The 557,470-nt window shown below is 41.3% G+C and overlaps 2 long non-coding RNA genes across 4 annotated transcripts; one reads left to right on the forward strand and one right to left on the reverse strand.

The window, feature by feature from the left end:
- Nucleotides 1-93,338: 93,338 nt before the first annotated feature.
- LOC133215607 (uncharacterized) lies at nt 93,339-449,994 on the forward strand. Of its 3 annotated transcripts, none has more exons than XR_009726429.1 (7): nt 93,339-93,406; nt 97,447-97,564; nt 233,501-233,554; nt 430,622-430,872; nt 434,659-434,786; nt 448,620-448,725; nt 449,654-449,994. It is a non-coding gene; the product is annotated as an uncharacterized LOC133215607 (long non-coding RNA). The 3 variants fall into 3 exon arrangements; XR_009726428.1 differs by lacking the exons at nt 93,339-93,406; nt 97,447-97,564 and adding exons at nt 108,816-108,902; nt 448,422-448,511; XR_009726427.1 differs by lacking the exons at nt 93,339-93,406; nt 97,447-97,564 and adding an exon at nt 108,816-108,902.
- Nucleotides 449,995-482,171: 32,177 nt separating this feature from the next.
- LOC133215629 (uncharacterized) lies at nt 482,172-488,400 on the reverse strand. Its single transcript, XR_009726444.1, has 3 exons — nt 488,310-488,400; nt 482,686-483,078; nt 482,172-482,310 (listed from the first exon to the last, which is right to left on the reverse strand). It is a non-coding gene; the product is annotated as an uncharacterized LOC133215629 (long non-coding RNA).
- Nucleotides 488,401-557,470: the final 69,070 nt, after the last annotated feature.

Raw genomic sequence — 557,470 nt, forward strand, 5'->3', positions numbered from 1 at the left:
AACCTATATTGAAGCATTTGAATTGTGTTCGTGGAAGTATGTTTGTAAGAGAAAGCAGTATCTTTTATTAGATCACATAGTATGTCTTGAAAAAAGAAGCATCCCAGGCTCACAAATGCTTTTTTGGCCCCTCTCTGTAGGGATACAGCAAACAATCTTGCTGGGAGGAAGACAGCTCAAGGGAGAATATAGATGTCCTGTTAATCAGGACATAAAAAAGAAAGGAGAAGCTATGATGTGACAGTGACTGGTGGAAGAAAATCTGGCAAACTGCAGAGAGAAGATTGGGAGATATGACAATTTGGGGAATGTATGTATAATTTATAAACCCAGACTTATTTTATGAATTTCATGTACCACTCTTCCTCTGGCTGTATTTAATCTGTCACTTGCTGGCTGGGACTATGTCATAGATCACACGCTTTATGCGAGGACAGATACAAGAGTAATCTAAGAAGAGATAACATGATATGATTTTTTCTTAGTAAAGCATTGAATATGCTAAATAGACTGGTTAAACTAAAGGAAACTGATTGTCTCAGGTTGTCTGCTTCTAAATCAGAATAATGGAAATTGCCTTGTAAGATAATAGATGAGAAAGGAATGCATGTTCTCTGAGCCGGGGAGCTATCTGAATGAAGGAGAGAAAGCTGGTCCTGAACAAATGAGAGGAAGCTTGCTGAAAGAGCTTGCAGGCTGATCAGGAGGACAGCGAGGCTATAAATACCAAGGAAAAATTGTCCAAAACTTCAATGTCTTACATGGTGTTGATGGTTCAAAAGACAATGTTTTTATTTCCAGGATTTCTGTTTGCTTGTTAGCTTTTTATTCTGGGAGTTGTAAGTCTAGGTGCTTTCTCCATTCACATGACACGTATACTAATATGAATTTATAGTCTCCACTTACATTCTAAGTACTGTAGAGTCTCAGAAGATGAAACTGTAAAATGAAGCAGTCCGAAGGGGAAGCTTTATGCCATGGGGAGGTTAGAACTAGCCTTAGAGATCCTGATTATAGACTCTGAAGGCTGCCTGAGAATAGGTATCATCAGCTGTATGTTGCATATGGGCAGTGGGCATCCAGTGTTCAGTTTCAAAGCGCAGCAGCGAAGGCATCATGAGCAGGCCCAGTTATGAGAGGGAAGGGAGATTCAAGTGAAAGTGATTTGAGGAAACAAGCAGGTAGGAGGAAAGTATCAGAGAGAAGCTGGTGCCTAGGGGGAACTACGTGTCAAGATGGAAGTAAGTTATCTTAAGCAGTCTTGGTAAAGAAAGAAAAGGATGCACATCAGAGGAGGTGTTTTTGGCAAAGGTTTCCTCTTTTCTGTCAATGGCAGAAGAGGGGGGAGTAGAGCACTCTAGTTCAAGGATAAAGAGAAGCCATTCTGCTGCACAGATAGGGAGCCTTTAAACTGGCAATGCTTCTGTCAGAGAGGTCCCTAGAGCTGGGGACTGCAAAGTGAGGCACTGGCGGTGATGAATAGCAAGCACTGCCCTTTCACACTGTACTAGAAATAATGGATGAATGTTTTGGCCTCCTGATTTGCATGAGGTCGGTACATGTTTCCTGCACATCTTCCACCAAAAGCTGGCTTTAGGATTCCGTCTGCACTAGGCGCATGGTGAAACCTCTTCATTGCGCACAGCCAGTTGAAGATGTGCTGTCTGCTCCCACTGGGTGCTTATCCATACTTACAGACACAGCCTGTAATCATGGTCACAGAACAAGCAGGCTCACTCATGAATGTCTACACAACCAGAGAATTTTATTGCTGCTTAACTTCTGCCAGCCAAGTGCTGCACATCTTTAAAGGTGTGTTGTGGAGCAAGTGCTTGTCAGCATTGTATTTCCATCGGAATGCCCACAGATTTGACAACACAATTAGGCACTAGGGTGAGAAAGTTAGTCCAAAGGAGAAATTGACACTTGTTAACATCTGTAAAGCACAAATCAAATGTTCATATGATTAATTGGAAGTTTGTTATAATAAAAGAATTAATTTTAATAATAAAGTCAATTCCAGTTGGTGAAAATATTCACAGGAATATTAGTGGGGAAAATATTTTCAATGTAGCAATACATGTATTTCCTCTTGGAAGTGAGTACGTATCTCCTTAAATAGAGCAATGGTTGGAAGATGCAGTTCTGCTCTCTTTCCCTCTTTGGTTTTATTAAATTTGCTTCTTCCGTTGGTCAGCTCAGTTCTTCCATTACATCTTCGATTGGCTTCCAATAGCCAACACGGATGCAGGTTTATTCTACTATAGTTGATATACCTGAAAGTTTCCCTTAATTTGGGATCCACTAGGTGTTTTGAACTCCTCTGGTGGTCTGGGTGCATGACAGTTGATGGATCATACAGGTTGTTCTGACATCTCTTTTGTATATTCTTTTTCTGGGAGCCCATGTCACTCATGAAGTGAGTTCAATGGCACTGATGCAGTGCTAGTTTTGCAAAAGCTCACACACACAAAACAACAGAGAGATGCAGAGACTTAGAATTAATTTTAGAGTCAGGAAATGATAAGTAGATGGAATTCATACTGTGGTTAATGGCTTGTTATGGTTGGTAGTTCTTAGATTGAAAACCACTCTGCAGCAGTGGTCTCACCTTCCATTATATACCACAGCATGAACCTGCTGGAACTGCACAAGGAAATCCAAACGGCCAGTTGCAGTTTATTTGGAGAAAATGGGGACCAGTTGTCAGACAAGAGCTGAATGCTTCTTTTTTCAAGTACAAATAGCCTGGTTGGAAAACCAAGGTAAGCAACTGCTTTAATTTTTGTCAATAAAGGATGGTAAAATGGCCCATGCTGTTCTCAGATACATCTGTGCCTTCCTGCCAGAATTTGTATTCAATTCAGAAAAGAACTGAACAATGGGATATGTGGCCTCCCTGACACTCAGCACAGATAAATAATGAGAGAAGAAACCAACAGTCCAGAGAGATAATGCATCTTCTTCAATATACTGTAATAGATCGCTGGCAGAAGGAACAGTGGAATGGAATTTCACTTTTGACATCATCTCCACTCCTAATGATGCCCATAATCTTCTCATTGCCTGGGGAGAAGCAAGGTAAGGAAGAAAGAGAAAACAAATATGACTAACCCTAACTAAACCTGTGTTAGAGGGCTGACAGTTTATTTAATGATCATATCTATCACACAGCAGAATTAATCCATGATAGCCAACTTAATTTAACCACAAGATTTATCCAAAAGATTTATTCTGAATGTTACCAAAAGACAGCACATTGTGTCTGCACAGTTTGTGTTCAAATGTAGGAATCTCCTAAATTTCTTTGAGTAAAATACTAAATTAGAGTGAGACTAAACAAGTAATGATATAAAATCTTTATCTATATAAAGACTTCTAAAAAGGTTTTCTTACTTTTGCCTTTTGATTCTTTCCTCCATCCCACCAGGGTGAGTGAGCATGGCTGGGTGGGGGCTCACCTGCCAGCAAGGGTAAACCCCCAGCAACAAAGATGCAGGGAAAAGTGTGGCTGTCTTTTCTCAGAGTCGATGTTATGGCAGACTTTGATCTGAGATCCTTGATAGCCTGTGGGTTGAGAATTGAATCCTCAAGATACCCAAGTGCAATGCTCTGAGAACAAAAATCGTATTCTGGAGTGGGAAAACATCTCACTTTCCTAGCTCATGCTGTTTTGGTCAGACTTTAGTCACTTCCTATTCATTTTACCTAGACAAAGAGTTCAGGTTTGGCTTTCAGCGTGTGTTTAGTAGCAGCAGTTTGGCACAATAATGTTCCTTTCCTCAAGTATATAACCATACAGAGATTTTTATTGAGGGCTGGAGGGCTGTGCACAAGTGTCTGTGTCATCTTGCCCTGGAAAGGGAAAATCTCTGACATAGCTTCTCAACTCCATCAGCAGGTTAAATGGAAGCAGGGTATCTCCGCAGCAATACAGGTTAGCATAGAGATGCTTCTTGTCTTAGTATCTTCTTTATATCTCTTTACAAGGTGAATACTGTGATAACTTTAATTTGGGGGGGGGGGCAGTTCTTTTAACATATCTTTAAGCATTTAGGAAAATCAAGGTCCTCTTCCTGTGATCTCAAGTCACTGCTTGAATGCAAATATCTTCTACACACAAATGCAGCACAGCTGTGTTATGACAATAATGTGTGCACTAAGTACCCTGCCTGGCCCTAGAGCAACCATCATTAACTGGGAGGGTATAGTTCAGAATCTGTGTCAGACTTCTTGGTTTCAATGGTCAACCAATTAATGGAGGTACAGGGTTTTTTTCATCTTATTATATTCAATAAGACTTTACATAAGAGAATATTTAGAGTATGGAGACAATTACTTCCTGCTTATAGCTGTTTTGTGTTGTTTGTATTCACAGTCAGCATCAAGCACAGCTTGTCTCAAACAGCCATTCACAAAACAAGAATTATCTGTATGAAAACTGTTCCTTTCTTACAGGATAAAAAGAGACCTCAGTCCTATTCTTTATATAAACTTAAATCAGTATTCCTTAGCTGGCTTTTTGTTATCTGCTTCTTCAATGAAATAACATCTGTACTAGTTTGTCAGCAAAAAAAAACCCAAACCAAAACAGAAAACTCAGTATTTGGGGAGAAAACACCTCAAAAGGATCTTTTAAAGAAGAGTCTATATTGTGTAGCTGCCATAGATATGTATGTAGATGACATTCTGTGTATATTCCAGGTTATTTTAAAAGGCCTTGACATTCAGATATAAAACCACTTTGCTGAAGAGTGAAGCGCTAAGTTTTGTTGGAAGTGCTGGATTCACTGGAGATTTTTTGAAATACGTCTTATATATCTACAGCTGAACATTTCTCCTCTTCATACATTAGATCTCAACTCCCACCTGTGCAAAACACAAAAGATATAACAGAGGAACATAGAATGTGTTCATTTTGACAGAAGTGTCAAGTTTGTCTTATATTCTTTCCTTTTCCATATAGCGAGCACAGTTAAGAGGAAATACTTTAGAATTGCTTTTCAAAACCAAGCTCTTCTGGCAAATCAAAAGAGAGCATTTTTCAAACAATGATTTGCTATTTTTATATTCTGCTGAAATATCCACCTTTCTAGTTGCTCTTTTTTATTATTTTTGTAGCAGAAGGAATAAAAAGATCCTTAAATTCCCGTTAAGCCAAGTCTTGGTTCTTAAAGCTCATTTTTCTCAGTTTCTTCTGTCTAATATTGGGGTTTTGTTTATAATAATAAGTCTTTGTGAGCAAAACAAACATTTTCTGTGGAAATCCAGGCTTTTAAACAGACTTCAGTGAAATTATGCTTACACTGATGTATCAGAGCAGAAGCAGCATCCTGCATGGCTTGCTTAGACTGGGATATAAAACTAAGCTTTGCATCTGCTTTGTTAATTTAATTGTTCCTCTTCTGTGTGGTGCCTCCTTCATTTATGTCCTGATTTTTTCAAATTATTCTAGAAGGTGTCTTTGTGCAGATTCCATTCCAGTGAATGTTCCATTTGCCTGTTTATGAGCATGGTTTTGGTTTCGAATTTGAAGACTACATGGGAGTAGTGTCAGGCAAAATGCAGAAAGGGTTCCTTTCGCAGCTTAGCTATTCCTTATGGGCATGCTCCTCAGACCTTCACCTCTCTAATTCTGGAACGTCATTGGACTGTAAAGAAGTAGTTCTGGGATATGCACAACTGTGGTGTTGGACAAGATCACTGAAATTCTTGCCATTCATAATCACACTTAGGAAGGATGTCCTTCACAGCCGCAAAAGTAAAGTACATGGTTGTATTCCTTACTCATACCTCAAAGAGGAGTCCTCACAACATTTTTAGTTCTTCTTAGCAGCCTGTTAGATGGAAACACAGCTGCATTCTTCAGCTGGTTTTACTATTCAATTCTGCACACAGATATGTATTTAGGATGCCTCTTTTTCGTACATTATAAATCTGTTCAATATCTGTATTTTCTAAATCACAGAAAATAAGAGAAAAATAGGAGATTATTATTGTGCCTTACCACTAGATGTGTAAGCTTAATACAGACATAGAGAGTTTCATGGTTTTGACTCGGAAATCCAACTTTGATTAAAGAAGAAAAGCTTTAAGAGAATGCAGGGAGTCTTGGCTGCCAGCAGTCATGTCCATTCTCATCAGATATTGTGCATCCTAATTGGTTGGACCACCTCACTGTGGCAGAGATGCCAAGCAGTAATAGCTGTATATAGGCACTTTGCATAATAAGGTGAGTGGCCTGATTTGCAGCTGGGAGACCCATCACACTGACATCTTCAAAGCACTGATGCCTCATGTCTTTTGAACAATGAAGTACACCTGTTGGCTGTCCTGTGCCAAATGTGGCCCTGAATGGTGGCAGGAAGGAAAGCATGGGAAACTAGACAATTTTGTGTTGCCAAAAGAGGGTAGCTGTACTGCAGCTGGCAGCTTGGACCCCTTGTAATGTATCTAACATGAAAACACTGCCTGTCTGTGTCTGGAGAGTCAAACCACCCAAGCCAGAGACTGTAGCCTTAATCTGAGAAATTGGCTGATACTGATAAGAAGACAGAGAGTCAAGGATGAGGATGAACATTGTTCAGTCCAGGTGGTGCTATGAAAAGGTAGAATTCCTGGGCCAGTGACATTGTCTGCTCCTGAGTTAGGCTTCACTTTGCTTTTCCTTTATTCATGGCCAAGGTCTTCTAAGCAAAGTATCTTTTTCCTGCTTGTCCTAACAAAATCAGAATATACTTTTGCTGCAGTGTTCAACATCAGGTCACCACCAGATCTTGACAGTAGCCCAAGATGATAAGTACTTAGAAATCACATGATTCAGCTCTCAATGGATGCTTGACAGATGCTTTAGGCAAATGTTGCTTCAGCTACCAAGCATTCAGTTTGAAAGAGTCTTTGGCCTAAGGGCCACATAAGCCTGTGCAGCGACATAGTTCAATATAGAGCAGATGCATTTCTTAGGACATTTTATGTCCTACTCTATTAGATATTTGTCCATTTTTATTAACTCTTGGAAATTTAGAAAAGAGAGACTGTCCTCTATATTTCAAGATGTGATATGTGGATCCTGCAGTGGATATGTATACATCTCTTTTTTAAACTCTATCCTATCAGGTGCCCTCCATGTATCCTATATCCATCTCCTACCAGTACCTCTCCTGCAAATATTTCCCTATCTCTCTTTTGAGGCCAAACGCTGCTAAGCCAAGTATCTCCCTGCTTTTTCTGCCAGTGGAGTCTCTGTGCTCGTTTTAAGCAACAGTATCCTCTTACACAAAGCAGGAACATCGTATAGGGAATACCGATAGGGATCAAGAATAGCTAGTAATTAGAGAAACACCATTTAGAGATATAGGGAAGGGTCTAGCTGGTTCTTTTCTGCAGTAACTGTATATCCTCTTTTCCACTTGGTCTAGTGCTCAGCCATCTGGAAACAAGAGGGTAGAGAAAGAGACATTTTTACTTATATGCAACTTTCATTTTACATCTCAGGCTTCCTAGCAATAAACCTAAATGGAAGTTAAATGCCTGTAAAGCAAACAACATTCTCAAGTGTGAGAATGACAAAGTTACAGAATTGCTGAGGTTGTGAGGGACCTCTTGAGATCATCTGGTCCAAAACCCTGCTCAAGCAGGGTTACACAGAACTGGTTGCCCAGGATTGCATCCACTCAGGTTTCAAGTACGTCCATGGAATCATTAAGATGTCATCTCTTCCTGCTGCTTTAGAATGACCGAAGAGCTGCTGCAACCAAAGAGCAATTACTGCTGTAGCAGAAATAACTTTGAAAACATTCTGAATTTACTCCACCACTTATATATATATATATATATATATATATATATACACTCCAAACCTGGGATATTTACAGGTTCTTAGATTAACTTTGTAGACAGCTTGTGAGTGTGGGTTACTTGTGTGGTCTGGTGACACATTTTGACAATCTGTTGCCAGAATATCTATCTATCAATAAGTTTATCAGTAGGCTTCATTTATTAATGAGAAAGTAGTAAAAGTAGTAGCAGTCTTTGTTTTCCCCTTCTGTTTAAGGAACAAGATAGATTGCCTTTGGGCTTTTTTTATTGTGGTTTTTTTTTTCCCTATTGGTTTGTTGGGGCTTTTTTTCACTGCAGTATTTGTAGTTTGGTTTAAAATACCTGAAGGAATCGATTCCTTTTTCAGTGACGAGGTTTAAAAGAGAGCACTAAGATATTATTATACTCAGGCAATATTCCTTGGTGTCCAATATCAGGCATTCACTGAAAATAAAGATTTGCACCTTCCATGTTAATTATCCCACTTGTAATTATGCCACCTTACCATAATACCCTAAAGAAAGCCCTATTTACATTAATGAAGTATTACATTCATAAGAACAGCTCTTCACCCTGGTCTTCATTCTACATATAAACCCCATAACATTAACAAGAATAAAATTGAACAGCTCTACCCCAAGCAGAAAGGAAGTCAGTGTGTCTGGCAGCTTACACAAACAGAGCACATTCACAATCATATTTGACTGCAGTCTTAGGGGCATTTCATAACTCAGTCAACCTCCTTTTCTCCCTCAGGGGTCTTAATTCTCTTTATCTACTCATTAGCATGTAAAATTAACACCGTTCCTGAGAATATTAGTGATTGGAATGTTAGTAATGCTCATATCAATGTTAATCTCACTGCATTTTCCATGACAATTAGGCAGATAGGAGAATTATATTGTAAGAGTCCTGTGACATCCATATTTTTCAGATACTTGTCCTCTCTACTCATGCATGAGGCTTTGTAAAAAACCCAAGCCACTGCACTTCAGAAGGAGAAATGTATTTTGCTTTCTCTCAGTGGGGTTACTGTAATGGTTGTCACTTATCACTAATATTTAATCATGGAGTGGCATCGATTCAGGGTGACTTATCTGAATCATCTTGGACTATCTCTTTAAAATAAATCTGTCATATATTCATAAACAAATGCAGAGGTCAGGTAATGTTAGTTGTCAGGTCTGACTGTGCCCTGACTTTTATTTTAAAGCACAGAGAGACCAGTCTTAATAAGAGAACAGAACTGCTGGATTTAAATTACATGCTTTTCGTCCTTTTCTTATTTGAAAATCCTGCCTGCTTAATTTGACAGTAAATTAAGCACCGGTGTTAAAACTAGATTTTCATTGGGATTGAAGGAGCGATATTCCTGTTAAAAGAAATGATGGCAATGATGAGGTCTGGTTCATTCATCTTCACCTTAATTGAGCTATGGATTTAGATTTAACCCAGTCTCTTCCTATTAAAATCGGTATCAATGAGTGATGTGATTTTAGGATATCCATGAAAAGACGGCTTAATTTGCATATTTCTTTTCATTTTCTCTTTGCCTACCACTAAATTGGCATGTCTTACCCATGCTGCCCTAAATCCTCCTTGATGCTAAGAAGGGAACTGGCTTTGTGGTAAATGGAGGGACACTGGATGCTTTATGACAACTGAGGAGCCATTAGACAGGTAGCAGCATGGAAACCTTTCAATTCCAAATCTTCCTTTTTCTGGCAGTTATCATTCACAGGAAGATAGTGTCAAACTAGAATAATCCAGAGAGATGAGAGGTTGTGAAATGGGAATATAAAGTCTGGGACTAGTCTCTGGAAGGGAAAAAAAGATATTGATATAAAATATGGGGGAGGTCTATACATAAATATGCATATGTAAAATGATATATATGTATAATACCTCATGCAATTTGGAATACTCTGAATTAATTTCTTAATGGCAAGATAAAATTATGTAATAATATACTTTGCTAAAGCTGTTCCCTGGCCGTGAGCGTGATTAAGAAAGAGCAGTTCTCATCCTATAAATTATAATCTAAAATTAAATTTTAATAACACAGTAATTCTGTCATTCATGTTTCCCATGTTTTTAATAAGCAAATTGGTTACCTTTCTAATCTCTTTATAAACTGGATTTCCACCCTGCGACAAAATGGAAGTAGTGCTTTTCCCAAATTACTCATTTATATAAATTCAAGGAAAATTCCTAACAGTTTTAATTTTCACTCCACATTTAATCTTCCCATTTGTGTTTATAGAGGTTTTTTGCCTGGTTCTTGTTTCTAAAATGTACCTCCTGGTGAACATTAGTTACTGCTGAACCCATATAAGAAGACATTTATTGACACTGTTAAAATAAACTTGGTGCCTACAAAAGAGAGCTTGTTTATGCATTTTAATATGTCTGTTTATCTTGGTATTTCTGTCAGAGTCAGTAAACAAGCTGAATAACTCTCTTTTATAGACTGTAATGACCTGAATGGAAGAGCCGGGCAATTGTTTTAATTAATTCTATTAAATATTAAGGCATATGGATGGCAGGATATGTACAATCACCTGAAACAATCCTGGAGTCAATTTGTTGCACTAAATGCTTAGGGAATTGTGCAGTTCCGGGGCTGGGGTATCTAGTTTGTTAAAGAAACACTGGGGCTGGAGTCAGCTCAATCAGAGCAGCCCGTTGTATCAAGGAATTCTGGGCACAGCAAAGATTCCATGGTAGCTGGGAGGCCCAGAGAGGGAGGAGAGGGCAAGCACAGCTACAGAGACCACGTAAGTGGTAAGTTCACTCCTTTGTTGAAGCTCAGTCATTCTTACACTGGAATTGACTCCTGTCTTTGAGATCAGTGCCTTCTGCAAAATAATACTTTTGTGTTCTAGTTCACTTTTCTGCCATGTGGCATAAATAAAGAGGAATTTGTATCTCCTCCTGCCTTGCCTACCTGTTTTTTTAAACAGACTTCTGTACAGTTTGGAAGAGGTCTTTCACATGGGTCCTCTTGTTTAGGAGAGCAAGCACCATGGAAAGAGACCCTTCCTAGTTGGAGATGCCACTAGATGATCCCAGTTCCAGAAGAAATACAGACAATCGTAACTTTCTGAAGCATTGGTTCTATCCCACACGGGTTTGTGAAAGGCATAGCTCACTGTCCCATAAGCAGAAATACCACCAGAGGCAGGATTTATATTAAACTGTATTCACCCATTGCTAAACTTTCTTGGTCTTTTTTTCCCACTTATGTCAAACAGGCTTTTCATTAAGGAGCTCTCACTTGTCCAGAATTAGCTTCTAAAAGAAGGGACCTGTGGTAACAGAATGCAAAAAATCAGAGCTGTCATTCTCAGGGCATGTAATCTCACTACCATCAGTTATCCACTGCCTTACATAGCACTAGTGTTTGGTTCTAAATAAAACCCCCAAAACACATTCATTTATTTGTACAAATGGTTAGGAACACTAGATATATTTGCCTAGAAAAAATGCATGCAAAGTCATGTACACAGAAGGAACTGCATGCGTGGCAGATGAGCTGTGCACAGTGAGTACATGCTGAAATAAAATGTTTTCTTAAACCTACAGTGTTTATTTTACACAACTGCTACTCTGAGTGCAGAAAAAGGGCAACCTTTCCTGAGAGGATGTGCTGCAAACACTATGAATCTGATTTGGAAACCAGCAACACATTTTAAAGGGTCTGAGAGTGACATCTTTTTCTGCATGGTATTCAAGAGGTAGAAAGTGGAGGAGAAGAAAACTCTCAGCTGTTCACAAAATGGGTACATATGGTTCCAAACAAGTCTTGTAAGCTCAAATTTTATATTTCTAAACAAGAATGTCTAAACAAAGTCTAAAGAAAAACACATAAAAAACTATTTAGTGGAAATGGTGTCACTGGAATGTGTATCATTATTTGGACATTGCAAAGCAAGGGATAAACTTGTGCTGGCAGATTGGATAATGGAAAGACCACATCAGCTGTTTTCTTTGGTAATTTCAATTAATTTGATTGTATAAAGTAGAGACTGATGGAGGAGATTGCAACAGTCAAATGTTATGTGCTTCCTGGATCTTTGAATTTTACTGCAAATAAATCTCAGTTTATCAATAGTAAGTTGTCTTAGAAATCCTCCCAGTTTTATGTTCTTTTGGGAAGTGAATTTAGTGTGTTAAGAACCTTGGGCCAACAGCTCTGAAACTGCTATAGGAAAGTGCTGGTTCTTTTCCTAGACCACCTAGTTAGTCTGTTTTTATGTTGCCTTCTAGGCTTGCAAACACAATTTAGTCTCTAAGCCATCTCTCTCCTTGACCTTCTGCTGAGAATGACATTAGTAATGCCAGTTCTGGTGATAGTTTGTGATGTGGATATTTACCCACTAAAGCTCTACCAAACCCATCAACTCACTTCATACAGGGTACAAAATAGCTACTGGGCAGCAATGACTTTCAGCCTTTGTTATCTAGGGCCAGAAGTGAGCCAATGACCTTAACATGAAAGGCACTATTGCCTGTCAGAGATATTGTTGTAAACACTCATTTAAAATACTATTTAAAAACTGGTGAAGATAAGCAATAGTCACTAATAAAGAATATCTTTAGTGTCTCAAAAATGCAGAGCAGTTACAGTCATCAGAATAAATTACAACTGATTCTGAGCAGTCACTGAAGAAAAAGTTCAGGGGCCACGACAGAAAGAGCCCTTGGAATGGGTTGATACATTATTAATACAGTCTGTTAGGTCATGTCGTGGCACTATATATTTTAATGGGTTCAAAATACTTATTAAACGTTTACTATTTTTTATAGTTCTATGCCACACTTAGCAGTGATTGGCATATTTTAAGAAGATTGTGTGTTTTGTTCAGATTTCTTTTGGCACATGATTAGTATGTGTGTCTGTGAACACACACATACGTATACATACATATGTGTATATATATCTATAATCTGGTTTTCATCTTTATTATTACACCATTTTTTGCCTGACTTCTTTCACAACCTGTTTCCACTGAGCTCTGCTAAGAGTAGACCCTGAGGCAAAATATCTACGTTTGCCTGCCATTTTGATGTACCAAATAATTCAGGAGGAATACCATATTTTCCCCCATTCTGTTTACTTACTTCCCCTCCTCTTTCCTGGCAATTCTGTTGCCTTTATTAATGATAAATAATTTTTATCCTTTTTATTCTGATCCTATTTACTGTCCCTTCATTTGTTGGAATAGGTGATTAGATTGATGCCTTAAACCATAAACTGCTTATGCTTCTGTTGCTACATGTTCAGAATTCACCTTATATTCCAGAATGCAGCTGTAGTTGGTTACCAGGGCACACTAAAACTTGCCGTAACACCAGTCCCCTAAAGGACTGTACTATAGCAATGTCTTAGAACAATTTCTTACATTTCAAGATACTGTAGAGACCTTGAATCAGTATGTTAATGGTCGTCTTGTCTTTCTCCAGGTACCATCATATGTCTGAATCATGTTATACTGGGTTGAACAGCATGTCTCTTGTCATGAACTTACATCAGCACACGGCAGGTGAGTTATGGTGGGTATGTTAAGAGGCAGGTATTAAGAGTACAACAGATCAGTTTGAGATGCTGACCCTTCTACCCAGTTTGATAGCCAAATTGATGTTGTCCAAAGCAGTCACAAGTGTTTATAACAGCCTGAGGATTAACATGCCTAGTCTATGGGAATAGAGTTTCTTTTTGCAAGAAGGTACAGCACTGATGGTGCTCTGAGTGCATCTTTTTAATTTAGAACGTGTTTTAAACTGGTAGCAGAGGGAGTTTATGACAAAAAGGATTTGTGAAAAAGTTTTAATTAGTTCTTAAGTGATGAGGGACATGCATCAAATCCATATTTTCATTGCACCACCCCTAAAATTTAATGGAGAAGTGTGAATGAAGAAATGCATTTGTTCACCTCCAGTTAAGAATAACTTTTGCAATAGCAATGAATGGGACTTTACAGGTATCCAAAGCTAATCAATGTTTAATATCTCTAATTACTGCAGTGTAAGTTATCCATAATACTGTACTGAAACATCCAAAGTCTGTAGAGATTTGTATTCTTTCTTCCAAACCTTCCTTCCTGCAACAATAAGATTTCATTTGAATCCTTCATATATAATAAAAGTTTTAGTTCCTTTTTGGAATGAAGACTTCAAGGGAAGACCATGGTGGGAGAAAATACACGAAAGTATCTCATGAAAGTCAGTTTTAAAGTCACTATCCTTTTTAGCTTTGAATTTGAGGTTAGTGTCGTGTGGTCTTAAGCAGATAAATGCAGCTGCTGTGTAACACAGTTGTCTCTGAATTTGACCATGGGCTTGGTGTAAAATGTCAGGCTTCTCATAATTTCATGTGCCAATATTTACCTTCATGGAAGTAAAATCCTAATGTTTGATGGAAATTGATGTAATTCCAGGCAATACAATGGAGGAAAATGGTAGGGATCCCAAAATGGCTTCTTTTTAGTTTTGTTCACCTCACAAGGGTAAGCTTTTCTCCTGTAACACTGGTATGTTTTGAGAATTTATAGGTGAATTTGTGGCAAAGAGTTGTAGTCTTTTCTTCCCTAAAACCAGAAACTCTTACTCATAAGAATTCACCTATCACACATTAAAGAAGGTTATCACAGTAAACATAACCTTTCCTTACAGATGATACTAAAATACTTCACAGTTGCAGGTTCCATTAGTTAATGCACCTATCTAAATCTTTCCAAAGATGTGTGCATTTTCAGTAACTCTCTTTCATGCTTTAATGTACAGCTTATTCCAGACTGTCTTTGTTAAAAATCCCACCATGAACTTAAAAACCTGAATCTGTGGCATTGATGTAGTAAAAAATTAAAAGAGAGCTTCATGATTACTCTTTCCTCCTGCTTTTCCCTTCATGAGAATTGGGAGCAGCATAGCATCCAACACAGGAGAAACAAAGTCACTTCATTGCTGGGAAGTGCACATCTGACTGACAGAATTACTTGCGCAGATAACATGCTCATGAAAATGGCTTGGACTGTATTAAATTGGACTGGCTATCAACTGGTTCCTGAAGGGAGGAGGTTTGGTAGGTGAAGCTGTTATCTGTGCAAGACTTTTTTCATTTAAGAAGTGATTCACTGTAATTAAAATAAGAATGAAATAGCTTTCACTGTAGTATCCTGAGAGAGTTTACCAAGGCAATACCCTAACTGTGTGAAGGCAAAGGTAATTTTTTATCCATAAGGTATTTATGGAAATATGTCTATTCTCTCCCAAAGCAGAAAATGATGCGTTTTTTAAATTGTGTTTTCTAAGAAAGAAGATGTTTTTAATTATAAATTTTTACATAGTGCATAATTGATGGTTTCTGGGAGCAGGCGATTAAAACGATGTCCTCAGTAGAGGTGGTCCAAAGGAGTATTAAGATCGCCTATATTTACAATGTCTTTTTGATACTTCTATGAAGTTCAATGGAGTTTTCACAGGGGAGAAAGAACAACACTGCCTAGGTCTATTTGTGTTTATAGGTTCATTCCCTGTTTACAGAGCAGTTTATTTTATGTTCCGCTTACAAAAATAAATCCAATATGGGCTGTTTTGAAAACAAGAAAACTGTAATTAACGGCATTGATGGATCGTTGCATTAACAGCTCGTCAGCAGCTAATCTGGGACCATCTGCTTCTCCCTGGTCCGAAAAGGTTAACAGCACATGGGGACGCTCTTTGCCACATCCTGTCCTGCAGCTGCGCCGAGGGATGGGGCTGTAGCGCCGGGCTCCTGGCAGAGCAGAGCAGACTTAATCTGCTAACAGGTATGTGCCAAGCTATGAGACAGGTAATGGGTGTGGTTGCGGTTTTAGGGTATTTTTGGTGTGAATTACTAGGAAAAAATCTTAGACTGGGTATTAGGAAACATTCCTTTCCCAGAGGCTGCCCAGGGCAGGGCTGCAGTCACCGTCCCTGCAAGTGTTCACACGCCGTGGAGACGAGGCCTCAGTGCCGTGGGTTAGGGGTGGCCTTGGCAGTGCTGGGAACGGTTGGACCGGGTGAGCTTAGAGGGCTTTTCCCACCTGGTTGATCCGATGGGATCAATGGCTGCCGTCTGCGGACGCGCCGTCACCGGCAGGGGGCGCAGCGGGGAGCCGCGTGCACCGCGCAGGGCACGCGGCTTCACAATGGTCGGAGCGCGAGGCCGCGGCGCTCGACGGAAGCGGCGCTGTCTGGAGGCGGAGGGGGGGGTCCCGCTTTGTGACGTGCGGGGCGCAGCGGTGCCCAAGCGCGCAGCGCGGAGCCGCCTCAGAGCAGCGGGCGCGGGGTGCGCTGCTCCCGCAGCCGCGCAGGTGGGAGGAAGGAGGCGTCAGAAGGTCCCGTCTGCTGGAGAGGGTGAGTCCTTGCGCGGGTTGAGCGTCTCTTTGTCCGGTGGCTGAGGTGCGGCGCGCTGCTGAAAGGCCGCGCAGTGTTGGAGCGGCTGTGGTGCAGGCAGACGCATGGTTCCATAACCGTGCTGGACACGGTGAGGTGCCTGGTGGCCTGCAAAACCAGAGTTCTGCTTCCATCTCCATCGTTGCAGTCACAACCAGATACGGAGTGATGCAGAGGGTTGACCAATGTACAGGGGGGCTGTACAAGGGGGGTTGTGCAAGAGGGGATAAAGGAATTTTGCCTGTTTAACAGAAAGCATTGTTTGCAAATACCTGTCAAGCTTGCCATGCAGTACCAGGACCATAGGCTATTGATAAGAAGGAGGAACAGTTATTAGTTCCAGTGAAGACCAGCTTTGTGGTTTGGACTTAAACCAGATTCCCAAAGAGCACGCATAATGGCTAGAGGGTAAAAGTTCAGGCTCGAGGGAGACTTCATCTTTAAGACCCCTACTCACAAGAGGAAGTCTCATTTACTTAATCTTGAGACTCTCACCCATGACTGGGGCACTGTGCAGGCGCAAAGGCCCTCCTAGCTCATTATAATACGAAGGGGGGATAGGACATGAATATGTATAGGCGTATTGTGCAACTTTGTGAATATATATAACTTTAGAGAATAAATTTATAGGGGAACAACACTGAGGCACTCATGCCTTTGGAGGAGCTATCCCCCATATGTCTCAGCGCTGAATAAAAGCATACCTACTTTACAACTTTAATGAGTTGTGGAGTCTATCTGCGTATCAGGAGCTTTAATATAGACATACCCATGAGCAAGGTTTGCACGGAGAAATTATCCCAGTGGATGCTGCAGCGTAGAAGGAAATGGTGTTTTTTAGTTCAAATACCATGGGGAAATAAGTCTTATTCTTGTGAGGAGCTGGGTAGTTGGATAGCCATGGAGGAAACTGATCTGGGAAGAAGGTAAACTATGGTAAATGCAAGAGAAGTTGAGATGGATTCAAAGGGGGAGCTGAGAATGTAGCTTCACGTGTTACTGATTTCCTCACAGCAAAGAAAGCTTCTTAGTAGATAAGAGCCTGGCTCTTCATGTGCTGTCTTGAAGTGGTTGCAGGAGTGCTTTAGGTCATTGCTGTCACTTGGGTAAAATACTTCAGGGCTTTTGTTTGGCTGTGATTACCTATTTGACTATGTTAGGCAAATTCACTGGAAGGTGGAAAACCTGTTTTAAGAAGCTGAAGAGATGAACTGTGTTGCGGTGTTATGCTTTATCAGTCAATAAAAGCCAGGTAAAATGTGTCAAGACTGTTCTGCAGTCCTTCTGTAGAGCCCTTCATCCTCTGCATTAAAAGCATGAACCTGTCTCAGTGCTTGTATACCTCTGTTGATGAATGTAGATCACTTACGAAGTCTGATGTGGACTTAGTGTTTTAGTTCTGTAAGCAGCTGGCTTCTGGCTGCACTGGTGTTGTACTATGTAGTATTATAGATAAAAGTATAGCTGTCTTTTAGAACAAAAAAGAAAGCGAGGTAGCCTTTCTCACAGGATAGAAAAAGGCACATCTTTCACATATATTATCACAGAATGGGGTAAAAGTCATTTAGCAATGAATCATAACAAAAGTCTGATCAATTTCAAAAAATCACTAAAGTATTTGAGTGGTTGAGCATCCTCTAGAGGAGGATATACTGCTTGTATCTGTGAAAAGGACTAAGTGAATGGGGACTATAAATTAGAGAAGTTTATTCATAATGGTGCATAAGAGGAACAAGCAGAAGAGTAATAGTATTCATTCAAACATCTTGTGTATCTGTCTGCCTATGGAAGGCATAAGAAAGAAATGTGAAAAATAGAATAAGGAAGTCTTAGCACAGGGTCAGGCTTATGATGTAATTGGTGTATGGAAACTAGAAGGAATATTTCACATAATATAAATCTTGAATAATATTTGAATGTAACAGGAATATAGCTTGCCAAAGAAAACAAGTAAGGTGATGTTCTCTTACAATAACCTGCTCTTGTGTCTGGAACACAGGCAGAGTTTAAGTGTCTGTAAATATATAGCAAAAAGAATAAAATCACTCTGATGGTATACATCAGGCCTCCAGATAGGGAACGCCAAGATTTGGGAACTTTCTGTGAACTTACATTAAACTGCAGGTTTGTTAGTTCACTTTAATTACTGCAATGTGTATGGTTAGAATACAGCCTACATTGGCTTTCACTGGTTTAAACAAACCAACCTACTGAAACTGGCAAAGAAAAGGAAGGCTGGTCAAGACAGGAGAGAAGTTAGCAGGGGGGAATATGTTAGGAACATGCTGGTGGAATGCAGCTTTGGAAGGTGGATCATAAGGTAATAGAGTTCATGGTCTTTGGGAAAGAAAGGAAGATAATAAAACAATGTGTAAACTTAGATTAGGTGAAAGACTGCGAAGAAACAACCGGTTTTACTCGATTCTTTTAGTGCAAATGGAGAACAGAGAAAGAAAGTGTAGCAGGAGCCCAATCATGAGTTGTTAAATTGTCTTACAAATGAAGTATACCAGAACTAAGGTTACTGAGGGCAAGTGCGTGGTATAGAAATAGAAAGGTGAGTGTTCAAAATGTAAAAGTATTCTGCAGCCAAATAACAATATTCAGACATGATTTCTGTCTGCTGCCACTAAGGAAAAAGGTTTTTTTCTAATCTCTACTCAGTGAAAATAAAAAGTTACTGAGCAAGAAGTCCAAGACAGTTCAAGTGTTTGAGATGTTTTTCCTTCTTTCAAAAGGCCAACTGTGATTACTTGAATGAGGCAATTAATTTTAATGCCAAAATGCAAAATAGGCTATAATAGAAGAAGAACATAAAATAGTTGAGTTACATTTTTTCGAGTTAGTTGGACAACATTAAATGACTCCAACAGGCTGAATCAATCTCAGAGCCATTAACAGTGTTCGTAGAGATGCTGGCGGATAGGTGAGGCTGCGGAAGACTAGGAGAGGCATCCTTGATGCTCTGAAAACATAAAAGCAGGAGAATTGCAGGTGAGGCAGCTCACTTTAAGGGAAACCAGTAATCCAAACATAGTACTTGTGAGCACCTACAAGATCACAAGAAACCATTACGGTGGGTTTGTCCAGAACAAGTCTCATCCAGCCAATCCAGTTTTCTTCTATGGAAGGATAACAAACCTTTGGCTGTAAGAGAAGCACTAGATGCATATCCTGATTTAAAAATAAATAAAAATCTCTTGAGACTTATACAACTTCCTCCTGTGTAGGCTAGGGAAATTTGCACATTAACCTTGGGTTAATGGTTAGAAAAGAGCACTCAGAAAGCACTTTGGTTTGGTAGGTTGTATTAAGTGAGTTTCGTTAGGAATCTGACCTTTGGTCTGGTTCTGCTAAATTTGTTCATTAATGATCAGGATGATGGAAAAGATAATGTGCTTGTCAGATTTCAGACAAGAGTAATCTGAGAAGGGTTGCAGTCAAGATAGAAAGCAGTATTTAATTCTTGATAAATTGGAGGTTAATGTCAGAAAGAATAACAAGCGTAAAAGGCCCCATGCGTAGATAGTAATGACAAACTGCATGAGTAGAAAATTAACAAGAGGTGTCTAGTAGGAGTTCTCTGGAAATGATTTGGGGAACATTTTGGATCAAAAATTAAATACAAGTCAATGATTTTGTGCTATTTGATGGAAGTAAATACATTGGGATTATCGAGCAGTACCAGCAGGCATACTTAAGAGAAACACTATGCACCATACCCACAAACTCAATTTGCTGTATTTCTTTACCATTTGCTTACTCTAAACTCCAAACAGATACGTCCCAATCAAAGTGTCCAGAGTGCACATCTCAAGTAGGCGGAAGGACGCCTTACCATGAAAATTTATGAAATTTGCCCTTTATCTTCTCCTTCCCTTTTCATACCGATGAGTAGACATGTGCTGGTTGACTGGCTTTAATTGCACAGTACCACTGTATTTTGATCCTCATGCCTTAAGTTTACTGTGCCGTAGGTCTTCTGTTTTGTTTTGAAATAAGCACTGTTATTGATACATTATTAAGTGACATGCTTGTCAGCTTTCATACCTGTCCTGAATTCAGCCGTAGCAGTCATTTTTCTCCTTAGGAGCTGGTGCAGTGCTCTGTTTTTGACTTTCAGCACTGGCTGGGCTTAAACCACAACAATACCAAATTAGTTTGTTTGGTCATCAGTGACAAAGCCTAGGAAGTCTTGTATACTGTTTAGTTTAATTATTATTTTGTGCAAGGTTTAAAAGAAATAGTCTTGCAGGGGCTTCTGCTCTGAGAGCTGAAATTTACAGTGCCTGTATTTGAAGTGTATGTCAATATTTGGACATTATGAACTTTTACTGTGCTTGAAATGCTACATGAATTCCTTTAGCACAGCAACAGACTAGAACAAGCAAGCTAACATGCAAATACAGCCTGGTCTAGGAAAGTCTTTGCAACCACTTTGACTTAAATATGTTCAACATAATTACAGAAACCTAACCTTCCAGCCTGCTTGCAAATGTCTTTAATTTGTAAGCTTTGGGCCCACTTTTTCATTTGGAGTTAGTCAGGTTGTTTGATTTTATTTTTTTAATGGAATGGTCATCCTCATATCTTAATAAAACAAAAATTGAATTATATGCACTACTAGGCAAGCATGACAGGACTTCTGCTAGCAGATGTAAGGTGTGAAAACCTGTGGGAAAATCCTATTCATTTTAGGTTCCACTTGAGAACACTGCCGTGCTTTAGAAATGGATTCAGTCTTAATGGTACTGAAAAAGATAGAAGCTGGGGAACAATGGAAATCAATGATTTGAACCTAATTAAAAAGACCTGATAAAAATTCTAGAAAGCCAGATGGCAAAGTCAATTTCTCAGTATAATATCAGTGTAGAGAGAGAATATGATTAGCTGTTGACATTCTGCAAGGGTAGAATTATCTGATCAGCAAGGAAGTTAAAGTATTTCTTAAGCAGTATTAGACTGAGTTTCTGTAACTACTGTACACCTGAACTAATGTAAATCATTTACTTTCCAAGAAGTATGTTCTTCTCAAATGTCATAGTGCAAAGATCTCAAGTTAATATATGCTTTTGATGACTTTGTTGAAGGCTAAACACGTACATGATACGGATGTCAAAGCTGAAATCAAAGTCCAGTTGTAGGTGCTGGAAAACATGGGAACTTTTGTGGGTATTTATATCGATACTTGTATTCATAGTTTTCAGCTAATTGTGCTGAATTAGGAGTAAAGTTTAGAAAAGGATGTTTCCTGTACATGTGTATAATGAAGCATATGTTTCAGTGCCTTCAGCTGAGCTATTCAGTTTTTGTACAAAATGCTTAAAAAGACAAACTGAACAAATGATGTGATGGCCGAGAGCTAAGATAATCACTGTGGAGAAAAGATTTCCAGGATCTTCTAGCTCCTGCTCTAGTTAATGAATTTTATATAAAACATTCACTTGATAGACTGGGAGCATCCAGCAAAGAATAGAGCAAAAAGTGGTGATTTCGGAGTTTTCCTGGGAGGCAGAGGTACAAGTTCGTATACTTTTGGGGGAAGAATCGATCTAGGTCCCACATATGCTAGGCAAAAAGTGTCTGATCACATGGCTACAAAGTAAAAAAGAAATTACAATTACAGACAATTATTTTCTGATTGTCTTTCCTTGAAATGTTGGCTGTTTTGCCTGTGTCTCCCCCATAAACTTTAAAGGACTGGCTAAATGTAGGACATGGCTCATAGCAGTTATTGACCTGTGCCCTTTATTGAGGTGTTAGACTTCATTATGTTAATGTCTGAATTTATCTCTATCCATGCGGAACATTTAAACAGGAGTAACTCTTCTTATTAAATGGTAATTGATGAGTTGACACAGGTAAGGATTCTCCCTTAAACAGGATGCAGCTTGGGATAATCACCTTTCCAATAACTGACCACCAACTGATTACTGTTCAAAAGAGCTGTCACTAATCTATTATTCTCCATATAAATACAGTTCCCATTTTCATATTTTAAGAATTCACTGTAATGACAGCTCTTTCTCTATCCTTAAGGCAATTTATAGCCCAGAAAATCTCCTTACTGTGGAGATACTGAGTAAAGCAGCATTTACCTACTGCCTGCTCACTTCCTTAATTAAAAGTGAAACTAATAGGTGTTCTCTATTAAAACTGTACATATATTTCCTTTATGATATAGTTAAAAAATATAGGTCATAGGTGATTAGATTCAATCTAATCTTCCAGTGTTTTAAAAGCTATTCTTTTGCCTTTAATGTGTATTTTTTACTGCATAGATAGTAAGGTAGTATTTGTAATGCAAATTACTAATGCAATTTGTATTTTTGAAGTTGAAATTGTAATAATCATTCAGCCCTTGGAGTGGAAGTGATTTTTCAGCGTTTATTTCTTTAGTCTTGTGTTTCCTAATCACTCTGTGTATATGCTTATTCTAGATCTGCATTTCTCGATGCTGTAGTTAGTTCTGTTTTATTGTACAGCACATCTTCAGAGCTTCTGGGAGTATATCTGATGATCTCATTACTGGATCAAAGCCCCTTAGTCTCTTGGGTCACAACCCTGCTTAATGTTCTTGTGCAAACCCCTCCAGACTTCCGATAAAAACAGCATTTTGTCCTCATAAAAACATTTGTTCAGGACATAGGGAACCAAAGAGGAAAAAAAAAACCTAACCCAAACAAACCAACCAAAACTGAGAAAAAACCCAACAGCAGTCTAAAAAGTATTTGAGGCTTTTGAGTTAAAAAATAACATAGGGGCTTATAGTATCAGCTTTTCATTCTGTCTCCTTACAAGTTGGTCTGTCATGACCAAGCTCCTGAAAGTAATAATTGATTGGTTTAGGAAATAAAAACATGGGAAAAATAAGGTCTAAGGTTGAGGACTGTATTTTAAAAATGCCGTTTATGATCCTGAAAAGGGAATCAAGGACATTCTGATTTTTCAGATGCTGATTTCTTTCTTTTATATGTGTTAGATGACTATAGCATTGTTTTCCAAAATAGAAAAGCTTCATATTATTAAGCTGTGATGGAATATAATGTGAAACACTATGGACTCTTGTTTCCTATACAATGGGAGAACTCTTCTGATTTTGAAACTGGATCAATTGGCAGCAGAGGAGCAGTCCATTCTAGAAAGAGCTCAATAGAATCCTGGCAATCTACCACCTTCTCCCTACTTGAGAGCAGGGCTGTCACTCAAAGGAACCTAGGTAAGGTGGAGAATGGGTCAAAGGAACTTCAAGAGACTTGGTTGAGAACAGGTATACATGCAAAGCAAGAACTCTTTGGAACAGTACAGTCTGTGGAGTCTCAGCTTCTGGGCTCCTGAGACTTGTCTGTACGGGACATAAGAGTCTGTATGAGACCTATAAATCATCATACAAAACTGAGTCATCTGTGGTTTTAAGGACTCATATGTTGTAGTGCCCTCCATTAAATGCTTCTAATAGAACGTATTATGAATGCAACAACTATAGTCCAAAAGAGTGCAACATTCAAATTTTACAGGTGTGAGCTCTGCATAACTTCAGATGAGAACTAGGGTACAGACATAACAGAACGGGCTAGGTGGTGTCCTTTAAGGAAAACCAGGTTAGCACTGAAATTTGATAGGTCCTGCTGAGAATCTGACTGATGGGAAGACTGCAAAAGCCCCACTTTTCCTCCCTAAGGCAGGAGTGTGCTGTTTGGAAGGTTTTAGCATTGCATGGCAGAGGGTAGTTCTTCCTGAAAATTTTTCTTTGCATTTAGGTGTCTTTGCAGGTCTTACCAGTAGCAATATCTCCCTGCATTCCTTATCCTGGTTAATCCTTCGCATGAAAAAAGGAGGGGAGGCATGAGGGGGAAGGGGCTTGCAGATCCTCTAGCAAAGGAGATTTTAAGGATTAAATAACTGCAATGTGAACTTACTGCCATATGTAATGCTGCTTCTTGATTTATCACCTTGGAAACAGCCTGAAGTCTTTGTTTTGTGTACTAGTGCTACTGTGATTTGAAAGCTGTGGATGAGTGAAACATGTATCTAATAAGATTTAACTCTTATGTGGTAAGAACATGTCATTGGTAATATTAATTGGTTGATTTTGACCATAATTTTTTAAACAGAGAAAAAGTCCTCCATGTGACTGCAGTTCTTCCCACTGCATCAAGTTCTATCTTCACACCAGTAAATTTGTTGTACCCTTTCAAAGGCTTTCTAAACAGAGTTTTACTTCTTATTTGATAGAAACAGTGAAGCCTTTTTCCATATTTTTCTGTCCAATTGCTGTGTATTTTGTATCTAGCGTAAGTGGTAATGGCAGCTCCCCACAACTGGGATGTTTGTGCCCTCGGGAGAAAAAGCCATCCAGATCCTTCCACCTATCATGCTAATACATATTTCTACAGCAGCATTTAGGTCCTTTTTATCTATCTACTTCAGAGATCTTGATACAGATGAGTTGTTGCAGTATAAACTGCACAGATCTCTGTGCATGCTGTTGCTAATACTCTGTAACAAATAGGTACTTTAGACTTTATAGGAACTGTGGGATGGTCACTAAGTAGGCTTTCACTGGATTATTTTTTGCTTTCTCCTTATATTTCTGCTTGGGTTGTTTCCACATTCTTTAATACTGAAGAGTCAATGGAGATGAAATAAAGCGCCTCTATTTGTTCATCTAAAGAAACGTCCACCAATTTTCTATAGCTTTTAATTGTACAAGTCAAAGGTATACAGTGGTGCTGCATGAGGGTCACAACGCATGTCAGTGTACTGCTGGTGACAACTGGAATAGGAAAACCAAAATCTCAAATTTCTTTATTTAATTTTAGGATGGCAGTGGAATTATCTTGTGATTGAAAAGCATCACTGATAAGGGAAATAGAGTAATAAATTTAGCACATACAAAATAACTATTTTTACATGTTCTGAAAGTAAATTGTTTCCAAGTATTGCTGTACTCTTAGTGTTGGTGGATGTACTGTATTGCTCATACTTTCCTATACCAGATTCTCTTTTAAAGAAAAGAATGTTAGATATTAAGAAGAACAATTAGCTTTGAATCTTTTGAAACTTACTGAAGAGAGGGAAGTGGTATGTGCTTGAGAATTTATGCAAGAAAATGCTATCTGTGTCCTTTCAAAATAGCAAAATTGCCTTAGCTGTTTGTCTACATGTTGAATAGTGAAAATTCATATGGAAGACACGTGAAGTAGGCGGGGGGAAAACCCTAGGTAGCCCTTGGAAGAAGTAGTACTTGGACCTAAGATGACTGTGTATATCTGCATGTGTAAAAAATTCATTAAAGGCCTTCTAAAATTGTAGGATTTTAATTTTTTAAAAAGACAGTAACTTGAAGAAAGGGAAGAGAAAAGCAGGTACCTTTACGTGATGTGCATGGTAGAAGTTTGGGTTTGTTATCAGGCTCTGAAAAACTGAGATCTCCAGATGTGGATGCACAGGTGTAAATACATTGTCATTTAGAGCATGGAGCAATGGGAGTAAGAGAAAGTACTGAAGCCTCCTAAGTAAACTGAATGCTCCATGTTGATCATGATAGCTTGATACTTTTTGTCATAAGGAAACACACAAAAAAAACAAACCCTCTTTTTCTTCTCACAGAGAAACTAAAACAAAGCAAATGTAGATTTTTGGTTTTGTGGGGAAAATAATGGAATATAACAATAAAGCACACCAATGAGGCCAGCTGGGAGACTGGTGAACCTTGGCTTAGTGAGGAGCTTTTTACTGACATCAGTTACAATTGTGGATGCTTAACACTTCCAAGAATTAGCCTCATTAAGATTTTGTCAGTGAATTGATTCTGTATTTTGTACGAAGTCCTGCAGGTGAATTCATTTCACGTGGTATAATCTCTTTGTGCAGAATAATAGTCTTTTTCTATCTCCAATATTTCGTAGAACTCAGTATTTGAAACAAGTGTTCAGTCGATAAATATTCTATGAGTTTTGTTTCTTCCTGCTGTTATTCTTGTCTTTAAGTGAACTTAACATTAACAAGTCCAAATCAGGAACTGAGTTAAAAAAGTCTTCATTCTGTGCTCTAGTTGAGGTCCTTTGAAAAGAACACACAGAGATTTTCAGAAATTCCCTAGAGTCCATTCTCTGAAAATCAAACTCTTTAAAGGATTCAAAGGTTTCTGCCTTGGTTATTATCCTGCAAATGGTGTCTTTGATTGAAGAAGCCTATGGACTTTGAATGTTAAGATGTAACACCATGCAGGAGCATTTTGTCCAGTAGTATGATGAGCATAAAGCTGATGTCTCAGAAAATTACTTGAATTATGCAGCCTAATTGTTGGATGGTGTTAGATTAGTTTGTTTCCAGTTGTGAGTCATTCACAAAATGGTTTCAAAATCCAGTAGAACACTAGTGATTAACTGGTATATGCTAAATGGTTTTAACCAGCAGCTTTCACTTACACCTTTTTGCTACGTGTTCATTTTGATGCAAGTTAACGGCCTCTATTTAATTCTTGCGTTATTCTCTCTTTTCTTATCTGACTGACAAGCCAGGAACAAGCCAAAAAAACCTATGTGTGAGAAACAGAAAAAGCCCTGAATAGCTAAGAAGTTGTGGGGAGTTACCACATTTGGAGCAGAGCCTATCAATAATAAATACATGATTATAAAATAAAGATGTTAGGTTCAATGTTTTAATCTTTCAGAAATTTTAGATAAAGAAGCCTATACTTCTGCCCTGCAAATATGTTGAGCTAGAACTCATAAATCTAACCTAGTGCAGGGCTGTTGGCTCAAAGAACCCCAAGAAGTTGAGTCTCAAAAGCTTCTTAAGTAACTTGTTTAAGCTCAAAACATGCTTGTGTTTGCATGGCTGTGTATGTTGGAGAAGTGTGTATTAAATAAGTAACATATTTCTGTGTAGATAAACACAGGATTTTTCTCCCAGTAAGTGTATAGGAATCCTATTAAACAGAATAACTGATTCTTAGTGAATTGTGGGAATCGCAGCATATCTAATTTAATGCTGTTCTGTTTTTCCTTCCAATATTTTTCGCAGAAGGAGGATTGATGTTTCTCACAGTAGGCTGTCTTTTGTGTTGCTTTTGTAATCTCAACTGATATGAATTAATATTTAGCCACTTCTCTTTTTACTGAATTTTGTTACAAGCCTGTAGTATCAGAATTCCCCTTGAGCTCAATCCTTCCAAGTGCAAAGCTCCACAGATCTTTAATTCCTCTGGTTTTCTCTGTGAGCTGGGGCCAGTCAGTGCTTTGAAAGGTTGTTCTTTAATTTTACAAAGCCCTGAATTTAATATTATTTTGACCTTTTTAATATTCTGGGTTTCGAGTGTTCGCCATGCTACAGTGTTTCACAAAGTGAATGAGTGACTACAATTTTAGGATTTGAATTGGGGATTTAAGCAGGAGAGGACCAGAATAAATTTCCTTAAGCTGTAGATGAGTTTAAATAACCATGGTTTCCAGATTGTAATTTTCTCTTTTCCCTCAACGACTCTCACTTCTGTAGTTTCTCTGTGGAAATCAGCATTTTTATTTAATTAGAGATATTTAAGGCTATATATGAAAATGTTGCTTTGCTGATATGCCTGTATGTATTCATCATCAGAGAAGTGGGAGTGATTCAGTGATTCTCCCAGATCTACTTTTGATACTACCACTTGCTTTTAGAAGCTGTCATCTGTTTCTCTTCCTAAAATGTGTAAGTATAGATGACTTAACAGAACAATTCACAGGTGTAGCTGGCAAATTGCATATAAACATACTCAAATCTGGACATACACAGTTCAGATTATTTAGGGCATATGTATCCTATTTCCCTGTCCTCCTTTTCCTACCAGTCTTGTATATACGTGTCAAAAATCAGTAGGCTGATACTGACATTAGGGTAAATTCTTCACAGTAATGAAACAAGCATTTTGTCAGTGAATTATTTGTCACCATCTTTCTTAGAATTTTAGATGGGGGAGAGTTTTGATTTCCCTCAGCTTTCTTATCTTTATTTGGTGGTTGTTCAGACTTCCTGAAGCTTGTATGCAGGTGACATTGTATTTTCTGGAATGTCTGGGGGCAAGACAGCTGTATTATAGAGTAAACTGCATTATAGGTTAATATGCAAATGACAATGCAGAAGAACTTTAATATACAAAAGTATAAAGGAAACATTTAAATACCCATTCGGTAGCTGGAGAGGCCAGGAGAATATTTACCTCTGAATAAGTACACATGGACTAAAGATGTGCTGAATTAACCATTTCATTTAGTGATGACTTGTGCAGTCTCCCTGTGATATACACAAGGACATTCTGGGGCCATCCGCTGTTAGGGAGTCCCTAGAAACTGTTTGCTGACTGATCTATATGTTATTAGGAAACAAATTAGAGGAGGTTGCACAAAAGGGCAATCCTCATGTCAGACTATAGAGGATTACCTCATCTGTCTTGTTGCTGAATCAATCCTATCCCTTTCCAACCAACAAAATTCAGTTAACTTCTATGAATTATTTAGCCACAGTGAAGTCTTAGATAGTATTAATATTTGTGTTTCAGCCTTTTTTTGCAAGGAGTGTAAAATATTTCTTCTTTATATTCAATCAAACTCTAATGTAGATCGTAATTTTGTGTTTCACTGTTTTAAGAACTATCTTCTTAATCACACCTGATGTTGACTGAAGAATTTTACATAGTAGCTACTGCTTATATTTAGATTATGATTTGCCTCGGGGGAAAAGTCAGGGTTTCTGTGTAACTTAAGTGGCAGATTGTTTTTTTGGTTTTGGGTTTTTTTTGCTCAATGGCAACTTTTTTAACAAAAGCTTTCAGAACTTTCATGCTGCCAGTCATGAGTTACAGTCTGCTGGTTCAACCCAAGAAGAAAGGACTTTGAACAACGTTGCCAGAAAAGTTGCTGCAGTATTTGTGTCTTTTACAAAGAGTTTAATTCTCATTTGAGAAACTATGCTAGAGAGAGTGGCTAAGAATACACCAGGATTAATTTGCAGACAGAAAAAACTTATTTTTGAGTGCCTCAAAAAATGATTGTCAGTCTTTCAGTCACTTCCTGCACTGTGCTTAATATGATAGCAAAGATCTAGTCATCCTAGCTGAGAAATAGGAGCTTGAAGACTTGACAAGCCAATCAAGATAATGAGAACATCCTTTGCAAGTGCTCAGTGAAAAACAGACAGAAAGGTTTGGAGGGTGTTGAATAAGACTGCATGGGCTAGTTGCTTAGCCACTGTTGTGAAAGGAAAGAATGCTCAGTGCAGCTTAGTCCCCCAGCCCTGTATTCAAGCTTATGGGTGAGTATTGGAGGCTGCAATAACTTCATGTTCCTACACTTACACTGGCATTCATTCCTGAGCTGGGTGCTTCACATAGGTTAAATCGACCCTAAGTGTGCATGCAAAAACGAGAATCAGAGCAGCGAATGGTGTGAAACGCATCCCTAGACCTTAAATCATCTATACCAGCATTTGTCTTCTCAAGTATTTTGGCAATTCCAATAATACTGTCAGGATTCCTGCATGTAAGTTACGTAGTACCTGTGCACTTTTTTATGTTTGGACGAAACTGCATGACATCCTTTCTCCTTGAAATACCATATCCTTTGCCATCAGTCAGGTATTTTATCAGTCCCTTCTGGTTTCTCTTGAATTTCTTTAGGCTGATTTAATATTAAATTTTACTGTGATTTCTTACTGCATTTTTTCCATTGACTTTAATTAAACATCTGAGCCTTGTGGGTCAGGATAACTTTTATTAAAAGTAATAAATGTATGGTCCTTACAGATCTGCTTGTGGTTGCTTGTAGTTTCCTCTAGTTTCATCAAAGCCAAAGACTCTAAAGACAGAATATGGTTATAAGATACGTGGTAAATCTGAAGACCTAAGAAATTGTGACATGAATTGCAGATGCACGTTGCTGATATTTTCCTTAAGGAAGCACAGGGACAGTGTTTCCAGGCAAGCTGAAGGTAACTTTTTGAAAGTCTTAGTCAATAGCATGTCAAAAGTTAGAAACATGATTGGGTAAGGTAGGAATTTACTTACAAAAGCACAAAAAATTCCGCTGAAACTTGGCATGTTGGTTGTAGATGTTGAATAATTTAGAAATCTCAGCGGTGTTGCCAATGCTGTTAGGATATGTTAATTCCTAATGTAAGAATGTGCTGTTCAGTACCTTTCAGTTTACTCTCTGCTTTTGCAACAGTCTTACCTTTTCAGTGAATGAAACTCAGAATGTATTATTCTAAGTGTCAAAGCTGTGTGATAGAGTGGCAGCACATATCATATTTAAATACTGTTGGAAGTTTTGTGTTGTAAAATACTACAAGCTTAACTCTATTGTAAATGTAGAAAGATGCACGCGCTTCATTTTCTTCCTTGTCAGTAGGCTCTCTTGCATTACATAAACAGTAGTTGGAAAGGAGAAAGTTTAATTTGATAAAAATTTGTTTGAGTTCCATGGGGATTTCTCACTTCTGTTTGTTCATACAAGCAGTTACATTGACATCAGCTATTAAACAGCTATTAACATTAAGTTTCTTGATTATTATAGACTGGCATTGCAGATGAAGCATGCTAAAATCAGGTTGTTTCCCTTTTCTCAGCAGCTTTATACTTCTTTACTCATTTACAGTTTTAATGTGTTCAACAATATAAATGTTATACAGATGTAGTTTACACACCACTGTTAAGTATTTGATTAGTTAAATAGCCGTTTTCATAGTCATTATTAGGAGAGTGCTTAATTCAGATTGCTGCTCTTAGTTATAATAGTTCACCAGGTTTTCTGGAATGTACCCAAAGTGATATGCAAGAATGTTGGTTCTTTTAACCTGGAGATCAGTTTTGTCTTTCTTTTGGCATACCTATTGTAATACCTTGCAAGACACATTTCAAATCATTTAGAAATGGAAGACTATACTGAAGTCAGCAGCAATTATAAGGCATAAACTGGAGAAAGCACCCTTTCCCACTGCTTATGAAATATTCTGTACAGAACTGTAGTTCAATCACACTAAACTAGCCCTGAAATAAAATCCAGGGAATACAGACTTCCTGTTAGCACTTAAAAATTCCATCTAGATTTTATGCCACAGTCAAGTTTTCTAATGCAAATGTTCACATCCTTGTTAATATTGCACACCTGGCCTAGTTATGTGATGCGTAATTACACTGACAAAAATGAGGATAGCTTTAAAGTCAAGTGTTTGCTTCATTTCAACAATGCTGAGCCAGATCCATACCTCCTGCAAGTGGCAGCCTTTTTGTTTCAGTGGAGGCTTTCACTTAAATAAAGAAAAGTGGATTTTGTAAGATGTGGTTGCTACATCCTGACAGAAAACGTGGCTAACCACCCTTTTCCATACCAATGTTGCATTAAAAAAAAAAAAGAAGGATTAAAAAATGTATGGATGCTTCTAAAGCAAGACCGTGAGGAAATGTTAATCACTTTAGATCTTCTATAGCACATAAAGATTTTACATAGTGTGAATTGCAGTGTGTCAAGGCCATACTTCGGATCTGATACCAGCAGAAACAGTGAATAATTATCTTTTTAAGTGGAAAAAAGAGTTCTGTGGGAAAGGTGGACATTTACATAACTTCGGTTTTTATCCAAATCCAAATTTTACATTTTGAATGAGTGGCATTCAATATTTGCCAGGCCTTTATTTTATATGACATTACAGTGCTGATTCTAGAGCAGGTTACACCAGAGCCAGCTGACCACTAGACTGACAGTTGTTAAAACCAGCTAAAAACAGCTCAGATCAAGGAAAGCTTAGCTAAGTCCTGAGATCCTCCCCTGCCCACGTCATTGCAAAGCTCTCTGCCACCTGCTAATAGCAGCAAAATTTGTATTTACTAGGCTTTCTAGCTATACTTGAGCCTAGTGCCAGTCTGATTGAGTAAGCTGAGTAACGCTGAAGTTTTTCAACCCATAGAGTGTGGAAATGCTTTAAAATGAATTTTCAGATCATTCATGCATCACCCAGTATTCCAGTGCAGTTCTCTGGAATACAAAAGGAAACTGTATATATCCAGTTCAGGAGCTTACACAATACTTATTTGTGTGGAAAGTATTTTCTGGTAATGAGGGTTAGGCAGCACAACTACTGAAGTAAATGAAACTGAGCCTAACTAAACACTTTAAAGTTAGGAAAAAACTAACAAGCACTACCTAATAGAGCAAGTCTTAAAGCTGCTTCATTAAAATGTGGCTGTTGGAATAAATAGTTTTAAAATGCTATACGTATAGCAAATAACAGTTAAAATTTCCCCATTTCTAAGTAGTAATCTTCAGTTAACAGTTAAAAGCAGTTGCGTCATTTAGAAGTACATAAATGGTGTGAATTTGAGGAACATGCCACTAATCTGGATACAGTGTTCTATTTCAATCTTAGCCAAACAGGTTACAGCATAAATGCCGTCTCCTGAGAGCGTTCCATTTCCCTTTCAGTTCTTTGAATGGTTTATTTTCTGTACCTATGGTTATGACAGGAAGATTGATAGAAGCCCTCTGACTACAGTAGTAGTGTCTTTTCCTCACATAAGCCATTCTATGAAATCTTTAAAAACCAAAAATCCTCTCAAGGAATAGAAGCAGATTTTGAAGATTAATATGTACTTTAAAAGTTTGATTTTTACAGTAGAATGTTTTATCCTAGCACATAACTTCAAAGAGTTTATTATGGTTTGTTCAAAACATATTTAGCTGTCACAATACCCACATGAGGTACAGAATATCCTGTTTTCCAGATCAACAAACAGAAGCACAGAACTCCAGCACCTGGACTTTAAGTATCTCAATAGTGAAGAAACATCTCAAAAGGAGCTCCCCTTCTTTCTCCCACTCCTTCCTATTTTGATTATTACCATTTAACTTGTATTTCAACCCTTGCCTGTTGCTCTTATTTGAATTGTATTGGTGCACAAATAAGCAGTCATGGGATATATTTTGTGTAGGTAGGCATAGATGTAGGTAAATATATTTATATGACCTGCAAGCTCATGAGGTGAGAAATGAAACAATCTAAAATGATTCTGTTCAGTGTAAATGCTAGAAGACAAACTGTTGTTAAATTCCAGCATGAACTCCTTCCTTGGGGCTTCCAGTATCTCTTCAGCTTTGTATTCTGTCATTTTAACAATGCCATTCTGGTAAAAGCAGTACAAACTCTCTAAAATCAACATAGCAACCTGTGGAGTGGGAGGGAGATTATATTAATGCAGGTCATCTTTCTTTGCAAGCATGTAAGCATAAGAGCTGTGTGACTGAAAGGTAACTCTATTTACTGTAGTTTTATTTTAATCCGATGGGAATTCATTAGCATCCCTCTCAGATGGTAGTGTTCAAATCCTGCCTGTAAGAGTGCAAATAAGAAAGATAGCAGAAATGATTTAAGAGAATGCATTTTCCCAGGTTATGTAAATGCAGCTAAGGAAATACTGTGTTCTTCTGGGTTTCCATGTTTTATTGTATTAGAGGAAAGATACAGAAAATAATACGGGATTCCCTCCTGAAAAATAATTTCTTGTGAGGATGACAGGTGAATAATGAATGCCATTCATTGTTCAGTTTATTGTACAATGTACAATTATACCATCTCCTCCATCACAGATTATAGTGCACAGGAAGGAAGAAAACTGTTGTGAAGTTTAGGAAGGGATTCGGTGAACTGCATCTTTTTGCTTACTTATAAATTCTATCTTAGTAAGACAAGGAGAATGGCTGCTGTTAATAAAGCAGTGACAAGCAATTCACATCTTAAATTGTCCCTGAGTAAGGTGGTCATGCTTAAGTTTTCAGTAAGCCTTTAGGACTAGTGGCTAAGCAGGGATGTGTGTATGCTGCATGCTGGATAGAAAATCTATAAATTATGCTGGCAATGCTTTTTCAACTGAAAAATGCCATTTTCACTCATTCCTAATGGCTCTTTAAAAGTTTTAATTGCTTGTCATATACATTGTTCATGGATATTTGTGCATTTTATCTGCATTTAGAGGAAAGAATTCAGGCACTATGTGTTTGTGCCCACTACCTGCGCACCACTGAAAATTTGTTTTCTCCAGAGTGTAGTATGAAGGCACTTAAGTGCTTCACCTGGTGCGTCTGAAAGGTTTGCCTTTTACTGCTTGTGTTGGTCTGCATTACTGGTCTGCAAATGTTAGTATTTCTGGTGTAGGAACTGTGTTGGGATCCACTCACCAAAAGTAAGAGAACTTATGGAAGGCTTAATACTTGGGTATATAAAGCCCATGAAATACAGGGCTTCCAGAACATTACTGGGTCTGCTCTGAAATCTAAATTCTACTTTATTCATTGCCACAGCATAAAACAAAATTCTGTAAGTTACAGATGGTCACCGATTGACAATGCATTTACTGAAGCATAAATTTCCAACCCACTGCAACTCTGCTCCCCATGTGCTCGAGAGACTCCTGGAATAACACAAAGTGACAATATGCACGGGTATGCAGGCAAACATATGATGCATACAACATATGTTATACTTTAGCTTCATATGGAGCTGAAGGGAATTGATGAGAAAAAAATAATGCTCTTAGCAAAAGATCTTTCTGGTACAATCAAGACTCCTTCCCAATTCCAGTAAGATGGTCTAGAAATGCAGCTTCTCAGATCTCTACCCAGTGACAATGCTGACCACATACATGGTAAAGATTTCTATAGCTTTCACACAGCTACCTGTGACAATAGTGAAACTGAGATCAGAACCTTTCTTTGTGATTAGAACTACTACAGTTCTGTTGGAAATAATGAAATTCTAGGCTTCTGATTTGTCGCGTTAAACTTTGCAAATGGGTACTTGCACTCCAAACAGAAATCCATATTTACAAACACAGTGCAGATGGAAGTTACGGATTCGCATTGGACTGTAAATGAAAACATATGGTTCCTAATGCCAGTGCAGGTAGGAGAATGTTTTACTTCATAATGTCGAAATAGTGTCCATTCATATAATCAACATATAAACCTAGGTTATGAGAAATACACCCACTACCATATATTTATATAAATACATGTGCATACACCAACTGTCTACTTTAATATTACCGTGAATATGTGTTTCCAATTTCTACATGCAGAGATTTATTTTTCTTACTCTTTTGGAACATGGCTGAGGAGTTTGGACTCTGCTGAAAATTTAGTGCTTAACCATCTGGTTTTAATTGTCTTGCTTTTTAGCTGATATTGCTGGGTTATTTTTTGTATGGGTTATTTTCTTATACATGTTATACATGTTCTTTGGTGTCAGGGGTGAGGTGTAAGGATACAAAGGGAGCAAATACATGCCTGAATACAGCTGGCTAGTGCCCTCCACATTCTGCCCCCAAAAGGCATGGTTTTCTTCTATGGCCTACTTCAGTCTTCCAGGCCTATACCTTTTGATGGTATCTAGTATGCCTGTATTTATAGTTCAGTAATGTTTATAAAGTAGCAGATTGTTTACTTACTAATTCCTTTCACTTCCAGTTGATTTAGAGAGTGATGCAGTTGTTGCTCTTACCCCTGAATGCACACATCTAAGCTTTTAATTTTGGCCCCCAGAAGAAATTCTCAGCTGATCAAAACCAAGAAAAGGAGGAGTCAGAAACAAATAGAATAAAGGAAAATCAGAAAAAGTAGCCCAGTACTGCATTTTATGATAAACTGTGGCACTTTACAGTGACAAACTAACTCAGGTCTTTTTTTCCCTAGAACTGGGGAGAAACCAAACAAATTTGAGACAATTTCCGTTGTCTCAAAGCTATATAGGCCAAAATATCTGAACAGTTCTGAAATTGTTCAGAAAAATAGCCTTCTGAAAGCTACTTTTTGTTTTAGAGACATAGCATTATTAGTAAAATAGGTATCCTTTCTCTTTCCCTGGAAGATCAGCAGTAATAGCTCTCACCCAAGAGGTGAGAGACCTGAGTTCAGTTTTCAGGAGTCTAGAGAGTCATTGTCTGTGAAAATCCTTGTCTAGTTCCCTTCCCTGAACCAGCTGGAGAGTGGATTTTTGTGTGTATATTCCACTACTCAGTTAAGTTGTACTTTCAGATAGATTTTTCTGAATTTTTATAGTTGGAGGCAGCAAATATATTTGTATCAAATATTTATATAACCTTCAAGCCAGAGAGGGAATAAGGCACTCATTTGGTGACTCACCTGGGAGAAGGGGGCATGCACCTATCAGGCTCTTCTCCAAGTCTTAAAGATTTATGCAGGGTGGAATAACTGTATAATATAATAAGAAAAGCATGTCTCAGTAGTCCACCCAGGGCACTTTGTCCAGCTATCATAAAAGTGAGCCCAGGTTTGTGCAGGCAGAGCTCTGTACTGAGCCTGAGTCTCAGTACTGCCTGGGAAACAGCTTTGCAGAGTGAGATGATAGAAAAGACATGCCATCAAATGCCTGTTTTATGAATCAAGTCCCTGTTTTCTAGCAGGTGCTCGAAAGACATTTTTTCTAATTCAAATGGAAAGTTTGAGTTGACTTCATTTCATTTAAAAACCTCATTTGATCAGGACTTTTTCCTTATTTGGTTTTATCCAAACACTTTTCACCCCTCTTGCTTATCTGTGCAATATTAGTTTCAAGAAGGTTTAGCTTTTGCACAGAATGGCCTCAAGCTCACCTATTTTTAGGACACGAAATGAAGGCTGCAAATTCAAACGCATATTGTCACAATTAATAAAGAGCCTGTGTTCTTTGTGTGGTGGTTTAAAAAAGTTTTAATAGGGAGGCAGAGGAAGAATGGAGTCTTGTTTCTTTTGTTCGGCAGTGGTATGATGGTGAAGCCAGTTGAACGATCTGCTTCTTTCTCATGCACATTTCTAATTACCATTCAGACAGAGGAAATGAGAGAAAACCAAACAATTTTCTGACTCTAGTAACTGCTTTTCAAGCTATGGTACAATTGTTTCTCAGTAATAAATAACAAATAAGTGGCAATAAGAAGTTACACCTCATACTGGAATACACATGGTGTAACTTTAACACTTCCTAGTCAAGGAAAAGGCAAGCGTTCAGTCTCTCTGGAATTGCCACACTTATGGATCATCTGGCAGAAAGCGCTCTATAAGAAGCACAGCTGGGTCTTCTCCTCTCAAGAGAATCCAGTGAAATACCCTGGTGTCAGACTCAGCTGGCTGAAAAAAAAGTGCATGCCCAGAGTTGTCTCCCAGTTGCCTGCAAAATGCTTTTTTAATCTATCCTGCACTAACTGGAATTAGTTCGGCATCTTAGATTGATTACTGAAGTATTTAAATAATATCCAAAATGCACATCAGTTCCAAAGAAATACGTAGATGTCATGAAAGTTTCTGTTGGAAATATCAAAGACAAAAAGATGCTAATTATTTTATAGAGAATGCTATGACAGACTACAGTAATTATCATCATTTCTATTTGATGATTTTACCAATAAATATTTGTGCAGCAGTAACACTGCTGCACAGTGTTACAGAAATTAAAATATTAAAAATAAGTGTTAATATTTCAGTTCTAAAAACAAAAAGGCAATAACTTGTCCTGTTTGTCTACTAGGTGTTCTTCCTTAGGCCCCCGTGTTGCAGCTACATGCGCAAGTTTGATGCTGGTTATTTGTGCTGCTGAAAGCTAAGAAAAGGCCTTGCTTAAAAAGTAAGAGGGAAGCCCATGGAGGACTCCTCTAACTTTTTAACTGGATGAAATTGATCTTCTGGTCTTCTTAAACACTCTGACTGCTAGTTCTGCAGTAGAAGTAAAACATTGCTCACATTGTTTCACTTTGTAGTTGGTTGGCGACTGGTAGACATGCATTTTGCATAGGTAGTTGTAAGTGCATCTAACAAATAGGGTATATAATTGTTGGGATTGTTAATCCAGTTACTTCAGTGATGTACTGCCCATACTTGAAAATGTAGTAATGTACGTGATATATGTATGATCATGTCATTCACACAACTGTACTATAAGCATCATTTGCAGAGTGGTAAAAAGTCTATGTGCATGAAATTGGAAGTGTACCAACTGGGAAATAAAAACCCATGCAAATAGCTATATATAGTTTAAAAAAAATCACAGATGGAGCAATAAAGAGATACTTCTTGCCATTTGGAGAAGATACCATTAAGGATGAAAACAGGGGAAAAAAGTAAGCCAGGTAGAGTAAGGTATCTGCATCTTAGAAATATAAAGGGCAAATCACTACTTACTAACTAAAGAGTAGTTTCTTTGATGAAGAACTCAATATAGGTAAAATACACACTTGGATGACTGTAAAACCTCAAGGCCCCAAACTGTCAGTTTTCTGATGTCTTTAAATGGATTTCAATAAATATCCAATGTCTATGGGGTTTTAAATTATTTGTTAGAACCAAAATGACCTGAAGCTCTCTGAATGGTCATGTCAGCTTCCAGATCAGCCGAAAGATATTGATAATCATTAAATTAGATTGACAGGCATTGTTGTGAGACAGTGGCAGGATTTTGCACTTTAGACCATAAAGACATAGCCAAGACTTGAGACTGTATTTACATACCAGGTAAATTGAGTTAATTAAGAATGTGAATTGAAGCTTAATGAAATAGCAGTATCATGACAGTTTCTACTTACCTGTTGTCACAGTAGGCCATTAATAGCTATGTCAGCCATAGTATAGGAATGTCTACTTCCCTCTTCTCATTGTTGGAGCCTAGTGCCTCTGAGAGACACAAGCATAAATTGATATTTCTTTTAAACTTAATTTTCATCTTGTAAGTATTAACTCCAGAGCTTTGTATCAGGATTAAACGAAAAAACCTGGGTTAGAGGTAGATGTTCACCACGATCCATATGCTCAGCACTCTGCAATGCAGTCAGCTGGAAAATGTCTAGACAGCTTATATTTTAGAATGAGTCTTCAGATGCAGATGCCAGTATGCAGCCCTGTATCTCTGTGTTTGCAGTTTGTGGCTTCTTCTGGGAGCTTAGTACACTGAAAATGGCAGAGCCTATGAGGAAATTAGCAACTTCCAATTAGCACTTTGCAGTTAACGACTAAAAAATTAATAATCTATAAATGTATTTTTTGGGAAAATTTTAGTTGCTTAATTTTGGAATCTAATTACTGTTTGAAATGGCAGGTTGAAATCGATAGTGTTGACTTACTGTTCCAGAAAGCTGTATGTTTAGGAAATGTATTGTGAAGATCCAGGCAGGTGTATCTGTTGCAGGGTCTTCTGAAATTTCTGTGCTCGGAGCACAGGATCTTTATTAAATTTCACTTATGGAAAAAAAGAAAAGCCAGGAAAAAAGAAAAAGGAACTGCAACGTGGCTGACCTGACTCTAGAATTGTTTCAAAAATCGATTGTGTTACACTACAAAAGAGTAGTCACTGTCTGCCAGCGTGCTGTGCAATGTAACTGGTTGCTTTTGGGAGGGCAAGAGCTCTTGAGTTGCTTCAGGAGGTAGGTAGGAAAGTAGGGTACTGTACACACTGATGTATTCATTCTGCATATTAAATATGCAGAGATTCCTTTAAATATCTTAAATCTTCACCTGCCCTTCCCTGGATCATTTTGTTGTATTAAATAGGCCACAAACTAGATTGGACAGTGAATTCAGAGATGGAAACAAGTGAAGAAACTACCCTTGTAAGCAATAGTTTCAACTAAATTCAGTTATTCGTTTGGATTGTAGCAAATATTTCCTGCCAATTAATTTCCTGTGTGAACGTCAGGCTTTGATTTTGCCTGGGAAGTTTTAGCACTCACATGCTCAAGATGAGCATGTTGGTAACTCCAACAGCAATGTGGAAGTTGAAGAAGTTTCCAGGCTTCACAGAGGCAAGGAAAGGTCTGGCTGGATACTTCCCTTCCATCTTACTCCAAAATGCTCTAAGTGTTCTGAAGAATTTTGTTATGTGAAATTGTATTTGTAGAGTTTCCAGATTTATAAAACTATTCATTTTATTTTACTTGATATTAATCTAAAATCAAACATTTTCAGAACTCTCATGAAGGATGCAGTCGTCACCGTAAGAATCTATTGATTATTTATATATTGATCACAAAACTTACCAACTACTGCAGAAATGTCTCTTTTGCCTGTAGGCTATGGTTAGCATTTAAATGCAGTATTTCCTAAGACAAAGATTGGTTTCAGTAGGTGGGTACTTCTCAGGACAGTGCATGGGGATACTTGAAGTAACTGCTTTGGTTCACATTTTTGCCTGTTATTGACGTTATTTGTTATCTCCACGAAAAGCAGTCTGTTGGTTTTGTTTAGTAACCATAGTCATAATTCTTAATCTTTGGTTAAATTATTTTCTGTTTGCCTCAGAAAAGCCATTCAGTTTATTGAACTGCAGCACCTATCTTTTCTTTTACCCCAGTCATATGATGAAGCTGTGAAGGACTTTATTCTGTGTTTTATTCTGTATTACCTAGCAAAGCAGAAATTACATAGACTCTCTCACTGAAATTAGCTGATATTTTACATTATGGAAACATGAACAGTTTGAATCACTCATCATGAAAATACATCAGGCATGAACTAGGCTTTTCAAACCCTCCCAGGGCTTTTAAGAAAATATGTAAAATACCTTTGTCCTAAACTGAACTTTCTGCTTAATGTTCTTATTCCCCTGAGAACTCCATTTTTATGGAACATATCTAGATGTAGCCTTTTATTGAAACGGAATAATACTGAGAGATACCTAGGAATATATACATCTCATTGCAGTCATATCGCCTATAATATATGGGAATATATTTGAATGTTTTCTACATTAGCAGGCACAAGCTTATTGCTGAGAATATATGGTTAAACATTCTGCCATTCACTCTGGAAATATTTGTCTGGTGTATTCATTTCCAGAGAATATTATTACCCCTTTAAAACAGACCATTGGAGATTCAGCTGTGATTACTTTAGGCTGGTTTCAGGATTACTGTATCACTTTATATGCCATTTTAGTTCACAATGAAACACTTGTAGTCAATCTTCAGTCTCCCACTTTCTTCCCAGTTCCTTCCCTTTCAAATAGTATTTTTTGTAATATTGCTACAGAACGATAATAAAGCCAATGCTTCTCAGTGTTCCTTTTATACTGAGGTTAGTTGCATCATTGTAGATGTTTATGTGACTGCATCCTACAGTTATTTCAGTGCAAAACACCAATGAAACTGCATCCCTGCTGTAGGGGAGAGGTAGGTCTATACTTTCTTGGAAGCAGTTAAAAACAGTAGAGGTTTTTTGTATGTACGTAAGTTGTCAGTTTGTTATGAACACAAAATACTGCCCATAATGCAAGTCCTAAACCATCTGGTGACAGCGAGGCATCTGTTATGCAGGCCACTGAACCCTTATGAGGAGGGCAGTGGCAATGGCTTCCTCACTGTCTAGTAAGACAGTGCCTAAATGTGAACAGCCTCCGTATGTCCCAATCATATTTTCTGTTGCATTCCTTTTCTGAAGGACTGTCAAGGAAAAGAAATGATGGGCCATGTAAATTGCTTTGATGGCTGTACCCATACTGTTGGTTTTAAATTGTACTTAGTTGAAACTTAGTCATTTTCCCAGCTGCTAAGGAATGTGATTAATATGGTTATTCGCATTTATGAAAATGACAGAATTTGTTTTTCCCTGAAGTTTCTCCATATTGGGAAACAAATCTACTGTCAAAGTTTTTAGGTACCAAACAGGTTTCTTTCCTGAGCATAATGCTGAGTTCTGCTTGCAGATTGCCTTTGTTTTATTCTAGTTCATTCATCTGTTCCCATTCACAGGGATTTCATTACAGGCTCTTGTTTCTCTCTGAAATGAATTAAAATCTTACCAGATATTTTTGCTCATGTTCACTTTTACCAGATGTAACTGAAGCAGCCAAACCCTGTAACTGTTTACCTACATAAGGGAATCAGGTTTCTTTGATCATTTTATTTGTACATGTGTGTTTCTGCAACTACCCCCATATTTTACTCTATGGATAACTCACAACACTGTCTACAGTCTTATGTACGTTAGATTCCTAAAGGTTTAGTGAAGATGGGCAGTTAGGTAGAGAAGAGAGATCCCCTTAGTCATGTGGGTTACATAAAATCTGTGTTATAGCACCAGAAAATCAACATGGGAGAGGGCTGCTATGAACCAGCAGTGCTCCAACTCGCGTACTGCTATGCTAAAGCAATGCAGAAAAGCTTTATTTAGAACTCATTGGAGATCAAAAATATCTTATCACAAGACAGGAATCAATATGAAAGAAGGCTTCCCATGGGTCCACAGTGTGTAGAACAACCTGTCATTTAGTTTTATTCAGTTTATATAATGCAATTTCTACTGAAAGTAATCAAAGCATAAATTAGAGTCATTATAAGTTCTGTTGCTTTCCTTGTTTCTGATTTTCAAATCGTCAGAATGATATCTTTTGTTCTATAATAAATTAATTGTATTTGAATCTTCTGTCATTGGCAGATGGATTTCTTTGTTTAAGTATAAATATGAAGATGCTGATTTATTTGGATTCTTGAATGCTGATTGTATGATAATTGTGTCATCTTGTGAATAAATGAATTCTTTTCATATTATGTTAATCTCATTTCCCTTAAAGCCTGCCTGGAAATCAGGCTGATTTATTTACATGTACAGGTGAATACTTAATCCAGAATGATCTATTTTTAGCCTGTAGAAACACTCTTCAAATTTCTTTGGTGTCTTTTTATCATTGCTGGTAATGCTGGTTAGAGCACTGCTAATGCAGCTGCAGGAATTAATGTTTTTCCAGAACAATACCTCATGCAGGTTATTCTGCTGTAATTCTACAGTATTAATATATTATGAAAAACATAGGAGAAGACTAGAAATGAGGATTAGGTCTGCATTGGACTACATATTATATAAAACTTGTTTGAAGTTTCTGCCTATCCAAGAAGTTTTCAAATAATCAATATCTTTTCCTGGGGTTATGTTTGTTTGCTTCCAGTTATGGAATACATTCATGAATTCACCATCAGTTTCAGATGCAGAATCGTATGGGGAGAAAAGGACACAAGCTTTTTTGTGCAAAGCCAAAATTATTTTATTAGCATAACTGCAGTCCTAACATTCTCTAAAAGTATCATTAGTTGAGTAATGATGATGCTAATTGTTCAAATTAGATATGGTTAAAATTAGTACAGACGAACATTCCACTACCTACCACTTTACCTCTACGTCATAAGGCCAATGGCTTCACTCATGGAATGGGCACAGGATATAGGAAATCATTAGCATCCTGTGACCTTGGCTGAGAGAACTCCAATGTTGATTGTTTTTAACTTGTTATTGTAGGTTCTGCACAGGGTCATTTTAATATACTTGTTATCTCTGCATTTGTATGAAATTCCGTATTTAACACACATTTTGTTTTGCATATATTGGACACTTGTTGCTTTCCTGTTCTTATTCATAAAACTGGTTTTGTCCTGTTGAATTTTTTGGTGATTATTAATTGACCATTGAGTCAACTGAATGGCTTATCGCCCTGAAATCATCCTGAGATTGTACTCTGAAGGCTACTGCTGTTGTCCCATGCCTCTTCTGCTGTCTGTGGCAGTTTGGTGTAGGTTCACAGCTACAGAGTAGCTGTTCAATATTACTACATATTTGTTTCAGAAAGAGATATATGTGACCATAAGCATTAAATCATGTTGTAATGTAATGCTAAGCAAAATCAAAGAAAAAGTAGGTAAAAGTAATATTTTTCATAGCTGTTTTTCCACAGATAAATGTGCTAAAATATGTCTCCATGCAGGCCCAGGCAAGTCCAGAAAAAGCCTGACAAGTCCCAATGCTGAGCTGATAGCTTAACACAGAGCTATCCATGGCATGTCACAAGGAATGGTGATACTATATTCATTGTGGTACAAGGCTATACTGGCAAGATTCTATCCAGAAATTTAAAGCTTGACAGATGTTTTCCTTTTTCTGCTTGTTTTTCATCTGGATAAAGATCATGTGAATACAAACTCTTGGTATGCCACTTACTTAGTATTGATGTGTTCTGCCCAGAAGTATAGATGACCTTTTTTTCCCATTGGAATACCAGTAAACTTGAATGGCTCTTTTATTACTGAGTATCGGCAATGTTGATCACATCATTTGCTACTTGATGTTATTCTGCCTCAGAAAAAAATGCACAAGAAATGGAAATACATTTATTATTAATACTTCTACTTGATCGTGTGAAGTGAAATTCACAGCATTTAACATAATTCTGAGGTCAAAAGAAACCCAAGAGTGGTTTGACAGGTGGAAAGTATATTCCAAGCTCATTGTCTTTGCTGTGAGTAGAATGTTTTGAAAAGAGGACATACATTTGCATGGCAACACTGCTTAACTCATATTTGTCAAGGCTGCTGTAATTATTTAGCAGAAGATATAGGTCACAAGAAGAATGTTATCAGAAGCAAAATTGTTCCGTCTTCTTCTCAACTTATAGGCCAAAGGTTTCTAGATAAATCAAGAAGTGAAGTTTTCTGGAGGAACTCACTCTCTCTTTTCTTAGCCTCAGCAAAATCTTGTATCAATACACAGTTGTTCTTATGTGTTCTGGATGGGAACTGCAGATTATTTTGGTAAATATCCCAATATTCTCTTTTTTTACATGATAAAATGGCCAGATATGGAAGAACGGATTGTTTCCCTATTTGAGGTGTTACTCTTGAACATGTTTCAGGAGTCACTACTCTATCAGAGGTGAACACCGTCTGACAGTATGTATTAGAATACAAATTAACGTATCAAACAATGTGTTTTTAAAAGAGATCATAAAAATACAGTGTACTGTACTGTATGTATAAAGTGACGTTGTAGGAATGCTTGTTCATTTGATGTTTGAATGGATTTGATGTAGCAAAGCTGGGAGGTTAGTTAAATGTGGTTGCTACTGGATTGCTGCGAGGCTTAGGTTAGGCTGCAGTTTAACTCATCTTAAAACCATGAGCTGTGCTCTCCCATAATCACTATTGCATCTAAAAATTGTTTTTGTCAGCACAGGGTTTTGAGTGTTTTGATCCAAGTCTCAATTACTTGTTGCTGTTAAAGACTGTTCATTGCATATCAAGGTTGAAAATTTGCTCTCACATATGCCAAGCTTTTAAGTAGGAGAATTCAGTGGTGGTTAATCATAGAACTAGAGAATGGTTTGGGTTGGAAAGGACCTTAAGATCGTCTAGTACCAACCCCCCTGCCATGGGCAGGGACACCTCACACTAAACCATGGCACCCAAGGCTCTGTCCAGCCTGGTCTTGAACACTGCCGGGGATGGAGCATTCAGAACCTCCCTGGGCAACCCATTCCAGTGCCTCACCACCCTTACAGTAAAGAACTTCTTCCTTATATCCAATTAAATTTCCCCTGTTTAAGTTTTAACTTGTTGCCCCTTGTCCTATCACTACAGTCCCTAATGAAGAGTCCCTCCCCAGCATCCTTATAGTCCCCTTTCAGATACTGGAAGGCTGCTAATCTTTCTGCATCTCCACATTCATTTAACCCTCTCACAGTTATGGAGCAGTAAAGCTGCTCAGATTAAACAGTGATGATTTCCTAACTAAGAACCTCAAAAATGGCTACAAACCAAAATGTTTGTTGGTGTTTTCCCTCTCTTTCTTGACACCTAAAATATTTTACATGCCTAGCTAAAAAAAGCAGACTTCAAAACAAAAGTCATCTGCTGCATGTGCCTCTCTTTGCCACAAGGCACATGCTGATTACTCCACTTATAAGGGGTGTTATGAAGAGTATCTGTTGGAAAATGATTACGCTACAGCTTATGACTTTATTTTGGCAATTGGCTGTACCTCCTAGTGCTGCAGACCTTTCAATTCTCACTTGAAGAAAACCTAAGCTGTGTTTGTATTTGGAGAAGAGGCAAAGAGGTGTTAATGATTTCAGAAATGGGGTTCTTCTGCCATAGTCTGATTCCAAACTGTGACTAAAAATTAGGTTGACAATTTTATTTTCTTTAGCTGATGTTTCCAGACCATATTAAAACTCTGGTTTTCTTTTGTTAAAAGGAGAGCTATTACTGCTTGTGCTGTATAATAATTAAGGAAATTATTATGAAGCCTGTTTAAAATCTAGTCAAAGCTTAAATTATTTTTTTTCTTTCCAAAGGTTGTGTACACAGTATTGTAAAATTTCCCTTATAGAATTTCATACGTGGGTTATAACACCTACTGTTACTGATAAATGGCTTGTAAATGAAAGGCATTATGGATTTTAATGGTATTTAAACTTTATTTCTATTTTCTTCTTTGATTTACAATATGCTGCTTCTGTTGATCCATGCCATTAATGCACAGATATGCTAAAGTTATTTTCTGAGATTGATTGTGCTAGGTGTGGTTTGTTGGCTTTAACCTGACTGTGCATAAGGAGAAGAGCCTTTGAGCAGAAGGAACTATTTGAAACACAGAGGTCTTTTGAAGAAAGGAGTCCAAGGGAACGTTTTTCTTATATCGTAGGTTTTGCATATAATTTTGAGTTATCAATAAAGCCCAAGGGGGGAATTTTTGCTTATCTTTACAGGAATAGAGATTCTCAGTTAATATAAATAGGCCTCACTCCTTCACTTTCAGTGGACTTACACCACCACTTCATAGTGTCAATGTGTATAGTTTCTGCTTGGGAGAACGCAGATCAGTTTTGTCAGCAGCCTTTCTGTTAAATAATCCAGTAATTTATCCGAGTAGCAGTCACAAAATAAAAACGTAGACATGTTCTTGTTGGAGCACAGAAACAGAATAACAAAGCTGTCTGAGCTCACACCTTGCTGAGGATGCTGATGGAAGTTGAAACATGAAAACAATTTCTAAGAAAGCAAGAGCCATTAGCAAAAGGATAAATAGTGAAGTTTACCACTTGGAAATGATCTTATTTGCTTCCTAGAAATCTTTGTAACTTAAATTTTGTTGGAAGTGTTTCTTTTGTAATTCACTTACCTGTTAGAGTTTAATGGTAATGTTTCACGTTATTGAATTTGCTTAAAATAAGGGAGCACAGTTTTTAGCCTTTTGTGCTGTGTGGTCAGATCCATGTATTGCAAATGCCATCAGTGCAATCTATAGTGGTGGCTGCAGTCTGTAGGACAGCTTCCTGAAACCAGCTTTTTAATGTCTTGTGCAATTCTCTATGCAGACCCTTGGATAAGGGACATTACCCTTAAAGGCTGCTGTTCTTTTTATCGACGCTCCTTTGTCAACTCCTACCTGAACTCCACACAAGGACTTCATTCTACTTGCATAAAAATCAAAGACAACCTTGAAAATCTAATGAGACAAATGGGGCAAAGATACCCACTGCAGTGTTGGGAAAAAGTAAAACGTTCTCTTAAAACTCTCACCTCAAAAGCGATAATATCAACTGTCTAGTGCATTGCACCATTGCGCTGCTGTCAGTTGGGTAGAGATTCAGTTGATTCTGGGAAAAACCCAGGCTTTTGGGGGGTCCATTTGTGGGTTTTTTTTATTCCCCCCACCCTTGTTCCTAATATGTTTTGCTGCTTTGAGTATTTATGGCTGGACATCTCCTTGGCTCTCATCATTAACAAGGCTTGTGATTTATTGCTATTGATATAAAAATTAGGTTTTTACAGTAGGACTGATTAAACTGAAAGAGATTCAAGATCAGGGCTGAATAAATGTTCCATACTGAAAGATCACAGTTTTCCCGTAGGAGCAAGAGTGTTGTTTAACGTGGAGGATCTAGCTAACCTTTGACTAGACTACTTTTGGTGGCTGCACATACCACTATTTTTTGTGTAAAGGTCAATGAATTGTTTCCTGCTTGGAGTGCCTTTTCATGACACTTCAGATTCAACAATTTGCTGTTGGTTTCTGATTTTTTAATAAATTAGCAGCTAAGTGCTCATTGTAGATGCTCATTGCTGTGTTCTATGAGAAGCGAGTGACACTCTTCAAGTACAAAACTAGAGTTTAATTTTGTCTTTTGACATTTTATAAAAGAAACATTCATTTGGCTTAAAAATCTGATATAATAATTAGTTTTCTTTAGCAGAAATGTATTTTCCCAGCTATTAATATAGTTATGAAATAAGTAAGAAGGCTGGGAAAGGGAAAAAGAGGCGTGGTATAGAAAGCACTTATCCGATAAGCCCATACACGTTTCATATCTTACATTTGACCTTTACATTAAATTACAAAAAGCACCTGCAATAATTGAGCATACAGCTTTTTTTCTTAGATATTTTCTTGTTCATGTTCTAGTTTCTTGTACATACCAGGAAAGTTTCAAGTGTTTCAGCACTGTGTTCTCTTTCTGGCATATAGATGAAGTTACTGTAATATATTTGCATTTTCTTAAATTCTGCAATTCCCTTTATACCTGTTCTTACTAGTCTCACAATAGCACTGGTAAACAACAATGCAGTGTGGGATATGTGTGATATCTTGTATAATAATTGCACTCCCACACAAGTAATTTTAGCGTGTGCAAAACTTGTTTCCTTTATTATTTCTTACAAAACAACACTGTAATCAGCTTTGTATGAGAGACAAAAGGCATAATCCTGCTTATCTTACTATGTGGTGAATTTATCCAGTGATTTATTTTAACAAAATCTCAAAAAATTGATCTAATGCAATGGTATAGTTCAGCCTTGGCATTGTTATTGAACATATACCTCTATGTCAAGTGCAGTAAGATTCTTCTGGCAGAGAAGGAAATAGGAACCAGGTTTATGTACAGTATGTATTTGGGGTTGATATTAGGCAAAAGCATTATTCATTTCCTTAACTTGCACTGCCTTTTGAAAGAAACTGGAGAGAATCTTTGATCTAATCTTTGGATATCTCTTTTTATGGAGAAACTGGAAAATGTTTAGTCAGTTATTTTGAAATGAGGTACATCTTCTGAGTTGCAATCAAGAAATCGGATTCCACATATCTGTACTGTTGTCTCTAGTGAGAAACTGCTGATCCTGGGTACTTCTGTGACCTCCATTTCCAAAGATGGAGCTATTTATAGTCATGAATGCATTAATTCATGCATATTATCATGTATAATTGTGTCATACATAGGAAGCAAGAAAAAGATAGTATCCTTACTTAACAGAGAATATGAGTCATAAAAAGATGATCTAGGTTGTTAATTCTAAATTTGTATTGAAATCAGTGAGGATTAGTTACCCAGATATGTTCACCATCTGCACCTGTTAGTTGCTGAACAAGGAAAGGAAATATGTGGAGTATCCAAAGTATCTCAAATTCTAGATCAGCAGCCTGATTGCTAGCCAAGCTGTCAGATAGCAGGTACAGTTTTCTATACGTTAATTTACTGTGCAATCATTATAGGTATTTCATTGTCCTAGGGTGATGCTCCTTTTTGAAGTCTCTGTTCTACAAGATTTCTGTAGGAAAATGCTCATTTCCATGTACCTAGTCACTAATAATGGTATCCACTGCTGATAAAATCTTTATTTTCTTTCCACTTTGTGGCATATAGTTTTAGCGAGAGTATCTTATGTCTCATTTCTGGTTTTTTTTTTTTAAAGAAAAAACATGCCATTTTTCAGCATGGTCAGTGCACTATTTGCTTCCAGCTGCTTCTACCTAGAATTTGCCTTCCTATATCTGATAACACACAACAAAGGGAATGACTACTTTGAATCAGAACTGAGGAAAAACAAATTCAAAGAAACATGATCTTGGCAGCTAATCATTAGAGGCTGTCATGCTTTCATAGTCAAGTCTTAATAAATTTGAGTCTTTTTCTGGAGGAAGGCAACTGGGGCAATGGCTTGGGCTTGGCACGGTTGGGTCATCCAATATGCCATGAGGGAGAATAGCAGTTCTGGTGCAAATACTTACATGAAGAACATATGAATTGTTAGGATCTCTCTATATTAATGACATTAATTCTGTCATCTTTATGTTTTTATTTTGACACACGCCCCCCTTTTAAATGAATATCATTCTAAGGGTAATTCTTGCCAAGCTCCCTGTGTATTATATCAGAAATTACAGGTCTGGACTTTGCAGATGCCTATCTGCAGTTGGGCAGCTCTTAAGAGAAAACATCTTTCTCATCACCTGTCACTGTACTGTTTAGTCTCCTTTCCACATCTGTTTTGTGCTCTGTATGCATTTCATGCCCCCTATCCTGTCATTACAGGTGATACTTGATGCTTCCTTAATCAGACCTCAGGATAAATTTCTTGTGTTTAATTTTTGGTTCTACCTACAAAGCTCCTGTAAAAATTTTGCCCTAATTTGTACTTTTATTTACTAACAGAAAAAAATCCGTAACATGTTTGTTCTCCAGAATGAGATAGAGTTACATGGGACAGAGGAAGGGAGGGAGAAGTAACAAATGCAAATCCTTCTGTTGCCTTGAATTAAAAGTGCTCACCTAAAGGCTAATTTGAACAGTGGCTACATTAGTGTCAAGTGCAAAACCTTTAATGGAAAGAATTTGCCTCAACTAATCTATTTGTCAGTAGGGAGGGGAAGTAGAAAACTATATATAAACTTAGAAGCTGAAAGGTTTTGCCCTTCTTCAAAAGAATAAAATAATACAGCACTGAATAATGGCTTTGATTCCAGTTTTAAATAAGAAATCCAATTTATTCTTATGAGCTCCCTACTGTATTTCTTACTACTGTCTCAGTTCTTCTGGGTGACATTGGGGATAAAGCAGAATTTACAAGATTGCAGTAAATATTTTCATATATAAAGTAAATATTTTCTTAGTTTTTTTAAAGCTAGACTGAAACATGTCCAGAACGATGTATATGCATTGTATTGCTTTTATTAAAAAATGCCCAGTATTCCCATATAGGATAATCAAGTTTTGTGTTCAGAGCTGTGTCAAATGCAGATGCCAAAGCCATTCTTTTCATAATTAGTGTTACATTTTGTAGGAGCTGAAACACAGAATTTCTAAGCTATCAGAGCAGTGCTATGTTACAATGATGTGAAACCAGGCAGGGGACACAGAATTGACAGAAAAACCTCAAAGTGTTAAAATAAGTGTTTTACAAAATTTGGAACCACTCTCAGAAAATGCTAAGCTGTACAAGTGCTACCTAATAGTTTGCATGTATGTTTAAATTGGGATTTATCTGCTGTGTTAAAAAACCTGGTGTGTCCATTGTGCCCTAGGGTGGTAATGGTGGAATGAGTCAGGTCTTCGTTTAGGTTATGGAAACTGTGCTAAATAGCAGTTACATAGTTCAACTTTAATGCAGTAGTGATCTAAACAGCGAGATAAGGAAAAATAATTATCTTACTTTGAAAGTATTTGTTAAAGAATCCAGGTTTCCATCTTTCTTATGCTGTGAATCCTAAATGGGCAATCTGTGAGGACCTGGATTATTCTGCATGTGCCAGCAATGAAAAAGTAGAAAAATACATTGTGAATCTCACATTAAGTACGTGACATGCAGTGGAAAAGCTACTGAGCTCAGTGTGTATGAATTTGTAATTGAATTAACGTCAAGAGTTTAACTCTTTCCTAAACTGTACTCAGAAAACTGTGAAATTGTGTGCCGTTTGAGAAGTGAAAACCATAGAGACTGGCTTCATAACCTATTTGGAGCAGAAACATTTATTGGCTTGTATGAAAATGGAAGCATTTATAGTATTTATTTCTAGTGGAATTGTAGTTTATCTTTTGCAAAACCATTTTCGGAAGAGGGAGGCTGATCCTTTGTTTCTAAACCCCTGTAAAACTCCCAGTGACCTCAGTGAGAGCTCTGAATTTGCCATGTTTTCAATATACGTGTAGTTCTAAGAGTCTGTAACCAAATGAATAGAAACAGTTTCAAGCTTTATTTTTATACATCCAAATATGTTGATGGTCTTATTATAGTAATATATTGCCCATGGGTTTTCATCACCAGTTATCTACAAATCACATTCTTGCATTTGGTAACACATGAAATGTATTCCTGTTTCTCTTCCACTGTGTACAGGTTTCACCCTCTCTTCATTGTCTAGAATCTCCAGTTTAAAAAAATACAATCTCAAAATACAAATTGTATGAAAATACAATTGAATCTAAGCTATTTCTTATCAAAGGCTTAAAAACTTATTATAGTTTTACAGTTTTATATTATTGTGTGAGATATGATTGCCTTAGTTCCTGCACAGTAATTCCATTTATCATCAGTTTCCAAGGGAGTTTCAGCATTACTTCACTGTCCTTATCACTTTGATCCTACTGCTCATTAGTGGGTTTGTTAACATTGGAGCAGAGCAGTACCCACGCTGTGCAGACCCCAAGCACTCCCCCTCTGACTGCAGCCTGCAGTGGACAGTAGTGAGTACATTTTAATACTTAATGTCTTAGACAGCATGAATATGAAGTCTTTCTCCAGATTGCAGAAAAGGAGCCAGAAACTCATGCCTGTAATCCTGTGAGCACTGAGGCAAATGCCACTTTACTGAACATTACTTACCTTTTAGGGAGGGCTTGTCAGCTCTTGCCAACATTTCTGTTGGCTTTATAATGACTTGGGTTCTTTTGCTTGCTGAGATTAGCCAGTAGCGTGTCAGAGAGGGGGCACAAACATGCCATGAGCAGAGAGGATTCATTGATGAAATTATCCTTTTCAGGATGGAAGTTTTATTCTAGTTCAAGGTACCTAATTAAAATACTGCGTTCTAAACCACCTTCCTCATCAGTGCCATGTAGCAGATGCCAGAAGTCTTTGCATTGTATCTTCGTTTATTTATTGCTTTGGAGACACTTCCCAATAGTGCCTTTGCTCCCTCATATGAATTATACTTTGCCTTATTTCCTTCACATGTGAATAAGTTCTTCTCCTAACGTCCATAATGAAAGCTTCCTTTCCAGTGACATACACATTGCTCCTTGCTTGCTATTATTCACTATGCTTAGTTTTATCCCTAATACAAATTATTAGCCTTCAAATACTGGAAATGTTATCATGTTGTTGCTGTAGGCTAAGTGTAATTCTTTTAATTTGGCTGGTAATTTCCTGGTTAAATATTTTGAATAAATATATTAAAATAATTTTGTACAAGTAATATTAATTAATCATATCGCTTTAGTAGTACATTTGGATGTTCAGTCATTTCTGCCTCTGTATCTTTTTAACTTTTATGTTTGGAGCCCAATTCAGCAAAGAAGAATATGCCTTGTTTGAGATCATGTCTTATAATCACCATGTTCTGTTTCTATCCCTATAAGTGAATATAGTGAAAAGCTAACATAGAGCATAGAATGCTCTTCTCAGAAGTCATCTCTAGGCACTGAGAGATGATAGGGATTTCTGTTGTGGTCTCCTCTGGTTTCAGAATGCTTTGAAAGACAAAACTATGACAGAAATTCAGCTTTTATGCCAATGCCTTTCATCTGTTAAAAATGAAGATTAACTGGTTAGATATGGCTGAGATAGTACGTATGTTTTTGTGTAATGCAATTGTAGCACAAATGCTTTTGTTATATCTGGGACATTCCTGAAACAATAGGAGATCATTTCAATTTATGTGAGTATTCACAAAAAGCTGTTCTGATGAATCCTTGCAGACCTTCATTAACTTCGGCTTTGGTCAAAGAAAATCTGTTGTTTTTTTTTCATAACAAAACTGGTTTTAAGCAAAGAACCGGCAGTTGTAGATGTTTGTTTTCTCACGGACAATGAGATTAACAAGATTTTAAATGCTCACAATTTTGGGATGCAATATGAGTCTTATTGTATTTGTGGCCTTGGCATAGAGGACTTCCTAAAGGGTGAGGTGAGATACTGTTTTGAGAGAGATTGAGGTTTCTTTTTTTTACCTTGTATTTTTTGATGCTAATGCAGATCTGCTGTGATTGTTTTTCCTGTTCTGATTCACTATGATTGAACTCCTCATGTTTTTAAGGTTGACCTGCAAAATGAGAAGTGTTCTGTGCTTTCAAAGGTTTCCTATGCTGAAGTGTTTCCTTTATACTCATGTTACATTTTTAAGGGGGGAGAGGGGAAAGGAAACAAGCCCTAAAATTTCCATGGAAATCGTATGGGTATTTACTTCTTTGTATTTCAGCCTTGTGTGCATGTAAACCTTTCTGAGGTTGCCTCTGTTCTGTAGCTGTACGTTCCCACCAGGGCCGAGCAGCCTTCTTATTAATATTTTAGAGAATCCCTGCACTTAGTAAGGTCAGAATGACAATTCTTTAAAAGTTAATATTAGAAAAGCAATTTGTTTCAGTCAGTTCTGTAAAGACAAGTTTCTTTGGCTTCTTTCTGTTTCACAAATATACATACATATGTATATATACACACAAATGCAAGCACTTTGAGTTATCAAATGTTTGTTCTCTTTGCCCCTGTTCCTGCTTTATAGTAAGTCTAAAATAGTGAGCCTTCCTGTTTGGGCCTTTTTTATTGGAGAATAATTCTGCAATCCAACTGAAACATCACACATTGCCAGAAGGATAACAAACCAAGGAATACTTTGGGTGAGAAATAGAACAGTGGAGCTTTCAGAAAGTGTGAAGAACAACTGGAGAAGGCTTGCACAGCATTTCATTTGAGGCGGTGGATGTTTTCCAGTAGGGAAATGCTGGCTGTAAGCAGAATTTTGCAGTTTTCAGTTAAATCAAGGGAAGTAAGCCAATTCTAGGAGGCTTTTTACAGATTTCTGAGTGTTGTATACTGCAAAAAAAAATGAGCTGGAAGATAAATATACTCATTTAAGATGCAAACAGATGGGGAGAGCAGTGAAAAACTTCTGGTAAGTTGATGAGCCTAAGCCAGGGACAGCGACCAGGGACAGGGTTAATGGAGTGCTCCTAGAATCCTGTGGCTCTTCTGTCACATCAGGACTGACAGGATGCACGTGGAAGTCCCAGAATGTGCAGAATTTACCAAGCAAAAAAATGCTGTCCAGAGAGAAGACTTTGTATGCTATATGTAATTGAAGAAATGGGAGGACTGTACTGTTGTTTAACTGGTGTTCTGGATACACCAGTGCCAGTTGTGCGCTGTCATTAGACTGTGTCTTGCCTCATTTTGTCTTTGATAGCCATGGAACAGTTCAGAATACAGTGATATAATTTTAAAAAGCCTTTGGATACAGTATTATTTAGTTAGGAAAAAAGCAAATGAGTTTCAGTAAAATGCATTTAAACCCAATCAAACCATATCTGCAAAAGTGATTTAAAAATCTACATGAGTCTTTTCCCATTAATTTTTCATGAGACAGGCTAAGTGGATAAATTATTTTGAAATTGGGATTTAGTTGTCTAAGTAACTTGTTACTTAGTCAAACTTTTAATTAACTAAACTGTTCTCTTTATAATTCATATTGAGCAATTTCCTGCAGCAGTATTTTATAGGTGAAAATCCATGAGTTGCTGATTTACTGAATAAGGAATAAAATATGAAAAGAATGACTTGTAAAAAGGTTTTAATTTATTGCTTTTTCATTTCACTTGAGGATGCTTTTATTTTTGTTCCGTGGGCTTCCAATTTTCCTTAAAAGCATTATTTTATGAACCATTGACATATATACCATCACTCTCTTAAATGGTAAAATTCTTTGAAAGAATTGCAGGATATTCTACATGGAACACAGAACTACTCAAGCGCCAGCTTGAAGGGTTTTATTAAAATGCCAAAGAAGAATTATTTTAGTAAAAGTAACAGGTACCAAGAAAAGACAAAATCTAGAAGGAAACCCTTGAAAGAATAAAAGCTTGAACAAGTCTTGTCATTCCCTCTCCAAGAAACTGTGGTTCTTGTAAGAGTTAGATATACATATAACAGTAAATTGGAGTGGAAGTATTATAGAATTGGTGTTAGTAGTAGGGGAAAATTATATTTCACAGAGAGACAGGACACAAGCCTTGTCTTAAACACTAATCCTGTAGGTCTGCAAGGATGTCAGTTCTGTCCAGACAACCTTATTTCTCCTGAGCCCTCTAACTCTTGCGCTGATTCTTCCCAGTCTGATGAATTATGATGTTGGGTATTTTCTTGCATTAGGTTAGTAAGGAAGAAAGAAATAGTGTGAATCCTTATTTCACAGGAACTCTTGTAATAAGGATCTCTCTGATGCACAGATAAGTAAAGTATGTTTTAGCCCATGTGTGTTATTTAAAACCAAGGTAATCTTGAGTCTACAGAGTATGTTACCTAAAATACAAGTACACCAAATGTTCAGAACACAGCTAATTAAATAGGCAGATATTTTATAATGGGATCGGTTCATCCCACTTGATATATCGTTACTCAGATGCAGTTCTTAAACTATATAAGATCTAATTTTCCACAGCACTCTCTGTTTGTTAGTAATCCATATGTGTTGCGGTAATGGAACTATGCAGCAGAAGCAACTCACATTCTCAGAGGGCTATTAGAGCATCCCTTCATGTGATAACCTGTATTTCCCCCTATGCTTTCTCATAAGACATGCATTTCTAATAATTACGTTGTGTTTCCAATGCAGTTTACATTTCCCAAAGGGCTTGAAAAATTTCTGTGAAATGGCTTTTGAGACACATCTGAATTTCTCCAGTCCCAAAAGAAAGGAACATCAGTTGCTATCGTTAGGGAAATTTGTATCATGTTGTTATAAATTTCATATTCATTTTGTTCCATAGAGATGCTGAGTGATATTAAAAATGGTTAGCTATTATACCATTCCAGTAATAGAAAGGAACTTACCCGCTTGTTCGTTTTTGCAACCTAGTCCTGTATCGCCAATGGACCCTTCCTCAGTTCTTCTGTAGGAAAAAAAATACACATACAGTAGATACACTTGGGCTTTTCTTTTTTAGTGTGTTCAAACTAAACCAGGGGAAGTTCAGGTGTGATATAAGGAAAAACCACTGGAACAGCTTTGCCCAAAGAAGTGACTAATGCTCCATCCGTGGCACTGCTGAAGGCCAGGTTAGATAGGGCCATAGGTGACACAGTCTAGTGTTTTGCGTCCCTGCCCAAGGCAGGGGGTTGAAGCTGAATGATCTTAGGGTCCTTTCCAACCCAAACGATTCTGTGATTCTATGATCTGTCATTTCTTTATGTAATCCCCTTCCAGGAATAAATTTAATTTAGACCGCCTCCAGTTTTTATCACTATGTAAATGCCAGGTTTATAAAATGTGTACAGAGTTTTATACAGAGATGTGAAAGATTTGTGTCATCTAGTAATTCTTACATAGTTCAGTCTTGGGTTTTTCCTACTTAAAAAAATGTCTATATTTCAATCTTTCTGGTTTTCCTATCTCCTTTCATCTTTAGACATCACTTTTATTTGCTGAATGCAAGGATTTAATATTTTAACACAAAATCGTAGGATAATTCAGGCAGGAAGGAGAGCTGCCTCCTGCTTCAGGCAGCATCAGCTATGACACCAGACTTGGTTGCTTTACTGAGCCACATCCTGAAAGCTTGTCCTGGAAAGGGTCCTGCCTGCAACCTGCTCCAGTGCTTGGCTGTCCTCATGCTGAAACAGCTTTGCCTTCTGTCAGGTCAGGTGAAAACATAACATGAACATAGCAATGTAAGCATAAACAGAGCAATGTGAATATAAACATAGTTTAATGTTAAAACCATAAACATAACACGGAATTCCTTTTGCTATAACACTCTGTGCAGGTTGGTTGCAAACTTGTAAATGCTGATGCTTGTTGGTGTCAAATACAAATCATTATGCATTTTTTATGGTGTTCCTCATCAGTAGGCTCGTATCTTTTTTCCTCTTTTGTCCAGCTCTCTTCTATAATACTTGATTGTAAAGGCAGTAAAGTTTTGTTTTCCTTTCGTATTCTGAACTTTCAAATTGGTTTTGCCCTGGGCAAAACTTTCTCTTGCTTAGTTTCTTCGTAAGCTACCATGTCATCAAAATACCAAAGAGTAAATTGCAGTTCGGGGTCAAAAAGAGCACATATCTACCTACTTGGCAGTTGGTCCTCATGGCTCCTTGCATCCTGTCTACACGTTTCTCTGTCTACACTGCAGTTACAATGCAGCTTGGTGTGAGGGCTGAGAGTCTATGCTCATTCCTGTAACAAATTGTCAACCAAGTGCTAGCTCCTGGGCCTTCCATCAGTGGTGCCTAACTACCTAAATGAGTCAAAGAGCTATGACATTTTTAGGATTCTATTTTGAGTCCACAGTTCTGAAAGTTGAGTAATACTGTCATGACTAATTAAACATCTGAATTAAAAGGCGAACCTCATACCATGTCTTGAGTATTTTCTGGTTCAGGCTTGAACCTGAAAGAGAAAGGTCATTTATTACAGATAGTCTTCTGCTAGGTCTCAAAAATCAATGCCAGCCTAAGAAAGGGTAACTTATAGCACGCTTCCAAAAGCATAACTAACATTTTAGTTGTATCTGAAATTATTTCAGTAATAAGTGTAATCACAGCTTATTCAGTTCTGTAATCATTCTGTACGTGTTGGGGCCTCTAAGAAAGCTGTTAATGTCAATAAAGGGAAATGAAAGCCATGAATCAGACCTAATATTGTGATGTTTCATACAGATATAATGTAATAACTGGAAAAATATAGGACAAAAAATGGGAAAAAAAAGAAGCATCTTCATTATGAGAATCTTGAGGGCATCACTGGCAAAAGAGCATTTTAAAAATGCTGTATCCCCAGGTTTGCTGCACTGTGTTTATTTTCCTGTACGGTATTACAGTTTAGGGGGGTTGAAGTTTGACATGCTTCCTTAGAGCAATTTTTCCCACTACCTGGATGGCAATTTTTTGCGGGAATGAAAATATCTAGAAGGGAAAACTGGAGGTATTGTTTTTGCAGTTCCTGGTTGGTTGGTTTGACATCCACAGTTTGTTTCTGTAAAGGCATTACAGTAAAATCCCACATATGGATGATATTAACCTTTACCATATCATTTCTCAAGGGTAAATTCTTTCAGTCTCACATGGGAGAGCTGTGTGGGTAGATCCTGTGAATATTAATGGACTGATGAAATCTTTTCTCCATCAATGAAAAAAATGTCAAGTGTCCGTTAAAACAGGCATCTGGTAATGTCTTCATTCTTTATTCATTTTACTAATAAGTGAGATCTCTATTACACTGACATTCTGTTGACATTCTCATGTTCACATATGCGGTTGCTACAAATATCAGGGGGAGACAGGTTCAGTTTTGTACATTTCTAGTTATACAACTTAAGGATACTTTAAGGAGTCTAACACCAAATTTGGCTAGAGAAAAATCCTGCAACAAGGACCTTCCTCGTCTGAAAGTAATTCACATAATGTGAAAATGCTCAGTCTGGGACAAAAAAAAAAAATAGGGAACTCCCGTATGAGTAAGTCCCAAATTTAGGACCTGTAATGGCAGTTGAAATCCATGTGACTCTGATGACTTTTTGTTTGAATCTTTAGCTGGCAGCTAAGCCCCACACAGTCTCACAGCATCGTTTCTGTGGATTAGAGAAGCAGTGCCTAGCATATCAATGATTATGGATATGTGTTGATTGCACTGAACAGTCTACTCAGATCAACAGAATAGTGCAGGTGAATCACTATATTCTCTGCTGAAATTGTAGTTTTAAATTAACAACCCTTTATTCAGAATTCACTCTGTTCATGCACAAAGTCAGTTTAGCACCAAAGACAGAAGACGTTATGACTGGATGTCATAGAAATGTGGCTATATAATAGGGAAGTTTCTGCATCTCAGTTTCATAGTTCAGGCCAGTAGCTGTAGCTGAAAGACTTGAAAATGTGGTCCCTATTTGGTGAGACAATCTGCAGTATTCCATTCAGTTCCAGATAGTTTCATGCCTAAACCACAAAAAGCCAGTGTTCAGGCAGTTTCTCAAATAGGGTTGAATTTTATCTTCAATAACTTTTGATACTGGTGGTGGATTTGAAATGGGCAGAGTGATTATGACTCCAAACATGTGGCAGCCAATGGGATCTATGACTCCAGGCTATTTTGAAATCTGTTTGTGTGATTTCTTAATGTGTGGATTTGAGATGCAATTTCAGTAGTGTAAGCTGGATTTCATGAGTACGACATCCATGATGAAAGTTTCAGGAGTCAAGGATATCAGTGAGCATAGGAAATTAAAGCTCTGATAGCTCCTTTTATGTTGAGTTAAGCTTCCACTTTTTATTGATGGGACAGTTGGTATTTTATTAATTTCAGGTTAGCATCAGATTTCTACATGATCAATCATTTCTGAAAGTAGAGGATAGGCTGGTATGTGATATTCCTTAAATCTTAATACTCGGGATCTGCTTTTTCATAAAGTCTCTTCTGATTCAAGCTCACAGTGTTTCCACAGAGGAACTGTGGCAGTCTTACACTCTGCAGTCATTGATCTGATACTTTCCAATAGCTCTGTATTTTGTGGGTGAGGTAAATAAAGTCGTGTTTTTAAAATCGTGTTAATAATAAGTGAAAAGGCATCCAGCAACGTTTGTAGTCCCTGTCACAACCTAAGCATCACTTCCTACACTAACTCCCTCAATTATAGCACTACTTTTGTTGTTGGTTTTGAATAAATTATTAGTGCAATCTAATATAAACTCAATTCTTGCCTTGGAAAAATATAGCTAATTTCTTCTTTGACCTTCCATAGCTCTTCATGCATATAACAGATTTGTTTCTCAGGGAAAAGTCATGTCAAGAGAAAAGCTTTCTCCAACCTACAAAATGTTTGGATAGAAGCATTGCCAGAAACAAAAGCAGTTTCTCAAATGGCACAGCTGTTCACTGTATGGTAATAATGATCATTTTTATTTGGGTACTGTTTGGTATTTGTAGCTAATTAACTCCCTTTTACACCACCCAGCAATCTGCATTTACAGAACAGAGAAAACAGAAATAGATTGAATTAGAAGATGTTAAATACATAGAGCAAATTCCTTTACTTCACTACACCACTTACTACCAAAGCACTGAAGGAGGTTTTCTTTCTGTTACTGTATTCATTTATTTTTCTAATTCTATTTAAACATTAAGATTTCCACAAGTTACAGACCCTCCAAAAGCAAAACCCCTCATTTGCTCATTATTAACTTTGAGCAAATTGACTTTTTAAGGTAAGATTGCACAATTGTTTCCGTTGTTAATGTTGATACACAGATCATGTTTTGTAGGACATGGACAAAAAATTTCACATGCTTACTGCCTCAGACTATCAGTTCTTTGTGTAAGCTGCAACCAAGAAAGCAGTACCTGGTCTTGGGAGGGGATGAAGCACTTCCTGATGCTCCTCTGGCCTATTCAGGTGAAGAAAACACGTTGCTCTAATTCCTCTTGTTTTGCTTTGCAGTGAGCAGTTTGAGACTCAATTTCAGAAATGGAGAATTGTGGCATTTTAGGTGTAGTAAAATGGGCAATGATAGCTTCTGTGATAGCCTTCTAGTGGAGATAGAAAGAATTCAGAAATTACTTGCAGAATATGTGTTTGCACAGCACAAGTTCCCAGGGAAAATCCGCAGTAATAGCTGTTTATGCCCTCCCAGTGCACACTTTGGGATTTAGTTTATACAGTTTTAGAATATCAGCCACCAGCTATTTTGGTGTATGCTACCAATTAAAGGAAATAGCGAGTGCTTAGATTTTTCTGATTTAAAAAAAATCCCATAATTTAGATGCTTAAGCATTTCTGAAACAATTTTTCTCTTTTCCTTCCAGTAAACTTCTTTTTCAACCAAAATTAATTCTTTTGGTTTGGTGCTTTCCAAGTATTTTTGTCAGAACTTAACATTTTGGGCGGCAATGTTAACATTTTTCTTTAATTCTGTCATTTTGGACTGATGGATTTCCTGCTTCTTTTTATTCTTGGCTCTCCCTTACTGTATCCTTAGAAAAGTCACTTTAGGGTAAGTGTTCAACAATGGCTTGCATATGTTTTATGCAGTCTATGGTAAGATGATGTTTTACAGTTTTCCCATTTATAAACTGCATGATAAAACTCTTTTCATGAGTATTTTTGGACTTTCCTGTTTTAAAAGTATTTATTAATCTTTAGATGACCCATTCTCTACTGTTACAGGTAACAGATGTAAGGGACAGGAGGCCTTGTTCCTTACTTGGTTTATCTGCAGGAAGCCTCTTTCAAAGATGATTTTTTTAAGTGCAAATATGCAATTACTCTGTTGTAAGAAAAGCTTTGCATGTTTCAGATTTGGGCAAAGGGAAATCTCTGCCTCTCTGTCCTGCAGGCTTCTCAGTTACCCTCATCCAGTGCCACAGCACTAGTAAGATAATCTGTTCTTGTATTCTTCAGTGTTCCCTGCATGCACCAAAATACTTCAAACCAACACACAGTCCTTCTAGCTCTGTAAGAAAACATTAAACTGTTTAAAATGAGTATCCAAATAACATGTTGTTTATTTGTGTATTATTTAATTTTACTGACGTTAAGGCAAGATAATGTTTCTATCCTTAAAGTTTAATAGCACAAGTGGGTGTTAATCTCTGATAGAGTTCAGGAGCTGGCAGTATAATGCTGCTAGAATTGTAGTAAATAGAAAACTGCTGTAAATCTTAGTAATTCAGTGCTGGTATCGAATCACATGAGCAGCCAGTGTGCAGATGAGAGCTTCAAACCATTTTGAACAGATCTCTGGTGCAATCGGCAATCATTAAAGAGGCATTCTGACTGATTTAGCATCTGGCATTCAGTCAGAATTCACAGTTCTGAAAATGTATAAAATTAGAGCCTTTTATAAGCTACCTAGTCTGTTGGATTTGATTGTAACTTCAGTTGAAAACCCTTATCAAGTATGTAAGAGTAAAGAAAAATGTATTATCTCTATAATTCTCTCTGAAAAAAACCCATCCGAATGTGAATTTGTAAACATTGAACTACATAGAAATCAATAGCAAATTTTCAGTAGATTTCAAATACCTGTCACTGCTTTTCTTTCAGAACGGATTATTTCTTTTACTGGGCTTCAAGTTTTCCACTATCTGGCCAAAGTGTTAATTCAGGGAAGCACTGACCTTGTCATCCTAACTTAGAGAATGACATGTTTTGCTTATAAATGTACCTTTCAGGATATACTCGAGTCCTACCTTTGTGACTCAAGTGCAAGAGATTTGAGGTTATATTCAAGTACTTGCCTGAAAGTCTTCAGATGGAAAGGGTGGGAGTAGGTTACTTTCCATTTAGCAATTTTAAATTGTGGCGAATCATGAAAAATAATGAATACAGGAAAAGAAATACCAAGAAATGCTTTCCTTTTCATTCTATTTTAATATGTGCCTCTGTATGTTTACATTACGGGAGAATCAGATGCTAGATGTGAAGTTCTGAAGAACTGTTATTTTCTTTCTTGTTTTTCTGTATCTTATGCAGTCTTTTCCTTTAGCTTCCTGATCATTGCTATTTGTTCCTCATCCCTTTCTATACTCCTACCCACCTTTAACTTATGTGTGTGTGTTCCAATTTCAGCCACATGTGACAAGAAGGCATAGAGCTGAGGCCCTGTGATGGTCTACATTGACCTTGTTCAGACACCTGCAGCCTCCAAAGCTATTTGCTTTGTTTGCCATTAATTTAGAGGCAATGCTCCTCCAAGAATCAGGGAGTAGCAGCCAGCTAACCAGGCAACGTACGTCAAGCTGCAAACTGAAACAGAGTATATGCCACTCAGCGAGCTAAAAAAGGATTTGTTAGTATACGTGGAATGGGATGAGAGTTTAGGAAACAGAAGAAAGAATGAGACAGCTGGAGACTGAGGAATTGTAAAGGCTTGTGGAGATGTGAGGGAGCTGGGTAAATCAAGCATGATACATAAACTCACAAAAGGCCAAGTTAGTTTTGCTGCTCAGAGTATTAGTTGCTCATCTTTCCTTATCTTTGTTGCTGTTCATAAGGAAGTAAAAGTAAAAAAGAATTACTAAACTCAGATAGGAGATAAAATAATTCATAATCAGCTCATATTTAATATATCTCTCCAGAATAATACGTGCTGGAGATGACATATTGTCTTGTGTTCTTGTATCATTTGTGAAAAGAACCAAATGAAGTCTCTTAACCTGCTACTTCAGGAGTTCTGGGGCACCTCTTTCCAGCACAGATGTTCAGGGTAAGGGTTACGCAGGCATACTGTGTTAGTCCTTTCTTTGTGAATCATAGAATCATAGAATAGTTAGGGTTGGAAAGGACCTTAAGATCATCCAGTTCCAACCCCCCTGCCATGGGCAGGGACACCTCACACTAAACCATGTCAGCCAAGGCTGTGTCCATCCTGGACTTGAACACTGCCAGGCATGGAGCATTCACAACCTCCTTGGGCAGCCCATTCCAGTGCCTCACCACCCTAACAGGAAAGAATTTCCTCCCTATTTCCAATCTAAACTTCCCCTGTTTAAGTTTTAACCCATTACCCCTTGTCCTCTCACTATAGTCCCTAATGGATTTGGTAGATACAGAAACATCAAAGCAGATTAAGAAAACCTGCCAAGGTTTTCCTTCCAGGCTCTGACCCTTGTTTGGTAGCAAATTCTGTGTAGGTTTTAAAGTATGTCTGCGCATTTCAGCATATACATATTTTTTAAGGCTTTGCATCAGATGGAGGAAAAGTAGACAGTGACAAGATTTGCGGAGTATATAGTGTGTATAATCTGACGTTTTCAGGACATGGATTTTAACTAATTTACACTATCAAGCCACACTACTTAAAATACGTTGACAGCAAACCATCTTCCAACTTTATATACGGATTTCTTCATTTTACAGATCTAAGATCCATCCATTTTCTTCTGCAGAACTTAATCTTTTCTTCTTCCATATTATGAGTCACTATTGCAGTTCCTGTTAGCTCCACCTTTAGTCTCTTTAATGTCTGTGTGAGAGCTCACCTGCTGGCTCTTCCCTGTCATAGAAAGCCCCCAAGTTATCCATGGATGGATTAAATCATAACCTGTAGTACTGTGTATGTCTAATACCTATTCACAAGCCATAAGAAGTCTGACTCATTCCATGCCACTTCCAGGATGAGGAGAAGCCATCAATAAAAGCATGGCATGTAATTGCTGATGACAAGAGAGTTTTACACCAGACTTATTCGTGGTAAATAATTACTGTTCCAGAGGGAGGGGCCAATATCTGTTGATTCCATGTCTCTTGTCAGAGCATATGAAGAAAGCCGTATGTTATAAAGCTTTCTGTGAGATTAGAGAACTGTCTTTAGCATTTCTCAGTTGTGCAGCTAAGCTCTGATCTTTCTCACTATTATACTCTTTGGCTATAGCTATACCACAAGCTGTAATGTTAATTGAAGAAAATACACCAGAGCATAAATGCTAAATTCTTCAATGCAACAGAGTGTGTTGGGTCCAGAATAATTCGAAATGAGAACATCTGGCTCTTGGTCAACAGTAGGTTAGTAAATTGGTGAGTTGATATAAGGATTACTGTGGAGCAAAATTTGCACATAAGTAAATTTCAGCTACTGAAAAAACAGCAAGTATCAAAGATGTGAAATGGCAATAATTACTCTTGGAGCTTCTGAAACATGCCATTATAGCTTTATAATTAAAAACAAAACCCCTTTATGGATACATCTGTTCCCTCTAACTTAAATGGCACTCCTCCCAAGGATACTATTTGGATTTTTCTTTAATGTGAAATTTCCTTCCATTTTTATAATCTTTTATTTATCCTCCAGTTGCTTTAGTGGTGGATATTTAAATTGTCTTGCTGACTAAGCAGGATCAAAGTCCAACTTTGCTACTATACTGAAATTGTTCCAAATTTATACCAGCAGTTCTTCATGAACTCCTAGATGATAATTTTCTAGTGGCTTGGTGTATGCAACAGCCCATTTTCATTCATTTTCTGATCTCAGTGCAATTACTACCTTCATCTTCATCTGCAGTTTAAAGTACCAGCAGCTTTGCCCTGACTGGGTTTGTATGAACCCAGCTTCTCCTCTACAGATCCCTTATATTTCAAAAGTTTCCACAGTGCTGCCGTATCTTATCTGTGCTTTCTTTTTGGTCACATCCAATCTACCCCTATACTTCTATGTTTGGACATGCTCATGGCAACAGGAATGTCTCCTACCTAACAGCTTAAGTTTTGCCTCTAGCATGTACCTCCTGCTACAGTTTGATGTTGTTGGAACCCATGATTTGTGCATCTAACCCATCTTCTTGGGTATTATCATGGCTACAGCTCTTTGAATGCCTCTTAACCACTCTGTTGATGGTATTGTGAAATGCAGTTTCACTTAATGTGAATGGTTTGTAATTTGTATGGACCAGGGAAAAAGTGTTTTCAGAACACAGCATGAACAGATGTGGTAACACTGAGGAAGGTTTTATTCCTCGGCAAGTTACATGCTTCATGGCAAACTTTCCTTGTGATGTGCTAAAAAAGAATGAGCTGCACTTTAGGGCATTAATTAAAAAAGTTAACTCCTATGCTTTCATAATGTTATATAATATTATGATTAAAATCTTTGTGCTTTTCCGAGAAAATAAAATTATATTAATATTTTATCTAAGAGTAAACATTTTAACTGAACTGTTGAGGAAAACAAGTAGACACACAAAAATACCCCAAGCTTTCCAACATGCCAAAATCCCCAAATGCTCACGTGGCTCGGGGTCTCTTCTACATTGTTACTACAAATCTCCCTTCCTTAGCACAGGATGCAGGCAGGCTGAGGGTTAAAGGCAATGGTTTTGATGTATACTGCATTTTTACAGAGTGCTATACAGAAAACCAAACCTATAGGAAGCCATCGTCATGTACTACTGATAAAAGCTGTGAATAGTTTAGAACTGGAGCAGGGTGAGGTAGGAGTGGAAACATAATAATACATTTTCTTTCCCTTGCTTCTTTAATTTTGTATAAAATAAGCAGTGCTCTGTAAGTGTGAGGTGACAGATGATCTGTGTTTCCTAGGTAAATTCTGGACAGCTAGGGCATAGTGAGGATTTAAGTGGTGTTACGCATCATGAACTTGATTTGCCTATTTAACGTGTGTTGTTCTTTTGTGTGAGAGTGTTATGAGCATGTTCATGAGGACGTTACTGTTCAGATACAGAACCCTTTGTTCTATCAGCATAGTTCATATACTGGAGTACATATTTTCCAAGGAAATTCCCAGCTTTATTGCATGCTGCCTTGTTCTTCAGCCTGACATTGCAGTTGCTGGGTGGAAGGCAGTGTCTCGTTACAGTATCTCTTCCTGATTATATCTTGTTAGGAGCTATCACCACGTTAATCAATTGTTTCTGCTGCTCTGTGCACATGTGCAGGGCCACGAGAAACAAAATGTGATGTGAAACTACTTGTGGTGCATTAGGTAATGAAGCTGGAATTGCATAGTGCTGGTTTTGTTCCGAGGGAGAATACAAATGGAACAACTTTGAGAAGAAGACAGCTGTTGAATAGCTATCTGGAATAGCATACAGGAAAAAATGGGGGGTGATTACTGAAGGTTATTGTAATTTTGGACTAAATATGCCCAGAAAAAAAAGAAAGAAGGCAATATATAATTAAGGATGGCAAAGGCAAGCACTTAAAACCGATTCCATAGAAAAATTAATGTTGCCAGTACAATGTTTTTTAGGCTTCCTGTGTGAGTGGATTCTGATACAGTGCAATTGCACAAACATATGCTATTTTTAACACAGACTCTGTGCTTTGTCTTGTACACCAAGATAATTTAATTCACCCAATGAACAGAGGTTCAGTATTTCCTTTAATCTTCACTGTTAATTGCTGTTCATCTGGCTGGTTTACTGGATACCACTTGGGCTTTGATCTGACGAAGGAGCTGTTAATCACTTCATTGTCTATTGTGCAGTTCTCATCAATACAATGTATGGGTGTTTTTCAGACACTAATTTGATTTTTGTGCTTTCATAATGCTCTTGTGAGATGGAAGGGTACTATTTCCATTTCACAGATAAGAAAGTGAAAAACAAAGACAGGGAGGTCAAAAGCTTTTGCTAATTTCAGAAAACTTGGATTTTTTTTATATTTAAATCAATGCTTTGAGTTTTCACAGACACCAGAAACACAGTCAGGAGCCTGGGGAAAAAACCCAACGCCATAGAGCTACTTTCCTATGAAGAAGTATGCTTTAAAAAGTCCCACAGAATGCGATTTCCCAAAGCCATTCTGAATTGCTAGACTAAGGGATAGTTTTTCCCCACAATACTCTGTATCATTTACTGTGTCTTCCAACTTCCATAAATGAAATGGAAATCAGAGACAAATGAACGAGTAATTCAAGTCTAGATCAGGTCTGCCTTATACAATAAATGACAGAAGGGGACAGTACTCAATTCTGTAAGATCTCTTCCAGCAGAGAATCACATATATTTCTGAGCATGGACAAATATTGCTGTTGAGAGATAATGCGTGTTGTCAGTCTGTGTCTCCTAGCTTCTTTTCTCCAAGTGTGCTTTTCATCTTGGATATCCCATAGACTCCCTAGGAACCTTGTTCTCATCTAGTTAGTTTTCCAATCACTTAGCATTTAAATTGGGCAGCTTCCTCATTTGAGTCCTGACAAACAGTTGGGCAGCGTTGAGAACACAAGTGAGAATGCTTACTTCACCATCAACCTGGACAAGCCTTTAGCATACAGGGAAGGTTCTGGTCTCAGCAAAAATCAGATCTTCAATGAAAAGACATGCATGGCTTGAGTTCTTTATTAATTGCAAAGGTCTGTTAAAAATTCTTCAAATGAATCCAACCGATCGTTTTCACATGATTTATAATTTAGCCCATTTTTGACTTACTTTTATTTCCAGTCCATGATATAAAGGACAGGATTAATGCAAATTTTTTTCAAAGCATAAGCAACCTACAGATGTTAAAAAGACACATGCAGGATGTTGTTTTGGTGGTGGATGTTGGGTTTGGGTGCTGGTTTTAGGTATTTTAGTGTTTGGGTTTTCTTAATTCTGACACAAAATATTTTGGTTTGTGTGCAAAAAGGATTAATGTTGTAATGAGGAATATTGAGCAATATGTCATTATTTGTGTAGTGTGTATACTGTAGAAATCTACTTGAGCAAAGCAAGAAGTGATTTGTGTCTTTCTTCTAATTGTAGAGTTTGAACTGAATGCCAGATTGTTACTGCTCTGCCTATAGAAACTCTGTAAAGCCAGAAATAAAATGAGTATCAGGCAGATTCCCATACTCATGTTGAGGAAGATTAGGGTGGGAGGGGAGGAGGAAGGTACTGTTATACTGTTTGGTGAATCCTCCACCAGAACAGTGTGCCCCATGGGACTGTTTATATCACTGTATTTTGAAAGTTGTTTTGTAATTAGAGAACTATCAAGGTCTTTTTGCACTCCCATGCCCTTAACAATGGGATTCCTGCTTAATGCAGTTCTCATAAATACATCAAAAAGAGCAGTAAACATTCTGATCCCATGAATACATGTGTGTGTGTATAGAAGCATTCTGTTACATTCATGTGACTCGCATCATATGGATTTTAATGTGGCAAAAAAGTAAATTAAGAGTCTGGGAGGAGAGGTTCAGCTGAAACCTGGAATGCATCTGCTTTTAGCCCCAGTTGCCATTTAAAAGGGGTTAAAATATTAGAGGGGAAAAAACTCACTGTCAGAATTTGCAGATAATCTTATTAAAGTGGTCATGGGAAAGATAAGCTCTATAGAAACAGTCTAAGGGTGTTTCATTTCAGAAATAGGTGTTTCTAGTAAAGCTTTCAGTTCAGAGGACATACATGAGGGGAAAAAGTGCAGGTCAGGCTAACAACAGGAACTTATTTCCCCTTTTTTTTTTTTTTTTTTTTTAGGAATTTTGAGTTTTGGTGAAGGATTTTACTTAGGTTACTAGGCTAAAGAGTGAGTGTAATCTGCTAGTATCAAGTACGTAAAGGGGGATGAAAATCTCCACTTCTGTAACTCCACTGAGTTCACTGCAGTTGATGAAAGAAAGTGTCAGACTTGGGCATTTCCTTAAAGGTTTGATGAAATCATAAACTGGATTTCTCGTGTGCTTTTGTCTTCTCTGACACCTTTCTTCTGAGTACCTGAATCTGCTTTTAAACAATCAATTAAAGTTTGTGGTTTTCTTTGAGGAAAATTTCAAATCGATACTATCTACTGAATAGACACCAATGCTGTAGTAAGGTTACAAATAAGAAGAAATGGGGGAAAAAAGACCAAGCAGACAAAAAGAAGACTTAGCTTAACTTTTTAGGTTTGAGTTGGCATATGTTTTGTTCTGATTCTGAATCCAGCTTTAAAATTCTGCTTTTTCAATTACTAGATTGAGGTTTTGAGCTCATTTAACTTTGTTATAAAATAAACTATCTCCAATGATGTATCAAGAAGGAATTTGCAACTCTAGTTAATGTTCTTATCTTCTGTCTGTTATTTATAGCACAGCAAACTTTGATAATATTCCCTGAAAAATGAAAGTGTGTCCTTCCTCTGCCCCAAAACTCACATAAATACAGGAAGTTGAGCATCAGTGCTGTTCATGAACTGAGCTGGACAGACCCCAAAATGAATGTTAGGATTACCTTTATGGATTTTGTCAATAATAATCAATATAAGAATGCCAGGTAGAGTAAATTGTGGCTCAAATGGAGCTTATGTGAGTTTGGAACTGGCAATTTAAATGTCCTTATGGTATTCAGTATTGGCATAGTAGCAGAGCTCTCTTACGTGTGGTGGTATGTTGCTGAAGTTGTAGACTAGTAAAAAGGATTTAAAGTAAAGGACTAAATAAAATACTGATAAAGGGGAAAAAAAGAAAATTCTCTTGTTTGTTATATCTGATTTTCAATAAGCCATTACATACCTGTGTAATGGCTTATTGACATGGAAATGATCTCTCTCTCCTCCCCCATTTTGCCCCCTGGTCCGCTTCTTTTCCCTTGTAGACATACTTATTTCTATATATTTATATATATGAAAATAATTAAGTTGTAAAAAATATTTTTTGTGTGTATATATTTATATATATATCAAATAGAAATAAAAAAAAATCAGAGTATTTCCAGTTTGCCTGACCAAATACTTGTTGTTGAGGCCTCTGAAATACCAGCAATTCTGGCTCTTTTAAGATAGCAAGTTCTAAAATTAATCTTTCAGAAAGAAGGTGTCAGTAGTTTAAATCCTCAACTTCATTTTGTTCTTGATCAGTTCCTTGGAGGGTGGTTTTGGGTTTGGTTTATTTTTTTTGGTTTACATTGTTGGTGCTTTTTTAACTTCATTGCCTTGTTTTGTGGGTATTGAAAATACTTTCTCTGTTTGTGCTTGAGGGGTAGAAGCAGCTTTCCAAAGTCCAAGAGATTTATTTAAGTCATATATAGAGCGAGGTAGTGGTACTGCCTGGGAATCACAGTGCTGTGTTTCAGGTGAGGTGGGAAATGCTGCTGTGAAAATGACCTGACTGCAAAAGTTAATTTATTAATACTGGGTTGGAATTAGAATGCGGGTAAATGATGATAGATCTTTAATTATGATAGATCTTTAATTATGATAGAACTTTAGGCCAAAATGTTTCTGCCAATGATTGACTTAGCCTGAAGAAGTTACTTTTTGCTATCTCCTTTTCCCTCTGGGCACGTTGCTGCTAATGGAGACACTATGGAATAGTATAGTGCCCTGCAGTTGAACTCGATATACCTGTGAAGGAAGGGCTGGGGCAAAACCCAGTAAACTTAAGAAAAAAGAAATGTGGAAGGCAGGGTACAAATAATATGAAAGAAATAGAAAAGTGGAGACAGAGAAACAAAATCAGATACGTGCAAAAAGCTACATTTCAAAAAGAGAATGACCTCTCTCCAGCTTTTCTCTCTGTAATTCTCTAATTATGAAGTGTCTTAATAGAACTGTACATAAACTAAATTATTAATAATTATTCAGGCTAAAACAGTAGGATTTAGCTATTAAATCATTCTATTAATTATTTCAAAGTAGATTTTACTTTGAACTTTTTAAAATAATTAAATCTGAGCTTTAACATTATTTTATCTTAAAACGTGCAAGTTCACCCTATGTAAAGCAAACCCTCCATTAACACAGTATTGCTGAAATAGAATAGGGGCAACTTCCATATCTGAAGCTGCCATTTCAGTAAAAATTGGGGTTGTACCCCCAATGTTGATTTAATATCATTTGTGACTTAAATTGCAAAATCTAGATGAAAATATTAAACATTACACACAATAAATAAATCTGTCTAAGCAGTAGACTAATGGAGTGTAAAGGCTTACATTAGGGATAATAGCAAATTTCATGAGTGGAATGAAAGATGGTGGTTAGAATTTGTTTTGTTTGTTTCTTTCGGTGTGGGGTTTTTTAATGTAGTGTGAGAGATGTGTGTTTATGCCTCTCAAATCTTCAGTCTTCGTCACATAATTGAATCAGAATTGGCAAAACCCGATCCAAATAAAGTCTTTTTAAACTTACCAGATCACCAAGTTTTGGTGAGTTTGGCTTCAACGTTGCATGCATAAATAACCCGGAGCAAATTAATTGCATGATTTCAGACTGGCTGGGCTGCAAATTTCCTAAACGTTCCCCCAGGGGTTTTTAAAACTACTTTGCTTGCCTTGTTGACAGGCAGAGGCAATGAAACCTGCTCCTTGAAACACAGAACTAGGAATACTGATCAAATTGCTGTTGTTTTCAACGTGTTACTGAAAATTCTGAAATCTGTATCAGATGCCTCTTGCAGCAAAAGTGTCCTTGGTATAAAGTCATCAGCGACTATCCAAAAGGAATCCTTAAGAGTCTGAATACTGCTCCTAAGCTGAAATCTTCACTATACCTAACACAGAACTGTCTGCAGGTGTCTTAGAATGAAAAAGCCCCAAATAGTTAGTTTCTTGGAGAGCTCAGTAAATTCTCCACTCTGTTCTAAGAAGTAAATCAGGTACAATTTGGTTTGTTTTCCAGATGAAGTGTATCTTATATCTAGCCCTATCTTCTATCATCTTTAGAACACAAGTGAGATAAGTAGATTATCGCTGTTCAAGCCCTCACAACCAGTATGCCACTTTAAATGCCAGACCTAACCGTAGTTTTTCTGTTAGATTTCTCTTTTCTGGGTTATGTTCTGTCAGTCCATACCAAGAGCAAAGAGCCTCAGGGTCTTTGTTCAGAACAGTGCGAAGAAACTCTGTTTGCATATTTATTCCACTAGCAAATTGCTTAAAAAATTAGAGAATTGTGGCTGAAGTATTCCCACAATTATATACAAGGGATGTGACACAGTAAAGCTAGGAAGTGAACATAATGTTTGTTTTCTTGTCCTTGCTGTGAATGTGTCCTTTGCTGGTAGGCCGAAAGGCATCTTGTAAAGTTCTACAGAATCTTCTCTAAATCTGGAATCTCTGAACTTCTGGAATATTCATTAAAGGGAAAACAATCCATCTTCCGTACCTTCTCCCTCGAAATACTTTCTTTGGGAAAGGCATCTCAAATTTATAAATCTTTTATGTATTAATGATTTGTTCTTTGTCAACATACTTCGGAATGGCAAGAAAAGAATCCTTGACAAATGTATCTCTTAGTCATGACAGTTTAACTCTTAACCGTTTAGCTCTTAATTAAAAAACCTAATTCAAACCCAGCAAGAAGCCATAGACAGGCAGTGAAACCATCTTTCATTGAGGGACTGAGAATAAAAATACAGTCAGTGATATCATTTGAGCTTTTTTTCTCACTTATTCCTACACAATTTGATAGTTAATTTTAGATAAATAGCGTGCTAAATGCTTTTAAGGATGTGCAAAGACTACTGTCTCTTTCTTCTTTGTTCACCTTTGCTGGAGTTATTAATTATATATTCTCTTTTTAAAATGTAGCATTGCCTACTAATTAAACTCTTCCAAAGATAAGGAGGTATTCTTGTTTTTAGAGATAATAACAATTGATTTGGGGGTTGGGCTAAAAGTGGGTCTGTAAAATCTCAGTCTTCAGACCAGAGGGGAATCTGTACTGCTGTGCCTCTACATGTGGACACAAAGAGTCAGCTCTGCTAATCAGAGCTCACACAAGCAGAGCTGTTAAGCAAAGCTGACAAGTATGTTTAGACTATATATTTTTTTCTCACTAAATTTATTACTTTTTCTGGAGTTCTATGAAAAATGGTAATTATTATTATTATTATTATGATGTTCAAAGTTCTCAGCTGCTACCATGGCAGCCTGCCTTGCTATTCTGTTCTGATTCCAGGGTGCTTATTCTAGCAGCGTGCACTTGCGGTGAGTATGCACAAGACCCAGCCCTCTGGCCATTCCCACCAGGGGACTGGCTGGAGCACTTGCCCTCTCCCTCCTGCTCATGTAGAGTGGTGGACAAGTCTTTCTTCTTGACCTAGAGCTTTCATCCATACAGGGGGCACTAAGGGAGCTCTGCCCCATTTGGCCTAAGGACTGTTAGTTATAACTGTCTGATCTATTGCCCAACATCCGCCAAGGTACATTGGATGCATATCCTTCTTAGTACTTTCCAGTGTGGCAGAGGCTCTCAGATGCCAGCTGAGTACTTTGTTTAGCAAATATATTAGTGCAGAGAGTAAAATAAGAGTCTGTTATACACAGCGCCCAGTCATTCCTTTTTGTATGATTTCTGTGGCTATATCTTGTGCAATATATAAAGCTTTTACGTAAAACATCCTATGTTAATGTTCCAACATCATTTCATTCTAGCAGTTACATCAGCATGCAGTGGAAAGCTACCATGCTCCTGGACTTAAACGAATGATTATCCTGAGTAACTCTAATAGATCACATTGCCTGTGGTTGCAAAGTAAAACTCTTAGCTCAAGTCACCATGAAGACAGTTCAAATCAATGGATTTTAATTTCTAATTGTTACTCAGTATCTGTATTATTCATTGTTTGATAGGTGATGACTTGTGAAGTTATGGTAGTGCAGTTATTTCTGAGGGTGTGACTGTTCCACAGAGGTTGCTCAGCCAAATGTTAAAGAAAACTGAGTCTTCAAATTGTGTAAATACTGCTGGAGAGAAGCAATTGCAGAACTTCTTTTGTCATATTTGCTTAGATCTGATAATAATCCTGAGAGCAATAATGTAGTCACACAACTTACTGAGAAGTCAGGTTCTTCCTTAAAACACTCTGTTAAATCATTCTGTCACCGTCTTGTACATGACTGGGGAGTAACCGTCTTGCAAGTTTGCTCCAATATAGAGTAGTATGAGGGCATGTGTAAAATTGCTCACCTGGTTTTTGAATATGAGGATCTGCACAGTCCAAGTGAATAGTTGATATCCTGGTGATCATTGTATCATACCCAGTTGCATACTGTGTGTTTAGAAATCTACCTTAGTGACACATTTACCTGTATAAATATAGAAAGTAATTTTTTTCCTTTTTTTTTTTTTTTCCTTTTTTTCTGATTTCTCTAGAATTAGGGTCAGGAGTCCATTTCTGATGCTGGTAATAGAAACTAATACATGGCTTCCTTTGGTAGAAATATGCTTCTTTTCTTACTATGTTTCTTTCTTTCTAATCTGAAATGAAACACCTTTTCCTTTTGTGCATGGAAAGGGTAAAAATTCCTATGGTGGTTACAACAGAAGTCTTATCTGAGTTATTCGTTAAGGCTGGGGTGCATTGCCACTGTCTTCTCTTCTAAAACAGAATAAACAATCACAAGCTTGACAATTCTTTCAGTGCCAAAACTCAGGCTGTAAGTAAACAACTTCTTTAGGGGTTTGATGGTGGCTTTTTCAGAACATGCCAAGCGGCACAGGTAGGTTATTTTGCCTCTGGGAATCAGAAATCATAAAGCTTTAGATAAGAGCTAGAGGGAAAAACTACCCTAAAGCCAGGTATTTATATTTGTATCATATTCATAATGTATTTCCCAAGTCTCTACAGGAACTCATACAGTATTGTACAACTGCTAGAGTGTACTTATCATTAAACATAGATGAACCTTTGCCACATCTTCCAACAGCAGGCACTGGGAAGGTTAGGAAAGTTAAATGGAGACAGCTGTACAAATAAACAGCAATTGAATAGAGTGGATTTGATTTGATTTTTTTAAGCTGGTGAAAGCATGCAGCTAAGCCTCTTCACTGATTTGCTTTTTCCCTGGGAAACATACAGGTTTTCAGCCCATTCCTGGTTGCATTTGTGGGTAGCATTAGAATGTGTTATACATCAGTGCGCCAACTAAGAAATACTGGAAGAAATGAATACTGTGTACCAGGAACATTTTCATAATTACACTGAAAGCACCCAGTAATTAGAGGCACTCTATTAATAATGTTACCAAAATATGCTTAAGGACTTCTAAAGAAATTTCAGACTAGTTTAAAATTTCACAATCCCCAAGGATGTGAGGAAGCAGCTAAATCTGCATTTGATGCAAGTCCAAACCAGTCCTGCTCCTGCATAGGCCATCTTCAAATTCATTAAAGAAAACTCTTTTTAATTAAAGTTACATCACACAAAAAAACGAATGTAAATGAACTCCTCTGGTAATGGAGATCTTTTCCCTGTTTGTTCATAGGTACAGACTCTAACTTCAGTGCATATTTTGAACAGAACCGCAGAATTCTTCCCTGTGCAGTTTTTTCCTGTCATAGATGTCATAGAAGCCTTTTGTAGCCATAGACTCCAGACTCTTAGAGATTGTGTGGAAAACATGGATTGATTTTTATTCGATGCTTTTAGCAGTTCTGGTGCTATGCTGTCCATTGCTTTAGGTGTGTGTGTGGGGGTTGTTTGTTTGTGGATTATTTTTTTACTGCTGTTTTTAGCTTTGATCTAAATGGGGAAATGTTTCTGGTTCAATCAATTCTTCTTCATGGGACTTTGATAGTCATTGGATGTGCAGAGCAGCTCTTCACAGTATTCCTTCTGGCAATAGATGTATTTTCCACTCTCTCAGAATAGTAAATCTGAGTTTTGGATTGGATTTGTGTTGTTAGAAGCCTCACCATCTCAAAAGAGTTTTTATTTGTACCTGAAATCTGCACAGCTTCTCACTACAGGCACTCTTAGAGGAGACATTCGTTTTTGTCCCTTCCTGACACTCTTCTGGGCGCTTTGATATTCAGCAGTTTGGTGTACCATGTGTGTGCTTCTTTGGATGAGAACTGTTTGTCTCCTCTAACCTGAGTAAATGACCTTACTTGGTGTGATTTCTGTTTTGTAGTATGTAAGTTTAGAAAACTTTATTCCCAGAGGGAATAAAAGAAGGTTTTTGTGCTAATACGACTTTTTCTATTTTTCTCCCTGCATCTAACAGGTCATACTGAGGTTTGTTTATAGCAGACTGAAATCACTGTTATTTCCCTACCAAATACAAGCTGCTGTTCTATTTTCAAATCAGTTTACAACCTAAAATAATCAAACAAGATCAAAAGCATCACTGTAGTGAATTGATCCTGGCTGGACACCATGTGCCTGCCAAAGCCACTATGTCACCCCTCTTCTCAGCTTGGACAGGGGAGAGAAAATACCATGAAAGGGTCATGGGTCAAGATAAGGGCAGGGAGAGATCACTCACAAATTACTGTCACGTGTGAACCAGACCTGACTTGGGGAATTAATTTATTACCAATCAAATCAAAGTGGGATAATGAGAAATTAAACCAAATCTTTAAACAACTTCCCTCCACCCCTCCCTTCTTCCTGCACTTATCTTCAGTCCCAAATCCTCTACCTCCCCTCTTCAGTGGCACAGGGGGACAGGGAATGGGGGTTGTGGACAGTTCATCACATGTTGCTCCTTCCCCTTCAGGGGAGGACTCTTCACACTCTTCTCCTCCTCCACCATGGGGTCCCTCCCACAGGACACAGCCTTCCACAGAGTTCTTCAACGCGAGTCCTTCCCACACATTGCAGTTCTTCACAAACTGCTGCTTCTAGAAGCCTTTCAGAGAATCCACCCCTGCAGCCCCCCTGCTACCAAAGCCTTGCTGTGCAAACCCCATCCAATGGCATTTAAGCAATTCCACTGTGACAGTGTTCGTGTTTAGAGGTAAATCCACTGTTCACCTCAGTCCTGACTCCTCATGCCTTTATTTTAAATACAGTCATTTCACTGAGTTTGCAAAATACGTACAAAATTGAAAATGTCTTTCAACTGATGTTTATTTTGTTAATTCTGCCTTTATATCAGCTATTCCCACCCCCTCACCCTCTTTACTTTCTGTTAAGAGTGTAGAAACCACTTTAGAAGTGGTTCACCCCAGGGAAGGTGCTAAGCCAGAGGACATACATCTTCTCCACCTTTTTTGTGCTTTAGGCTAAGATCGTTAGATATTTAGTTAGATATTAATTTCATATATTTACAGAAAGGAAACTTAGTATTTATAAGGACATAGATTGCACTTAGTCCTAATGTTTTCTGTCATAAATTGTCTTTTGTTTTGAGGGTTTGGATTGTTTATCATGTGAAGGCTGTGGCTTGGAATTGTTTTATTTCTTAATCAGCAAGAAAGGATTGATGCACTGGGAACTGAATGCTTCTGACCCTTCTTTGTGTGTTGTTCATTTGAATTTAATTAAATTGTTTGCTGTACCAAACTGAATACTATCAATCTCCTTGCTAGAAAGCTGCATTTAAAACTGAACTGTTGAGCAAGATATAGTAATCACTAGTATAACAAGGATGTTTGAGGAAGTTTAGTGTAACCTCCTTGCTTCCTCCTGCCCCTAAGACAAAAACAAGCAAAAGAGAGGCCAATTAGAAAATGCAGACCTAGACACCCATCAGCTTAGAGTAGCATAAACACAACTAAAGCATAAGAAAGTGCTTCACACAGATGAAAACTAGATCCTTGCAAAACATCTTAGCTGTAAAGCCAAATCAGACCTTCTCCTTTGTTTTTTCTTTTAGGACATATTTACAGCTAAAAGGGTTCTTTCAATTTCCTTATACCTTAGACTGCCTTTGTTCTAATATGTGGTTTAAAGACAAATATGGTTTGCTTCATATGAGTATTGAGACTAAGCACTACAAAGGTGGTGACAGCTTCCATTTACTTTGGAAAGTTATGTTACAGTTTACCTTAGTGAGAGAACATCTTCACATCTGTCTTTCTGCAGCATTTGCATATGTAAAAGTTTAGCTGCTTGAACCTGCTAGTAAACTATGTACACAATAAGAGAATAATCATGATTTCTGCCTGATGGAGGGAGCAAGGGGCATAAAAAAATACAGACCTGGTTTGGCTCTCTTTTCCTATTACTTTAGCTCCAGAGATGTCACCCCATACCCTTGAAAATAGTTTGCATTTTGCATTTCAGAGGTAATATTTTGAAGATAGTTCAAGTGCTAACATACTCCTGAAGGTAGAATGCAGATGTGTTCCATTACTGGTGTGCTGCTGAGGGAACATGCAGTCCAGAATACTGAAGACTGAGTTGTTGGAATCAGACTCTTCCAGAAGGCTTCTGGTAACAAAATTAGAATTTACTCAGCCTTCTTTCTGTTGAGGTGATGTTAAAGAATTTTACCGTAAGGGAAAAAATTGGATAATGAAATTGGAAGCATATAGTCTTCTATGAGTAATCACAACCATTATGATAAAAGTGGAATACAGAACATTCTACTATAGAATTGAGATTCAACTATAAAACTGAGATTTTGCCTGTTGTTCTTTGGTCATTTAAATAGTGTAATTCTGTTTATATTCCTTGACCAAATAATTATAATATTCCCTAGGACTGAGTATCTGGATGCAAATTCAGACACTGTTTGTTAAGACTTTTCAAGTTTCACTATGGAGAAATAACTGACTTCTGCAGTTTCTCCATCTGTACCTTCAGAGACCACTTTCCTGGCTTTCCCAAATAGTTTCATTCCTTCATTTATTTTTTTTTCCCCATGAGATGTTTGAAGCTGAACAGAATCCCCTTAGTTATATTTGTACTTCTTAATTAAGCACAGGCGTGAGACCAGGTGGTTGTTCTAAACTTGTAAAATGTATTTGAGTGCAAGGAAAATGTATTTATTTACAACCAATTTTAGCGTAGAATTTATTTACTTAATAAATTACATTAATATTATGGTTGAGATAATGGAATTACTTTCTATTATATGTTATATACCTGTATATTTAATTTTATACATATATAATTATTATACTTTAATATAAGTATGTTATATATACTTAAAATATAAGTCTATATAAGCATGATATAAAAAATATAAGTGTGATAGTGACTTAGCAGTGATGGATGTTATAGGACAATATTACCAGATCGTTGTTAGAACAATAATTTTTCTAACTTACAGATCATATAAATGAATCAATTTTCTACAAGTGAATAAAGCTTCTCCAAGCTTTTAAGGTGTCAGTCACCAGTTTAGATAATGTGTGCTTAAATAAATAACAGCTTAAATAAATCCTAGACTAAATAGGCAACATAATGTAAACTAAATAACACTAATTTCTCATTTTGATGAAACTCTGGTCTCTTCTTTATTATAAACAGTAAGACATAATAAGCTTCCATTGCAATGTTTAAACCTGTGTAACTTCTGTTGAACGTTTTACTGCTGCATGTTGCAACTATGCAAATGAAACTTAACTGGGACAAGAAACCACCCACCATTCTAAGCAACAAGGATCATATATAGTGCACTGATGAAGACTATGTGTTGTAGAGCATCCATGCTGTTGACTATATCAACATTTTAATTGTGTATTAGTAAACATTTTTTTAAGAATCAGGAAAGGATTGTTCAGTTTAATTTTTATTTAAAGTAATTGGAGATTTTAGGAAGATCAGTTTAAACCGGTTGTTCAAAATTAGCATTAACAAATAGAGTTTCCTATAGAAGGACATGAAAGTATTTCTGCTGGGCGTACCTAAACAGGCTTCTTGTTTGGAAAGCCACAATAACTTGTATGCCCATACTTTGGCAGACATAGTTTCATTTGATTTCATTTCATTTCTTCCTTTTTTCTCTGTGACCCAACATCTACCAATTTGAAATTTATGGCTGAAGAGCTTTTTATATGTCCATTTTAGTGTTGCTATCATTAATCCTAAATTTAACATTAAATTCATTGCTTTTTCAGAATCCCTGAAATTTAATTTATAAATATTAACTACATTTCTGGAAGTTCTTAATCTTAAATCCAAGTTATTCTTGCAAATTCTTCTGGCCATAAGGCCCTCCTGTTGATTTGCTATGAATATAAAAGTTTTCATGCTTTTTCTTTCCTTATGTACTCTTCAGATAAATGTAACCTTCTTTTTCTAATGAAATTCTCAGACCAAAGAATTGATCATTATTCTTACCGCTTGCCTTAGGGTAGGCATATACTTTATGAGCAAACTCTGTTTCATTTTCCCATTGCAAGAACGAATTCATTGGCCTGCACTCTCCTGGACTACATTAATTTTTCTTATCAGTCTGCCATAGAAAGATAAACTAAGGAGTTTATCAAATTAAAAGTTTATAAATGTTACATTTTCACATCTTAGGTTCCTTAACTTTATCCCCTCATACAAAATGAACCAATCTTCTAGTCCACAGGTGAAGAGTGTCCCTTTCTCTCTGCCAAAGATTTTTAGAATGAATAAGAGTATTATTTCTACTCTGCATTTCTCTGGTTCTCTGGAATGCTAAATCAGAAACTCTGTTATTCCTACGTTACGTTCAGCTTTATGTTTAATTATATTGCTTTAATTGAATCCATAATAATAGCATTAATGTTTTCTGATTATTGGGGTTGTTTCAAACATAGTAATTTTGTTGAACCTCAAGCTTTTAGTTATTTGGCTTTGTTTTTATTTCAAGTCACTTCCTAGATAAGAACTAAAATATTTGCTATTTTTACAGCAGATAAATTTTGTTGTTAAAAAAGACTGAGAGGCTGAATTCCTTCTTAAAACAGTATTATTTATATCTTTCCAGTTATATTATCAGTGAAATAGAATAGAACTGATTAAAATAAGCTTGGGGAAGAAAAGAAAACAGGAATCAAACCTATCACTTTTGAAAATTTAGCCTCCTTTTCTGAATTATATCAGAGAATAAATATAGTGACTTTCCATGTACTTGGATAAAAAGGCAACTCAGTACAAAGATATTTCAGATTCAGAAATTGAATACCTTAGCAAATCCCCTTAAAAGTCATCTAAATCACATTTTGAATCTGCTTTTAAATCCTATTTATATTGTTTAATTGCTCTTTAAGAGGGTTTGCCATAGCTGTGTTGGAAAAGCATTGTCATCAATCAAAATTCAGAGTTTTTCCAGAAAAATATTTGAATTTCTAATTTCAACAGGGGAAAAGAAAGAAATCTGTACTCTCATTTGCTAATATTTTTCTTAGAATCATAGAATAGTTAGGGTTGGAAGGGGCCTTAAGATCATCCAGTTCCAACCCCCACTGCCATTTGCAGGGACACCTCACACTAAACCATGTCACCCAAGGCTTTGTCCAGCCTGGTCTTAAACACTGCCAGGGATGGAGCATTCTTGCTAATCATGTTTATCAGGATTATAGCGCGTACTTGTCTCTTCTTTATTTATCAAATTATTAACTTCTCCAGGTTGCCTACAATATTTCTTAGTCTGAAATAATAACTGAAGCTGACAGATTACTGAGCACACAAAGCAGCTGGAGACACAGTTTTGTAAGAACACCTCTCAACGGTTTAAGAAGCTCAGTAGTTGGACCAAACTTCTGTTGTAACTCCAAGACAGATATTGAACTAAAAGAAGCCATTCCAGAATTTTCAGACAAGCCCATGATAGCAGTGTATAATCCTTAAATTGTAAAACTGATGCTACTTTAGACATTTTTATGGCAAGTTAAAAATGTTTAAGGTTGCATAGACAGATTCCACAAATTCTTACAGCAGCTCTTACAGAGGAATTCCACTCAGTTTCTGGTTTTCCTTAGAAGACCATAGTAGTAGGAACCTGCAGCTTAAGTCTTATTAAGTATTTTACCATTGGATTAGAAGTGTGAAAGTGCTTTAATATCTTTCTCAGTGGTGTGGAAACGCTGTCTTCTCTGTGTTTCCTGAAATAACTTCTCATACTTGCAATTAATTAAAAAAGATTATCTTGGGAGTTTTCAGGGCACGAATGTTAAAAGGTAAACTGCGTTGCTCATCTAAATGTTAGGAAATGCATGCTAATCTGACATTTATAAGCGAGGAATGTAATAAAGACTTTCTGGAGTAGGAAAGAGACTGTTGTACTCCGAGTGACTTTAGGCTAGTTGGGACTACTCTTCATACTACTCACTACTCAACCTTCTCCTAATGAAAATTCTGTTTACTTTAATCTCTTGTCACTGCTCATACACCTGGTTTGTAAGTCTAAATGGTTTAATGCTTCTGTTTTACCTATTGAAACGTCCAACTGACAGTGTCATACCTTATTTGATGTTAAAACAATTTCTAATTAAATGCTCAGAAATTACAGCAAGATCTGACTGTCAGGGACGACATTTTCAGAAAGGGATTGGGGACAGTTAGCAATATTTTCTTGTACTTTAGTTTTACTGATATTTTCTGCTCTCAAAGGTAGTCATTAAATGTTTATTTTTTTGCCAACATGTATAATCTCACCAAGTACAGTCCAAGCTTCTCTCCTGTTGTCTTTCTTAATGTGAGCTTTAATGCATTTTTACTTTTCTCCTACATCATTTATCTAGTACAAAAGTATTTTCATTTCTAAGTAAGTGACATCCCCACTTGATAACACTTTCAACATCTTTCTAGCTATTTAATATATGGAACATATATTGATTTTTGGCAGATCATTTTATTTCACATCTCTTTTATGTAGGGACATTAATTTACAAAGTACTAAATTCTTTAATGCTAGTCAATGAGGTCAGGTCCATAAATTCTGTAAAGCAGAAAAGCACGGGGGCTATTCAAGTGAGTTATGAAAGAACTGAAAACTTTAGGCAGTGGCTTACTTTTATGCTGCTTATTAACTCAGAATTTAGAGTATAAAGCGACTTAAATAATTATCCATTACATAAAGGTACAGGAGACACAGAAGTGGAAAAGTAAACCTAACATGTAAAATCATAAAAACAATGATCCTAAGGTAAACACTTGGTTCTGTGATGTCTTCGGTGCATAAAGGTCTATACAGAGGTCTGATTACATAGAGCAGCACTCAACTACTCTGTTCTGTTGTGTAAGGGTGTTTTCAGGATTAATAGTCATGAAGTATATATTGACTTTATTGTGCCAGATGGATTTAGTATTGGAGTTAGCATGTTTTTCCTGGCTAGGCAGGGACTTTTTCTTTATTGAAACCACATTAACTACAGAGAGTAACAAAGTCCTCAGTGACTACAGTATTGCTTGGTGTGCTCTTTTCATTTTTTCACTTTCATTCGTTTTCTCTTTTTCATTTTTCATTTCTTTCTTTTTCATAGCAGTAGGGATGAAAACTTAAACAGGGGACATTCAGGTTAGGTATAAGGAAGAAATTCTTTACTGTGAGGGTGGTGAGGCATTGCCACGGGGTGCCCAGAGAAGTTGTGGCTGCCCCATCCCTGGCAGTGTTCAAGGCCAGGGTGGAGGAGGCTTGGAACAACCTGCTCTGGTGGAAGATGTCCCTGTCCATGGCAGGGGGCTGGAACTGGATGAGTTTTAAGCACCCTTCCAACCCAAAGCAATTTGTGGTTCTATGATTTAGACCCTGCACACAGGAAGAGCTGAATTCTAAAGACACTGAAGATTTTCAGCATGCTTGAGAAATCTTATGTCAGAAATGATGACAAATCCCAGTACTGAGGAGGCTGGCATCTCCAACTTGGGGGAGCATAATGCTTAAAATCTGGGTCCTTTATGTCAACACAGTGATTCAGAGAGCTACTGAAGTAGGTCACAGAGATGAACAACTCTGGTGCAGGTGTGTTCTGTAGAGGAGTGGGGTATTGTGGTGCACATGGGGGGTTTCCAGAGCAGGAGAAACCTCAGGGGAGCACAGAGACCTGCCAGCAGCTTGTACAAGATCAGATGATGAGGTCATACTCATGTCTACATGACTGCAGCCAGCGCTATGTAAAGTAATTGCTTTATATGTGCACATTTCATTCAAAATTTTAATTACTATGCCCCAAATTCTCAGTTTCTCATTTAGCAGATGCTACATAACCAGAAACACAAAGAAATAAACAACAGTCATTTACCAGACATGCAAGGTCTACGTAAACTCTGTTCTACTTACCACTTCCTCCTGTAATTATGACATTTCCAAATCTTGCACTTGAACATTTCCCTGCAGACCACTTCAGGCAGAGCAGATGCAGTGATGACCCGTTTACCTGACAAAGATCTAACTCCACTTGACTGTGTAATGAAAAAATCTATTTCATTTCTGTTGACTAGCATTTCATGCATACTCTAGCAAGAAGGGTGTATATTAGGGTGCATGCTTGTCACAATATTATGTCCAATTCAAATTTGTCACCTCTTTTTCTGGTTAAATGTTAGTTACTCATTAGAATCTCAAGTTTTCTTTAAGGATCAGGAGAAAACCTTGAGGGTTCATACCTGTGAATCCACACGTAATGATCCTCAGATAGGAAGTCACAATCGTGCTAACTTTTCTAACATTTTCATTACTGTGTGCATGTGCAGCTGATCTTTATCACAGCATTTGGTCACAATTAGAGTAATTTTTTTTTTCTACAAAACTCTTTAGATAAAATTGTTCTCAAATCAAGCAGCAACCTTGATAAAATTACCGAAAATGATTAAGAATGGACCCAGTAACATGCTATTGGAAAGTAAGATGGAAGATTGAAAGGATGTTCACTAAGCATTTTTAAGGCTCCCTGGTATGATTTTGCATCACAATAAACTGCATAATACTAAACTTAGTCTATTAAATTCAGGCAGATAAAACAGTGAGTGGATTATATGTGCTTTAGAGCTTGTGATTCCAGAAAGTCTAGATACAAATTCAATTCTTATACATTATCTCCTGTTTAGCCATTGAATAGATCTCCCTACAAATTACTGTCCTCTTTCATGTTTGACAGTCGGTTGTAGTCTGAATTAGTGATCATAAAAATAATATGCCACTCTTGCTAATTAGTTTTGCATTATATTGAGTTTTATGGAGAATGTGCCTGACCTCAGCAGCAGGAGCACAAGATGACTGCTGCATTTCAAATGCAACTTCAGAGACTAAAAGAAGGAAAGGTAAATATTCACAGAGGCATTCTGTTCAGCTTTACGGATCTTTTTTCATAGGCTTTTATTAAAATAGGTTTTGGTTATCTAAAACTTTGACTGTTCTTAGCAATTACTGTAACAAGCCAGACATCGGTACCTCTGATGAGCAGCATCACTCATCAGATATACTGATACATATAGACACTACAAATGGAACAGGTGAACCTCTCAGTCAAATCCATCCTTCTTCAGATGTGGGGCAGGAAGGATGCAGTTTTTTCTTTGGGAATCTGCGCCACGCAAAAAAACCCAAAAGCTACAAAAAAATGAAGATTATCTTTTCAGGACAGTGCAAAACTGCAGATAGGTATTGTCTATAAGGATTTGGAAGAGTTGTTGTCTTTCCTGTCAGATATACATTTGCCTGAGTATACAAGGGATATGACGTACTCAAAGGAAAAGGCTATTTCGGCTAATTTAAGGCTGCCAACCCCTTGCCTGTTGGGCACTGTTTGATATTAAATTTTGCCTAAAGCAAGTGGGTTTCGGTTTTTGCACTACACTCTCTTTTTATGTCAGTTTCTTCCACTTTGCTGTTTATTAGAACATATTTTAATTAGGTTAAACATAGCAGTTTCTTCTTATAGTACCTTGGAAACTCGGTACTCGGGCACATTTGCTCCAGGGCATTGCAGGTATACCATAATACTGAATATAGCAGCACAAATTGCATTAGTTTTCCATGGATTGTTTAAATATTCTGCCTTGTAAGATAATGATGTTTTGCAAAACCTGTCTCGTATGCGGACTGCATCAGAATTCAGTCATTTCCTCAGCGTATCCTTCTCAAGAAGCATAGGATGTCTACAGGGGTATCATTGAATATTAAAGGAATTTAAAGAATTCTGGGAATATTTTAGTTCTCCTTGATTTCTGTCAGGGTTGAGGAAGTTCTCTATAGAGCAGTCAAGACACTGTTTAGCTCATGGTAGAAATCAACAGAGTAGCTGCTATAATTTCTTCAGCTCCCTGTTTAAAAGTCTCATCTACATTTTAAGCCTGATACAGCCATCTTGGTGTCTTGGAAGTGAGTTAAAGCACAGAAAAGTTTGCTGCAAGTCACTCCTCAGCTAAAGGACTGATCTTGTCTGATTGCTTACCACGTACTGTAGAAAAACTCAAACTGAATAGTAGTTGTGTGCTGTAAAACAACTCACTTCTGCAGATATATTTTAGGTATAACTTTAGGTTTGCTGTAGATCATCCATCTGCTCATCAGGATGCTAATCATCTATATGATGGTGCTTAAAATAAACCCCACACCACAAAAACATCTCTGAGGACAGGGAATCTTCAAAAGCCACAGCAGCTCTGCTGTTACACAGATAAAGGCATATCTGCCTTAGACAGGATAGGAGCCCTGTGACTTCAGGATCTCCCAACACTTTTTCATATGGTGCTCCCTGGGCTTCTGCTAGGCTCTTAGTCTTTATTAAAAGCAATTTATCTTTCTTCTGCATGCACAGGGTGAGGGATTGAGATTTCTGTATCCTTAAGCCTTAGGACAAGGGGTAATGGGTTATAACTTAAACAGGGGAAGTTTAGATTGGATATAAGGAGGAAATTCTTTCCTGTTAGGGTGGTGAGGCACTGGAATGGGTTGCCCAGGGAGGTTGTGAATGCTCCATCCCTGGCAGTGTTCAAGGCCAGGTTGGATGAGGCCTTGGGTGATATGGTTTAGAGTGAGGTGTCCCTGCCCATGGCAGGGGGGTTGGAACTTGATGATCTTAAGGTCCTTTCCAACCCTAACTATTCTGTGATTCTAAGCCTGACTGGAGGCTGGGTCATGAAGTGCCTCATTCGACCCATGGAGAAATAACCTTTTAATTTTTCCAGCTGGATAATTTGTCATAATCTGATTACTTCTGTGGAAGTCTGACACACGGAAGTAAAGAGGAGTACAGAAGCAGTCATTCAGTCTACCTCACAAGATGGTGACTTTCTCAAACTAGCCTATTACAATCACCTACAGCTGTTTGGATATCCGTCTAAATGATATTCTCAAAAGGTGATTTCAGAAATACTTCCTTATTCCCTTCTATCTTTTTAGGCTGTAAATAGTTTATAAGTGGAACTGCAAAAGCAGAATGCTGCAGTTTATACACTCTCAGCAGAACTGGTGAATCCTTTCCTTTGGAAGGATTAAAAGCTGTTAGGTTGGTATTTGTGGAATGCTATCCGATTTTTCCCAGTTCATAACTCAGCTGGAAGCTGAAGTTTAACTTGATTTCCAACAACCAAATCAACATTTGAATAGAAGTCTGACTTATATATAGAGAAATAATTATATTTAATAAGCATGTGTTAAATGAGATGTTGGATGTTTTGTAGGTTAGAATACAAACAAACTCTTAAGAGAACAATAGCAGAATTGTGTGGTAACTGCCATGATCAGCAACCTCACATCTGGAACTGGGCCACTGCTCTAATTCAGAAAAAAGGTGAACTCAAAAATCAAGAGGAGCTTTTTCAGAAGCTGATATTATTTTCATTAATCTTTGCTCCTCTCTTGTTTTTAACCAGGACAAGAACAAAATACCAGCTGTGCTGCTAGAAAATACTGTCATAAAGTTTCCAGTGTGGTGTACTTGCTTACTGAATAGATTATTTTTGGTTTCCTTTTTGCATTTTAAGTGTTTAACAGTTTAAAATATTTCATTGGTGAAGTATGCACATAAGTAGGAAATACAAAAAGCCAACCTCATATAATATTAATATTCATTTACAAGAATTTTATTGCATCACATTCTATTTAAAACAAAACAAAACCAAGGGGTGCAAGTTCACTCTCCATCTTCTGGAAGAAGAGAAACAGCAGAAATAAAAGAACAAATGTTGTCTAACCCTGATACAACCTTTCTCCTCTGTAAAAACTGACCTAGATCCACAAGTAACTTAATTTCTTTAGAAGTCTTTAGTGAGGATCTTGTCAATAACTTTTGTCATGGTGTTATTAATCAAGAACATAATCTTCCCTGTTCCTCCTACATGGACTTTTTTTCTCTCCATTTGGATAATCCTATTGTAAGTGACCGGCCCTTCCCTTCACATCTCTTCCTGCCTGTTGTGGTTTAACTCAGTAGGTAGGTAAGCTCCATACAGCTGCTAACTCACTCCCTGAAAGTGGGATAGAGGAGAGAATTAGAAAGGTAAGAGTGAGAAAACTTGTGGGTTGAGATGAAAACAGTTTAACAGGTAAAGCAAAATCTGCATGCACAAACAAAGCAAAGCAAGGAGTTCATTCACCACTTCCCATGGGCAGGCAGGTGTGTAGGTTTTTCCAGGAAAGCAAGCCTCAAATAAGACACTCACAAAGCAACTTGTCTGGTGAGCAGAGGAAAAAGAAATTAAGTCTGCCTTCTGTTTTTTATCCTGTAAATACTGCTCCATCCCAACTCTAACCTCAGCTGTTCACTTTCCCCTATGGCATCATCACCGGGCATGGCCAGTCAAGGAATATTCCTAGATTGCTTTCTGATTTATAATCCCAAATCTGGTGATTGGATAGCACTTCTGTGTCAGTAAGCTTTCAAAAATGTTTGAGTGGAAATGTGCTAAGTCCTGTACGTGTAGATACAGTGCAGTGTATAGAATCAAATAATGTAGGAGGCTTAGGAGCAGATGTTGCTGCATTTAAAATGCACCCTAACATCATAAACTAAATCAAGTAAATAAAAATCTAATACAAGTAGTTTTGTTTAACTGGGGAAGAGTGTGTTTTGCAAACAAGGACCGTCTATAGATAATTATAGACAAGAAAGACAGAAGAACAGTATTTAGGTTAACATTTCCCATAAAAGCATGGAAGCATATTAACAATTTAAAGATCTTGAGAGAATTTGCCATCATGTTTTTTGTAAAGAAAGTTTGTAGAATATCCTTTTTTTCTGAGCCAAATGGAAGAACTACTGAGAAAGATTTATGTAAGTGTTTGTATGCCTTCCCATATGCCACAGTTTAACAGACACTGGCAGGAATGTTTATATCATCATTTTTCCTGCTTAAAAAAAAGAAAATTTGCTCTTTGCTAGTTTTCATATGTTCCCTAAAGATTTTCATCTTGCGAATAAAAGAGCTTAATTATTTCTATAATGGAAGGATTAGCGTTCCCAGGAGCGAATTCTTTCTGTTCAAAAATCATTGTAGGTATTGTAAAATGTGAGCAGTTCATGACCAATGCAGCTGCTTCAGAAATTACTGGAGTTTACAAAAAAAAAAACCCACAACAAAACAAACCAACAGAAAGCCAAACAACAGGAGAAAAGGAATCCTTAAAAGGAGAGGATTAAAACTAAACCTAGAGAAAACTGGTGCCATTAATGGACAGTAGCATTTGGGACAAGACCATGGAGAATAAATTACTTGCGAAAAGTGTAATACAATAGCTGATACCTAAACAACCTTTAATGTTTCTGTGGGTTTTCCCTATACTATTGCAAGAGAGTTTATTGGGTATTGCATAACAGCTGCCAAGAGAATTTCTCTCTACTGCAGCTAAAGAGCATTGAACGCTTTTATACATACATCATATTTTATTGCATATTGGCAAATGAATTTGGGTTTTTCTCTTATCGTTTACATCAGTGTAACTACTGGCTGCAGACAGTTCATGCTTCACACCTCTGACTGGTGATTCAGCATCTAGTTCAGCAACAGCAATTTACCTACCTAATGAATGTGACATCAGAACAGTGCATCCAGTTATCTGGTTCCCCTAATAGGTTGGTGCTCATTTTAAACAGAAAACATGTCAGATTCAATTTAATGAAGACAGGAATTGTGGAGGTCCATTTTGGAGTGAAGTTCCATTGGACCGATGGAACTGCTTGTCCGTCTGTTCCTGTCTGACTATAGGGCTTTGCCCTCCAAAAGATGCAACAGCAGGCTGACAGGACAAAGCATTTAGAGTGGGGACTGCAAAGCCTTCCTTTCTTTTCCTTTACTTGACACTTGCATTTTCTGGGGACTTCATGAGTTCCCAGCACAATTTAAACTTGGCATGGTAAAGGAGACCCTAAAAATCATCATTCTTTTTCTTGCCTTTTAGGAAGTAGCATCAAATCACCCTTTAAAAATAAGTCTCTGTTTATGATTCAGTGCAGTACTGCAGCCCAAGGGCCAGCCTAGAAAAGCTGCTGTAAATCAATCAAAGCAGGGAGATAACAACGCTATTAAGACCTATCTTTTTAATACATAAATTTGTAAAAGAGAAATCAGTGTCTCCGACTGAGTACTGTCATCCCAACCTATTTTTGAGAACTCTTTTCTGTGACTCACTGTAGTCTTTGATCAATTTTCATCGCTGTTCAGTCAACAACTGCATCTTTACTTATCTATTTGAGGTTTTTTAGGTATATTTATAATTAAAGTGAATCCTGCCTGCTGTATAAGTAGACTGCTGTCTTGCCATTGTGGAAGCAGTACTCTGAAATGCTGAATCTTGGCCGTCGTATGCAATTATAAAACTATACTTAAAGGGGTGGTTTATGTTATATATAATCCCGTTTAAATTTGAGTGATACCAAAAGATGCGGTCCTATCACTGATCCATCTTGTCCTTCTTTTTTCTCCTTTACATTGTATTTAGCAGTTGAACCCTTCTTGAAACAATTAAAAACTGATGTAACAAGCCTCTCCTCAAATACTAGTTTTCCACCAGTATAGCAAACTCAACTGAGTTGGTCTTTGCCAGCAAATCTAATGCAGTTCAAATGGCAGTGGGAAAACAAAGTGGAAGTTTCCAGTTACTTTAGTTTATATACACTGTGAAGTCATGCTCTAAATTAGTAGATTGTTAATAGGCTTCTGACTCCCACTTAGTGTATGTTTTAGACTATTTTATTTGAAAGGTAGAATGCCATTATAATATCTCAGCTGAGTCTTTGTTATTGAAACTTTAACCTTTCTCGAAACCTTGGTAGTATGCTGCTTTTCCGTAAAGTATTATTGCTGGCATTAGAAGCAATTTCTGATTTATTATTATGTGTCAGTTTAATTAACATGCTGTTTCACTCCCTAGTCCAGATTGTTAATGAAGACGTTAAATAAACAGGACCAAACAGTGATCCCTGCAGAGCTCCACCAGACACCTCCCACCAACTTGATACATTGCCATTTTTCATTACCCTTTATTTGCACTCAGCCAGCCATTTTTAAATCCAAGTGACAGTACTCCATGTCCAAGCCAATTTGAATTAATTTTGCAAGTAGAGATTTTGTAAGACACTACATCAAGTGTTTTACTCAGACCAGATATATTACACATGCTTTCATCCACTAATTTTCTAAAGCTATCAGAAAAAGCAATCAAGCTTTGAAGATTACTGGTGCACCCAGCCAGCTTTTTGCTGGTTTATTCACTTACAAAATGAATCCTGGCATTATTAAAGAACTGCCACTTCTTTAGCTGATGACTGATTTAAAACAATGCATCTTTCTAATCCATTACCTTACGAAAATAACACGTACCCCCTGATTATTCCTCCTAACTTTTACTTTAGGGCTACGTGGCATATGGTTTGATTGACAGACAGATCGTTTTCTTCAAAAGGATCTGTGATTTCACTAGCTCAGCTGATGTTTATTGTACATGTTTCCAGCTGTTAGCTTGTATCAGCAGTTGTTCGTTACTCTCAGTGTGAAAGTAGGTCCTATGACACCTCTTTGATTGCATCAGTGAAGCAACAGCAGACTGGTGGTACAAAATGCAGTGTAGTGAGACTAGTTCTTGCCAAACCAGATTTATTTCTTACTGCAGGAGGAACATGCCAGTCACAATAAACTTTCCCTATTTAATATATTCCTTCCCCGTGTTTTATTACTTGTTCAAGTTATGAATTGTTGTGCTGTAGACCTCTAGTCAGAGTTCAGCTTTTTCTCTTTTGTCATGTCCATTCCTTATTCTTCTGGCTCCCTAAGTCTGGCTCCATTTGTTTAATACCCATCCCCTTCCTAACAGCCTTTTGTTGTGGTAGTGAAGTACTGTGTGTGTTTTCCAGATGTGGAAACTTGATGACTTGCTTTGTGTTGCATGAAGACTCTTGAGTGAAAGTGGGAAGGGTTCAGGTATGTTGATGTTTTTCCTCCTAAAGCCTAGCAGTATACTGGCTACTAAGCTGTTCTTTTACAGATTCCCCTACTAAAACATTGTTCTTCCAAATACAGGTGCAGTACCTGGGGCTCAGTTCTGCCTCTGCTTTCCTTATGGTGGTTTGATTAGAATGGGTCCAGAAAGTTTACTGCTATGTTTGTCACCATTTTTCATACTCTAAGTCAGTGTGTTCAGTTACAATCCTAAACTCATACAATATATATATTGCTTACTGAATGTGTTTTTTCTTTATTTACATAGTGGTAATTTTGATAAATATAATTATCCCGAATTAAAGTCTTTCAGTTCATAGTAGAATGATTATTACATCAGAATAGCCAGTGCCTAACTTCTTTGCATGTATGCATGAAGGCAAAAAATACATTTTCTTCCCAATGTTAAGAGAAACAAAGGTCATAGCTCCCCAAAAGTCTACTTTCAGAAAGAATAATGCATAAAATACAGCATAGTTCACTTAATGAGGATGAAATATGTAGATGAGTGAAAAGTGTCTCATTGTCAGCTTTGATTTCCCAGTGGAGAGAATGTAAAATAACACAATAATTTAAAATATCTTTAAAAAAAATCCAATTAAGACATAAGCAGTGTTGTATAATCCTGTTTTGAGCTGGATATAAAGAAAAGAGGCACAATTTTTCTCCGCTCAGCCTCTTTAAAATCTCTTGCATTGGATGCTTCTGTGCTCGTTGTGGAAAGCTGGGTGCACATTTTGGGCTCTTGCCTTGATATTTAAATGAGGTTGCACTTGCTGGAAGATGCTGTTTCACAGAAATACTTCTGTGGTAGTGCTTCCATGGCTGTGCAGCGAAACTGTCAAAGAGCAGAGCTTTGTTGTAATCACTGTCTGTAATCCTTAAAAACACAGGAACTGCCGATTAACTCAATATGATAAGAAATAGCTGGTGTCTACAGAAAACTGCCTGGAGCAAAAAGTCTCCTTTCCACTTACTGACCTTCTAGAGTCGAATGGGTCAAGTGTTTATTCCTGGTTTTCCCCCTTCAAGCTCAGACTTAAGGGCACAGCTCTTCAAATTGCCACAGGAAAGTGAAGACTTTCCTTTGATATGCATCACATTGAGGGCAAAATCAGGATAATTGAGACCTCACTGACCCCACCTTTGTGTGACTCCTATCCCCCCCTTCTGCTCCATGGTAAAACAGAAACCCCTACCTTAAGAGATGTGGAAGCACTCCTGCCCTCGGCGGTGAAGCTGAAGGATGGTTTCTTCCTGCGGCCGGCTGCTTTGACCTGTCAGCACTGAGTGTCAGAGCAGCGGTGGCCCTGCTCGCTGCCATGGGCTGATTGAAGCTTCTGGAAGATGGTGCCTGCAGGCAGAGAAAGGGCAGGGCTCCCTGCTATATATAAAAGGGGGCAGCAGGGACCAGCCTCATAGTGGGAAGGTTTTATGGCACAGCAACTACTGAAAGCTGTTGGGTGGGGGAAGGCTGGAGGCCCTGGGGCAGGCAGAGGGGTAGAGCTCAGTGTCTGCTCAGCTCCTGTACATCTATTTCATCTGGCACGTCTTTGCTTCATTCATTGGGCCACCCTGGTTGAATGTCCTTACCAATAAATTATCACCTGTGAGAATCAACGCCCCTTTGGTGTCTGTGGTGGGCACTGCACCCACAGTGTTATCCCAAGTGCACTGCTCAGTGATACAGTGCGTGGGCATCAGTGCACCCTGATCCTGCACTGCCAATTCACAGGCATGTTAAAAATTTAAGCTAGAGCCTTTTTGCATGTAAACTTCCCCATTTGCAAGCCGGAGAAAATAACTTCCCCTTGTGCATATGTTGCCAGTGTGCCTTCAACAGTTTGTGAAGTGAGGGCTTTGTCTGAGCAGCAGCAAGCGGTAAAGGTGCTAATGAGAGGAGCAACCGTACATGCTAAGCATGAACCATATCTCAGCTTGAATATTGGCAGGAAGAGGACATCAGGTTACCCGACTCCTAGCCTTAACTTCAGCCCACCACTGGCTGAAATAGATTGCAATGATCCTGGTTGCGGTGCCAGGCTGAGTTTGGGTGGGTTGTTTTTTTGTTTCTAACACCTTCCTCAAAGAAACATGTATTTTTTTCAGTTTTGGGTTGAAGGCTGTGGCAAAGTATTTCATCTCCTCAAGTGCTGTGGAAGGCGTTAAACCCAACAGCCTCGATAAGGCCAAATATTACCACCAGCTTTTACTCCCTAGAACTTTGGGTGATAAGAAGGTGAGACAGGACTCAGCACACTGGGCATGGCCTTAAAGTAGCAGTGGAGTCTGTCATGGGCAGCATGTCTGTGTTTCATCTTATTGTCTGGGGCTAATCCTGCAAGCATGCAGGGCATATACGTTTAACTGTATCTCAGTTGAACACCAGTGTGTCACATTGTAGTGTTTGGGCAGTAGAATCTGAATTGCACGTTTACACTCATCTTCAGCAATGTTTTTTCTAGTATAAGGTTATGCTGTCATTTGTCTTCCACGACTCCCTTTTACTTTCTGTAGTGCTTTGCAGAGCTTTTTCTTAACACAGTGTTAGTGACAGATACAGAATAGGCAAGTCTAAAGGACAAAGATAAAAAAAGAACATTGATGTTGCTGCAGCAGCGGCAGAGAAGTCACGAGCATCATCTATTTAGAACATTCATATTTTTATAGCATATTGTTCAAATGAAGTTCTGCTCTTTAGAAAGGATTTATTGTGTCTGAGTGGACAGGTGCAGATTTACCCTGGGCTCAGAGGACTAAAATGTGTTTTGCTTCTGTGCATTCACATGCCTTGGTTTGTATCTCAATTAATTATCTACCTCATAGGTAGAATCGCAGACTGCTTGGGGTTGGAAGGAACCTTAAAGCCCCACTTCCAACCCTCTGCCATGGGCAGGGACACATTCCACTAGTGCAGCTTGCTCCAAGCCCCTGTGTCCAACCTGGCCTTGAGCACTGCCAGGGATGGGGCAGCCACAGCTTCTCTGGGCACCCTGTGCCAGTGCCTCAGCACCCTTGTTAGCTCCTTCTGAGGCACTCACATTATTAACAGGCAACAAGTACTGAACACTTCAGAGGTTATTTTTCTTCTTAAAACTGTAATGGAGGCTTTGGAAACAGCCTAATCTTCAACAATGTGTTGCAGCTTGCACTTGAAGCAGAAACAAAAATGCCCATTTCAGCCTGTAATTGAATTTAATCTCCAAATTTTTATACACTAACCCCTGAGAGGTTAACTGAGTTTTCGGTTCTCCAGGCAGAGCAGTTGAAAATGTTTACTGGAGTTTTGCTCATTTTTTCTTGTGCTTCGTGGATTTTCTGAAGTAGTTAGTCCAGCCCAGTACGAAGCTTTGAACAGCTTCCTGGCATCTGAGAAACAGAAAACCTATAAACATTCAGTACTAAATGCACAAGTGTCTTTCTCTGTATTCATCTGAATCTAGTGGTTTTAAAAGATTACTCATAGTCATTCAGGTCCAACAGTGGATGTTGTTCTCTCGTGTTGCTAGAGACACCATTGTGACCAGAAATTAACCCAAAACTGTCCCTGCCCCTCTTTAAAAAAAAAGATACAAGTATTTCTTTATGCTCTCGTCTTATGTATGATCAGTGCAAACCTTAGGGGCTGGGTAAGGCATCGTGTGATATTTTAAATGAGAAAACAAGGTGTTCTGGTGGGATATAGAGATGGTGGGAATATAAAACTGGATATGGTGAACACTGGGGGGCGTGAGCTGTGGATTTTTTGAGGACGCAGATGTATTAGTAGATAATACCTTAGGAAGGGGCATTTCTGTTTGCAACTCTTTAAAGGAATCAGGATTATGATGTTTTAAAACAAGAAATAACTTCAAGCATTAGTGTTTGATCATTAGTGTTCAACTTGTGCAGATTTGTGTGTAACTTTTAGAATTTACAGTAGTTGTTTCATCTGTTAGAGCTGGCTAGAAACTTGATGTGAAAACTTCAGCAAAACACACCTCCAGCCAGACTGTAACTCTCACATGTTTATCCACTTTCAGGAGCTGGAATTGCCTGGAAAAGATAAAAAAATATAAAACAGACAAAAAAATCCTAAAAACTGCCCTCAGTGGCTAAATATTCATCAGTCTTTAGGTATTCAACCCATGGCACTTTTTGGTAAGTGAAAGGATGATGAAACTGAGTTTCTGCTCTGCCAGTTCTGTCTAGTGGGGTGAGATACCTATTTTCACTTACATTTTGTATGCATTTGCTAACTGCTCTAGAGATGGCTAAATGCTTAAAATAGGTCAGCATAGGGCAATCAAGGAGCATTTGGCTTGAAAGAATAAGTTTGTGTATCCCTTTCGTTCATTATGGTGGTCATTTGGAACAGGTTCATTTTCTGCCTCTGGAGCACTTCACAGCACTCTCAAGTCTTCTGTCCAGAGTTGTTGGAGTGACACTGCTAGGCTGTAAAAATGAATGTTATTCACAACTTTAATGAGAGGAAGTAATGCCTATTAATTAAAATCAAACTTGACATAAGCCTAGATTCCATGCACCTTACCATAGATGTTCTGCAGTTCTCGTCATAGAAACTTGTGTTTCATTGAGTTTTCCATGTGTTTTAGAAATGAAATGTTGAATTAGTGAGCTTCTTCCTCCCCTCCGATTTCCAAAGGCAAAGAAAAAACTGTTCCTGTTGGCAAGAATGTTCTGCTGTGCTAAAATATGTTTGTGCTATGTTAGCCTTTATGTATTTTTCATACTTTTATTTCTAACAAAACTGGTTGCTTATCCAAAATCTTATGGTAACTTTTAGACTACAGTCTATTTCCAGTGTCCTTATAGAAGACAAGCACTGTCATTATGTTCCCAAAGGGATATACCAGTAAACCTGAAGCCTGGGGAATAAAATTGGAAGATTATTGTTTCTTGTCATATATTTCTGTTTTATGGCTTTGACTACACTGGAATGGCTTAGCTGGAAGAGAAAGCACTGGCAGTGAGGGGAAGTAACTATTAAGGTCCTATCAGAGCTTGATGGAGCTTGATATAATTAAAAAACTTGTGATATCTCCAGCAATTGTAATTGCAATTATTTGCTAGCTGAAGGCAACTTTCAGTGCTCCAAGTTAGGAAATCATGTAAATAGCCTAATTAATATAATTTGCCTTATGCTCTACTAAGAAAACAAAACCAAATATGTCATTTTTTTAAGAATAAATAACATGGTATAAACTAAATATTATAAATATTCAATCCATTTGTAAAGCAAACATTACATCTTATGAGTCATTCTCAGCATTTCTAAGTAATTCAGCATGATTTAATGAAATTATGATGGCTTGCTTTAGCTTTACAACTGCACGACAATAAAAGGAAAGCATTCCTTTGTGTGGATTAGAGCTAGTTCTTTTACAAAACAGTGTGTAACAATATGTACAGCAGGGGGGCAGACGATATAAAGAAGGTTTCATCATCTTGTATCTTCAGTCCTTTAATATCAAGAGACTTCCACAAAACTTAAAATAAGTCTTTGAAATGTTCCGTGCTGTGGTGGTAGAAAGGTACAATAAATAATACTTCTCTTTTTCCTCATGTGGAATGAAGAGATAAAGCTATTTATAAAACTGTAAAGATGTACAAGGCATTCTAACAGGTTGTCATATGTTAATGTCAGTGAGAATTTAATCACCCAAGGTAAAAAATCTATATATATTTTTTTCTACAGCCCTGTCTTGTTTTCATAACTCTTTTTATTGACAGATTCTCTCATGATGATAAATTAATGTCCAAGACCACAAAATGTAAACCCAGAAAAATACAGGGACTGAAGCAGCAGATTGTTTTGTGGTAGTTTTATTCTTTGTTGTTGTAGCGTTTACAGGACCTAACGAGGAGACATTGTGTTCAGGACTGTACACGTGCTGAACAAGACAATAAAGAGATAACAAATAGATGCATTGTGAGGACTCGGATTTATATAGTAAACGACAAGACTTTCTGAGGAAAGTCTGGGGGATTTTTGAGAGTTGTTGATTCAGGAATAAGGAAATATGCTTAGAAGCAAAACAGCTTTATTCTTCAATTTATTAATAAAAATGGTTACGACAGCTGCTTACACAAAAAGCTGTTTGGCGTCAGTTCTAATTTGCCTGCTGGGATTGGAGTAGAATGGATTTTTTGGCTCGTGGCCACTTTCACTCCTGTTAAAATGAGACACTTCTATATGCTTTCCAGGTGATCACATAGTGAATTGGACTTTATCTTTCTGTATGTGCCCGAACCAAAGAGGAGTTTTAGAGGAATATAAAGATATACAAGCTTTTTATATTTGTCAGGTGATTTTATCTTTGTCTATACGTCTCAGTAAATCCAGGCTTGATCAGTTTTTTGTCCAGAGGAAGATAGACATGCAGCATTATTTGGTAGCCTGTATCCTACATTCAAATTTAAGTGAAGAAGGCTTATGCCATGCTTGCCAGGCTTTGTTTTGTTATGATAACTATTAGGAAAATGAATCTTAAAAAGCATCCTCTTGTCTTGTTTCATGCTACCTGTTGGTTGAACTTACGGCTTTAGTTGTCTTCTTCCTAGCGTTAGAGCTATACACAAACTTAAAATGTAGAACTTGGCTCACTTTATTTCCCTTGATTCTGTAAAGCCCTTCTATGAATCAGTGCTAGCATTGTCAGACAGATTGCCATCGCAGAAACCTCATGTCCTGATACATGACAGAGCGTGATGCATCCTTAGATCCGTCTGTCAGCCAGGGTGCTGTGTTCTGCCTCACAGTCCAGTGATGTGGGAAGCAGAAGGTGTAAAGTTGCCTTTCTGTTCTTAGATGGGGCCTGCTGCACTTGAAGGGGAGGGAGAGAATAAAACCACATTTTACATACAAGCTAAGCACATTTGATCTAGAAGCTTTTCTTTTGTGCTAAGTACATTCATCTCTCTGTCTGGGTTTTCAGAATATGCTCTCCATTTCTCTGACTTTCACTATATCAGGGTTATTTCCAAGCATAGATGTTTAAATGAGGTACTTTACCTATTAGAAATGCAGAAATTGCTTTATATTGCTTGACTCCCCAATGAAAGGTTAGTTGCCTAATCACATGGGTTTGGTGGCTATGGTACAGTGCAGAGTGTTAAGGCTATAATAGGAAATCAAATAGTTCTTTTCACAGCCATCAAATACATGCTGAGCTGCTTGACTGGTTTATGCTGCTTTATCTTTTTAGGACATAAAACCTCTTCTTACTTTATGAAAACAGTACTTTGTGTTAGATAATCATTTCATTTACATATAAAGGTTACACTTAATAAAAATATATGAACCAAAATTGCAACAGAGATACAACATCATAAACCACCTTTTTAGAGTGTGCTGTTTTTTTCCTTTGAAAGGCTTCATTGCTTTTAAGACAGGAGATACTGCTTCAGAACTAAAGATTTAAAGCTTTTTTCTTCTGCCTGTAGTAAAAGTAATAAAGCTTTTTATTGTACAAAGACTGTAAATATATTTAGCAGTAATTTCAACAGCTGGAAGTGTCTGGATGGCTGTAGTGGAAATACAAGGGTCATATTTACCTAGGCTTGGCCTAGAAATTTCTATAACCTTTTTTCTTTCCATGTACCCAGCACTGAACAGTGATTGTTTGTTATCTTGTAAACGCTGGAAGACAATCTCTTGGAGGAAATGACTCCTTGCTGTTAGAAATAAGATAGCGCTGTAACAAGTTTGTTTTGATTCTTTTGTGTTGCCCTTATTTGTTATGATTGTTTACTGCAAATAGGTATCATTCCTAATGTCTGGAGCCCTGCACCCAAACCTGTGGTTGCTCCTCCAAGGCTCAACCGCAGTATAGCATGATGATAAAGAACTTTAGTCCCCAGGAGGAACATGCCAAAAGAAATCTGCCAGCTTAAATTCGTGAAACTTCTTTAGGGAATCCTTGGCAAGGATAATAAACAAGAAGGGTAATGATATGGCTTGAAGAGTTGACTTTGAGAGAGTCATGAAGGACTCTGAATAGGCCAAATATCTTCCCATAGCTTTGTAGTTTCTGCTTTGTGAGTAGAATGATCTTTATTGCAATATTTGTTATTCCAAATGTATGAAATACTTTGGGTTTGGTAGAAGAGCAGATTTAGGATAAAAAGTTCATTCCTTCTAGAAACAGAGAAATTTGAGAAATCAACTTCTGTCTATTTTCATTCCTTCTAACAGCTCACTGCCTTTCTCAGCAAATATCTCAGCATTGTCAGTGTTTCATTCCTAAATCAATATTAATATATTTCCATTGTTTCGGGTTTATCTTGTACCCTTGTTGCGCTAAGATTACAAGCATTCTCAGGTCCTAAATCTTATTATCCTCTGAGGAACATATGCAGAGAGACAAAGGTACTCTGGAAGCGGTGAAGTAGTGTGTATTTTAACTCCACTCTAAAAACAATTATTCTTCTATGTTTGTCTGATGTGAAGAATAAGCAATTATTGCATGGTTATAATCGTGACATAGGAACAAATGCAGGCACAGACGCTCATTGCTTATGGAGAAAACCATGATCAAGAATAAGTTTTTGATGAGTACTGTTAGAATGTCTGTTATAGTTCCACAGTGGGCTGGATTTGGAGGGTAAAGATTTTAACAGCTTACAAGAAAAGAAGAAAAAAAAAATGCAAAATATTGGTTAGTTATTCTGAAGTTGTTCATTTGTTTGCTGGGTTTTTTCCACAGCTGCACCTGAGTCTGTCAAACATCCAGGTTTTTCTAGACATAGTCTCTTACCATAGCATTTAGGATGTTGATATTCCTCGTGATGTCCTGGTGAGCTTTAGAACTTCAGAAATATCAAGGAAATGACTGCTGTGCACAAAAAGCTACGGTACAGCTCCTGTACAATGAGTCCAATGAATCTGGGCTGATGAACCTACTGCATGTGAATTTCTGCAGATAGCAAACTGAGGTCAGTGAGATTGACACGTCAATATCAGTCTACCAGTGGAAACCAGAAGTGGTTGGATGAATAGTTATCCGTGTCAGTGCTGTGCCTTGGAAGTGTCATAAAATCCAACTTTATAAAAGGGAAACATGCTGACTAGAGCACAGATTTGGGTGACCTTTGGGTCATGTATCATACTTACACAGTATTGGGTGACCTCATGTGAATTGTTTATATATTCTACTATCCGTTGTTTTTGTTGGCCTTCTGTTAGAGGTTTCTATCCTTCTCGAGTGACATCTAGTCTGCCTTTTGTACACTTGGATAGAAAAGACCATATTGAAACAGAGATGCAATGATGAACAAAACATTTCATTCAGGACATTTTAAATTTTGTCCTGTAATATTTTGCAGTTCAAGATAGCTTGAAGAAATGATATTTTATGTCTAAAAAGTTTTGAGACATAACTGAAACATCCAGGTTTTGACAGCATCTTGCCAGCTACTTGAATTTGAAACAGGAGAAAAAATGTAGAGAACACAGAAAGAGTGATGATAGTAAGAAGGAAATGAACTGTATATTGTTAAAAAAATGGATCTATCCAAACATACAAGAATAATGGAAGGTATCAAATCAAAGAAAGTGTTACTGCACTGATAATAGGTTAGGTTAAGGCAGTAAAGTTTCTTAAGGCTGAAAGACAGCAAGTTACTGATTTTCAATATACATACTCTTTGGTGGGGAGCTTCTTGATGAGTATGATACACGGCATTGCAGAAAAGGTGTAGCACATCGAAAACACTTGTCAGAGCTAGAATTTAATCTGCATGAAGATCATGACTGAAAGTTTTGGTTCATTAGGGTTTGGGGTTCATTACAGTTCATTTTGGTTTGGGTTTTTTTTGCTGGGGAGAGGATTATTCTGTTTTAAGAGAACTTAAAATGGTACATGCACAGTAAGGTATGTGAGGTCTGACTGTTTTGCTCTCCTGGTCTTTAAGACAGTTAAATTTATAAGCTTGATGGGTGTATGACATATTGATTGTATAAATGGTAACTGCTTCTGGAATTTCTGCTGAAAACATTGTCATGTTGCAAAACAAGTTCATTTTCTTGCTTATTGTTTAGGATATTAGCCTTTAGGATGGGGCCATCTGTAAAGATCAGTCAGACTGGTTAAACATGTCCACCTCTGCTTCTGCAAAGAGGTTAGCATCTGTTTGAAGTTCAGCTTCTGTTAATTGAGGAGAAAATCAACCGTGGGCTACTGCATAGATTATAAAAGGAAGTCCTACTGAATATATACCAAGTTATTTCCTAGGGGTGGAAACCCATAAAGGAGAGGGACACTTCTTTCTGCTGGGTGAAAAGAACATCAAAGTGAAGAAAGAATTTGTAAAATAGTGAATAGCTGTCATTTTTTAACAGTAATAAAGTGGTTTAGAAATTATCATGTAGACAGATTTTAGCAACTTCTAGGTATGATGTCTTGGTATCAGTGCTATTTTTTTTAGTAGTCATTAACAAACTCTGGGTACCAGCAATTTCTAAATGCAAATATTTAATAGTGTGTTTCAGTAGAAAGCAGAAGAGGATTTTAAAATAGTATACATCAGTAGTAATTAGATATGTCAGTTAATGCCCTGTGAACACGCATAAGCTTGTGTATTTCTGTGGAATTAAATCAAATTGTCTCAGCAGCTGACAAAGTTACTTTATTTACCACTGAAAGGGTAAGTGTTCCAAAGCTAGCAGAACTCCAGGTGATCCATTATACAAATTAACAAATATGAAACATTACATAATCAATTTATATCTTAAATCTGTGATATGATTTACTGAAAATTATTTTAGGAAACATATACACTTGACAAAACCATTTTTCTGGTACCCTTTGGGATCAGCAACTGAGTTTAGGTTTTGTAAAACACAGTCACATATTCAGCTGATGGAAATTGATAGTGATATTAATACAATTAGATCTGGTTTATAAAGATTTTACGCTTCTGAGTCTAAAATCCAACAGTAAGTCTAATGGCCACCTGGCTTGTCTTAAACTAATGCAGTGTGTATATAATGATTTAGGTCTCCGTTTTGGGTAACAGAAAGCACAAAGATATTTCCTCCTGCAAAAACAGTCCTCTAATACATCCTTACTGAATGTCAGTATTCTCTGAATCCTTTAAGCAAAAGCCAGCATTTGTAAAGGAAGGTTTCAAGCACAGACAGCTTCCCAGTAGGTTATGATAGAGCAGAGTCAGAGAAGCTTAGAATGAAGCATGTTGCAGGGCATGAACTAGTAAAAGTGTGGTACTGTACAGCTCCAGCCCACCTCACCCCAGACAAGTGCACCATGAAATGAATGAAGCAGGTTGAACAAAACAGCCCCACAAAAAATGTCCTAGCCTCCCCTTATAAGAATTTCAGCATGATGGGGCTTTACTAGTGAATTTCATTACTTAGACACAGAATAACTATTAAAAATGTGTAACTTTGCACTGCCTTTTAATCTTTGAATTCTTCCTAAATAGAAGCAAATTTAAGTTTAGAAGTACAGCAGTTCTAGAGAAATTTAAAAGAAAATAAATAAAAATTGTTGAATCAGAATATACTTCATGAGAATGACCTAAAATTCTGTTTAAATTCATATCACATTGAAGTTCTGTATACAGTAGAACATGACGTAAGTGTTCGCATGTGCTTTTCATATAGAAGCCCTTGCTCTCATCTGTACCTTTACACCACAGACAAATCTTGTAGCTCACACAATGTGGATAATTGGAACACAAAAAAATTTAATAGTTTGAGCAGAATCAGACCAATCCATTTTGGAGACTTTCATCCCGGTTTATTTGCTAGTTTGAAGCATCAGCATCTCAGGTCGTATGGAAGTTAATGAACTTTATTTTATAGAAGTTGGAACTAAATATTAACTATTTCACTGCAAGTATATCTTATTACAGAAACTAAAGATGAGAATTAAGCTCGATTCCCCATTCAGAAGCTATGGCTTCATATACTGCTCACACATGGGTTTTATTGGTGATGTTAATATTCACAACAACAGCGCTATGTGCTGTATTCATAATGCCTCTCCAGGCCGTACTTTCATATTTATTGAAAGAGTATGCCTTCTAATGTAGGGATAGTATCTCTTCAATTTTGGGTTGCATCTAGCAACTTTAGGACAGTCTGATAAACGGGGAGGAAATGTTTATAGTGAAGCAAAGTGAAATTTGACCCCCTCCGCAGGTAATAAGTTTTTAGTACAGGAAGCATGTTAGGATGATATAAGATCCACTGAACAAAATATGATGAGAGATGGACTGAATTACAGACAAGTGAAGGAAATGGGGAAAGTCTGAAGAGAAATTGTTTTATATAAAATAGTTATTATTACAGTTAGTCATTAAAACAGCAGTTATAAAATTGTATTTATAGCTGAATAAGGAGTCTCAGTGTGATTAAGATATGCAAGTAGCTAATTGGACTGCTGAAATATTAGGAAATTGAAGTGATGAAAAGTATACAAATGAAAACAAAAGTGCATAAAAATTAATGAGGATGCTGAAATAGGAAATGGAATAAAGGAAAATAACAAACCAAGTAATGCGTAATGAATAACCGTATAGCTGGTAGATACTGGAAAAGCGAACGGGTATACATTGCCTCAGAGTTGCTATTTTTGCAAAGTACAAAGTTTTGGCTTTATTTCTGTACAGATTGATTTCTGCTTTATATGATTAACATTCTACAAAGTGTATTTGCTGCAGTGGAGCTGCAAGGCATTTATCAGTAAAGCCTCTCCACCAGCTGATGATGTCCCAGGCAGTGCTGATGCAGGAGGAAGCAGTCCTTCCCTGCTCTCAGCCACTTACTGTTAATTCTGTGTCTCCCTGTTGTGGTAGCACAAATGTGGTGGTGTTGAAGAACCAGTCTGATCACCTGCTCGTCAGAATATACTATCTTTAAAGGTTTATGTAAGAGATTATTATTTGTCCTTTGGTTTGTCTTCCAAGGCTAGGAGGTGGCTAGAAAGGTTAAACCCCAAAAGCTACATTCTTGCTGCATATAGTGCTAAACATACACAATGCCAGTCATTTCCATTCCTTGAACTTATTGTAAGAAAGCAAGGGATTTAGATGGTCACTGGGTCTTTAATTTTAAATTATTTTATTTTTTCCCACTGAGAACTGCAGTTTTGATCACAGCTCGTACAATGTTCTCCAAAAGGCAAAGGCAGGATAGTTGTCAGAAAGCTAGGTTATTGTTTTCTAATTTATATTTTTAATTTAGAGAGTACAGAAAGCTGGTTTGTAGCAGGTGCTGCTGCAGTGCCTGGGAATTATCCATTGCCAAAGCAACTGGAATATGGTCACATGATTGATTTGAGTGTAAATACCATCATAAATTCTGTGTATCTTCACTGTCTAGTTACTGTGTTGTATTTAGGGTAATCTCAGTGCTGTGTATTTCCTTCTGAATGGCAGAGAAGCTCAAGTATTTTATAGTAATAGAAAGTAAGTCAGAAACTGGACACAAGACTAATGGAGTAAAATAAACCACTGCGCCTTTATTTCTAATTGTGTGGTACTACATAGGAAGGGACATCAAGAGGTCATTTAATGCAGTTCTCTTTGCTAAAATAAGATTAAAAGATCCATGTCATTTCAGAGAAGTTCTCAGCCAGTTTTCTGTTAGAGAACCTATGCAACTATCCCAAGCTGTCCTTTTGCTTGCTATTAGGATGTCCCATCCCCAACATCCCCCTCTCCCTAATAACCAGCTTTGAGCTTCCTTACTGCAGTTTAAACCTATTGCTTATTTGCTGTGGAGATGAAGAACATACCATTCTGTTCCTCAACAGTCGTTTATTTTCCTGATGACTGCTATAATGTTGTCTCATCTTTTTGTCTTTGTCTTTAGGCAAACTACTGGAATTCAATTATTCTTTTGGTATAGGTAGTATTGATTATTCCTAAGTATTCCTCTCCCTAGCACTTGTGCCATTTAAATTATGTTCTGTTTAAGAGCTAATCTCTGCCTCAATAAATTTATCATGTGGAAGTTTAAGAAAAAAACGTTTTTTTTCATGCAGTGTATAAATAAAATATGGAAGTCTTTGCACTGGGCATTGCCGAAGCCAAATTATAAATGGGTTCCAAAAAGGGTTATATGCAACCCTTATGGAAGATAGGTCCACTGGGAGCAGCTCAAAATAGGTTTCCGAAGAACTCAAAGATAGGTGTTCTGAAACTAGTGGTTGTACCTGGGAGGGAAGAATTGAGGAAAGGGTTGGGTTGTTGCCCTGTTTCTTGTATTCTTTCTCGAAGCATCTGCCTAAGGATATTTCGCTTACGATGTTCTGTCATTTTATTGTTTCATCTTTAGTAAGCTTACTATATAGTGGTGTATATATGAATTTTATACATTTGTCATATTGCTATTTCTAATAAATTCCATAAAAGGATTATGGGTCTCTTATCTCCTACCAGATTGTGAGCTAACCCAGGAAAGGTTAAGAGGTTGCCATTGCCATATTGCTCCTTTTGCAAACAGCTGCCTGAGTCTTTAAAAACACTTATCCTTCATCTTGTTGATTAGTTGTTGACCTGTATCTTGTAACACAAGCTTCACTCCTTTTTAAGATCGAGGGGAAACATTATGTAATTATGGAGATAGTATTGTTCTTTAACATGTCTAATTATTTTTGGAACAGTGTATTTCCTGGTTTCACTTATAAGGCAGCGAGTTCCAATTTTGAACTATTCAAGGCAAAAATATTTCATAGTGCTTGTTTTTAAGCAGCTCATTTTGGTTTTATTGATTTCCTTCTTCTCCTTCCCTGGTTTTTGTATTTTTTATTAAGAAATTTGGCTGAGATTGGTCTTTGGAGGAAAGTCAATTGATTCTGTGCAAGCTAGATATTATTTGTGGGTTGTTGGGGGAAGAGTCAATTAATTTAATACCAGGACTAATATCTATCTCCTTTCTAGGTTCTATTTTCTGACTCATTTTGTAATTTCTTAGTACTGCTTATCTTCACCTGGCCTTCAATGCAGTGACATGACCGTGGAATATTATTTTTCTTTTATCTGCTTTGCAAAAAGATTGTGTGTTTTGATCTCTAATCTTGTCCTTCCCAGGGTGGGTTACTGCAGTCCTTTTCTTTGTGGGCTGCAGATGGAAACAAATGAAAAACTTCATCTGGAGTAGATTGCCAGTTGCATGACAGTATTTTATAAGGAGACTTTCTGTAGACTATCTATTCATTGCTGTCACCTTAAAATGAAATTAAAATTGGTCCTATGCTCATACCTTCAGGAAAGAAGAAAGCCTTTGTTAAGATTTGAGTGCACTGGGAGGTCTTAATTGCCCTGATCTGCTTCAGCTGTGGTATTCCCACCCTGGCCCAGCTGTGTGCACTCTCCCTTAAGAGTTCAGCCCCCGTGCACTGCCTTCTTGGCTTGACTTGGGCTCAGTCTCGTTGCTGTGAACTTGCTGGAGGATCTCTCTTGCTCTCTTGGTTAGACGTGGTGATTTCTCTGCTCTCCACAAGCAAAGGTACAGTGTGAAAGGGCTTGTGTTGTCATATGTGGCTCCCCTTCTTTGGAAGCAGAGCCCTTCTGAACCTTTCCAATCTTGGCCTTTGAGCATTAAGATTAATGGGGTGGGGTTGGGCTACACTTTTGGTACAGTTGCTAATAGGTTTGTGTGTTTTCGAAGGTCTCTGATTCTGTATTTTGTTCTGCAATTTGTACTGTCTCTTGGCATTTGAGAGGTGCTGGAATGTTTGTTTTCTTATTCAAAACTTCTCTAAGGAGCTGTTTTGGAATGAATTTTGTTTGGTAGAGTGCTAACTCCTGTGTGCTTTGTTGCCTCCTACACCTCTGTGAAGGAAGTGTTAGTTAAAATGAATCAATCCAGACCTTAATCACAATATGTAAAATAAAAGAATAATGTAAAAGTAGGATGGTGTCTACCATCAGTTCTGATGGCTTAATGAAATTGCTTGAGAAGGTAATAATACTGAGCTAAAGTGAGATGCTACAGCTCTTAGCCTCAAAAAATCTACTACCTTAAGTGTCTGCCTCAAGGAGTAAATGGACTGCTTTAAAGAAGCAGATGAATGAATAGCTGTTTGAACATACTTCTAAAATATAAGCCTTTTCAGGTGAGGAAATATTCCAACCAACAATCTAATCAGTTAACAAAAAGAGTATTTGAGTTGTTTAGAAAGCACAGATTGAGGTCAGTCAAGTCAGCCAAATGAGCAAGGATTAATGTTTTTCTGAACTGTTGCAAGATAATTTTTACCTGTTTACCTCAAAGTTTTGCTGCTGTGAAATAAACTATGTAGAGTATTGAGAGATTGTTTTCTAGTACCTTTGAGTGAGTTAGTTTATAGCTGAATAATTGAGTGGGGTTAGGTTTATAAAAATAAAAGATGAGTGATGGTTATGAGTGGAATGAGAATGATTACAAATCATCAGCATGATTATGAAGATTGAGTGGAAGTCCAAGGAGTGCCTTAGAAGAGCTTTGTCTTCCTTTGTTCCTAGTTTGATTCCAATGCAAAACAAAAAATGCATTCATTTTCAAATTGCAGGTTTAAAGTGAAACCGTGGGCTCTGTGGAGGTGTTCTACAGGTGCTGCTGTTCAAGCCTAATCACAGTCCCACCTGTTCCTTAATGGCAGATTGCCCTTAGAGGCTGTGGGCTGCAGTAGCAAAGATGAGGGTGGAACTGTGATAAGCCTTTTTATTTTTTTCAGTCCACAGGCAAAACTAACAAAACCTAAGCAATGACTTGACTTTTTGTGGAAGTCCGGCCTTTTGTACTTGAAATATGTTTGCAAAAACATCATGGGATTCTCTAATGCTTTTGTACCCTCACAAATCAAAAAGTAATTTTCAGTTCTCCCTAGTATTGTGCTCTTGCATGACTTGCAGAATATTGAATCTTGGCAAATATTTTGCTTATTCCTGTTTCAGCGAAATAATGCCAATAGACAAATACTAATGCAAAAAAAAAAAGATACAAGAAAGAAACACTTCTTATGTAGGCTTTACACTTGGATAACCTGTTGGGTAACTGAAAGAAGTCCAAAACCTGGAGGTTAATCAGCTTGAGAAGGAGCTGATAATTTCTGGTGCTAGGATAGCCAGTAGGGACAGCTGAACTGGGCACAGTTTATAGATCTTAGTGCAAACCATTGCCAACTGCAGTTCATAATTAAGTGCTAGATTAACAACTGACTTGTTAGGGTTTACATTCCTTGTTCCTCAGTGGTCTCTAGTGGTGTAGCAGTAATCTTGATGAGTAGTGGGGACCGCTGAAGGTGATGGTGTTTCAGGCATTTTAGATTAATCTACTTAGGACTGTGCCTTACCTTTCTGAATCATAGTTAATAGTTTTCAGGGGCCTTCACTTTGATTTTGGTTTATGTTGTTTAATAATTTCAATAAATAGAATATGTTACTCCTCTACTGAACAGTGCTGAGGTGCCTCTTGAATTTTGTTATGCAGCTTATTTGTTAATACATCCTGAAAATCTTCAATGCATGTTCATAGAAGTGACTGAAGAGCATGTATCTAAAATCCAACAGTGTTTGATCATGCTGTGCTTACACCAGATCAGATTATCTGCTTGCAGAGACCTCAGACTGTGGTTTGATGTAACCATTAATGACCATATTAAAAATGAGCGTATGACAAATAGCTGGATGCGTGGCTTTATTGTTGGTTTGAGGTGCACTGAGATTATGTAGTTCTAAAAAGCAAAAATAGCTGTGAACTGGTTTGAATCAGCTGTTGACTTTCTACTAGAATTTGCTCTCATTAAATAGGAGTCATCTTCTGTGATTTTATTTTGGGTTTTAATTAATCCCCCTCTCCCCCCCCAAACTGAAAGGGTCTGTTTATTTTTTCATAATGTATCTTGGATCTCTGTCATATATATATATCTCAAAGCAAAATAATAGTATTCTATGTTATCCAATCCCTTACAGAGAAAATCCTGCATAGTAAATAGAATGCAGGAAAACAACACAACTGTAATAAAGTATGCATTTTTAAATGAGGAGTTGTGTGCTAAATACTTGTTGGTTACTAAGCATCTTTATGAACCAGATACCATTCCTTGCTTTCTACAGTAAGCTCTGTAATTAACAATGGAAATAAGTAGCTACAGGCAAGATATTTGTGCATATGTATGGGATAGTTTTCCCCCTCACTGCAAAGGAATTGATCAGATTTGCATACTTGTTCTTTAGTAGGACCTTTATTGCCTTTTGTAAAGTTTTTAAGTATCTTGAGCACAGCAGCAGCTTCTTAATTGTTTGTGTGTTCATCTCATTTACACTTGTTAACTGAAAGCAGCATTGCTGGAGAAAAAAACTGGACGTTTCAGAATGGGAACGTGTGCGAAGCTGCATCTTCTGTGTGTTTGAAGATAATGAGAATTAAAATAACTAAATGCAAAAGAGAACAAAATTAATGATAATTGATCTTATGTAGTGGAGTGTTCATTTCCTCGAAACTTTCAATGGAGACAAAAGTTGCAAATTGTTTTTGGAAAGCAAAATCAGACTTTAAAGTGTACAAGAGCCAGCTACATGGTCATTACACGTACTGAGCAAGCACGCAGGCAAACATCACATGTCTTAAAAGATGCAAGAAGAAATTTGAAAGGCATCCAGTTCTATCAGACAAATAAGTTGAGATGAAGTCTCCAGCAGAGGAGAAATTAAGAATTGGCCCAGAATGTGGGTGGTAGTTTTGGTCTAATCTAGTAGTGTGAATTTAATATCAACAGATTTGCTCCATCGAAAAAATGGGTTGGCATAATGCCTGTGGCTTCCATCAGAAAATAAATCATTGAATACCATTACTGTACAGTATGTGATGGTAAAGGAGGTCTGGAACAGTCTTCATCACATGCAAATGTGGCATATATTGCCAGAGCCAGTAGGCTTTGGCATCAGAAAGCAAAACTAACCTTGCTCTGTAATTTGTAGTTATATATATTTATTTTTTTATTTTTGTGATATATTTTTATTTTTATATATATTATTTTTATATATTTATCTTTTTTGCAAATGTGAGTTTTCAGAACTCTTTAAAATGAATCAAGATTAAAATGCAAAACAGGGCATATTTCTGCATTATTGTTCTCACCAGTGAACTCAGTGGAGTTTCCTCAGTAAGCAGTTTGTTACACTGTGTTCTGTGGATGATGTTTCTGCTAATATTCCTTGTGTATGAAAATATTGACTCTGGGAGGCGATAATAGAACACACCATGGACAGGCTTATTAAATGCACCTGATTTATATCATTCAGAAATGTAAAGATGCTTACAGAGTTACACAGTTCTCTGCTTGAGAATGGGCTCAGAAAGACCTCTCTTACTATGCAATTCTGCCCCCACCCCAAGATACTGGTTTTGCATCCTTTAATTTCTCTTAATGGTATAGCTCATCCATTGATGGGTTTGTTAAAGGAGACTGTAACACTATTTAATGGGAAGTGTTTTGCCTCCTTCAGCATTCACAGTTGCAGACTTGTGGGGGATTTTTTGAGAGGAAATGAAACTGTAGTTAGTTTGAGGTTTTTTTTTTTTTATCCTTGCAAATATGCAAAGCTAATATAAAACTATGCACTTGGTTGTGGTTTTATGTATTAATGAGTGTATGCCAGGTGCCAGTGATTTTTTACAAAGTTTTTTGGTCACTATGTTCTTGAATTGTGTTTTTATGCTATTAGAAATAAAATTAAACATAAAGCATCCTGACTTACACCATTATCAGTATAAAAATATTCTTACAGCTCTTGCCAGGCCCTCCACCCTGTATCTTTCTGTGATTATTTTTTCATGTTGGCGAAGGTGTACTTTATTATCTCTTTTTGAAGAAAGATTTAACTGCTTTTACTAATATTTTGAAAGCATACTGATTAACACATCCTATTTTGATTGTTAAATGCCTGACAAACAGGGAACTAAAAATCACTTTCAGATTTACATGGAGTTTTGCAGTATATTAGAAGAATTTTCATACCTACTATTTACAGTGTGATTCTGTGAGTGGTAAAGCTAAGAGAGGTCAGGATGCTGTATTCCCACCTTTCTTCCCTACCCACAGCTACGTGTTCTTGACCTTTCCTAAGAACTTCCTACATGGTGGTAGTGGGTGAAGTATTTTTGGCTGTATTGGCTCTCAGCTGGATCTCTTCCCTAAGACCACAAACAAGTGGGTGTAAATATCATTGGCACTTGGATAGTGTTTAAAAAAAAAAAAAGTTAAAGTGTTACTATTTATTAAAAAGTAATGATGCTTTTGTGGAGAGGTGGTTTTAAGTTTTCAGGGATTTCTTAGAATCCCGACTGGCTTGTGCTGGAAGGGACCTTAAGATCATCTAGTTCCAACCCCCCTGCTATAGGCAGCGACACCTCACGCTAGACCAGATTGCTCCAAAGCCCCTGTGTCCAACCTGGCCTTGAACACTGCCAGGGATCGGGCAGCCACAGCATCTCTGGGTACCCTGTGCCAGTGCTTCTTCCTTATATCTCAACTGAACTTCCCCTGTTTAACTTTAAACCCATCACCCCTTGTCTTTTCACTATGGTCCCTGAAGAAGGGTTCCTCTCTGGCATCCTTCTAGCCCCCCCCTTAGATATTGAAAGGCTGAAATGTGTGGATTTATGTGGAATTTCTTTCTTTCTCACATTTTAAAAAATCATGGGAGTAAATGTCTCCTACCCTTGACAACACTCAGCTGGAACTGTCATCCTTCACAGGACTTTTGCTAACCTCTTTTTAGCTGACAATTTTAAATGTTTATGTTCTCTGCAGGCAGCCTATTCTAGCACTTTGCCTTTACTGTAGGCAGTTTTTTCTAGCATCAGCTTGACTTTTCCTTACTGCCCTTTATTATGTTGTATCCTCCCAAATCTGGGTTTGTACAACAGATTAGCCCCTTCCTCTTCAGTACAGCCCTTCCTGTTTGAAGGCTGAAACAAAACCCAAATAAGCATCATAACAAACTCTTCCTACATGAAAGGCAGGGGCTCCTGATCTGCTCCATACATATGATGGTCTCTATTTCCCTTCAATAGCATGGGTATGTACATAGTATCTTTCAACATATGTTATAAAAAAACTCCCAACATTTCATTGTGCTGGACTAGACTTTTCCCAGTTGTCTAAATCCCATTGCCAGAATAAAGGTAGTGTTTTGTTTGCTCAGTTAATAAATGATATAGTCATTATGGAGAGAAAATAATTGTGTCTATTTAACTTTAGCTTTGTTGCAGTCTTTAGTTTGCCATAGTTTGATATTTAGATTGCAGAACCTAAATATGTATAGCTTATTTTGACATTATCATGATGGTAGATAGAGATCTTAGTGAATGGTTTTATGACTGATTCGGTTGATGGCATCAGCAGAACTACAGACTGTATGTAAAAGCATTAAAAAGCACGGTTTGGTTGGTTAGTTGTTATTTAAATCGGTGAAAAAACAAGCAGCAGCTTTTTGTGCCCATCTCTTGAAATAGAAATGGTTTCCAGGGGTTATGTTTGGTAAAGATTTGTAGGAAGGGAAACTAAGTTTCATGTCTGCTGGAGTGATAGTTTCCTTTCTGTGTTGTATGTGCGAAGACTTTTGGTTGGGTTTGTCTTTTGTCTGTACATGTACAGTCATGTACACAGCAGTTATGCAATAGGAACTGTCTGCCAGCCTCTGCTTGTTTGTAGGATTTTTGTATGGAAATAGTTTATATGCTCCGTTGTGTATCTTTGAGTGAAATGACATTAAACATTACAGTGCCCACAGATGCCTGCCAATGAAGGGGTTAACATTGAAGGCTTTTTTTTTTTTCCGACATTGATTAAATAGAAGCAGTCTTAATGTATTGTACAATATGTTTGAGTAAAGACTATCAAATAATAAATTTTGTTAAATTTTCTATTGTAGCTAGAAGATATATCTCATGGGAAAGGTTAAATCTAACAAAATGATCATTTGGTGCCTTAAGTGCTCTACTGAATCAAGGCTGCCTTTATTATAATTAGAGAGAACTTCAAAATAATCCATATGCAAGGATGCAGTTGAAACTTGCAGTATTTAGAATGGGAGAACAGCAGGAATTTGACAGCTGTTCAAGGAAAAAATGTCTAATGGCTGCATTAAAAGATGAGGGGAATCTTTATATTTAAGACTATCTCCCTCAGATTAAGGCTGTATTTAAAAACCATATGTCCCCCCACTCCCTCACCCCTGAAAAAAAGCCTTGAACACCTTCCTTCTTTTTCATAACTAAAGCATCTTTTTTGTTGTTGTTGCTTCTCTTGTATTTGTCAACATAAAAATCTGTATATTTTTCTTTTGGGAAACGTTCTCTTTAAATTGGCAAAATATTAAATAGAGCTTACTATAAAACTGGAGTATGCATCATTTGCTCTTTTAAAAGACCTCTTCTAGACTGAAAGACAGCAAATATAATTTCCTTGACTGTGCCCTAAAAGACTTGAAAAAATAGGAGTGCCAGCATCAGAAATACTGACCCATGGAACTTTAGGGGCATGTTTTGCTGCAGCAGAACTTCAGTTTACCTTTTACCTTTCGTGTTCGGCACAGTTAGTATATCATTCTTGAAATCAGAATTGCTTTTTCAGTGTTCTCAAGCTTTCATCATGTTGACAGGAAGGGTTTGCTCCATGTTGCAGTATTTTCCTTTCTGTCCTGCTGTTACTGAGCAGATCATGGGAATGTGTTGTATATGCAGATGATCTGACTCAACAACCATTTCCAGTATGCTTTTCTGACTTTCACTGGTGTTTGTGAAATAAGGGATGAGAAACTTATTTTAAAAAGAGTTTGGAATGCTGAAAAATTAGTTATCACTTATTAGAGCCTTTAGGACATGCTGGTTTGGAAACATGGCGTCTTGCCATCAAAGCACTCAAACTTTGTGCTGGCACTTGAACACTTTTGAACAATTTCTGACTATTCTTCTATTATATTAAACGGACAAAGTTAAAGTGAAGCTTACCCTGGAGAACAATAGAAATAATGATGCTTTGCTGGAAATACTGAAATAAGGCATTTGTTGGCTTTGAAAACTTTTTACTAAGTATCTCCTCACACATGATGCTAGTTTGGAAAAAAAGAATGGTACCTTACTTTGAGAGTGTAAAATCTGCAGTCCTTCTTTCCTCTCTTGAGGAAAACATTATGTCTTTAAGGACACTAGAACTTCCTGCTGTATATTATGAAGGAAGGTCTTTAGGAGCTTATTGAGGGTATCTATTACCTGCCTTGGTTCTGAGCAGCTTGTGATGCTTTGCACAGTGTCAAGATTGCTACATAATGACAACCAGTCTTGGTCCAGGTGCCAGTTTGCAGTTCTGTTTGAGCTGGTGTACCTGTCTTCAGAAGGAATCTGTGAACCCTGACAGGTTTGTATAGGCATGGTCATTTAAATCCCGTAGTTTGTAATGGGATGTTTGCATCCCAGACTCAAGAAGATGTGTAAAAGAAGCTTAAAATAATTTATGAATGCTTGCTTTTTGGCAGTGGGTTCTGAACTGAATGTCCAACAGTAGAAGATTATATTGTATAGATCTTCCATTTCCACCAGTATGTGTTCTTCCATAACTGTTAGTGAGCATATGCATTAAGTCTTCAGATCACTCTGGACAATAATATAGAGAGGGCTGAGACAACCTTACAGACATTCTCATTGCTGTGCCTGAGATATTTGGTCAGTATCCAACTCCTGAAACTTCTTAATGTCTTTAGACTTTGTGTCTTTTTAAAACCAAATCCAAACGCACAAAAAAAGGTTCCTTGGTATCTGTTCAATCTCACAGTATCTAGTTCAGATTCTCTAACAACACCATGTTTTTTGCTTTAAAAATCTGACCATCTTGTAATGTGCCTACTTAATGCTGCGTATTTTAAGTATCTTTTTTTGCACTGGATGTAAGACATGCTTCTGACAATTGAGCTGCAGGTTTCTCTTTCAGATAAGGGAAATGTGAGTTGCGCTGTGCCTGGTTTTATGCAGGGAACTGACATATCTGTCTGATTCCTAGTTGCAGTGCTACTAGTTAGTGCTTGAAGAAATACCTGGTTTTGAATTACAAATCAGTATTGCTATAAAATATTTAGTAAGTGTTGCATTCTAGATGTGGAATTTGCAGAAGCCAATATTCTGAGTGGGAGCTACCTAAAGGAGACACTGTGAAGTGCCAAGGTGAAGCTCAGAGGGCTGACGGGGCTAGCTCTTAACTGAAGACTATGGGTAATTATGCAGAATAACATGGTGTCAGTAAGACTGTTCAAGAAAGACTTGAAAATCGAGTGGACTTAATCTTGGAGAATGACTTCAGCATGAAATAACTTGAGTCAAAACATGTGCTTAAGTAAGTCAGATAGAGGAAGTGAAAATAGACATCCTCTTTCCTGGGTGAATATCTTCAAATAGGCTTTTTGACAGACACACACATGGCTAGCCAGACAGTCCCCAAATGTTTCCTTCGTCTTGCACTCATTATCTATAAAAATCTGCATTCGTAAAGCCAATTTTTTATTTTCTGAGAATATTTGACAAAATGAGCCTCACATGGGAGGAACCCATGATTTAAGAGTCTTCTTGCACTAAGGCGTACACTAGAGCTCTGACCAGATGAGAGGATTTGAGATTTCCACATAGAATCATAGAATTGTTTGGGTTAGACAAGACCTTTAAGATCATCAGGTTAACCCAGCACTGCCAAATCCATCACTATTGTCCCTAAGCACCACATGTGCACATCTTGCAAACACTTCCAGGGATGGTGACTCCCACTTTGCTGAGCAGTCTGGTAATGATGGTGAACTCTTTTGCTGAAGAAATTTTCCCAATATCAAATCTAAATCATTTATGATTACTTGAGGCTGCTAAAGGTGGATTCCAGATTCGTAGGTTAAACTTTGTAATTTATGCAGGTGGTCTGTTTGGACTGCACATAACTTATACTGGGAGGGATGCTTGGGAATGTGGTGATATAATGAGATTTACAATAGAAGCATGTTGCTGTGTGGACATCATAATAAGCTGTGGGTCACTTTTGTAAAGATAGAGAGGGTTGAAATGAAGGCTGCAGTAATAAAAAAACCTTTGTTTCTTGTTTCTTTTTGCTTTTTTGTTTTCTTTAGGATGTGTACTTGGTCATGTCAAACACTACAGATATATCTGTCTTTTTGGTGGGGAGGGGGTGATGGTTCTTTTTTGGTTTGATTTGGTATTTTGGTTGGGGTTTTTTTGCCTTTGAGGCTGGATTAGCTGGACATCTGGTGTTGGAGATTTTCTCCTCTTTGTTAAAAGAGACATGAGTTGCTGCCATGCCAGGCTTCTGATGTCTGTCCAGAAGATTCTGTAGTCACTGAGACATGCTGAGTTGTGTGTTTAATTATCCTGGCAGGTTTTAGAGAGAAAACAAAAGATGCAAATTGCCACTCTGATAACAGAAGCCTGTACAGAAAATTCCCTAATGGATGCACATAAAAATGTGAACTGCTTAGTAGTGCGGCATCATTTCTACTTGGGAGCTGCCTAAATGTGTTTTGTATATTTCTGGGAATTCCAGAGTTTTGATTGTGTTCAGTTTGATGCTTAATAGATACTCTAAGGTGATTACTTATGGGGTGAAAATAGTATATAGCGTTTACTAATTGTTTTTTTCTTCTGAAAAATGGGCTTTAATGGATGTGGTCACATTTGGCGTGAGTGTCTGTTGGGTTTGATACACTGTCATTGGCCATAAATATATTGTATATTCTATATGTTAAATATTAGTGTACAGTTAAATAATGCTGTATTTAACATATAGCTCATGTCACTGACTACAGTTGAACCTGCTAAGGTTAAAATTGTCTGTAGGGCTTAGTATGTTTACTGTTTCTGCCTGTAAAATCTCTTGCCTCAAGGTCTGACTCCAGGCTTAAGATCTGTCTGTATCCAAAACAAACTGAGGGCAGCTGGTCTTAGCCCAATTTTCAGTCTACTTTTATAGACCTTCTCTTATGTGTTGTCAGGTCTGTGGTCCTGATAGCACAGGGGGTTTTTGCCTTCTTCACGAAGCAAACATTAAGAAGTTGTCTGGGACTGGTGGAAGCAGGCATATCTTTATTGCTACATGGCTGACCCTACAGGTTGGATATGAAGATCAGTGTTTTGGAGTGTTAAGTCTGAAGAGTGGGATTGATTGCTGGGTTGCACAAGACTGTAGGCCTAAGAAATAAAGACTGATATCTGAAGGGATAAAGGTCTGTTTTGCTAAGGTTGAAGTTAGTTTTCAAAACTGAATATATGTTATAAAACTGACTTCTTGGATCTGTGAGTCCTCAGGCCCAGAATTAATGCCAGACTGAATTGCTTTGGATTAATTCTGAGTGTATATCATCCCTTAGATATGTTTATTACAAGGAGTGGATATAAAATTTGGGATCATTTAGCTCAAAAAGATTAGCTTCTGATCAAGGCATGTGGGGTAGTAATAAGGGTTCGAGCTACTTTGGTACAAAAGTTCAAATGTTTTTGAGTTGTTTTAGAGAAAGAGGAAGCATATGATATATATTAGCATTCCAGAGCACAGTAAAACAAATCCAGCAGGGATGCTTAAGCCCTTATCCTAGAAAAATAAAATGGTATAGAAATGTGAATTGTGACATACTAGTAGTAGGCATGGAGAGCAGATTATTAAACATAAGTCAGAAAATTTGCATGCTAGAATATTCTAGGAGATGAAGTTTGGCTAGGAAGTTCAAATACTGTTGCATTGTGATTTTTTAATTGAACTGATTTTATTTTTTTTTCTGGTAGAAAGCATAATTTCTATACTAGAAAATAAAAAAAAAAAATCCATATAAGACCAATGAATTTTTGTTGTGTACATCTTCGTTTCTGTTCTGCACGTGGGTCATAAAGTTCCTGACTTTACAATCTTGTGAAAATGTGCTTCAGGAGTGTGCAAACCTGAAAATTATTGAATGTAGAAGATTTATAGGTAACTTTGAATATTTTGCCAATTATTTTTTCAAGATAATTAACTTGCCATGTAGACAAAAAGTACATGTATTTTATGGAGTCGGGCCATGAATTACAGGGAACTGTTTGATATCATAAATGAGATTCTGTAGTACAGCCCCTGGTAGTAACTCATACTGACTGCAGTTTGCCTCTCAAATTACGTGCAGATGTTAGTATTGGCTATATTGGCTTGGGAACCATTTTCACCCAGATGTAAAACCATGAGTAAAGAATAAATGCTTTTGTTAGCCTTGTATTTCATTCGGGAAAGACTCTTCCAGTGAGAAAATGCATGATGAATGTATTTACCAGGAAGTGCTGGCAAGCGCACCTGCAAAATACATTTGAAGTCTGATAGACAATGATGTTAAAACTATGTAGCTGAGTAAAATATCCCATTTTCCACCATATTCATTCCATGTATCCTGGACAGCCATAGCTTTACAAATAAAATGATAGGTTCCTAAATAAGATCTTGGCACTCCTTACGGCTTGTTGAAATTATTGAGGACAATAGTTAAACAATCCAGAAAGGCAGGCAGAACAGTAAGATTTATTAGGAGATGAATAGGGACTGAAAAATAAAGATCATTACATATCTCTCTAAATCCATACTGTACAGGCATCTCGTATTGTCTGTTGGTTTGATTGTTCTTGGGATATAGTAGAACCAGAGAAGATCTAGAGAAGAATGCTAAAGGATGATCAGTAGAACGAACCTTTTGTTTAGTAAGAACATCTTGGTTATTCTAGGAGGTTTTAGTATGGAAAAGAGATAATGCAGAGGAAATATGAAGGACATGGAAAAAGAGAACAGGAGATAGTCGCCTCTTCCAGTAAGAGAATTAAGGGCTGTCAGACTCAGCAAGTGTTGGTTCAGTATGATTAAAGAAAATGGTTTCTCACATAGCATGAAGTGAAGTAGTGGAAGTTGATGCAGTGTATTGTACATAACTCACTGAAGTTTGGCTTCAAAAGCAATTAGTCAAGCAGGTGAGAAACCCAAATTATTAAGACATTGTATGCAAAAAATGACTTACTTAAAAATAAATTCTTGCCTTGCCAATCTCTGTATTGTAGAACATTCTCGCAGAACACTGTGTGCTCTTTATCCCTGTATACTTGTCATGTTCTTCTTACAGGCTTACTCATTCATCTGCTGTTGGCTGCTGCTGGGAGACAGAGTATTGAACTACATGGGTCTTTTGTTTGACCTTGTATTCCTGTTCCTACAAATTAGATTACTCATGCATATCTGTTGAAAAAAATAAATAACTTTAAAAATCTGAAAGTGAAAAGGGCTAACATCTACTTCTAAGTATAAATTAGCAACTAAAATCCATAATACATCTTATGACTCTGATTCTGGCATCGTTTCTTGGACAAAAACCAAGGCTGTAGCTCTGGCTGAGATGCCATGGTAGGTTAACTGGGAGTGCTAACCCAACTTAAACCATTTTGTTTTTCTGAAAAACCTGGGAAACCTGCATTAATTTTTAATGAAGATCAACAAATCAAGGAATTCAGGCAGCAACTCGTCAGTGACAGCAACCTGTGGATAATTTATGGGCAGGGATTTCACAGAATCGCTGATGTGGGAAGGGACTGCTGAAGACCGTCTAGTCTGATCCCTGTACAAAGCAGGGTCAACTGAACAGGTTGCTCAGGTCTTTGTCCAATCAGGTTTTGGATACCTACAAAGGTGGAGGCTCCACAACCCATTTCAGCCTCACTTAAAAACAAGCAAACAAACGAACAAACACAAAACCCCAAGCAAACAGAACGTGGTGGCATGTTTTTGTGGTGCTGTTATGTTTTGGTAGGGTTTTGTTTTTTTTTTTTTTTTTTTTTTTGTTCTTCAGTATAAATTTAACTTCTTGTATTTCAGTTTTTGCCTATTGTCTCTTTCTTCTCACTAGATACCACTGAGGAGAGTCAGGCTCCAACTTTTTTACATGCTTACCCTCAGTACTTATACACATTGATAAAAATCATGGAATCATCCCCCTGAGACTTGACTTCTCAAAGTTGAACTGTCCCAGCCTTCACAGCATCTCCTCACAAGAGAGGTGTTCCAACCCTTTAGTTCTCTTCATGGCCCTAAATTGTGGCTCCCACTCCTTAAACAAAGCCCATTAACTTTTAAAGAGATGATTTGAGAGAGTTGGTTGCTCCTGGTCTTTACTAAGCTTTTCTACTGGATTTGATTATTTCTAATTCGACTGAAATGGCCATATGAAGGAGATAAGAGGTTTCTTGGTATTATAGTGATTCTTATAGATAATGCAATGCATTTAACATGTGCCTTTATTTGTGGTGTATTATGTGGACAAGCAGTACTAAATGTTCTGAATAGAAGCACTATATGTTCGCTTACGCTAATAAACGTGTCTCTTGCAAGTCATTCTTATTGACTGACATAGATGTTGAGATCTTGTCTGACAACTGTAAACTCAAATTTTATACCTCTGAAAGGGATGTTTTTTCTCTATGGAACAGTTCTGAATATAGTCTGTAGCACTGTGTAGTGTTTAATTATATGTTCAGCACTTTCTTGGTAAGAGTGAGGTCTCTTACTGTCTATAGTGATATGCAAAAGGCTTTTTTTCACTATATCTCTTGTTCTTCAGAAGACCTTTAGACTATGATGACATGTTTGCCTTCTTTTAGGCAACTCACTTAAATGCAAGTAATTGCATGCTGTGTATCTGAGCTTCTGCAGTTGTGATCAAGTGTAGTAACACCTTCACTTTCTTTTAGTGTTGCATATTTTTCCCTTACTGCTTGAACTGTTTTAATGTTCCTCTTCAGCAGTGCTTGCTTTCATGAAAAATCAATGTCTATTTCTGTAAAAGTAGCAGAATTGCTAAAATCTATTGCACTAGTTAAAGATTTTTCACTTATTCTTGCCAAATATTAGCTGACTAATTTCAGAAAGCTAAAAACCAATAAATATAGTTCTAGATAAAGAAAAAATGTCAAAAAGAGACTAATAATTTTTGAAAGATTATATACTTCTTCAAGTTCAGCTGAATATATCTAATAAGTAGGCAGCTATCTCAAAAATTCGAGGAAGGGAGTCCTGAAAAGGAAAGCATCCACTTTTTGAAAGACTGAGAGTTGCCGCTTGCTCATTTTTCACTTCAGTACTTCTTAATAATGTGATTCTGTCCAATTTGAGATTAGGCTGCAGTTATATATTGGAAGTTAGGGGTAGGAGTGCTCCAGAATGGAGACCTTTGGGGGCTATTGTAGGTTGCGATAGTCCAGAAGTTAAGATGATGGCTTCTATCCCTTCAGGCGTGGAGGCTGGCATTCTCTGAGCACCATGGCATGATTCTCCTTCCTCTGTCCAGTCAGAGGTTATAGAGTGGAGGTTAGGATTGAGAGAAAAACAGAATAGAGAACTTGAAGGCTTTTACAGTTGCTAAGTTTAAGTGAGAGCTTTTCTTTTGTCAGTGGGTGGTGTTCTGCTTTGAATCCACGAAGGGGTCTCCAGCCTCTGTTCTACCTTTTCTGTTACAGTTTTTATAATAAGTGATCCCATATTTGAGGATTAATTATCATTATACTACAGGCTGAGCTTGGCAATATGGTAGGTTTGATTGTTGTGGCTTCCAACAAGACTCTGCCAGTTCTTACTTCCAGGGCTGTCTCTTCAGTGAAGCATATTTTGAAATGCATGGAAATCACAGTGACTTATAAAAGAGATGGCATTTTTGAGCCACATCACTGTATTGCCTGGCAGCAGTAATTTAAGACAGGATTGCACATGATTTACAAGAGAATTTGTGTTACATCTTTCTTATTTATTTTCTTTACTTACATATGAGGAATTTTTTGGGAAGCATGTATGTGCATGTTTTCCAAATACAAGTTTTGTAGCCAGTTCTATAACTGGCTGATTTTACTGTATCAGTAGTATTTCTGGTGGCTTCTTACACTTAGGAGCTGCTAGTTAAAATTTTCTGCAACAGGAACCTCAAAGTCTGTGAATTTCCTGCTTTTTAATCCATTTTCTTTTTTTTTAACAGTTAATGACACTGTCACGCTATGGTCTATGCTGAGCTTGTCCACCTTAAATGGAGCATTCTTGATCAGTTACACATGCTGTTCTTTAGGTATCTTCCATTATGTTCTGCTAAATTCACGTTTTATTGTCCACCAAATCTCATTCAGTTATGATGAACGCTTTTTGTCAGAACCTAATGCACCATTGCGATTATAGTGATTAAGGGACTCATTTCTTTTGAGAGAGTCTATTTTCAGAAATACTATCTAGAGCAATTGCCACAGTCTTTAATTGCTGCATTAGAACCATTACACCTTTGTGTTCAGGATTTACTGTTCATTCTGATCTCTCTATTTTTGAGTAGTTCTCACTAGTGAATGTGATTGAGTTTCCACTTGCATGTCCATTGTTGTTAACCTCTGGACTTAAAGTACCCACTTAGTATCTCCAGAATATATTTTAACCCTTGCCAAGTGCAGTGTAATTTCGGTGTTCTAGGTAACTGAAAGACAGCTAAGTACTACAAACAGGAGAGCTTTGCACTTTGAAAAGATATCTTACTTGCCTTTAGTTTGTTTGGAACCACTTATTAACTATGCTCTTTCATGTCAAATCAATGCTAGTTTTACAAAGCTGAAATCATCCTTATCCTTCTGTCTGTGTTACTGTGCAGTAATGGCATAAACTCTCTGGAAGCTTGTGAAGAAGAGTTTTGAAAAGGTGGTAAGAAGGGAGGGAGAACTTACCCATTGGTGCATTTTATTTATTTATGTCCTCGTAGCAAACAACCTTTAAAATTCAGGTTTAGGACCCACAGATAGCAGCGACTCCTCCACTAGTTCTACCTTTTCAGTGCACATCGCGGGTGGGAGGGGGTCAGGTAAAAGGTTGCACTGTGTAGCCACCGCTGCAGCCTTCACTCTCAGCAGGGGTGGATTCATGCCACCCCATACAGTAATTGTACAGTTTTGAGCAGGGAGTGAGGTGACTCCCTGAAGCTTACGTGTCTGGAAGCACTCGAGACTTGGTGAAGAGAAGATTGATGGTCTTGCATGGCTCTTGCTGATCTCTTGTTGCAAACTTCTATTCCAATTGAGATGTTTATGAAGAAAAATGCCTTGCAGCTGAAGGGAATTGGTATTGCTCTTTAAAGTTTGTAGTTCTCCATTGCGTTGATTTGTGGTGACCTCTGTGGTTAGGAAGAACAAAAACCAACCAACTGACTGAGGACAACCCAAAGCCCCACATCTCCCCTTCTCTACCCAAACCAGCCCTTCAATATGTAAGAAAGCGTTTGGGACAAACTCATATTTCTTCAGAAGCTTTCAATTTTTTTTTCCTAATTTCCATTGTTTTTTCCTTTCCTCTTATGTTTAACCCTTATATGGCAATCCCTTACTTTATCTTTTTAATACAGTTTCTGCCACCATTGGCTCATAACAGGCCACTACACAATTTGTTCCATTATCCACTACAGTAAAATGTGCAGAGCTAAAGACTGGGAATTTTGTGCAACCACTAATGAAACATATAGCTAATACTGAAATCACAGGTTTTTAACTGAAACTCTTGGGAACTGTGTTAGGGTTTATTTCAACAGTGTTGTACTTAACAAATGTTCAGGTAATTGGTAATTTATATTTCTCGAATTTGGAGCTGTTGATCATATTACTGCACCCTTCTGTACTTTAATTCAGTAGATTTTTTTTCCAGGAAACTGCATAGTAATTGGCATGATAGGTGTTCCTAAATATTGCTTTTATAATACTTCGCAACTTTTTTCTACTCTTGAATAAAGTCTTAGAGGAATGGCCTTTTTTCAAATTACGTAATACTTCATGTCCTTTTTTAACCAGCTGCCTTGGAAATGTGTTAAACATGGTCTCTGAATGATATTAAATGTCTGTCATGTGTAACTTGATGCTAAAAGAAATATACAACTTCACAGCACACAGGTAGTTGCTAGGGATTGGCAGCAAAGATCTTTAGTACATTGTGATTTCATAAGGCTTTGTAGCTTTTCTGTTGGACTCCACAAGAGGAATTTTCATTATGACATAGTGCAAAGCATATTGGTTTAAGTGTATCTTTCTATTGGATAGTAAATATTGAAACAAGACCTTTTTTCTGCAAGAATTTCTTTTCTTTGTGACTACGTCATATTTGATTATTGGCATATCTCTGGGGGAGAAAAGACCGATTTGTCCTCTTGCTCATAATACAAACATTCAAGGCTTTTGTTGTACTTGATGACTGGGGATTAATCCTGCTCTCTGTTCTGTAACCGGTGTTACTTTTAGAGGAAGTTGCATCTATGCACTTCCCAATGAGTGGTGACTGCTTACTTAAGGAAAATTTCCTCTGTTCCTCAGTTCCATGGGGTGGTTGGGTTTGGGTTGGAGGCGATGAGTGGGGTGGTATCGCTCCTGATTAGATGAACGAAGCACACGCCTTCTTTTGGGTTTGCCTTTTTTCAGTGAGAGTTTTGAATGGACCATTATATTCCAACGTAGCATACAATCCATATACAAAATAGGAAATATATTAATAGCCTATAAATGCCTTTCTGGACATGCAGACTGACAAATCTGTGTATTTATCCTTACTTGGAAAATGCTATTGAATAGCTATTGCTTGAGCTGAATTGGTTTTTTTCAGAAAAGCAAATTGTTACAATAGTTTTGCAGTGAAAATTGCCAGTTGAAGGCTAATTTGTAAAGAGGATTGAAGTCTATTGAATTACTCTTCTGAAGTAGTATGTGGAAAGTATTCTGGCTCTTTAGAAACCATGAGGTCGAGCTGTAAATGTGATAGCTGCATACAAATTAGTGCAACAAGCTGCTTGTTTAGCTTCCTCAGTATCAAGCTTGTGTGTAATCAGCATGTCTTTGAGACAGGAAAGAGATTTTTGGTGATAGTAACCGGTTGGCACAAAGGGACCAATACTTAGCCAGGGGATAAACTGTATAATCTAGCAGTATCTTGACAATGGTAACTGTTAATTTGGCCAAACGTGTGTATCAGGCTGTCAGACACTTTGCATTTGAGCTTTTTGTGCTGTTACTGCCAGACATAGTAGTTTGACTTGGACTTAGAATTTAGGGAGCAGGAAGTTGGGAAGATTGCTTTCTGCTTATTCTGCTTTTATGTAGCCTCTCAAAGTAGGCTTTTTGCTATCTCATATAGGTATTCTTTTTTCAACAACATGGTGTGTAATGTGAAGTAATTCTTGATTTCCTTAGTTCTTGGCAACTACAGTGATGTGATCCTTTTGAGTACCTGGTAAGAGACTTACTCTAGATATAAATGGGAATCATATTATTTGTAGTATGTGTTTTCAAGGTGAAAACCCTTCTCTTTGAAATTCTTATGCTCTGCTTCATCTATTGTTTTATTTCCTTCATGCACGGGGAATAAGTTGTCATGAAGCCTTTTGGAAATGCCTGCCAACCCTGAGTACAGCAACTCTACAAACAGGGTTCAGCCAGCACCTTTCACTAACCAGCTTTCTCGAACCAGCTGAAGTACTAATCAACAGTGATGGAGGAACTTAGAGCAGGTCTGTGTTACACACTCAGCACAGTGAGCAATATTTTGCTGCTGTTGGGTGTCTCTCAGCTTGACATCTGATGATATATCTCAGACATTTGAGGCGAGCTGAGAGTAGAGAGATGGGCATCTGGGGTGCAGTTTGCTAGTTTAGAAGCATGGTGTGAGGAAACCTCGACACCTGGAAGGAGAAATTTCCATTGTCTTATAAGCACAGTGTGAACCCTGGTATTTTATTGTGAAGGCAGATGACACCAGTTTTATTTCATGTCATAAATTCGAGTTTTGGGAGCCAGTGTATGACTGAGAATTTAGCTGCAGGGATAGAAGGAATAAAAAGAGCTTTCCTGTAAGCGTTTAGCCTTAATTTATGTGTCCTAAACAATGAACCTGTTCTTCTCTTGGTAAATGTTCTTGCAGACTGCAGTCATCTGAACTGGTGGTCTTCTAGCTGTGTCAGTACCAAAACTAGCTCCTAAGCTTGGAGAAAGCAGAGCAAACACTGTGGCATCCAAGAATGTGGATTTTGGCAGTAAATAAAAAACTTAGAAGTGTATGCTTTGACTTTGATGTAACTAAATATGTTGAACCACAGAGATTTGAAAGAATGATAAATGTTCTAAGAGAAAACCCACTTCCTCCCAGCAGTCTAATAAATAATTTCCCCACTCTCTTTTAACTTGTTTTGCAGAGGAGTAGAATAGAAATACCAAAACTCTAAACCTCAAAAGCTGCACCAAAAATAAGTCCTGTGAGCTTCAAGTCTTCCTACAGGGAGATGAAAGATTCTAGACATAGTCTATTGCCTTTATAATCTATAAACCTAATCTCTTTCTTGCTGCCATTACAGTGCTTCAACATCATGGTGTAGCACTGTGTGATTGTTATCAGAATGCCACAGCAGATTATTGGATATATCCATTACCAGGATTTCCATAGTGAAACCATTGGTTTTTGTGGTTGTTTAATGGTGTCAGTTTGAGTATGTGTGATGACAGATTAAGCCAGCCAGGTTGTATTGTGGACCTGGTTTTGGCTCCAGAAGCTACACTATCACAGATGTAATTTTAACAAAGGCAGTGTGTGTGGAGAAAAGTCAATAGTGGTACAAAATGACATGACAGCACCTACACTGATTGGAGAATGCAGAAACAGGGGATGAAAATAAGACTATATTAGATATGTACTTTTGCCACTGGGTGATTTTTTTCCCTGAGCAAGGAAAATAGAAAAGTAATTTGTGCAATTTTTTGTGTCAGCTTCTCTGACATTCTCGCTCATTACAGTGGTTGGTCTCTGTTTCACACTTGTTTAGTTTTTCTTGCTGCTGATACTTCAGACGTTTGTAGTTTAGAGGAAATTAAAGCTGTGGAAAGGTAGCAGGTACTATGACAAGGCAGCGGCAAAACCTAGCCCTGGATTAGAATTAAGTTCTCCTAGTTCATCTTTATTGCCCAAACAACTGCATGTACTATTAAAGCAAACGTGTTTCTGTTGTGATTGAACGTTGACTTTGTGGGAAAGTCATCTTTTCTGTGACTGGAAACAGTTCACTTGAGAACTTGCAGGAAGGCCCAGACATCACTCAGCATTGTGTCATTATGAATGACAGCATAGAAACATTTATGTATGTCAAAAACTGAGATCATAGCTGACATTAAAGCTTTCAAATTAATGCAGCACAGTAGAAGAGGATTTATAGTGTCACAAATGATGGTGCTGAGAAGGTGATGTCCATGCTCTGCACACTTCACAGGATCCAGTTTGTGAATTGAGTCTGTTAGTGGTTTCATAGCATTAAATATGACTTTGGAGTTCATCTTTTGGATTAGATATGTCTGAAAGGAATTCAGCTCAGGCACTCTTAGATCACTTTGCAATGTCAACCAGTATATAAAAGGAGGCTACAAATGTCAGATTTTTTTTCTAAAGTCCTAAAATACTGGTACAGACATACCTTTTGAATCCATGTGTCAACCCTGGTGTTGTAATAAGATTATTAAAATGCTGGACTTTGTGGTCCCTTAGTACCTTTCTACTCAGGGTCTAAGATGTGTCCAAGAAGAGCACATTACTGACCATTAGAGACAGGGGAACAGTTCTAACAATTCTGTGATTATATGTGGTGCACTATTTTCTTGCATTTAGTTACAGAGCTTCTTTTCCTGACTTGGTTGTACTTTTGGCCTGGGGACTGTTCAGAGCTAACTTGCTATGTGCATCTGAAGCAATGAATGAGACATCAAGACAAAGGAAGAAGAATACTTCATCGTATATGTTCAGACAGAAATCAGCAGTCAGGTACTAGAATATCATGAGCAGATAAGCTTATACATTAGCTTATACTTAATATGATATAAACTTTTAGCCATCATGTTTGAAACCTGGCACTCTCAGTGTGAGTAGTAGGTTTGGAATCTTTAGTGGGCTCTGTCCTGCTACTTTATACAAGTGAAAATAAATTCAAGAGTGAATGTTGCCTAGGTAGAGATGTGCAAAGCTTAAAGCCTTTGATCTGATCAGCAATCTTCATGCTAATAATTCTTAGGGATTTGGGTACGAGTGGCTTTCACGTCAAGAATTCTTGCATTTTACTGTCAGATTCTGTAAAACTCCAGAAGTTTCTAAAGCCAGAAGGTTTGCTACCTCTCCAGAGCAAGTTGTAAATACTTCACACTTTCAATTCAGTAGTTACACATGCACGTCAGAATTACAGTTAACGTATGTAGTGATTGCCATATAAAAAGATTTATTTGGACATAGGAATAATTACTAATGATGGATGTCAATGGTTTTAACTTTCAGTGCATGGAACTTAGCTCTGCTTATAGGATTTTGTTAACACCTATCACTGAAGATTAACCTGATCTCCATAGTACAGGAAATTAAAAATCTTTTGACAGTCATCTCATGATTATGAGTGGGAAGGCAAGATGAAGAGTGTCTGAGCCCCTCAGCATGCACCTTTTTCTTCTGTTTCCTACATAGAGGTAGGGAAAGTTGTAGGGATTTAAAAGAAAAAGGCCAGTGGTGCTGACAAGCAACAGAGCTTTCATCTGGGTTATGGTGCTTTTCCCTTCCCTGTGTATTATTTAAGTATCTGAAAGTGCTTTTATATTGATAATTCAGCTTTCAAAGATCGTACCTAGGAGTAGGTATGTTATTTTAATTTTTCAAGAGAGTCTTAATGCTTGGATAATGCCCATAAATATTTAACAGTGGCTACTACGATGTGTCTTAGTCTTACAGATACATGTGGGCATTATTATAATGCAGGTAGTATCTGTAACATTGATGGGAGTAGAAGAATCTGGCCCTCAATAACTTTCTTCCTGATTTACTTTCTGGTAAAACCAGGTTTTGTGGTGTTTAGCCCTAACAGAACAAAACTCTCCAGGTGCTCTCTTTCTGAAGGTTCTTTTAAAACATCATGCTGCTTTTCTGCTTCATCACAGCCTTCTTTCTTTTAGAAGGGAATGGAAAGAGTAGAACATGCTGTCGTGGGTTAATGAAATGGTGCTATAGTGTAATATTTGTACCAGTGACAGCCTTCTGCTGCATAGGTTTCAAGAGCCAGTTTACCTCTGCTGCTTTCAAGATTTAAACTGAAGTTGGATTTTATGATTGCTGATGGGAAACCTCTCCTTCAATTTTGTCTGTAATTCCTCGGAAATGATTCTACACAGAGCTATCTTTGTTGCCCTGGTGGCACTGGATATAGGCAAGATTTATGTATATAGGTAAGGGGAATAGGTCAGCTGCCAAGGATTAGGTTCACGGTGTTCTTTATATGTACTCCTCAGGGCCATGGACATGCTAGTTTTGTGGCAATTTAGAGAATTAATAGCTGCATCAGCTTTTAAGGAGTGGAATAGTGAGCTTAAAATTTGACTTCTCTTAAGGCCTCATCTTTATTTTCCTGACACCCAAGTAGGGGTAGAAGATTCTTTTCTCTTTTTCTACTGGAAAAGAAACTTGATGCTGTTCCAAAATCATGTACCTGCTTCTTTCATGCAGCTTATAGGTGTTTCATCTCCCTGTGGAAAAATAAATCTAAAACACAACACAGCCCCTATCCTGCAGCTGTGGGAGCTCAGATGCAAAACTCCCTTTGATAGCCTAATTTTTGAAAGTACTTGAAACTAGGCCTATTATTTTTCATAATCCTTTGGCTGCAGCATATCTATTTTTAGACATAACCTATGTCATGAAATCATACTTTTGGATCTGAATTATTGACAGCTTAAGGAATGCAAAAGCTAGATTGGGCTGCTTTCATTTTCAGCTCTCTTGCTTGCCTCTGGTATTGCCATTGGAATGACATTCCAGATGGAAACTGTAAATAGTTGAATTCTCCTTGGTAGTAATGGAATGGGGGCAGTTAAAGGCACTTAAACATTGAGTGTTTTCTGTGTTTATGCTTACAGAGGTATTTATCTGCTTTTCAGGTAGAGAGCCACTCTTTCAATGATTATTTATGCAGTTTCATGGTAGGAAGTTGCTATAATTCATCACAGAGCCTGGTTTATGCATTCTTGATTCAGCATATAAAACTTTACAACAACAAAAATGCTGTTTCCTTGCTCCTGAATTCTCCAGCTCTTTCCCCTACACATTAGGTGCAATGAAGTGGAATGAGGCATGGTGAGTATTGCTTTAAAAGCTTGGATATGCCAAATCCAACCGTGGTCAACTGCTGTGAAATCACAGAAGGTGCAGCAAACAGCCGGGCTTTGAGGCACAACAGGTGCTGGTCTGCAATACATAAGTATGGGAAGATTTGCTTAAATGGGAAGAATCTTGTTTACACCTTGAAACAGATGCATCAGGAGAGGTGAAAACTTGAAGTACAACAAATGGAGAAAATTAAAGTAAGGTCTGTGTTGTGGTAGTTCTCTACTTTGATGTACAGCGTGTGCTTATGAGATACTTCACTGTTGAAGAAGAAGGAAAAAATCACTCAAAAGGAAATTAATTTTGAAGGTCACATTCTTGAATGTCAGAAATCAGATATATAAGAAAAAAAAATGTAGTGTCAACTGTTGGGGGTTTTGTACACGATCTAACAGCAGATTTCTTTGCTTGAAAATAAAACTCCTGTATTTGTCATTTAGTGCTATTTCAAAACATCTGCTACTTTATTTTGTACCACAGAAAGGAGTATGAAAAGTGGGGAAAAAAAAATAATGCTGGTGAATGAGACAGGAACAGTTTAACCTTTCCTTTGACATTTCTAGAAAAATCCAGTTAAATTTATTTTTTCTAGGAAGTTGTAGAGGAGGAGGTGGAAGCTGGGGGTGGGGGCGGGCATGACACAGCTTTGAGGCACGAAAATTAGCCCAAATCTTCATTTAAACTAGCAGACTTCTTCCTCTTTAACAGTGTAAATTAGAAGCAAGTCAAAGTCCATTTACAACAGGTAGTGACGAGTGAGTGCTAAGAGCCCTATGCCTGCAGGATCTAGAAATAAAAGTAGCATCAAGGAGATGGAGTTTACCAGACCAATCCTGATGCTGTGTTAAGGTGGGTGCCCAGCTTCCTGGACCCAGGCTGGTATACTGCATCATGCATGAGGATTTTCTCTCTGCCCTGTAGGGACCTTGGACAATTCATTTTCTTCTAAGCAGAAGTGGACTTGAGCAAATGTCCGTCTTTTGAATAACAACCAACGTTTGAAAACTGAATCTTTGGTTTATTGTGCTAACAAGTCATCTGACAATTAGAGAATGCAGAATTTATAGTTGACCCAAACTGTTATTAAATTACAAATCTGGATAAGTAGCTCTAAGACGTACAAAAATCAGATTGAGGCTCTTCCACTTGAACTTGACTTTATGGTTTTGAACAGATTGGAGCTTTAATGACATCACAGATGGAAGCTGGAAATAGGTTAGTTCTCAGGAGATATTCTTATCTAGAATTTTGAGGCCTGCTTTCTTTCCTAAGCTTCATATTAATACGTGACCAAGTGGAAAAATGCTTTTAACTACTGAAGGTAAGCCTTAATGTTTGTCTCTTAGAATTGAAAAGGGAAAACAAACGGTGTTGCTGTCACTGTCTGATACTTCAATGATACTCCTCAGTGATGAGTCATCATATTTTGCTTTTTCTGTCCGAGTTTACCACCAGTGGTAGTTCTTATTTTGACCAGATATATTTAAGGGTTTCTTTATTAGTTACAGATTTTCTTAGATGGCAACAAGGTTTTTTTGAAAGAACTTTCTGTATTAAGAATAAATCAACTTTCTGCAACTGACATTGTAGCACAGTAATGAAGCTTCAAAATGTTTCCTCTGAAGTCTTTATGAGGTATTCAAGTGCAAGACAGCTAATTCTTTGATAAAATAATAAACTCAATTATGTGCTCTTGCTAATATGAGCACATTTTGGTGTCAGACCCATGGAAGCTTGTAACTCAACCCAAAAACTTTAGGTAATTCTGAGTTGAAAATCAGTGCCCCCATTCTGAGCCACTGGCAGCTGAATCAATGTCATAGTGTCAGTCCTGAGCCAGAGTGTCAACGTAGAAAAACCTGTGTTAAACATCTGTCTTCTCTTCTTGCTCAAGGCAATCATTGCTCATCCATGTCCTAGCTAGACCTTTCAGCTAAAGAAGATGATGTTGAAAAGTTACTTCCTCCTTTTGCTCTCTCTCTGACATCCAGCTAAAATGCAGTGTCAGAGGAAGGGAAGAGGTTGATACTATGCAAAATGTAAGTTAGAAGGGAAAGAAACCAGTTCCATGGAAAAATTGATTATTTTTCTTATTGACCGTAGCTGATTTTATTCAAGGTTTCTATAATAGAATTATATGGAATACCTCAGGAAAAATGTAGTATGATTCTGGCATTTCTTTGTTACAATAGGATACAAGTGGTAATGTATTGACAGAGTTTCAGTGCTGGATTGTTGAAGTATAAGTCTATAAAGCTGGAGTCAGAATATGTATTATTTCTGGCAAATCTTCCTTTGTATATCAGAATCAAGGATTCTCATTTTGACTGCCAGTGGTTTATGTCCTTTATAGTAGTCTCAAAGCAAATGATATAGCCTGACTTTTTCAAATGTGCCTACAAATGATATGCTTTTTCATTGTGTATTGAGGAATACAAGGAGGGCAGTTTGGGATGGGGAAGTCTTTGCTTCTGTATGTCTCTGCTCTCTTTGTTCAGTAGCTATTTAAGAGTTTGGTTTCATTTGTGGTTAAATCAATGTTGTTAACCAGTATATGTGATGAGGTGATTAAAAGAAAAATCACAGAGCATTTAGGAAAAAACTCCAACCAAACAAAAAATTACTCATGTCAAAGTAGTGTCTGATTTCATTCAGGTCTTAAAGCTCCAGAGATTCTTACTATTCTTTTATTAGGTAAAAAACATAGAAGTAGCTTAATTGGTGCATGCAAAGTGCAGGCATCTCTATTAACTGAAAGAGAAAACCAGAACTGATAGAAATAACCTCCTCACATGAGTTTATCTATGAAATTAGGGAAACCAGGTCAAGAAAGTCCCGTCTAATGCTCAGGAGCAGTTAACCTTCTAGAACTTGTTTGTAACTTAAGCAGCCACCACTAGCTGTACGGAGAAGGAAAAAGGAAAGAAGTCCAAATAGGAATGCACAATGTGGACAACCAAAATAAATATGCAGGTACTCCCCAAGATATTTTTGCAGAATAAGAAGTGGTATTGGCTTATTAAATAGAACAGGATTCCAGTCCTTTTGTCATCCTTTGATGGCAAAATAAGCAGGTGAGACATAATGCATGTGTATTCTGTTTTGCCCAACTTCTTAATCCTTCTTCCACCTGGATTCTTGCAGGTTCATGTTTGCTGTAATGAATTTCAATTTTGCTGTGTTGACTTACAGTAATAGAGTTTGGCCTAGGTTTTTAAAAGACTGGCAAACTGAAAGGAGATATTAATAAGTATTCAAAGCCTCTTTTATAACCACTGTGGAATAATTGGAGTATTTTGGTAGATTCAAAAGCATAGCAACTCACTAAGGGAATTAAATTGAGCTAATGAAAGAAAGCCTTTTACTTAGAACCAACAAAATGTATTAGATGTTGCAATAATCTGTCTGAAATGGTTTTGAAGCCCTTTGGCTTGATTTTTATTGGAAGCTGAATTGGACAGTGCACATACCATGCTGTGGAAACAGTCTTGAACTGGTGTGGGGAAGTATTAAATTTTTTGTTACATCTTTTTTTGCTCAGTTCTTGCAACCACAGGGGAATTCCTAGAGTCTGAAAAGAAGAATTACATGAACGGTCCAGATTCTGTATTGTTGAGATATGTTGTTGACTTTTGTAGAGGGGTGGGGGAAAACATGAATCTGAACAGTCTTTCAGTGATTTCCCAGTTTGAGAATGGTTCCTGATGGTAAAACCTTTCCTGTGTTCTCTGATGTGTCTATAATCACTGTAATTATCTACTACAGTTCGTAGGTTATTGATCTAGATGGGTCATTTGCCTTACCTTTTGCATGGTAACTCCAGTGATCTGTGTGTTTTCTTTTCCTTTTTTTCTTCCCAAAAGATTTTAATGCAAAACAACATTGAAATTGTTCCGTTCTAGTAGTAATGAATATTTCATAGAGGACTGTGATGCTGCTTGACTTCAGGTTTCATTTATTATTCTTCTGAAACAGTAAAGAAGGGATCATTAGAACATCACATTTTGATCCCTTTCTGTTGTGATCACCTTTCATTGTAAAATGACCACAGAGGTTTTTACAACTTCCTGGGCATTTCTTTTTAAGTGTTTATTTTCTCTTTGGGTTTAAGCCACCGTTTTCAATGCTGTAGAAATATGGCATCCATTATTAAAAGTTCCCTCAGGAAATTTCATGGGGGGGAAAAAAACCCCAGACAACTTTATTAGGTATAGCTTTTCCTCCTTTGTTCTTTTTAGCTGTGCTTATCACGATACCAAAATTTCATTCTCAATAATTGCACAGCCGTAACTTATATCCAGTAGCTTAATGTAAAATACTATCTAAATATATTTATAGTATAACTCTAAGGTGTTCTGCCTGCCTAAAGGCTGTTTCTCTCATGCCTTTCCTGTAAATAGAAGACAAAAGGTTGTGTTTTGCACTATCAGAGTGGCTACTTCTTATATAAAATGTGAAACAGCTTTTTCTTGTGGCCACAATTCACTCGGAAGACAATTTGCCTTCAAATGTTGCATGGTTTTGCCCTGGTTTACAGAGGTTGTCACTAAACCCAAGAAGGCTTCTCATAACTTTTCTGTCTTCCTACGCAAAAATGCTAACCTACTGAATTTTATTTATCATTGTTTGATGCTTATTCTTGTATTTGGAGATTTCTGTTGAAACAAATTAGGAACACAAAGTTTCCTAGTAACCACCACCTCCTTCAACTTTCATGCAGCAGATAAAGTGAGGGCTGTTTGTTCTTGTGTGCCTGTGGCTTATCAATGCTGTTGTCAGAAAGCAGGCACATTTTCAGGCAGACTACAGGTGGTGTTGACATTTATGGATCCCATTTTCTCTAAGTAGGTTGCTTTAGAATCAAGATAATATTCTAAAGCTGCCTTTCAAACCTGTTTTATTTATCTTTGAAGGGAGAATTTTGTGCATTCAGACAATTAGCATTTTTAACAGGTTGCACTTTAGAAAGAGGGTAAGGAAGTCGGCACCCACAGCTCTACCATCAGGGATTAAGTAACTTTTAAACTGGAGGCATGCTCAGCTCACTGTAATTACCTCTCCACTACGACTTTGCTCCTAAACTCTCTTAAAATGGCATTAACTTTCAGCTAGTTGTGTGGAAAAATCCCGACCCCTGCTGTAGTGCTTCATGGTTGTGGTTTGTGAGGAGCATCATTAAACATGAAAGATGATTGCTTTTAAAAAATATTTTTAGTGCAAATTATTACATGCCAAAACAGACAAAACTTTTTTCCCTAAATACTGAAGGCCTCATTTTCCTGCCACTCATCCCTGTACAGCTGTGCCTCTGCCAGCAGCCACCCCAACAGCACCCATTCACATCTCTTTGAAAGGCCATCTGAGATTGTGTTCCGGTGTGTTTGTGTGTCAGGGAGTGTTCACGGGGTGGCAGAACTGGCAGGTGGGATGAAGGTGATGGGATGATAGTACCTTTTAGAAAGAACAGGTTTTAAAATAGACATATAGAAATTGAGCTTTTTTTAACTGCTTTGACCTGAATATTTTTGACTGGTGCAGTGGGTGAATGAAGGAAATGAAGTAGGGTACAGGATTAGTAAGCACAGAAGTCACATTGGTGCTGCGTGAGTAGTTCACTTGCTATTTAATGGTTGTGGCAAATAGTGCTAGACTGGTAGGAGGTATTAGAAGCAGCAGGACTAGTTTCCTTGTAAATCATTCTCCAAGTACTGCATGACTACAGTACCGAGTGTCTGGTATGTGTAGGTCAGAAACCTATGAACGTAAAGCACTCTAGCCAGTACCGTTGTGCTCCATATTTCAGTAAAGGTAACAATTTACTGAGCATTTGCTGTCCCACAATAAATGGCAAGCCCATAGTATTCTGCGGTAAGTGCAATGTGTCCTTATGTGGTAGTGTGAAGGACAGCTGAAACAATTTAATTGCAATGAGGTAAATGTTTGCAAGGCAGATGGGAGTTAGTTTTAGTGGTGCCATAAGAGAATGACCACTAATTCCCTTTATTTTGCACCTTTTCTTTCCTCTTGCCAAGATTGACTTTCCCTACTTGTTTTTCCTGCACTAGGTAACAAAGAACAGGTCTGCTATGAGGACCAGGGCACCCAAAACAATCTGAACATCCTCTTCTGATGAAGTGAGTCAATACCAAATATTGCACTGACCTTAGATTTTATTTCCACATCATTACATCTCTGTTTAAAAAGCTTTTCACTACACCAGCTGTGTGTTGCTATTTCAAACATCCTTTCAGGGCATACTGATTTGGAGAACACATCTGAGGCACAGTTTTAATAGCTGAAACATTTTATTTACTTATGGTATTTAATTCTTGGGTAACTCCACCAACTGATTGGGTTTTTTTCCACCCCATTAAGATAATAAATTCCATCTGAGTCAGAGTAAAAACTGAGGTTTTTGCCCAGCTGATGTATTGTGGTTTTTGTTTGTTTGCCCCCACAAAGTAATAAGTGAAGAATGGTCATGAGAATTGAAGTAGTTTCCTATACCATGAGTTTTAAACATGGTAAGCTGTATCTTGCTCAGTTGTAAATCCTAGCATGAATTAAAGACAGACGAAACTCATCTCCAGTGTTACCACATGCTTCAAGCAGTATAATGCGAATGATTTTTCCTTTAAGAAATTACTTGTTTAGAATTAATAAAAACATAAGGCACTTCACATTACAATATAAATAGTCACTGAAGGGATAATCTTTAAACTTGGAAATCTGGTTTTGAGCGAAGGAAGTTTCTGGAATTCTCCCCGGATACTGAAGAAGGCTTTATTTAAATTCCAGTGGTTTGAAATGCATTGCAATCTGTAAACCTGCGATATGAATTTGCACTTCTATTAAGGGTACCTCCCAAGGCTCTTCAGGTGAAAGTCTGTTTTTTAGATGGGCAAATGAAGGCATAGAATCATTAATTAGTTGTTCCAGGTCAGTTAGCTTAGGCCAAAGCTATAATAAAACCCTCCCAGGTGTCTGCTAGGCAGCAGATCAGTAACCAAATAGTTTCTTACATTCTTTGCTTTAAAACCATGCTGTAAACTTTTACTTTTTGTGCTCTTTGTGGAAAAAAAAGCAAATGGCATTTCTGCCTTTCAGTTCTGGCTCATGGTAAATGCTGATATTTTAAGTGGATGCTTGATTGGTTTTCCTTTTTTCTTTCTCTCTTTCCTTGCACATGAACTGAAGCAGAGTAATCATACGTGGGTTTGCCAGAGAGGCTGTTACTTCTGTGGGTTATGTGATCTATACTTATGTATGTCTTATGCTGTGTTCTTATGTCTTTGGGCTGCAAATATGTCACATCTGAATGTCTTGCATATGATGTGTCTTACGCATATTGAATAGCTGATCTCTGTTAACTTTATTGCTAAAGCTGGGCTTGCCCAATTCTGAAGTCATGCAGCATTTGACCAGTAATTCACCAGTGATTGCTTAGTCTGACATCTGTTATCCTGTGCCTATGCTTTTAGGGCATCTGCTGCTATCTGATGGCTATACTCCCAGCATTATTTTACTGGGATCATAGGTAGTTCATTCTGCACAGAATAATTATTTGTTATTACTATCTAATAGCTCAAGAAATACGTATGTATGTTTATAATGGTAGAGATAACACCACAGTCATAAAAGCCTAAAAGAAATGAAGCATTGATCATCAGACAGTTGCTGCTGTTTAACAGGCAAAACCAATTCTTTTCTTCAGGGAGTCCAAGAAAGACCAGACAAAACCAGAGACCTGTGTTAACATGACATGCAGCCTCCTGCCTATTATAAGGGACAGCTGTACTGTGTTCATTTGGCTACAAAGCTGCAGGCTCTGTAATTTGGGCCATACTATGACTGTATGGCATAAAACCTCTTTGACTTCAATTAATTCAGTAGTTCGTTTTCATCAGAGTAGCGTTCAGCAGCAAAGAAGTAGCAAATGAATAAAGGAAACATAAAAAGCAACAACAATATTGAATATAAAATTTGTCATTTGTCCCAATCGATTGTTTTACACATTTTTTTCTGTGTAGAAGTGATACGAAGAAAGTGCTAGCTCCAGTTGAACTGTATCACCTCACTGTATCTTTGTAATTAAAAAAACCAGAAGGTGTTAGCACCAGATTTGCTGTAGCTTTCAGAGCAGTTGTAGCTCTGGAGTTCTTAACAGATGATTCCAAAGGTATTAAGAAGACTGTTTCTAAGTGCCTTTTGTGGTGTTTTATAGGTATTGCTGGGTAGCAGCCTTTGACTACAGGTACTGTTGGGCCTCTGAACAGGTCCAACTGTAGCTGCTCCTATATATTAAATACTTCCTCCTATGCCAGGTCATAGCTGCTTTATCTTTGTTCATATTTGTATCATCATAGCTGTGCTTTCAAGGAAAGCACAAAAGGAAGGAGGCCTTTGTGCTTACTCCTCGCTCTACACACCTGCCCTGGGGTGTGTAAATGGTTGCCTCTCATCTTGAAGTCCTTACTTTCGTGTGGGAAATCCACTTTCCCAGCTGTGTGTTCCGTAGAATTTCTGTGCTGTCGCCTAAAGGTCAAGCAACACAGCCTGTTGTAGAATTGCAGAGCATTTATATAAAAAAAAACCAAAACAAAACCCCCCACACTTTTTTTTTTCCTTTTTTTTTTTTTTTTTATTATTTTATAGTTTTACCTTAAAAAAACCTGATAAATCCAGGGGAAAGAGTGAAATAGATCTGAAATCTTGTTAATTCCAATTCTTTCCCCAAAAACTGTAGCCTGGTATTGCCCCAGCTTATGTTAAAAGTTCATACATTGCCTAGAGGAATACATATAATTGTTTCATTAATTTCAAGATTATAATTAAGTCATTTTCAATGTTTCAATTCTCTTTTCAAAGTGTCTGTATGAATAAAACATCTCCCACTGGTATATTGTCTATTTTTTAGGCGTCCTTCTGGATTCCTCTCTAAACTCATTCTAAATAAAGATACCATCTTGAACAGTACAGTAGGTCAATTTGCTTTTTACAAATTAGGATTTCTGCTATTAATTGGACAGTTTCTAAAATATGGCCAATCAGGGATTCATAATTGTGTCGTAGAAGACTTGTACAAATACATGAATGAATTTTTCATGCGTTCTTGATTTGTTGAAATGTGTTCATTCCTCAGTGGATAGCAAAAAATAGGCACAATACTAAAAAAAGGCCTTCATTTGTAGGCATAGGAGTGAGGAAAAGCTTAAGAAGTATTATTAAAGGCTGAAGGGAATCTTCAGGTGAAAGGAAGAAAGCCTGGTTTAGTGCAGGAGTAGTATATAGATGGACTTCATGGGGTTGCAGTGGGTAGACCTTCTCAGACGTGGGTTCTGAGGGAGGATAAATGAGATTTAAGAGGTTAAAGGGTGACCACAGAAGGAGCAGTGATTGTGGCAGGTGTACATAGAGGGGAGTGAAAGGGAGAAGGGAAAGCATAAAGGATTTTTGAGGCTCACTTGGAACTATGTTTGGCACTAAGCAGCTCCAACTGCATTTAACCCCGCAACCAACAGCCCTTGCTAGGGATTAAGGTCAAGCAGTTTAACACTTCTGGGTGTCACATTATCAAGTGACTCAGCTAAATGTCTTTAATTAGATGCACAGGTTCCATATGCAGCATGCAGACAAGAGTGAAGCACTTCTGGAATGTGAGGTTTAGTGGAACCAAGAAGGTGGTTTAGGATTTGTATAATTTGGCAGCAGGAAGTTCCTGTGGAAAGAGAAGCTGAGTTTGAAAAAAGGGATCTGGAAAATCACCTTGGGAAATGCAGCTTGAGACTTTGTGGGTTAGGGAGGCTGGGGAGCTAATGCCAGTTTGCAGAGTTTTTCATCCTTACAACTCCTGCTCCTTGCTACCTATATGTTGTTTAAAAACCCAGTTTGTTGCCAGAAACTAAGTCACTTGCAGAAGTCCCTTGTTTTGGGTTGGTTTTTTTTTATCCCCTACAAAAATATAATTCTAGTAAAAGTCTTGTTTTTCTCCTTTTCTATTCTAGAAGACAGATTTGCCTTTACAATCAAGTGAAAAACCTTCAAGTTCCTAAGAACTGTGTGGACAATTTCAGCACTTCTTTTTAATTCAAAAGATGACAACTAATCAATAATGCATATCTTCTCTGTTTGTTATTGGAAGGCTGCAAAACACAGAACCATGGTTTTGCATATAAAGCACAGCATCATTAAATAAAGAACAGTTTGTTCCGTTGGCTTTCTACTTTATAATACACAACAGTATCAAAAACTGAGCAAAGACTTTTTCAGTTAAAATACTTTTGTTTTATCATTAGTGTGATTCAGACTTCAGCTATGAAATCTTATGATTTTATAGGCATTGAATCGAGGTCCTGTTGAAAGTCCAGCACTTTGTGTTGCAATAGAATTGCCATTCTTGCTAGTTTTTGGGTTTATGTTTTGGAAAGAGAATAGCTGGAAAAAGCAATTACTTTGTTTTCTTAGATTGCATTTAGTTCTAATAATAAATGTCTTGGGAATTCTGAACTAGATCTTTAGCTTGGCTGCTAGAAATGAATATAGATGTAATTTCAATTTCTCTCAGTATTGGTTATTCTAATACCTCTGTCTTTTCATGTAGTAATAAGAGTTTAACAGGATTGAACTGAAAATGAATTCTTTATGTGGAGTAATGATGAAAGTAGGTTTTTCCTCTTTTTTTGTCTCCTTTTTCATAGTTTCCACCCCCAGTGTGATAATGGAGTAACTTGAATGGTCCCGCTCCTCCTTTCTGTGTTGTCCTTCTATGGCAAGGAATGGCAACACTAGTTGGACTCTTAAGTGTACTTGTTGGGCAGCCGCTACCAATGGATACTGGGTTTTTTACACCCAGCAGCCAAAGTTTCACAAAACCTGTAAGAATAAAATAATTCCCCAAAACTTTGCTGAAACTGACTTGCTGATTCCAGAATTGTATTGGGACATAAAGTACTGGCAGGCAGACAGATGGAGAGCATGAATGCTTGATTGGCATTTCCTCTAGAAACAGAACTTAAAATAACGTGCAAATCTGTGTATTTATTTGACCAGACCAAATCTATATCTAGTACAGGGTGCTGTTGCCTGCAGTGGCCAGCAATGGATGGCAAAAGAGAAATGTAAGGATGAGGTGAACACCAACAGTATTTCCCTACAATACCTTTTGCTTTCAGGAACTTTTGAGTTCAGAGCTTCCTGAGCTGGAGGGTTTGTATCTGTGTTCAATAGCCCTTAACGGAAAATGTGTGGAAAGAAAAAGTAGTTGAGACCATGTACAAATGAAACCAGCTTTGGTGACTTGTGCTTGACACTTTGTGGAAGTAGAAACCAGTAGATATTTGTTAATTGTAACTTTCTTCTGGCTTATGCATGTCAAGATGATTGAGAGAGAGAACATAATTGCCAGCCTTACCTTTCAGCTTCGCTTTTTTACTCGTTCTCCATTAATTCTGCGCAGGTTTGATGTTGCACTGTGAAACAATTTGTGTGTGCATACTTAAGTACTAGCTAGTGACCTTTCTGTAATGTCCTTTCCTTGCAAACAGTTTACTGTAGTCATGAAGTTGTGAATGCTTAGAGACTTTTATTAAAAGGAGAGTTCATATTGCATTCTTACTGTAGCTGGTGATTTATGATAAAAGGCTTGCTATGCTGGGGGTTGTCTTTGTCTGTATTTCCACTTCATACTTTAACTTCGATGGCCTGTGCATTTCGCCCTAGGAGACAGTGTTTGAACCTGGATATAAATCTCAGAGTGCTGGTGTTGGCAGAGGGAGGTGTTTTTCTCTTAGATGCTCTCTGTGTAACTATGCTCAGGGCTGCATCCTGCAGAAGTCCTGGGAGTGCAGTTTTTAAGTGATGTTTTACGAAGTCAAAGAGTGAACCCATACCAAAGAAGAAAATGAGAAAATTGCTGCTCAGAAGCCATCCCCTGAGGTACTGGATTTATGTCTGTGCGAGCATTAAAGGAAAACAACAAACCAGAAATCACCTGCTTATATTTGCCTGCTAAAAGAAATTTAACTTCCGATCTGCAATGCAACGATGATCAACATGGGAGGCGGAATAGTTTTAGCTCTCTGATTTGTATTTGGGGGCCCTCAGGGAGGAAGCAGCCAGAAAATGAAGCATTTCAACCTTCTGAACCTTCACAGGGCAAACGCTGACACCCCTGGTTGGGATATTGGTTATTTGTTACATTAAAATGCTGACAAAACAGTATGTCACGACCTGGGCTAGCTCTTTTCACTGTGCTGGGCAGAGCTACTTCAGGAAGCATGGAATGACCGCTGCCCTTCATTCGGTGCTTTTACATAGGGTGGATTTTTATAGAGCTAGAGAGTAATACTCTGTGTTGGGAGTGGGGGGATCCTGAAAGTTGTGGTTCCTGTCTACCTCTGTTACTACCAGCATGACTCTATTGATGAGTTATTTATTAAATAAAAAAAAAATGTAGTGCTTGCAGTTTTTAGAAATAGTCTTTTTCATTTTCATTAGAAATTGCATTTAGGAGACAGGCACTGTGAAGGCTTCAGATTTTAATTAAATCATGTCCATTTTTACCAATTTGTCTTAACTACATGGGAAATATGAACTGAGATTAGTGTTGCATGAAGAGAGAAATCCATCTCTTGAGTTGCTGAGCTTTCTAGGAGTTAAATTTTTCCTAACATAAATCTGGCTATTCTTGTTGAAGCTAATTATTCACTTGTCCATGGTGCTCAGATGCTATGAAACAGAGATGATAGACTGCAGTTACTCAATGTGGATGGGGACAGCCAAAAAACGTACATTTAAAGACTCTTAGGCCAGTTATAATTTATTGCAGTACTTGGCAAAGCATGAGAGGTGCTTTCAAAGTCCCCCAAAAAAGTGCAGCTCAATACTCCAAGGAGTATACAGTAAGTCATATGTATGAAGGGCAGAGATACTTAACTGGAAACGTTACAAATTCTTTTGGATGTGGAAGAATATTAAGGACTCCTCACAGTTTAGTTTCCTGTGTGTGCTGGTATGACTGTTGTCTTTCCTGTGGACTGAAAGATAGTCAACCTTTGAGCTCTGTACTGAGATTTTTCCTAATAGCCATTGATATAGAACCATTCCAAGGCAGTACGTTTCAGGTAGCACAATGAAGTCTGATGCTCAGGGGATGAGTGGGAGCTGTCAGTGTTTCTTAAAAGCTGTTAATACATGCAATATTTGGGTCACTATTGCTTCTGTTAGTGTATCAGGTTCTTTATCTCCAAAGTCTGTGAACTCTTACTGGACCTCATACTCACTTTGCATTTTTTTGGGAAATGTGGAAACCTGTGTATAAAGCTACTTTCTTTGTATAGCAGTAAACTTCCATTTGATTTATTCTGACTGCTTTTGATTGACTTGGGTTACACCAGTAGCCTACAGACCAACAAAAGTAATTATAGGAATAAAAATAGGTCTTTTTCTGAAGAGGAATCAGGCTTTTTCTGTTGATGATCTGCAGATGATAAAAAGATTAAAATAAAAGGCAAGATAAAAAAAGAGTCTTGTATGTGAGAACTGTTAAATGTCCCTGATAAAATGAATGGTTATTTCTTTATATTAGTCATGGTTTGGATTAACTCTGTTTCTGACATTACCTGCATCTAGGAGCAATTAGACTGTTAAGTTAGGAAGTATCATTTCAGTAAGTGACATAAAGATGCTTTTGCTAAGGCAGTAGTACATTAAGCAAGATCCATGACATGGCTGTACAGGGTAGGAATTTGAAGTACTTCCAAGCATGATTTTCTTGTAGGCACCAACTGTAGTAAGTAGGGAATGGAAAACTTCCACTGTAGCACTTTTCCTTCTTTTGGGCCAGGACTCTTCTCCATTAAGGCCTAGAGAAGCCTGGAAAGACTCAAGGGCATCAGCAAGGCAATGGTTTATGGAAAGTCTTTATGCACACTGGTTCCACAAAAACATTTTTTATCACTTTTTTGTGTGTTGCTGCTGCTTCAGGAGTAAGTCAAAGCTTAGTATATCTGCAGGTCACATTGCCAATATCCTGTTAGATTAGTATCTGTGTCAACTGATGATAGCCTCATAAGATAGCTGTTGGTACCACAATAAGCACAGCTGTGACTCATCTGTGGGGCTGCATTCTATTGTGTTGCTGAAGAATGTAATTGGAAAGCAAAAGACGTCATACCAGCAGTGCTGACTGAAGGTTGTCTGCAGAAATTCTGTGATAAGAGAAATACAGGATGAGAAAGAATTTTGTGCATCTTGGCAACAATATTGGAACCATGCTTCAAGGGCAGAATTTAAGTCAGCCTTGCAAAGAATGCAGACAGGTTATAGGAAAGACAGCCTTGTAGGACTGGCAAAGCTTTTTCCTAGACTGTACATGTAAAAGTGAGTCCTGGGAATGCTGAAGCATGTCTGTTGTGAACCAGTGGTAGTGTTGCTTTGTGTTAGTTTTTTTACACTCAGTTGTGCAGCCTTTAAATGCTGCTGTTCAGAGCAGTTGATTCTGCAATAGGTAGTATTAGTGAAATGGTAGGTCAAGAATGAATGGTCGTCTGTTATGAAAGTATCTGCTATGTAAATGCTGCAGTATAAGTCCTAATATTGCCATACTTATCCAGATGACTGTATATTCTGATTTTTTCAACTCTGTCACCTCTTTGTGAAGAGATAGTGTGCTAAAAAACTATAAAAAGGGATATTTGGCTTCTCTTCTTCTTGAAAGGACAAATATAATCCAAATGGCTAAGATACTTAGCAGGCTTCAATCTCAACTTTTCCATAGGTAACTACAGTAGCTGAGATTCTTGCTCTGGTAAGTCCAGTGGATAGCCACATGCAAGAGATTGAGTGGTACAGACATTCAGGAGGGACAGAGATTGTTTTCAGCAGTATAAATCCTGAAAGCAGCAAAGAAAAATTGAAGAAAAGAAGACAATGTTGTATTTTAGGACAAAAATACCTAAATAAGTAAATTTCAACAAATGATGAAACTGTTTCCAAAAGGGAAATGATGAAAGCCTCATCTCATTATAAGTGAACTAAACGTGCCAATGCACTGTAATAAGAATTTCTGCATCATCTGTTGACAGACATGTTAGTGACATGGTAAGTCTTTGATGTTTTACACTTTTCTGATTCCAGAAATGTATTCATAAAGTGAAATCTGTTTTCTTCAGAAACAGTAATATTTGGGGGGCCTGCTAGCATACATCAGGCAGCATTAGAAAAGAATATCCAAAAGGAAAAAACTTGAATCTGTTTTCTGCACATACCATATGTGCATTGGTGAGCTTGTTAAAATATTACCATATTTCTAAACCTTTTATCCTTTTTGATTGTTGGTTTATTTGTGTGTTAACCCATTACTTTTCTTTGACCTGATGCAATACCAGTTTACTTGAATGAAGGGAGGCATCAGCTGTTGTTAAGAGCAATGTGACTGTGGATCTTCAGTTGCTAGATAACCTTCAGGACCTTTTAAAACAAATGTTGTACACAAATTTTCTTTGTGTAGTAGCTAGAAGGTGTGGGATGGAGGTAAATCTGTGTGCAGTATTCGTTATCTACTTCTTGACTTCCTCAGTCAGGGACATTCCCAGAGTCTTGTGGAAGTTTCTGTCTCTTCAGGGAAGTCTGAGCTAAGCATGAATCTGGTACAAGTGACTTAAAAGGTACTGCTTCTGCAAAGAAATCATGCATAAGTACTTTCTTGGGTTTGGTGGTTTTTTTTGGTGATGGACAGTGGTATAAGATTGAAGGAAAACAGTTTGATTTGTTCAGGTTAGGTCCTGCTATAAGCTGAGAATAGTCCCAGTGTATGTAGTGTATAGAAGCCATTAGGAGCTCAGTTCGTGAATCAAGGGGGCAACAGAGAAGACATTGATGGCAACCTCATAGTACCTACTTGTCTCTAAATCACAGCTATCACTACACTTGAATAAGATTGACAATATATACTATGAACTAAGATATGTTAAAGCTCAATAAACTTGCTTATTATCTCTCTAGTTGGTTTTTATTATGTTTTTCCTTAGGGAGATTTGAATTATATTTTTCAGGGCTTAAAGATGTTAGCACTGTTGTTCAACCACACAGGTATGTGATTTTCTTATCTTTAAATGGCTCAGGTACACTGGTACAATATTGCTGTTCCTATGTAAAGTATTTGAAGATGATGCTCTCTACTGTATTAGTTGAACTTGTATTTGCAAAGGACTACTTCATAAAGGCAAGGATACAAATGACTTTGCTGTTCCATTTAGTCACATAAACAGACAAAAGGACATAAGTCATGTTGGGACTGCTATAGGTAGGAGCATGTGTGGGTTAGAGTATTTAAATTGAGCATATGTTTCCACAGTGGTGAGATTGCAAGGCTTTTTTATTTGTCTCTTGTAAGGAGGTATTGCAAGAGCAAAGTCTGTGCATAAATTATGATCAAAAACTGATGTGTGAAATACAGCGTTTGGATGTACTGGGTGTGGGAAGTGCTGAATTCTTTTAATGAAAAAAATTTGTCAGTGTCTCTGGAATGTAGTACAGACCATGTTGAATTTTGTGAGTTACTGTTTTCCTCATGGAAATTTCACCTGCACAGGAGAAACAAAGAAATCTTTAGGGCTTTGGGAAGAGTAATTTTAATTGCCAAATACCATTAAAAAATACAAAAATTGTAGGGTTTCTTGTTTGAGAATAGACAAAGAATATTTTAGCTAAATTATTAATACAAAATACCTTTTTTCACAAAGGAACCGTATCAGGATTTGTGTCTTTGTTCTTTTTAGCATGCTCAGTGTCAAGTGAAATGTGGTGAAATGATCAAATTAAGCCTTGATTTTTATTTTATTCCTTTTCCCAGCTTTGTTGTTTAAAAATAACCTAGGGAAGGTTACAAAATCAGTTACCTTGAAAATCAAATTTATTAAATACTATTTGTTTCATTTGGGACTGGATAATGTCTATGGAACTTCAGTTCTGTACCTGTGTCTTATATGCCATTGTACATGATTTTTCATGCATTCAGTGGTTGGTGGCTGCATTAGTGCTTGTATTGCTATAAGAGACAGACTTCAGCGCAAAATCAAATACTTAAACTGTTGTCATTGTATACACTGTGGGTTTTAAACAATGATGTCTCTGAATGTAACCTTGTAACTTGAGTCCTTTGTGCATCTGATGACTCCTGCACGTCTTTGATCCTTTAAAATACATGGAGGTAGCCACATATAACTCCAGATAATAGTATTGCAATAGCTGATTTACTGTTCGGAGACCACGAGGCTGCACCTATATTTGGAAATAAAAAAGGAACAGCACTTATTCCCAGGTCTTGGGGGTGAGTGCCATGGAACAAATCAGTTCTGTAAAGCCAAATGCTCCACAACAGTGTCATCCGTATTTACAGTTGGGTGCAGTTCCCGTTTTTCCTGTTTCTTGAACCAGGACCTGTTGTTGTATGACTTGACATAAGGAGTGATGTAAGTGCAAGCTACTTGACATGAGTGCAGGTGAATGATTGGCAGTGTAAGTGGCTGTGGGACAATGCTTGTACCTGTAAGGCCTTTTTACTTTACTGGATTGACAAAGTCCTGAGGGGCTGCGGTTGGTGTTTGACTTGGGAAAGGAAGGGGAGGGGTGAAGCAATGGGAAGAGTTGTCCAGTGTGGTAGGGAGGTGGTGCTGGAGCTCTCCAAAAACATGGCCTGGCCCCATAGAAGCAGCAGAAAAATTCAGAACAAACAGAACCCATAAGACTTAGTAGCTTGAGTAATCCTTATCTTCATTTTGTATCACAAGGGGACAGGGAAGGTTCAAAAACCTGGTTCTGTGCCTTTGAGCTCTTGGCGGGGGGAGCTTGTTTGACTGCACTCACCAGCCAGGAGCAGGCTTTACAATTGGTTTGAAGGCTGTGTAAGTGGCAGATGGATGGGCAGCCCAAGTGAGGGCAGCAATTTTGGGAGTTTTCAGTTGCTGTTCTCTTTCTTACAATCTTTTGGGTGGGGATAAACAGAGAATTCCCCACTTTAGGACTTGGAGGAGTGTTCCAGACATCTGCAAAAAGCCTTTGTATTTCATTTCCCTGAATTGAGCTGCTCCGAGATCCCACAGGGCCTGAGCAATGTATTATAAATTGCTTGACTAAAAGAAGTGTACACTATTCATGTACTACTGCTGCCCAAGGCTACTCTATTAAAGCATCATGTGCTCACTATATCATCTTGCCATTTCTTAATTTTTATTAATAAATAAGTATAGCTATGCAGTTTTCTGCTTACTTTTTGGTAGACACTTCTGACTTCAGTTTCAGAATAATGAGGCAAATAAGACTGTATCCATTGTGTGAAGGGTGGAGAAATAAAGAGATGCTTAATATTCATAATAAATTATGTAGGAAAGGAAATCTAACGCATCACTAATTTCAACAACTGAAATTACAGGGTAGTATTTTCTCCAGGTAGAGTAGATGCGTGGTACGTCAATGAAGATGGACATAACACAATGCTGTATTTTTCCAGTTCGGCATTAGTTTCTGGTTGAATCTTCTCTGACCTCTGCTTGCACTGATGGCACCTTTCTTTGCTCATTTCAATTGGATTTCGTGCAGAGTAAGATGCTATTGAAGGGTTGCAAAGGGAGTAAACCACAGCTTTCAGTTATCAATGCGAGTTGGTGCTGCTTTTTTTCTTCCTGTCATGTGTGGCTTTTAAGTCTTTATCTATTGCAGTCAACAGGTATCTTGTTGAATTTTATTTTTCTATCACTGACAACCTCTTTATTTTCCATAGTGATATTTTATTGCCACTAGACAAGATAGCCATTTAATTTGTGAGCCCTCTAACTACAGGCTGTGTGCAGAGTACGTTTTTTAGAGCAGCATGTGATAGAGTAGCTGATAATAAAAGAACCTTGTATCTAGGTAAAAAAAAATAATAAAAACATCTGTTGGAACTCTTGTATAAAAGAGATTAATGGATTCCAGGGAAGAAATGGAGCACGTTGTCATTCAACCATAGTGAGGTTTCATTTCTTTTATAAGGCTGAGTAATGACTTCAGGCACTTGCCCTTTCCTTATCATTATAATTTACAGTAAAATTAAATGCTGAGGACTTCTATGTTAGCTGAGGAATAGTAGTTGACCATTTATTTGCAGTTTCATAATGGGATGCTTATTTTGGAACAAAGAAATACAAAAGGTTGGTTTTATCCATGTTTGAAGAAATCAGGTATGTAGAGAATGGAGTTCCAGCTTATCCACACACATGCACTTGCCAGCTCTTAGTGTCATCTGAAAGATCTGAAGTGGTCCTGTAAGAACGTTTGAGTGATGGATAAGTATAAAACATCCTATAGTTTCATCATGGAAAATGACTGAAGGTGTTTTTTAATACATATATATATATATATAAAAATCTTAAATAAAAAAGATAGATGACTCTTTGTGGGCTGTTGTTCAAGAAAACGGAATATCCAGTGAGTCTTCTTGAGAATCACAGTATTCTGTGGGTTCTGTGGGTTTAGGTGCCTGGCTTTTCATGTCTAATTTTCATAAACACATCCAGAAAAGAACCCTAAACAAACCAACCAAAACCAAACCACTTTGCTTCTACTAGAAGGAAAAAAAGTCATATCTTTCTGTCTCAGACTGTTACTTATTTGCTTTGGCATTTTATATTTAGAATTTTGGTTAGCAAAACAGAATGGCATACACTGGCATTTTACTGGATAGCTCAGAAATCCATGAAGAAGGGAAATAGGGGGTAAAATGAGGGGAGGGGGGAAGCCCTGAATGTTTCAAGCCAACTTCATGTTTTTTTTGTACGTTAGTGATATAAAGTCTTCATTTAGGTTTGATGTTATTCAGTAGGTAAATGGGTAAAAATTGAATTGCTCATAGGAAAGCATAATCCTTGGCTAACATTTTAAGCAATACATATTTACTAGTTGCAGAAAAGCACTTTTCCCCTGGCTTTTATATATAATCTCCACATCATTAATTTAAAAAATAAAAAGCAACTCCACCATATATTGTCTATTTGTATGATCCATCTTTCTTGCTTTGACAGGATTTCAGACTATTGTCCACATTTATAGGTGCTTAAATTTGTGTGTGTAATGATATACACAGTATTGCTTGCTATTGTACATTTTATATGCTCCTCCTGTCAAGATAAAGATAAGGCATACATTAGGTTTACTTACTATTCCCTTCTTGTATTCTGGAAAAATAATGTGGCTGCCCTTTCAGAAAAGCTGTCTTTATGCATTTTCTAGTTGATGCATTGAATTACAATGCTCATGTCAGATTGTATCAGTCGTACAAGAGAACTGAATGATGCACCTCCAAGAAAGGGAGCAATTAGATGCCCTTTTTTTTTCGACAGTAGGTTTTCATTTTATAGTTCCAGTCTCATAGCAGGGAGTGTGTGTACTGAATGAGGGAGGAATCTAACAAATAGCTGCAAGCAAAATGCTAAGAAAGAAACTGCTATAGACATGATCCCTTGATAAGGAAAGAGGACAGATGATGATGGCATTTTTTACCTTCCTCTTGGTTTTGGCAACTTAAAATCGGCCATTTCAATTTGAAATCAGCCATTTCATTCCCTTCTTACCTGTCTATAGTTCCTGTGTGCATCTAGTGTGCATGAATTATTCCACTTATGAACCAAGAAAAAGAAGCTTCAAAACAAATCATGTTAAGGAAACTTACTGTGTTGCAGAATCTTCACTGTGTTTCTCCAAATATTTAATGTCAATCATTTCACTTGCATTAAAGCTAGTTTAAATTAAGCTGATCCTGGCAGTTCAAGTAGCTGCTATAGATATTTTGCTTGTAGTCTTAGCAGAGTGCCAAACATACAATAAGAAAAACAACTCAAGACAACTTAGTGAAAAAAAGCCTGTCAGCTGTGTTGTGGTTAACGCAACTGAAATCAGGTCAGTCTGTTAATGAATGTCCATAGTATCTATGAGGTGTACTTGCTACTGAAGACAGAAAGAGCAATGAACCCTTTGGTTAACTTAGTTCTACGTATATATATTGCAAGACTCCCACAGATAAGTGCCCACAAGCACACGTATGCCAGTTCAAATGGAGTGATTACCTGCAAGTGTTTCTTGCAGTTGAAATACTGGTTCCATTTATAAATTGAATGAGAGATTTTCTTCAGTTTCAGAGTTGTCTGACAAAATAATATGTGGATCTACTTTGCTAACGTATGTGTTAATTGTGAGAATAAGCAGAAGTGCATCACGAGGGCAAAGCATTGCGTTTAGTATGTTTAGTGTGTTGGCAGCTGTCTGGAACTCTTTTTTTCCCTTTCCCAAATAGCATGGTTTATCAGTTATGACAGGAGCTGAAATACAGATCACCATACTACTTAAATACTGATTTTCATCAGGTGACTTGGGTAATGCTGGAAAATTGGTAACAAAGGAATAATTTCATAACCCAAGGGCAACTTCATGCACATAAATCCTGCTTGGGTTGAAATGCGGGTAGCTTTGTCAAGGTGAATACTGATGTTTTGAAGGCATTAGATTCTAACAGAGTTGTGAGAAATGCCAAATAAATAGTAATAATCGAATACATGTGATTTCTCTTTAAATCATAACTCAAATTGTGGTTTTTTTTTCTTTATTGTACCCCCGTTCAACCAAAATGTTTTAGCCTCAGTCTGGAATCTAAATGGGGAAAATAAGCAGTCTGCTCTTAGGCTTCCAATATTAATATGGATTGTCTCTCAATTTATTTATCCTGCTGTTGCGTTAGGGAAATGTGTTTTTTGAATTACATTCTGTCATTTTGGAGTCGGTGTTGAGTTTCTGATGCGGTGAATCCAGACTTTCAGCAGGAAGAATTGTGCCCCTCTGTTCCTCCCTGCTGTCATGCCAGTGGAACTGACAGGTCTGGCCCTACCTGCGTAAATTGTGGCACAGCTCAGCTTGACTTTGTTCTGTTGACAGCTTTGTGCGGGTCTGCTTTTCAGTCCATGGGTGAGGAAGCCAGATTCAAAGCCAAGTTACACAGAAAACACCCATACAGTAGGTTGGCTTCCTTTTAGGATGGCTTAAAGAAATGCAAAGGCAGTTTTAGAATTGGGAAAATCATTGTGTGCACTGGAGGAGACAAAGTATTAAAAATGTATTGGAGGTGAATTGTCTATTGGGATGCTTGGTTGTAGGGTATGAAAAGTGGGGAAAGCATGGCTTCATTTGGAAGAAGGATAGAAAAGCTGACTGAAAAAGGAAAGTGAAGTCCAGCTTGTTAAGCAGGGGGCTGAAGCTGACAAACGATGTTCTGGGCTGAGTACAAATGACTAGGACCTTTTTAATCCTTTAAGTATGTCAAGACCCTTTTAATAAAACCAGCAAAATTCCTTTTACTGAAGTGACTTGCCAAAAGAAAGAGGGGGAAGTCTTACGGACTGGATATTTGGACGTCTACTTTTGGTGTCTGTTGGGGATTTCCTATGGATGCCTTTTTCTGTGCCTTTGTTTCTCAAAATTAAAACATGGTAATACCCCACTTAATCATAAAGATCCTGAGAGAGTAGGTGGTGTACTGTAAGATGTACAGTTTGTTGATGGGAACTGCATACCGTCATGCTGCTTGCAAGGTGAAAGAAATAACTGGTATCTGCTCTGCAATTGCTAGTGCTGTTATTTTTTATGTAAACAGACTTGTTGAAAGAGATGCTCAGTGACATACTTCATAAAGGGAAAAAGCAAGATCAGGACCCATGATCTGATCACAGTATCCTACTGGTAGGGATTAATGCAGTTAAAATTCATACCAGCATAATTCCATTATCACCTCTAAAAGCTGCAGACAAAAGGAAAACAATGCAGTTGCTGATATCTGCTGCAGAAAGATTTTCTCAAGACAAAGCTGGGAGATAGCATCCGCAGAGAAGAGGATAGAGTTGGGGAATCATACAGGAGAATGACTCAGTCTAAACAAATGGGAATAGGAAGAGGCCTTAGGACTTAGATCTCATTGTGTTTGCTGGTAAAAGCTGTAGGAGCTTTTCAGTGATTTTTCTTTCTTTCTTTCTTTCTGTTTTTTCCCCTTGGATAGATAACTATTTAAGGTACTTGCATTCCATCTCCTTGTTACTGGGTAATGTTTCAATATACTCATACAAGTAGTATATGGAAAGTAATTGCACACAATTTACCAATTTTAGTACTAAATTGGTTAAATACATTGAGAGAATTTTCACTGAACCACCCATGTTAGCTCAGATTTAACCAAGTACAGACTTCTGGTCATTTGCTCTGTCACTAGAATTCAAATGTTTTGGCTTTCATCCTGACCCCCATAAGTTCCCTCACCTCCTTTTGCCTTAACAATAGTTTTTAACTATCCTTCCAGAAAGCTATTGTGTTTTGAGGGTTTTAGGTGACAGTTACTATGTCAATGCACTTTGCAGGTAGGTACTCCCAGCAGGATCAGGTCGGAGTTGGCAGTTACCCCCTTTGTCCGTAATTTCCCCGTGCACACACTTCTTTCTTTCCCTTTTTTTATATCCACAGTAGGAACATGTCTATTTTCGACACAGCCATTTATAATAAACAACAGGTGTTGTGGGTGTTTCCAGGCTTAAACTTGCCAAGAGGAAAATACATAATCCAGTGCTCAACTGCAGGGACAGCCATTTTTGCCATTAGCAGAGTGTGGAGCCTTGGCTCACATACGGAATTCTGGCAAACTTTGCTCTGTTAAGTGCAAATGGGATTTCATTCATTGTGTAGCTTCCAAATAAATATATGTGTCTGTCCAAATGTATTGTTAAATTCTTCAGAGGGAAAGAGCTTGGATTGGGAGACGTGCCATTTTTCTCTAATTAGAAAACAAACAGAACAAATAGGGACCTGTATAATTAAAACCTTTGTTTATCCAAAAGAAATTAAAAATAAGCTATGATTCATGCATATGTACTTTGGAGTTCAGTCTAGATGTGGAGCTTTTTCTTCCCTCAGACTAAAAGATGATGGTGTCAGTATAAGATGATTAAATCTGGTCGGTTACCGATGGCATTGCTGCCCAGTGTTTATCTTCAAACTGATGCAGGGCTCAGTCTCTGTTAAATGCCAGCTGGTTTGTCATAGTTAGGATTCCTTGTGGTATAAATCAGGGAGAAATCACTTGTGGCTTCAATATTTCATGTAGTGAGAATTTATAGCTAAGGAAAGTAGTTATGGGTTAGTTAAAATACCCCAAATGGTATTTTAGAAGGTATATCAGATAATCCTACTCCTTTCCCTGCAAACTGCTTAGCATGTTTCAACATTTTGTCCAGTACAATTGTCAGAAAATAGTGTTTCCACTGGTGAATATAGGGATTTGTTAAGACTTGACTGAAATTTAACATAGCCAAAAATGGTGGGGTAGCTATGTATTGTCCTTTCACTGTATCGTAGAATCACAGAGCACTAGGTTGGAAGGAACCTCAAGGATCCGCAGGTCCAGTCTTTCTAGGCAAAGCATGACCTAAACTAGATGTCCCTGTCCAGCCAAATCTTAAGTGTTCGGTGTTTGGGAATCCACCATTTCCTCAGGGAGATTATTCCAATACCTGAATCTTCTTACTGAAACATTTACCTCTTGTATGCAGTCAGAATCTCCCCAGGGGTGACTTGTGGCCATCACTCCTCATGTTTCCATGTGACTCCTAGAAAGGCAGTCTCCGTCTTTTTGTGGCCACCCTTTAAATACTGGAGCATGGTGATAAGGTCTCCCCTGAGCCTCCTTTTCTTTTCTGTTGTTAATATATTATTAACTCCTGTTAGACTGAGATACAAATGCCCATATTCACATTGCTATATGCATCATGCTTTCCACAAGGCGTATTTTTAATAGGGTTGGTGAGGCTTTACACTGCTTAGTTATTTAGCACTATGTATATGTTGAAGGTTTGTTGTTTCACTTGTTTCCCTTCTCTTCCCCCTGATTTCTCAATATGTGCCAAAAGCTGGGTCATATGCTCATTTGAACTGGATGTATATTCAAATGTCACTTTTTTCATCCTTTACTTTTCTTCAAGAACAAAGGAAGTTCTCATTACATTCTTCTTGCAATGTCTCATGAAAAAGTTCTTGAAATGTGAGTGTAACAATTCTTTTTGTAACAGTTTTACCTTGCAAATTTATGAAAGTCTCATTGAAGATGCTAAGGACTTTACTTGGGTCTGGCATCTTGCAAGTGACCTGTTCAGATTGAAGTGTGAAGTATTTCAGGGGTTATAGCACTTTCACTACTCGAGAGGAGCTAGGACAAGAGAAAATCAAGGGCATGGAAAAAGAAATCCCTGTTTCCATTAAAAATATACTTTTTTTTTTCAAAAGCCTAGGGGTTCAAAACCATGCAAGGTTCTATTTTGACCGGGCATCTTTTGAGTGGTGCCAACATATAGGAAAATTAATGACAGTTTGTCTGTATCCTCTGTATCTGCGTGATTAGGAAACTTTATCTCATTTACTGTGCACCTTGCTTGAATTTGAGATAATGTAGTTCATATAAAGCGCTAGAACCACGTGCTGAGGTAGTTAAAGCTGAAGGAACAGTGAGTTGTCTTCCTTGAATGGAGAAGCTAATCATAAATAATTAGCATTCAGTTTTCTTCATTTCCCTGTTGCTTTCAATTGTAGTGCTATCTCTACCTTCATTACTAGCTTTGACAGTTGACTATGGTTACTCAACCTGAATTTGGGAACTCCGTAATGCAGTCTTACTCAACTGTCACCTTATATAGAAAGAGTGTCTAGCGATCAAACACATTTTTATTAGCTATTGAAGAAGTGTGAATCAAGGCTTAATGTGGGTGGTGTTTCTTTTAAGCTGTGTGTTGTTGTTGTTGTATCTTATTTTTATAACAAATCTTCCCCCCCCATCCTTTCTTTCTCAGTTTCCGTATTAGTTCTCCTTCTGCCCTTGTTGAGAATTAGGATCACAAGAGCGTACGAATTATTAGTGAGGAATCGATTTGAAGAAGCAGGAAAGTGTGCTTGCTGCTTCTCACTTCATGGTTGTTCTTCAAGTGAGCTTTGCCAAGGCAAAAGTTTCTCTCAGCTGCCCAGCTACCCAGCCCCTCAGGTATGAAGATAAGCCGGATTCAGAAGCCTTTGTTGAATGTGAAATTGCTTGAGGTCACCAACTCTGTTTTCTTTTCTCTGCATTTATTTCTTTGCAGGTTACCTGGAGGTTTAGTTCAGCAGTAGGGCAAGACTGACTTTGCAGACTTTTAATGGAATCATTGCTTAAAAAACCCCAGGATGGACTGGTCTTGTGCTCAATTAGAGTAACTGCGTATTCTGAAGGTGCTAATGCCTTGTCTATGCATATACCCATGAATGATGACTGTTTAGAGGATTGTTAATTCTCTTAAGGCTTGATCAAAAGCTAATTGAGGTCAGCGTAGAATCTCCTCTTGCCTTGATTGAAGCTTGGATCAATTTTTAGTAATTGTCAGATCTGCGAAACACTGCGTGAATTTTGAATGCATTTGCAATGCTAAGCTAAAGCAGATTAGGGCAGTTAATGTCCGTTTGGAAAATGCATACAAATGTTATCTCTAAAAATAGATTTTTTATTAGAAAGCGTACAGGAATGTGTATGTTCTCTTGTTACCTTATTTTTTTTTTTCCTTTTGAGGTCTGATTCTGCTTGTTTTGCGTCTGTACTGGTTTACTCAGGTTTCTACTCATCAGCAGATAATTTACCCTAGTTTTTTTATGGTCTTTTGACAGATTTGTCTATTGTGCAGAAACTTTGTTACTACTACTACTAAAACTACACAAGTCTTCGTTCTTTGACACACAGTACTCTTTATGAGTCAATTCCAGTTTATCTTGTACCCTGACATCTCGCATATTTCCTGAGACACTCAGACCCTTCATTCTGCTCCCAGCGGATAACACCGGGGAGTGAAATTATAATCTTCTTGTTTATAGTCTTTGAATAACTCTGCATGGTCTATCCATATTGTGCAAAACCTTGTTTAGAAAGTAGTTGTGGTGCCATTTATTTGTCCAAATATATAGAGATCTGTAACTATTTCTTTCTAGATTTGTAAAATGCTTTACTCTGCGTTGAAGCACTATATCCTTATATCTTACAATTTTACTGCTATTTTTATATTGCTAGAAAAAAGAGCTACATTTTGGAAGCCAACTTAAATGCATTTTGTTTGAATTCCTTGGTATTCTCTCATTTACTGGTTTAGTGGCAAAGAGCTGAGTGCTCTTGCAGTGCTGTGATATGGCGGTCTGCAAGAGCTTGGTTTAAAACCTTTGGGGAAAGAAATGCTTTTCTACATTCCAAAAAACAGCAACAAGGAATCCCTAACCAACCAACAAAACACCCCCAAAACCCAACAGCTTTTTAGTCAGGTGCAAAAACTCTGCATGTGACTAAATAGAGAGATAAGGTTCTTACTTGTAACTTACTTATTTTGTGGTGTTTTAATGACTATTCCCCTGGTACACTGCATGCCAAAGAAGTTGTGGGTATTGTTACTAATTGCACATGTGTAATGTTTTGGAAGGTCTCCAGTTTTAATGGAGAAATTGGTTTCCACCTTGTAACGCTAAGCATGCCCTCCACAGAGTTGTGAGTATTTTCACGTAAAAGAAGAATAGAATTATTCTGTGTGTTTATCAGGCTGACATTTTTCAGGCTGAGGTTGACTGTCTTTCATTAACACCCTCCTCTCCCATGAAATGAGGCATATAAATATTCTGTGTATATCTAGGTAAATGCCACACAGAACTCCATTATATCGAATTCAGTACTAAAAAGGACAGATAGGTGCGAAGACAGTATGTGCCTTTGCTGCCACAACAGTACTAAAACCTTGGAATGTCTCAGCATAATAACACAAGACGCAACATACCTGCATTAGGAAGAGCACACGTGTGGCATTTGTTTCCTTTCTTGTTTTTTAAGCCCCCCCCCCCCCCCCAAGAAAATCAAATCGGCATCAAAAGAAAAGACTGCAGGTTTATTACTTCTGTACAGCATCAGAAAACTTTCTAAGCCCTCACAGTGCAGTTACCTTTGACATCTGCTTTTCCAAAGAGATTGCCAGTTGATTTGTAATGATTTTTTTTAAATCCTGCATTAGCTTTCCTAAAAGCCTGACATTTGTAGATAAGTGCTTTTCAAAAAGACATCTGACCAACAAGTCACTATCTCTAAAGAAGTCTTCTATACTAATATTGTAAAGTACTTTCTTTGTTATATATTATGCTTGGTTGGAGACCCTCTCCATTGTTACCTATCCTTTCTTTGTGTTCTTCAATGGCTGCCTGTGACATTGTGCGTTACTCTGTTTTTCAGCACACTTTCTCTGAGCAATCTTCCTTAGTTTTGGTGAATGTGGGAGCTGTTGTTCCATGGGTAGGTAAACCTGGTTTGCTTATATACTCCCAAAGGACTGAGGTTTATACCTTACTGGCCAACGCTTGCAACTCTGCTTTGCTGCAGTCATCTTGCAGTATACGACCTCACAGGGTTTGTTGATGCAAAATATGTTTGGAGCTAATCTGGCACATCTTTAATTTACAGCAGGGATGTAAATTAAACAGAGGCTATAATGCAAACTTTCTGTATGTTTATAAAATTAACAGAAAATAATCAGTTTGAACATATTGCATCTGCTGCTGTTTTGTGGCTATGTCATAACAATTTCATGCAGCTCCATTTAACACAACTAAAACTGAAAGTGCAGTTTATTAATTTAGCAGGTTAACCTGAAAAGATTTTTGTCCTGCTGCAGAAAAAGGCACTGCAAAGAAGAAGTTAAGGTGGCAAAACAAGACCATTGAAAAAACAATGATGAATGATGTCTGTTCAGGAGGAACAACGTCAGTGTTGTATTGGGGGCAGGGAATACATGAAAAGGCAAACTTAAAGATGGTTTGAAACCTCATATAACACATTCATATTTGCTGTTCTCTTCAGGAATAAGATTTCCTTTTTCCTTAACTCGTCATGTCTGAGTATAGCTGTCTCAACCTTGTAACATGAGGCAGTTTAATAAACTCAAGATGATTCAGTGCAGTATTAAAAATGTCTTTATGTTAACAGAAACGTGTTGATTATCTGCACTGGAGAAAAATTCCTTGGTATCTAACCAGTGTCTGAGCAGGGTTTTTTGACATGTCAGCTGCTTTCTGCTGTTGGATCCAGAAACAGATCAGAACTGAATGCGGCTTCAGAGAGAGGCAGCTCATAAACAAAATGTTTTCTTTTGTGAATTATCTGATGGATAAAACTGTCCGCATGTGTTGCATTTATGGTGTAAAGGAGATTCTAGAAGCAGAAATCTTGGACTTGAATTATTGCCTTTAATTCCCTGCTATTTATTTTCGTGCTCTTGTTGGATGCTTACACTGTCAGCCAAGCAAGGTCTCCAACCTTTCCAAATCCAACTTGTCTGCTGTTAAGAGGTCTTGAAATGGCATTTTTGTTCTGTGAGTGCTTGAAACTTTGTCACTTGTAAAATGGTTATTTACTTCAGAAAAGTTTTGTAGCGATAAACACTTCAGGGAATGACTGCACCAAATGGCACTAATATTAAGGCACATACATGGCTTCAGATAGATGCACGCACACAGTTAAGATCAGCTTTCACAAGCACTATGCAATATTAATGCAAGATGTTTATGGTGTAAGGAAAAGCCAGTTGCTAGCTGTGCCCCACAGCCGTGCATGCCATTCTTTACATAAGGTGAAAAGATAGTATTGGAAGAGGAGCAATATAACCCAAAGCAGGTTGAAGAAGAGAATATGGAAAAGTATTCACTGGCCTCATCCTGCTTTTAACTGATCAAAACAGAATATGAGTGAAAGGTTTGCCAGAAAGAGAGCCTGATCCTGATATGATTTGAACTGTGTGTAGGAGGATGGATTTTGTGATTATCAATGCACTGAAAGGATAATATGTTAGAAGTGAAGTTTAAATGTTAGATGAAGGAAGCATCAATAAGTATTACTTGTATTAATGTAACTCATAGGGCCCAAGTCATGGGTTAAATTGTACATAGTCCTGTGTTGCAAGCAGAAATGATAACTCAACCATTTAATGTAATGGATAATCCATATGGGGTGATGGTGTCGGGAGACAAAAGGCAATATCATAGGATTTGCCAATATATTCCATTTTGAAGTTAATTTGCATTCTTCTATATCGAAACCTGCTCAGACCTCTTGACCATAAGCTGTGCTGCAGAGCTGTGTAAGCTTCTCCATGCATAGTTCATCTGAAATATTTTACTGTGAAAAAAACCTAATCTCTCCAGTTGAGCTTACAAAATGGGGCAGATCCTATAAAAAGACAAAACTTTCTTCTGAAATAGAGCAATATCTCATCTGTTTTCCATCAGTGAAGTTAAAGTGTCTTATTTTTTACCTTTGTCCTTCATTCCAGATCTCTGTTCCAAAGATCCAACAAAAATACTAATACTTCCTGGCAGCATAAGCAGGTCACAACTCAAATGAGCTCAGAATATTGTTCCCAAGGGAACCAAGAACTATGTCACACTTGCTCAATTTCGACATACATATATTCAGAAATCTTGGGAGAAAGGATATACATTGAAAGTTATATTCTTAATATAGTCAAATGTGATGAAATATTTTATTATGTGACAGCTCAGCTTGAAAGGGAAAATAATACCTTTTCTTCCCATGACTTATTTACAGATGAAGGAGAGCAGAACTAAGAAAAACCTCTAAGAAATAGAACGCTATTAACATGTAACTATTCAATAGTGCCCCTCTACTCTGCTCTCGTGAGACCTCACTTGGAGTTTTTTGTGCAGTTCTGGTGTCCTCAACATAAAAAGGACATGGAACTGTTGGAACAAGTCCAGAGGAGGCCATGAGGATGATCAGGGGACTGGAGCACCTCCCTTATGAGAAGATCGGCTGAAAGTGTTGGGGCTGTTCAGCCTGGAGAAGAGAAGGCTGAGTTGGGGACCTTACAGCAGCCTTCCTGTATCTGAAGGGGGCATATAGGGATGCTGGGGAAGGACTTCATTAGGGACTGTAGTGGCAGGACAAGGCGTAATGGGTTAAAATGGAAACAGGGGAAGTTCAGATTGGATATAAGGAAGTTCTTTCCTGTTAGGGTGGTGAGGCACTGGAATGGGTTGCCCAGGGAGGCTGTGAATGCTCCAACCCTGGCAATGTTCAAGACCAGGTTGGATGAAGCCTTGGGTGAGATAGTTTAGTGTGAGGTGTCCCTGCCTATGGCAGGGGGTTGGAACTGGGTGATCTTAAGGTCCTTTCAAACCCTAACTATTCTATGGTTCTATGATTCTATGAAAATAAGAACGGAGCAAAAGGTTTTAATTATGAGAGCAGATTGGACAGTTACTTAAATATGGTTGTAGGCTCTACAGATAAGGGTCTATAAAAATGAATTTTCATGTCTGTAACCATAATAGTCTTGTACATGGTTGTGATCTTTAAGTGGATGCTGATGGGGAATACTGTTTAACGGTGGGATTTGAAGACTCTACCAGCACTTTGTAACATGCCCAAACAGAAATAAGCATTACAGAAAGTTTCATGTTTAAAAACAAATAAGTAATGCAAAAAGTGATGCATGCAGTTCCCTAGGGCAACAGTTTTTCTAACTTAATTTTGCTGCATTAGAGTTGTGGAGAGCTGAACTGCTGCTGCTACAGAAGGCCAGTGAATGGGAGAGTAGGCTTTTTCCAGCGCTGGGATGGATGGCTGTTCCATGAAGAAGCAATAGCTGTGCTTACATCTCTTCTTACCTTGCCCATGGCAAGAACAAGTCAGGCTCCTCAGTTTGGTCTCCCATTCTCTCACATCCCTTCTTACAACAGGAACTGCCCTTCCCCAGCTAAGCCTCAGTCACTTATTTTTTGAGCAGCAAAGCTCAATTTCGGCTATGCATTGTAAGGGTTTTAGCCAGCAGTAGAAACTGCCTTTTCAAGTGGCTGCTTGTTACAAAATTAACTGGTATTCAACTTCATAGAATCATAGAATCGTAGAATAGTTAAGGTTGGAAAGGACCTTAAGATTATCAAGTTCCAACCCCCCTGCCATGGGCAGGGGCACCTCATGTAAGTTAAAAGTTAATGTAGTCCCTATGAAAATGTTCATTATTGGTGAATATCTGTAAAACTGCTTTGACTAGTTCTTAAGCAGTGCCTTCCTTCACTTGATGTTCTGGTTTTGCACTGCATGTCTGGTTGATAAAGCGGTACTTTTTTCCTAACTGGTTGCTAAGACCTTTGAGGGGAGGGAGATCTACAGATATGATTCTCATAGCTGAATTACTGATACTGAGCTCTATGAAAATGCAGGTAATTCAAATAAAGCATTTCCCAATGCAGTCCTCTGTGTACATAAGGAGAAAACAATCTGGTAAATAACAGCAAACCAGTCTAAGTGGCAAAAGAAATTAGTGGCTCATACAGCTGTGCACATGAAGCAGGAAGATACGTGGCTCAATACTGCACGTGCCCATTCCCATTTTAGTAGCGATACTGGTATAACCAACACCACGTTGTACCTTTAACTCTGAATGATAAGTAACATCTGTGATAACTTTTGTATTTCGTTTTCATCAAGGTAAAAGTCTTTTAGTCTCAAAATGCTTTCTCAGTTAGATCATAGTGTCAGTAGAACAGAAAAGTTACCCATTAAAAAACAGCATGCTCATTGTGCCCAGATACAGGTGGTTTCTTAGGTAACTGTGAAAAAAGGAATGTTTCCTACCATTTTTGATAAGATTTATTGAAGGATATTTACACAGTTTGAAGCAAAGTGAAAGCAAGTGCTTACCTTACGAAAATTAGGGAAGTTGAAAGGTTTGTGACATGCAATTTACCACATGTAAAAAGGTATTTCAGTGACAAAGCTAAGAGGCGACAGCATGGGCACTCAAAAAATAGGCTTTGCAAGGAAGAATCAAGTAATTACTGCTTGTCCTGACTGAAGACATAACAAGGAAGACTTGAATTTAGTTTATTCCTACTGTCTTACCACTTTTTGATTGTCTGCCACAATTCTTTTCTATTTACAGTGCTTGAAGAAGCTTAGAGTTTTTATTGGCAAAGTTGCATCCTAGAGTAGAGAACACGTAGCAGGCATTCCCATTTCCTGTTACACCAAATCTGTTTTGTTCCCAGGCTTTTTGTCTTTTTTTTTTCTTGCTTATTTTTTTAATAGGTAATTTCTAGACATTTTTGGTTTATCTTGCGAGTGGCATATTTGGGATTTTTGTTTGGAGGGTATGCTTGCCTTTTTTGGATGGCAGAACATGAGTTCTTGGGTTGTTAAGTAAATATTTTACCTAATGCTTTCCAGAACTGTTTAAACATGGAGAGATGTATTCATTGCCCTTTTTAAAGATGCTCAGCAAACTTTTGTAGCACTTAAAAGAGAGGAAATCGTGTATTTTCATGTATGCCCTTATCTTGCCCTTACTGAAATCAGTGTCATCTTTCATGGGAGTACCCCTCAATCAGAAAAGAAGGATGAGAGTAATCTGTAAACAGAGCTTTGGAGTTCATTGTGTTTAAATGTTCTTTTATCCATATTATGGAATGTGCATGCAAACATAGGAGTGAGTGTGTATTGATGCACTCTAAATGTAATTTACACTGATGCAAAAAACATCAGCTCTTTTGGTCAGTGTGGTCCCAAAGACAATGTTTGCAATCCCTGCTCTGTTTTTTCAACCATGAATAAACAAATACCAGGTTTTATTTGATTACTGCTTGTGCCCATGAAACAGGTTTTGAAAGGAATGTAGCCAACTTATACAGCAGATCCACACTGTCTCCTAGTTGAGATTCGATGCATATCCTGTTATCTTCAAGCAGTGTTTGATGAATTGTACTAGGGTTACTTTCTAAGTGGGTCATTATTTTCCTTATTGTTAGAGGAGTTTTAGAGTGCAGCTCTAAAATAACTAAATACACTCATACTCCTTAAGGTGTATTTTCTATTGCCGGTTGGGAAGATCTGCAAAATTCCCTAGAATTACAAAGGGTCAAATAAATAAAATATCCTGGAAGTTTAATTTTGATCTAATGAGAATGAAGCCATTAAAGTTGTTTCCAAACACTAGATGCCTGTGAACTTTTAGCTTCTATCCTGAGGCTAAGAGGTAAAAATATTGTTATTAAAATAAATCAATTACAAGTGTACACCATGGTTTGTATTACACAGAATGGGGAAGAAATTCCCTCTTTAACCGATCAGGAAGCTCATGCAGATGTAAAGGAAAGTCTTCCATGATGCACGATCAAATTAATACTGCTGGCAATCAAAAGAGAAGTGATAGAGTGAAGCCCACAGGTGTCAGAATTGACTTTTCTCGCTCTCACCTTTGCATCTCAAAAACAGTTTGTGTTAGTGGGAGAGAAGAATTTGCCTGCCTTGTGCTGTGAAGGTTAGTGTAGAGATTTCACAGCTGAAATGGGGTTCTTTGAATTTAAAGTGGAGAAGGAACAGTGACTGATAGGATGTGGAATACACCTTTAAGAACAGAAGAACAGGAAGAAATGCAGAAGTCAAAGGTGTTTTCTGGAAGGAACCAGGTAAAAATGGAGAGAATAGTCATGGCTAAATTGTGCAGAAATTCTCCGTGGAATGTTTTAGTTCTCAGTAGATAGGAATAAACTGGCTGAGGCTGACTGAGAAATGGTACTAAGAAAATGACACAAGTGCTAGTGACTTTGATGCTACCTTCCATTTCTTGTGGGTTTTTCCTCTGATTTTTTTAGAAGTGCGAAGTATCAATGGAATTAAAAAAAGTCATTCAGATGATGCATCATAAATATGTTTCTGGATATGGTGTTTCCAAAGAAGGCTGGAGAACATGATCCAGCTTTCTTTGGAATGAAAACCAGAGAGCATTTGTTGAACTTGGCTCACTGGAGTTAAGAAGCAAACTTAGGCTTTTCTCAGATATAATATTGCAAATGGCTAAAAGTATGCTGGGGAAGGGGTGGGGAATGTTTGAGAGACTTAAGGTGCTAGAGTGCTTTTCCATGTGTACAATTAAGGAAATACAAGAGATAAATGTGTTTCTTTGACCATAGATAGGGGGGGAAACCTGCTCTTTAGTCTCCAAGAGCTTTTTCATTGTGAGTGTTCCTTGCAATATGCTACTTTAGCAAACACTTAAATGCTTATTGTCATTTATGTGCCTGTTAAAGGTATTAAATGCTTTGCTTTCTCCATCTCTTCTGCTGTGTCTTGCATCTTCTGTGTTGTGGAGGAGAGGCTACTGATGCTTAGACATGCCAGCGTTTATGGAGTCTCTGAGAAAGGTGTGTGCCCTACCCTAGGTGCTTTCAAACATACCAAACAGTGGTTCTCAACAGGGAAGAACCTAAAAGCAAGCAAAGAAGAGATTATATTGGGGCAAAACCCCCAACTCACTCATGTTTGCAATAAAACACACAGTGGTAACATCCAGTGGCTCCAGTGTATATATTCCTTTGTGAACTAGGGTCGCTTCACAGCATGCTCTGAATCCCAGCTCTTGCTCTGTTATCTCACGTCTCAATTGTCCATGTCAGGAGGACAGAACATATTAGTAAACAGAGTAACTTATCTACAGTGGGAAAGCTAAATCAGTAGTGCTGCAATACAAGCAGCCAAAGCCTGCTTAACATCAATAGTCACAAACAATATATGTCAAACAGAAATCATATACAAAAGAAGAATGCAACCTGCTGTAAGAAAGCATAGTTGATGGTGCAATGTCCCATCCCTGAGTCACAAATGGAAATGGTGTACTGGGTACAGAGTGGCACAGAGAGGTGGTATTGCATTAAAAGCATCCATGCACAAGGCTGCTATTATATCCTGCATTTTAGGGACTGATTCAGCTCCTGCCCCAGGCAAGATCAGCACTAAAGTGTAGCCTGATCTCTTTTTTTAAGTGCTCAGTAACCCTGTGGGTTGTTGCAGGGGTTAGAATTGCAGTTTGCTATTGTAGTATTAGTCTCATTCCCCCCCTCTCCATTTTACGATGCACGTATCTGTGTTGCTTTACATCAGTGCTGTTACATCCACCCTGAACCTGTGACTCCTAAGTAAGAACACATGCAGGGCAAATATTACCTTAAATAACATCAAAAGGTGCTAAATAGCTAAACTTGCTATTTTGCCAATCTAGAAATGAAAACTAGAAATGTTTTGCTGAGTACTGAGAATAAGTACTATAGAAGTGCTTTTATTGGTTAAAACAGTATACATGACAAATGTTTTCTTCCTGTAGCTCTCATTAATCTGGCTGTACGTTTTTGCAGACAACACTGCACATCAGAGAAGCAAGATGCCTACTAAGATCACATTATAAATTCTCAGCGTATTTCTGCTTTGTTTTTTATTGCTTCCTTGCTTGGCTTGACATTTTCATGTGAGTAAAGTATAGTGCCAACATCCAGTTGTTCTCACACAGGTTTACAGAGGGGGAAAAAAAAAAGTCATTGGAAAAACATGATGAAAATTTGACAGAAAATCCTGGAAGCCAAGCTATAGATGGGATGGATTTTAATTTTTGCCCTCCTTTTGTTCTTATCCACAAACAGATGCATTGGTCAGTTCAAAGAAAACTGTGCTGCAGTGTTGCCAATATCTTCAATAGCTGCTAATGCAATGCAGTATTTCCTGATACGAGATTATTTTGCTGCCTGTACTAAGGTGGAATGCAGAAAATGTGAGTGTGCATCTTAATGTTCTGCAAACAGGGGAGTGATTATTTTGTTGTTCTTGCTGTTTCTAGCCTCAGATGAGGTGTCAGTCCTGAGTTTGACTGGGATCACAAGACCAAGTCAGTAAGTGTACTGTCCTTGAACGCTTTATAGGAGAGCAAATCATATCCAGTGAATAACTGTTAAAGAGTACATAGTTATTCCCATGTAAGTATAGCTAGACTGTATTAACTTAATTTGCAAAAGCTATCTCAGACTAAATCTGCTCTGAATTTGTGCATTCTTCCTGCCTCTGTGGTGTTTCATTCTTGTCTTTCTTTTAATTCTGTCAGTCAGTTCTGTTGCAAATACTGATGTATGATAGAGAAACCAAAGTTATGATATGGAGCAATATCAAATGCTCATCTGTATCCTCTGGATTTTCAGAACAGGAAAAAACCAGGATTATAAAGATTTTGATACAGTAAATTTGCATATATAGTAAGAGGTTGATGCAACTCTGGTGAGGATTTGTATAAGAGCAGCCTAGGGGATAAAAATATGAAAATCCAAAGTGCTAATTGAAATTTCATTTATTCTGGAATATATGGTTCAGGTTCTCTTCATCCTTTGCATGAGGGATGTTTTATTTTGGCTGAGGTTGTTGTAATTGTGTGGGGTTGGTTCTGTTGCTTGCTTGTTTGGCCAGGTTGGACAGAGCCTTGGGTGCCATGGTTTAGTGTGTGGTGTCCCTGCCCATGGTACGGGGGTTGGAACCGGATGACCTTAAGGTCCTTTCCAACCCTAACTAGTCTATGATTCTGTTCTATGATTTTGTGTGTGTGCAAGCAACATGGGAAAGATAATCCAGAATGTGTAACAGGCTCAGCATTCCTTGTCAGTTTGCTCTTGAAATTAATACAGGCAACAACATTTACTTTGTGCTTGAAGCTTTCAAGGGTTCAGTTTTAAATTGGTCCAATTGCTAATTGATGATGCATAAAATTGTACCATAAAACACAATATGAATTTCTTCACAAACATTCAGTTGGGATACAATGCATTTCAGAGATCTGCCGCATAATGAATCCTTTGCTGGATCTTTTTAATCATCTTAAGTGATCTAATTAAGTGTTTTCTCAATTGGATAATATTTTCTAGGAAGTGACAGTTTACTTTGATACAGGGCTGCCTTCGCACTTGCCTTTTTAAAGGAGGTGTTTAGCAAATGTACATACCTACTTAGCCCCTGTATGAGGGTATATTTTACAGTTACGTCTTCCCCTGTGAAATGAAAGTATATACCATGACCCTGTGGTGTCACCTCAGCTACAAATGTTCTTAGCCAGAGTAGAGTCTAGTGCTTTGTTGGCTTTATTATAGCTCAAGGTAGACCAAAAAATCCGATCTCTATTCAGACCTCCCTGACATTCAGAAATGCTGGTTTATGCAGGAGTTGTGTTCACCTCTCATCTCTACAGACTCCTCAGCACATCAGGTTCTCTTATTAGCACTGAATAGGAACAGACCAGGAAGGAACTCATTTAATTTATAATGGACTGAAAGAGAATAAACAAACCTTAGAAAAACATTGTTTCACGAAAAAGAAGTCAAGTCTCCAATTGAATTATGTTTGGGTTGGAGGCTCTGCTTTTCATTTCTACTCTCAGTTTTGTATTGCAGAACGCTGAGGGAGTTGTAAACAGTTTTAATTGATGTTTGCCGCTTTCTGTTGTCCTGAGTCGGTAATGGTTTAACCAAAGCAGAGAGCTTGCAAAAACACAAGTGGCTGATTTAACTGAGCGGAGAACAGTTGTTTGCAGAAAAAATGTTGAATGCCTTCGAGAAACTTTGGGGAAAATAGCTTAATTTATAAACTCTGTTTGAAACCTTCTGCCCATAGAACTGTGGGGTTTTTATCTCCTTACCACCACCAGGAATATCTCTAAAACCTAATCCAGTCACACAGATAGCACATTGGCAGCGGAAGCTATAACCCCATTCAGTTTTTAAGGATAAAACCCTTGGATGGCTTCTGCAATGGAATTCAATATGCATAGTTTAAAAAACAGAGGAAGAAAAGGAGAACCTGCTGTGGAGTCCTGCAGGGCTGTGTGAAGGGGGAGCACAGGACAAGTTCTCTTTTTGCGCAGAGGTTTTATTGACTCGGCAAGATTGTATGAGTAGAAAAAGAAAATGATATTTCAGAGCTCCTGAAAATCGCTGTGTAAAAATGGAAAGGTTCTGTAAGGAAAGGTGGCTTCAGCCTGCTCTCAAATTCGGTCATTTCAGTGTCATTCCTGACGTTAAGCTTCCACAAGTTGTGCTAAATGGCAAGCACATTTAACGAATGCAATCTAAATCCAACAATGTCCTGATAGAGCTGGAATAGAAATGCCCGTCAAAAAATGCTGTGATTTAATTGTCTATTTATTGTGTCAATATGTGTCTTAAAATCAGTATGGAAAGAGAAATGGAATATTAACTTTCCTTCATGATCTTTTCTGCTTTATTGGAGTATCTTGCTTAACTGCCAGAAATAACAAGTGTCTTCCAGAATAAAATACTCCTTCTGTTAACATAGGGCTCATGACAACCTGCTAACCCTGGAGATTTAAGCTATGTTATCTAACAGTTGTAAGTGGTGGCAGGAGGATGTTTCTGTTCTATTGTTAGTCATATGCCAAACACCTCAAAGAAAAGGGGTATTTCAGTCTTGAGAACTAAAAATCCCTCATTGGAATTTCTTCATTGGAATTTCTGCTGGAACTTCTGTCAGAGGTTTTGCAATCTGTTTCCCTATGTGTGTGTGAGGGTTTGAGGGGTTGGTTTGATTCCTTTCCCTAGTGTAATGGTTCATGAGTTACTGCCTAAATGCCTGCTCTGGCGTTGTTATGATGGTTTAGTTCACCATTTTGTGTGCATCAGCAGAAGTGTCTAAACCACAATCATCTTCTTTGCTATCTGTGTGAGGTGTCTTCCTCAAAGTATTCTGGATTTTTTTCAATAAGAACTTTCTGATTATTGCTCTTCAGTTCAGTGCTGTAGGGCTGTTTTTTATCCTTTATTGGTTTAGTCCTGCTGACTGCATTGCCTTAGTAAATCCATTTGACGGTTTATTTTCATCTGCACTTGCTTAATAGTTCAAGATCAGAAGTTTGTACTAATTGCTTTGAATCTCCTTATCAGTCTTTATAAATTGGCTATATTTTTGTTAGTATCACATTATTAGCTCCACTTCTGGTTTTGACCTTCCCTGATGTTAATTTTTTTCTTGCTTTCTTCCTTAGCCTTTATCAATTTATATGATTTCATTTTGTTCAAAATGTTTCATTTCAGAGGTGAATGTTCTTGTCCTGCATAGTTTTGCCTTTTTTTAATGTCATAATATTGTCAAGCTATTGTCAGTGATGCCCCATAATTTACATTTTAACATTTTTTTTTTCAGTGCTATGCATGTGGATCAGTTCATAAGTATTCACAAATCATCACCACTGAGACACATGCATGCATACCTCCATAGTCCAGGAAAATACATCAGCTGAAACATTAGCAATATGTTTAATCAGCAGTACTGCCAGAGCCCATCTGAGTAGCAGAAATTGAAGGTCTTTGGTTGGGCAGTAAATTCTGCAATGCAGAATACTTCTAAAGAATACAAAATGTAGCAAATTAAGGGCACCAAACTAAATTTATGGTCAGTATTAACAAATGGGCAGAGTGAAAACTGCCTGGAAATTCATACCCATAAAAAAGGACTTTAAAAATGTTCTGTCTGAGCATGAGGTAAGACATCAACACTGGCTGGTTGTTGAGGCTGGCTGACTTCAGTAGCTCGCTGGTTTTCATATTCTCACCATATCCATTCTGTACAGTGAATTGGCTACTCACTATTGAAGTGACCATGGCAAAAGAGGGGGAATAGTCCTGAATGTTAAATGTACTTGCTTTTGCTACAAATGATCACTAAACTGGCAATCGTTTTGGTGCATTTAGACTCTCCCAAGACTGGTAGTATTGCCGTCATATGGATGTCATAGGCAATCAGCGTAATCAGTGGTGCACAAATGTTTCACTGGTAATCTTATTCTCATGAGAACACAGATTTCCACAAACCAAAGAATTTAGGAAAAAGCAAAAACAAAACCCATAGCTAATTTGGTAAATCATTTGCTAATTAAAGATCCAACTCTGGCTGCTTCAGTGTCTACTTCATTGGTTTGACCTAATTTGTTCCTGAAAGAAAGACAAACAACTTCCTTCGCGGTGTTGTTTCTTGGGTGACAAAGGATCTCAGAATCATGTGTGTCCTTCAGAAACTTAAGACAACCACTAGCTCTGGAATAATACAAGATTATTTTTGTGTACTCATCTTTTCTATAGGACTTTACTGGGCACCAAGATCAATGCAGATTCTTGACTAGATTTAGAAAACAGGAAATTACATACCCACATTGACAGTTTGGGGCACAATTTAGCAGTCAGGTCTTGGAAGTTTAAGTGTCTCACCGTGGCTTATTTCTGGTGGCAGGAGCACTTCCTTTACAAGTTAATTTAGAGGCCTGGCTGTTGAAATAACATCATGCTGCTGGGCTTGGAAATTTTCTTCGTACCAGGTGTTATTCATGTTTCTAAATTCAAATAACACACAGAATAACCTGTTCCATGGATTTATTGTGTCTTGTCATATCTCGTCTCTAAAACAGTGCTTTCTCAAGCCTCTTAGAAGAGCACTTTGATTTTTGCTCATGCTTAGTCAGCAGCAGTTTAACTTCTCCAGGGTGTGAGAGTGACATTTATAGGCTACAGGTGTTTATACCTGTTCTACCCTCAAGCATATGAATTCCTGCTAGCAATTAAAGACAGCAGTTCTCATACTACAATCACTTGTAGGCAGTAATTAGAGCTTCTTCCCATTCCCCCATAATGAAGAAGCAAAAATGTTTCCTATAGCTCCTGTCTAGTACTTTGTAACTTTTAAAACCTGAACAGTGTCATTGTTAATTGTTTAAGAAATGCTGCTTTGATAAAATCAAGTTGTTTTGATTGCGTTCTAAGAATGCAATCCGTTTGTTGTGAGCAAGTAATGTTTTGACTGCAAATACATGCTCTCATTGTCTACACAGCTCTGGGATAGCTGTTAAAAGTTTCTTTTATTGCTGTTTTTCTTTGAAGAATAGGGTCTTCTGCGCATTTTGCCCAGAATTTTTTGTCCTGTTTTATTTAAACAGATTGAAAGAATTTTGTACTCAACAGTGGCTTCAAATGTATTCAAGTAATGTGAAGGAATAAAAGGAAAAGTAAATAAAAGTAGCAGAAAGCAATTATTTATAGCAAGAATAGCCATCAGTTGCTATGGAAAATTACTTCAGGAACCATTTCTGAACAGTAAACCTGTGTGGCTTTTTATCATAAATAATCTGGGGAAGAATACGTTTTGTTTGATTTAATGTCTTTTATTCCCGAGTGGGTGATATAAAACGGCAGCAAATTCAGGTTCTCTGTCCTTTCCAAGTAAATTTTTTGGCGTAACTTTAACAGTCGTCTAATGTAAAATAAGAGAATTTCTGTCCATGCTAAATGTAAGGCTGCATATGAAGCCTTCTTGTACCCAAACGATACATCCTGTCTCTTCTAACTCTGCCATAATCCATGGTTTAAAATTTTACTTCATTTAAATTTTTCCTTAAGACACTCAGCACTACCTTTACATGATACATCATATCCTTGGTCAGAAGAATTTGATCGTTTAGGTGTAATGGGCTTCATGCTTACAAAAAGGTATTTCTAGGATCTTAGTCATTAATAATAGCTACGGCAGTGATTTGGGGAGATTGCTAGCAGAAACAACAGTGAAAATTCGGTGTCACAACTAGGATGTGTTCAGTGTAAACTGGCTTAATGGCAGTGGGTGGAATAGTCATTTAGATGGTGTGGTAGCACTTCAGCTTTAAACACTCTGAGTACACTGAACAGACATGAACAGTCCTGGTAGACTGCTCATCTGGATCTAGTAACTTCTTTCACAGGAATTTGGTTTTGTTAATAAAACAGCTTAACATCTTCATTCTTTTTTAATATTGTGTCTTAGTAACCCCCAGGGTACAGTGTTGTGAGAATACTCAGTTGGTGTGTTGTTTCTATGTGACGGATCCATTAAAGAGATCTTTATATGCTTGCTTGCATTTTTTTATATTCATTTCAGTTGGTGACCCAGACTGTTAAGATGTGAATATACAGGTTCATTAAACTGAAGTATGCATAACTTAGAGGCAAGTTACATCGATGATTAAATGATTCTGCAAGTGGAAAAAATTACAAGCTTAATGCAGACAGATAATATAACATGAAGACAGGGTAAAAGGCTAAGAGAAGGAAGGACAGAGGTCAGCTTGAACAAGAAGATGAAAGGTTTCTTAAGTTCACTAGTGCAGAAGGAAAAAACATATTTAGGTGTTCTAATTTTGTGTGGAAAATGGTCTTTAATGAGAATAAAATATTTCAGAATGTATTGTTTAAATGATCTGAGGTATCCTTTTTTTTGACTTGGATATCTTACAGCACCGTTGGTGTTTACCAGTCAAGTCTAGAATGAGAGTGGCTTTGAAAGGTTCTGCACAGAAGAGATGTGTGGCTGAGCAGTCTGTCTGTAACCTGTGTGGAAGCTCCATTGATGAGGATCCTTCCGAAATGGAGGTGAAGAAACTTCTTCCCATTGAACCTGGAGATGGCTCTAGGGAATCCTTACTGCAGCCCTTCTTTAAAGGTGGAGAAGGACCTTTTTACCAGACCCTGTAGTGACAGAACAAGGGGCAACAGTTTTTAACTGAAAGGGGGTTGATTTAGATTGGACATGAGTAAGAAGTCCTTCCCTGTGAGGATGCTGAGGTGCTGGCACAGGGTGCCCAGAGAAGCTGTGGCTGCCCCATCCCTGGCAGTGTTCAAGGCCAGGTTGGACACAGGGACTCAACAAACTCAAACCAGTCTGGGATTTTATGAAAACTGACTTCTGAGATATCATTAAATGGAGCTGGCATTAGTGTTAGTTATGTTTGCTGGGTTTATTTTGGCATGCTTCGTACTGAGCACATGTAGAAAGGGCTGTCTCATAGCATGGCATTAATGGCATGATTTCCTGAGTGTGCATCTAGGTCAGCTGCTGTGAAAATGAGTGACTAGAATTCCAAAAGTTACCAGGTACATATTAACCTGCATTGAATCCTAAGAAAGCAATTATGATTTGATTTGCTTAGCTTGACATTTGATAAGAAAGTGACTAAAAATGGCACAATGCTCTCCTCTTTAAAATACTAGGTTAGCAACACATTTAGGTGTAAAACTAAACAAAGTTTAGTCAGTCAAAAAACATTTAACAGGTCTAATTGGGAAGCGGTATCAAAATGGATTGTTTTCTAACTTGTTAGACAGTGTTTATCACAAACAGCAGAGCAGACAGTCTGCAGGGCATTGATTGTGTCCCACTTTAGCTGTGCTGGGATAATGAGTAGTCGATGTTCTAATAAAAAAAGTTGGAAAATAAAATGAAAGTGATTACGAAAGCCGTAAGCATTTAAAATTGTTCTTAATGATGTAGCTGCAGTTTCTGTTACTGGAATAGCTTTTGCTGCCTTACACTGGTTTCTGCTCTGGTTGTCTGGTTACAAATGATGTTTGCCTCTGCACTGAATTAAGGATTTGGAAATATCTTTTTAAAATTAACCTAATGAAATGCTTATTAATTTCTTAATAATTGTCACAACATCTTGGGTTTTGCCAGAGGTTTTCCAACAAAAAGGTGCTTCACCCTTTTAAAGAGGTTAGGAAATTGAGGTAAGGGAAGGTTAAGTAACTTGTTTAAAGCCATTGAGCCCAGATAACAGTCACAGGCTTAATTTGCTGAGCCATGCATTGCTTCATTTTAGCAAGCACATTAGATAGAACACGATTCTTTGATAATCTTTTGTTCGACTGGAGATTGACTGAAGTCTTAGGGGAAGAAAAAAGTTTGTATTTGATCTATCTGGGGCAGTTCATATTCATTTAGCAGCTTTTCTTCCTGCTGTCATTTTAAAAGGGGGCGAAAAGAACATGGATTATTACAGAGGAGGCTGTACTGCTCACATATATTGTGCTCATATTTTCTCCAGATGAGTTTTATCTAATTTAATTCTCTTTGGTTTTATCCACCATTGCAGGAGAAGTCAGTGGTCTCGCTGACTTTGCACAGCAATGTCCTGGTCTGTTTTCAAAGTTATAGTTGGTTGAGAATATGCCATTATATGCAAGTAGGTAAAATTCCTACATTACTTTGTGTCTGTAAATGTTGCATATCCACTTGTCATGATACTTGATCACTGTCTTCTACAGGTCACTTCAAATTTCCTCACCTGTATTTTATTCTAGTGCAATTTTGTGCCACTTTAGCATTTACTCCTTCCTAAAAAGCCCTTTCTTTGCTCTATTGTCTGCACTTTCAATGAGCGGAAGTGTCTTTCCTCTGCATCTTCCTTAGCAAACTTTGGTGATGTACTTTGTCAATGGGCTTTTTGAAAGAAGTTAGATGCTATCTTTATGCTATTTCAGAGGACGAAACCTGTGTGAGTAGAGAAGCAAAAGTCCCTGGTAACCTGTAGAAGAATTGCTACTTCTTTACTCCATATAAAATACATAGAAAGTCATAAGACTAAATAAAGCTTGAGATCAATCTATTGATCTATTTTTCATTTCACATCAGGAAGCTATTAAATCGCAGATTTCAGAGTTAATTTGAATATTTCATTAGTATATGACAATTCATTTGGATCCTGAATAGAGCTGGCAAACCACTGTCAGCGGGGCCCAGCCTAGCTCCGGAGCCTTGCTGATGATTCTTGCATGACTTGGTTTTAGCGTTGCTTATTTGAATGCTTCTACCTCTGTCTCTGTGCCATGGATTGGGAGCTGCAGTAGCACTTACCTTCCAGCCTCTACACAAAAGAGAAACACTTTAATTTTTAAGCAGTTTCCCTTGCTGCCTTTTTATTTTTTTATTTTTTTTTTGTCTGGGAGACTTAGATTCTGTCACAGACCCTGAGTTTCTCTATGCTTAGAAACGTAAGTTGGTTCCTTGGTTAATTGCTATCTCATGCATTGTAAACTTCCAATTTCCATCACTTTAATCTGCTGTCCCTTTACATATTGTCCCTTCTCCAAGTTATTTTGTCTTTAACAACAAATCCTCTGGGACAGGCGGGCCTTAGTAGGACTTGCAGTTGTTGGCTGACTGGCGCTATGTGCAGGCAGATTAATTCAGGGATGGGTTCAGAAGCTGTGGAACTATGCTTTATAAAAAGTGGCCTCAGAAAACAACTTTGGGTGTTTGGAACTACAGAACATTTACCTTCAGGGATGAGGAGGCTTTTGTATTTATATTAAAGTAAGCAAAAAACCCCAGAGACCCAGCCAATGAATAACACAAACAAAAAGGCTCTTTTGGTTGAGGTGAAAAACCTGCAGACAAGAAACGAGTGGTTAAGGACTGGTATGTGGAGAAGTTGGATGAATTCAGAGAACAAAGAGTGTGGCATGGAGGGCTAGGATCTAGCAACAGGGGATGGCAGAGTGCTGCTTCTTATTTCCTTAGTACTCTGCTACCCTGCTGCTTTGTGATTCAGCTGTACTCCGGCCAGTGCTTAGCAGGAATAGCATTCTGTGTCAAAAGGATTTAGAAGAATTTTGTTAGAAATGTATCATAAATACTCTTTACATTACACTAGAATCTGTTGTTAATCCTTTAAAGAGAAGGGGGAGAAGAAATCTCTTTACCAGAGAGGCTAATATTTCTAGCTAGGATTCCACACAGAAGCGAAACTTTTTACATACAGACTTTCCAGACATAAATGAAATGTTCCCTAATCATGTAGTCTGTCTTTAAAGGCACAAGTTCCTTTACCTGCTGCAGCAACATCTGCTTGCTTTTATTCAATTAAACAGCTGCAATATGTTAAAGGAGTTTTTGTTGACTTTCCTCTTCACTGTGATTTATCCAAATACCATCTACAGCAGAAATCTTTACCCTGCTACAAGGCACTTAGCCGTCTGAAGATAGGCAATTAGGAAGTGTCCATGCTTTTGGATCTAAAACCTTATTCTGCAATTATTCTTTTCAGTCAGAACAGAATGTAGTCTGGGAGTGTTTCTCTCTTGTATTAGCTTCTGTTACAATTAAAAGGAATGCTGATTATCTCCTGATTTCCCTGGCCTCAGACTGGCACAAGGATCTGGCTCCTATTAATCCAGCCAGTTACTGCTGGCAGCCTGGTAACTGCAGCTTTTCTGACTAGCATAGTTCTGTTCATTTGAATTGTGAGCTGTCTTTTATCTCCTGAGTTAATATTTTAATGTCTTAAATAACCAGATCCTGGAATGAAAAGACTAAAGGTTGAACATCAAGTGATGAATTAGCTCAGCAGCTGGTTTTCATTAATCTCATTTTTAGAATATTTTCATAATTTTAGGTGTCTGGCTCATGATTTTTGAAGGTTGAGCTTGACAATACTTAACCTTACTGATCTGCAAGGAAAAACACTGACCTGCTCCCGTTTTCTTACAGTGGTAAGACTCACCTCACTGAAGTGTGGTTGATGGCAAGCTTAGGGGAAAAGCACTGAACCAAACTGCACTTGGTCTATACTTCTATCAATCTTGATACACTTGTAGTTAAAATTTCCATTTTATGTTAGGTTTTGTGTAAAGATTTTTGTCAATGCAAGCAGTATATTTGCAAACTCTCTTGCCTAACTGTAGCTTTGGTGATTAATGATTATTTAAGTCCATATAAACTGTTTTCTAAAAAGAAAAACTATTTTTGCCATCCTTTAAACAAGGAGGGCCTTGTAGAATAGCTCCCCAGATAAAGAATCTGGTAATTGAAATGCTAACAGATCCATAACTTCACCCCATTATTATCTAAATCATTTTGTAGATATTCAGCATAGTCTCTTTTCAGATTCCTTTGTGAGTTGGTTTTCCCAGTGCAGAGGATCTTGATGAAAAGAATCAATTAAGCCTGGAAAAGCTCTGATGGTATAAATATCCTCAGTAAATAAATTGTTATTGTATTAGATAAAACATGCTGATTTAAAACAGTTGATAAACCCTATCTGTAGTCTGTGGCATATTCCCTGGAAAAACTCCCAGATTTCATAGAATGAATAATGCATGAGTATATCTTTATGTGATTGAGTTGACTGGTTGTGATGTATCTGAATAGTCTCATGTTTGATTCTGATTTGTTCTCTATTGAGAGCTCCCTAACCAGTGCCTTCCGAGGCAGTGGAACAGCACTGAATTGCTGCTCTCAGGTTAGTGCAGTGCATTGTCTTCACATTAGACAGCATCAGTGATGAGAGCAATATTTAATTTTGAAGGTACAGCCATTGTAAAATCAAAGAGGTGAAGTGATGAGATCAAGGATGTTCTGGGATGTTAGTGTAGCTATTACTGTCACCCACCTTGTCAAACAGTAGAGATAATCCACTCTGCCTAGCTGCCAGCATAGAAAGCTGGTTTGCTATCATAATTTTCAGGTGTTAAGATGCTATTTAATTCTTGTCTTCTATCTTCTTAATTTTTCTAGGCTCGTTTTAGTATTTTATGTTTTCAGTCTTCCCTGCATGTACAAAGAAAACTACATGTTACAAAAATATTGCGTGCATATTTGTAGTGTTCACAAGGAATACTTGTGCAACCATGTGTACTTCATGTAGGTACTCTGAAGAGGTTGTCCTGAAACCCACATCTAGAGTATGTTTTAAAATTCAGGGTTAGTTCTAATGTTAAAGTCCCCGAGAATAAGGGTTAAAGGATCATTCTATCAGTTATGGCACAGGGTTATTCAAATTGCATAGAGCTCAAAGTGCAGATACCCAGGGGGTGGTAAGGAAGCAACTTAGGAAAGGGAAAATGTGGCAGACCAAGAATGAAAAGTAAGTTAAATAGTGTAAGAGTCAGTAGGTTACAAAGATGAAGAGAGACAGAAACATAACAGAGCATACTGTAGGTTGTGGGGGTTAAAATGCATGAAAGGGCATGGATGAACATAGAAGCATTAGGGAAACATGATTAAAGAGATGGGAAAGCATAAAGAATTACAAAACTAGGAAATTTTAATTCAAAGAAGATAAAATTGCACATGACAAATGTGAGGAGAGTAACACAAACCTGGAATAGGCTAAAAAAAGGTCAGCAAATTAGTATTCAGGTTTCTAAACAGAACTCGGTTTCACGCTCTTTCGCCTGTTTGTTTCTCCAGTTAAAACACCGAGCAAAACCGAGGGTGAATGTTCACAGAGAGTGACCGTAAATGTTGTGGAAGTGTTAATGGTTATGTAGGATTCCACCATGACTTCTTTTGTAACTAAGTTGGTGAACACCACTGGCAACTTGAATATTACATTTGTGGACTTAAGAACAATTCAGTTTTCCTTTGGAATATTTAAAATTAATCAAATGGAACAAAAAGCGTTTGGAGAATCTATGATATCTATCTAATCCTAAGTATCTACTTACCTGCAATATAGCATATACATGCCTCCAATATTTTCCAATTATGCTGTATCAATTATTCACTATGGTCTAATGAATAAGCCTCAAAAAAACTAAAATAAAATAATAGAAGCCATCAGTAACAGTGAAGGTGCCAGAACCAAGACCTGGAAGGTCAGAAAGTAACAATGAACAAACAGAAAACACCATCCTGTTGGCCACATCCATGCAAGTAATTTAACTTCTGGGAGAAATCGCACAAAAGTTAGGCTGGCTGTTCCCAGGAGGGAAATTATTCATGAGCATACGAGTTTGCCAGGTCAGGCCCTGAATCAACAAGCCAGTGACTGTGAAAGACAGGCCAGAGCTGGAGAGTGAAGGGGAAGGTTAATGAGAAGCACTGGAAAGACGTTCATTAAAGTGGAAACTGAAGTCACCTATGCTGAGAGTAGTGCTCTTGATAGGAAGAAAGTGAGCTTCACTCTCAAAGTCAGGAAGAAGGTTATAAGAGAAGTCATAGGAAGCAAACCCTGCATGGGTTGTAGCGGTGCTCTGGGGTGTTGCTGAATGGCAGCTGACCAGCGTGTTACCTTTCAAATGTTGAATAATGTGTGCTGACTTGGGCTTAACGTCTGTTTGGACTGGGAGCTGAAATACAGACTCTGGTATCTAGTGCTTTGTGGAGTCTCTGTGCATGTGAAACATATATGTGCAGTGAAAGGGAAAATGTTGGAGGTAAAAGACTTTCACCCTGAAATAAAATTTTGCCAGGATTTTTCTGCTTGTTTCTTGCATTCCAGAATTCTGAAGTTTAAACTGTAGAACCATAGAATAGTTAGGGTTGGAAAGGACCTTACGGTCACCCAGTTCCAACCCCCCTGCCGTGTATTCTGATGCATTAAGTTTTATATTCGTTATTATACAGAAATTTTGATGATTCCATTTGGAGCAACATTTATTTTCAACATTCACAATTCCAGAGCCTTAAATTACCCTGGAGATGTGTTTGGTTTTTTTTTTTTTTTTTTCACTTACGAAGATTTATGGGTTTGTTTTTGGTTTTGCTCCCCCAGCCCCTTTTAGTGTCAAACTGAAAGAGCACCTGGAGGATTCAATTCCATTCACTGCCTTTGTCCCTCCCTTGTACTGCTTCTTTCAGTGGTGGGGGTTTTGTGATGCTGTAGTCCTGTTTTTAGGTAGGCATGATGCAGACACCAAGCCTGGGTGTTCAGCAGCCTGCTTTCCACAGTGTCCCTGTTCTCCTCGAGTGGTGCACCAAGGAGTAAAAACTTCTTTTATCACAGTTCTTGAGTTTGCTGCAACACATAAGCCTCAGCGGGTCAGGAGGTTGTCTCCTGGAAAAGACTGTAACATCACTGTTCTGAAACAGTTCCGTTCTCTGCCTTTGTGCTTGATTTGATAGCAGCTCTCAAAAGTTGTAAGGGTGCAGCAGGTTTGCTGGTTATTCCTGTGTGTGTCTGCATTGAAACCCATTCACTGCCCTTCCTTTTATTATAAACAGTTGGGATGTCAAAACTGACAGCCTGGTACATGCTGGGACAACGTGCCAAGAAAGGGAAATATAGTTTAAGAAAGAAGCCACAAATACCATATAGCAGGTCATTCAGTGAAAACAAATGGCATAGACTGGGTAAACTCATACAGTGGTGCTTGTGTTGCTTTCCTACATTAATGCTGTTGGTAATGTAAAATAAACAGTTCTGGGGTCCTGTCTTTTTCTTCTGATGGTGGCTAGTTACTGGTACAACGTTATAATTGCGGATGAGTTCTGGTGTAAAATTTAAGAGCTGAGCAAAGTGTATTCACTTTATCCTTATGTAGTGGCATCCGTAAAGCCCGGGGTTGTCACAGTCACAGGCTTATGGTTGGGAGTTTGGGATTTCCACAGAGAGTGAGATCCCAGTGGACTCTTCCCAGCAGAGAAAGAAAGCTGTTTCTTTCTTGGCAGCAGTTTGTTGGATGAAATAAAGAGAAAACAATTTATTCCACTCTGTGAAAGTCGCATCTCTCCATACTTGATGGCTGTCCAGGTATTTTAAGGGACAACTGTATTCTAGAGGTGAGAGAAGGGGAAAGATCGAAACTGTTGGAAAGGAGGGAAGAAGGAGATTGTCTCTGTGAAGAAAGAGCCATACAAACGAAGTTAATGTGCTGACTGTAAATTAGACAAGCCCTGCTCATGATTAGCTGCTCAAGGGGTAACCCTCTATCTAGTCAGTCCTTGACATCTGAATTTGAATTAGATTGCTGTGAAATGCATGTTTTGTCAGCTTAATCACTTATTCCCAACTTTGTATTACTTCAGAGGGTTATGTTTTCATTTTTATTGCTGCACATTCTCTATCTTGTGTTGTATTTATCCCCTTTTTCCCCTCTGAAGCAAGGACTGTTGGGCACAGAGTGCACTGGGATGTTTTTAGAAAGAAGTGACAAATGTCTTCCAAATACTCAGAAGTGTGTGTGTTTCTTAGATGACTGTTTTCATTGCGTGCCATTGCTCCGGCCTTGTACAGTTGGTTCTCTTGTCCTTTAGCGATGTGATTTAGAAAATAAAAATATTTAGTCACTGGACACTAAAGAAAAAAACCCAAACTGTTTTCATCATCCATTTCTTTTTTTTTCTGGTCAGTATCTCAGTGTGACAGTTTCCCTCTGACCCAGTTATTATGGCACTCTGGCAAAGGGCTGGGGAGAGCCCTGGCACATGGCAGGCTGGGCACAGACGCATTCTCTATGAGAGTGCTGTAGTGATTTCCAGAAGCAGAGGACAGCAGGTCTTTGTCCTCAGCTTCCCTACAGGTCAGTCACTATTTCCGTGTTGCACGTAAGCATTTTGGGGATGATTCCTTCCTTCATGCTCTGCTTAATCTTCTGTTTTCTCTGCGTCATATCTGAGCTCAAAGGCAGATTTCAAAAGTGGGATATAATCATATATACCGTACCAGATACACTAGTGCCTTGGGACCAGCTTATTTTCCTGTATGGGTAAAGATCTGACATAAAGCCAGTGTTTTGCAGCCCAGGTGCTGCTTCAGCTTTGTTAATCTCATTAGATGAAAATGCTTGCTTTAAAGGTAAAAATAAGTAAGCAGTTTTTAAAAGATTGATTGATCGAGCTTTGAACAGGGAGGTGTTCCTGGAGGGCATATGCTGAGAATTTTTTATATTGAAAGGCAAAATTTTTGTATCCCATTTTTATTGCTTCGCTTACCCAGCATCAAAAACAATTACGGCAATTATGAAAGACCTTGACTTTTCCCTTAGGGAAATGCTATCCAAGAGACTGCTGGTTTTGCCTTGGTTTTTCTGCTGTCTCTGAAAGCTAAAATTTAGCATTTATCCTAGAGGAAAAAACTGACAAGAATGACTAGTATTTCCCCAAAGCGTGTATTTACTGTGTCAACTGAATTTGAATTTCATGATTTTGTTTTTCCTAAAGTCTTCCGTAGGATCAGTAATCTAAAAAAATCCCTGATCCCAGTTTGTCATATAAGGAGCTGTTAGAAGGATCATGGAAATATAGAGAAAGAAGTCACAGAAATAAGGCCATCTTCCTTTCTCTTAAAGAGCCGTTCTCTTCCAAGTACCCTCCAGCAGCTTGTTCATTGCTTGGACAAGAACTATAGCTGTCAGTCATCACTTGTCAAAAGTCATTCCTCCTCTGAAGAGGCCCACTGGTTCCTGTTTTCTGCTACCAAGTGGAACCTCCTCTGTAGTGTGAAGAAGGTGCGATAATGAGATTCACTTGACTTACCATGAATTGGGGTTGATGTGCATGATTAGAAAGGAGTTTTCATTTCTTTCCTGGGAATTCAGAAGCTGAAGATTTGCATGTTAATAGCAACATTTCACTTTTAAAACATGCTTTTTAGTGAGTTCCGTGTTTAAAATTGTTAAATAGAAGCTGCCATCTTTTGAGATCTCACGTTGTCTTGGTGACTTCTGAGAAAATTTTGTTTACTTTGCAGTTATATTCTTTATATATATTCTTTAGAATATATATATTATATAAAAGAATATATAAAGTTAAAATCTCTAGAAAGCTTGTTTTAAAATTAGGAAATCGAGCTATATCCTTTCGCGTTTCTGTGCACCATTGCCAGAAAGATCCTGCCAGCCAAATCAATCCTTGATTGCACTTCTGAATTTGCACCAAGGACTAAACAGTCACATTGATTTTGCTTTGTAGTTCAGTTTTTGTCTATCAACTCTGTTAATGTGATATTCAGGCCTGAGTCTTTCTTTTGCTCATAGGGCTCCATTGGATTTACATGGCCAGGAGTGCAGAAGGGGCAGGAACGAGTTAGGCAAATCTCCGGGAAAGCTTTCTTGTTTCAAATAAACAGTTGTGAATTGGAATGTTTGGAGGGAGCAAATGTGAATTTAAAATGTATAGACAAAGGTTTTTCATATTTATTTTTAAACCTTAACTCCTTACAAACCCTACAAGTTCATGAAATTAAAGAAGTGGTTTAACACCCGGAGTCTAACTTAGGGGTATTTTCAGGTCTTCCTTTTTTAACTTGTGCTATTTGGGCTCCTCCATCTTTGCAACATTCTTTTGCCTACTTTTGCTTTTTATGCAGCTATAAAAATACATGTCTCAATTCTTGCAAGTTTGGATCCATGCTCAAACTCTTGTGGAGAGGCTGAGGGCAAGAAAAAACATTGGAGTAATCATAATGAACTGCTGTTTCAATATTCTTTCCTTCTGCCATCATTTATTTATGCAAAATGGCAAATCCAAACTTTCAGTCCTCCTTGGTTTGTTTGGTGCTTGCTGAGAAACTGTGCTTTGCTGTTGCTGAGGTGTGAAGCTGAATTATTTTCTCCATTTTGAATGCATATAGAATGTCTTGTCAGGCTTTTAGGTTGTCTTTGTCTATGGCACAACAAATGCTAATGCCTTGTTTAAGATGTGCCAGCTACATGGCTAATAGACAATCAGGCTATTAGTTGACTAATAAAGAAATAGACCTAAAATTTGTGCCTGTACGTATGAAAACTGCTTTTCTGTCTACCAAACAGTTAATGTGTATGGAGTTTATGAGACATTGTTTTACCAAGTAGGCAAAGCCCTACTAACCAGGCCTTGTAGAGCACTGTCACTAGAAAGCTTTATAAAGAAATGTATATGTATGATGATTCTCCAATGTAGAGCATCATGTTTTGGTGAGTGTAATCTGTGTGCCTCAGGCAGACATAGTTAGCAGATTGGTATGGAAAGTTAGACTTTTTTTTATCTAAAAGACCATTGCCAAAGAACAAGCAGTGTTTGTGCCTGATTCTTCTGGGGGCTTCACACCATTGAAAGGGGGGTCCTTTGCCTCATTCTTTTTTTCTCCTTTGCAAGAGACTGAGTAATTTTCACACATCACATTCACAAATGAAAGGAGCTAGTTAGCCAAGTAAATGTTCTTTATGCCACTCATGCTTCAAACACTGTTGGGTTTTTCCTCTGAAGTCTGCTAGTCCCTCTGATTTCCAAAAGATCAACACTATTATGGGTAGTACAAGGTATCTTTTAAACTGTATGTTAAATAACTAGTATTTTCATTTGTTCAGATCTGTTGCATTTGGTGTCATTAAACCTTGCACACTTTGGAGTAGCTGGATTGTCTTCTGGCTGTTTGGGGGAGGTTTTTGTCATTGTGCTTGAGGTGGTTGTACTGTGCAAGCAGAACAACCATGTATTACAGATGTATGAAAAGTGCCTTCATATCCATATGATGTTCTGCTTACCTTGTAAGTGATCTATCAGGTCTGTAATAGTTTTTACTCCTGTTAATGAAATCTGAGATGGGTACTTCTGTTGAAATCCAAATAAATAAAATAACCTGTGCCATAAGTGTATGATTACAGATGATTTGAGTCGATTGAAACCACTGTAGCTACGGAAACTTCTTGCAACATTAATAATTTCTGGCCTATGTATTTTGCACAGAATTAATGAGTGTCTAGGGTTATAGGTTTATTCATTTTGATTTGGGTCATTAAAACACTCATTAAAGCTTAAAAAGTGCTCTTAGCTGCCAGCCCTTCCTCTGTGCTCCCCTGCAGGTAAAAACCCCACTGGAAGTCTCCTTTTTCTGAGACTCCCATGCACTAAATGTACTGGTTTGTGCCCACAGACTACCTTGTAAAGTATTGAGCACTAACAATAGGCATGAGTGACGCTTTAACACTTCATTGAAGAGGTGGAATAGGTCTTGTGTTCTTCTAAGGTATTTCAGAAGCTATGTCAGGTAGGCCAGCTTTGGAATCTGAGTGCAGCATATTGCTGTGAGACATTTCTGTTTGTCTTTTGAAATTATGGTCTCTGAACTCTTAACAGAAAAATCCATATTTAAAAAAACTCGTGTGAAATATTAAGAGCAATGCCATTCTAAAATGCAAGTTTTGCACTTAAAGTCATGAATTAGTTTCCAACTTGTGTTACTTTACACTCAACTAAGCAACAGTCTGGAAACAGTTTTGTTTCTTTTGCTGGGAGCTTGCTGAGTGGTTTAATATTTCTAGCAAGTGGGATTTTAAGATGGGTATTTATGATAGTCACAAGACTTCCCGTATGTAGTGCATTGTCTTGAGAACAGTCTCAAACTTGCAAAATTGAGAGCAAAATCAGTGATTCTTTATTTTCACTCTTCTAGACTTACCTTTTTCTAGAGACACTGCTGGAGTTAAAGATTCTTCTCAAGTTAAAATAATAATAGAAACAGATGAGGAGGACTTTGTTTCTTGGTAGAGAATAAAAAGGCATCCAATGTCACTAGGAATGTAGACTATTATGTGGAGTGCACCATTCCTTTGTAATGATACGTCTATCATGCGTGTCCTCCATGTTTCAAAACATGGAATTGGAACTTCATTGTTTCTGTATGAGAACATTTTTAATATCCTACCTTATTCTATGAATCTATGATTTTACACTGCTGTACTACCAGCTATACCTGTACGTGTTTGAACACTGGGTATTCAGTGTTTCTACAAACAAGGAAAATTATTCTGCTGTTAAGATATGTCAGGTAGGTGAATAACATCGGCTTTGCTCGCTAACAGAAGTATAAAAAAAGTAACAGAACTGCAGTGGAACGAGAGTTGCTTTAATGATATACAAGTTGTATTGGAAAGAAGTATACATTAGTCTGACATATAAGCATTGTACTCCCAGGGTAACAAGTCCAGTTGCAACTCTTAGCAGAAATGGAGCGAGTTTAATGGTTTGCAGTGAGCAGCTGTTCATTAGGCAATAGGTCTGAGTGCTGCTGGTGCAGAAATCAAGAATGTACTGTTTAGATCTAAATTAATCCTGTTTGATATGATACAGCTGCTTTAAACATCAAGGACGAAAAGACCCACAGCACTGATAGCTGCATACAGAAAGGACCTAGTCTCTCTTGTTGCGCTACATGTTTGTAGGCCAGCATAGTGTTTTGGGCACCAAGGATAAATTTTTGGAGCCTTTATTAGCAAAAACTGTGCATCACTTTGTGGTTTAGAGTTGCAAACTATTGCAGCTCTCACTTCTATCCTTTTCTCCTCCCAAAATAATTCTACTACTGAAATGTTTAGTATGGATTTTTTTTCTATCTCTGAAATATTGTATGACTTGCATTACAGCAAGCTTGAGTGGCCACAGATTATTGATTTCTAGGTTTTGATAAAAAACTTCATAATAATGGTAACATTCCTGATGCATTATTTTGGTGTATATTGCCAAGGAAACAGGCTTCATCAACGTGCTGTGTATACTCTTCATTGTACTGATGTGTTGTCTGCTGGAGAGGACTGTTTTTCTAAGAATAACTGCTGTAATTTGTTTAAGCTTACTGACAATGTCGGCCTCATTTAGACTCTAATTTATTTCTGGGATGTTTTCTTTAATAATTTTCCCGAGTGCTGCTTTGTTGTTACTGAAGAAATAAAAATGAGAAAAAGCAGCAGCAGCATAACAAACTAACACTCTCCTCCATTCATCCCTCTTGCTTCTTTACTGAGCAGGAGGAAAGATGCTGCTAGAGATCTGGGCACAAAACAGATTGATAAAACAGGCTTGGGAAGTGGGATAAATGCAGCCACACCTTTTTGTACCAGAAAACAAAAAAGGTACTTGAGAGTTTTAGCAGAAAAATGGCACAGAAAAAAAAAATGACAATTAAGGAAGAGGGCAGTCATGCTTTGAAAGTTGCCTACTTCAGTGAACTTGATTCACTGCCATATTCAATCAGTTAATTCCCTGTTATTCTCAGCTCCTGTTGGGCTGTTCCTCATGTTTTAGTTTGTTGAGTTTCTGGAAATAGCTTGTTAACTTAATCTCTGGGTATTGTTTTTTTTTTTTTTGAGACAACTTGAGTGAGAAGCAGTAGGTTAGGACAGAACATTCAATCAGGAGCTTTTGCTTCATATGTATATACTATGAATTCCAGCTATGTAACTTCTCTGGTTGCTGCACTAGATCAAGCAGTATCCTATACTGTGCACATCCACAAAAGCTCTGTACAGTTTGCTTTTTCTTCCCCTCTGCCATCAGTGTCATCTCAAAAACAGTCCTTTATCAGTTGTTAGTGCTGGTGAAATAATGACAGTTCAAATGAGTTTCCACGGATTAATTTCTCTGTCTTAAATTTACAAGTTTTGGTCCTTTTGTTTGTATTAACCTGGTGATATCTTTTTAATACCCTTAGGCTCTGCTACTTTTCTCTTTACAGAAGTAGCCTCTCCTTGAAGAGGGCTAGAAAGCTCTATGAAGAGCATGCATAGGCAAAAAGAGATAGTATTCACAAGTAGAGCGAAGTTAAATACCGTATTATCGCCTCTCTGATGGTTGAGGTTGCATCTAGAAGTGTAGCTTCCAGCGTTTCATTACAGGTCTAAAGGTCCAAACTGTAGTTTTCCATATGCATTCCATTTTGGCTAATCCAAACCAAATGCAAGCCTCTAATGGCTGTTGGATTGTTGTGCACTGTTTCTGATGCTTTATTCTTCATCATGACCCTGGTAGCTGCAGCTGTTGAAAAGCTGTGGGATAGTCAGAGCGATAGAAGTAAGTCAAGAATTAGATTCCACTGCTGCTCTGAATAAACAGAGAATCTTTCTTGTAATGCCTTGTCCTGCTGTGATGCCTGAACCTTCCTGGCAGACAGCTAGTGGGTTTTTACAGCATGTTTGTGTCTGAAGAAATTGATACAAATTCCATTTCAGTGTTCCAGAAGCTTTCATACTGTTAAGAAGAACTTTTGCTACACCTGGAGAGAATAAAGGAGTCATTAAATGTTTAGTCCTATAAATCAGGTAGTTGGAATGGCATCTTGCTTTTCTGAATGTGCACGTCTAACTTGTCAATTATAAAGGTTCTTGTTGAAGCTCATTTGTTGCCGTTATTTTTGTTACATCTATGTGCAAAAAAATGTCAGCGTGAAAAGCTGTGAATTCAGTTCCTTACAATGGCATTTTGTTTGTCATGCTGGTTTGTGACCTCCCCAGGTGATTTTGGTTTCTCTGGGTACAGTACACACAAAGCAGGATATTTTTCACATAGTTACAAGTAGGCACCTTTTGTGCTGTCACTTTTAATTAAGTGATCTGTGTTGGTTGAATGAGGGAAAAATAGTGTGTAGAAATGCAACCTTATTTGCTAACGTTGATGACTTTACAGGCTTGTACTGGAAATATTAGATATAACTTTTTTATCAGTTCTGTGTACACTAGCAGAATCAGTTCAAGACAAGAACAAAACCCCATGTCTGTCTGTCTTGGCTTATGTGTTGTGTTTTTCCTTTTTTCAAGTGACTTCAAGAAGACTTTCATACCTTGTAATTAATTGGCCAACTAGGGAGATCTGCCATAGGAATAAAGGCGGTTCAAGTAGTTTTTCCTACTAGCTAGCATTTGTTGGGAAACCTTTCTTTTGAAGGCTATTAAAACATGCATGAGCAATAACCAATTACTAAGTCCAGGGAGAGTTTCTTATAAAAAAGATATGGAAATTATCATACAGTAATAATAAAAACAATGAATATGTCACCTAGGGCATATGTATGTGCTCCTAATAATTTCAAGCAGTAAATTCATCAATGTGCTTCAATATCAATTTGAATAGTTGGTTCCAAACTGAGAAAACCTGAAATTTATTTGCCTGAAATGCAGAGCTGCAAGTCGTAGTGACATTGGCTGTTTATCCACAAGGTTATTTTCTATTCCTGTGAAGTAGCTCTCTTTCTGTGATTTATGAGAAAACATATTGATATAGATAAAGAATCAGCTTCTCACAAAGAAGGTTTTCTGTTACTTTTTTGTTATAGAAGGAGGAACGTCTGCTGGTTAACCACTGCCTGCATGCGTAATTCCTGGATGCTGGGAGTTTATTGTGCTCCAGGATAGGGCAGGAACGTAATGATGTGTTCTGTGACATTAATGTTGGGGTGCTTGTTCCTCTCGTTTTGTCTCTGAACAGGCTGCCAGTCAAAGTAGTACCAAGTATCAGCGGGTGATAAAGTGAAGCTGTTCTCCCTTACAGGCAGAAATGATGGCTGAAACAAATGAGGAAAATAAGAAGTGCATCTTAAAAAGGAGATGTAAGAGAATGGGCACATCTCCTCCCCCCGAGTGTATTAGCCTTTCTTCCTGAAAATTCTGTCTTTTTACATCTGAAATGGCAGTAGCCAAACTGTACTTCAGGCTGCATCTCTCTGTATGTTTGCGAGTGTTGATTGACTGTTAAGGGGAAAAGGGAGTTGCAGAAAAATGGTATTGCAGTGCTGGGTACATAGTGGTGTGGATTCCAGATGAAAGTGGGAAAGCACGTTGTTTTAAAACAGAGGTGATAAAAGGAATATAAAGTGTGGCGAAAGGATAAAATGTATGCTGACTTGTAGTTAAAGGTATATGCAGGGAATATCCTTCAAACAAGTTATCCTGGAAATAATTTGGGGAGGATAAAGATTTGGTCCAATGAGATTAATATGTTCTGATGTTCCTAGATGTTCTTGCTTTTTATCCCTAACGTGATGACTGGTGAGCGTCTTTTGGGGCTTCACCTCCCCTGCCCCAAACTACTTTCTGAAGATCCTTCAGCAGCTGAAATTACTGTGGTAGAATTCATTACACCACTGCTCTTGTGTTTCTAGAAGTACACTGTAGGGTAGTCCTTAATGAACAAAAGATGAGCTGTGTACAGTTGTTTATTCCAGCTTTCTGCCATAACCTCTCTTTTTTCAAATCACTATTCCGGTTTTATGATCCCAGACTATGCAGAACATTTACCCTGAAATAAATGAGAATTATTTGAGGGCTGTTTCTTTGTTGAGCCCATGCTTGAATGTAAGAGGCTGTGTGTAGTCAGGCTCCATAAACAGCTGAGAAAGGATTTACTTGCTAGGTGGGATGAAGCTTTCAGCTTCTGTGCTTCTTTTGCTGCATGCTCTGCAGCACCTAGCACAAAGATTGAACCACGGCTGGGATCTGCCTTTTAGGATGAGTTATGTAGCCAGAGGACTTCAGCAGGAGGGGCAATAAATGCAGCATTAGAGCTGAAGATGACTGGAAAGTGATCAAAGCTTAGGATTTGGGGCAGCAGGATGGTAGGGACATGAGGCTGAGATCATAAAATCCAGAGTGCAATGGTGCTCTAGATGAAGCTGTGAGAACATTAAAAGCCACTGTTCTTTAGTGCATAATCTCCTCCAAATATGTTGCTTTATATTTGGTGGCAGAAATTAAGGTGGACAGAAACATTCACGTAGTTGAAGGATGGAAAAATTTCATTCCAGTTATGAACGTCTTGCATTAATTTTCCACAATATTGAGACAGAAGTTGTGCATGAAGAGTGAGTTGTTTTTTTTTTTTTTGATGTCATCCTTATACGATGTTTTCTGAGGGGGGAAAAAACAACCCAAAACACCAGCAAAAAAACCTTGACCCAGAAATCTTGTGGTTCCATGTAGACATCGTATGACAAAGCATAAGCACATGTTGTGTTCGTTGGCAAGCTTGTCTTGATCAGAAAACTCAAGGAATATGATTTTGTTTTCCCCAGAAAAACCTTTGGCAATTTATGTCTCTTTTCATTGAAGGAATGCGCAATTTCTGAGGCTGCATGGGTTAGGTGTGAAATCAGATAAACTTTAGTAGTTCCAGTTACATTACACTGTGGCTAATGCCAAAGACACTCTGTGAAATGAAATTGCTGAATTCCACACAGCACATGTACATAAGAAAAAAGAAAAAGGGACTTCACTTGACAGGCAGTAGAGAAAAATCTGCATTTCTCTTGTTCTAGAGGCAATAGAATAAAGGATTTCTTTTCAAAGTAGTATTATGTGGATATTAAATAAACCCAACCATTTAATTCTATATTCGGAAGTGGCTTAGTCTCTTGGCTGTAAGATTCTGCCAATAAATTCAAACTGGATCAGATACAGCTTGCAACGTCTTTCAACCATTTTGCTGTCATTACAGGGGCTGAGGCTCCATTTCTTTTTGCTTTAATTAATTTTCTCAATTGCAGCATGTTCAGGTTCTGCAGAATTTCAGCCTGAATGCAGATGTGTTCCCTAAAAATAGCTTTCAGAGAACAAGATAAGTGTTTGCCATAATGCATACACTTATTAGAAGTTTATGTTTAAAAATAAGGCTGTGTCGCGGTGGTTATTTTTGGGGGGTTTGTTCTGTTTTGTCAGTCTGTTTTCCTCAAGGTTATCTAAGTCATCTGGACTTCAAGAAATATTGATTACATGTTGGTATAGGCAAATGAAGCATACCAAAGACATGGTGGGTTCAGGTTGTTCATACTGCTAAGGAACATAATGTAAATGAATCAGAGAAGGGTCAGGGCGACACGTATCAAGCTTGGTTAGATTCAAGAAGTATAATTCACTTGGTACATGGCAGACAATAATACATGGCTCCTCGTATGAGTCTGGTTTCCCCCTGTTGTTTCTCTATTCTACATTTTGTCTGATGATTTGGTGATTTCCCTATGGTTGTTTATACGGAATCACACCCATGAATCTCTGCCTCAGGGGATGTAAAAATATTGAAAGCCTACAGAAAAGGGCTATATGCATGTGGTGTGCATCATTTTAAGTATTGTTATATGCCTGTACTGTGATCTGCTATTACTTTGATACTTGACATATATAGGAGTTAAAAGACATACACTTACCGAGTTACAATGCAGCATATGCTCTCTTTCTCTGGTACAGATTCAATATTTAGAGGTCACTTAAGCTGTGAAGCATTAGGTTTTCATTTATACTTGGTGTAAATTGTTCAGGTCAATGTATATTTTGGGATACTTAGCCATGGACGGTTTGTATTTGCCTATGTCTTTTTTGTGACCTAAGTGATTTTGTGATTAACTTTCTGTTAAAGCCAGGTTGGAACTAAGCGTGTAGAAAGTGGACTTTATATGTCGTTTTTCTTATTCCTGTTGTTGGTGAGTTCTGCACCTTTATGTCAGTATAATTATATTCTGTTAACTTTTGATTCATATGTAATGTTACTGTTGTCTATTAAAAGATGCCTGGGAATGTCATGGAGTGGTCATACTATGTAAAGGATCACCTAGCTGCTTGCTCAAAATAAGAGCACTGCACAGCTGATAAATAGACTCATATTGCCTTTGCTGTGGTTTCTAGCAAACCTTATATCAAATTGCTGAAGGGAGTGGAAACACATGCTATGTCCCTTGTCAAGCATTCCTCTCAAGAAAGGATATCCAATAACTGTATGAAAGCATGTGCAGAGTTATTGCAAGCCTTCTGGGTCTGCTCCACCAAAGCTGTTAGTGTTCAAGCACCTTGTTTTTCAGATTGTAAATCTGCCCCTTTAACTTGTATTTGAAGGACAAGGCTAAACACAGAAACTGAAAGAGCTACTGGTGTATCCATGTAGTGCAAGTGAATCCCTACACATACAAGGTTGGTCTAGGCAAAAAAGTCTAAGTAGAAACACAACACTGGGTTTGTTTGATAGAGATGACTGTTTGCACTGCTGCTAATCTGTCTGTGCTAAGCTTTAAGGATACTGAGGTTACCTAGAAAAAACAAATCAATCTTTTGTTCCCCAAAATAACTAAAAATAACTTTACTCTCCCCCCAAAATACTAAGTTTGTAAGCTGGAGTATTTGATCTTTAAATGTATTTATTCATTCATTTATTCTACGTAGGGGGAAGGGATATTGACATTTCCTCCGTATAACCTTTCAAGTTCAACCAATGTGGTTCTTTTTTGTTTTTGAATTTAAATTTATTAAAGCAGAGAGAAGGACATTGGGGCAGGTTTGCAACACTATTTAATTTAGGATTAGCAGTAAAAACGTGAAGTTCGCACCTTTTCTGTCTCTCTTTGCTTTTTTTGTCACCTCCTTAGAATTGTACTGAAGTGCACCTTGAAACTTGTCTTGTGGCATTAGGATTTGTAGGAATTTAGGGGTCATGAGATGTTCTCTGATCTATATGTTGATGAGAGGGATGTGTTTAACAAATGTGTCAAACCTAAAAACTAACAAAAAATGGGCCTGAACACCAAAAACCCCACAGATAGATGTGTTAGAATGTGTAAAGTACCAGTGAAAGGAACCAAATGGGAACAGGGTCTGGACAGACTCCCTTCTAGTTTTTTAATGCATTATTTTAAATGCACTATGTCAGGTGTGAAATCAGCATGTACACTGGAGAAGGAAATGCTGTTGTAAAAAAAGACTGTGTAAAAGCATATAGGTAACCTAGGGCTGTTAGAAAAATATTAAGCCATATTTCATAAAATCAGAGAAGCCTGGACTCTATTTTATAATGCCATTTAGTGACAAACAGATGCAGAGACATTGAGCAATATTTGTTCTTGTTGTTTCCTGGGGGTTTGTTGGTTTGTGGGGTTTTGTTTTAAGTAGTGCTTAACCATTTATTTTTCAGTGCCTTTTGAAATAACTGGTTATAACTACTGAGAACAACTCAGTCTATTTTTGAGAAGCCAAGTTGTTTTAAAGACCTGTTAAAAGTATGACTTACCTTCCTATGTCATTTGCCCATTTAAAAAAGGAGTTATTCTGCATACGAAGATTGTTTTAGCTCTTTCTTTTGAACAGATTTAAATGACAAAATAAATATCATTTTTGAGAGAATGCGCAAAGAAACCTGACCTGTTTTCATTCACCTCCAGTGAGGTGAATTAGTCCTAATGATGCCTCTCATAAGAAATGTGCTCTTGCTTTGCCTATGAAGCAAGTCTCACTAGGCAATATTGATCTAGAGTTTTCTGCCAGAAAAGCTGTGTTGTTTCTTTAGTGTAGTATGCTGTAATTGGAATGGGCATCTAACTGATAACATGAAGAAGAGGAAAGTTGGTTTCCCATTTACTTTTTATGATAATAAAATGACTTGGTTCCCTGCAGCTGATCTGGAGAGCAATGAACGTTCTTCACATGCAATCAGAATACAGTCTTAGCAAAGGGGAGCTGATTTTCACTCTAGTTGTTCTGGGTCTGACAAGCTAGTGCCCTGGGCTATTGATTCTTCCTAGTAGGTGTCACTCTTTGTTAGTCTCATTAACAACAATTCTTTCCCCCCAAACTCAGTTTTATCCTCTTTGATCAGAAAAGTCGTATGTCTTGGCCGAGTTTCAACAAACGCCTACGTATCTGCTGCTGAACACTTTAGTCTCCTCCTCTCTCTTTAAACTCATATTTTCCAAGCGCATGAAGGAGAACAATTTTTATCATCAATAGTGAAGAACAGCTAAGCAGCAGATGTAATCGCACGGACGTCTTGTATTGGTTATAAATAAAATTCTAATCATTAAGAAAATGTACTTCTCACGAAAAAGATGCTTTGAAGAGCCATGCTCTTTTTTACATTTCTTCATCTTATTTATAAAACCATATAAGCATCTGAAATGACCCTTAGTAAGAGAATCTCACAGTATATTAATTTGGGCTTTGGTTAATTGTTCTCTATGTATGGATTTTAGATCTTAGTGTCATCCTGATTCTGATTTTAATTGTTCAATAGGAACACATGATTACCATAATGTTTTTCCACTCTTTTGAAGTTCAGTGTTTATAACCCTTATGTTGGCAATGTTCTGTTGTTAACTAATGGAGTCAGTATGCTGATATTTGTGATGTGCATGCAGTTTGCAATATATATGAAATCACTTAGGCTCATGTTGCTTAAGTTGTAATTTTACATTTCATTTAAACATTATGTATTTATTTCCATTATGACAATGGGAAGTGATAGGTGAAAGTGTTTGGAAAATTTAGAACATCATTTCAGACCTTGAAGTTACACCCAGAAGTCAGCACATCTTTCAGCTTTGGAAATGAGTAAAAGGTTCCTTCAGTTCTTCCTTCCTTCCCATGTTTTCCTACATGTCCATTTCTGAAATAACCAGAAGTCAAGGAGAAATACCTCTGTGCTGTAAGTCATGGCTCTGGTACCTTGAGAACAGGGCATTTGAAATGATGGAAGCATTACTTGATTTAATATTCTGGTTAAGGGAAGGGAATTGGTTTTTTGAAGTGAAATTTGAGCGCATGTTTTTTTCCTCTGAACTCAAAACTTTCCAACATTTTCTAGTCTAAATGTACAGCTGTAAACAGTTGTTATCGCTAACTAACAATGTGTAATTTCTTAGTGGCATTTCATCTTTAGTATTGGGTGTTACACAGTTTTGCTTACATGTTTGTCTACTTCACTACTGTGAATAACTTGTGCAGGGAATGAAAGTAATTGTTTTCAGTATTGATGTGATGGTACACGAGGTGTCCAAAACCACAAATGGGAAACTTAAGTCTCTTCTGAGTGGCTTCAGTTATAAACACTGGTAAGTTGTTACAGCTTCTTATAATGGCTACAGGATGCTGGTGAAATCTCTCACCCACCAAACTGAATGATAACGTTTGCAAGGCACAACGGAGGTAATGCAAAAAATCCTTTGGGCACATACTTTCAGGTTCCTAAATTAGTTTTTAAAGAAATCTTCCAAACAGATGTCCACCTGAATTTAGCTCTGCTTTCAGTGTGGTGAGGATACCACACCTGTATGCAGAGCATGTTCAGTATCCAAAAAGATTCATTCATGTCAAACGTGCTTTTGAACTGAGTTTACAGTCATTGTGAAACAACTGTGCTCGGAAACAGAAAGGAGATTTAGCTTGGCACAGAACAGCAGGATAGAGTTCTTGCAGGGAAGAACTAAATGGGAATGTTAGGACTTAAAAGCATCACTGAATTTTCAAAGCTAACGAGTTGTGTAATGAGGAGTGTGTATGCTCTTTGTGAATTGGTATCTCTTAGTTATAGGGTACTGTAAATAATGTTAATATGAATGACGTAGATAATATTTTGCTGGTTGCTAAGGGAACCTTGCTCGCTGGATTTCTTTTTTTGTTGTTGCAGTAGAAGTTGGCATGTATTTCAGAATGATCTGGACAACCCAGCAGGCAGTTTTCACACAAGTTTTCTCTACAGATCAGCCAGAAAGGCTGTTAGAAAAACACTTAATTATTTGTGTTTCTTGATACAGTCAGTGGCAAATATTGAACTTTTGAATTCTTTACCCCTAGTACACCATGACAACGACTTGATATAATTCTGAATGAGATAAATAACAAAACTTTGATATTTATAGTATGTAAATACACGATGAAGAGATCTGATTTGTCAGTTGTGGTGCAATATTCCTGGTGCAATTAGCGCTTGTTTGTACTGGGTTTTTAACTGATGACTGTGCTCATAATTTATACAGCATAGCCACAGGAATCAGTCAATCCTTATCACGGTACATGGCACTTATTTGGTACAAACTGGCTTCTCTTGTTGAAAACTTCCCATATTGTATCTGTACAAACATTTTCAGGGCTTCTGTATACTTCAGAGAAGGAACAGTGTGCTGGCAAGTAATTATTACTTTCAGAAAAAATCTCCATGAATGTAACTGCTCGAAGCATCTGTGCTACTTCTGACTGAATGGAGCTGCATGTTAGTAAGAAACAAGCAGCCTCTCCCATCAAACTGGCTTTTGATGGCACTTCTCTTGCAGTCTTCTGCTTGAAGTCAGTTTCTTTTTAGCATCCGGAGTTGGTCTTACGTTGCTGAAAAAGAGAAAATCTCTCTCTAATAGGGAAAAGTTTTCCTGTCTTTTTACCTTGGATACTTTGACATAGAGAAATACTCTGTGCCTGAACAGACTGTTTCTTAATGCTGTAGCTTGGCCCAGTTTCCTGCAAGAAAAGGAAGATTGTCAGTGACTTGACATGGTGAATCTTGAAATTAGCGATGTTGGATACTAGCAAAAATGCTCCTGTAGTTGACATGTCCATTACAGGAATCTCAGTGCATGTAGTACAAGCCATTTGTGCCTCAGTTCTGGAGATAGCTACTGTGTCTGCCCCCAGATACTCTTTATCCCTGCAACTTCAAAGTTTCTAGTCTTTTCTTCATGCATTTCCTTTAGTGTGTGCACAGAAGCAACAGATGCTCCATAAGCTTCCTTTGGCCCAGAAGGTGTCAACTGCATAGGAATTACTAAAAGAGATATGATCTCTTTAAAAATAAAAATAAGTAAAAAAACAAACAACTCAACAACAAAAACCCCAGCACCAAACAAACACCTCCCCAGACTAAACCAATGAAACTTCCATTGAAGGCAGGGATTACTAAAGGTTATTACTTAGTTATGCACTGCCTCTGAATATGCAGGCTTGTTGGTTCAGTTTCATAGTAGATATATTATGGACTCGTTTCAATATACTGGAAGTACATCTCCAATATAAAATTCATGTTGTGAAGCAGCTTTTTATTAAAGGATTAAGGTGTTGCCATTGCAAAGCAATAAAACTTTATTATTTAGATTCTGAGAGGTCTGAAGATGTTTACGGGAGAGATCATAGATTCCAACCAGACGTTTGTCTGCACAAAGATTTCTTTTGGTCTTCTCAGTGGAATACATAGTAAGGTTTGGCTTGTCAGTTCAGTTCCTGACACACAGATGCCCATATTACGGAAGCCAGCAGCATTCTTAATATCATTTTGTGTCTCGTTAGTGTTCATGGCTGCAGGGTATGGAAAATCACCCAATGCAAACTATGCTTCATTTAGAACTAATCATCATTTATTTTCAGAGAGAACAACTTTCTGCTGGCTAAAATACAGAGTTTGAGTTTTAGGTCATCACTGTAGATAGGTGTCACTCTAGATATAGAGTTCTGTTTCTTTGGGCAAGTCCCTTGTCTCTCAGCTTTTGCTTTTTAGTCCCTAAGAAATGGCATCTCGTTACTGAAAGCTTATGTGATCAGGTTTCTTTGTAATTGGAGTTGAAATGAGACAGGACACGCCCCTACCTCCTCCTCCTCCTCCTCCTCTTCTCTCACCTTCCAGCTTTAAATACAGAACACCTACACAGAAATAGTACCATATGTAAGGTCATCTGCTATAGGAGTTTTCAGGATAGAAGAAACTATTATAAACATGTCTAAGTGTAATGCATATTAATTCAAGTGCTCCACAATTAAAAGGATATTCGGGTTGCTATATTGCGGTGTTAGAAGTCATAAATACAAAGCTTTATGGATGCTTCCACATCAGTAGATAAAAAATTAATTCTGCTCCTTTTAAAAGAACTTCTATCACAGTTGTTTTGGGAATGGACATTCAGTTTTCAGGACCTGTATTCTCAGATATTTAGGGCAGGTACACCACCAGTATGAATACAGGATTAGTACTCTTCTGGTGCTCATGATTCAAGACATACGTAGAAGAAGCAGTAGGTGGAAGTGAGAACATGGCTTCTTGATAATCATTAAATTTGGGAAGGGAAGGAAATCCATGGTATTTCAGAAGGTTTAATGGAGGGGAAAAAGTCTTTTACAAAGCAGCTTTTCCTATTCCCTTTTCTTGTTCCAGTATCTTCTCCTTACAGCTCTTCCTCTTGCTTTTAACCTCTTTCATGTATGTAAGTGTAGAGAAAAGAAATAGCCTTAATGATATGTATTTAAAAAATCTACTTTATAAATCTATTTGTTCACATTCATCTTCCATTCACATAACTCGCAGCCTTAAAATACTCAAACTCTAAACTGCAGAATGGCCAACCTGTTATTGGTTAAAAACCAATCCTTCATTTATTTTATTTCATTCCATTCTGTATGCTCTCTGAACACGACTTTGGAAGATAATAAATTAATATTGGAGCTCTTTAGCAGTCTGTTCTGCTGCAGCTCTTATATCTTCGTCCGTACAATATCCTGAAAGACTTTATGTGCGGAATAAACAGCCTTTGCAGTACATGATTTCAAAGCCTGAGTGCTCTGCTACTTTACTGAAAGCAGTAAATTTTAGGATAGATTGTAATCCCATTCATACTTTGGCTTTTAGAATGCCTAACAACTTTTAGAAACTACAAATCATTACATGAATGGAATAGAATAGCAGTGTACTGAATGTGTAGACGTTTTATTGTGCAACGAATTTATATGTCTATGTAATTCTGCTATAAATACACATCTGTCAAATATTCTTTAACTTAATGTAGTACACAGAACTTTACTGTGTTAATTCATTTTGCACTTATAACAATCTGGTTTTAATATGAGCTGTTTGAGGTTGCATAGTCTGTTGTAAAAGATTCGCTAGATTCTTTAAAGGCTTTACATAGCAACATATACAAAACTGTATATTAAAAATAAAGAAAAAATTGTGTAGGAATAAATCTAGCATGCTAATAAAAGGCAGCATTAAGGTTACTACTTAATTTAGAGGCTTCCTCAGTACTGATGGAAACTGATAAAATAGGTCACATGGGGGAGAATCCAGTATGCTTCTAATAAACTAAAGGTTTTGTAGTCCAGATAAATTTAGATTTCATCTGGTCTTGGTAAAGGTGTATGATGTAGACTTACTGGTAGTTACCTGTTGGAAACATAAGCTTTCCTTAAGCCTGTCTTCCATGTGGAATTTCAGGTAGATTTTGAAGAGTAAGTCACTGGTCGTATGGGGCTGGGGATTCTTAAGCGCCCAGCTGTAGACAGGCTCCATAACATAAAGGATGGATCACAGCTTTTCAGGCATTATTTCAGAATGTTTGTGTTCTCAGGATAATTCTACTGAAATATTACATGAGCAGCCTGTGAAGAAATAAACCCACATGAGACGCTGGGTGAATGCTCCGGCTTGAAACTCAGACCCATCCTGCAGTACTCGAGTCAGCTTGGATTGCACATGACTTGGAATCAGATGTTTGTGTTTTAATACAGAAAGTTCTCCATTGTGTTGAGCTTACAGTGAAAATAAGAGGCTGAAAGATGAAGTCTGTAATTTCTGAGCTATTGTGTGGGTTTGTTTTCTGTATGGTGCCATGTTTCAGAGAACTGGACTTGTCATTTGTATATAGCTAGCTGTAAACCAAAATAGTTGCAAATATTACTTGTATATAATCATATGTATATTCTATCCAATGTGTGTGTTTCTGTCCAGTACTAAATATCATTTCAAGTTACACAGCTTGTTTCTACAGAAGCTAGAGAAGACATCGGTGTAGTATTTGCAAGTAAAGTGAAGGGTATATCGTCTTGAGCAGTTTCTATTTTAACCTTTTCTTCAATGAATAAAATGTCCAAATCTTAAATTTTTGATACCACTAACACATAGTTCTCACTATAAAGACCTGGTGTGTGTATGTGTGTGCCTGGGAACAGTTTCAGCACCATTTTTTCCCGCATTATCAGCAGTTGTAGTCTCTGCAGTGTGACAAGGTGCATGGCAGCTCCTGTCGTATGCTTCCTGAACACAAAACGTCACTCTTTATCAACAACTAATAACCCAAATTGGGTCTACAGCTTGGCAGCCCAGCAGAATCTCTACATACAATGATCTAGCTCTGGAAAATGCTAAGAGACTTTTACTAACCTTTGTGACCTTAGCTCCTTGAAGTTAATCTAAATTAAATACTGAGTTTAGTCACTTAGATGCTGATCTTGCAAACACAGTTTTATATTTTGTTTAACATATTTGAGCACAGACATATTGAACTGAGAGATACCGTGTAAGTATTAAGGTGGATGTTTTTGTAAGTTAAAGTTCTTGGTTGCTCCTGCGGAAAGAGCAGGTTGAGTCACATTGTAAATTCTAACTCTGGGAATTGATAAAGGCTATGTCTGCTCATGTGGGGTCACCAGTTCAAGTTCTTCCTCCAGTATTACTCACCACAGGTATTTCTGTCCATTCTGGCCAAGAATTTAATGAGCCTGGAATTTTTCTATACATTTTCTCCTTTACTTTACAGGTGGTCTTTACGTTATGCTGAAGGACAGGGGAATAGCTGTGTGAGGATCCCCAAATTGGGGTAGTTCTGTTGATCAGTAGAGAAATTTGGTTTTCTTTTCCGATACCTTCCATGGCTTCTAAAGGAAAATATGCCTCTCTATTCCTCATCCATCATGCAATTATTTTAACTGTTGGAGAAGGTAGTTCTACTGCTCCTATTTGTACTGCTGATTTAGCTTGTTACTCAGCTCCTCCATGTCTGACAGCTCTCCCCTGTAAAATGTGTATTGTAAGACTGCTTACATGAATAAACTGGCTTTAAAATTCAAGGTTGGGTGATTGTGGAAAGCTAACTCAGGTACAAACACTGCATACGGAATCTTTGGTATGAAATAGCAGTTTACTTGGACAAGATTATGCAAATGCAAAGTGCATTCATTGCAAAACAGGATTACAAAATTGGTCCTAAATTTCTCTGCAGATTTGGGGTAAAGCTCAGAGATTGAGGGTAGATTTCAGAAGGCTGAGGGGCATAAGTTATGGAAGAATCTTAAGTACTTGGAACAACTTAGTGCAGTCTGGGATGGGGTGAGATTTTATTTGGTTTACTGTTTAAGTGAATTCAACTCTGGAAAGTTCTGGCACTTGGGAATTTGGGAAAACTGCAGTCAGGTTTTATTCATGTTACTAAATTCATCCTATTATGTATACTGTATATTGGCTAAGGCCCAAAAATATCAGAGATGGTAAAGAGATGACTGATGTCTGCTTCATCACAACTTTCACAGAGATACTAAGGTTGGAAAAGACCTCCTAAGATCATCAAGTCCAACTGCCTTGCTCAGGCAGGGTCACAGAGTGCGTTGCCTATGGCTGTGCCCAGTTGGCTTTTGAATCTCTCTCTGGGAAACCTCCTCCAGTGTTTGACCACCCTTACACAGAAAACTAAAGTGTTTAATATTTTCTTGTGTTCATCTGGAATTTCGTGTGTCTTAATCCTTGCATGTTGCTCTTGTCCTGTTGGAGTAAGAGATTAGGAATTCAAACCTAGATAATACAGTGTTTGGAGGTATTATATTCCCATCAGACTTCCCTGATTATTTAAACCAGGTGTAGCTGCTTCAGAATCTTATTCAGTGCTTTACAAAAAATACTCAATTTTAAGCATAGCTTACCAAAAACTCAAGGTAAAAATCTGTTCCTAATTCTTTTACCATCCTGTTGCAAGCCTTTGATTTATTTTCTTCTCTATGTGGTTTTATGCCTAATTTATCTATGTTTTCAAAAAGGCTAATAAACCATTTTCTTCTTTTGTGGACATCTTCAAGATATTTTCAGGTGAAAGTTCCTAAAGCAGTACGAAATATAGGTGTGTTTCATGAAATATTAGCTAATGCCTTTGGGCATATTCCCTGTTTATTATATAATGCACAAATTTATGCTTATAAAAAGCTTAAAATAAAGACGTTTTAATCCAGTTACTGATTGGCTGTGTTCTCCTGAAAGTTTAACTTGTTTTCTTAGTGGATTAATTGACTTGACAAAAGGTATCTCCTGGAGTGCTGTTCCTCAGTGCTTCCAGTAAATATCTTGAGCCCTTCTCCTTTTAGTGGAAGCTATTTTGTGCCTGGAAGACTCTGTATAAATGAGGTGATAAAGAGTCACACAGATAAGATGTGCTTTTGTGCTTCTGTTTTGTCTGAGGAACTTCAGCTTTACTTTTGCTCTGAGAGGGCATGTGATTTATCTTCTAGGCTTGTGGTGTTCATGAGTCACATTTGTTAGCTCCTTTGAAGTGCTAAAATTTTCCTATATTAGAGAAGAGGTTTTTTTCTTTCTTTTGGGGAAAGGGAATATTCAGAATGTGAGTGTCATCTTAATGAGATATATCTGTCTGTGTAAATGTTAACAGCATTAAATATACTGCCAGGATACAAACAAGTCAAATCAATAAATTGTAATTATAGAGCTCAGTTGGTCTTGGTTCTTCTTTTGGCCGTAAGAAAACCACCCTGCATTCTCCTTCTCTAAAAGTACAAAAGAAAAATCAGCTGAGGAATTTAGATTTGTATTTTCCATCTCGCCTGCTCAACAGTGTATAAAAATGACAACATGAATGTATTTCTTGCATTCTTTATCTAGATGCAAAGTGTATATTTCACTTTAAATAATGTCTGGTTCATCTAGTCTACCACATATGAGTAATTTTTGTTTTAGGAGAGCATATGTTTCTTCCGTCTGCAAGGAGTCCTGTGGATTTTTTTATTCTTTCCTCTTCTCCCAGTTTTATCCTGCCCCCAGTCATAAGAAAGCAGAGGTCATACAAAGTGATTCTTTAGAGTTTGTCTACTGTTGCAGTTATGAGCCTCACACTTTCACTCCCCACTTCTCAGACTTCACAGTTTACCTGTGAGATTCAGGATTTCTCAGACAGAGAAATGTCAGTGACAGTTCGACTTAGTGTCAGTGTTGTGGATTCTAGACTTGAGCTGTCAAACAGACTGTAGTCCAAAAGGAAATGGAATTATTATTCCTCCACTAAAGATGGCAGATCATAGATATTTGCCTGTGTCTGGTTCTCTGTGTGTCAAAATATGCCTCATCCACATGTAAGTATTTCACACACGAGTACTGAGCACTCTTGGTAGAATTGAACTTGACCTGAACTGCCAATGAAATTTGCCCCACTTTGCTCCTTCTTAACTAGCTTAATCCAACGTGGAAATGAAGTCATTGTGGGGCATATCGTCACTGCAGCCTGAATGCAAATTGTGGAGTTTCTGAGAATTTCTACAGAAAGTGTTGTATAAAGGAACCCCCGCAAGCAAGGATATTGAGAAAGAGATTGGTGTAGAGGCCCAAGCACATGCTGAGAGGTCTGTTCACACCTCTCCATCTGCTCTGTGTGTAGGGGGAGCTTTTGGGGTTTTTGTGTTTCGTTTTTCCTGGGGTAAAGCACTATTGAAAGGGCTGTCTGGTATCCTTCACACGGTGTGGCAGCATGGCTGCTAGTGAGCAGAGGGAAAAGTTGAGGGTAAACAAGTGCAGAGGTACCATTTGTCTGCCTGGTCATTGGCCCAGTGTCTCTTCTGTCCAGCAACATCAGCATTATCATGTTCAGTCTTGTTCCTCCTTCTTCAGCTTCCCTATTATCTGATCATCCTTTCATCACTCATCATACCAGTGCTTTCTTAGGGCTCCAACTTCCAGAGACTGTTCCCTACAAAACCTCAGTATCGATTTGCTCATCCACAGCATCCTGTGAATGACATCCCCAGAGGTCCAAGTCAGACACTGGCTCTTTTGGAATGTATCTTTGTTCTGAAATATCCAAGCCACTTGATCAATGAGATGCTAATCCATTAGCATGAGTGTTCTTGCTGTGTCTTCCTCAATAGTTACGTTTTCATTGTCATCAACATTGCTTTCCTCACATAAATGCAAATTCATTGACGATAATAAACAGGGTGGAGGAAAAAGGAGAGATGATCAGGAACTGAGTCTTGCAGGTGAGTGGCTTTTCAGCCTCTAAAATACCAGCATCTAGTCTGACTTCTGAGCTTGATGAATTTGCTCCTGCCTTCTGTCCTTACTGTATATACTCTCTATACATTTCAGAAGTCCTTGAACATATTCCCTCTTTATTACATTAATTCTCAAGGGGAAAAGCTGTTTTGCTGCCCATGGAACTTGGTCATTATCTGAGGTTGATGCTGATTCATCATCATAATCTATTCTATGATTCTGTGATTAGAAGAGCATGGTATGGAGTGATAGGTGGTGAATACTGAAACAATGAGATAGGCATGTGACAGATAATGATGGCATATGTCTGTATCTTTTATCAGCATATTTTTATTGGATGGCTTAGTTTTGAAACCACTGCTTTGAATGTGGTTCTGTAGAGAGTTTTCTCTTTGAGAAGAAGCTAGCTGTCAGACATCTTAGAGTGCTTGGCGGGCGGATGATGACAAAATTGATTTGTGCATAAGGAGAACTAATGGACTTGGGCTTCCTGTAGTTTTCCTGTTAGTCTCTTACACTTCAGCACCATACTCTTTATTTCCTGAGCTCTCCTGAAGTGTTAACAGGCTCATGCATTTCCTCCCACCTCCAATTGCCCCTTCTTACACAGCATTCTCAAACCCTTCTCATGTTCTAGCTGAATGATAGAAAGCAAACACCATAAATAATTCCAGTTAAGTACTCATTGATTGGTTGAAGAAAGACCGATTCGGCTGACGTGGAAGCTTCACTGTGGCAAGGCACACTAATTTTGATATTATAATATCTCTATCACCCTTCTAATTCTGTCCCTTACACCCCACCCCTCCCCCCCCCCCCATCAGGAATTTAATGGTCTGTGAAGCCGCTGTGCTTTTGTCATAGTGGTTATAATTGGTCAGTCAGCTCAATAGTTATCAAGTATGACTGACATCCAGCAGTGTGATGGGTGCTTAAACTGCCAATTTGCACTTCACAGTGTGACTGTGTCAGCTGTCCTTGCTTAGAAAAGAAGGCAAAAAAAGCTAAAATGCTCTTCTTACAACAGCTAGAGACAGTTCCTGGTGAATAGTTAAAAGATATTTTTGTAGTATCTCTATAAACCTTCACTCTGTTAGGTTGAAGGTCTGAGAGAGACATCAGGGCATGGGTAGGTAGTCACCTGTGATATTACTACCCCATTAACAGCTTACTCTGGTGGCAATTTGAATGCAGTTAACACTGTGAGTGTAACCAAATGATTGAGAGCACCACTGAAATAATGACCCTGGTGAAGTGTGATGGTCACATTTCAGGGTGAGGATCACATGGAAAAGTAAAATGGGCTTCAACTGAACATTGGTAACTTGGTGTTAAAGAACAGAAATTCATCGAGCTTGCATTTCTGCAACCATATACCATGTGTGAAGTCCTGTCATTGCTGGTATGAACTGTTTTGCACATCTAATCTTTCTTAATTGATGGCTGATTACTGAAGGAGTTATAACCAATATAATGTGCTGTGCTGCAAACATCAGTCATGATTTGAAAGTTTAATTATGGGTTTGTTTGGATAGACAGTCAAGGGCAGGTTAGACACGGGGGCTTAGAGCAACCGGCTCTAGTGGAAGGTGTCCCTGCCCATGGCAGGGGGTTGGAACTGGATGAGCTTTAAGGTCCCTTCCAGCCCAAATCAGTCTGTGGTTCTGTGAAAGGTTTTACTGTGTCCACTATTTTAGCAGTTTTAATTTCTGTTGTCTTTTAATTTGCAGGCCACACAGTTGCATAATTACTCAAACCACGTAAAGAAAACAATTTACATTTCCCAACTCTTGCGTGACAGTCTGTGTTAGAGGATTTTTTTCTGCTGGTTAAGGTGCAGTCCAAGTGTTGATATTCTGTGTATTGATGTATCTCTGGGTTTTACTGTGTGTTGTGTATCTCTCCCTGTTTTACTGTTGTGCTGGCAGCCTGGCATGTTCTTGCCACTCTGCCTAAGGCAACTTGCAGGTCTCTTCTTTCAAATGCAGTGGCCTGGGATGCTTGAGCTGTCTTAATAGTGGGTTACCCAGTTTATGATACTCTCTTTCCGAAAGGAAATGGCAGAAATAATGAGGTGTGGGTGAGTGTTGCCTTTACTCTTTCACAGGAGCCTGGGGGCCCTTATAGCAAGGTTCCTTGAAGCATGGTATAGATAGGTCTGAGTATATGGATGTGTCGTACAATGCATGCTTCATGCCTAGAGTGGAAGGGAAGGCAGATTTGTACCTATTGACAACAGTAACAAAGAGGGAAAAAGCGGGCCTTGATGAAGTGTGTGTCATCCATGATCCTCTTCATTAATGAGCTTATGGGAATCAGCAGCTGAGGGTGCCTAATATGTTGGGATGTACATGATGCCATAGAACAAACATGGATCTCCAGTCTATGCACACATTGATCTTGTTTTTGTATCACTGTGGGTTATATACAGCATTTCCTCTGTCTCCAGTTCCTCTAGAGGAGTCTGCTTTCCTAGCTTCTGAAGAAGTATGCTGAAGAAACAGTAGGACTTGCGCTGTTTGAAGAATTTCTTGGTGACTTCTTTTTTCTTTTCACTCTTCTTTTCCTAGTTTATCCATTTACTTGGGTTACAAGAAAAATACTCTAAATGAATTGATAATTCCAGCTAATGTAAACCCAAGTATTTGGAAGATAAAAATGGTAAGCCTGAGAAAACTACCCAGAATTGTGAGGCGTTAAATATTTTAAAGAGATCTTATGCAAAATTTATCCAAAATACAATTATTCCTCTTCTTTGCCATCCTTTCATACCTTCCCAATTGTTATTTCTCTCCCTTCCTTTGCAAAAAAAAAGTAAATTAAGTACTGTATTTATGCAGTTATGAATCTGAAAATACAGGGTAGTATTTACAACCTTAAAGCCACGTCAGTTTTCAGTCATAGTTTCATACTTTGACATTCCTTTTCATGTTGAAATAATTGCAGGAATAAATGATTTCATTTAGATGTCTCTTACTGTATCTGCATATGAAATAGTTTTTAAATGACAGGAAGCTATGTTCTAATTAAGGGGTAGGCTTGCACATCCTTACTCATGGGAGTAGCTCTCCTACATCTAGTAGCATGCATTTATTTGCATAGGAATACCTGTGAGGGTAAATGTTGACATGAGTGCTTCTGCACCCCATATTTCTGAGGGCCATTTATATCTTCAAGCGAGAGGAGTTGATGAAAGAGCTCCAATTACTCGCTTAAATCAAAGTCTCCTGAGGTGGCATTATAGATAACTTCCTTTTGCCAGCCAGACAGGTTTTATGGAGTAGTTAAAGTGAAAAAGTCACATATTCTGCTGTCATTGGAGGTCTGGGTGACACCCAGTTCCTCCTTTGTAGATTTGATTTTGATTTTGATTCACTTTTCAAAAGCAATTAGTTAAAATAGCTGTAAATTGAGGAAGGAGAAACCCTTGCTCCATATAAGACAGGTTCCATTAAAATAAAAAGTAATTGTAATTTCTTATTATTTGCACATCTTTGCAAAGTTATCCAAAGTTAGTATTGTTTGTCATCACAGGGTGAAGCTGTTTATAACACAAAGTGTATTTCATGGTCACCGCTGTCCATATGTATCTATAGAAAGAGGAGGCGCTTCACATTATTAATGTTGATGTCACAAATTGGTGCCTGTACCAGAAATATATTTGTTTCCATGGTAACTAATTATTTAACCAAGAAAGGGGTGGAAGAAGCAGCAGATTTTGGTAATGCAAATGAAAATAAGTTCTGGTCATTAATGTAATGATAAAACCTGTGCAGTTTTCCTGGGGTTTTGTTTGTTTGCTTGCTTTAAAAGATACTACACAAAGGTATGCAAAAGTCCTTGCTATTGGCTCCCTTATTGAGCTGTATTAAAATTTATTGTGGCACATGGTTAAAGATTTCGCTGTTTTAAGTTATTTTTAGCACATGTAAATATGATATTTATGACGTATAGAATTTTGTACAAGTCTGTATGTTAACATAGTAAATTAATAGTTCTCTTCTTTCAGAGGCTGTTCATTCTCCCAGTGGACACATGTCCATGCTGTTTTGGGAGGCTCTAGACTCCCTCCGTTACCCTGATGTGCGCCATGGAGGGCAAACACATCTACCACCATTTCAGTTTGGTCCAGCCTCTTGAGTGTTCTTGCTGCGTGATGCTCTTTGCTTTTCTTTTGGAACCTTACAAGCTTTCTCAGAGAGCCACTTTCTGTCCTTGTGACACTTCTGAGGTTCGTAGCCCATTTCCTCACCTGTGTTCCAGGTATTTGTGTAGTGCTGGTGATGGCCACTTTGTTGAGAATTGCCATTATTGTCATTCTTTCAGTTTTTAAGTAAATCCAATGCAGGAGTCCTGTTTTGTTTGAGACGATTACAGCCACCAAGGTTTTGTTTCCCTGGTGTGTGAACTGAGCAGACATAGGCAGAGACCTTTTAAATCACCTCTGCCAAAAAACCCTGTTTGCAACAGCCTCGAATGAGTAGTTCACCTGAATGCTGTTCTGGCTCAAGTTCAGCAATCAATGAAGGAGTGGTCCCCTTCGAAGTGCTGTTGCACTTTGGGCAGGAATTACTTGTTCTACAGGAAAGGTGCAACGCTGCAAAGAGCAACTACATTGCAGCATGAGAGCATAGACCTGCACTCTACCTGGAAGGAAAAAGTGCTGCTTATCTGTTACTGCTATTCTCCTAGGACCTATACCTGACACTTAGATTTTCTCTGCCTCCATCAGAGGGGAAATGGAAACGCCAGTGGATGTGGTCCCTATGCTGTGTAGAAGAAAGAGAGAAAAGTGCATTTTGTACACCTGCAAAACTTTGAAGTCATGTATGTTAGGGAATTAGTATAAATACATGAGAACTTACAGACTGAATCTTGCTAAGAACATAGGTTAGTGGTATAAGTAATGTTAAGTTTAGATGGATACAGTCTAAACATAATCAGTTGTTTTCAATCAGAATTTTGCTCTCTATTATTCATGAACAGCTGACTGAATTTACCTGTGATCTGCTGCACGCGGTATATAAATATTCTCCATATGTTTGTTTATCCATTTTTTAAGTATGATGCACAACAGAAATTTATATGAAGACTTCAGTACATCAAAAGATGTCAATATATGAACCAGGTGTATTCTATAGCACAATAAAAATAGATAAAATCGAGTATAGATCAAAGCAATGTCATAAACCATTGCTGCATTTCAGAAGTAAACATTACTTAAAAATTTATAAAAATCCATCAAAATTATTTCATGGTGTAATTTGGGGGAGAAGTTGCTATAATCTGCATCTGATTTTTATACAGTTTTGCTTAAGAATAAAAGTAACTTTTATTAAGGGAGCCCATTATTTCTAGAAACATGACCTGCCTATGGTAGAAAATCTACTGCAACCATAAAGGAAACAAAATAGATGGGAGACCAAAATTGCTGTAAGAACCTGCTTTGGGTTTGAGGTTGGTAGTCTGTTGGAGTTTTTTGTGGGGTTTTGTGTGTTTGTTCTTGTGTGTGATTTGTTTCCTTTTGTGGAAGGTTAGTGGCTTGAAATTTAAATATTAGATTTATAAATCAGGCTCTGGAAAACAGGAACAGAGCTTGAACTATATGGGTGATTTAAAGGTCCTTTTTCTCCTGTTATTTATATTTATATACATGTATGTGCACTCAAAACTTTTCATTGCCGTGCTGTTGCTAAGTAAGCAAATTGTGTTTGCCATGGGATATTTTCCATCTATTGCTTGCCGTGTTCATTATATGGGGGAAAGGATTTCATTAGCAGTTTCTGACAACCTCACTGCTTAAGGGGTGCTGTAGACATTGGTGGAACAGGCCTTGCTGACAGCTTTAGGGTTTGTTGGGTTCTAGTCTGTATGATCTCAGGCAGACAGGATTATACGTGGATATAGCAGAGAAAGGGGGTAAGGATGTGTCTGGGGAATATAAGGTTTATTTGGGTTTCCTTCTGCTTGCATTTTGCACATGGACCATTGGATCAGGAAAAGGGCTCATGCAGCACATGAGGATGGGGAGCCTGAATATGTTGAATGAATACAAGGCAGGAGTAGAGAACATGCTGTTCCAGAAGGAAAATGTGAGGTAGCAAGCAGTGGCCTAATGATATCCTAAAAAAACGAGATCTGAATATTTTTTGTTTCAGCAAGAGACAGGTTTTCCTATTGAATGTTTTGAAAAATATAGAGAGTAAGATACCCGATTTAGATTTATTTTATATTATACAGCATGCTTTCCATTTTGTACGTTTGTCTTTAGAGCAAGCAGGGTAAAGAATGCCTAGTTAATTTTAAGTGTCTTAAAAAACATGCTAGCATCCATTTTTAATGTATTTACAATATTCCTTTGTTTTTTCCCGATTCTGCTAATTTGGCATGTATTGACTGCTTTTCCATGCTGGGTTTGTTCTTGCTTGTGATTGTGTGAAATGCACAGCAGAGCCTACCTTCTCTGGAGAAAGGTTCTAGGGTATGCAGTCATCATTGCCTGATTCTGAGGCATGAAAACTGCATGTTTAAAACAGGTCTTTATGTTTAAAAAAGGTCTGCTGCTTTATCAGATTCTTTTTTATGCATGTCAGAACTGTCCCGGGTGATAGATGTATATTCTGTCACTGCTGCACTTTGTACCTGGACTGAAACTTTCCGTCAGTTCATGACTTCTGTTTGGCCGTTAAATTGCGCTTCAAAGTCCCTTCCTCCCTACTGATGAGAAGTGTGAGAGTGTTCCTTCACGCTTGCATAACCTTTGTCATCAAAGCACTTTACTGGCTTTTATTCTATCACTTTATCTCTTTCTGACGTTTGCCTTCTCTCTTTCCTTGCAGTGGAAGTATGGCGTGTAGCTAACGTCCCTTAAATCCCAGAGGCATACAATGGCTGATGATAAAAAAGGAAATGCTTGTATTTTTTAACTTCTTGACCCAACGTTTCTTTGAGCACAGAGAAGCAAAGGGAGACAGCAGGGTCGGCAGACTCCTGGTCACCAAGTACTTAGAGAGGGTAAGGAAGCAGAAAAGCTGTTTCTGTGGTGTGGACTGCTGACCACAGTTTTACGAGATTGAAAACTCATAGCCAGAGGTTTAAATAAGCTTTTGTTTCCCCCAAAAGCCACTGGTTGTTAAGGATGTTGAAACTGGAAATCAGCTGAGCCCTTGACTCCTAGAGAAGGAAAGGCATTCTGAGAAATTCTCTGTATAACAGGAAGAGACTTGGTTTAGAACTAGAGGAAAATAATTGCAAAGTGAAACTGCTTACTCCCTCGTTTTAGGATTTGAAACAGTCCTCCTGGAGCATCTCCTTCCTGTCAAATTCACAGCTGTTTCTGGCAGGCTACTCAGTGCTTTTCATGTACAACAGTAGAACTGTATTGGCAATGAAATAGTTGAAGCCTCTGGAAACAATTGAATCTTTCACTACTGTACTACTATTTTATTGGATTAACTGTTTATGAGGTACTTGAGGGTAAAAAAAATCTGGGCAAGACACAGGTAGCATTATTGTAACAAAGGGATGTTTGATGTCCTGCAATGCACCACAATATATGTTACATTTATTCAGTTGTCTTACTCCATACATGTAAGAGCACAGCAAAGAGGTATTGTTTTTTGGCGAAACTGATTTAAATCATACAAAGGCATATTAAATGACGAGGGCTCAAACAGGAATATTAGATACTTAAGTAGTTGGCTCTGGGTGTATGTGTTTAAGTGGCCAAAAGTCATGTTTCACAGTTGGTATCAACTGATGTTTTGTTTGGTCTTAAAGTTTCAGGTCACAAAATAGAATTATTTTGTTTGGCACAAATTCATGTTTCTACATTTATGACTTTGGGGGAAAGCTAATGACTTAATAGCATTAGTGACTGAAATATGGCTTCTTTCCACTGCTTGAGGATCTTAATTTGGAACAGGTTTAATGTTCTCTGGCAACATAATCACAAGATTCACCCTTGTGGTTTTTATTATCTAGTTTGTGGCTGGAGAAGCTACACCTCCAGAGGAGGCAGTCTAACATTTTTCTTGACTATTAAACTGTGCATGTCTGGACATTTGCAAGTGTTAAGATATGTTCTTAAAGAATAGATTATGATAGAAACAAATTCAAAGGAGAGTACTCCAGTAAAAAAAATACGTTGTTCAAGCCCAGAATAGGTCTGTGTTTGCTTCATTTCTCTTGTTTGCTGGATAGAGGTTAACGGTATCTGCAGATCTGAGTCATCCTTCCTTCTCAAGATGCTAGTGCTTCTGCACACAGACAGCTGTGATGTCTGGAAGGGGTCTTGACAAGCAGGAGAATACCTGCTTCGTGTCTCACCCTGAAAATATGTGATCTTTGGACTTTGAAGGGATGAAAAAACAGACATTAATGAGAAATTCTGCAGCTTCAGAAATTCTCAGTGCTGGGGTTTTCAAGAGGCAGCTGCTCTCCAGGCTGTTCTGTCTCTTCCTGTGGATTTCTTCTCTGTGGCCTCTGTTTGTTACACTGAATTTTAATCTGCACATTTAGGAGGAGTGAACTTTTGGAGCAGGTTAACTTGGATGGGTGGGAGTTCTAGTGTGGTTCAGACAGAAAACCCCAACACGATTAACATGATTCTGAGAAACCTACAGCTGGAAATGGCTTTGTATTATGTTTGGAAAAAAGCACATGGCATGCTATTAATGTTCTCTGCAAATCTCAGATTTTATCTTTAATCCCAAATGCTCCTGGGACAGAAGGTTGGGGTTTTTTGGGGGGAGGTTTTTTGCTAGGAAGGGAAAGTATCCAAGTAAATTCTGGGAATGATGGACGTTGTTATTCCGATTGGTTGCTGTGCGGTGTGACTCGTTTGGCTGTGCGGAATGATGGTGTCTTTATCTGTGCTTGTTGAGTAATACTGAAAACAGTCTGTTCATTTTCTCTGTAATAAAAGGAGATTCTTCATCCTCATTCCATTTACTAATTTCATTTAGTTGTGGACACTGCAGGTGTCTGCATCTTCTGTTATGTAGAAGTGTGCTGAAGCTGCTCCTAGGGGATACTTTGTGCACAAGCATCTTGAACCAGTCTAATTGTCAGTACTGACATTTAGGAAGTAAATTCTTTTCCAGTTTATTTTATATCACTGTGGAAGCAGTTTAACACTTTTCCCTCCAATTTAAAATGGCTGAAGTCTCCTGCATTAGCAAACTTAGATGCTTTTTCTGGGAATTATTATTCTTTCCCTTTCTTTGTTTAGTTAGAAAGTTCTAGATAGTTTATTTGGCATCTATAGGCTTATTAGAAGTCCTCTTGCAGCTCAGTTTCACTAGATCTTCAAGTATTTCAGTCTTCACCTTCTTATCCAGGATGCAAGCAATCTTCCTTTAAATTGTACTCACCCAGATGACACAGCTTCTCTTAAATAGAGAATCAGTAAGTTTTGGTTTTTAAATGATAAAAACACTGAAAGTAAGTCTAGACAATGCAATTTGTGGTGTACACACTGAAACAGTTCTATGGGAAGCTCAACCACAGTAATTCTCAATCCTCCTAGACAGTTACACAGTATTATCAGTGCACTGTTAGCCAAAACAATATAGGAAAATTTGCAGACTAGCTCAGGAGTGTTCAGGATGATCTTGCATTCTAACAATGGTCTATAAATCATAGACTTGAGAATTATCATCAGCATAAGGGTAACGAAGTCTGTATCCTCTGATGAGAGACAATGACAAAGACCAGTGTTTGACTTCCCATTAAGTTTGCAGACTTAAACCCAAATGGGCAATGGTACCTGTATCAGAGGTAATCAGTTACAAAACTGAACGATATGCTGCTCAAGAAAGGCAGCTGCCCTTATAGCACATTCTTTGCAATGATTAGCTAACAGCAGTTTGTGCTGGTGGTGTGATACGTACTTTGAAAGTAAAGGGAAAATGAGTTTCTGTTGAGCTATGGAGATGTGGTACTACACTCAGTATACATTAAGGTTCTATTTCTTTAGATGTTTGCAGACAAGTACTCTTTGTGCCTTAGAGAACAAAGCACTGTAAAAATGGGCCAGCAAAATCTGGATTGTTTGCACTCCCCATTAAAGTGATTGTAGGTAGTATTGAATGGTAAATTTCAGTTGGAGCTTGCAGTTGTGACAAGTAATTGATAACAAGATATAGAATAGTAAACATTAATTGGTAAGAGCTTGTTAGAAAGGGAAAGCATCTGATTTCGAACTGCTAACAAGTGATTCAGATGTGCTTAATTCCACTTACAGATAATTTAAACTGTCTTAAAGGGCCTTACACTAACTCTCATATTAAGTGCTGAGGTATTTCCTAGCTTCCCATTTTGGCAAACTAGCTTTTGCTAGCTAGGACTTGTTGACTAAATTGTTTCTATGTAGCATAAAATAATAAGCCGCTGGAAGCTTTATGCTTTGCCATTTCTACCCATCCATACAGCTAGTGAGAAAATACTCTAAATCCTCATTAATGCAAGTGTAACTTCCGAGTTTAAATACAATCTTCTCAATTAAATGCAATATCCTTAGTGCAATTTTATGTCTAATGGAAACAATGTCTCAGTAACTTTCATTGTTCCTGTTTTTTCCTCAGCTGTAAAATTGTCAGTTACTTCTGGTACCTGTAAATAATGCCAGAAAATACATTATGTACCTTCTTGAATTGTGTCTAGAGGCCCAAATTCTGACGTTTAAAGGTGACTATCAAAACAAAACCACAAATTCAAATTAAAGTTCTTAGGTTCTTAGACGACTTCTTTTTAGATTTGCAAGTCCTGGTTTCAATAACCAGATATGAATCTATTGATTTTCTTAAGTCATGTTTGCTTTAAATTTTTCAGGTCTACCATCACTTTTAATGTTTCAGAAGTGCTCTGGAAATAGAAGAATCTATATTGTCTAGTTAGTTCGTTGCGGCTGTTGAGTTAGTTTTGAGTCAGTTCATATTTTTCTAGAATGATTGTTCTAAATTTGGGCAAATAACTTTGTTATGCCAGTCATAGAATGGAATATGACTTCTGGACTAAAAATTCGTAGAATTTGTTTTTTTCCAAAGCTATGAAATATTTCCTTGTGTTTCGGTGAAATGGTCTATTGGTCGGTTTGGTCTTATTGCTGGTCTCTCATTTGTTTTAAAGATAGAATTGGTTGGGTTGGAAAGGACCTTAAGATCATCCAGTTCTAACCCCCTGCCATGGGCAGGGATGCCTTACACTAGACCACATCACTCAAGGTTCTGTTCAACCTGGCCTTGAATACTGCTGTTGAATACAAGGATGGAGTAATTACCGTTTCTGTGGGCACCCTGTGCCAGCACCTCACCACCCTCACAGTAAAGAACTACTTCCTTATACCTAGCCTGAACTTCCCCTGTTTCAATTTAAACCCATCACCCCTTGTCCTATCACTAGGTCAGTTTTGGAATTTTACTTTTAAGTTTTAAGGATTGAATGGACTGTAAACAGCGCTCTGTTGAGACCCAGGAAGTCATACTTGGATTGTAGTTTTCATGATGAAAATCCATTAGTTTTGCCTTCTATTTACTAAGCTGTTCATATTGGAAAATCAACAGTTCATCGTGTTTCGGTAAAAAGTTCATAGACATTGAACAAATCTAATGTCTCTGGTTACTTTTGTTCTCGGGCTCCGTACAAAAACTGTGAGCACTTTTTTGCTTTTCTTTTTCTTTGTAGTATGGCTGGTGCTTTTATGCTTGTTGGCTCCCAAACTTTCTTGATCCCAAAGTCTTAGAAGTAGATGCACATTTATTTACACATCAGACATTTGAATAACAAAACACACTTTCTAAAGTGCTGCCAGATGATAAATTAAAATAATTCTAAAGTTGACGTGTTTTCCACAGGGGGATGGATTTTTTCAGTTATTGTCTAGGCTAGCAAAATAATTTGTACAAGCTATTTATCATTTCATAAGTATCCACTCCATCCCCCCAAAAAGTTCAAATGAACAAAAAACCCCAACAAAAACACAATAAGGAAACCCTAAAACCTCACCAACAAACCCACTTAAGCATCTGAAGACTTTACCTTAAAATATAGAGGACTGCTAGGTTACAGATATACTCAAGATTCAATGTAAATCATAACTGGAAAAATCTTTGCACATCTTTTCACGATTGCATATCAAATCAGATGGAAAAATCAGCTTCCCAAGAGGTTCTTCCCATGGGGACAGTTTGCTCATAGGTTAAGAAATGGTACTTCCATTTTTATCTATTTTTAGAAAAGATTGATTAAGCTGGAATCTGCAAATAGGGATTCCAGATTCATTAGTATTCACTGTCCAGGTCACCAGGCCAAGAATCATAATCAGCCTATCTTGCTGAGACATTAAACGACTTATCCATAGTTTTTTATGTCTTCTCTGTTGCATCTCTCACTGGAAAAGGAAGTGATGTATTAAGTATCTGCTTTTTATGCAATGCAAATATTGATTGAAGAGAGTAACCACACCTTTGTTATTTGTGATTTGAAAGCATCACCTTGCATCTGTTTAGGAGAGGAGTTGCTATTCAGTGCTTTTGCCATTGGTGTTTTCTTGGCATTGACAATGTCAGTTGTAGACCACTGTGCTTCTGTGTTGGGTGTCCTTTGAACAGGAATTGTGTGGCAGGGTAAACAAGAATAAAATAATTGGACAGAACAGGATTAGGAATGAGAGGATAAAGCCCCACCATCAACAACCATGCAGTTTGTTTATAAAATAGCAACTTAAAAGCTTATAAACATGAGGAAGTGCAAGCAAACAGTGAGTCAATATTGGGCATTGTTACAAACATTGGCAGTGAAACTCTAATAGCCTGACTGGTGCCAGACTCCAAAACTGACCTCAAAAAACATCCTAGCTAGCTTTTCACAAGGAAGCCTTCATAATGTAAGGGCCAATGGGACAGAATAAGAATAGAGACTTAACAAGTCGGAAGAGGTCAGAGGCTTCCTCTTTAATGCACCCTGTCCTTGTAACTAGAGCAGGACAATACTCAATCTGAAAAAGTACACCCATGTAGTACGTCGATCTCCAGACACTTTTAGAATTGGTTTCATTTCAGATAGTAAAACCCTGATTATGTATTGTGTTCTCAAAGGCTTAAATCTGCATGAGAATCTTGCAATTAAATGACCTTTTTGTTTTGAACTTTAGAGGTTAATATCAGAACGAGGAGCACAACTCTTTATTTGTCAGGTTATTTCATGCTTGGGTCAGGATGCCCCAGAAGTACTTGACGGATTCTGGTTCAATTCCTTTTTGTTCTTGTTCATATTTATCTTCTTCAGAGAGGACAGAACTTGTATATGATTACTGGGACTCCCTGGACAGTAAATAGGAGGGCAAAAATCCCTGAAGTGCATGCACATCAAATGAAGGACACAGCAGACACTGTTCATGTGCTTAGTTTTACGTATGCCTTTGTGACTGCTGGCCTTGGACTTCCATGTGCTTGATGTTTTTCTTTAGAACTACTGTTTGCTTAATGTCTGGAAATTCCAGGAAAATAAAGACTTATTTCCAACGAAATAGAACAGGACAAAATTTTTACTGGAAAATAGAGTAACTTAACATACAGTAGTCTGAGAGGAAAACGTGTATTTTGGACCTCTTATTAGACAGGTCCTTTAATCCCAGTTTGAAGAAGGGATTGCAGTGTGGTCTATTTTTACTGTGTGTCAAAGCATAGCACCAAGGCACTTCTAAATAGAAGTGCTAGAATTGATAATTACACCACTCAATGGATAGTTATGACATAGTGATGAGTATAGTGGCAATTTTCCATTGTCTTGTAGAGCAGCCACAGTATGAACACTCTTCAGGTTGTATTTTAATAAAACCTAAAAACCTCATCTTATTGGCCTATAAAAAAGAGACCCCATTTCATAATGCACTACTGGCACTCTGATATGATTGCCTCCAATCTAATTTATTGCATTTTCTTACTGGACTATGGCCTGCAGAAGAGACAAAGCATGTAATTCTTTGGGAGAGATTTAAGAAAATAATCTCATTTTAACCATTGAGAGGGTAATTGCTATGGACAGAGGAAACAACTTGAAGGGGCATTTGAAGACCTGCTCTTCCTAGAAAAAGTAGTTCTGGGAAAGCTGAGAACACAGAGCAAAATGTTACCAGCTCTTTCAGGGATGACACAAATGAATTGCTAATATCCTTGGAAAGACTGGGCATCCTGACAAACCAGGCCTGAAGAACCGCTTTAAAAGAACACCCTCAGACCTTCCAAATACCAAGCCCCAAGTGACAATGGCAGGTTAGCACAGTGTACTCAAAATGACTGTGTCTTTTACACTCCATGATCAACTTTGCTGCCTTTGCTGTTAGTCAGCCCCAGGTATGATGCTGGTGGGATTTCCATGAGCATTTCCAGTAACCTTCCAAGTATGTGGAACTTTGAGTTCAAAGTGCCTCCCCAAAAGCTTTCACTTGCTATCTGAAATGACTTTTCCTGTCAGTCACCATCGCTGTGTCCTCTAGTAGGTTCAGGTTATGTTTCCCCATATTAAGAAAATATCTTTGCTATTTAACTCAAAGTTAGAGTCTTTCAGAAGATAATTTTGTTGCAGTGTGGTTTTACTGCCAGCTCCTTAAAACGTTTCTAATCAGTATGCTGAAAAAGTTTGAGGTGAGATTCCTCTGCCATTAACAGTGGCAGAGCTTGAAAAAGCCAATGTGGTGTGTAAATATTTTACTGCTGGCGCACTTCCCACAGGCTGTGCAAACTTCAGGCAAATAAAATCACTGGAAAATTCTAAGATGAAAAGAGATGAAACAAGAAACAGGACAGAAAATAAAAATAACGATTAAGACAGCTGCTTGATCCTGTCAGATGTAAAATAATGAAATGTATGAAAAGTATTGAAATGTATCCTAACAGGCTTGCTCAGTGATGTATGATTCTAGCTGTTTCAGCTTGTGTGTGCTTCAGGAAATGGAAGGAAGCTGAGATTATAGCAAAAATCTGTTCCGTGAAGCTAGTGCTCCTCGAGAACATCTTAAGTGGATATAATTTAAATGCATGTCAACTGGGCCAGGTGGAGTTGGATCATTTTCTCAAGCTGATCTCAAATTGTGTTTCCAGCTGGTAATATTTTAGTCTACTGTTGTCATAAGCAAAGAGTAACTAGAGGATGAAATGCATTCTGTTCTCTTTCACTAAAGGAAGAGGTTTGCATCGTGTCAGGTTTATTGTTTGTTGTTACACAGTAGTTCGTTTGCTGTTCTTTCTGTAATGGATGTGGCTCTCTATTACTCCCTGGGAATGCAGCATAATCCTAGGAAGACTGGGTTGTCCAGGTCTGTGGAGGCTTGTCCTGGGCTCAAGCCAGCTTTTGTTTACAGCAGTGCCTTGCTGTTAGAGGCAAAGGTATAAGAATGTCCAGTGTTTTTTTGTGATCTATGCTGTGGTAACAGATGTAGCATGGACAGATCAGATGGGCCTTGGCTGTGCCCTTTTTAAATGGAAGGAATACCCCTATGTACTGGGTAAACTTGAACCACCATTTCCACTGCCTATTTCTAGTGCCTGTGCGCTGTATTTTACAGAAGAATAGTAATTTTTCAAGTAAGAAGTATATAGAGAAGTATGTAGGAGAAGAATAATCATTATACGATAATTCTAGAATTCTGAATGGAAGAATTTTGGTGCAGGGTTTTGTGCTTTTGGGTTATTTTTGTTTGTTTAATTTTATACCATTAACCCGTATTAAAAAGCTTGAAAAAACGTTCATGAAAGATAAGTGTGAGATGTCAATTTTTAGTTCCTTTCTAACTGTACAACTGTCATATTGATTTGGTCATAAAATATGGATCAAGTACTTAAGACTGGTTTTATCCAGTATTTTGGAGTTCTGCCTCTGGCCTTTTGTTCAGCTGCAGAATCTGAGAACGTCTTCTGACTTGTCTAAGGCATCAGTTTCTAGAACACTTTTAGATCTAGGTCCTATAATCCTGTCATTTTTCTAAAATACTATTAAGAGATACGTTGCACAATTGTCATGGACAGAGACTGTTTTATTACTTTGCACATTACAGCAGGGCAGAGAGAAAAATCTTGTTTGCCCCGTGCTGACTTAAGATGAAATGGAGGCACGTGGCATTATATTGCTCCTTCTTATGGACATACTCAAGAAGGAAGAAACCTCTGGTTTGCAGTTCAGCTTGGAGAAGGGAAGCTGTGTGGTGACCTCATAGCAGCCTTCCAGTATCTGAAGGGGGCTACAAGGATGCTGGAGAGGAACTCTTCATCAGTGACTGTAGCAACAGGACAAGGGGTGATGGGTTCAAACTGAAACAGGGGTAGTTCAGGTTGGATGTAAGGAAGAAGTTCTTTACTGTGACGGTGGTGAGGCGCTGGAGCAGAGTGGCCAAAGAGGTGGTAAATGCTCCATCCCTGGCAGTGTTCAAGGCCAGGTTAGACAGAGCCTTGGGCGACATGGTCTAGTGTGAGGCATCCCTGCTCATGGCAGGGGGCTGGAACTGAATGATCTTAAGGGCCTTTCCAACCCAAAGCATTCTGTGATTCTGTAAGAAGAAAACAGGAGTGAATATGCAGGAAATCTACAGTGCAGCAGCAACTGAGATTTCACAGGGAGCGCATGAAATACTTTATACCTAAAGATACAATGGAGTGTGTGTGTCACAGTTTACTGCAGCCTAGGAAGACCTGAAGATAGCTTGATTGAAAGCAAGCCTGAGAGTAAGGGAAAACCCTGCAAGGATGCAAGGGGAAGACATTTGCTTACAAATCTCCTTTATTTCTGATCTTTCTCAGTCATTCTCAATTCTCTCCATACCAAAAATTAGTTGCCTGTTGTGTATTTTCAAAAAACCTGGCATTTGAGCTTAAAAGCCGTTCTGATCCTTTTAGATGTGCTTGTTCTTCAGAAAAGGGCTAGACAGATTTTTGTCAAAGCTCCGACCAGTTTGAGCTCCTGTCATTGTAATAGGTGCTGACTTGTTTATGTATACTGTCAGTGAATATTGCTATTTTAAATGCCACTTGTGCTTGCTGATACCTTTCTGGAATTATGGGACTAAACAAATTAGACTTGCAAAAATTGTGGGTTTATATGTGCTTTTGTTATGTTCAAATGCTTAAAGCATAAAAAGAAATGGATGCATTTTGTTTATGGGTGTTTTGATGCCGCTTGAACTGATCTCAAGTAAAATTCTGACTGTTTCTCATGGTCAAAACCCAAATTTTGACCATTTTTCGTGGTGATTTTCTGTTCAAGCAGAAACTTTTATATTGAATATTTGGGAATGCAGCTGAGTTTTTTAACTTCTGTGAGTTATTCTTTAGCATACAGAATTAGGTGAACTAAAGAAGGTAAGCTATAGCTTGTGAATGCCTCTTTGGATACTAGAATTCTTTATTATACTGAAATAAATTAGCTAATACAAAAGGAGCTCTGTATGAAGTTTTATTCCCCCCACCCCCGACTGGTAGCATAGGAAGATTTGTTCATAGGGAAGTGCTTGTTCCAACAGCAGAACAAATGTTACGAAAATACACTTGTCTGTTCCCTTTTAGTTTGGAATGTAATAGTCCAGGGTTAAATTTTCTTGTTTAGTGCTGTTAATAAATTGCTTTTGGAATAAAAAGGAAAAACAGAGCCAAAGAGTTTTTGTGACAGTATTGGGAATGCCTTTCTCATTTGTTCTGTACCAATTGTCTTGAAGTCTGTAGGTCTCCCTTACTCCCCTGTTAATACTGCCTTGAAAAGTCAAGTCTGTTGTGTTTCTGTTTTTATAATGTCCCTGAGCAGTAACTTCTGAATTGTACCAGGTAATTCTTTTCACAAAGAGGGATCAACCTTTGAAGAATTGCAGGCATTGCCTGATAGGCCTGACCCATTGCTCCGAATGAAGCAAATGACCAAGGATTTTACTGGTTTGGTTGCATTTATTCATGATATCATAAGCACTGTGACCTGTCTTCTGTTCTTGTAGCTATTATCCAGCAGTGTGTTGATTCAGTCCATTTGGGAGTCTCTTTTGAGAACATGAGGATTAAGAAGAATCAGTCTTTCACACTTTCAAACTCAGGAATATTCTATACTTTCTGGCCTCTGTGGTTTATCTTTTTATTTCCCAGTAGCACAGGCAGTATGTACAGTTTCTAATGGACGTGGTCTTTGAAGGTGGAATATCCCTTAAGGTGAGGGCAAGGTCGTTGCTCTGTCCCAGCATGTTTGCTCTTTAACATAGCTGGATGCAAACTGTTCAATGAAATATATTTTCTGTTGGAAAAATGCCAGTTAGTAGGTTCTTCCTGATCCTTGGTAGCTGCTTTAATCACCAGACCAAAGCTAGTCCCTCATTCTCTGTCTTAGTGAAAGTGTAATTACACTAAGTAGAATGTCTCCTAAAGAGAGTAAGAGCTCTCTAGTTTGGGGATTAAGGCGTGCTGCTGCTATGTCAAATGGTCAGATTGAGATACTTGGCCCTACGTTGAAAATAAAAAGCTGGAGAGTGGACCTTAGTAAGAGCTTTACAACTCCTTGCCACAGGATGCTGTAGGTATTGAAGAGTTTGCATCGGTTCAGAGAGAACTGAAATCACTTCTTAGAAGAAAAATCCTTATGGTCTGCTAAATACAGAAATATTTAAGAAGTTCCTGGGCTGCAGCTTGTCGAATTACCATCTAATACATAGCATTGTGAGTAAGGAGATAGTGAGCTAAGTAGGTCAGTATGGCTGCATTTATATTCTCTGTGTGTTCACTGGGAAGAACAGCAATACAAACATGAGTCTGCTGTATCACAGGTGAGAGTTTGTCTATGAGACTTGCTTTCTCCTTCTGTGCTATGCAAGAGGGGTGCCTGGTTTGCAAAACATTTCTAAGCTGTCTGGCTCTTTGTTTCTCATTAAAATGAATGTGTTTTCTAGTCAACCCTTCCCTTAAGCATAAAAGTGTAGGAAAGTAAACTCATCGATGCTAAGTACTGGTGTGATGGTGAGGCTCAGTGAATGGGCAGTAGTGAAAGTTTATAAAGTGAGGAAAAACCCCAATTTTATTACTTTTTTTTTTTTATGTAGGAGGGACAGAGAAAGTCTAAGTGAGAATAAAGGGAAACAGGCAATTTTTTCTTAGCAAGAGACATAACCCTGAAACAGGAAAGACTCTAATAGGAGCTGAGATTTTTTTTTCCCTGCTGACACGTCTTACCTGGTGTAGTATTTCTAGTGGCTCCACATCTAAGAAGTCCTCAATACGTTTTTTGTGTTAGCAGCACTTTGATATTTGGAGGCTGAACAATTACAGTTCTAGCACAATTACAACTGTAGCTGGAGTCAGTGCTCCCATTACTGGTAATGGAGGCTGGGTCTCTGCTCCTGAGTGAAGCACTCAATATTCACCCGTAATTGTCTATAGAATCAAACCATGTTCACTTTATTATTTGACATTTCTTCCTCTGACAGCCCTGTAAACACATCAGAATTACTTTCTTGGATGTTTGGTACATACCCCTTTGTATCCTTTGAGTCATTTCTGCTAATTTAAGACATTCCAGCATGTTGCACTGTGAAATAATTGCTGAAGATGGTTAACCTATTGATCTGTTACCCCTTCCTGTGCACTGCTTGTCCCCTCCCATTTCTCTTCTCTTCTAGGCTTTCTCATTATCTGTAGCTCTTATGTTAATATTAATGAAATTTAATTGCATTAATTTTGTAATTGCAGTGCTGGCTGGAGACTTGAAAAGGGGTGTTAGTTGAAGGAAATTTAGACATAATACCAAATTCAGGGATGGAAAATCAGGCAAGTAGTTATGGTTATGACAAAGAAATACTAAATAATACATTGATCTGTGTCAAATCAAAGATGGAGCTTCCACATAGAGGTGGAATTTGTAAGCAAATAATTTTTTCTAAATGCATCATTGTTTGTTACATATATACCATTTACTGCTAGTTTGCTGATAATTGCATAGATATTTCCATAATGATACAGCACCTATCCTGATCGAGTGGGGTTTTTGAATAGTGCAGTAGAAATGAAGAGAACTTAAACATACCAGCATGTAAACATAAGCATACCTATATATATATAAAAATACAAGCAGAACTACACCTAATATAAACATAAAATGTATCTAATATAAATGTAAGCATAGCAATATACATATAAGCACACATAATGGAAAAATAAACCTAGCAATGTGCCTATAAAACATGCCTAATGTAAAAACAGAAATGTGAAAATATAAATGTAGAAATGAAAATGTAAACATATGTAATGTAAATATAAGTAATATAAACATTTAAAGTAAGTATAAGCATGTGTAATGTGATTAAACAACAATGTGGCTATAAGCATACACAATGTAAATGCACCTAATGGAAACATAAATATACCTCTATAAATATAAACATACTTAATGTAAACATGAACACAACAGTGTAAATATCCATGCATAATATAAACATAGTGATGTTAACATACATAATGTAAATAGAAACGTATGTAATGTTACAGAAACATACCTGTATAAATACAAATGTACCTAATGTAAAATCCTAGATGTATACAAACATCATGTAAATATAAGCATGCTTAATGTAACCATAAACATAGTAATATAAATATACACAGAATGTACATATAAACATACATAATATATCTAATATAAATATACTTTATATATCCATAAACATACACAGAATCAAAGAATGGTTTGGGTTGGAAAGGACCTTGAGATCATCCAGTTCCAACCCCCCTGCCGTGGGCAGGGACACCTCACACTAAACCATATCACCCAAGGCACTGTCCAACCTGGCCTTGAACACTGCCAGGGATGGAGCATTCACAACCTCCCTGGGCAACCCATTCCAGTGCCTCACCACCCTAACAGGAAAGAACTTCTTCCTTATACCCAATAATATATACGTAAACGTACATAATGTAAGCATAAATATAACTAACTAAACGTAACATGAAGTTAATGCTACATGCCAGGAATAAAGCCAAGCAGACTGGGAAGGACGGACAGTATATAATTCCATAAAACAGTTTCTTACTTTCTGTACTGAAAAGGCTGTGGAAGAATGAAGGTGAATATCCAGATACTATTCTTTGGTTGTGAAATCATGCATACATTCTGAAAGAGAGTTTCCTCTTGCATTTTGGAGTGTACTGTAGTGGTGGCATCATTTGTTTATAAGGAATGTAATGTTTGATTATATTGTCTCTCTTGGTTTAACATACACGTTTATGACTTAGTCATGAAACCAGACCAATTTATCTCATTAAAAAAAAAAAGAAAGGAAATAAAATCTTGAAAAACCTTTTAACTTTCAAAGCTTCATCTGTTCTTTGTGTGCGTGTGGTTCTTCAGCCTGGATATTTTTAGACTAGTACTCCCATTGAAACCGTGAGTTTTGAATGTTTAAAGAATGCATGAATACATCTTTATGAAGATCATCTTTGCTCCCATATTGTTCCAGTTTCATTGCATGTATGCAAACAGCAAACTTGGTAGAAGCTGTTTTCCCTTTCATTCAACTCGGCATACCTTTTTTTCTGTTTTCAGAGATAAAAATGCTATGATGTTGTAATAGCAGAGTTCGTGCAACAAAAGAGAACAATTTGTTGACTTGGAATAAGTACTTTGCTGTTTGCTCGGCTAAACTGCATCTCATCACAAGAAAGTATTTACATTTAATGACCATTTCACTGTGCTATTTGCTCAGAATGCATTTCTTAAAATTGATTAGGAGTTTTTTCTTCTATCACCTTATCTTTATTTTCCCCAAGAGCATTGCTGGCCTGCCAAGCCATGATAACTTCCCTGAAATGCCATGATCAGTGAAAAATGACACTGTCCAAGTCTCCAGGTGGTGTCAGAAACATTGCATGCATTTCCTAACTGAGATTAGATAAAAGAAGTATACATGAAACCCATTTAGGTGCGTGTTTATTGGGTTATCCTAGCCATTAAGGAATAAGAATAGTCAAATTTAGTAATATAACACTATCAAAATATGTATCTTAAAGCTTTTTCATCTGTTCGAGCCTTTGCCATGTTAGTGTTTGCAATGTAAATGCTACAGGCTTTTCTAGGTCATTTAACATTATATGAGGAATCACTGCTCTGACCCCATATGGTGAAGTGTCAGAAGCTAAACAGATTGGCAGGGCAGGGTCATAATGCACTATAATCCTTGAGGACATCAGATGCTGTTTAGCCAGTTCAAAGCAGCTTGACATTCCTTTCACTAGTGACACTTTATTTCTCTGTAATAGTTCTGTCATAAAAACTAACTGCAGCAGACAGATTTGATATGAATTTCCTGAAGTAGTTTCAGGAGAGGTGGACAGGGTTTAATTCTAATATATATATTGTGCATTAGTTGGTTGATACAACAAACTACATGTCTTGGAAGCGGAATAAATCTCTGGCTCTTGCAGGTTTTTTCTGCATACATTACTAAGTCATGAGGGAAGAGGTTATGTGCTTTGAAGTACGGTGGTTTAGTAGTCAAATCACACTGGTGATAGGCCTCCTACATTCTGTTTTCAAAATTATTATTTGCTATTTATAACAATCCCATTGCACTTTCTCTATTTCTCTTATGCATTCATAGTATGAAGAAGAAAAGTGTTATCTGCAGAAAGATTGCTTTGGATGGGACCTCAGGAGACTGTCTAGTCTGTCTCCCGATGCAAGATGGAATCAAAGCACAAGTAGATGCTGGCAGACCATCTTTTTAAGATGAGAGATCTTAAAAGATCTCTTCTAACCATAAACCAAATCTGATACATTTCAGGAAGAAAATTGTTAGATTTTGCATAAGAAACATTGACATTGTTTCCTAGTGAGCACAGTGTTGATTATTTTTCCATTTATTGTTTATGGTAAACCACCCAACCAGGACTTACTTCAGTATGTGTGTGCATGTTTGTGAACACGTGTGTATATATGTATGTATAGTATGTGTCTATATATACATTATATATATATATTATGTATATATATACATGCAGATAAACATGAAGACCATAATGGCATCAACATTATTCAGAAAAACCCTGTTAAAAATCATTAGAGATTGATATTCCTGAAGCTGAAGGAGTAGGAATATGGAGTTTCTATTCACAGCAATCCCCTCTGCAGAAGTTTGAACTTGTTAGTTTGTACATCTCATTTTCCTCACCTTTAGAGACGATATAACACTTAGTGCTGCTGTAGAGCATTAAGAATCTGACATTTCTGACATATTTTTGTTGTTTTGGCTCTCCCTTCATCTCAGCTTCTCAATGGTTTTGCTTATCTATTTGGTTTTATCAGACCAGAATTATATTCTATAACTACACTAGAATTTAATGGTAAATATTTGCATGACACTCTCTATATAAATATTTAAAGTGGAACTCACATGTTTGAAGATGCGTGCTAATGGTATTGAGGGTTTTTGTGTGTTTTATTGCCTAGGTAATTGTAGAAATGTTTATTTAAAAACTGATCAGGCTCGAATTGCATCTTCAAGGTATATTTGCTATGAATACATAGTGAACCAATGTGTGCATGATGTGTGTCAGCTCACAGGGCAATTATTTCATTGATTTATGAATGGACCTGGGAAAATATAGGAGGTTGGAACTAAATGATCTTAAGGTCCTTTCCAACACTAACTATTCTATGATTCTATACTTCTTGGATGGCAGTTGCAGTCCAAGAAGAATGTCTGTGTTTCTGCTGTTATCTGAGACGTTATTCAGCTTGAAATACAGGGTTATTTATCTCAGGCACTTCAAAATTTCCTTTAGCCTCTGCAAGCTATTGCATTCCCAAGAGATCACCGAGATCCATCTCTACAATAATCTCATGCTGTTTTTTCTCTTGTTACAATGTTTGTTGCTCTTTTTTGTCTCTTTTTGTTTTTTTTTGAGATTCATTTAACTATGCATTTGATAAGTTTGCTTTCCCTCCCTTTACAAATAAGGTCTTTGCCTGTTTTGGCTCTTCTCATGTTTCAGTTTTAGCCTACATTTTGAGTTCAGCCCTAAATCCTTGGGGTCTGGATATCCTCGATCTTATTTCTTCTATTATTATTACTATTTATCTGCTAGGAAAAGAGAAAAAAAAATTTTTTTTACTAACACTCAGATATCAAATTCTGTATTCTTCTATGTTGTGGGGCTTTTCTTACACATAAAACAACTTGTTCAATAGCATCATTCTAAGAAAGTTCAGCAATGTACAATATTTGATCTTTCTTTGTGTTTGCTTTGACTACTCTCTTTGGCGAGTGATATGTGTAATACTGTCACATGCGGTTCCCCTGACTATCTTAAGAGCAGAAGAATGTAAAGCAACTTTGTAGTGTTCCTAGTCTCATGATTGTAAGTAAGATTTTTTTTTTTTTCCTGGGGTCATTAATAGAACTGTAGTCTTAAGCAATCTAATTCCTGGTTTAGGTTACTGTATTTTATAATGCAAAGCTAAGAAAAACAGCTCAAATGCTTGGCTTGCTCAGATGATGTTTAAATTTTAATCTGCAGTGAGTAACAATTGTGGAATTCTTTTGTTATCTGTCAGCATTTTATATTATCCAGTGGGAATCCTGTGCAACTTCAGAGAAGACCCATCTGTTTTACTGTTCTTCTCATTATGCCAATCAAAAAGTCACTTGTATAGTGAGAGTGAGTTACACAATGTTTTTGGTTGAGTCACAGAGGAAAATGAACCTCCCCTACCCCCCCTGCTGTGAAGAGCTGGTTTTAGTTCTAAGAATCTGTGTTTTGTGAATAGAACACTCAGCGAGTTACCTTTTAACTCAGATTGTAATTAGTTGATGTAATAACTATTGACTTTGCTGTAGGGATATGCCAGTATTATTGATATGACAATTAAATGCAAAATGATTAGTCTATTAAAGAAGTACTAATTGACTTTTGTCTTACTAAGCTAAACTATTAAGAGCTGACTGGTCAAAATAAAGTGAGCTGTATCTGTAATGATTAAGCTCTGGATTTGAATTCTTACGCTACTCTCATTTGTTCTGTTTTTATTTGAATAACCTTCTGAATTGATAGATACATGTTTTCAGATGGATTTTAATTTAGCATGAATAGCAGTTACAGAAATAGCTTGTTTATTGTTAATGCGGTAGTGGAATGGTTTGCAGACAAAGGCAAAAGGTTTTCTAGGTGATCTGGAAATGTCTGTGTTTTGATGATGCTGATAGGCTTAAGCACATTTACTAATAAGATAATTATTCATAGTGCTTAATATTGGGTCTTAATACATTACCTGGACTTCTCTGTAATGTGGCATGGTTTCTTCAGTTTGCAAAGTGGAGGCAAATTGTGCCAAGTGGTTTAAAGTTGATCCCTCTTTGATAGGAGCTTATGTTCATTTTGTATGGGTAGGAATGTTTGTATAAGACGTGAGGTACTGTGTTGGTGGTTTTTTGTCTTGACCTTTTCTGTATTGTCCTTACAAACACCATTGTCTTATTAGAAGTTAAACCTTGGCTTCTTTGTTCTTGCCTATAGGCACAAGAGCCATTCTTTTCTGTTAGGGAGAAGTCTTCTCAATTGTGAGATACTGAAAATATATGAAATGAAAAACTGTTATAATGATAGAAATTTTAAGATACCAGAATGAGTTCAATGTGTTTTTCTCCTCTGCTTAGAGATAGAAAAATAATTTTGCCCTTAATGTTTAATTGTATTGATCACAGAGAATCAAAATATTTAACTATTAAATTGAAATGAAACTGTTGCTGACAGCTCTTATTTATCAGTTGTAATAGTTTGTGTGTACTAAGCATCGCTCTCCCCTCTCTTCCAGTCCAGGTATAAAGGGCACTGATGTAGCTTCACAATCAAGATCTAGTAAGACAAGGTAAGACTTTAAGGACATAAATTAATGTTAATGATGTTGTTTTGCTGCTTTGGATTCAATTTTTGCCTCATGTTCTGCTGCTTAGTAGGCTCTGTACTCTAGTGAAATTGTGTTCTTGTGGTTTTACTTTTATGAGAACAGAACGTTTTAAATTGCATGGAAATTTTTCCCTTTGTATCAGTGTGGTACTTCCAGTTTTCACAGTTTGTCTCTGTTTGTCCTTCATGGCGTAGGACAATGAAGGATGCTGGGTTGCTGATGTTCCTTCATCACATTAGTCTTACAGATTAAGTGGAAATAAATAGAATTTGGAGAATTTGCTTTTAGGTAATTAGTGATGTTTTGCATGCTTTCGTTATTGCCCATTTTTATGACCAAGTAGCATGTTTTCAAATATTCACAGCAGTTGGAGAAAGGAAATAAGGTGAAGTAAGCGTGCATGTACGGGTGTTGCACAGTGTCAATAATTTTGCTTAGTTGTATTGCTGATGGGTGCTTAGAGCTACAGGCCTCATTTTCTTTGGGGTTGATTTGTTTCTGTTTTTAGGGTTTTGGTTTTAAAATGCCCATATTGTATTGTAGATGATGTGTCAGTGTCAGCTAGTAATAAACATAATGGTGAGAAAGGATGAACGCTGATGTTGAGGTGAATCGTGGAGATGGGTTAGAAGGAAATGGCATACAGGGAGCTGTAAAAGTGCCTCCAGTTTTCTCTCTAGTAGTACTCTGTGTCTTGGTTGATAACATATCAAAGGAACAACAAGAACAGCTGTCTGCTTTGTTATAAAACTGCATATACATGCTGCTCCCCAGGCAGCCCATCCCCTAGTCCAAGGGATCACTAGGCTAACAGCACGTAGCAGACATATGCTTGCCGCCTTAACTCTGTTCCCGTCCTCCCAGGCCAAGCTCAGTGGATCCCTGTGATTGTAGTCTCAGTATGTCAACAGGCAGGACTTCTGGAAGCTACACATTTCAGAACTGTTCTTTTGTTTCTGTGGAAATCACGGAAGAAAAAACCCACACCTTAAAAGGGAACATGAGATGGCTTAAACTGAACTGAAGGAACCAGCTTTAAATGGCTGGAACCGAAAATATACTTTATGAAAAGGGGGGTGGGTAAAACAGCTTTGCTAGTGGAGTTGAGAGAACTGTGAAGCTGTTGGTACCACAGAATATACTTACATCTGAGCAGAACTTGAGGTAGTGACAAAAAGAAATGGAACCAAACTTGATACTTGATATGAGGCCGTACTTGATCCAGAAGGTAAAGTAGTCAGACATTTAGAAATAAAATCTCATGGTGTGAAAAGTAGACATGAAGAGTGATGAGTTTTTAGAGAATTAAAGTCTGTATCAAGGGGTATGTTGCAGTTCCAAGAAGTGAGGCAGTTGAGAAGTGAATGAATGTTTTGCTCAGTTTTAAAAAGCATTGAATTCTGTATCTCTAATATATCAGAGGTGGATTTGGATTTCTTGCATATTGTGGGTAGGAATGGCAATCTGGAAGTAGAAGAATATAATCAGGTAGATGCCTAGGATGCTAATACTAATAATTATGCAATTAAGTATATTTTGCTTCTCTGCTCTCGTGAGACCCTGTTTGGGAGTACTGTGTGCAGTTATGGTGTCCTCAACATGGAACTGTTGGAGGAGGTCCAGGGGAGGCCATGAGGATGACCAGGGGCTGGAGCACCTCCCATCTGAAAACAGGCTGAGAAAGCTGGGGCTGTTGAGCCTAGAGAAGAGAAGGCTGCGTGGAGACCTCATAGCAGCCTTCCAGTATCTGAAGGGGGCCTATAGGGATGCTGGGGAGGGACTCTTCATCAGAGACTGTAGTGATAGAACAACTTAAACAGGGGAAATTCAGGTTAGATATAAGGACGAAGCTCTTTATTATGATGATGGTGACGTGCTGGAACAGGTTGCCCAAACAAATGTTAAATCCTCCATTCCTGGCAGTGTTCAAGGCCAGGTTGGACAGAGCTTTGGGCAACATGGTCTAGTGGAAGGCATCCCTGCCCATGGCAGAGGGGTTGGAACTGCATGATCTTAAGATCCTTTCCGGCCTAAACCCTTCTGCTATTCTAAGACAAGTAATATTACAGAAGGTTCCTGGTGCAGTATTATCTTTACAGGAAAAAAGCAAACTGCCACTGCATTTTTAAAGTCACCAGTAAAAGAAGTCACTAGTTTCCAACTGTAAGAATGGTAATTTAAGAAGAAGAAAAAAAGGAACTAATACATTGTTTTCTATCATCATTTTGTGAAGCATTTTGTTTTGCTGCAAGCAAATCACCTGAAAAATTACCTGCTGAAATAGAATTTTTTTCATTACACGTACTCACAAGAGAATACTTCAAAACACACATGATTTGGCAATCTAAAGAAAAAATATCAAATAATTATCACAAAGGTTATATTCCTTAAATTATGCACTCTGCTTTATAGTTTTGAATGCCGCCCAATGCTCTCCAACTGATTCAAAAATCTTTAGAAGTGGTTAAAAAAGAAACAAATCCCCCAAAGTAACTGAAAATCTTTTCAAAACTCATTTAAGTAATTTAAGTAGCAAAACTGAAGTAGCTTCTTCTTTTCCTTCATTGCATTCGTGAACGTCAGTGAGAAACATGTTTCATTTAAATAAAGATCTAAATGTGGTAAATCAGACTGTATATTTATGCAGAACTTCCAAAGAAATCTGGGCATTGACTGTTTCAACTATAGGCCAATTATATATCTTAAAACTGAATACATGGGATAGTGATTTAAATAAGTAATGCCAATACATCTCTGAAGGAAGGACTGGAACAACTTAGAACTTGGGAGAAAAATGATCTACAGAAAAGAATGGCAGCTAAAGCAGTTCAAGAAACTGTAGAATGACAGAAAATGTTCTTGGAAAGCTTGAAAACTAACAATATTTGAATGCTTTTAATTAAGGCTTTGGGGCAGCTGTTCAACTATGAGATGTAATATAAATGGGATCTTGTATAATCCCATGTTCATTTATGTAAGTTGAAACAAGTAAGAAAATTAGTATGAGAAAAAAAACCCATGAAGTGTGAAAATCTCCTGGTTACATTAAAAAAGTTACAGTTCTCTTTTGGTCTTTCCTAATAGCGGTAGAAAGTCAGGTAATGATACCTGCCAGTATCTCAATAGGTTGGTTGGGATTGTTCCAGTAGGCCTTAAATCTAGAAGAACTTGTTTGATAAAGCTGTTGAAAGTCTGTTGGTTTGGGGGATTTTACATGATTTGAGAGACTGTCACAAAATTCTGAATTTCAAAAGAGAGGAAAGGAACAGCATCCCATGATGAAAGAAAGGTCAAAGTGACTCAGTTATTTCAATTTTCCTATCGGTGACAATATCTCAGATCTTGTCTTCAGAGGTGGTGAACGAGTGCAAAATTTGCAGAAATCAGTGCATTTGTGGTCATTACCAGTTTAGAAATGAGTGTTTGTTGCTTGTTATTTGGTACTGCTTGACATTCACTGGTGAAGATCAAACCCTGGAGCTGACTGGAAATTGTTGCGTCAAAGGAATGTTCTTCCAAAAAGAATTTAAAACTCAATTATGAAGTCTCATTAGTTCTGTGATCTATTAGGGTATGCTTGTTGGTTCGGCTATAGGGATCTTTCAAAGCTGTAGAGCTCTGAATGTGTGTAAGGCATGTCTTTGAAATGACAGAGTATGATGTAACAGGTATGCATATCCTGTCCTTCCCAGTCTTTTGGGGGAAAAGAAATGTGCAAACTTATTTCCTGATGAAACAGAAGCAGAAATGGCCGCTTCTCTTCCTTGGCAGGGCTAGTTTGAATCTTTGCTGCAATTATATTGCTTGGGGCAGAAGGAAGAAAATAAAGATGAAAACATTAAGTGTATTAGATAAGTTTACTATCTTTATACGCTGCCTTGAGGATCCTTCCCTTATATCTCTGATCTGTGAGGCCAAGCATAATGCTACCTCCTACTCAGGATTTCTTTTTTCCTTGCCCCCCCCTTCCTCTGTTCTTTTCTTAAAGGTTTCCCGTATGCCTTTTCAACGCAAAGTGGGTCATCTTCAACTGCAAGCTGTTAAGCTTTTGCAATCCAATTTTCAAGAAAATTAACCAGCTCTTTCTCACCCAGATCATCTAGGAGCCTGTGTAGCCTGAGGATTTAATCTTGGATCTGGTGTCTCAAATATTTCTACATTGGTCTGTAAGATTTTTATCTCTTTTCATTAGATTGTGTGTTCGGGCTTTTGCTCAGCTTTGAAAAAGTAACATTTTTTGTTACCATTTTATATTCTTCTTATTTTACGCTTCTTGAGTTCATGAGAAGCTCATGCTCCCTTTCACACCATTGTTTTTTTTAAAATCTACTCAAAAAAAAACCCCGATTTCTTCAGAGCTTTTCTAATTACACTCATTGCTGCTTATTATCTTTGAAGATATAATAGAAGATGGTTATTGTCTTTTCCAGTATTTTGATGCTAAGAAGTCCCAAAATGTACATCTGTGTAATATTAATGTTTTAGTATTTTAGGTAACTTATTTAGCTATGTGATTTTATAAATTTCTGTAAGTTTCATTACTGTGCAATGGGAAAAAATACATTACTAAGCATGTGGCACGCTGTGCCCTGATGTAAGGAGCCTTCAGTCTTTCTAGATAAACATCTTTTAAGATTACCATAAGATTACTCTTTTAAGAATGAGATAGTTGGTAGCCAAAGCAGAGGGGCAAACTGTAGATGATGCTATTGAAATTGCAGTTGCTGGTGTTCACATAAAGGGGTGATATGTAAAGTTAGTACACAGTCACCTGCATAAGAAGATGATTTTGCTTTCTAATGCTTGCATATTATGACACCCAGGATGATTAAGGATGTCAGTAAGTGAAAAACTCAAGCCAAGTTATGGCTCTGCTAATGGTAGGTGTGTTCCAGTACAAATTTGGTTATAACAAGGCAATCTTAATCATTCTAGTCACAAGGCAGCTATGTGGCAGTAAGTATGCTCTCAAAACAGCAGAGGTATCACAAGAAGGCTTTGGTTAGATCTACTCAGCAAAAGTATAGTATTGCGTTGTAATAAGTGAATACTAAACTTTTAAATTACTCATTCTTCTCTGCAGGGATTGGGATAGTTTGTGGTTTCAGCGATATATCAGTAATATTGTTAATCATCACTAGTTGGGCATTGCACCAGACTTTCTTGTCCCACTCCTGCAGCACAATTTTTGCTCAAAATCTTAATTGAGTCCTTCAGGAATTAATTACATTTTCGTTGGAAAGGAAGGAAATGGTAAGATCCAAAAAGGATTTGACAAACACGAGAAGTAGAAGAACCAGGAAACAAAGTGCAGAGGGGAAAAAAGGGAAATGAACTTCAGTTTGAGAACAATTTCACATGGGTTTGGAAGTATATGGAAGCAATTATCAGGGCACTTAATTGCTTTTAAAAGGCAAAGTTAATACAGTGCATTGCTAAAGAAGGAGGGTATTACATTTGCTGTTTATAAGAAGAAAAGTGTAGCAGGTTAAAATGGGGCTCCTTTATACAATTTTCTTTTTTTTGTTTTCTTCTTTCCTGAATTAGTTCATATGGTATATGTGCATTTTAACATTGTGCTAAAATAGATCAGTTTATCCATTTAATGTGTGTTAAAAGATACCGGTTTATCAGGTTAATGTGATAGTCTCTGCACAGCGAATCTGAATGGCTCTTTCTAAGCATTAACATAAAGAAGTCAGTCTGAAATACTGGACACATTTCTCTTCATGTCCTGCGCCTGCCACCATTTGACCACTGCTTGTACCTGTGCTAACATGTTTTACTGCTCATTAGTTCTAGTTAGTGTAACTTCTTACTCAGCAGCCTGCTGCATGAGAACATGATGATCGGTAGTAAAACCACTCAGCAACCTACTGTCTGGTGACATAAAAGTGTCTAGAGTGAGAATCAATGAACTTCAAACAGAAGTAAATTTCTACAAAGCAATCTGTTGTTACTGCTCTATACAGTTGCAAAATTCTGACAAATACATGGCTACTACATCAAGATCTCAGCCATTTCCATAGTTACTGTCCATATATGCCTGAATGTTTGTGGCAAAGGATTTCAGTTCTGAGGGTGTAATTAAACAGTGTTGTAGTGGTATTCTTGTAGGCTCATCTGGTTTGGTTCAGTTATGGGATGGAAATACTGAGAAGGTGCTAGAAGTCGTCATTCCCACCCTTTTGTTTGTTATAAAATCATAGTGAATAGCTGAGAGGTCAGTCTACAGACAGTGCACTTCAAGGACAAGTTTAAGGCACATCTTGATTTTAGCTTCACTGTTAGCTTCACAGTGTGGAAAGCTGCAGCTGGGGGCTGTCTGCTCTGGAGAGAAAATGTACTCACACTGTCAAAGCCTATGAACAAAATGGGAATGACACTGGGCAGCACAGAAGGTGCCAGACAAAAGAAAATCCAGTGAGCTCAGGAAATTACACAGGTGGTAACTCTTTGTACTACTCTAATGTGAAAATCTGATTAATTTCATAGCAGGTAAGATGAAAAAGTTGATTCTTCATACTGTGAGTCAATAGAAAAGCTCTATAGCCTGTCCCTGCTTGGCTTTTCTTACTGGCGTATAGGTGATCTTGTACTCTCTGGATATTCATCTTCAATCTTTTGGTCTTGGATTTTCCAGCACAGCTGTTTATCAAGACAAAGCAAATCCAAATCCTGCAGTCCCCAGACATCTTTTAAAAGATTAGTGTACTTCTGATACAGAAGATCTTGTCTCCCAGCAGCAGAAGCATATTGCAGCAATATGCTGGTTTAGAGAAACCTGAAGTACTTAAGATGATATTAAATGGAATTTGTCTTTGCTGGTGTATTAATGTTGTTGATGAAAATGAATCATAAACAGGATTTAGTGGGGACAATGTGCAGCTGACTAGATGTCATCTTATACATACTGTTATAATTGTTCAAAAGTAACTGCTTGCTGACTAGAGGGATGGTATCAGAAGCATAAGAGGTTTCCCTTAGCTCCCAGAAGACTTTAATAGGCACATGTTATGATAAAAACAAGCAATGTAGACCTCTAACATCTGGAGCTGTAGCATATTCACTGTTCCAAGATACTTTGTTTTGTGTGTGTTGGAAACCATCACTTGGAAATACTATTTGTAATGTGTTGCCACCAACTCATGGCATAGTAATTCCTCTGTGTTATAGGTACTCAGGGGCCATTGTTCTTTGGATGTATATCCCATAATGGTTGCAGTACTTCTATTTCTCTCTGTCTGACTCGGATGCAGTGGTTAATAGAGGTTCCTGGCAGGGCTTTTTCACCTCCACGACGATATCATAGTCATATCTGTCTCTATCTTTAGTTCTTTCTCCAGTAACACAGTATAAAGATGATCCTGCTGTGATGGGAGCTGCTAGTAATACAGGTTTACAGTCTGGTTTTTGAGTGATTTTGCGTGCATGTGGAACAGTGACACTGGTAAAACTACTGCTCAAAACCACACAGGAGTCCTGTGAGGAGAAAACAAGTTGACTTAAATTATGTAGCAGATACTTCTAGGCTAGATATGAAGGAAATAGGGGAAAAATTAAGGCAAATTTCAGCTTTAGGACCCCTTAATGCTTAACCTATAAGAATTGATGAAAATGTGAAGAGAAAAAAACACCGCACTCTCTCTAGAGTAAATGCCAGGACCATACCCAGTGCAGTCTACTAAGCATAAATAAGAGCTTTTCTAGGAAGAAAGATCACTGACATTTTAACATTGAAAAATGCAACATTTTACTGTAGGATAAACAAGGAAAACCAAAGCAATGTTTTGATTCCATTGATACGAGATTGTGTTACAGAAAAACAGGTATGTATTTTGGCTGACATGTCAGGAAGCTTTAACAGGTAAGAACAATAAAGTAATCCAGTTGTTAGAGCCCTTGAGGGCAGTTAAGAAAAGCATATAACAAAATATATTGGTGATTTAGAAGAAAAAAAAGAGTCTGCATGAGAGCCAGAACTTTGATCATGGAGGATTTTAATTTTTGAGGTTTTGATTGGTATATTATTCCAAATATATATTTTTAATGATAATACTACATTACTTTAGACAATTTGTGAACAATCCGTATAGTCAAAGGCTATTTAGGAGCTAATCCTGTGAAGAAGACAGGTCTAATCAAAAAGGAGCACATTGAAAGTGATCATAGTATTACCTGAACATGTGCCTTAAGAATAAGTAAAGAAACAAAAGTTTGATTGTGAAGCCGCTGATGTTGGGAGAGTATTAAAATGCCCAAAGGAATTTAAGTATCAATGTAACACACAGCGAATCATTTAATAGAGAAATTTGAAATGTTTAAGAAATTGTTAGCAGTGATGATATTGTAACTCAGTTAAACTGAATTAATAAAGCAAATGAAAATGATTAACTGGTGAGCATAAAGAACAGTGCAGAAATAGGTGATTTCGTCAAACTATTTGCAAGAATAAGCATGGTAAAACGGATAATTCAAAGAAGACTTCATGAAACTTCAGATTGTGAGAGAAGTGAAGAACTCTGAAGAGTGTTGAAGTATGAACAAAAGCATTCAACTTTCATTCAGTACTTTGCTAGATTGCTTTTAATGGTAAATACTAAAAATAAGTGATCCGGTGGAGGCAATCTACTGAAGCATTGAAAGCTGTTGGCCAAGTTAAATGGTCTTGTGTATGCCTTCTCCTGATGGAAAATAATGAAGTGAAAAGAATGGATAACGGTGTAATGAAGTGAAGTGTTGAGGAGAGAGATCTGAGTCTGCACCGTTGCAGTATAAACTTCAGGCCAGCGCTCTGCCCTTAGTGGGGCTGCAACGTATTCTGGGGGCTGCATAGTTTTCAGTTCAGGCTTCCTATGGAGGCATTTAATATATGTTATTAAAAGATTTCTAACTAGAATGCACAGTTTTCTCAATTTAATACCCATTAAAGTTATAGGCATGCCACTATTACATACCTACTGAAATGGGTTAGAAGTGGAGAAAAAGTAACTTAACATTCCATCTCTTCTGTCCCATCATCATCGCAGCAGCCTCTTCTCCACAGGCTTTGGATAGTACATTCATCCAGATGCTTCGGTCAGATGATTGCATTTCCTTAGCCATGTTCACTCTAATGACAAAAATAAATGTGGTAAGGAGATAAAGATTATTTGGGCTTCTTACTGTGAGGTTATACATTAATTTCCTCAAAGCTAATCCAATGTCTTAATTATTGTGTCTCAGAATATTGCAGTTGTTTACAGAAAGGTGTGTCTTGGTGGTTTGCTGCTAATGACAGAGATGAACTGTCACCATAGCAACAGAATAAATTCGTTAAAAGAAGCAGTAAATCACCACACTTTAAAATGGGACATGGGAAACCAGTAACTAACCCGTGATGCAACGTCATCTTCTGTCTGCTGAAATTTAGGTGGTTGCAGTTTTCCTCACTGGATGGAACTGCCCTTGAAGTTGCTGAGGTACATGTGGTGTATTTGAGTCTCAGTTCAGATTCTAAGATGTAAATAGAGGCAGTGAAACATTGTCTTGTGAAATTGTGGCCATGTAAGTGTCTTTTCACAACTACTTTTCTACCTGTCCAAATGGCAAAATTATGTGTTGCAATGGCAAATACAAGACTTGAAACAGCTCAGCATGCTAACCTAGGGGATTAGGATGCTCTCATCATATCCTGAGTCTGCTCTTTCCCATATCCCATGACAAGCACTAACCACATGGTGTGTACCTTTATCATAGATTGTCTCATACTATTTTGTGGTTTACTTGTGGGAAGTAGTCAAGTTCCAGCAAGGAAGGTTGAGAGACCATCTTCAAAACAGCTGGTAGCTTTATGCTACTGAAGGGAGGCATAGAAAATTGAGAATCACTGTGTTGGTCTGGAGAAAATAAAGACAAAACTTGAAATGCAGTATTTTAGACTGGTGTGGAGTAAGTAAAAATGTGTATGCATCTTTCTGGTCATGACTAGAAATTCTATCATGAGCCTGGTAAAACCAGTTTTCAGTTTGTCTTCATTAGGTTGATACTTGCCAGGTAAACCTAAGTAGAACCAACAAAAATTGCTATTTACAGATAAGGAAATTGGTTGAGTTTTGCTTAAAGAAGGCTGTATAAAGTCTATTCCTATGTCATAATTGTTGTCATCTCTGTTCATCACTTTTAACAGCAGATACCAAAAGAGACAACTTAGAGATGTTGAGCTCTAACTACTTAGGGCTTTTCAAATGTTGTCACTGGTCATTTTGGTTTGTGCCTGCTTTTTAGCTGGAAACCTTTCAGGTTTGTGAAGTGGTCTGTCACCATAGAAGCATATGCTGCACATTTCTTGAAGTGAGTGTTCATTCTCTGTTGGTCTATTGCTTTCATTAATCTAAAATTGCATTATTTAGGCTGGAAATCACTCATTTTTAATAGCAGCATTTTCAGTTTTTCAGTATTACAAAAACTGCTTTCCGAGGTATCTTAGAGGGTTTTTGAACTCCAGCTTTGGACTTATGTATTTGAAAATGCCAGCTGTTACATACAAAAGAAATTCTTGCTTCAGGGTTCTGAGAGATTAATTGGGAAATGTGTCCTGTGTATATCCTAAAGTATCAACTGACATAAGGCAAATAATTAGAAACAAACTGTGTTAGTTAAAACCACACATTTGTGTGTATGTCTGTCTGAAGATTATTTTAATCATTGAGGCTGCCAATATTAGCCGTGGCAGCAATTAGGAACCCAAAGCAAGTTCATGATCAAGTTGCTTTCCATACAGCATATGGTCCAATTATGTAATTATTTAAAGAAAATATATCATGGAGACACATTTCAAAGGAAAAAATGCAGGTAGCCTTTCTTGTGACATTTTGTATCCTTTTAATTGCAACTTTTTATTAAGAAAGCTTGTGCTGCCTGACCCCTGGTTAATGGTCCGCATCAATTTGTGCTCCTTTTAACTGTTGCTTCAGAGAAGGAGTTTCGGTTTAATCTGTCTAATTTTGCTGAAAACTCCTTTCTTTATTCTCCTTTGGTTTCCTGTGTTAGTAAAATGAAGAGCGCTGCCATGCCATGTGGAGAGCATGGCAAAGATTATAGCCTTTTCAAGAATGTAGGGTGGAATAAGCAAAATCAAGTACTGAACTTGACCTTATCAGTTGTGTTTTCACTCACCAGTTCTACCTGCCACAAATTACTGTTACAATTGTTCTTATCTATTGATTTGACCTTTGTGGGTTTGTTTTTCTTTTCTTTTCCTAAATATCAATAAATCTATGTCTTAAATGCAGTGAAAATTCAAAACTTTAGTTTGTCTTGTAACTTAGGAAGACAGCCTGGGATGCCTATGGTTAGTAACCTTTTATATATCTTGATAGAAGTAACTGTACTGCATATGTCTGGGTTTAGAAATAGGATATTAATTTAGCTGATGTCATTGTATGCAGAACTGAAAAGCTAATACTGAATATACTACTTAATACATATTTAATGGCCTGTGCAATTTTTTTTCTCATGTTTCTACTTTGCAATTAAATTCCCATCTGAGCATTAAAGAAATAAACGAATTTTGTTTTATAAAAGGGACATAGGCAGCACTAGCAGCACTGACAGCACAGTGAATGTTCCTAGGCTGGAATTAGGTGCTCTCTCTTTTCCACTTGTAAATCTGATTCAATGCAGACATCTTAATAACAATGACAACACGTTGCTGACATTTCAGCATAGTTCAGTTACTGTGATAGAGCCACAGATTTCACAGAGGAAAGTTTCATATCCCGGTAAGCCTGTGGATAGTAATATTCTCATACCTCTTTTAAATTCATAACCAAAAAGAAATAAGAATTACATAATGAAAAGTTTCTAAAATATGAAAGTTAGAGCAGAACTTGCTATCTGTTTCTGTCATTTTCTTTGTTTACCCTTCACTGAAACGGTTAAATTGTGTTAGTGGCAACCCATTCCTACAATTACAGCTGCAGAGTATTAGTTGGTATGTCATAAACAAGTGTTAGATTTCATATTTGAGGAGCAAAAGGCAGTGAGGTATTTGAATGTTATCATAAAGGACTTGTACTGAAAATACACTAACAGGAATAGAAAGCAGGCCAAGGGTTGTATTACATGTAATAATTAAGTTTCTTGAAACATAAAGGTGAATGAACCCTTAGTTTTTGCTAACTTCTGCATTGGCTTTGGCTTTAAATACATGAAGGACCGTTACACTGAAGGGTTGCTTTTATATCATACTGACATGGGGGAAGAGAGAAGAAAGGATTATTGGTTTTGAAAGAAAATAAAGGGGGGAAAGGGGAGGAGAAAATAAGCACAGTATCAGATTGTGTTGAAAAGTCTGTTGCACCAAAAGAGGCAGAATTACTTACCTCTTGTTCCCTACCCCAACCACTCTCCTAATTGGCTATCATCCCGACTAAATCTTTTTCCTGCCATTGAGAATGGAATTACTGAGATGGGCTGACTCCTGTCCTCACTCTTTGGATCCCACCCCGAATTTGTTTTTTGTGGTTACAGGAAACCAACTAGTGTCAGCTCAAAGTTTAAGCAGGTAGGCATATGTCACTGTCACACTGCAGGGTGCAAGGAAATAGGCTGTCAGATTTTCTGGTGCATCAGAACAAGGAGCCAGACTAGCCTAAAGCCTTCCTGCCAACACAGATAACTGCTGCCTCTATTACTGTTGCTGGAGACGGAATTGGGAAGAGTGGAGAGCGAGGATCTTGTGGCAGATGTCCCAGTCCTACAGCAGCTGTCACCTCTGACAAGACTAAAATACAGAAAGCTCATCTTTCTGAGATAGTTTTCCAGCTGGATTTCCTGACCCTTCTTTTTCCTCACTTGTCCTATATTCTCCCTCAAAACATCTGGGAAGGCACAAGACCTTCTTGGAAAGAGGGTCTTGCCAAGACAGCCAAGAGCTGCCCATGTTGTGGATTATTGTAGGCCAGGTTGGATGGGGCTTGGAACAACCAGGTCTAGCGGAAGGTGTCCCTGCCCATGGCAGGGAGTTGGAACTGGATGAGCTTTAAGGTCCCTTCCAACCCAAACTAGGCTGTGATTCTGTGATTAAACTGGGCCCTGAGTTTCCTGGGCTCTAGGCAAAACCTCTTTAGCCATGGTTCCTCTGTTAGATAATGGAGTCTAGTTAGAGTTGGCCATCTGTGTTGCAGATCTTCATAGCTTTAGTGGCCAGCAGCAGGTGTTCTGTCTTTGCTACCAACTATTCCTACTGGATCTGTTCACTTGTAGCTGTTCCTGCCAGCCCTTCCTGACTGGGTTCTGCATCAGTGGCTCTTGCTCTCTGTACTCTTAAGGGATCCTGCATGGCTGTGCCAGCCGCTCCGTGCTTTCCAGCAAGCATGGCCAGCCTCACTGACTGCTGGAGTACTCGGGGAGAGCTTTGGATGCACTGGAATAATGTCTAGTGACTGATTCACAGCTACTGTTTTGCTGCTTGTGAATTGCACGTCTTTGTGAGCAGTTGGTTTCAAAACAAATCTTAAAACTTGCCACAAATTATTCATAATAAATACTTCTCCAGCTCTCATTACATCTGTGGTTTGCATTACAAAAACACCTAGAGGCCTAAGTTGACATTAAGACAACCAGTATGCTAGAAGCTGTATGTATAGACATTAAAATCAAATATCTATTATGAAGAACTTCTCTACAAATAACACTTGAGGCCAAAAAGCTTTATCCCAGTTGATGATTTGTTGTTGCATTCACATTCCATAGGATTCGGTGTGTTTTGACTTGGGCTTTCTAGGCAGATTTGAGTAGATTTATCATGTAAGGTAATATTTTTTTCTGGTAGTATCCCATGCGCAGCAAGGAATTAAACCATCAGCATTCAGCAGTATCACATCAGGACAGTTCTTCTTGGTTTTAATACCCCATTAAATGAAGGGAAGTGCTTTTCCAGTAATGCTTGAGAAGTCTGAGAATGCAGAAGTCTGCAGTGAGGTGTCAGGGTTTGCATTCCTTCACAAATAACGCGATTGACTGTGAGAGTTGTGTGCAGTCAAGAATATGTATTGTCTACTCTCTGTGGCAGTTTTGGCACCTAGTGTTTGGACGGCCCTGTGTACATTTTGTGATATTTTTCCTTTTATTGCACTGCTTGGATGGGTTATGCATCAGCCATCAACAGTCTGTTTATGAAAGAGGGAACACTGGGAATTGTCAGTAATATCTTCTGCATATCAGTGCATAGTAATGAGCATTTGCTGTTCAGTAAAACTGCTGTGGTTTGCAAAAGATGCTGTTTTCTGCTTTTTTTTTTCTTAAAAAAAAAAAAAGATTTTACGGGAGAGTGCCAATTTTCTATTATTTTTTAAAGAATAATGATTCCTGGATAGATGTAAGGGAAGTGTTTATGAGCTTCTGCGTGGCGGAATGCTTATCAAAGTAGAAGAGGTGTGATTTCTTATTCACATGCACATCTTAACAGCGCATAAAATATGACCGTCTTCAGGAAGTGTAAGAAGCTAACAGGTCTTCACATTTCAGGACATAAAACTCCATTCAGCAACTCTTTTTATTCACAAATGGCTCTATGGTATGGGGCTTTTTCCCCCTCCCTGCTTAGGTACATGCTCCTGTATTTTCTTAAAATACATTCCCAGCTTCATGGTTTTTACATGATAGAATTTAAGAGGAATGCTTAAAAGGCAATAGCAGGAACTATATACAGATGTTTAAATTATAAGAAATAGTTGCAAAATGCTTTACAGCTCCCTGATATTGTTGAAGTAGGCTCTTCTCAGAGCTATGGCATATGTTATTTTAAAATGTCTCTACAGCCCATTTAGTTGTTTGTGGCTGGTACTATGATGATATGTTGCTGTGCTTCCAAAGAAGATGGAGGAGCATCTTGATCCCAGTGATCTTTGCAATCCTGTAGAATCTCTATTGAACTTTGGGAAAAGTTAATTGAGTTTGTGTCTCAGGCAACATAGCATGAAGCAATGTCAAGGCTATACAGTTTGTTTATAGTTGCCAGGAAAATTCATACGTTGCCAACTCTCTATAGCATATGTCATTTCAGTGTGTGAAGCATGTAGGTGAGATCAGAGCCCCAGAAAAAGTGTCTTCGCCTCCTGTGCTGCGCGCTGGTGAAAGTCTCTGAGTAGCACAATATTGCTTTTCTTTTCAGCTGGCACTTACATGGCAATTTCCTTGCAGAATTTTTGAGGAACCAGTTTGCTTTTTATATGGAACGTTATCTATGTAAGCACTAATGATGTGGAGGCTAGGTAAGCCACACGCTAAATTAGAACTGAAGCAGACAGCATTCTGCAGCTACAAATAGTTATCACATGGTTTCAGAGGGAATGCTTTCACTGAGTAATACAAGAACATGATGATAATTTCTGCCTTTAAGGGAATACTGGCAAGACACTGGCAGGTTTTCCTTTTTTCATGCCTTTGCTAGTCTACTAATAGCAGTTCAGGTTTTCAATGGTCACAGCCTTTTTAGAAGTGATTCTTTTACATCAATTAGGTTTATTTCTTTGTATAAGATGAGCAGGAAAACTAATTTGGTCAATTTATTGCCAGTGCGCTGACAAATTCGTTTCTAACTAAGCTTCAATGGCCCATGTGTGTCCTCCTCCTTTGTCATTATGAGGGATGTTTCCTTTTATGTTTTGTTGTTATTGTCATAATAAGGCTAAGATTAAAATCACTACTGTTAAGAGTGTGTGAATTGAGTCCCCAATGTGGTAAGAAGAAGAATATCAGAAAAATAATTTCAAATGATCATTCCATCACTTTTTGTATGTTTATGTTTTTACAGAACTGAAATTAAGCCATTAACCTGTTTATCAAGATTGCTTTAAATCTGTAACTTCAGAACATCTGTAGCAAAACAATTTTGTCAATCTCTTCGAGGAAAAAGTGAATGTATCTCCAAAGATTTCATTGCACTTGGAGATTGTTTTACTTGAAGGTGTTTTTTTTTTTATAGCCATGACACTTAACTTATGGTGTGGTTTTGCATTAGAAAATCTGAAGTGACATCTCATGGCAAGTGGAGAGCAATGGCTTGAGATCCATTCTGTGCTCAGTCAGAGATCTTTGAAAGATCCTTTTTCTTTAATAGGAGAAATGTTCCATGTCTAAATAACTTTAATTTTATGCACCAACCATTGTAGGTTAAAACAAAATTAAGCATAGGTAATGAAATTAATTTAGGTCAAGCATGTGAAAGCGTGCTAGAATTTGAAGAAGCTTAATACCAGATTTTGATCAGGATGTCCAAAGATGCTTCAAGTCAGTTCAGACAACAGCCTTGATTTTACATCCTTACTCTAAACACTGTTGTTCTTCAGACATTCAAGATCAGTCTGCTTCCTGGTAACATGAAGAGTAATTCTGCAGTCTGGCCTGAATACTTCACATTGTACCTACAAAAGGAAGGCTGAATATTATTGACTGAATTTACTTCATCTGTTGTAGGACTGTGTTCTTCAGATGTAAGCTGTACACCACTTTCATCTCCATCTATTCTTAACTTGCTAGTGAAGCCCTCATCATAGATATCTGTTTTATACAGGAGCCTTTATGCCAAAAAGAACTGTCAGAATGTTCTATCTTATTGCTGGCTGTCATTAATGCTATCCATTACTACTGTAACTCATGCAGTGCTTGAGAAATTTAATCACCTAAATTTTTAGTGACTCAACCTTTCCTTGAGTAGCACTCTGTCATGAGCAAGTTTGTAATTCATTTTTAATTATTATACTCTGTTCCATTCCCAGTATAAGTACCATCAACATTTTGTCATTTTTTTCTTGTTAAAAGATGACAGACCTAAGTAATTAATCCACTGCCAATTCAGATTGAAGTGAGATAGAGATGTAGGATTTACATAAGAATTTATGGGACTGCATCTTATTATTTCATAGGGGAATCATGACTAAGGACTGTGAAAAGCGTAATTTTTTTTTTTTCCCTGAAGAGTCAGAATTAATCTTATCTCCAGTAATTTGCATTCAGCAGTGAAATCTGTTGTGCTCTCCTCACTGGAAGTCATGAGCTCTACAGTTCAGTTCCTGCGCCTGACATTCAGCTGGTTTTGGGCAGACCTTGCTTAGCTGCGTTGTTGAATGTCCTTTTACATTAAAAAGAACACTGATTTAGAATACAGTTGAATCTGATAAGGGTGCCAGGTAGCTTTTTTTTTTTTACAGAGGCTGACTTCTTTGGGAGTATTATGGAGGAAAAAAAACCCACCAAAACCAACCAAAATCAAACTGCATTTCATAACTGTATCTAGTAGTTACTTTTTGGAATCTGTTCTTTTACAGTGCTTCTTACTTTTTGTTTATGATAGTGTATCTATGATGTTGACTGTTTCATAATGATTTTGGTAGGAATCCATAGGGACTCAGTTATGGTGCTATTATGATATGTGATTAGAATTGGGAAAATACATAAAGGTGCAAGTCCATGGAGAATTCATTAGGATGCTAATTTGATATCACTGTGATTATAGCAGTGAGATTTCAGTCTAAGCCTTTAGAGAACTTTTGATGATGTGGGAATGAAAAGGTGTCAGTGAGCATTGCACTGTTAGAAAATAAATCAAACACTAAGAAAATGTCCTAAAGAGAAAACAGTAGCTCAGGTTCTTTCTGGAGACCTAAGAACTTCTCAGTATCCCTTCAGTTTCAGCTTCTCATGGTTTTGTTTTTGACAATCAGTGCCTAAGATTGTTAGCTGTACTTCACCTGCCAGTATTGGAGCTATCACACAGAAACCATGCTTTGTTTTAGTGTTGGATGTTTTCAACCTCCCCTTTCTTGTTGATGTTTCAGAAGTGTAAATTATCCTGCTCAATTCAGGGGAATTAGCTGACAAATAGTTATGATGCCAGTTCCAAAAGTGCTAAATTCTATAGGCAGAGGAAATCATAGGAGATGAAGATGGGATTTGCTCACTAAAGCCTGCTTGTGGAAGCTTTCACACCAAGGAAAGCCCACTGTCTGGTCTTCCCAAACCATTAGAGATGAGCGAGAACTGGAATGAAGCAATGACAACCCTGAATTTCAGGTACTTTTTAAATGGTCAGAATGGAGGCCAGCTTACAAAATACCTGCAATTAGAGGGAACTCTTCTCTTGTCATTTCAGCATGAGTGTCTTTTGGAAGGATTAAAACACGGACAGATGAGTACTTTTGTCGGTCTTTTGTAGCGCCTTTTGCTAAACTTAGAGGTATAAAACTGAAGAGTTTGAGAGATTATTGGATTTTTAACATGATTTTTTTAAGTTACTATTTGACTGTAGCTTAATAAAACTGGAGTTCAACTTGAAATGTGAAAAGATTTTCTGTTGTCTTTTCTATACTTGTGTTCTCTAAATTATGACTGTAGGTGGACACAGATCTTCAGAGACTGCTCGTATGAATATTCTGGTGTAGTAGGAGCTGTGTAATCTGATCTTCAGTTCACTAAACTGTTTTGATGAGTTGGCAATTTTCCTTTCTTACAGGTGTGAAATCATGATGTTATCCATCATATTTCTTTATAGATTAATTGACTGCTATTGCTGTTGATCAGTGGAATAGGATTATGGCAAAATGTTCTGTAAAATGGAATTATGTCATACAACAGAAGCCAGGATATTGCTGGCCTATCAATTCTGGTTTTGCTGGTTGTCTGACTTTATATACACCATCTACTCTTACTGTTCATTTCTCTCTTCTCTGCAAGAATAGACTTGATGTTTGGCCAAGTTGAAGCAAAGCTTTCTTGGGCATGGGTGACAGAAACTGCAGTGGGTAATTGCAGCACTTCAGAACTTCCTCACTAATTTGCATTTAACTCAGTACTGATGAGATGGGGGTTTTGTAGTCTTTGATCAGATTCCAGTGGTTCACGGTGTGCATGGGATATCTCCTGCTGTTGTTTTTTATAGGTGTATGCTTTTACTGATACGGTGTTATGGAGCTCTGTGCAGCTCCAGTATATTTGCCATGCATACATACCCTGACATACAAGACCAGATTTAATCCTTAATAAAGCAGACAGAAGCAAGGAAATGGCAGATCACAGACATATTTGTTTCCTAAGTTTAACAACTACTAGGACTGTGCAAGAGTCCTCCTTGGAGAAGGCACATTTTCTTTGCAAGATAACTTCTGTTAGATGAAGTCACTGGCTGATATATTGACAGGTGTATTTATATGTAATAAATCAAAGTTATATTATCTCTAATAGACTAATCAGAGACAGAACTACAGCCCAATTCATTCCTAAATGTACCTCTGCTGGTACAAAGATTCAGTGCTTGGAACATGCAGAGTTCTTAATGCATCTCTAAAGCATCGTTCTGGTCCTGCCTGGTTTGCAGAAGTGACAACAAATCAAGGAAAACTGAGTTTAAAAGTGGTTGCTAAAGCTGAGGTCAATTTAATCTCTGTGCGTCCCAGATGTCTGCAGATATACTTGTCACGTATATGCATGCATATATAAAAATATATATGTTAACCTACAGAAACGAGTCTTACTTCCCCAGTGGAAAATAGGGCTATTCTTTTACAGTCACCCTGTGAGTCTCTGCAGTAGGATCCTGACATGTCTTTCCAAATAAGTAAACGGGAACTACTGTCCATGTGGAATTTAACAGCAGAGATCAACTCTGTCTGTAAAGTCAATGAAGAATATTTGCTAAATGTATTAAGCAGTAATGTTTCAGACAGCCTGAAAATAAATATTCACACAAATACTGATAAGTACAGTTAATCGCATTGACAGAAAATCTAGCATAGTATTTACAAGAAGATCCATAGTCCAAATCAGATGTCACATCTTCATAACTGGGGACAGTGGGTGTTATCAGATAAAACTGAAACAATAAATAATTACTTGTATGAAAATTTGTCTATGTGAAAATATACTTGTGGTTGGATCATGTGATTGAAATGGCATTGAGATTCAGGGACAGATTTCCAGGCAATGGTGGAGCAATCCTGTCCTGTGCCAGCGTCCATACAATCTAAGCTTCAGCTAAGCCTTTTGTGTGTTATATTAAGGGGCTATTGGTTTCTGCTTATTTTGATCAACATTGCACTTTATTTTCCATTAGAAAGAATAAAAATAGAATGCAAGACTACTCACACAGTTGAAGGATATCAATTCCTGTCATATCAAAAGTATATTGATCTTTGTAACCTTTTCCAGTGCCAGCGACATGAGAGAGACAAAGTTTAGAGTCTTTGCAGCATATCAGAGGTTCCTGTCATTATGAAGTCATCTTTCATTCCTGCTCCTTTTTCAGCTTTTGGTTCAAAATCCTGTAGCCATAGATTCAGATTTCTATACATAGCTTTATTTTAAAAAGAAGTTATTATTCTGATGCAGGAATGGAATATTTGTTTTCAACACCTTTCTCCCTGACTCCCAACTATCTTGCTTAATAACAGATGCATCGAGTTTAAACCTTGTGAAAAATGAGCCTGTGATTTCTGTTGTATACAAAGTTGAGATCAGTTTAATCACTTTTATGCTGTCTCACAGTTCTTCATTTCATATGCTTATGTATGAATCTACTAAAAATATATAATGTACGACTTTGTACTACAAACTGTTCATTTATAATAATTTTGTCATCTACTGTAATTATGGCACTGTGTAATCTGTGCAAGTTGACAATATTTTGGCAGAAGCATCTACTGTAATATTTACAAGGTATCTCTGTCTCTGTTTAGTTTTCATTGTGTTCACAGTTATTCTCCTGAATTATTTGGATACTGGTATATAAAAATGGCTGTTTACTTTGCTTCTTGACTAGTTAATCAAACATATTTTAATATCTTAAAGCTTTTCAAGAGAGAAATTATACTCAAAAAAAATCCATTATACGCAAACAGAAAAAGTAATGAAGTTCAGCTGGTACTGAAGTAATTTCACAGCACTTAAAGCAGAGCTCCATCCTTTAATCATTTCTGATCATTTGCTTATAAATTCCAGCCCGTCTCAACCTAACTCTGAAAGTTTTTACTTAATTTTTATTTTCATTATCTCACTGGATAACTGGTGTAATACCCAGACCTCTGCAGAAGTCATAGGTTGGATGGCTGAGGCTAAACATGGCAAAAGAGCATTGTAACTGCAATTGCAGTCAGATTTCTAGAAGACCTCAATGTATTTGTGGGTCTTTGGAAGTTGTACACTTACTTATTTGCGGGAGGTATTTTGCTATCCAAATGGAACGTGGTAGCTGCTGAACACATCTTAAAGCTCCACTTGTTTTTGTAGCTAATAGGAACCTAAGCCTCTTCCTAATTCAGATAAGACTTCTGAGGAGGAGAGTGTAATTATCTTTTAATTTATATCATATTAAATTTCATGTTTGTTTTCTGTTTATGTGGTTATAGTGTTTTTCTATACTATGATGAAATATCTAGATCTTTGTTTTGTGATAAGGTTAGCTTGTATGGTACAGTGAAACTTGCACAGAGATACAGAGCAGAAAATGATTCTGCAGTTTGTTCTTGTTTTTTAATTGCAGATCATTGGTGTTACTGCTAGTGAGTTTTGTGGGTGTTTATAGTTCTATATGGTACAATGGGTCAGTTTACATTAGCATTTTGATTTAGATCAGGGGTCTGTATTTGAGCTAAATGTCATGATTGCCTGGAGGTAATCCTATTTTCATAGGCACTCACTGGATGAGTAGATGCATTCTAGGAGGGCATCTGCCTGTTAATGAGAGTATTGTACCTGGAGCCAGACCACTCCCAATGCTAAATAGCTCTGTTCTCAGTTAAAAGTATATTGTGGACCTTTGGCCCTCAATACCAGCTGTCATTCTGTAGACCTTCTATTTTGCAGTACTATAAATCTTACTTCTCAGTTAAAGTTGAATTTGAATAAATTAATGATACTGGCAACTTAGAATTGTTAAGATTTTGATAAATAAGGATGTGGTTCCTTACAACTTGTTTGCAAGCCCCTTGACTTTTTATATTTGACACAAGAGGATGTAATTTGCCACAGGGACTGCAGTACTCCTCTGAGAGAACAACAGAAGTCGCATCTCTTTTTTGGAAAGAATTAACTCTGTAATTTAGTAAAACTTTTTAAAGTATGTGTCAAAATTAACTTTTCTTTAGCTCTCATTAGCTTGTGCTGATTAAAAAACCAATGACTACATTCAGCTTTTGATGCTAAGGCGCTTGTGTCGTCGGAGTTAATGGAGATTACTTCTCCCCAGGACACTGGCTTTGAAAGTATCTGTGCTCTGTAGCATGTGTGGAATTTGGTTTCAGTGCTGCTTTTCTGTTCCGCTCAGATACGCTCACCTAGGTTAAGCTGTTCCTGTGACCCATTGCTTAGCCTCTTTGCATGCACAGTCTGTAAGTTTATATTTCTTCTTTCAAGGTGGGATTTCTGTTTCTCTGCTCCACTGCAACAGTTTCTGTTCAAGTCCAGTTAATTTTTTGCCTCTTCAGCAGGCTTCTGTTCATAACTTGTGACCAATATTAAACAGAGAAGCCTGTGCGAAGCAAAGTATTATTTATTCCTCAGTACAGGGTACTGTCTATGAAGAAAGAAATATGGCAAAGACTAAGATCTATATTGCCTGACCTAAATTACTATCCTCCTGTTCAGGTATATGTAGACATCAGCGTGGTCAAAGCCTTCCTCCAGTGTTAGGCTGGATGTGATAGAGTACATCTCTGTAGTTTCTGGTTTAACTTGGTTTATGCACATGCGTGGGGATGAGACACTATTTCTTGAAAGGATTTTGCTATTTTTTCCATTAGAGCAGCAGAAACATCTTTGAGATATCTTCTGAGTCTGCTCAGAGAGCTCTGTATAAAATTATTCCTTTGTGTTCTGTGAAATCAAGCACACTTCCAGTAATCAACCAGTAGCATGCTGCAGGACTAATAGCAGTAAGGTAGCACCTTAATCTTTGCAGCACTATTTCAAGATACTGTTCTCAGTACGTGCTATATTTATACTTCTTCCATTGTAAGACTAATGGACTATGGTAGCTGCTCCCTCTCCCACCTCAATACAACCTTTGTAAGAGACCACATTTGCAAAAATCACCAGATTCAATCCTACTGTAACTAGAAAAGGTCTCAGTAACAAATCAGTTAACCCATTTTCTTTTGGGCTGGTGCTTGCCCTGGAGATTGCACGGTTGTAATAGCCTGTGCTCAAGAGGAGATGTAGAGACCTTCATTCTTTGCTGTCATTAGTTACTGTAGGCCATTTTAAGAAATGGCTGAGATGTCCACCAGTTTGTAGTCACTTAGGTAGCAGAACATTGATAACGTTATCAAATACTTAGCATTTCTGATTGTTTCTTCATTTGCACTGTAAAGCTGTGGAAATGAACAAGCCAGTCCCATTTCCATGCCTGCACACTTCATTGTAGGTCAGTACAGTTGCCTGTGGAAATGAATGTCCAGGTGAGTCTAGGAACTGACTAGGGCATAGGAGTGAAAATTATAAAAGCAGGACATTTACTCTGTAGTATGCACAGCCAAAGTACTTGAGAATAGTAAGTTGTAATTGCGGCATCTTAATAACGGAAAGCTCAGCTTGGCTGAGGTTGTAGTTTTTGTTTTGACTGGAAGTGTTTCTTTAAGAGATTCTTCTCTGACAATTCCAATTTATACTTAATATGCTAATAAACTTTCAGTTATAATTTAAATGATTATAGTTTTTGGATTGTATTTGCTGTTTCAATCATTATATAAATATTTTTACGGCCTTCAGAGCTCTCTTTAGCAAATGAACAAACTTGCGATCTATACTAATTGAATTATGAATCATTTCAAAACCAACAACAACAACAAATTGGGTTTGTTAGCCTTTTTTTCCCTGTATACTGTTTTCATTTTAATTCCTTTAATTCATTCTGTAAGTTTCCGTCATCCAGCCATAGGGTTGGAACCAACACTAATGAATTCTTCTATGCATCAGTCCAAACTGTTGTACATTAGAGACAATAAGAAAGCTGGTGTAATGCTAAATTCCAGAAAGACAAAAAAAGTTGCACCGTTTTCATATTTACCAAAGCTCTGCATTAACAATGAATATTAAAATATTAATATTAAGAGATTTATCTGTATTTAGGAAGACTTCAGCATGGTTATTGATTCTGAGGATGGTTCCATTCATTTAATTCCTCCCGATTGCTTTGTTTCTGATCAGAAGAGTCATTTAGTGCAATTAGTGATTATGAAAAATGTCAGAATGCAATTACTTAGAGTAATAAAAATATTCATAACAACAGCCAGAAGAACATGCAGTAAACAAAAGAAATTTGAGGTCAGAGTGGAGAAGTAGTTTTGTATTCAGTTAACAAAAAATACAAGAGAATCTATGAATAAGTTTGCCATTTGCCCTGAGATAATACACTGTATTTGAAGGTCCCGCATCTGGGCTTTTGTTGTGCTGAAGAGAATTATACTCCAAAGGTACAGACTTTTCCCCAGGAAGATCCTGTTGCCATTTCTGACTTGAATTATTTTATGTCAGCTATTATTGCAATGCAAAACTGCTTCCTCCGATCAACAATTAAATAATCTTTTGGAATCTGGAAAAAGCATTTGGAAGCTTTTAATTTCCTTTGATGGAATTCATAATAGGAAGAGTAAAACCTCTCTGTTATTGAGAACTAGCTTTTGTTTATAGTTTCAGGTATTTTAACTAATCTTGGGGTAGGTGGTTGTTCTCTGAAGTTGCGTTTGGATTCTGGTTTTAGCCCCTGACTCTACTGCAAGGCTCCACCACTTGTTTTGCAGCATCTTCTGTATACATTTTATTTTCAGAAGGGTTGGCACAGCTGATGTGCATCTGATGGTTATTTCATAACCATGTCTCTGTTTTGCACCTGTGTAGGACAGCTCCCGTGTTACTAAAGCGGTTTTGCTTTTCTGGGCATGATAAGAAAAGGAAGGGAACATATGGCAGTAGAGTGATACTTCGTCCAGTTTGATGTATTCTTTAGGAAATGGCTTAGATGCTGAGTCAGAACATGATTTGCTTTAAAGATGTTCCAGGCCATATTGGAGGAAGTGATTTTACAATACAAATTCCTCTCAACTTATGTTGACACACAGATCATCATCTGAGGCAGAGAAGCAAAGCCACTGCTGTTTCTAGCAGAGTACAGCCTTTTTTAATGATTCTATGTTTAGACAGTGTTTAAAGCCGGTTGTTTTGGGGGAATGTGATTGCTGTTCAATGTTTCATTCCTCTTAAATTTTGAAGTCTCTAAGCACATTTCAGGATCAAGCCCCAATCGCTTAAGTTTCCAAACTTAGATAATAATATCCTCTTTGCCCAGCCAGCACTTGCACTTAAGGTCAAAGCACAGATGTCACAGACCTCTGCCCTAGGAAGGGCCAAGCTCACTATTGAATTAATTATAGCTGAGAAGAATTCAGCAAAGACCAAAACCTGATGATCTCAGATGCTTGTCTCAGCAACTAATATTTCTTCCTAAATATTAATGAGTCTTGTACCCAAAGAGGGATGTAATTTTTAATGGGTTATCTGCCTGGGATTAATTCATGCAAGTCTCCTGACACTCTTAAGGTGTTTAAGATAATACAAGAGTTTCTTTCATGTAAAACAGCTTCATTGATTCCAGGGATGTGTACTCAATACAAAAGCCACTTATGTTGTCATTTACTAATAAATAATTTAAAAGGCAGTGTTTTGTTGAGTTTAGATTTGCATGGTTAACAATGAACTGAACACCATAATCGAATGGTGTTCTATTTGTGTTCTACTGCCAAATTATCAATAATAATCCCATCCAGAGTCAATATTATGATGTAAATGTGTTTCCATTTGGTGCTTGTGATTAAATATAACTGCTTCTTCGTGCTTTTTTAAATGGCTCATTCTTGTTCAGTAGGTTCTTTCTAAGCTATTGCTGGAACTTACCTTACTTGCAGTTGAACTGAGGCGTTGTAATGACGTGGATATATTTAACAATTTTTAAGAACTCATACCACAATAAGTATTGAAGCTTAAATGTATCTTGTCCCATTGAGTGGTGGATCTGCATTTGTGAGACAATCAGGTATTTTTAACAAGGTTGACCTCTAGCTGATTAGTCATGAAGGTGTTACCCAAATTTAAGTACAGCCAAGTCTATGCACAGCTTTAACAAAATTAGGTTAACTGGCCCTTCTTAAGCACACCAAGTTTTTGTAAGCTATAAAATGTTATAATTGTGACAGGCTTAAGCAGTACTTAGAAATTTTTTGTAGGACAGAGGGAGGAAAAGCTTTTATAGTGGATGGATCTTCCGATGGAAACTTGGGGCACACACCGAAACTGACTCTATATACCTTCTGTTATTATCCATTGTGCCAAATTTAGTGTTTCTTAAAGAATTCGATGAGTGTCTTTTTTAAATGAGGACTATCAGGAAATATTACTAAGTGCATTGTGTTAGACATTCACATACCAGTAAAGTCAGCCCTAAATCTGGAAAACTCAACCAACTTGAATGCATAGTTTTCACTGGTTTTTATCTTGATACATTTTAGAGTCAGAGGTTTTACAGTTAAAGCACAGCAGAATATATGTTTTTAATGAACCTTAAAGTGACTCATGCTTTTGAAGTTGATGAAATGCCTCCTCGTGTTCTGGTCTGTTTTGCAGCAGTATGAACTTGTGGAGATGAAGATTATAAAAAGGCCATTGCTCTTAATCAGCTGTGTTATTGGCTGAGTGATTGAATACACCTCTGGGTGAAAGAACCCAAAACCGTCATGGTCACCAGTGTCCCAGGGTAGGGATGAGAGCAAATCATGTGAGTAAGAGGTAAAAGGCCAGGGACACTGCTGGAATGCCTCTTGGTCATCTGGGCACATGTCCAGTTCTGAACATTTCATCTGAAAGGATGGGTGAAAATACACAGCTTCACATCCTCTATGCATTATTTATTTATTAAAATACTGGAGATAGCATTTATTGCATTTAAACAGCAGAAAGAATTCTAGGAGGAAAAAGAAATTTAGGTACTAAACCAAAAGCCTGAATGGTTGCAAGACGTCAATAAACTAGTAATCGGTTACCGGAGATCTTTAGATGAGTAACTAAAAAGTTGTTAATGAGCCAGGACTTCTGAGTGGTATACTCAGAAAGTTGGAAATTGTTTTATATTGAAATACTTTCTTTGGAATTCTGTTTGATTGTAACCCTACACAGCACCTCTATTTCCAGTTAAGATTGAATTTTCTGATTGTCCCTTTCTTCCTTGGAAGAACTAGTGTACTTTAATTCTTGCTTCAATCAGTAAATACGAAAATGTTACATGAAAAAAGAAAGTTGAAAGCATCATATTAGTAGGACTACAAATCCAACACAGGAAACCCAAATTAAGCAACATTGCAGTACATTCTGAGATAGGAAAATACTGAATACAAGGGGAAGGGCTGGAGGTGAAGTCAATTATTTTCAAACCAAATCAAATGCAGTGCAGAATTGCCAACTGCAAACAATAAGATCAGTGTGTTACTGTTTTACAGAAATCCCTGTCAAGTTTGTTGCTTGTTGTGGAGTTAAAACTTTTCTAACTTTTACAGCTGTGAAAGAAGTGATTACTTTAAAGAAACAACAAAAAAAAAAATAAACCCTACCTGAAACCCCCAAAACCAAAAAATCAAACCCTGAAAAACTGAAAAAAAACAACTTCATAGGCTGGTGCTTTAGAAGTATTGCTGTTATTTCATTGGTACTGACGGAAGATTATACTGAAAGTCAATAGGGTGGAGTATCCTGTAACATATGGGGGGTTTCTTGCATCGATGTAGTTTTGAGAGCTTTCCATTACGAGTTAGAATGCAAGTACTGTATTAAAACAGGTGAAGGCTAGTTCCCTATCCAAACCCCAATACCAACAGTGTAAGATGCACCTATATCTCTCTTTATAGCCACAAGGGTAATATTTAGATGATAAACTCCCAGGTACTCTGACTTCTCAAAAATGGAAGCAGATGCAGACTGAATTATCCTTCTGACTATCCTCAGACATGAACTGATAGTCCCATGAGAGTGCTTTGGGAGGATTAATCAGTCCTTACAGATGAAGCTGGCAGGATGGAGAAATGTGAAGGATGAACCATGTGAGAATTTCACCTTTTTCATGTAAGCAAACATATACACGTTTGACAGCCTCGTTCTCCAAAGCTGTTCCGTTTTCTTCCCTCTGCTTTCCAGTGTGCCAATACAATGAGCTATTAAACAGCCATACTTTTTAATTACTAATGAATTGGTCTCATTTGTCAGATGTCTGAAAATGAGAAGACTTTTTCTTTTTTTCCAAAGTCCCTTTGCTCGTGCGAATAAATAGCTAAGTGGTCTTTACTTCCCAAGGGGGGTGCAGTCAGGAAAAGGTGAAATTAGGCAATTAACAAAAGAAAAGAAAGCAGTGAAATAAGAAAGTGTCTTCTGAAAAAGTAGGTGTTGTTCTGAACTCCTCACAGGCATTCTGTGGGGTTCCACTTAATTGGGATGAATAACATGGTTTTATAAAGAAACCGGTGGAAGGTGCCTATTTAAACTTTCTAACTAATTAATAGTTTCTCAAGGATGCCCAGCAGTGGGGAAGTTAGAATGCTGCTCATGCTATTACCACGTTGTCTGCCGCTGTGTCTACTTTGCCTTTCCATAGGAAGAACAAAGGATCTCTGGTAACACAGAAGATGTTTCCCTCCATCAGGAGGGGGGTTAGTTACTGTTACTGTTGGGTACTTCTCATTAACTAAATGCTGGCATGATTCCAAGGCAGTTGTTGCTTTTCTGATGATTATGGACAAGAGAAGGTTTAATAATTGTTATTTTCATCTTTGAGTCGAAAAGCAAGATAATGATTTTTGGTATTTATATATCTCCTTTTGTGATACACTGAAATGGAGATGTTACTAGAAATTTGCAGGCATCTGATTGTGAACATGAGCTGCCTTCCTGGAGGATAATGACACGTTTGTGGCCGCTTCATCCTATCCACAGCTCAAAGATCCCTACCTGTGCCTCTCTAGAATATTCTTATAAGATAGTAATCTTCCTGTGGATACAGACTTTTGATCCTGTCTTCAGTACCAGACAGTCAGCTTTTATGAAAGAGATCTTCAGAGTATACAGGACATGTACTGGACTAACAAGAGATAGCACCTCTTTCTAGCAAGTTCTGGATGCCTCCTGCAGAGCACACAGGTCCTTCAGTGCTTTCAGCAACTTACATGTTTTCTGAAGGGTTTGACTTCTCTCTTCTGTGCTATCATGTCAGTGGGTTTGCTTGTGTAACTGCAAATTGTTTTCAATCAGTTCTTGTGGAAGAGTTAGTTCACTCTGTGTTGTCACCTGGGTATCTGAGTATAGTTATGTATTTGTTTCTTCTGTCACCAGTTTGGGTAAAAGCCTTCTGTTCCTAGCTGGGAGTTACTATGGTTCTTGCAGGTGTTAGACACTCATTTACTAAAGAACATCCTTCGAAGAATGTAAGGAATTGTCATGTAGATTGTCAGTTGCCAATGATGTCTCGATTAGAGTGACAAAATGCATGTATTTCACATTGCTTGAAATCTTTCACATTGCAAATCTAGGAGCTAAGTTTCAAGAAAGCAGTTGTCGCTATCTTGCTGAGTGTTTATAACTCTTTTTATGATATTTGTTTCTTTCTTTGTCTCTCATTGTTCCGCCATATGTTGTTTTTCCTTCTACCCATCTATGGGCCCCTAGTGAGTTTTTGCAGAGGAAGTCAGATAGATATATACCAATAAGTATTTGCCATATAGCCATTTGGAACATTATTTTTCTTGATGGTGTGTTTGTTTTCTAAGCCTTTTTCTTTACTACCACTTTTCTCTACTTTCTAAATTTGAGTGCACTTTCTGGATGGCTCAGTTACTTCAAAAGTATTTGGCAAACAAGTTATTTCTCACTAGAAGAAGCAACAAACTTAATCCAGGTTATCCTCTCTGCTCCCTGAGAATAGATGCTTGCTTAATCCTGTAGAGAAGTAAATACTGTCTTGAACAAAAAAATCTCTATGCTGTAAGATAGCTTGATTTTTATTCATTTTTTGTCCAAAAGGAAAAGAGATTGTTTTCTCCAACTACTGTATGAAGAGCTGAATCAATACAAGATAAGACCTCAGAGACCTTTTTTCTCATGTTGAACTATTGGATAAGCTTGTACCTTTTTACACCTTGGCATACATGCTGCCTTCCTGCACTGCTTTCCATGGCAACCTGTGGCTGTACTAGAGGATAAAGTTGTACCAGGACCTCTGTTATACAACAGGGGGTGAGTACACCATAGCAGTCAACTTATAAAATGGTCCTTTTCATTAACAAGCCTTTGTTATTGATTTAGTCATGCAACTATGTTCATTGTATGTGTTTTTGAGCCGTTAGTTTGGTGGTGAAGAATGTTAAGCATGTACATGAAGTGTTAGCATGTTAGTATATTGGGCTTCATCTTCTTCATGGCTTTTCTGTAGGTATCTATGTTCTCAGTAGCAAAATTGAGACTGGAAAGTTGCAAGAACCAGTCACCCATCCTTAGTGCTCCCATAGCCTACAGCAGCTGAAGGATGCGAAGGAAACTGGGGTTGTCTTTAAAACTGACAGAGAGAAAAGCAACAGAGAAGCGCAAAATAGCCATGCAAGGTACCAGAAGGGAGAGGATGGTCAGGTGCAAGGTCATTAAAATAATGTCATTTAAAAGTCATTGAAATGTATAGACCTCAGGTTCTGTTGAAGCAGTGTTGTAACTTTGTTGTTCCATAAGGTTGAAAGGCTGCATAGCTGAGCTCCTGTATCAATGTGGAGGCTTCTACTGCCTTTCAGAAAAGCATACAAGCACACAGTTATTTCAGTGTCACTTTCTAGAACCAACTTGATGCAAAAGTGCTTGACTCTGTTGTTACTATCATTTTATATGTTGATGTAAAGTCATAGACATGAGTTGATTTTCTGGAAGATACTAGACATACCTTTTGTTTTTTCTTGGCATTTCTGATCTTGTTCGATTTTGAGCTCTTGTAATGAGCTCAAATGCTGTATCTCAAATTCCCTTGAAGTCTTCATGAAACCTGCAGAGCTCAATCTCTTTGAAATATGACATGAAAATTCAGTTTTCTAGTTGCTATTCTTATTCCTGCCTTTACTTTATAGGGTGAATCTCAGTTATTGTAAAGAGTAACAATGAACTATCTGGGTTAAGTTTTTATTTGGGAAAGCCACAGCCAACATATTGATAGGCATTGGAAAGTGATTAGCAAGCCATGTTACTGTTTTCTGGCTTGTGGCAGGTTTAATAACATTATTTGTTTTCTTATCTTCAAAGTATAGGAAGTTTCTGCTACATGGAGAACACCCCTACTTGGTGTCTCACAAGCATACAGGTTAATTTTTATCATCAAAGCAGATCTATTGAATAGTGTCTATTGGAAAGTGAACAGTCATTGCTGTTGCAGCCAGAAGTGTCAGCTTGAATGTTTTTGTACTAGCCTAAGTCAGACTTATTGTTCTTTATTCTGTGAGTTGATAACAAAAGTAAAAAGAAAGGGAAAAGGTCCAAAGAAAATAATTTAAGTGGATACTGAATCATCATTTAATTTTACATAATATTGTCTTGTTTTCCTAACTGTGGGCAATGAAAGAGAGTAATTTGAGAGTTTTACTGGTTCACGTGGAAGGAACACTACAAAATACAACCCATTTGCCAAGCTGCTTCCTGCCTTTCAAATGTCTGTGTGTTAGTCTTTGCACAAGCAAAACGATGTGAACTTTGTACACAGACCAAAGCGTACAAATCGCTATTCCTCTGTGATTACATGCGACAAAGTCCCCAAGTCCATTGGGGCTTAGGTGCGTTACTCTGTTTATCTCCTTGGACTTTTTGGATTTAGCTTTAGTGATGGAATTTATATAGATCCTTTCACATATATATGAAGTCACCTTAATACTAAAGTATCTTTTTGCCTCTTAGTGTGAGGTATGTATAATTCTTCCCATCAACCAAGAAGTTTGGTAACTTCTCCATGGCATTCAAACAGTCTTATTTCATGGGAAGATTTTCCTGTGCCAGGAAACGAGCTTTTTGATTATTTGACAGATCCCAGAGTCTGGTATGTTGCAAAGATCACATTTCTCAGGAAAACGCTGCATCTTGCGAAGGAAAGATTAAATGCTAATGGAACGGCGATGTAATGCCTGTAGCCTTCTGCCTGCTTTGCCAAATCCTCTGTCAATGCAACATCAGTCAGGTTTTTCATGCACAAATCAAGGGGCAAATTAGCTCACTGTTTGCACTGGTGCAATTTGTGAAGTACCTCAGTCAGGCAGTGACATCAAATTCCAAGCTTTTATTGAGGTTTTGCCCGTTCTCTGTCAGAATCCCTCTCCACAGGGAACTGACTGCAGTGTGAACAGGATTGTGTTGGCGTTATGCTCTCTTGAGAACATTTTCTGGGAGAAAGGAATAGGAATATTTAAAGCGTACATAGGAGCCTCTTCAAAATTCTCTGCAGCTGTAGTTTGACAATATTACACAGACTGAAATGTTTGCTTATCAGAAAAGCTGAAATGTTTAAAGAACATTGATCTACATTTCTTGTCAGTTTACTGTCTCCATTGGCACAACATTTGGAAGGATTCTGATTTTATGAAATGGAGAGTGCCTCAGAGTTGCATCTGCAGTGAATACTCTATTACCTCTTTCTGAGCTTTGGAACAATAACTCTTTCCCACCTAAACACTTACAGAATGTGGAACATATGATAGATCTGTGCAAGTTGTTCCTATTTTCCACCTTATGTTAGAACGGCAACTGCTGCCAATCAGCAAAACAAGGAAGTTTGGAAATAGCAAATGGCTGTGACTGCCACAGACTTCCTTAATTTCCTTGAAATTAAGTACAGGCACTGCTCAGTTGTTGACATTTTCCAAAGCTGAGATGATTGTTGGTGTTACTGACACAAGATGTTTAACTGCTTCTATCAACGTTACGTGTTGTGTAAATGAGCTCTGCCAGGTCATATGATGGTTTTCTGGTGCTTATCCAGCCCTGTCCAGAAGTTGTGATGAAGGAGTCAGATGGGAAATTTCTATCAGAATAATTTTTTTTTTCAATTTTTTTCTATTTTTTTTCCTTTTTTTTTCTTTAGTTAGGAAGTGAAAGAAGCATTTTTGTGATAGTTTGCAGCCAGCTGAATTGCTGAGCAAAGCCATGATAAGCAGGGGAGTAGAAGATTAACTTACAGAGGACTTAACAGCTGACTTTCAGTGAGAATCAGAGTACTGAACTGAATGTAGGCACAGAAATTATTAGTCCTTTCCTCTGGTTTCTTTTGCCTAACCCTGTCTTACATGGTTTTAAAGCTGAGAAGCTATAGTCTTACTTGATCTTGTTTGTGGGTGTCTCATTGCTGTATAACCAGTCTTACAGTAGTTGATGTTTAAGAAACTGATGGGGAAGCAATAATGGAAGTGCTCCTAATTTTACTACAATAATTCTCCATAATCTGCTCTGAACACTGGCTGTTGCCTCCTGCTTCTCAGCAAAGATTTAAAAGCTGAGCGAGTTGCCATGTTACTTAAGACTTCATTATTTTTTCCAAAGTATACTCCAGAGCATTCGCTAGAACATTATGAAGTATTATCATAAATGATTAAGCTGAACTATAATTGTCAAAATATGTGAAAAAAGCACATCTGGCAAGGCTGGTTTTTCACTCCCTGATTCCCATGACTCAGTAATTCACATTGGATCCTTCTGGCAGTGTGAATAAGTAAGACACTGTTGCAGGGTACGCATGTGGTTCCCTGGCTTCCTCTAGCACTGCGGATGCTTCTTCCTTGGTATAAACATGGAAACAGAGACCTGAGTTAGAGACAGTCTGACTGATAAAACTGGGGAAATGGGCACATAGGCAAACAGAAATCTTGTTGATCATCATACCCAGCCTCATGCAGCCACATTTCTGTGATCATTTTTGTATGCTGATTAGCCCAACTAGTTGTGGGGTTTTGCGTCTGCTGTTTCTATTCCCTGTTTTCCCCTTGCTTCCTAGGTAGGCTCTAATTTATAACCTGTGTTTATGGCCAATTTATATCATTTGTTTTTGTGCCAGCATCAACCTTTAGCTTGAAGTGGTTCTTTTTCCTTGCTGCTGATTAGTTCTGCAATGCGAAAGAGTGGAAAATAGATTAAATACTTTTCAACTTTTATTTTTTGAGGTTATACAAACCCAGACCCTCCTCTTTAAAATATGTGTTAATTCCCTCAGACATGCTACTAGTGAGCTGGAATTTCTTTTCCTTGGGTGGAATTCTACACATTATTCCAGATGAAGCCTCACTTGTCCTGTTTAAATACCTCTCCTGGTTTAACCTTTCACAGCTGTGTTATATCATGGCATTTTGTGGTTAAGCATTCGATTCGGGTTTTTTCAGTCTATGTTATCAAATAATGAGATGTAATTCTAAGTCTCCTATAGCATTATTTTAATAATATGGCTGTCAAAGAGAATATCTCATAAGATGGCTGAAGAAGGAGATCCCTACTTCTTATTTGCTCCGAGTCCCTGAAACACAGTAATCACCTCCAGGTGACATCTGCCTACTGCCATTTCCCTTTATCTTTCCATGAAGTGTATGGAAACGTTTTTGACAGAATTTACTTTAGCTGCATCCAAGTCTGATTGTGTAGGTCTTCAATGGACCTCACTGTTTGTTCGCTATGTTTCTCTAAAGTGACTTTGATCACAAAAGGTTCTGCACTGCCTTTGCTGCCCTTTTCCTGTTTCTTCACAGTGTTATTGCATAAGGCTACTCTACTACCATTTTGTATAGTCTAATACTTGTGATACACTTAAGAATTGCTATTCTGTCATGTTGCATTTATCTCTGATTCATGTTCTTTCTGTGGCTGTCCTCATTTGACTCCCAGTAGCTTTGTTTTAGCACACTTTGGGTTTTTCTTATCTCTGGTTTTCTGGCTAACACCAGTCAGTTTCTCCACTGCATCAGACGACATCACCTTTCTTATCTCTGAATTTCTGTGTCTCCTCCTCTGTTCATTCACTTGCCAACCCCTTCTACCCCTTTAGCTTTAAAAGAAAAGGTTTGAAGCAGGACATGTTTTTCCTGTTCATTGATCTCCTTATTTTGGGTTCCTGTGCAGTTTTACTTGCAATGTTAGTATTTGTAAAGCACTTAGAAAACCTTGAACGTGTGTGAATGCTGGTTGTTTCATTTTGCATGCCTTTTGCCAGACAGAAGCAGAAGCTGTATGCTTTATGATTACTTAACTGCTATGGGGCCATAGCAAAATTAGGTATTCTGCATGCCAAAGTTCACTCCTTCTGCATAATGCACTTTTCAAACCTAGATGAGCTAAAACTGAAGAGGCGTGATTGAAAGGCTCACAAGGTTGTCTTATGGAATCGGTGTTCTTCAGCAGTGTTTTCGTTAAGGAGAACCAAACTGCTGAATCTTGTTGATAGTCTCCTCTATTTTAACTGCAGGATATGAGGTGAACATGCTTGAGTTTTCTCACTGTCTGTCCAGAGGGGACAGAGCTGAGCAATCTCACGCTGCATGGAGCTATCATCACGTCTCTGCCTCCAGAGCCTGTGCTTGCGCTCCCAGCCCAAGCTAACAATACACGAGTGTGTGTTGCTGAGCAGTACAGTTAGGCATGTTATGTACAGAGGGGGGCAGTGAGGATTCAGCAGCAGGCTTAAATTATCACTTCTGAGCAATTGAATAAAAACTTGGCCTGGGAAGTATTGACTATTTTAAGAGCCTGAATAACAACTGTTTTTTACCTTTTTGTGCTCAGTGTTTGTTGTTACTGTGTTGTGGCGGAGCTGCCAGGTACTTCTTTAGGCTAATTTGTCTGTCAAGAACAATTAAAAACATTGAGACAGGCACTAAGAAATTGAAGTAATCTGCTGTGTGTGGTTTGCAGGTCCCTGCTCTAGGCGTGTACGGGAGCATGTCAGAGACTGTGGGCTGGCTGGTGCGACAGCAGTATGTGGGAGAAGGTGCAGGGCAGAAGGCAAGGTGGGTGAGGTGCCAGAGCTGTGTAAAAGCATCCATACAGGGTCAGACCAAGGGTCTGCGTGTTCAGAATCCAGCAGCTGTCAAATAAGATACCTACAGAAAATGTACTTTGTAGGTTGTGCTTTTATTGTCATAATTTTAGATTTTGGGGGTTTGAAGGCAGTATATTTGTATTTATTGCCTCTTGGTGACTTGTTCTTCCATAAATATCTTACTTTTAAGCCTTGTACATTGCTTTATGTTAGTAAATTACTCTTATATTTGTAGAAATACCTAAGTTTGTAAATTGCAATTTTCTGAGCAACTTTTTATTGTTCCTTTATTTTGTTCTTACTCTCTTAAATTTTTCCTGCTGGAAAAGCAGAAAAAAAAACCCAACTCTAGAATAACTTTTCTAAGCAGCAGTCGTTATCTTTTACAGTAACATTTTAATGAAAAAGAAAGTGTTGTCACTTTATCCTACAGGGACAATAAATCTCAGTGTATACCATCGCTGCAGATGAATTAAGTATGTTTCCATCGTGGATGTGAAGCAGTTGAGGAGGAGTTTCATGTACTTAGTCCTTCAGTTGTTAAAAGCTGTTGGTGAACAGAAAGAAAACAAATCCCTCTGTACCCTGAGTGGTAGAGGAGGGTGCAACTCCTATCTATCTATCTATCTATCTATCTATCTATCTATCTATCTATCTATCTATCTATCATCTATCTATCATCTATCTATCATCTATCATCTATCTATCTATCTATCATCTATCTATCTATCATCTATCTATCTATCTATCCTACCAACCATCTATCTATCTACACACCCACCTATATGTATCGATAGGGGTATAAATATACACACCTGTATAGGTGGGGGAGTAATTAACTAGACCAAAAGGGTTGAGATCAGGAGGCAGAGGACTAAGGCCTGGTGGAAGAGAAGCCTGGTAACAAATAGGAACAGATGCAGGTGCAGGCTGGAGGAGAGGGAAAATGAAGTGGGTAGAATAAGAAGTGAGGACCTGGAGAAAAGCTGAGGGATTTCTAAGGGCTGGGGTCAGCTGAACAGAAACAAAAGATGGCCCATTAGCAAATGCTGATAACCAAGAAAGGAAAAGTAGTGGAGTAGGCAGCAAGGAAGGGGATGGACGTAAGGTCAGTAGCTAGTGCAAGACAGGCAAATGGAAGCTATGTGGAATAGCAACGGGAGAGAGCCCTGGGAAAGCTGAAATTGTGTATGGCATTGCCCGTGTTGAGCATCTCTGGAAATGTGCTTCTCATGTGTCTGAGGTCCTTGGTGAGAATAATCAATCTGATTATTTCTCATGTTGAAACTGTTTTCTGTGTTCACTGAGTCTGCTTGTGAGGAGCAGGTCTGGAAATTCCAACCAGCACTGCACTTCTGAGTGCAGGCTATGGCACTGCTTTACTTTAAAGTTTAGATATCATCACTGGTTAATAAAGGTCTTTCAATCTATTTATGAGCCTGCTACAGACCAAATAGAGAAATGTATGAAGACCTCAGAAATAATTTATGATGCATTTACAGCATAAATAGCTAAGCTGTCAACTGTGATTGTAAAGTTCTTCCTCTACTTCTGCACTGCGCTTTTCATTTAATATGGCTTTGTTCAGCTTAGAAACAAACCAATCCTGTGATGGCTTTTAATAGCTGTAATAAAATATTGAGGATATAATGTCTGCCAGTGTGGTGTAGACACACGGACTGTCTGTGGCTGTGGTGTTAGAGCTAGTTAAACGTGAATTGAGATGGAAAGGAGACTTCTGGAAATAAAAGGGACAAAACCTGGAAATTTTGCAAGGCTTGAGCCTGAAAAGGATCTGTTTTCTTCCATCAGGTTTGGATTTCCAGCCTTAGGTGGAATTCACTGGACATTGTTCTCTGTAATGTTAAATCTGTGCATCCCTGTGGTGCTTGAAGTTAACTCAGTTAAAGGAACAGTATACATGCTTTGTAAATGAGAATGGTTCTGAAACTGGGAACATGAAATGGTTGATGTGGCATCATGCTAGCACAAACTAGATAAACAACCAGTCACAAAGTCTCCTCAATCAGTACTCTGAGGTTACTGAATCCAGACTTCTCAACTGTACAAGTCCTGACATAAATTGACCAAATTCCTTTTTCAAACAGGTCAAACATTTTGTCCAATTGTTAATGGGAGGGGAGAGTTTTAGAATGCCATTGCACCACAGACAATGATTTCATGTGACTTTTTAGCTGCATCATCATGGCCACTCATTGCTTATACCAGTATGGGTGCTTTATGTATACTTACTCCTCTTTCAGTCTTTTCAGTTTGAATACATGTTGTCTGGGCGTATTTATGGATAGCAGTCGTAACAGTTTGCAGCTTTCATTTTGGAAAGCCAAACAAATCAGGCTCAGATAAACTCCCCCTTCTCTCCATCCCAGTAGGCTTGCTCCGTGCCTATTCCACAGCAAATTGATCTTTCTGGGACACAGTTACATCCTGTTTCCAGATACTTCAAATGAGGGCATTTGCTCAAGGTTGTATTTGCTGTTTCAACCCTCACACCATGCCCATGTCACGTAAGGATTTGTGATAGACTGCACTCACTGGGTTCCTTGCCCTTGTCAGCAGTTTCTAACTGCTAACACGTTGTCACCGAACTCTCAGCAATACTAATAATGATCTATTTCTACTGACACGAGATGCCTGGGAATATTTTTGTGACGTATAATGGTTAAAGCTGGATAATCCCTGAAGTGATGTTTAAAGAGAAAATAGCTGGCTTTTAATTTCTTGCTCTAGGAGATAAAGAGCTGAGGTTTTTGTCAGGTAGGAGAATTGAGTCATTTTTTGTGTTTCTGGGCCCATACACAACTGAGAAATTGCTGAAGGAAGGAGACAGAGCAAGGAGCTGTTTCCTCCAGCTTCCCTGGCAAGGAAAGATTTCACGCATTACATAGTGCATTAGAATTAGACAGGAGAAACTGTTTTATTTACTAGCATCTGCACGAGACATTTTACTGGCAGTATTAGATTATCTTTTTCTAGGCATAGGCTAAAACTTTCTCCACGCTGGGGAGACTGGCATGAGAAATCCGGTAGTTTAAGTTTTCACTGACTTCATAGAGACTGACAATGGAAATGTGAAACTGGAATTAAATCAAATGCAGTATGTTAACAGTAATTGGGATATAGCACGAGTGTTGGTATTTTGTTTTGACCTGTCCTCTAAGCCAGCCTTTAGTATTCTGAAGTTTGTTGAAAGTGTCCTCATGTTGAGCTCCTGAAAAACTCCATTATTAATATTGTGGACTTGTGAATTGTTCTGTTTTGCTGGCTTTCCCTGGGACTTTAATTCCCTGTATTCTGTTTCCAGGCAGATCTTGGCCATGAAAAGATGTGTAGAAAAATAAAATAATGAGAAAAAGAAAACAAAGGAATGCTCCAGGAGACCTGGTGAGGACCTGACATCAGTGATGCAATGCAAATATTTAGTTCTGGAGTTCGGGCCAAGATGTCAAAACAGTTACATATACTTGGACCATGTTAACTTGGACTGTACGTTAATTGCTTAGGCACACATTCAAATACTAATTGGATTGCCTGAAACTCAAGCCTTTCTTTTGAGGGTGATACATTTGATAGCATAAAATTCACTGTGGTTCACCTGAATAACAGTGATTTTGTGATCTGTATTCCTTTTGCTTGTCATAAAACCCATTATTCTTTATCCTTTGATTCTGTGGGGAGCGGAACAGTGTAGGAGCCTCACTGGAACAAACAACTCTCTTTTCTGGTGGGTGTGACAAGACCACATGCCTGTGGTCCCCTATCCTAAGATGTTATCCTGGTGGCACTAGTACAGAGTACTCAGATTGTACATTTGCTTCATGCTAAGCTCAGTGCATAAATGAGGTTTTAATGGTGCCTGAAAAAGTCTGTCAGGGTTTGAAATATAAAATGAAGCATATGGCTCAGTATTTTTATATTGATCTCTATATCAGTGCAAATCCAATACCTTCACATCAAGATCAGTCACAAAACCATAAAATAATACTAATTTTTCTTACCTGCCTTATACGATCGGCTTACTGAGGTGCCTGCAAGCTGTCAGATAAAGCTATGACCAGAAGTGCAGTCAGCAGGTTTGAGCATTCTGTAGTTGATGTTTGTCTTCTTATTGTTTCTAACCTTTGGTTTGCTGAGAAATGCAGATCACCCCCAGTTTTCCATCAGTTTCACCTTTAGGCAGGAACCATTCACCAAATGCCCACCTAGATGCTGGTGGAGCTGTGGCTTTCAGAGTACTGCAGGCAACCTGCTGGGATGCGCAGCAGAGAATGGAAGACATGCACTTGCTCTCTTTCCTCCACCATGGGCACATGTATGTGGACATGAGAAATCCAGATTTCACAGCTCTTCTGGAGTATCCTGTGGAGGAGGAGTTGAAAGCTTCAGGTGCAGTTTGTTCCTCTGGTAGGGAGCATGTGTCTGTGAAAGGGGGAGTACGTGTGCAAGTCAAATGCTCATAGCATCATTCTGAAACTGGTAAAAACTTCTTCATGCTGCACTTACGAGTGGCTAAAGATGTTTCTCCTACCAGTTTAACAGCTGGTTTTGGTTTATGGATATTGAAGCATGATCACACTTTCCCAGAATATTCTACATGTGATGGAGACACAGTTCTAGTTGTGTGTAGCACAATGGAAATCATACTTGCAAAGGAAATCTGTTAGCAATATTTGATCACTTATTATATCTGTATTTTATGCAGTATGTTACTTCTGTGTGTGCTATAATGCATGCTGTTACACCTATTCCCCTTCTCATTCCTGCATCCTGAACAAAGTGAAGGGAAAAGTGCTTTTTAGAACTGATCAAATAGGAGTTATAAGCACCTGAATGTACATATCTTGTTACCCAGGTGAGTATACCAGTAACTGTTCAGCCCTTAACTGTCTGGATGTCTGTGTCAGGAGTAGTATTTTCCTGCCTGATATTACATTACAGCAGTTATCATGGATTGCAAGTGTTACAGCCTTTTGTAAAGGAAAGGGAATTCTGTCAAGGGAATGTTTTACAGTTTGGAGATGCAGTGAGATGAAAAATTAAGGAGCTATTCTTTCTTATGTACTTCTGGAAAATCCCATAGAACACATTCTCCTCTGATGCATTACCTTAAGCACCTGTGGTATACACCAGAAACTGAAAGGAATTTATATGGGAGGAGACCATGTCACCTGTGTCAGATTCATGTCTGGAGAGTTTTCTTATGCAAGAGAAATTCTCCAGTGACCATTATCAATCAAATAATAATTACTTTGGGTCACCTGAGTACTTGTGGCTGATGCTGTAACAAAACCAAGAGTGTTATTTTACAGCTATAGATGTAGTTGACTAGAAGAAAATCCCTCACCGTGGCCATTTTAATATCCCAGGTAAGAAAAGAGAATTCCTGGTCTCCATGATTCTTAACCTAGATTTAGTGTGCTGCAGAGATATTTCTCTGACATGTTCAATGATAGAAAAAAATACGTGGTGGTGCATTAAAAGCTGTAGAGCAAAGGAAGTTTGGGGAACTTAATCAGAGCCTTAGGCAAGAAGAGGATGTGTAACACTGATATGTACATTTTGCTTCTGCTGTAGTTAATGAAAAATGTTATGCCAACACTGGTTTTTGTCCCTTATGGTTTAGCAATGCAGAACCAATCCTTTTTATTCTTTGTGTTTTGTGTTTTTCTTCTCTTAATGTTACTTAATCTGGAAATAAAAATGTTTGATTTCTGTCATTCCCTTTGGCTACTTGGCTTAAAATGGTGCTTAATTGTTTTCCCTTTAAAGGAATGGTGCCAAGTTTAAAGGGTTCATTATATTTTCATGGATTTTGTTTTAAGATTGCCTTTTTTTATATGTTTCTCCTTGACACCTGTCATAACATTAGCCACCATCAGCCTAAGAGGAATTGCCAGTGAAGTGTCAGGTTGCCACAAAGAACAAGTCTTCTCGTTCTCTCTTAACAACACAAATCAACACAATTCTTTTACTCAGCACACTGCAGTAAGTGCCTCCTGTTATTACACAGGTCATCAGGAAGACTTGAATGAACTGTGTTGCTTTTGTTGGGAGCAGTGATGCTTATGTTCCTAATTTTCCTTGTATAACCGCCAACTTCTTTACTGTAAATGTGAGAAAGGGCATTTAGAGAACCAGTTCTGTTCTCCAGTGGAGTACTTAGTACCTCCTTCAGCTCTACAGGGTGTTTGGGGTTGTTTGCTTTTCTTTGAGTACAGATGCTGCTGCTTGTACTTCAGGTACTGGTACATTATTGATCAAAGCATAGAGAATGCACAAGTAACATTTGAACTGTGGTTGTATGGATGAGATAAATTAACTGCTGTCAGAAGCTTACTGTGTTCTATTTTAATTTCAAGATATTTAGGATGTTTGTGCTGGCACCATCTTAAAATTCTGCCAGTCCCCATTTATCTAAGGAATGATTTATGATTGAAATTAATCATCTCCCAGCTTTTAATTTTTTCTTTAATGTTTCTCTTTGAGTTTTGTTGGGGTTTCTTTTATGCTCAAGCTTATTCCCAATTTCCAGATTTAATTTGCCTTAAACACGTCGAACAGTTCTATTTTCCTACCCTGTTGTCTGTTTCAGTAGGTTGCAGCCAAATTTGGTTATAGCTAATTAGGGAAAACTTGTTTCAGCACTTTGAAGATTGTCCTCTCCTTCACAGCATAACCACATTTAATTCCAAGGGCCACATTCACCTCTTGTCTAAAGCACTAAGACCAATGAATTGACTGCTCCTGAGGTTATGGTTCTTGACCTGCATAAAAGAGCAATAAATCAAAGTATGTTCACTGGCATTGAAGGGGACTCCAACTGTGTGGAATCAACATGCCAGCTCCAAATTGTAATTTTGCTAAAAATAGCATAGTTTAAAGGTTTTGCCACTTGTAAATAAAACCAGACGAATGTTGAACATCCTTCATTCTTTCCTAGGTGTGCCCATCCCTGCCCTCTGCATATGGAAGCATTAGGTTAATAGTGACTTTCAGAGGTGAAACAGAAGAATCCTTCAGTGAGTGATGGCTCTAGGATGGGAGCAAGGGTAGAATTTTGGATCTGTATCTCCTCTTTACCACTTGCCTTTTCTGTCTGTGTTTCCAGGAAACAAAAGACAAATTAGCAACTGTGTTATGGTTCATTAGTTCTTGCAGGGGCACAATGAAACTGCTGCTGTTCCAGTCTGCAGTCTGGAGAGCCACGGATGAAAATTATGCTGTGGTTTCTCCTATCAAGCCGTATCACTCAATCTGTAATTCATCCAAGCTGTATTCAGCAAACATTTAAGCACGTATTTAATACTAGGCACATTATTTGTCCTTCGGCTTCCATAGACCACATGGGCAGGTTACAGTTAAAACCATAATCAAATGCTGAAATGAATCAGGCAGCAGTTATTTCACAATGGGGAAAGATAAATAAAGTAAGCTTTTAATTCATAGTTAAAGTTTGTTGATAATGCCAAACTTAACTCTTTAGTTGGCCATTTCCGTAGCAGAAAAACATGTGTTGTTATGTATTGCTTTAGCACCAACTAATTGCTCTCTGCCTCACAAAATGCCCGAGGTTGAACCACACTTTGCTTCATCAGAATTCAACACTGCTATTGGTCTGTGGGGAGAAAAAACAGGAATTAGAAGAGACAAGAGCACTGGGGAGCAGTAATCTTTTATTTATATATAATGCTCTACGTTTGCTGACTGTACTGTGAGTTTTCCTTCTAACTCTCACTAATTATGGTGACTGGCATGTGGCATGTGATGGAGCCTCAGGAGAAGTGGGATACATACAGCTGTTCAGATCTGGCACATTGCATTCCAGTTTGCATTTGCTGGCAGGCCAAACTCTTTTTCAATGAGTGGAACAGGGATGTTGCCGTTTGCTTCAAGTTGTGTTTGTTGCACAAAAGATTTTATTAGAGGGAGCTGAATTACTTTCTGATTTATCCAGAGGAGTTGTACACACAGAATGGGAGCATGGCTCCAGTAGACCAGTTCCACTGAATTTGCAGTGGTCACTGCTTGGATTTGTCCATTCCAGCTCTAAATCACCCACATTTTGCTTACTCTGTATCACATCTGGTAAAAATAAAAATGTTTGGCCAAAACAGATGATGGTTGCATAGAGCATTAACCACTGAAAATCATTAAATTCACCCAGAGTTACTGCAGTCTGGGGGTTTTGCCTTTGTTAGAAGAAGGCAAGGAGGAAGAGTATTTTCATATCATCACCATTACTTTTTCAAGGTGCTATAATACCTCATTTTGCAAAATGCATATTTGCCAACAGTCATCTGCTTCATCCTTATTACTTTTGTGAGCCCAGAAGAAACCTTCCTAACTCTTAAATGTGTACCTGCAGAAACTGGTAATGATATACCAGACTCGCTGCTCTTGAGGTGAGATTTGTACCCTTGTTGCACAAATTGAAAGTAAGCCAAATAAATTCCTTCCCACTCTTGGGAAGTATGTGTTATCTGAAGTGCAAGACTAGGAGAAATGTGTTAATTGTTTGACACTTTGCCCTTTACAATACTCATTAAAGGAGGTAATGGTGGTGCCACCAATATTGACCTGACAAAATCTTGTAGATCTCTAAGGTGGCCATTGCATTCTTAATATATAGGTGAGACTTCTCAGAAGATTCTGTAAGGATATAGTCCATCTATCTACAGTCTAAGTAAATCTTCCTTTGTTTCCAACTTCTTCCTGTACACAGGATGTTAATATTCACATTTTCAAAGATGAAACCATGGATACAGCTGGTCAGGGGAGTAGAATATTACAACTGGTGATTACACTAAGTCCTCTATGGTGGTGCACCATTGCTTAGAAATTTGTGTTTTGCTATTACAAAAAGCATTTTAAATACAGCAAAAATAAATATATTCTTTCTGTTTCTTTTCCTTAGGCATCAAAGAAAAAAAAGGGGGCTATTTTATTAAATTCTCTTTTGCTGTGAAGCCTTTCTTTAATAGTCTTTCAAATGGAGCCCAGGGATATCCTTCATCATTTCCTCTATTGGTTTCTTCTCACTGTAAATTTAATGGAAGCACTGAGGCTTGTAGTGAAGAGGAAACCCACAGGCAAGTGACAGAAGCATCATAAGCTTCAGGGAGCTAGTTTAACATGGTTAATTAAAGGGGTGATCAGTTGAGGGCAGCACCAAGTGTGAACGATTGATAGACAAATCTCTACAGTCACTCTCTAGATGAATGCTCTAAATACAAGAAAAGGCCATTCAATGTGTTGGAGCCTACACTTATTTATCAGGGGGAGAAGGGGGACTTACAGCAGCAACTGCAGATTAGTACATGGAGCAAACCCATGTGTTTGCCATTTCCTGCCTTAAATTTGGTGGTCTTTGGCGCATAGGTTATTTGAATAAAATACCTGTGGTTTAGTACAATAGCCTTGGTTTAGTCTTGGATTTCAAATCCAAAACAACGGGGGGAGTTTAATCTGAAATTCTGCTTGTGCAGGATGTAGGCCTGATCAGATTTAATGTTTTCACTAGGGAGCTTTATGGAAAATCGAGAGTATGCTAATGAAATTTGCCATTTACACAAGTTTAGGTTGCACAGTCAATAAAGAGGAAGAGCAGAGTGTTATATGAAAATAATTTAATGACTTTGAGATGGAGGGTAGTAAAGTTAAGGAATGATTCAGTTGTACAAAAACACTAACGCATACATTGAAGGAGGAATAAAAGAATTGTACAGTAAAGAGGATGCTCCTTAGTTCTCCAGAATAACACTAAGTTCTCCTTGGCAAACCTGTATGAGTGAAATGCACCGCTATTGCAAATGTGCAAGTAGGTGATCAGGCAGTGGTTACTTTTGACCGGTTACTGAGCCAATGTTGAGAGGAAACTAAATCCTGAAGAGCATGAAGGAAAGCACAAGTCACATACAGAGAGGCTTGCCCTGTGAATTTAGCAAACAGCTCTGTGTTAGAGGTCTCTGAATCTGCAGTCAGTGGCAGAAGCCTGAGCTGTTTCCCCAAGGGCTGGTGGTGTCCCTAACCCCTCATTCCCTGGCACTAACATCTCTATATCCATGGGGTGTGCAGCCTTCAATCAACAATGTGGCTAAAAACTGATCCAGCATAAGAAAGAGGAGAGTTATTTGCAGTTAGTTCAATTGCCTAATCCAGGTTCACACAGTAAGCAAGAGTGTTCTTGCTGGCAAAAGGCAGACCATGGAGCTGAGAAACCTGGTGCTGCACAGTTTTCTGCTGGATTAAAGCAACTGTGTTATTAGGGTGCATGCAAAGACCTTATATCAACTGTGGAACATTTATCAGAGGTTTGCACTAAGCCTAATGCTAGCTAAATGAGTATATTGGTGTATGTTGTCACACTGCTGCCACCTTCCACATCTGAAGCCGCTGTTACATGGAGAATCTTTTCCAGGTTACTGACGGCACACAAATAGTTTCAGCTTCTTGGCTTCAGAGGGCTCAGTAAGGCAATAAATTGGGCTTTAATATATTCATTCGTGACTCACCTGGATTCTCCTTGCAGTTCTTTACTACAGTGCAGTTCGAGGTCACTAGGCTGCCACTAGTGTCTTTTTGATTCTTACGTTGATTCAGTAATTAATATTGAAGTCAAAAAGTGTTAGGACCTAAAAATCACCTCTTAGAACTGCAGGATTTCAAGTGCTTGGTCGCTTCATCTTTTAAGCTTCTGACACTAATTTTTCACGTTTCTTTAATTCTGTGCATGAGCTGCTTTTGAGCTCTTTGGGTTTTGATGTTAAAACGTTAACTGTAACTTTTGGAAGGGCACTGTGTTTTCTCAATTACTTATAAGCCACTCATTTGTCTGCTGTGTGAATATTAACAAATACACAAAAATTATCTGCATGTACACAAGTCCAACGAGCCTGCAAAGCCACAGTTGTTGCATTTGCAGATCCACTTGAAATGAGTCATAAGTCGTTTTTAATATTGACCTGCAATGGTTTAATAGTAAAATATTTATGTACTGTGCGTATATAGTTTCTATCCAGTGGAGTTATGTATTCATGGTATTTTTAGTCTTGTAAAGCTTCCAAATAAGGATTTAATGCTCCGAGTATGATGTAAGTACCAGGGGGTTTTCTGAGCCTAGTGCTGTGACACACACCTTTGGGACAGGGCACACTTGTGAGTCAGGTTTTTGATTCCCTAATCCTGCCTTGGATAGAAGGAGGAAGACTCAAGGAGGAGTGGGGAGAAAGGATGGCAGTGCTCTGGCTGGAATTTGGCCAGGACACCAACCTTAACAACTGGGCTGTGTAGGAGCTTGTAATTCCTGAGAGCAGAAGGGTCTAGTTTTTATATTTTGCCTTTGATAGAGCCTTTGGTATGTTGGAGCCTTTTAACACCATGTGGGGTTATCAGTACTAACTTAGAAATCAGAATGTCACAAAATGAGATCACTGTCGCTTACTAAATACTTCATAACAGAGCCTCAGGGAGTTGAGAAAGCATCTTTGTTCTCTCTTTAAGGAAACTGGCAATAGCTGCAGACATGCAGCACCCAGGATCACAAAGCAGAGTAAAACACATTGTCTGCCTTCCAAAATACCCTCAAAGTGTGGTACCTAGGGGGAAGAAGGGGAGTGTGTTTAGACCTCGTGTCCTTTATCACTGGAACTTCTCTTCCCCTTTTTCAAAGTGAATATGCCAGAAAGAGACCAAAGACTTTCAGTTTCTTTAGCTGTGTTTCATTATAGCACAACATAATAAAGCAACTCTTTAGAAGGAGAAAACACAGATTTGTGAGAGAGAAAAGTAAATGACAGGTTAAAAAGCAACCATACTCCCTATCTGTCATGGCAGGATGTCCTCCAGGCTTTCTTTGTCGTCCAGCTGAGTGCCACAGACCTGGGCTCTCCATAAGCCCCTCATGGCTTCCTGGGAGAAGGGAGGCTTGCTTTCACCTCAGGCTTGGCTTAGCCTCTTCCTCATCCTAGCATCCTCGCTGCCACAGTTTGCTGGGTCCGAGTCCTTGCCGGGGCTCAGGCTGTGGGCACTGGGGTAGAGCAATCGTTTCCAAGCACACATAAAGGGTCTCCCGAGGAGGTGAGCAGAGCCTTCCTCCCCATACTCATACTGACAAGGGACTCTGCGTCTAGTGACTTAACAGACCAAAGGTAGGTACAGAGTGACAAAGAAGTATGCAAAGTGCAGCAGTAAGGTCCAATGTAGGATGTTTTCAAGGGTCTCACTGAAGTGACCTAAACAGAAGGTGACAATAACAACAGGCTGAGGCATGAATCTGGAGATGTTTCCACCAGTGATTTCTCTGACTTTTAAAATGATTTTTAAGCGTTAAGAAAAACTAACGTATCCTGGGAGCAATTCAGTGGAGGGAGGTTCAACAGCCTCTGTACCCATTCCAGTATTTAACTGCTTTCATGGTGAAAATATTTTCCTTGTATTGAATTGACATCTCCATGTTTCCACTAGAGGTATCTGAGGATATGTTGGGATTGCATTGTCCTGCGCTGCACAAACAAGGATCCTTTCTTAGAGTCTATGCTTTTTCCAGTACGTAAACTCAAATGGAGAAGTCTTCTGCTTCATTTGTGCTGTGCAGGGCTTGTGTTCATCCCCAGACCGACACATTCAGGCTTTAATAAGAAGTGGTAAAGCTCAAAAGCACATTTGCTATCACTGGAGATAAGCACAATTTTGCAGTCCTTTGAAAACTATTTTATGATGATTGACCTGAAGGAACTGCATCTGTAATTTTGCTTGCTTCTCCTGGCTGCATCATTTGGTTTAATGAAGTCCACGTTACCTCTCCTCGCAAACCCTGCTTCTCTGAGGTTACTTGGCAAAATACAAAGAAATAGAGAAAGGCAAGGAAATCCAAGGTTTCATGGGGAATGCTTCTCTTCTTCCAGTTGTTCATTGCCTCAGGGCTCAGTTTTCATGTGCTTTTAAGTGATCAGAAATAAGGCTTTTTAATTGTCATTGAAACAATTAGAGCAGGATGACTCAACAGTGTGGTAAAATTCATGGTGGGTAGAAAAGCCAGTTCCCAGCAAAGACAGTGGAGCTCCTGCCTTGAATGAGAACACAGGGGAAGGTGTAAAGGGGCTTCTTTCAAGGTCTTTAGGTGGAGGGTTTAACTTAACATGGTGAGCAGAGGCGGAGAACTGCATTTCCAGAAGTGTTCTGCATTTTGAGCACCAGTCCGTTTTGTGAAGCTGTCAAGGATGTGGAACCAACAGCATTACTGGAGGTGCAGCCTCAGTTGTGTTGTTCAGAACGCTTTAATATCAGACCAGACCTAAAGCTAGGCTACACTAAGAATTATCAGCCCTAAATGACTTGAAATGGCTTTCAGCTGGACAGATTAAACGTACGCTTCCCAGAAAACTGGGAGTGGTGAAATAGCCTGTTTTATTTCCAGCCATGTCTGCATGGCACTGAATTTGTGATTATGACTGGAAGTTACTGGCTTGCATTGGCCTTGTCATTAAAGTCTGACCCTGCGTTGGAATATGAACTGATGAACCAGTTCCAGACTGTATTTAAGTCTGCTTCTCGTGAGAAGACATTCATATTTCTTCTCCCCTAGTTACTCTCCGGAGCCAAGAAGGGCGAAGTTTTAGAGCACTGACAGATTGTGCCGTGTCCTCTGAGTGCTTAGGATGGAAGCACATAGACATCTCTCTGGTTGCAACATTCCATTTTGATGAATCCATGTTGTTCTTTCCATTTGGGTATAGATTTTTGTCTCGTTCAAATCTGTTCTCCCACTAATACAATACATGCTATGTGATCTACATTTCCTGGTCTCTTGTGAGACCTGGGCGTTGATAAGCATCGTGTGGAATAAGAAGATCCCTGCCTCCATTTGGAGAGCAAACTGGGGGGGGGGGGAGGGGGGAAAGGAAAAAAGGTGCTTTGGGATTGTTAATTATTAACATTTTTAATTATTTTTTTAAATTATTTACTCTGCTCATTGGCATAATAGCAGCAATGTCCTTATATGGAACAAGTGTGGCTGTAGGGGATTTACAGTGTGCTTGGTTTTGCTTTGGAGCTTGACAGCCATTTCTCACTTTCTGTAATAATGACAGTTAGCTAGGGAAAACGAGGAATATTAATAGATTTGGAGAGTGCTGTGTTTCTAGAGTAAAGACAGAAAAAGCTTTAGCAGGAATAAGAAAGGGATAGAGGAAAGGATTATTCCCGTTTCCTGGTTTCTGGTTCCTTCTTGTTTGCAGTCTTTTATTTATACTGTGCTTCTAAAAGTAAATGTAATAAAAGCAAAAGTCTCCATCATGATTTATTCCTGCAATTTTCCTAGGCTTGTAGGATTACACCCTCCATCCTTTCCTTCTCCTTGCAATAACCAGACACTGTAAATCCAGCTATACAACCTTTGAAAATAAAGGGTTTTGCAGAGAACTGAATCAACCTTAAACTTGCATGTTAAAGAAATAAAATGGTACAAATACAGGCGGAGCAGCATGGGGCTAGTGAGGCTTTGGAAGTATTCATAGCATGTTATTGCTAGACTAGATCTGTCAATGTGCCGCAAAACAGACACCAGCGCTCGGAGCTGATTGTTCTCTTTAGAAAGTGATGAATTTCTCTGAAAGTGTTTGGAGTTTTCAGATTTTTTTGTTTGGGTTTTTTTTTTTCACATTTTTACTTTCATCTTGGATTTTTCCTTTTCTTTGTTTTAATGTTGAACTTGTATCTGCACTTCATCTGACAGACAAGACTGTAGCCTGCTTTCTGAAATGTGAGCGTTTGCCACTACCCAAATATGTCTTTGACAAGCCCAATAGTTGTGTATTCATCTTATTTCTACTGCAGCACATAAATCCAGCACTAATATTACATTTATCTTTTTATTCCTTTGTTCTCTCTCTGGTTAAAGAGAAAAGTTGTTGTGTAAAGATGCAGTGTGCACATTACTGATACGGTGATGTGGTGACACTTGTCACTTTTTCAATGAATAGATAGTGGAGTTAGAATGAACATTTCTAGAAGCATTTTCTGTTCTCTTTCCCTTTTGTTGGTTCTAAAAAGTATCTGTTAGTTGTTTGGGTTTTGTTTGACATTACTGGAGAGTCAAAAGGCATTTACTGAAAATCACTTTAACAACCAATTTTCATAGGGTAGTAAACTGGTCTAGGTTATTTAATGGGTCCAAACTGTGTACTCTTCAAAACACTGGAGGGCTGGGGCAGCTTTTTGTCACTCAGAAGTACTGTGTTTCTACCAAAACAAGCCAGAATCTCCTTATTTTGCTGTAAATTTACAATGTAAAACTGGTATGAACAAACAGAAAATGAGAATATGTGCTGCTCTTCAACTGGGTTCAAATGTGGAGCTGCTGATAATTTACCTAGCTAAAGCCAATGTTCATGTTTTGGGTGAGGACTGAACCATCAATCAGCATGTGCTTGGCACTGTTAGCAAAATTTGGAACCTCTAAAATACCATTTTAAATCATCCCCCTGTTCACAGAAACTATGATGATTTTGCAGTTATTCAGCCTGAGGTGCAGGAAGTGGCTCATCTAATTCTTTTTAACAGAAAAGTGCCCCTGCCACAAACCCACAAATTGACTAACGCGATTTGACAGTGATAAAGAAGTAATTGCATAGATCATGAAGAATAAACTCATTGCTCACCTTCAAAGAATAGCCTTATGAACAGAGCTGGGCTTGTCAGTGGGAAAGCTTCTACCAGTAATTGCTTTATACCTGAGACATGGGTAAGCAACCCATTCTGTTCAGGTGGTCTAAATCAGGATGTGATGGGGCTACTAGCATTGGAAGGGGTTTCTTTTTCATATACTAAGAACGTTAAATCTGTTGATGAGGAATTTAGGTAGTTTCCAAACTAGTTCTTCTGTGCAGTTAGTACTTGGTAACGGTTGCACCTAAACATCCCTTTCAGAACTTCCTTTCCAGTTCCTGAGCTAGTAAGTACAGACAAGAGTTAAAAGCAGGACTGCTGACTTTATTTCTTACCGATACCTGCTAATGTTTTTTTCCAGATAAACTGGATTTATTTTTTTACTTGCTTGGAATGTTTTTCCACTGGGAATTATGCGGCATGATGCAGCTACTCTTTGACAGACTGAGAAAAGTGACATCTGATATTCTGTAGGGGATGCGGAATGCATCAGATGTGCTGGCAAGGTCTGAGAAAAATGTGTCTGTAGTGTGCCATGGCTCTGTTCTGAAGTTTCTGTTGTTGCTTGTTGTTTTACTATAATAAAACAGAACCTGTTTTACAGCAGTCAGAAGAGAAACACGTGAGTGCACCATCAGTTTGGTGCACTTAATAAGATGCTTTCCAGACAAGTGCAGTAGCTGGTACCTCCTTGCACTTTCTGTGGCCTGCCGTCATCCCCTTTCCATCATGTACACGAGGGACTGTGTACCGGCATGTCAGAGCCACTGGCTTTGGCTTGCTTGTCAGCTTCATTGCAGAAGGGGTTTTGTTGCTGGTTTGTTTTGACTGCACTGGGCTTTGTCTTATAGATCAGGATTACAGTCCTGAATAATTCTTCCTAGTAATGTCACAAAAATTTTGTCAGAGCCAGTAAACACGTCTCTTACCTGGCAGGACCATGTCACACACAACCCAAGTGTTCTTATAGCGATGGAGTATGGCAGGGCAATTGCAAGGAAACCTGAACCACTCTGTTCCTCCTGCCCTCCTGTTCCCCCCACCCCAAAAGGGCAGCAAGTGATCTCTGTTTGTCAGTGCTGGGATTTTTCTGCATGTTCTTCAAAACAATGGTTTATGTCCTAATGTGCCATTAATATTATGAGGAACTCAGCGCTTTGCTGGATACGGTTCCCATTTCAGGTCTTTAGGCTTGGCTTAAACAGCATTCATAATCTGTTTCTGTGTTGTGTACTCATGTACTCTTAAAAGCAAAAACTGTAGGTTCTTCCTGATAAAATGTTATGTTCTGGTACAGTAAACCACATGGCTATCGCAGAGCAAGCTTTTGCACTGCTGTGGATCCTTCTTTGGGGGAGAGAAACTGAGTAGTGTTACTAACGGGCAGAAAGCAAGAGAAAACCATCCTAGCATATGGCTGGCATAAAAAGAAACAGTGAGTAAAGGTTTAAGGACCTCATTTTCTGAGGTGATTTTCTTATTCCTCTGCAGCTGAATTATTGTAGAAGGTATTTAGTGTTTGGGTAAACTTTGCTGGACTTCAGCCAATCACAGTGAAATCTGTTACGTTCAAATGTGCTCCCAGTATCTATTCTGTTCTCTCTTGATTTCTCTGGACCCAGTTTTCCTTTGTTTAGGTCCAAGTCCTTGAATCGGTAGCAAATCACCACTACTTGCAAATGCAAATTTGGCTTTACCCTGGCAGTCAGGAGCTGCAGAATGAAAACAACACCCTTTGTCACTAAGGGATTCAGACAGCTTTTAGCTTCCATGATAGTTGTTAATTGACAGGGAGAGGTGGAGTTTTCACAGGTGAGTGGTTTGAAAGGTTAACAACAGAAATAGATCTGGCTGTCGGACCTGTTGTGTCCAAATTACATGCAATATTTCAGTTAAATGAACTGTCATAAAACGTTTAGTTTTCTTTGTTGTGGTGTGCTGATGCAGAGGGGCTGTAGTTAGTGACTGTACTCTGATGGGAGGTGTGCTTTCTGCCTTCATCTCCATGGCACAGCGCTGTGTGGTGGGGGGTCCACATATCGGATGGTAGGGCTATTTCAAGAGGAACGGTTTAAAGCAGTGGGCTTGTCCCATGGAGAATATAGATGTCAAGAAGCACAGTGAATGATTTCAGCAAGGCAGCGTGCTGCAGAGGAGAAGGTGGCTTCATGTTGAACTGACTCGGTACAAAGTATTTTCCCTCAAAACGCAGCATTAAAAATACTGAAATGTGAATGTTTCACCTTCTCTAAATACTACGTTTTGGAACACTGCTGGTGGAAAGGAGTCAACAACTGACATGTTAGAATTTCTCATGGGACAAACAGTTATTCCCTTACTCCTGTTCCTTATACATCTTACGTGGTTAAGTTGCTGCCTTGTCAACAGCTGAGTGAAGGAATATTGAAAACGTAGGGAGCCTAAGCAATAAAACATGAAGCACAAAATACCCACCATGTCTGTAAAGCATAATGTGGGTGAGGGAAATCTTGTCCTCCCAGCACGGCCAGTAATTCATTTGTCGCTACTGGCTTGGATGATATCCTCATTATGGCTCCCTTCCAGCACTGCCAGCTTCCAACAGCTTGGATAGTTTTCTGTGTGAGACCCCCAACAATTCAGGCAATTTACACTTCTGGGTATTGGTGTGCTGTCGATTTCAGAGATCCAGAGGTCCCTTACGGAGTGGGTTTCTGGAGACTAGGATGTGACAGATAACCAAAGTCCAGGTCCTCATTCTTATCTTCTTCACTGTCTTCCAAGGGGAATGAAACTGTCTTGACTTTACCCCTGAGAGGAAGATAAAATGTTATGAAAGAGAATAGGCTGTGGTGCTTTGTTTCCACATCATAATAAATAGGATGGGACTTATGCATCTTGCAAGAAATCAGGCCTTCTCAAACCTATCTGTAAAGAGATCCTATGTGTGCATTGTTTATACTTGTACACAGCGCTTCAGCCTTTTCTGTAGACACATGCATCGTGTTCATAGCATGCTGATGAGTCTCTGGAGCCATGGATATGGGCTAAGGGCAGTACTTGTTTCTGAAGCAAAATACCCATTGAAAAACTTGAGTTAGGGCTTCAGGACTTGACCTTAGCTATATAGATCCTGCCTTGGCCGTGTTAGAGAGCCTGGAAAAGCTGTGCCTGGGGCTTTAAATAGAACAATCCTTCATAATGCTGTGGTGCAGGCGAATAAGTAAGCAGATGTTTGAAGCTACCATTTTTCCTAGCAGGACTTAATATCTGAAGGTTATTTCAGAAAATGCTTCCATTTTATCACTATAAAATCTTGGGGAGTTATGTTCCTTGTTTCTTCCCTTTCCCTCCTCCCCACCTGAGGGACAGGCATATATGAATAGCATCATTCATACGTGTTTCACCAGAATTCATTAGAGCGAGGCTGGAGGTTTCATTATTCTTTAAGGGTGCATTAATAACACTACTGTACACTTGGGGGTTTTAATACTATATGAATTATTCTGACAGTCAGTTTGCAAAGCCAACATATCAATCATTAAATTAAAAATGCAGTAATACAAATGAGTGCGATTCAGAAGCTTAGAACACGTGGAACAATATGCTCTCTGTTTGGAAACTAATACAGACCCATCCTCCAAATGAGAAAAAATAGCAAGGCTGGAAAGGTAAAGAATTACAGTGAATTTATCCAGCACTGCACAAAAACATCTGTTTCCATGTATCAGATAATATTCATGTTTTGTCCAGTTACCTATTATCCCTTTTGTAAATATCATAGCAACCTTTAATGATCAACGTTTGGCTGCAGGCTGAGGTGTCGTTTGTGACTTGCCTGACAGGGTGCTTACATCTAAGGGTGAGGCAGCAGCACAGTAAAACCAGAACACATCTCCCCACAGCTGCCGCTTTTGTTTGCAGGACAGGAGATGCAGACAAAGTACTTCGCAAAAAACATGTTCCTAACACACCACTTGCTGAAGTAATACCTCACACAAGGTTGCATCAGTCTCAAAGCTTAATCTAGCCTGCCCTTGTGGCTTCTGGTGCTCTGGGGAGAGATAGTGTGTCTGCTCCCTTTATGTGAGGAGAGGGAAATTATTTTACCCTTAATAAACGTGAGGGGCTAGGTGAGGTACAGAGGACAGGTTGGGTTTTCACTTCCTTGAGCAGAAAGTTCTTTTTAAGCATCTTTTTTTTCCCCATCCTCTGCTGATTCTGTGAAAACTCTGTGGCTGTGAATAACATGTCAGATATTTGAAGTAGTCCAGTGAATGTGAGATAATGAAGTTGTGGCTAAGGTGCAGGGCATCTTCAATGGCAAGTCTTTGCCTGTGATTTTTTTTCTCCTTTCTGAATTATGTTTCAGCCAAGCTGCTTTAAAGCAGCTTGCCTACATTAACAGATAAAGCTGTGCTATATGTAGCTAGGTCTGATGTGCTTATCCAGCACAGTATGCGTACCCCAGTTGTGTCCACATAGCATTCACCCTAGCGCATCCAGTGTCAGACTTGGTGCCTGTCAGCAGTAATCCTGTAGAGAGCCAAGTCTGTATCAGTGCATTCCTGGCAACTCTGGGTGCCTGCTGCTGTGCTTACTGGGGCTCAAACCATCAGTCTTCATACAGTGCCACCCTTTTTAATATGTGAAATTCCTGTCTTAATTCTATCACACAAACACAGTCAAGAATAAGCAGCGGGAGAAAACAGACTTAAAAACCCCCTGTTTGCAGCCAGGACAGCATGTTAGCGATCCGTTGTAGGCTCACCACCTGCATGACACAAGGAATCGTGGTGTGTCTGACCCATGTGGGTTCAGCTGCATGCAACCTTATGAACTCGTTAAAAATATCTGCCGTCTTAAAGATATGAGATGCAACTTATTATTCAGGCTTTCTGCTAACCACAGATTTAAAATCCCTGGGTATTTCTCATCTCTGGTCCTTTCAGGGCTGTGATTTTGATGCTGCCAGTGAGGATTGCAGAGGTAAAAGCTGTTTGTTCTTGTTTGCTCCTTATCTGTGCTGTATAAGATGCATGAAATATCACAGTGGTCGAATAAAGGAAATAATCGTTTCTAATAATGAAACTGTTCTGAAAGGCAAGACCTAGATTTCTTACCAAGATAGTGTGCTGAAGTATTTGCATAGTAACTGGGCTATAATTACAGATTCATCTCCTTTATGTCTCTTAGCTCTCAGGCTTAAGTAACCAGATCTTTAGAGCAGTCGCTCTTTTTCCTGGGAGGCTGGGTGTCAGGCAGCATATGTTAAGGCTGTATGCAGTGGTACACTGACTGTGAGTAATGAGTGTTGATAAACTGTTTACTGAAGCTGGCTGAAATTCAGGATTTGTGTATTGTGGCAGGTTTGAGAGTTCAGAACCATTTCCATTTTCCAGCAGTGGAATATTTTGTTGGGATTCCAAAGAAATTTTCATTTCTGGGATAAGAATTACCTTAATTGTGACATTTAAATTTTGTAGTTTTGCTTCTGGAATTTTTGGTGGCTTTTATAGTGCATTGGTTTTATGAAGCAGCAGTGGCTGTTGAAAATAAACTGGTGCTGAATAGTTGAAACTTTCCAGTTTTGTTTTATTTAAAAATCATTTAACATCAACTGTTACTTGCACCCCTTTGATAAATCCTCTCTTCTAGACGGGGGCGTGTGATGAAAGAGCTCAGCCCTGTGGTACAAAGATCTTCTCTGAGTGATGTGGGGTAGTGAAGTTCCTACAGTCTCACACTTGTGATGCAGAAGGTGTTGCCAGGCAATGCTGCTGCACAGACCTTTCTAGTTTCTGTTTATTGAGGTACTGGTAAATTTTCAGTCATGCTGGAAGGAATCCATTAACTTTTGGCTAGACGAGATTCTGGATAAAAGCAATTAGTCAAAAGAGTTTTTGCCCCAGCTCAAATTAAGCACTGCCCTGGGTCTGGAGTTGCTCCTTGAGAACCAAGAGCTGAAAATCCCAGATGATGGGAGTGTTTGGAGGACTTTTTGTGTAATAAGAGTGTTTGTAGCCTCTGTGTCACTAACTTTATTCTCCCAGAGAAACCAACCTGCAAAGCTCAGATACGGGTTTTTTTTCTGCTTTGCTCAGGAAAGGGGACAGTGGTGTGAACTTGAGAGGCAGAAATTCTGTGTCAAGGTGACTGTGAGGGTAGGTCTTTCCTTTTAGGTGTGTGCCAGAACGTGAACCATCTCTCTGGAGAGACCAAGAACATCCTTTTTCCTACTTAGAGTCTGAAGTTTGTGCATTTGTAAGCAGTGCAGAGCTTGTTTGCAAAGGGGACTTTTTATCCTGTTGTACTGTTCCTGCCTGTTACATTTTAAAGTATTCCTAGATTTAGTTCTTTCATGCACCTGGAAAGTTTGCATTTTCTTAGTTTATATAAACTCATTCTTACCACTTAAGTAAAGGTGTAATTCTTTCGCTCTTCTCAGCCTCTAGACACCAGTTGTCTATCTTCCTCCTTCAGCCTGTTACCAGGGCAAATAGCCTCCCTCCCTGAGCAGTGTCTGCTTCCGTATTGATTATCTGTTCACTCCTGCCTGACACAAACTTGGCTTTTTCACAGGTGAGCTGAGATGATCTTGGCAGGTCTGGTGCTTGATGTGCTTCTCGCCTTGAGAGGGGGGATTCCATTGAAAGCACAATATTGCGGTTGATGTGGTTTAACTCCAAATAGTATTTTTTCAGTCACAGACTTGGATAGTACCAGCTCCTATTCCATCTCATGTGTTGTGAGATAGTACTCACTGCTAGAAAGTAATGAAGTAGCCAACCAGCCCTTCGTTACATGATATGGTTTGAAATAAGGGTGATTTTTGCAGGGAAGAACCAAAAAAGTGAGATGTGCACTTAACATATCTGCTCAGTATTTGGGGCGAAGCCGGTGGAGGTATCTGTTGTCTATAATGGCTATAGCTGAAACAGAAGGTTTGCCAAATGTAACAAAGGAGAATGTGGGGAAGATGTGATAACTTTCACATCTAAGAACCATTTTAGGAAGATGAGAAGTTTTCTGAATCACCAACTAAACAGTGATGGAAACAAAGAAATGTTACCGAAATGGAGAACATGTGTGCATTGTTTCTTACTTAAAAGAGGTAAAGAAGAGTGACCAGGAAGCTACAGGTGGATTGGCCAGCTATTGATACTATGCAAGGTAACAAACCACTAGATTCAGGAGTTCATCAGCAAAGCTTGGCAGCTAAAAATTTAATTAGTCCTGGCATAGTTATTTGGAAACACAGACCTTGTCAGGCAGGCACTTAGTATCTATCCTCTTTTTTTCTAATGGATTATGGGCAGATTGATAAAGGCAGTTTAACTGACATTGTGCGAGTGAACTTCAGAACTTAATACTGCATGACATTTTGATTTGAAAGCTTGGATTTAGCTGGGTGTCTTTTGATAACTACGTCACTGGTAGAGCTCAGGAACAGTTGTGAAGACAGAGAGATCAATGAAGAGAACTGTCTTTGTAAGGCCAGTAAGGGACTGAGTTGTGGTATCACATTCAGTATTAAGATCAGTGATTTTAATTGTCAATGTAATGTTTTTGCAAGACTTGCAGGCTTTGCAGGTATTGATGGAATAGCAAGAAAAGAGAAGACAAGTTGCTTTTATTGAGTTATCCAAGTTTGTTAGTCAGTTGATCACAAATGTGAAGGGCTCTCTTTAATAAAACCAATGCAAGGCATTGCATTGTGTGCATTTCTTTGTGTGGGAACAATAAGCATAGACTCCATGGACCTGAAGCTTTTGAGCATATCCAAGGGTAAGAAAACCCTTACACATGAGCTGTCAGTACAGTGCTGTGGCTGAAAGGAAACAAAGTCTTTTAGCTAAATGGCGAAAGTGTTTAAAATCTGACAGGGAAAGTGAACTGGGTACATCCTTACCTAGATTATCACTAGAATTTTTGTACCTTGTTCTGGTATCAGAGCTTCAAGGGGTACAGAAATACTGAGCAGAGTTTTTAAATGGGTTAGAAATGTTCCTGGGATTGGAGGGGAAGTTCACATTGAGTTTATCATTCAGCTAAGTTATAAAGAGGCTGAGAAATCACATGGCTGTCGTGTGGAAGTAGATAAGGAAAGGAGGTGGAGGTGGGATACGAAGATGGACCGCTGCCTGGACATTGCAAGTATGTTCCTGAGAAGGTTCTCTTTTTATATCATATGCATATGGTTAGTGCAGACTGACTACCAGATTTGGATTGGAATACATTTTCTCCCACTATTTTTTGATTATTAGACCTCATGGGGATTTTTGTCTTTTTCTGCAGCATGAGTATATTCCATCTGTTGGGACCACGTCTACTTTGTAAGCTCAAGCCTTGGTGTCTTTACCTACTGTGCAGATTTTAGTGAGTTGAGAACTGAAATATCCTGCATTACTGAAGATGGTTGGGTGGAAAAAAATAACAACCTGTAATGCACAGAAGAGCAAACAAAGCACACAATATAGCATGTGGTTCTGTAAAACCTGGGAAGAGCACCCCTGGTAATGCACCACAGGGACCTGAATAATTGCATGTAACTTCAATCACTCAGCAGAGCTAAAAATGGTTGCGTTTTGTGTAGTTCAGGTCGAATCATCTGATCCATCCCTGTTGTAAAGACATTAACTTCTATGCCCTTGTATTTTGGATTCTGTGTTACATGAAAGGTCAGACCAGGCATTTTCCAAAGTCCCTTCTGGCTGAATTAATCTCCAAGTCTGGCATGCCTTTGAATGATGTGGAAGTAACGAATAATGTAACAGACCTTGAACTGATTTCTTATTTACATAGCAAGGAATTCAATATAAAAGAGAAAAGGTTTGAGCAAGATGAAAAAAAAAAAGCCCTTCTTTAATACATATGCCATATGGCTTCGTGTCATTTCGAACTCCTTCAGATAGCTCTGAAATAGCTAGTTTCAAGAAATATATCTGCAAGGATTTGAGCTCAGATCCCTCAAGGGGTATAGCTGTGACAGCCTGGACTCCATCTGAGCTGGTCCCTTCTCAGCTGCAGAGTGCCCTTGCTGGATGGGCTACCTCTGTTTAAAACTGAGTTGTGTGATGCAGACACGAGACACTTTGATGTCAAGAGCTATCATCTTTCATTTGAGGATATCAAAGCATCTAAATTGTATTAAGAGTCTTCGTGATCTAATGAGGGGAATGAAGGGACAATGGATAATAGAATTTCAACATCAGGAACAAAAAGGCAAGGCAGGTTTGTCAGCCATTGAGCGTTTTAGTAGTGTAAACCATACTTAGTTATATTTTATGCTATTGCAGTAGAAGCATGAACAAAAGATGGATTTAGTGTGTGTATACAGTAGCCAGCCCATAGGGCTTTTATTGCTCTGTGCCAGAAGTGCACTTTGAAGAACATCTGGATAGGAGTATGAACAATAGGCTGCTCCAATGGGGAAGCACAGTGTGTTTTCAGATTAGTACTCAAACCAAAAAGCAAATACAATTTTTTGGGGGGTGAGGACATGACACAGAAATAAAGTGTTTAAATGTATTAGTGAGTGAACTGACTGACATGATAACACAGTGCTGTTAATGTGTCTCAATGCAGGTGGAACACTACAATAAAATGGTAATCCAGACAAAGCCCTACATTTAAACAACACTAAGGACAATGAATAAAACACACAAAATGAGAGATTTTTAGAGTGAAGGCAGGGAGGCTGTAATTAGCTACATGTAGGCAGTACAGCAAAACAATGTGCAGTAGGTAGCGTTTTTCCTGGTTGTCCTGCTTCCATCAAATGCATTAAATTTTTAGCAGTATTAGAGCATGCAAATGAACTAGAATATACTTTAAGCTGTAAATTTGACTTTACTCGCATTTGTAGTTTGAATCGGGACTGGAAGCGTCATAGGTTTTCAGGGTTTTTTTGATGCACAGCAAATATCCTCTTTCCATTTTGTTCCATGCATTTTATTTCCCTTTTTGATGCGCCTAGGGGAGACGACAAGATTAAATCCCCGTCACCTAAAGGATTTAATAGTGGATGTATTTAATTACTTCCTATTACCTGACCCGTGTGGGAAGGTTTTCTCAGTCAGTATAATGCCATTTCATAATGGGGCATGCTGAAACTTCCATCCCTGGAAGAACTGAGCCAGATGATCATCAGCTCACCATGCAAACACACATCAAAGAGGCCCTTGATGCGCAGCCCAAATATTTGTCCCTTCGGTTGGAGCATGCGTTTCCCTTTTTGGCATGTGTGTTTGTAAAGCCGAGAAAGGGACCAGCGAATGCCAGTTGCTAGGATCTGTCAGATCTTGTGTCAGCACCTGTTTTCTCAGGAGGAAAAACTCAGCCACTGTAATTAGAGGCTTGGAAATTAAATATTTGCAAACCAGTCCACTCCTACTGTTTAATTGAGAAAAGCATTCAGATCTCCAGGAACATGCCAGCGCCCTGCTCATTAGGTGGTGATGCCTTCATGCGATGTGTTTTGGTTGCTTCTCTGCTGCTTTAAAGTATTTTTTTTCCCCCTAAATACAGTGGTGGGATCAGCTAACTTTCATCAAAATGTGTTCTCATTTCTCACAGAAAGCAGATATATAATCTATCATTGTGGATCAGACAGGCAGCATGGAAAATGTGTCCCTCTCCAGCAGTTTGTGGACGATTATAACCTAACATTCCTACAAGCAAATATGGTTAGTTCTTGAGGTCGGGCAACAGTAATTTATATTGCATTGCTGCTGCTATTTGTGAGGTTACTTACAGCAGTCACTCATCTGGGCCTCTTTGTAATCTGTTAATGCTCACTAAACTTCATGCAGTATAAACGTCTATCTGAAAAGATGGTGTACTTGTACAATGCTCTTCCTTTGTGTCTCCTGAGTTGTTTTGCCTTCAGCAGATGTTTTATTTATGTATTTTGTTTGACAAATCCAAATTCAAATGGCTATTGATAACTACACCCTGATTTCTTTAGGCAGCTTTCTGGAACCTGGGGGCAGATGAACCACCAGCACATGTCCAGGAGTGAAAACACTATCAGCTCTTGGAGAGGGCCGAGTGCAGCGTGTGTCAGAGGGTTCCAGGAATGAATGCACGGGAAGGTTTCCAGCTCTGAGCAGGTGCTAAGTCCACTAGATCAGACTCAGAATGTGTGTAGCGTAACTGTCAGGCACACATCACGAACTGTCCCACTGTACAGATCCATTGCTATTGTATGGTGCTGGTTGCTGACTTAGATAGAGCTGCACACCATACCTAATGTAGTGAGAACATGACTATGCTTAGCCCCTTACCAATCTTTGGTTTTCAAAGCCATTAGTTTTGGTTTATGTCTTACTTGGTTTCATTTCCCTTACTTTCCCTTCTATGGGGCTGAACTCGGGTGTTTTCTTTCACTCTAGTGTAGAAAAGTAGGCAGATGCTGCTTCCCTTCATGTGCAGATCTCCTAGGTACCAGGTGCAGTGCACTGTGCAAATAAATAGCATTCACTTTTCAGAAGCAGTCAGTGTTTGTGCAGTCCTCCTTCTGCTGAAATCAGTGAGACTCTCACTATAGATTTGAGCACAATGATAATCCTACTGGGGAGAAATACAATCACATTCTGGAATATGTAGGTCCCATAGTATTTTTTTCTCCCAGAATCTTTACACTGCATTAAAATTACGAAGTTCCATGGTATAAGTCTCATGGCTTGTTCTCACCTTTATCAAGATGTAGTAATACGAATGGTTATTACTTAGTTGTAACAGTCAACATAAATGTTATTGTTAACAGATTAACAAGTAATAATTACTTTTTTCTCAGTGATTCATATATTAGGCCTCTCTGTGCTTGTGAGTTTGCACTTGTGCCAGTGGCAGTGTACAGAGATAGTGTCACGTCCTGATTTTCAGTAGTTACTGCAACACCGATCGCCAATACAGGTACTGATCCAGAATGTCTTTTATTATAGGGGGTTAGAATACTTATTAGGGTCAGATTCTCCCAGATATGCCTGTGCAGCTCTTGCCTAAGTGAGCATCAGCATCTATCTCCTTTGGAGTTTTGCACCAATGCCCCTGTTTACCATTTCAGTAAAGCTTTCTCAGAATGTGTACGTGAGAGCAAGGGTTGGTTTGATGACTGTTCTGTTCAGAATAAATGGTAGGCGGCTTTGATGAGTGCAGCCAGCTTCGCTACAGTCTTGTTATGTTTGCCTTTTTATTTCTGAAAGGAAATAAGACTATTTGAATTAAAATGCTCCCAACAGCTCACGTATACACACTCAAGGACAGAATCCGTGACGGTCAGCTTTGCCATCACTTGTTTGAAAGCTCTGCTCAAGAGTGCGAATGTGCCGTTGGCAGGGGAGGGATGAAGCTGCACAGCAATGGGATGCCAAGGAGCCTTGAAATATCCGGATTGAGCTAGGAATCCTTTGCTCAACTTGTATTTAAAGAAAAGCCCAGCAAAGTTAGCTGCTGTGATGTGTAAGGGCACAATGCATTTGTACACAGGAGGTTTATTCCTTTTGTTCGCTAGTAGAGGAGCCAATTTTCCTCAAGGTGCAGAAGCTTCAGAGTCTCTCTCAACAGAACATGGGCAGGCTGAGGAAAATGGCCCCATGGGCAACACACCGGGAAAATAAGATGCTCAAGGGCAAGATTGCACCTTGTTACAATCTGAGTTGACAGGAAGAGCAATGGTGGTTCCTGTGATGATGAGCAATGTAAGGGAGGTTTCTGTTACCTATTATCAGCAGGCTGAGCAAACAGGTTGAGTTAGTTGCAAACCTCCGTACTCTCTCTGGGTCTTGTGGCTTGGCATCACTGTTGCCAGCTTTATCTAATTCATGTTTATCCTCTGAGCTAATGTTTATTGGTTATCTGAGCTTACGGATTTCACCAAACAGAAACATTTTTCACTTAAGGATTTTACGGTTTCCTAGTACAGCTTTGAGAAAGTTCCAGTATCTTTGCTTTGCTTTTTTTTGCCCCTTGAGGCCAGACTAAAGCCCAGACACTTGCATCTCCATTTAGTGTCGAATGCCTCGCTGGTTTAAGAAAGGATGTAATTCCACAGCTCCATGCTGTGGGATACATGATTAAGTCACTAAGCCATTATGCTGGCTGCATGCAAGTGTCTGAAAGTTAATGGCAAACTGAATTTCATCCAGTTCACATGCTTCTAATTATGACCGGCTGGTGTTTGTAGGTCTTCTGCCAACAAAGATATCCAAAACCTACAAATGTAACCGGATCAGAGAGCATTTGGCTTTAACTAGCTGTCAATTAGGAGGAGAATGATGGATTCCAGATATCTTTTTGTGTCTGTGTATACAACTGTGCATTCACTCCTTTTTTCCTTCCCCAGGCTCGCTCTGTTTAGCAATAGGATGTGCTGTTTCAGAACTGTTTGGGAGGAAGAGTTCCCTAGACACCTCCTTTTGGCAAAGTGTACCACGCTCGTAGTGTTTTAGCTTAGATAGTCTCTTCAATTGCCAATTAGTCTACTTACCTCTCCCGTGAAGTGAATTTGATAATACATTGATTTTAGCAGGATTATACATATGGAGAGAATAAAAAAAGGTACTGCTTGTCTAAATGAAGTGATTGACCAATACAGATGTATCAGTGCAGCCTTACTGCTAGTCCTGTTTATAATTTCCCATGAGGATGCTTTTAATCAGCAATGAATGTGACCTAACTAGAAAAAGGACATTTTATACCAAAATAAGTGTCATAGCTATAGCATTAGAGGTTCATATCAATGTTCTTTCCCAACTTCTTTTCTGGTTAAAGAACTTAGAACCCTGTGTCATCCCTGAGCTCCCTATTGCCGAGGTCTGGGTGGAGGTGGCTGCCCCCTCTCATTTCTTTACTGTTTGTTTTCTAATGTATTTTAATAAATAATTTCAACTAACATAAGCATTTTAAATTGCCATTTAATTTAAACTTGCAAATGGAAGGCAAACTAATGACTGTTGAAGGGCAGGATTGCGTGTTTAGAGGTGGCTGGCATCAGGAGGACAGCTGAGCACGCGTACAGCAGCAAAGAGCAATATCCTGAAATGTTAATCAAAGCCAATGGAATTAAGTGAACTGAAGAGAAATCTTGTTCCCATGTGTAACATAAGGTACTCCACATTTAAAAGGTCTTTGAGATCTGTGTGCAAACCTACAAAACAGTTTCTCAGACCCTCCCACTGAAAATCAATGTGCAGCTTAGAGCTGAATGTATAGTCTGAAATTTATGAGGCAGATTTTGGCCCTAAGAGCTGGATAGAAGAGTGAGTCTTCAGTTGCCAGAAGACTGAGTGTTCACAGTTGTTTTCTCTGTGGATTTATTCAGTGCCATTTGTCATGAATTAATGATCAATTGTTAATTCAATATTCACTTTTCCAGCTGCACTGATTAGATGCAGAAATCTAAAATAATAAGTCACGTGGCATTGTTTCTGTTGCCAATAAGATGAGTGTAACTTGAATAATATTTGATCAATGCAGATAATTCAAATGAGCTCATGGAAATTGAGTTTAAAATATTTCCTGTGCATCTTCACATCTACGAGCTTAACAGTTTGCTTTCTCAAAGAGTCACGACTGTGTTAATATGGGGGAATAACTGTATGCACAATGCGAGCTAATGATTGTGCTCAGTGTGTTCCATTGTTCACCTTTCACTAAGAAATGCCACAAATTAAATACTTTATTTAAAATCTCCCTCTCGTAAGAGGCCGGTAATCAGGACTCTGCTGTGATTTTTGTGGTCAGCTTTTCACACTGGAGTGAGCTAAACCAAGACCCTATTGCACACTGTGGGAGTGCTTTGAGATCAGGATGAAAGACTGACGGTCTTTGTCCCAAAGAATAGTCAATATCATGGATTTTACTTGAAAGTGGAATTGGCACATACTGAGAGCACACAGAGGCAGCTCCAGTTCTGAATGTTTTTAAATTGGAAAAGTTGAGATTGAAATGTTAAGTCAGTTGCTACACCATTTTTGTGGTTGCTGTTCTAACTTTGTTGTGAAGAACATTTGGAGTCTAAAATCAGTGATGGAAGTGGTGTTGAGTGCTGATGGTGCTGTTTGTACTGTGCTGGGTACGATCCCCGAGGACATCACTTAGTCAAGAGTGTTCTGAAGGGATGGGTGCAGCAAAGCCTTGTAGATTTGTCACATCAAAGTGCAGAGAGATTCCTGGGTTATGCAGACCTCTTTACTCACCAGCTTTCAGCTTGCTTGCTGTCTGCCTATATTGTGATCTAGCAATCTAGTAACAAGTTAAATACCTAGGTAACAGTGCTTGCTACTTACCTTTGAACACTCTTAAAAATTACTGCTTCAGAACCAGAATCAACAGTAACGCAAACCTGGCTGACAAGAAGAATTGGATGCAAATGATGACTTACTATAATTGATGCCTACCTGCCTGCTGTAAAAGGCTTGTAAAACCCATGCATCTCGCTTTGATTTGGTATTTTGTAGTAGAGTTGTAAGTGATGTGTAGCTAAGATTAGATAGGAGGATCTTGCAACCTCTTGCAACCTGATTTGCATTTCCTAGCAGCTGCCTCTGCCGTGACGGTTGTAGCTGTGTTAGATGCTGAGAGGATTCTTTTAGGTGCGAGACGTCCTCCACAGGCCCAGCTAGCCAGCTGTTCCTGAGACGCACAGTGATGGGGAAGAAGGTGGCATGGGATATGCTGTGTGCTTTGGCTGTTGCTTGACAAGAGTACTATTGGTGCAGTTAGTATTGGAGGCTATAAAGAAAGCAGAATGTTGAAGAAGAGGTGGTATCTTCTATTAGAGTGGTGACATAGCTGGAAAAAGCAGCCAAGCTTTCAAGGCTAAAATCTGTGTCTGGATCCTTGGTTGTCCTTCAGGGCCCTGGACACAAATAGCAACAGGGATGGCCTGAGCAGCCTCTCACCCTGTTCTGAATTTGATGTTAGTGAAGGGTCACACCTGCCTGTGCCTGTGTCGCAATGTGTTCGCACAGGTTCAAGCAGAACCAGCATAAGTTGAGTGGTTTGTGGCAAATTCTCACTTAGCCAGGGGCGAGCAACAGTAACTATGTACAAGATCCTTGTAGCTCACCTTCTTCATGACTGAGGCACCATGTCTTGATGTGAAACTTCATCACAATCCTTCATGTAAGTTACAGCTGCTTGTTTTATGTCTGATTTGGCTCTCACAGGGTACTAATAGTTCTAATTGTTAAGGAAGTTTTACTCCGCTTTCAGTAAATGCTTATGCTTTGCTTGCTGAAAAAAAAGAAATCACCACTACTAGCAAAAATCAAGTTATTTTTCATAACAAATCAGTGTAAATAATGTCTGTGTCCTGGAGTTTCTGGAGGGATTATAGGATTAGATCTCTCCATGTATGCTGCTGTATCTTTACTGCATTTTGTCCTGTCATCTTGATCTCACATATTTACACTGATGTACAGCACACAAAGAGATGTCACTTTCTGTGACTTTAAACTGTTCTGTCTGCGGCTACGTGTGTAATTTCTAGGCAACATACCTCTGTAAGTTCACACATAAGCATCTGAAGGGAAGAGAGGAACTCACTTCAGTTGGGTGGAGCTGACTTACTCCAAACTGGATTTTCAGTCCAGCTCCTTAGTTGTTTGGGGAGGGAGGCTTTTGTGGGGTTTTTTTTGTGTTCTCCTCTACTGTTCTTGCAATTTTTATACAATTTTGAGGCATAGGGCTCTGAAGAGAACTGTTCACACAGTTCCAGCTCATGTTATATGTTGTTATATGTTATATGGCTGTTTCACTGAGTTCAGTGAATGACACAATCATGTCTCACAGACTATCAGCAAAATGTATTTAGATTCTGATAATAGTTACTTTTTACTAACTGCTTCCTACAACCTCACAAAAGAGCTGACCTCTGTGGCATGAGAAACAGCAGCTTCATGCTATTCTGATCTAAAAATGTTGGGCAAGGTAATGCGGTTCCATACGCTAAGGCTTTCCTATGAGGTATCGTGGATAGCAATATGTGATTGTGGGCATTCTTTGAAGCAATCAGACTTACAGTTCTTTCAGCAAAGAAGACAAAACCCAAGCTTTAGTGGCAATGGAACAAGAAGCTGGAATATAAAGAGGAAAAAGCCTCTCTAAGGAAGTACACTTTCTAAAGAGCTTTCATGTTTACATTTCTTTTTTTCCTCGCTGTGGATAGAGCAGTGTGAGTGCAGTGACAGCAGGGCTCGTTTGAAACGTGTCTGGGGGAGTTCTGCATATGCAAGGCACACAGGATTTACCTTTTAAAGTAGGCTTGTTTCTTCAAGGTACCGAATTCCTTATACTCTCATTCAAGCCGTTCCTCACAGAAGCTCTCAGAATCGTTAGGATCCTGTGGCAGAGAGTGGCATGTATAGTACCTTTCAGAAGTCATATTCGCTCTTGGTTTATACCTGATGTATTTGGACTGCAGAGAATTAAATTGGAGATTTTGGTCAGTAGCTGCCGCGTGTTCTTTACTGTCAGGATAATTAAATGATGTTTGGGCTATAACAAGCAAATGAGTTTCAGCTATTTAAGAAATTACTGACACTCAGCTGGGAATTTCATACAACCCCTCCCACTGCTTGCCCCCAGCTGATACAGGATAATTGACTGTGAGTAAATTCCTTCTTTATTACTGCATAAGATTATACCTCGTAGGTTAAGCCACTTTTAATGAAGATGGTTTCAGTTTACACAACTTGGGTTGGGAATAAATGCGGTATGGCTGTCTCCATTGAGGATGGGGTCCTTTTTTGAGCCAAGACATTCTTTAACCTCCTGATTTGGTCATTTTTGTGTCAGATTGTTGCTGTAGAAAGTTGCTCCAGACACTTTTAGCAGCAGTATTACATTTGTGTCATTTTTGGTCTTGCAGATGCTGCAGCATCCTACTTCTTTTTGCTTCTCTCTTTTTCTTCTTAATTTTCTCTCAGCTAACAGCCATGACATTACCTGTTTATACAAAGAGTAGAATCATTTAGACTGGAAAAGACGTTTAAGATCAAGCCCAACCATTAACCCAGCACTGCCAAGCCCACCACTAAGCCATGCCCCTAAGAGCCACATCTACACATCTGTTAGATCCCTCCAGAAATGGTGACCCAGCCTGTTCCAGTGCTTCACATCCCTTTCACCAGTCCTGCTAGGTCTTCTAGTCTTGAAAAAAAGGTGGAATACCCTAGTACAGAGCCACTCCAGGATCTTCTGCAATGGCTCTTTCCTCAGTTGTAACAGGTTACTACCTTGAGATTGGCTCATCTGCTAATCAGCGTACCGAGTTCCTGTAATGACTCCCTCTTCTGACCATACCTGTAAGAAAGAGGGTTGTTGGGAACAACCTTTGAGCCACCAGACTAAATTGCTGTCTGCCTTTGTGAAGTCTTTAGGAAAGTGAACGGCAGTGGGCCAGAAAGCTGTCCTGGCAGGTCAGACATAATCCATGGAAGCACAAACTGGCTAACAAGGCTGGGTCCACCGACTGTAGCCATAGTCTAGAGTCTCCAAAGATAGCACAACCTAACGGTTATGTGTGGTCAGTGTTCCAGTGTTTTGAGTTTTTCCTAATAAAATAGTTTGAAGGAGGTCAAAAAATGTCTCAGAGAGCTGTAATAACAACTCACTACTTCATAACTCTTTGCTGGTTTTGTTGTCATCCTCTATATGAATCGTCTGTGCCTGCCTGCCAATTTATTTATATAATCCTTGCTGCAGACATAGAACTTTGAACCAAATCAGTGTCCCTGTTCTGTTGTGCTTTAGTTTACCTGTCACTTAACTGGCTTTGCAGTTTGATATCTTATTTATCTAGTCATACTCCAGGTTTCACCAAATTTGTTGTTCCAGAAATAACGCACTTGGAGAATCGCACATCAAATGTGAGTTCTGTGGTTTATAGTCATGCTGTTTTCTAATGCTTACACAGGAAAATAGTCAACTCTGGTCTCTCTAGCTTTCTATTCTCACTTGCTTTTACCCCATGTAGAATGTTTTTGCCCAGTTACAGGTATTATCAGTCTGATTCCCCCACTGCATTACTTCAGTTCTACATATGTGCAATACACTGGATTAAACTGGAGCACTATCAGCAGAGGAGTGAGCTGTTGGACTCGGGATGTGCCCCTCAATTTTAGGGGCAGCATTTTATCATAGTTTTCTACTTGAGAGTCTTTCTTCTCGTCTTCTTTATATTTGTGCAGGTGAAATTAGTTATTAGATTCAGATCAAATTCTGTATGTGGAATCACCCATTTGAGGTTGCAGTTGTATTTGTTCCATCAAATAGGCAATTTAACCTTCTATAGCTAATGAGACCTACCCCTCATCAAGTTTTCCATGTCAGGAATTTCTGGGGAGTGGTCAATACATGCTGCCATTCAGAGGGACCTAGACAGGCTGGAAGAAGAGGCAGATGGGGGAGGAACTTGATGTGAAACCCACCAGGGATGGGTGTAAAAGCCTGTAGTGGTACAAGCTAGGTGGTAGGCTGAAGAGCAACTGTCAGCTACCTGAGCATGAGCCAGCAGCACAGCCTAGTACAGCAACCTGGCTGTAGGAACAGGAGCACAGCCAGTGCATGAAAGAAATCAACTATCCAGCTTTTACTCAGATGTTGGTAGACCAGGTCTAGACTACTGGGTGCAGCTTTGCTCCGCCCCTGCAAACACCCAGGTCAAGACAGACATTGAATAACCTGAGTGGGCTCAGCAGGAAGTTGCCAAGCTGATCAAGGGGAAGGAGCTCATGGCCAATGCAGAGAGATTAAGAGCAGCTGGTTTGTTTAGCGTGGAGAAGGGAAGGTCTAGAGGGGACCTGATAGGAGCCTTCCAGCACTTCGGAATGTCCTCACAATGGTGCACGTTGGGAAGATGAGGGACAACTGGCAGAGCAGCTCTTTTACTGTTGGGACAGTCAAACATGGGAACAGGCTGCTCAGAGATGTGTGGTCTCCATCCTGAGAGGCTTTCATCAGGTTTAAGTGCTGAGTAATTGGGACCAATCTTATAGCCAGCTCTCCTTTGGAGTTTGGATTAGCCACCTCCTGAGATCCCTTTTAGCCTGGATTCTTCTGTGATACTATAAAATGTAACTGTTACTTTAAAAAAAGTAAAATTCTCATTAAATAGGAAAAAAATAGCAAAGTATGTGGATTTAGTGAGAAATGGAGTGTCTGTAATTCTTGCGCCAGAAATGTATCACACTGCAACATGTCAAGGGTAGAACAACTGAAGTCCATTTAGGCTCAAAATAAAGACAACTTACATTTCAATGACCAGTATGTGTTCAGGTGAAATTAATTGTGTACACATATATTTCTGTTACATTTACTAAAACAATCTTCTTAAAAAGACATGTTAAAACATTTTTAGAGCATACAGGTAAACTCTGAACTTGCTGGCTGAAACTTCTATTTATTTTAATATGAGACTTTGAAAATCTCTGTCAGGTTTTAGAAGTGCAGACATTCCTAATAAATATATAGAGTATAAATCCACCAATGCTATTCTTTTGAGAGCAAGATATAAAAAGCAGCGATAAGGCATTCTTCGTCTGGACATCAGGAAAAAGCCCAACTATAGCCTAAAGCAGTTCATGCAACATGGTTGTAGGAGTTGATGCAGGCGCCCTTTACAGAGTGACACTGCCCAGAAGCATGATCTGTGACTGGGGAGAGTTGTTTGAGTGATCACACAAAGCAGAGAACTGTTTGAACCGGTGTTTGTCCCTAGCATTTAAACAGTACTGAGTTTCCACTGAAATTCTTCCAACTAATACTTATGATATGACCACAAAAGTGGTGTCAGATTCTTCTGGTTTAGAAGAGTAATAATTTACAGGTGCAAACGATAACAGAATAAAGGATTATAATGAGTGGAATGGATTGCTAGCCAGAACTATTCTCTTTGTAGGATCTATTTCCCCCTTCTGTTTTGGAGCTGAGGTGTATAGGTCCTGATCTGCATAAACATGATTATTTTTCATTGAAAGCACAGTTTCAGCAGCCATATCATAATAAGCAGGAAAGTGAACCAATTGCATTTCACAAGAGAAGATCTTTCTGACTTCTGTGGATGTCATTCTGATTATTGAATGTACTTGAAAATACTTCCATCAACAGTAAGCTATTGTACCAGGCCATGTTCTTGTTAAAAGTGCATCAAGAAGGTATACTCCATGAGTGATATGGGTACCGCTTGTTCCCAACAATAACAAAACAGAGGAGAATTTTTTGCTTCATTTTCTATTTCCACCTCTAACATTTTAAGCCAGTCTTGCATCATCTTCCTTTCATCTTTTATTGCAACTTGCAAATCCATGATAGGTTCACCTTGAGTGCTCTGTTCTGTCTTAACAGCTGATGCTTAACCTTTGTTCTAGATGACTATTCAGTGTCTAATTAGCTTGGTCTTTAAAACAAAAAAAAAAAAGCTCTATCAAGCCTGATATAAAATCCCTCCTACTCCCTTATCATTCTTTCTGCTCAGCTTCCTCATTTTGGTGTCTGAAATTATTCTCTATTACTCCCTCTTTTGTATTACCCTTTACAGAGTCCTTTCTGATCTCCTGGTTACCACAATTTTCTTTGTTACTTTATTATAGACATGATTATCTTTTCCTTCAAGTACAATATCAGGGCTTCTGTTGCTGGTTTTTGTGATTGAGTATCACACTTGTCACTTGTATGCTTCTGTAATTACTAGCCATTCCAGCTGAAGCCTTTCCAGTTTGAAGTCTATGATTTCTGTAACACCAAAGCTGCCAGTGCTTGCTGTATTCACCCCTTACCTTTCACATTCTGTAGTCGCAGCAGTGTATCTGCCCTCTGTTATTTGTGTGACTTAATGGGAAGCTGAAGTTACAGTGGTATTTACGCAGCTGCCGTTCCTTGGTGACTCTCTTCTGTGTTCCCTTTTCATTTTACCTTGTCCTCATGCTCTTGAGGTAACTTGAATTTGTGCGTGAGGTGAGAGAATCTCAGAACTCTCTCCAGTGATGACTTGTGTCATGGTCCTCTTCCTTTTTCCTAAAACAAAAGCTTTAAACTAAAGCAAAATCATAGCTTTCACTCTGTCACAGGCTAAAATTAGGTTTTATTTTCTTGATATGCCACGTATTGCAGAACAGTGCTCAAACTGTGTTTGGTTTTGTGCTGTTGCTCTGTTTATAGAGGTTTTAGAAGGGAAGCAGCAAATTGAGAAATAAGATAAACAAAAGCTCAGACCTTGCCATAGGCTTACTATTTAAAATGGACAAGGAGAGGTCATCCATTTTCAGGTTGAAGAACTTCTTCGACTAGATTTTTGCCAATCACAGAAGCTTTATGTACGTTTCAAGGATGAGCTATTTTAAAAGTGGAGGTTTTGATGTTGGGTTGTTTGGTTTGGGGGGTTTTGTTTTACTTTTTTCTTCTCTATATGCAGAAAAGGACAAAAAAAAAAGATGCTCCCAGACCTCAATTACCCCAGGTTAGTTCTTCATACACACAGTGCTTTGTGCTTGAGATCTGCGTACACAGATATATGTGTGTGTTTATATACATATAACCCCTTTTCTGTTTGTCAGTAGCTTGTTTCCCTACATTTTTCCCAATAGACATTTTTAGCCTCTCTTTTTTAATTATCTCTGCTGAAAAAGAAATGCATCAAGAGTTATGCATTATGATGTACTGAAATTTGAAGCCCACAATGATCAAGTGGATTTGAAATTGGAGACCCATTGGTTTATTTTCCTTTGTCTTTAGGCTGCACTCAGTTCACTTGTAGGGTGAGATCACGGTAGCATTCTAGACCTGGTCCTCATGTGTGCAGAGCTCTCTTATCCAGCTGCTGTTGCCGTGTATCTAGAGAAGCTGGTTTGCCCCAGGAGGGTTTCTGGTGGGACATCTCTGTTGGCTGTGCATCATTTTTTTGTAGCTCCTTTAATGAGTCTATAGTGCAGAACTGCAGAAAAACACAACTTTGGGTCAGAAGTAACAGCATTCTTACTAATCACTGAAGTCATCCTGCCTTTTCATAGTCTCAGTGTGTTCTGTTCTGCTAGGTCGTTGTTAGAACTATTTGAACCCTATTTAAACGGCTTGATGTTGTATCAGCGAAGCACATTTCCAATTGCATTCTCTTTTGATTGCTCTCACTTTTTTTTGTCGTCTGTGACACAATGTATTAGGAGATTGTACCTGGGGAGATATTGTTCCTTATAGTCACCGTACAGCTCAGGGAAGGGCACGTGCAGAGAGGTATTGGGCTACCTACGTTTGAGATTCGTGCCTACTTAGCATCTTTCTAGGTAGTTTTCTGTGCGTGTTACAGCAATGATGTTTCAGCTGTCCTAATCAATTTTTTTGGTCAGTCTGAAAGAGTTGTTTTTGTTTTGGTGGGGTTTTTTTTTTCATTCTAATGCATAAATATTTATAGTTTTCTGTAGTACATTTCTTGTCTAGTTCACAACTGAATGCTTGTCAAAACCAGTAATTTTAGTAACCCGAACAATGATAAAGAAAGCATCAGAATCTTGTGGCAGTTATTTTGCATGAAAGAATTAGTAAGTGAGCAGAGACTGAAAGAGGGGATGCTCATCTATTATCTGCTTTGTGCTGCGGCAAGTCAGCCTAGTTTGTACTGCTCCCATCCCCTGTTATTCTGTTGCTATCCTGCCTGATTCTTCTTTTTTTCCCTGTGCATAATTATCTCATAGTATCCAGTATTCCATCTCTTTGCTCTTTCTTGCATGCAGAACATGTTTCTCCCAATCTGTTCACTTTTCCCTGAGTGTCTTTCTTAAAGGAATCAGTTTACGTTGACACCAAGTAGACAGTCAAAGAGTCCTGCTGGGTGCCCTCACTATAACCTGATTTCCTCCCTATTTGTTCCATGGGAAATGGTTACCTGCAGTGTTTAAACACACTTTTAGACTGCTGATTCAGAACTAAACAACTTAAAAGGCATGCAGAAATGAGATTTGAAGGATCATTTGGAACGTTAGGGCTTTTGCTGAAAGCATTTTCAGGCAGCAGTAGCCACATTTATTCTTACAGAGTGGCAGAAAGTTCGGAACAGGGAAAGTACATTCTTGGTTTTTCCTTGTCATGCCCTAGTATTGCCTCCTTGCGTGTATTAAAACTGAATTAATTATAGCTGTGTCTCCTGGCACTTGTCTTTTGTCAAGCTTCAGTGTATATTCCTTGGCCAGATGGTTTCAGATATTAATTTCAAATACTTCTCAGGATCTGGACATGTCAATGGTGTTTGAGGAGCAGTTGACAGGTCTGGGTCTAGCTCAGGTAGGCAGAAGCCTTTCTTCTTATAAAAGACAAACAAGCAAAAAGCCCCCCACTAACTGGTGTTTTGGATTTAGTCAATCCTGCAGGCAAACTACATACCCAAATGCTTGCTGTTGATCCTAATCTGCATTTAGGTTAACAGTCACTTCAGGATGATTTCTTTTGCAGCCCTGATGTGCTGTGGTCTTTGAAAGAATGGTGAGTTCACCGCACCATAGAGTAGGACTGTACTACAGAGGTGTAATAAATTACTTTTGTCCAAAGTAGAATTTAATTTAAGATTTTGAAGTAATTCAGGATGAAAGGTGTGACATAAAATATTGTGTGCTCTTATAAATCTTACCCACTGTAGCTAGGGTATCATAGAAGCCCTTGCAGAAATAGCAGAGTTCAGTTAGTCAGGTGTAAAAGCTTTAGAAATGTGTCATTTTGTGAGAATAAGTAGCTTGCAAGTGCTAACTCACAGAAGTGGTGAACCCTTCTCTTCATTTCTATTATTTAATAAACTAGTATAGTTGCCTAATCAATGGTATCAGGATAGCGTTCCTTGTGCAAGGTATAAATATACATCCAGAATGACACCTATCAGTAGTCTAGTTTTGAATCAAGTATACACACACAGGTAAATGGCCCATCCAGTTCTGGTGTGTCCTTTTTAAATCCCCACAAGTACAGCAGAAGTCAGAATGGATCCAAAAGCAAACTGACAGAGAGGAGAAACAGACTTGCAACTCTCTCTTTAATGTTGAAGAGCAGATATTTGCCTGGACAGGTACTTGACCTGTTTGTTCAGCTGAAGAGCGCCCAGTGCTTCATCCAATAAGGTATTACAGCTTTATTTCCAGAGAGCTATTTATCAAAACCGATGGGTTCTCTAATCCATCTAGTTTTCAGCATCCTGACATTTTAGTACCTTCTACTGATTCTTGCTGCTTATTTGTCACTCATTTAGGACTTTGGTCCTGATCCTTACAGCCATCAGCCCTTCTGCTACCATTTAGCTAGGATGTGATCTCCTTATGTGACCCACCAAGATTCCTATGGGTTTTTTTGGGAAAAAGCTCATAATGTCAGCATAGAATGTGTTGGAATCAGAAAGAAAGAGCCTGTCTACCTGCTCCTTTGCAGCAAATACCTCCCAGCAGATCTTATTAACTACAGCTTAATGTTACTGCTCCGTGGCTTTTCCTCAGCTCACACCCAGTGAGCTCACATCCCCCCTGCAAAAGCTAACTACGACTTTATGGGGATATTTAGCCTTACAGATTTGAAGCTTTGTGGTGTTCCTTGGCACAGCTTTTCCTCCCCATGAAGGTTTCCAACTCTAATTAGGACTATATGTACTTCTGCTTGAAACTGCGCAGCGGAGTGTAAAAATGAGGGAAGAAAACAAAGATCACAGGAAAATAATATCCCTGCTTCTTTCTCTCTTTTTATTGGAATCCATTAAATTTTCAGTGTTTTCAGAGACTTTTTTGGTGCTTTCATGCTATCTTGAATTCTAGGCCTCACTCTGCTTTTACTGTCTTTCAGAAAATTGGATTCCTGGAAGGAGTTTTTGGTAGCATTAAAAGCACCCACAGAGGGAATGGGTTTGTGCATCTGTTCTCCACCTCACATATACTGAAAGGCAGGAAGTTCTTTACTTACAAAAGCTACTTACTTGGATAAATTTCCCAATAAACAGTACATCTCCCGTAGTCAGTACTAGTGCAAATACCTGTCTGTGGTATTCTGTGCAGGCAGTGCATCTGTGACAGCTGCTGTACATTATGTATCCAGAGCCTTTGTCATGCATTTGGGAGGAACAGATGCATAGCTGATGTACAGTTCAATCTCTGTACCTTCATAACACAGAGAAACTTCATTTAGGACTTTTCAGATATACATTTGCAGGAAAAATGTGCTATTGTTGTAATATATGGCAGGAATATCTGCATTGTCAGGCTATCATTGTTCACCTATAACAAAAGGGATTTTGAGGAACTGAGGATGAATTCTGAATGTGAAGAAGCAGCTGAATATTAGAATGAAATAAAATGGAAACTTTTATTTGAATTCTTCCATTTGTTTGCATATTAAAAATAGGGATTTTTCAGTGCAAAATTACTGGAATAATCTCATAGAGAGTAACACAAAAAATAACAAGTGAGACTTCTTCAGGTTAAATTGTGTATCTAAACTGTCAAGGGTAACTGAACACTAAGAGAGTCCCCTTTGTTAGTCTTGCCTTGGATTTCGTATAGTAGTCCAAACATACAGATTTTACAGGATTTGGCCATTTATGGCCCTTTAAACTGATCCAGATGGATCCTTCCAAACAATACCAGATTTTTGCCTCTTGGACTTTGTAAAGTATTGTTGCTAGTATGATAAATCTCCCTGCTAAAACAGCATATGCACTGTAATGAGGAGTAAGCAAGATACTCACAAAATGGTTGCAGAGCCTGTCTGCCAAAACAGACCAGGGTAAAAAAGCTCCAGTGACATAAAGGAAGGGTATTCCAGACTTCTGTGAGATGGTTTATTGCCTGTAACTTCTGTATAGCTGTTTCTGTGCATTCAGGAAATTATGTATAAACTAGGACTGTATTTTTGCCTTGGGGAGCTCAATCTGGCAGAAGATTTTGCAGAGTAGAGAGGTTATAAGGAGTGGTAACTAATCAGTTATTTATTAGAAATTTAAAATTCCATTATTATTTTTATTCCTTGGAACTTCAGCAACAAATAATTTCCATTCTGTTTCATTGCTTCTTGTTTTGATATAGAACAATTTATCCTTGAGATTCACTTTCATACAGAAGAATGGTGCAACACATTGTATCTCCAAATGACCTTGACAAAAACAGGATTTAAAGAAGGCCTTATAAGTAAATGAGAGTTTGAGTCAGCTCTAGAAGAAATGGAAATTAGTTCTTTATAGCTGCAAAATAAAGACATTCCTGGAAAGTGGAAAATTACCATCCTTTGGAAGTCATTCGGCGCACGGTTGAACCTGGCCCTCTCTCAACTTAACTCTATTACACCATTTTAGATCCATGTCCTGCGGGATTCATTGGGCCAGTACAAGTTTTACACATAGCAGTTCCAACCGTTGCCCTTTGAGCATGCCAAAAGTGCACAGTGGGTACAGATGAAATGCCAGGACTCAACTTTGAAAGTAACAAATGTGAATAAACAAAAACAAAGCCTTGCGCCAACCGTCAATAAAATAATAGATAAAAATAAGTAAAAATAGGCTTCAAAAATGTGTCAGATAATACTCTGGTGTTATGCAGTTATCAGGGGATCTAACACGTTTTGACAGCGTGTATCAGTCTATGTACTCAAAGCCAAACATTTCATTAAAGCAAAATAAATCCGTTTTTAAAACATGCTCTGTGTTCTGTTCCCTGAAGAAAGATGTTCACTGCATTTCTGTGCAAGTTTGATGAATGATTGGAGCCAACAAAGCAGAAACACAATTTTCAACAGGTTAGGCTTAGTTTGATCAACAGCGCACTCCAGTACACCGCTTCCGTAACAATGCATCTGTCTTCATGTGTCAAACAAATGCACATTTGTGTGTTACAGAGGGAAGTGCTGCATGGTGGGTTTAATGAAGTATTGTATTAGTAATTCGGGTATGTATTTTTTACTGTATGAAAATTGCAGACAGAAACTCGGCAAAATGCCCATTATATAGATATTAGGCTTTATGAACAGACCTCAAGACATGTCTTCATGGAGGAAGATGGTGTCAGCAATCAAATAAGGGAGTAGTCTATGTTGTCAGGCATTGACAAAGCAAGTTGCTGTGTCAGCATATTCATCTCAACGGGTTATCAGTGTGCAATGCATACACTTTTGTTCCTAGCGTATAAAAGACAGCATGAAAGCCTAAATACTGCTCACTGCCATTTGTGCTGCTTGCTGCTGAGTTCTTCATGAATACATGCATGCTGATTCTTTTGTCTTTGCTGAGCCTAAGCTCGACTGAAAGACTGCTCAAAATGTTAAAACTCCTAATGCTTTCTCTGTTTGTCCTTCCAAAAGTGCCTGTGACAGCAGAATGCCATTGGAGAGCCAATGCCAATGTGAGAGCAGAGCCAGTTGAGCATCAAGCTGTGCAGAAGTCTCTTATGTATGAGACAGTAACTAGTGGTTGCAAAGTACTAAAGAAAAGGCATTTGAACCAAATACGCATTCCTGTGCTGGTTTTGTACCAAAACAGTTGTAACAGTGACTTGAAGTAGACTGACCTGGTACTGAAGAGAACAGGGAATACATACCCCAGTAGTAACCAGTTCTGAGATGAGAAATAGCAGCTGAGCAAGTTAGAGAAATATCCTGAGCCCATTCAGACCTTTTGTTGCTGCAGTCAGTGTTGTGCAGCGCAAACAAGATTTTGGGATAGAATTCTCTTTAGGCAATTGTAGTGATGGATCTATTCAGAGGTCTTTATTCTGCTGCAGACCAGCAGTGACTGATTGCAGGTGGACTAGGCTGTGACTATTCCTCATAAATACTAAAGCTCATTCTCTCGTGAAGTTCAAGGAAACAGGTAATGTAGAACTGTTGTATCAGTGGGGTTCGAATCGTCTTTTCCTCTAAGTAAACTATTCCATTTACAGACACGAATAACAAAGTTTTGCAAACAAAAGATGCATAGATGTGCATCCAAAAGCTCGCATTCGACCTTCAGAACTTCCTCCTCCATTTATTATGGTATCTACATAATTATCTCTTCAGACCTTGTCCGATATAGTACTGTGGGCTGCAGCAGCTGCTATAGATGCATTTCTCCAGTGTTAATTTTCCTGTATAAAATAAGCTCTGGCAACGTGGTGACTAGTTAATTGAACTGTATAACCCTTTCTGGATTTGTGACTCCAAGCCACTGAACAATATAATTCATCTCAGACTTTTTATTAAAGTCCTCAGTGAAATTGCAAGGCTGTAGTGGTATATTAGAATGCGGAGACTACTGTGTGTAACCAAGAAAGCCACCTCTCCAGTGGGCCTTTAATAAAATAAACGCTTTCGGATGGTGCAGTGGTTATTTTTAGCTTATTCCTGTTTCAGCTGAGAAAATATTGCATCTAGAACAATTCAGAAAACTGTAAAATTGAGCAGAGGAGGAGGAGGAGGAGAAGGGAAAAGGTCACGAAGAGATTTAAATGTTAAAGTAAAAATTCAGAAATCAACATGATTGTTGCATAGCCTGACACTGTGATCAGTCGCGTACAGTGGTAATGCTGAATTTAGAAAGAATAAACTGCCTAACAGCATGCTCCTGAACCATTTGTTATTTGCTAATTAAAGCTTGTGAAAGGGCAGTTTATACACAGCTATAATAAGCTCAGTGTGGGAGATGTCAGAGTGTAAATCAGACTCTACAGCAGTGGAGCTTTAAACATCTCTAATGACAAGTGGTGGTAGGTAGATGATACAAAAAGACTGTTTTGACAACATGATTGATTGAGATCTTGAAATATATAAGCAAACAAAAAGTGTGAATTCAGCAGGAAACCAAGTCTGCACTCTGTGACTTGCGAAGTAGAAAGAGAGTGAAGGGCGTCTTGTGTCAAAGAAAGTTTGAAGTCTTATTTGAAAAGAAAAGGTCATACTTAAGCAATGAAACCATTGCTACTCAAGCCAGGATTTATCTCTAAAATGTAAAAGCAGTTGTATTAAAGGGTATGTGTTTGTATCTTGAGGTACCACAGCGCACCTCACTCAGCTTAAGGGCAGTCATTCTAGCATAGGTTTGCCATCTGCTCTGCAGCACACACCTATGTGCTTTACTGCACCTGTTTTAACACCCGTGATATTTCCTCAGGTGTCTCCTTCCCCTGTATTTGTCCTTCTCTGTTGTCTAAGTCTAATCCCTCGCTTACACTAGAGAATGAGATCCAAAGGCACCCATTTCACCTCTTATGGGAAAATGGAGCTTTACCATTGCAGATTATCAGTTTTACTTACTCACACCTAACTTTTTGTAACGTTAACGCATACAGGTAGGGCTTTTGGATGCATCCATTTTTTGACCAGCCTGTGTTTTCCAGTTCATTAAAATGGGAACACAAATAGGTCGATGTTAAGTGCTTTTTCATATACTCCCTTCTGTGGAGACATGGCCAAGTACATTCTGTGGCAAGCTGCTTAGTTCAGCACGTGATGCCAAAATATCACTGGGGACAGAGGGGTAAAAGCAGGACATTTTAGATTACTTCCCATCTCATTTTGACCTTTGAAAGATTTGAGAAGCAGAAACAGCAGAGTGATTGGGTTCTCTACAGTCATCTCTCTTGGCACATTAGTGAAATACCCATATAATTAGTAGGAAAGTCTCTGTTGGAAGGTGGGGATGATTCTGCTAAGGTCATTCGGTTGCCTTGTATTCTGTTTGCCACTTAAATATCTGTTTTGTCTTTATCTCAGTAATATGTTTAGTGGTGGAATAAACCCAATTTATATATGTAACTGATATATACACATAAATATGTATGTGTGTGTGTGTGTGTGTGTATATATATATATATATATATATATATATATAAGAAACAGATCCTTGTTTTCCTGCCTTTCCTGCATGAGTCATTGCAGTAGTTTATGTCATCATTAGGTGAAACAAGAAACATGCTTCTTGCTACTCTTGCTGGTAGCTTGACAGTGCAGCTATTAACAAATACCATTTCTGTAGAACCCAGAACCTGGTACCTGGCGGTTGGATGCAAGGATTTATCACCCATGTCTGTCAGTTACAAGCCACTAGTAAAGTTCTTCTCAGACACTGTGTGTTGACATTGTGTTTTATATTCTTTACTCTGCCAGAGTCTTCCCTATATATTAGTTTTCTGCTAAACTAGAACAACATTTCTTAAAGATACAAAGGGATACCTGAAGGCTTCACTCTCATTAAAGATGGATTCAAACCCAGAAGCTTTGAGTTTGTGGGAGCTTTACTGAGTTGAGCTCTGAATATACATTTTGTGAACTGGATCTCACTGGAAGCTTCTCTAGATTGTCTGCAGGTGTTCCTGAAACCAAACTCATGTCTTAGGCTTGGAAAAATGCTGTCTACTGTGGCTGTCTGAATGGGGAAATGTTCAGGCACAGCGAAGGAGCTGGAAGTACTTGGCTTTCCCAAGGGGGTATTTGTTGATCTGGTTCTGTTTCCTAAATGCTGATGTTTTATTTGAATTGGAAAAAAGGCTCAAAGAATAGAAGTTATGCAAATTTAGATTTATTTAGAGGCAGTTGGCTGAAATATAAAATTGATGAGACCTTATCAGCACTTTCATTGCCACAGTATCAGATCATTCCCTACCTTCTGCCATCCTCCAGTACAGAATGGATTCAGCCACTGAAATAAAGGTAAGAAATTCTGTATTAGAAAATATCTTGTTTATGTGATATTCACAATCTGGAATTAACTGAAACAAAAGGTCATGGAGGCAAAACATTGCCGGGGATTTCAGAGAGGAGGGTTTTGCTCTTGCAGGTATTGTCTAGCTCAGGATAATTGCAGGAGTAAAATATTGCAGCAGACCATAAAGGTGGAATTTATACTTGCCCATCTCCTGTGGAGCACAATCTGGCTGTGGCTGTGTATAGATAGATGGATGGGGAACTTGGTTTTGCCTTTTCCAGACCCATATGTACATAGAAATTAGCGAGTGGGAACTACAAGTCATGGTTTCTGCAACCTGAAAGTCCGAGGCAGTTTAATATACTGAGCATGAGGAAAGATCTTTGTTTTCCTTGTAGTTATTTTTCTGTCTTCCTTTTCCTTGTAGCTGTTTTTCTGTCCTGTTTGCCTAATGTAAACCCATACATCAAAGTGGCACAATTGTGGCACCCGAATCATGTGTGGTATGTTTTAGAGCTCTGCACAATTTTCAGAGGTTAAGCAGGTACAAGGCGGACGTGCCACATTACTGAGGACTCTGTGTTGTGTAGGAGGTAACAGGATGGAAGGTGTTTATCAGTCAGTTAAGCTCCAACTCCAACAGTTCAGTGACCTTGCTTGGTTATTATTTCTATCTGTTAATACCTTTTCTCTCTTCATCCCTCACAAATCCCTCCACACCCCCATCCCCAACACTGCAGTAGCTCTGGCAAAGGCAGGCTGGTCAAACGATGAGTAGAAGCTGTAGAGACTGAGAGGTACAAAAGGGGCATTGAACTGTCTGGCTCCTTTGGAAGGGACTGTCTTAGTTCTAGATTAAAACCTGCCAAATGCTTCCCACTGTTTTATGCACTGGCTGAAACAGCTTTCTACACGCCTTTGACTATCTTTGTTTTGGATGTGTCGTTGAATCTTAAGCTGTTGAGTTTAGTAAAAAGAGAGAAGTTGCTGAAGAGTTGGTAACTCCATTTAACCTTTTGTGAGATAATGGCTGAGGGGTGTCTCAAAGCGCCTAGATTGTCCTTCAGATACCAGTAATGTTAGGAAAATAGGATTTTCATTAAATACAGTGGCAGAATTTTCTTTTCAAGAGGGCACTCCTTTCTGTGCTGTGTCACTGTTGTTATTAAAGGTTTGACTGTCCTGCACAGTGTATGGCTATAATCTCTCAGTGGAGAAACAGTCTGCTTTTCTGCTGTGATATCACTGTGTTCATCCAAGCTTTTTTTTTCCTTCCTACCTCCTGTTCTTTCACCATTGCTTGCCAGCATTCATAAATATGCCTTATCAGCTGAACCCCTCCAAATTTGCCTGGCAGAACGTAGCTTGCTTTTCCAAAGGTCTCTATTTAATATGAACCATGCTCCAATCATTTCTAGCACCTGTTCACTGGTTACATGGTGCATCAACAGCAATTTCAGGATTTTTCAGCAGCGTGACAGCTTTAAATTGTCATTTCTTTATGAACACTGGAGGTGCTGAAATCGTGTTAGTGCAGTTGTCATTTTTCTTTGTACTCGACCATTTGATACGTTTTTGTGAGTGAAGATGGGTGGTGAACAGTTTTTCTCTAAGCACCACACTTGGTTTCCAGGAAATGAGAAGGGGTCTCTTGCACGAGGTATGTGTCAGCAGGCATACCTAGCAAGGAGAATGCTTTTTGAAGTGGTAGATATGGACATTTCATCTTAGCACACATGGAAGGACTTTCTAAAGCTTTTAGCTTCATTATTATAGGTGGAATAACATTATCTTTACTAGCAGGGATTGAAAGCAAATAATAATTTTGGTTTAATATATGTAGCACTAAGGAGGGAGATTTTAACTCAAAGCTGAAATGAAGGTATAAATTATGTGATGCTTGTCAGAGGTAGAATTCAAATATGTTACTGTTTTAACATCTCACATTAGGAGTACTTCTATGTAATTAGATGAATGAAGTATGTATGTTCTCATGTGAATCCAGGTTATGTACCGACATCTCCATGGCTTAAAGCTTTAGGTATTGATTTTATATCCAGATGTTCATTGATACATTCTAGATAATGTTGGAAGGGGTTTTGTTTGGGTTTAAAGAGTAGTTTAAGGAATCCCTAAATCAGTCCATGATCTCGCTGTGTAGAATGCTACAAGCACTGGAGCAAAACCTCTGCCGAGTGCCCAGGGATTTACTGCCTGTGTAAGAGACAAGAGAACTGGGTAATTCTTGGAGGTGGGGCAGACAATAAAATGGAAGTGGTTGTGGTGAGAGGTGCCAAGCTCGTCCACCTAGTTCTTGGATGCTTGCAAGATTTTCAATATACGTTTTGGAAAGGGATGTTTTAAGGATTAACTAAATGGCAAAAATTTCCACCTTTGGTTTGTTCAAGCACTATGATGCTCACTGATTTCAGCAGAATCTGCTGTGAGTACAGAACTCTGCACTGGAATGAAACCTAGTAATGACCAGGAACTGGTACAATGTGGCTGCTCGTTCACATATGGAAGTGAACCAAGGGGCTTGATGGTGGGGAAAACCAGTATTAGTAATTGCCCTGTTTGTGTTTGCCCAGTGTTAGTATTTGCTGCAGAATAGATATGGGATGATACCATCGCTTCTGTATAGAATTAAATTATGGGCATCCATATGGTATTTTGGCAGGAGAATGGGAAATCTACACTGGACTTCTGTTTTCACTTCTCATAACTAAAGAATGACAAATTCTGACATTATTTTAACACTTCCCTGATTTTTAGCAATAACTATGTAGGACAATTCTAGATACTCTTCAGAATACTGATATCAAAATAATTTCTTGTTTCCATTTTATATCAGGCATGATAAACAATCAGGAATGAAATGTGGGGAAATAAATGCTTTTGAAGATTGGCTAAGCAGTGGTAGATTAATCAGTGTTGTAATTGGATCAAGCTGTGTTACTATTGTGTTTAATTTTTTGGAAGTTTTTAAACTTCAGTTCTGTATCTGTACTGAGGCTAATGCTACATTTATATACTATATATTAATACTACAGAGCCCTGTTCTGTACCTACAAAACCTACAAAACCTGCATTATATTAATTTAGATTGACTATCTGTTGTGCAGGCTATGTCACTATCAGCAGTTATGTATGAATTAATATGTGTCTCCCTGTTAAGGTTATCTGTAGCAGAGTCGACTAGAATCCAGAAGTAATCTAAGAAACCATTACTTCAGTTTCTTAAGCAGACAGTTTAATTGATGCACCATCACAGTCAGTTTGTAGGGGGACTTCTGCTAGTATGGTAATGACAGAAGAATGATTCCTGGTGTTTATGGTTAAATTATTCTGCCTGTAGCTCTCTTCTGACTTCTGTGACATGAATGAGTGATACAGCCTATACTCGTATTCAGATGAATCCTAAATAACTCGCTTTTCCTGACCTGTCATCCAGTTTCTTGAACTATCAATTTGAAATCATGTTTACTGTTTGGCTACTATCTGAATATTGCTATCTTTGTAGTTGATCTTATCCCTCCCTTCCTCTACATTTATGTCCATAGCATTGATCCAGTCATTCCTTACTGTCCATCTTCTAAATATTAACTTTGACATTTATTATGGTTTGTTTTTCTTCCCTCCATTCTATTCATATCTTACTCTGGAATCTATGTATTATCTTAATTATCCTCCTCAAATCTGAGTCTCCTATACTACCCCTGCAGATGTGCAGAAATTGTCTTAGTTCCATTTCAGTTTTCTTTCCTTCTTTTGTTCTCAGATTCCTCAGTACTGTTCATCAGTGAAAATTGTCTTCTCATTCTTACAACCTTTTGTTGTGCTATTTCACTTGATCTATTCATCCCTCCTTTAAAATGACCTTTATTTCTTTATCTTGACTGTCTCTGAGATAATTAGTTCGTATCTGGAACGATCTTTCTTTCTTGTCTACTGAGCAACTTCTGTGGTTTCACTAAATTCTTCCATAAATTCTGCCTTGAAGTCAGTAAATACACTCAAGTGACTTTAGGATTTTGCAGTGTCTTAAGCAGTCTCTTAACTTTCCCTTATCAGTAGTCCCAGATAGTGTCACTTAACCTATTGCCCATTATCAAATTGCCCTTTTTTCTTCTGTAGGCAATAGATTATAAGGTATTTGAGGAAGAGTTTCTGTTTCAGTTTATTCATGTACAATAAACATGCAGTGGTAAATAAATTCCATTTTCTCATGAAATAGCCTTTGAACACGGAGGGAGAAGTTATTTAATTATGTTATTTAACATTTAAATGGACACAAACTGGAGAGAAGGAGGAACAGAAGGAAAATATACATGATTGAACATTAATATTTTACTGTAAAAGAATTAAATATCCCGAGGAAATAATGAAAACAAGTTGCTTTTTCCAGATGATAGTTAAAGTTTGATGAAATCATAATAAAAATTTAATCTTCCAGTTGAATGAAAACACTCCATATGTTTTTAAATACGCCTAAATTTGAATTTATTTTTGTTGGTTTTTCATCTTGGCCAACTGCTGTTTACAGGGATCAACTGGCTACAGATAAAGACCAAGGAATCCCTTTTTTTTGTGTGGTCATCTGTGATTTTTCTTTAGGATCCTGCTGCTGTCCAAATCCTTGAGGGCAAGCCAGAAGTAAATGGCTACACAGAGTAAATTCATGTGTGAGAAGTATTTGTTTGTCTGTATGTTCACAGAACATATTGTATTTAAATACTCGGAGATTAAATACTGATGCTTTTTGAAAACTAAACTGGTGCATTTAGGACCATTGTAACCATGGAACAAACACCTTATGGATCTTAGAGCATTGGTTTATGTCTTATTTGTATTTTTCCATCTGCCAGTGCAGCTGCGACAGTGGAGCCAAATGACATTCTTGCACTTTGTGTTCTGCATCTGCTCCATAACTCTGTTTATCTCTAAACCTTTTTGTTCTGTGCTATTCTTCACTCTGTCTGTTCTGCACACTCTTGATCTTTCTTCTGTTTATCATTCTGTGTGTTCTAGTATATATTACCATGTACAGTATCCTTCCCTCACATAGGCTGGGGTTGTTACAAATGTCTTTTTACGATCTTTGCAACAGACTTCATGCCCTTAACCTTTTATTAAAACTTACCTTTTATTTCTGTTTTCTCAAAGCCATCATTACTCCTTCTAACAAGCACATTTTTGTAGCTAGTACTGTTTGACTTCATCCAGCACCCACATCATTCTCTTGGTGTCCACCATCGTCATGTCTGTTATTAGTCAAAGTAAATGCATGATAAATGATCGTTCTGAAAAAAATAATCTTCCTACCCTTTTGTTTTGCATAAACTGGTGGTTTCCCATGCGTATTCTTTCCTTGTATGTGCTATTACCTCAAGATCTCCAGATTGCTGTGATGTCCCTGCACATCTCTGATATGCTGAGTTCATGTCATAATTCCCGGAGCTCCAGCTTGATGGGTTTACTCCTGTGCTGGTTGCATGCTTGTTTCCTGACTCTTTACCCAGCCTTTGTGTAGCTGGCAATTACAATCTCAGGACATGTTCCTTTCCATCCAGTTCATGTGATCAGATACTCACCAAACAACTCGCCTTTAGGAGTATCCCATGCGTGTGATCTGAGCTATTCAACAGGTTTTTTCTGGTGGTGTTGGCACCAGGTTTTTAGCTTCAGGAGGAACATTCACTCCCTTGAAGAGCAAATTTCATTTTTCACTGAACTTGGCACTCAGCTATCACACTAGGTTGGTGAGGCAGTGATGGCAGGACCAGTAAGCGTAGGCTTGAGTGGCAAAGCTCAACAGAATTACTTGTGAGGGTTCATCCAGCCACAGGATCAAAAACTGGTAAAACATCCCTTGCAGGTTTGTGCCTGGAGTTTCAGTGTGTGCCCATCCTAAAACAAAGGTTATCATGAGCCATTCCATTGCTGCAGAAAGCATGTAGTGAGTGCTGCACAGCCACCAGGAACATCCACATCCATTAGAATACGGTTTGCCAGAGTGGGATGTCAGAGGGCAGCGCTGACTAGGCTCTGATGAGACAAACAGTTCCTTAGTATTCACCATGCAAAGATAGTCAAAGCAGGCAATCACTTTATGCTCATTTACGCGTGATGTATCTCTGTACATCTCTGTAAAAGAATCTTCTAAGAAAATAATGCATGTGGCAAAAAGCCAGCCAGGGGAGCAGCCAGAGGAAGACACTGAAGCGCTTTGATTCCCAGGCATGAATATTCTAAGCAGACAGATACATGTTAACTTTACCTGCTACCTTTAGCACACACATTTTGTTTAAACTTGGTACTGTGCAGAAAACATTAGATGCTTTTGACACTCCGGCTGCCCACATTGCTTCTAACAACTCAGCTGTGGAAGCTTTTTCAGAGCCTTGGGGTGTTGTACTTCGGTATGTTCATTCTTCTCGACTTCTGTTTTTTTAACCAAGTTTAATGAAACACATATTTAATTAGCAACACACTAATGAATAAATACAAACAGATATGCCCCTGCACACGCCGCTATTGAAGGGGAATATCAGTGTGAATATTAAAAATTAAAGCCAACATTACAAAAGGCAAATATGTTGAATAAATAATGGTTGCTACTATTTACAAAGCAAACAAAACAAGAAGGGAACCTCTTTTCTTAAAGATGAGGAGATTGGGGAAAAAATACAGGAAAGCTGGAAGTATCTGCAATGGAATTCTACTGTTCACGTCTTTTTTCCTTTCTTTCATTCCATCCCTTTGGGACATGGTCTAGTTCTTTTATTACACTTGTGAATGTGTCGAGCAACCTGCAGTACAGTGGATCACAGCGTAGGTGCTGGATGGCAGAGGATGAAAAGGCAGTACTGTTTCCAGTGCATGAGCTGGTTCTTTCAGCCAAGTTACAGCTTCGAGCATAATGCTGGCTTAACTTTTGCACATGTTTTTGTTCTTAGCATGTGTGCACAGATATTTATGAATCTTTGAGACATTTTAGCAGAGAAGAAAGTACAGGCTCAAGCTATTTTTGTATCACATTAATATCCTTGTTCCTTTTAGTTTCACCTATTTTCAGTGTCTTCAGTTCCTGTCCAAAACTCTGCATAATGACATTGTGCACTGAAAGGTGTTTGATTTTGTGTCATGTATGTGTACGACTAAGTTTCAGTGGTAGATCAGGCAATTTCTTCATTGGGCCAAATTCAGATGTATTTATCAAGTAAAACTGCTCCTGTAATCTCAGTACAGATAAAGCAGTTACCATTCTGCAACATACAGGCTATAGTTTCTAAAGAATCCAGGGGGAAACATTCAACTGAAGTATCAACTGCTTGCTAGGATTTATAGGAGTAATTTGTTATCACACGTATTTTCTGCTGCGATACTGAGGTTAGGAGTAATGATAAATGCATAATGCAAGGCCTTGCATAATGCACCCTTAAGTATTTAGAGATATTCCTGTAGAGTTCTGACCATCCGCTTCAAAGTTCTTAGTCAAATTGTGTATTTCAGATCACATTTTTCCTTAATCTTGAATTTTAAAACCCTTCCCTTTCAGTATAATTATGATCTCTGCTCTGCCAGCTTGTGTCTAACCAAACTCTTTGCCTTGGGGATTTGGGGATGTTGAATAAGTAGTGCTGTGGAGCAGCAACACATTTCCTCTTAAGATTCAAACATAAAAATAAAACCCAAGCTAATGATCAAGAGGTAGTCTCACACAGACCGCAAGTATCCTGTAATGATATACAGACATAGTTCTCCTTTTCAAAACAAAAATACATCCAAACCCAAACCCAGCACTCGTCTTTTAAAAGTGCTGTTTATTATTCATTGTTAGCAGAATAAATGAAAAGCTGTGTTTGTAATAGTTACATATCTCATAGATTCAAGCGTATATTTGATATTTATTCCCATCACCCACTTTCATCTGTATAAAAGTAGGAGAAATCTTTCATGGGTATGGATCAACCAGAACTGGCAAAGGTTGTTCATACAGTCATATTATAAAGTATGTAAGTCACACTATGGGTTAAGCTACTTACTGCCACCACACTGCACCTACATAAGGAGCCCCCAAATTGCAGCCTACCTTTATATAGAGGGCAGGGAAATGGCTAAGCTTTCCCCATGCTGGGAACACAGCATCTGCTCTAGGAGGATGCTGAGCTGGTGTTGGTGCAGCAAGCTCCGTTCTGCCTGCCCTTACCCCTCTGCTTGTCCCATTGCTGGGGCTCTGGGGAGTGCATGGTTGTTTGCTGTCCCTGCAGCAAGTGGGAAAACCACGCCTGTTGTGATTTAACCTCAGTCACTCGCTCGCTCCCCCTGGGTGGGGTGGGGAGAGAATTGGAAGAGTGAGAAATCTTGTGGGCTGAGGTAAAACAGTTTAACAGGCAAAGCAAAGCTGTGTGCACAAGCAAGCAGACCACAAATTCACTCACCACTCCCCATGAGCAGACAGGTTCAGCCTTCTCCAGGACAGCATCATGCATAACGGTGACTTGGGATAACAAGTGCCATCACTCCGTGCATCCTCCCTTTCTTCTGCTTTCCCCCTCTGATGGCTGCTGCTGTTGTCTTTGGGTGCGATGAGCTAGTTGCTGTAGGCACTGAGTTTTTTTAAAGATAGGAATTAGAGGAGGGATGTTTTCCTTACTGCAAGATCAAAGGGAAGGACATGGTTGTAAAATTCAGCTTTGATTGCATTGCTGAAGAGCTGACTTTATCCTAACTCTCGTCTGGATATTGGTGATCGAGAATGGTGTCTGTTGACCTTTATGACCTTTTTATTTGGGTTTGGTTTGGGGTTTTTTTAAATGCAGCATTTTCTTGAAAGATAATTAAAAATCTCGCAGTAGCTTTTGGAAGCACTGTGATGCTGTTGCTGTTGGCCTTTGATGAACTGCAGAGTTAGACCCCAGCTGGAAATCCCACCTTCACCCTTCCTGAATGCAGTACTGCTTTTGAATGATTTTATATGGTCACTGTGGGAGTGGAGATCGTTCTCAGGATGATAGTAGTGAGAGAACTCATCCATGCCATTGTATCTTTATGAAGCTCAGGTCCACTCTGTTAAAAATTCTGAGATTGCCTGTCCTTTTAATAGACTGTAAGATCACTTTCAAAATGATACTATAAAATGAGTCCAAGTGTGCCTGCCCGAAGCACGGAAACTCATCCTGTATATTTACCAAAGTGGTCAGAATGCCATGTGGAAAATATAAGATAAGAGAATTCTTTGTTATTTCTTTTATGTGGCATAATCAAAGGGCATTCACATAGAAATATATGTGCTGTAAAGAAATATGACAAAAATATTCTTCTAAAAGCTCTTTAAGGAGTATCAAATGGACACAGTGATTCAAATGTGAACAATGTTGTCACATTGGTGGTCCATTAGTCCATCTTTTTCAGTGAACCTGGAGATAAGACATTGCAGTGCAGTCTGGACACGCTTTTCCCTCATCTTCTGTTACTAAGCAACTTCAGTGTAAATGGAACGATAAACTCGCTGGTATTGATGTGGTGGTGGGTAGAAACACATCTGGGCTGCAAACTAGGATGTTGCCTGTGGAAGAGAGAAAAACGGTCATTTGGAGCCATGGTAAGAGCCCAAATCAGACCAGGCTGACTGTGATGCACACTTGTGTGCGGTTTCCCCTGGATTTTGTATTAAAAGCTAAGACAAATCCAAGGAGAATTACAGTCTAACACTCATCTGATTTCCTTGCTACCTCAGACAGACGGTGGATGAAAACCTGCGGCATAATGCGTGTTGAAAAAAGCACGGTGTAGCACCCTGTCACCTCGCCTCTCCTGCCGCAGTTCTGCTGCCAATGCATGGAGACGTTCACTCCAAATTGTGCAGGTTACTCAGTTTGTCTGATCATCGGGAAGAGACTTTAGCAGCAGCAAATCATGAGTCTAAAAGATCGTGATGGGGGTAAAAAGTAAAGGTGTCGCTATTGCCAGAGGAGAACGGGAAGGGGAGAGTAAAATGGTTCAGTGTAGGACTGGAAACTTTTAGTAGTTCCAAAGTAGTGTACAGCTCACAAGTCAGCCTGAAAGCCTGGCTAAGAGAATTGGGAGGTAAATACAAGCATTCCCTGCAGTGCTTTGTAGTTTCACTTTAGAAGGACTGGGGAGAAACAGAAAGATACTAAATGAATTGAGAACTTTAATCAAAAGCACTAAAAAAGAGATAAGCTGACTAGAGGAAAAGAAAAAAAAAAGCAGGTTAGCAAACAAAGAACAAAGAGAGTGTTTGAATACAATTACCAAGAAATAAGGAATAGAAATAGGGCACTCATGCAGACAGGGAACAGGGAGGAAGGGTTGAGCCCGACAGGATTTTTCAAAGATCCATATGGAGTTGTGCAGAAGGTATCAGAGGGAAAAAGGATGCAGAAGATCATCTCTCTCCGAGAACCTAATTGAAGTGATGGATGGAAATTGGGTCAGAAAAAATAACAAAACCCTCCTTCTCTTCCTCCCAATTTTCCTTCTCTTCTTTTAATATTTATGTGTGTTATTAAAGAAACATTTCTGGAAGGCACGAAGAGCAGAAGCTGCGGGTGTCCCTGCAGACACTACCTTGCTATAGCAAAATGTTCAGCATTTGAGACGGACTTCCTCCAAACCCAGGAACAGTGACTGTAAACTGGAAATGACAATTGGAAGATACGTGAGAAAGGCCAAACTCAGATAAATGACAGTGCAACCAGGGTAATAAAAGAGACACATGAGAGGGCAGTGAGAAAAAGCAGTATCTGCCTGACAGGGAAGGGGGGAAACAGAAGGGATAGCACTGTGGTATACAGAATCACCAGTAAATGAATGAGAGACTCTGAAGCTGCAGAGGACTGATCTTACATACCTCCACTGACACCCTGGGGAGTTGCTCTCTAGATTATAGTGTGGCAATAGGAGTGTAGTTTGTCATGCTAAAGCAAACAAACAAAACCCCACCTTTTTGAACTAGAGAGCAAATAGGATATTGACAGGCTGTTCTTTGCGAAAGCATCTTCCAGAGTGGCAGTAGAAAGCTGTGAAATGGCTTTGATTTGTATCTTAAAGCTGTAGTTTGACAAACAGTTCTTTTGGTGGCAGTACTGGCTTCATCAGGTTGTACCCATCTCCATGCCGTGCTGTCTGTTGTGACACTCAGCTGCTCAGGGGTGCAGGTGCTGAACCAGATCAGTTAAATTCTACAGGGCACAGGTGAGCCAGGAAAGTGTTTTATTTGTAATCTGGATCCATGTCTTGATCCAGTTCAGAATATAGCATCAAAACCAGTTGTACTGGTCCACTGTGTGCTGGGAACAGGGGAAGGCTGTGTATCACGGGGTGTGGGTCAGCTTAAGCTGCAGTGTCGCAACAAGAAAATGCAAATGTGCACCTTTGGCCTTTTGATAGGAAAGAAAAATGGAATTTGGTTCATTTAATTTGCAAATGGGTGGTAAGTAGACACAAATGTACTGGTATATGTAAAGCTTGGAATAAACAGTGGACTGAATTGGCACCTGAGTGGGAATAGAGATTAAAGGCTGGAAAGTCTGATTTGGGACTTAACTATGATTTAAATGTTTCCATCACTGATAAAGCCTCAACTGCTCTATGAGGACCCATTTTTTTCTATCATGGAATTTCTCTCCCTTGACATGCTGTTGGTTGTTGAGGAATAAAAAGTAGGTATTTCTTTGTAAACCTCACTAAAGCAGGCTGGGGGTTACCAGCTGCTGTTCTTTCATATTCAACAGGGGAGTGGGTATAGATCATTCAGTATTAGGATAGCTGAAGAAGTCAGGTTTGTCATCCAAATCACCGAACAACACAGAGAGGTCTGGTTTACAAGCAACTTGTATAAAGATTTCCCCAGGCCTTGCTGCAGGTGCAGTAGGATGGGGTGGTGCTGAAGTGTGTCAGATCTCAAAAGCAGAGAGTATTGACCCCCCCCGCAGATAACCTTGAGAGTAGTTCCTTTTGACACAGGAGGTGGATGGTTTGAGGGCTTGGGTTTCTGAACAAGAAACTCATTATAATTGTCAGGATTTCTTTTTCTCCATTTGGATTTACAGGAGCATTTTGTCTGTACGCTGACTTGTTCTGGATATATACCTACTTCATACAAGCAACGCTGTCTCCCAGTGGAAACAACTCAATGAAGCCAAAAATACTGGGTACCTTCCAGGGTCAGTACTTTATGATGTGCTTATTGACATACTTTATTTGAGAGGCAAGAATGTTTACTTGCTTCCCAAGGATAAGTGCATCCTTCACACAATGGGGAATTCTCAGTTGTGCTTCTTTCTCTGCAATGACTCTTAAGATACTGATACTTGGGTATTCTGAATCAGGGTTATAAAGTCCTGCAGGATTATTTCTTAATGAAATGTGCACAATGGCCACAATGTCGTATAGCAGGCGACTCTCTGACAGACACCGCTGCCTGATTTAGATTTTGATGACATGATGAAAAGTTGGGTTGTTTTTCTACACTCATAAACCCACCCTTTCTAGGAGGAAAACACCACAGATGTTCAATTTCTTACTCACCAGGTAGGCTTTATTCACGTACAGGCTTTCTGCCAGTGATTAGAGGTTGCAGTTGGCCTGATAGCATTTTAATTCAGTCTTTTTTTTGGTCACCTGAGGAAATTGGTGGCAACACCAGGAGAAATGACCACGTTTCCGGCAAAACTGCAAGTCACAGTACTTCAAAACACCAATATATAAAATAGGATATAAACCAACAACGTATCGGCTACAGCAATCCCCTGAGGGTGCCCCATTTCTAGCCTGGGAAAGAAAAATGGTTAGGATCTAGTAAATACCAGATTACTTGATTCATTGCAAGGTGTTGAAAATGGCATTAATCAAGAGGGGTAGCTGTTGTGAAATGTCATCGTTTCAGTGTGTGGCTGTTTGTTTGTTTGCCTTTCCTGTTAATCAAACACGCAAAGTTGGGTGAAACAAATAGATTAAGAAGCCAGAAATGAACAATGAAATTATTAATAGGCTAACAGCAGGCCCACTACTTTGGACAAGCCACACTCATACTCTGCAGGTGTCAGATGATCTGATTTAGGCTTCCAGTAGATGATTCTTCATTACTACTCTACCTGCTGAATCAATTAGCTCTCTCATTAGTGGTCTTGCCATCATATTCATCTCTCAGAGTGGCAGTATTGCCACTGCAGCTTTTTAAAAGGACATTAATTGCAGCCACCTTAACTGCTGCATTTAGTGGCTCTTGCTGTAGCCAAGGAGAGGTGTCAGTCTCTTTCCCTGGCCGTGGTGTGGACTCCCCAATGTCCCCCACTCACTAGTAGTGGAGCAGCTACAAGTAGGTTCTGTTCAGTATTGTCATTAGAGTTCTTAGTACAGTAATAAGAAGATGCTCTGATTTTGATGTATGGGTATCTGAACAAGGTATATTAAGCATATTTTTACCTTTCAGTGTGGTATGTCTCTTTTCAAAGAAAATTGTTTTGCACTGTAGTATACACATGGTTTACAAAGAGGGGATCTTTCTGCAGTATGTTGCAAGGCATCCTGTAAGATACTACCTGCAATCTTAGGATGATTTTCTTCCCCTCACACATTTTACTCTTCTGCTTACACCCACCCTTTTGTCATCCTGTTCTTGAAGGACCAGGAATTTCTTACTTTGCTCTCCTTTTGCTTGGAGGATACAGGGCTGAAAGTCTGGTTACAGTCATGGTTTCATGATTGCTCATAAATCTAGCAGAATAATGGAGGTTGGAAGGGCACGCAGGGGGGAATAGTCTCTGGAAACTCTACCTGTATTTCACTCACTAGAAACAGAAGTGCACAATTGCCCAGAGCAACAGCACTGACAGGGTGAGCAGGTTGATGAGGGTTAAGCATCTGCACTGTCCCAGGGCAGCTGGAAGCGAGGACAGGGCCAGCTGAACACTAGCATGTTGCTGCCCATGCCTGCCCAGGTAGATAGGGCTTTTACTAGCTTTATGTCTCTTAGATCCAAAGTAGTTCAGTAATAGTTCTTTATTCACCCAGCTGTGTTTGCCTCTTAGATGTATCTTTTGAGTTATTTTACTTTAATCAGAGACATTATGATGATAGCAAGGGAAAATGAGGCTTGTCACCCCCAGTCAATACAGACATATTGTCCTGTCGTCTGAGACAACATTTCTCAACTTGAGAGAGGGATTTCACTGGGAGTTGTGCCTGAGTGAGCCGGACAGAATTGGGCTACCCTTTGTAAACAGGAGGAAAAGGGAAGGAAACACCTGCTTTAGTTTTCAGGGAAAGATTAGTGTTTGTGATGGATATGTTTTTGCGAGGTTAGTCTGGCAGGTATCTGCAGACAGCACCATCCTCCCCTCTGTCCTTTACATTTCCTCTAAGTATTTCAAATGAGTTTGAATGTCTCAGAGGAGCTGAACACTCAGGAGCAAAAAAACATTCTCCTGCAGATCAGTAATGACTAAAATAGCTGAGATCTGAGAATAAAGAGCAGCCTGTAGTTTGTAACCAGGACTGGCTGAGTGCTGCTGGAGCTGGAGTCAGAGCAAGGATAACAAGTATATGTGGTCATTGGGGGGAGAGCAAGAAATCACCATGCACCGAGACATGTTTTCAAGCTCTATTTTGGGATTGTCAAGAGTTTTGCTCTTAGCAGCCTAGGCATGTCTATTGATTTGCATGCTGTGGTTTCTGCTTGACAGATATGCTGTAGATTTTGGAATACTTTCAGCTTAAAAGAAAACTCAGCAGCCAAGGAAAGCAATTCAGCTGCTGCTCTCGCTTTAGTCTGCTCAGGCACAGTTGCTATCACAAGAGAAAGAAAAAGAAATAATGATATCAAATCAATAGAGAGGGAATGAGTCAAAAGAAGATTATAGTATATGAGGATATATGAGAAAGGAAAATAAACTGGGAAATGTGCTGCTGCTTATGGGAAATGGTTAGGACCAAATCCTGATGCTCTCAGGAATTGGTTCTGATGAATTGGTATGAAGATAGCAGGCAGGATTTGGCCCGTGATGAGTATAATTCCCTCTTCTCAGCAATTTACTGAAGCTTTCAGTGAAATAATTTCTCAAGAATAAAGATGTGTGTGTCAGTGTAAACACTGTGATCAGTTAAATGCTAACTAGCACACGTTTGTGAAGTCTCATTCGTTAATCTTTCAGACTGTGTAAGCGAAGCAGCTTTTGAAGTGCAGAGCATTATCATCATCATTATATGTTCATAAAACAGGTTTTGTGCCTCATTCAAATGTGCGAACGCTGAAAATGGCACACAGGGATGCCAGAGCTGTGCCAGATCCTGAGTCTCTGAGGCCTTCCCTGGGTTCTCCCCACCCTTCAGAGATGGGGTGGCAAGTTTTCTGATGCAGAGTGCCTTGAAATTCCCTCTTTAATTCCTGCTTTCTGTGGTTGAACTGCTGTGGCATCTGCTTTGTTTCTGTTGTCTGCTTTTAGGTTGTTTCCATTTTTTGAGGGATGTCCAGCTCAAGTGCCTCTGACCATATGATATTATTTAGATGCATTTTCATAGACTCTTTCCTCCTTTTGTGTGCAAAGAAATGGGTACTCACAACCGGAAAGTCAGTGGAAAGGGCAGAGATCACAGCGCTGGGGGCATGAGTTACAGGGAGTTTGTGCATTCACACAGTGATGTGAAGGCAGCTGTGAGCTTGCTCTGCCTGCACTCCTGGTGAGCCAGTCAACAGCTCTACAGGCTGGTCACCGATCCTGAGCTACCGAGTCCTGCTGGGAGTTAAATAATATTGACCTGGGCTCAGCAGTGTGCCACATAAAAATACACTGGTTATGGGTATGATCACTTGCTATTGTTCATTTTAAAGTTGTCTCTTGTTAAATACACTTAAACCAAAAATGGAAGAAAAATCAATATCACCAATTCACACAAGTCACCCATTTTAGCTTTGTAAGAATTGGCCTCCTGTTACCTTGGAAAGGAGGTTAAAGGCAGACATATTAATATCATTACAGTCTGACCGGGGAAGGCATCCTGTGTATGGGGTACACTATGGAAAAGCTGACTTTTTAATGTCTTGGGCATCTCTGAATGCATGCAGGCGTGTGCGCTGGGCTTCCACAGTCAGCTGTGAAATTCCAGTGTCTTGTAGGAGCAAAGAACAACCTGTTGCTCTTTCAACCATTGCACTTCTCCCATCTGAAACCTCTGTGAGTCCTTTATCTTTATTCTTAAAGCAGCAGTAGCCAGCTTTTGAAAGCACTACTTCATAGCACAGCGTAGCTACCCGGAAAGGAGCAGTACATCAGAGAACCTTACTGGGTTTTTTGCCCTCATTTTTCTTCTCTTCTTCAGATACAACCTGGCTATGTCAGCCTTCCTGGAATAAAGCTGTGAACATTGGAGGGGGCAGAGAAAGGCTCAACTCCTGCACAGCTGTCTCACCTCCCACTGTTCATGAGAGAGGTTAAAGGAAAAGGCTCCTATAGGTAATCTCAATTATTAATAAATAAGTGGAAATTGATGTTTGTCCCTGATGTTCAGTGCTTGAAAATGCCAGTGAAGTAAATGGGGCTATAAAATCACTGTCTTAAGCATTTGTCATAGTCAAGAATCTGTAGAGCAGCGTGGCACAGGCAAAAGGCACATTATCTCAAGGGATGAGAATGACTCTCAATGGAGCTGAGTAGAAATGAGAATTCTCCCATGGGGATTTTTAGGGAAAACCTTACTGAAAATTTTCCTGAGAAGCAACTTTCTTCCTGTGTGAGAAGTAGAAGGACAGAGGGAGGATGCGGGAAGAGGGAAAACTTTTCTCTCTCTTTTTATTTCCCTCTTTTCCATCTGCCGGCAGCCTACATGCAATTCCAAAACTGTGTTTTCTCCTCCTTTCCTAAACTTGGGGTTTTGTAGACAGCAAAGCTTCAAGAAATTCCACATAGCGAGGAAAAACAGAGCCACAGCTTATTTACTGTTTTCCATGTACTGAAAGATGCAAACCATCCACTGAAAGCCGCATTTTCTGCACATCCCATTTTCGCTTTTTAAATGTACTTTGCCAAAGTTGTTCCTTCTCTGCGAAAGGCAAAAATCTTGTGTTACAGAAGTATATTTTTCCATTGAAAAACCTTGGCCCAAGTCTAGCACTCGGGAACGCGCCCGTCCCCCTTTGCAGGTTTCTTAACTCGACAATCTCTTTTAATTTGTCTTACCTCCATATTAAGGTTTGCTTTGCTTACTAAATTAATTTCATGGTTTGCTCTTCTGCTTCTTAGCATTCTGCCTGAGCTGCTTATTTATGAGCCAGCCCTTTACTCATCCCCCCCCCTAAAAAAAAAAAAAGGTAAGAAAAAGCAGAAAGACTTGAGTATTTTGAAAATAAGTTAGACCTAGAGACAGCAAACTGAAATGTTTCACTCTAATGATGAGTGAGCCGCATACTGATGCTGCGCGTGATGGATCTCTGGAATAAGGATGCGCTTTGCATTCTTCAGCGCTGTTCACAACAGAAATTTAATTTCAAAGTCTCCCAGCAGCTCCTGCTCTCTTTAGCAAATGTGGGTTTTTTGTCAAAAATCTACGTAGTCTGAAAAAAAAACTCCCTGAGATGTCTGCCGTTAACTCTCACCTGCTCTTAATAGTGATCAGTGCTGATTCCTAATTTATGCCTGCTGCTCAGCTTGAAAATACTCACTTTTATGTGCTTAGCATGTGAATCCTGACAAGTTAGGGAGTTCTCAGGCAACTTTCAGCAGCTTTTAAAAGGTGAAGTCATTAATTTCTGCAATGGCGTGGAACCCAGAGATACTTCACAAACTTCCTTTCCTGTGTCCTCAGGCAAAGGAATCATAGAATCACAGAATGGTTTGAGTTGGAAGGGACTTTAAAGCTCACCGCGTTCCAACCCCTGTCACAGGCAGGGACATCTTCCACTGGAGCAGCTTGCTCCAAGCCGCATCCAACCTGGCCTTGAACACTGCCAGGGATGGGGCAGCCACAGCTCCTCTGTTCCAGCTCCACTCTCACATTAAGGAACTTCTTCCTTAGATCTAACCTGAACTTCCCCTGTCTCAGTTTGAACCCATCACCCCTTGTCCCACCGCTATCCCTGATGAAGAGTCCCTCTCCAGCATCCTTGTAGCCCCCTTCAGATACTGAAAGGCTGCTCTGAAGTCTCCAAACAGCCAATAGAAAATGAAGTAATTGGAAAAGCTCCCATCTCTTGAAATAAGACACATAAACCTAGTTTGATACAGGAAGCCTATGATAGTGTGCAGAAAATGGCAATAATAATTAATTTTTCATGTGACTGATTTAAAAAAAAAAGTCTACTTTCATCTGATAATTTGAAAGTGATGCATTACCTGGGCTGATTGACACTCACGCTATGTAAGTGCTGTTCTAGGTAAGCTGTGATTATTCTGTTCTTTGTGCGTAATGCAAGATACCTATTCAGAAAAGACCTGCTATTGCACCTGAAGTCCAGCTCCCTGTCCTTTGGCTTTAACTGTTGCCACTCAATACATTAGCAAAAACATTGAGCTGTCAGACATCCTAAATCAAAGCTGTGAGATTCTGATGTTAGTGTGATGTTTTGGCTGGTTGTGTTCTTGGGAGCTTAGTAAATGCAGTTGGATGAGAGCAGGTAAGTGCTTTTGTTTGTCTTCTAGAAGACTTTGGCTGCTAGCGTGGAGTGCCTCATGGTTAGATGGTTCACCTGGCAAACACGTCACTCAAAAGGAAATCCATGAGCTCAAGTCAAAGCTAATGTTAAGAGAAGAAATGGTAAAGCTGACTTGACTGTTCATTGTGGACCACAGAGCCAGTGGGCTTGGTGTGATTTACTGTTTATTGCTTTCCTTGCATTTGGTTACGCTTCTTGTACTTTCCTGTTGTAGGTAGGTCATGATGGCAAATAAGTGAGAAAATCTGCAGGCAGAAGCCTCATGGGGTGCCTGGGTTTGCATAAGTAAATGCACATCTGTGTAGAATGAGCACCCAAGGTTGGAATGTGGCAGGTCACACTGAGCTTGGGGGTCTGCTTTCACATCAGTGTGCTGTGTGACTACTGCAGCAGCTCCATCTCATCATTTGTCGCTTTCATACCCTATAGATGTCTTCGAGGTAAAAGAGATCTGTCAGCAAAGCAGGTTCAAAGAGGAAGGTTTTGTGAAGAGGAACTAGTGTGACTGAGCTCATTTAAACTGTTTGCAGATTGTCTGAGGAGATCAAGACTGTTATGGATGTGTTTGTTCAAACTTGCTCAATTAATAGTTTTTATTTGATGTGGCGAATAAACTGTTTGCAGAGCAGTTCAGTGTGAGTGTTCCATTGATTATTTGATATTCTGTGTTTATCGTTAGGTTTACATTCCTTGAGTTATATATGAGATGCAAGATTATTTAAGAAATGCCTCATCTATAATGTGGAATAGATCCTCCATCAGGGTAATGAGCAACAGCCCTCAGAGTTCAATAAGAGGAATAGTTAATGTATTCCTGATCACATAAGAGTGCTATAACTTTGCCATTTAGCTGATTTATCTATGCAAAGAAATGGGTGGACACTCACAGTTTTGTCCTCATAGCTTTGTCCAATTGCCTGTATCACAGGGAACAGAAAATGTGGAGAAGTCACAAGGTGATAAGGAGGATTGTCCCACCAGCTCTGCATTTTCCTGCTCAGACTGACAAATGACCCAGCGATGCAGAAAACCACTGCTTTTTCTGCTTTTCCATCCACTGGGAAAGGCCAAGAAGTCAAACTTTCATTATAAAGCTTGAAAGAGTCCCTGTTCCCACCAAAACAAAGTTTACTCCAGGACCCCAAGAACCAGCACAACTTTGGGCATTGCCAGGCCCTAGCAGAGGAGCAGCACAATGAATGGCTGCTCTTTTTTGGCAGAGCAGTTCCTGTAAAACAAATCACCAGCAGGCATTTAACCATCCTGGAGACTGTTGTCTCCACAGAAATAGTTGGATACCAGTGCTTTGCTTCACATCTCATCCTCCTTGAACCACATAAACCTTCTTCTGGCTAGGGTCATACATTAAGGATAGAATGAGGGGAAAAAAGACTGTATTGTACTCTACATATACATGTGTATGCATGCATAAACACACATATGCAGTGGCATCCTTGGTAGAGAAACTAGTATCTCTGCAAAGTCTGGGGTGAGCCTATGTGTCAGTGGGGAAGTGCAGCTAATGAGTAATTTCGCTGTAGGTACCACTTACCGCACATAGCTGACTTTAAAGTTAGAAGTAGGTGCCAGCCTGAGTGTGGGAAAATCAAGGTTTATATATTTAGCTTGTCACTGCAGTCTGCAGCTGAGAAAAGTAGGATGAGTGCAAGTATTGGCAAGGATTTATAACAGGTGTTGGGTTTAATGTGAGTTCTTGCTGTGATTAAATATCTAATGAAGAGCAGGGTTGGCGCTTTGGAGAAGATACAACATTAAATTATCAAGGCTGTTCCTGTATTCTGTGTGGCCTCAAATCTAAGGTGGACACTAGTGACTGCAGGTGCTGAAGGCTGATGTGCAATATTGGTCAAAAGAAGCCTAACCAGCACTAAAGGCTGGGGGGGAAGATGTGTTCATACATTGCATTTGTGTTTCATTCAGTGATTCTCAGAAGCTAGGGGTGAGTGGAGTTACTGGCAGGGATAAGAGACTGACAAATCATTTCCAGCTTTGTACTGAGGGCTCCAGTATAGGGTACAGCTGTGTTTGGGGCTGTTGTTAGAGTTGAGGTCACAGATGGAGGAGCTGTGTTTAAAGCCGTGTTCTAGGTGAGGAAACTAGAGATGCTTGTAATGCTGGTAGAGGGCGCTTTCTGTGCAAGTACCAATGTCAAGACTAGTTCAGTTTAAGTAAAAGGTTGTGATCTATGTTGATGTTTGGAAAGGAATCATGTGTGGACTGATTTTAATTCCACATTCTGTATGGACTGGAAATATAAGAGAAAGTGTCAGTAGTGAGGAACGATTGATGCTTTTTTATCCTCTAGGCACAGAAGAACACAACATTTCCAGGAGGTTTGTAGGTCTTTTGTCAAGCAAAATGAATGAGTGATACATTTTCTTCTCTGCTTTAGTCACACACATATAGTTGACAGTTAAGGCTGAAATTAGTGTTCAGGTGTAGGTTTAAAGAAAGCATGTATGACTGAAGGTTTCCTTTTGGACAGGAAATAAAAAATGAATTAAATAATTGCCACCAGTCACATAGAAGTGACTAAAAGTGGGCTGTGGAAAAAACCCACCTCTATCAATGGATTTTAGTGCTATGTTTTTGGAAGCTCAGAAACTTGGGTAACTGCTAGTCTTAGCAGGAATAAGCGCCTGGTGTTCAGTATTTGGCTAAATAAGGGTCTCTCAGTTGTAATGAAAGCTAGGTATAAGGGAAGTCTGGGGAATCAAACCATTTCTAAGTCAAACTTATTTCGATATTCTCTAGGGCAGGAAAATGCAGCATGAGTTTGCACTCATCTTAAATGCATGATGTTTGATGGGCTGATATCAGCTTCCCTCTAGGTGTTGGCTCCCTGATATGGCGAAGGTTAGCACTAGGGTGATGTTTGAGGGATTATGATTAGAGTTAAGAATTTGTGATATTTCTGAGGTGGGCTGAATGCTGTTTTCTCCACAGAGTGGAACTGTAGGATAAGTGAGGTTGTCAGCAGTGATGAACGACAACTGTTTGTTTTTCTTCTGGATTCTGCTCTCCTGGGTATCGTTAAGGCTAGTGATAGGATTAGGGACGAAGAGAAGACGTACTTATGAATCAGGTTTATTGCTGCAGCACTGCTGGTTTACTAGGATAAATGTAAGTATGGAAGAATAGATAATGTTTGGTTTTCATCAGGGACACATCATTTGGATTCAGATGAGGGAATCGGTTAAGTGAAGTTAGATTGAGAAATTTCTGAGTTAGGTTTATTGCAGTATTCTGCCAACCCAGGAAACCTGGGATGAGGTCTGAGGTCAGTGGGGAGGAGTTGCTTCTGTTTAGGTTCCCTGGTATAGGTTAAGGTTGAATGTGAGCCTAATTTTGGTCTAGTGGAAGGTGTCCCAGCCTGTGGTGGGGGGCTGGAACTAGATGATCTTAGGGTCCTTTAAAATGCAAACCAGTCTGTGGTTCTGTGAAAAGCATTTATGGGTTTGCTTTGGGTAAGTTTGCATTATTTTGTGTAAGTGATAATGTCACCAAAGATGAATGATGAAGCCTTGTTTTTTTCTAGTTGTCCTTTACAGCGAGGGTCAGCTAATGAAATGGTTAGGACTAAGATTTAGGAGGAAAAATCATTGTTTACCAAGGTTTGTTGCAACATCCTTGTGTATCCAAATGCTATACTTTGATAGCAGTCTCAAGGCAGTATTTGATGTTTTGGTGTGAAGCAGAAGTCCAGTTACAGAAACGAACAGGGTTAGCATCAGAGCAGGATTTTGGGAAGGAAATATAAGAGAGTTTAGTTTACTGTTTAGTCCTGAAACTGCTGTATTCTGTGTACTCTGAAAACAGTCAAGGGAGGAGGGGTTTGAATGCTGCTCTCCTTTACACTCTCATCACTTGAAAATGGTTAAAGGTAATAATGAACCTGATGTTGAAAGGGGATTGGAAAGAGATCAGTTTATGGTTGGATCTTCTAGGCAATGGAATGTTAGTTTAAGGTGTGATGTGGGCAGGGCTGATGGTCCATGTTTTATTCTGACGAAAGTGATTTTTGTGCCTTTAAATTTGGGAGTAGGATTTAGTTAGGATTTGGATTTCTGAAAGAAAAGACTCAGTCACAACATGCTGCTGAATGTTGTGTGCCCAGAAGCCTGAGATGGACGTTGGAATCAGCAGTGATGATGGTGTAAATCTGGCTTTGGCTTGATGCCCTATCCCTGGCAGTGTTCAAGGGCAGGCTGGATGGAGTCTTGGGTGATATGATCTAATGGAAGGTGCCCCTGCCCATGGCAGGGGGTTGGAACTGGGTGATCTTCAGGTCCTTTCCAACCCAAACTGTTCTATGATTCTATAATACTGGTTTGAATGTACTTGAGGATAAGGTTAGTGTTCCATAGTTGCTTAGGTTTTAAGGAATAAGAAATAAGGGATCCACACCCAATGCTGGATTTTCCAGGTTTGGAAGTGTGGAACTGTTGGACAACAGCCTTGATAACAGTGGCAAACATCATGCTCAAGATGGATGCAGAAATCTGCCCTGATAATTGGGTTTTTTTCTTTTCTTTTTGCAAATTCACAGTGCTCTGCAATCCACATTTGCCAAGTAAACTTACTGCGTTTTAATATCTACAGATGAAAAGTGCTGAAAAAGAACTAGCTATTATCATTGCTTGTTTTTCCTGATCTTTGTTTTCTTTTATTTGTTGGAAACAATTGCTCTTCTACCTGAAAATGTGCAAATTGGAGGGATGAATAGGACTGATTTCAGTTCATGCCCAGTTGTTGAAGCTTCTCAAAAATCACTTCAGGGATGTCGGTGTTTTCTTCCTGCCCTCTGTGTGTGTATTAGAAGACAAATAAATAGCTAAATAGCGTATGCTCAGTTTTGACACATACTGATTATTGTTTTGAGCAAACAAGGAGGCTTTGGGGTATCTTCAGGAAAGTGAGTGTTTTTTCCTCCTTTTGCTTCACTCAGCAGCACAGTTTCTGGAGGACATTTGAGCAGCTGCTCTGCCCTTGGTACCCAGTTAGAAATCACATTTGTGAATACTGGCAACACCAGTATTCTTGTGTGTAAGGAAGGGGTTAAATCATCACTGCTAACAGCAACTAGCAAATTGACAAAGGGCATAGATAAGTTGATGCAATTGCCAGTATTTTCCAGTATAGAAGCACAGTTCTCATTTGTGTTCTATCTTTGCAATATTCAGAACATGGCAATAATTAGAAAGGGTAGGGGTTTTTCTCAGATTAAGCTACAGTTAATCTTGCTGGGGTGCCTATTAAGTGGATATTGCCTCAGCTGTTGGCTGTTTGAAACCTGGCACTGATCCTAACAAAGCACCAAAGGCATGCACCAGTGGCCAGGTAATGCAGACCCTGTAGTGCCTTGTTTCTTCTTTGAATTTAAATTCCTTTCCTGGGCAGGTGCTCTGTCTTTGAGCTTTGCTCTCTCTTGCCTTAGAGGACTTTCATTCGTGAACTTGAATGACTTACAGTTTCAATATCCATGGACAGAATTCTTTTGAGAGCGGTATCTCTTAAATCTACTTTTAGTAGGGAAAAAAGAGTATAATTGATAGCATTGCTTTTCTTTTCAGGTGTGAAAAGGGTAGAATATATTTTCTCACTTCATTTCCCTATATTCACAAGTGTTTCTTGTAGAACAAAATCACACATGCATGCAGTACCCTTTAGGAAAGAGAAAGGACTAGCTCAAGCACTAATAAAGCCATTTGAAATGCCAGATACAAAGCTAGTTTTACAGTGCAGTTTTTAATTGATCATTTTCTAAGAAGGAACCTAAGCATTTTCCTTAAGGTCTGTAGAATAATCTTCTTAAGTTTGAGGAGGTCAATATTTCCTTTGGCTAGGTTAGGTAAGGGGCAACAGGACAGGAGGATTTTTTTACTCCTAGGTATTACCTCCGGAACAGAGCAGTTATTTTAGGACAGCTGAATGTCAGCTCTGTGATCAAACTGGTGATGGCAATCCGTATCCCAGTGAACAAGCATATCTTCACAGACCCATGTTGGAGAAGCTTAACAGGCGCTGGCCAGTTTTATCAGAATCAAGGGATTGTGGCTTTAATCCAGCAAAACACTTAAATACATGAGGAACTTTGAGCGTATAATACTTCCACTGAAATCAATCAGACTGTGGATGTACTCAAGTGCTCTGCTGGATCAATGCCTGCAGGAATGGGGACAGAGCTCTACCTCTTAGACTTTAAATATGGTTTCTCCATGGGCTGTCCCTGAAGCATAATGATCAAATAGTATTGGGAAGTATGTGTTGCTTGTGCTATACCTTGTCCATGGGTAAATCAGCTTAATTCTTCCATGCTGAGTATCTGGCAATGTTCTTGGCACTAAATTAAGTCAGAAAAAAGCCCCAATGTTATTGAGTGGTGCACCTGATTAAAAGTTCTTATTCTTTAAATATTCTATAAGTGAGTCATAAGTCGTGGGGGTCACAGGGAAGGGGGGTTGATTTGCTCCATAATTTGCAGACATCAGAATTTTCAAGATGCAAATGGGAGCTGACAGAGGCAGGTTGCGCTATTCAGGATTGCTCAGAGCTTTTGATGGCACCTTGCCTGGACTGCAATGAAAACAGGCTCAGGAGAAAGGAGAGCGAAGGGGATCAGGACTTTGAGACAGTATGTCCAATTATAATACTACTGAGTGAAATAAAGGAGGAGAATAAATAACTCGTAGCATGTCAGATGCCAGATAAGTGCAATAGCCACCACTAATGCTGCGGGTCGTGTTGAAGTCTCAAGCTATCAAGTTATGTCTGTAGGGATACAGCAGTGGAGGTGAGGGGGGAACTGGAATTTGTTACTGCCTACAACAGGTAAAGGACAGTTGTAGGCAAACACTACATCTCAGTGCATTGAAAGGAAAAGAAAGGAAAAAAAAGGTGTGAAAAGGACAGGGAGTTTCTACTGTAATTTTTGTTGAGGCAAGTCAAGGAAAAGATCATTTTTAATGGAGTTACTCTGGAATAAGAGGGGAGAATCCAGCTCTCAGAGATCTGTAATGGAATCAGATTGATCCAATTGGCAGGGAAGAGCTACACTTGAGCAGAGAAAAAACAATGTGCAGAACTTGTGCTTTTGAAGCACAACAAAGAACCATAATGGCCAAGCAGGACAATGAACAGGAGAAGAAATATCACTGCAAGTGGTAGCAGCTGAAGGATGGCTTTAAATCTGACACCTGCAGAATGGTAATAGTAATTATGTATTGCTCTTACTGCTAGGAAAGGGAAAAACCATTGAAGGAGGGTGACATAAAATCTAAGAATCAGGAGTGGGACAGACCGTGTAATTTAGAGCTATTTTGAAAGGATGCTAAATGGAAAGATGGAAAATAATAGCAAGAGCTAAATTTTCCTTCTGTAAATGACAGTTTCAGAGTCCTTTAAGTGCTTCTGGCAGGAAAAAAAAAAAAGAACAAACAAGAAATTGCCTTTTTAAAAAGTGGTTTTGGCCAACAGTTGCATGTGATAATGTAGGGATTTCTTGCCAATTTATTCTGCATGGCTACTCCTCTGCAATTCACAATGCCGCTCGTGTTTCTACCTGTGTCTCAAAAAAGTAATCCCAACAAACACATTTCACTGCTGTACTTAGCATCCTGAGAGCCTTAAAACAAGGTGTAGCTCATATAAAATGAATATCATCTAGTAAAAAAGTTTATCTTAAGAAGTTCATTCACTGACTCTTTGCCAGATAAAATGTTGCGAACTTGAACAAATTAAGGAGAAATTAAACAAACAAAAGATGGAGATTGTAAAAAAGACACAAGATTCAGTGCAAGATTAAAAAATACCAACAGCTGATCGGATGTTTTGGAATGAAATTCATTTTCAGCTTGGATAGCATCCATCTAAAGATTATTTTTTTCCCCTACAAATTAATAGCATGAAAGTCCCAGGCTGTGATAAGTTTTATGCAGAGCTATTGTGCCTGCTAAATGGAATGTGACAGGGATCTGAAACACTGCTATACTACAGAAAATAATTAGTTGAGAAGTAACTTGATAATTTTACCACTGTGAAGAATGAATGGAAATCAACCTTCACTTTAATTATGTGCAAAGGAGAAGTATAATTACCTGCAGAAGATACTAATCAGAGAAAATGATAATACATTCCTCTCTTATCTAGTAGATAGCAAACTAGCTTGCTTAATCTGTTCACCTCTGGTGTATCAAAGATAGCAAATTAGTTACTGCCGAGCTATCTATATTCTAAGGTTACTTGAATCATTTTGTTCAGTCCTTGAGATAAATGCTTATGTAGAAATTTGTGCTATTTGAATATTTCAAAGTTAAAGGAGAAAGTCAAAACCTCTTTCTGCGTCTCCAGAATATCAATGAACTGGGGAAATGTAGATTCCCAGAGGTAAGAGGTGGTCAAGAACTGAAGGAATTACCCCAGTTTGTCACAAGCTTCCCAAACATGGTTACCAGAGGTGGTTCTTGAGAGTCCTTTTGCATTGGCAAGATTATTGATGCTTTTCTACCTTCTGTACAAGCGAAATCTGGACACTGCTTTGGAAAGTGTAACTCTGTACTTCAAAAGCAACGTTTATGATTTCAGACATCAAAAAACCACTTCCTAGGTCTTGAATACCCATACTTAAAGCAGAGAAAAATCAGTTTCACCTTTCGGTTTCAGTTTTCACCTCTGATAGATACCATGTAAATGAGCAAAAGCCTGGTAATTCCCTATATGCAACATTACAGCCCAGCCGAGGAAATGTAGTGACCAGACATGTTTCTTCCAACAGTCCTACGAGAAAGGCTCCACCATAAGGTTTCTTCTAAATGCAGTAATGTTTAGCTAATGAAGCTATATAGCAGCTGAAGGCAGCCGCGCTCCTGTCTCCATTAAAACAGTAAAGAACAAATCAATAAAGTGAATCAGGAGATCATATAGTTATATTATGGCAGTAGTCAGGGAACACTACAAGGTCAGGAAATATTACAAACTCCTACTGGGGCATTGTAATGATTCTTCTGAAACCAGATCTGTAGGAATCTACTAAATACAGCAGAGCTTTGAGTGTGAGGAAAATGCTTACATGGTAATTGTTTAAGTAGAGTCTGTTTTTAACTTACTGAAAATGTTGTGTTCAGTTTACGTGAAAGCCCATTTAATCTTTGGCACTGTTTGATTGCTGAGAGGCCTTGTGCTAATGATACCTTGTGGGTCACCAGAAATTTAGTTGTAACGTCAAAGAAAAAGCACCAGCTCCAGGGTTAAGAGGGGAAATAGCGAAACAAAATTCTTCATTGTTCCCACTTCCTCCTTTCAATCATCTTGGTTTATTTGTAGCAGTAAAACTGTATCCAGTGTCAGTTCTCTCTCTCATAATGACTGCATGCTAGTTTGAACAAAAGGAGAAAAACATTAAATGCATCCCTTGCGTCATTTGAAGCTTGGCAGGGTTGTGCTAGAAGTGTCTTTGGCCCAGTGTGCACTTATCCAAAAGGACATTCTGTATTGGAACTTCAGTTTGTCAGGGCTATTTAAAAATAAGGGGAAGTTTCTTAAACCAAGTCACAGTTCAGACTTAGACTGTTCTGAAACTCCAAGTGTGCTGGCAGAAATGGTTGTGAATGTAGTTGAGATGTATAAATGTAGTTGAGACTGGCATGATAAAGATGAGGTTACCCTAAGCATGTAGGTAAGAGATAACTAATATTAAAACAATAGCTTTGAAATGAGCTTTAGACTACCAGGGTACAGGTTAAGGTATTCAAGTTATCATACAATGATCCATCTACATGGTTTTGGTAAAAACTAAATATAGCTTGAAATTAGTACTATCTCTACAGTACAACATTGACCATGGCCGTGTGTGGAATGAATGCAAAATAGGGGTGAACTGCTGGAGTCCAGAAAAGACAGTTACTAGTCCTCTCTTTCCCCTCCTTCTCTGTTTGAAAACTGTAATCATTGTCTTCCAAAGAGCATGTGTTTCTTTCTGAGCTGAGAAAAAGCCTGTTTTTCCTCTTGGTCTTTGACATACATCACAAGCTGCTGATGCACAGCAGTGGGTGAAGACCAAGTGAAAGCATCTGCCTTGATGGGATACCTTTTACCTCTCTCTCCCTCCACCTAAGTTATGCTTTATGTACCTGTAACTTCTTTTAGCCATCTTCACTGTAGGTTTTTGAGGCAGAGATTATGATGTGTACAGTGATTAGTACCATAGAGCCCTCATGCCTGCTCAGTATGTCTAGCCAGTACCATAAGTAAGTTCCCAAAGAACTGACATCAAACCATCAAGATCTCTGCCTTTTCCATTGCTGTGGCAGATGTTTGGTGCTTCTTTGGGAGATACTGCTCTGTATTTTTGTTACTTATATTATAGCTCTTGCTATTTAGGAAGAACAAAGGAGTTGGGGTGTTGTGGGGTTTTTTTTCCTTGGCTGAAGCTGATGAGGATGGAATCTGCCTTTATTTTTCCCCAGTCATTACTAAGAACATACTTACATTCTATTTTTTTTCAATGTTTTTAAAGAGAATCCTGTCTGCAGGTCTCATACTCTAGTTCATGCATGTAGAATTCTGCTTTTTAAAGAGAGTGAGCACATGTGCTTTTATTCTGTTGCCATTGCCCGTCTGTGCCTCCAAATGAAGTTTAGGTGGTTTTCCTTGGAAAAAAACATCCTTGCTCTCTGAAAATAGAACTAAATGTCGTGTTTTCCACATTAATCCTGGAACCAAAGAGTCAAAAAATAATAATCAGTGTAATTTCTTTTTATTGCCTGTGTGATTCATTGTGTGTCATAAAAGATCAGATTGCATCTGGAGTTAATTCCCTGAGTTTCATCTTAAATTTTCCCATCAACATTGAATGAATCCTATATATCCTTTACATTCCCCCATCTGCAACTTTCAGTAGCATTTCATTGCACATGAACTTCTGGATCATCTCAGGCTTTACCTTAGTGACAATTAAGAATTGCTGTATTAAGTCCATGTTCAGGGGGCCAGATTTGTAGACTTTCTTCTCTTTTGACAGTTCTGTGCTTAACGTTTCCAGTAGGGCCAGAGATGATAAACTGGTGAGGGATATATGAATGTTAGATTACATTTTTTCTTGGTTTAAATACTTGGCACCTCTTCTTCTCATAGAACACCATCAGTCTGTTAGGTCTCAGGGTTTGGGGGAATCTAGTGCTATTTCCTTTGCCACTGATGACTTCCTGGGTTTTGTGTTGTGTGTGCCCCCTCGCACAGCCTGAAGGGTTAAAAATTGGGAGTGGAAGGAAGCAGGAAAGTAGAGAACCATCTAAAGCACAGCGACAGAATGACAGTGGGTGTATGTCTTTCTGTGCTTTGTCTGTCATTAAAAATAAACCCTTGGTTTTACTGTATGAGGAATAAATGGCGTTGATAACAGAGGGAGATTAAATAGGAAGTGAGAAAGAACTGGGGAGACTTAGAGAAAATAGAAGTGATAACATGAGAAGTATAAGACTTAAGTTTTAGCAAGGAGAATGTAAAAGAAGCGTTAAGAAAACATTTCTCCTGGTGGCAGCAGTTCTGGAGGTGATGGATTTTCACTCACTGCAAGTTTTTAAAAGCAACTCAGACAAACATCTGTCAGGAATGTCTTGGATGTGGTTATTCCTGCTTTAGGCAGTGATATGGACTGTGCATTTCTTCTGGATCTGATTTGTATGACTTAATAAGCTTGGAAGTAAATGAGAGGGACAACCATGGCTGACAAACAAATGAAATTTGGAAGGCAGAGTGAGGAGAACAGTTTGTTGAGTGGTTGCAGTGGCACCAAGGACTGATAAAAGCCAGGCCCAGCAGTAACTGAGAGTATAGCAGGAGAAGAATACAGCATCAGTTTTAGGACTTCATCAGAATATTGCTGAGAGGTTGGTAGTGCTTCTCGGTTTTTCTCCAAGTTTTTGCCTATGGTTACTAACCACCAAGTTTGGACAAGTTTGTGTAGTTTCCTGCTTGTCTTTTATATGGTAAAATCTCTCTCATCTTCTGTATTCTTATCAGCACTGATGTGAGCTCATATAGCTGCTTTCAATTTTCCATTCATAGGAACAAGTTTTAGACAGTCCTTTCATTATCCAGTTGTGTGGAATACATCACAACTGTTAACTCTTCCTTTCTTTGTTGTGCCAAGCAGACTTTCTTCAGACCTGTTTCTCACTGTGATCCCCTATAAGAGCAGAGTTAGCGAAGAGTCTCTCATTTGGATGGTGTAAAAGATACATAGATGTGCATGTCCCCGCATTCATTAATTAGTTGCTTATTACATTAAGAGGTAAACAGGCAATTAACCAATTTGCATGCACAACTGGTGGCATGAAGGAGCGTCTGTTCACATGTTTGGGTGTATACAAATTTACACACACTGGAAATTCTCCTTCTGATGCAATTTTATATCATTGGCTAAGGGGAAAAAAATAAAAGGCAAAATTCAAGCTGTTTTCCAGATTAGACAAACAAACCCATGGGCTCTTGCAATAAGCCTTTAACATAGGGTAGAAAGTTCTAGAAACTGTACTGTGTAACACTTCTGTGTGCAGTTTCTCATTCACATATGAGAGTGGGACTTCTTATCGCCACACTTATCTGCTGCGAATACAAATGTATTAAGATGAGTTACTGTGTAATTACGATTGCTCCAGACAGATTTATTATGAAGTTACCAGATTGTTACCCCTAAAAAAGCCTGTCTTATTTCATGATAATTATGCAAACTGGTGTCATTTTTGTGCACAAGTTCTTAACTGATAATAAAGCAGGCACTCTGCCAGTGGAGTAGGAATTAGTTACTCACAAAGAAACAGGAGGTGGAAACCAAATGATTTACACTTAGAAGATGCTCACCTGTAAAACGTGTTTCAGATAGAGAACAATGGCACAGATGGACAAGGATACGCAATACACACAAATCTACTCAAGTAGTTCAAACTGGAGGGCATCACATAACTGATTCCAGTGTTTTATCTGGGAGAGAGTGAGGGTTATAGCAGTTATTCAGACAGTATTTTGTATAAACTAGAATTTATTTAGCCATACATACTAGGTCCCTGTTATCATAACAACAGCTAAATTAAAGCTTTCGTGAGGGGAGGGCAATGTTTTTAAACCAGTGTCTGGCTCCATAGGAATTCATCACCAGTTTGTCAAGAGAAATCACTGCCTAAAATTCTACCCAAAATTCAGAGTGGGTTTGTGGCTTCTGGAAGAGATTTGTCAGTTTCTCTCCTGTCATGCTGTTTTCACGTTCCTCTGCTGCCAGCTTCAGCTCATGTAAAGTGTTGAAGTACCATTATAAAGTCTGTCTTGACGCTTTGACTAACCAGGCCAGATGTGGGTAATACCTGGAATCTTGTGTTAAACCTAGACTAAAAGGTTTTCCACCAAATCGTGAAAAACAAACAAAATGGAAAACAGTTGACATGAGGGCCTGGGAAGGACACCTTATTTTTGGTGCTCATGCACATGCTCCCTTCCAAACTGTGGGACTTTGCCAATGTTTAAATCTGTATTCAGGTCCTTTTATAAATGTTAGTATCTGGTGTTTATACTGACTTTTCCAATGACTTTCCAACAGCTTTCAGAATCTCACCACTTCTCAAAATAATATAAATAATTAACATACGAGTTCATTGCAAATACCCAAGGACACAACATGCTAAAAAATTGTGTAAGCATGGACAGAATAGGTAATAGATGAGGAAGAAAGAAAATATTAAGAAAAAAAAATACACAAAGATCCAGCAAATGAACAGTTATCTGTCAGGTTAAGTCAAGATGAAGATACTGAGGTTAGCAAAAGCATAGCAGGAGCTGTCTGCTCCAGCTTCAAGGAAATCATCCTGGCCTCACTGAGTTGTCCGTTTCCACCACGCATGGTCATCTGCACTACTAGTGACAAGCGACAGCATGACTTAATGCCACTTAACAAGGTTAACACAATCAGCAATGTCCAGTACCAACAGTGCCTGTTTCCCAGTAGTTCTTTTTTAATATCTCCAAATTCAGGCTCCACATGCTGTCAAAAGGCAGTAGAAGGATTTAGTAGATTTATTGCTCAGTTGATTAGGTAGAAATCCACAGGAGTTTTCCTTGCCTTTTTCCTGTACTGTGGACTTTTAAGTTCTTAAGTGTTGTATATTTTGGCAGCAAGGGAGTCTGGTCACTTTGGTTTCTAAATAGCACTTTTAACATGACTCCAGATTCTGTCACAAAGCATATGAATAGAGCTCCCTGAAAGCCTCTGCTTCAGCTCGTGGTGGTGTAACTCCACCAGGCAGTGAGCATTCACTTGTGCGAGGCAATGCATGGCATTACCTAGGTCACCAGTTAATGTAACCTGTTGTCATAGAGAACACAAGCTCATTTTAAGAATCAAAAGCACATCTCTGTAACAAGAATGCCATTATTCATTCTTTAGAAATTCCATAAATAATTGACTCTTGGCTAGGGAAGTGGATGAGGCTTTCATAGCAATAGGGTCCTTTTTCTCGTGGTAGAAAAGCAATGTGTTTTTCTGAAATAGGCTTGCTAATGTATGTATCGTATACAGCCTGTTTGCTTTGAAGAAGTAATAAAGCCAAGCATGTCTTGCTCCACACTTGTCACCTGCAGTATTTTACACAATTCTTTCTCCCTGATAACTAATCCCAAATCCTCTTTGCTGCTTTTTAGACAAGTCATGCTGAGTTTTTACTTCCCTGATAAAAGAAAGCTATTTGAAAACAAAGTTGTTTATGGGGGAAAATATTTCCTGCATTGTATTTTCTGATAATTTTTCACTGGAGAGCCTCAAGTCCTTTAGGTTCTTGGATAACAAAGCTGCAGATTTATCTACTTTTTCATATAAAAGTATAATTAAAATTTATATATTTGGAAATCGAACTGTGCCAGCTTATCAAATAAGGCAGATTATTTTGAGAAGGCTGGAATTCTATTATTTATTGCCACATCTGTCCATACGGTGCAGTCTTTATCTACTGGCAATGCCCAGCAGACTCAGCTATCCTGCTACTGGTGCAGCACTGACTGCGTGTCTGTGTTCCTCCGAAGTAGCTCAGCATGCTTGAAAGGAGGCTGCACCCATTGTGTTCAGCAGAGTGTTTTGACAGCGAGAGTTCCCACCATGTATTAAACTTTAAATTGTGTTTTAAATTAAACCAAGCCTTATGGTGGTGGCAAGGAGACCATGTTGCTGAAAAGAGACATCGTTTGTGACAAAAGCATTACAGACGTTGAATGTCAGGCGCTGTAAAACAAGTTTCCCTTCTGCTTTAATTGAGTGCTTTCTCAAACAGCTGAACCTCAAAGGAAATTGCAGCGATCCCATTTCTCCAGGAGCAGTTGGGCTGCTTTAGACTTTACTTAAAAACCCCTAAACTGGGATTTGAGATGAGGATCCCAATTTCAAGCGTTCTTCTAGGAAGGCAAAATAGTTACCAGGAACAGCAGTAGGAATGGCTAGCAATAGTCGAAGGGGTGTTAGTTATACCATTGTGGCTGTATCTGTTCCTGGGTCTTTTAAAATACTAATTTAAAGAAGGTGAAGGAAATTTACTGCTTCCCCCCTCCTCATTCCACTGCTTTAAAGATCTAAATTCCCCTTTTCCATTGTGTGCACATGCATTTTTTTTAGCTTGAGTGATCACCTGGCATCCCCAGATCAATGGGGAGTGTTAACACAACCATGTCATTACATATATTTCAACAAGCAGATGCTAGTAAGAAGAGTTCTCTGACCAGTTTTTGAAGCTGTTGTCAAACTGTGCCTTAAACATCAGAAGAACAGTGTGCAAATTTACATAACCTCTACAAAGCTTGAAAAATTAATTTATGGTGAGCATCGCTCTGCACTCATTTCCAGGGGAGAGGGGAAGAAAAAGGCAACTCTTTGAATGTCCTTTCCAGATGAGCTTGTGTTTATCAAATGGCAAAGATAATAATGAAGCAGATTAAAATTAACAGCAATTGCATACGTGCAGGTGCTGCCTCGGATGAATACATTACAGAAATCACAGCGAATTAGAGCCACATGAAACGCTGCAGCCTAAGACTGGAGTGGGCTATAACGGTGTCACCTTTGAGGCTAGAAGCTGTAAAGTAAGATTGCTGCTAAACAGGGTACTGCTAATCTTTGCAGGTGGGCATGTACTCTGTTTATGGCTTTATGACACAAACACCAAGGTCTTATTCTCACAGTTGTTTTCTACCTGTTCTCTTCTTCCTCAGCCTCCTCTCTTTTCAGTGTGTCTAAGTTCAGTGCATAAAAAAAGAGAAGTATCTAATTTGTAAACTTCAAAGTTGGGTGTTAAATTCAAAGCGGTGATGGACAGGAGAGGCTGTTCTGATCTACATCAGTTCTGTGTTTTCGGTGTTTGTTTAAAGCCTGGAAAGCAGGATGCTTCAAGTTAGTTTTTCCCGTGGTGAAAAAGATTTCCTAAGCTCGGAACTGAGTGGTGAAATCCTCATGATGTCTCCTGAGCCTGCCAGGTGTTTCTTGCATTTTGATCTGAATCTCAGAAGAATTAGCCTTTAGATTTTTAAGTTTTAAGGCCAGAAGGCATTAGATCATCTGCTCTGACCTCCTAAATAGTGCAGCTGTTTATTTTGCTTACTCTGAGTCCCATAAAATGTGCATGATTTAAACTTGTATTTCAAAAAGGCACTGAAATCAGGTTCAGAAGGCGCATGGGCCCTTAGATACCGATCCAGAGGGATGGATGCCTCTCTCTGTGTTTGGATTCTGCATCTTCCTTCTTTTCTTCCTTCAGTTTTCCTTCTTTCCTTCTTCAGTTTGTAGGATTCTTCAGTTCAGATTGTAAATTCTGTGTTCGCTTCTTTACCTCAAAGAGAGGAGGACAAGAAAATTGTAGTTTCTTTCCAATGCAGCAGAAGAAGCATTTTGATGTGTTCCAAATGCTAAAATGTCAGGGATAAAAGGGCTTGCTTTGTTTTTAATCCAGGAGAGAGGGTTAGAAAACTTAATATTAGCAGAGCTGCTTCTGTGCATTTTTAAGCACTTCAATAAATGTGTTCTTGATTGCATGTAAACTTTCCCCTGTAGTGTTCGCAACCCAGGAGAATATTCAAGTGAAAAATCTCTTTATAAAGTTAGAGGACTGTTAGTGATTTTTACATTGATTCTAGTCTTTAGGGTCCTAATTTTTTCGGACTTAAATTAATTTTATTCCATATTTATAGCTTGAGTGAGAAGAGAATCAAATTCAAGAGGTCCATAACTGTGTATAAATAATTACTGTTTATGAATATTACTATGCGAATTATAAGAAGGATGTCAAATCAAGAGAGATGAAGTGAAAAACTTTCCTTCAAGATATGTAGGTATTTATGTCACAGTGGTGTATCAGAAGGGCTTAGAAGTGTAGGCGTTTTTTATGCTTTCTGGTTGTCTATTTTTATGATATTAGAATTGGGTCTTTTAGAGGGAGATCTCCCATCTAATGTCAAGCAGTTAACGTAGGAGGTTGTGTGAGCAAGGCAGTCAGCGCTGACCCCTTGCATACTCATAAGGGTAAACGGGCACTTTAAGGTTAGTTTTGGGCCCAGTGGAGGCTATTTGGTGCTGGAGCTGGCAGCCCCTTCCCTGCCATAGCTAGATGAGCCCAGAGGCATCAGTGCTCTTAGCATGAGTGCTTCTGGTAGATGGTATGAAACCTCTTCCGTTCATCTGGCATGAGCAGGAGCCCTAAAATGAAATTACTTGCTGGATCTTGATCTACTGGGTAACTTAAAGTTTCTTCATCCTTGCTGTAGACAGCAAGTGATGCTCAGATACCCAACAGGGGAGTTGAGGGAGAGGTGGCTGTGGTTTCAGCAAGTGCTGTGGCCCTTCATCCTAAAGGGTGTGTTTGCATGGCATAGTGCAATGCTTGTTGCATACTTCTTTTAGCAATACCTGAGGCAGCGTGAGTAGCACAGGTACACATAAGGACAGCTACATATTTATGCATATATATCCTCACCTGGTGTAACTAATTCTGCTGAGAGCCAACATGTAGTAGCCTAGGCAGTGCCAGCCTAGTGTGGGTAGCACTTAGTAGTATTGAAGCTCAGTGGCTCAAAGACACTTTGAGTATCACTCGCAGCTTTGCATTTGCAACACACACTTTTTACGTTTTCTGACTTTATCCTTAATTAATACAGTGAGAAATCTTACGTCAATCCACAGGTAAAGATGTAGGAAGTGGCAAAGCTGAGAGAAGACTAAAGGAGTTTTGTGTCTTGCGCCCTTTCTCTAAAGCAGTGTATGAATTTGCACCAGGTTTTCGTCCCAGATGAATGTTAATTTCATTCATGTGTAGTAGTGACTTGTTTGGGAGATTTTCTCTAAGGGTTTCCAGTATTCAGGGGTAGTGTTTGATTTCTTCCTTGAAAGACTCCATACCATATTTATTTATATCTCCATTAAATTCCTAATGCTGAATGCTATGTCAAATACTTTTGTCTGATTCTCCACCCTCTACATTTAACATCTTTTCTAAGTCCACATATATCCTGAAAGAAGGTGGGTATATCATGTAGAGGTTGGTACAGAAAGGTTCCTCACAGAGGGTTGTACCCCTAAGTTTCTCTGTGATTACATACAGAGAAATTATTCCTCAAATAGGAACAAGTTTGAAGTGTATTTAATAAAGCAAAGACCAGTAAAGTTTGAAAATGGGTGTATAAATATTTATGAAATTACAGCACAAATAAATATTACAAAAGCTCATCCGCTTAAGACAAGAGCTATGACAATTCTTGTGAATTTTTAATATTAAAAATAAGCATTACATTAATGAGTCTTCATTATATCGTTAAACATTTTACTTTGTTTTCTGTAAGGAATTGTGGTTTTATTTGACATACGTTTTGAAGTGTCTAATGGGCTCACGACATTTGCAAATGAGGCAAAACATAAGGAATAGAAGAGTTAAATCTGTATATTCATCACTAATTCAGGCTAATCTATCATTAGGGAAATAATCTTTGATTTTTTTAAATTTACATATAAATTGCATATAAAGAGGCCTAAATTTTGTATCACGAAACTGGGATACAGATTTTAAATACCCCAGCATCCAGACTGCTCAGCGTGGGGTTTCACTTTAGTGCAGAATAACAAGGACCTGGATTATTTCCTAAAAATAAATAAATAAAGAGACGGAGCTTGCTTGTGTGGAGCCTGCAGATATAATCTACTTGAACCCAGTTCTTTTGTGCCTTAGGAACTAAGCATCTATGTACCATAGCCTGGTTTTGTTCCACAGCATTAATCATACAGCATTGGTGTTAGACTGTAATACATGTGTTCCTTCCATCAGGGAAGAGAGTAAGCAGCTCTGGTGCACAATGGGAGCCGTGATCCCATCATTTCTTGGTTCTTAGGTGCTTGGCTGCCTGGTTTGAGGTGGGGTGCACTGGTAAGGTCAGTTTAGGTAGGAGCAGTGAGCGTTGAGAACGGATTTAGTACTTAGAGTGACTGCCCTCAAGCACTGTCACCTATCATTTCATTTGCACCCCTCCACACTGAGTGCAGTATGCTGTGGTGCTGTTAGAGCTAGGTTTGCAGCTACCATGTTAGTTTGCCAATGAGTTTTAGCTCTGCAACAGTAATATGTGCAGTAATGTGCTGAACTCCAAAGTGATTGTGATCAAGTATTTATATATCGTGTCTAGCACAAATGGAATTCAGCATGCGTTTGGCTTCCCTAGCCCAGCTGCAAGGGACTGAGGAGCTCCTGATCCTGCCTTGCACAGTGATATGGGCCGTTCTCTCCCCAACAAACTGCATCAAGTGCGTGCTGGACAGACAGGGTGATCCTTCTCTTGTTAAAATTGATCTTTTGCCATCTCCTGTCCATGTGGGTTAGGGGAAGAGGGCACCTTTCCTGAGCAAGACTTCCCATAACGCAAATAATTCATTTCAAATGTCCTTCTCCTACACCTCAGTCACACACAGCTGCTAGCCAGGAAATATTCCATTCAGCAGCAGACCTCCACATCCTGTCTTATTGATCCCCCAAGAAACCTGCCTTGAGGCTGCTGACCTCAAGGAAAGAACATGACTCAGGTAGCGGTATTGTTAATCCTTCTGCATTTAACATTGTGGAGCTCATATTGCATGTGGTGTTTTCATGCATGGCATTAATCCAGAATGTTATCAAGAAGAGGTTGGGCAGCTCCATACACGTGGTGTTATCTTCTTAAAAGCATAATCTAATTCAAAACAGTTTCTTTACCATTTTTGTTTAGGTTATTACCCATCTCTTTATCATTTCCTCAGGGCATGTCTCCTGCATGGGAATTTACACTGCAGTGCTCCCATTAGAGTGGGTCTATCAATGCAGCCTCCAGTAATTTTCTGGATTAAGCAATATCTTTGAAAACCTGGGTTTGCCCCAATGCACAGTGTCTGTGTTAGTGATTTGCTCTGCGCATCCACAGTGATGTTGGTACAGTGGATCCCGTTCCTTTAACGGACGAAAGGCATCCATTTGGGGAGTTTGTCTCCAATCTAATCCTGTGTTAAGACCTCTTCGCCTATTAGATTTATGCACCCAACTAAGCAAAGCAAATGCTGATGTTCTGTGTGCATGGAATAACAAGCGTGTTTCTTCACAAACATTTGAATTTCTGTCAAACATTTTAGCACATTTACTTTTTGCTTTGCCCTCCCTCTTTGTGCATTTTTTAAGCAAATTAACTCAGAAGAAAAAAAGCAGTTTACAGATCAAAAGGAAATGTTGAATTATACACTTTCTTATTCTCTCTCTCCCAAGACTGGTAAATGCTGCTTCTCAAACAGAAACTCGAATGCTGCCACATTTTTCACACCCTTCCACTGATCCAGTTCCAATGTGATTATCTCACACTGTTCATGCAGGAATGAGTTTTACAAAAGAGGCAAGGACCAGAAATCTCCCTCTTCCACAGAGAAGGTGAGCTTCCTTAGGAAGCTGGCTGACCAGTCTTACCAATGCGTTCATATTCGTTATAGCTTCATCTGCCTTTTCTTTACTCTTCCCAGTTTTTGGGAGCATCAGAGGCCTCTGCTGATCACTGATCTTTTTGAGATGTCTCAAGGAGTCTGCCTGGAGCTGAGCGCTGTGTGCACTGGAACAAGCTGAAGTTGTGACAAAGAAGAGAAATCCCCCTGGCCCTTGCTTTGCTTTCAGATCGATTTCTGCAGGGTTTCCAATAAAACAAACCAAACAAGGACTTTAGCAGGCTATCCGGTTGCAGAATTATGAGATACTCCAGCTTTCTTCTTTATTTATTTTCTTTTCATAAAACCCCTTCTGTAGAGCAGAAAAGCAGGAGCCCTGCTGTGCTTTTATTTTCTTTCCCAAGCTTTTCCTCACCTGACCTCTTCCTCTGTCTGACCTCGCTGTTCAGAAACTTCTAGGCACCCAGGTAGGTGTTGTACAGAGATTGGCTAAATCCTACAGTTCAGGCTACAGATCTATCAGCGCTGGGCTGTGAATGGAAGAGGGATGAGTGAGACAAAGGCTCATGTTTGCTTTCCTTCTGTATCATTATTCTTTCATTTCCGTATCTTCCTGTGTAATGAGAAGTGATTCACCCTGTTCTGAACAGTATTAGGGAAGATGAGGTGTTTTCTAGCATTTGTATCACCTCAGTATCTTTTCCTCATCTTGTTCCTTCTCAAACTCTGAGGAGGATGTTTGCCTTTTTAGGACCATGACGTTACTACCTGGAGAATGAGGCTCGTAGAAGGCATGTTGGTGCTTATGAAGCTTTTTAAAAGCGTCCTAAGGAAGGACACTATGTTCTTTTGTCGCAGCCTTGTGGAACAAGGTTTCCTGATTTGTTATTGCTCCAAAACATAACCATGACCCTGAAGAAGCCATTAGGGTTGGGATAATTTCCATCTCAAATAATGCCAGTGCCTGAGCCCCAGAAGCTCCTATAAAAAATAAAATAAAAGGAAAAAGTCATGTTAAACATTTTATTTGGAAAGAAATCGGAGGTCGGAAGAGGGCAAGGACTGAACACGTTCCCAGATTCTGTTTTGCTGGCCTTAATGTAACTTCTGAGGCATATTTGAAATAATTGGGTCTGCTGGAAACCTTCCAGAATATTTCAAGGGGCCAGCAGAAGAATTGGCTTTGCTGTAGCTAAACTTTACTTACAGAGTCTGAATTCTTAGATGTAGAAGTCTTCTAAAAAGGAAAAGAAAAAAAAAAAAACAGGGAAAAGATTTTCTTAGAACTCTTCACTTGCTCTTATTAAAATAGCACTTCTCTGTGGAGACGAGTTAATCATGATTGCCAGACTAAAGATTCTGTTAAACATAAAAGCTGTCGCAGCCCTTGTAGTGAACTGCAGCTTAGAGAGAAAAAAAGACTGAGATGATGCTGTTAGAGAAAAGGTTGTTCCAATTGTACTGATGCCCCTCATAAGTCCTGTTAATGATAAACAAACATGCCTCAGAATGAGGAGAAGATCTGCAAAAGGCAAAAGAGTTCCTGTGGTGCTGCTCCCTCTGTCCAAACTATCTCAAAGAGGGAGCCTGTGCCTTATCTAGGGGAATGCCAGAGATGTGAAAAGGTAAAAAACCCCAGATTTATTGCAGTTAGCTGAGCTGGTATCGTGATTACTCCGTCTTATCTTTGAGCAGCGCTCTTCTGCTGCAATGTCTTCTTCAAGATCAAATGCCACCAAAAAGCATTGCTTCTGGGGTGAGATCGGTCTGCTGATTGTTCAGTCCTACAAGAACAGGAGAGCAGAAGCGACTTGACATCTGATTTACTCACACGAATAGCCACGCACTAACTGACTGGCAATTTCCCTTAGGCAACAGCAGCTGGCTTTGCTGTCTGTAGACACTCTGGGTTTGCTCTGTTCATCCGTCTGAAATCAGTCACTTACCTGAAGTTGTCTGGAGAAGGAGATCGCCCTCGCCACAGCATATGGTGCTTTATCAGTAATCTTTTAATGGGCAGGTATTAAATCATTGCTTTACTATGACTTCTTGATAGCTCCAAGAATTCACAGTAACCTTGACACCTCTTCAGAAATGTTCTTGTCTAAGCCAAGGAGTCTGGAGAGACATTAGGTTGAGAACAGTCTTTGACTGACTTGTCTGGCTTTGTCAAATATTATGGAAAGTGCTATCATGAAGAGGCATTGATATGAGCCAAGTGGAGCTACATTTTATGTTGCACAGAAGGTAAGATATATCAGAACACATCTGAGGGCTGATCGGTAAGAAGTCATTTTTACAGCGTTAGTATTTCCAGCTAATTTTATATTCAGTTTTGAGAAGCGCTGCACTCCTTGCAAAAGGAATTGTATAAGAGCAGTTTTAAAAATTACAAAAGGAAGGTGGAAAAGGCAAATTGCACTAATCCAAGTTTGAAGAGCCCTTCTTGTGATCTTTTGGGATTGAGTCCCAGAGAAAAGATCAGCTTGTGACTGAGATCTGAAACAGGGTTTTCTTGAGTGTCTACTCATAGATGCAGAATGAATCCCTGAGGAAAGCAGTGAGAACGTGCCAGGCAAAGGGACTTGCCCCACATGGGCTGGAGTTTCTGGAGAGCATACAGTGTGCTTATGCAGCATGAGCATGATAGGGAATTCAAAACAGTGCAAGGAAGGAGAGCAGAGATGACTACCTCTGACAAGTGTGCTAAGCCTCTGGGAACTGGCAGAGATTACCCTGCTATAAGAAGGTGCCACAGGAGACTGTCTATCAAAAGTTATGCTGGCAGAAATGAGGTGTCGTGTAGTCGGTGTGAAGACATGAGGAAAAAGGAGAGGAAATTTAGGGAAAAGGCTATTTGGCATCCTTTAGTAGACAGCAATAGGCAAGGTGGTTTGTTTTGCTGCTCACTGCATGTGTTTCCCAAGGAGCTAAGTCCACTGTCATTTGCACTACTGCTGGATTTGGATCATCATGTTTATCTCCTTTTGTCTGCCCTAAGGAAACAAGTGGTGTTGGCAGTGCTTTGAACCACACTTGTGTTAGTGTTGTCACGCTGTATTTGTACAGCACCGTTGTTGTACACACTTGAAGGGTGGGGACAAGACAGGACTTTGGGATGTTTTAACCTAGAGAAGGATCACTGTAAGATCTTCACTTAATGTGTCTATCTTTAAGGTCGCTTCCAACCCAAACCATTCCATGATTCTGTATGAGGGTGTGAGACTCTTTGGTGGATGGAGGCAGAATGTTGTTCCCATCTCGGGGCATGTGCACAACTGCTCTGCAGTTAGCAATTGCCTGTTCTAAGGAGGGATAGAATAATCAAAAGCAGGTTGCTGTAGTTAAGGAAAAAGTTTTTGGTGTGTCTGAGCTGTCTGTCAAGATACACTGCATTTCCTTCCCACTACTGGGCTGCCAAAGGTTTTCAGACCCACTGTGATAATTACCAGTTCCCTGATTGCCTTTGCTAAATGTTATGCTTCTGTAATTTTAACAATGAAAGATGGAGGAGCATGGCAAAATATGTGTGTGTGTACGTGTGTACATGTGAGGAGGGAGAGTTATTAGATATTGCTGTCATATCCCTAATGTGACACTTCAGACCCGAGCCTGCTGGGTGCCTTCAGCTCCCACACCCTGAGTGTTCAGAGGTGGTGACTCCCCGCGGGTCTGACTGATTTCAGTGCAATTGTGGCTGCTCAGCACCTTTGTAAAGGCTGTCCCCTGCTGTCCTCGGTGAAGGTGCTCAGCACCTTGCCATGTCAGGCTTCTCCCAGCAGGTTTTCAGTCAGACGTCATGGCTAAGTAACTCCAGAGCTGCCAGCAGCCTTTTCAGTGTTGTTATCAGTCCCACACCTCCCACTGCAGCCTACTCATTCCTGAATAACTTGCAACTGGTGATGAATGCTACGGTTACGATAAAAACTCCAGGAATATCACTGATCTCCTTTCCTTGTCCCATCATTCCAATAGTCTGTATAGTATTTCTCTTCCTTACTGTCTCTCTCAAATGCTTTCCATTCCTTGATGCTGAGCGCTCTTTATAGTATTATGTCAGTGATCCCCTTCCAGTGTATATCTGTTCCTCGTCCTGCCTCTCAGATACTTCTTATAATACCGCATCTCCCTTCCCTGTAATCTCTCTGAGATACTTACAGTGCTGCCTTTCCTTGTCATGCCTTTCAGATGCTCCATATATTATAACCTGAACATTTCTGTGCTCACCTAGCCAGAAAGATTGCCAGCGCTCTGAATGACAAAAATGATCTAAAGAAAGAAGATGTAGAGAAAAAGTAAAGGTTACATCCTACTGCACTCAGGAAGGATCAGTGTGGCTTTTCAGGTCTACTAGCCAAGCAAGGACTGCAGCTACAGCATCATTTGTAGTTCCAATTTGCCTGGCAAATATCATGAAATTTCACAGTTCTGGTCCCTGTGTTACAAGAAATCTGCACTGGCAGCATAGGAGAGAAGCTAGGCATTGATATAATTCACTGAAAGGATTTTCCTGTCTATCAGACAGAGAATTAAGTCTCCACTAGGTAGGAAGTTATATATCTTCATTCCAACTATGGAAATAGTTCTCCACAGCTTAATTTGGCAAAACATGCTCAGAAAGACAAATTCTCTGCAATCTCCCTGAAATCAGGGGACTGTGCTGAGTTTAAACCAGCCCCCAGTTCAGCCTAAGCACATCTGCAACTTACGTGACTAAGCCTGTTTTGTGAAATCCAGTACAGGGATTGCTTGTGTTGGCATCCAGGTATAAGCTGTATCTCTCCATCTCCCAGACCTTCCTCCCAGTGTTTTGCTGTGGACATGTTGCCATCAGATGCAGTTAAAACAAGAGTTAAGTGTGAAGTCCCAGTGCACCAGGTAACCAGGGAGGAATGGGAGCTGTAGGGGAGCGCACTGCTTTGTCTCAGTCAGAACCAAGGGAGATGTTTTTGATTTGTATCTGGGAACACTGTAGCAGGGAACAGTTTGTTGTTTATGCTGTAGCCTCTCCAGTTGTGCAAGAGCTGAAGGTCATAGGCAGCATGTAAATACATGATTATATATGGTTATTCAGTGGCAGTGGCTCCACAGTGTGTGACACCAATGAGCACTCCCACTTTGGGTGGGCAGTCCCTCCTGCTGTTACAGCTCCTGTGCCAGGCTTGGTGCTAGCACATCCACTGCTGTGCTTAGCACAGGTGGGAAGTAAGGCTCAGGCTCACCAGGAGTTACCAAGTTCTGGTGGGGATGGGGATGAATTCCATGTTTCCAATACTCTTTCCCAGCCAGTGCTTCTGTATCTGCCCCTTTTTATTGTGGTCCCTTTCTGTACTGGGGAGGGTTTCCCCATTCTGTACATGATACCTTCCAGAAATGGCATTTCTGGCTTCCATGACTGCAACAAGCAATTGCCCCAAGGCAAGCCCTGCTTTTGTGCACGAGTGCAGCAGTAACCTTCCATTCCTCCAGGGCCACCAAGGCTGCAGACTTGCTTGCTGCTTACTTAGGCTTCATCAAGGATGACAGGTAAACCGCATTGGAAAATAATGACAATAAACCTCTCCTTTTCTCCATGCACCTTTGTCTCAGAAGTTCAGCTGAACCAATCCACCTGTGTAATGCTCGTCAGACTGGATTTTTTGTGCCCATTAGGCATTTTGCTATTACCTTTGCTTAGCAATGTGGTACCATCGTTACCTGCTGTACGGCTGGTGTCTCCAGTCCTGGCTCTTCCTCGGGTCAAGTTTTTCTGTTCTTTTGGCCAGTTGTGATATGTTTCTGTTTCACTCTTTCCTCATTCATCACCCAGAGTACTCTCCCTATCCGCTCTGTTTCTTCCATCAGCATGTTATGATGCATCCGCTTTGAAGCAGCAATACAGGAGTTGTCTAATCAGAGCCTGATTATCCTTCTGCATGGAGGTAGAACCATTTGGATGAGCTCTAATCTCATTAACACTATGTTTGTTGTCTCCATCCCACTGATGACATCTGCAATTCCGTCAGTGTGATTAACATCCCGGTCTGGCTTTTGACATGTTTAGTCCTGATTTATGCCTGTATGGGATGAGAACCAGGCTATCTGACTTTCTCCAGCTTAGGCATTTGATCCCATTAGATAGGTTTTGGGGTTTTTTTGCTTCTTTTTCAAATAGGATCCAGCTGGTGTTTTCTCCATTCTTTTGTATTATCTGGCCAATGAAAATGGTCCTTTTTCCTCTGAAGGGATAATTTTATTGCTGCCACCCAAGTGTAAGACTGCTTGTTGCAGATCTTCCCTTTGAAGATTGAAGTTATAAATCAGTTAAGAAAGTGGCATCATATTGGTCTTGGATATGCTTGGGGTTTGTAAATATTTTTATCTGTGTCTATATATTCAGCCATGCTAACAGGCGACTTGGAAAGTACTGATTTTATGAGTGACAGATAATCTACTGTGGTGAATGCACTGCGATTTAGTTCCGTAGCAGACTCGTTACCAAGACTTTGCAAATTGCTTTCCTGAAGAATCTGACATTCACTGTTATTAAGTCAAAAAAGCAGCGCTTGCTCCCGATTGCTGAGCTGACATCACACTTATGAATATTTCTCTGCTGAATTTTGATTCTTTGTTATCCTGGAACTTCTGCTTTAGATAGGCCTCTTTCTCCTTTTAATTTCGATTTTAATTTCACTGTGTTTCTGTGCAAGCTGGGCTTTGCAGTGGTATCGTACCCCAGCATGTGCCACAGATCGAGTCTTTGCAGTAAAAGAATACGTTTGAAATGAACGGTAATTTTCAGTGGATGTCAATCTTACTGCAAGCTACAGGAAGAATAGCTTGCTTTATTTCTTCCAGGAAGTTATTATCTCTAAATGGAAAGTTAATTTATTTCTGGAGCACACCTAGGATTCTTTTGTGGTGGTACTTAGGATGCAGCCAGACTCTATGGTGGATAGGCAGAGACATCCAAATGAAACAGAGAGGTTGTTCGCACAACCTCTGTGTCCGTAGCAGAATATTGGGCAGCGAATGACACTGATCAAGTAGGTTTACATTAGATGTTAAGAAGTTCTTCCCTGTGAGGGTGCTGAGGCGCTGGCACAGGGTGCCCAGAGAAGCTGTGGCTGCCCCATCCCTGGCAGTGCTCAAGGCCAGGTTGGACACAGGGGCTTGGAGCAAGCTGCTCCGGTGGAAGGTGCCCCTGCCCGTGGCAGGGGTTGGAGCTGGAGGAGCTTTAAGGTCCCTTCCAACCCAAACCAATCTGTGATTCTATGAATGTCCTGGAAAAAAGGTTTAAAGTGAGGGAAGTCTGTTGGGAACAGCTCTTAAACTTCCTTTTTTAAGCATGAGAAAGATTAGAAGAATTGCTTTTGTGGTTTCTTAGCATTGCCACGTGACAAAGGCATTCAGTTTCTGCCCCGCTGACCAAGAATCATCTCCTGCTGCTTCAGCTAGGAAAGTCACTGCCTACTGAGAGCACTTTGTATCTGAAAAGAAATATTGGGTAGAAAGTAATAAAATATTCACTTTCAGTCCACTGAGTTGGTGAAAACTGGCCTGGTCTCTGCTTATCAGCTGACAAACTTAATTGCAGCTTATAAATCAAGTGTGGCCACTTGAGAATTTGGCAGCTCTTGTGGGTTAAGATGTTTGCTAAAGCTGGGAATGTTACAATAATATGAGAAAAGTTATATAAAAGTTATTGGGTTTGCTCTTAAATAAAAATAGCAGCCATCTACAGTGGTTCTTTCTTGTCTCTTCCTTTGTCATTAAATGTGGAAGTAGAGCTGGAATAGTGAAGCTGGCTGCCCACCGGTCTGAATTGAAACTAGGAGAGCAGGGAAGTCATGGCCTGTGCCTGGCTATGGACAGTGGCAGAGGACAGTGTGAAAGTACTTAAGGATTAATTTTGGGAAGCAAGAAATACAAAAGAGGGAGAGAGATTTCTGGCGTGGGAAGGAGGAGGGGGACCCAGTAACTGTGATTTGTATTATGTTAGAAACAAGAGGCTCCAGCTGAGGCAGGAACCTTGCTGACCTGGTGTTTGGCACTCCACATAAAGGAAGAGCAATCTTGTCCTGCAGCATTTAGAATCTGACTAGGAAGTGAATGGGGAAAATTATCTGCTCTGCTCTCTGATTTTTGTAGACAGGTAAACAGAAGAAAATTGAATTGAAGTGACTCATCCAGAGTTACATGGGGATTCTGTAGCACAGCTGGGAATAAACCCAGGTAATCTTTCTTTCCCAGAGCTGGCAGTATTACCCATCTCATTGTATAGTCAGGTCATTGAACCCAGCCCGATGCTGGCACTCAGAAGGCTGTCTTGAATGCATCCCAGATCTGTTTCTCTTTCCTGGTCCAGAAACACTTCCAGAAATCTCCCACAGCTTCTCTCCAGTGCAAGCAATGTTTCTTCTTCTGCTCTTTGCAGGAATTACACAACCCCAGTAGTTCTTCAGCTCTGAACTGCTTGCTTTGCTCCAGCAAAGATGAGAAGCCCTTCAGTATTACTAAGGAGAAACAAATTACTGAAAAGAGCGTTTCTTCTTCCCTCTCTCCCACCAGCTCTTCTAGAGATGGTTCTGTCACCTAACGACTGCATAAAATGGCTGGAGAATTACATGGGGATTTGGAACTGGATAATCTTAAGGTCCTTTCCAACCCTAACTATTCTATAATCCATGCACATGTGGTTTGTAGCAAGCCACAAATGCAGGTTAAGAACAGCTCTTAAACAGCAGAGGTCATAGTCCAAAGGGCATAAGAGGCATGAATATTTTCATGTTCCCTTTTTGCTGTTGGTTGCTACTGAGCTGTTAGCAGTAGGAAGACTGGCATGGAAACTGCTGCTCAGATCCTTTCTGTGTTATTATATCCATGCCTGTGACAGGGAAAACTGCTTTCTTTGTTCACATACATGTCTGGTAACTCTCAGGTAATTACATGGAAACAAAAAACCCAAGGAAAACAATCCTGCTTACACTTTCTCTTAGAAAGAATGATGTGGGTTGGAGGAATAAAAGCAGAAAAGGAGCAGGAGAAGCTGCACAGCCCCTCTAGTTTCTGAAAGATGGATTGAACTGCATCTATGGTGCGACCTTTTGGCTGCAAAAGAAAGTTCATGTGACCCAGCTCAGCTCTCCCTAGTTTGGTGTGAGCAATGGGTTCCCCTGAGAGTGATGAAGCAGTAGGTAAACTGGCAAAAGGCAGGGCAGGGCAAAACTATACAGTTGTCTTCCTCCTGTTGCTATCTGTCATTTAAGTACAGGCTGTTGCAGTTTGTGTGTGCTGTAGGACCTCGGAACAAAGCTGAGATTGTCCCAGACTCTGATGACTGCCATGTTGCCCTGTGTGGAATGGAACGTGGCTGGGCAGAGCTCCAGCAAGCCTGGATACACACCTTCAGTCACCGGTGCTGAAGCACAGGGGCTTTGGCCAAGGGCCTGTAGGGACAGGGCAAGGGGAATGGTTTGACCCTGCCCCAGGGGAGACTGAGCTGAGCTCTTAGGCAGAAGCTCTTCCCTGTGAGGGTGCTGAGGCGCTGGCACAGGGTGCCCAGAGAAGCTGTGGCTGCCCCATCCCTGGCAGTGCTCAAGGCCAGGTTGGACACAGGGGCTTGGAGCAAGCTGCTCCAGTGGAAGGGGTCCCTGCCCGTGGCAGGGTTGGAGCTGGAGGAGCTTTGAGGTCCCTTCCAACGCAAACGATGCATGTTTCCATGAATGTATGAGCGGGCTCCTAGACCCACCCTGGTGAAACCTGCTCAGTGCTGGACTGTGCCCTGTGGTTTCCTAGCCTGGCTCTTCGCTTTATTGAGTCAGTCTAGTGAAAGAGCCCACTGAAGCTTTATATAGTCAGCAGTTATACTAGTTGTTCAATATCAAGTTGCTTGTATATATACTTGTTCTTAGGCGATTCTGCTTTTGAGCTGACTCAGTTCATAAAGTATGCCTTTATAATCAGAATCCCTCTGAAATTCTTGGTAGTTTCTATTATTTCTTGCACTGTCGCAAGCAATAAAGACTCCAGAAGCTGAAGATGGCCAGAACTTTTACTGCTGGTTCTCTCCAGGATCCCATTTGCTCTTGGATCGTTTCACTGAGCCTGTTGTGTTACCCTCTGTAAGTGCGGAGCCCTGAGCATTCATAGTCTGTCTGATGAGCTCCTCAGCTGTAGTTACAAATCCTGGCTTGGGTCTTTAAGAAACTTAACAGCAATATTAAGAAATAAGTAGTTAGTATTTGTATGAGGAGTAAATGGGCAGTGCAGGGTGGATTTATGGGTGCTGCCTGTATAAACGGAATGTAAATGCAGTCAGTAATCCACATACTGAGAACCTGCAAACTAGTGTCTTAAATAGACAGCCTTTTCTTCAGCTCATGTAAATTGTCTTCAGTCTGCTGCATGCTCTAACTCCACTGGATTTCAGTTGTTTTAGTCAATGGGATGAATCAAGTTTACTTCAGCCCAGGATCTAATCCACAATTAAGACTGGGTTTATAGTAAAGGCTTTTCTCAAAGCAAAGTTCTTGTCTGGAGTTTGAGGCGATCGGAATTTTCCCTTCCCTGCTTCTCGGTGCCTTAATCCCCAATTAATTTTTAGATCTAAACACACATGTGATTTTTTCAAAGAACACTCTGAGTCACTCCAATCAGTTCTGAAGCACAAAATACCCCTTGGTTGACATTCTGAAATCATGAGCTGTGGTTATATGTGTGTTTCACTGTTCACATGGTAACAGAATCAAAAGAAAATGGGGATGAAACACAATGGTGGGATTCAGAAATAGGTTACAAAAACATTCTTTTGAGCAGTCTTAACAATGGGGAAGAGGTGAATTTACATTGGGCCAAATTCCTCCTGGTTGCAGCGCCAATTAGCTCACTGATATTGTGCCTTGGAATAACTCAATAATTAGGTGAAATTCTCCCAGTTAGACTCGTGCCCCCTCAGCCTCCCTCAGTGCTAACCTGAACATCATTTGGCTGAGAGAAATCAGGGTTTTCCTTAACTCTTTGATTATCTTTCCTTTTTAAATCAGGAAATATTTAATGCAAATTTGCATTAGGAATTGATATTAAAGCTGGATGTATCGGAAAAGATGAGCCTCTGATGGCTTAAAACTGAAACAGCTTCTGTATAAGCATGAGAAGAAAGGGATGAAAAAGACTTAATTCTGTAGCTCTAAGCTGTCCTTTGTCTTAAAAGGTAAGAAAGGAATTACCATGGAAACCTGCTCACTCACTTCTTTTCATAGAAGGAGAATTTGACTTAATTACTATGAACTTGTACTATTTTATCTTAAAACAATATTCCAGGTCTTTTTCCCAAGCAGTGTATTTATATGTGTCAGAAAGAGCTGAGGAAAATGCTATCAGAAGGGAAGTAAGCATTTGTCTGTGTTTAAATCATAGCTCTCGCTCTGCAGCAAACAGTTTTATTGCTGTTGTGAAATTCACACCTCTCAGGAGGAAACCTTCCTATAGAATCTGCCGGTTTCTTTCAGCTCCTGTATGTGTGTGTACGCAAGTGTAGCAAATCTCTTTTAACTGGCAACAATAAAGAACAGTAATTGCACACTTTAGTTTAAAATTACAAGAATGTTCCTTCTTTTTCTGGAGGGAAACCTCTTCTGTGGGCCACTTTTGAGAGCTAAATGCCTGGTTCTCGCAAGAGAAAAGCATCGTCTTGTTCAGATTTACAGAGAGCACGACAGTCCAAACGGGATGCTGTAACAAAGAGCTCTGGGCGCTTTGCTCTTCCACTCTTCCTTGTGTTCGCTCCGTTTGTACTGTCAGCTCAGGTGCTAATGAAACATTAGAACACTGGGGTGCTGTGAATTCATACCTGCAGGTCTCGGGTCTGCCTTTGAGCAGGGTTTGCTCCTGGAGCTGTGTCATACCATGAATCATGCTAGTGTTCACCCTGCTTCTGAGGCACTGCTCCTATTGCTTTGCTTCCTCGCCTTCCTTCAACGTGTCCCTCACCCTGAGGAGGGAGTAAGATGCTACAGCTGTTAGAAGGCATAGATTTCTTCTAAGATAACTTACCTTCAGCAGTGAGACCTCCGCTGTGCTCCTTACCCGAGAGCTTCATCCAAGCATCTGGCGGTCTTACCCAACTCAGCCATCATGGAATCAGTTCTCTAAGCGAATCTTTGCCAGTCTAACCCACAGTAAGTGTATTAAACACCTTACATTTCACATCTAAACCAGTAAATTCCCATGTATCTCAAAGCACTGCACAGGCTTTTGGTACTGTAGCTTCAAACCTGTGTTTTCCAACTAGCTGGCCCTAGTAAGAGTGGAGTCTGCACTGCTAAGTGATGGAGGAACAGAGTGTATCATTATTTATCTCTGAGATAATCCTTGGTTTTCATATCACATCTGTGAGGCTTCTGGTCTTATGCAGTTAGACGGCCAAGAATTATATCTGTGGGAGTTACAGTTCCCTAGAAAAAAAGGCAAACAGAGAACTTCCAGTCTAAAGTAATTTAATTTAATGGAAGAAAAGCATTAGAAACCAACTAAACCAGGGTTTCCATGAAAGGCCACAGGAAACACCTCTCTCCTGAAGCCCTTGGCAGCAATTTTAGAACTAAATGGCTAATATCTTTTCACCCCCTAGAAACCTGTGAGACTTAATAGTTCCAAGGCACTTGTTTTTGGAACAATATCAATTTGTGGCAATCGTAGATGTATTCAGTTGCACTAGGATAAATTAAATCCTGTTTCCTCCCACTTTTTTGTGCCTTTGCATTGTAACAGCAATCTAGAAGTTGCTCATAATAAATGAGGATCGACCAATACACTTAAAATAAGAAGATTTAAAGTGTTGGTGTCTTCTGGCTTAGTTTGGCCATGATTTTTCCCTGTGTTTCCCAGGGTGGAAAAGGCAGTAAAGATGCTTAGAGTGAAGAGAATATGATGAATTTGAATTGCATGTAAGGAAAATGTTGTAGTATGGGTTTAAAAGCAAAACACTGAATCCTGGACGCACCTTGTGGTAGCATGCTCCCCTCTATCAATAGGTGTATGCACCAGGAAAATTGATGCAACCCACTGTTAAATCTGGGCACCAAAGCCTCGGCTTCGAACATATTAATTCGACTGGTTTTAGTAATGCTTATACAAAGATCAGCTCCAAGTTTACTAAGGAAAAACTGTATTTTCTGGTATCTGCTAAGCTGTGTGTCACGAGTGTCTGCAATAACTACTGGGGATTAGGTTAATAGCATTACAACTGGAAGCGCTCCTTCTGACTATGTGAGAGACCTGTTTACGATTTGCAGGGTTGGAGTGATTAGCAGTGCAGATGCAGGCTCCACTGGTTACAGAAGCTGGTGTTGGCTGGGAAGCATCGTGGATTCATTGCGGATTCATTTTCTGGAAGAAGAATCCAGTGTGTTACAGTACCAAGTGTTGCTGGGTATGGAGAATCTCAGGCTCCTTAAGGGTGTATTCACAGAATGGTTAGTAACAAGCTGCTAGGATTCCCCTCCCCAATTAACCGGGATGTCACATAACAGCATACATTCCAGAAAGTTAAGAAACCAGCTGGTTCTGAAGGCACTTAAGTGTCAAATCCCTATAATCCATACAATGACAATAAGTTGGGTCTTCCAGGAGCATAGTTACATGGAAAAATGTCTTCATTATGAGGCATGGCTAAATGCCTGGCAGTAACTATAGAATCTTGTTGGGTTTTATTTTCAGGAGTGGCTGTGGCCGTCCCTCACTTCAACCAGTCCACTCAGAAGGAATGTAGCTATCCCTTTATAACAGTATGAAACTGGCATGGGTAATTCTTAATTCCAATTGAACTATATCTTTACAGACACTTCTCACTGCTGTTCTGGGTGTCTTCACATCTAAACTAGGCTTCCAGCTATGTGGAGCCTTTCATCTGACACCCTTCATGTGAAAATGGTGGCTTTAGAGACTAGCATACTGTCAGCTAAACTAATGCTAACTGTCCTTTACTGCTGCAGATTCAGGTTTCTGATCTAAAACTTTGCATCAAATAAGATGGTTGCATCGTTGGAGACCTGGTAATACAAAGAGTAAATTCTGACAGCTTTTGTACTAATCCTCCTCCTTTACATTATTGACACCAGTGTCTGTGGCATTGCTAACCGTGATTTACACCATTAGAGGTCAGCTAATGCTATCCTTTCATTTGTGGGTTTTGTCAGCTCTCTGGTGCTCTGGTAATCTCAGTTCAAGCTTATTTGCTCCTGAGTGGTTTCCAAAGATCGCCATTTTCCCTCGGTGTACTATAAAATGGAAAACTCCTGATTCATCCTGACTGTTCTTCAAAGCATGGGGAGCAGTGGTTAGACTCTGACCACAATGGTGGAAAGCCCCGTGTCTCATTTACTTCCCTTTCTGCTGCATGTTTTCTTAAAGGTATCTACCTAGCTACAGCTTTCTGGAGATAAACAGGCACCGTGGTGGGAAATTTCACACTCAAAGTGAAGCCAACAAAATCTGCATTTGTCAGCTTTTACAAGGAGGTGGAAAATGGCACTCTTTACTCACAGCAAACGTGAGAGATAATTGCTTGTAAGCAAAGCAGGTATCACATTTATTTGGTCAAGAGTTAAATCACACACCCCTCAAAAGGGCCATGTTGTTGGAGGGTTTAATGCCACCTGAAAAAACCTGGTGGAACTAGATGATCTTAAGGCCCTTTCCAGCCCTGACTGTCCTATGATCCTATGACATAACTAAAGGAATAGCAAGGCTCCTGCATCATCTTCAGACAGACTCTTCCCAGACTTCTGTGCCTATCCAGCACTTCAGTGTTGGTCTAAAACGTTGCCCGGTCACAAGGACAGTTGTGCTCATGGTGCTTACTTCAACCAGTCTGTCCTGCACACTAAAAGATTGCAAAAGAAATGGGGTCCTTCTGCAGAACTTTCATCTGAACAGTGTCCTGCATTTCTCTTCCAAGGTAGTAAAAGATTGCAGTAGTTGGGAATTCACTCCAGCTCTCCAGGAGGCTTCCTGTCACTGCTGCAGGGAAGCTCCCATGCCAAATGGCAGATGTGATTAAAAGCATGACAGTCAGTGACCCTTAACTTGCTCTCATAGCACAGGACCTTAAAAATGCTTCAGTGAACCTCAGAGGAAATTGAGGGAGTCTTTCAGATTTGCCTAGAGGAGCCGAGTTGTTTGGGTTTGGGTTTTATTCACTTCAGAACGTATTTCTTGCTGGAATAAAGCAGAGAAAGGCTGTATTGTCCTAGGGAGAGGTGGCTATGGCATGAATAAAGGGTAATGGGGGGTGGAAGGGAGTGCTTTTTGTTTGCTCATCGTATGTGTTTTAATTGCTATGTTGCTGATGCTTCTTATGCCATATGGTGGAACAGCTGATGGTTAAATGCTGATGCTGAAACATGATGCTGACACAGCAGATGCTGAAACGTGATTGTGGCGAAGATGATAGCGAAACACTGAAGGTGAAGCACCAGTGCAGAAATCATTGATGCTAAAATAGAAGCCACTGATGTTCCTCTGTTAGAAATGAGGTTTCTGGATCTGGCGATGGCTGTAGCAGCCCAGACGATGGCTGGAAGGCCAGACTGGATAATTGTGATGCATGGGGAATGAGTTGTCAGCTGTTTGTTAGCAGGAGATAGTGAGCAAAGTTTCTTGCTCTTTGCTCTGAAGGATAGAACACGAACCCTTTAGGGAGAAGCAAACCAGTTGTGAATGCAGCCCATCCAGCAGAAACTTGTATCAGCTCTATGCTGGTCTTACAGATATGAGAGGGGCTGGCTGCAAACCAGCATGTCTCCAGCTGGTCACAGCGGAATAATGAGTTCATCCAGTGCACACACAGTCTGTTTGCTTGTTTGTCTCCCTTAACATTTATGTATCTTTTATGGCTCTAAACATTGAGAACAAGAGGTTTAAACATTCAGTTGCAACAAAATGTGGTTTGGGGTTGTTTTTTCTAACAGGAAAAGCCTTTCTGGGGTGTGCTTGCCTAAGTTTCTGAAAGATGGCTTTGACCTTATTAGCAATGGGCTCTTATGAGGCACAGGAATGGCATTTTATTTATCAAGTACCCAAGTTGTTCTAGAAATCTAATGTAATTTAAAGAACTGGGAGAGGGCCAAATGGCTGAAGTGGCAATATAAAAGTTACAGGAAGATCTATTTCCAGATATTAAATATTCTCCATTCTGATGGTCTGTGCCCTCAGAAAATCCAGGGTAAATTGAGCAGCTCTCTGGCATCAGGAAAAGCTGCTCCTGTTTCCTGCAGCCCAGGTCGTGTTCTGCTTCTTAGCTTGTTGACTGAATGTGGATTGAAGCGTAGGATATAAACCCCCTCTTATTAAAATACTTTGTGATTATTGCAGTAGCCATTTACTTGTTAAAGCTCTTGCAGAATGCATGGGAAGGAGGATGGAGAAAGTTTGACCACTAGCATGTGGTTATTTGGCCCTTTCCAAAGGAAAGGGAGGGTGTAATCAGCACCGAGGGTGTTTAACCTGTGAAATTTCATTAGCAGGCTTCAAATTGTGCGTTTCCTTTGGGAGTCCTGGCGTGTGTTTTACTTGTTTGTTTGCAGCTTACTGTGTCCTCTAAAAGAGTGTAGGTAGGCAGCAGGGAGGGGGACTTGTTTCTGTCTGTGGTACCATCTGCTGCCGTTTGGCCAGATGAGCTCTGTGAACACAGGCAGACCTGAGGGATGCTCCTGCAGTACAGAGAGGGCATGGAGAGATGATGAGAGATTTTGGTGGCAACTGATGAGAAGAACAGAGAGAAGCCAGGACTCAGGCATGGTACAAAGTGTGGGAATCATTTATCTAACTACTGATACATACTGTGGTTTTAAACACCCAAAGGCACTGAGCTGTCTGCAGAGAACCAGCAGATGAGAAACACAACCTATGGGAGACCTGGTCCCTCAGGTCCCCTGTGGCTTTCTGTCACCTGTACATATCTTGTTGCAGTAAAGGAAGCCACTGAATACTTGCTGTGATGAGAACAACACAGAAGGGAAGGCAGAGGGAGATCTGCTTTCAAAGTCTTTGGTTCTGTTTTGTGCAGCAGACCTCTAGTTAAAAAGCAGGCTGCTCTAGTTCATGTTTAGAGAGTCAGGATCCTCCTGGGGTCTTTATTTTAAGGAAGAGGACTCAGCAATTGTACCCATCAGGCTCTGCCTCAGCACATTTGCTCCAGAGAGGGATGTTTCCAGGTTCTCTTAGTGAAGAGGTAAGTAGGTTGGGCATCCCTGGGCTGTGAGTAACTGTTAGGGGATCAGACACCAACTGTGTTTAATAAGAGTGCAGGTTTTACAGACTGCTTCTCTCAGCTTCTGAAGTAGTGAACCCCATCAAATAATGATGTTAGGAAGGGGTCGATAGCAGCTCTAGTTAGGAGGGTTGGTAAGACTGGTCCTAGAGCTCAACTCTGGATGCGTAGGAAAGCAGACAACACCATAAATTTTCTCCAGAGAGAAACTTCCACAGTTGCACACTAAAAATGTGAATGATTAATCAGTTACTTTACAGTATATTTTACAACTTGAGTTCATTTTGATGGGCATTCATATCCAGCTCCCACCTTTCCACGTTCTACTCTTAACAGTGTTTTTACCAGACTAACCCTTCGTTTGGAGTTCCCCTGGGAGATATTATGGTGGCTGTTTGTTTGCTTGGTCTAAGTGACAGAAACATCAAGAAAAGATCACTACAGAATATGATTTAGAACATGCCAACACTTAAGTCTGGAAAACGAGCTCCAGCAGCCAGCCAGGTGTTGATAACCAAAGAGAAGCCTCTAGCACAGAGCCTGGGGGAAGGAACACAACTGTTGTCCCTGCCTGGGAAAGTTCATTCCAGTGTGAAAGCTTATGGTTAAATCAGTTCCAAAAATGGTTTTGAAAAGTAATTTGCACCCCAGTGATTTGTGAAGAGGTTCAGTGTTTGGTACCTCATAAAGATAGCTGGCATTGGAGGGGATGTTATTGTAATTATAACAACATGGTGATGGCATTTTCAGGAAGGAATCCCGCGGAGTTCTCACTGCAGACATTTCTCCGCTCACAACATTTAAACAGCTGCCAAAGGATTTTCATTAATAGGTTATTTGGATACAGTATATGCAGGCTTATGCTGTGCTATCACTGCTTCACAGCCCTTCTTTCACTTTCTTGACTTCCTTGGAAAGATGAGCCAAACAGATTTGGCCAGAGCCAGTGTCTCAGATTAGAAGGCAAGAAAGGAAGCGGTGAGAGGCAGCCAGGATTGCAGCTCTGCACCGGAGAGCGGGGTGAGAACCACAGCCCTCGGGATCACCAGCCACTGTAATCCCACTCCACGTGCAGAGCATTTGCAGGGCGGCTTCCAGTGCCCGCACATCCAAGTTAGCTGCTGTAAAAGGCCTCCTAAAGTTTGTAGTGTAACTGTGCTGAGGAACTGGGAAACTCCAGCTTCAGTCGTTAGGTGGAAGCGCTTTAACTGCCCCTTACTTTTGGAAATCACAGCATTTGTGTCTGCTGTCATTTGCTGTGCTGGTGTAACTAATTGCTAGTGATCTTGCTGGCATTTAGAACAGCTGAGCATCTTGCTCCAGGGCAGGAGCTGGGAGCCAGCGTTCCTCTGCACTGAGTGATGCATGCTATGACCAGGTCTCATCTCGCATGTATTGCCATGTAACCGGGTAGGAATTCTGGAGTCAAAACAGTGCAAGGTGAGAATCAGATCCAGCTGCTCCTGCTTGCAAAGTCACTGCTCCTGAGGACATGCTTTTCTCCCAGTGCTTCATCAGTGCAGCTTGGGAAAGGGAAGAGCATGGGGAGCCTCTCAGAGCTTGCAGCTCTTCTCAGCTCAATTCAGCCGCGCATTGAGGTTTTACAAAAGCCTTACTATCCCAATCAGATTGTGTGTGCTCTGTTTTGTATATATTAGAGTCTCTAACCAACAAATCTTCATGTGAAAGAACCTGAAAATAACTCTGTGTAAATCATCATCATTTTTTTTATTATTCATTAAAATAACATTAATCGTAAACCTCTTTGGTATTCATGTGGATGTAATATGTAGTTCCAAAGGAATTATGGATTAAAGGGGACTTAAGCTCAGAACACTCGGTTCTCTATGAACATGCTGTGTTCATTATGTTAGATTTAGTGTGAACTATTTTCCTCAGTATTATTAGAAAGGAGTAATGGTTGAGTTTCGCATTTATTTGAAAGTGATTAAAGTGAAATTTTCACCTTGCATGAAACAGCAGCAACACGTTAACAATTTTTATCATGCCCACAAAAGAAATCTCTTCTCAAAAGACAGGAAATAATCCTCTGAAATCTACCTGCAGCTGATTCTATTAACCCATGCGAAATACACATTTCCACCTCCACTGCTGTCTTCTTTTAAACTTTACACTGTTGAGATTGTTAAATATCTCTGCTCCTCACATGCACCTGGGGGTAATGTTAGAATCACTGCACATTCACTCTTCTGTTTCTGACTTCTGAAGGCCCTGCATTAATATTCTAAGACTCATTACTGATGTAAAAACTGGTTTATTGAACGTTGCATGTCTGGCCTCATGTCTGCATAGTACTAATTAAAAATCACCAACTTCTTTACCAGCAGGAAGCTTTATAAAATGCGGTGTGGATTTTTTAGAGGATTTAATCCCATTTCTGTGTATATAAATCAGAGGGAATTTTCTAGGCACTCTGGTGAGCTTAGAGGTATTATTTACAGAAGTGATACTATGATCAGGGTCCTGGGTTGGATTCTGCCCAGCCTACCATTTCACACTGCAATACTAGGCAAATTAGCTCTAGGCATGAGAGGTCTGACGCCTTGGGTGACATGGTCTAGTGTGAGGCATCCCTCCCCATGGCAGAGAGGGTTGGAACTGAATGATCTTAAGGTCCTTTCCAACCCTGGCCATTCTGTGATTATCCCAGGAATTATGAAGGTACGGGTCACAGTGGACCTTGTTCCTGCCCCCACACCTACCACGTAGGTGATAGCATTTACTTTCCAAAACACTCACCTTACCAGAAGAGCAGAAAGTCCTCCAGATGCCTGGAGGTCAGCCTGTATATCACCGCTGACCTTTTCCTGTTTGAATGGAGATTTGCAGGATGACCTCTATGAGATGGCATATAGGGCCATATTTCATCAGGCAGTGGATTTCTTTTCATTTTCTATTGGTAAAGTGTGTGTAATCCTAATTAAGAAATAAGTTAATCCTAATGTCAACTGGCATAAATCCTGTGAGGAGGAGTGTTTGCATTTGCAAAGTGCTGGAATGTATTTGCTTGCCTTTGGTCTCTGTGTTGTCCTTGTTCCTGTGCAGCCTCATCTAACATCAGGAAAACCATCACATCCCAGACTGTTTTGGGTCGGAAGGGACCTTAAAGCTCATCCAGTCCCACCCCCCTGCCATGGGCAGGGACACTTTCCACTAGAGCAAGGTGCTCAAAGCTCCATCAATGTCCTGACCTTGAAGCATTGCTCCACTGCCCTTATAAATGCTCAGCTTGTTTGGTAGAGTCTCACAAGATATTTTGTGCTTGTCTGGACACTGCTTGTCCTTGTCATCCACAGAGCAGCTTTCTGTAAGCTCTTCAGGGGTTATTGTTTTGTTTTGTTTTGTTCTGTGAGTTCTGAAGTGCCAAAACCTCCAGCCGCTATTGCAGCCATCAGACATTGGCTACATGTTCCAGCTTAGCTTTGTGCCACTAAAGCTAATTTTGAGGGTTTTTTTTGGCTAAATTATAGAAAGAAAAAAAACCAAGGCTTTGACAACTGAGTTCTTAAGAAATGGGAAGAAATTGCAAAAAGGCAGAATGAACTCCAGATGAAGTTCTAAACGATCCCTTCATCCTCCCTCTGAGACACAGTTTGGGCTTGCAGGACCCCCCTTTGCGTCTGGGTTTCTCCATTACCAGCACCTTCCCTAGGCCTTGCTGATCACTGCTGTGTGCTGCTCCCAAAATCAGTCCAACCTGATTCCCACAAAGGGGTTCTTGTCAATCTGTGCTGGCTGAGGACAGTAGTTGTTGCTGCGTGGGTGCTGTTATCACTGTGTGTCACTGAGTTCCACTAATTCAGTTAGAAACGTGGTGTGTGATGTTTTTACATCCTTTGCACAAGCGCTCAGCAGGGAATTGTGCGTTTTCTCGGGGAGATTTTGGATTTATTCCTTGATTCGTGGTTTTCTTAAGGACAAATCCAGGTTTCAAGTCATGATCCACTCAAGCTGTTATTAGGTAAACTAAAATGGCTTCAGAAGCAGGGAGTAACATGAGCCTGTGCTCTAGAGAATGGGGGCTTTATGTGGCTTTTTGAGAGTACACAGTTGCCCCTGGGAATGGCTTGCAGCAGGGAATGGAGCAGATCAGCCTTGAGAGGGAAAACTGGTGGAAAAAAGGGGGAAAACAAGTTCCTTTCCTTGCCACTCCATAGCACGTTGAAGCCTGGATTCTGTAAATATGCTTTTATGTAGAATAAAGATGGCTGTGTAAGGAAAGCTATAGAACTAAATACCTTCAAATAGTGCCTTCTTTAGTCTGCAGGGAACCTTTATCTGCAGCAGTCACAGCTCTCCTGCTAGAAATCAACGCCTTTATCTCTTTCTGTATGAAGCATGGTGCAGGGGGGATAGAAGAGCTTCTGCCGGCTCATACGGCACACATCATTGTGTTTCTGAACCTCTCTCAGTTATTAATAATGAATTAGTCTTCACAACACAAATATAAGGAAAGGTGGTTAGTGGTGTCGGTTTTGATTTAAGAAGATGGAAGAAGGGAGAGATGAAGAGAGCTGGTCAGGATCGTACTGCACCAGAAATTGCAAACTGAAGGCAGGTTCCCTCAGTGCTGTGCCAATGCCCCAGCCAGTTTAAACCCTTCACATTTCCTTTATTACTAGCTTGCCCTGAAGAGTTTTTCTTCTCATCCTATTTCTTTCCCTTTTCTTTGCCTCCTGTCAGTGTAGCACAGAGACCCATGCAAGCACGACTCCCTATTCCACCCCCAAAATTGAAAGGCCTCAGGACACGCTGTATTTGCAGCATACGATGCCATTTTGCAAGACAAAAGTCATATTGCCGTGGCTGAAAATAGCAAGAAGGAAACCTAAAGCCACGTACTGCAGCAGTCCATGGTGTTAAAACGTGCATGGCTGTCCTTTCCTCATGACTATGAACTGTTCTGTGTCCTTGGTGTTTCCTTCTCTGCTTTGGTCAAAAGCTTCTTGCTGTTTTGTGCATCAGAGAAAGAAAATAAAGGAATGGGATTTTTCACTGCAGGTTTATGAGTGCCTGTGGTGTGGAAGGCTGCCAAAGGGAGCATTCACATGCTCAGGGACTGGTGATGCTGGTGCTTGTCTAAGCTACCTGGTAAGATGTGGGTTAGCACTAGCTTTTTTATCCCCTCAGGGTAAGAAGGAGATTGGCAACATCAATTTTCAGCTGAATTAGCTCTTTTGATAGCAGTCCAAGGGGGAGTCTTGAAGCAGTCATTAAATCAGGGCAGCTAATGCTGCTTTGCTGTTATATGGTCTGTTTGTGGACCAGGAGCACTCTCGTCCTGCTATGAGGGGGAGCTCTTAAGGTGCTGTGTTGTTACAGGTATTTAATCATGTGTTTCCCTTGCCTGCTCATATATATCATAGGTGGGGAGGGAAAAGTGCCCAGGTACCTCTGATATTCAGCCAGGATAAACTGGAGTGTCCTAGGCAGAGAGCGGCAGAGCTGAAACACTGAGATGTAAGCTGCCTGTACCTACACTGTCGTGTACCCCAATTGATGCCCTGAGGAACTTTCTGCTGTTTCTGGAAGGTTTGGGCTGGGGTTTCTCTTGAAGCAACAAAGAGGATGACATGCCTCGTACTTCCTCTGCACAGCCCTCGGCTTCGTTCCAAACACTGCCACCTTTTAAGTGCTCCTCACTCTTACTAGTAGCAGATGTGTTTAAAACCAAAGCGAGAAACTCTCCTTCCAACCTCTAACCAGGGTGTTGTATCGGTGCTCTGATTATCAGGAGAGGAAGAAATACGAGTGAGTGAGAAAGCTGTTAGAGCCGGAGAATCCCAAGACGTGAAGAAAAAAGCTTCCTTGATGAAGGATTTTCACTGGGCATGGTGGGAATTTGCTGTAGGGAAAAGTAAATCTTGTGAGTAATTGGGTTGTGAGTGGGAGGAGGGGAAGAGCTGGGTTCCAGCCCCAGGCTCCCAACGGGGCTACTGCTCTGTAACCCCTGCGCACCTCTTGAGTTCAGTGGCACAAGAGGGTGGCCTGTGCCTTGCAGGGAAAGGCCCGCGATGAATAAACATCTTCATTTTAAATCACTGTAGGCTCCTTATTTTGCATTTCCTTTCCAAATGCAGTTATCCAATTTTCAGTTTAGACCCTCTGAAGTGTAGAAAAATAGAAGCAAACTGCAGAAGAGGGAGAGAAAAAAAAACCTTTAAAAATTGCTAAAATGATGCACAGAGAGAGGGAGAAAATGACCTTTGCTTGGGCATCCAACAGTGCAGAGAAATTCTAAAGTAGTTTACTTTGAAGTACATTTCAGTCAGAAGGATTTTCTAGCAGTAAAATCAGGCACTTAGCAGGGATTGTATATAATTTCCACTCTGTGCCAGTATAAAGCTTCAAACATCATTATTTTTTTCCCATTCAGCACCAATAACTAAAGGCCTTGGTCATTAATTATGATTCATTCTTCACCTGCGCTGTTTGAGCTACATTTGTCATCTACGTACTAGCCTTTAAAAGAACTTAACCTGACTCTTCCTTTTGTCTTGTCTTTCAGTTTCTGAGCCATTTTCTCTACAAATGACACACCTTAGAATATGACATTTACCTAGGATGCTACCTTGTGTTAGAATCGCTTTTAGATTGCATGTGTCTTAATTTTCAGTGTTAACATTATACTCTACTACCTTATACTACATTGTTTATTTTAATCCTCTCATGAAGATACCAGGTCAAGAATGGTAGGGGTTTGGGAGCAGGAAGGACATGGGTATGGTATCTCCAGCACCAGAACTTCCTGCAGGTATTAGCTACAATAATTCACCTAGAAGGCAGCAAACCTGTCAGAAAGGCTCACTGGACACTCATTTTACCTGAAAATCTGTAGTTGGCATGTCTAAAAGGACCCAGTTTAATATCCAGCTGAGGCAGCCAAGCAGAAGCTGGTAGCATCCACTCATCAACAAGGAGTGAAAGTGTCTTTCTCAGTATGTAAAACCAAGCAATCCAAACACTTAGCTGCAGTGCCTGCTGTGTTTTCCCTTGCTTTGTTAACAACCTGGATATAACAGGAGGTAAAAGCTGTTCCAGCTCATACCCTTCCTTACATGTAAGATGTGGCTGAAGACCTGGTGAAGAGTGACAAGATTGGCGTCTGTTTTCTACACACCTCTGTAGGAACTGTCATATCAGAAAAGTCCAGTTGTGCAACTTAATCTCCTCTTGCATCCTCAAAAGCGGCCAAGTCCTCGGGTCTAAAAAAGACTTGCAAACCTTTTCCATACCAGAAATGCTTCTGGCTCAAAACTTTATCTATGATTAACATAAATTCTGCTGGTATTTGTATTATTCTATGTCTTAGCCCATTGCAAACCCCTGCTTTGCAGTTGCGCAGTGCTCTCAGTAACTGTAAGCAATGTTAATGAGGGAAGCGAGCCTTGCTCCCACCAAAATCACTGCAAGTTTTGTCAGTGACCTTCATGTCAGCAAGAGCTGACCCTTTTTACAGAACTCAAAACTAAACCAAAGCTGTAAAAAACATAATATTTTCTTAAGGGAGTCATCCTTTTGTGTTCTCTTTCAGTGCCTGATGTGCCTTTTGTAGAAAGGTTACTAACCTGCAACAGATGAAAGTTAAAAGAACATGGTTGGAAGGCAAAGTAAAAGGTAGTTATGAACATATGGTAGGTAGGCTTATTTTTAGGAATGAAATATAGAAATGTTGGAAAGATTGGCAACTTGAGCAAGCCAGCATACCACAAATTGGAAGAACTTTGCAATCAAATATTTATGGCTGTCTTTGCCATGTTTGAAAAATTAAATTATTAAAAGCAAATATTGTGGCAAATAGGTTTCCATCAATCTCAATAAAAGTTACATTTCACTATCACTGTCACATTATTACTTTTTTGCTTTCAGTCTTTTAAGATTGAAGGGAACAGTAACAAACTCCAGTAACAAATCAAAGCTTTTCACTGTGTAATTTCCTTGGCGAGTAATTTCTAATTGATTCAGACTGATGGGGCTGCATAGTTTGATGTATTGCCGAAGCGAGAGATACTTTGGACCGAGTGAATTTATAAGCACCTCTTCCCCAAAGAAAAATGGCTGCTATATTTCATGTTGTCATTTTTAGCTGTGTACCTCCCTGTGTGGACTCTCAAGGAAGGAAAAAAGCCCAAAGCAGTGTTTGGAGCTGTCGGAAACCCCGGTCCTTTCCTGCAGTGGAGGGGGAGCAGCTCCCTTGCTGGATCTGGGGCTCTGGATAGGGACACAAAGCGCATCCACCCCATTCCAGCAGCATGGCATGCGTGTACCATTCACTCCTTCTCTGTCTCTTTTTTGAAAGTGTAGTTGCTTAGCAACATAATTTAGTCACCTGCAGGTCAGGGTTCAGATCTTGTTAATGTCATTGTGAATTAGAAGGAGGAAATGACTTTGGGGTTTTTACAGCTTCTTTGTGACATTGCTGTTAACCAAGAGGTTTGCATCCTGTTTGGTGGAAAATCTTCAGTGACTGCTTGGGGGTTTTTATGTGATTATTTCCATACGTATTCTGCAATATTCCGTAAGTGGAGAGGGGAAAGGGGAATATGACTGAATATATGTTATTTGATATATACATTGTAGGTGTTAAAGGTCAGAAGCAGTGCTTTGCACCCAGTGGCAAATTGCTTCATTTTAGGGCAGCTTAAACTCCAGACTTTGGAGAGAATTGTTGCAATGTCAGTCCTGCTCTGTCCCCTTGTCTTTCCCCAGAGCACATTCAGGGAGGCTTTCAGGAGAGCAGAAGCAAGTTCCCCTTCCACTTTATTTCCCACAGTAGCAATCCCTGAAGGCTGCTGCCTCAGGGGAGCAATATAAATTTAGCAACTTCAAAATTCAGCTTGAATTTTTTGCTCCATGCTTTGCAACCTCTTGGATACCGCCCGATTCCCCCTGCCTCAGCCTGGTGTAATTATAGCTTCAACCCTCGCCTGGCATCTTGCTCTTCTCCATGCTTGCTTTACCATGGAGAATCCAAAGCATCCTGGCTGGTGCAGTCCCAAATACCTGGGCATCTCTGGGAACACTACACAACCATGAGGCCTGTTCAGCTCGTCATGCAGAGCCTGGAGGAAGGGGCCATAGTGCAAGGGTGGGGATCTGCAAAAGCAAATGGGATATTTGCATGTTCTGGGTATGAAGCTTTGCTGAAATATCCATGTAGAGCTGTCAGATGGGTCATTTCCACTTCACTGGCCTAACCAGTAGAGAGGAAAGCATGCATACATTCGTGTGCACATACATATCCATATATCACTCTTCTTATTATGGGTGAAGATCCAGATTTGATCCAAGCTTGGACAATTTGGTCCAAAATTTCATTTCCAAGATGATAAACACTTTCTGTTTCCATTTTTAAATAAGGAATTCAAACCATAAGTAGATTCAGTCTCACTGAAAGGCAAAAAGCCACAACGTTTTCCTTGGAAAGTATCAGAATTAAGTATTTTGTGTGTGCTGGAAACATTTCTCCATTGTTTAGAGCCAAACCAGTTTTTTATCAGATTAAATCGGAATTCATGGGTGGTTACAACCCTCCTTAAAATACCGTTTCTTAGCAAACTGATTCTTCCCCACTTTTTTTGTTAGCTGAAGTTTGCGTTTGATCTCCTGATCGGATTTGTATGCATTGCTCTTGTCTCTCTGGTTTGAAATCCTGTGATAATGGCTCTGTCCCACTGAGGTTGTCACATACGCGTTGTTTCACATGGGCTTTGTGGCTCATTGTACGCTGTGCGAGAAGCTGCAGTTGTGCTCGGGGTTCACAAGCACTAGTAATCCCCGGATCATTTGCATGGGTGATTTGTGGGCTAGAGTTCATTAATCTTTTTGCTGTGACTGCTCATTATTTGTGCTCTGTGACTGGTCAGCTAAGACATATGGGGCCAGATTGCCAGCTGCTGGAAATCAGCGTGGCTCTGCTGATGGATGGAGGGAGGGAGGCTGGCTTCCGTCTGTGACGGATTGGATCCTGGAACAGAGGGGCTTGTTTGCCAGGCTTTGAGGCAGGCTGTGGTGGTTTTTGTAATGTATGAGCCTTTACACAGGTGAAACAAGTTGCCTCTGGATGCCTTCCTTATGTAAACATTTGGGACCATGGAAAGAAGCCTGGTGTGAGCAGGTGTTTGCAAACAGGAGTTAAAGAGGCAAGCGATAGATGGCTGAATGGAAAAACTTACTTAGAAAATCCTTTTGTTCAGGTGACTTGCCAAATGTAAAGCACATCATTTCTTAGGTGCCTGTTTTGCTATTTCAGCTGAGATGCAGACCGTATTCTTCACTCCGCTTCCCGCAGATGCTGCAGTACTGACAACAACATTATGCAGAGGTTGTCCTAACACATAAAACCTGAGTAATACCATAAACCATTATTTACAGGGATTGATACAACAGGATCAGTGACTCAGGATAAAGCTCTTTTAAAACTGATGCTGGCAATGGCCCGCTGCCACACTGCCAGCTTGTAGTGAGCTTTGCAGAGTCCAAATCACTGGCAGGAGGGAACTTTACCAGCTTTTCTGTGTCTTCACTCAGAACTGGGTGAGCAGGAGCAGATAAAACATCATGGGGTCCGCCTTTGTGTGAATTAGCTCTAGAAAGATTTCAGATTCATTGCCTAACTCAGGCCCTTACGAAGTTGTTGGCATGCGAGACATACATTACTCATGCAACAGGGTATCCATCAGGGGTGCTAATTGAGACTGATGTTGCAGTGGGTAGCTGGTGAGGTAGGAGAATGGCAATTAAAACTGAGAGGAGAGGGAATTCTTCCTCCTTCCTTCATTCCTTCTGGGTAGCACTGGCATTGTGATTTAAGGCTGATACCTGGATTTCTCAACGTGTATTGTGCCAATTGTACCAATGAGCATAAACCCCCACTTAACTCATGGTGAGGGTCATAAATTTAGAAGACTGTGGAGGTGGAAAATTTGTTATTGATTGTTCCCCATCCCTCTCTACCTCTTCACCTAATGTTTGACAGCGAGATTATAGCTGTTAATATTACTTGGCAGTTGCGGGAGGTGGAACATTGGGAAACATTTAACCCATGGATCTCAAAATGCTTTCTAGACATGGACTGTCACAACCAGTTTGCTAGTTAAGTACCAGGCTGGGGAAAAGGAGGTTACACAGTTTGCCAAGTGGTATGTGGAAAATCAGTAGCAGAGCTCGTAGCAGGAGCCAGAAGTCTTTGTTCCATCCCTCCACTCCTCCTCCAGACAGTGCATACTGCTCTTTGGTCTCATTTGCAGAACGGTAGGTGCTTAGTAGTGATGAGCTGAAAGTCACTACCCCGATAACTCCTAATAAAAGCAAAGTCAATTGACACACACACAACAGTAGGGTGAGGAGTGCATCAGAAAAAGTCATAGTGAATATTTTGGGTTTGATCATGTCATTTCACATTTCTGAGCCACTGCATGTGGGAGTTCAAATAAAAGGAATGGAGTATAGATTTTAGAAAGGCTTCATATATTGTTTTATCTGTCATGGATTGTCTCCAACACATCCAAACCTACCAGCAGCCCAGCTCTGTGAGACTGCTGTGCTCAGTGTCAGTGACTAGGGACTGGTTTTGTAGGAGAGCAAAAGTCCCTGGTGGTTGTTGTTTTCTGTGTGTACCTAGTGCTCCAGGGTTAATGAAACCACATGAAAATGAAATGCTTAAACCCAAACTGCTCTATAGGCAGAGTTTCTTTTATTTTTCTTTATAAAGTTTGCAGAAGGTTGCACCAGTTTTGTTTTGGCTTGTGTTTTCCTTAAAAAGAGAACCAACAGGGCTTGAAAGGAAGTGGATCTGTAGAGCTGTCAGCAGAATCTATAAAAGAGGCTCTCCGGGAATCCCATCCAACTCTCCACTTTCCGGCAAAAAAACCCATGGAAAATAACACATCAAAACTGCATTTCTTAAATATTTTATACATAACGTCCAATGTTCCAGCTCTCACAAGAATGCCAGATAGCTGTACGTTCTTTAGTGTTTTATATGTGATGCTTTAAAAACACCTGAAACAAGTTTATACCTTGTATTGGCTACCTATAACAAATGGTCGTACAGTCAATGCCCTTATGTGCCTCTGTTGTATACGCTTTCTTAGAGGTGTAGGCAATATAAAGCTGGAGCCTTTCCTGAAGTACCTGTTCTTTAGCTTATAAAAGGCAGTGCTGTTCTTGAGCTGATGTTTAGGGCTGTGATTTGTTCCAGTGGCAAAACTATGACCAGGGCTGAGATGGATCTGAGATTTACAAGAACTGATTGACCAAACAAATAGCCTGAGCCTTCAGGAGGAACAGTGGATGGAAAATGAGTTTGATTTAAGGTTAATGACTTGGCAAAGATATAAATGTCACCTAGGAAGGCTGGCACCATGCCTATGCTTTAATTATAAGTCCATGTTGATTGTGCGTGTGAGTGTGTGATGTTAAATGCAAGTTTGAAATATGGGATTCCTTATTCAGTAACCTGTATAGAATAGAATATGCTCCATTTTAGCTAATTTGGCAGCATAAATCCAGATTCAGTCTTTCTGTGTTTCTCAATTAACTGCAAGGTTGCTTTATGCAAACACAGGTTGATGTACATATCTGTGTGTGATGGCACAGGGATCAACCACGTCAACTTTAGGTAAACGTGAGCGTACAAACTCAAACGGCGAGAGGCTTGCCCAGCAAGGCAGCGTAACTCTCGCAAACAGAAAGTCACTTCTATTCTTCACACAGAAAACCTTGTTTCCTCAGTGTCTTCCCACACTAGGAGCTCTACAGACTCAGGTCTTTAAAGTGCACTAAACAATTCTGTATGGATGCAATCAAGTGCATTGTGAAGTACCTCGGTTTTACTTACTGCTCTAAGGACACCTGCAAGGTAAAGCTTTTGAGATCTGGCAGCCTCAGTCAAAAACAAGCTATTGCAATTGTTACTCAGTTAGTAGACCAGAAGATCTGCTTCAGAGCAAATCTTGACCTTCTTATTTCCATTGTTTGAATTAATAGAACGTTTCTGAGAGATGCTGGAGCGACAGCAACGTAGCTCAAAGTCCATTATCCATCCTATAGCCAGTAGAATTGAAGCTGTATTTGCCTTTCTCATGATAAAATCTTATTACATATTAAAGTATGTATATTTACAAAGAATGTACAATGTGTAAGGTCTGATGTCTTAAGTTTCCCTCCCATGTGTAGGACAGGAGGGGGTGAGGGTAGGATTGCTGCTTTCACTCTGCCTGTACTACAGGCCTGTGCAGATGGACCTGTGTAGCTTCTGAGTGATCCAGAACCAACCTCACAGGCCACAGGAGGCAAAGGAAAGACCATGGAGCAGCAGCAGTGGAGCTAATTAAAGTGGTAATTTTCCTTGTACTTGTTCCTAGGCCACAGTAGCTACTTGAAGCAAGCAAGAACTGGCAACAGCTTTCAGTCACTGAAGGCTTTGATAAGATCCAAACTCGTGAACTACAGAAGAACCGAATGATGCAGGAAGTGTTAAAAAAGGTGCAAAGAGTTTCCTGCCAAGCACCTTTAATCATTTTCCATACTCTCTTTTCTCACTGAAACTGTTTTCATACAGCTTCTGACACCGTGGGTCGTGAGCCGACTGGGTATTTCTGTGGACAGACATCACAGCTCCGCACAGCACGGAAGGCAGGACGTGACTCACCTTGAAACAGAATGTGAAAAACAGGATTTCTGCAGGATGGTTTTGTCCTGTCCAGGTTGTGGCAGGCTGCAGCAGAGCGCTGCTGGCTGGAGCTGGGCATTGAGGATTGTGTCCAGCATTTTATGCTGGCTTTGGATGGATTTTCTACCTTCAGACTTCTTTGTGTCTGACTCCCATGTCTGCCCATACATCCCTTTGGAGAACAGCTTGCAGGAGTAGAGCAGCCAGGAAGGAGGTGAAGGATCACTCTCTGCTCAAGCTCTTTCAGCTTGCTTTCTAAAACCCCCAGGGAGGCAAGGGGGAAGGTGATGTGGAATCAAAAGCAATAATCGAGGAGCATTTGCAGGGGTGATCTTTTTAGGATGAATTGTTTGATTAAAGGAATTTCTTTATTTTCTCAAATACCCAGCTGCTGAGCTGAAATCAAAATCGGTGCAGAGCACTGCAAAAATGAAGTCCAAATGCCCCAGCCATTTCTTGCCTTTTCTGTATGAGCAGGAATACTTCCCATAAACAAGCTCACCCTTGCTAGTCTCTCACACACAGGCACTTTCAAACCTCTTTATAGGTTTAAGAAGACAGCATCCAGGAGCTTTAAGACACTATTGCTTCAGAAAGAAGGGAAAGCTGCCATCTGTCTCTTCCTTGCTTCTCCAAACGGTGGGAGAATGCTTTTATTCTGACCCTGCTCTTCCTATCTTTTACCCCCTAAAGCATTAGTTAGAATTAAATGTCAGTGTATTATTCACATGGGAAGAATGAGGTGATTTATTTGCATGCCTGTATAGGGGAGCAGCATGTTAGAGGAGGTAGCTAACTGAAGGAGCCTCTGAAAGAATAGGCTGCTCATTTAAGCATTAAAAGGAAGTAAAAGAAAAAACCCTTAACAAAAAACCTGCCTTGCCCTTTAGACTCAGCTTTGAGAAGGGGGAGCGTTTTATGCTTAAGAGTCATTTTGTCAGCTGGCTGGCAATGTGTTAAAGATGCTTAAATGCAGGAGAGCAGAGCTGGGCTGACTTTTCCTCTAATCAAACAGCATGGCAGGGAGGGAGAAAATCACAGATCTAATTCTGGGGCTTTGGAATCAGCAGCTGACAGCAGAGGCTGCAGTTTCACCTGTAGCTGAGAGCAAGCCAACCAGTGAGCAGTAGCCAGCCTGTCTCCCTTCAACAATTGCTATTGCCGCAGTCTAACAGCCAACTTGTAGGTACTGCATCTTGGGGTGTTCACAGGGAATAGGGCATCATATTAATCTTTATGTTTTCTTTTTTAACAAGGGATTCCTATAGTTACACCATGAAGTCTTTAATTGCTATGAAAATCAAGCACCTGTACAGAATAGCTTGGAGTTCCCATTGGAACATGAGAGGGTGGATTTAAGAGGGAAAACAGCCAAGCCTGGCTCACAGTGGGGTCTCTTTCTGGTTTTTACAACTGTGCCAATGGCGTCTCAGGTTGTAAGATCATTCTTTGGAGGAATTCTTGCCTGTGGTGTCAGAATCACACCAAAGCCTTTAGAAATCCCCCTCGCCAAGCTTTTACCCTCGTAACTTTGAAACCTGCCTTTTAAACAGAAAATCTTTAAAACCTGAAGATGGGCTGAGGGGAGATGAAGGGCAAAGAAAGCCTCTCCTGAGGTGTGTCTCCTTTGAAGTAGCAATAGAGGTAATTGGATGGATGAGAATTATCCTTCAATTCAGGATCTATCCTTGATGAGTTTGAATTTGATGTAAACAAGCAGCATACTTGGGTTTGCTGAGAGCTGCCAGTATTCTTTCGGTGCATGGGAAGGACAGGGATTTTTCTTTTCATACATCATTTAGCAGTAACTGCAATGACTCCACAAAGTCAGTCCAAGTCCTAACACAAAGCAGGAAAATGTACAAAGAAAAGAAAAGGCGATTTTGTTGTTGGTTTTTAAATAGAACTTCTCTGTAGGCAGAGTTCAACCGTGTTGGGGTGGAATCAAAGGGCCGATACAGAGGAATTTTCTTTTACCTTCTGGAATTTGGATGTCTGGCTTTTGTGTCAATTGTCAGTGCTCTTTATTTACTGAACAATGCCCCATGAAGATAGCAGGGTAATTTGGTATTTGCTTATGAAAAGGCCATTTCTAAAGCAGTGGTACTAGAATTTTCAGCAGTTTCCACAGGGACCATTTGCCAGAACAATTGATGGAAAACTGCTCTTGAACAAGCAGCCATTTGGAAGAGACCTGTGTTCCCTATAATCTGGGGAGAGGGAATTTTCACTGAGAGGTGAAAACGAGTGAAGCAAAGCTTCAGACCTTTAGTGCACCATAGCTTTCTCCTTAATACCCCTTTCTCACATGCAAGAGCCACGTTTTCTTCCAGCAGCCAGCCTCAAAGCACTTGAGGTCCTGTAGATCAGAAATGATTTTCAGGTCAGGCTGAAAGCCAGTCCTCTCACCCATCCTCACTATTTATTTGCTGCAGTGATGACAGGTCCAGCCAGTTAGAGAGTAGAACTCATTCCATGTGAGACAACATTCATAAGCACAATTGCCTGCTGTGTGGGAGGGCTCCTGTTCCTCTCCCAAATGTCTCTATTATCCCTTCTGACTATGGCATTCCAGGTAGGCAGATGAGATAGCCTTGCATCTTTCCCAGAAGTGCCCAAAGCTTGATGCTTCATGACTGAGAGACACCGATGAGCAGAGCTTTGTGCCTACAGCTGAGGCAATGGGCCAAGCAGATAGGCAGATTGGAGAGAGTCACAGAGACTGAGCAAGGGAGAGATAAGAGGTATCGTGTAGAAAAGAGAATAAAAGGAGCAAGAGTCAGGCAAAACTCTACATGAAAAAGAGGGGAGAAGGGTTTAGCAAAAATCCTTTGTGCTTGTGAAGATTTTTGTAAATCCCATTCTGCTTGAACATGGGCTCGTCCTTCAGAGCACAGAATGGCTGGCAGAGGGAGAGGAGGCTAGAAAATTACCTCCTTACCTTAATTCCCTGGATAGGAAGAAATCTACTTGTAAAGGTATAGTTTTAAAGATCATCTCGGTCTTATCAATTACAGCTCTGTCTGCAAGACTGTGCAAACTGCAAAGGGTTGTGCTACTTTGTGCCTCTGAGCTTCATTGTTCAGTGGCCATAAATAGCTGAAAAAGCATTTATCCATCTTTTACCAGCATGGCAGACCCTGTTATCGTTGTGTTGTCCTCTGGATACTCCTGTCTTAGAAAAACTGGATGCCTCTTAAGGAAGTGTTTTTCTTTTCTTCATGCAGCTGAGTGAGATGGAGCGATACCACACTGTGTGGCACCAATCACAGAGTAGCAAGTGCTTCCTTCCCTGTCTCCATCCTGGATGTCTCCTCTATCCTGCTACTGCACTGTCACACAAGTATTAATCAAGATTATGTGTGATGTTCATATATGAGCTTATTATCCAGCCGATATTAACAGTCATTACAAAGATCAGCCTGGCTCTGGCAGTCAAGCGGTGCTAAGCTGTCTGTGATGGGCTGAATTCAAGTTCACATCATTTGTGCTCTAAACTCAAGGCTGGCTGGCTTAAAACCTTAACTTTGCACACCACTAATCTTGAAACAAGCTGCTCAGGCAGCCCTTGACCCTGTAGTTTTCCACATTTTTTATTTCATCTTAGTTTAAGCTTTATTTTTGCAGCCCATCACTTTTAGCCATCAGTGTATAGTATATCTAAGCTTCCTGCATATCAAAAAGGATGTGCACAAAGATAAATTGCCAGAGAACAATATGTTCAAGGGGCAGACTTTAAAAGGCATTTAGATGGTAGAGGGGCACTCTGAGAGAAGAAATGATCAGAGGAATTACAAACTGACGCATGTCTTGGAATTCTCAGGCTTTAAAATCTGCCCCAAGCTTCTTAATTATGGAACAGGTCCACAAGGAAAAACGCAACCTATTTCCCTTTGTTCAACTCTTTCTGGTTGGAAGGATTTATTAAGCCAATGTCAATATTCTTCCCATCAATTTTGGAATGTCTGACTCTTTGTTGAAACAAGCTATTAGCAGTAATAAAAAGACACAGGACTAGAATAATTTGTCTAGAGTTCTCTTGTGTGAAATATTTGCAATAGTGCGAAGAAGCCAGTGAGTCATATTATATTCACAGCTTACTTTGGCTCACAGGTGGCAGCAAAATCAATTAACTACTTTTATCCATAGGAATTTATTGACTTCCACCCGTTTTAGAAAGAAATGTGTCTTTCAGTTGGTAAAGTTACAAAACACTTGTGTCATGCTGTGTGGGTTTGGGACCTGCTGCAAGGTGTTCATTCTGTGCTGGCCACCCTGGCCTCGGGGGCAATGTGCTTCATCTGTTTGTTCTTTCCCAGAAGGCAGAAGCTCCACCAGTGCTGAAAATGTGCCTTACTTGAGCGAGCTGCTAATCTGTGTTCTCATTTAGAGTTTCTCAAACTACTCATTGGCACTGCTACTTGCTGCTGATTACTTCTTCACAAAGCCTGAGTCAGCAAAATTTGCAATGACTAGTATGAATCTCATCACAGCACGGGCAGAGGGAAAGTGTGTTTGTGCAGATAAGGCCACCCCTCAGTACTCATTTAACTTAGTATGATCCCCACACTGTGAACCTGGCACTGTACCAGAGAAGGATATGGGCAAAAGAGGCCAAGCTATTACAGCAGCTCGATTGGTACACATAAATTTAATGGGAGCTCAGCTAAACAAGCTGTCCCTCACCTTTTGTTCCATTATAGATGCTTATGTTACTAATTAAGCTGTGGGTTTAGGTCTGCAAAGTAATGAGGCTCTTCCACCTGCTGATGTCAAAAATACCTGCCTGTTTGCTGGTGCTTTCAGTAAAAGCAGATAGGAGAATGGCTGGAGTAATTGACTGGTTGCCTGCAAGACTTATTGCAGGGTGAATCCTGGAGTGGCTGGCCTAGAAATTTAGGAAGATAGGTTGATTTTTCCAGGGGTTGCTGATTGGAATGTTTTCCTGAGCATTTGGTAGTGTTCCTCACTCTAGGTGTAGTATGTACTAAGCCTGCATCTGGGTTTTCATAAGGAAGCAGATTGTGTGTGTCGCTCTCGTATAGTCTAGTTAAAATAACTTGCATACATATGTCAGTGTTCCCACTGCGTCTTATGGTATTTAGTTAACTGGGTTTCATTTTGTTCAATGTAGACTGGGACAAATTTGTGTTTCTAAGCTTTTGTGGCTGACAAAGTTTGAATTTGGTGTATAATGACTGCTGTATTTAGGTAATTATTTGAAGCCTGTGGCAGTGACAAACTCAATTCCATCATGCTGCAGTATTGTGCTTTATATTGAAATATTCCTGTTGGAGCATTTTGAAGACCTGAAGCTATATTTTGGGCTAAGTATATTTGACTCTGGACTGCACTTGAGTTGGAGACCTCTGAGGAGCAGTCCAGGTTTCCAGAGCAGAGCTGGCGGCGCTATACATTGCCCTTGGGCTTTTCCTTGCCTTAAGACTTTGATCCTGAATCAAAGCCATCTTTACAGTGTAGCTGATCACCAAGCCTTCCAAGGTGAGCTGTAAAACCTGGTGCTGAACACTTGCTATGAAGTTTTTAAAGGGTAAGGCTATTAGCCTAAATCTGCTGGCCAAATTCCAGTCTTTGTAGTTAGCTTCATAACTGAGTTCCTCTGGTAGTTTCGCTTTTCATGATCTTCACCCTGTCTCATCTCTGCAGCTGCCACGTGGCATTTCCTTGCCTGACTGGTGCAGATTACCCAGCTCTAGCTTTAATTCAACAATGAAGAATGCATTTTGGAAAAACACATTTCTGCTAAAAGATGTCTGTGTTATCTTAATCCTATGTTTGGTTAAAATCTGGATCAACATATAGGAATGAAAGAATAGATTTGCATTTCTGAAAGGGTGACATAGCTTTTTGCTAACCACTAAAACCAGTGGGAACTGCTGCATCTATCTGGAATGAATGGGCTATAAACAAAGCAAGTTATTAAAGCACTGTGTAAAAAAAAAGATTGCATGTCCTTGTATAAGGATTTCAGCAATGGGTTAATATGCCTGTATCTACTGTTTAAAAGCTGATGGAATATCATAGCAAAAATAAGGTTGATATGATAAAGAGATGACTATTCAATGACTTTGTGTGTGAAAAGAAGTAACAAGAGTGGAGTAATCAATATCACAATATAGATAAGGTTAGCATGGGTTCAAGCAATAGGTGGAGTAGCTTTTCCTGAATAGATCACCTGTTCGGATACAGATTACAAAGCAAATTCTGCCTTCATATAAATCACTATTTAACCCCATCGACTTTGGTTAGTAGCATTTGGTCCTGTCTCAGTGGTATTCAGGTAAATTCATTACCGCACAGAAGTGGAATAACTCAGCATGAATGCATTACCTATTCCCATTTTACTTACAATCACAAAATGATTAAACACTTCCTGATTATTTTCCGTAGTCACCTATCCAAAGAACTTTTTCTGGGATGAAGGGAACTGGTTTTTCAGTTGTAACCTTTTATAGTCTAATATGTGCTCATGAAAGGTGACTGTGAACATACTGGGTTACTATAAGGACCGAAAGCTATTCCTGCTTTGAGCTGCTTTTAGGGGAAGCCACCTCCATCTCTCCAGATTTTTTGCCATAGTTTCTTCTCATCACTCAGATTTTGGTTGCGCCCAGAAACAAAAGATTTATTTTTCCTTAAAGATGACCAAAGTAACATTAAAAAGATGGGTTTGCTCCTGAGCTCCTGACTCGAACTAAAACTGAGTGGTCCAAAGGAATTTTATGATTTATGATCTGTTCTTAATAGGGATGTATTTAAACACAGAATTGAATTTGGTCCAAGAGGGGAAAAACAAAGAACAGGAAGGATTGAAGAAGAGTGAAATGTGTCATATCTGTAATTGCAGCCAAGTTCTACAAGCCCAGTATAAATAGCTTAGACTGTACTGTAGTATTAGTCTCTGGGCCAGCTATTTAGCACATTGAAACTGAGGCATCTTCTCATCCTTTACAAAGATAAACTTTCCACCACAAGATTAAGACCTGTGAAGAAAAGATTTGTGTTGCTGATATCTGTTAGTTAGAAAAGGCTGAATTTAATTTAGCCTTAAATTGAGTTAAAAACCTGGTTCTAGTTATTGTGGTCTTCCCCAAATAACGCATCCTTTTAGCATGTACAAATGAGCTGCAGCAAAGCTGCCACATGAGCATGATGCAGGGAATAGACCCCAAACCCACTGCTGGCTACTGAAGGCAATGCTAGATGTTCATGTATCGGACCCGAGCTGGTGTTAAACGGGTACAGCCCATCTGTTATCATGAGTGACACACACCATGCAATAATCACTTTTGCAGGGAAGATGGGTTTGGGTGTTTTTATTCTTCTGCTGTTCAGAAGTTCTTACCTGAAGAAAACAAGAAGCTGGAGTTTCTTGGCATTGACACTGTTATGACCTAATATAACTGCAGAATATGATGATGTATTTAGTGTCACCGCTGAAAGCCCATCATCTGCCAGATACCACACAGTGATACCTGGGAGCCTGCATTTTCCCTCCCACCTTCACACAGTGCCATATGGTAGCAGTAGCAATCACTGATGTTCAGTGGCTATGAGTATGTCTTCAAACTGCCCTCTTTTATTAAATCATTCTTGTTTTCAGCTTCGGGACTTGGTTGCACACCAAACTTAATAGGATCATTTACTACTGTGGATTTCTTCCTAGAAGAATTGACTGGCTTGTCCTTTGAAATCTGCTAAAGAATAATTACAGGCAGGCTGCAGTTTTCTCTCCAAGGGAAGCAAGGCCTCCCTGAAGAGCCCACTGTGCCAAAGCGATGGGGTAAGAGCTGCCCACAGGCAGAGCAGGCAGCATTCGCTGCTCCCCGTGCTTGAGATCCTGCTGGACACAGTCGGAAGGCTGTGCCTGTAAAGGAGAAGTGTCTCGGCTCATGGGAACTGGTCTTATTTGCTTCCAGAAAAGCTGTGTTAGGCTTTCTGCAGTGGTGATTGTGGCTCAAGACCTGCAACTGAAGGGTCCTGGTGGCTGGGGAGGCGCTGAGGGCTGTGGGCAGGATTACTCACACCGTGCCTGTCCAGCAGGGATGGAGGCAATATTAATGTCACACTAACAGCAAAGCTGTGAGCCCTCCATGAGGCATGAGGTGATTCAGCTAACCACAACAAAACAGTTTTATGTAGAATGTGTCAGCCTGGGGAAGCGGGGGGAAATGTGTCACAGCAATATAAAGCCAGCTCCTGTGGCACTTTAGCAGGGAAGTCAAAAGGAGCACGTGGGACTTAGAGCTGGCATGGGGAAGGTCCTATTCCACATTGCTGCCCCACAGCAGGAGATGAGCTTGAGCTGTGCTTAGTCTGCTTGTGGGTATCAGGTGAAAGAATAGTCAACGTGTGCTGAGCAAGGATGGGTGGTCAGGAGGGGGTTGGAAGACAGGAAAACACTAGATATATTCCAGCTACCTTTGCCCCCCAGTATCTGACTTTTGCCTTTATCAGTTTATTTAAATGCCAGTAAAACATAAAAGCAAAGCTTTGATTTCTTCTGGCCACACAGCATCTAAAGCTTTCCTTGCAGCTTACTCTGTCCTCTCTCAAACTCATAGAGATGCCATCCCTCATATCCTGGATTTGAGCTATTAAGATCGACCTGAACTGACATGAGAGAATGTATCAGCAATAAAAAAGTCCTGAATCCCTGGGTTTAAGGTTGTCAGATCTCTGAAACTCCTTCAGGGATCTAAACAGCACAGTATCGCTCAGATGTACTCTAAGTACATTAGAATGTTCCTCCCAGATTTCATGTGGGGTTTCCACTTTTATCCAGTGACATTCCTATGCTATGTGCTCTTTTGTTCTTTTGCATTAAATACACACGAAAAGGTAGAGAGGTATGAACAAAAGTAATTGTCTAGTCATTATACTGCATCATATGCAAAAGCCATCTAAGATGCAGAACAAAGAGGAAGGAGGAGAAGAAAGAGATTGTTTCTGAAACTCCTGTTTCTCCAATGCTCTGTCAACACTATTCTTTTTCTCTCTATGGAAGCTTGATATCGGTACCTGTCATGTCCAGTACATTTTGCCAGTGAAAAGGGCTGTACTGCTCCTTTGATTTGAAATTAGGTGGATATATAAGGTTTTAGCTATAAAATAACAAGGGTTTTCTGTGGTAAAGAAATCTTGTTTTCTCTGTTCTTGCTCTCTGACAGTTGGTTGGCAGAGAAAGGAGGAATAATAAGTTTTAATTATATCTCCCCAAACAAGCAGATTTGAAAGCAATGCAGGGATTACATGAGAATAAAATCCCTTCAAGCATTAACTGTCGCTGGTAAAAGGATGTTAGATATAATCCTATAAGGTTAGATGTCCAGACACCCTGGTTTAACCAGGACAGTCTAATTTTTAATTTAACGTTCTGTCATCCTGATTATTTCCTTTGGGAAGCACATGTGTCATGTTTGCCTTTGTGCCATACTCAAGAGTGGCACAATCATGAAAATAACACTTTAAATCATCATGCAGCTTTTCTCCTCCAATTTCATCAACCAGCATCACATGTCAAAATGCATTGAGCATCACAAGCCAGGAGAATCGGAATTGTATTATCTTTTGCATTAAAAAGGAATAGATAAGCAAGAGAACAAAGGAAAAGTAATAAAGAGGAGTGGGGAAAATAACTCCAGATCTATACATGCTTTTTATTAACCTTCATGAGGAAAGTTGCCTGTGACAATACACAATACACTTGTCACTTGCTTGTTACGTAGAGCTTGAACTAAGCAGTTCCAAAAGGCTTCAGGTGCTGTCCCCTTCAGACACTTCTTGGCTGGCAGGAAACTAGTAAGCAAATGCCAGTGGAATAGTTAAGATGGAAAGATTTCTCTCTTATTCCACCCATGAGCTTTCAAACTCCCTCAGACAACAGATGGGTGATTCAAATTGGGCCTAATAAAGCAAGGATAGGTATTTTTTCCGAGGCTAGAAGAAGTTTGGTCAGACTTAACAGAATGTTTATTGTGCTCCTGCAATTTCTGTTTTTAGGGTAAAAGCAGGAAAATCTGCTGAAATGGAGGGTAGCTTCTAGCTGAAACTAGAGCAGCGTTGTGAATCACTTGAGGGAAGCGGATCCTTTGTGATTTCTAGGCAGAACAGGTTCAGAAACACATCTGAACTCCTTCAGGATTTTCTGATCATCCAAGCCTGAGGCTTTGCTTTTCTCATCCCTCCATCTTCTCTCTGAGTCTCATTGTGAGGCTCATCGAGTGCTCCTTTTGTCCAGCTTCACTGCCAGGTGAGAACATTCATTACCTCCAAGAAGGTGCCAGTGCTTTGTAGGATGAGATCTTACAAATACCATGGCCACAAGTAGGTACCGCACAAGGTTTTAATAAGCATTGGGATAAGCCAACTGATTGTTTTCATTTCAAGCTAGATTTTCTTATACAAATCATTTCAGTCCCATGGATTGTATTGCTCTCATGCCCACATTGTTCATTGTCACTTTCCTAAGTCAGGACTTCTACCTGTGATCCATTTGGAATTTCCCAGGTGCTCGGAGGCTGTGTGCACAGAGCCAGCATCTCAAGCAGCCTCCAGGGTTTCTGGAAGGTCTAACTACTGTACAACTCACTCCCCTTAGGGTAGACAATAATAAGTTTCATAGATGTCTCTTTAGATGAACAAGACATGTCATCCTTAGGCTTGGGCCAGGCGCTGTGCACAGGGTCTGTCGGTTGTTATAGCCTGGCTGCTTTGCAATATGCAATCAGAGGGTGATGCACTGCAGTACACTGGAGCATGTTAGTCATACCGAGGGAGGGTCCTGTGGGAGCTCTCTGATGCGAGAGAAGATGCTGCTGCAAGAATTAAAGATGAGGTGTGAACAAAGCGTCATAGCTGTGAGGAACTAAAAAAGCCCTTTCTTAAGTAAAGAACATTCCTGACCTGCTGCTAAGGAATCAGTAGTCAGTGATGCTTGGTAATCATTGTTCCTCTGGCATTCTTGGATCCAAAGGCAGAGCAGTGAGAAGGCTGTGTCAGTGAAGCAGTGGAGATCTGTTCTCTCCACACTCTTGTGAAATTCCAGCTGGTGCTAACTGGAATCCTGACTGCTTTCACACTATGGCACATCTCCAGCATGCTGGTGCAGTAAGCACTGGAAGGAGTTCTCTCCATCTCAGCACAGCCACCTGGAAGCACTTCAGTGCTGCAGGAGAGAGGGAGAAGCCAGTTACTTGTAGCACAAAGATAACAGTAGGAGCCTTCACATAAGATAGAATCCTGGTGTGGGTGTGAGGAGACCTCAAAGCTCCTCCAGCTCCAACCCCTGCCACGGGCAGGGACCCCTTCCACTGGAGCAGCTTGCTCCAAGCCCCTGTGTCCAACCTGGCCTTGAGCACTGCCAGGGATGGGGCAGCCACAGCTTCTCTGGGCACCCTGTGCCAGCGCCTCAGCACCCTCACAGGGAAGAGCTTCTGCCTAAGAGCTCAGCTCAGTCTCCCCTCGGGCAGGTTCAGGCCATTCCCCTTGCCCTGTCCCTACATCCCTTGTCCTAAGCCCCTCTCCAGGTTTCCTGCAGCCCCTTTAGGCACTGGAGCTGCTCTCAGGTCTCCCCTTGAGGGCTGACCCAGCCCAGCTCTCTCAGGTGTACAAGGGCAGCACAGGATGGAGGGATGGCCAGGGCTTTTCCATCCTATCGTGCACTCTTGCAAATGCAGTGGTCAAATAGCCAGGGTGGAGCCATGGTATCTCTACTGTCCACCTCCAAACAGGACATAAAGTGGATAAATGGTGCTGGGATCCATTAATCTCCATTTCTCTCCTTCTGGCATGTTCTGGCAGGCTCCTGATAGTTGGGTCTTGCTGTCAGTTTTTATCATTATTTTACATGAAAGAATGGAAGAAAGAAGCTTTCCGTTCTGTCTGAGCAGCTGAGCTCATGGATAGACGAGTAAAACCAGACCACTGCAATCTCAGTGCTCTGGAGTTTGATGGTAGCTGAAATAACAGGGGACAATCTTCCAGTTGGGCAGGACCCCTACCACCCACTGCTAATCGTGTTATTCAAGAATATAACTCAAGATGCTTCCGACCAGATTGTGATTTAAGATGCATCTATTTAAATATGGCATCAATCTGTCCTTCAGCTTCTATATTAATTAATGACTTGTGGGCTGCATTTCTGTAGCTAGATAGTAGGCTGCTTTGGATCCGATTTATTTCACTGAATCAGGCAATTTAGCTCTCTTTGAAGTTTTCATTTTGATTTATATTTGGATGTGCCTTTATATAACGGAGAATTAAAAATGAGCATTTATGACATTTTGTTATTATTATTATGTCTTTGTGATTAAATGCTTGTCTTTAATAGCGGGTTGTAACCCAGGAAGTCCTTTCCAGTCCTGCATCCCGCTGCTGAAGGCACCAGGATTCTGGGCCATTCTACGTGACATGGATACAGACTTCACAGTGCGGTGGCACAAACCGGGGGAACTGATGTTTGGAGACAGCTTCATGTGATATTCCTCATCAGCCACTATGGGCGTTCAGTGCAGTAACGGTGCTGTCACCCAGCTATAGCACTGCTGGCCCGTTTGGCTTCAAAGCAAATGCCTCCTTTGCATTCTCCATCCCCGTGCTAGCACTGAGGCAGAGTCCTGGGGCAGGGTCAATGAGGGCAGTTCTGTGCACCTTTAACTGTGAAAGGGGCTATGCAGAAAACCGAACATATCTCCAGCCTCAGGCATGGTAGTTTGTATAACCACCAGCTGCTCCTTTGCTGGCTGGGGCTCAATCTTCATGGAAGGCAATGGAGGGAGAAAGATTAAGTGATGCTGCAGGCACAGCTGCATCTATTTTTCCCCCCTGTGGCATCACCACTTTACTACTTGTTAAATGAATAGCCTCAGCTGATTCCTTCCTCTTTCTGTGTAGAACAAAAGCAGGATGGACTTGGACTCTGCTCTCTGCCCCAGAGCAAAAAAAAACAGTCTAACTTCTTAACAGCCAAGAAATGAAGCAAGGCAGTTAAATAAGGCCACAAATTAGTCTGTTTTATCAACTTACTGGTTGTTAGAGCATTCCACATTTCATACCTGCAAGGGAAAGTCAGGCTTCCCTACCTCAGATCAACATGTGCATCTCAAAGCATCCCACTAGTACATTTTAGTAGACTTGGGAGTATGTCTCCAGCATGTTGAGGAGAGCTTGGGGTAGCAGACAGATATTACCATGGCCAGATGCCCTCAGACATGACTGAGTGTGCTGGATTTGACAGTGCGATGAAGGATCTGTGTGGTATATATGGTACACTTGGGAATTCACCTAAACAGTCACATTCACAGTTTCTTCTCCTCACCCACCCTCCTCCTTGTCATCGCTGTTAGCCCAGCATCGCATCCAAGGACATGGCAAGCACTAGGAGCAGTTGTTCTTGAGAAGCAGAGCTAAGCTTTCCTGTTCCCTCTGTGTTTGTTGGGAGGTACAAGGTCATCCCTTTAACAGAAAGCAGCAGCATTCATTAGGAAAAGCCCACAGTACATTTTGTTATGTACAAAGAGAGCGTGGTACAACCTTTCTCATGACAAACCTTTGGCTACGGTAATGAAAATGCTCTGGCAGTAGCTAACAGCAGCAGTGCACTTTGGGTAGGACCATTTCTGGCTCCTCAGTCAAGGTGAAGCTCTCTGAGTTGTGGCCTCTTTGTGTGTCAATTTCTCTTACCCTTTCTCTCATCCTGAAGAGTCCCTTGAGGTCCCTGTCCTGATACACCAGCAACCAAACAGACCAGTGAAACCGTGTCATCACTGGAACCAGCAGTGCTCTTGCCTTTCATGAACCAGTATTTTGCCTCTGTGGTTGTAGGCCTTCCAAAGCTTTTGTTTTATAGGTCAGAGCATCCACTCCTCTCTCTCCCTATATAGGATGTTGTATCTTTTGCCATCAGGCTGCCACATATGCTTATATATATTTCTTTCTTTGCCAGTTTGTTTTAACTAGGGGTAAACCCTTTGTCTGTAGGAGCTGTTGCTGATTTACCCTGGAGAAGGGTAAATGAGATCCATAGGTCATGAGTAACGGAGCATAAGTGCCTTCTCTTCCTTATACTCAAGAATATAGTGCTGTTTAGGTGCTAAATAATGAATATCATAAAAAAAATGCAAAGCTTCAGCTGGTGAGGTGTCCCCAGGAAGAGAATTCCACCAGGGAGGCACAGAGGATTGAAGAGCAGGCACTTTGAGCATAGCAATATTTGGGATGATTAACTGGTACTGTAGAAGGCCGTGGCAGAAGCATAAAGAACATGCTGTGGAAAACAGTGATTCTTTTCCATAAATAAAATAGCATTGTGTTCTTAAAGAAGCAGGGCTTGGAAACAAGCAGACAGTGTAAATAAGTCAGTAGCAAAGGGAATGTGAGAATATCAATCAAGAAATTAAGCCGACAGCATAAATAAGCAGGCAGCCATAGCCTGGGGGGTGGAGAGAAGAACATGAAGTCAAACAAAGATGTCACTGGAGTAGATGAGAGAAGAGAGAATCTGTGCTATGAAGACCAGTGGTGCAGCGGGAAGAGTCTGCAGAAGAACTTCATCTCAAATAACCAAACTCATGATAAGCAGGGCTGGCCAACAGACAGATTAATGTTAAGTGCAGCATGGGTCACGGTGGAAGAGCCGGTATAAGATCCTTCCCCTGATAAAACTACACTAGCCTCGAAAAGTGGTCTTGTATTTAAGTCACTGGGTTCCTATCTCAGAAGTGTTTTTAAATACCACGCACTGTATAGGCTGTAAATATGCCTGGGGAGGAATGCATTATGGATATAAAACTGTCAGCTATTCTTTACATTGCTAAAATCCTTCACTTTGAAAACCCATAAATGAACTCTAGGAGGGTGGTTTTGAGGCAAGCAGCTGGAAGTTTTGGGTTTGCTTTTAAGCTGTAACATTAGCAAATATTTTTCTTTGGCAACAAATTGTCCTTGTGGGATGTATTTGAATACTAAGGGAAGGGGGGGGAAGGTCAAAAGATGTGTGTGGTAAACTTGGGTTTGCCATTTGACGTATTTTCCTCCATAAACCATCAAACTTTCTCACTGCTTCTGTTTGGGCCATGAGCGCGTTGGAATTCTTCTTCATTAACAAAAGGTGTAGAAAATATCACCAGTGACAAATTAGGAGGTGTCTGAAGAAGTGTTCTCTGTTCGTGCGAAAGTGTATGTGTGAGAGGACAGTTTGGTGCAAGTTATATATGCAAAGAAAAAGGAAAGAAACCCTTATTGGTTTTAGCAAAGAAAAGGTGGTTTCTTTGAGAGTAAGGTAATAATTTGCAGGGAATAACAGAAGATTATTTTGTTATTATGAAGGAGGCTGGACAGAGAGAGTGCCTTGTGGCCATTGCGAGGAGTGAGCATGACTTAGAATTTATACAAACCCTTTTGCATTATTGAAGCACAGCTTTGGAGACTTGTTCATTGCAGAAACAAGCCCCTCTGTCTTTCCCCAGAACCAAACTGGGGACTGTTTTCCCCTTCAGAGCCATGTACCATCCACAGCTGTGCTCAGAGACTGCAAAGAATGGGAGAATGATGTTATTTCTTTAGATTTTCCTCTTACAAATTATTATTTTCCGGCATTATACTTTTGGGAAAAGCTTGATTAAGTCTAGTTTGAGCCTAAGAAGTTTCCTGACCTTTCCGGGCTGGGCCCGCGGGTTCTCTTGTTCAGAATACAAAGCCCACTAATAGGTTGTGAGGACATTCATTATAACTTCAGCTCATGGAGGAGCTGTGTGTGTTGGAGGGTGGATGCCTTTAATCAGTGCTCTGGAGGCTCACTGCTCCAAGGCCAGCAATCTGCTTGCTCTGTTTACTACACTGGGTTTTGGTTTGGGGTTTTGTGTGGTTTTTTTTCTGCTGAAACCAAAGCGAAATGCTCACATTGTGTGAAAATGTGTTTGAGTTGCTCAAACCAGCTCCCGTGTACTGGTTAAGGATCTTGTTGTCTCCTTTTTCCTTCGTGTTGTCTTTACCTCATTAACTTATTTGGCAGGGTTAGAAAAATCTTCTGTTGTTCTACTTTGAGTTCAGTTTCGTTCTCCAGGGAGCGCAGACCTCGGTACTGCGTGGGGTTTGTCTGCTAGCCTGTGCAATGCAGCTTTATGTTTTCAGCTGCTTCATGCAAACTACATCCCCCAAATACAGACACACAAAAGGCAGGAGATGGAATATGACATAAATTACAGAAAACACTAGCTCGGAGATAAGGTTTGGAAGGAATACTTGCAAGCAGTCAGTCACAAAGCTCAGGGGCGAGCTCTCTGGGACGCAGCCTTTACTGTGTTCAGGGTTGTATTCACCTCCCAGCAAAGCCCTTGTCCACAGTGGGATTTCTAGGCATTACTACAGTACAAATAATAATAATTAAAAATAAGCTGTTTAATTCATTCCAATTCCAAATGAACTCTGCAGAGAGTTCTATAACAGCAGAAGATAAACAACGTAAAAGGAAAGGCAGTGTCTACTTGATTCTGCTTGCTCACAGCTGTGATAAAAGCTATTACCAGTTTAGACTGGCTTATCAAAGAGGAGTATCAGGCATATCAATAAGTAATTGGTAAAGAAAAACCAGAGCTATTTATTAATTAGCACCTATCACTTCTGCACAGGTGGCTTTGTTTGCAGAAGAGGCAGCCTTAGGGCCTGGCCAGGTCCTGACTTTCATCACTTACAGGTTTTAGATACCCTTTTTTTGCTTTACCTGAGTGAAGTTTTAAAGGTTCAGGGGGATTTTTTTTCATTACCAATCCCAGCTTTTTTCCTCTTCTTTTTACCACTGTTAGGACTGAACACATAGGCTCTCCATGAACATGGTTTGAACCAAGGAGCTTGGAGAGAGCTCTCTCCAGGCACCAGGACACAGCAGGAAAGGGGTTGTCCTGTTTGCTCACTGGAGCAACTGCAGGCAACACATTTGTGGGTCAGGTCAGTGCAGAATAAAGTATTTGGGTCCTTGTTTTCTTCAGTCCTGTGCTTTGTATCATGCCATTGGTTTTATGCAGGCTTTAACAAGTATCTTTATTGTTTTGTTGAGCAAAATGATGCTTCTGTGGATCTAGCCAAATAGAGACTTCTTAAAATATTAAATGAGCCCTTTGTTAAGACTCCTTCTCATTGTAGTCACTGCAAGATAGGAGCTTTTAATGAAAACACAGTCAATTCTCCTCCAGTGTTGCCAACGAACAAAGATTGACTGGTTTTAATGTACATTTCAATTTACGGTGCCTTTGGAGGCCATGAGGGGAATATATAGTCCTAACGGCTTAGATGAAAGTCATTGTTATGTCAATATAAAATCATTATTATAACAAAACTCCTGTCGGTTCGAAACTTAAAGAATCTAGAAATAATTTGATATGTATTTTATACAAACCCATAGCTTTCCTCAGTTGGAAATGGTATTGTGCTTCACTCCATTATCATTATGGCAAACTTATGATCATAATCACGGCACCCATGCAGAAAGAGTTGTGAAAGGCTCCGCAGCCCCTCACTGCTGACAGGGCAGTTTCTATGGGAAGCTTGACATCAGGATAATGCATCTGGTTAAAGTATTGCTGAACTAGGTAGGGCTGGGATGGAGCAGTCAGTCTGTATGCCACCACAGTCTGAATGCATTGAGTCTTCCGGCAAACAGTGGGCTCTTGGAGCAGTGTGTGTAGGAAGGGACCTCTTAAAATCAGCTGGTCAAATCCCCTGCTCACACTGGGCCAGCTAAATCAGGTTGTTTAGGGCCCTGTCTAGTCAGGTTCTGTATCTTACATCTGTATCAATATCTCTTAAGATGCAGATTTCACGGCCTCACTGGGTACCTGTTCTAGTGTTGGGCTGGTGAGTTATTTATTCTAGCATCTACTCAGAATTTTCCCTATTGCAGCCCTTGTCCACTGCTTCTCGTCCTATCACCTACCCCAGTGGTCCAGATCTGACTTCTCTGCATCCTGCCATTAAACAGGTGAAGACAAAAATGGGATCCTCTCCCCCTTCTCTTTTTAAGAGTGGCCAAACCCAGTTTTCACAGCCTCTCCTAATGCATCATGTACTCCAGCCCCCTAACCAAGGTGGTGGCTCTTCCCTGTTTTACCATGCTCCAGGGACAATGATTCATGGTGGAAATTGGGGACTCCACAGAACTTAGTATGTGGAAAAGGAAATTGGGGCTGTTACAGCTCCTCATACAGAAACTCACCCTCATATCAGAGCCAAAGGACTCCTTTTGGGGGTGGAAAGCTCATGCCTGTCACTCTCAGAGGTTTTTGGCAGGGTGCTTAACCTCCCAACAGAGAGTCTGGGAGGTGACAGGGGTAGCAAGCAGTTCTCGAGCTGACTGGATCGGGTGATGGGAGAGGAGGGCAATGATGAGTTGCCAGTTCAAGAATATAGCAGGAGATTTCTAGTATCTGAGAGGAGTGCGGGTGAGTTTTACGTGCCAGTAAGGAGAGGCTGAAGCAGAAAGCTAAGAAAACAGAAATCCCTTGTGTTGCTGAGCTCCTGGTGAAGCAGGAAGCAGGTCCTTTTAGTAATAAACTCCTCAAAGAGATTAAGGAATTTTGAAGGCAGCATCTATCCATCTCTAGATTCAGCTCCACACGTGACAAATGCTTTGCGATCAGAGTGAGCATCTGACCTTTTCCTTCCCATCTCTCCTGCAGCCGCACTGCTCAGCCTGCTCATTAGCAGTGCTGAGGTATTAATCTCAGAATAATCCAAAAGGAAAGCCCAGAGAAAGCTGCAGCCTCCATTCTTAAATACTCCATTGCAGGCTAAATGAATGGAGCGGATACCATGTTCCTCCACCCAGTAGAGTTCCCATGCAGGTGACCTGTGTTGTGGAAGCTATCAGTGTAATCCTTTTGAAAGCACTGATGGAATATACCAGGGATATTTTGGTTGAGCCAGTGAAGTGCGTAAGATGTCTGGGTCCATAGATTTACATGCGGTATAAACAGAAAATGAAGCACATCTTCCCACCTCTTCTATTCTTTGCCATGCACAGACATATGCTTAAGACACAGGAAGTAGAAAGCAAGGGCTTGAAGGGAAACATGCTGGCAGGAGGCTGCTGACATCTCTGATGCTCTCTGACATCCATGGACACGGCTGTTGCAAGCAGAGCTGCTGCCTGCTCAGGTGCTGTCAACACCCCTGTGCTGCTGGTGGAGAGCCTGTAGAAAGCAGAGCTTTGCTTTTCTGGTAGTTGTGCTGAGAAACTTCCAGAGACTTGTGCTTGTAATCGTGGAAGCACTAACATAGGGAAGAAATGGTTCAGAGTAGAGCCTGCTGGTCCTATCCATTGTTTGTCCCCAGCATCTGCAGAAGAGCTGCTTTTTTCTTCCCTTCCTTTAACAGTTTGGTTTTTGGAAACAATAAATTCTACCTTTAGAAAAAGACTTATCTGACACTGCTACCTGATCATTCCCCTACTGCTTCTGATATTAACTAACCAGATTTTAATTCATACCTCCATACTTAATTCCTCAGAGGAGGGCAAAATGTGATCAGAGGGATGGATAAGGGGGAATGGCTTTAATTTGCCAAAGGGGAGAACTAAATGAAACGTAAGGCAGCAGCTCTTCCCTGTGAGGGTGCTGAGGCGCTGGCACAGGGTGCCCAGAGAAGCTGTGGCTGCCCCATCCCTGGCAGTGCTCAAGGCCAGGTTGGACACAGGGGCTTGGAGCAAGCTGCTCCAGTGGAAGGGGTCCCTGCCCGTGGCAGGGGTTGGAGCTGGAGGAGCTTTGAGGTGGTCTTTAAGGTGCAGAGGAGAAGCCGAGCAGCCAGGCTGCTCCTGTGCTCCCCTGCCTTGCAGAGCAGCATGGGCAGAGCCTCTGCCGTTGAACTGGGACCTTTGGCTTTTGTGGCTGAAGCCAAACCCTTCATGTCCCTGAAGGCAACCCCCGGCCTGGGTGTGGAGACAGCGACTGTGAGACTGCAGAGACAGCACACGGCAGCTTTTATTGATGAGAAATGATGGCATTTACATCAGAAATGTTTATTCAGAGCAGCTCCCAGTGTGTGAGGAGGCCTCCAAGGGTGCCAGAGAGGGATCCTTCGTCAGGGACTGCAGCGACAGGACAAGGGGTGATGGGTTTGCACTGGAACAGCAGAAGTTCAGTTGAGGAATGAGGCAGATTCTTCCCTGTGAGGGTGCTGAGGCGCTGGCACAGGGTGCCCAGGGAAGTGGTAAATGCTGCATCCCTGGCAGTGTTCAGATCCCGGTGAGACAGAGCCTTGGGAGCCATGGTCTGCTGTGAAGTGTCATTGCCCATGGCAGGGAGCTTGGAGCTGGAAGCTCTTGAAATCCTTTCCAACCCTAACTATCCTACAACTAAACTAAACTAAACTACAACTATCCTATAATTCTATGATTCTAAGAAAAGAATATTGTAGAGAACAACGAACAAAAGAACGGCTTACCCCTATAGTAACCTATAACCTATTGAAACCCCAACAACAACAGTAACGTACTCCTATACTAACATATAACTTACTGAAACACCAACAACAACAGTAACTTACTCCTATACTAACCTATACCCTATCTCTTCCTATCTACCTCCGCCTCCGTTTTGGTGCAGAGGGGCCACTGGATGCAGCAGCCCCGCGCCTGGTGCGGGTGGAGCGGGTGGCTGCAGAGGGCTGGGTGTTGTGCTGCTCCTCTGCAGCTCCTGCACCAGGCTCAGCACCACGCTGGTGGCTTCTCGTCCTGGTGTCCTGGACGCTGGTGCTCGGGGGGGCTGCAGCGGCTGCTCTCAGGCGCTCCATGGCGCTTTCTGCCATCCTCTGGATCTTGTTGAGGTTGGGGTAATCCCGTTGGAAATACGGATGGTAGAAGAAGAGCAGCTACAAAATGCAAAGGAGAGGAGTCAGTTGGCATCGGTGCAAGGAGGAGAGAGACAGAGAGCCGGTAACTCGGCATCTGCATCGGAAAAGGCAAACGCGGGTGTTACAAAGGACTTTGTGGGGCATTTTAAACCTCAGCAGTTTTGGCTGAATGCAATGGTAGGGTAGAGTTTTGGTCAGTCAGAACCACCCTTGTGTTCCCAGCTGCTGGGAGCAGAGAAGTGTAGGGGCTTCAAAAGGCTAAAATCCAATGGAGAAACCCAAAGAGGTCTCATTTAGAGCACCTGAGTGTGGCATGGGCCTGTTGGGAATAATGGTGGTGCTGCCGTGTATCTTGTCAGCACTGAGCAGCTGCCACAAGGTGATTGAGGGTTCTTTTGTGTGTGGAGGAACCAACGTACCTGTCCCAGAGCAGGCCCTGCTGCTGCCACTGCCCGCAGCTCCCTGATGGGGATTTCCACTACCATATCATCCTTCATTCTACAGAAGCCATGGAGGTGGAGGCGGTCAAGGAATTCATTCAGGCTCTCAGCATTGAGGGCCCTGCGTGCTTCCCTCCTGCTGAGAACTTCAATCTCAAATTGGTTATCCGCGATAACCACGCAGCCACCATTGTCTCCCCACCAGATGGAGTGGAAGTGGAAGCTGGAGACGAGGTTCCATAGGAAGATGAGGAAGGAGTCGGGTGCGGAGGTCTCTGAAACACAAAATTGCATGGTCAGGGCCCAGGGTTCATCAGGCAAAGCCTGAAGGAGTTTTCTTTTGTGGGAGGTGCGGTGGCAGCAGCCCAAGGTGCTCCCGTGTCACCTCTTTGGGTCATGGCCCAAGCTGAGGATGCCTCCCCTGAAGAGGTCTCTCTCGTCACTTGGTTCCTCCTCTTCTCACCAACTGTCCCCCAAGCAGCCAGGCTGGGTCCTGCTGCTCAGCAGACTGAAGGGGTGTGGCCCCAGCAGCCCCTCAAGTTCTCCAGCATCACTGTGACATCAGGGTTCCATGAGGGTTCCATGGGCGGTGCCCATCTCCTGGCAACAGCAAGGGGCAGCAGCAGAAGTTGCTAGAAAGCCGTGTTGTCTTCTTCTTATGGTTTAAACCCAGTCAGCCATAAATCACGCAGTTGCTCTCTCACTCCCTCTCCCCCTTTTCTCCCCCCCCACTCCTGCAGGGATGGGAAGGAGAATGGAAAGAATGTAACTTCCACGGGTGAGATAAGAACAGTTTAGTAACTAAGGTGTAACACAAATCACTGCTGCTGCCACCAATAATAACAGCGGTAAAGGAAATAACAGGGGAAGAGAATACAGTATCACTCGCTGACCGATACCCAGCCTGACCGAGCACCAACTGATACCTAGTCCAACCCCGCAGAGAATAGGTTCTGTGATTCAGTACATGAATAGGCACACATTTGTGTTACTGAAGATGCAGTCTTTCAAACAGCATGGAGAGCAAGCTTCCGAACGCATGCTGTCATTAGATATCTGACTACACTTTTGAAAGAGGTTGTCTCAATAAATTCCCATTTAGGTAGTTTTCTCTGAAGTATGATTTGGGAAAAGAAATATGCAGAAAGGTACATCAGGCTTTTTGTGGGATTGTCTTTTCAGTGTGTTCCTCACCTGTTTATATTTACTGTTTTCCCTCAGATTTTTGTGGCATGGAAAGTGTAATAGCTTATTTGATAAAATATGATTAAGCAGTGCTCATTCGTTTGCCCACCTATAGAGTAAAACCAGAAAAATCATGAGTGATAAAGTGTTGAATAACGTCAGGTTACTCTGAATTGCCAAAATCCCCCAGATGAATTGATTTTGTGCTTTCTGCACCTTTTTTTCCCTACGTTTTCTCCTTTCCCTCTTTAAATCCCCTTGTGGCTTCAAATGGAAACAATGTTTTCTAGTTCCTGTCAGATGAACTTGGATAGTGCTAACATGGGACAGCACAACTGTGTCATGTGTGCTGGATGCTTGTAAAGCAGTGCCTCCAACCAAACTCCTGGGGAGGTTCTTTAGTTCTCAGGGATATGTGAGGATGGTCAGAAGAACAAAAAACACATTAAGTTTCTGAAGTCAGCCAGAGCCTTGGGTGACGTGCTCTGGTGTGAGGTGTCCCTGACCGTGGCAAGAACTGGATCATCTTAAAGTCATTTCCACCCCAAACCAGTCTGTGATTATATGAAGGACACACAGGGTGGTCTTGTGCCTCTTCGAATTCACATTTCTAGTAATTCCTCTGCATTACCCAAGCCAAGGGACCCCCAACTCCCAGGCTCAGGAACATGCTTCCAAAGTGCTGTGCCATCAGCGTGTTCCAGCTATACTGAATCCTTCTCATCATTTCTCACATGAACAGTCTCACTGACATCAGCTGGACTCCTCCCAGGCCTTAGCTCAGGAATGGCATCTAAGTATGCCTATCAAAGCACAGCCTCTTGCACCTTCATTTGCCACCCAGCACTTCTTCCTATAGAGCTGTTTTAAGCGGGTAAGTCCTCCTCTTCCCTTCTCCCCCTCTTTCTCCGTGAAGTGTAGCTCAAGAGTAAGGTGGGAAAAGGGAAGAACCTCTTGTTATATTAGGAGTGGGTTGGAATAAATGGGTGCTGTAGAAATGCACGATGGAGATCATTATCACTTATCTCTTAGTACCAAACATTCTCAGCTGTCGATCCAGCTGAGCCTCTCGGTTGTACATGTCATTATGACTTGCTGTCCATTTGAGATCAAACCAGCCCATCCGTCTCACTTCTCTGTGTACTTTTTTCAGTCTATGAAAGCAAAGCAAAACCATCCCTCTGCAGCATATCGCTGTCAATACATTGTCTGCATTTTGCATTAACAAAAACAATCCTTTGACAGTTAGGGAAGGTGGTTATTACTTAGTGCCTCTTTACTCTCTACTCTGCTCTTCCAAAACCGGCTCCATGCATTAATTTAAAAGAGGAAAAATAACAACAGTGGAAAGAAAGCAGTCCTCATGTCATGAGAAGCACAGTTTGAAGAGTTTAACTTCCTACAGGGAGTTGTGCAGCAAAAACCTGTCTAGATGATTGCCTACACTCTTGGCACATTTTTGCAGGCACCTGGTTGTACAGTATGTGGTCAAGCCATGCAGGTCTTGCTAGAAACGTGATACCAGTTGACAGAAGAGGCATTAGCACTTGGAGATAATAGACCAGATTCTTTAGAGTCTTTAAGACTGTAAATTTAAGAATCCAAAGATTCTTTCTTGTAGGCCCCACCAATGCTGTTTTCAGAGATGATTTTTTAGGGTTTAAAATTAATAGCTGAACTTGCTTCTTTCTGCATGGGGTATTAGAACATGGCGGGTCTCAGTGTTCTTTTTGGCTCTTCAGCAGTGTTACCTCTATGGTGTTTAAGTCAGTTGCTGCTTCTTTATGTCACTGAACACTTGAAAAGACATTTCACACTCAGGTATTAATACACAGCACTGCCCCTGAGCATCAGCATACATGTACTGATGCATTTCCACTGAGCACACAGTTGAGCTTCCAGCGTAAATGCATCTGCCTAAGGCAAATAGGCAGCTACAGACTAGGTTTGCCCTGTAAAAGCTCATCAGCAGAATCAAGAACAAGCCTGAAGCGGGTCTCATTAAATCATGGGTGCTATAAAGGGGCAACTACTGATTAAAGCAGAGCAAAGAGTGCAGAAAAATTATGATGATGAGAGCTCTTTTCTCTCTGGTGAATGGTAAGGAAAGGACATATCTCAGCTCCGACATCAGAGAGCGCCTTGATCATTCCGTCATGCATCAGAAAGCTCCTTGATCAGCCCCGTGATTGGTACATCAGCGTTCAATTGTCATTTCTATGAATGTTTTCCTGTTAGTTTTCATTTTCCATATGGAAGAATCAGTGAGAAAACACTTACTGCAAAGGTCCTCTGAGGTTAGGTGTGTTGGTGTAAAGCAGTGTCAAAGCACTCAGTTGTTTTGCATGGACAAAGCTAAAGGTCTTTGTCCAGCACCTTCATCACTCGCCTTTCCAGCATCCTTGCCAGGCTTCTCCTTTCCCCCAGCTGTCTGCGCTGGCAACTGCTCAGTGTAACACGAGGTGGAATTTGGCCTTGTCCCTACCCCTGTAAGGCTGTAATTTTCTGTTGTTGTTGTCCTTTTGTACCTGATGTGTTCAGGGGAAAAATGCTGATATCTTGGCAAATATCTGGACATCTTTGCTGTTAAGAGAGCAGTGATTAATGTGCTTTTTTTGTTCCCTCTGATTAAATTAAAACGTGTATTCTAACATGTCTTGGAGACATAATTGTCCTTGTGTAGCCCAGCTTATCAGGATGCAGTAGCAGGTGTTGTCAGCTCTTCCAGCCAGGATTTCTAATCCTGTGTGCCAGCCTCTGTGCTGAAGGCCAAGGCCCAGATGCTTCAACCCTTTCCTCAGGCTAAGCAGCATCTCCATGAGCAGAAGCTGGGAGGTGGAGGACCACGACAAAGCCATCCTGCAGCCAGAGTGCTGAGCAGTGGTGCTGGATGTGCTGTTGAGCAGAGGTCTGTCCACATTAACCCGCCTGCTGCAATGGAGATGGCAAAAGGTGGCTGTTTAGATTTCTGGAGATGTGTGAGTGCTTGAAACAAACTTTACTGGCTTTATCTTCAGTAGAGCTTTTTGCTAGTTTATCTCAAAGCCTGTTTTCAATGGAGAGCAGGAGCGGCTTTGATGTGAGAAGAAAACACAGTTTCTGTGAAGAGCCCTCTCTTCTTTGCCTGTTGATGTAAACCCAAGCAGAGTGTCCCTCTCCATCACCTTCACTTCCCCTCCCGGCACAGGTTACACAAATGGAGTGGCAGGTTATAATTGCTGAGGTGGCTGCATTCCTGGTCCGCCCAACCCCTGCCACTGGGCTCACACTGCACCTTGTGGAGGCTGCATAGTCTTCAAGGCAACAAGTTTGTCCCGTGGTCAGTCTTCAGACAGAGCTGGGATCAGCTTTGTGCTGGACAAGCTCCTTCTCTTTTTCTGGTGGATTTTAGGCCAGTGGTGCAGTATTCTCTGGTTTTAGCCCCTTTTGAAGGAGCTGATGCTATGGGAAAAACTATCCCTCAAAAAAATCACAGCAGTTTACAGACCTGGAGGTTATTCTTGTTCTAGAACAAAGTTGAAATAAGTTCTTTCCTACTTTTGCCATCTTTGTGTGAGGAATGAACTGATTGATAGCAGAATTGCAGGAGATGTAGACAAAGGGTCAGGTTTTTCTGCCTCTGCAATTTTGTCATTATTTTCCTTTAGGTCCATGGAGGTGTGGGTGCACACTGGTTGAATGAATGAAAAAAAGAGTATAGAAAGGTTTGAAAGGCAGGACAGTGTTTGCTATGCTGTATTCAACAGCTGGAAAAAGAATACACACTTGGGATATTGAACATACTGGGCTATTCTGTTGCAACAGCTCCTTGGCAAATTTTTCCTACATAGAAGAATTAACAGTCCCAAAATACAAATACTTAGTTTTGGGTATTTTTACACTTGTTTGTTTGTGTCTTTTAACTTCCCTTTGCTTATCAGCCTCAGTGTCACACTAACTCATCATAGAATGGTTTGGGTTGGAAAGGACCTTAAGGTTCATCCAGTTTCAACCCCTGCCATGGGCAGCGATGCCTCACAATAGACCATGTCACCCAAGGCTCTGTCCAGCCTGGCCTTGAACACTGCCAGGGATGGAGCATTTACCACTTCTCTGGGCACCCTGTGCCAGTGCCTCACCACCCTCACAGTAAAGAACTTGCTTATATCTAACCTGAACTTCCCCTGTTTAAGTTGTGTTGTGTTTTGATGATGTAAATCTATTTGCTGTTTTGAAATGCCCATAGACAGGGATGTGGCAGGAGCTCTGTTAGGGAGCACATTGAATAGCATCACACAAACGGTGTGTCTGATCGCAGTAACGGACACTCAGGGTTACCACTGGTTGAGAAGCAGATGTGCAGCAGACAGCTGAGGTGTGTATCAAATGTTCTCTGGGCATTGAGTTACCATGGCAGTTGCAGGAAGATAAAACACTGCAGGATCTTTGAGAAAGAGCCCGTTATCATTTTGTGATTCTATAGGATGTATTGTCCAAGAATTCAAAGCACCCCGTTAAGTTTCACGACACTATTGTCAGATGGGTAAATATGATTAAATCCATTATAAGACTGGCAAAATGAGACACAGAAAGGGTAGGATTCCCCCACTGTGGCTTATATACCGGTGGTGTCAGCTCGGTGTTCCTCTTCTGTTGTGTGAGCCTGCCACAGCGCAGCACGGCACTGCAGGCTCTCTGATGGCCCCTTTGTGCAGGTTTGCAGCCTCTGGTGCAGCTGTGTTTTCCCAGTGGTGTCTGTTCCTGGTCTCTCAGAGGCTCACCCCTGCAGTGAGTGTTTTACATACTTCACTTGATGTAGCTAAAAGTAGAGTTCATTAAGCAGTCCTGAAAGAAAGCCCAAGCCCTGCCACACAGTTTGTGCCTTCATTAGTGTCTCTGTGCTGGCAGGGCTTTTATCAGCCCCCTCATGCACTTGTAGTGCTACCCCATTGAAACTGGGAGGCTGAGCCTTTAGTCCCACAGGGTGTGTTCATGGCTCAGACCATTCCTTCCCCCTGTCCTAGACTCCTACAGCCCCGATGTTGTCCTCTCCTGCATCCCTACCACAGCTCCTTTTGGTTACAGAGCCCTGCATGGTATAGGCCAGCACATGCTCCTGAGCTGAGTGCTTGTATTAAAAATCACTCCCATAGGCTGATTGTTAGTTGTCTTCTTTTTAATCCCGCTGTTGTCTCCCTCAGGCCAGTCAAACTGAGACGAGACAACCTTTAATCTGTGCTTGCTTTTACACTTGCTTGTGTTTCACGCATGCTGGGAGGTGCGATGCTCCTGCGCGCGCTCTCCCTGTGTGTTGCTTCATTACATTGCTGAGATTCTTTTTGCAGTTGATTTTCTCCTTTTAAAGGTGATATGTGCTCTAAAGGAGAAAACAACCCTCTCTGAAGCCTGTTTTTCTTGCTAGTGTTGCTCTACCTTTTGTCAAGGCATGGGATTATCCAGGGCTAAATATGAGCTGGATCTTCCCAGCGATGTTTGGGTTGGGGGAGGAAGCAGGATAGCCATGCTTAGCTTTAAATCCTGCCTTGAAGAGATGCAGCTCTCCCTGGGAAGGGGCCAACTGCAGTATTTTACATTTGAGCTTGTTCCAGCTCTAAGATCTTGTCTAATCTGTGGACACAGGGTGGCTGGCAAGGCCAACAGTGGTCCTTCAGAGGGAGCCCTGTTCAGTGCCAGCCCACCAGGATGGTGTCTGGACCTGCAGGCCAGCTATAGCTATAGCTCTAGACTACAGCCCAGCCAACCAAATGCAAACTGTACCTGCAGTCATGCATAACTCCAGCCTTTCAGCTTGAGCCACAGTCTGCTTTATGGGAGCATAAGCACATAAGCTTTGCTGATGGGAATACATGTGTGTGCACTGTGGGCCCAGACCTTTGAGACTGCAAAGTAAGCTGTTTGCTTTGTGTGGGATACAAAGAATAGGTCAAGCAACCTTTTAGCTGTTTAATTAAAACCATCAGCGCTGCTGCTGTCTTCATCCTTCAGAATCCAAACTGTCCAAGTCATACAACCCCAGACTGGTTTGGGTTGAAGGGACCTTAAAGCTCCTCCAGCTCCAACCCCTGCCACGGGCAGGGACCCCTTCCACTGGAGCAGCTTGCTCCAAGCCCCTGTGTCCAACGTGGCCTTGAGCACTGCCAGGGATGGGGCAGCCACAGCTTCTCTGGGCAAGTCCTTGTTGTTTCCTCAGTTAGCAGCCCTATGGCAGAAAAACAGTGCTGATCTCCCCTTCTGCCCGTCCATCCCTCCTGCCATGCTTGTAGCAGCATCCATCCTCCAGGCATGGTCTCTGAAAGGGGTGGCATCCGGTAAACCAGCCCCTTCTCCTTGGTGCCTCCTGCCGTGGCTCCAGCTAACACTGGTGTCTTGCCTTGTCCAGTCTGCGCCCATTCAGCTATAATTTCTTCTCTCTCCTTTCTCTGCTGTTTTGTCACTTTCTCAAGGCTGGTTTGTTGGTCATCATTTCTAGGGCATGCAAAAACTGCTTGCTCAAACCTTCCCAACCTTTTCTTTCTCAGCCCTTCTTACAAAGGGCTCCTATGGGAACCCTGCTCTTCCCTGTGCTTTATTTCACAATCCTCCACCCCTGTCTCACATAGGATATGAGAGAGCTCACTGATTCACCAATTAAATTGAGCAGAATAATTTGGAGGGTTTTAAAAGTAGTTTTTAACATACCTTAAATCAGCCCTATTGGTTCTTCTCTCATATGGCCCCTCAGGTGTTTTTAGAGGGGGGAAAGCCTTGCTTTTACTCTTTCTTTATGACTTTTGGCTTTTGTGGCAGCACAATATTTGACTCCCTGCTCCTTGTCTTGCTCTGAAACAGTTTATCAAATCTCCTTCAACAGTTACTGTCTGCTCCTCTATTATTCACTTTCACTGGCTTGATTCTTTCCTATCAATCAGCCTTCTTTTCCCTCTCCAGCCTGCATTCTGTCAGCATAGAAGTCTCCTGCCTTGAACTGCGATCCAGGGTAACTGCAGACTTTTAACCCTTCCCACGAGTGCCCAGCCCTCTATACCTTCATGCCAATGCAGCAATTAACTTTCTGTCTCCCTGGTTCAGCTTAAGCTGTTCAAGCTCTCCATCATCTGCTCACTCTTCCTCTCCATTTGCTGGTGTGGGGCTTCTGTGTCAATAAAATGCTCTGCTGCAGGTTTTGCTCACCACCCCAATGACATTCCAAGTTCTGACATAAGTTTTTAGGGCAAAAGCAAAACCTGCTGCAGTACTGTAGGTTCTCACTGGTTTCTATGTGCTTCAAATGAATCTCTGTCAAAGAACAGACAGGCTAAGCAAACTGGGGCTGTTCAGCCTGGAGAAGAGAAGATGCGTGGAGACCTCAGAGCAGCTTCCAGTGACTGAAGGGGGCTACAAGGATGCTGGAGAGGGGCCTTCATGAGGGACTGTAGTGATAGGACAAGGGGTGATGGGTTCAAACTGAAACAGGGGAAGTTCAGGTTAGATCTAAGGAAGAAGTTCCTTAATGTGAGGGTGCTGAGGCCCTGGCACAGGGTGCCCAAAGTAGTGGTAAATGCTCTATCCCTGGCAGTGTTCAAGGCCAGGTTGGACACAGGGGCTTGGAGCAAGCTGCTCCAGTGGAAGGGGTCCCTGCCCGTGGCAGGGGTTGGAGCTGGAGGAGCTTTGAGGTCCCTTCCAACCCAAACCATTCTATGATTCTGTTAGCGTCCTGGAAGGAAGGTTTACAATACACCAACTTTACACTGACCTGTGAATATCTCCTCTATCAATGCAATTGGTTCCTGGTAAGACTATAGAGAGGTTGTTTTGCTCCAAAGCAAAAGCTGTGTATTCATTGTGCCCACAGAAGTGGATTCTGCTCCATGTTCTGCAGTGGCCCATGGTGTGTTCTTGTCTTCTCTACCTTTGAACCTCTCTGCATCCTCCCTCCCTGTTTTCACCGTCTGAAGTACCATTATAACTGGGTCCACTCACCTCAGCCCCTTCGTGTGTTTACCTTTTAAAGGCTCTCAGAAAAACAGGTTTTCATAAGGAGGAAGTAAGACTCTGGCATTATCCTAATCATTAATAAAGCAATTAATTTGGTTGGTGCTCTATAAAATTTGAAGACCTTTGGTAGGTTGTGCTTAGAAGTACATGTCTTTTTTATTAGTGAAGTGATAAAATTCAAATGGAAATGAGAAATGTTTTCAGCTCTTTATATGGAACATGGAAAAAAAAGAAGTGCTAGAATTTTACTGGGTTATTAAAGGAAATATGTCACAGGGATTTTCTTACCCAGTGCTATTTAGCCTTAGAAAAAAACACATGAAATATTACATTTTTCTATGAAAAAGATAGTTTTAAGGTTAAAAAAAACCTGCTTGTTTTGAAAACTGTTTCATTTTTGTACAACCTCAGTCATGAACCTGCTTTTGCAGTGCCTGCATGTGAGCCCATGGAGGGATGGACTCCTACACTCCTCAGGTTAGTGTCTGACCGTGTTGCTCATATGGAGGGAATAGAGTCACTGTGTATGTGCTTCCTATCAATTAGGATCAAAGCTACTTAGCTGGCAGAGATACGCTTCCTCTGAATCCTCATTTTGGGTTTCTGTCATGCTTCTCTAATCTCCTACAAAGTTACATTTCCATAAAGAAACATTTCCATTTTTCCTGCTTATTTCCATTCAGTGGAAGGTTCTGTAATGGTGGGGGTTGGTTTTGGATTCAAAACCTCCTCATGTAGGTCAGCATTTTGAGAATGCCGTTTTCCCAGTTGTTTTATTGCAGTGCCTCAACCCCTTAATTTGAAACAATAGAAGTCTTGGAATGGTTCTTGCTTTTCTTTCATTTCCTTCTTTCAGAGAGCTGAATTTCTCCTCTCGTCACAGTCTCCATCCCAGCTTCAACCCATTTATCAATTCATAAGTCTCGCTTCTTCCAGAATAGTTTTTCAGATCTGTATTTTTAGCTGCGAGCTGTTCCATCTTTCCAAAATGATCACTTCAACCTCAGCCACTGGAGCTCAGACATACAATATTTAAATTATTATTTATAGTACAGGAACATGCAGAGACTTTCATTAAAGATAAGGCATTAGGCATGTGCCTTGATGAGTAAAGGCGCAGTGAATGATAGCCCTGCTCTGAGCAGTTTGCACTCTTAAGCCTGGGTGGACTTGCTGGGAGAATTTAAGGAGAAATCTAACCCAGACACACATTAGCATCACCCAGGGTTGAATGCAGCCTCCAGGTATTGACAGTTACCCAGCCCTGCCTTCCCCATCTGTACCACCCCATCTCAGTGTGATACTGCTTTTGTCTCAACACCAGATAGGCAAAAGAGATGGGATCAAACAGAGGAATAAGGGAACTGAGTACCATGGGAGCATGACCACCCAAGGGAGATGTCAGATGAGCACATCTGCCTCCAGCATGCAGCAGGGCAACCCCCAGAGCTGTGGTGGTGGTACAGCTTTAGGGCATGATAAGGCCATACCACCTTGAGATAACAGCTTACATGTACGAACATGGGCAGACAATTCCAGCTTCCAGCGTTTTCCCAGTCATTGCCAGAAGTCCCTTTTCTCCAGCGTGGCCCTAATTCTTTTGATTCCTCAGCTAGTACCAGCTCAGGATCTGTCAGGCTTCTACAGGCTCTGGTGCATTTCTGTACTGAAAGAAACCTTTCTACTTGGATTACCATTTATAGCCCCAATTTTTTTTCCACTAAGTCGTGATAATTAGTTCTGTGTGGCTTGATGGATTCTCTCCCTCCCCCTTGCCAACAGCGATGAAAGATCTGATCCCTTTACGGGCGTTTATAAAACCAAACATACAAAATCTGATTTGTTTAGGGCCAAGCTTTTAACCGCTTTACCATCACACTGTAAACCGAATGTGTTAGCAATCTTGGGCATTGATTGATTTATAATAAGGGACTTGACTTGAGGGGGGGTTATTGCCCTTAGGTGTGGTAATACAAATGGTTTTGGAGGGTCAGGATGTTGGTGCTGACTTCTGTGGGGCAAGGATTTGGTGTGCAGCTTCTGCACCCTGCTGCGGTTGCTGATGAAACATCCCAGTGCAATGGTCTTTCAAGCTGCCCTTCTTATCAGGACTGAACACAGGAACAGGGAAATAAAGCTTAACAGCACTGGTCAGGGTTTCACTCTGCTCCCAGGTGTCCAAAAACCAGGCCATGTTCCCTGACCTAACAGGGAGGAATGAACCCTCCTGCAGGTTTGAGGGGTTGGGGTTGGGTTTTGGCTGTTTAGAATTAAGATTGCAAAGCAAATTCAGTACTTAGATGCAGAACATCCCTGGTGTTAAACTATCGCTAATGAACTCAGGGCTTTTTGCCCTGGACCAGCATAAAACCTTCTCTAGGCTTTCAGAGGCAGTACTGCTTTAGCCTTCTGTTTGTGCTGATTCGTATCAAGGCAGAATGCTTCCTTTTTTCCCAGAGAAATCCCCTGTGTTTTACTCATAAATAAAAGAGAAAATGAAGAAACATTCCTGATGGTATTTCTGCGATTTGACTTTGCCATCAGAATAGAAGTGTACACACACAGCACTTGTCGTCCCTAAAACTTACATTTTGAAAGTTCTTTGAAGATGTAAATTACAGATCTTTCATATGAAAAGTTAATGAAGGACTCTAAACAAAATAAAATAGAAATGATGACATGAAAGAGCCTTCTTATGGCTTCAATAACAAGATAAACAGTTTAATATTCCACATACTGCATTAAAAATAACAGCTAGGCTCTATGGAGACGAATCCCCTAACTCAGCTGCATTGGTTGTCACATTAGCCCAGGACAGTCAAGGAGACTGATGACTCCCCCTTAATTGTCACCTCCTTTTGCCCCCAAAAAACACTGAAGGCAGCCAATACCTGCTAAGTTTCAGCAGACACCACAAGTACTTTAACAAATACAGTAGTAAAGTGCCATTACCACCAACACTTCAGCAGCCCCCAGAGTGATAGACATATACTGTATTGACAGCCTAGAATCTTAACGAGCTATAGCTGCTTCAGACCGTATTGATTGTCCTGTTTTAGTCTTCCTCCAATGCAGACAAGAGGCAATGAGAACCAGCATTTCATTAAAAGGAGACTTTGTCCAGTGATTCATATTTCATGAACACTTGTGAGCAAACATGTCCTGGAAAATAACCAATTAATTCAGCTGTGCTAAGACTCAAGGTGGAAACTGAAAACTACACCATCGCCTTTGCAGAAGCTGGGGAAAGCACAGGGTTCAAAACCTCCTACCATATAAAAAGTTCCCAAAACAAGGTTTTGATCCACATCCCTTGGTTCACTTCTCTTCCTACTTCTCGGCTCTCCTGACAGCTTCTCCTGCGTATAATGTTGTTCTGTGTGACTATTGTACCGTGCTGTTCGCCGCTCAGGATGCTGCGAGATACAGTGCCCATTTTCCTGTGAGTGGTTTGAGGTGGTGGTGGTGGTTTTGACAGCATCGCAGATTTGAGCTAAAAGTGACCAAAAGCACAGAGGAAGGAGTAGCCTGCAATAATGATTTGCAAATTGTGTTAATTTCATAGTGGGATCCTGCTTTTTGATAGGATTTAATGCGTAATGAGCTCCTGAGACGTTATTTTTGCTTCAAAGCTTTGCTGAGCACTAGATCCTATTAAATTCTTGCAGTGAACACACCAAAAAAATACTTTGAGCTAATTTTAATAATTTTTAATTGAAGGAATATTTTTATTCCAATTTGAATATTCAAGCTGTTTAAAAGTTAACACATTCTCAAAGTAAGTATCAGTCTTTTCCTTCCATAATACCTTTTTTTAGGCAGCCTGTGGCACGGGGAGAGGGAAGGGAAGAGAGGGTTTCTCCATCCTGGATTTATTTTTCAGACACAATGGAAACAAATTTAGGCATTTTTGGCTATTTATTTCTGTTAAAGTCCCTGCATGCTGCCGTTTAATCTCCATTCTTTTTATTGCTGTTTTATAGTCTACCATTATTGTTTGTTTGTTGCCTTTTCTTTCTCCTAAAAGCAGAAACAAAATACAAATTTCCCTGCTAGTCCTTTCTTGTGTCATAGCAGGAGCCAGATTTGTGTGTATGTGTGTCATGCTCAGTAACATATGTATTTTGTTGTTAGTAGAGTTGTTGTATTACATTAAATCTTACGGACCCCAGCAGAGACCGGCATCCCAGGTTGCAAGCCAGCTAGCAGGAGACCAAACATAATCTACATACAGAAGTATGAAATGTGTTTTAGTGCCGTGTTTTAGGAAGGAAAAGTAGGCACAGAGAGATTCAGTGACCTGGTTCAAGCCTTCCTAAAGATCTGGGCTTGGTTCCTATAGCCGCATAGTGTTTCTCTGATTTATCCTCTGAACCTTCCTGCTCCCCAGAATCACACACAAGGCTGGAGGACAGCGGGCAGGCACAGGACAAATGGCACACAGCTGTGTAGTTTGTCTCTTCTCATTTTCAGCGTGGTATAGACAAAGAAATTGATGTTCAAGTGACAGCTGTGCTGAAGGGAAACCCTGACTAAACAAACTCTGTGCTCTCCTACACTATGATCACTCAAGCTATTGCAGGCATGAAAAGGTCCCGAGTCCCATATCTCTACCAGAGCAGGATTTGGGGCTAGTAGAGGTGCTGCTGAACCTGGTGTGCGTGATCCCAGCTTGCCCATCATTTCCTTACGGGTGTCTGCAGGGAGCGTGTGGCCAGCCACTTTGGTGACTGAGGTATGGTGTGGCCATGGGCTTCACTATGACCAAAGGCTTTTGGTTTGCTGCAAGGCTCTGCTCCTGATGCTCTCTGGTAACTGAGTGACCCCAATGACTTGGTCAGGCTTTTTCCATGTCCATGTTAGCTTTTGGGAATCAGAGATGGATGTTTGAGGGCTCTGAGATGTTTGGGGTGACCTTGGGAAGGCTCTAACTACAGCACAGAATTGTGAATGGTAAATGCAGTAAGCACATCAAGAGTCTGGCACTCTGGCAAGTCTCAAGACCTAGTCTTATGTTGCTATTTTTCCTCTATGGCAAACTTACAGATTTCAGAATGACTTTGCTGTAGCAGTGACTTGAAAATTATAGTGAGTGAGTGTTCCCTTTTAAATAATGGATTACGAAGCAAAGATTAATTTTTGCTCAATTTTCACACTGATTCAGTGCCTTGCTGCCAGCAGCAGCAGAAGAAAGAAGGACATGAGTTCACAGTGGCTTTCTTTTCTTTCAAAGTCTTAGCATGCTTTTATTGGATAGGACTGTTTGTAATGAAGTCCCATCATTCACATCTGGCTGCCTACCTAACCATGGGATGTTGACATCTCTGAAACATCCTTTGGTTAATGCCATCAGTGGAGATAGTCAAACCACTTTTCAGCTTGCTCACTGCCTGTCTAGAGGAAACCAGACCTCTTCCACTATGGACAGAAGGTCATATACCAACAATCCCTATGACAGCCAACACTCTGCAGCTGCCAGGCTTATTTTTAGGCCAATTGAAACAGGGGGGAAGAGGGAGAAAGAGAGAAAGACAGACAGCTGAGAAAAGGTAAAACCAGAAATGCTGTGTCCCAGAGGCATTTATCAGCCCAAATGAAATGGAAACAGTGAAAGGGAAACACTGCTTTGCTTTTCTCAAAATTGTATTTCCAGTTGAATGAGTTGAAAAGAAAATATCCTTTCCTTTTCCTGCAATTCTGAGAGATGTGCTCGCTAAGTCTGCAGCTTAGTAGGAGAGACAAGGAGTATTTATTTCCCACATACATTGGTAATTTATGAGGTTGCTATAAATGCAGAGTTTATGGAAGTAAAATCAGGCCATGAAATAAAAAGGATTTTATTCAAATATCCCAGCTTATTAATTCTGTCTAATTCTTCACAGAGGAGATGAGTGAGGATGCACACAAGGTTTACTGCATTCTAAGAGGGAGACGATCGTGTGCGAGTGGCACATGCAGGGTGTATTTTAAAAATAGCAAAGATAAGTGAATTTTATTAGGGTTTGAAATGTAATTGAATTTTCCTTTTCCTGTTTTGCCATCAAAGATGCCAGAATGAAGTTTACTGTTCTGAGCAAGGGTCTTGCATTGCTAACGAACCTGCGTGAAGTGGCTTCACCTCCTTGTGCAGCCGGCTGTGACTGACGGGATGTAAATGCAGCTCTTATCTATGACACATGAATGGGTGGAGAAGAGATTTAGAGCCTTGAGCAAGAAATAAGATGCTACAATTGCTTTCACTGGGAATTAGCGTTCCACCAGTTGCAAAGACGGGGCAAATGTATTGTTCATTATGAGTAATATTAACAATCAGTTCCACTGAGTGCCCATCACTATGCATATAACAAGTGTGTGTTGTGTTGTTGTCCTGCCTTGACCTCCGGAAGCCTCCAAGGGGATGAAGGGGTGGGGAAGGATCCTCTCACGTGATGTGCTGTAAGAAACATAGAAAGGCAGAGGTAATGCTGAAGTGTCACCAGCTTCAAGGCTGAGATGCTGCACCTGAGAATCTCAAAAGCTCTCAGAAATCTGGCCTTTTAAGATGCTCTTTGGAAGAAATGAGTCAGCATAGCATGAAAGTTCAGTCTCTACTAGCTCTATGTCAGCAGGCTCTCCCTGGGCACACCACACTTCCCAGTGGCTGTTTTACACTGATACTGGGACGTGGAAAGGGAGAGCACAAAAAAGTGAAGGTGCATTGGATGCTAGAGTAATAGGTTAGCTGATACTGACCTCCCAGAGCAATTCTTTGGAGGCCCTCACCGAATCAAGCCTTTCCTGTTGGCTAACTTTGGAAAAAGGCAAACGTCCCAAGAAATAGCCCCTTCCTTGTCAGACCCAGCGGCCCTGCACTGACTCCTCCCACCTCTTACTCTCAAGGTTCATAGCATCTGAGTGTATTCAGTGTTTGCCAGCTGGCTTTAGGGTGTCTGTTAGCTTCCCCTCCCACCCCAGGTGACACTGCATATGTTTTTGGATGCGAGGGACTAGGGTGCAAATAAAGCCTATGTCCTTCATAGTTGGACTGTTTTCCTGAGCAAGAGGAGCAGCTAAGCCCCAGAAGTCAGAGGAGGTGGTAACATCAGTCACCACCCAGAAGGAGAGGATAGAAGCTAAGATCTGGTACCTTGCATTACACTGATTAGGGCTCTCTAATTGAGGCAAATGGCATATAAAGAGGGAGAAGGTCCCTGCAATGGCTTTGAGTCGAAGTATAATCCTCCTTTCCCTCTTGGCATCCCCTGACCGTGTGTGTCCATCTGGGCTACTCATCTCCGGAGGGGTTAGCTGTGATCCCCAGTGCCCCTGTGAGCGCAGTGCTGGCAGAAGGCACATTAAAGCTGGTGTAGGAGCAGCGCTGCTCCTGGACTGTCACTTGGCTGGATGACACGGATCACTTTCACAAGGCAGGAAGGAACTGGAAGTCTGTGATGAGGCTGTGGGACAGAGTGCTTTAAAGAAAGACCGGCTCTGGAGTTCCTAGTCCAGTGGTACCCCACAGGGGGCTGTGATTGGGGCTGTGATGCTGAGCTGAGCTGAGCTGCGGTTTGCGCAGTGCAGTAGTGCACTTCATGGTACTTTGGTGTCTTTTTTTGGAATGCTTTGATAGCGGAGGTGGCATATGACCTTCTGCATTTGAGATCTGATGGCTCAGGAATAGCTGTACTATTGGCCATCAGTCCCTATTCTCATATACAGAACTATTGCCAAGCTAAGAAAAGCCTTAGAGACAGCTGGCTTTTCTAAGAAGCAGTTCCCATTGTTACATTCACTAAGACTTCTGGACCCCTGAGGTATACAAGGGAGTGTCTGAGTTGTAAGTATCAAAAGAAATTAATTAGTCCATATTATAATTAAGGCTTTTTTAATTAGCTGAATAATTAGAACTTTCCTTGCCTTACACTGCACCTTTTCCCATAGCCAGATAATCTGGAACTTTAGAGCTATTTACCTAAGTAAAAGGCATTTCCAGCATCAACAATTCTCTTTCTGTAATAAGGAGGAGTAAATAACAGCTCTACTGCAGCTGCAAGAAAGGCAGCGCTCTTTAAAAGTCGTCTGTCAAGTCAGGCTTGTCCCTCAAAATGTATGTTTTGTAAAAGCCTTCAGAAAATGTTGGGTCGAACTGTTTTAGTGTTATTGTGGGGAAATCAATATTTCCCTGCAGCCTTTGCAACCCCCAAATTGTAGCGTGTTGTTTGTGCAGAAGAAGCTGAAAGTGAAACTGTCTGAAAAAGAGAGTAAACCAGCCTGTTTCTATGATTTGCCCTAAAAGCACCCGAGGTAAACAAAATGACATACTTGAGCAGTTCTCCCAGTGTAAAGAGATGAAGGGGGGTGATGGTGGGGTTTGGGGAAGGGGGTTTGATTCTGTTTCATCCTTTGTCCCTCTTTCCTCCCATCTCCTTCAATGCCGATCTCACCCTTCCCATCTCCTTCATGTTACTCCTATGCTGTGCAGCATATCTTCCAGGCGTTGCTCTCCAGTGAAAGCACTAGGGAAATCATGCAGGGTTCCCATGTGCTTTGGCACTGAAATGACTGAGTTGCTGCAGTGGTTCCCCCACCATTGGAGAAGAGAAAACCTTTTCGTTTTGCTCTGAAATGCCAATATTCAGAGCATCAGAGGTGGGAGCACCAGATCCATCAGGTGTGATGCATTTGGGAGCCTTGAGCTGGCAAAGACATGGACAGCATTCCCGTGTATCCCTGACCTCCTGTTATGGACTCTGCCAGAAGCCATGGCCTTAAGTCAAAGGCTCTGTAGGATTAGGTCATGGTTAGGTCATACCAGGAGGAACAGAATTTATGGTCTTAGGTACCATGGTTGTAGATGGGTATTTAAAGCTGTTGAAACTGCATTCAGAAAGGAACCACATTGGTTTGGGGAGCTTGGCTGAAACCTCTGTGAAGAATATGAAAGCAGAAAGTCTGAGAGGCACATAACTGCTCACAGACACACCGGGGTGGATGCAGCAGCTTCACAATGTGCTGTGTTCACCTGCATCAGACAGAAAAAGAAGGTTAAGCCAGGTTGTGGGAGCAGGAGGGCAGAGAGCAAAGGACCGGAGGAAAGAAAACGCAGTGCTGCCTGGCAGAGAGGCTGCTCTCTTTGTGTGCTTTGTGCTTGGGCTGGAGCATCTTCACAGGGCTTTTTCTCCCTCTAATCTGGAAATAATTCTGATTTATTTTAAGCCTTCTATTAAGACAAGTCACGCAGCACTGCCTGGCTGGCAGCAGGAGGCTCTGTGTGTGTGTGTGTGTGCCCGTCAATGTGTGTGTGTATCTCCAAGGGTGCTGCCTGCCTTCTTTAGTTGACACTGCAGTCAATTATTGTGTTTTCAATTATATATAAAAGGCAATGATGGAGTTTTTCAGCTTTTATAGGGCCACAAATCACAGGGTCCTTCACTGCATGAGCAGCGTTGCTGCCACAGTGTAGCATGGGAAATCACAACTTGTATGTGCAGTCTTGCAGAGGAACCAGTGCCATCAGGGACCCGCACACTACAGGAGGACCACCATGGGGCAGGTGAGCCCCTGCTCTCTGCATGGCCCTTCAGGCACCATACCCTGTCTGACAGCCAAGGGCAGTGTGGTTCACGGGTTATGCCATGAAAGGACAGGAAGATCTGTTTTCTGTGTGCTTCACGTGTTCAGCAATGTGTTTTTGAAGGAGCTCCGCAGCTTTCTATCATAGAACCATAGAATCATAAAACCATAGAATGGGTTGGAAGGGACCTTAAGATCATCCAGTTCCAATGCTATGGGCAGGGACACCTCACACTAGACCATGTCGCCCAAGGCTCTGTCCAACCTGGCCTTGGACACTGCCAGGGATGGAGCATTTGCCACTTCTTTGGGCACCCTGTGCAAGTGCCTCACCACTTTCACAAGGAAGAACACACAGGATGAGCAAGGAAGAGTTACAGAGGCTGGGTGAGGAGGTCATTCATGGGAAGGGTTATGATACAGAAAACAACATGGGCTACAGCACAACTTACCCTGAGTATCTTAGGCACACAATGGGTCTCTTGCCAGCCCAAAGCAAATGGGTAGATCTGAAGTGAGCAGGCTGGAAAACTGTTGTAAACTCGTGTCTGTTTCACAGAATGATCATTTAGTCATACATAATATAGTCACCCAAAGCTGTATTTGCAAAGCTAACACTAGAAACAAAGGGTTGGCACTGGCAGATGAGTGTTTTCCTCTGAAACTAGACTCTATAAGGGAAGCCGGAGGATGTAACAGTGCATGGGCACCACAGTCCTCATCAGCAGCCAAAAGATGCTGTCTTCCATCCAGAGATCTGAACAAGGACTCACTGCTGTCAGGCTTGGTCTTTCCTCAGCTTTGGTGTTTCGGTGTGTTAATGCACATGGAAATGCCCCCACATTGCCTGGTACAAGGCAGTATGAGCCACGCTGAGCTTCTCCAGTGTTGTGCAGTAAAAGAGATATAAGCCAAGCCATTTTTATTCTGCTCCATGCTGGCAGGGAAAGGGGTGTCTGAAGGCATCACCAGACTGCATTTTACTGGTGGCAGATTGGTGGCAACCCAGCAGTCAAGTCCATGAGCGCGAGGCTGTGAGAGGCTGAGCAGCACAGGAATAGAAATCAAATCATTGCCACATAGGGTGAACAAGAACACTTGAGTTCTGAGACTCCAGTAAGCAAGCAAGTGAGAAAAATAAACAGAAGTTGTCAGCTGTGCTGGATAGACTGACTGCAGTGCGGACTGGGAAAGGAGTAGTGACCGTGATGACTGGGATGGAGACATGTAGAATGATCCCATTCCATCCAGGCCATACCCCAGGAACTTATGGTCCTTTGCATAATGAGCTACAAGCTGTAATAAGTAGAGTAATAAATGGCATAAAGAGGATCCTGTCATGGTATGGAAGGGGGATCCCATCATGGTTTAGAATACCCCTAATGCAGGGAGGCAGGGACCAGCATGAAAGAGAGACCGCTGAAAGACTTGGTTACCCCTCCAAGCTGAGCTTTCACTATGGAATGGGGATATTTGTGTGGAGTGGATTGTGGCTTTAGGCAAACAGCCCAGTTAGACCAATTCTGATGGAAATCCTGGAGCTAATGCTGGCAGAATGCCCACTGATTGGACTCTGCATGACACTGCTCCCAGCAGTGGGGAGAGAGAGTAGGCTCTGGTTGTTATGATGAGTGTTGGGATTTTGAACTGGTTTGGCATCGAAGCTGGAAGAAAATTAAAACTCAGATGAGGGTTTGGAATCATTAGTGCTAGAAAACAGCTCCTGGGATAGCTGCTGCATTATTGCTGGGGGAGCCTGAGGGCCCACTGGTTCCAAACTGGGATTCAGAATCGCAGTGCTAGAGGTTAGGCATGACAACAGGACCTGGAACTCTGCTAACGTAAACGAGGGGCTGGGAGGGTTCATTGGAAAGAAAAGGAACTAGAGACAAATCTGGTCAAAGCCACTGGTAGCAGTGATAATAACTTCCACTGCTCAGGGTCGTGAGGACAAACCAGCCCAAAGCTCTGGAGGATGAGAGGGAACTTTGCAGTCCTGCAGCGTGTGGCACTCTGCCCGCAGGAAGGCAGAGGGTGTTTTGTCTCGACTGGATAAGTCTTGGAAATGGGATTTGAAGTAGATGTGAAACAGGGTTTGGAAGGAGCTAAGGAGCCTGGGAGAAGACCTGGCTAGGTGGACTATAAAACCCATTAGAGTCTTAATGCATAAATTGGCAGAACTGTGCAGTAGCAATGAAAACCGAGATACTGGGAGCCCGAGCTGTTATTAGATTCTGGTGCCTCAGTGACTATTGGAATTGCTATTTTGTGATAGTGTGGGTGCCGACAAGGTACATCATGGAGACAAGAGTGTACAGTGGTCTCCTGTGGTGCAGGGAGTGTATCAGCTCTGCTCCTACACCCTCTCCCAGTGCAAACTGCTCACTGCAGAGTGTGGCTGAGTTTTCTTGTATGCAGTGTCTTGTGCAGGATAATAAAAATGGGCTTTTCAGCAACTATTCCTGAAACAAAATAGGTTACCTTAGATCTGACTAACTTTGGAAGGATAATGCAGAAGTAGAAGCGCTCGTAATTGCCTTACCTACAAAATGATGTACTCCTGTAAAGGTTCCTGAAATAGTCAGGCCACCTCAGGATGAGGGTGAGTTACCTGTCTGCAAGCATAAGCCTGAGATAAGTTGGACTATGGAGTATGGAAAGATTAATGCCTTTGCTTTAATAACGGGGCTTGATCCAAGACTGCAGAAAGGATGTAAGTACCCAAGCAGAGCCCAGAAAGCCTGGTGGATCAAGGAATGTCAGTGCAGTGACCCAGTGGGTGTAATTCCCAGGGCGGCTGGTATTAAAGGGAGATAGAAAGATGCATCTGCCTGTGGATTTCAGAGCATTAAATGCTGTAGCTCCGCAAACATCACCTCTCCTTGTTAAAATGTCAGAAATTACGGCTGCAGTAGTACAAGGAGCTAAGTGGTTTTCAGACATAGAGCTAGCAAATGCATTTTTCTTTAGCCTTTTAGCAGAGAAATGTTGGTAAAAGTTTGTGGTTTTTACATTTCAGGAGGAACAAAATTGTTCCACGTGAGCTCCTCAAGGATTTCACAAGCTCCTGTGACCTGTCACATCCACATCATCTGAATGTGGGAGAAGGCAGCCTGCAGGTCCAGGGAGCATGTAACATCACATATGGATCACACCTGAACTGGAGGGATTCTGAAGGACAAGCCTGTCAGCAGAGAGAAGCTTTTGGCTGCAACCCAGGAAGAAGGATTTAAAGCCAACAGACAAAAGGTTCAATTAGTGCAACGAGAGGTAATATATTTAGGAGCAATGGTAGGTATTGAAGGCCAGACTTGTGATAAACAGAGTGTGGAATTAATGCAGACGCTGCCCAGCCCCACTGCTCTGCCTAGCGAAGAGCGCTGCGAGGCACATTTAATTGTATGCAGGATTTTATTCTGATGCTCACTGAAGTGAGTCGTCATCCTGCTAAGCTCTTAGAGAAAGCTAGGCAGTGGGAGCAGGGTGCAGAGAACCAGGCAGCTTGGCTAGAGCTGAAGCCAGCCCCAGCCCAGGCTGCAGTGGTGGGCTGTCTGAATGCAGGAACCCTCTTCATATGTGGTTTGCCTCTCTTATCCAGGAAGGAGGTGCCAATCTGGCACAGAAGCCCATGTTCCAGGCTATTGTCTCTGTATCTCCAGTCTTACTGACACCACGACTCCTTGTCAAAAGGAATGAGGATCTTTAGGCTGGAAATTGGGTGATATCACTGGAGGAGGGCCAGTGGCACAACACACCAGTCATGCTTCTTTGGAATACATTGTGATCAGTACAGCACAAGGTGGTGTATATCTAGCTCTTGGTCAGCACAAGGGACCCTCAGATTAATGAATTAGGAATTAGACCTGGGAAAGAGCACGAGACACAGCACCTCCATGTATTAATGGTGGAGTGTGCTGAACATGAGTGTCAGATTCTGCAGCCTCCTGATGTGCAGTGGCCTGTGCAGGTTTAATTGTCTCTGTCAAAATACATCCACATAAGCCAGAACTCTGCTTTACAGGTGGTTCAAGCTCCCATAGGATAAGGCTTGCAGGAGTTTTGCTCCAGTCCATGTAAAGAAGAGCAGGAGGCAGCGGGGCAGGTCTCGTCTCGCTCAGTGGAAGAGGCAGGAATCCCAGCTGCATTGTAAGGTGTGCTGCCCTACGGTGGGAGCAAACAGGGGTGAAGGATTTCATTTTGCTGAATGAGGGTTTTGCCCAGCTAAGAATAAAACTGCACACAGCAGAATATCCACAAACCTCATGGTAGGAAGAACTTGGCTTCTAAAGGAAGCTATAAGGGTGTTAGTACAGGTGAACAGCAAAAGTTAGGATATGATGTTCCCATCTAATTGGCTCCACAAATGACTGTGGTCAGCCGTGATTATGTTCCTTTTAAGACCATGACATGAAGGGAGATGTGATTGACAGCCACTGGTGGTGAAAAACCTCTGTAGCAGATGAATAGCAACTGAAGGGTCTCACAGATTAATGGATAAAAGGATTTGACAAACAACTGCAGTAGGATCATCAAGAAATAGCTGAGCAATTAGGGCAAAATGTTCATAGAATAGATAAAAGGTAGAGAACGGTAAATAACCAACATGAAGAATGGCAAATAGGCAGCCAGGTGTATATCATGGGTTTCCTGGAAAGAAACACAACTTGGGCTGGGATGGAGCTGGCAATAAACACAGATAAAGAAAGGCATTTCCATTGTATATTAGTTCATGTAAGTTCTGACAATGTGAGGCAGTTCCATCAATCATAGCCCAAGCTTTGGAGAGCAGAAAAAGGCTAAGCTACAGGAAAAATGGTCTTTATTTTTTAAGATCACATAAAAGAGCGACTGTTAACCAGTCACTAGGCTTGGATCAGCCCACAAACATGGATTTGCTGTCATGTGTAAGAATAGCTCTTCCAGCTGCTGTGTTGCGCATTGATGCTGCCAAAGCTGGGAACATGGTTAACGGTGCTGGGTTCTTTCTGTTCTGCCTCCTGTGTCAGGGAAAGGTCCACATGGAGTTCCCTTTGTGTTACAGTAGGGAGAATAGGACTGGAAGGAGCAGAGCTGTCAGTGATGCTGCCCAAGGTGGTTGCATCCTCCTCCTGGCTAGTTTGCACTTCCTCTGTCTGAGCAAAGCACACTGTACAGTCAGTATGGATGGTCAGTGTGATAAAACCATTGAATGGGCCTTGATACACTCGATATTGGACAGCAGCATGGCCTGTGTCCCTGAGATGTCCTAGTTCCCTGATCGTCCAGAACTGGGATGGCTTAACGCTGCATTAGTCCCACTTTTCCACAGCTAGTCATGCTTTGTTGTGGCTGTTAAAAGAACAGTGTCACCCAACAGTTCCAAAGTCCTCACATTTGATTTCTTTTGCTCTTCCTTCCGTTTTACAGAGTCCCATCCACTTCATTTTGCAAGTATAGTAACAAGAGACATCCCTCTTTCCTGAGAGCCCAGCGGGCTGCTAACAAGTACTGTAGACACAGCCATGCACTATTGTTCCTGTCACCTCTAATCACACAGTGATCACCATCATGCCAAATCCCTTCCTCCCATCTGCATGCCATGAGTTACGTGGAACACTCCCTCACCCTTCAGTGCAGCCTGAGCTTCTCTTTGCTTTCTCCATCTTTGGCCCTCCCCAGTCCGTGCAAGCAATCCAGGGGCTCCAAAGAGGAAAAGTGCCTTGTTACGATGAAGGGTCTCTAACTCACTACTTTTTCCTGTCAAAGCGACTAGTTTCTTTGCCATGAACTGGAATCCCTTGAGAGAAAGCAAGCAAAAACCGTCTTTCAGCAGCCTTTTCTCTTTGCCCTCCTGGTGCAGGTTGAAACCGAGAAGAAAAGTGCGGGGTGGGAAGATTAAAAAGAAAAGCAAAAAACGCTCAAAACGGCAGAATTTCCAGAGCCCAAACAATCCATGGGACAATAGGAGATAATGATTCCACCTCTGTGCCCTGCTCCTGCCAGACGGGCGTTTTGAACACGGCATCTGCCGGAGGTGGTTAAAGACCCGAGCGCTCTGAACGTGGCGCCGTGGTGATGAGCTGAAAAGCTTGTTGCTCACGTTGCAAACAAAGACTTAACAGAGGGCAGAGGTAAAACCATCTGGGACCCGGCCTTCTAATCAGGCCCATGCTGTGAGCTCATGGTATTAATCCAAGAGCCAGTGACACAAAGGCGGGAGGACTGCGTGACCCCGAGCCCGTCCAGCGGTAGCTTACACTACCCAGTATCCTGTGTTCCATTTAATAAACTCCATTGATACGTTTAATAACGACACCTTGTGTTTCCACAGTTTCATGTGTGACCTCGCTGTGGTTGCTACCACAAACACAAAGTAAGAGAGTCAAGGATCATTAGCTGAGGAGGCAAAACTGCCCCTTCTCTTGCTCTTCTGTTTCTCCTGTGAACATCAACTGCTTGGGAATCAGCGATTGCTTGTAATCCTACCTGTCTCCATTGCAGACGGGCCAGGCTTCTGTGAGAGCCTGGTTAAAACTACAACGTTTCCTGCAGCTTGGGGAGCTCTCATCCTGCTTGCTGCCTTTGGATGCCTCATGCCATCACCCACCTTCTGCCCAGGGCTGTGTTTAGGGTCCCCCTGTAGCCCCATGGGCTGCTCTCACCCCATCTCCTCCCAATTCCCTGCTGAGGAAGGAGCATCTGCAGCCACCAGGGGCCAGAGGAAATCCATTAGTAACCCCCAAGCACCCTTTGGAGGGTCCAGGGCTGCGCTGCATAAGCCAGGGGCCTTTGGCTTCTCATAAAGGTCATCTGCCTCAGCAGGGGAAGGAAAAGATTGATGTGTACCTCTGCAGTTCTTTTTTCTAGGCAGACTAATGAAAACTAGGTAAGAAAAATGTCTGGTTTAAAACCTAGAGGCAAGGGTTTGTTTGGTACATTTTCTGTTAAGTTTGGACTTTGGGTTTGAGGCTTTTTGGGGTGTTTCTTTAATGATGATGTGATTTAGTGGTGGGTTTTTTGCATTACAGTGTCAGTTGTCAAACAAGCCTCCTGATTGATTTGTTTTTTCATGTCTAGCTTTCAACATCCTCAAAGGCATCTAATTGTTCAGGACATACTGAGGATCTGCACTCAGAGAAATCAAGCCTCGAGTGGAACTCCCCTGAAAGCAAAGGCACCGGGAAGCCAAGATTGGTTTTCAGCAAGTAAGTGGTTTTCATTTTTCGGCTTTCTCAAGGACTCTTTCAAGGGCTAAGCAGATGGCTGGGAGATCCACAGAATGGAAACCTGCCGTTTTAATGGGGACAGCAAAGTGTGTGTGGAGGGGGGTTGGTTGGTTGGGGTTTCTGTTAGTTAAATCGCCTTTTTGTATGACAGCAATTTAGGCTATTTATGCAGCTGAGATGCCAGTGCAGTTTTTGTGCGTGTGGACTCTTCCTCTCCAACAAAGGACAGAGGAAATTGCCACACTAATTTTCTGAGCTTCCTAACGGCTCTGAAGCACGACCAGAAGAACAATTTCTAACTTAAAAATACAGAGGCACGTAAAAGAATCAGGGCATGCACAGACCAGTTCAGTTCATTCAGCCTCTTGGAAACTTCAGGCAGCTATGGCTACACGCTCATTCCACCCTAGATGAAGACATGGGCCTGTGCTGAAGATAGGGTTTTCCAGGAACATTTAGGGCTGTGTTAGTCTTTGGGCAGCCTGGAGTAGCCATCAGCCTGCTGTGCCCAGTGATGTGCCTCAGGGAGGCTCTAAACCCTTGCTGCTATAAGGCGTGATGGCCACAAGCAGGCAAAGTCCATGGGATGGGCAGCACAAGCCACAGGCTCCCATGTCCCCCAGCCCTGAGCCTGGCCAGGCAAGATAGAGCACATCTATACCCTGAGGTACAAGCAAAACCAAGCCTTTGTACCCTGGGAAGAGGAAACGAAACCCAAACCCCAGCATATTAACTCATATCTAGTGCACACCATCTGGACCTACCAAAATGCCTTGTTACAGAGGAAAAAGAATGCTGATCTTGCATCTGCAAGTGGAAAAACTGAGCTTTAGGTGATCCCTCTCCTTAGGGAGCCCCATGCACTCCCAGGGATCCTATGCCCACTGAGCATCGGCTTCTCTGCTCAAGTGCATACGCACCCCACCTCCCTGTGTCTATGTTTGGATGTATTTGCTCTATAGCTGTCCCACACATTTTCCTCGCTAGCCTGTCATAGCCATTACTAAAATATGCTTATCTCATATATGCAAATAGCAGGTTATTTATAAGATTCTTTAAAATTTCCATAATTGTGCTGTAAAAAAAATCTTTTTGCTTATCTCACAAAGTGTTGTAACCGCAGCGTTACTTTTATTGAAATCCAAAAATCACTCAGCAAAATAAGAAGACTTTAAAAAGTGACTTATGTTTTTGAAACAGAAGGGAAAGTGAGCAAGGAAACCAGGGCTTTATTATTTTAAATTAGAAAGTTTAATGCTCACCGAAAAGGATATAAACTGTAAATGTATTTTAGCAGTTCCTAGAGAAAAAGGGAGAGGTTTTAATAATAACACTGTGTGTGCTCTTATATCATTTTCATTAGAAAAATCTCTGAGCTCTTTCTGGTTATTAAAGAATGGAATGCCTTGGAAGACTCTGGGGAGGCACTATAGGGAAGTAAGGTAACAAATATAAGTCCACATTATGCTCCATACTGTGATTACTTGGAACTTCCCAGCCACCTTGGGAATCTACAGCCGCCTGCTACAGCTCAGGGTTACAAGTCTACCTCCCAAGCACAACCTTGCTGGGCTGTGATGGTAGCTGGCTGTGGCAATGCAAGAGGCTTCCTTGCATGTACCCACTCATTTCATGGGTGAACCAACCCCTGGAAGGGGTTTCCCATACTCAAAGGTGTGGAACAGAAATGAACAACAGGGGGTGGCCAAGCCCTTCACTGTGCTCATCATGGGCTCCTGTCCCTTGGGGAGCGCTGCAGGGATTCCTCTGCTTCCTTTGGGAGGGGTCTGACCCCATGTGAGTAGATTGCTCACTGGGCACAGGAGCATTCCCAGGCAGGCTCTGACCATTCATCACGGGAATGATCTGGAGAGGACAGAAAAATAAGATATTAGCCTATATTTAGCAAGAGTCGTAAAATGTTCCCTGGAACAACAAAAGGAGGAAGAGCGGCTGTAAAGGTAGAGGATATTCCCTGGGCTGATGAAGAAAATAAAATTAAGACAATCCCTGGTGTTTAATTTCAGCAAATACAATAGACGGAGTGAGTGCCCAAAGAGGAACAGTGTGTTAACATAACTTAGACAAACAGGAGCCAAACTGTTGGCCTGACAGAAAGACGAGAGAGCCCATCGGTGCAATGGAGGAAGAGAGTAAATTGAAAACCAGATGGTTCATAGATGTGATTGCATCTTCAGCTTCAGCGAGAGGAAAGAAGGAAGGGGAATACGTATACTATAGGCAGGCCAGGAAGACAAAAGCTGGAAAAACATACACAGGGAGAAGAGGCAGACTTGTCATAATGAAGTTAATTAAAATAGCAGGATCTCAAGTTATTTTTGGTCCCAGTGTTAGAAAGCCCAGAATTCCAAGCCTCATTCTTCATTAATACAAAACCTTTCCGATTTCATCCATTCTCAGAAAAGGGACTTCTTCCTTTCTGTGCTAGATAGTGAGTCAAGGCAGATGGGAATTATTCTGAGCTTGGAGAAAACAAAGAAGTGCAAATTAATGGCTTACTGGCAGAAAGGCAGTTTCAAGCAGTTTGCCAAGGCACATTTTATTCCTACACTTATCCTACATGCATGATTTTGTCTTTGATTCTGTGTAGATCAGAAGTGCATGGCCAAGCAGAGATACCTATCTATATTGTGGAGTGGGCATTGAAACAAGCAAGCAAAAAGCAGATAAAAGAAAAGGGGGAAAACCAATCTTATAATGGCTGGTGCAATGACTCAACAACTTGCTTCATAGCACTCAGTAGACAGAAAATAGAACAAGCCCGTCTTGCCAACTTGAACTCATCCCATAGTTTCTCTGTGGGTTTATATTCATCTGTGCTTCACTGTCACACATATAGATATGTATGTATATGCACATCCATGTATTACATACAAAGAAGCACTGATTGGTTGCAGGGGATCCTCATAGCCATAGGGACCCTGGCCAGGATCCTTGTTCTGCCATAATAAGAAGCTTTGCCTTTGGCTTCAAAAGTGGCATGGCTTCCCTCCAGCTTCCTTTGCAGCAGTAAAGCTTTAAATCTCTAGCTGGACTTTCTCTGCCCAGGACCATACTTCAACCCCTTCTGTGAGAAGTGTGGACATGGTCTGACTGTGCGAATGAATCACACACAAACCATTTCAGATATGATACCGGCAGTATTTCAGTCATCATTTGGCAAGAAGGTGGAGGCAGAAACTCAAACTGCTCTTGTGTTGGAATAGTGTTGATTCTTTCATAACCATTACCTCTCAAGACCTCAATTTTATATCCCTTGGGAACAGATTCTCTCTGTGCTTGGGAGATTAGAAGCAGGAGATCAGGAGATGGTTCAGTTCTTGTTATGACTTTCAGCTGCTTTCCTAACTTCCTGCCACCTTTTATTCCCCTTGTGTAAAATTAGGATAATGACATTTCATCCTATGACAGCAGTTTAATGCATTTATGTCTAAAATGCTCAGGTAAAGGTGTTAATACCTTTCAGAGATTATTGTTTATTACCACAATTGTGATTACTGATAATTCTGAGAGCTTCACTCTCGCATAGGTAATAAAAGCAGACTGTTATGAACATCTTGTCTTATTTTGAACTTAATGCCAATTTTGTTCTGAATTAATTCCTTTGAATAGAATTATTCCTGAACTACATCAACTAGGGACCGGCATCTGACCCCCAGTGTTTAAGAACTGCAGATAATCATGGGTGAAAAGAGACGAAAATACATTTTATCTTAAGAAGTATCTACTGTTGTGATAGAGACTGAAATTAAAGTATAATCCAGAGAGAGGAGGGGGGGAGAGTATTCTTTAATTAAAATCAGCTACCTCAAAAGATGGATATTCTCAGGAGTGATATTTGCAGTGTGCTGAAGGCTTTCCACTTAAACCCTGGATGATGCAAGGAAAGAGGATTCTCAAGGAGTAATATTGGCATTAGCAGATAGCCACTTGCCACTGCACAATAAGGTGGAATTTGCAGAGCAAAATATACGGACAATAGAACGGAAAGATGGACAAAATAGGAAGCTATCTGAAACAAAACCTCATGATTATCCTGCAGCGAATGAATAGTTTGGCAAAGATAGAGACCCAAGATAGAGACTTGGAGATAGAGAAAGAAAAATTAAACCAGAAGCGGCCAAGATCAATGAAAACAATCAGCACTTTCTGCCAAGAGATATGTTAAAAAGACTGAAACTGAGGCTTTAGATAACATGTTCAGAATGATCTTCTGTCCCACCCACCATCTCCATAGCAATTAATGGTCGCAGCCAAGGAAGAATTATGGTTCCAGCCATGGATGTTGGACAGACCCCCTATGAAAGGCTGTAGGTGAAAGGCACAGTGTCCATTTTGGGGTCGTTCTGGTCGGGCTGGTGTGGATAACACCTTCCTCACCTCCGGAGAGATGCTGCTTCTGACAACATGGGAACCACAGAGAGTGCACTTGAGGGGAGTACTTCTGACGAGCGTTCCACAGCGAATCCTGCTCTGTTCTCATTTTAGTTACCATCACAGATGGCTTCCTGCAATACAAAGAAGGCTCCTGGCAAGGCAGTTTGCTGGATAATGTTAGAATTGGATGTGATGGGAGTATTACCTCACAGAAACACCCATTCACCAGCATTGATTTCATTGTGTGTTCAGCACAGCAGATTTGAGCAGCTACTTTGCACTGGCTCCCTCACACAGATACAAGTCTCTCCTGCATGAATCTTGTCTAACAGCTATCTGCAACCAGGTGGTCTCTGTGAGAAGTGGTTGTGCTGCAGGGAGGAAAAGTGTATCCTCTTTTGTGCCTTGCCTTTAAAAAGCCTATGTCAGTGGTAAAGCGGAGATGCTGCTGTAATGGAGGCTCTGTGGGGATCATGGGCAATGGCATGGGCAGCACCCTCCCTGTGCCCTGGGCACTCTGGTGCTAGGGAGAGGATGCACATAGCTTCAGTGCCTAGAAATGTCTTGTAGCTTTGCTGTATGTGATGCAAATGTTTGTTCTAGAAGGAGCTTAAACCCAAATTGTTAGTCTAGTATTGGCCACACGATATTGCAGCCAGCAGGTTGGGATATGTAGCAGGGGACTTTTTAATGCCTCAGATTAAAAAACCTGTTCAAACCTTGGCTGAGTCCAGGTTTCCAAAGAGCTCTTGTGGATTCAGGACAATTTTCAGTTCAAGCAGAAGGGCTGGCTAATCATTAAAGCACATTATATGGGTAATCTGGCTGTTAGTCCCAGACCTTTAAAGGTATTTTAATAGCCATAGTAGTCTAAGTGGTAAAGTGGCTTAACCCAACTTGGCATTAGCTTACCAGCATCTCTTGAAAGGAAGAATTTGTGGCAGTAAAGGAGCGAGGCCTTCTTGGTGATGTTACTTACACTGATAAATAGTGGATCATATTGAGCTGAGTTACAAGTTCCCAACGCTGTGGTTTCTCATAGCAAATCTCATCACTCCTCATTTGCCCAGTCCCACCAGTGCTACTCAAATGGGAGCAAATAGCCCCTCTGAGTGCACAGGGCTGGGTGTTTCATGGGAGAAGTACTGGAAGTCCAGCACTAGTGGTACATGCTGGCGAGCAGTATTCACGTATTAACAGATTTCCACTCAAACTGGCAAATAGGGATGTCTCTGTTAGCAATGCTGTGTGAAAGCCAAGGCAACAAAAGTCAAAATGTGCATATGAGAATATGTGGTACACACAGTATATGTCACAATGTTTACCATCACTTCAAAACATGCACCCGCCCACAGTTCTTCACTAGCAGCATCCTGGAACTTCTCCAATTGGGATTTGCTATATGAAGCAAAAGTCAATTAAAATCAGCCTTTATTGTACAGATCATGAGATCCATAGTACTAGATACCATACTCATCCCAGATGCTCATTAATAGCAGTGTGTTGCAAACAAGTCCTGGACAATTGCATGGGGTTTGTATACTCTTCTGATTGCCGTGTTTGCTCAGTTAGCAGATACCGTTTTCAGATGGGTTGGATTACATATTTTAGCAAACACCAAATTCCCCGGTTCTGTCGCATTCTGGAACTCTTGTAAATGTAGGTCAGAATCTGTAAGTAGGTTTAGCTAATGGAAACAGAAAGACTTTGGTTTAAGGAAATTATGTCTGCCCAGCTTGCTGGAGGAAGACCTGTTAGCATCAGCTCACCCACCTTCTTGTACCAAAGAGCCTGCTGCTGTTCGAGGTGTGGTGACTCATTTCTTCATCACACAAATCCTACATTTTTAGCTCAGCAAGTAACCACCTGCTAAAAGCGTGGTGTGCTTGGTTGGGTACCCTCAGTCACTTGTGGAGCTCTTCCATGTGAAGAAATTGTGCTATTGCAGGGAGTTAGATTGCGTAGTCTCATGTTCAGCGGCTCGCAGACTTGTACAACTCCAAAAGCCCCATTCCTGACACACTTTTCCTTGTGAGGAAACAGCATTTACTGGCCCAGTTCAGAGAAACCCCAACAGAAGAGGGATGTGGAGCTGTTGGAGTGAGGCCAGAGGAGGCCATGAAGATGCTGCGAGGGCTGGAGCAGCTCTGCTCTGGAGCCAGGCTGAGAGAGCTGGGCTGGGGCAGCCTGGAGAAGAGAAGGCTCCTGAAGGGGAGACCTTAGAGCAGCTCCAGTGCCTAAAGGGGCTGCAGGAAACCTGGAGAGGGGCTTGGGACAAGGGATGTAGGGACAGGGCAAGGGGAATGGCTTGAACCTGCCTGAGGGGAGACTGAGCTGAGCTCTTAGGCAGAAGCTCTTCCCTGTGAGGGTGCTGAGGCGCTGGCACAGGGTGCCCAGAGAAGCTGTGGCTGCCCCATCCCTGGCAGTGCTCAAGGCCAGGTTGGACACAGGGGCTTGGAGCAAGCTGCTCCAGTGGAAGGGGTCCCTGCCCGTGGCAGGGGTTGGAGCTGGAGGAGCTTTGAGGTCCCTTCCAACCCAAACCAAATTCTAAGACTGGCCTTTAGCTGAGATCCTTCTGCTGGGTGGATGGAGGCTCCCAGTCCTTCAGACAGAGTCAAGCAGTAGCACAGATCACCCAGCTCCCAGGTAGGGCCTTACCAGAATTGCTGACTGCCCCTTTGTTTCCTGCTTGGAAGCAAAACAGTGATAGTTTTTTAATGGAATCAAACATTCCCTCTGTATGAAACAAACATCTTTGTTCGGGAAGAAGGTTCCCCCACCCTTTCACACACACAAATGTGCACACTCACTTTTAGGGCCGATTATAAACCAAAAACTCTGCAATTAGCACAATTTTATTTGCAATTAGCAGGGATGAGTTGCTTGCTTTAGTGCCAGTATTAGTAGCGATGGAAGTACACTTGCTCTTTTTGGTTTTAAATCGTTTACTGCCTCTTTGCATTTAGTTCCAAGGTGAGATCAGTATCTGGAAGCATGCTGTAAATTATGCTGTTATCATTTCATGAACTTCAGCGAATAATGTATTATAATAACACTGATGACCAGAACTGGATCTGAAAATGCACGAAGGGCTGGCGTCAACTGCCACTGTGTCTGACCAGATGAGGAGACAAAAACACCGGTTCCTGGCATTTGTTTTCAGATGAGCTCCAAGTCACATTTGCAGAAGGATATGAACTGCATTCATTTCACATATACCTCATTCCTGTGGCTTTTGAGACTTGTGTCCTTGTTTCTTGTTCCCGTTTGCTTCTTCCAACAGTACGCCTTTAAGAGAAGCTTCCCTGCCTTAAAGCCAAATGCAGTGCTCCCTGCTGTGATGGATTCCTTCTTTTCCCTTCCTAATTGGAGCCATTTCATCAGATCGAATTTTGACAAAGATAGTAATTGTCATCCAATTTTAAGGCAATGACAAGATCAATATGAATTCTCAGATGACAAGTATTATTACTGGGTGAGCACAAAGAAACAAAGGAAATGAAAAATCCATGTTCTAGGGATCAAAACAGTTAGAGGCACATGCTTGCCTTGATCCACGTGTGTGTGAATCCTATTGACAACAATAGATGCGGTGCATGTGGATGGATGGGGTAGAACAGATGGCCTTTCCCAGTCAAATAACGAAGGGAATGAGCACCCAGCGCTTTAGTACATCACTGTTGCAGTAATGTGGGAGTCAATTAACTTACCACCAAACAGGCTTAGAGGGAAAATTACCCACAGCCCCATCTCAGAAAGTTCTGCTTCTCCTTAACATTTTGTTCTCCTTCTGTTTCCTGAATGTCAGGAGTGAATACCCAAGAAAATCCCGGTTCTTTAAGGTAAATGTATTCAACTTTGATTTATGGAGGCAGAAGTACTTGATTATTTTTATAACGTTGTTTAAATGAGATGATCTGGTTAGTTAATGGCCCGAAGAGTTCAGAGAAGGTTCAAACAAGGATCTGAAATGTGTTGCAGCACCTTTAGAGGTTTTCCCCACCATAGTGGTTTTGGGACTGATTCTGCCACTGGTGCTAGATACTGTCATTTTATTTAGGAGGTTTACTCTCTTAACAATGCACTTTTGCAAGGCATTTTGTCCTTAGAGATCTGCTCTTGTTCCACATTTGCTCCTCAGTGTGCATCCAGGTTACCTCTGCAAGGCCACAGTGCATGCATTCATCTTGCTGTTAAAGCAGACCTCCTTCTTTCCAACCCTTAAAATGCTAAATACAAGGAAACAGACCTTTATTCCCCAGTATTTCTATTCAAAATGCAGTTTAACTGAGGAAAGGGGTCTTGGCAAAATAATAATACATGATTGTCGTACTAATTGGCAGCTGCAATGATAACAACCATGACAAGTTTTAGCTCTGTCCACTTCAACCCAGCCGAGTCATTAAAGGTTTCCAAAGGAGAGGATTGTGTTATGAAGCTGAATATACCATGGTTGCTCCACTGGTATCCCTGGATTGCTACGCAGGTTTTTAACCACCCAAGCACAGGTTCCATAGGATTTTGATCCATGGAGGAAGGTCTCAGCCAAGCCCTGAAAAGATGTTTGTTACCCTCCAAAAATAGAAATAAAATATTTACAAAGGGAATAATTGACTTTTGCTGTTTACTGCAGGCGATGGTTAAGCAGGCAGTGTCTGTACTGAGCAATGCAGTGACCACCTGCCACAAATGCTGTGATATTTGACAGATCCCTTTCTGCCAAGAACTATAATTCCTATTTAAATCTAAATAGAGGAGCCATGAATGCAGATTTCTCATCACAAAGACACTGGTGTTAATCCCCAGTACAGAAAAATAAGAAAAGCCAGAACGTTTTATTGGATTTTATATGGAAGATAATTAAACAGTATTTCTTCTTTACTTGTTATACAGCATCCCATCAACATTCCTGCTGAAATCTGTTCAGAAAGAAAGCCAGGAAGTTTTATTGCATTTTTATGCATAAGAAAAGTAGCATTTTGTATACTTGAACTTACATTAAAATAACAAAAAGTGGGTAAACATAAAATGACCAATGAATGGTGAAAACAAACAGAGCAAACAGTAAGGGAAGCATAACGCTATTCTCATGCACTCGGCTTTATATTCTAAGCATGCAAACTACAGGAATGTTGGTGTGCCCATGTATGTATTGTATATATTCATGCACCAAGCAGGTCTGAAAGCCGAAACTCCCCAAAGTTAGGAAGCGCTGGAATTAGATGTGCTTGCACACCCTTAATTTGGCCTTTTTGACTGTATACACGCGGATGTATCTCCCCCTAAAAGAATGGTGCAGTGTAGGCAGAAAATTGGCTAGGAGAATGATGTAATCCCTGCAAGAGCTGCTTTGCAGAAGCCTGTTTCTCTCCTGCCCACAAGCCAGTTTGGTATTTTGGATGTACCCAAGGAAGTTCTCTGAGCATGTTTCCCAGCAGGTGGGTGCTGCCAATCCGAGGCTGCAAGAGAATGTGTCGAAGTGTGCATTTAAAGCGTGCTTATTAATAGAGGGGAGGCGGGAGCTGTAGCCAAGGTTGCATCCTCGGCATTTAGAAACGAGTCGGTTCAGCCTGTGCTGCCATTTACTGCATTATGTGATGCATGTGGATTTTCCCAACAAAAGATGTTTATGAGGGGAGTGTATTTTAAGATCCTTTTCACGACTGTACCAGACCCCCCTCTCCAAGCAGATGGCCTGACAGTTGCGAGCAAACTATTTGTAAGCCAAAAGTAGCATTTAAAATGCTTTTTAAGAGACAGTTCCTTCTCTGTAGACATGTTCATTTTAAGCAGGTACTAATTCTGGCCGCAGCAGCACCTTCCCTGCTTCCCAGCGCATTCCAGAGCCGACAGCACAAACTGAGGAGGCGCGGGCTGAGGAAGCGCAGCCCCCAGCAGTGCCAGCAGCATGGCACAGGGATGCTGTGTCACATCACCACCCCGATCCCTGCTCTCCGAGGCTGCTGTCAGCACTGCTAGGTGCAGAGGGGACTGTGCTCCCTGCTAACGTGGGGTAATAGCGGAGGTGCAACAGTGTTGGAGTACAACAGTTTCAAAATAGGCTATATCCACAATGAAAACTGTTTACTTAGCATTTACAAGTGAATAGAAACAAGCAGGATTAGCAACAAACTTGCCAAGGACATGAATATGTTTAATTTCATTTTCATTCACAGCCTTGACTGTTACCTCGCTGGAGTTGAAGCTCTTTGGGGGAAAACAAGCAGCTGAGAACGAAAGAACTAAACCTGAGCCACTTGACCATTGCTAAGTTTATGTATTCTGGGAGGAATCTACTGGCAATACTGATTTCATACGGCTGCATTTACTGACTCTTTTAATTGCCTTCTACAGAACCTCCTGCTTGAAGGAAGAAAGCACTCCCATATCATACACTTGATAAATAAATAATGCCATTCCTCTGGAGGCAAAAATTCCATCTCTTAATCCAAGCACAAGGACAGGGACTGACCGTCCTTGCAGTCTGGGGAGATTGGTTGTGCTTTTCCTTCACCTCGGTACCTGAGACTTATTATTTGTAGCATGTAAAACATTTAGAAATACTCCTGAAAAATTAGCCTAATATCCCACAGCGATGAGTTGCGGGGTTGATTATTCACTGCACAAATGCTTTCAGAGTTTTTCCTTCACCTTTCTGTGCATATTTGTTCTGGAGAGAAAACAGAATAAATAGGTCCTTCTCCCTGCTTCTGTTATATCATCTTTTACTCCTGTGTTTTGCAAACTAAACAATGCTTGACTCTTTAATCACCTTTTAGATGGAAGCCTCATTCCTCGTGTGTTTAATCATTTTTGCTGTACTGTTTCTTACTGCAGAAGTATATACGTGTGAGCGTGCACACCTCTGGAGCAATCAAAAAGTCTGCTAAGAACAGGGTTTAAGGGTTAGCAGAGGTTTGCTCTTTGCTCCCAAAACAATCCCTGTTCATCTCATTCTAAATTCACCTTACGCAACAGGGTCCCCCCGGTGCCAGTGCAGAGATGTGTGTGCAGATGTGCAACTTTAGGAGTGAGGAGCAGGACAGAGAGGGCAGGAAGACCTCATCTCACATTCAGCAGTGCGGTCACCAGGCCAGGCCTGACTTGCTGCAGAAATGAAGGCAGAGACCAACACGGGTAAGAAATTGTTCCTTCTGTGTGAGGAATGAGTTTTCTGAAGCCTAAACCTTTCAGACATGACAATTTGTAGATGATGCTGTTTCATCTTCCTGAGGCTAACCTTTATTCCAGTCCGCCTTTGTCCTTCACCCACACTGTGCAGCACTGCAGTCTCTCTTTGAACAGTGATAATAAGTTCAGATCCAGTGCTACTGCTCGGCTTGGCCCAAAAGGGAACATGAAGGAGAAATGAGAAGCTGGTGAAAAGCCTCAGGGAGAAATGCGCTCTCTGGGTGGGACCGTCGTCCTCACGGAGGTGCAGTCAAGGCAGTTGTTATTTTCTTTTGGCAGCCTTTGGTTTCTGTGCTATAGATTTTCTCTCATTTCTTTCTGCACCCAGAATGCTATGTGTGTTATAAAGGCCAAACTTCTGTTGGGGGGAACCAGTGCGCGCTGGGAATGGTCTGTGTGTCCATAGAGGTGCACACAGATGTGCGTAGATGCACACATCTGTGTATGCCAAAACCTAAGCCCCAAAATGTTTTGGGTAGGATTCTCCTCCTCTGATTTTAGTCTTCTGAAGCTTGATTACCTCATCCAACCTTGTGTCTTAACCTTCTTCTGCAGTCAACAGAGAGAGGAGTCAATTCATCCCATCATAAAGTAGGGGTATGAGATAGAAGGGATGGCTTCTGCCCTAGAGGTATCTCCACTGCCTTTGGCACAGAATCCGTCCAGTGCTCAGGTAGGTATTTCCCTTCACAGGCTGCAGAGCTGCGTAACTAGAAAGACCCCAAAGTACTTGCTCTCACAGATCCTGCTCCTTGGGCCAGTTAAGTTGCTGTTACTGATCTTGGTATGAGCACCAGAGAGCTCTGGGGTATAGGAGGCTCTTACATACTCAGTGGGTGGAAAGTGATTATGGGCAGTGCTGTTGTAGACCTCATGCCAATCATGCTACATCGATAAGCAGTTAGATTTATATTTACAACAGTGATAGTTGGTTACTAAATGCATTTTGCCATGTTCAAATTGGGGGAGAGGAAGAGAGGGTTGTGTTTTTCCCCCCCATCTAGTTATAGCTTCTCTCTGGAAACCTCCTTAAAAAACAAAGTTAAGGTGCTGAACTCTCCTTTTGGTCTTGAAATCAAATCAGCTCTGCCTTGTCCTTGGCAAGTTCTTTGTTAATCCTGTTTGTGTATTTTAAATGCTGTGCAAACATTTTCATTGTGGATTAATGCACTCTTTCAAAGCAGTTGAGATTTTAAGATTGTCATTAATTCAGAGAGACTTCCGTTACCATTCTGGTTCTTTTGGAAACTAATTTCATACAATGCCCTTTTTGAGGCTTTGCTCAAGAGTGCTCAATGAATACTATCAAAGGCCGTATTAAAGGAGATTGTGTATAGTTGACCAGGGTTCATACCAGCGACTAGTTTTAGATAGTGTCTTACATTGAAAATATGATTCTTCAATTATACCTCTTCTTGCAAAAAATTAAATTACCTTGAATGCTTGGTCTAGTAGGCTTATTCCTTTGAATACAATAGTAAATGGTCAAATTCTTCTTCACAGTAAAGCATATCTGATTAAAAAATGAAAGAAAGAGAGAGAGAAAGAAATGTGAGAAGCAAAGTCAGTTGGAAGAGCCCTGAGATCAGTAAAAGGACAGATTGTACAAAGATTCTCCATTTGCGAAGCCCTAGTTAATTCCAGGACTGTCTGAATGCTTCAAGTAGGAAGCGTCTAAAGTACCTAATGTTCTAGCTGATTCAGGACACTGCAAGGAGGGGTCAGAGGCCCCAAGCGAGTATGCAGAAGCTCTTAAACACATTCACACTTTTCACAGATAGTAATCAAAGTGATTTGCAAATGCATCTTAGCAAAACTTTGAGATCACAGTTGTAAAAAATCATTGATACAATTAGGAGACTGAATCTGTGTTTGGTGGGACTGCAGCAATTCACATTTATTACATTTCTAAGTGTTTTCTTGTCTGCTTTCCCAGGTCATAATGTACATCTGATTTATTTGGAGAATAATAGTGATTTGCACCCCTTCCTTGTTCTTTTTTTTAATATCTTATGATCTGTGCAGATGTTTTAGGGGTGACTTCACTGTGCAGAGGGTTTGACCTTGTGAGGACACACCAGGCCATGGCCAGACAGTGGCTGGCAATGCTGGGAGGTTGGTCTTGACATGTATTGAATTGAGTGCCTACTGCTACAGAATATATACACAACCTCAAGGCTACCTACTGTGGTGTTTCTAAACAGCCTGCTTTTCTAATTCCAGGATTACAGCGCTTAAAGGCACATAAGGATGATGAGCAAGTGGAAAGGATCTTATGTCTTTACATCCACAGGGAGTTCTGTGCCTCTGTCCTGTTGGCATTAGTCATGTAAGCCTCTCATTCATCTACCTTGGGAAGACTGATTTGCTCAGCCTTTGGTGTTTTCATCTGGTTTTGATGTGCTAGCTGAACTAACTCAATGATTGCTTATGTGTATGAGAATTAATTAGAAATTTTGACTATATAAAGCAATCTTGTGGGCTCATGCTTCGTTAGTAGTCTAATCAGTTAGCCACTGCAATGCTAAGTGACTTAATTTGCACTGCAGATGCTCTAGCTAGAAGGCAGCGCACATTTGTGTGGAAGATGGATGCAGAATTTCATCAGCTTTTTGCATTAAATTCTTAGCATCCCCCTCTTACCTGGGTAGCATATGATGAGAGGACAGAGCACAAGACTTCAGCATTGTGCTCCCTGCTGAAAACTTGTCTTATGACAAAGAATCTATTGGTTTACTTTACCAGAGAAAGATGCTGGTCCAGCTTCCAGGGCATGGATGTGCACCTTGAGACTTCCGTGCATTCACTTTCTTCAGAGCCACAGTAAAATGTTCCGAGACGAAAAGCATAACGCAGGAGTGAAGTGGTTGTTTTCTTCTTTAACCACTCTCTTCCTTATTTCAGTTGTAAAATTACTCAACTGATTCTTAGGATTACAGAAAGCGCTTTGAGACCCTGAGCCACCACCTGCAGGAATCTGATAGTTTGCTAGAAAGGAATCATTCTTGTGTTCCGGAAAAGCCCTGAAGAGGACCAAGAAGCATTTCCATATTGTAGGCATTAGCAAGAAGGATTAAGCAGGCTGTAACCTTGGTCAGTCTGACTTCTGCAATTATGGAAAATTAGGAAGATTGCTGTTAGCTCCCATTTATCTTATGGCACAACTTGTCCAGGATGAATCTTCTCTTTCAAAATACTTATCTCACTAAACTAGCATGTATATGAAGTGATTTCTTTTTCTTTCTTTCCCCCATCAGATTGATAATAGACTGTGTAGGAAAGTGCTGGAAAACACAAAAAGAAGTCGGAGCAACTCGAATTGTCATGGCAATATCCTCGATTTTTCAAGAAGTTTGGTTCTGTTTAGCTAGTCACTTTAATTTTCCTTCGCTAACTTGTCTCCATTCTCTGCCATAATGATAATTCTTTCTATGACTGTCAGCCCTTTGCATTGTGACAGCCTAAATTAATGTTTTGATATTTCTCTCTTTGTAAGAATACAACAAAGAAGACAACTGCCAAGGATAGGACAGAAACTGTATGAATGTAAAACAGACATTGTGCACCAATAAAGCCAGAAGGAATAATTTTCACTTTATTGCCTTGTTAATAAGCTTTTGCACCAACTAATCCTAAACACTTTGGGTTCTATAGGCTCGTGGTGCCATTCTGCTTCATCTGAACTGCAGTAAACTTCTCACTGGGGACCTTGGATGGTTGTGGGAATACTTCAACCCATTTAGGTCAGGAGGTTTAATATCTAAGGCAGGCTGATTCAGCCTCCAGTGCTAAACTAGCTGTACATGTAAGCTCTGGTGGATTAGCTTGTTTTACAGTCATAATCATAATAGCACTTGTTCACAGCTGAAACTCTTTTGCAGACTAATATATGTTCATCTCCTTTTTACATGCCACCTCTCCAAAAGTTAAGAGGATCAATAATAAGAATTCCAAGCAGAAGATGCAGGAGCAGTCAGAAGGATTTGATTTGGCACCTACAGAAGAAATGGTGGAAAGAATTGTCTAAAGATTTTGTTGAGGTTTACACCAGTCCTTATCTAAAGTTCAAGGCCTTTCACAGCATCATTCTTGTTCTTCACATATTCCTCAAAAATCCCAAGCACATCTGGTACTGCCTTAAATGAAGCTTGACTTCAATGAGGATGGTGTTTCCAAATGTTCTTTAAAACATCCTTTTGAAAAGATCTGAGCTACTGAGATGCAGTGTAATGCTTCAACGTAGCTGAGGATTTCACTGCTATCTTCCCTCATTTTTATCATTTTCTGCCTGTTTTTCCTCTCCCGCGTCTCTTCAGGACCCAGCCCCACCTGGGAGATGAGGAATTTAAATGAAAGTAGAACAAAAAGAAATCAATTAATCTATTCCTTGTGGCAGAAGCCACCAGATGATGCTGTTACTCTTACAGCTTTTTAGCATGTGAGCAAGAGTTCAGTTTTTGAAGGAATGCTGCATTGTTATTAGTTTAGTTTTACAGTAATCCTCTGAGACAGGATAGTGGCAGAGTGTATTTTCTGCTTTATTCTCTATATGATGCAGTTCTTGGGACAAATTACTTTCCTTGGAGTTAAATTTCAGTGCCCAGCTGGAAAGTAGTGCTTTCTGGAAGCAGTGGGGACTTTTTTGATGACTGCAGATATAACTGTCACAAGGTAAAAAAGAAGCATAAAGAAAATGGGTTTCAGTTAGGAGAAAGTCCAGATTGCTTTGTGTTCCATCAGCTCACCACCAAACTCCCTGTCACTGTACAGAAAGGAGCGAAAGTTGTCACAGAAGGAAGACACTGAAGAAGTAAAGGATGCTCTTACTGCTGTGCTTGTGGTTGGCCATATATAAAGCAAGCCATAAGGAGAGCACAGTTTGACTCTCAAACCATCCTTTTGACCTGTACCTCTCCCTCTTGAGCAGAGTGCTGGATCCAGAAGAGCTTCAAAGAATAGATCTGAAGTGTGAGATGTACTATTTATCTTAATGGGCCACAAGTGCTGAAAGCTAGGGATGAAAAATTTAGCATCAGATTTGTCAAATACTTCATTGCTGATGGGATCATTTTAGCAGGAATGACCAATGACGGTGCTTATCCATCAAACTGAAGGTTTCATATAAAAAATAAATAACGGGGGAGATGGGGCTTTTGGTGGCTGATTCACTTATGCATTTTAATTAAAAATCTTGATTGTTTGAATTCAAATGAAGCAAACCCAGAACTGCTTAAAACCACAGCAGCAGCAGAGATTTGGTTCAGTCAGGTGTAACAATGATAGGATCCTGAATGAAACATAAGAAAGCTTTGCTGCATCTGCAGATCTTGCCATCGGCTATGCCTTACTCTGCTTTTACCAATGGGAGCAACCCCCACAGCAGTCATCTGAAGACAGTAAGAGCTCATGCCTCAGCCAAGCTGTGTTCTGGACAGGGATCTGTTAAACTAGAGTTTCACTGAAGGGCGCATGTCAATGTTCAAACATGCCCAGATCTCAGCAAGGCAAGATTAAACTGTTCTGTTTATGCTAAGAGAAGTGGCACGCTTCTCCTATATACCTGAGATTATCTTTGCCTTGGAATTACTAAGATTGACTGCCATTTTATGTAAAAGAAGTTCTGTTTACTTGTTATAGATCTTACAAGAGAGAATAAGCAAGCACGTTACAGAGCTAATGCATCCAGGCTTTGCTAAGCCAATTAAGCAATCAAATCAAGGTCACAGCTGAGATGGACTCAACAGATCAATGAGATTGAATGCCCAAAATTAATACACTAGGAAATTAAATCAAAAGGATAAATTTGAGACTGAATTGGTTTTGTTGTCTTGGGCGGGGGATATTTAAGGGGAAGCTGTTTTCAGTTGCCAGCCACAGCCAGTGTTCAGCTCACAGTGTTTGTCTGGCCAGCAAGAGATGCAGATGCTCAGAGGATGTGTGTGTCCATCAGATGCTTGTCCTTCCTGAGAGAGACCCTCTACAGCAAAGGGTGACCCTGATCTGCTTCATTTAAGGAGGAGGTACAACCACCTTACTGCTGTCAGCAGCTCTGCTTCATTATTTCCTTCCTTAATCTCACTGCTGTAACAAGTTATTAACTTGCTGTTCTGATTCTCCCTTTCTAACACAGAGAAATTCTTCCCCTAGAAGTGACACAGATGACAGCCAAATCAAGCAGTAACAGCTCTGGGGAAAAAAATAATAAATCCAGAAGAATCTCCCTAATTATACGCAAGATTTGCAGGGTTTGGTGTTTACTTTTAGGGACCTGTATGTAGTGCTGTTTCTCCATTATAGAGTGCAAATATGCAAGTGTGTGTTTGAGATAAGGCGGTATCATCCCGGTGTATTGAAAGGGAAATGAAAAGAAAGAGTTCAGATGCTTTGTATTTTGCCTCTTTCACTTGTGATGTTGACAGCAGCTGTAACAAAGTTTCAGGCTGAACACAACTTACAATTCACGTTGAGCATCTCAGTGGCATTAGCAGTGTCAGGAACAAGTCTTCTACCTCTTCTCCCATGAATTGTACAGGCACAAGAAGGGAAAGCTTTGTGGCCAGAAGCTGTCCATGCTGGCTGGAAACGAATGTATTCCTTCCCATCAAGACCTTCACTCCTTTAAGAGTCCTGTTCATGATTAGCTTCAGACCTTGCTGTAGGTAATGTTGCCTGGTGGAAGCCTTAGGCTATGCGGCCACCAGGATGAGTGTTCACTGCCAAGCAATGTCTGCTAGTTTAATTGCAGGCTGCCTGCCAAAGCATAAGGAGATACGGAGAGCAGGCTGCAAAAACTTACCTTTACTTTCTAGCTCACTGAAGAATATCAGGTGTACAGGGCAATAAATAACTTTAAAAATGAATTCTATATGGGTTCTTTCAGAGCAGTTACTTCCTCCTCACCCTACCTTGGGCACTTAATGCAGGTAAATTCCCCAAAGAAAAATATTCCTTTCTTTTAATTTCTTTTTTAACATAAGGCTAAATTTTGCTCATAATTAGAGCTTTTCTAGGTCCAGTTCAGAGTGATAGCGAGGAACCTTTGTTCTATAGGAGCAGCTTTTCCTTTGAACATAGTCCAGGGAATTGGGCTGCAAGGCTTGGGTCTTGGGGCCCTTTGCAGGGGCTTCCTTCATCCTTCATCATGAGGAAGCAATTAGCCACTCACCAGGTCTCACCAGCCCTCTGCCCTGGAACATCCACATCAGGGGTGCTGCCCAAGTCATGATGGAAGGGCGCAGAAGGGAGTTTTCTTGCTGTTGGCTTGAACATCCCAATGGGCTTGTAAAGCCCGAAGGCTGGTTGCCTGTGTCACAGCCCGGTGCAGAGCATGCCAATGGCAACTTGTGTGAGCAGCTATCCCCCAGCATGAGGGGCAGGCTGCCGAGCCAGGCCTTCTGTTTGGGCAAAACCCAGCAACGCTGCTGAATTAAAGACATAATTGAGGGTTTGGCAAAATTGCAGCACAGCTGCCCAAGGTCATCTCCAGTGAAAGTAGCCGAGGAGGTTTACACAGAAGATTTTAATTGGATTTTCTTTCTCTCTTTAGAAAGGTTTAGAGCTATCGGATCTCCCCACACTACAAGCGGCATGAATATGTCCAATGATATTGTGAGCTGATTATTGTTCATTCTTAACGGCTTTCCATCTCCGTAACAACAGTATTAGCATTAATATTGTGCCCAGGGCTCTGAATATGGAGACTAATGGAACTCAATCAGCTCTTAAAGAACAAAGGATCCCTTTTACGTGGCACCCGGTGACAGTCAGAGGATTGGATTAGCAACTTGTCAATCCTCCTGTTTGCAGCTCTTTTTGGATGCGCTCTTGAACGCGGATAGTATGTAGAATTACATTATCTGAGAAATTAATACAAAACATGAAGGTATGTGCTATTCCCTCCTGACCTGATTATTCTAGATTATTTAACTAAGTAGCCAGCACAGCCCCTAATTTAAGTGCTGAATTTCTACAGCAAAAAAAAAAAAAACATTCTCTTTTCTCATAAAAGAAGCCCCCGAAAGAGCAAGCTCAATTGCCAATTATGCTTCTTCCATGAAATCTCTTCTATCCCCTTCAGGATAGGTTTGGGTAAAAATATAATTGCAGTGGATCAGGATGCTTAAGAAAAGATGTAAATGAAAAATGTTATGTGTTGGCATCTGATTGATCCATTTGAAAGGAAGAGAAGGGGAATGTGACGAGATGGTAAGGAGCTCATAGTTTGTTTCGAAGGAACCCAGCATTTTTAACCTGTACAGGGTGCTGAGCTATAATTAAGAACGGCAAGTCAGTGAAAAATCTATTTAAACTCCTGACAGCTTCTCTAGATGAGCATTTTTGACATCTCCATTCACTCTGGCAAATCACTAATGTGGTTTCCTTCTTTTTTTCTTCCCCCCCAAAATTATATTTCTATTAGCTTTCTGCACATAATAACAAAGTGAAAATGATGTTACAGCCTGGACAGGTCTTTAGCTCCAAAGCTCAGTTCTTCCAATGTGCTTAATTAGCTGCCTGATGATTGTTTTATTCTGAGAGAAGTTTTGTAAATGTGTTTTCATCTATAAAGGGTCTTTAAAGTGAAAGCAACTGTTTGATTCTTTTTGTTAGCTGGTGAAAACTATAGCAAACCCTGGATAACAAAGCACTGTGATTAATTGATGTCAAGATACCCATCTCTGCTGGGTTGGTTTTTTTACCTTGAGATGGTTGAAGTGCTGAACAACAAAACAAATATTTGGGTGAACTTTGAGTCTTTCCCATTAATAATGACTCTGCAAGGGAAGAGTATGGCTCAAGCCTGGTAACTTGGGTGTAGGTATAATAATTTCAAACATGTCACCAGTCTTCCTCAAACTGTGAAGAACTTGCAATAACATTGAAGTCAGATGCACTGTGAATACGTTGGGTTTAATTTGATAGCAAAGAAATACCATCATTAATTAGAACGCTTTCAGATTAGTGTTTGTCTTGCATAATTTAGCGTTTGCCAAAGTTCAGGGAAGATATGCACTAAATAGAAATTATTACTTTGATAATGCTGCTACATTTCCTCTCCTTATTTTTAATACGGCTTTTTAATTTGGGTAATGAGTATATATCACTAATCATTTTGAAAGCCTATTACCAACACCAACCAATCCATCAACTTGAGTTAATAATTTACTTTATTACAAAAATTGGAAGTGGACGCAGACATGGAGGACTGAAGGAAAGGAAAAAGGAACACTTCCTTAGCAGATGATAACCCATTTTCCTCTGTGCACAAAATGCCCCTTGTTCTACTGGGACTTGTTTTCCCAGTGCTGCGACTCCACTGGTAGCCATTAAACTCCTGCTCGAGACACATTCCACTGCAGGGCATTTGGAAATTAAATGCTCAAGGAATTAGAAGTAGACGGTCTTCTCCCATAGTTAATTTCCCTGTGTATTATTAGTAGCTGCCTCTGCACTGCTAATGCCCTTCTCCCACTGTGTGAGCATGAGCTGGCAAGGTCATTTATTTTTTAACATGTTTACTGGAAAAATGCAGTTGTATCTGAATGATTGTTTTGGGAAAAATAAAAATCTTTGGATGAGTCATAAGTGAAGGGAAAAAAAAAAAGGTCATTTGAGAAGATTTCAGTAAGAGAAGAAATGGATAAAGAATATGGAAATGCATTCTAATTAGAGTGAAAAGTTTGAAGACTGCATCTTGTAGTGAAATTAGTGTCTGCAGCAGACAATGCTCCTCATTAACAAACCCGGACCTCACTTTTAGTACACTTAAAGCAAGTTTCTTCACCAGGTCCTACCACTTAAAACCATGCATCAGTGACCACAGCACTCACTCCTTGTGCTGTTAAGTTATCCTGTTAAGGGTAACTGTGGTTATCCTTAACCCTCTGCATTCATGAGCAGATAGAAACTTGGGAAGCAGCACTAGTAAGATGAGGGATGCTACAGAGATGGAGTGTATTATGCTGAAATTGAATCTTCTTTTGAATGGTGGAAGAATAATAAGGACCCTGCCTACTGAATCATGTTAAACTGCAGCATTTATTTATTTTTAGTACAGTTTTAGCTGGTGACAATGCAGTCATTATAGCCTTTTGTTGTTTAAGGTGTGTGTGTATATTTCTGTTTGAAAACCGTAGCATAAGAAAGGCAGGAACAGTAAAGCTTTTAAAATCACCCCCCTCCAAACAATCACAGCTCCGGTTTCCCCCAAGTTTGGGTATTTTGTCAGTTATTGTGGGCCGTTAGGTGGGAAGGAGAGAAAGCCAAAAATGAAATGAGCAAATATTCAATTCAGTTTCCTTTAATAAGATCTTGCTTTGACATTAATCCTTGTCTGCAGCTGAGGTTTCACTGGCTTCTGCAGGAATTGTGGTCCGGTTCTTCCCCACAGCTTCTGCATCCCATTCTCCCCTTCCATCATGCTCCAGAGGAGATGCCTCAGCCCTACCAAGGCCAACAGCATACCCCTGCAAATGGAGAACTGCTCACAGAAAACACCAACAGCCCAGGTGAATGGAGAACTAAATACAGATCAAACCCGACATGTTTCAAGTCAATGAAATACCTTTCCAGGTTTCCCAGTGGAATATCCCACCGAAACCCAACCATTGGCACAGAGAGAGTTTAACAGATTTCCATTTTGTGATGGAAAAGAATTTCCCTGCATTATGGTGAGTGGCATTGCACTGATCCCTGCCTGCAGCTCCCAATGCTTCCTGGGGTGTCCCATTCCTGCTCCTTGCCTCTGGGGACCGAGCAGCATCACCTGAAGAGTGCGTGGGCCCTGGCTGTGTTAGCAGGGGTGCACTGGAGGTGGCTGCAGTACCCATGTGAGGTGTCAGCAGGGCTCTGGTGCTTGCAGGTGGCTTGATTTCCCCAAAGCACTTACTTGTGTTTCAACCCACCTGCAGCTTGCAGTGAGCACAACATGTCTCGAACAGGAATAAAACCTGACTCGCATATCAAGAGGCGGCTACTTTTATTTGCTTCTTTAGTCTTGTGAAAGAAAAGGAGGGGGGAGAGGGTGTAGATAAAGGTAATAAACAACTCCAAGCCCTGCTAGCATTTGAAATGATTCTGCTGTTGATGATTTCTTTTGGCTACAGGTGATTCTGTGTCTGCTAAACAGCCAGTAGGGCTTTCTTACTGCTAGGACCGAACCCCAGTGCGGACCTGAAGCTACAGGCAGGAGGATGACAAACAGGAGGCACGCCAGGTACTAGGCAAGCATCCGTCTTAAATTCACTTGACTTGGTTGCTGTTTTATGGGTCTTGTTCTCTTCGCACGCACACTTGTATTCCACTGGTGTCGGTACAGCAACTTCATTGAAGTCATCCTGTGTAAGAGCACTTCAGACCCTCCAGACACAGAATAGAAAGGCTTTTCACGCTGTGGCAGAGCCTGACTTCACACACACACACCCCCCTTATACCCCCATCCTCACAGCTCTCAGGTACACAATCCACTCTCCAGCATGCTTGCTGTGCAGCAGTGTTAAGCCATTCAGGTAGATCAGTTTTGTTTAGATCACTGTTATTTTTCTTACCTGCTGCAGTAGCTCACCTTGCTGAAGCACTTTGGGATCCCTGCTGCCACTGAAGCAGGATTGGCTGGTAGAGATGGAGGTGGTGGGGGGATGCTGAAGAGCTGCAGCTAATTACAGTCAAAAATCATAACTTTAGACAACTCTAATGTTTGCAGCTGGAAAGACTTAAAAGCTATTTGCTTCTAATCTCCCTCTGACAATCAATGAATTGAACAGTAAATGTTATTAGACTAATTTACTGTTCATCAAGAGTAAGAAATGAATAGAATAATTTACTATTCATACATCCAACTGTGTGACATGTGTACAGATCAGTTTGAAAGAAAAAGCAACAGTAGGGTTCCAGTTTTCCTCCCATACCTTTTTTTGATTCCAGTTTCTCTCCATCCTCATCCCTAAAGCTGCTCTGGCTTGGCCCCAGTGGCAGAATGACCACATGTGTTAGAGTACACATCTGCTTCAGTACATAGAGTAATTTGCTATCTACCTAACCATCCCAGTATTTTCCACTGGGAGAAGCAGTCACAAGCTGCACAACTGTAAAGGAAGCCCATGCTTGATTCTCGCTATTCCCTGTGGGAGGCATTTACCCCCATTTTTGGGTAGCTTCCATGAGGATGCTACAGTTGTGCTGTGTATTGAGCGCCTCATCTTTCTGCTGTGGATACGCTCGTTATTTGGGCGTATATACAGGGAATGCACTGGATTAAATGCCCTTTCTGTTCAAAACTGGGATAGTGTTAGGCAGTTAGAAATGCTGAAATGTAACGCATTCCTTGTAGAACTCAGAAAAATTCATCTGTGGAATAAAAAGGTCAAATAGTCTCTAAATATTTTAGATATTAAAGACAGAATATGAACACATACCAGTCATTTTCTGCATGCCACAGACCTGAACACAAGGAAAGCACATAGAAAAGTATAGTCTGAAATGACTGGAACCGAGGTTCTCAGCAGGGTTGATGTTACCTGCTGGTGTGGGTGCCCTTCCAACCCTCAGTGATGGTTTCCTGGGGTCAAAGCTTCCCGGCAGCCCCGGTGACCCTATCTCCCAAGCCAGCACAGGACCGATGTCCTCCCTATTCATTCTCCTTGGCTAGATTCATTTTGCCTCCAAGCGGCACCGAGCAGAAGCAGTTTTTTAGTTCAGAGGAGAGTGCACGCAGACAACTTCTCACTTCAGCTGTGAGGCTTTCGCTGCACCTCAGGAGATCCCACAGTTTTTGTTTTGATAAACAAGATGCCACCTACCATCTGCCATCTCCCTTGCCTCTGTCAGGAAGTGCAGGCTGGAGAATTCTCCCAACTGGAAGAGTCTCAGCTGTCTCCTCACTTCAGCACTACCCTTTCGTGGCATCTTTAGAGGTCTGTCCGCAAGCTCTGACATGTTAGTGTTGAAAAGAAACTCTCACAGACCCAAAGGTTCAACCTTGAAGATTTAGGATCGATTTTGCTCTTAAAACTGTTTTTAAACTCAACAACAAAGCAGAAAGTACGGTTTCATCTTCTTTTCCTACTTCTAAGCTGGGTGCTTTTCCCGGGACTTGACAGTCAGGTTCAATTTGTCCTCCTGATGCACATTGTCACAAGTAAGAGAGATCCCACCAGCCAAACACCAATTCAAGCCTCCCAAGCAACTCTTTCCTCCTTTCGTATGTATGAGATGTAAGAAGAGCTCGGCAGAGTTCCTCAGGATGAAAGCTTTTCCTCCTGAGTTGTCACCCATAGAGATAAACCCCAGAGCCAGTGATGCTCCAGTGGGATTTGCCCTTTTCTAGGGATAAAAAGGGATGTGATGCTTCCTCTGGAACATGCCATAGAGAGCTCAGGTTCATCTGGGGCTATGTGTGTTGCAGGACCATTCACCCAGCTGATCCCCATGTAGGTAACTTGCAGACTCTCAAGCCAGGTGAGATGATTTGCAGCGCAGCTTTAGCTGGTGGCAGCAGAGTCATTATGAGACTGCCATTACAGTTACAACGTTAGCAAGAAGTCATGCCAAAGGCTGGCTGTGATCATGTAAATAGCTGATGGAGGAGTGCAGGGGTTATAATTAGCTTGTGCTGGAGGTGGGGAAGACACCTGAGAAAAGATGCTTGTGCCCGTGAGGGAGCATAATCCTTGCCAGGAGAGACATAGGGGCCGGGCAGAGCTCCTGCCCTGCAAGGCAGAAGTGTTGGACTGTGTGGGGCAGAGCTGATGTCTGCTGAGCTGCAGCCAGCTTGATTTCTGTGCTAGGCAATGCTTAGAAAATAGAATCAACACATCAAATGATATGTCATGTAAGTTTGCCATGTCAAGGAAAACAGCCCGAGGCCCTTCTTCCCATTTGCTGCTGCAACAGCCAGACAACCTGGCCCCGAAATTTATTCTGGTCTTTAATCAGGCAAGCTCCCTGTGATCTCTGAGGTTGGGCTTCACGGGTTTGGAAGGAGATTATATGGTTTTCTACAAGGAAGGCGCCTGCCCACTGTTCTTGAGGGCTGTGGTCACTGTGAGAGTCACACACGTTGTGCACTGCCTGCTGAAAGAGTGGAAATGTTCTCATTTGCCCCAGTCGTAGCTGTGTGATAAACATCCAGTGTAGCTGCTTCAGATCCATTACTCATGCTAGGTTTCCTTCTTTATACACAAAAGCAGATGCTATCCAGCACCCAGATGACCCCGAGTGCTGCTTTCATCCTGTGCTACATTTGCTTTATTATTTTCTCCCAGTCTCTTTGTGCTGAGGTTTATCCTTCCCCATGACAGTGTCGCTCCAAGAACAAAGCTGATCCTCCACAAATCAGGCACAGTGATGCAAGGTCACTTCAACTCTTCATTTTTGTTCCCCAATTTAGGTCACAAACACAATGCTCAAGGGACCAGAGTACGATGTCCCCTCCACGATCACATCACGATTCCCTTTCCAACTCAAGCAGCTATTTCACTCATTTCTTTTTACTTGGGGTGTTGTGAGATGCCAGTTTTGCCTTTAGGAAAGAACAGCAACCTGAATGCGTGTTCAGCTGATGCAGAGTCCTGCCACTGCCAGCTCCAGGAGGAGCAGGTCCATCGCAGTGCTTGTGAAAGCCTCCATTTCAGCTCCTGAGGACCCTGAGTCATTCAGGGCTTTCAAATGAACACGCTTTCCAGGAGTGAAGGGACATAAAACCAGGTATGAACCCAGGTTTAAAAAGCAAAGAAACCCTTTGCAGGCTTCTAGGCCAATGTGCAATTTCTCTGGCAGGCAATATGGTTTTCTTGTATGTATAATAAACCCCAGTAATCAGCATTGCTCTGAGCTGCCACAACCCACTCTCTCCTGTGGTGCAGCCCTGGTCGCTCTCACTGATGTGTGCTATTTCTGAACTAAAGCATAAGGTTTATCATCCCTGCTGTTCCACCCTGCAAGCAGGAGTGAAAAAAGGTCGACTACTGTGTTCAGGCAGCATCAAATTACTGTAAAACAAGTGAGATGCTGCAGTGATATATGGGGAATCTCAGCATCTTCAGTTCTCTTTCAGGGTTTTATTATAAATGGGTCACATTCTTAACAGAAACACGAGCCATCAACTCATGCATCCCTTCCAAGTTATTTTAAGGTATGGTCCTTTCCAGCCCTAACCATTCTGGGATTCCCTGATGTGCAAATGAAACTGATGTGCCATGGAGCACCTTTGTCTGAGCTATGTGATGGAGAGTTCAGTGTCATGAACAAGCTTCCAGGCTGTCTTTGGGCACTGTATGATAAAAAAGGCAATGTGTGCACATTAACATGGACAATAAGTAAGTGTCACACATGGGCTGGGTGTGTGGGAGGAATCGGGCACTTCTTAATCACTTCCCTTAGTCTCCTAAATCAGAGCAGGAGATACTCAAAAGCCCACTGCTGTAACACCAACTGCCTGAGCAGTGTTGCCTTTGTCTACACCAACCAATTGCTCAGACAATGCAAGCCCAGTATCAGTCCTTCCTGTCAGAGAGGGCATGAACCTTGATCTTTCCAAGCTGAAAGCAAGCCACTCATTAGATCTGCATCTATAGACAGCACCACTCCTTTCATCCATCCATCCATCCATCCATCCATCGGAATGTGTGTACCTGTCTGCTGCTGAGACACAGATACAGCGCTCACCATAACACCTCGACTAATTGTGCAGCTGTATCACTTGGGGTTTGGTCTGTTTTTAATTACTCCTACTGAATTCAGACAAGGATGATGACAGGGAGATGCAGCCCAGTGGCTTGCCCACCTTTTTAGAAGATGCAAAGGGTAACAGGGGGATGGCTTCCTAAAGCAAAGGTGAGGTGGGAGGCACAGTGTAGTAAGTATGGGAGTAAATTAAAGACCAGGAGCATGGACTTTTAGCAGCAGGTGAGCTGAGGGAGTTAAGAGGTGATGGCTAAGTGCATCTCCTGTTAACCTGCATCCTTTAGGCACCAGCTGACCGCCTCGCACAGTCCCCACGCTGATGTCTGCGGTGCCATGAGATGCTGTTAGCTTAAGAGTGGCACATCAGCCTGTAACCCCATAGCCCTGCCAGCCATGACCCATGCAAATCACAGCTTCACCCTCTCCAGGGCTAATGGCAGCACCAGGATCTTGTCCCTGAAGCCATCCAGAAGCAGGAGGCTTCACGTGGCAGGGGCCTGGTGGCAAATTGCAGAAGCTCTCACAATAATGAGAAAGCAGCTAATTTCTTACCAATTATTTGCCAAACAACATGTAATTAAATAGTGCAGAGCTGTCTACGATGCATCTTTGGGTCTTTAGGCCATTTACTTCTTTTCCCTCTTGTTTGTGGCACACTCCTACAGCCCTTCAAGGCTACTGCACACTGTAGAGCAGTGGAGGAGCAGAGTCATAATTGAACAATTAACAAGTGATGTCATAAAACAATGTACTTAAAATGCATAATTAAAAGAAGTGAACCACAAAAATGTACAACAGCATACAGGAAAAAGCACACACACTCTAATGCTGACAATAAGACTCAAGTAGGAACTGAAATACGCAGTTTAAAAGGGGAGAAAAATAACAGCAGAGTGGTTAAACAAAGATGTGGCATAAACTAGAAGCGCCTCTGTGATTTGCCAAAAAATATAATGATGTTGTAAAAGACCTGTTCTCTGAAGTTAACAAGTTTGGACCATAAAACAGTCCTTTGGTGGCTCCCTGTGTCATTATTTGCTACCAAGACACTGCACTGATGGGCTCAGTGGGATCGCTGGATCCAGCGTTAGATCAGTAAGCAGGAAAGCAGAGTTCCCACCAGATTTCCTGCCTGGAGAGCTGTTAGGATTCGTGCTAGTTCTTTAAAGAGCAGAACTGTGTACAATACTGCACTCCAAATGACCCCGTTAGGAATATAATCTTCTGCTACAAATGAGATGTTTGGGGAAAAGAAACATCAGAAAGCCAAAAGCAAAAAGAGAAAGCCAGCACACGAGGCTGCTTGACTGAACTCTGTCCTAAAAGTGCAGCTTTTCGAGGAGCTTTGTATGCTGCCTGTACCTCTGCTCTTGGGAAGGATGGGAGGGGGCTTACCCATGGCCTCTTCCCCAAGGCCAGGCTCTAGGCTTGGTTTCACCCCAGCTCTGTCCCTGCCATTGGGTATCCAGCTTGGTGCCGGAGGGTGCCGTGAGGTGTGCATGGCAAGTCCTTTCCTCCAGTTTCTCTTTGTTTCACCACATTCTTTTCTTTTTAAAGTCAGGACACTGGGAGAGATTCTAAAGCGCGAGGCAGACGTGCTTTCCAAGAGTAATTGCTCTTTGGCTGATGCACAGGAGCTCTGCTCATGCATTTCTGGGAGATGCCTGCAGACTGCTAACTGCTCTGGAAGCCTTTCAGCCTTTGCTGCCTGCAAATGGCATTATTATTCACTAATAGCCTTGGCTCACCATGTTGTCTTTTGGTTAGTTAGCAGCTATTCTGCAAGTCAGAGACAGGGAAAGAGGAACATATGTTTAAATGGTAACCAGCTACTGGCCTGGAGGAAGCAAACCTGGAGGGTTTTCTCTGAGCAATACCCACCATTAGCTGCGGAGCGATTAGGAGGGACAGTGTCGGCATTGGGAAGGGGTGTCCATCCTGCCTTCCATGCTGCTGTTCCTCAGCCAGGTGAGGAGGATGCAGAGGATGTTCCTGCTGACACAGGGTCACGAGGCAGGCTGAGATAACTGAAAGAAAGGAAACTTAATGTGGCACCTGGCCCCAGAAATCCATGGCACAGCATTTCCAGAGCTAAACGGCTACCCTTTTCAAAGCACTTAAATGACAGGTATATGTACAACTCATCAAAAGTCAAGAGGACTTCATAATGAAGTCCTTGCTGCTTTGTTGTGTGGGGTTTTTTTTCCCAAAAGGTTAGGGTTCAGGTTAGTTTCATTGTTTCTTTAAGGTTACTTACTCACCTGCTCATTTCTTTCTAGATGTTACAGGATTCTGTTACTTACTGCTCAAGCAATCCCAAGAACTGCTCTACTGACATTTCATGGTATTTAGTATTGACCAAACACTACATGATAAATCTTTATAATACTCCAGAGAGGCCATCAAGGGAGCAGTTGCAAATACATACGTTGCAGCATGTTGTGTTCTGGGTTAAATGAAATATAAAATCACATCACCAGCCTGAGTACTAATGGCTCTATCAGTATTCCATCATGCCCTAGCTGCAGGTAAGGCAGTTGCCATTAAGACATCAACATTTGTTTATTGCTACAGATGGTAACTGATGGATCACTCTTCCCCTTGGTATGTGGGGAAGAGAATGGGAACTGCGGTAACATCAGCATCTTGCCCTGATGAATCTACTGATCCTCATGGGGAATGGTCAGCAGCTCAACAGACAAAGTGGCACAGGCAGCGCTGTGCAGTGGTTCAGCATCGTCGTACACTGCTGTCCAATGCACACCTTGGAGCCGTAAGCATTCTCCAGGCTTTCTGCTCCAGGAGAATGTTCAAGCTCTCAGAAACTTCTGGATTGGTTTTGAGTTTTGGGTAATTTATGGCCAAGTTGATTTCGCCATCATTAGCTTTTGTACTTTCAGACAAGGTTTAATTTTCTTTGGAAGATGCAGACGTGTGTACGGCTTGATAATACCCTGTTTATTTTACTGACTAATTCATCACTTAAAGTGCAGGACTATAGGTTGAGAGACCAAGACTATGTGCAGTCCCATACCCCTAAATCAGGCCAATAAAAGTTAAATTCACAATGTTTGCAAGCACTTTATGCAGATGGAAAATGTCACCTTGTCTGAAATACTTTATGGCGCGATGCTGAAGCAAAAAGAAATCCCACAGTGAGAGATTAAAAAGCTTCACTAATGCTTAGCTGGGAGGCACACGGCTCTGCACCGCCTCCTCCCTGTGCAGTGGGGAGGCTTTCCTGGGAAGTAGCATCTGGCTGGTGCTCTGGCTTTGTATGGAACAGCTCCAATGAGCTCCAGCACCCTGACACTGACCTGAGCATCCTTCAACCCAATTTGAATGGGATGGATGCAGGAGATGTGGTCAGACCCAGTGGTGAGGAGCTTTTTGGCTGTTGGGCGAGCTGCTAGGGCTGTTGCATCAATTCAAGCTCTTGTTCCACACTAAACCCTTTAGTTTGTTGCAGGGTTTGTTGGACAAGGGTTTGGAGAATGCTTTGAAGTGGATGGTTATGCTGGGTAAATCTTACCACTGGGTTATCAAGGGGCTTCAAGCCACCTCTGAGCTGTCCCCTGCTACTCAAGAGAGAGCCAGGACAGTGCTACAACCATGGTAGGAGACTAACATTTTAAAGAGCAGCTTAAAAATTACAACAAGAACATGCTTGGAGCAAGCTGCTCTTAGTGGAAGGTATCCCTGCCCATGGCAGGGGGTTGGAACTGGATGAGCTTTAAGGGTCCTCACAACCAAATCATTCTATGATCCTATTATTCTATATTACAGAATAATTATTACAAAAATTAATAATAAATCCTGAAAAAGAAGAGCCAAGGGGCTTTTAAAATTAATGAAAAAAAAAAAGACCTAATTTGAGGGGATGGGCAATATTGCACGAATGCAGGAGATAGTTACCTCCGTCTCACTGGGATCACGGTAAGGAAAACAGCAGGAAAATGAGGAACTGGGGTAGTCACACAAGGGACAGGGAGCACTGGCACTGGGAAAAGAAACCTCTGGTGGTCCCTGCCACAGTGCCTGGGAGAGAACCTGGGGGCTGTGATGGCAAGGACAATGCCAGCCCTGCGGAGGGGCGGAATTAAAGCCCGGCAGTCTTTGCTAATATTCAAACTCTGTCCGTGATTACAGTATCTCTGTTTTACAGCACCCAGCCATTAGTGACAAGCACTGTGCAAGTCAATTAATGATAATGTCTCTTTCCTTGAGATAAAATAGTTCATTCTCACCAGCGGGATGGGATGCACGGAGAGGGGAGCTGTGCCGCTGCCCTTGATGGTGCGCGATGAATAGCGGCGCGGAGCTGCTTTCTTCCGGTGCAGTTGCTGGCTTTGTTGCAGATGTAAAGCAGCACTGTTTGAAGCTGTGCCTCTATAGCTGTGCTGTGCTGTCCTCCTTTGTAATGAAAACTTCTCCTTTTTCATCATTTTTAATTTCAAAGCCATCAGGGGTTAGCTTCCTCAAGGCTGCATCTCAGGGTATGAAGAACGGAGTGTCTTAACTATGCTCTTCCTCTCCAACCCAGTGGCCAAGGCTAGTTGGCTTTCACCTCCTATAACAATAGTTTATAGCTCTTGGCTGGTGTTTACCTAGTACCTTGTCTTACTTTAAAACCTATTTCTAGATGTGAAGCCATTTGTTGCCTGAGCTGAAGCACTCGCTGTGAGTTTGGGGGAGGTTTGTTTACTGCAGTAACCAGCTTGCTCCATATGTATTCCCATCACTCTCCCTTGCTATAACCTACAAATCTCTCCAACTTATTCAGCTCAATATTGGAGATGGTTTTTGAAGTCTTCTTTAAAGTATAGTGAGTGCCCTTTAAAATTTTCCCTGCTTTGAAAGATTCTACCTGTTCTAATGCAATTCCCTATTTTAAAGATAGGGAATAAATATCTTGGGGATGGTTGGCTCACATACAGCTCCTATCTCTTGAAACATTAATGGTCCATGCTGTTTGATTCGTTTTGAAAGTACTCTGTTCCTGCTTTGTTTATTTAATTCCTTTTCTCTGCACTGGGACTTGCCAAATGGAGCCGTGTCTCCCCCAAACCCCCACTGGACCCTTTCATTCACAGGTAAATGCAGCTCATGTGGTTTTAGCACTGCCAAGTTTTGTTGCAGAAATCAGACATAAGGTCCCTTGAATTTCAAAAACGGGGTTTAAAACCCTTTGTTGGAGAAGGAAATTCTGCAGAATTCCTGGGTTTGCTCTCTGTATTCTGTGCCTTTGAAGGTTCACGCTTTCTGAACCTTCATGTACGAGCGTAAGAGATTGACACTCGGTTTACTGTTAATAACCGCTGCATCCCCTGCAATCACGCAGTTCCAAGAGGGAGGCACTGCAGGAAATGAGCCAAGTCCAATACTGCAGCTTAACAAACTCCTAAGACTTGGCAACAACAAATTCTGCCCCCTGAAAATTGCCTGTCGGTTTGCCTGTAGCAGCTACAGACTCTGGGACAGCAATAGGGGAAGAGAGCACCACGACTGTGCTCAGGGCTGCACGAGAAAATAAATCACTGCATATCTGCATGCCTGCATTAACTGACCAAGCCTTTGCTAACACAACCTAAATGCTAAAGGCTGGCTTGGACACAACCCGAAGGGTGTATTGTACATTAAGGGGTTTACCAAAGCTCAGCACTGCTTTCTTTGTGTTAGAGCCAGTTTTTCAGCTCCAGGGCCAAGCTTGGGCTGTTTGAGCCCCATCAGTGACAGCTCTCTGGTTTGCCTGTGACTCCACTGAACTGCACAGCCCTGGGTTTATTAGTTGGAGCTGTCTTCCCTATGTTAGAATCATTTGAGCTTGTCCTGTCCTGTGGCTGGTACCCATGGCTGTTTGGCTGGGTGTGACTGATGTCTCCTCTAATTCATGTTGAATGTCGAGAAGAGCTAGGGGAAGAGGGATCTGCCGCTGGCCATTGTGGAATCCTGAGCTTGGGGATGGGGACCCCGCTGCTGCCATGGGCTGGGACCAAACCAGTACCCAAGCATCCCTGAAGGGAGCACAGGAGCAAAACTGCTGCTGGTCACATATTGCCTCTGCAGTTCTACTGCTGGGTTTGGTTTTTGCAGCCTCTTGTGCAGAAGGTGAGTGGGGGCTGAGCGGGAGATGAAGATGATTCAGTCTGTCAGAAATATGGACTGTTGTTTTCTCTGCTGCTGGGCTGCATTGACGACACCACACAGATGGTCAGGAGATGAAGCGCGGGATGTCAGTGCCTGGTCATCTCTGCCCCGTGTCTGGGTGACATTTACAGAGGCTTGCCCAGTGAAATCCTCCTGTATGTATGGTCCATAACTGGTGCCATCAACTAAAAGCACATGGGCAGAGACTTGGAGTTTGGAACAGAAGCAGGTACAGGCAAGGGCTTAAGTAACCAGACACATTATCTGGTCAGAAAGGGCTAGCAGACGGGTCACCTGTACCCCCAAAACAACCAGTGCACAGAAATCCCCTTTTCTGCCTTTTATCTTTCCTATCTCCGAGACATGAGATAGCAGTACAGGCTTGCTGCTTTCCTCCTCCTTTCCTCACACACAAGATATATAAAATATATATAATTTATAGCTAATGTATACATAAAACAGTGTTCTGTCTCAATACATGCAGACACAGACGAAGCATGTTGCAGAGCCTGTGGGAAAATACTGTCTGCAATGGAGCTTGCTAATTATAGCAGCTCTAATGGCAGCTTCCCCCCCACCCTTCCCAACAGCAACAGAGATCAAAACCTTTTTTTGTTTAAAATATTTACTGTAGGGCTTCAAAAATTTAATCAACGTAACGTGACGTTTCCTTGCAGCAGCCGGGTAATAAATATGCAATTAATAGGGAATTGAAATACACCCATTAGCTGTTTGCAGAGCCTCCGCTTCCCCGCTGTAAAATCCCTTTCAGAGCGTTTAATGCTCTGCCTACAGCCTGCGCAGGGAGTGAAACCACCCCCTGCCTCTTGGTGGGGAGAGGACCAGGCGCTGCAGTGTGAAGTTTGCAGTGGGAATCAGCCTTGTTCCTGCTTCAGCACTGTGACAAGCCCGGGCGATGCGATGGGGTGACAGCTCCACCCACAAGTTACATCTCTCCTGACTGAGAATTGGGCTTTTGAGACTGTTGGTATTGCTTCAGTATGTGCAGCTCTGCACAGCTTAACGGGTCCGGGCATGCCGGTTTTATGGGGTCATAGAATCACTGAATGGTTTGGGTTGGAAGGGACCTCAAAGCTCCTCCAGCTCCAACCCCTGCCATGGGCAGGGACCCCTTCCACTGGAGCAGCTTGCTCCAAGCCCCTGTGTCCAACCTGGCCTTGAGCACTGCCAGGGATGGGGCAGCCACAGCTTCTCCATATAATAATATAGAGAATATAGATTAATTATTTTGATGTTATTGTGATTTATTATAATAATCCCTTAGACTCTGTCACCTGCCAGAGTTGCTATAGGGATGGCCTGGGGGGGTTCAACGGCCTCTTTGCTTTCCCATAGTTTGGGGCAGATAAAAATCAGGGCACCCCAAGACTGCTGTAAATGGACCTTGTTCCTTGTTCCTTGTTGTCTGAGTACAGCTAAGGCTGTGCAGCTCAATAAGCCTCCAGCCTGCCTTGGTGCCTGTGACCACAGTAGGGCTGGACTAGTGTCCTTGTGTCAGCCAGCAGTTACTCACACCTCCTGTGCTTTCAGGGATGCCTTCCTGCCCTCCCTGAAGGCCAAAATGTTCTCACATAGCATGAAGGGTCTGTAATATAATGTAAGAACAGGTCCAGGACACTCCATTACCAAGCAGATACTTAACTAATGTTCTACTTGTAGTAGGAGGTCACAGGAGATTTATCTGAAGAGATGCACATAGAAAGAATTAGCAGACAAGCCATTTCACAACCTCTAATACCCTCACCTTCTTAGCTGCTCAGCTGAAATGCCTTAAGGGATACGTTTTACAGGAGCTCCAAAGTGAACTGGAAACTGCTTAGATCACACAACTTATGCATTTTAAATAGCAGTGTAAAATCCTGTGCTTTACAAAAGCACACTGTTGTACTGAGCAATAAAGACAGGCTCTGAGTGGCGATGCTGGAAAAGTTGGAAGTACAATAGGAGGGAAAAACCCGCACATGCAGCAAAACAAATCTGTGACTGCCTAAAGTTTATGATTAAAATTTAAAGATTGTTCAAGTTCTGTTCCCCATCGCTGCTGCTCCCTGGACAAGAAGAGACAGAGAGAGACTGACCTTGAATAATTAAGCGGTCTGTGGCACCAGATCAATTGCTCGTATTGGCAGAGCTCCACAATCAGGCGTTTTGAAATGCAGGTGTCAAAGAGCGTGTAACTATGGGGCTTTTGGTGCAACACAGCCAATATAAAGAAGGAGAGGTGAAGAGTGAGAGAAATAGATTAGATTGTGGAGTTTTGAGCGCTGGGGAGTGATGGGAAAAGTTTCCATTTCCTGTCTCTAACAGGGCCAAACTTGAGCTGACACAAACCCAAAATGCTTTTTGTTCTGCTCCTGTAACCTTGTAGAAGTCACCTGGAACAAGCTGGATGTCTTCTGAGCGACTTTAATCCATCACCGGTTCAGGACCAGACCCTGAGCAAGTACCAGTCAGCAGTTTAATTGAAAACAAACTTTGTAAATCCAGGGAAGCATCTCTGTTCAACAGCAATTACTGAGCGAGCCCAAAAGTGCCTGAATCCAGGCAAACAGACCCAGCCGTGGTGGGCATTTTTGCTGTGTTTCTGCGCTCTCTAGCATTAAGGTGACCCAGCGGAATGGAATGTGGTGAGTTTTATAACAGCCAAGAAAGGCTTTATATTAATGTCAGCCAAGTAAGACCTCGTATTAATTTCAGGAGCCATGGGGACTCCTATTTAAATCTCTTCCCAATCCCCCCAGTACAAGTGTGTACGTGGAAGAACAGCATCAGGCGATGTGATAATCACTGTGCTCCCAGTGCAACTGTCCTAGAAGATGCCCTTGGCACTGGCATTATTCCTAAGGCTCTCTGCCAGCCACTGCTATCCAAAATTCAAGACCCCGTAGGTGGTCTTCCATAGAAAAGCACAGCATGCAAAGAGGATTTGTCACGCACAAAGGCCTGAGGACCCATGTACCCCTGCCCAATGGCTCTTTCTAGCCACAGGGAAGGTGGTAAAATGTTGGCGCAGCCATCAAAAGGCATCAGGGACTTTCCTGTTCCCTCTTGTAGGGTGGCCTGTGCAGTTGTGCCAAAGGAGGAAACCCCATGGTAATGAGGGAAGGGGGAAGACATGGCCATTTCACTGCCAGTTCCATAACTTCTATAGGAAGTTCTGTGGTGCCTGGTGTTTTCCAGAAAGCTCCAGGCCCTGGAGTCCTGTGATAAGGCAACATTTGCTTCCCTAGATCTAGTTTTAGAGCTCATAGTGAGTTACAGTGTGCAGTTTTCTCAAGCATATCTTATGGCTGCAAATGCCAGGAGGAAATCAAAACGAACCCAAATATATTTAAAACCAAAGACCATTGAGGGTTAAACCAAATAATTATCTAAAAGGGTTTTTAATCAATACACGGGATCACCATTTTGCACTGACCTGAAGACCTGGCTTCAAGTAAAGCTCAGGGCAAGGAAGAAAGCATGATTCTGGGCAGCTGCTGGGCAAATGGGCTGGGAAGGAAGGAAGGAGGAGGACAGCATCTTCTTCATGTTCTCCTCCCAACCCTTGATTGTTCTTTCCAGGTACAAGGAGGACCCTGCACTCACTCCAGTGTGAACACAAAGGAAGGCAGGAATGAGAAGAGACGGAAGAGTTCCTCGAGACTTACAGGGCCAGCTGCTACACCATCCCCGTGCTACTCCAGCTCCTACTAACGCTGGTACATTACAAGCCTTACAGTGCCTTTGTTCTCCTCTTTCCATTTTGTGGGCTTTTGGTTCACAGAGCTTCTATGATGGAGTGAAGGGGAATCAGCAGCCCCGGCTCCCCTCCTCGTTGGAAATGCTTTGAAACTTTCAAAGAACCCAACTCTTTCCCCACATCCCTGTGTTAATATGCACCGACTCTGCTCTTGATGCACTCCATTGTAAATGATGTATGAAATGAAATCTCCTCGCTCGCCTAATGCAGAGAAGAAAGGCTCTTGTAGGCAATGCTACAACATCCCCATCCAGAGAAAAAGGCAGCGAAACCTCAGCCTCCCTATGAACAGGGCTTTTTTAAAGTTGTTGCTCTTCATTGTTGGTGTTTCTCCCTTTTATTTCTTTCCAGAGAGCAGGGATTTGAATTCAGATTTCACAGAGAAACCCAAACCACTTACATGTATTTCTAAGGCTTTTGCAGCAATTGTGTGACTGTTCCCATCCCCTCGTCAGAAGGAATAGCAGCGGTAAACTCATTAGACCAGCAAAGAGGCAGAGTGAAAAGAATGGCTTAAAACTTGCAGGAGGGAAGAGGCTGGGTGCATGGGGGAATGGCAGCGGGTGCGAAGCTTGATCTGGATTTGAGACCTCCTTCTAGTTCTATATGGAGCTGCTTCAAAACCAGAGCATGTCAGCAGTCTCCAAAGGGAAAAGGGATCAACACGGACAGGGAGCTATCGCGGCAGCAAAGCCTGAAAGTCAGCAGTATAAAGCAGCAAATACACCATGGGCTGTTTCCAAGGGGCTGGCCCAGATGATGGGTTAGTTGAGGGCAAAGGGAAAGTTACTGGAAGGGAGAGTGAAGAAGGTGAATGAGACCTTGCAGGAGGCACAGAGAGGGTGTCTCTGGTGATAAATGGTCATGTTCTGCTTGTGAAGCCCAAGATGGAGCAGCCTCAGCAGCTCCTGCATCAGTGGGACCCATGTGTCCTCTGTGTGTGCACTCCCAGCTCACCCCTGTTTCCTGTGGAGCACCCCATAGCTGCCCTGCTTTGACCAGGCTGAGGACAGGCATGGTTAGAGCTTCTCTTCACTCTTTCAACCCAGACCAGTGCAAGTCAGAAAGTTGGTCCCTGCTCTCCCCACATCCCCAGCAGATACCTCATCCTCTCCAGTTTGACACTGATGCTATAGAGACCATCAGGTAAAGCTTTGCAAGAGTAACAGAATAATGTGCTGTGTGAAACCAGACATAAAGATCTGGTGTTTCTCCCTTTTATTTAGGCCAGCTGGCAATCCCTATACTGATGGATTTCTTTGATTTCCTCTGGCAAAAGTAACATACCCCGGCACTGACTGCCTTTGTCAGTGACAGAAACCCCATCTTTTGGGCTGACACACATTTGGCCTGTGTTCCCAATGCTGCTCTTGCATGATGGGCCCTGAGTTCTGTTTCCCTTGGCCACGTAATGCCTCCTGCACACTGCCATCACAGCACTGCTGCCACAAGTAGTAAACTCAGCTTAGCCCTTATAAAGCTTTAGTAAACTTCTAGGGATGATGCTTTTACAGCTGACAGATGAGCCACCTTGATGGATTAATAGACACCGTTAGTCGCCTTTGCTAGACTTCATGTTACTAATGAGTTTTAGGGGCTTTACTTTCATTTTTCTTCCCCTTCTGTTTGTTCTGAGCAGCGACTTTCAGAATGACAGAATAAAATGCTTCGAGGCAGCAGCTGGAGCTTGAAATTAATAATAAAAAGAAGTAGTTGAGCTGATGTTTGGTTGCACAGTCACGCGAGCAGATGTGTGTGTTTCATGCGACCATGGTACTCACAACATGCTTCGCATCCCCGTTCCCAAGGAGCTGCTGCTGAGCTGCCACATCAGCACTGCCATAGGTGAGCAGAAAAGGGTCCCAGGCCTGGAAACAGCCAAGAGTTCAACAGCAGGTTTCCCTGGGCACTGGAAGTGGTGACAAATAAGAGCTACTCCATAGCAATGAGGTCCCTTTTGCCTGGCTTCATGCTGACCCTGTGCTGCCATTCACATCACCCTGCACATCACTGCGCTGCTCACTGCAGGGACACTGCATCCACCAGCCCCCCAGAAACCCAGCTTTATTGGCATGCCACAGACAATCTGCACCTGTAATAAATCCTTTTTAGGTATAGGAAGGTAAAAATCTACGTCAAAGTCTTTAAAATACAAATCTAACAAACCCTGTGGATAAGGAAGCAGTTCTGGCACGGGTTCAGCTGGAGCTGACCTCCTTCCTCTCCCTTATTCATGAAGTTAACAGCAAAAATATCCATGTTTATCTGCGAATGGCACCATTATTTCATAAAGCCGCTTTATTTCCCTGTCCCTCTGTGTCAGAAAAATTCCCCAACATAAACTGAACATTGACTGCAGGCAGATTTTCTTCTCATTGTTCAAGGATAAGATGTGAATGGGAGCTGCAGGAGGGCAGCTATTCTCTAGCTTTAGAAAGCGAAAACGATATTCTGAAGACGATCAAAACTAGTAGCAAGTATTCAACCACTTCCATGATGTGTCCCATTATTTTGGCTGCAGAGAGGTGACAGCAACACAGCACAGCACATCAGCCCTTGTGAGCAAAACGAGATGCAACAGTTTTTAATCAAACTGTGCTCAGGGAACAGAAACCAGAGGAAAGCAAACCAAGTAGTAAGAGTGATTCTCAGGCAGGTTTACTTGAGCTGTGATTAATAATAATAACAATAATAATACCTTGTATTCCCAGACTTTGTCTTCTGCTCTACTACTTTCGAAGCAGTGCCATCTTATAAAAAACAACCTTATTATTCCCTTCCTATGACTTTGACAGGGACAAATCTGACAACTGAATAGTAAGGGTGCTCTATCTGGATGGCTGCATCATGTAACACTAGGGAAAACTGAACCCCTCTGGAGCTGCTCTGCAGCCTGCTTCTGGTTACCCTGTTGTGAATGCATCACAACAAACACATCCAGGAGTTAAACCTCCAGGAAAACACACACGGCATTTCCTGGCTTGTAAATTCCTCCTTTCGGGGCATGGACGTATTCGTGACGTAGCCATCCTTCCTCCTATTTGGTACCACAGGTGGTAGCTCAAGCAGGATAACACTGCTGGAATAAACATTTCAGAAGGCTCATCCTGGAAGCTGTTAACTGTATAGTAGCTGCTCTGTTGGGAGGGAGTTTGCTGCTTGAATGACACTGATTGACAGGGCGGGTTAGTGCTCGGTGGGCAGGGGATGCTGGTTGTGCTGCTGTCCAAGATAGGGCACAGCACTGAGGAGCCCATCCCTATGCTGATGATGTGCCCTGTCCCCATGACCCAAGGCACATACAAGTAGAGCTTTGCTGCTCACGGTTGTTTCTGGCCACTGGGAACCTGCTATTTTCAGCCCAGAAGCTCAAAGCCAAGCAGAGCAGGTTAACCCAGCACTGCACTAACCCAGCAGAATGCTGGGGTGACCCTGAATAAATCACAAGTGAGGTATGGATCAGCACCCAGACAGACAGGAGACAAGTCACTGCAGTTGCAGAGACAGACCCAGAGAGCTGGCTTTATAAACAGAGCTTCAGGGGCTGTTCATGTCACACAAGCCTGAAAGGATGCTGCCGTGGAGAGCAACCATTTTAAGCTCATAAAATTCATGCAGACAAAGCAGACGAGGACCATAGCAGTTCAAGCAGAGCACTTGAACACTCCGTGCCCACAAGTCACCACTGTCATCTAGGGGGGGTCATTTCTGCAGAAGGAGCAGGTTGGTGCAGAGCATCCCTTGCTCAGGGTGGGTACCGCACGATGCCATCCCTGCACACACCAGACACCCCCCCCGCAGGTGGCACTGCCACTAACCTCATGTCAGGCACGTCAGGTCGGATTGAGCCCGTGGGGTATGGTCCAATTATAAAGAAAACCTCAGAGAGGGTTTAGAGCTGGAGAGGGGCACACAACAACTTCACGTGCAGTTGCTCGACCAAGCCCATCAGCTTTGCAAACCCCATTCCATGCTAATAATAATCATTAATCAGTTATTTAAAGTCATTCACGTGAAAAGCTATGAGCATTTTTTTTTTCTTGGAGCTAGTATAAATCAACCTTATAGGTAAAAGAATAAATACAGGGAGACAGCTGTACAGATCACACTGTCACACCAATCACTGCTTTAAAGCACACACTGTAAATAGCAGACAAAATTCACCCCCAGTGGAATGCCATTGACTGCACGGGCTGGAGCTGCTGCAGGGATAAATTGGCCTATCAAAAATACATAAAAATGCAGAAATGGAATTGAGTGACGTGCGGGAGTGATTTATCACAGCTCTGCCACTTAACGTGACGTTATCACTAGCGAACCCACTAAATATTATGGGCTCTGTTAGGATTCCTAAGGGGCCAAACAACAAAGGAGGCAGCAGCGGTTGGATGAGGCAGGAGGGGATGCACACACCAATCCAACGGCCAGGGCCAACAGCTACTCACCCGGTCCTGAGCTGAGCCTGGACACAGATGTGTGCTGTGTGCTGTGAGCCCTCAACAGCACTGGCTGCACATGGTCACGCATGTTCCCGTCACACAGGAGCACACGGCATCCTCACCAGACCCAGCAGTGTCTTGTCTCACAAGTGGGAGAGTAAAGTCCATTGAAACACGGTGCTTCGGGAGCCCACTGTATTCATCTGATTTGTGTTGTAGCATCCCAGCTCCGTAACACCATGGCTGTGGTTTTCCATCTTCAGCAGCTCCAGCTTGAGAAATGAACCTTGCAGAGAGTGGGAGGGAGAGGAGACATCTCTTTTTGTGACTCTCATGGTGTTACCATCATCTCAGACCTTAAGAAAATCATCAGGCTGCTCCATCAGCAGTGGGAGCCGAGCATGCGGTGGTGTCTGGACAGCTGAGTATGGTGTTTAGCTACAGTAGGAGTCGTTAAGCTCGGTGCATGGGCTCATCAGGGAGTGTTGCACAGACATTGTGTATCACAGTATGTATTTAATGACAATAATCATGTTTTCATGGAGATGGTTTGAGGAATTCTGCCCTAGTGTGGAAGAGTCCAAACTCAACAGTTCTGTTCAGGGACCTGGACTCAGGCAGATGGACAGCTCAGGATGGCTTCAGCAATGGTCCAGCCTTGCCAGTGCATCTTGGCCAAGGCAGAGCACAGTGGAGGGCTGGGGATGCAGAGCCAGGATGCTGGAATAAAAGAACAAGCCACTGTTTTCTCTTGGAAGGAAAAAAAATCCACCACAACTTGCTAAATTGCCTTACCAGGATTTGATTATTGCGGATACCGGGCAAGGCAGTGCCAGTCACAGATCATTTGTGGGAAGCAATTTTAATAGGGATATCAATATAAATAAATAGAGGGATTTTTCCCCAGTGTGTTGAAAGGCTCTTTTCATTACTCTCACAATAGCTGCTGATCATGTTCTCCCGTTCTCTCACACAGCATCCGTGGCCGTAGCACATGGATGCACTGACTTCTGACTGCACACACCGTGTTCTGGTCCAGCAGCTTTGCAATTTCCCCCTTCTTACTCTTTTAAGTTGTTAAAGACAGGAGCACAAACAGAAATGCTGCCCCTTCAGAGACACTGATGGGGAGATGTGCCACAGTGTGGGGATGGGTACCCCGTGTCCTCCCCAGCTGACAGTCAGGGACCCCAGGCATGGCTGCTGGCATATAAATGGGCCACATCCAGCCGAGGCAGCCACTGAGCCTTCCCTTGATGTGGTCACAGGCTTTCACCTCCAGGAGATGGGGCAGGAGGAGCTGTTTCGTGTAATCGAAGTGCCACGATGCATTAGTGTGGAGATGCGAAAGAACAACAACTGCATCTCAAACCATGATAGTTAATTTATTATTGCAGAACTGAGAGGCAGATGGGTGTTTTATTCCCCACCCTGGATAGATTGTTATAAAACAGATACATTAATTTGATTTTCCCCCCACCCACAGCTATAAAACCAGAAAGCTCTCAATAGAATCAAGGAGAGAGCTGTGGGTGTCATGATGACTTATGCCCTTGAAAAACTTCACCAAGAATTTCTAGCAGGAGCTGCTAACAAACCAAATCTTAGTACTCCTTAGCAGTGCAAGAAGCAACAGTTTGGGCTTTTATCCATTTCAGACTCAAAAATCCCAAAGCATTCTCCATGCATCTAGCAGGCCTTGTAGGCAAGAGCTTTTATCCCCATGCGGCTGAAGGATGCACCGAGGTAACAGAACTTGGTGCAACTTAAATACATGAGCAGGCAGCAAGCAAGAAAACAAGTTGTCCTCCCAGCAGTCGCCTAACCCACAAGAGGCTTTTTGCTTTGAAACAGAGCCACGCAGAGCGTTATTTGTTTTTACATCTCCTCTTCCCTCCTGACCACACCTGATTCCTGATAGGAACAAAAACGCCACAGAAATGGCCGATTTCTTGGGAGAAGCACAGAGAATGTGAATTGCTTCTCAGCTGTTTCTGTTTCAAATCTCTGAGGACAGTGCCAGTACATGGCTTGCACGCCCATGCCTGCTGCCTGGGTCTGATGTCCCACCATCATAGTAGGGTCCTGTGCTGCCTCTTGGGTATTGATGTGGTTTGGGTGCTCTCTATATAGCCTAACTGCTGGCTTGGATGTGGAGGGGAGTTGTCCCTGCTCCCAAAAAGCTGGGGGCTGTGTTTCCACAGTGAGGGTGCTCGTAAGGAGCTGCTCAGCCTCTGGCCATCCTACCTGCACTCAAGTAGCTGCAGGCCAGATCACATCAGGGCAGTCACCTCCTCTTAATATGAGCTTCTGGACAACACTGCAACAGAACTGAAAGGATTAAGAGAAACAGAACTAAAAGAATTAAAAGAAACATAACTAAAAGAATTAAACATAACTAAAAGACCTGAAAGAAACCACAAAACTAAAAGAGGGTAGCTTGAGGCTGGATATAAGGAAGAAATTTGTTATGCTGAGGTGGTGAGACACTGGCACAGGTTGCCCCAGAGAGGTGGTACATGCCCCATACCTGGAAACATTCCAGGTCAGGTTGGATGTGGCTCTGGCCAACCTGATCTCATTGAAGATGGCCCTGTTTATGGCAGGGTGATGGGACCAGATGAGGTTTAAGGGCTACTTCCAACCCAAACCGTTCTACGATTCTGTGATAAAACCTGCATGCGTTATTTCTGTGATGATCACATTCTGTCTTTCCAAAACCCAGGTATATCCATCCAGCTCCTGCATGGCAGGCAACCACAACCCATTAACATCCAGAGATGCTTTGAAATGTTAGTGAATCATTTCCATGCCCAGTGGATTATGCTACTAATCAAATCTGACATATGACTAGCCGGAATACCTAGGCCTTATTCACAGCTGGAAACGTCACCTGGCTCGGATTCAAAAACAACTTAATCAAGAGGTGGCCTTTAGATTAAAGACAAAGTATTTTTCCCAGTTTTGATTATTGGGTGTAGGTAACAGGAAACTGAAAGATGCTGATAATCTGGGCAGCTACATCAAGAAAAAGAAATGTAAAAGTTATCACGCATCAGTGGAGGTTTTGGGCTAAGGGTTGGCCCTTGGACTACATTTCAAAATCAGACACTGAATCTTGAAGAATTCAGCCAGATAATAAAGGCGATAACATGGAAGCTGAACCAGAGGCTCTTTTGTGGGGCTCTGTAATCTTGACCCTGCCTCCATTGTGCCCATCAGTGTAGCGGCTGCATCTTACAGCATCACCTGGCTGCTAAAAACTCTCTGTAAATTGGACACAGTGTGAGAAGCAAATATAGCAACTTTGTCCATAATGGAAGTTTTCCCAGCATTAAGAAGCAAATAGCTTCAGAAAAGGACAATTTGGGTTCTGTATCCATTGTAATTTTATAGGACTGCGGCAAAACTGCAGAACCCAAAGCGACACATTTCCCCGTCTCTCAATGTGGTTAGAGTTCAGCAGAAAATGGGATACTAAATTAAAGAGAGCTATCACAGGCTGATCTTCCGCGCTCAGATATATCGTTATACACAAGTATACCGTCATGCATAACCACAGCTACATCCCCACAGCCCCTATGTGCACAGCGAGCCACTTTCCTGCAGAAGAAGGATATTTGGGATGCTCTGCTGTGACATTTATTGACAAAAGTCCCAGGGGAATTGCACCTATTCTTTTTTGGTATTACCCGTGTAATGCAAGATATAAAATTCTCAGTAGATGTTCCAAGTTTGTATTTAATAGACCTGGAGGCTCTGAGTGCCTTTTCACAGATTGCGTTCCAGCTGTCTGCCGATATTTGAATGTGCAGGTCTTGGTCCCATGCTGTGCAAACAGGCAGCCTCCCACACATTTTGTGTACCAGGAGTAATTTATGAGTCTATCTATAAAGGAAATAACAGTGCGTTAAGAAGGGGTTATGTAAAGCTCTGAGATTGAGAAGTAGCTCAGTTAACTCAGTACAACTTCCCAACATCACCGTTATGTTTCAGCTGATTTACAAATACAGGAGACCTTCAGCTGGTGATTCATATTCCTTCTGAAGCAGACAGGGAGGGGGGGCAAGTATAATAACTGTCTCTGCATAAATCTCATGTCACTAAAAGGCTCCTACCTTGAAACCTCATATTCATTAACCATCTTTTGCAAATACGAGTGTCTGAATTGAACTGCAAGTCCCAAGACGCTGTGGGATATTCTGGTACCAACCAAATAGAGGGGATGATAAAATGAGAGGCACTGCCATTTATTTCCAATCTCATGCCACAGGGATTTCTTCCAAATTGCCATTTAATGCAGATTCTACAGGCAATGCATTGGAATCTGCACAATAAAATCCCACATGGAGCACCCAGCACCCCTGTCAGAAGCAATGGAGGAGCAGTGGGGCTGCACTGGGGGCATCCTGCCTGGCCCCCATGTTGAAGAGAATGCTCCAACATCACATACAGTGATCCAGGCTCTGCTTGATCAAAATAAACCCATTGATTTGCAGCAATGATTTTGCTTTCCCCAAGAGGAAACCAGCCTCTAGATATCAGTGACTCTTGTTCTGAAGACCTGTCTGCAAACCATTTCAGTCCTGCCTTGCAAAGGCAGCTAGCAGGTAATGGGGTCCAAACAGCAAAACCTTCCCTAATCACAGAGCAGGTTGCATTTAGCAGCCTCACATCACTCCTCAGTTGCAAACAAGACACAAAATGCAAAAGTTGCAAGCCACTCAGCCTAACAAGTGCAGCATTATTTATTTAATGTCCCTTAGAACATGAATATTTAAAGTAGAAAATGACCTCTAAACAGAACAAAGTTATCAAAATCCATATGTGCCACCTCTCCACCCAGAGGGCAAGCTGAGTTTGCTGCTCAGCTCTGGTCAAAGGGGACCAGAGCAGAGGCTTCATCCTTCATCTCAGTAGCTGGTAACCCAGCCATCCTCACTGTGGCACTGACTCCAAAACATCTTTCTACAGATCTGCTATAAACCGTTGTTGTTGGTCACCAGCTTGTAGCTACTTACAGGTGATAAAGTGGGAGGAAGCAGTGTCTGGCACTGGTCGGATGCCCCACACTTGAGGCTGTTGCTCAGGTATGTCCCCAACATGCTGCAGAAGGGGTGGCAGCGTCTGAAATTCCACTGGAGCAGCTTGCTCCAAGCCCCTGTGTCCAACCTGGCCTTGAGCACTGCCAGGGATGGGGCAGCCACAGCTTCTCCGGGCACCCTGTGCCAGCGCCTCAGCACCCTCACAGGGAAGAGCTTCTGCCTAAGAGCTCATCTCTATCTACCCTCCTTTCTCCCTACTTTACCCCAATCTAATGTCAGCATCAAACCTTTCTGCTCTCATTAAATATTCTACTCATTTCTGTTCTGCTTTCCTTAAATCTCTCCCAGTTTTCTTGAGGCTACCACTATCATGTTATGCACCCCTTTTGGAGGCATTTCTATACATAAGAATCTCAAGGCCAAAGATCCAAGAAAACAATTCTTCCCCAAACCCACCAATTGGTTTGATTTGAAGGAAAATCCAACTGTGGGAATGGTATTTTTATTACATTCTCAGCCAACAGCATTGCTGCTCTTCAGGGATTTCTTAGTGGCTTTGGGGGTATCTCCGAGACCTATTGTGAGGACAGCCCTGAAGCACTGTCACCACCACCTCCATGGGGTTGTGCCATGTCAGACAAACGGATCCACATGGATCAGGCTCATCTGGAAATTAGGGATAATAATGTTTTCCTACCTTGCATGCCCATTGCAGGAGATCTTCATTAGCACTGGGAGGCAGTCAGGACCTCCACGTGATGAGTGCCATATAAAGCTGTCCGTGCAATGTGTTCATCACTCAGCCAGGCAGCCTGAGCCGAGTCCTCCCCTCTTGCCTCCTGTCACACAAGCAAGACAGCCTGAATATAAAAGCCAAGGAACTGTCTGCCATTTTCTCTGGTGTTTTAGCCACTGGGACTCAAGCTTTGCCAACTGTTTGCACCTAATGTTGCAACCAGCACATTTCAGCTTCAGCTTGTGAGATTTCTGGCATTTTGCTTGAAAAGATGCTGCGTTCCTAAAAAAAGCTCTTTTTGCAATGGAAGCTTCTCACAGAAAAAATGATTCACACCCATTTTTCACCAAAGTGTGCTGAAAGCAGGGGAAAAAAGAGCCAAGGAGAAAGCAGCAAGCAAGCAGTGCTGGAAAGCTCTGCAGGGAGATGAGACCCTGGCTGGTGCACGGCAGTGTGATAGTGTGATTTGCTTTGGTACCTGCTTTGTAGAGCTGGGACCTTCCCGAGTTTCTCCATCTGGCCAAGAAGAGGAAGAGCCGAAATAATCATCATCAAGTGGCAAGGCTTGCAACTAAATCTTCCCCTCTGTGAGGTGAATCCATCACTGTTTGGTGCAGGGATGCTTGCGCCACCCAACAGAGTGGCTGGACCAGGACCAGGTTGGGCTCTGGGATGGCTCCAGTCTGGGCTCACCCGTTTCCAACAGCTCCTCCAGGAAAAAAAGCACTTTCCAAATGTGTTTTCAGCTCAGTGACTGGAATCCCAGCTCTGCAAAGCTGCTGGTTTCAGCAAGCAGCCCCTGCCCTGCTCCTCACACTGACAGCTCAGGGTAGAAAGCAGCTTCCTGGGTGCAGTCTGCCACCAGGCCAGCCTGAAAGATGGAAATCAAAGAGGATGAGAAGTAGATTCATTATAGACTAATTAATCCAGCAACAGACTCCTGGACAAAGGTTGATGACATTCACTTCAGGATAATTTTGCAATAAATATGAGGATTTACAGAAGTAAAGCAGTTGGGAAGAGATTATTTTTTGAAGCATAAATGTAGCTCATTTCTAGACCCCCTCCTCCACATATCAACTAATGAAGCAAATCATCTGTCTGAATCAAAGATGTGGGAGAAAACCACAGTTATCTATTTGAACTACAAAAAAATTAAAGGATTTAAAATGAAACATGTAATTAGCCTGTAGGACTCTCTGCTGCAGGTTATTGAGGCAAAGAGAAAACCTTCCTAACTTTCAGAAAAGGACTCGACAGCTACAAGAATAGCTTTTGCTGCTCTATAAAAGAGGGGGAAGTGCTCATCTTCTAGAGACAGGCAGGTCCAGCCAGAGCCATAGGGTTTGTAGTTCTGCCACTACCCAGGCTCCAGCTGTTACCCCATTTTGCTCTGTTTTGTGTTCTTTTCTTGGGTTTAATTTTGCTATTGTTTTCATCTCCTTACATGTGCAGGAGCATCTCACTGCCCACTTGCAGCAGGAGCTGCCTGTCTCTGGACCATAAGGGAAATTAGGAGAGTGCAAACATCAGTGAACAAAACCCTTCATATGTCGGGTCCTGCATTGATGCTCTCCAGTGATTATAAGCGCTGAACCTCCATCAAAGATGCTGGCTCTGCGTCCCCTGATATCAGGCAATCAACAGATAGCAACAACACAATACCCGACATATGAGGGGTTTCATTCACTGGTGTTTGTGCTCCTCTGATTGAAGGCAGGCGAGCAGCACTACACATGGCTATTTTCATCAGCCCCCGGTGCTGCAGGACACATAGCTGATGAACACCAGCTGGCAGAGGGAGGACGTGTTCCCACCAATTAGCTGTATGATGATGCTCTGCAATCTCCTCTGAAGCATCTGGCGCGGGCCACTGGCAGACCGGGCTATGGGAGGAATCGGTGCTCTGTTGAGCTGTGGCAATGCTCTCGTTATTAAAGTTTAGATGAAATGAGGAGTTCAATGTCAAATCTGCAAGCCCGGCCAAAGGCTCGGCAGATGCTGCGTGTATAAACTCATACAAGGGTTAACATTGCTCTGGACAAGGCTGACATTAGCTTTCATAGAGGCAGCAAAAGAGCGTCCCTTAGCAGGAATCTTTTTTCCCAGAGATTACCACTGCATTAACATGAAATACCTGTGGGTCACATCTGAAAATCCCTCTTTATCATAGCTATGTATTTGCAAATGCAAGTGGCCCCAGGCAGGACAAGCACCTTATCTTTCACCAAGATCTATGCATGTTTTGTTGCCCTTTCTTGCATCAGTGCAGAAGCCAGTGCAAAACACCATTGTAGGGAGCTGGAAGGATTTTCCTGCACTCTTGTACTGCTGAAAACACCCACCCAAAGCAGGGAGAAAACTCCCGCTTGGTGCCTGCTGGTCTTACAGTGCCTAAAGGGGCTGCAGGAAACCTGGAGAGGGGCTTGGGACAGGGTCTGTAGGGACAGGCCAAGGGGAATGGCTTGAACCTGCCCGAGGGGAGACTGAGCTGAGCTCTTAGGCAGAAGCTCTTCCCTGTGAGGGTGCTGAGGCGCTGGCACAGGGTGCCCAGAGAAGCTGTGGCTGCCCCATCCCTGGCAGTGCTCAAGGCCAGGTTGGACACAGGGGCTTGGAGCAAGCTGCTCCAGTGGAAGGGGTCCCTGCCTATGACATGGGGGTTGAACCTGGAGGAGCTTTATGGTCTCTTCCCACCCAAACCAGTCTGGGATCTATGAAACAGGCAGGTCAGCATAATCCCATCACTCCCAAGTAAATGACCCCCTGACATCTCCATGAGGTAGAGAGCAGAGGTTTCACCAGCTCAGTTAACAATTCACAAAGCCACTTGATCACGATCTTAAAGCAAAAAAAGGTGAACAGAAAACGATTCCCTCACAAATAAGATCACTTTGACTAAGTCACTTGCTTCCCTTCAGAGGAGATACAAGGTTTTTCTCTCTTCCTCTGCAATCTGGCTCCCTTTTGAAGTTAAAAGAAAGGAAGGTTCGGGGGCTTTTTTAGTTAAGAAGAAAAAAAAAGCCCTTCTCCTCTTTGAAAATGTTTTTTCTTAGACAATTGCTGTCTCAAATTTTAACAAATACTCGCTAATTTGCACCTTGTTCAAAAGCCAAATGGTAAGTTTGATTTTTTTTTCTCCCCTCTACTGAATGTTCCTCTGCCTTTCTTTGTCTTAGTGGCAGAAGGGAGAGTCTTAAAGGAATCAAACTACCAGCTCCATTCCAAATTTCCACAATTTGTTACGTAGTTTCTTAAAAGGAGCCATAAGGCCACTTGAAGGGAAAAAAAAAAAAAGGAAGAAAAATCTTTTAAAAAGAAGAAAGAAAATAGATTTTTTTTCACCCATCTTATAGATGAAGTAGAAGAGACTAAAAAAGGCGTTTCATTTGAAATGCTGTATTCAAGCCCGAGGAAAATAGCTGACAAGGTGTCCCTGCTAGGAGATTCATTCGCAGAGACCAGGCAGAAGGAAACCAAGAGACTTGCTTCAAGGACAAAGAGAAAGGAAGTTTTGAAAGAGATGAGCTCAATTTAAACCATCCTTCTTGGTTTTGGCTGGCATTTTTGAGGTGTATGAGAAGAGATGCAGGGTTTGTTTTCCTGAGAGGAGGATGCGGGTTCTGCATGGTTTGGGTACAGTGGATGCAGTGAGTGATGGGCAGGATGGGGAGCAGGCAGGGGAGAGCTATGTGTGTCTCCCCGCACACTGCCTTGCGAATAGGGGAGGCTGCAATGATGGAGGAGTGCTTTAGGAACCAGGTACTTGGGGCTGCTCAGGCTGCTCTGCGTTGCTCCAGCAACAAGCAGCTCATCGGAGCGGCCAGAGAGAATTCCCCTGTGAGAACAGCACCGCCAGGATTCACTGCCATGGGTGAAGGGGGGAGCCAAAACTGGGGAGCAGAGAGGGCTGGCACCTCAGTCCTGTTGCACGTGAGGGTTTGGAGCAGCCCCAGCACTCGGGAACATGCATCTCCTTACAAGCAGGAGGAGCAGCCCTCCTGCTTACCCAGGACCAGGGCGTGAGTCAGTCCTCTAGGCAGCTTAATGCATAAGGCTCTCTATCTCCTGCCATGCACATGCATACACATAGGCACCAGCATGTGCCATTCATCCATATGCATACCCACAAGGGAAGCATAATGAAATGCTTCCAGCCTGTCCTTTCCCAGCAGGAGCAGATCCTCCCGGGCTGCTCATGATGGAGTACATGCACCAGCTCCCCCGTGCCATCACCCAAACCATGCTGACGGGCATACCACATCCATCCTTTCCAGTCTCCTCCACTCCGAGGCGGGCTAATAGCAACCTCATGCCCAAACCTGGTCCAGCTCCTCACTGCTCCACAGCTGGAGAGAAGCCAAAGGCTGCTGTGTGCATGATGAGCTTTGCTCAGGGCTGTGAGGAGGCTTCAAACCAGAGAGGAAAGATGAGGGCAGCAAGAAAACAATGTGAGAGCAAGAGGTGATAAAGCTAAAGGTGGTTCTAGGGAAGACAGACTGGCTTTTACACCAGGCATTGGAGCTAGGGAGAAAAAACAGCCTCCGGCTTGTTGTTATTTACTAGTATGTGCTGCGGTGGGTGTGTTTGCACATCTCTGATCAGCTGAACAGTTTGTATGTAGCCCTGGAAGAATGGCAAATTAACCCAGGATTCTGGTGCTGGAGACGTTTTGTACTGAAAAGATGCTTTTGGTGGCAGACTCACAGATTCCCTCCTGGATCGCACATTTGCATCCAGGATGTTTTCTCTCCAATATAAAGCCGGTGAAAACAAAACCAAACCAAACAGCCAGACACCCTTTCCAACAAAAATAAATGGAGCTGAAGCATCAAAACATATCTGTGCATTGCTGCTATTTGCTTATGAAATCTAAAAACAAAAGTCAAAGCTGTCAATAGAACTTTCGGGTCTTTTCAACTCAGAACACAACTTCCTTTACAAGCTTCCTCCTCTTTTTTAAAGTGCTTTCAGGTGAAAACCAAAGCAGAATTAACCCAAATGGCATTCTCCTCCTTTCATTTCTCTTTTCATTGCAAATCCCCGCTGAGGCTGCCCCTGCTGTCTCTCCAGGGAGCTGAGGACACGGATGCTCTGCAGCTCTGCTCAAGGGCACAGAGCCAAGCCCAAGGAGCTTTCATGGCCCCCTTCCTGCCTGCACCACATCATCTGAAATCAGACCCTGAGAAACCATCATGGTATGGTCAGTACTGGAGCCACCCTGCCGCTACCCATCCTGGTGAGTCTGTTTCCCTCCCATGTTGAAGAAGACTGAGTGCATTTTTAACCAGCATGTCTTAAACTGCATCTTCTTGGTGTAAAGCAACCACCACCACCAAGCCAAGCAGCAGGAACACGTGCACCTGGTTCTCAATAATGCCATGCAAATGAAAAGTATTCTGCATTAATATAGTGCTGTTACGGACACAAATGAGCTAGCACTGCATGAGGGAGCAGGTTTCAACTGCATCTTGCTTCATTAGCAGCCACCCCATCCTTCATGCACTCTTTCAAGGTGCACTACAAAGCCTCAGACATGTGAGGGGTACAGGGATGGGGTGAGCAGGGCAGAGCATCATTTCAGGGACCTGTTTCTGCTCCTTCAAGGTGCACGGCAGGGTCATCGCTGTGTGCTCTTTTCTCCCTCTATTCTTTCCCTGCTTGGTTCTCACAGATTAGAAACCCAGGTTTTAGCTTTGCTGGCCCACATTGTTCCTCCCTCCTCCCCAGCCATATTAAAAGCCACAGGAGGGTATTTATGTGAGGAAATCTTTGCAGAGAATCCCCTGCTCCGTCCCTGAGGAGCATCAGGTTTGTTCTTCCCCGGCTCCACGCAGCAGTAACGCTGCTTTCAAACCTACCTCATGCACCCCAGCAGTGATGAAGCCAGCCTTTTCCAAGCTGGGATGAGGACATACCTGCATTGCCCCCATCCTGAGCATATCCCAGCCCTGCTTTTGGTGGCCCATGGAATTCCCGTGGTCCCACATCCCGCTTGAGGGAAGGCAGCTCAGGGCATGCCCAGCACACGGAACCGATTCCTGCCCAGCGGTGAGACAGATGTCCCGACACTGAGTTATTTCTGCAGGTATCATTTCTTCTTACCTTTCTGGTTACAAACGATGGGAGGCAGAAGCAGAGGTCTCCTCCTCCTCGCTGCTGGCACCCTTGTGCTCCCAGGCAGGAGCGGTTCCCATGGCCCCTCTCTGCAACTAATTGCATGAGCTGCTTCCCCAGCACCTAGGGGAGAGGAAAAGATCATTATTGCTTTCAAAATGAGACTGTGCAGAAAGTATACAATGAGTCCAAAGCAGTAATTGTATTTCCCAGGGCTGGAGGGACCCTTTGCTGCCAGAGCCGCAAAGAGCCCGACTCCGGCTCCTCATCCATCTGGGCAAAGAATACATCAGTACGTAGGGCACTACTGCATAGGGCAGGGAAGAGATGTGCTAATGGTGCTCCCGTTTCTGTGGAGAGGGTGATGAGAGCTGCAGCAATAACCTCTGCCATCCCTTCTGCAGCCCCAGGGCTTGGCTATGGGGCCTGTAAACCAGGATTACCCAGCTTACATGGGACCATGACCCTGAGGAACCCCAGCCTGGGCTGGGCTGGCCTCAATGCCTCCACCTGCAGCCCTGATGGCCCAGGACCACTCATCTCGGGTGGATGCAGGGTGGCTCACGTGCTGCCGAGGCTCTGTGTTGGGTTCACCCCGGCAGCTGCTGCAGCCCGTGATCCCCTACGGCTCGTTTGGTTTGAAGCTGTTGTGTTTGTTTTCTTTCACTGTTTACTTTCAAGTATAAATGTGCAAGCTGGGGAAAGTGTTCCTAATGCCCCATATGTTTCCCCTCAGGAGCTGAGCTATTCCTTCCTCTGCTTTAGACTTTTAAGATCTTGCTACCTCTGGTGTTTTTGCCCTCTCCCAGTTGCTGCAGAGCCAGGAGCTGGGCTCAGGGAGCCACCAAGCATCCCCTGCCCTGAGATGTGCACAGCAGGATGTGGCACATAGCTCCTGTCCCATAGCCTCACGCTGCACCTGGGAGCCGGGCTGCCTCCATCCTGCATCCATCATCAAATACTTTCAACCTCAAAATGAAAAGAGAAAGGAAAAGGATGTTCTGTTCCCTCCCCTGACACATCCACACGCGCGCAAGCACTCCTGCGGACTTCTCCTTCGCCTGCGATATCAAATGGCCGTGTCTTTTTGAAGTTACCATGGCAGTGAGAGCAGAGCAACAGCGCAACTCGCAGAGGAGGAGGGAGCGAGGGAAGAACGCCAGCACAGGGATAGGGAAGATGGGAAGGGGCCACGAAGCTCCTCTGATGTGTGGAAGACGTGGCGCAGGGAAGGCTTTCCCACCGGAGATACTAAAATAAGCAAATAAATATCCTGCCATGAGAGGGCAGACAGAAAGAGAGATCTAAGAGCAGAGCTGGGGAAAGGACTAAAGGGAGAAGCAAAGCAGAGACAGAAATTCAACTAATTAGAGAACAAGGGATGTACAGAAAGAGAAACAGAAGAAGGTGAAAGAGGATTTGACATCAAAATGTAGAATGAGAATGATGCCAGGAAGCAGCAGGGGTTGAAGACAAAACACACAGAAATGACAATGACAGACTGCTTCCAGCAGCCAGCTCAGCCCGGTGGGGCTCCACGGACACCCTGCACTCAAGGGAGCTCCTGTGTCAGACCACTTACAAGTCCATCGGGCATCCTTCCGGCTGGGGCTTGAGGGCAATGAGCAGCCCAGGGCAAGGCTTGAGCTCAGGGGTGTTCCTCATAGGGAAAACCACACTGGAAAACCCTGCTCAGCGCAGCACGGTGGTTGCTCCATGCAAACCCAGGCTGAGCCCTCACACCAGGCATGTCCCACTGTGTGTTTGTGTCATAGCAGGCAGGGAGATGGTGGATGCTTCGGAAACCTTGCATAGAGAAACAGCACAGCACCTCTCCATACCTTGAGGATGGCCACTCTTAGTTCAGAATCCTGCTGTTGAGCCAAGCCTCACCCCTGCACCTCAATAATACAAACCTGGGTGCTTACTTAGAGCGAATGACCAGCCTAATTGGCCCTTTGTAGGACTGATAGGGAACGCGCGTCTGACATGTCTTCCAGGCAAGATTAGATATCTTCTGGTGAGGATCTAATCTACCCCAGCAACAAGGATCTGACATTTCCCTCTTGGGCTATTCCATGGATTTCATTGCCAGAAAGTCATTCAAAGCATCCCATTTTTCTCCGCGTGAGTCTGTACTCCCAGCAGAGCCATGCTAAATAATTCCTTTTTGCTCGGGAAGTTTAAACTCTTCATATGTCATCTTGGCGTTGTACCTCATTTAAAAGGGTTGACATTTCTTCAGTTCTAGGCTTACCTGGAGGGTGCTAAGCAGAAGACCAAGAGAATGGAAAACTTTGCAGAGCAAAAAGTCTTACAGAACAGGAATGTGGGATGGGAACAGCATCCCACGCATATTTAAATACCAGAATCCAGAGCGAGCAGGATTATGATTGCTTGGCCTGAAACAAATGGTTCCACTTTTGCTGCTGCTAATACCATTAAATAACCAAGAGAGGGAATGTCACTGATTAGAAAATAGCACAGAACGTTTGCGCTAATCAACTTTACAGAAACGGTAACTTTCAGCCCTAAAACCCCCTTGACAGTGTCCCTGTGAAGTTATTTCGGGTGAGGCGCCGCATACCGGAGCTGTCCCTTCGCATTAGGCTTGATCCCTGCTCGCCGGGCGCGCTCACAGCAGAGTGCACCCTTAATGCTTTTCAATTACATGACAGGCAAAGCAACTTATTGGTGCTCTTTATGTTAATGTCCCGATATTTTTCATATTTATGATATCTAATTACGTTTGCTCCTGATAGTGATGTAATGTTTAGGTACCGAAGATTGAGAAGACTGCTCTAATGTTAATATATTTACATTATTAAAAAGTAATACATTACACAGGCAATCTGCTGCGTAGGGCTGGATTTCTAGATGAGCTCTCAAGGCAAATCCATTATCTTCTCCCTCCTCCTGTCCCCTGTACCGATTCTGATAACTAGGATTGACTGGCAGTGTTTAAAGTGACTGCAGCTGGTATCGTGATGCCAAAAGGGAAAAGGTATCTTACACATGCATGAAATTAAATAGGCCCAGGGGTCTCAAAGGACCACACTGTATTACCAGGCACAGCAATTCAAGACATTAGCTCAGAAGATCAGCATTGCAAAAACAGTGCAAGAAAACCCCAAGCCAACCCTCGAGAGGGCTGGAGAAAGGCAAACTCCCCTGTGCACTGCCATCAGAGGGGCTTTCTGTGAAAGTCTATTAGCTAGAAGAGAAGCCTCTGCAAGCCCCTCTGGTTTCAGACTATCTTTTCCCCTTTGGTCAGGGAACAGCACCATCACCAGGGCACACATCTGCAGATGAGGAAAACCAGCATATTTATAGGACAGGTTAAGCTGTTATATTCCCTAAGGATCACCTTCTGGAAGGGGCATGTTCCCTTGGGGACTACATCTTTCTCCAGCGCTTCCTCACTGGTCACATCTGCAGAAGGTCACCAGAGAAGGTTAAGACCTGGGCTGGTGCTTCATGTATTTTTAAGGCACACCTCAAAGTAGCTAGCTCAAAGCTAAAGTGTGTTATTCAGTACCACATGTCTAGTTGACTCAGAGAAGATGTCAACCGTGAGTGAGAACTGGGGGGACTTGAGGCAGAAGCTCTGGTTAGATTTCTACCAGGGAAATTGGTAGAATTTACCGGTAGAAATACTGGTAATTGAAGCAGCTCAAACACTGGTTCCACATCAAAAACCCTAAAGAACCCTTCTCTGATAGTGAAAATGAGTGATACACACACAAGAAGACACAGAGATGTCCAGCACTAACAGCGCTGAAGAATGCGCTGAGGAACCAGCCTATCCAGGATTCATTTACAGATCCCTAATAAATGACAAATAGGTGCTTTAAGGAACAGCAGCTGTAGCAGTGATCTCAAGGCTTGAGTGATTGACACTGCAGAAGGAAAAAGACAAGTCTGGAGCTCACAAGCCTTGCTAATAAAAAAATAGATAACCAAAAAGATACGTGTAACTAGTTGTAGAATCCTTACCTGCTACAGCAAGGTCTGATGTGATCACCCATGACCTGCTTCTAAACTAGGGCTTATCTATGACTATGTGCTGCCAGCCACCCATTAGAAACCTACTAACAGTGGGTTAGCAGTAATTAATAGGTTAGACTGTCCACTGCCCACCAGTGAGGACAGGCTCTTTGGCCAGCATTTAGACCCTGGACGAACCAATTGGGTGATGGGGAGATAAGCAGGTATGTCTCCAGCACCTGCTTCAGTGTAGGTATTTCAATTCAGTACAACACACTCACATCTTTCAAGAGGAAAATATATGAAACTAGGTCTTCCTGGCTATTTCTACTCCTTTGGATGTAATTTCTGTCTCCTTAGTGATGTGTGCTCACACTGAGGATTGGAAATGACTCCTGAGTCAGTAATAGTGGCAGGAAGGAAGGGGGCTGCTTGCGTGTCACAACTCATCTACAGTAACAGAGAAGTTGTAAGGCAGCTTCTGTATTTTCCACCCAGCTGAAGCCTAGCACAAAGGAGGATTCTCAACCTTGCCTTTTAATGAGCACAGAGCTATAAGAACAATTACACTGAGTGAAATAAAATTAATTAACACACACATTTGGGGACTAAAGTGCTTATTATCTAATATGGATGAATTTGACCTAGCTTAAAATTGATGACAGAGCCCGAACGCAAGCAGCAGTCAGGTTAGCTAAAACTGAGATAAACATGGTGCAAAGAGAGATGCTGCTGATCCCTTTAATATCAGTGCTGCAAGAGCTGGGAGGAGTGGATGAAAGCATGTGCTGTACATAATTTCCATAGAAATTTGCTTCAGTTGAGCTTGTACTTTACATGTGTTTTAACAACTGAACTTACTGGCAGGAGCGAGCTTGGCAAAGTGAATATTAGGCAATACATGCATGAATATTTTCTTGAGCTGAAATTATCTGTTGGAAAAGGACTAGCACAATGCAGCACTCCGCTTCCTGGGATTCCAACAGCACTTAGGGAATTGATTGAGTTTGTGGTTGCCTGTGTCCTGGCGTTACAGCCAGGGTGCCTGCTTTAAATGCTTGCTCAGGAATTCTTAGTCTTGGAGGATTCTTTCAAGGAGAAGCATCCATCCAACCTGAGCACAGCAGGACAACATGCGGCCTACTGATACAATTAAACTGACCAATACACTTAAAATCCAGCATCCAGAAATGTGCAACTAATTAATCCCTTGCATGGAGTCGACAGGCCACAACTTATTCATCCAACTTATCTAGCAAGAAATAACTGAATTATAAGGGAATTCAGGATCATAAATTCTTCATGGATTACAGCAAGGCAAAGTTTATTAAATAACTCACTCCAAATTACTTGGGCCATTTCATGTATGACAGAATAATTTGGGTGTAGAAAAACTTCTTGGATGATGTTAAAGGGCAATCCTATCTGAATAGCGGCTGTGAAATCACATTTGGCGCCTCAGAAACTCCAGCTCAGCGTGCTCCTCTTACTGCAAAATGTGTAGTTTGATTTGTTGGGCCAAAAAAATGAGCTCAGTGACAGTAAGGCACCATGGGTCTGCCTGTGCTTTCTGATAATATGAAGAAAAGCCCCTTTGCAGAGTAGAGCATCCAACCATCCGCACTGGAAGCCCTTAGGTCTACACTTAGAGAGTGGTACTGAAAACCACCCAAGGATGAGCAACTGATAGAGATAAACCCTCAGCATCACTGTGTTTAGGACAGAGGATCTGTGCCTAATTACAGTGCCGGTTTCCCGAGCCAAAGGCAAGCATCTTCTGCAGCAATGCATGTGGAGGGTGTTCCAGCGCTTCGCCCACTCCTACAGATGCGAGGGAGGGAGAAGAATTGGATGCACATGGTTCAACAGGATTTGGACCAAGGAAGTCTGAAACTTGGCATGTCTCTTGAATCCAGCAGGCTCCTACACATACAAATCCAAATAAACTCTATGTGAAAGGAGAAAAAAATCTTCCCTGCTTATGCACGTGTTGTCTGCAAGACTCTGGACCCACTTGGGCACACAACAGAAGGGTGATGCAGAAGGGGGAATGTGAAGAGGGAACTGCCCATGCTTCCCATCACAGTTGCTAATAACACCCTTGGGAGCAGATTTCCTGGGGCCATGATGCCAAGGATGGGGAAAGGACCATGAACAATTCTTTCTCCCTGCATATGGGTTCCTGGCTGCTCCCAGTGCTCTGTGGTGGCTATTGGGATTTGCTAGGGAGGATGTGCTCCCTCCAAACCCAGATGCACCAGGAGTATGGGGTCAGTGCATAGGGGTGAAGCTGGGGAGAAAGCCCTTTACCATGGCTGCGGTGCATTGAGGCAGCTCTAGGGACACAAGGGTTGTCCAGCAGCACTGGTGACAGGGACAGTGAAAAGACATGCAATTCCTCGGTCAGAAAGCCATGGATAAGAGTGTTCTGAACTAAGCCACAGTGAAATCTCCCGTATATAACTCCCATGTAATTCCTGATTCAGTACTTTCATAATACAGTTCTTCTGGGGAGATGTCCTTCACTCCATCTGCCCTCAGCTCCACATCGGGATATAGCCCTGATTTATTCCTAAGGGGAAAAGACTGCTACCACTCCTGTCAGCTGCTGTGCAGCAGTCCCTTAACCCTGCAGAGGAAGGACCCTTTCCTAGTCATGTTATTATCATTTCCTACTACTTGCATGTCATTTTTCTTTTTCCTCCTCATTCTCTTTTTAACTTCTGCAGTGAATTCTGCTTCAACACCCACATGTCTGCTATTGAAGCCAATCAGCAGGATTGACTCAGGTAAGTTCTTTTATTAGGTACTGATTTCTTTGTGTCTGATGTCTTTATCCAGACTCCTTTGAAAATCCCATTTTGGCTGAGCATATTGAAGCAAATGCCTCTCTCACTCTCTTTCATTAGCAATTTTAGCGCAGCACTGGCAGGTTTTTCACTCCTTTCTCTTGAACTCGGGGGAAAGAAAAAGAGCTGCAGTAGTTTTATCTTTCTCCACTGTCTCCTGAGGATGTCCTGCCAACATCCCCCACCTCCAAAATCGGACTGAAAAAGGTAGGCTTTTCCAGCAGTCTGAAGGGCTGAGAGTTGGAAGCAACAACATTTCACAACACTGGCTTTTCCCATTTCCTCAGACTAGAATTAGTTCTGCCACCAACATTTTGCCCAGGGCCCCCAACCCCAGGAGTGCTCACAGTGTGTGTCTCTCGCTCACAAATTATCATGCTCCAATGAGGATGTTCCTAGCAGAGCTCTAACGTGTCTGGCATGGCTTCATGTTATATCTAGGTTTTGACATTGGGCCTACTCCTATAGAAGTCAATGTCAGAATTCCCTGCAAGTGCTGGAGCACAAGGACCGCTCCTCTGATTTATGCGAGTTATTTTTGTGTGATAGCGAATTGGATGCAGTATTATAAAGTCTGGAATTAATCTGCATTCTGATACTTTATAAAAACCAGGAAAAAAAATAATTCCCAAATTAACATCCTCCTTAACCTTTATTTTTATCAAGTGTACTAAATCAACTGAAGAATAATTGCTCTGAGGACTATGCCAAATGAGTGCACATTTAGTTTACATATTCCCTAATGTAATATGAATTGATGAACTTTCCGAGATGCACATGATATAAATTATCATGATGTGCCATTCTTAATTTCTTTCAATTGTCTTTGCAAAAACACTTTTGCTCTTAAGATGAAAAGTGTGTTACGTGCACACCGGGCCCACAGGAGGGAAGGAAATGCATTTGTAAGTATTTGCCCTTTTGGCAAGAACAGGAGCTTTTCTAAACAAAAAGGTTGAAATCCTGCGCTATAGCAGCTGCTTGGGAGCTGGATGGTTGCACTGGGCATATAGCATGGCTGTGAGCAGAGCAGGGTCCAAGAACTCTCAGCTCCACAATAAGTCTTAGTTAACCCCACCACACCATGATGGTCTTTCTTCATGCCAGCTCCCCTGTGAACACCCCAACCAATGACTTAGGCCTATCTCAGCTAAGTAAGGAGCCCACCACTTAGTCCAGCTCAGGGCTAAGCCTACTCACACTCTAACTACAAGGGCAGCCACAGCCTCACCCTGAAGGACAAAAAGCAAGCCAGTGATGTGCCACTATGTTTGACTCGTGTTTGCTGTTCAATGAACACAGCAATGCCTGTTACACGCTACCCAGACTTCACAAGGACCTTCTCTGCTTCACCTACTGACCACTGTCAGAGAGCCTGTGTCGTTGCTTCACTACAACATGCAATTACCAGATGTTTTCCATGCCCTCTGAGTCTCCCAACCTTGCACGACCTTGGGCACATCTTCTCTGGTCCTCAGTCTGCCATCTGTTAACTGGGGCATAATAATGTGTTACAGGTTTTAAAGCCAAATAGGATAAGCAATCATCTGAGTTGGAGTGCTGTATAATAGAAGCCACTGGACGTTCCAGAGTTCTCTTTTGAATCAAAGCAAACCTCTTAGAAAATGTATCCTGCTTTAATTTGTTCATAGCTAGACTCTCAGTATCCAAAGGAAACGTGGTAAATGGTGCCAACGTTAATCACCATCACAGACAGATATGTATGGTTTTGGCTGCCTTTGCTGAGCAGAAGAGCCCAACAAGCCGGTTTGCTCCTCAGATAGATGCAGACCAAAATAATACCTTACCTTCCCTATTATGGCACTGAATTATAATAATAACACAATAATAGTTATCAAACATCCCAGTCCCTACTATCAGCCATGCAATTGCTGCCCTGCTCTGGCCAAGCTCCACACAGTGCATTGCACACCAAGGCAGGGATTCCAGCACTAAGCTTGCGCTTCCCATTTCCTCTCCTCTGTGTGCATCCCGATGGCTCCCTGGCAAAAAGGGGGCTGTGTCTCCATTAACCTTGATAAGCGCTCCTGCGGTGCAAATAATAATGCTCGTGGTGATCACAGAGCTGGCTGCCTAGGGAGAAACTTTTCTTCTCTGACACCTGTGAGCAACTGGAGCCATTAGCCATTTCACTCCAATACTAATGATGCTCCCTTCAGTCATTATCACTTTTTTCCTTTCCTGATAAAACCCTACAGTAGAGCTGAATCTAACAGGTCATTAAAAGCCCAAGGAAGCCCTGACTGACTTGATCCCAATTGTTCCTTATGTCTGACAAGATTTTCCCTATTGAGCATTTGACTTGCATTTTATGTTGCCTCATTAAGCTGTGCTAGACTTTAATCAAGGTCAAATGGGGGTAAATTTGTGTCTTCCAGAAGCCAAACAGCTTGTGCCAAGGTGCTGATCTGCAGCTTGTGTTGTTGCACGAGCTCTCCCAATGGATGGAGCCCGTGGATTTCCTTAATGTGGGGTAAGACCTGCACCCCAGGGGGCTGGTGGGAAAAACAGGATCCATGGTTGTTTATACATCGTTAAAGTCTCATTCAAATCCTTCCCCAAAGCCTCTGAAGTGAAACGCCCGGACAAAATGATCAGTGAAGAAAGAACGCTGTGTCACAGCATGAATAAAACATATTCTAATTTTATCAACACCTAGAGTCCCAGTCTTTCAAATCCTGAGGTATTTTTTTCCCTTTATAAGGTGTATGATGAACAGCCGATTACATTTTTGATGCCTTTTAATGATCATAATTAAGTATGATCCATCATTGTAATTTCACCACTAAATCAAGGTAGATCACCATAACAGTCATGATAAATCATGCTCTTTGCACAACTATTCCCGAGGATGAACCAGAAAATGAAGTTTAGAGGACTTCAGAACCTCTCTGCTCCGTCAGCAGGATACTCAGCAGCAAGAGCATCCTGGTGGCACGAACACAATGTGATGAGTGGAAGCACTCACCTCCTCTCAGATTCATGTGCTGGCATGGCTCCTGTCAAGAGCTGTGCCCCTGGCCCTGCTTTCCTGCATCTGAGGAAGTTAATTCTTCATCATCCTGTCTGTTTATTCTTCTTCCTGAAAGCCCAGGCTCAGTGCTGCTTATTTGAAGGAAGATGGTATCTAGAGAAAAGCATCTTAATGCTATTCCCTCTGCAAACTCTCATCTCAAATAGAACACTGCTTTTAAAGAATATGAATAACTGTTCAGTCACGCCAGCCAAAGTCCTCACCACTGGAGGTCAGGTAAGAACCCTTGGCACTCTAAATTAGTCTGTAAGGAAGCTTACAATGGGGCAAGATATCCTCTTGGGGGTCATTAAAGCACCATATCACTTCTGATACCATATGTTGCTTAAGAGCAAAAGCCTTCAGGGTGAATTTGCTTTGGCCGAGTTCAGACCTGAGGGTCTACAGGGTCTTTTCCTGACTCTGTGCTTTCAGCTCTGTTAGACACTGTTCTACAGTGCTACACGCCACAGATGGCTGCCTACCCAGGAAATGTGAAGAGAGCTCTTGGGAATATAAAAAGCAGAGATGTTATGTAAGTTTCTCAGCCCCAAAGTTGAGCAAATAAGTGCTGAAGTATCCTCTCAACTGCTTTAGGACTCTCCGGAGGGAAAATACATAGTCATGCTAATGTATAATATTGACTATTCCATGTGGCTTTGTATGATGGAGCATGCTTCAAGTTCACCAACCAAAGCTCTCAGCAGCTTGTATAAAAGATGTACAATATTCACCATCAGACAAATAGGGAAACTGAGTTTCATAGGTGTGAGGCACTGTTGTGCAGGATGCCAGTGGCAGGCACTTTCAATCCACGAGGCACAGTTTCCTCCTAATGACCACACAGAGAACAGAGCAGTGTCCCTTGGGAGGACAGTGAAGGTGGTAAATTTCCCTCATCATGGTCCAAATGAGAAGTACAGTAAAGGTGATACATCACAGCTAGATTCCCCACTCTCTTGCACGCTAGCGGAGGGCTCCCATCACTCTTGCTCTTCTTTCTCACATTCATTTTAATCAAGTCCCTGTCATTTTCAGGTTCGGGTACAGCACACTCAGCTCGACCTGCCTTTGGCTCTGTGTCAGGGGTGCCGTATTATCCATCCGTGTTACAATGGTAATGCTTGATAGCCAGCAAGGTCATTTCATCTCTAACAATTCCCCCCAAAGGGGATATGAAGGTAGAATGATTACAGAGTCATATACCTTCTTGCAGAATACCTCATCCTCTTTGTTGCTAGATTATTTAAATGATAAATGGAAATTGGTCAAGGGAAAATCACTTAGAGATGAATTGTGGTCGTAAGGCGCAGGAAACACTTTAGGTTTCCAGAAAGACAAAATAAAAATCATCAAAGGCTGCTCTCTTTCCTAGATACAGCCTAAAAACATCTGTTTAAAGTAGTTTAGATTTAACACCACATTCCTGTTATTAGGGAGGAAAATACCCCGAGGTAGGGTACTGGTTCTGCAGAGGTCCATCACTGCATGAATAGCTGAATAAAGTGAAACAACTTGTCAAAACCTGGACCCGGTGCTCTGATGAGCTAGAAAGAAGGCATGTGTACAGCTAGGCTCTGCAAGCCAGAGGCACTCACATGCTAATCTTAGACTTTGCCAAGCTAAGAGGAAGCAGAGATGCTTCTGTATAGCTCAACCTCCCCCCCCCCAAAACCCTGGGAGCAAAGATCTGAGCTCATTCCAACCCAGGATGACAATAGTGTGAGTCTAAGAATATCAGAAATGTATTCTCATTTTTCTTTACACTGTCATCTAAAGTTTTGCTTTTGCTACTGCCTTTGTTCGCATTCTTTGAAATACAGGTAAATCCTCTCATAATCATCTCTCTGTGCAGTCAGCTGGGAGACACGAGCAGCACAGTGATGATAAGGATGGTGAGGTTCATCCCCAAACTCTGCTGCTGCACAGCCAAGGAGCCTTGGGCTACCCAGCCCAGCATCGCAGCGCTCCGCATTGTAAATCCAGGGTTGTAGTGATGCTGTTGTGATTCTGGGATGCTTAATTAACGTTTGGGAAGATCTCTGCATGGTACACACACTGTCAAAATGCCAATGCCTTTGCCATGTTGCTTACAAGGTAAGTAAATGACAGTGGGTAGGCTATGGCTGTGCTGGGCCAGCCTGCACTGAGCATCCTTACTGGTACCACATACATTTTGTCTGTCTGCTACTGCCCATCTCCTGTCTCCTGACTAATGTTTAAATCATAAGCTCTTTAATGCAGAGGCATTTCTTGCTCAGGATCAGTGTAGTGTGGGATCCTGGCTCATGCTAGAACTCAGAGGTGTTATTGATGTAAACAGTTGCTCTGCTTTGTGGCATAGGTTTAGTTTCTGGGCATGTACTGAAATCCACCTGCTTTCCCCGCTATGTGTTTTGCTTTATTGACGGTTTAATCACCTTGATATCTGCTGCTTATCTTGGAGGATTTTCTATGAATCACATTCACTTCCACTGTGACAATGTCTACACTTTGCTGACTATCTGCTGGACATGGTTACAAGCCACAACAAGTATATTCCCTACCAGGGAATAATCATGATCCTGCCACTTGAACTGAGGGGGTGTATACCTTTTAATGTTGTGTTTTTCTTCATTGTTGTTATCATTTTGGGGTTTTAGGACTGTTAACTGTCTCACTGCAAATGTAAAGAGATGTTTCACATCTTGCACCTCAATGACCCATTGCACAACCCTAAACCAATAAAACTTCAGGCACTGATGTTTCTATCAAATGAAAAGTCCATCTACTCCTTTCAGCCTAGTACAAGAGATGAAAAACCCCTAAAGGTTAGCCTAGGGGAGCTTAGACTCCAGAAACTACGGAATCCTTGGAGACTACCAACAATATTAGTAATTACTGCTCAAAGCAAAGCCGAGTTGGCATGGAGACCACCAAGAGCTGGGTCTTTAAGAGATCAGCCCCTATTCAACACATAGATTAAATGCTGTATGAAGCACCTACTGAACGCCAGGAAAAAGAAAATATAATCACAGAATTATTTCTAAATGGAGTTTTTAGTTTTTCATAAGTCAAGAAAGGGGGTCATGAACAGAAAGGGCAAAAAACAGTGTGGAGAAACATTTACCTCAGCCTCTCTGGGTGCCATTAATCACCGTTCCTGCAAAGCCTTGTACAAAAGCCATTAAAATTTAAGATAAGAGAAATCACTGCTGTTTCTGCAGCTACGGCTATTGCTGCTGCTACTACTCTTAATTAAGGCCTGAGAGCAGTTAAACATTTAAATATGATAAGGCTTTGAGGTGAGCTGATTTGCCAAATGGAGAAAGAAAATACTGTCAAACAGGATCAGGAGAAAGAGCCCAGGCAGTGAAATGAGAGGGACAGAGAGATGCAGGACGTGCTGCGAGCAGCAGCTCCTTCTGAGAAGTGAAACCAAAGCTGTGCTCCGTCTCAAGCAGCAAATATGAACTCGGATGCTGATCCTGCTTGGGTACCTCGAGAGATATCTCATTGGAGATGTCATTTGTGAAGGCCACCTAATGCAGGAAAGCAAGCAAGTAGTGAACAAAACCTCAGGGATCTTTCCCTGGAGAGAAGCCCCAGGCCAAGAGCTAATATGAAACGAAAAGTAAGAGCCACAGCCATATTCACATCTAGAAACCCAGGACTGGAAAACCTTGGGTGATGAAAGGGGCTCAGCACCATCACTGAGCACAAAAAGCTCCATATAACTTGTGCTCAGAAGCAGCTTTGAGCATTACCTGGGAAGTTAGTGTCGTACTGTATAATCCACATTTTCTTTATGATGATACAGTGTCTTCCCTGCTGGATATTTTACCTTTCAAACAGTCAGACAATAAACTACAGTTCCTGACAAGAAATGTTTTCATTGCCATTGTTTTAGAGACACATGTTTTCTCTTTCACTATCAGCACCACCTAAATCAAAGGGGGTGACTTTCACAATAAATCAGATAAGAACAGCTCAAAACTGATACCTGCCAGCTTGTTTTCTCCCTTAATGGTGCTCCTGAGACAGGCTGAGATGCCTTGTCCCAGAGCATCCCAGAGGATGCGCGTGAGGAGGATGGCAAAGCACCGACAGAGCTGGACCACGGCGTTAATGTGATCCCAGCCCAGCATGGGTGATCCCCTTGCACTGTGATGAATGACACTGCATAAAGTGGAGCAGTATGGGAAGTATGCAGAGAAATATATGGGAAATTAACCATTTCCCAGCCCTGAAAAATGCACTGCTGAACAGCTCTCCTTGAAGTCATTGTGAGGTACAAGCAGCCACCAGCAAAGAGGCTTTATCCTTAAAGTAGGGACTTTTGGCTGCCAAACTGAGGATGTAGATGCTGAATAAAAATCCAGTGTTATGGGTTTTATCCTCACAGTTCAGGGCTTTGGATTCCCTCCCATTCCCCTACAATATCCTGGGATATGCAGGCTGAATGACCAATAGAATCATCATGTTAAAGCATCAAAGCAGATGTTTGCCCAGCTGGGGATAAGCACAGGTTGCCTCAGCAGCTGTGAGCCTGCACTGCACACCTGCACTCTCCATCCATGGAGCAGCAGTAACCCTGCCATGTCCCTCTGCTCAGTTGTCTGGGAGGTTTCTGGGAGGATGAAAGGAGGGTAAATGGGGGAGCTGTGTGCTGCAGTCCTTCATCTCAGCCTGCTGCAGCTGGTGAAGCACCATGCTGAAGCAAGGCATGAGTAAGGATGCCTGAGAGGAGCAGGTGGGTGGTGATTAGAGTTACCTCTTCTCTTGCCCCAGGGTGAATCTTTCCTATGCCAAAAGAGTGTTTCTTACACACAGGCAGATAACTTATTCCTTCCATTGTACACTGCCCTTATTTCCCTCATGCACACTGGATCCAGCTTCTCCCCTTGATGGGTTTGTTCAGATGCCTCAGTCCCATGGGGTCCGAGGGACTGGGCCTGACTGGAATCAATGCTCTCTTTTTTTCCTGTTTCCCCAGGGAAGAGAGAGACCTGCCAGGCCAGCAAGCAGAGCTCCAGCATCTTCTATGCTGCTGCTGCATGCCAGAGCCATGTCGGGTGTCCTTTCTCCCCACATATGTTACAGACCCTCCCCAGGAGCACCTAGACACTGCATCATGCCCACTGACTGTCTCAAACCAGAGTCAGTGCCAATGCTGGGAAGGATCCATCTCCTCACATACTCAAAACCTAGTTCCCACCTGCTGTATTGCACACAAAAGCCTTCACAGGGAGCATTTCAAGTGCCTGCAGGAGTCATTAGCTCCAAAGAGGGAGAGCTCATGTGTTCTGCTCGTGTGCAGGGATGCAATGGAAAGGCACCTGCAGGTCAGCAGCTCCATAGCAATCTTGCCCCTATGGGAAAGACATCCTTTGCCCTCATGTGGTCACTCCCTTGCCCTAATGCAGTCACTGTGCTGCTGGTCATTAAGTCACCATTCTCAGACACCAGTTTCCACTTGGAGCCTTTACAACCCCTTACCCAGAGCACATCTGAATTTTAAGACTTCTGCATTGTCTCCTTGCATTTGGCACTCAGCAGCACAGGCAGAGCTGTTGGCTGTGCCCTCATTATCTCAGACTGCCATTAACATAACATCTTCCCTGATCTTGAGAAATTAAATCTCAGCAAACACTGCTGTGTTCCCTGACCGTATTACCTCTCTGTGCGGCCTTTCCATACCTCAGATCCCCATTGCACCGAGCATAACTGGTGCATCTCCACGTGTATAAAGTCATCACTCCCAGTCCAAGCTGACACTCGTGACTGCACAGTCTTTGTAAACATTCACTTTGTTGTTCTCCCCAAACATTTCCTTGAGATGCCAGTTTGTGCTGCAGAAAGGTAGACATTGATTAAACTGCTAATGTGTTGCAAACAGCATCTACGAAGGTGAGTAGCATGTACAGACCACGGTCTCGTTATCCTTGGCTTTTCCACCTCAGTGTCTGCATTTCTGCTTGTAAGTGAAGAGTTTTGGAAGGTGGGGACAAGTTTTTGTACATCAAGGTACACACCAGGGTCCTGCTCCACACATAGAGTCTGTGGCTGATGCTATGGCAATAATAGCGAGATTGCTCCTTCCCCATCCGGGTGCATAGTTCCCATGCAGTGCAGGGGTGGCATCTCTCCCAGATGCCTTCTGCTGGCTTCTCCTCCTGTTCAGCCCCTGTCTGTTTCTCTCCCACTCTCCATTTCAATCTTCTTCCCCTGTTTTCACCTGCCCCCAGTTTTTTGTCTCCCTCTGGAGCTTGCATCCATCCTCCCTTCCCCTTGCTCCTATCACTCATGGCCCCCTGAATGCCCCACTTGCTCAAGCCATCTCCAGATCTCTAGTTTATGCTCCACCTCCCTGCTGCATTCCTACTTCCATGGGCTCTCTTGCCTTCCTCTTCAGTCTTCCCACTGACAGTCCATGTCGCTTGCTCTCCGCTTGTCTCTTGAAAAGCAAGCACATCTCACACAGGGGGGAATGACAACACATGAAAAGAGGAATGAGGGGTAAGGCAATGCCCGTTGCCTGTCTCATCCAACACACTTCCACACTTCCACCAGCTGTTCCAAACAAGAGTATTAAAATCCCATGAGCAGCCTGAGGATTCAAATTCCCCCAACAGGAACACTCAACTGTAACTCCCAGTAGTTACAGATCATTCTGTGTCTCAAGGCAGGAAGTTTCATGTGTCTGTATTAAAACATTATCATTCAAGACATGGATATCTCATTACCATACCCAGATGTGGGAAGTGAAGCAGGACTTGCTGCTTTTCCAGATCACGACTTCATATAAGGAGAGGGCTCAGGGTCGGTGTTGCTCCTGCCCCGCTGCGATGGAGCAGAGGGGTCAAAATCTCATCTCCATAGGAAAGACACATTAACACTGCTTTTGTGTGTTGAGGGACAAAGCAGCATCCTGGTGGCTTGCTTCAGGTCGCCAGTTCAACAGTCAGTGCTCAGGAGCATCCCAGACAGCATATCCTAACAGAGACACCCCTAATATGTGCGAAAGGGCCCAGCAGGTACCACAAACCCACCTTGACTTTTGTTGAACCCCCAACTTCCCCCACCTGCCTGCACAACGTGGGAGAGGGCACTGGCATCTGAGGGTGAATTTACTGCCACTGAGAACCAGCTCCTCTTGCCCACATCACGCACCACTCACAAGCATCCCACTCTTCCACTGTGTTAGTGGGAACCCCACTGTAATTCAGGGTTTGCTTCAATTCCACGCTGAGCTTTCAGGTTGTAGCAAGCTCAAGCCCCTGCCTTACAGAGCTTATTAAAGAAAAAAGCTTTGCACAGCTCTAATTTTCATTTCAACACCTCCAGGCTTACTCGAAAGCTATATTTGTACCGGCAGAGACCTTAATTTGTATACAGAAACAAAACACCACCAAAAAATCAGAGCTGAGCATATGAATTCCAGTGCTGAAAACCACCCTTTTACTAAGGGTTCAAATGTAATGATACTATCGTTTTGAATAGCCTCATGTGGGTGTGTGCCTACTGAGAGCCATCAGAGGAAAATAAACCACATTAAAATACAATTCCTCGAGCAGTTGCTGCGGCACAATCGCAGCCTTACAACAGGATTTTTCAGAAGACAGGATTCCAGCTCAATAATGCCGATAGGTTGGGTGGTCCCAAACGGCTCCCGTGGAATTTTTATCCCAATCTAAAGGCAGAAATAATCTTTATATATGCATGTGTGTATAGTCTTTACCACTGCAATAGCAAAGTGCATCACACTTGGGTTCTTGTCCTTGTACAGCTGACTGAAAACTGAATTTAGGATGTGAGGCAGAGATTAAGACATAACCCATTTGTAAGCACCCTATCTAGCTGTTTTCCAAAGCAGGCTGCTCTCCACAGGTCACTTCTCAGGATAGACACTCTGCAGGGTCACTGGTATAGGGTTAAGGGGATCCAGCTGCTGTAACCTACAGCAATGCTTCTCACTAAAGGGCTTTAAAGATGCCAAAGAGTCATGGGGCAAAAGTAAAGAACTACTCTTGAAATAACAACTCTTCAATAGAAAGCAAGCTCAAATAGGGAATAAATGGTGAGTACTTCAATGGAGGAGGTTATCTGCAGGGATCTGCCCTGCTCAGGGCTGTGTAGTGTTTGTGTTTGAAATGGAAAACGTGCTGTTCCGGTCTGCAGCTTCTGGACACATTCAACTGGAAACGATACATAAAGAGTACAGATGTGACCATAGCTGTGAAAGGGAACCCATCCAAGAAGCTGTTACCTGGGCTGTGATTCCTTACCCGTGGGAAAGGGATACTTAAGAAGGCTATAAAATCAGGAATGTCATGTAGGAAAAGAAAAGGGGACAATTATTCACTGTTTCCCACAAGAAGTGGGAGACATCACTGTCTGGAAATGATTAATAGCAGGTTGAAAAGAAACTAGAGAAAGCACTTTTCCCCATGCTGCTTAGTTAAGCAAAAGCTCAACTGCACCCAAAATGCCTTCTTCATGCACACGATGTTGTCTGTCACTGATACCCAAGCGGTGGAAGCTCTTCTTTATCTTAAATAGAAACGTGTCTGAGAAGATTCCCCAGGCATGGATTTAGTCAAGCCTTTAGAAGACAGCACTTCCATGATATTCTCTCTATCATGTTCAGTACTGAGCAAATTCCATACATTCACAGCTTCAGCAGTGCAAGGGCCTCTGAGGTACCATAACAAATCATGGTCCCTCACTCCTTGTCTCTCCAAGTCCCTGTGTGTGATCAGAGGCAATGAGTTTCACCGAATCATCCAACAGGCTTTGGTTAGCTGCTCCAGTGATGTTTGCACTGACCAGGACACCACAAACGGGAGCAAAGTATTAGTAGGGTTATGCCCTGAGGACAAATCCTATGTATCCATCACATCTAGTATCTTCTAGCTTACCTATATAGAACCACTACAATAGTCTTCTGTGGCAAAGACCCTGGGAGACCCTGGGTGTATTCTCAGACAGACAACCCCTGCATTTTTCAATCAGATCTGCTTCTGGTGCCTCGGCTCACCATTGCACATGACTCACACCCGGAACGTTAGGAAGCATGAAGCAGAAAAACATCCATAAAGCATTAGATTACAATCCCAGTGACAGCACAGACGATTACGAAGGGGGGCAGAAAAATGGCTCCTATTAAAGACTTTTGCCAGGATGAGTGTTTTTCAGTGTTTAAAATTCTTTGAAGACTAAATCTGTGTTAAAAGACACCCTTGCTCAGAAAAAAAGGCAACCTTTGGCTGGTATTATATGATACAGCTATGTGGCCATCTGGGCTTTGCCTTCAATCATTTTCATTGATTCAGAGGCATTTCAAAATGCTTAAGTTACTACATTGGATTTAAATTTCAGATCAATGTTGCCTTTGCAGCACTGCTCTGCCTTGAAGCATGCTGAGCAAACCCCACGCAGTAGCACCAAGGGGCTGTGCCAGGCTGGAGCTGGCATCTCCTCGATACAGGCAGCTATTGACAAGCATCCTCTCCAAGCTTGTGGTGTTGATTCTGCTCCCAGCCTGCAAAGTCTCACATGTCTTGGATGGCACAAGCTCTTTGCACATTAAACTCTTTTACTGGCAACAGCAAAGACTGCTCCAATCATCATCTTGGTGACTCCTTAACTACAGTTTCGGTTGGGTCTGCGGGCCGTTGGCATCTTCTTCCCTTTCATCCCCATATGGTATGGTCAGACATCCCATACCATGCCTGTTGTCCACGTCACCTGAACTGCTCCATTGCAGCAGCAGCTGCCTTGGCCACTTCACTCCTCCTCCTCCAGGATCTCTGTGTCCTGAGCAGGTACAGCACAGAACCAGCCCCTGCTCTATAGGGCACAACAGAGATCTGCCAGGAGTGCCACTGGGAACCATCTTCTTGTGCTCAAACATAACCAAGCCATGTGTTCTTGCTAAAGCATCTACTTCCTATGGTGAAGGTGAACTTCTCCATCACTCTTCCCAATGATGACTGCCCTGCTCCCAGCCCAGGGGTTTCCTTCCCACCAGTGTGCCAAAGCTTTGGAGCATATTCAGCTATAGACTTTGCTTGAGGCTTACTCCTTTTCCTCTGCTCCTGTTCACTGCATTGCAAGAAGCCCCTACAGAGGGGATATTTCAATCCCCTGTTGCCTCTTTTCCAACACTTGTGCAGGGAATGATGCCAACTACTGCATTACATCCTGCAGCTTGAAAGGAATTCACAAATGAAGCTGACAGTTGAAGTGAACGTGGCATAAGAAAGTGAAACTTGACTATCAGCAGAGCCATGATGGCACCACAGGACATAACTCAGCCAAACACATCAGCCACCGTGGGTCCTTTGCCCCATAGTAAAAGAAAGGAAGATTTACCAGTAAGCCACAGCCTTGCATCAGGTATAAGAATTACAGCTCCTCCTGGCTGGAAGGGGCTGCTGAGGCCCAACCAGAAAGGCTTCTGCTAAATTACATGTGGACCGGTCTCAACCAGGATTATGTTTTTCCTTCTGTGTTTTGGTACAAAAGAGATACTCTTTTACAAAGCTGGAATGGGAAAACACAGCTCCTTCTTTCAAGCCGCACACAGTCACCACAGCTTTGTTATTTCCTTAAAAACCCAACGTCAAAAATCCTGGAATCAAAGGAATTACCATTTCCCCAAGCTTTCAGGGCTGTTCTATGGGGGTAAATCATTGGCTGTCATGTAAAAAACCAGCAAACCTTAAAATACTTTGAGGAGATGCTTCCTCTTGTCCTGCAGCCTCAGAACATGCATTTCAGGATTAGTATCCAGGACACCCATCATGACAGTCTTGAACCAGATCAATAGAAGGAGAAATGCATAATCAATACATTGATGAGAACAACTTGACCTTTCCACAAAAGCTGCAGGGACAAGGGAGCATTTAGGGGAAGTTTGGGGAAGTTCTGTTAAAACGAATTTCATGTGTGCAGAAAGTCCTCAGCTACATGTAGATCAACACAGGGGGAGCAGACATCAAACAACTGCATACGCAAAGGGCCTCTGGCCAGCTCCTGCTCTGACTCCACCACATCCCAGCTTATTTGCATGGCAAGGCCAAGATGAAAATACAAGATCAAGTAGGGGAGAAGTGACCTCCTGCTGTGGATGCAGAGAGCACCCAGGCAGGTTGAGCCTCCTCACAAGGAGCCAGCCCGGCATTCCCTGCCTCCTGAGGGACAGCCCCGGAGGTGCCTTTGCCTCCTCAGCAGAGGAAAATGCAGGAACAGAGGCAAAGCCCTGCCCCAGCATCTCTGCAGCAGAAAGGCAGGGCTGACCCTGATGCTTTGAGAAGGCAAGCGCTATCGCTGCAGTGCCCAGGGCATCAGCAGAATGACTCCTATGGAGAAGTACACAGCTAATTAATTCCCCACATTCTGTGCTCTCTATGTGCTGCTGAGCAGGCACCATTGCAACCAGGAATTAGTCCATATGAATTCACATTTGTTCATATTCACATTAGTCCATGTGGATATGACTGAGTAGTCATGAGCTGACTAGTCTTTCACCAGCCCCCAGCCACCCATCATTGTGCCAACACCAGCCCTAATGGCAACTAATGCTAAGCCACTAGCCAAGGAAGCTTATCACGGCTGGAGGATGTCATGAACCAGGATCCTTTGCTCAGAGGGCAGGCATGCTTTTTGCTTCTCCTGGGGAGAAGGTCAAGTGGTGCTAGCATAAATCAGAGCGTGGCAGCACTGAGTCCGCTTCATGCACCCAAATCACTTTGTTCCCCAATAGCCGTGGCCAAACAGCACATGGGAGCTGGTCATGGCAGTCAGCATCCTTTGCTGTGAATCCCTGGGCTTAGCTTTCCTCTCGTGTTTGTTGCACATGGGAACCCATGCAGGGATGAAGCCAGGAATATGGTGGTCTTTATGATGGTATGGTAGGACCTGCATGGAGCACTTCATGTCTAGCTAAGTACAGCCCCTGCTACCCAGGGGCTCAGACAGCAGTCTAAAATGCATTCCAGGACATCTAACTGTAGCAGCAATCAGAACAAGGACCTGGATAATCTTTCCTATCAGTGATTTTACAAGCAATGATATAATTACTGGTGTCAAGAGTGGCATAAAAGCACCATAGAATTGTGCCAAACTGTACTCATGACTTAAAAACACTTGGAAACCTTAGATACAAAAGGTGGGACAGGCTCATATCTGCAGTGCTTGGAGGGGACTCACTGACAGAGCCTCAGTTTTCTACTTGCTAGCAGATTTGGGCAATACCAAATATATCATTTATCCTCATTTCCAAAATGGGAATAACCTATTTCTATTAATTCTCAGCAGCGCTGCAAGCTGCTGGAGGCAGAACTATGTTACCCAGTATAAGAGGGTGTCTGGCCCCAGTAGAACAAAAACCTCATCATTAACATGCATTGTCAATGCAGGACTCGTATGACATGCTGAGGCTTTGAAAAGCCTGAACAAACTCAACAAAGTACAAGGTTCTGTCTTGCACAGACAGTATATTTGGTTAAAAAGCTAGTACAGACAGATAAATAGACATTGCAAAGTATACACTATATATACATACATACACACACACATCCAGCATCTCTATTCCATTTCTTATTAAAGCATCTCTATTCCATTTCTTCTTTAAGCACTATTGCTTTTCCTGTGCAACTTCCCACCCAGAACCAGGTATTTTAAAGCAAGGAAATTATGACCAAGGATATAAATATGTCTCAGCATTCCACTGACTGACAACATGAGCTTCATTTTCATGCTTTATAACACCACCTGAATCACTAAATATATTCCTGTTCTTGTAAGGCAGCATCCCACATAACTTTTATTTGTGAATAAAAGGCAAAGATGCACGCACACTGTTGGAATTGGGAATAAATTATCTGGGCAGAGGCCATTACTCTGCGAAGCAGTCTGAATGCCAAGCCAGCAACATAAACACAGACAAGACTAATGCTAGTACAACACCAGCATTTGTCCCCAACTCCTACAACACCTCTGCTGAGCCCAAGTCAAAGTACCATCAGTGCAAGTCCTCCCATTGCCTTCCACGTGCTGTGGATATAGCACTAAGGGGCTCGTTCTGATGCCATGCGTTAAGCAGCAGCCTTGCACTTGGGTTTCAACCCACCAGCCATCATCACAAGGCAGTTGATGCTGCATGCTGAGTTGTGCAATAAGACCCAGTGTCAGCATCCTCATTGCACACACATCCCCATGGGCACCTCAATCAAGGAGCACCACAGACCCCAACAACAGCCATGCTACTTCTCTGAGAGCTGGTGTAACCACACTGACCTGACAGTCCCATCCAGCAACATGTGCTGGGGACCCCAGCTTTGATTCCTGTTTGGAATGCTTGGTTTGCATGAGCTTTGGGCACAAAATGGATGATGTATCCATGCAGCACCCTGTAATGTCGATTAGTGACAGTGATGTATGGAGTTAGGTCCTCGTTGCTACACCCGCCTTGTAATCCACGTTCATCTTTCATTGAACATAGGAACAAATCTGTCTGATCTCCATCTATCACACCCAGCACTCAATGTGCAACAACCCCTGTTTGGTGTCAGCCCTGTAGCCGTGAGACTGAAGGTCAAAAGAGCTATGGGTGATATGCACAAGAGTATTACCTGGATTTAAAGAACCTAAATCCTGCTGTCTGACCTGTTTGTGATCATTATTTTAAATATTGTTCTTATTCTGTAATCATAGTGATCACATCCTTCCTGTCTATCCACTACTTAAATGCCTTTTTCACTTGTTCATCCCATCAGCAAAGGATGCATTCAGGGTACCCTCATATTTCTAACCATTCCAGAAGCTGCAGATTATTTACTCTCACAGCCCTAATGCAGCTCAATCCATTCTCATTTTCTATTCGTGACAGCAGTAGTTTGCTGAAGAACATCGTCTCCTATCAGTTCATGTCGTTCATGACAACTTTACAGGATCTGATGTAAGTTCTAATTTCTGTGCCTCAAATGGCAATGCACATCCCAGCAGCTGCGTGTTCCAGGGAAGCGCGAAGGCACAGGCTGCATCCTGCTACCAGATGGTTCTCCATATGGACACAGGAGAGGAGGACATACTGGTGCTGCATCACCAGTGGCAATCCAGGCCCTTCCCCCTCGCCATATTCTCTCTAAAGTCTGTACATGGTGCTGGGAATCATATAGCCCAAGCTCTCCATTCATTTCTATGTGCTACATAGACTCAGAATGTGGTGGAAGCCACTTAGTGCCTTCTTCTGCTTCAGGGAGTTGCAGGCAAGTGGCAGCTCCATTTGTGTGCACCCTGAACTAGGTTGGTTCTCTGAACTTCCTATTTCCACTTTGCCTGTGAGCTCTTGGGCATCATCAGCATAGTTACAAACTCCATATGGAGATCGATGGCATTCCTCCAGGGACCCATGTGCCTCTGTAGGGTTTGGAGGCCACAGACCAGCTGGCTGTAGATCAAAGCTCTGCCTGCACCAGGCAGAGGAGACCCTGGCCACTGCTCTATCTACCAGAGCAGGAGAGGGAATCCCAGGGTACAAGCCAGACCCCATTTCCTGTAATTACTTACTGACCTGAGCATCTCCACTTGTACCTTCAGGGAGAAAATCTGTTTGACATTCTGGAGCAGAACCACCCAGATGGGATCATTACACTGCCACCAAGGAGATTGCTTTTCAGGGCAGTAACATACCCATCCCTGCACAAGCTTTGGATCTGACAAACCTGCTACTGAAAGGCCCTCAGTACTCTTCCACAATGGTCACTCACTTTGCAGTGACTGTGCTACAAAGCTGTCCTGGGTTCAGCAGTAGCACTCAATTTTTCCCCTTCCTAGCAGCTGGTGCAGTTCTGTTTTTGACTTTCAGCCTGGGAACAGAGCTGATAACACCGATGGTTTTAGTTGCTGCTCAAATGTTTAGCCTGACCAAGGACTTTGTGAGTCTCATGCTCTGCCAGGGAGGAGGGGAAGCCGGGAGGAAGCAGAGACAGGACACCTGACCCAAACTGACCAAAGAGGTATTCCATACCACAGCACGTCATGGCTGGATGTAACTGAGAGCAACCCAGAAGGGCAAGTTCACTGCAGGGTTGGAGTAGGTATCAGTTGGTGCTCGGTCAGGCTGGGTATCGGTCGGCGAGTGATACTGTATTCTCTTCCCCTGTTATTTCCTTTACTGCTGTTATTATTGGTGGCAGCAGCAGTGATTTGTGTTACACCTTAGTTACTAAACTGTTCTTATCTCACCCGTGGAAGTTACATTCTTTCCATTCTCCTTCCCATCCCTGCAGGAGTGGGGGGGAGAAAAGGGGGAGAGGGAGTGAGAGAGCAACTGCGTGATTTATGGCTGACTGGGTTTAAACCACAAGAAGACAACACGGCTTTCTAGCAACTTCTGCTGCTGCCCCTTGCTGTTGCCAGGAGATGGGCACCGCCCATGGAACCCTCATGGAACCCTGATGTCACAGTGATGCTGGAGAACTTGAGGGGCTGCTGGGGCCACACCCCTTCAGTCTGCTGAGCAGCAGGACCCAGCCTGGCTGCTCAGGGGACAGTTGGTGACAAGGGCAGGGACCAAGTGGTTCTGGAGACCTCTTCAGGGGAGGCATCCTCAGCTTGGGCCATGACCCAAAGAGGTGACACGGGAGCACCTTGGGCTGCTGCCACCGCACCTCCCACAAAAGAAAACTCCTTCAGGGTTTGCCTGATGAACCCTGGGCCCTGACCATGCAATTTTGTGTTTCAGAGACCTTCGCACCCGACTCCTTCCTTGTCTTCCTATGGAACCTCGTCTCCAGCTTCCAGTTCCATTCCATCTGGTGGGGAGACAACGGGAGCTGCGTGGTTATTGCAGATAACCTCTTTGAAGATGAGGTTCTCAGCAAGAGGACCGCACGTCTGGCCCTCCAGGCTGAGAGCCTCAATGAATTCTTTGTCCGCCTCCACCTCCACGGCTTCTGTAGGATGAAGGATGATATGGTAGTGGAAATCCCCATCAGGGAGCTGCGGGCAGTCACAGCAGCAGGGCCTGCTCTGGGACAGGTACGTTGGTTCCCCCGCACACAAAAGAACCCTCAATCACCTTGTGGCAGCTGCTCAGTGCTGACAAGATACACGGCAGCACCACCATTATTCCCAACAGGCCCATGCCACACTCAGGTGCTCTAAATGAGACCTGTTTGGGCTTCTCCATTGGATTTTAGCCTTTTGAAGCCCCTACACTTCTCTGCTCCCAGCAGCTGGAAACACAAGGGTGGTTCTGACTGACCAAAACTCTACCCTACCATTGCATTCAGCCAAAACTGCTGAGGTTTAAACTGCCCCACAAAGTCCTTTGGAACACCCGCGTTTGCCTTTTCCGATGCAGATGCCGAGTTACCGGCTCTCTGTCTCTCTCCTCCTTGCACCGATGCCAACTGACTCCTCTCCTTTGCATTTTGTAGCTGCTCTTCTTCTACCACCCATATTTCCAGCGGGACTGCCCCAAGCTGCAGGAGATCCAGAGGATGGCAGAAAGCGCCATGGAGCGCCTGAGAGCGGCCGCTGCAGCCCCCCCGAGCACCAGCGTCCAGAACACCAGGACGAGAAGACGCCACCGTGGTGCTGAGCCTGGTGCAGGAGCTGCAGAGGAGCAGCACAACACCCAGCCCTCTGCAGCCACCCGCTCCACCCGCACCAGGCGCGGGGCTGCTGCATCCAGGGGCCCCTCTGCCCCAAAACGTAGGCGGAGGTAGAGAGGAACAGCCATAGAGTACAGATAGGGTATGGGTTAGGGTAGGAGTAAGTTACTGTTGTTGTTGGGGTTTCAATAAGTTATAGGTTACTATAGGGGTAAGTCGTTCTGTTGTTTGTTGTTCTCTGCAATATTCTTTTCTTAGAATCATAGAATTATAGGATAGTTGTAGTTTAGTTTAGTTTAGTTGTAGGATAGTTAGGGTTGGAAAGGATTTCAAGAGCTTCCAGCTCCAAGCTGGAATGGCACTGACACTTCACACCAGACCATGGCTGTTATTATTGGTGGCAGCAGCAGTGATTTGTGTTACACCTTAATTACTAAACTGTTCTTATCTCACCCGTGGAAGTTACGTTCTTTTGATTCTCCTTCCCATCCCTTTGGGAGCAGGGAGGGAGGGCAAGAGTGGTGGTGGGGGACAGCGGTGGGAGAGTAGACTGCTTGGCTGACTTGCCAACAGAGTTTAAACCATGACAGAAGCACATCCCTCATCCTCAAAACTAAACATAAAGGAAACATCAATCAAGTATGTGCCTGGAGGCTGGGCTCAGAAGAGGGACATGCCTACTTTTTTGCTGCAGGGGGACACAGAGCATCTTCTGAGCCACTGACACCCAACAAAACCTCAAAATCCTTGGGTTCAGCTAAATAAGCATGAAAAAAAATGAGTATTAGACCCTTATTCTCTTTCCTTGAGCCTTGAGGATGCACTTCCTCCTCATGTATCAGAGTCCTTATGCAAGCCCATCTACATGTACCTGTGGTAGCCGCACCATCCTCATGCAGCAACACCCCATTTCTGGTGCAGCAACTCCAACCCGTCTTCGGTGCCACAAGAACACAACATCCTCTGCTCCAGCAGTCAGGGATGTGCTTCAAAGAGTGCTTGATCCCAAGACCCTTCCCTGCTAGAGAAACTGCTGAGACTCTGTTGTCTGAAACCCCACCAGGCACTGACACAGGACAGCTTCCCCATGAAAAGGAGCTCCCAACCCCAGCACTGTGGTCCCACAATTCCCACCACCCCCGATAGCAAATCCATCCCTTTGATCTTTTCCAGAATAAAAGGCTAAAATGGAACAGATTGTTTCCTCTATATGGAGGAGGGGGAAGGAGCGAGGGCAAGGAAGAGTACAATTGGCCTGCTAGGTTCAGCTCAACCATAAGAAAGAGTCTTTTTAACTTCTCTTAATGAGGACTACTTTTTCCAGCTACTACCTAATTATTGCAAATTGCTTCATCTTTTAATTGTTACTGCAAGGCAACTAAACATTGTTACGTTGATTGCTCAAGAGTGGATTGTTAATGGCTTTAATCATTTGATAATCCAGTAATACAATCAATGTAACACTGCACCTTGTAGGAAGATGCTTTGGATCTGCATATGGGAAACATATATTGCCTTACCATATGTCAGCCTCCGTGGGCCGGATCCTGCCTTCCTCAAGTGCAGCTGCACTCTTAGACAAGACTATTCCTGTGGGAACCCTCAAGTAGCACTGACTCATTTCAGATAGCCAAAGGTAGGGAAAGGAGGAGCCTGTGGGATTGGGATCTGTGTCGCAGATGGCTGATGCATTGTCAGGGAGAGAGGGGTAAGTTCACACCCATGCAGCTGGCACCAGGCTCTTGCTAAGACACAGATTTATGCTGTAGAGCATGTTTTCTAAGGAGGGTGCTGCAGCTCCAGAGCTGATGAGGGCATGGATGGTGCAAACTGCCTGCTGTGGGGAGTAAGGAGGTGGCTGGGACTGATGCTGGGACTGATGTAAAGCAGGGGACCCTCTTCCAGGTGCCTCCAGGTAGTAAGACCAAGCTACTTGAGCGGGGCATCAGAGAGGAGCTGTGTTTCTTACCTTCATGTCTCTGGTCTCACTGTTGCTCAGGGCTGATGCTGTCAGTTGAGGTCTGATGCTGCTGGATCCTGGGCATCCCTGCATCCTCATTCAAAGTGGGGCCACTGCTGTATTCTGTAGGGAGTCCCAGAGGAGAAAAATCAGACTGTTTGGAGAGACAGCTCTTACACAACTTAAAACCAACAGCATTTGCCTCTTAAGTAGCATTTAGCCCTTACCACGTGAACCTTGACCCCCCTGGCATTAAGAGCCTTCAATATTTTGCTAGCAGAAACTCTTGGCATCCTGAAGTCTGGCTGCCCCATGGGCACAATCACCCATGTGGGTACATGGTCACCTCCACCAGCTGGCTAGGAGTCCCTGTGCTAGCTCTGAACCCAAGCCTAAGCACTGAGCCAGGCATGGCCATTGCTGCTTATGCAGAAAGGGAAGATAACTCCTGGCCCAGGTGCCCAGCAGCATGTGTCAGCATGGCACCAGTGATAGCAGGGAGAGGAGGACAGAAGGTTATGTGCAACACCCAGGGGATGCTGAGGCACACAGGGAGATGTGGGTGACAGCACTAGCCAGGAGGAGCTCTGCATGGAAGTGGGGGTATTTCTGGGCTGGAAAGAGCTGTTTCTGCCCATCACAACAGAGACTTTGGCCATGTCACTCTCAGCCAGACCTTCTGCTTCAGACTGAGCACTTCTGGAAGCTCAGTTGTCCACCACGGATGCAGGACAGGACAGGCCACTCTTTCCCTCTACTTTGGCTCCATGCGACTGGGACCAGTTCTCTCTGGGGACCATGGGGGCCCCCCCAAATGCAGCTTTAAGGCATAAAACCAACACTGGACGGTGAATTCCTTCAGTGTCATGGGGAGAGAGAGAAGGAGGAGCATCACCTGACACATGCTCACTCACAAAAGTCAGCTCTGACAGGCAGCAAGGGGACTAACAAACTAAAGGGTTGTTTTGATTTAGTCTTCAAGGAAAAGAAGACAATTAAGAGGCTATGTAGTTCAATAACAGCCAGCAGGAAAAGGAGCTGCCATAGGCAGAGGAAGGAGCACTGATGTGCTGAGAGCCCACAGAGGAGCAGGGCAGAGCCAGAGGGACCAGCATGGAGCAAGATGACCCATGGCCGGTACCCAGGACCTCAGGGAGAACATTCAACAGGAGGATGAGGGGGAATGAGGATAATCACAGATCAGGTTCTCTGATTTAACCCCAGATAAAAGGAAAGGGCACTTAATGAATCATGCAGGGGGAGTACCCAATGCAAAACTAACGATGTTGACAGGCAGGCAAGCCCCATCCAGGGCAAAGCTTGCTAAAGCAATTTAGCTCCAACATCCCCAAAATGGCCACAAGACCAGTAGGGTTCATTTTTAGTAAGACTGGGAACATATTTTCCCATCAGTGGTCAGGGAACAGGCTGACATTTGCTAGCCAGGGATCTGCAGTGTCAGCAAGGACCAGAATCAAGAGGATGCTCCCAGAAAGCATCTCTCACAATGGCAAATGGAGCAGCACCCAGCACTGGCAAGCAGCAGTCACCTAAAGCAGGCGGGTGAAATGCAAGCTGGTTCTGGCAGTCAGAAGCATGTAACTGAATCAGTGCGATTTCTCTTTCCTCTGCCACCTCTCCTTTTTCTTACAGGCAACTCCAATCCCCAGCAGAGCAAGGAAAAGCTGCTAAAGATAAGCTTTTGTGAGGGGCAGAGCATCTGGCTGCAAGGCGAGATGACCCAGGGGCTGGAACTGCCAGGGGAGGTGTGAGATGCTGCCATCCAGCCCAGCACTAGGGACTTGACCCTTCGGGTTATCCCTTGGCTCTAGGGACCAGCCTCATCACCACCAGCTCTGCACAGCCTCTGCAAACTGATTCATCACGAGCAGAAAGGCAGGGACTCTGAACGAGCTGCTGATGTGATTTCCACAGCCGGACCAGAGAGATGCTGAGCACAACCATCATCTATACAAACCCAAGACCCCAGGCTGCTGGGTGGGAAAGCTCTGGGGAATCTCACTACACAATCAAGGCCTTGGAGGTCTGACAATGCAATAGGATATTTAAACTTCAGATGCTTTTTGTGCCCATTGATATTGGCAGCTCCTCAACAGACAAGGGCTGAGAGACCATCACGTCAGATACTATATCTATCATGAGGCAGATCCTCAGGCAGGTGGCTGGAGCTACACAGATCATCATTTTTTATCATCAAAACATCATCTGGCTCTTTGCATAGTGTAAATAAAGACGAGCTACAAGAACAAAGAGGGGCTGCTGATTAAAACTACATGTGCATGTACCTCAACAGAGTCCAGTGGGCAGCAATGTTAAGTGGGGTCCCACTGAGTGCCCTGCGAGGTCGATAGGATTCAATCGCTTTATTAACAACTTGGAAAGCAGAGCAGGGGCATGCTAATCAAACCTGAACATCTTACCAGGATGGGAGGGGAGCGAATAATTTGCAGGACAGAAATAAAATACAATAGGAGCTTGATAAATTGAAGAAGTGGCCTGCAATCAATACAGAGGGATTCAGCAGGACACATGCAAGAGATTAACACATAGGAAGGGATAAACAAAAGGACAGAGGGTGTATGGAGATATCTGGCCAAACAGCTCCACAACAGAGAGTGGTCTGGGAGGGGGGGATGATCGATTGAACAGAAGTCAATAACATCAGGCTGCTGCGAGCCAGCAAGGTAATTATTCTGCTCTTCCCAGTGCTCTTCAGGCTGCTGTTTGAAGCGGCACACCCGGATCTGGGCATCACGTTGGAACAAAGGCGGAGGAGCCGGAAGGAGTTCAAACGCCAAAGACACGGGAAACAAAATTCTTTGTGTGCCTGTGAAAAGTGAACCGTGAAACCCGACTCTGCGTTTGTTCCCTGCCGTTCCCAGGGCCCTGCTGAGGCGGAGGAGCTACAGCCCCGAGGAGATGGGGCTGGTCTGAAGTTGGTGTCAGACAGCATGGGGAGAGACATGCTATAAACCGGGATGCTGCGGATGTGCTAAAGGGATGCAGCAGAGATGCGGGTGTTAATTAGGGATCATTTTGCCCTTGGTAAGATTGCAGCATTGGGCCAAAGTTCCAGCAGAGAGAAATTACGGGAAATTTGACTCTTTAGTGTTTGTGCAACAGCGAAAGATCAGAATCCTCCTCTTGGATAGGGCTGAGACCAAAGAGAACATCAGCAAAAAGAAGAAAAAGGGGGTCCATGGGAAAAGCACACCATAGAGAGCCAAAAGAAGCTGCAAAATCACCTCAGTTGTAAATGCTTTACCTGCCAGGTCTGGAACAAGCTCCATCACACTCAGCTCCTGCAAGTCTTCTGAGGAGGGATGCCTCCACACTGCAGCAAGCCCAGCAACCCCACATGAACTCAGGACTGAGGCTCAACTACCCCTCTATATGAGTAATGCATTACACATGTGCTGCTCCCACTGCCATCAAACCTGGCTGCACTTAAAGCAGAAACGAGCTCTCCACCCCTCGGTGATGGCTCAGAACTGTCAGAAATCAAAGCTGCTTGGCTGCAGCTGCAGGAAGGACACACAGGAGCTCCCTCCACCCCAAGCAGCTCTCCCAGGACCCAGAGCTGGAGGAGGGAGCAGGAGCTGGAGGAAGGCAGTGCCTGGAGAGGAGCCAGAGCATCGCTCAGTGCTCCGGCATGGAGACGGAGGTCTGCAGCTCCGCAGCACAGTGTGCAGGCTCCTGCCAAAAGCCCAATTGCACCATCTGCCAAATTAATATCCCTATTTTTAATATCTCATTTAAAGGGGAACATTAAGGGGGGGGGGGGGGGGAAGGAGAGAAATATTGAACACCACCACCCTGATTAGATTTCTAAGCCCTGCAAGGAATCGCGCCAGACATCGGGTCTGCTTCTTTCCCGTCCTCCTGCGATCAATCCTCTCTCCAGAGGTGCAGAGCTGCTGGGTCGAACGCAGGGAAATGCACCACTGAGCACCATGCTGCTGCTGCCACTGCTGCTTAGCAAGGAGAGGAGAGCAGGGAGGCTGGAGGAGATGAATCAACATGGTTCATTTCGTTGTGAGGAGCTGTTGCCCTGTCCTATTTCCATCCTGTGAGCAACGCCAGCAACCTTGCCTCTTCTAGGAGGCACACAGGAACTGCAGCCCAAACATGAAAGGGAAAGGGGTGAAAGTGGAGGACAAGGAGGGATAAAGATGGGAAATCCTTCTGGTGAACAGGAATTAAACACACAAGCCATGTGTCAGAAGGAGAGACAGCCTGTGGAGTGGGCAGCAGCAGTTGATGCTGCATTAGCAGGGGACTGCAAGCAAGAGGCAGATGCTGGGAGCTGTGGCAGCATTAGCAACTGCTGCCGGCTGATGAGCAGGGCTAGGGCCTGATCCTGGCTCCCAGCCAGCCACAGGGTCCCTCTTCCAAGAGTGGCACCTCCAGAGGCTTGCCCAAGCAGCTCCGGGCTGAGCGGCAGCCACCGCTGCTGATGCTAATGGAATTAAACATTAATATGCTAAAGAGAACCAAGAGTGAGAGAGGGGCTTGGATTCCTCTAGGTAGCAGACATGTCTGAGGTTAATGCCTGCCAATTCTTATTTGCTCTGCGATGTCAAAACCCATGTCCTTATTAGCTAGCCCATTAGTCCCCTGAGGCTGGTAGCCCATTAGTCCTGTCCTGGTCCTCGCCAGCACTTAATGCTCTCAAAGAGACTGCCACCAGGCAGAGTGCTTACAGCCAACCTGTTCCCACCTACATCCCAACCAGGAGCCCTTGCAAGGACCAGCCTGGGTTATAAGACCTGGCCAGGGCTGTTACAAAGCCAGCCTCAAGCAAAGTGCTCACACAGAGCTGGTTTTACCTTTGCCACCCCCATTTGGTGGCAAGCGGGGCCATCCTGCCATGTTCTTCATGCTATGAAAGGTGAGGTAGGCTTTCTCACCTTCCCCTTCCACCTGCAAAACATTCTGGGTCTGCTCTGCTTCTCTCATTGTTGACTTTACACTGTGGTTCCCATGGGACAGGAAACTTGCCTTCTGTTTGCCCATAGAACATAATTAATAGTAATAATTAGCAGGCATAACTATTAGAGACAAAGGATTACCAAACCACATCAGGCTGTTAGTCCATTAAGCTCAGCATCTGGTGCATGTATGAGCACATGCAGTGAGAGATCTCCAGCTGCGGCTCCTGCTGACGGGGCAGCAGCTCAGGGCACTTTGCACCAGCACAATGCTTGCCCTCTTATCACTATAAAACAGAGATTTGCTGCCAATGGGTTGTGAAGCACTTCACTACTGAGACCTGTATCATCATTTGAAAGATAGGGAAACTGAGGCACGCAGGCAACCGAACAACGGGGCTTGACCAACATCAGGCATCAAGCTGGGAATGTAACCAGATTTTCTGCAGCTATTTCCCAGCTTTAAGTTAATCCTAGGATAAGATTAAAAGGGTGAATAGCGCTTCCTTCACCTCCCCCCAGGAGGGGATCTCTTCACTTTCATAGTTTTCTTACGTTTCTATGGCAGGCCACAGCAATGAGATAGATTTCCTCCTCCTACAGTCATGAGAGTGAGTGTTCCAAGCTCAGTTTGGAGCCACGTGTGGATAACTCCCCAAAGAACGATTGCCCAAGGCACAGGGATGTAGGTAGGAAATTTGCTCCAGGACCAGTTTCTTCTTCCTCCGGAGTAAAGATTCCCCCCTCTGCAGGCAAGATGCTTCTATTTATTTCTACTCCCAGACCTCAGATTTAGCAAGGCGCTGAAGCAGGTACTTGCCTTTAATCAGGCACATTAGTCGCCCCATTGAAGTCAAAGGGACTTCTTAGGTGCTTAAAGGGAAGAATGTGCTCAGAGTGTGCTGCTAAGCCAAGAGAAGTGGTGGTTGATAAAGACAGAGAAAAAGCAGTCAACAAATGAACCAGAACCATCTGCAAATGACTCCCAACTGGGCAGGCTCCCTTCTATCTCCTTACACTGCTTTGCTTGCTGAAGAATTCGTCATTATGAATACAGAGCTCCTGCTGCTGCTACTGCTTTTAAACGGTGCTTAGGAATGCTAAACCCTCGGGGTATTCTACAGACACAGCCAGAGCACCCCGCTTGGGCAATTCCAGCCTGGCATGGAGGGCTGGTGATAGGAGGGAGGTCAAAGCACAGCTTTGGTCCTGGTGGGAAATAATCCCTGAGCCATTATATGGGGAAAACTGTGATGGAAACATTCCTACTTGAGTTAGGCTAGCCCTAACTCAAACTGAGGCCCAAACATGCAGGTGATGTCCTCCAGGAACAACTGGTATTCATGCAATAGGACAAACACCATGCACCTCTGCATCCCATGCCATTATCCATGCTCTTCCTTGGTTGGGTTGTAACCCATGTAAGAAGTGCTTCTCAACTACCCTACCTGCTTTGTTGAGTGGGTCCCTCCACCAAGTGAGCAGCTCAGAGCCAGTGTGTGGTTAATTAGATCTGTTAGTCTGATGTAGTCATTACCCTGTGGTTTGCAGATCACCATGGGAAGAGGGTTGAGGACACATGTGAGTGAGCACTGTGCCTTGCTCAGCCACCGGCACCCCTTAGAATGAGCACCTGCTACAAACGGTGCTTCCTAAAAGCTCAACATCCATGTTTTACAAATAAGCCCTTAAAAATTCACCATTTCCTGCCAGTAAACTACTATGAAATATTCACAGCATTCAAAGGGGATCTGAATGCAAAGCAGTCCTTTTTCAGGTGAGAAGCTGCTGAAGATGTTGCTCCAGCTCCGGTCCTGGGAGGCAGAGCTGTTTTGCGGGAGCTCGTGCATGTTCTCTATTGCTCTTTAAAGATATTATAGGTGACAGATTGATTTTTATTAATTATATCTATTGCAGCAACACCTAAGGCTGGTCTGGTGTTGCTCTTCTATTGTGTAGGAGTAGCAAATAATGAGATTATGAGGTTGTGTACTGCCTCTGAAAGTGCTGTATTTGGGACTTGCGTAATTTGTTGCAATGCACCCTGTAGACAGTATTTATCAGAGCAACACAAAGAGAATCCAAAATACTCAGCCAGCTCCTGCTACCTCCATGAGATTACATTCAGGGGAGCACTAGAACAAGTTTCAGTGTCCTTCTCCATCCACTGCAGCGCAAAGCACCCCTCCTGGCATCCAGCACCCGTGATGATGATGCAAGAGATGGCGGTGATGAACTGCACCAAGTGACAGCTCCAAACACCCACAGACCAGCTGGGGAGCAGCAGCCCCACTGTTATCTTCAATCACTTCACCCAGATACTTGCCTTTCCTATCACAGGTACATACATGCCAGATGAGATGGGTATCTGTTCAAGAACAGGATCCACTATGCACAAAAGTGCTGACGGAAGAAAGTAGAATTACCATTTAAATCCCACTTTAAGGAAAAAATGTCTTTTTTAATAAAATTTCCTTACAAGAGTCTCTCCTGTGTACACAAAGCCGAGGGGAGATTTCCCAAAGGGTACAGCAGAGATTACAAGATCCAGCTTAGGCTGGAGAATCAGGGGGTGGATGCTTTGAACTCAGGGGGGTTCTAAAAGCACAAGGGAAATTCTTCCAGTCAGCAAAATTCAGTGTTTTAATAGGGGACAAATTACTCCTTCTTTTTCTACCCTCTTCCCAAAGAACCCCAAACATTTCTCCTCCCTCAAATCATTCCCTAGTGAGAGCGGCAACAATACATCCCTGATGGTCTTAACTCCACCTCTGAATCTCAAAGCACTCGATAAAGCTACACAGGTTTCATGAGAGCTGTTTGTCAGGGGCAGGGAGAGGTGAAGTGACTTCACTAAAGAGCTCACCTAAGTAGCTGAATCAAAAAAGACCTTATTATAGTAACACGGAACCTTCGTTTGAGATGCCACGGTTTGACATCATCCCAAAAAATATAATGCTTCAGGGCATGACTCCTCAGCCATTAACGTTTGTGTAAAGCTTTCCATTGACATCGGTGGAAGCTGGGTCTGCCTTTTAAAAGCTATCCCTTCATCCACTCAGGCAAGCCCGTGTTTTTTATCCTTCCCATTTGCAGCTGATGTTCCCCAGCCTGTTTGCTGGAAAGCGACAACTTTTCCATTTTCACATCGAGCATCTTTCTTCCTGTGGTACGCCAGTCTGCTTGGGATGTCATGGCATGGCTCACAGCAAACGCTAACGTGACATGACAGGCAGATGCAACTCGCTGAGCTCTGCCTCAGCAGGACAAGCCAGGGAAGAAGTTTGAAGCGGCTTCTTTTCCAAGGAAACAGGATGGAGATGGAGGAGAAGGGGAGGGATGAATCCCCCATTTCTGCCTTCAGTCAGAGACACCCGAAGTCTTACAACCACGTTTCTCTATGGGTACATCCCCATGTCCCCAGAACCAGTGGGGATGGCGAGGGTACCGTTAGCAGAGCCAGGGACCACCACAGCATCCCGAGCCAGTGTGACATGTTTTCCTGCATCGCTTACCAGCTCACAGTCACACAGCCAAGTTGTGTGCAAGCTCGGGTTTGCCTCTCCAAACACCCAGGAGACATCCTTTAACAGAGGGACAAAAAGCATAAATTGTGTTTCCTACCCAGGCTGTAATACTGTGGGATGATGCCAAGACACTGAAGCAGGTGAGGGACAGACAGAAAGACACAGCCCACATCTGTGATGGCCCCAGGATGTCCATGAGAGAACTCAGCACCCAGCTGGGCTAAACCAGCATCTGCATTGGGTCCCCAGGGACCCCCTGGATGGCAGATAAAGCAGGAGCTGAGTATCTCTTTGCATCCCTATGCTGCAGCTTAAGAGCAGGATCTGGGCAACCCTGCTAGAGCAGCCCTCAGTGTGCACTCACTGCTGTTCTCTATGCAGAGGAGCTGGCTCAGCTCAAGCCTATTTGGTCTCATGGCAGCTACACAGACTTCTCCAGCAATATTCCTTCTCAGCTCCACTGTCTTCATGAGTGAGCTCCTTTGCTTGCCTGAGTTTGGCTTGAAAAACTTCCAACAAGCATTGCATCAGGGATGGAACAGCTCAGCATAGCTTGGACCAGAGCCTGCCTTCACAAGGTGTAGTATTCCAGCCACACACCAGACACCATCAGTCCTTGGACAGGGTGAGTATTTATGATGACCCCAGAGCCTGCATTAATTCATTTCCCGTGATCCAGAGACTGAAAGACAACCCTCAGCTTCAACAGGACATTGGCTCAGGCCCATATACATCAAACCGTATGTGCAACATCCAAGCTGTCCCCATCTGTTACCCTGACTGTGAAGTTTACAGATGAGAAGCAGGAGAAGTTATAAAATACAGTGTTAAATCCCTGCTTCTGTGCACACGTATGAGGCACGTTTGACTTCTCACTCAGAGCATCACCTCAGCTGTCCCCATAGACAACCAATAGTGCAGAGACTCCAGCACACGTAGGAGGCTGCCAGCACACCCCCCTGTGTGTAGTGCAAGCAGAATTAAGGCCAGCTCACATCCTGCAGAGCCCCAGACATGTTCTGTGCGGGAACTTCAAGCAGACTGAGATAATTAATATAAATATTTATCCATATTCATTAATATCGATGCTATATGGTGTAGAATGATGTCTCAGGAACCTGAGGAGCACTCAGCTCTCTTTCAGAAGGCAGCGTGGTTTCTTCCAGGTTGTTTCTCTCCATCCCTGTACCACCAGGAGAGCCACAGGCTGGGCTGGGCAATCTGCTCACCCTCCCATCTTCACCTGAAGCACGACCACCTCCAAATCCCCCATCTCTATAAGGTCAGTGTCTCCCTTGTGCTGCACAAAGCCTCTGAGGAGGCGGTGGGTGCTCACCCCAGGGGAGCAGGAGCCTTTCTGACATCCCCCTGCACCACCACTCGAGCTGCTGCTGCTGCCACTTCCCTGGTGCAGGCACTTGGCAGTGGGAGAAGCTTCCCTGGAAGGGTCGGTGTCAGGATGAACAATGGCTGCGCGGCACAACAGGCTCTCAACACAGAAATTACTCCAGGCACAAAGAAAACACCAACAAAGATCACGCTCAACAAAGGGAGGCAGGAATTTCACAGCACAAGAGGAGAGCAGAGGCTTTAAAAGCCGCTTTCATTTCTCTTCTGCAGCTCTGTACACAGGCAGCCAGACTCCAGAAACGTCAGGGCTCGGGATGCGCTGCAGGTCACCAGGATTTCCTCATTTATTGCTTGTTTCTTATATAAGCTCACTACAAACACAGGAGTCCTCATCCCCTTTGTATTGTTTGGAAACAGTGAGAATGAATAGGATCTTTTCTTGCTCTCTCCTCTTCCTCTGAAGGGCTTCAGTAATGAGCGGAGGATACAGTTCACTTCTCGGAGAGAGGAGGCTATTAGAGCTGGTGCTAAACACCCACATCAGAGCCCTGCAAAGCGATGGCTCCCTCCTCTCCTCCTCTGGGAAGTCACAATACAGCAGCTCCACTTGGGAAACACAAAGAAGAAGGCACTACTAAAGGACACTGCTGAAAGGGTTGACTCCTCCTGGTCCCATGCATGAGCGGATCCTCTTCATACCAAGGTTTCACTGCAGGGATGAGGATAAGGGTCAGCCCCAGGAGCCGGGATGGGGAGCTGCAGGGAGCAGGGCTGACAGGAAGAGGATGCTGTGGTTGGTATCCGGCCGGATGCCTCCTGATGCTGAGGAATTCAGGCTCCCTGCAAGCCCCTGTCATGAGGCCAGGTTGAGATGTGCTGTGACCCTGAAGTGATTATCGCCTTAAAGTAGGTTAGTGTGTTAATAAATTCATTACGTGCTGAGGTAGCTGTTTGAGGAGAGAAGGATTAAAATTACCTCCTAGATAAATTAGGACACCCTGTGGGGAAGGCAAAGAAGAGCTGAACCCAAAGGAGTCCTGCAAGAAACCCAAAGAGACTGGAGGTGAAACCTGCCCTGTGTGCCACAGTGATGGAGAGCCCGCCTGGGGTCAACATCCCCCATATTCACTGACTGCCAGCATCACCATCACCCAGTAAGGAAACAGCATGAGGAGGCACCAAAGGGGTTGCCAACCTGCAGGTAAAGCTGCCATAATTCCAAGGCCTCTCACCATCTTACCACTGGGATGAGATAAACGCTCCAGGAGCGCTTCATCCCTCCTCACTGGAGCAGTGATTCTTAAGGACACTTCCATGAACGGTGTATGATCTTTATTTTTTCCATGCACAATGACCTTTAAAAGTACTGGCTAAGCTATTTGCATTGCCTAGCCCGGAGTTTCAACAGACAGCGGGAAGACGAGCATTAACCTTAATGGCTAAATCACTTCATGCCACTCTGAAGATGGAACACTCCCATGAGCCGGCAAAAGGCCGTTTTCATTTGGGTATGATATGTTTAAACAGCAACAAGCATCTCTTCAAGCTCAAAGTTACATGCCTGCCCATGCTCCCCTGGATTTCTGGACCCTGGGTACCAGCTTGCTTGGGGCTTCAGCAGCATTTTGGGATGTTTTGTAGAGGAAGCAGCACCTTGCTGCGATGAGATGGAGTGGGGAAGGCCATGTCCTGCCACAACCACATTGCCTGCAATTGCCTCTCGTCTCCCACCACACAGGAACAAAGAGCCACAAAACCCAGGTGTGACCCCAAAACCACCCTCTAGCACATCCTGAAGCTTTGTGGCTCCTCTGAGCTGGATCTCACACGTTTTCTTGGAGAAAAAACATTTTGCAATGTGCAAGTTATATTTATATCTACAGTACAGAAGCGGCACGAAGAGCATCTAAATCAAATCACAGCCCCCTCAGCACATTGCTTGGGTGGAAATACCTGCTTCGGGGAGGGTTTGTTTGTATGTTCATAAACACAGAGCCCAAAAGGAGTAAGCAACGCTGAAATAAATTCCTAGAAGTCGCAATGCTCATGGCAAAATGCTGTGTGTTATTCAGCCAGCTCTGATAATTAAAACCTCACATCCAGCCAAGGTCAAATATGGCCCTTATCCAGTGTGTATTTACTTGCATGGAAAGGTTTGCTGTGATCCTAAGAGATTCCCTGAAAAGATGAGCTCTCCATCCCTCCCAAAGGCACACAGCCACCTCTGGTAATACAGCTGCTTCCTAGCAGCTCCCAGCATTGCTCTGCAGTGATTTGGGAAGGAAGATGAGAGCGAATGTTATGGTAATCACATAGCAAGGTGTGCGTGTGTGCTCCAACACAGCCAGGGTACCCACTCAAGCCTCCCCCTTTTATCACATCAGCTTTAATCACTGCTTAAATCCGGACCTGGCAGAGGCCACAGCACCCGCTAAGCCACAGGCAGGGCTTTATCTGCAGTGCTGTTATTAAGCCACTGCTGACACCTCTCACAGCGGGTGCCTTGCAGCCCACCCAAGCACTGAGCATGTTCCCATCCGAGCAGCACCTATATCTCCCTGTACCTGTGTGTGCAAATCCATGCTGCTCACCCACGTACAGAACAGCATTTCCCACCCAGCTTTGCCTCCTGCTTGCTTACCCTCCTAAATGTGGGCTATCCCAGAGAGCTCCAGGCCACAGAGACCTCACAATCCCCACACAGACAACAGGGATGCGATGGGGTTGTACCTTCCCCAGCCGAAATGCAAACACAAGATGAGTGTTGGTGATGGATCCGGACCTGAAGCACAGAGAGGGGAACATGCCCATAGGACAAGCTGGCGCCTGGAGAAGCCAACTCCCTGCCCCAGGGGTCGGTGGCTGCTGGCAGAGGGCACAGGAGACACCGGTAACATCTCCAGCGACCAGGGGATGATTTGACACAGGACATCTGTCAAAGCCCTCGTACTACAAACTACTCGAGAGGGAGCATGTGATCGTATTATTGGAGCTTGCATTGTGCTGCTGAGCAGCGCTATTCTTCATGTCCTTTTGTCATTTAAGAGAGACTTCTGTGACAGCATTTACCTATCGCTTGTAATTCCATGCAGGCTTGTGAAGTGCCCTGCTTTGAAAAAACCCACACCATACATTAGATTTTCCCATTCTCGTTTTTCTTGCTGTACAATACTGTCTAAATCAGCTTCAGATCAGGCCTGTACATCATCTCTGGAAATGAATACAAATACCTCTTATTCCGAGTCAAATTAAATAATCAGGAGATACCATGGCCACTTGCATATTTAACACAACGAAATGCAAAGCCCTCACTTTGCTGCTGCTGTGAAAGCAGCCACACTGCAGCCTCTCTGTCCCCATTGCAGCCACAGCAGGGAGATCTGATGCCAGCACTGTTCAACCAGAAGCACCATGAGGATGACACCAGCCCTGGCTGCATCCATCAGAGCCCAAGCAGCAGGTCCATGATGGGGCTCCAAGGGACCCCCTCACCGCATTTCTCCAAAAGGCAGAAGGATGCAGACACCACAGGATGCTGTGCCAAAGGGATGCAGGCACCGAGCCCTGCACTAGCAGACTGCCCCCAGTCACATTTAAGTATTCCTGCATGTTTAATCCAAGCATTCCTTGGACCATACTGTTTGATGCTGGTGTCCCTGCCTGGCCCAGCGTGAGTTCCCCAGGAGCAACCGCAGGCACTTGGGTTGCAGAAGGTGCTAACAAGGAGCTCCAGCCTCACGGCAGCCTTGGTGGAGAGATGGGGACAGCACCGGTGCCTCTCTGGAAACCCATTACCTCCTTTGAATTACTCTAATTGGGAGCAAAGAGGAGGCTGGGGAGCTGCTGGGGCTGCAGGTACTGACCCCCCCTGCTGTCCCTGCCTGGGGCCACATTCTGACTGCTGAGGTGTGTGAGGCACAGGGAGCCACAGCCCTGGAGTGAGCAGGGATGCCCTCACCCTTCCCCTCTCCCCATGGGGCAGGGAGCAGCACAGGCAGAGCAAACCCCATCACTGCCTGCACCCTCTGTCCCCCCTCGGCTTCTAACCACATCCAGCAGCCCCCAGCTCCCCTTTGTGCGCCCAGCCCAAGGGATGGAAACCATCTGCCTGAGAGAGGTTGCAAAGGGAATACAGGACCCATGTAAAGGAGGTGCTCAAACTTGTGCTTGGGATGAGCAGGGGCTCAGGGCCATCAGCATCCTGCCTTTTCCCTGCCTAAAGCTGTGCCTGGAGCTGGCCAAGCATACCCACATCCCCTTGTCCTCCCTGCAAAGGACTTGGGGACATCCTCATCAGAAGCGTGCTTGGTCTAGCTCCACGTTGGCATCGCCACACAGCCCCGCTGAGCTAATGTTCACCAGGGAAGCAGCCGTTGCTCTCTCCTGGGCTGCCCAGCATCCCAATGGGAGCAGCCAGGATCCCTGCTGCCAGAGTCAGAGTCCCAGGCAGCGAGTGAGGGAAGTGGACTCGAGCATGGGACTTGAGTAGCAGCTTTTATGAGCTTTACACAAAAAAATTATGCCTTTATAAAAGCTTAACAGCAGGTAGGCATAAGGCCATGAGAAACAGGGAGGTGGTAATGGTCTTTTGAAAGTAATTCCTTTCAACCATAAAACCAAGACTTGATGAAAATGATAAGCCATGGGATGTGGCTGCCTGACAGTGTATTAACATAAACGCTTCAAGTGGCAGCCGCAGCGGCCTCGGAGCCAGCAGGAAAGGGGGAATTAGCAGCTTCATCAGCTGATGTGGGAGCTGCTGCACAAAGAGCCCCGCCAGGGAACTGGCAGCGATAATTAATTGTTGGGCTGGAAACAGGCCCAACAGGGAGCTGCATCCCTGCCCCACGGCCTGCGGTAGGGCAGGATGGGAGAGGGGAGTGAGAACAAGGCATCATCGCACCACATCCCATCCCATCGCATCCCATCCCATCTCATCGCACCACATCCCATCCCATCTGAACCCATCCCACCCCATTGCACCACATCCCATCCCATCTCAACCCATCCCACCCCATCGCACCACATCCCATCCCATCTGAACCCATCCCACCCCATCGCGCCACATCCCATCCCACCTCATCCATCCCGCCCCATCGCACCACATCCCATCCCATCTCCTCCCATCCTAACCCATCTCATCCCTCCTCACTCCATCTCATCCTATCCCAACCCATCTCATCCCATCCCACTCCATCTCACCCCATCTCATCCCTCTTCACTCCATCTCATCCCTCGTCACTCCATCTAATCCCATCCCCCCCATTTCGTCCTATCACACCCCATGTCATTCCTTCTCACCCCATCTCATCCCATCCCACTCCATCTCATCCTATTGCACCCCATGTCATCCCACCTCTCCCCACCTCATCTGTCCTCATCCCATCTCATCCCACCTCACCCTACCCCACATCATCTCCTCCCATCCCACCCTATCTCATCCTGGTCTTACACCACCCCACCCCAGTCCATCCATTCCAAGCAGAACTCTATCACCCAGTGGAGAGCAGGAGATGCTGTTTCTACCTCATTTGCCTCTTTGTGTTTCCTCCCTCCTGCTCCCTGGGAGACAAGCAGATATCCCTGCAGAGAGGGCCCTCGGGTTCCCCAGTTCAAGTCATTGCACCCTCAGGAGATGCTCACTTGCACCAGGCCATGGTGCAGGCAGGTTGGGAGCTCTCCCCCTGCACTGTGCTCCCCATACCTGCTCCCCATACTGGACCCATGGCTCAAAACACAACTTCTGACAAAGGAATTCTCAGGATTCCAGTGTCCCCATACAAAACTAGCATTCCAGTTCAGTGGTGTCCCTGCCAGGAGGGTGTGATGTGGTTGCACAGTCTATTATGTCCTAGAACGTGAAAGGTCAGGCTTAAACAGGATTTCTCATTGTAAAAGTCACCTACATGAATGACACACAGTACCACCACAAGGCATTTGTAAAGCACAAGCCAGGATTACGGATGCACCATTTATCCTGTTTATCCCCCAAACAGAAAACTGGAAAATATTTGCCTCTCCTGAGCCTTCAGCTTAGGAAATCCCTTGGAGCTCTGTGGGCCTTGGGGCAGGCTGTCAAACTGAAGAGAGTCACCAGGAGCATGGATGGGGATTGGAATCCTGCCCTGAAGACTCACCCTGGTTTGGGACTCATCTCAATGGGCATGAGGATGCCCTCTGGTTGGGTCCAGGTGCTGGCAAGGCAGGATGCTGCTGCAGCACAAAGGGATGCTGGTGGGTGCTGCTGGTGCTCACTGAACCCAGGAGCCACAGAATGCAGGCACATGGGGCTGGTCACAGGGAATGGACCAACAGGACATAAAGTCTGACTCTGCAATGGTTCGTGAGGAGATGGAAGCGCCAAGGTCAATGTGTACCCCAATGGGTTCCCCTTGCCACTCAGCAGCACCCCATCCCATCCATGCTCTCCCTGCATACAAGCCCCATCTCTCTGCATCATCTTCAGGTTACTCTTTACGCTTCCAATTTTTACTGCTGGGACAAAAGGGTTTTGAAAGCAGCCTCCTTTGAGGACTGAGGAAAAAAGATCAAGATGTGAGAGCTGGACTGCGATGGGAAAGGTTTCGGGGACAAAAGAACAAAGGAGCTTTGCCCTTTCGGGAGCACGCATCCTGCTCTGGCTTGCCAGAGAAGATGCAGAAGAAAGGGAGAGCCCTTTCAGTGAGGCAAAGCAGAGCCAGGTTCAGCACAGAGCAGCAGGAGTGAGAGCAGCCCCATTATCTGACAGAAGTAGAAATAGGACTGGGGGAAAGAATGACTTAAAAATAAAAGGAACATTAAAACTGATGTTTCCCGGAGCATGTGTGTGTGTTTCTTTCCATGAGGAGGGCATTTAGAGGGATAAGCAGGGTTAAAGAGCCTCATTCATCTTCCCCTTACAACTGTGCTGACTCAGAAGCTGGTCAAACAGGTTTAATCTTTAGCAACAGCAAAGGGGAGTGGAAGAAGGGTGGAAAGGAGCCAGCCTGGATGGGCAAAGAGGGAGAAAAAGAAAGCACAGAAAGAGAATTTCCCTTTTAGTGCTTTCAGTTGTTTGTTCCACCATGGAAATTCGGCTTGAGGGGTTTAGGGAATAACACGATGTCAGTCGGGCTGTGGCTCTGCAAGTGTTCCCTCCCCTGGTGCTGCCAGCAGGATGGCAGGGACACACTGGGTATGGGATGGAGGATGTGCGACCAGGCAAGAAGAGGTAGGACCAGGAGGAGCTCTAAGAGGTCACTGGTGGGAATGGAACCAGAGGCTGCTTATTCCCAGGCCCACATGGTGCCATCATCCCAAGGCACTGGCTATCCATCCATCTACCCCTTCAAACACAACCTCAGCTCCCACCTCAGCCCTGAACACCTGGGCCAGAAGAGGGAGAAAAGAAGCATCTTTGAGAAGAGCATCATGAGGACACCGCTGTTGTGTCTCACTTGAAAGGGAGGTGCTCAGCAACAGCACTGCTCTGCAAGGCAAATGGCCATCACCTAGGAGGGAGAGGAGAAATCAAACACATTGCGCAAACTGGCTGGAAGATGAGGTCTTTTTCATCCTTAATTTCTGTAATTCCCAGCCATGCTGAGCCTGATGCATCCTCATTTATAATGTAAGAGTTAAGGCTGGGGCAACAATTATTTTCAGGATCCTATAATCTCAACTGTAAAATTTCACCCCAGGCTGGAAATGAAAGAGCAAATCCTTCACTTTGGCATGAGCTGCACAAGACACAAAGCAGCTCCACTGCTAGCGAGTTACGCAGATATAAATGCACATTACATTCCCCACTTAACTTTGTTTTTCTGATCTTGAGCCAAAACTAAGATCTGAACCAAAATATGAATCTTTCATTGCGCGGTTCTGATTTAAGATGTAAAACCCGACTTGCGAGGCTGCATCTACCTGTTCCCCCCCCAGCTCCGGAGCCCTGGGGATGGGTTTGCTGAGCACACACCCTGCAGACAGCTGCATCCTCTGCTGTGCTGCTGAAAGCCTCTCTGAAATGGCTTGCTCTGGTCCTGCTCTGCATCTGTACCTGGCTGCGTGCTCCCAGCCAGCTCTGGGCATCAAGGGAATGAAATCCTGGCTCCACATAGGAATATTAGCAAATCTTAGAATCACAGAATGGTTTGGGTTGGAAAGGACCTGAAGATCATGCAGTTCCAACCCCAAAGAGCGGCACTGGGAAGGTCTGCACAGCAGCACCCGTGGATATGAACACAGGATCCCAGCCTGCCTGGCTGCAGTCCCTGCTCTGCTTCATACAGCAGCGAGCTCCCCTGATGGAGCCACAGCGCTTTGGGAGCACCGAGCCTCGGAGAGGACACATCCTGATGGGAAAGTTCAAGCTTTCCCAGGTCTGGTTCCCTCCAGACCTCAACAGGAAGGTGTTGGTTGGAAAGGGGATGCTCTGCCATGAGGGTGTTTGGGAAATGAGGACACACCAGCCCTGCAAAGCACAGCAAGCACTGAACCTGGGAACTGTCGGGACAGGGCAAGCAGACACTCACATGGATCGATGGATGGGGGTTGGAACTGGATGATCTTAAGGTCCTTTCCAGCACAAACCATCCTATGATTCTATGATGCCAACAGCACCCACCACCAGAAACAGCCCTGCATGGGGTGAAGCCCAGCCATAGCACAGTGTGTGCTCTGCTCCTTTGGTTCAGCTTATTTGTCCCTCTTTTTTTAGCTCTTTAAGGAAAAGCAGCATTCCCTGCCCCTGGATCGCAGCCCAGCAGGTTGGGCAGGGCAGGCAGTGGGCACAGAGCCTGTCCAAGCACAGGGACACAGGAGAGGAGCTGGTCAAGGCTAAAGGAATGCAACACTTCTTCTGGTCATAAAACCTGGCAGTGCTATGGCAGGCTGGGGAAACATTAATGACTGCTATTGTTACTCCAGCCATTAAAAGGAGGAATGGTCCCTGCTCTGGAGATGTCTGCCCTGGTCTGGTCTGGGAAAGCATCCCAGGACAGCCCTTCTGCACCTGCTTAACATTCAGCTCATGTCCCAGCGCTGCCCTCACTGGGGCTCGAGTAAGCAAGTGCTTTCCCCAAGCAGAGCCAGACCAAGGCCATGCAGACACAGGGACGGGAGGAAGAACAACAGGGGAGGCTTTTCCCTGTCAGAATGCCTGAAAGACACAGCAAGGCTTTGTCTGCAGGACAGCCCACGCCGTGGGGAGGAGATGATGGGTGGCAGACAGGCCACAAGGGAAAGGGAAGCAGTGAATCGGTGTGCAGCTGCAGACAGATGTGGGTGCAGAGCCTCAGCCCCCGCGTCTGCACCCACCAAACGTGCCCAAAACGAGCTTCATGCAGAGCCCTTCAGCTTAAGAGTGTGAATGGCTGATTTAAACCATCTGATTTACCTGGAACAGATGGTAGCAGGGGCTGCTCTGCTTGCAGGTAGTGAGTGGCAGCCCCAGACAGCACCAGAGTGGGATGTACCCCGGTACCTGCCTGCAGAGTGGATACCCCATCACTAGGGTGCATTCAGCAGCTCCGTGGGGACCTCCCTGGTGATGCTGATGGTACAAGAGGAAAGTCAGAGCCCCGGTCTCGAGCCCAGCTGCAGTATTTACACCCATGCATCATTCTGAGAGATGACAGAATTATGTAATTTGCTCGGTACAGATTTGCTGCTCAATTTTGCAAACTGCAGCGCGTGTGCTGCGGATTGCTGCGAGTGTTTGTTTCTAAATACCAGATTAAATGGGCACATAAAATTACCGTAGCCTTGAGCTGATCCATTGCTCTATGACATTTAACGTTGGGTTGCATCAGTCATGCCGTGTTGCGCTGCATCACATAATGTAATGTGACATGACTGATGAAGCCAGACCTCCCGCTCCATCACCAGGGAAGCCTCACCAGCCTCAGTGCCATTGCTCAGACCGATGGCGCAGCTGGTGCTGTCGTGCTGCTGCTTCTCCATGGGCTCTCCATCCAGGAACCCCCAGGATGCACAGGCATGAGGGAGGGACAAGCAGGATCACTGGAGCCTAAACATGCTGCAGTAGGGTATTGCCTTTTGTTAACTCCTTCTTTTGGCTCTGGGGCTGCTCCACAATGTGCTTGCCTGGTGCTCAGCATCCTCACTTATGCCTCAGAACCTCAGGGTTGAAATGCCTCTGGGCTGGCAGAGGGCTACACACCCTAAGTGGACTGGGAAGATGGGGATGGAAATCCATGCTAAGCTGCAGGGAAGCAAAAATGGATTGGAGAGAGCATTAACTAAATCCTCCAGTGAAAGGAGCAAGGGAGCTTGCTGTGCCGCTGCTGCTGCCTTTGAAGCATGGGAGATAATGCTCCTCCTTGGGACGGGAGGCTGGAGGAAGCATAGAGACCTTGTGCAGGATGGATGGAGAGAAAGGGGAAAGGATGAGTGCAAAGAGGCAGATAGAGCTGCCAAAGGGTGCCCTGCACCTCCCATCTGTCCTAAACCTGCTCTGAGAGGGAGGTGAAGAAAATGACAGGATTTCTCCCCAAACCCATCATGGCTGTGTCATGGTTAAAGCTGTGCAAGCATCAAGTCCACCTCCGCAGGCACAGCTGTGCTGTAATGATGCAGCTCATCACTCTCCATGATGAGAGGGTGCCTACACCCTGCGAGGTCCCTGCTTCACCCCCCAGCATGGGCTGCAGCCTCAGCCTGGGATGCTCATCCCCATGGCTTCTCCCTGCAGCTCCTTCTGGGCACAGCATGTAAATCAGACCAAGGAAATGATCTGGGCTAAAAATAACACAGATATAATCCTTTAAACTGCTGGGGAGGCAATCAAAGTCACGATATTTAGGGATTTGCATGCAGTAGCTAAATGATGGCATCTAAGTTAGCACGGGGAGGAAGGTCCATGGGGCAGGACCAAGGCAGTGGTCCGCAGGTACCCTGCTCCCTGCCCCTTCACAGCAGAGCCAGGATCCAGCCCATGCCCACACTCAGCACCCCAGTCACACTCGGCAGAGACACAGTTAATTGTAGGAAGATGGAAGGAACGGAAGGAGCCCAATTGGCATTTGGTGCTTGGAACAAGTGTTATCCCCGCAGGGCGTGCACAACTGCCTTCCAGAGAGCGGCGCAGGGCGCATTCCCTCACACAGCACTCAATAAGCACGAGTTATTCATCCACAAGCACTCACAGAAGTTTTCACAAGTGCTTATCACCCATATGTGCCACTCTGCCTGGATGCTTAGCACCAAAGGCACGGCTGGAGCAGGGTCAGCCTGTTTTCTGCCCAGCACACCCACAGCAGCATGCAGTATCTATCCAAACACATACGGTGGGAAGGGAATGGGCATCTCACTGTACCCCCTGGGTGCTTGATGATGCCTAAAGCCTCCTGGGATGCACAGGTCTCAGACACCAAAATGCATGGGGTTTAGGAGCCTCACCCCTGCTGAGCTCAGAGGTGTGGGCTGGGACACAAAGGCACATGCAAACACCCCAAATCACTGTAAAACGCTCCATGGAACCAGAACACTGAACAAGACAACTTGCTTAAGCCCAACATGGGGTTAAGCTTTGAAACATCCTGCCACAGCATTTTGCAGATGATAAAACTCCACTTGAGTTCAAGAAAAGAAAGGAAATGAGTAGGAGAAAATTCCCTTGTGGGCTGAGGCATCCCATCCCATCCCATCTCATCCCGCCCCATCCCAACCCCTCCAGCCCTCCGCAGTGGAGAGCCCTCAGGGAGGTGATGGGATGGGTTTGCCTCTTCCTACGCTCTTCCCAGGGCTTTGGCCAAAGGACCAGCAGCTCGGGAGGGCCGGCCCCTTGCTGTGACTGCTCTTAAATCCTTAAACCAGCTTAGTTTAAATGTCAGTGAAAGATCACAGAGTAGGAGCGCATCCGTGCCCGGCCATCACGGTTCGGCTGACAGGAGGTAATTTGTTATGCTGCTCTAGCTCTAGCATCTGATCTGATCTCAGATGTTAACTTCGATGTTGAAAACAGGGTATGGGCAATCCAGGCACCAAAGGGGTTTGGAAAGCTTTGCCTGGGATAGAGGCACCACCATCAAGTTCCCTCTTATCCCTTTATTCCAGGCAAAGGTGGGGTTAAACATCCCTCCGTGATCCTGTATCTCGGTGTGTTCTTCAGGTCCCTTCCATGAAGACTCGCAGTGCTGTAGGTGGTTGCAGGAGCACAGCCCCAGCGCAGCTCTGCTCTCCTCTCCTCTATGATTCTCTGGACACCGTAAATAAAAATCCATTTCTAAGGTCTCAAACCAATGAATTTTCCCCGTGGATCTTTACGGAGTTATTTAGTTCAAGCGCCTTTGTAATTGTGATGGATTGAGACAATCGGGCCCAGCTGTGGAGCGGGCAGCAGGAGGGAGCAGGCATGAACGTGGACACTGGCTCGAGCCCCTGTAACAGATTCTATTTACACCAGGGACATCCATCAGGGCACGGCAGCCTGAGAGGCACATTCCATCTTCAGCTCAAGGGGGAATGATGATGGGAAGTGCAGCCCTGGGGATGAGCTTGTGTCGAGGGCTGTACGGAGGCAGGCTAAGGACTGCAGCCCGCCCCTTCGGACAACCCATGGGGCTTATACAGCAAAGTCACCAGAGCTGACTGTTGAGATTTAAAACCCTCCCAAATCCAATCCTTTAAGGAACAAGATAGAAAACTATGGCACTTCTGGGAAAAAACACTTGCTAATACACCCCAGCTGCTGAGAGCGAGGCAGCGGAAGCGGTGAGGAAGCTGCTATGGCACAATCTGCTGTGAGGTTTGATGCTAAGAAAAAATGAATTAAATGTATAATTTTACACAGCACTTAAAAAAAAATCTATTTTCATTTTCAGAGATTGGATTTCCTCCTTGTCCTTCTCCCAGTTCATTTTCTCTCTACTCGGCCTTATCCTGGTGATTTCTCATCGTGCTTCCAGCAAGTGTGAATGGTGAGTTGCTTTGCAAACTCTGCTCCCTCCAGACTTAGATTATTATTCGCTATTGATTCATTGCATCCATCCACAAAGATGTGTATTGCAAAATATCCAGGAGCAGTACAAGGAAAGCAATACAAAATACCATTAAAAATGTAAAGAACCAGTCATGCAGACAAAACACAAGATATGAGCAATGGCAGGTTCATCAGGCTGCGGCACTGGCTCCCAGCTTCCCTTCAACATACCCTAAGGAATCTGAGGCAGCAGAAGAGAAAGAAAAGGCTGTGTCTAATCCTGGCTTTGCCCTCATAAGCACCTCCATAGGAGCAAAAGCAGCAGCCCCGGTAGGAGGTGGCAGCAGCAGGTCCAACTCAAGCCAGCCAACAAAGGGGAATACACAGTGGTGTGAAGCAGGGAGAGATCCCATATCCCCCAAAGCCCAGTCTCAGGCATCCTGCTCTGGTTTCTAGTGATCTAGAGCACTCTGTGTAACGTACCCTGAGAACGTACCACCAAGAACATACCCTGTGGCTGCCCAAAGCCATGGATAATGTTAAGCTCCTCACAGAAGTACCTGGTTGTGAGAACCTGCAGCATCAGACTTACTGAAGGTTCTGTCCAACGGACCTCTGGGTCCATTGGGAAGAGCAGCAAAGGCATTTCCCCACTGCCCTCACTCTCCCTGTTGTAATCCAGATGTGCAGTTTAAAGCTCACCTTTGCAGACTCCTCTATGAGCAGCACCTCACAGTGATGCTCCAAGGGCACTTGAATATCCCCGTCTCCCTTCCCTTGGCCATTCCCTCCAGAGCTCACATTGCTCCTCATCCTGTGCATATAGAAAATGAAAGAGAAAGGAGGGGACAAAACCATGGCTCATTGTATACTTTAAACAGAAAAACCTGTGTGCACAGAGCACACAAATCATCTAATTCAGGGATTTGCTTGTGGGAGTTTAATATTCATAATGCACCTATTTTTATTTTAGTGCTGCCCATGAATATAACTGAACAATTGCAGTTGATTAAAGACAAAAAAGAAAGGAAATGCTAACACTGAGACAAACAAACACCGACTGGGTGGTAAATAGAAACACTCAAGGGTTTAATTCCCTCAATAAGAGAAAGGAGGTGGCAGTGAGAGCAGAGAGCTCCTGCCATTGAATTCCTTAGGACCGATTGCTCCTGGTTGTATTTTCCTACAAAGAGTTTACAGTGCTGATGTAGTTTTTGCTTTACAAATGGTCGTAGCCCCAGTGTAACACTGGAAGCTGTTCTTTACCCGTTAAATACAAGGCTAAATTCATGCCTTCCGTCCTGTGCAGTGCATCACTGCCTCTGCCACAGCTTCCCCTTGTAGTTCATATGTCCAGCTACACACATAGGTCCTGCTGCAGGCAGGCTGGGACCACTTCAGCAGCATCCAGGGGGTGCGAAAATGCCACTGGGAATAAAATCCCTCTTCCATCACTTAGCCCTGGTCCTTGCACCTCAGCACAGGGAAGCACCACCAGCATCGGGAGATGCGCTATGCTCCGCTGCATCCCTGGCCTATTGCTGTGAGCATCCTTGGGTCCTTCTCTGTGGTACCAAACTAAAGGGCTCTGCGTTAGGCAGCAACTTTGAGGGGGGGGAAGCAATCGATTTTCTGACTCCTGCTCATATTTTCCACCAAATTTAACACCCTCCAAGTCGTGCTCAAAACACAGGCTCTAAGAGCATCGGGCACTTATTGTTAAGGTTTATTTTATTATACAATATTACAGCCATTCGAGATAGATTGTATCCCCTGGCAGTTTCCTGAGAGGTTTTTCTTTTTTTTTCCTTGTATTCATTAGAAGGAAAAGAAAGGGTTTGCAAAAAAGTGGGAAATCCCCAATTTCACTTAAATTGAGAGCGTTTCAGGGACTTCACCTTCGAGAAGGCAGCGAGATAATTTACATTCTGACCTAGATTTCTAACCCAAATGTATTTGCCTGGATGTGAATTGACATTTCATTTGCTCAAGGGTTCTCTTTATTTATTTAATTATCAAAGGGGGAGGGTTGGAGAATCTCAGATCCTACCAAAAGAGGTGGGAAAAGACAAAATGAATTCTCTGGTCACACATAAGTGAGGGAAGAGCGGTCCCTGAGAGGTGCCCACACATTGGTCCATGTGCTGTGGAAGTCCAAATGAGCTGAACCTCAAGTCTAGCTTCAGCAAGTGCTTTTGCCCAGTGGAACTTCAGTCCTGGTCAGTCTGTGCTCTGATCCATGTGGCATCAGGAGCCAAGATGACAATGGGAAAGCCCAAGGATGTTTGAGATCATACAAGACACTTCCTAAATATTTCCAGAAAGCTGGAGCCCCAAACAATGTGAAATCAAGAATTTAGCATGAAGGAAAAATACTATCTCCATCTATGGGAGAGTCCATGAAACAGCTCTGAAAGACCTTCCCCAACCACTGAACATTCTACCTGCAGTTTGGCACTTTCTGGGTTTCTTTCCCCACTAACTCAGTGCTGAGAATGGCCAGGAGTTGCTGTTATGCAGGATGAAGGAGAGCAGCATCCAGCAACACAAAAGGCAGAGATGGGAGTCCTGGTGACCCCATGCCTCCTATGGGCACTTCCAAGTCTCTTCCTTCCTTCCATCCTCCTCTAACTCACACCGTTCCTGCTGCCCTTATGATGCCTGATCTCACCAAGAGCAGTCGGTGGCACTTAGTTCCATGTGATAGTCTTTCCTCTCGGCACATCTCTGATGGAATCACACTGTGTTGGATGGTTTCCTGCTCCAGGAGGAACAAGGGCAGCAGCAGATCTGAGTCAGACAGCGTCAGGGCCCTTTGAAGGCCCCCACCTAACACACTCTGTAAAAGGCCTTAATATTGCACCATGGAGCTAATCATCATAGAGAGAAGCCTTTGTGCACTGTGAAGAGCAGGTCAAAGCAGCCCAGCTCAAGTGCAGTCAACAGCCCCTTGTTCTGACACAAACAGAGGCTCAGGAGCACAGATGAATAGGAAAAACAGGAGAAAATGACATAATCACAAAGGAGCACCTTTGAATATGAGTGTGCCAAGGTAAAACCTGCCCCTGCCCTCCATCCGCTTGCCAGCAGGTCCCTGGAATGGTTATTCCTGGTGTATGATGAGAAGCAAGTCATTAGTTCTGTACTTTCTGGCAGCCAATGCCTGACCTGCTGAACGCATCTGGGTAAGAGGTTTATTTTCCTCTATTCCTGACAGAGTCATCCTTCAGAAGGCAAACATCTCTGTCCTTAGCACGGTCCTCTGAGGACAGGAGATGCTCAGAGAGATTCCAACTGAAACACCTGAAGTGCATCTGGATTCCTTTCACTGGGAGCCTCATCCTCAGGATGCACGCATCCACCAACACCATTTAAGAGCCATCAGGAGCTAAAACTCCCTTATGGCAGCCATGGGGTGTCCCTCAGGAGCTCTCCTTTGCTGCTGAGCTTCTGGCCATCAGCGTTAGCCCCGTCCTTGCATCCTGTAGCTTCATCCACCCTGGAGGAGCCCTGTCCCTTGGCACCACCCTGACCTGCATCCATCCCTCCCTTGCTCTGTATTGGAGATGCAGAGTCCAGCCCCTGCATGAGGCTCATCTGGGTGTTAATGAGAGGGGCGAGTGTTTGCACTCCACGGAGCTCCCATTGTTCCCAGTTCTTTGTCTTCCTGGCTGATGTTCACTGGCCACCTGCCTTCCTGCCCGGCCTTTGGAAAAGGGATCCTTTGTGCTCCTTTGTTGTCCTCCCTGCCCCAAGCTGCCCACGCCGCGGCGAGGCACGCTCCAGCCTATGACAGGAGCCAACAAAGAGGCAGGGATGCAGCTTGTCCAGACAGGGAGCGCAGCGGCACAGGGCCAGGGATGAGCAAGCCTGCAGAGTGGGCATAGACTGCATCTCCCATGATAAAAGCAAACAGAATTAAACAAACACAGCAGAGGGAAGGTGTGAAAGTGAGCCTGATGCTCATTATGGGGAATATTCATGCGGTGGAGGCTACTCTTGAGTTATACAGGAGCTTCTCAATGAGACAGGCAGTAAGCTGGGCCCCACCAGCCCCACACACCGTGCCCATCATGCCCAGTGCCCCTTGCACACCATGCAGCAGCAGAGACTGCAGCCAGGACATGGGTCTGATCTGGGTGTGTGGTGAGACACAGAGGCTGCACATTGGAGCCTGGGGTCTGCTCACAGCATCCCTCAGCAGCGTCTCAGCCCTAACAAGACCTGCTCCAGGCAGGAACATGTGCTGGTCAGGGGCATCCCATTTCTATATGGCTCTTTGCATCATCCAGAGCCATTAGATACAGAACTCCATGCCTTTTCTGCCATAGCAGTGGCTGCAGGAGGCCGGAGCACTCCAGCCCCACATCCAGCAGGGATAATCCTAATGCTGTCAGTGAGCAGCTCGTGCCCAGCAGGACCCTGCCTGGCTGTGGCCAGCTGCCCAGCACACACACTGCTCCCTATTGGAACCCACTCGCCATCTCCTTCCCATGGCTGCGCTGCCAAGGAGGGGAGCAGACACCCGGGTGGGTACCACTGAGGAGGGGCTTGTCCGGCACCAGCCACAGTGAGCAGAGCTACAGCAAGAAGAGGCTTTGCAGCCCAGCTCTGTTCTGGTGCTCCGGAGCCACCTCCAGCCCATTCTGGGAGATGGGATGCCTGCTCAGCACACGCTCCTGCACTGACCTGCGTTCAGGACAGAACACAGGGCTCTCCATGGACATAAAACCAGCACGCTGAACTAAACAACATTGCTTGCTCAAGCCTGCAGACTGTGAATGCAGTTAAGGGAATAGATTGCTCCCAGCTTCCCTGTACCCTCCTGGCCACAGCTGAGTTCATCCCGCATCACCCGATGCATCCCCAAACGCCCTCAGATCAAAAACCCGGAGCTGAATTAACTATGGAAACCACATCCATGCCTTTCTCCTACCAAACATAGGCACCTGCAGAGCCAGCTCCACACTGACATTGCCCTGTCACAGCCTGCTCCTGCCCGGCTGGCACCTGGCTTTGGATCCATCCCCTTCCCACCTGGAATGCTTGAGTAGATGCTATACTGCTGAAGGAGATAACAGCTGGGAAGCTGCTTTACACTACAAGGAGCACTTGCATACAAAAAAAGCTTACAAAAAGCTGGTATAAGGAAGCTCCTTAGTGCTGTAACTCCAACCCCGTGGAAGCAGAACGCATGCCATAGCATACAGCTCGGAAGACCTAGCAGCGTAAGGTTTATTTTTCACCTAGGTTATTTTTTACCTCCCTCTAGTCCTCGATTTACCCCGCATGGGAGGATTAGCGCACTCCAAAGAGCCTGCAGAACGCTCTGCAGAAGAGTGCAAAAGCAGGGCAAGAGCATTTAGCAGAGATGAAACACAGTGTGTGCTCTGTGCTGGCGTTCGCTGCTCCTGCAGGCTATAGGGAGGGCTGGAGGCAGCAGGGAAGGGCTGCAGGGAGCACCGGCGAAGGAAAGGGTTGCTGGGGTGGCCACACAGGCTGCCCTAAGTCTGTTTCCCCCCAACACTCTCTTTGCAATGGGAAGAGCATCACCTTGGCTTGCTCATCCTGCAGCTGTGTCCAGCGTGGGGACATCAGTTTGCCCCCTGCAGCCCAAGGACCTTGCAGAGAGATGCAGCTCACCCCTTGGCCATGATGGGAACCAGTGTCCTTGGCCAGCACAGAAGGAAGGGAAGGACAGCAGGGCCAACCGCCCTCGAGGAGCTTGGCTTCCCACCATCACTAACAGGGACACAGCTGTGGTGCTGGGAAGTTGATGGCAAAAAACCCTGGTGTCAGCACACTGCATGAAGGAGGGGGGGGAACCCCCTCATCTGGTTCCCATTCCCACCCTGTTAGCACATCATCCCCTGCACCACATCCCAGGGTGCACGAGCGCTCTCACCCTATCCAGAGCAAGGAGCTGCAGCACAAAGAGGAGCAAACCCCAGACACCCTCCCACTGCTCGGCCCAGGGGCTGGGGGATCAAAGCCTTGCTCTCCATGAGAGCTCATCCGGGAAGGTCCGGTGGGATGGAAAGCATGCATGGGGCAGCGGGGGGGCTTTTAGCCCAATTTCCTCAGGAAATGAGGCCGGTTGAGTCACACTGTTAGTCACAGTGCCTAATGAACCCTGAGCCCCTTGGCCAGCTTACAGCTGATGACTGAAACGGGAGGCCTCGAGGTATCACATTGCTTTGGGGGTGCAGCAGAGCCAGCTCCAAAGGGGGATGCGGGTACCAACATCACCCATCCCACTGCTCCTAAGACTGATGCAATTGGGAACCCCAAAGGGGAGGCTCACCCAAGTGAAGCCCCCACAGCCTAAATGTGGGTACCACAAACACCAGGATGAGCTCTATCTCACTCGGAGGGGCTGTCAGCAGGAGCAGAGGAGTTTGCTCTGCTCTAGCCCTGCTTGCTGATTTATGTTTAAAACACAGACAATTAAATTACATGGGAGCTGATGTTGCTTAATGCATAAAGGCACTGAAACGCCAGGCCTCATCGGGTTGCCATGTAAATCACCATGGTTAAGAGGGTAACGCAGAGCACAGATAGTAGGAGCTGAGAGTGCATCACCCGAAACTCCCTGCCAGCAGCAGAGCCCAAGGGCTTCCCATGAGGATGAGCTGGGATGAAGGCGAACAGTCCCACTGGGGCACAGCCAGCGATGGATGGGCTGGCATGGGGTGCTTGACACCCCAAGGGGGAATTACACCCCAAATCAGAGCCATCCAGAAGGGAGAGCCAGGCTCCAGCATCTACACACCAAACAAGTCAGGTTGCAGTGAAGTGAAACCAAGATGAATGAAGGAATAATCAGAGATGCTGCAGGGGTGGATGGGAAGGAAATAGCTGAGCATCCTGCTGGGAAACAGCACAAACCCTCCTGAGCTCCAAGCAGGTTCCTCCGGGGCAGATTTAGGGTGCTGCATGGGTCCCCGGACCCCAGCCGCATCACCCTGCCAGCACTGGTGCTCAGCAGACAGGTCCTGAGCTGATCGAGCAGCTGAACCGGCATTAAACTAAACCTATAAGGACATGGATCTGTTGGAACAAGTCCAGAGGAGGACACAAGAATGATCAGGGGCTGGAGCAGCTCCTGTATGAAGATTGGCTGAGAAAGTTGGGGCTATTCAGCCTGGAGAAGAGAAGGCTGCGTGGAGACCTCATAGCAGCCTTCCAGTATCTGAAGGGGGCCTATAGGGATGCTGGGGATAGACTTTTCATTAGGGACTGTAGTGATAGGACAAGGGGTAATGGGTTAAAACTGAAACAGGGGAAGTTTAGATTGGATATAAGGAGGGAATTCTTTACTGTGAGGGTGGTGAGGCACTGGAATGGGTTGCCCAGGGAGGTTGTGAATGCTCCATCCCTGGCAGTGTTCAAGGCCAGGCTGGACAGAGCCCTTGGGTGATATGGTTTAGAGCGAGGTGTCCCTGCCCATGGCAGGGGGTTGGAACTGGATGATCTTAAGGTCCTTTCCAACCCTAGCTATTCTATGATTCTATAAGGTGCAGCCCCATGCGGGTGATGGAGCACAGGAGGAGAGCCCCTGGCTCAAGCCAAGGCTGATGGAGCTGAGCACTGCCCGGCTGCCAGCCGCATCAGGAGCTTTTGCAAATCACCATCCAAGCCATGCCAGGATGTTCTCCTGCAGGGAAGCGTTTGCTTCTCTCCAGGATGCAGCCCAGCCTGGGAAGCATCTGCAGATGTGCCAGTTCCCTGAATGCTGTCACAGAAACAGGCCAGAAGACACCAAGAGCAGTGATGCTTTGCTTTGCTTTGCTTTCCTTCCTTAACAAATCTGAGCACTGGACTTCTGCTGCTCAGGAACTTACTCGTTGTGACGAAGCAGCTTTCCTGTGTCATGGAAGGAGGTGAGTGCAGGGAAGGAATGGGAGACCAGGGGAGCAGCTCCTCTCCGCAGGTTTTCCCAGCAGCAGCAAGGGAATGCCTGGAGCTTTGGGGATTTCACAGGAAGCATTAGCACTGCCAAAGGTCACCCATTTCTATGAGAGCTCCACAATTCAAACAAGCAGCCCTTGGCAAGCCAATTAGAGGCGAATGTGACAGATCTGGACGTTCTTTATGTAGCATCGAGCAAACAGCACCAGATTTCAGCCCCATCTAACAGGGAGGCAGAGGCTGGCAGGGCCATGTGCCAGGTCACCTCTGCCCACTCAGTGCATTCAATGTGTCCCCACGGGCACTGGGTCTCCTACAGCACCACAGGTTGTGGCAAAAAGAACACCCTGCAAATTACCCCTGGTGCCACGGGGACATTCCCAACCCTTCCTTGGGCAGCTGAAATTATTGGGTAGTAAATTTAAGCTGGAAAAAAAAAGAAATAGGAACCCCTTTTCCACACAGAACACAATTACATGGAGCAGTTTATTACCAGCAGATGTTGCAGCAGCCAAGAGCACAAGCTGCTTCGAAAGAGACCAGACACATACAGAGGGCAGGACATCAGCTGGCTACCAAGCCTGGCTGCCATCCCTGGCTCTGGGCATCCCCTTGCTGCTGGAAGCTGCCATAGGGAAGCTCAAGCCCTTGCTTCCAAGACCTCCTCCCCGGTGCCTGCTGCTGGCCAGTGCTGGAGGATGAGGATGGAGCTGAGCCCCAGGCTGGGCTGGCAGAGCCACCCTCGTGCTGCTCGCTGGTGGGAAGGAGCTAAAGAGCAAACCCTGAGACAACGGCACCCGGCAGGAGCCTGCGGTGATCCCGCTGTGCGCAGGAATGAGAGGGATGGTTTAGATCCAGGCACGAGCCGAGCACTCCTGGCTGGGGGTGGCTGCCTGCAGAGGATGTGGAGCTGGCCTGTGGAGTCAGTACAGCGTGCAGCAGGTCAGACCATCCCCACAGGCTCCTATGGGGCTGTGGCAGACCATGGGGATGAGCTCCACATGCCTGGGATGGATCGGAGCACCCAAGCGAAGCAGAGCAGGAACCCATCCCAACAGCCATGGGGTTCCCCCCCAACTCCTCCACACCTGAGGACAAGCAGAACCACTCCATCCCCTTTGTGACCAACTGAAATCCAATGTGCTGTTGTGCTGTTCAGTGCAAAACCACATGGTGCTGTTGGATTAATCACTGCCACTCACTGGCACGGTTCACACACACATCAGCCCAGCAGGAGCAGTACCGAGCTTTGTCACGGCAGAAGTACTTTTCAGATATACATATAACAAACCTAACATCAAAGATCCTGAAAGGGAAACTTCTTTCAGATGATATCCCCGGCTCAGCCTCTACAGAGCACAAACAGAAGGGATGAATGATGCTGGAAACAACAGAGAGAAGTAAATTGTCTCCTCTGGATGAACTCAAGCTTAAAATCTAAAAGAGGATTTTGCTTGCTTTTGTCTCTGCTGAAAATCCACCTCCTTCATGGGCAATACAGAGTTGTTTGGGAGGAAAGAGGCAGTCAGAGCTGGGCTGGAGCTGGTCAAGCTCACCAGAGAAACAACAGAACCTGAGCACTTGCCTGCACCCTATTCAGATCTCTATCGTAGCAATGGGATATGTTAATCAATAGCAGTAGGTCACACTCCTGAAGTGCCTTTGATTCAACAATCAAGACAACTGCACCAGTGCTCACCTGCACCCCCAGCTCCTTGAGAGTCTTGTCTCTCCCTCCAAGATGATCAAACAGAGGAAGAAGGAATCTGGGGTGCCAGTATGACCAGGATGCTGGGGAGGGATTCATCAGGGACTGTAGTGACAGGACAAGGGGTAATGGGTTCAAACTGAAACAGGGGAAGTTTAGATTGGATATAAGGAGGAAATTCTTTACTGTCAGGTGGTGAGGCACTGGAATGGGTTGCCCAAGGAGGTTGTGAATGCTCCATCCCTGGCAGTGTTCAAGGCCAGGTTGGACAGAGCCTTGGGTGCCATGGTTTAGTGTGAGGTGTCCCTGCCCATGGCAGTGGGTTGGAACTTGATAACCTTAAGGTCCTTTTCAGCCCTAACTATTCTATGATTCTATGAAATGGGCTTTGCAGGGTGGTCCTCGGACATCCATGGATGGTTCATACAGCATCCTGCTGGAGCCAGCCAGAACAGCTTGGGATTCAGACCCTCACTGCAAGCCACTTGTGCACAGTCCCTAGGGTGGCAAACGAGGCATGGCAGCATCATATCCCTAAGGAAGCAGGAAAAGAGAACCACCACTATCCAAAAGGCAATGGTGAGCCAAGGCTGGGAAACACGGAGCAAGCCCGGACCATGGCGTGTCACGTAAGGAGAGGCATTCCCAGCCATCCTATAAATCGCTGGATCTCCATTTAACAAGTGAGCATTAATATTTATTGCAGCATGTTCACAATTGTAAAGATCTTCATTTAAAATGTTTTGTGCCTCACACCCTGTCAGCAGGGAAAGCACTATAAGGCAGAAAGCAGGCTTGCAGGCTCTAATGCAAAGTGATGGCTCCAGCTTCACAAGGAAAGCCTATTTCCAGCAGGAACATCTGCTCTCGGTGTGGAAAGCGGGTACCTAGTCGAGAAGGCTGGGAGCAGATGGAATGGGAACGTTTCTCCTCCTCCTGTCTCAGAGCCACAGCGAGCGAGGTTCACCAGCTTGCCTGCTGGGTGATCCCACCATCCCAACCTGCATCCCTACGCTCGCTTCTCTTCTCGCTCCCAAGCGGGCAGGGAGCTGGGAGGAAAAGTGCTTTAATCGTTCAGTACAGCGGGAGCAAAGCTGATTTGGATGTGGTGCCAGGAGCCACGCTGCTGGAGGTGATGCAGTTCTGCACCTCGCACGTGTGGAGTCATGGCTGGCCTGGAGAGGAGAGGTTTGCATGGCTGCATCACCAGCATCGCGGGAGGTGAGAGCTGCCTGCGCATCAGGAGGAGAGGTTGAACCAGCAAGGGGAAGGTGAGAGGAGACTGAGAAGCTACATAATGATGAAGGTGCAAAAGTGAGAAGAACTTAATGCTAAGATCTGTTAAACCTCCCTCTCTCAAAGCCTTATGCAGGTGCTTAACTTTGCAGGCTGCGAGTAATCCAATTAAAGTTGTTAAATCCCACTGAGCCTTCCATGCAGGGGAATTAATGATGGCGCAAAGTTAAGCGCCCGCTTACCGGGTAAAAGAGTGTGAAAACGACCCCTGAGAAGAGAAAGCTTCGTGACTTGGGACTTTTAGGAGGGGAGAAAAAAACCCCACCATCAAATAGATCAGGAAATAATCTTGTGCTGGGGTGGAGGAAGCATTTGATGTGACCTGAAAGTCTCTTCCATCTCCGACTTCTATTAGTCTGTGACAGGACTTAAAAGGTCACCTAGTCCACCCCTCTGCTAATGCAGGGTGATTCCCCACTGCACACTGCCTGTTACTTTGGCCACTCCAGTTTTAAATGAAAAGCCTTGCAAAACTTCCTCTTCCCAAGGACCATTATCCTCCCTATTCTAATGTGTTTCTTTTTGTCAATACTTCTGTCAGTATAATGAAATCCTCACTGTGCTAAATTGCTAAAAAAGATCTAAAAGTCGAATCTTCTTCTAATATGACATGAAAGTGCTAGTATAAAAATAGGATTGTATTAGCGATTCTCCACTGTATTGTATTAACATCCTATTTCAGTGGAGAGGCAGGACTGAATTATCTGCAGATTCTTCCAGCCACTACTCTTACAAAGCTGTGTATTTGGGGTTCAGAGCTGCATGGCTTCCCATTACAGCAATACAATAAGAATCCTATGCAGCATGCAAAGTGCTGAGGCAGGAGCTTAGGGCACACAGCCCGACCCTGTTCTTCCTTGCATCCAAGCAAGGCTCTGTGAAGGCGTGGAGGATGTGGAAAGAGGTGTGGGAAGGCAGGAGGACAAGGCTTGAGGCCCTGGGGGTAGGAAATAGAATAGACAGGAGTCTAAGACAATGAGGGATTTACAACATCCATTGTGGAAGTGGGATGTAGAGGAGGGATGGGGATGGAGTCCTCTGTCTCCTGCTCGTGCTCAGCACTCTGGTCCAGCCCAGGTAAGAAGAGGAAGGATCTGGTGGCAGAGACTCAATACAATCAAAATGGGCATTTGTAGCAGTTTTGAGGGCATGCCAAGAAATTCAGCTGCCAGGAGGAGGAGGACTGATGCTCACAGCACACCTGAAGGAACAAACCTCCTGGCATCCTTCAGGAGGGATGAGGAGAAGCAGTGCAGGGGTTTGGGACCAGCATCCTCGGCTGGGAGCAGGGACAGGCAGTGCCTGAGCAGGCAGAAAGCAGAGGGATGCTCTGAGCTGTCTCCATCCCATCAGCACATCCCTGTCCCCAGCCTGTTCCCACTTTGTGCAAGCCATTTGCCTGCTGCGCATCAGCAGATACAGTGCTTTCCAGCTGCACAGTGGCTTTGAATATGCTTTCAAACTAGAAACTCTGCACATCCCATCCCTACACCAGGATTCAGCAGAGCTTAATACAGTTAACATATTACACTGCAATAAATGCCAATGCTAACATAGCTCCAGTTTTTTTCCTTAAACCCAAGTCTGGATGCTTTGGAGACCCCTGAGCTTCAGTGAAGCTGTTGGTAGCATCCCATTTACCAGGAATATAGGAAAAACAGTTTCAGCTTTGTTCAGCCTGGTTCTAGTCACTTTTCCTAGCAGCCATGCCCTTGCTGGGGTTTACAGGGGCTTATTTTCTCAACACATGCCCCCCTCCTTGCTATTCTTTTCCTTCCCTTTTTCCCCCCCCTTTACTGCATAGCAGAAAGTATTGAGCAGCAAGCCAGTGGGAAGCCACAGCTATTGTATATCTGGTTTAGCTCCTTATCTGCTGAGGGGTCCTTTTGTGCTTGTGCTGAGGAAGGACATGCAGACAGCGCCTTTTATCACCAGCACAGCATCTCCAGAATGAAAGGAGAGGCAGCGGGGATGCAGATGTGACGTTAAAGCCTAAAAACCCACCATATGGTAAAGACTGCTTCAGCTACGGGCTGGTCAAGATGTTGACACTTTGGTTATGAAAAGCAATATGTATCTCTCTCTTGGTGGTTTCTGTTCAAATTAAATGCTTTGTATCAGGCAGAGAACTAATAAAGAGCCAGGTTTTCCCTCGACAGAGGAGTAGTTACAAATACGGAGTAATGTGAAAGCTGACTTGAAAATTACTATTCCCAAAGAGGCAATAAATGTAGAGATAAGATTTGCTTAGAGGGCTCGGGCGAGATAAATGCTAAAGGTGCTGCTGGTGGGGGGCAGAATCCAAAGGGAATGGGCAGGAGAGGAAAAGCAGTATTTAAAAACCACAGTCTGACCTGTCAAGATTTCTGTTAACACCAAACACCCCCTGGACATGAAGCACTGCAATCCCCTCTTTCCTGCAGCGAGGAATAAGCAAAGAGCCAGGGTATATTGGTATATTGAAGCCAAAACAGCGAGGCACACCTTTGATAGGGATGAGCTGCCCCAACACCTATGTGGACACAGGGTGTGCTGCAGGCAGGGCGCCCGCAGCAAGGGATGCGCTGGGAATGACCTGGGAACACAACTGCAGCAGCAGCACCAAGAGAAACGGAGGCGCAAACCCAACCCCGAGCCAGCCGAGGCTGCTCCTCCTCTGGAAGTGCTGCAATTCCTGCCTGGCTCAGGCTAAAATAAACTCACACATCAAATATTTAATCCCCCCAAGCCTCTTTCCCGAGGCTGCTCCCTGTGGCTGCGCATCCCGAGCGCAGGATCCCATCCCGAGCGCTGAGCCCCGCATCTTCCGCAGCTTAATGCGAGTTAATAGCAGCGGTGATAACTTATTTAAGAGCAGATCAAGAGCTACCCCGGTTCTCTTTGGAGACATCAAAAGCAGCTGAATGCTACCGGTATCCTCTGATGAAGATACAGCTTTGCTGTACCATCTGCCTCAGGGGAGCCTCGCAGTGCCACCACAGGGATGCTGTCACACAGGGGTACCTGCCACCCTCCAGCCCCAGCATCATAGAACCATAGAATAGTTAGGGTTGGAAAGGACCTTAAGATCGTCAAGTTCCACCCCCCTGCCATGGGCAGGGACACCTCGCTCTAAACCATATCACCCAAGGCCTCGTCCAGCCTGGCCTTGAACACTGCCAGGGATGGAGCATTCACAACCTCCCTGGACAACCCATTCCAGTGCCTCAACACCCTCACAGGAAAGAATTTCCTCCTTATATCCAATCTAAACTTCCCCTGTTTCAGTTTGAACCCATTACCCCTTGTCCTATGTCCCTAATGAAGAGTCCCTCCCCAGCATCCCTATAGGCCCCCTTCGTGGATGCTGGACCTGCTGCAGGTGGAGGGGAGCCAGGATAACCCTTGTCCTGCCAGGGACCACATCCTGCAGATGGCCCTGGTGGGTCCTCAGGCTGCCCAGGCAGCCCCCATCACCTGTGAGGAGGTGGGATGCAGTTGCCATGGCAACAGGGGGGAAAAAGAAGGGGGGGAAAGGGAAAGGCTGTGGGTGACAGTGCTGGGCACCCATTCCTATGCCATGGGGCAGGGGAATGAAGAGACATGGTGCAAACAGCCAGAGCGCACTCCTGCTTCATCAGCCAGGCTGGCCATCACCGTGATACACCTTCACACCTCTGGGTGCCATCCCAGCAGAGGCAGGGAGTGAGCAAGAGGAGGGTTGAAGGATTCCCACTGACATTTAGAGCAGGAGACTTCAGCCCCTGTCTCGATCACAAGCACAGGCAGGTGGGGCTGGGGCAGAAGGACACCACAAGTGATGTGCTTTAATAGAGACCTTGGGAGCATCTTGCTGGACAAGGACAAAACATCCTCCATCAGCAAATGGCATTTCCTCCCTGGGAACCAAAGCCCCATGGCCAAAAACTCCACCCCAGGCTGAGGCTGATAGGAGATTTGATATTGATTCACTGGGGCCAGGATTTCATCCTGTGATTTAAACCTAACTCCTCCAAAGAGAATAGGATCAATTTTACAGAGAATCAAATAAATAAAGAACAGTCTTTGAGCCGGTGTGCAGCAGAGGCAGGGAGGGGAGGGGGGAAAAAGGCTCTTTTCTTATCAGGGAAGTTAAAGAAAGGAGAGAGAACAGAAAGGAACCTGGAGAATGCTGTTTGCTCATTTTTCCTTTCCCAGTCAAAACAACCCTGCCTCTGCCTGTTCTCTGCATGGGTACCAAGGGAGCAGCAGCAGGTTTCTCATAGCAGGGCTCGGATGAAGCACCCCTATGGGCCCTGGACCCCCAACCTGGCCCTTCCCACAAAGCCCCTGCCCTGTGGAGCGGGTCTGACATGCTGGGGTCTCATGCTAACACAGCCTGACACAAGTGATGGGAAATGCTTGAACACACAGGTGATACAGCATCCACCTGCATGGGCTGGGAAGCTGCCTCCTAAAGGGGCTGGGGAATGAGGGTGCATGGAAAAGCAGAGATTTGGGGCTGGAAAGAGGAAAGCAAGGGAGCAGGGCCACACCGTGCAACCAGCACCCCTCCGGTCTGTGAAGCTGAAAACCCTTGCACTGAGTCTCTCTTGGAGGTTCTATTATTGTAATTCCTTTTTTATTTTAGCCTTGGAACACCATCCATCACCCTCAGGCAGCACAGACCGGCCCTTGCCAAGGCTGCTGCTCTGCTCTTGCACCCTCTACCCTTAAAGCACTGGGACAACACTGAGTTTCCTCCATCCTAAAGCTTTCCAAGGGATCAGGTTTGCCTTTGCCCCTCTGCTGCCATCCCAGCCACCTTCCCTCACCCAGCACCCATAGCAGAGGCTCCTGCAGGCAGCGTTCCCCTGCCCATTATTTAACTGCAATCCAGAGACAATTTTTCTTGGGAAAAGCTTTTAAGCTTGATCAGTGATGGGGTTAATATTGTTTGCCCCGTGTCCCAATCCTTTATCCGTATTAATGGATGGTGCCACGGCAGGGTTTTCTGCGGCAGGTTTTGCTTTGCTGGGGCTGCAGTGACAGATCACACCGCAGCCACCAACCACGTCCCCACAGAAGCTGCCCAGACACCCCCAACCACGGTGTGATGCTAAAGGCTCTGTCCCCAGGGCAGCATCCATCCTGCTGCATCCCGTTCGGTACCCAAAGGAGCAGAGCACGGCGGCGGAGGTGAGCTCCGTACACCTGCCTGTGTTTGCTCACCGGTGGCTCTTTGGGGACCGCTCGGTTGCATCACGCTCTGAAGGAAAGGACACCAGCACAAAACAGAGCCCAGATGCAGGTTAAAGCAGTGGAGGCTCCGCTGGGGCTGCCGGTGCCGTTGGGTTTCTGCCCATGGCAAGGAAGTCGCAGGCAGCCGGTCCCACACCTTTCCCTATGGGAGCACAGCCTGGATCCGGCAGCGATAACAATGCAGGATGGGGACCTTTGCTCCCCCCTGCAATACTCTGTTTGCAGAGCCCTGCTTCAAGCACCAATACATTATATATACGTATTTTGGCTCAGTGCTTTCAGGCCTTTGATCCCTCCAATTTATTTGTTCTTGTCTTTGTGGGCTTAGCAGTCAAAGTGTATGATAATTCATTGCTGTTAATCCAATTTGGCTCCATTCTGATAGCCCAGTTTAACATAAAATATAACATAAAGCAGTGTCCAGAGGACACAGGAATGAGATGCACATCTATGAACCGGCTCTGAACCCCTACCACAGAACCAGGGAGGGCTGGCTGCTTTCTTTGTTAGCTCATTCCCCCTGCCTTCACTGAGCTGGTCTTGGCTGAGCCCCTCACCACAGCCATGGTGGGGGGGGTCTGCAGTGGGGTGCAGCACAGCACCATACAGCCCCAGTACAACCAGCCACCAGCACAGCATCAGCTGAGGATGATGGGGGCTCAAGGGACCCCAGGCTGGGTCCCCAGGGGCAGTTCTGGGGTGCAGCAGTACCCAGACCTCCTGTTTATCACCAAAGTGCTATGGACCTCACTGGGGCTTGCTCCAGCTCATGAGCCTCAGAGCAGGAGCAGGGACCAGCAGCATCCCTCTCCATCCATCCGCAGCACCCGCTCCATCGCGCTTCCTGGCACTGTTACGGATGCAAACTTCAACCCTGCTGCTGCTGCCTCAGCAGAGGAGATGCTGCAGCTCTTTGGGGAGTGCCAGAGGGGACAGGGATGGCAGCAGTGGCACGGCGGGGACATGTCACCAACCTGACATCGCTGAGCTCCCAGCGGCATTGGAGGGGTGTATTAAAGCAGGAGCCAGCCCAGCGCCTGCAAGATCCCATCAGGTTCTGGGGACAGATGTACTGGGATGCCTGGGGAGGTTTCAGCCCCATTCCAGGTCTCAGGCTGGGCTCTGCATTGCCCCCGTGAGCCCCACTGCAGCCATCAGCCCCACGTCTGCTGCCTGCCTCCCTGCAGTTCCCTGCTCACCAAAACCACAAACAGCATCAGTTCCTACCTGGAAGATGAGCCCATGATGCTGGCCTTGGGTCCCCGGCTTCGGGATGCTGCAGCACAGCCCACAACCTCTTCAGGCATGGACATCCACCTGCAAACCAGCCCAGACAAGCAGCAGGCTCCCCCCACAGCCTGCCTCTATCTCCTCTGACCCAGCTGCCAAGCATCTTGCTAAGGAGGGTGAAATCATTGCTGGGTGCTGTGCAAACACAGCTCCACCTGTGCTGGAACTGACCCAGGGCATTGGCAAGACCCCTTTACCATGGGGTTACAGTGGTGGGGCGGCCCATGTAGGCATGGTTAAACTGCTGCCCTCTGCCCCCTGTCCGCCCCAGCCATACAGGGTGATGCTCAGCCTCAGCTCAAGCATCTTCTCACCCCAGGGAAGGGGCTTCCCATGTTGCTGCTCTTGTTCCAGTTCCACTTTCGGGTCACCCTGGCTGAGTCACTGAATGAGCAGAGGCCACTGGGGAGGACATTTACCCCCCTTAGCCACAGAGCTCTTGGATGCTCCATGCATTAAAGTGCTCCATCAATCCAGAGGCAGTGGATGCTCCTCACCATCTCCCCATAGTGTCCTGAAATAGGGAAGAAAAGTCATCT

The sequence above is a fragment of the Neopsephotus bourkii genome, unplaced genomic scaffold (genome assembly GCF_033783945.1).
Source record: "Neopsephotus bourkii isolate Nb327-2 ecotype Australia unplaced genomic scaffold, CSIRO-AGI_Nbou_v1 NB_991, whole genome shotgun sequence".
Classification (NCBI taxonomy): Eukaryota; Metazoa; Chordata; class Aves; order Psittaciformes; family Psittacidae; genus Neopsephotus; species Neopsephotus bourkii.